At 35.0% G+C, this 576,716-nt stretch overlaps 1 protein-coding gene across 1 annotated transcript; it reads right to left on the bottom strand.

Annotated features, from left to right (window-relative positions):
* Window positions 1–244,267: 244,267 nt before the first annotated feature.
* Window positions 244,268–245,080, bottom strand: LOC115859939 (protein BEX4-like). Its single transcript, XM_030869337.3, has one exon. It carries the CDS (start codon window positions 244,851–244,853, stop codon window positions 244,491–244,493), a length of 363 nt encoding a protein of 120 aa, XP_030725197.1. The 5' UTR covers window positions 244,854–245,080; the 3' UTR covers window positions 244,268–244,490.
* Window positions 245,081–576,716: the final 331,636 nt, after the last annotated feature.

The following is a 576,716-nucleotide window of genomic DNA, read 5'->3' as shown; positions in this document are numbered from 1 at the left end:
GAGGGTTAAGATTCTTTCTTCTCCTTTCAATGAAGTCTCAGTATTGCCTTTGATATTAAACCACAATAGCCTTTTAGTAAAAATTTTATATTCAATTCTCTCTCTGCCAAGCACTTCTTAAATGACAAAAGCAAATGATAGTATAAAGCTCTCTAGATAGGTGATGTCTTTATTTGTGGAAAAAAAGTAATTTTTGTAATAATGGCTGTCTAGCCACTCTTCACCAAGCTAAAAGCAGAAAAGCTTTACAACGAACCTTATCTTACAGCCTAGTAACTGCCTAGTTTCTTTTATGGCAGCTCCTGGTCTAAATCATCTCTGAAGTCCTCAAAGCCTCTAGTACAAATCATAGCCCTTTTTGGGTACTTAAATGTATTTGTTACAAAATTGAATAAATGAAGCACCCTTTAACTTAGCCCTGAAAAATGAAAGGGAAGTGTATAAAGTAAAAAGCATTTCTGTTTCCAATTCTTCAAAGGCAAATCAGTAAAGGAGGAATGGAATCACTAAAATTTTGTCCCATTGTACCAGTTATCATAGGCATTACTTCTCATATTGATGAACTACTTTTGGAAAACTTAACATATATTTTTAATGTTTATGATCATTTTAAATTGCTTTTACAATCTATAGCTACTATCTTAAGCACAAGCAAAAGAGTCAATAATATCCTTTGAGAATTATTCACAAATGTCTAATGTTAAGTATATATGAAAACTAATTTTTTTCTGATTAAACATGATCTTATATCATTTTTAAAAATAAAAATCAGATACATTATGAAAAACTGTACTGTTATTTTCTTAGCTCTGCACTTATAAGCACACTGGAAAGATACTTAAAAGGCCATTGCATTAAAATATTTTTTTAATTATAGGACTATGAATTTGGAAAGAACATAAAATGTTAATTTGTTTTCCATTTATAGGTACAAAAATGCTTAAATTATTTACTCATCTTCCTATTTTTAATTACTCCTGGAGATTAATCTTAAAACAAGTTTAGTAACTATCTTTTTTTTGAAAGTTGGGATTATTCATCCCATGTGTATCTAATCTGCATGGCCTCCTTCATGCTATAGTTTAAACAATTTTTTTTCCTGACAACTTTTGCTTTCAGAGTCACAGCTACAAAAGCATATGTCAATTTTGTCATTTGATTAAATAAAAATATTATTTAATGATGTATATAATTTTTGACATAAGGACTTTAAAATTTTAGATATCATAATTCAGTGGTTGCTACTTGTCAGTCACAATTCTAAGCAGTTGAAATTTATTTAATTTTCACAGTGACAATATAAAGTGTGCATTATTACTTGTATTACTTTTTCTCACATGAGAAGTCTCTGGATATACAGTAAGTCCCCTACATATAAACGAGTTCTGTTTGGAGAATGCATTAGTAAATCCAATTTGTTCGTTAAGTCCAACAAAGTTAGCCTAGGTACCCAACTAACACAATTGGCTATATAGTACTGTACTGTAATAGGTTTATAATACTTTTCACATATATAATACATAAAAATAAATACAAAAAACAAAGAAAACATTTTTAATCTTACAGTACGGTACCTTGAAAAGTACAGTAGTACAGTATGACAGCTGGCATACAGGAGCTGTCATCGAGTGAACAGGCAAGAAGAGTTACTGACTGGAAGATAGGTGGCAGATGGTAGAGCTGAAGGATCGTCATTAATAGGAGATGGAGGGCAAACTGCAATTTCACTCATGCCTGATGTCAATGGAACTCATGTTCGCATCTTTGAAAGTTCTTAACTTGAAGGTTCGTATGTAGAGGACTTACTGTATAATAACTCTCTACCCATAACCACTATAATGTGAGTTGAAGGGACCCTCTGTAGGGGAGGAAAAAAACTTTCTCTCATAGATTCAGTTCCAGTATCTGAAGATTAAACTAACAAAAGACAGATTAACAGGAGAAAATGGTTTATTTTGTATGCATACGAGAGACAACAAAAGAAGTAGCTAATTCACTAAGTGGTTAAAGTTAAAAGCTTATATACCTAACTTAGTAGAGGAAGGGAGTGGGGTAGAAAAGGCTTTTATGGGGATAAGAAATATATTTCCTTAGGAAAGATGAAAGGGTTTTTAGGAGAACAGATGGTAGATAAGAAAATTTGTGATAATATTTGTCTATACCAGTATGAGTGATCTTTCTGTCAAGGTCAGGATCATAAAACTCCCCTAGAGAATGGATTTATGTAACTTCATGTTGATGAAAAAAATTAATAGTCAATCTAAGAAAGAAATAGAGAATTTTATTTGAGCCAACCTGAGGATTTTAACCTAGGAGATGGTCTTTCAGAAAGCTCTGAGGACTGGTCTGCCTATTAGAGGTCAAAGCACAGTTATGTAAACTTTTGAGACAAAGGTTAATTTAGATCAAAGAAACATATGGACAGTTTACATAGTCCAGATCTGCATGTACCAAGTGAGTAGCTGGTCATTGTGACCCCTTACACAATTAAGAAAGGAATCTTACTTCCTAAAGAGTTACCTTGCTGGATCCAAGAGAAAATAGCCTATTTTTTTTTCCAGTCTAGCAGGCATTCCTGTGTCTTCCTAGGGGATCTAGTTAATGCATAATGCAGATGCACAATGCACACTAAAGGGGAGATGGTGGTGACACAAATTACAGAGAAAATTTTCTGTTTAAATTTTTCTTGTTCTGCCTTAAAATAATTTTATTTCATCAGTTCCCACTTTTGTGTGTGTGTGTGTGGTACGCGGGCCTCTCACTGCTGTGGCCCCTCCTGCTGCGGAGCACAGGCTCCGGACGTGCAGGCCGAGCGGCCACGGCCTACGGGCCCAGCCGTTCCACAGTACATGGGATACTCCCGGACCAGGGCACGAACCCACGTCCCCTGCACCGGCAGGCGGACTCCCAACCACTGTGCCACCAGGGAAGCCCCCTTCAGTTCCCACTTTTGATCATTAATCTTTTGATAGAATGTGTAGGTGATTAAATATTTGGTCCCTTGATGCCAGGGTGGTTGCTTACCTGCCCTATATCCATCATGTCTCTCAATGCTGGGTTTCAATATCCTAGTTCTTTATTTTCTTTTAGGGGGGTTGTACTGGTAAGATATCTGTCAAGGACTAACAGTCAATTCCAAATTGTCCAGTAGGACTTATGCCAATTTTACCTTGCATGTGCATTGTGCATGTCTACTATTTTATAGAGAACTATAGATGTGATCAATAGTTTAAAGTTGTTTAGATATCTTTATCTTAATAGGAGTAGGTGACACACGGTGCAAAATACAAGAAATAATCACTTTGTAAGTTACACAAACTGTAAACAAAATTGCCAATAGGAGTAATAGTGTCATTAGTAAAGATTTAAGCCAAGATCCTCCTAAACCAAACCACTCTCCTAGTGTTTCCCCTAAACTGGGAAGAGAATCATTCACAATGGAAATTGATTTTTCATATGCATCATAAGATGGATTACATTAGAAGACTAATCAGGTTTAAAAACACAACATTCAATATGTATTATAACACAGGTTCTCCCTTGGGAATCAGTTAGAATAACAAGACCATGCGATTCTGAATGACTGATTTTATCATCATGGAGACTTCCAAATTGAGCAAGCTCATGGCTTGATTACTGTCATTCTAAGCTTGCTGAGTAAATTTTGTTAACACCTCTAAGTGAGTAATGACATCTTCTATTCCAAGGAAGGAACAGATATCATGGCCAAATGATCATACCATTAGAAATCTGATTGAATCCAGCATGCTCACATTAAAGACAGATTGGCAGAGGTTGTTTCCAAGGCTACCTGTAGGTGACCTTGAGCCCAAAGGAAACTAATCGTGTGTCTTCCTAACTAACCTGGGGAAGTCAAGGATATAAATTTGTTCCACAAATCCATTGGGTCCCTTTAGGAGCTACCCATTATGTCCCTGGTCATCTTAACCAGTCAGTTCCATATCAATCACTGGTCCTCAAAGTTATGGTATATTGACAATTTTCAGGTGCTATCCACCCTAATTTACAAGTTATTGTTAGGTTGATTATCTTTGGTATTAATATGTTTGGTTTGCTCTCAGCAAAGAAGGACCTTCATATTTAGGTGGTCCTATCCCAGTGTCAGCCAAATAAATCCATACCACAACTGGGGAATAATGCCACCACAGAGATGGTTTGTTATGTTTTTAGGTTTAGCTGCAGCACAATGTTCCGATTAGGATTGAGTAACATTGAGTAAAAAGGAATATTTATGACTAGGTTCAGAACAGGTGTCATTAATTGGCAAAGTTAAGAGGGTCCTACTTAATGATATTGATGGTGATTTACATGGTAGTAGAATTTGTTTCTTCTAAAATAAAATCTCTAAGGGCTAGCCAATCTGAATCCTGGAGAGGTGAAACCCACCAGGGTAATCCAGAAGTGCTGGACATTTGTAATTGGCCACAAACGCAGCAATTGGATTGATTTTTTGAAACTTGCATATGATTAAGCCCAAGAAAAAAATGTTTGGTTCATAAGCAAAAAGTGTGAGCAATTATCAAAGTAATTGGTATACAGGCCTGGTCCAGCATCTCAGATCAGCTCTCTATTTCAGATGTTACCTTCTTCTTGCCCTGTTCTGGTAGTGCTGGTTTTAGTTAGTAAAAGCCAGATGTCGAAACAGGAGTTGCAGTCCATTCAGAGGGGGAGGCCTTTTTGAGGTGGGAAATGTGAATCCAAGAGCTTACTCCTATAAAGTTTTGCAGCACAGAGACTTGTAAATAAGGCCTGATATGGCCCTTTCCAATGTGGCTGTAAAGAGTCCTTTATCTATGTCTTTTGCAATAGACAAAATCTCCACACCATAACCCATGGTCCTTAAGGTCTTCATCTCCTGAGAGTTTGCTGTTACTAAATTTTTAATTTTCTTTCAGTGCTTTAACAAGTCCTTGGCAATAATGTAATAAATCACCATTAAGTAATGCTGGTTCGTCCATGTTTTCATCTAAGTTCATAGGTGGCCCAGTGATTATTTCAAAAGGAGACAATTGATGTTTGCTAAAAGGAGTGAACTAAGATTGAGAAGCACTAATGGGGAAGATTTGGCTATGAAAGATGAAAAGCCTCTGAGAGTTTTGCCAATTGAGTTTTTGTTTTTTGTTGGGTTTTTTTAATACATTTATTTATTGGCTGTGTTGGGTCTTTGTTTCTGTGCAAGGGCTTTCTCTAGTTGCGGCGAGAGGGGGCCACTCTTCATCACGGTGCATGGGCCTCTCACTGTCGCAGCCTCTCTTGTTGTGGAGCACAGGCTCCAGATGTGCAGGCTCAGTAGTTGTGGCTCACGGGCCCAGTTGCTCCGCGGCATGTGGGATCTTCCCAGACCAGGGCTCGAACCCGTATCCCCTGCATTGGCAGGCAGATTCTCAACCACTGTGCCACCAGGGAAGCCTGAGTTTTTTTAATTTAATTTAATTTTTTTACTGGAGCATAGTTGCTTTACAATGTTGTGTTACTTTCTGCTGTACAGCAAAGTGAATCAGTGTGCATATACATATATCCCCTCTTTCTTGGATTCCCTTCCCATTTAGGTCACCATAGAGCACTGAATAGAGTTCCCTGTTCTATACAGTAGGTTCTCATTCGTTATCTATATTATACATAGTAGTGTATATATGTCAATCCCAATCTCCCATTTCATCCCACCCCCCCTTCCCCACCCCCAGTATCTGTACGTCCATTCTCTATATCTGTGTCTCTGTTTCTGCTTTGCAAATAAGTTCATCTGTATCATTTTTCTAGATTCCACATGTAAGTGATATTATACGAAATTTGTTGTTCTCTTTCCGACTTACTTTACTCTGTATGACAGTCTGTAGGTCCATCCATATCTCTACAAATGACCCAATTTCTTTCCTTTTTATGGCTGAGTAATATTCCATTGTATATATGTACCACATCTTCTTTATCCATTCTTCTGTTCATGGATATTTAGGTTGTTTCCATGTCCTGACTATTGTAAATAGTGCTGCAGTGAACACTGGGGTGCATGTATCTTTTTGAATTATGGTTTTCTCTGGGTATATGCCCAGTAGTGGGATTGCTATGGTAGTTCTACTTTTAGTTTTTTAAGGAACCTCCATAGTGTTCTCCACAGTGGCTGTATCAATTTACATTCGCACCAACATGTGTGAGAGAACCCTTTTCTCCACACCCTCTCCAACATTTATTGTTTGTAGATTTTTTTTTTTTTTTTTTTTTTGTGGTACGCAGGCCTCTCACTGTTTTGGCCTCTCCCTTTGTGGAGCACAGGCTCCAGACCTGCAGGCTCAGCAGCCATGGCTCACGAGCCTAGCCGCTCTGTGGCATGTGGGATCTTCCCAGACCGGGGCACGAACCTGTGTCCCCTGCATCGGCAGGCGGACTCTCAACCACTGTACCACCAGGGAAGCCCTTTGTAGATTTTTTGATTATGGCCATTCTGAACAGTGTGAGGTGATACCTCATTCTAGTTTTGATTTGCATTTTTCTAATAATTAGTGATGTTGAACATCTTTTCATGGGTTTGTTGGCCATCAGTATGTCTTCAGTGGAGAAATGTCTATTTAGGTCTGCTGCCCATTTTCTGATTGGGTTATTTGTATTTTTGATATTGAGCTGCATGAGCTGTTTGTATATTTTGGAGATTAATCCCTTGTCAGTTGCTTCATTTGCAAATATTTTCTCCCATTCTGAGGGTTGTCTTTTCATATTGTTTATGGTTTCCTTTGCTGTGCAAAAGCTTTTAAGTTTCATTAGGTCCCATTTGTTTATTTTTATTTTTATTTTCATTACTCTAGGATGTGGGTCAAAAAAGAACGTGCTGCAATATATGTCATAGAGTGTTCTGCCTATGTTTTCCTCTAAGAGTTTTATAGTGTCCAGTCTTACATTTAGGTCTTTAATCCATTTTGAGTTTAATTTTGTGTATGGTGTTAGGGAATGTTCTAATTTCATTCTTTTACATGTAGCTGTCCAGTTTTCCCAGCACCACTTATTGAAGAGACTGTCTTTTCTCCATTGTATATTCTTGCCTCCTTGGTCATAGATTAGGTGACCATAGGTGTGTGGGTTTATCTCTGGGCTTTCTGTCCTGTTCCATTGATCTATAGTTCTGTTTTTGTGCCAGTACCATACTGTCTTAATTACTGTAGCTTTGTAGTATAGTCTAAAGTCAGGGAGTCTGATTCCTCCAGCTCTGTTTTTCTTTCTCAAGATTGCTTTGGCTATTCGTGTTCTTTTGTGTTTCCATACAAATTGTGAAATTTGTTGTTCTAATTCTGTGAAAAATGCCCTTAGTAATTTGATAGGGACTGCATTGGGTCTGTAGATTGCTTTGGGTAGTATATTTATTTTCACAATATTGATTATTCCAATCCAAGAACATGGTATATCTCTCCATCTGTTTGTGTCGTCTTTGATTTCTTTCATCAGTATCTTAGCGTTTTCTAAGTTCAGTCCTTTGCCTCCTTAGGTAGGTTTATTCCTAAGTATTTTATTTTTGTTGCAATGGTGAATGTGATTGTTTCTTTAACTTCACTTTCTGAAGTTTCATTGTTAGTGTATAGGAATGCAAGAGATTTTTATGTATTAATTTTGTATCCTGCAACTTAACCAAATTCACTGGTTAGCTCTAGTAGTTTTCTTGTGTCATCTTTAGGATTTTCTATGTATAGTATTATGTCATCTGCAAACAGTGACAGTTTTACTTCTTCTTTTCCAATTTGGATTCCTTTTATTTCTTTTTCTTCTCGGATTGCCATGGCTAGGACTTCCAAAACTATGTTGAATAAAAGTTGTGAGAGTGGACATCCTTGTCTTCTTCCTGATCTTAGAGGAAGTGCTTTCAGTTTTTCACCTTTGAGAATGATGTTTTCTGTGTGTTTGTCATCTATGGCCTTTATTCTGTTGAGGTAGGTTCCCTCTATGCCCACATTCTGGAGAGTTTTTATCATAAATATTAAATTTTGTCAAAAGCTTTTTCTGTATCTATTGAGATTATCATATGGTTTTTATTCTTCAGTTTGTTAATATGGTGTGTCACATTGATTGATTTGCATATATTGAAGAATTCTTGCATCTCTGGCATAAATCCTGCTTGATCATGGTGTATGATCCTTTTAATGTGTTGTTGAATTTGGTTTTCTAGTATTTTGTTGAGGATTTTTGTGTCTATATTCATCAGTGATACTGGCCTGTAATTTTCTTTTCTTGTGATATCTTTGTTTGGATTTGGTATCAGGGTGATGGTGGCCTCATATAATGAGCTTGGGAGTGTTCCTCCCTCTGTAATTTTTTTGGAAGGGTTTGAGAAGGATGGGTGTTAGCTCTTCTCTAAATGTTTGATAGAATTCTCCTGTGAGGCCATCTAGTCCTGTACTTTTGGTTTTTGGAAGATTCCTAATTGCAGTTTCAATTTCATTACTTGTGATTGGTCTATTTATATTTTCTATTTCTTCCTGGTTCAGTCTTGGAAGGTTGAACCTTTCTAAGGATTTGTTCATTTCTTCCAGGTTGTCCATTTTTTTGTGGCATATAGTTGCTTGTAGTAATCTCTTATGATCCTCTGTATTTCTGCTGTGTCAGTTGTAACCTCTTCTTTTTCATTTCTAATTTTATTGATTTTAGTCCTCTAGCTTTTTTTCTTGATAAGCCTTGCTAAAGGTTTATCAATTTTGTTTATCTTCTCAAAGAACCAGCTTTTAGTTTCATTCATCTTTGCTATTGTTTTCTTTATTTCTATGTCATTTGTTTCTGCTCTGATCTTTATGATTTCTTTCCTTCTACTAACTTTGGGTTTTGTTTGTTCTTCTTTCCTTAGTTGTTTTAGGTGTAAGGTTAGGTTGTTTATTTGAGATTTTTCTTGTTTCTTGAGGTGGGATTGTATTGGTATAAACTACCCTCTTAGAACTGCTTTTGCTGCATCCATAGGTTTTGGGTCGTCGTGTTTTCATTGTCATTTGTCTCTAGGTGTTTTTTGATTTCCTCTTTGATTTCTCAGTGATGCATTGGTTATTTAGTAGCATATTGTTTAGCCTCCATATGTTTGTGTTTTTTACAGGTTTTTTTTTTCTGTAATTGATTTCACCAACTGAGTTTTGATAGTACCATTAGTCCTTTCTACCATTCCTGAAGATTGGGGATGATAAGTGGAGTGAAAATGCATTATTGGTCAAATATACAAATGGATTTAATTATTTGTCCAGGAAAGTGGGTCCCTCAGTCACTATGCAACTCGGAAAGGATCCCCCAAACAGGAATTATTCTTTCCCATAGCAATTTACCTACTGATAAAGTCATTGCTCTCTTGCAGGGAAAAGCTTCAACCTGGTGTGAAAACAATACAGATCATTACCAAAGTATATTAATATCCTTGAGATGGTGGCATTTGGACAAAATCCAATTGCCATACCTCAAAAGGTCCCTTAGGAAGGGAAAAGTGACCTTGAGATCCATGAAGTGGTTTTCTGGGATTATATATAAAGCAAGTGGTGTATTGGGCATATGCCTTGTGGGCTTCTGTAGTGGTGGGTTTCCAAATATAACTTTTTCCTCATAAATTCACTCATTTCCCAGAATTTGCTACTTTTAGTGAGATAAGGGAAATTCTTAGAAGACTTTTTCTGCATGTGTTGAATCTCAAATGTGTTTAGCTTAAAATAATATTTATGTCAACTCTGGGCTTCTGAGTGGCTCCTCACACTTCCATGCATTTACAGTAATAAAAAAGACAGTACTGTTCATTACATAACTATTGAATAACTTCATTCATTTGAAGAACATCTTGATATAATATGCTCACTGTGTGTTCCATGATGAGCAATTTACTGCCCATGTATTCTATTTAATATAATCTATAGATATCACAATTAGTAACCTGCATTTAATGGCCCCCAGAGGGGCAAAATTCTCTTTCCTGTTCTAGGGTATATATTCAAATATCCTGTCTTACAGATTTTGTATTTACAAGTAAATATAAAGCAAATTTGTGGGCTTTTGCTCAACTCTTGGGATTGAAACCAATTGGAGGTTTTTATGACATATTGATGCAAGAATCTATGTAATTACTTCATAGTTTTTTTTTTTTTAATGCCCTATAAATACAGTGAAGAAGCATCTTAGTTTTCCCTGAAAAGTCAATTTGTGCCTGCTGCACTGAGGTCCCATACGTGTCTTGGTTTAGATGATAAAATAGGTGGTTATGTTCCCTATAAACTCACCTCTGACAGTGTAGTTGTTATCCTACTGACCTTTTTACAGAGGAGAAAAATACTGGGTGACTAGTGCATGTTTCCTTAGCTGTAGCAGGTATCCTGAAAGGACAATCTGCAGTAAAATGGAAGAGTAAAAATAAAAGTACGGAAATGGTAAATAAAATAAAGAAAGAGATGTTTGATCTCTTAAATAGTCCATAAAATATCCTTGAAGTTTCACAGAACGATAAACTCTATAGGAAGATGCTGTTGTTTACAAATTGCTTGACAAATTGTGAATGACAATGGATAGTTGAGCTCTCAACTCATTTCACGATGCTAAGACTAAAAAAAGCAGTTACCTCTCTGATTTCTGTGAACAATATTGTGGGCTTTTTTTCGTTTATTGCAGATCTTTAACCCTATGATCACAGAGAAAATGGTTTTAAAACTGTGATAAAAATGAAATTTCATTGCACTGCCAATCATGTCATACCTATTTTCACCGGTTTCTCAGGAATTTGCTTATTGTATGCTTAAGTTCTATAAATATGGCCTCATTGATTCCTCTAAAAAAGAGTTAATTGAATTTCAAGTAGATTGAAGTGATGTTTTCATTCTGAAATGATGTCTGAATGATGAATGATGTCTCATTCAGAATTAATGAGAATTAATTCTCATCAGAATTAATTCATTCTGATGAGAATGAGAATTAATTTAGGCTGATTATTTTTGAGGTCCAGAAGACTCAAGAAGAATCTTTGACCTTCCCCCTAACCGCAAGAAGAATGTAGATAGAGGACCTGTTCCAGGAAGGCAGCCATCACCATAGATAACTGTAGTATGAACTAGGTGTATAGAAAGGGAGGAACCTTGCAAAATCTGTGTGTTAAAATTCTTCTCTGTGTCCCATTGTCTCTGCATGGCCCAGCAAACATTTGCTTACCAAACATTTGCTTTTCCTCCTTGTCAGTTGCCTTGCTCTCTTTTGAGGTTCCAAACCACAACCCACAACGTCGTCTTTTGTCTTTCGCTGAAGATGGTTTTTAAGGTGAGGGCTTCAGTCGTTTTGGCTAGCTACTCACTTTGCCTGGGTCTCTTCCATGTGTACATGTTACTAAACTTTTGTTTGATTTTCTCCTGTTAATATGCCTTCTGTCAATTTAATTCTTAGACCAGCCAGAAGAACCTAGAAAGATAAAGGAAAATTTCTTCTCCCTGATATAATATTTTTAGTCACTAAAAACAAATCTGGGGAACAATTTTGTTAAAAATCAACATATAAAATATTAGCTATAAATATACTTTATCTGAAATCTGAAAATTCAATATTACCACTTACAAATTAGATGATTACTACAAATAAGACTGGTTAAATCCATTGACCATTTTCTTATTGCTTGTCAACATCATTAAACATAATTTCTGGTGTTGCCGTAGCACTTAGAAAAAAGTTGAAATACCATACTTATAATAGGAATAGTATGATTAATATTAAAAATGATTTTAAAAATATCTTTGACTATTACAGTATCACTTGACTTAATTTTCATAGTATTCATGTGTCAAGGTTAATCTGTTAAGTAAAACTGTTTTACGTTCCAGAAAAATGGCAACTGTAAGTTCAGTCATTTTATTCATCATTATCAGATAATCTTTTTCAATAACACATTTATTCAATCCTTACTTTAGATGACTTCATATGACTGTTCTTACTTTCATTATAGTTAAGGCTAGAGTATACGTTAATTTTTTCTTTTAAAAATACAATAGTTTAATCAGTATAGTTCAAACAATCAAAATTGTACTAAAATTAATTGCTTTTGAAAGAGTCAAATATTTTATTAAATTTACAAGTTAATTTGCTAGATTTATTTTTAATGCTAGTTTTTCTTTCCTTTTGTAAAATATATACACAGTGAAATTTTATTTATTTATTATTATTTTATTTTTTTTACTGTTTTTCCTCAAGATTTGTATGATATATGCATACTTTATTTTTTTTTATTTTATTTTTGGCTTCGTTGAATATTCATTGCTGCACACGGGCTTTCTCTAGTAGTGGCGAGTGGGGGCTACTCTTTGTTGCAGTGCGTGGGCTTCTCATTGTGGTGGCTTCTCTTGTTGCGGAGCACGGGCTCTAGGCACATGGGCTTCAGTAGTTGCAGCACCCGGGCTCAGTAGTTGCGGCACCCAGGCCCTAGAGCATGCAGGCTTCAGTAGTTGTGGCACATGGGCTCTAGGGCACGTAGGCTTTAGTAGTTGTGGCACGTGGGCTCAGTAGTTGTGGCTCGCGGGCTCTAGAGCGCAGGCTCAGTAGTTGTGGCACACGGGCTTACTTGCTCTGCGCCATGTGGGATCTTCCCAGCCCGGGGATCGAACCCGTGTCCCCTGCATTGGCAGGCGGATTCTTAACCACTGTGCCACCAGGGAAGTCCCCACACTGAAATTTTAGAAACATGAAATTATAGAGAAATTAAAATGCCGTGTAACACCAACATTCATAAATAACAACTATTAATATTTTTATATATCATTGCTTTTCCATTGCTGTTGGTATGTTTTATAGTGAAGACCCTTATGTAACGGCTTTCTGTGATCACATCTTTCCTTTCTTCAGCAGGCTACAGTCTCTCTAATGTCACTTTATTAGGAGCTAAATTTATTTACAGTAAAGGTGATAAGTCTGCACACTTTTTTCCTTTGGTTCCATTGAGCCTCCCACTTATTAAACTTGAAACTAAGGTCATTTCCTACTTTGATTTGCTTACTTATGAACCTAAATCAAATTATCCTAAAAAAGATTTCACAGCTAGGGCCACGGGCCACACAGAGTACAGCTCTTCAAAAGAGTCTTGGAATACTTGGAGACATTCTTGGTGGTGACAGTGCAAGGGCAATTTAGTGTGTGGTTCCAAGGAAGCTAAACGTCCTGCAATGCACTGGACATTTCCTGATCAAAAGACAAACCCTTACCATTGGAAACAGCCTTTAAGAAGAGTGTTTGTACTTTTAAGAAAAAGATCTTACCTTTGCTTAGGATATGAGAATGTATGTGTTGGCTCTAAGCATCTTTCCTCTTCTGAGTTCTGTTTCAAATTATGTCTCAGTATGCTTCACACATCATGATTGGGGGTTGTGATATTTTTCATAACTGCATTGTAGATGGAACATCTCTCTTCCATTTTATTGTTTATTTTTGTGGTTGTCGGTGGATTCAAGGAACCACGAGTATGTCCAGTAGATGTCTTTTACCAACCTTAACCTCTACCTGAGGATATTTAAATGTATGTGAAAAAGGAATAAGTGAAATAAATGGCACAGTAATGGTTCTGTAAAGAAGAGTGGGGTTAGGATATCGGGTATATTAGAAATAATAGGGTATATATAGGGAAGGGCCATGTCATTCCTTACGTAAGTGAAGAAAGGATGGGTCATATGCCAATAATTGGTGGTTACAGGAAATTAAAGATACTCTTCCATATTAGTGCTGTTTTCCCCAGCCTAAATCTCTCTTGAAAATTCTAAATTCTTAGATTCAACTGCTTTCTCAACCTTGCTATTTGAATGGGTATTATATTACCTCAACCTTAGAAAACCAAAAACTGAACTTGTGACCATCTACCTTGAGAACCTTTTCTGTTCATAGCCTTCCTCATCTCATTTTACCAAAACTCTATCTTTGCATTTGCACAGATTAAGGACACTAGAGTCATCCTTGACTCATTTCTTTTGCAATCTAAGTTCAATACAACAGAAAACTATAACAGCCATATCTTAAGAGCACACATAAAATATGACCACTTCTTACTCCTTCCACTGCTCTAACACTAGAGCAAGCCACCATCATCTATTACTTTGATTACTGTAATAGACTCTAATTGGTCTTTCTGCTTTTGTTCTTATTCCAGAGAGCCAGATTCTATTGCAGCATGCAGAATGTTCCTTTATAATACCTAAACTTGATCTTGTCCTCCTTCTGCTCAAACCCTGCAATGATTCTCCGTGTCATGCAGAGTAAATATCAGAGATTTTACAGTGATCTGCTCTGTAGTATTCTCTCTTCACTCTGCTCCAAGCACCCTGTCTCCTTGCTGTTCCTCCAGTAAGTCTAGGCACACTTTCATTGTATGGTCCATGCACTAGAAAACCGCCTGGCACACCCTTATCCTTTTTGTTCAGGGCTAATTTCTTCACCTCTTTCAAGTCTACTCAAATGTTACTCTCTTATTAGAGACTATAATTAACCACACTATTTAATACCTCCCTTCCTCAGACTCCTGATTTCTCTTACCTCGTTTTACTTTTTGTTTTTTTAATTCAAATAGTTATTTCCTTTAGACGATTTATTTTAATCCATTTATTATGTTTGCTTCTTCTTATTCAAGGCACCAAGTGATCTTGTCAGTTTTATTCAGTGGTATATCCTAAGTGCCTCGAACAGGGTCCAGCACAGAGCAGGTGCTCAGAAAATAATTGTTGATTGAATGAATGAATGTAAAGCTGAGAGGGGAGATTATCTGTTGAGAGTGATTAAAGGATAAGGTAGGACATGCAAAAATTTCTCTTTCTCCTGCAGTATCAATTTTCCTCATTATTGTTTTATTGTTTGTTAATATATAAACATGTTGTGATTTCTCTGGTCCATAAAGAAAAACCTTCTTTGACTATATTTTCTCCATCCAGTAAGCCTTTTGCCTTACATTGTAGCAAAACTCTAAAAATTATTTTTCCCATCTCCACTTTGTCCTCTATCATTCAATTTTCAACCCAACTCTCAGGTACTTACTTATTTGAAACAGCTCTTTTCAAGCCTCCAAAAACTTCCATGTAAGTCAAATGTTAATGACCATGTATCAGTCTTTAACATATTTTGTATCTCAAAACATTTGGTACAGTTGGTCCTGCCTCTTTCTTGGAAATATTTCTCCATGCAATCCTAATTTCCCTCCTACCACTTGGAAAACTCCCAGTAAATCTTTCTCTTTTCTACCTTTTAAATGTTGGGGAACTCCATTTCTTATAATAATAAGACCTTTACAACTACTCTGGGTGCTTTTTACACTAATCCCATACATTTTATTATAATTTATAAGGTAAATATTCCCAAATATATTAAATATATCTCTATTGACATATTCCAAGCTACAGACATGTAAGATATTGCTTAATATCTCCACTTAAACTTTTTTTTAATATCCATACTTCTACCCAGTTCTCTCCTTCTAATCTATTCCAAACCAGTGGTCACAGTCATATATTTAAAATGTAAATTAGGTTGTTATTTTATCATATATATGAAACACTCTTTTTCATACCTTACTAAGCCCTCCATAGATTGGCCTATATCTAACTTTCTAAAAATATTTTCTCCCAATCTTTTCACTGTATCTGCTTAAGCTATACTGGCCTTCTTAATATCTCATCACAGGGATGTTTCAGTTATTGTTCCTGTACCATATGTCCCCATAATCCATCCTGGTTCCTGCTCACATGTTACATTCTTAAATGTTACCTTTCTATCTAAAATTACATCATTGCTTGCTTTTTTGTAGCACTAAATAAACCCCAAATAATATTTTTTGTTCACTTGATTGTTACCTATTTTCATTCCTCTGATAAAGCATCATGTAGGCAAGGATCATGGCCATTTTATTCCTCTTTAAAAATATTTGGTCTCTATGTAAATAAAAGTACATTTAAGAAGAGGCTTGCATGCCATGAGGTTTAAGATAAACAGGTGTGTCAGGGGTCCCAGAGACCACCCTGAAACTTGATAATTCACCAGGAGGACTCAGAAAATGGTGTTATACTAATGGTTATAAGTATTTTTTACAGTGAAAGAATACAAATTAAAATTAGCAAGAGGAAAAGGTATATAGGCAGTGTCCAGCAGAAACCAGGCATAAGCTTCCAGGTGTCTTTTTCTAGTGCAGTTATAAGGGTATGCTTAATTCTTCCCTCAACAATGTGTGACGACACATGCAAAGTGTTGTCAACCAGGGAAGCTCACCCAAGCCTTGGTGTCCAGGGTTTGTGTTGGAGGTCAATCACATAGACATGTAGCTCCTGAATGACTGACCATAGATACTCAGATTCCAGCCCCCCAGAGCAAAAACAGGCGAAACACTATAAATCACATTGCTAGCATAAACTACAGGATCAAACTGGTCCCTTATAGCCAAAGTCCTTAGGCATAGAAAAACACACTTGTAAGTTTAAATATGAGCTGGCCAACTAGTCCTTTGTTGTGAATGTGCAGAGTTCAGACAACCCAGGTCTGCTGAGTTGACCCTTTCCTGCACAAAGGGAAGTAAGTTTAAATAGAAGAAGCTACTATTAAAAAAATAAAGCTTGGATGTTCTCCAAGATGTACAGGTTTTAAGTAAGTAGTCTTCACTTTGTGTGATTCTGATATGCACACAGTTCAGTTACCATGGTTTAGTTAAAATAAGACCCATACTCCAACAACACGGTTCAATTTTTAACTACCACGAAGTATTAACTGTAATTGCATAAAGTACAAATTTTGCTGCTAATTCTTCGTCCACAAATCTGTATGTAAACAAGATGTGTACCATGATTAATGACCAGCACATCACTTCTGGTGACTCAGTTTACGCACAGATAACAAAGGGTGTAGTTGTGTTACATCCTTGTCTCCCAATGATAAATCTCCATGACATATTCCAAAAATGGAACCACATATATGAAATATATATTACATATAATATGGGTATTCTATATTAATAGTTTCTAGATATTATAGCTATATATATCTATATGTAATATTTTTATAGTAATATCTATATAGGAATATTATACTTAGGTATATAATAAAGAAGATACTGTTGGAAAAAAATAAATCAGTTGATCTAAGAAAGAAATGGAAAATTTTATTTGAGCCAAATTTGAGGATTATAACCTGGGAAGAGTGTCTCAGAAAGCTCTGAGAACTGTCCCACCCATTAGAAGTCAAGTTTTTTGACACAGAGGACTGTACATTAAATGACATATTATTGACTGTTTTCACAATACAGATCTAAGCATCATTTTGACTCCTTACAAAATCAAGGAGAAATGTTATCTTTTAAGGAAGGAGGTGTCTTGTTGATACTAGGAGAATGTTGCTCTTTATGGCTGAGCAGTTATTTCTGCTGATAGAGGAGGTTTGGTCGATGCACAATGCAGATACACAATGCACAGTGGGGGGAAGAGAGGAGGGCAAAGGGCAGAGAAAAATTTTTATGTTTAAATTCTTCTTGTCTTCCCATAAAATATAAATTTTATTTCATAATAATATAGATGAAATAACTGACCCTGGCAATGTTGACACTGCCACCATTCAAGAGACTCTAAATATGCTGCCAGAGGAACTTAGTGAAGGTGAATTTTTCAACATAAATGAGGAAAGTGATTATGGTGAAAGAGTGAAGATGAACCAAAGTAAGTGAAAATGACCAAAACACTTCACATTAAAATATCTCTCAGAGATATTTCATGATATTTTTCACAGAACTAGAACAAATAATCCTAAAAATTATATGGAACCACAGAAGACCCAGAATTGCCAAAGCAGTCATGAGGAAAAAGAACAAAGCTGGAGGCATAACCCTCTCAGACTTCAGACAATGCTACAAAGCCACAATAATCAAAACAGCATGGTATTGACACAAAACCAGATAAATGGATCAATGGAACAGAATAGAGAACCCAGAAATAAATCCACACACCTACAGTCAATTATCTTTTGACAAAGGAGGCAAGAATATGCAGTAGAGAAAAGACAGTCTCTTAGGCAAGTGGTGTTGGGAAAACTGGACAGCCAGATATAAATCAATGAAGTTAGAATACTCCCTCACATCATACACAAAAATAAACTCAAAATGGCTGAAAGACTTAAATATAATATGACACCATAAAACTCCTAGAAGAGAACATAGGCAAAACATTTTCTGACATAAATCATAGCAGTGTTTTCTTAGGTCAGTCTCCCACTACAAAGAAATAAAAGCAAAAATAAACAAATGGGACATAATCAAACTTATAAGTTTTCACACAGCAAAGGATACCATCAACAAGACGAAAAGACAATCTATGGACTGGGAGAAAATATTTGCAAATACTGAGACCAACAAGGGATCAATTTCCAAAGTATACAAACAACTCATACAGCTCAATATTAAAAACAAACAAACAACCCAATCAAAAAATGGGCAGAAGACCTAAATAGACATTTCTCCAAAGAGAACATACAGATGGCCAACAGGTACATGAAAAGATGCTCAACATCACTGATTAGAGGAATGCAACTCAAAACTACCGTAGGGTATCACCTCACACCAGTCAGAGTGGCCATGATTAAAAAGTCTACAAGTAATAAATGCTGGAGATGGTGTGGAGAAAAAGGAACCCCCTACACTGTTGGTGGGAATGTAAATTGGTACAGCCACTATGGAGAACAGTATGGAGGTCCCTTAAAAAAACTAAAAATAGAGTTACCATATGATCCAGCAGTCCCACTCCTGAGCATATATCTGGGAAAGACAAAAGCTCTAATTTGAAAAGATACATGCAGTCCAATGTTTATATCAGCACTGTTTACAATTGTCAGCAGCACTGTTTAAATTGTCAAGACATGGAAGCAACTTAAGTGTCCATCAATGTATGAATGGATAAAGAAGGTGTGGTATATATATACAATGAAGTATTACTCAGCCATAACAAAGAATGAAATAATGCCATTTGCAGCAACATGGATGGACCCAGAAATTATCATACTAAGTGAAGGAAGTCAGGCAAAGAAAGACAAATATCATGTGATATCACTTATACATGGAATCTAAAAAAATTATATAAATGAACTTATTTACAAAACAGAAACAGACTCACAGACATAGTAAACAAATTTATGGTTACCAAAAGGGAAAGGGGAGGGGGAGGGGGAGGAATAAATTAGTAGTTTGGGATTAACATATATACACTACTATATATAAAATAAACACCAAGGTCCTACTGTATATCACAGGAAACTATTCAATGTCTTCTAATAACCTATAATGGAAAAGAATCTGAAAAAGAATGTGTGTGTGTGTGTGTGTGTCTGTGTGTGTATCATTGAAACACTTTGCTGTACACCAGAAACCAACACAACATTGTAATTCAACTATACTTCAATTTAAAAAAAAATATATCCATTACCTTTACATACATGCTGTGTAAAAAAGTGTAAAGGAGAATTAGGTGACGTGATAGAGGTGCTAGCTAAAGCTATGGTGGTAATCATATAGCAATATATAAGTGTATCAAATCAACACGTTGTACACCTTAAATTCACACAATGTTATATGTCAATTACAGCTCAATAAAATTTTTTTAAAAGTGCAAAGGACAAAATGTCTGTAGCTGATCCAGACTTAGAAAGGAGTATGACAATTTGTTAAGGCATAGAAAAGATGGGCTTAATGTTGTAAGTTATACAGCAAGAAGAAAGCAATCATTGTTTGAACTATTCTTGATAAGTTTTTTAAATAATGAACCAAAACATTTTAAGCCTCTGTGTTTCCAATGTTTTAAATTGCACTGTACTAAATAAATATTAGTTTCACTGTATTTTTCATTTCCATATACATTTATAACCAATAGTGTGGGAGGTTTTAATGTTTTAACAAAAATTTATTAAAAGTCATGGAACAATCATGATTTTTCCCATTGATTATTAAAATTGCTTTGCATAGTTTCAGTGTTTACATTCTTATGATCCCACATTACCATACAAAGTGAAAGCTGCTTGTATTTAACAAAAATCATAAAATTTTAGTTATTTGCTTTTATCTATCTGTTACTTCAGGAATTTCTCTTCAGAAATCTTTTCCCTTATGGATTTCTGAAGGACAAGACTGTGACTTGCATATTTTACATAATGAGCACCAGATTGTAAAATTTGAATCAAAGTAAAATACTCCATTGAGCATAATTTATTTGAAATGGATAGGCAATTAACACTGAAATAAGGTATGAAAAAACTGAATTAAAAATGTAAATGTCTGTATATTCTGGAGTTTTAAAATGTATTCTTCCCACTAAGGCAAATATGTACCTAAAAAGATCAAACAGTTTAGCTGCATTCACTTGCCCCAGTTCCCTAATTCCTTGCCATTTATATATGCTATCCTTTAGCTTCTCACTTTCCCTGAGTTTTCCTCAGTTGTATCTCTGTGAAACTCTGCAGTGTTTCCTAACAAAATTTTTAAGCATTAGTCTTATTTGTAGCAATTTGGTAATTTATCTAATAAAAAATTTATACATATCTTAATATAACTTACTTGAATATGATAGAACAATGTCACAATTTACCAGTTCTTCTATTTCTCAATCTAAAGGGAAATTCACCAACTGTAAGTGAATATTGTGGCTTTAGGATATAAAACCTTAGTTTTTTCTCTAATAGTACAGATTTTTTTTTTTTTTATAGAATCGTAAATACTTTCAAGCTATTTTCTGCATATAGTGAAGGACAGTAGATGCTGTATGGACTTTCAGGTGCATTCAGTGCCTTGGGTCAAACTATAACTGACTGACCACTTAAGAATCAAACTTGAGGCTTTGACACTTCCCTAACTTGCTGCAATGGCTACTGTATTTAATAGATTTGTAGTAAATCTTTTAAAAAATGTATTGTTTAATATTGTGTTCCCACTTCTCCTTTAAAAATATTACAAGGGCTATACCTCCTGTGGCTATTATGGTAGTCAAATCCAGTATAAGTGCAATGCTTTGCAATAATGATGTAAATATATGCCTGTTTTGATAGGAAAAAGAAAATGACTGCTTCTTATATTCATTGAAGAATATAAATGAATATATTTGTATATTATTTGTTAGTGCTTCTTCCCTAATGTTAAGAAGTTTTCAGTTTTTTAAAATTTACTTTCAAACAGGAGTTATTAGGAATTTTTTTGGTATAGTCTATTCATTTGGTGATATAGTTTCCAAGAGTTTGTCTGTAAGAGTGATTTCTATGTACTGATTATCATTATGCTGCTGTTCTTTATACCTATGGTTGTTTTGCCAACTATAAGAAACATTTACTTATTTTAGATCATTTTGGCATATGATTAAGGGAAGAAAAATTTGAAATGGTTGAAAACATAATATAGGAATTGATTCTTAAATCTGTTGGATCTTTGAAACTTTTCCCCCCTCTACTCTAGTAGGTTGTAGTTATGCAGACTTCTACATTATATACATATTTTGCCCCCATATATATTTTTATTGTAACTCTTTTCTGCATCTTTTTCTATCCCTGTTTGAAAAGAGAATTTTTGAATGTTAGCAGCTTGAATTCCAATACTGTGGTTGCTAGGAGAGAGGAAGGTATCATGAGACACAACATTTCTCTTTTGGAATTTAAAGTTTGAGTACAAAGGTTGACTAGGAAACCCACATGTCTTACCTATAATCTCTTTAGTAGGATAAAATTCAAATCCTCAGTATGACTTCAGTATGCCACTGAGCAAACCCTGAGCCTTATTGCTACATTCTTTCAGCAGGAAAATAAAAATATAAAATAACTTTTTAAGTGGAAAGATTTCTGAACTTGTTACTCTTTTAATTTAGGTTATTCATTAGAATCTTACCTTGTTTGTGATGATAACAATTTAAAGGCAAACAATTTTGGCTGAATTCAAAGGGAAAAATATTAAGATTTCAAGGAGCTTTTTGTTTGGATTTCTAAAGAAATATAATTAGTTGAAGAAGTTGAAATTACTTATTTCTACTTAACCTCTTCATGTATTTAGCTATAGTAAATTGAGTGTGTGTGTGCATATGTGTACAAATATATAAAGTTTATGAAAATTATTACATAAATGAATATTTCTCCTGTTTATATTACAACCTGTCTTTCTCTTTTCTAAGTCAATATGTACTGGACAGTGAGGAGATGGTTTTATTCAGGCTACTGCAATAGAGAGAACATTTATTAATGATGAACATCTCAAATAAAAGGAGGTTTATAGAGTTAGCTACAAAGGAGTCATCCATGAGTCTCAGGGTAGTTATATCTGAAGGGTGACTCTTATCTGCAGGATGGAGAGGTGGTTAGTTCTTGGAATATGTGAGAGCAGTGTGGTCCTCTGGAGCACAAAATGGTGGGAGGGTTTCTTAACGGTGGTTCTTTTCTGGAAGCCCAGGGCTCAGCTGAAGTCCAACTCTGATACCCGTTGTAAACCTACTGATCTAAAAACAATGTAAGACTACATTATAAGTTCTATTTAATAATGGATCTAGCTTACAGCAGTTAGAAAAAGCAGTAAACCTTTTACCAAAGGCATTTTCTCAGAAAAGTGTTTGCATGAAGGGATTACAGTTTGGCTTGAGCATGATTTATTTACATTACAGTCAATATATATATGGATAAAACGGCATTTGGTTATGTTTGTCTGTCTTGTTCTCTTTGAAAAAATATTAATTTAAAACTTATGCATTTTTAACCAGGCTCACAGTACAAATGAGCCAAAAAAAAAGACCTTAGAATCAAATTTTCTCTTAGATTAATTGTTTTTAAAAATGAAAACCCAAAGTTACTTATCATGCACAGCTCTACCTGAATTTCCAATCTTCATGTCTATCTTTTGTAAAAACATTAATGCCATCTTTATTGTGTGAAATACTGAATATATCTAAAATCAACTAGTTCGTACACAAATAGTGCATTCTATTCTTTTAAACATATTGCTCCTAGAAATTTTTATAATTTATCTAAAAAAGTATAGAAATTTGTATCCCATAGGTAATATATTAGTATAAAATAGTGTCTTTTAAGCCTAGTCAGTATTAATCAGAAGAGTAAAAAATAAAGACATTAAAATAGTAAATGATGCATATTAATATAATAAACATATTTTTCAAACCATACAAGAAACGAAGATCAAAAATATATTTCAGGCAGTAAGATCTATGCATTAAGTTAATAAAATAAAATGTTGAGCATTATGAGAATCACGGCTTTCACAAGACAAAAAAGATTGAAAAAATAAAAATGTCTACCCACAAACCCTTATCAGTTTATATATCTAGCTCAGCTTTAAGGAAACATTTAATAATTTTACATTCTTATGTATAGTGTATGATTAATTTTTCTGTCTGCCTTTTTCTATTTCCCCACACTATCTCTGAATGTATTAGATGAATAACAGCAGAGGGTAGAAATTATTGGCTAAGATATCTTAAAGGATAAAAGACTAGAAAATATAGATTTATGGTCTCTCCTGAAAACAACAATTTAATAGAGGATTGGAAATTTATAGGAACATTCACTGAATAAAAATTCACTAACTCGCTTAACTACAGTACGTATTTAATAGGTGTAAGGCTGTGTGCACAGTTTCTGGTATAGGATTCCATTTCTTGAACTCACTGCCTATGAAGCCTGAGATGGCATGCAAAGGAATAATGATAACTGCTGAAATTAACATTAGAATTAAAAGTCATTAGATAAACTATATTTATGTATGTCTAAGCATTTTTAGTACAAAAGAAATTTTAGAGATGTTTACTTATATACATAGAACTAAAAATATGTAAAATGCCTTTAAGTGGTACAATGAAATCTGACTAATAATAGAAATTTAAATGAACAGAAATAAAATTTGAAAAATGTTCATGTGAAAGCCATTATGTTCATAAACTCAAGCAAATATTATTACTCCATTTTGAATTTCTTCAGGATTTTATAAATTGTTTTTTACCTTTCCTCATCCACTCTGAAATTAATTTCAGAATAACAAAATGTAATACATTTTTATTTCCAAGTTTTGGTAAATATTTATATCAAATATACATTTATATTTATACTTCAGTGAAATATTTTTGATTCCTCTCTATATATAGATTTTTTGTTTATTCATTTATTCCACTACCTTTCATTTAATTCCTACAGTTCTCAAGCACTGTACTTAGAATACAATTACTAACAAGACCAATACAGGTGCCTTCAGTGTGAAGCTTCCAGTCTCATAGAAAAGATATACATTATACAGGCACACCTCAGATATTGTGGGTTCAGTTCCAGACCACCATAATAAAGTGAATATTGCAGTAAAACGAGTTACATGAAATTTTTGGTTTCCCACTGCATATAAAAGTTATGTTTACACTATACTGTAGTCTGTTAAGTGTGCATTATGTCTTTAAAAAGTCTGCATGCCTTTAATTTTAAATACTTTATTGCTAAAAGTGATAACCATCATCAGAGCCTTCAGTGAGTCGCAATCTTTTTGCTAGTGGAGTCTTTGAATTATTGTAGGAATTACTGAAATGTGACACAGAGATATGAAGTGAGCAAGTGCTATTGGAAAAATTATGCTGATAGACTTGCTTAATGCAAGGTTGCCACAAACCTTCAATTTGTAAAAAACACAATGTCTGCAAAGCAAAATAAAGTGAAGTGCAATAAAACAAGGTATACTTATACAATAAATTATAAATGTGATGATTATAAAGGGGTGACTTTCAATATTCTGAGAGTATGTTTGATAGAAGAATCCAAATCAGTCTGTGTCTTTAGGTGAGCACACTTATAAAGGAACAATAGGAGTTAGTGATATGTTTTTAGGCACAGGAAGACTGGCCCAGAACTTCATCATAGCAAATAAAGGTCAGTATAGCTAACGTATTATATTCATTAGGGTTCTCCAGAGAAACAGAACTAGTAGGAGATTATATATATATATATATATATATGGAGATTTATTATAGGAATTGGCTCACACGATTTTAAGTGGCAGCAAAATCCCACAGTCCACTGTCTGCATGCTGGAGAACAAGAAAAACCAGTAACATTATTCAATCTGAGTCTGAAGGCCCAAGCTTTGATGTCTAAGGGTAGGAGAAGATGGACATCCTAGCTCAGGAAGAGAAAGAAAATCTGCCCTTTCTTCACCTTTTTGTTCCATTCAGCCTACCAAGGATGCCTGGATGAGGGTGGATCTCTTCACTCAATCTTCTGAATCAAATGCTAATCTCTTCCAGACATACCCAGAATTGTTTGACCAGCTATCTTGGTATCCCTTATGTCAGCCAGTCACATTGACACATAAAATCGTGACAATGTTGAGTCTTCCTATCCATTACATGGAGTATTGCTCCATCTATTTAGTTCTTTTTTATTTTGTTTATCAGAGTTTTATAGTTTTCCTCATATAGATCTTGCTTATATTCATTATATTTATACCTAAGTATTTCATTTTTGGGGGTGCTAATGTAAATGGTATTGTGCTTTTCATTTCTAATTCCATTTATTCATTGTTAATATATAAGAGAGAAATTTACTTTTTTTATCTTAACTTTATATTCTGCAACCTTGCTATAATTATTAGTTCCTGGAGGTTTTTGTTTTTTGTTTATTGTTTGTTTGTTTTTGTTCATTCTTTTGGATTTTCTACATAGACAGTCATGCCATCCATGAACAAAGATAGTTTTATGTCTTACTTCCCACTTTGTATATCTTTATTTCCTTTTCTTGTCTTGTTGCATTAGCAAGGACTTCCAGTATGATGTTGAAATGGAGTCGTGAGAGGGGACATCCTTGCCTTATACCTGATCTTGGTGGGAAAGCTTCATGTTTCTCACCATTAAGTATGATGCTACTGTAGGTTTTTTACAGATATCCTTTATCAAGTTGAGAAGGTCTCCCCAGCCTCCAATCCATTCCTGGTTTCCTGAGAGTTTTTATCATGAATGGTGCTGGAATTTGTCAAATGCTTTTTCTGCATCTATTGATATGATTATATGACTTTTCTTTTTTTTTGTCTGTTGATGTGATGGATTAACTGATTTTTGAATGTTGAACCAACATTGTATACCTAAGGTAAATCCCACTTGGTTGTAGTGTATAATCTTTAAATACTTTTTCCCATTTACTAATATTTTTTGAGGACTTTTGCATCCAACATTATCTTTTTCTTATTCCTACTCTTCTTCCCTACTCCTATAGAATATTTTCTACCATGACAGTTTATAAGACTGAATATCAAATAAACTGTGAAGAGGGTGAACATGCCTCTAACTAAAGCACTCTACCAGAGTCTAGAAGTCTAGAAGCAAAAAGCAGATCAAGAAGGATGGTACAAGAAACAGAATAAACAAATTACTTAAGCCTCCCTTGATGTTGTTTTTCATTTCCATTTCCCTGATACAGACTCTAGTCAGTAACCCAGTGGGAACTGATTGATAGCCATTGTTAAATTCACAATGGAATTACTAATCTATAAATTAACTATTCATTTCATTAATAAATTTTTGTACTAATTTATCTGAATTTGCAATTGCAGTTGCTTTATCCAGAAATCTTTCTTCTGAACAAGGGACTTTGATTAGAAGTATAACATTTGACCACATAATTCAAACATCTAAGAGTTATAACCATTTTTAAATTTTTCCTACCAAAACCAACTGCTACATAATTCTGTAAATTTTCCTTCTTTAACACATCTATTATAGTTTTCTTCCCTTTAGTTATTTTTATGTTCTTTCATCATCTTTCACCTCAGTTGTTGTAATCATTGCATTAAATATCGTATCCATTTCCAAATTCATATCCACCAAGACATTCTAAAATACAAATTTATTATATTACTACTTAGTTTAAACTGTTCTGATTACTCCTTATACCAAGTGCCAGAGAACAAATGTTTACTTTTCACTATTCCATAGAAGATCCTTAGTGTTGTGGTTCTGAAATTTATCCATTCTCTCATTGATAGGCATTTGTTTGGTTTCTAGGTTTTTGCTATTGTAAACATTTTAAATACGAATAGCTTTAAACATTTTGGCATGTTTATATGACTGTCTCTAATGAACATACATACAACTGGAATAAGTGGGTCATCAACTGCAAATATTCAACTTTTCAAGATAATGTCTAATTGTTTTCCAGTGCAGTCTAGAAACTTATACTTTCAAATACCAATGTTTTACAGTTTCCCACTATATTTTACTTGCCATATGTTTTAGCACTATCAAACCATAAGCTTTGCCAACATAGTGGGTATAAAATTGTGTTTATGGTAGTAATATTTTTCTTTCTCCCATCACAATTAAGGTTGAGTATTTTCATGTTATTTAAAGGTACTTTTCACCTGTATTTAACCTGTATTTTAAATCTGGTACTTGCTAGGGTTTTATAAAATGATATGGTTAATTATCATAGTTATATCTCACAACATTTGTTTAGATTCCAGGTTAAACAAAATGAATTTATGTCTACGTAGTTAATTTCTAAATCACCATAGGTGGAGAAGACAAAATTTGCATAATATTTTCATGTTATCATTTAATGACATTTCTTTATGTTTTTGTATATATATGCAGTAATACGTTTGACTATAAAAATAGGTTTTAAAGGGCTTCAAGGATATAATTATGCATTCAGTATGTTAAGCATTTTTGTTGATGCTCATGGTTTCAGTAGCAGTGTTCTTTCAAGTTAAAGAATCACTAAAAAAAAAGTCACTGGGACTTCCCTGGTGGCGCAGTGGTTAAGAATCCACTTACCAATGCAGGGGAAAACAGGTTAGTTCCCTGGTTCGGGAAGATCTCACATGCCACGGAGCAACTGATCCCATGTACCACAACTACTGAGCCTGTGCTGTAGAGCCCATGAGTCACAACTACTGAGCCTGCACACCACAACTACAGAAGCCAGAGTGCCTAGAGCCCATGCTCCACAACAAGAGAAGCAACCGCAATGAGAAGCCAGCATGCAGCGACGAAGACCCAATGCAGCCCAAAATAAATAAATTTATTAAAAAAAAGAAAAAAGTCACTGATTTGCTTATGAGAACACACAAAGCTGGAGATTTTGCAGGAAGAAATCTTAAAAAGAATCAAAATTATATTTTTACAGCTGACACTGGCATTGTCCTCTCTAAAGAAAGCAAAGAATGGACAACAGGTTAAATTCATCATCCCAGTAGCTGGAAAGATTACAACTGATATAACAGTCTAGAAAATATGGAGAGGAAGAGCTAAAGGCTGTAGCCTAGACCTACAGCATATTACTAAGAGTATAAGAAGCAAAAGGCACAGAAATGTAGAAATGTTTGAAAGAGCTATTAGTTTTATATTGTTCAAGGTTGTACTCATAACTAAGGCAGTATTTTATATGCTGGTTACATATGCTTACCCTATGAAGTCTGAAGCACTCTCTAAACTTTGACAGATTCATAGAATTATGCTACTTTAATGTGTGTGACAGTCAAATCTCATCATTTACCTTGTTATCTGCATTCACATTAAAAGACAAAATTATACTTATGTGAAATTATGTACTAATATTGCATAATAAAATGCCTCCCTCTAGATTTTATTTATTTTACTGACATATACTTGACATACAATGTTATGTTAGTTTCAGGTGTACTATATAGTGATTTAACAATTACATACGAATGATCACCACAGTAAGTCTAGTAACAAATTGTCTTCATACAAAGTTATTAAAATATTATTGACCATATTCCTTATGCTGTATATTATATTCCTTTGGCTTATTTATTTTATAACTGGACATTTGTACCTCTTAATCCACTTCAGCTAATTCACTGCCCCACCTCCCTCCCCTCTGGCAAACACCTGTTTGTTCTCTGTATCTATAAGTCTGTTTTCTTTCAGCTTTGTTTGGTGTTTTAGATTCCACATATAAATGAGATTACATGATATTTGTCTTTTCTCTCTGACTTATTTCTCTTAGCATAATAACCACCAAGTCCATCAGTGTAGACATAAATGGCAAGATTTCAATTTTTATAGCTGAGTAGTTTTACATTGTGTGTGTGTATAACATCTTCTTTATTCATTCATCTTTTGATGGACACTTAGTTTGCTTCCATGTGTTGGCTATTGTAAATAGTGCTGCAGTGAACATTGGGGTGCAGGTATCTTTTCAACTTAATGTTTTTGTTTTTTTGGTAAATATACGGAAGTGAAATTTCTGCATAGTATGGCAGTTCTATTGATCATTTTTTGAGGAACCTCCACACTGTTTTCCATAATGACTGCACCAACTTACAATTATACCAACAATGTACAAGGCTTCTTTTCTCCACATCCTCACCAGCACTTGTTATTTCCTGTCTTTTGGATGATAGCCATTCTGACAAGTGTGAGGTGATATCTCATTGTGGTTTTGATTTGCATTTCCCTGGTTCGTGTTGCTGAGCATCTTATCATGTGTCTGTTGGCTATCTATATGTCTTCTTTGGAAAAATGTATATTCAGATACTCTGCCCATTTTTTAATCAGGTTGCTTATTTTTTGATATTGGGTTTTATGAATTCTTTGTATATTTTGGATATCAACCTCTTATCAGGTATATCATTTGCAAATAACTTCTCCCATTTTTTAAGCTGCCTTTTCATTTTGTTGATAATGTCCTTCACTGCGCACTCTTTAAGAGCAGAGTCTCTGTTTCCTATAACCCTCCACCTTCCCCAAACATAAGCCCCTCTGATTTTCAAAGCCAGACGTAATGGGGGCTCATCTTCCTGGTGCAGGACTCCTGGGCTGGGGTAACCAGTGTGGCCATGATTTTGATATTTCTTCCATTTGTGGATCGCCTACCTGAGGAGTGCATCCTGACTATACTGCATCTCCGCCACTCCTACCTGTCTTCTTTGGTTCCTTCTTTATGTCTTTAGTTGTGGAAAATCATTTTGCTGGTGTTCTGGTAATTCTCATAGATAGTTGCTCTGTAATTAGTTATAAATTTGGTGTATCTGGGGGAAGAAGTGAGTTCAGGGTTTTCCTACTCCATCATTTTGGCCCTTGGCATCCCTCCCTCTAGATTTTAATCTTCATATCAGAGCCAACATATGCTTATTATCAAAAAGACATGTCTTTTATCAATGTCTTAATAACTGTCACATATTAGAAAACTTAACAAACATTTGTTTAAAGAATAAAATCTAAAATACTTATTACCTATAACAACAAATTACATTTATATATTAATTAATTAAAATGGGAACATTTTAAAATATAACATTTAATCTATAGCAACTATAATATAAATATAGTCTGATTTTCTGGCTTTAGAGTAAGCAAAATAGCTTTATTAATGGAATAAATGTGAATGAATATATTTTACTGATGGAAGACAATATCCTTTAAATATCAACCATATATGGAAATAATTGGTTTGGTTTAGTTTTAAATTATTCATTTTGTAATCCAGATGTAAGCATGCCTCTATAGGTATTATATCTCAGAGAGAAAGACCCATCTATTCTAGTTTTATCTGATCTTTACTTTTGTTCTTCAAATTAAGTCCTTCCAAGAGAAAGTAAATATAAAAATCCCTTAGGGTTAATGGAATAACCCAAAACACAATCCCAAAGGCATATAGCACCTTCAAAGCTGTTATTTGCTGAAAACCTGTACCCGTCGTCATGGAAATCATCCTTATGATATCCATATGTATAGATAAAATAGTAAGAACAGTTTAACCACAAATAATGTATAGAAGAATATAAAAATTAAATTATGACAAAAATTTAACCAAAGAACATCGTTTAATTGTAATAATATATTTTTTTCTTTTGTCAGTGTATGGTGATCAGCTTATTTTTGCATCAGAAATAATTCCAAAATGTGAATTAAGTTTAGAATGATTTGGTAAGTTCACTTATGTCCTCTGAAGTTACAGAGACTTATGGGGAAGTTGTGCAACACATGATTTATATTTATTTACAGTTTCTTCTAGAGAAGTAGACACAAGTATTTTCTATTAATAGGCAGTAAAGTTGATTTTCAGAAGGTAACATATGTATGTAGATTTCAATAGAACATAATTTATATTGTTAGGAAATATGGTATACTATACATTATTTGAGGTTACATAATTTAATTGACCCCTCATCAAGAAAAAAATGTTTTCAATCAAACCTAAGGCTTAAAGGATAAAAATAAACAGAAGTTTGCTAAGCAGAAACATAGGTATACTCAGATCAGTGGTTCTTAAATTTTGACATGCAAAGAAATGACATAGGGGATTGGTTAAAAACACTGATTTCTGGGCTACATCCTCAGAGTTTCTACTTCAGTAGCTCTGGAATGGAGTTTGGAAATTTGCATTTATAACAAGTTTTTTCTACTGCTGATTTGGGGCCTCATATAGAGAATCAATGATCTAGACTCTTTCCCGAGGAAGAGGTCTAACTTTAAAAATGAATGACCTGGATTTTGATAATGACTATATCACAGATAAAAAATAAAATGAAATAACGTGTAGATATTAATTTTAGAATATTATTCAATAGGTGCAGAAACAATGTTTGTGCCTTCAGTGCTAAAATATTACTGAGAATGACACTCTTATATTACCTGGTTATTTGTTTAGACAAGAGAAGGCTTGACCTACCTGACTGTGGCTAAGTTTAAGGCAACTAGCTGTTTCACAAGATGCCACTAGGGATAGGGTAGACCTGGTTGATATTTCTAAGTTTGGTTTTAAGAAAGAGATGTAATGAGAATTGGTCAGTAGGACTTTGTTAATATTAAAACCCCATGTTCTGTGAAAGACCCTCAAGAAAATGAAAAGAAAAAGCATAAGCTAAAAAGGCAACTTTGACATAACACGCATCTGATAAATGATTGTTTTCCAGAATACACTAAGAGCGCTCACAACTCTGTAATAAGAAAACAAACAAGTTAATTTTAAAATAAAAATAAGTTAAAAGATTTGAACTGCAGTTTCGCCAGAGAAGAGATATGGATGACAAACATGTGAAAAGATGCTTAATATCATTATTTATTAGGAAAAAGCTAATTTAAAATAGGAGATACAACACATATTAGAATGGCTTTTAAAAATGACAATACTAATTACTGATAAGGGTTTGAAGCAATTGGAATTCTCATCCATTGTTGGCATGAGTGTAAAATGGCGCACTTTGGAAAACAGTTTTCAGTTTCTTAAAAGTTGAACATATATTTATAATATGACCCACCAACCCCACTCCTAGGTACTTATTCAAGAGAGTAAAAATTTATATCCAAAACAAAGATCTGTAAGTGAATGTTGCTAACAGCATTTTCATAATTGCCTAAAAGTAGAAAAATGTAACTGTCTTTAACTATAGAATGGATAAACAAATTTTGGTTCATCCATGCAATGGAATCCTACTCAGCAGTGAAAAAAGGAACAAACTGCTGATACATCACAAAATCTCAAAAATGTATTGCTAAGTGAAAGAAGTTGGACTCAGAGGCCACCTACTATCTGATTCAGTGTCTGTGACATTCTGGAAAAGGTAAAATTACAGGGACAGAAAAGAGATTACTCGTTTCAGGGGTTGAAGGTGGAGGTAGATAATTGACTAAATGGGGCACAAAGGAACTTTGGAGGTGATGGGAATATCCTGTATCTTGAAAGTGGTGATGGTTAAATGATAGGGAAAGTTTATAAAAATTCATATAACTGTACACCTTAAAAGGGTGAATTTTACTGTGTAAATTATACTTTAATAAATCTGGCTTTTAAAATATAATAGTGATAATTTGAAATACACTGAAACAGTTTGTTTTAAAAAGACAGTACATGAGTTCTCTATTAGGTTTAATAAGGCTAAACTAATAATACCATCTTAGGTTTCTTTAATTCCTTATTGTTTGTAAAGTATACTTGCAAATGCTGTTTATCTAGTTGGCTATAGATTCTTTTTCACATTTTCCAGATGAGTGAAGGCTTAAGAAATTGCCATCGTTGTGCAAAGCAAGCTGATTGCCAAGGCAAGTAAGAGGAAGAATTGAGACTGGTCAAATTGTATCATCTACAAATATAGATACTATACTCTGACAAATATTTTCATAAGGATCTCTTCCAACCATTTATAAATGTTTAAAAATATAGCTTCCAATTGAGGGGTATAGAATTTAACTTTTGTTTAAGATTGCAACTTCAGAGGCAAAAGAGGTGCTTTTCCCTCTCAGTTTCAGAGACACAAACAATGAAAAATAAATAAAGGATTTCACCTGACATGTAACTCAGTCATCTGAATGACAGTTTACTTAGGGCTATCAGTTATCATTTCACAAAAAGTGCCATCTGCTTGTGCAGAATGCTACAAGATTTTATTTAGTATATCTTATTTCATAAATTATTTTTTCATCTAATATGTTACAATAGCTTGAAGTATTAACAAATCTAAATGTTTTAGCAAGTACGAGCACATATAGGTAACTTGCAAATTATAACTTATTTGGGCCATAAAGGATTCTATTTTGTGGAGAAATAACATAGTTTATAATAAAGTTTCAAGGCTTCCCTGGTGGCGCAGTGGTTGAGAGTCCGCTTGCCGATGAAGGGGACACGGGTTCGTGCCCCAGTCCGGGAGGATCCCACATGCCACGGAGTGGCTAGGCCCATGAGCCACAGCTGCTGGGCCTGTGTGTCCGGAGCCTTGCTCCGCAACGGGAGAGGCCACAGCGGTGAGAGGCCCACGTACCGCAAAAAAAAAAAAAAAAAATGTTTCAAATTATTTTTTCCAGCAAAGATTGAACCAACTTTTGATTAATTAGTTATTATCACATGAGGAGTGACTTAGTTAAAGGTCATATAATTTACTCTCTTTTCAGCTTATGATATGGCACTCTTAGGCACACGCTCATGTAATTGTGAATGATAACATATTGGGAAAGCATTTAAAAATATTTTCTTATTATGCTCTTAGGCATTTATTATATTTTTTAAACATGTTCTACCATACTGTATTACTTAAATAAAATATTTAGCTACTTTAAAAGGTAAAACAAAAGTAAAGTTTCATATATAAATTATGAATATTGGTTTGGAAGTATATTATAATTTCAGAAATAATACTCTACTTTCTTCCTTTCAATAAATTACTTGGCTTTATTTTTCTCCAGAATATTTTTTTCAAATTTTTATATTGTGGTAAAATGTTTATAATGGAAAATTTACATTTTAACCTTTTATAAGTATACAGTTTAGTGGTATTAAATACACTCATAATGTTGTGCAATCATAACCACCATCCATTTCCATAATACTTTTCATTTTGTAAAACTGAAACTCTATACCCATTAAACAGTAACTGTATATTTCCCCCTTTTCCCATTCCCTGAGAACCACCATTATACTTTCTGTTTCCGATATTGACTACACAATGTACATCCATATTGAAGCATATTGAAGAATTTCCTTCCTTTTTAAGGCTGAATTACATTCCATTGTATGTATGTACCACGTCTTGCTTATGCATTCCTCCACCTATGAATACTTGAGTTGCTTCTATGTTTTAGTGATTGTGAATAATGCTGCTATAAAATGGGTGTACGAATATCTCTTCAAGACCCCCTTTCAATTCTTTTGGTTATATACCCAGAAGTGGAATTGATGGATCTTACGATAATTCTATTTTTAATCTTTTGTGGAACTGCTGTACTGTTTTCCACAATGGCTGTGCAATTTTACTTTCCCTCTAGCAGTGCACAAGGATTTCAATTTTTCCACATCCTCACCAACACTTGTTGTTCTCTGTTTTCTGGCTCCTAATGGATGTGAGGAGGTATCTCATTGTAGTTTTGATTTGCATTTCCCTAATTATTAGATTGTTGAACATTGTTTCATGTTCTTATTGACCATTTGTATATCTTCTTTGGAAACATGTCTATTCAAATCTTTTGACCATTTTTTAATTGGATTTTTCTTTTTTGAGTTTCAGGAGTTCTGTATATAATCTGTATATTAATCCCATATCAGATATAAAATTTGAAATATTTTCTCCCATTCTATGGGTTGTCTTTTTAGTTGATGGAGAGTGTCTTTTGATGAACACATTTTAAGTCCATTTTGTCTTTTTTTTTTTTTTTTTGCCACCTGTGCCTTTGGTGTCATATCCAGTAAATCACTATCAAATCCAGTGTTGTGAGGCTTTTGTCCTATGTTTCTGCTAAGAGCTTCATTGCTTTAGGTCTTGCATTTAGCTCTTTGATTTTTGAATTCATTTAAAATTAATTCTTGTGTATAGCAATGCTAAAGTAATTTCCATTTTAAAAAATATAGTTGACTGAAATTCATGCCAAGTGAATTAGTTTTAAGGATATTTTCTTTAATTACTTTTTTGGACTCCAGACTATTCACATAAAGAATATAGTCCAGTCAATATTATCTCTTATCACCCTTGAGTAATACTGAAAATAGGGAAAGGAATAAAAGGTATTTCTCCCTGTAATATTGTATTAGAATTATATGTAGTCTGGGAAGGAATTATTTAAAAAGCCTCCTTCAATGTTGGGAGTCACCTATTTAAAATTTTTTTTCCACTGTCTCTGATTTCTTTCTTTTTTTTTTTTTAATTCAAACAGAAAGTCACAAAATTTATAATCATCCTCATCAGTTCACTCAGTCCCATGTAATCAATTTTTTTCATCTTGATCTTTTGTTAGCACTTTTGTGAATTCATCAGTTTTCCTTTAGAGTTCTGAAAATGCTTATTCATTCAGTTCAGCAATATAGTCAGTTGCCAGAAACCTGTACTTGTCAGAGTCTTTTCCATGAATTCCTTGAAGCTGAAACCCTTTTATAGGAACATTTTTGCAAAAGCATCAGAGTACACCCAGAACTGTCTGTAAATGACAAAAGACTTTAAAATGACCATGGTTAAAGATTTGATGAAAGTTCATAATAATGCAATTGACAAGGAAATTTAGTTATTTCTGAGATATACATTTTAAAGTAATAACTGAATTGTGACTTATAACATTATACCAGAACATATAAGATTTTTAGAAATTTCATGTAATGGCTGAAACATTTATATTAACATATTTCCATACAAATAACACAAAGAAAGTTTAGTATCAGTTGTTTTTTCTTTTTGTTTGTTTGTTTTTTTATACTGCAGGTTCTTATTAGTCATCAATTTTATACACATCAGTGTATACAAGTCAATCCCAATCGCCCAATTCAGCACACCACCATCCCCACCCCACTGCGGTTTTCCCCCCTTGGTGTCCATACATTTGTTCTCTACATCTGTGTCTCAACTTCTGCCCTGCAAACCGGTTCATCTGTACCATTTTTCTAGGTTCCACATACATGCATTAATATACGATATTTGTTTTTCTCTTTCTGACTTACTTCACTCTGTATGACAGTCTCTAGATCCATCCACATCTCAACAAATGACTCAATTTCGTTCCTTTTTAAGGCTGAGTAATATTCCATTGTACATATATACCACATCTTCTTTATCCATTCATCTGTTGATGGGCATTTAGGTTGCTTCCATCTCCGGGCTATTGTAAATAGTGCTGCAATGAACATTGGGGTGCATGTGTCTTTTTGAATTCCGGTTTTCTCTGGGTATATGCCCAGTAGTGGGATTGCTGGGTCATATGGTAATTCTATTTTTAGTTTTTTTAAGGAACCTCCATACTGTTCTCCATAGTGGCTGTATCAATTTACATTCCCACCAGCAGTGCAAGAGGGCTTCCATTTCTCCACACCCTCTCCAGCATTTGTTGTTTGTAGATTTTCTGATGATGCCCATTCTAACTGGTGTGAGGTGATACCTCAATGCAGTTTTGATTTGCATTTCTTTAATAATTAGTGATGTTGAGCAGCTTTTCATGTGCTTCTTGTCCATCTGTATGTCTTCTTTGGAGAGATGTCTATTTAGGTCTTCTGCCCATTTTTGGATTGGGTTGTTTGTTTCTTCAATATTGAGCTGCATGAGCAGTTTATATATTTTGGAGATTAATCCTTTGTCCATTGATTCATTTGCAAATATTTTCTCCCATTCTAAGGGTTGTCTTCTCATCTTGTTTATGGTTTCCTTTGCTGTGCAAAAGCTTTTAAGTTTCATTAGGTCCCATTAGTTTATTTTTGTTTTTATTTCCATTACTCTAGGAGGTGGATCAAAAAAGATCTTGCTGTGATTTATGTCAAAGAGTGCTCTTCCTATTTTTTCCTCTAAGAGTTTTATAGTGTCCAGTCTTACATTTAGGTCTCAAAGTCATTGTTAAAACATATGTTTATTGTGCCAGCAACTGCCAGAAGCAATAGGATTTGAATAAATATATACATTAACTTATGAGAGGAAAACCAATTTTTGTCTTTGGGGAATGGGTTAGACAAGTAGATTTATGTAAAAGAGTAGGAATGTTTAGGACAAGAGCACTAGATATGTGGGTTGTACTAATGAGAAGATGTTCCAATAGATTGAAGTATTTAAAAGAAGAAAGAAATGTACCAACACCAATTTAAAAATTTTCCAGTTGAAAGTAGAAGTGACAAAAAAGTAATCTGAAATAAATATATGAGTTTTTATATATATGTTAGACTAACATGATTTATACCTTCTAGATATCATTGTTTCAGAGATCAATATCTGGTTGTTAATTTTTACATATGTTCATTATTAAGAACTACGAGCATTATTGATAATTGATAAAAATGACAACTTTAATGATTTATGTTTTCAATTAATATAAAGGTAGATACTTAAAAATTTTTATTAGTATATTTAGGGATTTAATTATAGGAGAAAAAGTCAATAAGAAAGTTCAAGACCTTAGCTAAAGAGGCTCTACTATTAATTCAAACACTTCAACTTCAATAGATTTAGCAGCTACCATAATGAACTTTTCTACATTTATGTGCTGCTTTTTAAAAAATATAAATAGTGTAAAACAATTTCCAGGATTTTGATTTTTTTTTAACTCAGTGCCTTTTGACATGTGCTTCTTTTCTTTTTCTTTGTTAACATCTTTATTGGAGTGTAATTGCTTTACAATGTTGTGTTAGTTTCTGCTGTATAACAAAGTGAATCAGCTATACATATACATATATCCCCATATCCTCTCCCTCTTGCGTCTCCCTCTCACCCTCCCTATCCCACCCCTCTAAGTGGTCACAAAGCACCGAGCTGATCTCCTTGTGCTATGCGGCTGCTTCCCACTAGCTATCTATTTTACATTTGGTAGTGTATATATGTCAATGCCACTCTATGTCTTCGAAGTAACATGTTGTAAATGATAGACGCTCATCATCTTGAATAAAGGTGTCTTGGTTTACATGAGCTATAAATACACATTATACTTAAGTAATAAAAATTTTGGAGTCTAAAGTCTCCTGATTTCCTCTCATAACATCATGTCTTTTTATAAAGTAATCAGCATGTCAAATGTATGTCAAAAGTCTAGAAAGACAGCAAGTGTAATGGCTAGATATAACCCTTGCTCAGAGAAAGCTATGGAGACATAGTATTCATTCAAGATGCACATGTCACTTCGTCCCAGCTTGAAGCTTGACATACATTTGACATGCTGAAAATTACTTTATAAAAAGGCATGATGTTATGAGAGGAAATCAGGAGACTTTAGATTCCAAAATTGTTATTACTCAAGTATAATGTGTATTTATATCTCATGTAAACCAAGACATCTTTATTCAAGATGATGTGGGTCTATCATTTACAACATGTTACTTCCAAAGTCACCCTGATCATTAGCATCCAGTTGGTGAAAGGGGAGAGAACATAAATGATCATTTGTTAGCAATACTTTTGGACTGGCAGGGAAAGGAATATGTCACTTTCTGCCCACATCTCATTGACTATAACTATTATTATGGTCACTTATCTGCAAGGGGTACTTGGGTGCTTGGAAATATGACCTACATGTACAGGAAAAGGAAATAAACTGTGGTGAGCAAGTATCAATCTCTTATGCATCGCTTATTTTTTCTCACCTCACACTTTACAACATAAACAGTATAACACAAACAGTATAACACAGCGATCCCCAACATTTTGGCACCAGGGACCGGTTTCGCAGAAGACAATGTTTCCATGGAAGGTAGGGGGGAGAGGGATGGTTCAGGCTGTAAGGTGAGTGATGGGGAGCGATGGGGAGTGGCAGATGATACTTAGCCTGCTTGCCCGCCCCTCACCTCCTGCTGTGCAGCCCGGTTCCTAACAGGCCACGGACCACTGTGGGTCCAAGGCCCGGGGTTTGGGGATCCCTGCTATAATGTCTTCCATTATCACTAATAAAACTAATAGCAATAAAGATGACAATAACAGCTAATGTTAATTTAGAGCTGATTAAGTGCTATACCCTATTTTGTATTACCAATTCCTTACAGCAATCCTGTTGGTTCCGTGATATTATTATTACAATTTACAAATGTGAAAATTGAAGCACTGAAAGGAAGGTAAATTGCCAAATGTTAACAAAACTATTAATGGAGCTTATGTTTCCATGCAGGAAATTTGAGTCAAGATGATTCTTCAGTATGTGTAAACTGATATTCTTTAACACTGTGATTTGGGAAAATGGTGGGTTTAAACTCTCTGAACATAGCTTTCTTATCTGGAGAATGTGGACAATACATACATTTTAGGGTTCATGAAAATGTACTTTAGGTTGTGCCTGGACATGGCAAAACTAGTTCTTGATACAGACTATCAAGTCACAGTCATAACCACGACGCCATCCTTGCTTAAATTCAGCATGCAGGAAACAGATATGCCAATACCAGATTTACCTCCAACTCTTCTGTTAGAATTGACTGTGACACTCTTTGCCACCATAATTATTGACACTGAATTTTCAATGTTACAACCCCATGTATATGAGTGAAATACTTTTTTAAATTCAGTGTTTTAAGATGTGGGACTACAGACAGTATAGTAGATTTTGGGAGATTATCATTTAACAATGCTTGTAAATGAAATTAAAAGATTTGCTCTCCTTCTCATAGCTAGCTGTGATTCCCATTCTGAAGAAGATAAAAACTTTCATTGATATTAAGAATAAGGAATAATTTTAGCAGAAATGGACCTTGCTCATGATGAATCTATATGAAGCAAAATGTCATGAGAAATAAGAAAGAAAAGGCTTAGTAGGAGTTAGGTAAAGGATCCAGAAAGACTAGTCTTTTATTCAAACCTCTGCTTGAAACATTTAATTGGTTCCAATTGCTCTTCAGGTAAAGATCTAAATCTTTGATATGGTTCTATGTCCTACTTCAGTTAAACTCTTTTTATCTCTAGAATATTATTGCTCATTAGTTTCACTTATTTCCCATGTTCTATTCATGTAATTTTTTTAACTCTTCCAAGCTCACTTCTGCATAAGATATTCATACAAAGTATGTGAAAAGCAACTTCACATGAGTATCTCCCTTAACTAATCATTTCATTTTCAGCTCAAATTATATTTTATCAAAGAAGCCTTGCTTTTATTTATCAGATTACATTAATGTGTATTAGACTATCTAAGATTTATCTATGATTCTCCTCTTTAGTGCTTACCAGAGTAGGAAATTATGTATTTATATGACTATTGAATTAATGCCTCTCTCCTATCAGACTTCGGGTTTTGTGGGAGCAGGGACTGTGTGATTTTCTCAGTGTATTCCCAGCTCTTAATGTACTAAATGGTACATGGCACAGTTTTGTAAATAACTGCTGAATACATAAGTGAATCTCAAAAATATTTGTAATAGAGTTTTCATCTTCCTAATAGTTTTCCCCATTGTGTTATACTGTCCTTTTCCAATAATATGCACAAAAACAAGGACATTGTTTTTTCTGGTTGCACTTTACAGTGCTCTTCACATTAAATCATAGATGAGTGACATTCCTGGGAGTTGGACAACATGATGCCACTGAGTAAGCAGTGTGTAAACTACCAAGAATATTAAAGTATAATTTGTATTGACATAAAAAAGTAGATATTTAAGATGAAGGGAAAGCTATACTAATTACATATTTTCAGAAGATAGGAATTCTAATACACCAAAACAAATTTCACATAAAATAGAAATATTTAATGGCTAACTCTTCCATTTCCAATATAACGGTGAAAAAAAAATCTCACTGACTTGCTTATCATTAGGTTTGCAATTTTTAAAAAATGATATAAGTTATATAAAACATCTGAAAGGTTTACATGATCATAGAATGGGTTAACTTAAAATCAGATTTGTAGTTTTGGGAACAAAAGCCAATGAGAGCTACCGATTTTTGAGAAGACTCAAATAGGAAACAGTCATTTGGCAAATCCTCTGATACCAAGATTAACAAACATAATTATGTGCCAGGATTTCATCTCTAATCTAAAGCACAGTGAACATTTACTTTGAAGGTACCAATAATACAAAGAGAGGACAGAATCCATAGGATGAGAATAAAAGATCAACATCTGGCTCCAAGTCTTCCTATACGCATATATCCAAGCAATTACACAGACTGAGCTATTGAGAATTGAGTTTACAATCTCATTGCAAGTTTTTAAAGAGCTCCATACTTCAGTCGTTTCATTTTTGTGTGAGTTAATCTATGTTCATGTTCGAACCTGTCCTCTGAATTCTTTAGAGCTGATTTATTTTTCTAATGTCATATGTGCCTCAGGGAGCATCCAGCTATCAGGTCTCTGCACACCTAGGAGCTAATTGGTGGAACTGCTTTCCATAAAATATTCATAACAGGAACTATTTTTAAAGTTAATTTCAAAACTGTTTCTCTTTTCATTTTAATCTCAAATATTGCCACTGAAATTTTATGTGATATCTCTACCTACAGACAAACCTAAAAGGTATTGCAAGTTATGAACTTCCTTAGAGAAAAGATGGTGTGACTTCACAGTCAGAGGCTCACTGCTCTACATTGCAGCTTGACTTTCTTGAAAGTTGACAGGAACTACCAATCACAGAGGACACTATAAGAACTTATACATTGATTTTCTTGAAAGCACTTTGATGTTTCCATGTATAGTGTGTTTTATTTTCTGTAAATCCTTTGGTCTTGAAAAAAGAAAAAAATACTGCTATACAAAAAATTAACAGATATATTTTCTTTAATTTTATTTGCATTTTTAAGTAATTGCATAATTTTATACTTATAAAAATGTATTCCACAAAGGTATCATGGAATTTTGGGGACCCTGAAATTCACTGTAAATAATTTCTTTCATTGAGGAAGCAAAGGAAGCACATACCCAAATTCTAGCTCTAAAAGAATTTACTTAATATTTTAATGCCCAATTTTTTTAATCAACAGAATTCAAATAATAATAATACTACCATCTAGTATTAAAAGGATGATTAAATTGGATAACAGATTTTAAATTCTTCTAAAAGTTAAAGTTTCATTAAATATTTCCAACTTCAGTTTCTTTTGACTATGAACTTCAGGATTATATGTGGGTCTATGTCAGAATACTTTTTATATCAGAATAATTTTAATGCAATAAAATATCATATTATGAAAGACCTGTTCAATTCTTATATATTCACTGCTATCTATAAAAGTAAAATTAATTAATGAAATTTAATATGCATGTATTCTATACACTTGGTGTCATAAATATCATTTAAAGCCTTCTGGGATAGAAACTTTGCAAAGCATGCTGTTTTCATGAAAGTAAAATTCTATTTTCAAAGAAAGTAGACAAGGAGAAGAAATATAAGTATGGTTAAGTTTGATGTGCAAAACTGAATATTGTTTCTAATAGGCAGCAAAATTTAAGCCTTGAAAGTAGATATTTTATGCCACACTGATAATAATATCAACTAATATGTTTCCTAGATGCTTTTATGCTGAGTATTATTTCTTGTGTCTCATATGAAAAGAACATATGGACCCTAAACAGAATTACAGAATTATTCTGTCTTCAAAGAGATTATGGAACATAGGGCTTCTCTGGTGGTGCAGTGTTGAGAGTCCACCTGCCAATGCAGGGGACACGGGGTTGAGCCCTGGTCTGGGAGGATCCCACATGCCGTGGGACAACTAGGCCCACAGGCCACAACTACTGAACCCACAACTACTGAAGCCCGTGCACCTAGAGCCTGTGCTCTGCAGCAGGAGAGGCCACCGCAATGAGAAGCCCATGCACCACAATGAAGAGTGGCCCCCACTCGCCGCAACTAGAGAAAGCCCATGCACAGCAACGAAAAACCCAATGCAGCCAAAAATAAATGTTCTAAAGAAGAAATATTATTTTTAAAAAAGACAGAGATTATGGAACATAAATTAAACATACCAACTTTCCACAAACCTGCTTCACCTGAATTAAAAATCTTGAACTTGTGGGTTTATTGGCTGACTAATAGAATCATTCATTTGTCTTTAGATCAGTAAACTTCACAATTGGAATGGACATCTTACTGATAATGACACTGTATTTATGCTGCAGCTGTCATTGCTAGCAACAGTGCATTGTAGATGATTTCTTACAATTCATTTTATATATATGTATATATATATATATACACACACATATATGTGTGTGTATATGTGTTGTGTGTGTGTGTGTGTGTATATATATATATATATATATATATATATATATATATATATATATATAAATTTTGAGGTTGGGCCCCAGAAATTTGGTTTTTGACAGGGACCTGTTTTAACAAGGTGATTCTAATGAATGTTAAGATTTGAGATTTACTGCTTTAAACATGCAACTCTTTTATATTTATTCATCTATTTATCTTTTTGCATGTCTTAATTCTCCTCATGTCTCCTTCAGTCCATCTGAGATTATTTGTATTCAGCCTGAAGAACTTCCTATGATATTTTGGTAGTGTTGTTCTACTGGTGACCAATTCTTTTAGCTTTAGTCTGTCTGAGAGTATCTTTGCCTTTAATTTTGATGCATATTTTTAGCTGGGTATAAAATTCTAGATTTGTAGATTTGGTAAGGGGAGTTCAGTTCCTAAACTGAATCAGCAAATGCTTTAGATGAGAAAACAATCAATAATAACAAGCTTAGGATAGAAATTTAAACACTGTCTAATTTAGATCCTATTCCTACAAATATGATTTTTAGAATTTATCATTTAAAAGATTTGTTGCAACAGGGATGGTGTTCTCTTATTCATTCCAGTCAGAAAAAGGAATTCCATTTACAATGATAATTAATAATAACTGAGGTAAATGGTTTTACATTATAAGAAGATATTCTGAGAATGAAAGTAACAATTCATAAAGAAACTAAATTTTTAAGCCTCATATAGTTACTATTATGGAATGATGCATACATTGCTTCTCATTAATTCTGCTTAATTATTGAGACTATTTTAATCAAATGTGTTTTTCTAAATTAATATGAAGGAGATTTTGAGGATATCCAAAATCTATAAAATAAAGACAGTTGAAGTACTTACTAAACCAAGTAAAGGGAGTAAAAATAATAATCAAGGAATTTCATTGATGGAGGAAAAATGGAGTCTTCATATCAAAATACCTCTTTGAGAGCCAGAATAATTAATAAAAACATATCAGTTCATGTCATCATTGCAAAACAAAATAAAGCAGAAGACTATTTAAAAGTATATAATTTTGCTACAAGAAAAAAGCTGGCATCGTATCCATCTGAAATACAAAATGCTATATATATATATATATATATGAGCAAAATGCAATATATATATGCAAAATCTGAAGAAATTATAGGAGAAGAAAAAGGATTGTGATATCATATTCTATACCAAGCTACATTATTATTCACTGCAAGAGCAACAGAAAGGAGTTTCCTTTTGGAAACTCCTCTGCCAAAATAACATTACATAATCATGATTTTGTCCTTATCTTGTGATTCTATGTTTCTTCTGTCCTTATAAACCGAATTATTTCTGAAGCACAGTTTTCTTTTAGCTAGAATATCCCCCTTCATATCACATTGTAATGGACATGGAAATGTACTACCCAGATTTTCCCTCAAAGAAGTACTTGTTGCCTCAGTTGTCAGCAGACAGCCTACAGGTTTCAGCTCCATCATAACATATCTTCTCTGCAGACACATTAAAGGGCCTATGCTAACCAGAGCAGCCAACATCCAATGAGTAATTAAGGTATGGGCACAAAGGCCCTGCTACTTTAACCCAATGTGGGTCTCCTCTGATGAGCTATATATGCTCCAGCTCTCCTTGTATAGATTTGACCGAGCCTTTGTTGAGCCTACATTGCAGTTCAACTTTTTTCTCTGCCATATACTTTTTCTCTACATCTTTTCTATAGGTGTTTATTACTAGTAAACATTCTGTATGCCAAATTCCATCTCAGTGTATGCTTCTGAAAATCACAAGCTATGCCATATAGAACCCACTTTGATACTGCAGAAACCAAAATACAAAAAATGAAGGGACCTGGTAGCAATGCATACTAGGTATCATATTTTTCCAAGTATTCTACCTAAATGGAAGAAAATGAGGCTATATCTTATCTACTAATATTATCATAAAACTCAGTCATGAATTTCTTGACGAACAAACAACCTGTGTTGGTCTAGCATTACTATATAAAATGAAATATGTAACATTATTAGATACTGGTAACTGAAAGACTCAACCTATTATCCAGAAGTGTATTAGAGAAACAGATTTGAATAGTAAACAGGTGAAAAGAGCAAGAAGAGCAGAAACTAGGTATATTTGCTTTAGATACACATTGAATCTGGGTATATAAATTTTTTGTTTGAGGAAGAATTAAAAAACAAAAGCAAAAAAAAAAAAAATCCAGCACTGATAATAAGATCTTAAGTATTAACAAACCCATGCAGAATTATTGATGCTTTACCCCAGCCCACAAAATATTTTTCCCTATTCTTCGCAACTTCAGTAAGTAAACCCCATAAGCATCTTAACTTATTTTAATTATCAGCAAAATGTTTATAAATACCTGATATTGTCTTACTTATTTACTTGTTAATTCACTTGTTACAAAATATAAGCTCAGGACCCTTTATATCATATGCATCACTATATCTTCATATGGTGATAAAAAATAGAAGTTCCTAACACACAGCAGTTTCTCCAGCACCATAAATACAAAGAGATCTTAAAAACAGGCAAACAAAAGACTAAGGAAAAAACACAAATGACAATATATGTATTAAAATATGCTCGGTGTTATTAGTAATCAGGAAAATTAATATAAATGTTAAGCCATGGAAACAGCAAATATTAATGAAAGAGTGCATCAGTGAGAATTGTCACATTCTACTGATGTGAATATAAATTGACCAACCTCATTGGAAAGCAATTGACATTACCTAGTACAATTGAACTTATACTTACTCCATGATCCTGAAATCTCTCTTTTTGACCTATCTATTAAATAAATCCTTGTGTTTTTGCTCCAGAAGATGTGTAAAATCATACCATGGAAATTATATATGGAATTAAAATAATTTAAGGAACTCAAACACCCATCCACAGAAGAGTGGACAGTTTTGGGATATTCAAACAATACCTGACAGCTGTGAAAATAGATGACAGTTACATGTACATGAAAGGGTAATTATGACAAACATAGCATAGAGTGAAAAAAAGTCACAGAAGAACACACTGTACTGTTCAATTAATATCCTGTTCAAAATATGCTAAATTAAACAATGTATTGTTCAGGGGTATATCCATTTTTGATGAACTATAAATTAAATTTAGGGAAAGATAAACATCACATTAGGACAGCACTTATTTCAAGCAATAAAAAAGGATAATGCAATAGAGATGGAGCCCACAAAGGGCTCTACATTTATTAGTAATGTCTGCTTCTTAAGCTGGGTAGATTGTTCATTAGAGGACATTTTATAATTCTCATAATATACATAATTAAAGATAAAATAAAATTACTTGACATTCTATATAGATGTGGAGAGGTTTATTTCACAAAAAAGATATGTAAATGACAATAAACATGCAAAAAATGTTAAAGAGTCTGAATAAATACTCTTTCTGAGGAATTCTGACTTATTTAGTGAAAAATAAATCTTAAAATCATTTATTAAAATTGATGTCTGTATTTTTGTATCTACACTATAATTTTGCAGAAATAATTAAATATCTGTGAAGTCATGAATATGGAAAATAGAAAGAAGTCCTCATTCATGTAACATATGCTACTCCATCGGCAATGGCAAATAGAAGTTATTTTTATACTGTATTATTAAGACTAAAAATTAGACTACAGAACAAACTCTAATCATGTGTGTGTGTGTGTTTGTGTGTGTGTGTGTGTGTGTGTATATATATATACATATATACATATATATATGTATATATAGTGAAACACTGAGACAAAACTCTGAATTTATGTAGTTAAACATTCTAATGAGAGAAAAAAGGGATAATGACTTAATAGACAAGGATCAGAAGAAAACAGGAAGAGCTGAGAAGAGATTTTGCTAAGCTAATAAAAAAGAACCATGCTCTTGCCAGAAAGCCTCTTTTGTGAGTAATATATCTCTGCATATCCTCCTGGTAAGTATCATAAATCTTGACCTCTCAACTGATTTTGAGTGCAAAGTCCATTCAACCTTTTTGGGGTGACCACAACAGCGTTAGCGAACACATTATTTTCATCCCTATCAGGGAAGACTATAATGTGGTTCATACTCCCATGGAAAGGACAAACTATACACTAATGGTCTTGGTAATGCCTATGTTAACTCTCCATCCTACCACCACAATTTTGTCTGAAGGGAATTAGACTGCTTGGACATTAAAAAGATCATCACATTGGCCTACTGTTTTGGTGACATCATGTTAGTCATACCAGATAAACAAGACTGGCTAGTACATTGGAGATTTTGGTTAAGATATATGCTATCTAGAGGTTTTGTTAAGATTCAGAGTCTGACCATCTGGAGCATTCTTGGATATCTACCCCAAAGCAAAGCATATGTTATTGCATGTTACAATTTCCACCACTAGGAAGGAAGTACAATGCTAGATGGGACTCTTAGGGCTTTTAATTTTGTATTTCACACATAGTAATATGACTTTGATGCATCTGACATATGATACAGTAGGCAACTAGCTTTGAGTGGGCCAAGAGTATCACTAGACACTAGGGTATTGAAGTATTTGTCATAGGAAGAGGTGCTATGTGGAGCTTATGCTGAGCTCCAATACAAGTTTCAGAACATAGAGCCCCAGGCTTCTGGAGAGAGGAAAAGATATTTGTAACAGAATTTTATACCATTTGAAAAAAAATATGTGGCGTCTGGCCATGGGGTATCAAATGATCATGCCCTTAAAGAGTGAGGATATGTCATACGTTACACCTAAAGTAACTAGAAAAAGAACAAAGGAAAATCAAAATTAGAAGGAAAGAAATAATAAAGATTAAACTTGAAATAAATGAAACAGAGACTTAAAAAACAATTAAAAAGTCAATGAAACTAAAGCCTGCTTTTTGAAAAGGTAAGCAAAGTTGACAAAAGTTTAGCCATATTCATCAAGACAAAAAGAGAGGGCCCAAATAAAATTAGAAATGAAAGAGAAGTTACAACCAACATCACAGAAATACAAGGGATCATAAGAGATTACCACAAACAATTATATGTCAATAAAAGGGACACTAATAATGAACTATCAGAAAAATCAAGAAAACACTTTTATTTACAAAAGAATAAAGTACCTAGGAATAGCCAAAGAGGTAAAGACTTGCACTTTGAAAACCATAAGACATTGATGGAAGAAATTTAAGATGATACAAACAAATGGAAAGATTTACTGTGCTCATGGATTGGAAGAACTAATATTGTTAAAATGACCCTACTATCCTAGGCAGTCTACAGATTCAATGCAATCCCTATCTAAATACCAAATATGTTTTTCACAGAAATAGAACAGATAATTCTAAAATTTTTGTATGGAAACACAAAAGACCCAGAAAAGCCAATGCAATCTTGAGAAAGAAGAATAAAGCTGGAGGTATCATGTTCCCTGATTTCAAACTATACTATAAAACTGCAGTAATCAAGACAGTATGGTGCTGACACAAGAACAAACACATAGATCAAAGGAATGGAATAGTGAGCCCAGAAATAAATCCACATTATATGGTCAATTAATCTAGGACAAAAGAAGCAAGAATATACTATGGAGAGAAGACAGCCTCTTCAGTAAATGGTATTGAGAAAACTGGATAGGTACATGAAAAATAATTGAACTGGACTACTTACTCCATATACAAAATGAACTCAAAATGTTTTAAACTCTTAAAACATAAGACCTAAAACCATAAAACTCTTAGAAGAAAACATAGGAGCAGTATTCTCTTTGACATTGATCTTAACTATATATATATATATATATATATATATATATATATATATATATATATATATGATATGTCTCCTCAGGCAAAGGAACAAAAGAAAAATAAATGGGAGTACATCAAAATAATTTTTTTTTGGAGTACTGATCTTTTGTATCCTTAGGTAGGTTTATTCCTAGGTATTTTATGCTTTTTGATGTGATGGTAAATGGGTTTGCTTCTTTAATTTCTTTCTGATCTTTCATTGTTAGTGTAGAGAAGTGCAACATATTTCTCAGTATTAATTTTGTATCCTGCAATTTTACTAAATTCATTGATGAGCTCTAGTAGTTTTCTGGTAGCATCTCTAGAATTTTCTATGTATAGTATCATGTCATCTTCAAACAGAAACAGTTTTTACTTCTTTTCCAATTTGGATTCTCTTTATTTCTTTTTCTTCTCTGATTGCTGTGGCTAGGACTTCTGAAACTATGTGGAATAAAAGTGGCAGGGTAGACATTCTTGTTCCTGATCTTAGAGGAATGCTTTCAGCTTTTCACCATTGAGTCATAAAAACAGAAATATGGATCAATAGAACAGGATAGAAAGCCCAGAAGTAAACCCATGCACCTGTGATCAATTAATCTACAACAAAAAAGGCAAGACTATACAATGGAGGAAAGACAGTCTCTTCAATAAATGGTGCTGGGAAAACTGTACAGCTACATGGTAAAAAAAAAAAAAAATGAATTAGAACATTCTTTGACACCATACACAAAAATCAATTCAAAATGGATTAAAGACCTAAATGTAAGAACAGATACTATAAAACTCTTAGAGGAAAACATAGGCAGAACACTCTTTAACATAAATCACAGCAGTATCTTCTTCCAAGCCACCTTGTAGAGTAATGGAAATACAACAGAAATAAACACATGGGACCTAATTAAACTTAAAAGCTTTTGCACAGCAAAGGAAACCATAGACAAATAGAAAAGACAGCCCACAGAATGGGAGAAAATATCCACAAACAATGCGACCAACATAGGATTAATCTCCAAAATTTACAAACAGGTCATGTGGCTCAATAAAATCAACAACAACAACAACAATCAAGAAGTGAGCAGAATCCCTAAATAGACATTTCTCCAAAGAAGACATACAGATGGATAAAATGAAATGAAAGATGCTCAACATTCCTAATTATTAGAGAAATGCAAATCAAAACTACAATGAGATATCACCTCACACTAGTCAGAATAGCCATCATCCAAAAAATCTAAAAACAATAAATGCTGGAGAGGGTGTTGAGAAAAGGGCACCTCCTATACTGTTGCTGGGAATGTAAATTGGTACAGCCACTATAGAGAACAGTATGGAGGTTCCTTAAAAAGCTAAAAATAGAGCTACCATATGATCCAACAATCCCACTCCTGGGCACAGATCTGGAGAAAAACATGGTTTGAAAGGATATGTGCATGCCAATATTCATTGCAGTGCTGTTTGCAATAGCCAAGACATGTAAGCAACCTAAATGTCCAATGACAGATGAATGGATAAAGAAGATGTGGCACATATATACAATGAAATATTACTCAGCTGTAAAAAGAATGAAATAATGCCATTTGCAGCAACATGGATGGACCTAGAGATTATCATCCTACGTGAAGTAAGACAGACAGAGAAAGAAAATTATCATATGATATCACTTATTTGTGGAATCTAATAAAAATGATACAAATGAACTTACTTACAAAAGGGAAACCGACTCACAGACTTAGAGAATGAACTTATGGTTACCGGGGGGAAGAGTTGGGACTGGGAGTTTGGGATTGACATGTACACACCACTTTATTTAAAATAGATAACCAACAAGGACCTACTGTATAGCACAGGGAACTCTGCTCAGTATTCTGTAATAACCTAAATGGGAAAAGATCTTGAAAAAGAATAGATAAATGTATATGTATAACTGAATCACTTGGTTGTTCACCTGAAATTAACACAACACTGTTAACCAACTATATTCCAATATAAAATAACAATTAAAAAAACAATTTTTTTTGCACAAGGAAGGAAACTGCCAACAAAATGCCAAGGCAACCTACTGAACGAGAGAAGATATTTTCAAATGATATATTAGATAAGGGGTTGATAATCCAAATATACAAGGAACTCATACAACTCAACATCAGAAAAACAACCTAGTTAAAAAAAAAAGGGGATGGAAATCTTCAAGATGGCAGAGGAGTAAGATGTGGAGATCACCTTCCTCCCCACAAATACATCAGAAATACATCTATATGTGGAACAACTCCTACAGAACACCTACTGAACACTGGCAGAAGACCTCAGACTTCCCAAAGACAGGAAATTCCCCACGTAACTGGGTAGGGCAAAAAAAAAGGAAACACAGAGACGAAAGAATAGGGATGGAACCTGCTCCTCTGGGAGTGGGCTGTGAAAGAGGAAAAGTTTCCACACACTAGGAAGCCCCATCACTGGCAGAGATGGGGGGTGGCAAGGGGGAAGCTTCGGAGCCACAGATGAGAGCTCAGCAATAGAGGTGCAGAGGGCAAAGCAGAGAGATTCCCACAGAGAGAATCAGTACCTCACTCACCAGCCTGAGAGTCTTGTCTGCTCATCCACCTGGGCGGGTGGGGGTGGGAGCTGAGGCTCCAGCTTTGGAGGTCAGATCCCAGGGAGAGGACTGGGGTTGGCTTCGTGAACACAGGCTGAAGGGGGGCTAGTGCACCACAGCTAACTGGGAGGGAGTCTGGAAAAAAATCTGGACCTGCCTAAGAGGCAAGAGACCATTGTTTTGGGGTGCGTGAGGAGAGGGGATTCAGAGCACCACCTAAAAGAGCTCCAGAGATGGGCGCGAGCCATGGCTATCAGCGCAGACACCAGAGACAGGCATGCTAAGGCTGCTGCTGCAGCCACCAAGAATTCCATGTACAAGCACAGGTCACTATCCACACCTCCCCTGCCGGGAGCCTGTGCAACCCACCACTGCCAGGGTCCCATTACCCAGGGACAACTTCCCTGGGAGAACACACGGTGCACCAAAGGCTGTTGCAATGTCACAGTGGTCACTGCTGCCGCAGGCTTGCCCCACATTCCGTACACCTCCCTCCCCACAGCCTTAGTGAGCCAGAGCCCCCTAATCAGCTGCTCCTTTAACCCCATCCTTTCTGAGTGAAGAAGAGATGCCATCAGGCGACCTACATGCAGAGATGGGGCCAAATACAAAGCTGAACCCCAGGAGCCCTGCGAACAAAGAAGAGAAAGGGAAATTTCACCCAGCAGTCTTAGGAGCAGCAGATTAAATCTCCACAATCAACTTGATGTATGCTGCATCTCTGGAATACCTGAATGGACAATGAATCAGCCCAAAATTGAGGTGGTGGACTTTGGGAGCAACTGTAGACTTGGAGTTTGCTTTCTGCCTCTAATTTGTTTCTGGTCTTATGTTTATCTTAGTTTAGTATTTAGAGTTTATTATCATTGGTAGATTTGCTTATTGATTTCATTGCTCTCTTCCTTTTTTTTTTTTAATATATAGATTATTTTTTTGTGAGAGTGTGTATGTGTATGCTTCTTTGTGTGATTTTGCCTGTATAGCTTTGCTTTTACCATTTCTCATAGGGTTCTGTCAGGCCATTTTTTTGTTTTGTTTTAGTTTTTTTTTTTTTTTTTTGGTATAGTTTTTAGTGCTTGTTATCATTGGTGGATTTGTGTTTTTGATTTGGTTGCTCTCTTCTTTCTTTTTTATTTTTAATATTTTTTTATTTTAACTATTTTATTTTATAACTTTTTATTTCTTTGTTTCTATTTTCTCCTGAGCCATGCAGCTGACAGGGTCTTCGTGCTCTGGCCAGGTGTCAAGCCTATGCCTCTGAGGTGGGAGAGCTGAGTTCAGGACATTGGTCCACCAGAGAACTTCCAGCTCCACGTAATATCAAACAGTGAAAGCTCTCCAAGAGATCTCGATCTCAATGCTAAGACCCAGCTCAACTCAATGACCAGCAAGCTACAGTGCTGGACACCCTATGCCAAACAACTAGCAAGACAGGAACACGACCCCACCCATTAGCAGAGAGGCTGCCTAAAATCCTAATAAGGTCACAGACACCCCAAAACACACCACTGGACATGGTCCTGCCCAAAAGAAAGACAAGATTCAGCCTTATCCACCAGAACACAGGCACCAGTCCCCTCCACTAGGAAGCCAACATAACCCACTGAACCAAACTTAGCCACTGGGACCAGACACCAAAACAATAGGAACTACAAACCTGCAGCCTGTGAAAGGGAGACCGCAAACATAGTAAGTTAACCAAAATGAGAAGACAGAGAAACACAGAGCAGATGAAGGAGCAAGGTAAAAACCCACCAGACCAAACAAATGATGAGGAAATGAGCAGTCTACCTCAAGAAGAATTCAGAGAATTGATAGTAAACATGATCCAAACTCTTGGAAATAGAATGGAGAAAATACAAGAAATATTTAACAAGGGCCTAGAAGAACTAAAGAGCAAATAAACAATGATGGACAATGCAATAAATGATATTAAAAATTCTCTAGAAGGAGGCAATAGCAGAAGAACTGAGGCAGAAGAATGGATAAGTCACCTGGAAGATAAAATAGTGAAAATAATTACTGCAGAGCATAATAAAGAAAAAAGAATGATAAGAATTGAGGACAATCTGAGAGACCTCTGGGACAACATTAAATGCACCAACATTCGAATTATAGGGGTCCCAGAAGAGGAAGAGGAAAAAAAAAAGGGACTGAGAAAATATTTGAGCAGATTATAGTTGAAAACTTCCCTAATATGGGAAAGGAAATAGTCAATCAAGTCCAGGAGGCACAGAGAGTCCCATACAGGTTAAATCCAAGGAGAAACACAACAAGACACATATAATTCAAACTATCAAAAATTAAATACAAAGAAAAAATATTAAAAGCAGCAAGAGAAATGCAACAATTACCATACAATGGAATCCAATTAAGGTTAACATCTGATCCTTCAGCAGAAACTCTGCAAGCCAGAAGGTAGTGGCAGGACATATTTAAAGTGATGAAAGGGAAAAACCTACAACCAAGATTACTCTACCCAGCAAGGATCTCATTCAGATTCAATGGAAAAATTAAAAACTTTACACACAAGCAAAAGCTAAGAGAATTCAGCACCACCAAACAAGCTCGACAACAAATGCTAAAGGAACTTCTCTAGGCAGGAAACACAAGAGAAGGAAAAGACTTACAATAACCCAAAACAATTGACAAAATGGTAATAGGAACATAAATATCAATAACTACCTTAAATGTAAATGGACTAAATGGTCCAACCAAAACACATAGACTGGCTAAATGGATACAAAAACAAAACCCATACATATGCTGTCTACAAGAGACCCACTTAAGACCTAGGGACACATATAGACTGAAAGTGAGGGGATGGATAAAGATATTCCATGCAAATGGAAATCAAAAGAAAGCTGGAGTAGCAATTCTCATATCAGACAAAATTGACTTTAAAAGAAAGACTATTACAAGAGACAAAGAAGGACACTATATAATGATCAAGGGATCAATCCAAGAAGAAGATATAACAATTGTAAATATTCATGCACCCAATATAGGAGCACCTCAATACATAAGGTAAATACTAACAGCCATAAAAGGGGAAATTGACAGTAACACAATCATAGTAGGGAACTCTAACACCCCACTTTCACCAATGGACAGATCATCCAAAATGAAAAATAAGAAAACAGAAGCTTTAAATGATATGTTAAACAAGATGGACTTAATTGATATTTATAGGATATTCTATCAAAAAACAACAGAATACACTTTTTTCTCAAGTGCTCGTGGAACATAGATCATATCTTGGGTCACAATTCAAGCCTTGGTAAATTTAAGAAAGTTGAAATGGTATCAAGTATCTTCTCCGACCACAAAGCTATGAAACTAGATATCAATTACAGGAAAACTTCTTTAAAAAATACAAACACATGGAGGCTAAACAATACACTACTTAATGACCAAGAGATCACTGAAGCAATCAAAGAGGAAATCAAAAAATACCTAGAGACAAATGACAATGAAAACACGATGACCCAAAACCTATGGGATGCAGTAAAAGCAGTTCTAAGGGGAAGTTTATAGCAAAACAATCCTACCTCAAGAAACAAGAAACATCTCAAATAAACAAGCTAACCTTACACCTAAATCAGTTAGAGAAAGAAGAACACAAAATCTGCAAAGTTAGCAGAAGGAAAGAAATTCATAAAGATCAGATCAGAAATAAATGAAAAAGAAATGAAGGAAACTATAGCAAAGATCAATAACGCTAAAAGCTGGCTCTTTGAGAGGATAAACAAAATTGATAAAGCATTAGGCAGACTCATCAAGAAAAAAATGGAGAATACTCAATTCAATAGAATTAGAAATGAAAAAGGAGGAGTAAATACTGACACTGAGGAAATACAAAGGATCTTGAGAGATTGCGATAAGCAACTGTATGCCAATAAAATGGACAACCTGGAAGAAATGGACAAATTCTTAGAAAAGCACAACCTTCTGAGACTGAATCAGTTAGAAATAGAAAATAAAAACAGACCAATTACAAACAGTGAACTGGAGACTGTGATTAAAAATCTTTCAACAAACAAAATCCCAGGACCAGATGGCTTCACAGGCAAATTCTATCAAACATTTAGAGAAGAGCTAACACCTATACTTGTCAAAGTCATCCAAAATACATCAGAGGGAGGAACACTCCCAAACTCATTCTATGAGGCCACAAGCACCCTGATACCAAATCCAGACAAAGGTGTCACCCAGAAAGAAAACTACAGGGCAATATCAGTGATGAACATAGATGCAAAAATCCTCAACAAAGTGCTAGCAAACAGAATCCAACAGCACATTGAAAGGATCATACACCATGATAAATTGGGGTTTATCCCAGCACTTCAAGGATTCTTCAATATATGCACATCAATCAATGTGATAAACATATTAACAATTTGAACGAGAAAAACCATATGATCATCTCAATAGATGCAGAAAAAGCTTTCGACAAAATTCAACACCCATTTATGATAAAAACCCTCCAGAAAGTAGTCATATAGGGAACTTACCTCAACATAATAAAGGCCATATATGACAAATCCATAGCCAACATCATTCTCAATGGTGAAAAATTGAAACAATTTCCTCTAAGATCAGGAACAAGACAAAGTTGTCCACCCTACCGCTACTATTCAACATAGTTTTGGAAGTTTTAGGCACAGCAATCAGAGAAGAGAAAGAAATAAAAGGAATCCAGTTTGGAAAAGAAGAAGTAAAGCTGTCACTGTTTGCAGATGACATGATTCTATACATAGAGAATCCTAAAGATGCTACCAGAAAACTACTAGAGCCAATCAATGAATTTGGTAAAGTAGCAGGATACAAAATTGATGCACAGAAATCTCTTGCATTCCTATATACTAATGCTGAAAAATCTGAAAGAGAAATTAAGGAGACACTCCCATTTACCATTGCAACAAAAAGAATAAAATACCTAGGAATAAACCTACCTAAGGAGACAAAAGACCAGTATGCAGAAAACTATAAGACACTGATGAAAGAAATTGCAGATTATACAAACAGATGAAGAGGTATACCATGTTCTCGGATTGAAAGAATCAACATTGTGGTAATGACTATACTACCCAAATCATTGTACAGTTTCAATGCAATCCCTATCAAACTACCAATGTTATTTTTCACAGAATTAGAACAAAAAATTTCACAATTTGTATGGAAACACAGAAGACCCCTAATAGCCAAGGCAATCTTGAGAAAGAAAAACGGAGCTGGAGGAATCAGCCTCCAGACTATACTACCAAGCTACAGTAATCAAGACAGTATGGTACTGGCACAAAAACAGAAATATAGATCAATGGAACAGGATAGGTAGCCCAGAGATAATCCCTTACACATATGATCACCTTATTTTTGATAAAGGAGGCAAGAATATATAATGGGTAAAAGACAGCCTCTTCATTAAGTGGTGATGGGAAAACTGGACAGCTACATGTAAAAGAATGAAATTAGAATACTCCCTGGCACCATACATAAAAATAAACTCAAAATTGATTAAAGACCTAAATGTAAGGCCAGCCACTGTAAAACTCTTAGGAGAAAACATAGGCAGAACACTGTACGATATAAATCACACCAAGATCCTTTTTGACCCACCTCTTAGAGAAATGGAAATAAAAACAAAAATAAACCAATGGGACCTAATGAAACTTAAAATCTTTTGCAAAGCAAAGGAAAGCATAACCAAAACAGAAAGACAACCCTCAGAATGGGAGAAAATAATCCTGACAAAGGATTAATCTCCAAAATTTACAAGCAGCTCATGCAGCTCAATATCAACAAACAAACAACCCAATAGGCAGAGGAATCTAAATAGACATTTCTCCAAAGAAGATATACAGATTGCCAACCACATGAAAGGATTCTCAGCATCACTAATCATTAGAGAAATGCAAGACAAAACTACAATGTGGTATCATCTCACACCAGTCAGAATGGCCATCATCAAAAAAACTACAAACAGTAAATGCTGGAGAGGGTGTGGAGAAAAGGGAACCCTCTTGCACTGTTAGTGGGAATGTAAGTTGATACAGCCACTCTGGAGAACAGTATGGAGGTTCCTTATAAAACTAAAAATAGGACTACCATAGGACCCAGCAATCCCACTACTGGGCATATACTGAGAAAACCATAATTCAAAAAGAGTCATGTACCACAATGTTCATTGCAGCTCTATTTACAATAGCCAGGACATGGAAGCAACCTACGTGTCCATCAACAGATGAATGGATAAAGAAGATGTGGCATATATATACGATGGAATATTACTCAGCCATGAAAAGAAACAAAATTGAGTTATTTGTAGCGAGGTGGATGGGCTTAGAGTGTGTCACACAGAGTGAAGTCAGTTAGAGAAAAACAAATACCATATGCTAACACATATATATGGAATCTAGAAAAAATAAAAATGGTTTTGAAAACCTAGGAGCAGGAGAGGAATGAAGTCACAGACGTAGAGAAGGGACTTGAGGACACGGGGAATGGGAAGGGTAAGCTGGGGTGAAGTGAGAGAGTGGCATGGACTACCAAATGTAAAATAAATAGCTAGTGGGAAGCAGCTGCTTAGCATAGGAAGATCACTCGGTGCTTTGTGACCACCTAGAGGGGTGGGATAGGGAGGATGGGAGGGAGACGCAAGAGGGAGGAGATATGGGGATATATGTATATGTATGGCTGATTCACTTTGTTATAAAGCAGAAACTAACACACCACTGTAAAGCAATTACACTCCAATAAAGATGTTAAAAAAAAAAAAAATGGACAGAGGACCTGAATAGACATTCTTCCAAAGAAGACCTATAGACAGCCAACAGGCACATGAAAAGATGCTCAACATTCCACTTATCATCAGGCAAATGCAAAATAAACCACAGTGAAATACCAGTTCACATCTGTCAGAATGGCTTTCATCAAAAGACAACAAATAACAGGTTTTGTCAAGGATGTGAATTAAAAGGGAACTCTTGTGCACTGTTTTTGGGATTGGAAGTTAGTGCAGTCACTATGGAAAACATCATGGAGGTTCCTTAAAAATTTAAAAATAGTACTGCTGGGCTTCCCTGGTGGCACAGTGGTTGAGAGTCTGCCTACCGATGCAGGGGACACGGGTTCATGCCCTGGTCCAGGAAGATCCCACATGCCGTGGAGCGGCTAGGCCCGTGCCTGTGTTCTGCAACAGGAGGCCCAAGTAACCCAAAACAAAACAAAAAAAAAAAAATAGAACTGCTATATTATGCAGTGATTTCACTTCTATGTGTTTACCAGAAGAAAATAAAAACACTAATTGTAAAAGACGTGGGGCTTCCCTGGAGGCGCAGTGGTCGAGAGTCCGCCTGCTGATGCAGGGGACATGGGTTCATGCCCCGGCCCGGGAGGATCCCACATGCCACAGAGCGGCTGGGCCCGTGTGCCATGGCCACTGAGCCTACGCGTCTGGAGCCTGTGCTCCGCAATGGGAGAGGCCACAACAGTGAGAGGCCTGCATACCGCAAAAAAATAAAAAAAAAAGATGTGCATATCAGTGTTCATTGTGGAATCATTTTCTGTAGTCAAGATATGGAAGCAAGAGATGGAACCAAAGTGTCCAACAATATGGAAGCAAGAGATGGAACCAAAGTGTCCATCTTTCTAGCTCTCATAATGGAATATTACTTAGCCATCAAAAATGAAATATTGCCAGTTGTGATAGCATACATGAATCTAAAGATTATTATGCTAAGTAAAATAAGTCAGAGAAAGATATCTACCATAGGATCTCACTTATATGTGGAATCTAAAAAACAAAACAAACAAACATAAAGAAAACATAATGAAACCAAACTCAGAGATACAGAGAATAAATAGGTGGTTAGCAGAGGTGAGGGAGGTAAGGGTGTGAAATAGGTGAAGGGTATTAAGTGGTACATACCTCCAGTTATAAAATAAGTAAGCCTTGGGGTTGTAATATACAGCATATGGTATATGGTCAATAATATTTTAATAACTTTGTATGAGGATAGATTGTCACTAGACTTATTGTGGTGATCATTTCATAATATATGCAAATGTCAAATCACTATGTAATATACCTGAAACTAATGTAATATTGTACTTTAAGTTATCATAGTCCAAATTCAAATATTATCCTACTCTACATAGAGAGTAATAACTTGTATTATATTTCTAATTTCTCCCTCCATCCTTTATGCTATTGTTTTCATATTCTCATTTTATATATGCTATAAACATATATACAATACATTTCTACTGTATTACTTTGGACAGTATTTTAACAATTAAAATAGGAAAATTAAGTTTGTCTTTTTCTATTTTATTGCCGCACCATTCACTTCTCTTTTATAGACCCAACTTTCAGTCTGATACCATATTCTCTCTACCAGAAGAGTTTTTGTTACCATTTATTTTCTAGTAGGTCTGCTGGCATGGATTCTCTAGGTTTTTGTTTGAGACTTTCTTTATTTTACTTTCATATTTGAAAGAGTCACTAGTTATATTATTGTAAATAGAGGTTTATTTTTTTTCCTTTAAGCACTTTTAAGATGTCATCCCTTTGTTTTTGACTTGTGTGATTCCCAAGATGTCTGCAATAATTCTTCATTTTATCTCAGTGTCTTCATGCTTTTTTCCTTTTTTTTTTCAAAAGTTTCAATATAATATGTCTAGGTCTGGACATATTGTCTCTTTATTTCTTTGTATTTTTCCTTCTTTGTATTCTTTGAGCATTTTGAATCTGTGTTTTTATGTCTGTCATTTGTCTGTAGCTCTGCTGATATAGGAGAGAGCTGACATTCCAGTTGTTGGAGTAGCTGACTAAAGTAAGAATTCAAAATGTAAGTAACCAAGCCTCTAATCATTTACCTTGTGCCTTTTTCCCCAATGGAATAGTATGCCAGTTGAGGGCCAGGTGGATCAGCCCAGACACGGGGATCTTCTCCCTGTTGGGGGAGCCCTGAAAAAATGAATCCTGCAGTTTTATGTACCCAGGAATCAGGGAGAAGAAGAGAGGATGAGCTACGAGTGGAAAAGTACTGAGTACTGAGTCAGAGTGGAGACAAATGTCTTCAAGTTTTATTGATTAGACCTTCAAATGGAGGTGCCTTGGCTACAAATGCAGATGTGTGTAAGAGCATGGCCAGTCACAGGGGCCTGAGTGAGTCCTGACTGCAAATCCCTTGGAGACTACAATGCATTGGCTGTTCATCAAGTCTGATGTGGGGAGAGCAGCTTTACCCTGTGAGGCCTGTTGGATAAAGCCTTTGCAATAATCTATGGTCAGGCCTGAAAAATTACACATAAGTTTTTGGACAGGAGCTGGACTCCTCAAGAATAATTTTAGAAAATTCTCAGCCATTACTTTCCCAAATATTTCTTCTGGCCTTTTCTCTCTTTCTGCTCCTGGGATTACAATCACACATATGTTAGGACACTTGATATAGTTCCACAGCTGTTCATGTCCTGCTTTTGCTCCCCATTCTGACATTTTTCTTTGTGTTTCAGCTTGGGTAATTCCTATTGAATAATCATTAAGTTCACTGATTCTTTCCTTGGCTGTATTGATTATACTGATGAACTTATTGAAGGCTTTCTTTCTCTCTATTATGTGTTTTTAATTTCTTCAGTTTTTCTTTGATTATTTTATAATTTCCATTTCTCTGCTGAAATTACCCATCTGATCATGCATGTTATCCTCCTATTCCATTAGAGTTCTTAGAGCTTTGAATACATTAATCATAGTTATCTTAAATTCACCGTTAGGTAGTCAGATAGTTGTAACATCTCTCTCACATCTGAGTCTGGTTATCATGATGTCACGTTCTTTTGGGAGTGTTTTTGTTTGTTTCATTTTTTTTTCTTTGTCTTTTTGAGTGCCTTATAATTTTTTTTTGAAAACTGGACATTTTATGTAGAGCAGTAGACACTGAGGTCATAGTTTTATGCCTCAGAATAGTCACAGCTTTCCTTCTGCTAGGCTTTTGGTTCAGTTTTATTAATGTAGCTCAGGAGTTGGGCTGCATTTGAGATTTGTTCTTGCCATGATTTCCATCAATGCAACATAGTCTTCTAATTTACAGAGACCTTTATCTAGGGTGGCTGCTGCTTTATCAGAGCAAAATTCATTTGATTCTGAATTTTAGGTTTCCCTTTGTTCTATGACTCAGAGACAGTATTTTTGTATGCTATTCTTCTCCTGTCCTCCTAGTAGTATGGTTTGTCATTGTAATTCAAACCATCTGGGTTGGTGATGGTGTGGAGGGAAATAGTCTCTGTTCTTGAGTTTAAGATTCAGTCTCAGGAATGCACCATGTCCATGACTCCAGGGGATATAGCTTTATAATTCTTTTCCTTCCCTGCCTGAAATTTTGGGCTCAGGGCTTAATTTTACTCCTTCCTCCAGAAGGTAGCTTTATCCTTCCCTCCTCATTGCTTTCCCTCACCTGAAATGAATGTTCACCAACTAAAGCCAAGAGAATTACTCTTCCTTTGCAACATACTGCTTTGTGATGGAGTTAAAGGGAAGGATCCAGTAGGAGTTACTTGCCCCTACCTTATGGCTGCTGGTCCCCTCCTCCAGGTATGCACCACAATGGCACAGCTCTGAACTCTTTCAAATCTTTTTGGTGGGCTCCCAGAAGGTTTGTGGAGAAAGAACTGACAAGAGGGTACAAACTCTCCCCAATTTCTGCAGCCCCCCAAGGGTTTCACAGTTTCAACAACTTCTTACTGGTGTGTGATTGTCTTTACCTCAGTTGGGTGACTTTCAGCACCTCCTCCTGTAGACAGTATCTCTTCTTAAATTTTGGGTCAGTTTATTCTGTAACTACAGCTTTCTGATTAGATCAAAAAAGTCATTAATTTGAAGTTAGTTCAACTCTTTTTCATTTAAGAGTGGGAGTTCCTCCTGGTTTTCTACATTCTGGAGAGGAAACTATAAGTTCAATAGTTAATTTTAGTTCAATAAATATTTATTTTGTTCCAGTGAGTGCATAGTAATATATGTTATATATACTTCAGATGGAATTTCAATGAAGGTTCTGGAGGTACTCACTAAAATCTTTCATAAAATGGTCGTCACTTATCTTCCTTTTTGGAAAGAGCAATTCTTAAAGTGTCATTTGAATGATGACTTAATAATTGGCAAGTTATATAATTAAGAATTAAGAATTTAAAGTATCTAAAATTCAAAGCTAATCCAAATCACTTATTGATAGAAATTTAGAAAACATCAGTGATTTTCTATGAACAACTGAATTGGCTATATCTGCATTCTGGGGCTACTGTGAAGTAATTTGCAAAATGTTCATTTGATCCAGAATATGATCAATGTTAATTACTTAGAAATAGCCATATTACTTTGATCAATAATAACATTCTAATTTTGAGATTCCCCTCCCTTTAATGAATATAACTCTTATTGTCATTAGTAAATGAAACCCTGGTTATACAAATTGCAGGATAATGATATTTTACTCAAAAAAGATTCAAATGCCTTAACCCCAATATCAACTAAAATTAACCTATGTCAGGTGAAAGTATGTGTCACAGAGAATTTCTTTCAGAAAGCTATATACAAATTGGAGAGCATTATCCTGGAAGCTATCTTCCCTATTCTCAATTATTTTAATATATTTTACCTAATTTCAAAGAACTCCTTTAAAAACAGTAAACACGTATACTTCTATTCTTTTAATAATCGATATTTTGTATTACATCTCAATTTACAGCACTGCTTTTGCATTGACTATTAAAAAATTCTGCAATTTATTCTTTTGTAGAAATTAAGCCTCTGTTAACTTCAACCTGCAATTTTAGGCCATGTGACTAGAAAGGTGAATAATACATCATTTCTGAGATCAAGGAACTAATTAATAGGAGAAATATGGGGGATAAAATAGGATTCGGTGGATTAATGCTATAATAGAAGTATGGTTTATATAACTTAGATTTGTCTAAAAAGGATTATTTACCTCTGCCCTATAATGGCTAGAGAAAGACCCTGCTGGAGAGGTGAAAGAATAAGAATGTACAATGCCCAAAGGTTTTATAGTAAATTTCTGAGGATAAAGGAGGCATATGCCCCCTTGATTTGGGGGACATAAATTGATATCAGTGTTTGGGATAATACAGGCCACTGCTTTAAAGCAAATAGCAATCCAATCACATGAAATGTTCAAGAACGTTTTCCATATGCAACATGGAAACAGTGCCAAGAAGTGAGTTATGTTCTTAACATCAAAGATGCGGGTTTGGGCTTCCCTGGTGGCGCAGTGGTTAAGAGTCCGCCTGCCGATGCAGGGGACGCAGGTTCGTGCCCTGGTCTGGGAAGATCTCACATGCCGCGGAGCGGCTGGGGTCATGAGCCATGGCCGCTGAGCCTGTGCTCCGCAACGGGAGAGGCCACAACAGTGAGAGGCCCGCGTACCGCAAAAAAAAAAAAAAAAGATAGGGGTTATTCCTGAAATTGCTTTATTTTCCTTCGCAATTATATTCATCAAGCTGAAAATACATATAATTATTGAATGTTTGTTAAGTGCTTGATTAGCACTGCTATGGAGGCAGAATCATGAGTCCAACAAAGATTGCTAAATCCTAATCCTGGAAACTTTGTATATGTTAAGTTACATGGCAAAGGAGAATTAAGTTAGCAGATGAAAATAAGATTCTAATGACATGACTTTAAAATAGGGTGATTATCCTAGATTATCCAGGTAGGACTAATGTAAACACAAGGGCCCTTATTGAGAAAGTAAGACAGAGGAATCAAGTAAGACAAAGAAATGTGATTATGCAAATAAGTTCAGGGTGATACAATTGCTGGCTTTTGAAGATGGAGGATGAAGGTCATCAGCCAAGGAATGAGGTTCAGCTTGTAGATGTATAAAAGGCAAAGAAACAGATTCCCCTCAGCCACCAGAAAGGAATGCATCCCTGCTGACACCTTGATTTTAGCACGATGAGATCCATCTCAGATTTCTGAACTACAAATAATAAATTTGTGTTGTTTTAAGTTTCTGAGTTTATGGTCATTAGTTTTCTAATACAAAATCTATACAGCTAATTTTGAAAACTAATACACTGCTCAACATATTTAATAAAGTACCATAATCCTATTTAATAACAGATTCTCTTGGTGGGAGATAATGTCAGGGAAAAATTCCCTTAGTATGGGACAACCTCATGGGAATAGAAACCAATAAAAGCTACATAACTGAGAGGCAAGTTGATTGACTAATGTGTAGACAGAATTGCCTAATGTCCAGAATTGTCTAATATCCTTGGTAGTATTTAATTAATCATGGAATTCTTGGGGTGGAAATTAATAAATATCTCTTACTTCACCTCCAAAGAACAATACTTACATTATTTCTCATACTTACATTTTTTCTCACCTCAGAACCCCAAGAACAAAGTTGAGCCATAATGCTCTTAAAGAGATATTCTCTGATATTTATTATGAATCCTTCATTTAACACTCTCCAAAGAGATTTGTGACCAATTACCAGAGCAACTGTGCACTGGGAAAAGAAAGCTACCTAGATCTCGCAGGAGTTATTCAACAATGGCTGCAAGTTATAATTCCTTTGTGAAGACAGTATTTTTACAGTGCCTCACCATTCAGAGTATCGGTTTTAAGGATCAGCTGGTACCGTTTTAATCCAAATCTGCTTGACTATAGACCCTAAATTATCTATCTGCTGTTTCTCCTGTTTCCCAGTATACAGTCGGAATTGAGAGAAACTTTACATTTTCCCCTTGAGTAATTGATACTGTGATAAAAAGCATCAAATGGAAGTCCCTGGAGCTTGGTTACCAAAGTAATAAATGAAAAGAAGTGCTGTATTCCTCAGGATATTTGAGATATTAACCTCATCACAAAAGCCTTGAAAAATGTCGGAGTAATCCCACCTTAACTCTATAGCTGGATGCTGCCATAGACAGATGGATTCAGCAGGAAACCTGTCATGCACTGAACCAAATATAATCTCTTTATAGGAATAAATAAGTACATTTAGCCCTTACCACTTTTTGTGAACTTATTTTTCTGCCAGATTCTGCTCATCTCCATATACGTAAACAGAAACACAAATAATCAACTCTGTCATTTGGCCCTAAGTTTTCAGTGGATCCAATACTGCTTGAAATGTCTACAGTAGATTCACATTATTTCTGGAAGTTGTGCCAGTCCCCAGTGGGAGAGTCGCAGCAGTGGTGCTTAGGAATTCTTGAACATTCCAGTGCCCTCTTCAGGAAGTAAAATTTTACTTTGAGAAGAAGCTCCAGATATGCTGCTTGGCACTGATAGAGATGGAATACCTGACCATAAGACACTAGTTGACAGTGAAACCTATGCTGTCCTTCCTTAACTTATCCCTAGCCACATATTAAAGCAGGTCCATCAAAAATTTACCATCTAATAGAAGTGATATCTCTGAGCCCAGGTTTAGGCATATGGTGAAAGCCAATGTAAGTTAAGCTGCATAAACATGTCATCCACCTTCCTAGTATATCTCCTGCTGCTGCATTAATATCCCTCTCTCAAACTACATGGCCTCATGAGTATTTATTATAAGTTGCCTGAGAAGAATGGATGTGGATTCTAGGTGCCTCTGAGCCCTTTGCTGTTGCTGGGCAGAATCAGAATGCTTGAGCATAATAGTGCCAGTAAGAGGAGACATGGAAAGACAGCAATCATCCAGCATTCTCCCCCAAACAACCACGTTGACATCTACCTCTAGAAATACGTATTTAGAAAATTAGGGCTTGTGGATGTGGGGAGTGAAGAGAATTGGCTTTCTAAGTCCATTGCAAAGTAATTTTCTTAGATGAAGGAGTTATACTGAAGCAAGACAGGATGCTTCTGTTTGCAAGGAATGTTCAGTGGGGCTTGCTGTTTCTATGCTATGAGTTTTCTGTGTTTTTTTAATCTATCTATTTATTGCAGGTTTTGGATCCCTATTTTTCTTACTCTGTTCCCCAAATTTTATGTAAGAAACCTATAAAAAATATGAAGTCAATGATATTTTAATTCAGGGATCAACATAGAGAACTTTGGGTTTGGCTGTCAACTATGTCAGCCCTGCAACTACTAGAAATAAAAATTATTTTACCACATGTTTAGAAATCCTTGTATATCAGACCATGCTTTGAGACAAAAAATTGTGATTTGAACTTGTCACACTATTTTAAAGGACTGTCCAGGAGTCTTAGAGTCTTTGTCACATGACAAAATACATAATTGGCCATAAAAGAAGAAACAAAACATTACATACTTCACAAAACATAAAATATGAATGCCAATAAACGTGAAAATTGTTAATTTTGTTAGTAATGAGGAAAATCCAAATTAAAACTACAAAACGTGTTAAATGTCTGACAACATTAAGTGTTGTAAGAATGTGGAGTGTGGGATCCAGCTTCCAAGATGGCACCCAACAAGCTCTACTTCCTGATATTAACACCTTTTGTAAAGCCCTCCAAACTGAACCAAGGCTGCCCTGTGTGACCAATATAATTAGGCAGAAGTAATGTGTGTCTTTTGAGACTAGGTTACAAAGGGTATCGGAGTTTCTGTCTTGCTCGCTTGGACCATTCATTCTGGGGAAAACCAGCCACCATGCCATTCGCAGGACATTAAAAGCAGCCTTGGGCTTCCCTGGTGGCACAGTGGTTGAGAGTCCGCCTGCCGATGCTGGGGGCACGGGTTCGTGCCCCGGTCCGGTAAGAGCCCACATGCCGCTGGGAGGCTGGGCCTGTGAGCCATGACCGCTGGGCCTGCGCGTCTGGAGCCTGTGCTGCGCAACGGGAGAGGCCACAACAGTGAGAGGCCCGAGAACCGCAAAAAAAAAAAAAAAAAAAAACAGCCTTGTGAAGAGGCCCACGTGGAAGTGAAGCACCCGACTATCAGCCGGCACCTGAATTTGCCTCCCACCTGAATGAACCACTTGTGAAGTGAATCTTCTTACCCCCGGCAAGCTTTTATGAGACTACAGTTCCAGATGGCATTTGATTTGACCTAACGTAAGACTCTGAGCCAGAACCGCCCAACTGAACAGCTCTTTAATTCCTGAGGCACAGAAAATGTGAGAGATGATAAATCACTATTGTGATTTTAAGTCCAGTTTTAGAGAAGTGTATGTGTAGCAATCAGTAACTAATAGGTGGAACAATCACAGTGTTCATATATCTACTTTGAAAGTGTAAATTGGTACAGATACTTTTGAAAAAACGAGTATTATCTAATAAATTTGAAAATGTGCATACCACAGTGCTTAGAGAACCCATTCATTCTCATATACAGCAGTGTCATGTGACAACTAATCCATAGCAGCCTTATCCATGACAGCAAACAAAACTGGACACAACCCAAACATCTAATATTTAGATAAATTCATAAATAAATGGAATATAATCATAAAATACTTTATAGCAATGAAAATAAGCAAAGTGCAACTGAGATGAAATTTCTAGTCCTGAGATAATTTCAAAATAGTGTGATACAATCTGATTCTATTTATATAAATTTCAGAAATGGAAAATAAACCATATTGTTTAGAGATGCATGCATAAGTAGCAAAAATATAAAGGAAAGCAAGAAAATGATTATTTAAGAAGGCATAATAGATAATAACTGACTATTTTTCATGGAATTTTTTAAGGAAAAGGGAGGAGTTTGCCGTTGAGACTGTGCATGGTGGGAGTAGGGGACCATTTTTCTGGGGCTGGAGACTTGGTTTGTTTACATAGTTACATGGGTGTTTGCTTTATAATTATTTGTTAAACTAGATGTATACAATGCATGCATTTTTGTATATTTTATTTTATAATATAAATATATTTAATAAATGCTATATAGTACTTATTATGTATTAGATAATGTTCTAAAAACTTTACAAATATTCACCTTTAATTTTCACAGTAACAGTATAAAGTAAGTACTTTTATTAACTCCATTTTATAAATTAGGAAATTGAGACACAAAGGACTTTAGTAAGCTGTCCAGAGTCATACATACCACCTGTAAGTGGCAGAATGAAGACTCAGACTCAGGCACTTCAGCTCTCGAGCTGTGTGCTTAGGTACTAGATTATTTTTTGCTTGTCTTGTTTTTAGTTTTCTTGTTTCATTGGTTGTTTTTCGTTGATTGGTTTGGTCTGGTTTAAACAGAGAAGAAAGAAGAGGGATATTCCCGTCTTTGTGTGAAAACTTAACTGTGTCATTTAATCCTTCTGTGTTTCTGAGGCAAAATGAGGGGTTTGGACTAAATAAATAATTGTGAAACAAGCCTGAGGGTTGTGGGTAGGCTGGTAGGAAGACAAAGAAAGATGTAAATGGGTGGGAGAACACATTTTTAAGAGCAGTGCCACTTCTATCTCTTTTGTATGTGGTGCTCCTGTGTAAAATAATGCATATGTAAAGTTATGTTAAAGCTTTAAAATATTAGAAAATGGAGGCATTCCTGAGCTCCTCCTAAATCTGACACATAATGACAGAGATCACCATTTCATTCCTGCCTAGAGACCTTCCCTAAAACATCCATCCACATTTTTTTTTTACCACTAAGCATCTTCAGGTTCTGATGATAACTGATACAACTGGTATTTTAATCCCAATAAGGCACATCTAGATGCTGACCTTTGTCCCTAAAATTTGAGGGCATTTATCCTAAAAGGGGCAAGGTCTTCATCTTACCACAGAGTGATCTTTGTGCTAAGATGAGATGAGATACAGAATGTCAGTATATATCTCAAAGAGTTTCAGACCTTTGGAAAGCCACAAGAAATAATAGCAGATATGGGAATACAAATATAAATAGAGATTTCTTTATTTGGGGAAAACAATGCCTTTTTGTTTAGAAGTAACATTTTAATTTGTGGACAGTTCCAGGGTAAGTAAAATTATAACTTCGAACAACTCACAAGCTTAATACAAACCAAGCACACTGAGTGATTCATGTTTCACTTAGATTTAATTATAAAATACTTAAGAAACCTTCAATCCCTATCACCCAGAAACAAAGAATGCACAAATGAAACAGGATTCAAGTGAAAATCCCTGACAGCCGAGAAAAAAACATTTCCTAGTACAAATGGAAAAATGATACATGAATAAAGTCACTTTTGTGGTTCAGAAATATAGAGATATAGAATCAAGAGACATTCCAAGGATTGATAGTCAAAAAAAAATATTGCAACTTTCATAAACCCTTCTTATTGCCAAATTTAAACAGTTCTTTCTTCCGCTGAAATTGTTCTAATCTAACTAGAGACAGACTGGGAGGCTCAAGCAAAAGAAAGGAGCAAATGAAAATTTTTATATGAAATAAGGAAATAAACAATTTAGTTCTTTTGGCAACATGTCTGCTTTCTGCATAAATGAGAACTATTCCTATTTTAATAGAGGCTATTCTTATAGAAAAAAGTCCAAGAATTCCTATGTTGAAAGGTGCCTCTCAGTCTCTTTTCATTGTAAACAGATCTACTTAGTTTGTATTTGGACAGCTCCACCCCACCTGTCCCCTCAGATGCACAAATTTGTCAGGAGAACAAAAGTAGGCTTCCAGTTGGCTTCAACAAAGCTGTGAGGAAACTTCATCATAATATGCCTTTCTAATAAAATGAAGAACATACGATTTTAGAAGAAGGGAATTATTCACACTTGTCTGCCCCAGAATTTATACAGATATGGGCATATCTTGTTTTCTACTGAAATAATTTGAGATTATTTATTTCTATAAATCTGTAGGCTGTAGATAGTAATGATGGATTAGATATGGACTGGAGTATATATCATTTGAAATCAATAACAGTTTTCTCAATGATGGTAGAAATAGCCATTAAAGTTATTGACCTGCATCTTTTGAAATATTTCTCCAAGGAAAGGGTGACTGATAATATTGCTATTGTGTAAATCTGTGGGAAATTATTGTGAATTTATAAAACTGGTGAGTCTGTAAATCACTGTGTAGTGGGGTCACTCTGGATAAATTGTCTGCAAAATACTAAAAGAAAATAGACCTTAGTATCAGAATTGTTGCAAATGAAGTGCAGTGGATTTCTGAATTTCACAGATAAAAATAACTGGAAGGTTTATATCTTATAGTTAATCAGTGGTTTTAAACATTTTAATGTATCCATTAAAAATATCATTGATTTTTCTATTTTGAATCAAACAGCTTTTATTTATTTATTTATTTATTTGGTTTCCAGCTAGGTTTTATTTTAGTGTTCAATATTATCAGCCATGATACAGGAATAATTCAGGCAAATATATCACATTAAATACATCAGGGAAAAAACCCACTGTGTCAAGCACGTCTTGCACTCCAGCAAATGAACATAAAAACAGAGAACAAAGTCAGCAGCATTAAATTAAAGTGCTTTTTGCCACAGTTCTTTCAGAGTCTCGCCCTCAGTGGTGTAATTTCAATTTTACATATTGTATAAGAAGCTCAAAATCTCATTCATTGCCCAGGGGCTACATTCAAAAAAAATTCATGTTTAGTTATTCTAAATAATTACCCTCCCCAAATGCGTCTCCATCCCACCCTCCTTATCCCACCCCTCTAGGTGGACACAAAGCACCGAGCTAATATCCTTGTGCTATGCAGCTGCTTCCCACTAGCTATCTATTTTACGTTTGGTACTGTATATATGTCCATGCCACTCTCTCACTTTGTCCCAGCTTACCCTTCCCCCTCCCCATGTCCTCAAGCCCATTTGCTACATCTGCATCTTTATTCCTGTCCTGCCCCTAGGTTCTTCAGAACCAGTTTTGTTTTGTTTTAAGATTCCATATACATGTGTTAGCATACGGTATTTGTTTTTCTCTTTCTGACTTACTTCACTCTCTATGACAAACTCTAAGTCCATCCACCTCATTACAAATAACTCAATTTTGTTTCTTTTTCTGGCTGAGTAATATTCCATCATATATATGTGCCACATCTTCTTTATCCATTCATGTGTCGATGGACACTTAGGTTGCTTCCATGTCCTGGCTGTTGTAAATAGAGCTGCAATGAACATTGTGGTACATGACTCTTTTTGAATTATGGTTTTCTCAGGGTATATGCCCAGTAGTGGGATTGCTGGGTCGTATGGTAGTTCTATTTTAGTTTTTTAAGGAACCTCCATACTGTTCTCCATAGTGGCTGTACCAATTCACATTCCCACCAGCAGTGCAAGAGGGCTCCCTTTTCTCCTCACCCTCTCCAGCATTTATTGTTTGTAGATTTTTTGATGATGGCCATTCAGCTTTTACTTTAACAACAACAGCAACAACAAAGTCTCTTTGTCTTAGGTAAGAGAAGTATGTGCATGCATAATAACATTTTCATCTAGAATACTAAATTCAAAGAACTGATTATAGAATTCATTAATTGATTTAACATGTTCCTTTGCTTTACAGATGTTTATTTTGCATCTGCATGGTTTGAGCACTTGACATAAGATGGTAAACAGAGTATTTGAAAATATTAATCATTGCTCATGCCATTACCTGCTATATGCATTCTTCTGAGTTTTAAAAGTCTTAGATTTTTCCCTATGAGTCATAGACTGGGGAAATGAAACAGGATAGATTATTGTGTACAACTTTCTTATCATAAACACTGGTAGAGGAATATAATAGCTATGTTTTTAAGATATAGAAATCATCAGCTGATTAATGACAGTTTTAGGAAAATAAAACAAGTCTTTAATAATAATAATAATGATAACTTATTATTATTTGTATAATTAAAGCCTGTGGTCTTCAGAGTACCAGTGTGATCCTTCCTTTCCATGGAGTTGCAGAGGTGGTGTGAAAGAAATCAAAGTTTATTCTGAGCATCAAGACTTAAGAATTAATTTACCAGAAACCTCTTGACAGCACTATATAAGAACACATGTGGCATTTGTTTTTTTTTGTTTGTTAGTTTTTTACTTAACACATCATTCATTCATTCTTCCATTTATTTACCCAACCAAAAGTATAATCAAGCATCCACTATATACCTGTATCATGCTAGGTACTGGGGTAATATCCTTTGTCAGATACTATTCTTGTTTCTACAAAGTTTATGAACTAGTGAGAGAAATCAACATTTGACACATAATTAAACAGAGAGCTACTGTGTAGTACAGGGGGGTCATAAACTGAGTAATTAGGGAAGGCGTCTCCAAAGTAATAATACTTAAGATGACATCTGAACAATACATAGGAAGCAGCCAGTGAAAGAAGGAAGTTGTGAAAGAAGAGGAAGCGTTTTAGACTGAGAACATATCTCAGGCAACTTTCCTGCGGTGGGGTGAAAAACAACAGTTATGAGACAGAAGAGTGTCTGAGAGGAGAGAATTGAAAGCAAGGGTGGCAGTAGAGAAGGCCTTGGAGGTAAATTGGGGATAATCTATGCAGAGTCTTATAGGAATATTAAGGATTTTTCTCTTTTCTTTAAGTAATGAGAAGCCAACAAAACTTTTGAAATAAGATCTTGACATGTTCCAATTTGCATTTTAATAAGATCGTTGGGATTGCTTTGTAATAAATGGAGAGGGAATAGAAGTGAACCCAAAAGACATAAATGATCTGGCCCCTATATCAACTCTGAACTCATCCCAACTCTCCTCCTAGATCACCCCATACTAGCCACTCAGGCCTCCAGACATTCCTCAAGCTTTCCTAGCCCTTTCCCACCTGAAGGCTTTGCGGTGGCCTTTCTCTCTTCCTAAAATACTTCTCCTTAGATTAACTACTTGTCTTGATTCTTCAACTCTTTTTGGCTTGTTACCTTATTAGAGAGGCTCTTTCTTACCTCATCTCTAAAATAACAACCCAGCTTTCATCATCCCAGTATTACTTATCTTCATTAACCTGCTTTATCTTTCTCTGTAGTACTTGTCACCATCATGCATGCTACCTGTTCATGCATCTTTTATTGTACAAAATACTGAGCTTTACCAGGCAGGATCTTCATCTGCACTATCCCACTGTTGTACTCCTGGCACTGAAGGATTATGCGTGGTACACAGTAGGTGTTCAATAAATAATTTCTCAGTGAATGAATGAATGAATACTAAGGAATCTCTTTTAGGCACTTGGAACTCAATGATAAAGAATACAGTCACTGCCATCAAGACCTTTATATTTCATTAAATGGAGACAGAGAAGTAAACATGCACTAGATGTAATGCTCAATTACTACATATACATATATTAGAATGTCTCGCATAGCCAAAATTTCCCCACTATAGGCCCTTAATTCTACACTGCTTAATGACTCATTTCAATGTCTAATTCAGTCATTTATTAATTCAGACAGTATGTATTTACTGAATTCTTATATGCTTAAAATTCAGCAGACATAAATATGTTTCCAGCTCTTGAGGTAAATGATATTAGGTGGTAAAAATATTCATAATATTCACGTAAAAAATTTTAATAGCTTATGATAAGAGTTAAAGATACATATACATATATATATATAGGTATATGTATATGACGTTCTGTGATAGAACAGGGGAGTAAAATAATTGTCTGAAAAATTTAGGGGAAATTCCCTGGAATAGTGCTCTTAAAAGTCCTAACAGAAGAGTAAGATTCTATTAGGAGAAAATGAGAAATACATTCCAGTTGGGAAAAAGAAGTAGAACCCATGCAAAAATAAAAGTAGAAAGGATTAGGCCTAAAAGAAAGATTTACAGCAATTTGTGGGTCAGTTGTAGGAATTAATAAAGTTAAGTTAGAGTTGAATAATAAAGAGCTCTGTATGTCAAGCAATAATTTGAACTTTTGCCTGTTTTTGAGTAGGCATCACAGAAATACTGCATTTGCTCTGACAGCATGAACAGATTTACATTTTAAGAAGCTAAATCTGGTGACACATTGAATTTAGGTTAATAGAGTTAAGGAACAAAGCCTGGAAGAAGAACAGTTCTTTAGATAAAAGATTATGAAGGTTTATGCCTGTTGTTGTAAGGGTGAAAAGAAAGATGTGAAATAAGATATATTGCAAATGTAACTAAATAATATGGTGATGTGATTGGAATGAAGAGAGAAAGTCAAAGAGCATCTAGTTTTCCCCCAGATGACTAGGGAGATGGTGGTTGTCTAGTAGATCTGAAAAATGAGGACTGAGGGATCAGTTCAGCTAAAAGAAGATGAGTTCTGGTTTGGACAGGTTACTTTTGTCATACCTGTAGGACTCCTAGGTGGCAAAATATTGAGAATACAAACCTTGATAAAAGGAAAAAACTATCAATATGTATGTTTTAAGATCATTGGCATGTTTATGATGTATAATATGATATAATATACGATTTCATCAAGGGAAAGTAAATAATTGAAGAGATGAAATCAGTTTGGAAACCTGAGGAACATCAGAAGCTGATGGTTAAAAAGAATGTTTATTCATAATTGCTAAAACCTTGAAGCAAGGTGTTCTTCAATAAGTGAATGGGCAAACAAACTGTGGTACATTCTCACCATGGGATATTATTCAGAGATTTAAAAAATGAACTATTAAGTCATGAAGAAGACATGGAGGAAACTTTAATACATTTTACTCAGTGAAAGAAGTCAATCTGAAAAGACTAAATATTGTATGATTCCAACAATATGACATTCTGGAAAAGGCAAAACTATGGAAACCATAAAAGATCAGTGGTTTATAGGAGTTAGTGGAGAGGGAGGGCATGAATAGGTGGAGCACAGGGGATTTTTTTTAGAGCAGCAAAACTATTCTGTATGATACTGTAATGGTGGATACATATCATTATACATTTGTTAAAACCTATAGAATGTACAATACAAAGAATGACCCTTAATGTGAACTATGGACTTTTAATTAATAATAAAGCATTGACATTGGCTCATCAATTGTAACAAATGTATCACAGTAATGCAAAATGGTAATAAGAGGGGAACCTGGGGGTGGGGAACTCTGTATTTCCCACTCAGCTTTTCTGTAAACCTATTCTAAAGAATAAAACCTTTTAATTTTAAAAAGTTAAGTACACCAAATGCTGGCAAAGAGGGAGAACAACTGGGGAGAAAAAAGAAAAAATAGAAAGAGCCAAAAAATGAGACATAAAAAGGTATGATCGAATGAATACTGGGAGAATGAAAACTCACGTGGAAAACAAATGCCATGCTTATGTCAAATAGAATAAAAACTGAAGAAGTGAACTTCATTTTTTGAGTTCATTGATAACCTTAAGAATAGATTTCATAGGGAGAGGATTAAAAACTAGAATTCTGTTGGCTAGAGACTGAATTGGAACTAGTACCTAGAGATTTAATTTCTTTGCTGCAGTTTCTTTTACTTCAACTTCCTCACTGTAGACAGTGCAGACCTTCTAAAGTACATCTTCTAGCCATTTCGATGTTCATGGGCCATCAGTGATTATTCACTATCTATATGATGAAGCCCAGCATTTTTAAATGTATGCTGTGCATGCCTTAAATATATATTTAAATCTTCCTCCCTTCCAGACTTGCATAATATGGAAACAATGCTCAGTTTTAATAAATGAGTGAGAGAAGAGATATATTTTAATTGAAGTTCTTCTTTTATATATAGACTCAGAATAGTACTATCTTTAAAATTTTGGACCAATTCCAATGCCTTGAGAAACAAGTAGATTAGAATACATATTGAAATGGTCAGCAATGGCAGTGATGTATTTTGCTTGCTCCTATCAGGAAAAGCAGGGCCTTGATGTAAGTATCATGAGAGAATAAATGAAAAGCTTTTTAAGATTCCAAATAACTATTTGTGACTTGGCATTTGAAGGAGGTTATTTCCATCGTGCCTAGGTACTGAAAACTAAACCTGTCAGGAACTGAGGAAATGCCAAAGTAAATCGGGTAGTTTCCCTGGGTGATCCAGAGCTTAAACTGTTGAAATGTTAGCAAGATCTATAGGTGTGAAGCAAACCTGAGGCTTGGCATTGTTGCACGTTTTGGCTGCAGGGGAACTTTTCTGTTTAGAGAGCAGCAGTTCCTGATAGAGCCCGACTTGCTCCTTTCACCTGGGGACTGTGGAGGTGAGTCACAGCCCTGCGTCTCCCAGGGCAATATCTCCACTGATGACGCCACTGTCTCCCTGAGCTGGACACCAGAGACTTTCAGGTGGCCTTACATACTCATGTTCTGATCCACTTTGTGATGAGCTCATAATTTAACTCCCTAGGAGAAATCAAATTGAGTTTAATTTCAAGTCTTTGAAAGCAGCTCTAATTCTGTCTACAATCCCCTAAAACCACATGAAAAGAAATGTGATGGTAAGGGGGCTTTTACCTTGCTTTCAACTTAAGTGAATAGCCTCACAATTTTAAAATAATTTAAATGACTATCATTTATTTAATTGAATGAGTATCAGTATCGCTTTTAGATTTAATTTTTTTGGAGAAAAATTTTCTCATGACTATTGTCTTAGCTGAACTTGGAACACTTAGAGTTTACACTGTCAAAGAATGTATACAACTTAATAGTCACACTTACTTTAAATAGACAGATTCCCCCAACAATACAGAGTAAGCAAGCAAAGGATGCATAGTTTTGTTAATAATAGTCCAAATTTTGTTTCAGCTGTTTAGTTCATCTACATCAAACAGCTCTCAATCTAGAATACAAAGCTGCATTCTTAACTGAATACTATATCTCAGCACATCTGGAAACATATATTTGATCTAAGGAAGTTGGTATTCTCCAGAGAAGCATCTTGTACCCAATGGTTACAGAGGTATACATCTTCTACATTCTTCAAATTTACTGAACAATATTTACCATGTTATTTACAAAATCAGAGGCAACATACACATCAGATATGGACATCTCACCTTATTTTGAAGAAATAATCTTCAAAAGTATCTTTATTATTAAAATATATTCTTTATTTGGTCATCACACTGGATTTTAAAGCAACTTAAGACTGGTTATTAAAGACATAGATTCACAGAATTTACACAAGAAGCAACTGAATTCAATATTGATTTCCTTAATTTCCTCATTTGATTTAATGTATTTATAAACAGATAATTGAATAAAACTCTTTCTGTCTGTTCCCCTGCCCTAACCGCTACTTTGGCAATAATGAGGCCAGAAAAAAGTGACTATTAGAAATTCTATGCATGGTGACCTAGGATGTAAGGTAAATTCTGCAATGCAGGAAAATCAACCCTTATCAAGTAAATAATATTTCCCACAATTTGAATCTTTGTGAAAAATATTAACAATGAAAAGTCACTGTCTAGCCAACACTATAGGGGCTTAAAATTTTATTTACTTAGCATTGCTACAGGTTTTTGCTTTAAACTTTCTTCCAGTTATTTGGTACAAATCTTTTTGGGTTTTTTTAACATTTTTATTGGAGTATAATTGCTTTACAGTGGTGTGTTACTTTCTGCTTTATAACAAAGTGAATCAGCTATACATATATCCCTATATCTCCTCCCTCTTGTGTCTCCCTCCCACTCTCCCTATCCCACCCCTCTAGGTGGTCACAAAGCACTGAGCTGATCTCCCTGTGCTATGCGGCTGCTTCCCACTAACTATCTATTTTACATTTGGTAATATATATAAGTCCATGCCAATCTCTTACTTCATCCCAGCTTACCCTTCCCCCTCCCCATGTCCTCAAGTCCATTCTCTATGTCTGTGTCTTTATTCCTGTCCTGCCCCTAGGTTCTTCAGAACCACTTTTTTTCTTTTTTAGATTCCATATATATGTGTTAGTATACAGTATTTGTTTTTCTCTTTCTGACTTACTTCACTCTCTATGACAGACTCTAGGTCCATCCACTTCACTGCAAATAACTCAATTTCGTTTCTTTTTATTGCTGAGTAATATTCCATTGTATATATGTGCCACATCTTCTTTATCCATTCATCTGTTGATGGACACTTAGGTTGCTCTCATGTCCTGGCTATTGTAAATAGAGCTGCTTTTTTTTTTTTTTTGCGGTACACGGGCCTCTCACTGCTGTGGCCTCTCCCGTTGCAGAGCACAGGCTCTGGACGCACAGGCTCAGCGGCCAGGGCTCATGGGCCCAGCCGCTCCGCGGCATGCGGGATCCTCCTGGACCGGGGCAAGAGCCCATGTCCCCTGCATCGGCAGGTGGACCCTCAACCACTGCGCTACCAGGGAAGCCCTAGAGCTGCTTTTTGACCAACCTCCTAGAGAAATGGAAATAAAAACAAAAATACACAAATGGGACCTAACGAAACTTAAAAGCTTTTGCACAGCAAAGGAAACCATAAACAAGAAAAAAAGACAACCCTCAGAATGGGAGGAAATATTTGCAAATGAAGCAATTGACAAAGGATTAATCTCCAAAATTTACAAGCAGGTCATGCAGCCCAATATCAAAAAACCAAACAACCCAACCCAAAAATGGGCAGAAGACCTAAATAGACATTTCTCCAAATAAGATATACAGATTTCCAACAAACACATGAAAGAATGCTCAACATCATTAATCATTAGAGAAATACAAATCAAAACTACAATGAGGTATCACCTCACACCAGTCAGAATAGCCATCATCAAAAAATCTACAAACAGTAAATGCTGGAGAGGGTGTGGAGAAAAGGGAACCCTCTTGCACTGTTGGTGGGAATGTAAATTGATACAGCCACTATGGAGAACAGTATGGAGGTTCCTTAAAAAACTAAAAATAGAACTACCGTACGACCCAGCAATCCCACTACTGGGCATATACCCTAAGAAAACCATAATTCAAAAAGAGTCATGTACCACAATGTTCATTGCAGCTCTATTTACAATAGCCAGGACAAAGCTTTTTCATATTTGGTTTTCAATAAATATGTATAGTTTGAAACTAAATATGCCACATTTTTATGATAAAATATTAGGATTCATAATTGGTGACAAAAGAAAGCATTTGCAAATATTTAGAGATTAAAGTGACATCATCCACTTTTTTATTCAGTGCCATCATACTGTCTCTGCTAGTAATGTCAAGGTGCTTACCATGTGCCGGGTAAGCTAACTTCTAAGTGAGCTGCAGGTATTAGCTAATCTAATTCTCGCAATTACTCTAAAACGTAAATGGCATAATTTTACCTAGTATGATGAATATAAAAACTCTAGCATGACCAGGAACCATAAAATTCCTAGAAGAAAACATAAATGGTAAGCTCCTTGAATAGGTCCTGCAGTCATACTTCTGGGTATATATATCCAAAGTGAATGAAAAGGGGATAGTAAAGAGATATCTGCTCTCCTATGTTTATTGCAGCATTATTCACAATAGCCAATATATGGAAACAGTCTAAGTGTTCATCAACAGATGAATGGATAAAGAAAATATGGTATATGTATATAGACAATGGGGCATTATTCAGCCACAAGAAAGAAGGAAATCCCGCTATTTGCAACAACATGGATGGACCTTGAGGGCATTATGCTAAGTGAAATAAGCCAGCCAGAAAAAGACAAATACTATATGGCATTACTTATATGTGGAATAGGGAGAGGATGGTAAAAGGGTACAAGCTTTCAGCTATAAGACAAATAAAGTCTGAGGATCTAATGTAAAATATGGTAACTATACTTGATAACACTATTGAAATTTGCTGAGAAAGTAGAATGTAATATTCTTGCCAAATAAATAAATATGGTGATGAATGTGTCAATTAACTAGATGGAGGGGAGAATCCTTTCACAATGTAAATGTATATCAAATCACCCTGATGTACACTTTAAATATCTCATAATCTTATACCTCAATAAAGCTGAAATTAAAAAACAAAAAGAAATTCTGGCACAGAGAGGTTAATTAATTATAATCACTGAGTAACAGAACAAGATATCAAAACAGGTAAATATGGATACACAGTTCACTGTTTAACCAATTTGCTATCCTAAAATTTAGCTTTAATATCGATTAGATCAATTTCATACACATATAAGAAATCAGTTATATGGGTATAAATATGTATTTTGATAATATGGCAAAAGACAACAGCAACAGTCTCAATAAAGTTTTATTAAATAGTATTTCTGATTTGAGTTGTTTTTTGGTGAATAAAAGGAAGGATCCCTTTAGTTAAGTAGCACCAATTGAGTAGTTGCAGACTGGAGTTGCCAAAACATCAAAAGAAGAAGCTAGAAGCAATGGTCCAGTGTGGGTCTGTGTGCTTAGGTGATACAACAACCCAGATGGATTTGTAGATTGTAATATATATTTACATATGAGGTTTTCTGGTCTTCAGGATGGAGTTCAGATATTTTTTCCAGTTCACATAAAAATATTCAGATTTTACTTTAATATTAAATAGAAAGATGATTTCCCAAAGTCTGGAAAACTCAGGAACATCTAGACAAAAGGAAAATATTTTAAAATAGTGATTACGTGTAAAATGCCTAAATATGTATGCCTAAAAGGTTTTTTTAAAAACTAACTGAGAGCAACCATTTAAACAATAAGATAGGAGAAAACATAAAAGTAAAAAAAAAAAATGGGATCATATTTTAAAAATGAAAAATAGAGATGGCAAAATTAAGGAAGATTAAAGATGAAAATCAGTGAAATAAAACATTAATAAGAAAAAGAGACTTTAAAAACAAGATTTAAAATTAGAACATTATAAGATTATAAAATATGTGAAAAAAATACAGAAGATAACATGAAATTAAGAGTCAAATGTGAGAAGAAAAAAAAAACAAGGAACTTGGATGCTAACAATAAAATTAAAGGCAGCACAAACAGTAGGTATATTCCATTATTGTTACATATAAATAGAACATAAAACTATTTTAAATGTATATATTTTACATATAGTTGTAGCAATAACAAACCATTTGCTGAAGTCTAGCTCATGGATAAGAACATAATTGATCCCAACAGAATTTCATAGTTTGGGGATGCCAGTAGAAATGGTTTTCTAAGACAGAATCATAAAGAAGGAGAGTAGGAAACACCTTCCAATTGTATCCGTATTTCAACTTTACTTGTAAATTAAGAGAGGTAGAATTCTGGTACAGACCACCATGCATGATCACAAATTCAAATATCCTGACTGTTTGGAATGCAAATTCTATGGCAGATTCTCCCACAACAGATGCTGTGATACATGTTGTTTTGACATATACAGATACATAAGGGACCTGAATGTGAAAGTTTAAGGGTTACAGGGCTCCTGATAGAAAGAGTGGAGGTAAATGCATATGGAGTCTTGTAAATCCAATGATTGATTAATTATTAGTGTATTTTTTAAAATTAGAGGTAAGACTTAAACGGAGTACAGCAAGGCCACCCCAGATATGGACCTGAGCAGCCTGTCTTATTTTGTACCATAATGGAATTAACATCTAGGATGATGGCTTAGAATACTTTCTTATTGAATTTTTTAGATGACATCAAGGCTGTAAAGAGATATTTATTACATTAAAAAAAGTGAATCTGATCTTAATTTTTTTTTTTTTGCGTTTCACGGGCCTCTCACTGCTGTGGCCTCTCCTGTTGTGGAGCACAGGCTCCGGACGTGCAGGCTCAGCGGCCATGGCTCACGGGCCTAGCCGCTCCGTGGCATGTGGGATCTTCCCAGACCGGGCCACGAACCCGCGTCCCCTGCATTGGCAGGTGGACTCTCAACCACTGTGCCACCAGGGAAGCCCCTGATCTTAATTTTAAAGACCTTGGCAATCTTGTGGTATAAAGAGGAACTTTGTTAGGCAAAGTTTAATAGAAATAAATATAAAGTCTGGTGTTTTTAAAATAGTTCTACAATGAACACATAAAATGACATATATTTAAGAGTTTCTGTAGAAACAAATATCTGCCTTTAATTGATTATCTAAATTTTAACTAAAATTTATTTTAACTTCAAAAATCTGAAAATAAAGTGACCTTAGTATTAAGGCTAAATAGACATTGTCTCAAATAATAGTTGAATGCCTTACATAAACAAGATACTGGGCATGAAAGGGTACAAAGAAACAATCCTGTTGTCAAGAGACAAGTAATCCATTTGGAGTGAACTTCAGGGGAAAAGACTAATTACAATATATGACTGAAAGTGCTATAAAGAAGATAATCATAGAGTCCTAGAAATGCCCAAAGTAGGGGAACCCATTAATGAAGATTCAGAAAAATTATTTTAAAAGAAATTTCATGTAGGCTGATGCTTGGGAAAATAGTTTACATGCAGAGAGAAAATATATATTAAAAAATTGGGAAATGAGCTTACTAGACAAACCACTAGCAGTGTGCTCAGTGAAAAATAAAGATGGATTATTAGAAGAATTAACATTGTGTGTGGTTTCCTGTGGCTCCTGCAACTTTCCCAACTCTAGAAAAGCTAATAGAAATCCTGTAGTTAGAAAAAAGATTTCCCTGATCTTTACCCTCTAGCCATTGCAAAAATTTTCTTGAACGCCCAACTCCCAATATTAAACAACTTTATGCTTGAAATACCTAGAATGATCTAGTTTCCATTTTCCTGACCAAAATTTTGACCAATGGAATGGATGCCATGAGATAACTGAATTTGAATAAGATCTTTCAAAATGTAGGATGGATAAACAATTGGAATGTGTAAAATTGGAATTAAGGGGATCAATGATTTAATTGAGACAGGACTATGACCTGAGAAGAGAATATAAGTTTTTGTTGTTGTTTTTGTCTTTAAGGGATGAAAGGGAGAAAGGAGTTAAGGATTATTGCCATTTTTCTCACACAGATAGCTGAATGACTGGTCTTTACCTTTGCTGAGTTTGGGAACCTGAAAGAAACTACTGCTTTGGACAGAAAGTAAGGTGGCAGAAGGAAGTTAATGCCATCAGTTTGGAAAAACAGTGAATTTGAGGTGTCCTTGGACCAACCAAATTTACCTTTAAAAAAGAGAGAACTATCAAGATCTGAAACTCAAGAGAAAGACCTGGGTTAGAGATATGTAAGAATCATACATGGTTAGAAATTAATGCAAATGATGAGTGTAAATGATAGCACTCAACAGAAGTATAGAGAGTGAGAATAGAAGGGAAATCAGAATTTGGGAGAACTCCAATAATAAGAAAAAGCAGAGTTTAGTAAGTAACCTGAAATGAAATAGAGAGAGACATAGGGAGAAAATCAGGCAAGTATGCTTTCCTAGAAAATAAGGGAATATAGAGTTTAAAGAAGAGGAATTCACAAAGTATAAAATGTTAGTAAGAGGTCAAGTAAATTACAAATTCTCCTTTGAATGTTTGATGGCAAGAAGTTATTGGTGTCCATGTAAAGCAAAATTTCAGAAATTTTTTGTGGGTAGAGATCAGATTGCTGTAGGATTGAGAGTGACTGGAAGGTGTAGAGGCAGTGATATGTAAAATACATTTAAGAAGTTTGGATGTGACTTGAGGAGAGATAGAGAAGAGAAGTGAAGGGGGAATATCAGGTTGATGGGGTGATTTTTATTTTTTACATTTCTGATTTTTAATTGCATGATTACTAAATTTTTTGAATAAAATGATAGAGAACACTTAAGTATAATAAGTATTGACAAATCACATTCTCTATATGAGTAGATATATAAAAGTATTTTTAATATCAATAAGTATGTACAAAACTATTTCAGTTGGTATATAATAAGCCTTTATATAAAGCTGCAATAATTTACTTACTCAAAGCTTCTTTTTAGAGACTTAGATTTTTTTGCCATTTTTGAGTTGGAAATGTGTCACTGGTTGTTCACTTCACTTGAAAGGAGAAATAGCCAGATGTGCAATTGTATACTGCTTCATGGACTGTGGCCCATGGTTTGGCTGGATGGTCAGGAACTCAAAAGGAACATGATTGCAAAATTGTTGACAAGGAAATTTGGGGAAGAGAAATGTTAGTAGACCGCTATGAATGAGTAATAAATGTGGAGATAATTGTCCCATTTGAATGTTCACCCAAGGGCGACCTCTAGAGGACAATTATAATAATTAAGTGGATAGGATGACCAATCAGCCTCTTTCCCCATCCATCCCTGTCATCACTCAATGAGCTCATGAAAAAAATGACCATGGTGGCAGAGATGGAGATTATGCATGGGCTCAACACATGGACTTCCACTCACCAAGCTCAACCTGAGTATAAGCACTGCTGAGTGCCAATCTGCCAGTAGCAGAGATCAACACTGAGTCTCCAATAATGGCATCATTCTTTAGAATTCTTAGAATGATGCCAGCCTCCTGGTGGCAGATTTATTACATTGGGTCACTTCCACTTTAGAAGGGGCAGGGTTTTCTTCTTACTGGAATTGACATTTACTCTGTTTACAGGTTTACCTTTCCTGCACACTAAGCTTCTGCCCAAAGGTCTGCGGACTTATAGAATGCCTTATCCATTATCATGGTAATCCACAGGAAATTACTTCTGATCAAAGAACTCATTTCACAGCAAACGAAGTATAGCAAGTGACCCAGGCTCATGGAATTTACTGGTCTTACCATATTCCTCACCATCCTGAAGCAGCTGGCTTGATCGAATGGTAGAATGGCCTTTTGAAAACACAGGGAGAGCACCAGCTAGGTGGAAATACCTTGCAGGGCTGGGACAAAGTTCTCTAGAAGGATATATATATATATATATTCAAAGTATATATATATACTTTGAATCAGTGTCTAATATATTGTGATGTTTCTCCCATAGCCACGATCCACAGGTCCAAGAATCAAGGGGTGGAAATGGAAGTAGCACCACTCACCATTACTCCTAGTGACCCACTAGCAAAATTTTTGCTTGCTGAACTTCACTATGACTTTAGGCTTTGCCGGCCTAGAGGTTTTGGTTCCAGAGGAGTAATGCTTCTACCAGTAGACACAATGATTCCAGTGAAATGGAAGTTAAGAGTGCTACCTGACCACTCTGGTCTCAAATGCTTCTGAATCAACACTGAAAAAAGTGAGTTATGGTGCTGGCTGGGGTGATTGATCCAGATTAAGGGGCAATTGGACTACTATTCCATAATGGAGGTAAGAAAGAGTATGTCTGGAATACAGGAGATCCCTTAGGGTGTCTTTTAGTATTATCATGCTTTGTGATTAAGGTCAATAGAAAACTACAACAGTCCAATCCATGCAAGACTTTTAATGGTCCAGACCCTTCAGGAGTGAAAGTTTGTTATCACCCGACAAGATAAAGGACAATGGCCAGCTGAGATGCCTGCTGAAGGCAAAGGAAATACAGAATAAGTAGTGCAAGAAGTTAATTATGAATACCAGCTGTGACCATGTGACAAGTTACAGAAATAAGGACTTTAATTGTCATGAATATTTCCCGCTTGTTTTGTTATATGTGAGTGTGTTTGTAATATCTTTGTTTTCTTTCCTCTCATTACTTTATCAAGTAATATAAGATGTATTGACTTTATATCATAGTATTTAAGCATTAATTTTACATCATAGTATTTAAGTTACAGGAGAACAAGGAGAAGAATAAACATCACTCAAGGGCTTTACCTCCTCTTTTGGGGAGGTGTGTTTTCAGTTTTATACAAGCTAGTTGTATCATGTTAGGTGGAATTATGGCCTTGTTATTGTCGTCATTTCGAGACTAAGTGTGACTTAAGTAGATGAATGTGGGTGCCAGTTGACAAGGGGTAGATTTGTGATGGTTAATTTTATGTGTCAGTTTGACTGGGCCATGTGTACCCACATAACTGGTCAAACAATCTGGGTGGGCTTGTGAGGGTATTTCTGGATGGGATTAATGTTTAAATTGGTAGACTGTGTGAAGCAGATTGTCACCACCAATGTGGGTGGGGAAACTGCTCTGGCCTGATTGCCTTTGAGTTGGCTGTTGTTTTTTCTTGCCTCTAGCCTTGACTTGAAACATCAGTTCTTCCTGGGTCTTCAGCCTTTGAACTGAAACTACCCCATCAGCTTTCGTGTTCTTAGGCCTTCTGACTCAGACTGGACCTACACTATCAGCTCTCCTGGTCAACTGTGAATTTTGGGATTTGTCAGCCTTCATAATCAGATAAGCCAATTCATTATAATATCTACCTATCTATCTATCTATCTACTCCACACGCATGCACACACACACACACACACACATACACACGTGCATGTGCAAATGCACCCCATTTGGTTCTGTTTCTCTGGAGAATCCTGACTCATACAAGCATCTGCTTAGAACTCCACTTCTTTAAATTTTATGTGTCATTTTCTATAATAACTGTCACCATCCCTGGTTTATGCATGAAAAAAAAGGTAGACAGTTGGATGGATTTAGGATTGGACTTTTTACAAAGTCTAGTATGATGCCAGGGCATGGGGACAAGGGAAATGATAGAAGAAAATGGTTAGAGGTAAACCAAAGCACAGATGAGATAATGAAATTTATACCACATCAGAATAATTGTATTCAGTGATAGATAATTCTCTCCTTGATTCTCTTTCACCTTGTTAACACCTAGCTTCAGCCTGAATTTTCTTTTTCTTTTTTCTATTTAAGAAACGTGCATTTGCCTTCAATATATTTTAACCATCTCTCATGCCCACAGTATACTGGAACAGGGCACTTAATCTTACACAAAAACTCAAATACAATGAACAAAGTTCAGTCCTCTTTTCATTTGTGTTCCAGACCACTCGAAAACACCTTTGTCTTCTTGGAAATTCTCTATCTTTACTTTTAATGAACCACTTTTCCTGATTCTACACCTAGCTTACAATACAGTTTTTAAAACTCTGATTATTTTTTAAATATATGTTACCTGAATGGTGTTGAATTCATCTGCTATGTGTTCAGTTGAAATCTCAATCTACCCAGGTTGGAATTAAAGTTCCTTGCATAATCTATATCTCAAACTATTGCTAAAAATAACCTCAGAATATCTCTTACATGTGCCAAAAATATTCACTTGATCCAAGAGAAATAATACTACAATCTTGAGGCTACTCACTCTGAAGATTGTATCAAAAAATAATGCCAAACTCTGATTTGACATAGCCACAACCATCACCAACACTAACTGAAGGAGAGTTAGAACCCCACTGTTGCCTAATAAATTCTTGGATAGCTTAGCTACCTTTTTTAACATTGAAAAGAGAACAATATCTATACTAACCAAGTGCTTGGATTCCTAACACTCTACTGAGTCCATTTGTAAATCCTGATATTTTTTTGCCTGGGTGCATACCTCTACCAAGGTAATATGAGGGAAGATAGGTTAATGTGGTTCACCCATACTGTAATTTAGAACCACCAGTCCCTTTGGATCCTAAATTCTTCTGCTATGTCTAAATAACAGTAATAGGCTCATTTATTTTTTAATGGCATTTATCATTAGGGTTATACTGACCTTCCCTGAAATCTGACTTCTTCAGTTGCTCTGTGCTCCCCTTCCTGACAAATATTTGGCATTTCTGTAAATATCTGAATCTATACCATAGAGGGAATTATGTTAATGCCACTGGTTATCACTGTTTACCTATAGGTACTCTGAGAGAATGGCATTTCTAACTCTTTATATTTAATCACAACTTTTGCCTTGCAAGAATCATAATCAATAAAATTAGCAGAAAACATAAGTGAACTTATTAGTTACTTATTTAATATCAATGTGACTTCCAGAGGACATTCAAAAGGTCAAGCCAAAGGGGTGAAAGATCTATACATCTCTTTACATAAAGTAGAAAAATTATGTTTAGAAAAAAATTACCTAAAACTCAAAGCCAGTGTATTGAGAGTGAATATCTGGGAACCACAGAGTAGATAATGGTGAAGATTTCTAATGCATATGTATTTCACATAATAAATTTTTCATGATAGACACGTAACAAGAAAACAGTTTATATCACTAGTATGCAAATATATACAAATTAAAGTAGTGATTTTACAGAAAGGCAGATTTCAATGATGTAGCAACATTTGTGCATGTGTGTTGTGTATGTATATTTTTGGTTAATTTTCAGTGTCTGGAAGGGAATACACAGTGCTGCTGGGAGTACAAACTGAAGTTACATTTTAAAGGACATTTTAGTATAATGTGTCAGTTTTCAATAAATTATTCTAAGAAAATTATTAAGAACCTGTCTCTAGATTTATGTATAAATATGTGTATTACAGCAAGATTTATAGAAACTGAAGACAATAAAAAATTTCTATTATAAAGAAACTGAATAAATTGTGATATAATTATGGAAAAGACTTTGAAAGAGATTTTTGAAGAATAGTTACAATATATAAAATTAGGAAATGTTTAAAAGCAAGTTGCTGAATAGAGTTAAAAAACATACACCAGGGCTTCCCTGGTGGTGCAGTGGTTGAGAGTCCGCCTGCCGATGCAGGGGACATGGGTTCGTGCCCCGGTCCGGGAAGATCCCACATGCCGCGGAGTGGCTGGGCCCGTGAGCCTATGGCCGCTGGGCCTGCGCATCCGGAGCCTGTGCTCCGCAATGGGAGAGGCCACAGCAGTGAGCGGCCCGCGTAACGCAAAAAAAAAACAAAAAACAAAAAAAAACATACACCAGTTTGAAGTATAAAAAACATTTAAAATAAAAAACTGACAGTTTAAACATCAGTATGTTAACAAAATGTACATTTGGGACTAGGATTTCAAGATTCTTATAGGCTTGTGTGTGTGTGTGTGCAAAGAAATAAAAATAAATAGGTAAGATAGATAATAGATGTGTATAATAATCTTAATAAAAAGTTTAAAAACTTGATTAACTAGAATATACGGGTGTTTTGCTAGAAAACTTAGGTCAAAATTTTAGCCTGTATTTTATAAACTCAGAATCCCTGACCTCCGTCTCTATCTTCTGAATCAGACTCTCTGAAGAGGACTCTGGAATCTGAGTTTTAAATAGATGCCTCAAGTGATCATTAAGCACTCTACATTAGAGGAAAAAAAAGAGGATGCTTATCATATAGGAGAACGAAATAGCTTCCACTTAGTTTGAAAGGAAATGATATTCTCAAACCAGTGCCAGGGGCCTTCCCTGGTGGCGCAGTGGTTGAGAGTCCGCCTGCGATGCAGGGGACATGGGTTCGTGCCCTGGTCCAGGAAGATCCCACATGCCGCGGAGTGGCTGGGCCCGTGAGCCATGGCCGCTGGGCCTGCGCGTCTGGAGCCTGTGCTCCGCAACGGGAGAAGCCACAGCAGTGAGAGGCCTGCGTACCGGAAAAAAAAAAAAAAAAAACAACAGTGCCAGGATTTTATAACCTTTGGATGAATCCTTTAAGGGTAAATGTTGAGGATTACAGGGAATTCTTAAATGAAGCAGCATTATAAAGAGTAGAATGAAGAAAGATGAGAATAAAAGAAAGTGGAAGAACAAGTCAGAGGAGAAGAAACAGTGAAGAGTATAAGCAGCTGTAGAGTATTAGGAATATTTTGTTTAAGTGGTTCTATATCATAGTGTTCTATATCCCTTTATCCCTTTAGAAGATAGAGTGAGGTCAGGGATTCTGAGTTTAACAAGGATTCTGAGTTTAACAAACATCCCAGGTGATTCTGATTCAAGGGATCCTCAGGCTACACTGAGGAAAGCTGCCACACCTGGCCTGGAGGAGAAAACCACGCGAGAGGTGGGGAGACTGCAGAAGCAGCCTGTGAAAGACTCTAGCAGGGTTAATCTCGGCTATCCTGACCTGGCCTCTCCATCCAGAACTTCTTCACATCTCAGAGGATGATAAGTAGAAAAAAACATTCTGGAAGGTAAGTTTCAGAGCTGGGCAGATTTTCTGCCTAGACCTCAGGCCTTGCCTGCGGCCATTTTCCTCTTTTTCGTTAGGAAATATGTATTAGATTTCAGTAACTGTGGTAGCTGTTGGGATATACTGGAGAAAAGATGGTATCATTTTGGCCTTCAAAGAGTATAATTCATAGAAAAAATGGACATTATAAAAGTAATAATAAAATGTAATTAAAGTTATGGGGGAGAAAAATATAGGAAACTTGGAAAACAAAACAAAAAGTTTAATAATCAAGGAAGAGTGCCTTTAGGGTATGATATTTAACTCACATTTATGGAAGAGGTGTGCTGGCTACCAGTAGGCACTTTCATACTAGCAGAGGAAAGGAAGGAATATCCCTGAATGGAAGTAAGATACATTGCATTTAAAATGTGCTGGAAGGGCTTCCCTGGTGGTGCAGTGTTTGAGGGTCCGCCTACCGCTGCAGGGGATACGGGTTCGTGCCCCAGTCCGGGAGGATCCCTCATGCCGCGGAGCGGCTGGGCCCGTGAGCCGTGGCCGCTGGGCCTGCGTGTCCGGAGCCTGTGCTCCGCAACGGGAGAGGCCGCAGCAGTGAGAGGCCCGCATACTGCAAAAAAACAAAAAACAAGTGCTGGAAGATATTTATTATTGTTAATGCATAGTGTGAGAAAGGGAAAGGACAAGAGCTCAGGCTAGAGAAGTCAACAAGATAGATCGATCGTGTGCGTCCTTGTTTATCATGTTTATGGGTTGATAACTTCATTTTAAGGGAAATAGGGAGTGAGTGAACCATATAAAGGGGAGACATGTTGATAATTTGCATTATTGGAAGTCCACTTTGATTGCCTTATGGATAATAGTTTGGAAGTGAGCTAGCTTAATGATAGAAAAGATCAATTATGATAATTTTCTGGGTGAAAACTAACTGTAGCCCACATGAAGATAGTGGTAGTAAGAATGGCAAAGATCAGATTAATTTCAGAAGTATTTATGACATTGCATTAAAACTACCTAGTGATTTTTTTTTTGCGGTACGCGGGCCTCTCACTGTTGCGGCCTCTCCTGTTGAGGAGCACAGGCTCCGGATGTGCAGGCTCACGGGCCTAGCCGGGCCTAGGCCATGGCTCACGGGCCTAGGCCGTGGCTCACGGGCCTAGCCGCTCCACGGCATGTGGGATATTCCCGGACCGGGGCACGAACCCGTTTCCCCTGCATCGGCAGGCGGACTCTCAACCACTGTGCCACCAGGGAAGCCCTACCTAGTGATTTTTGAATGAAGATGATGGACTTGTTTGTTCTGTGACAGATAGCATTTCCAGAGAAGTGGTAGGATTGGGATCATTCACTGATTGGGGAATAGTTAGAAGTGAGGGCATAAAAGCTAAAAGCTTAGACAACTATTTCAAAATGTTTGACTCTGCACAGGTAGAGAGAGGGGATTCCTGACAGAAGTGATAAGAAAGGATTATGCATTCTCACTTGTTAATGGTGAGAATTACTGAAGTATTTTAATTTTGATTCAGTAAAGCAATTAAACTTGGAGAATGAGATGAAGATGGAAAAAGAAAAGTTTCAAATTTAGGTTCCTTGAATAGGTTAAAAGTTATGGCCTTCAGAGCCTAAGTGAAGAAGAGACTAAACAAAGGAGAAATAGCTCGTCTACTGGCACAAGGAATACAGAAGGAAAACATGTCGTAGATACAGGTGTGTTGGTTGGGAAGAAGTTAAAGGTGTTCTGATGGCTTTGCTTATCTTCCTTGAAATACAGGGCCAGGACCGTCTTCTGATGGGTGGGGGGGTGTGGATTATGGGTCGTAAACTTGAAAATAGTAATAGATACTTGCAGTAGTAATTGTGGGGAATGGAAAAGATAACTGGTTAAGGATACACAAATGGATGTCTAGGCAGTTTTAAGGCAGGCTTTTGTTTAGTGACTATGAGTGTGAAGTGGCAAGAATATGTGCAGTAGCTAATGTTCTCAGGTGGCTCCTAAACTGGCAGCTATTTCCCACAGAAGCTAAAAGGGAAAAATAGGTGAGTAGGAAACATATGCTTAATATTCTTCCAGATTAATCTCAATCTGGAAGGAAGTTACTTATACACTTATCATTCTATATATAGGTGTTTATGGGAGAAAATGTTAAAAATCAGAATCATGCATAGAGTAGCTATGCGTGATAGCCAAGAGTGGAGTACAGCAATAGCAGTTAAATAAGTGTTTGCTTCCTTCCAACATTTTCTCCCCAATATGCCAGAGAAGACGGGGAGAGCAGGATAGTGAAGTAGAGAAAGTATACGTTACTCACATTTGGGTTTAGCAGGCATCAAGGAAGGAAATACAGTTTAAGCCATTATTTCCTCATTATCAAAGAAAAAAAAAAGTATCTCAAGAAACCAAGCACAGCCAGGTTAAAATCAAGTTTTACAAAAAAATTTCAGCTTTCTGTCAAAATCACCTGCCTTGTTCAGATTTGATGGGCCAAATAATTGTCAAAATCCCTTTATCTTGTGTCCTCACTCCAGGAAGGCATTTAAATTATAAAGTAGCAAAAAGAAAGACTGTATTCTATGATCAAGGGCCATACACCTCTAGTTAAACTGTGATGTGACCACTTCTTACTATCCTGGGAGCTCATCCTATGCTCATTCCCTAGTGTCAGATTTTAACTGCCAAATCTGACTTGATGTTTCTCTTTCCTCTGACATTATTTTGAACTGTTCTATAAATTCCAGTTCTAGTTAGTATATTCTGAACTTCCCCACCACTTTTCCCATCCCTATCTCAGTTTGACAAATGGTCACAAAAATCTCCAGTCTTCTTACACTAACACATACTTCCTCTGTCTTTCCAATTTGCAGATCTCAACCTTGACCTACCTACCAAAACTCTATACTTGCTCATGTGCTTTAATTTACATTGAACACCCAAAACTCCTACCTTGATGATTCAACGTGACATACTTGGCCCAAGGTTCACAACTGTCATTCTGTCAAACCAGATATCCTTTTTATTCACACCAAGAATGAAACGGATAATTTTCTTCTCTCAGTAGAGCATATACGTACTTCAGTCTCTGTGTATATTGCACTAAACTTTTATCTACGTTTATTCTGTATGCCAGTATCTTCTCAGACACATCTTGAATGCATATTCTGGTATATTCTGGCTTACACATCTCTGCGTTTGGTGCCTCTTAACCATATTTTCTAATATATACACATTTAATTAATTAATATATTTCTTCAACACTTTGACTAATCTATTCTGTATTTATTACTGACTTTTAATATAGGTTCTGCATTAGAAGACTTACAGAGATCCAACTCCCAATATTCCTTCTTAGTTACTTTAAAATCACTAACAACTTGGCAGTATCGATACTACTTTATTATAATACTGAATTTCCTCGGTACTGATTTGTTGTAGTTTATCTTATGACAGGGTCGAAAGTAAGCTCATCACACGAGATGAATTGTGCCGAAGCACAGCAGTAGAGGGCTGCCGCTCGCTCAGGCAAAACAGCGCCATCTGTCCTGCTGTGGTAGCTTTTATTAAAGCATTATCTAGGTTTACACTTTAAGACTTGTTTTCTTAACATTTCAGAAATGTCAAAGCAGCAACCTATGTTTTTATTAATTATACAAGCAATAATTGGCTTTCTTGAAAACATGCCGTGCTTCGTCCTTGAGCGCAAAAGCAGCACAAGGTTCCCACCATTATTTTGATTATACTGAAGTAGCACAAGGACATTTCCTTGCGTTCCCACCACTCTGATTATACTGAGGACATCTCATGGATCAGTGCTCTCAATGCTTCTTCGCAGGCCCCCGGTTTGCCGGGGGTGGGGCTCAAAGCAATCAGGACTGTTCACAGCTCTGGCTTATTCGCATGCCCCCGGTTTGCCGGGGGGGCTCAAAGCAATCAGGACTGTTTGCAGTTCTGTCTTATTCGCCAGCCCCCAGTTTGCTGGGGGCGGGGGGGCTCATGGGTCACGTCTCCTTTCCATGTCCTCAGTTATTCCACTACACTGATTTGACTTAATATATCTTTAAAAAGATGCAATATTCATTGACAGTAAGATGGAGAAACATGGTAAAATATATATTGTGGTAACTCATGCAATAATATTTATGGAATATTATACAACAATGAGAATTTAAAATCTACAATTATAGTCAACAATTAGGATGACTCTCACAAATGTAATGTTAAGTAAAAGAAGCAAAACATAAAACATCTTGTACAATTCAATTTCTGTGACTCACAAAAACAGACAACTAATCCATGTTTTTAAATTTTAGTATAATTGTTATTTTTGAGATTGATGGGAGGGCAAGCTTGGTATTAAAAGAGGGCATGAGCAGGGTTTCTGGATTGCAAGTAATGTGTCCTTGATCTGAATGCTGAATACATGGGCATATTTACATTAAAAATGCATTTAGCTATATATTTATAATACTTAAGTAAATAGCTTTTAAATGAGGGCAATGGATATTCCTACTGAGTGAAATAAAATTTCAGTGGTTGTCTGCTAGGAGAAAATTATGTAGATTCTGCTTGTCCCAACCCATGAACAAATCGTTTGCAATTAATGAGTTTATCCAGGAATTGCATTCATGCTGTTTTGGTCTGTGACCCAATATTTATAAAAGCCAATATAGATTAGATTCATAGATCAAGTGTTCTTTGTAAAGCTATCATCAGAGAGGTCAACCTTTGAGCCATAGTCCCTTACTTAATAAGTTTCATAAGCTCCTCAATCCTGTCCTAAAATCCTGATGTATAATACAGCAAAAATATTTAAACATTTAATTGAATGCAGTGTTTGCAGAACAAATTTGTAAAAGATAAATAACAGCATTCAAGTTTGAATAAATTGCACACATACTCAGAACACATTAAACCTAAATGTTTTGTTCCTGAAGCAGCTTCTTTATTTACTTTGAAATAATTTTTTCTGAAGAATTATTCTTAGAAATAGACAAGAACATAGAATACGTGGGATGGGTTACTTAGTTGACATTTTAGCTTTTGTCTTCCTTTTAACTGTAAACTTGAAGTATTTTAAAGTAGTATTTTTATTACATGTCTGTGAACCCTAGTTAAAGCAATATCAGTTATACCTTAATCTTTTGAAGAAATCTACTGCATATCTCTTGTAAACCTATGCTCACCAGCCAACCTTTCCAATAGTTACAAGAATTACATCAAGTTGGCTTTTCTAGCAGGGCTGTTGAGAGCCACTCAGTGTTACTGACCTTTTCTTGATAATTGCTTCTACTTTTACCATCAGTCTTGTGGAAAAGATGATTTCACCTCTATGTATCCAGGCTAGCAGGGCTGTAATTATGGAAATTTACTTATGTTTCCTACCCTCCGTTTAGAAAATATTGAGATGGTCTCTTTCAGCATCTAAATCCTCCCAATGACTTGAGCAATCACTTGTGTGAGTTGCTCATGTAAAAAAAGGTATATCTTGGAATACTTACCTTGTTCACTGTAACTTAACTATTTCAAATGACTTTGTCCTGGCTGCACATTTGAGTAACAGAAGTAGCTTTAAAAAAAAAGACCTAATCAAAGCAACCCTATTAATGTTCTTCTCACTTCACATTTGAGGAAACTGAAGGTGGCAGTGGTTAACTTTCTCCAGATTGCATACCTAACTGGTGGATTTGGGACTTAACCAAACACACATAATACCACTTTCCATTTAATAGTGTTCTTTCTCTGAACAAGTATTGGACAAATTTTACTGATCTTTTTCTGTGTTCTTCCAGAGGATTTAGAACAGATGACTCCACTTTAGCAGTTTTAGTAGCTAAGGAATCTGAATGCTCTGCACTTGTATTGGAAGCTGGTCACTTAATTTCTGTCGCCTGTGTAGCAAGTAGAAACTTGACTTGTCAAATGTATTTAGTAAATAAATGTTGTTGGGGGATTATTGTAAATTCTTAAACCTAGTCATTTCAGGATTGAGGCAGATTGTATAACTATGCCTACAGAGCAATAAAACTCTCAATAGACAGAAAAAAAAAAAAACCTAAAAAGTAAGAAAACAAGCATCAAATGCTGACAGTTTGGTCCCATTGTTTCTCATTTAATTACTCTATGATGGTGCCCAAGTATTCTTTTCAAGAGACCCCACATGATTTACTATGAAGGCAAGACTAAATATCACTACATGAAGGCTCGGGCTCTCAATCTTTGTTCTATGAAGCTACAGGTGTACCTTATAGTAACATTAGGAAGGGCTGTGAGTTGAAATAAGGATATCAAGATTCAGAAGGTGAATCTACAGAAAGTGAATCCAGACTCTTCCTCCGCTATTTAAAAATCGTTCAGCTCTGTAGTTTTCTATGTTGAGAAATTATGCTTGAAAAACTAGTTGAGCTTTTTAAAATGTTGAAATCACCCAATTAAATGACTGTTCCTGATTCTCTAGAGATGTGGTTAGATCAGTATTTGTCATATTTAATTTAAAGATTCACATATACATACATATGGACATAAATATCTAAGTCTTAATAGGAATTGAGTGGTTCAGCAAATAGCTGTTTTTCTATATTTCCTATGACTTACGTAAATATCGATAAGGAAACTTTTCTCCCTCCCAGTATTTTTTCAAAGTCTCTCCACATAGACCACTGGAATATTTTTTCTTTCATATATTAAATTCATATGTTAAGAGTTTTGAATAAAATTATGACTTGAAATCATGCAATGAAGGTCATAGGAATATAGGCACAGGAATGAAAAGATCAACAAAAGCAGCATATTTTGAATCTACTTTGTGATGGCTCACTCTGCCTATTTGAGGAAGAAAGAGACACCATGGGTAATAGATTAGATTTGCTCTGCTGGGCTTTTTGAGGGTTGAATTAGCTGTGCAAAGTTTTCCATCATACTCTAAAAAAATAGAACTATGTACAAATTTAGACGAAGATATCCTGAGAGGAAAACAGTAATAGTTAACCTAATCTAAAGTCAAATGTTAAAAAGGCCATTGACAATGTTCATACATGACACAAAGCAGTAGTTCTCAGTGCATGTTGAAAATCATCTGACATAACATTCCCTGGACTCCATTCATAGAGATTCTGATGTAGTTGACCTGTGGTGCAGCCTGGCAATCTGTGGCTTGTTTGTTTTGTTTGTTTATTTGCTTGATTGATTGTTTACAGCTCCCTAGGCAATTCTAACTTGCCCATATGGCTAAGAACTACTAGAGGATTGCTGGAGGCAATGATAGTCCTTCCAGGTAACATCTGTAATGGCCAACCACATATAGATATTTAAAGGCAAGAAATAGACTGCTCAAGCAATAGGACAGGGCAGTGAACTCAAAATGAGGGCATTATATGTCAGTGGGAAGAAGCTGACCAGAGGCATGAAGAATGTTCTCTATTATTGGGAAGAAAAAGTGCTAAAGTTGAATATTGACATTAGATCATCTCTTGGCAGCTGATGATGTGACTTTAGCACAGGGAATAAGATGCAGGTACCATTTTATTTTTCTTTATTTTTATACACTTTTAAGCTTTTGTTGGTCCTAGTCTCTAGTTGCTAATATTTAACTTTAATTTTCAAGCTTTAAATTATGTGTACATATACTTGTTGCATAAACTTACATATACTGTTCATATGGTTTAACATGTTAACATACCTTCATGATTTCTTTATGTCAAAATGTAAGTATTGGCATCTAGAATCCACTCCTCACTGTAATTGTAGATATCATTCATTGACAACTTACTATGTGCTACATTCATGAGATACATTCTCTTAGTTAATTCTAACAATCTCTGAGTTAGAAATTTATGTCTCTATTTTGCATGTGAAAACCCAAGGCTCAAAAAATTAGGTCTATTGCTTGGGGTCTTAAAATCCTGGTATTTAACACAATCTCTCTGACTCCAAAATCTGGGCTATTAAACTCAAATAATTTTGATTTGTTTTGACTTATTTTATTATTATTGCTTTAAATCCTTAATTTTAACTATTTTAGTGTTCTTTATTTTTATATACTTTTAAGCTATTAGTACACTTATTCTCTTTGTGCTAATATTTAAATTTTATTTTCAGATTTACCCTTTATACTCATATCTTTATTTTTTACACTTTTTATATATTTTTATTGAATATTAAATTCATCATATATATCAACTTTTGTTATTAAAATTCAATTATGAACTTTCTGTACATTACTTAATTTATTCTTATAATACCACTAGTTCTTAGATTTAATCAATTTTCTCATAGTTCTATATAACTGTATTTTTTCTTTTTATTGTTTTCTTTCATTTTTCTTTCCTCAAGTTTTAATTTTTTCCTGATGACAGGCAAAAAATGTTTGAAAGCATCATAAGATGGAAAGCCCATTTGACAGCTAGGCATTCTAGGAGACTCTATTCTTTATTAGTCCATTTATTGAATACCTACTATAAGAAAATATCAGTGAACAAAACAGAATAGACAGTCCTCTTCCTGGTGGAGAAATATATGTTACAGTATATTAGAAAGTTGCATGTTTACATATTCTGGAAACAATGGAGAATTATTTGGAAATTTTTAAGTAGGATAGCAGCATAGGTCTATTGAAAAGGGGAAATTTGGGCAAGGATGTATACAAGTGATATTAAGGATATATATTTTAGATGGAGGAAGTATCAGAAGCAGGTGTGCTGGGGCAGAGAAAGTGAGGAGGAGAGCTGAGAAATATGAGGTCAAAGAGATAATGGAGAACCAGATCCACAGCCTGCTTTGTAGGTCTGTCTTATAGGCCATTGTAAAAATGTTGACTTTAACACTAAATGAATTGCGTGTTGAATAGAAGAATGTAGTACCTGGCTTCATATTTTAAAATGGTAAGTCTAGCTGCTGTGCTTAGAAGAGACTAACTGAGGTAAGGGCAGAAGCAGGGAGATAATTTATGAAATGACAGATTCCAGGTGGTTGACATCTAGTTATATTTAAAGCAGGATCAAAAGAATTTCCTGATGGATTGGATCAGGTATATGATAAGAAAAAGATAAGAGTTAAGTACACCATAAAGCTTCTCATGCATTTTAAAAAAATTTTTTATTGTACTATAGTTGCTTTACAATGTTGTGTTAGTTTCTACTGTACAGCAAAGTGTATCAGCTATACATATACATATATCCACTCTTTTGGATTTCTTTCTCATTTAGGCCACCACAGAGCATTGAGTAGAGTCCCCTGTACTATACAGTAGGTTCTCATTAGTTATCTATTGTATACATAGTATCAGTAGGGTATATATATCAATCCCAATCTCCCAATTCATCCCACCCATGCCCCTTTCCTCCTTGGTATCCATACATTTGTTCTCTATGTCTGTGACTCATTTCTACTTTGTAAATAAGATCGTCTACACCAATTTTTTCAGATTCCACATATATGCACTAATATACAATATTTGTTTTTCTCTTTCTGACTCACTTCACTCTGTATGGCATTCTCTAGGTCCATCCACATCTCTACAAAAGACCAAATTTCGTTCCTTTCTATGGCTGAATAATATTCCACTGTATGTATGTACCATTTTTATTTTTCTGCCCAAGCTGATCTTCATTATTTCTCTTTTACAAACTGTTTCCCGTGAATCACTGGGATTCTTTTTGAGTGTCTTAAGTCAATTATGATTTAGTATACATATTTTAAATGGCTTTTATTATAAATAGAGAGTTTGAACTATAGCATAATCAGAGCTTGTTCATTTCTCTAATTTAGTTCACTGTATTCTTTACCAGTACATTCAATACACCTTTCCTTCTTCTAGTCAATTAAGAGATATACTGTTTATTCCATCTTATACTTCTTGCCAGGCCTGTGGAACTCTTAATTAAATGGTATGGTTTCTTAACATCCTACAATGTCTAGTCATAGGAGAAGGAGCGCATTTTAAAAATAATATAGCTGGAAATATAAATATGATGAAACTATAAACATATAGCTCAAGAAAGTCAAACAGAAGAGAAATATTATGAAAAGTACACCAAGGCACATTATAATGAAAAGGATCCAAAATCTGTGATAGAGATATTAAAAGCATCCAAAGACAAAAACACAAAGAAACAAAGAGATTACAACACATTTATCACTAGAAACTAGGCAAGCCAAAAGAGAGGGGAACAACCTCTTTAAAGTATTGAGACAAAATTTGTCAACATAAAATTTTATGCTGGGAAAAAATCTTTCAAAAAGAAGGCAAGAAAATGGATTTTTCAGACTTTCAAAAGTTGGAACAATACATCGTTAGCAGACCCATACTTTAAGATGTTAAAAAAATCAGGAACATGGAAAATGATACTAGATGCAAATATGAATGTACTCTTAGAACAGAATCAGAAATGATGATTTTATTGGTAAATTATGAGATTTTCTCACTCTTTAAATATCTTTAAAAGATAATCAACTAGTTAAATACAGATAATAACAGTATATTGTGTGAAATGTATGACATGACCACAAAGTTTGGGTGGGGAGATGTGCAAATATACCAGTATAAGTTTATTAAACTATAGATTAAGTGTTACAATATCCCTTGAAGGCAAATTATAAGATAAAGATGTATAAGTCATAAAGCAAGCACTAAAATAACAGAAAGTCACAGCTGCGAAGCCAGAGAATGGAATTATACAATTTGTTCAGTTAATTTCCCCCAAAAGGAAACCGTGAAAGGAAAAAGAGAACAAAGAAGAACTAGGATAACTAGAAAATAAACTGGAAGATGATAGATTGATACTTAATCATATCAGTAATTACATTAAATGTAAATCACCTCAATTCACCAAGTAAAGGTAGAGATTGTTCCAATAGATGTGCTTTTGCACAGTATGAAATAAACTTTGTTCTCTGCCTCCAACCATATAAATTTCTTTAGCTCAAAATGGAACATAGAATTTAATGTAAAATCTAAAATTCTAAAACTTTTGAAGAGACATAGAAGCAACCTTTGTGACCTTAGATTGGATTAGGCAAATAACAAATTGAAAAATTAGACTTCATCCAAATTAAAACCTCCTGTTCTTGAATAGGTGCTGTTAAGAGAATGAAGGATAAGCCAGATGATTAAAAAAGCACTAATCATTTGTGTAATAAAAGACATGTATCCTGCATATATAAACTCTCAAAACCCAACAATAAGAAAAAAATAATTCAGCTTAAAATGGGCAAATGATTTGAAGATATTTTATCAAAGAAGATATATATTGAGATGGCAAATAAGCATGTGAAAAAGGCTCAACAGCACTAGTCATTAGGGAAATAAAAATTAAAACCACAATGAGATGTGGTAACATACCTACTTGAATGGCTAAAATGTAAAAGACTGACCATAATAATTGTTGAAGAGGAGGGACTCAAACACTTCTGTTGAGTATGTGAAATATAATTATGCTAAATGATGGAATCCAGACAAAAAAGTACAGAATGTATGATTCTATTTACATAAAATTCTAGGAAATGCAAACTGTGGTATAGTGATAGGAAGATCAATGGTTTCCTAGGGATGTGGCAGGAGGAATGGAGACATGAGGAAGGAAATGATTACCTAGGGCATGAGAAAACATGGGGAGTGATGTTCATGTTCAGCATTTTTATTGTGTTGGTAGTTTCATGGGTATATACATATGCCATAACATCAAACATTTTGAACACATGTGATTTATTGAATGTCAGTTATACCATAGCAATGCTGGTTTTAAAAAAAAAATTAAATATAAAGTGATTCACCTGATTTTACTTATTTCTCCAAGTAAAGACATTACTCTGCCTCATCTCTCATTGAGGCAAAATGACCTATATTTTAAAAAATATATTTCGGGTACTTTTCTAATTTTTGTTAAGGAAATGTTTCCAATTTGATTCTTTGATGTAATTCCCCATTCTCTGCCATAATGTGTCATAAATGCTTATAGTTCTGCTAATTGTAGTTATGTATATCTTTTTTAATTTAAGCAGTGCTAAAGCATGCTTATTGATTCAGTTATTCTCAAGGAGGTCATATTTATATACCATCAAACATCAAATATAAATTGTTTCATGATATCTAATTGATTCTGTTAATTCTGAATAAATTGGTATGTCCTAACACACCCAAATGTGGTGATATTAGCAAAGGATTAAGACATTAAGTATTAAAAAATGGAAGAGTTTTAACACAAACTTGTAAATCAACTATACTTCAAAAAAAACAGTGAATTAAGGATCCCAAATGTCTTTATGATAAAGCTCCACAAATTATTAGGTCCTCCTGTGAATTACTGATACTCATTTTCATTTGGAAGCCTAGTTCTGTGGCTCTTTTCATTTTTTTTTTTTTTGTAAGGTTTAAAATGTAATCATGCAATCTAAAGCAGCATGTGCTACATCTACCTAAGGAACTCATTTACTGAGCCCTGCCATCTGAACAGCAGGGAGCTAAGTTCCCTGAAGTGCCTCTAAGCATTTCAGGCTCAATGAGTCAAGAATAAATCAAACCCAGCTTCTGTGAAAACAAACACCTGCCAGATAAACCTACTAATGGGTGGTTAACAATTGGCAGTCCTGCCCCATCTCCATGATACTAGCACATTGTCACACTTAAATCTCAATTGAAGCAAGCTGTAGTAGGATATTGAGCCTAAAAGAAAATGATTTCCCTTGATCATTTCATATTATTTTGTGAGAAGAGAGGATAAGGGAATACAGTCAGAATACCAATGCAGAGAATGGTGAAAAGTTGTAGAAAGAGGAAATCATCTCCTGATAAATCTACAGTTCATTTTAAATATACACAGGGGAACCAGTGCTGTCATTTTACCTCAATACTCAAATACTATTCAAAGTGATGCGTTTCACTTAATATTAATTGAACCGTGCCACTTTATTTTTTTAATATTTTTATTGGAGTATAGTTGCTTTACAATGTTGTGTTATTTTCTGTTGTACAACAAAGTGAATCAGCTATAAGTATCCCCATATCCCCTCCCTCTTGAGCCTCTCTCCCATCCTCCCTATCCCAACCCTCTAGGTTATCACAGAGCACCGAGCTGATCTCCCTGTGCTATGCGGCTGCTTCCCACTAGCTATCTATTTTACATTTGGTAGTGTATATATGTCAGTGCTACTCTCTCACTTCGTCCCAGCTTCCCCTTCCCCACTGTGTCCTCAAGTCCATTCTCTACGTCTGCATCTTTATTTCTGCCCTGCCACTAGGTTTATCAGTACCGTTTTTTTTAGATTCCATATATGTGCATTAGCATATGGTATTTGTTTTTCTCTTTCTGACTTACTTCACTCTGTATGATAGACTCTAGGTCCATCCACCTCATTATAAATAACTTAATTTCATTCCTTTTTTTGCATGCCACTTTATTATAGCTCTTTTTGTACACAGGAGAATAAAATGTAAAGTAGGAATTCATTGCACATAAAAGAAGCCTCATTCTTTAGTCTAGATAGAGTGCTGTGTGGGAAATGAGAAGGTTTCCCACTACATAATTTTGTATCCAAGGAACAGGAAAGAGCAGCTAACCTTCCCTTCATAGGTGGGATTCAGTGAGAGGTATACACAGCCTCTGTGGATGGAGGGGAAGGGCGAAGATAACAGGAGAGACTGGCAGAGGGTGTGGTTAGATGGAAAACGGCAGGTTGCAGTCTCCACTTGTCTCCCAGTTTGTTTAAGTCTTCAAATTTTGTGATATAGGTTACTATCAGTTTCTCAACCCTGAAGGCACAGAAGTTACATGAGAGTGGGTCTGTCTACTTCCCAGAGACTGTATCAGCATGGGACAAAGAAATGGGGCCATCAAAGGAATGACAACATAACCCTGACAGACAGCTCAGAAAGCACATGCAGCTGATTTCCCAGGGGTATCTTCGGCATAGAGGGATTTATGTCAAGCCATGATCTACACCAGACTATAGGTTTTTAACAAATGATTGGAGGTTCTTCCTAACACAGAAGATAACAAGAAAAGTTGACAATGTTAATCAACAGAGAAGGACCAGTGCCCAAATGCACATTGACCCTTCCCTTACATAATAATGTTGCCTAAAGCTTCCCCTGGAATCCAGGGGAAAGGAGAGAGGGTAGAACCTTCAAGAGGGGAGACAATCCTCATGTGAAGATGAAATTTTCATTGACTAAGTTGTGAACTAGGTATTGATTTTTAATGCCTGAGATATTTAGTAAACTAAAACGAAAATAGAAAAAAAAGTCACAGAATTTAACTGATGATATCAGAATGAGTTAGAGCAAATTGCCCTAAATAGAGTGAGGAGTAGAAAACAAACTTACTTTTTGTCCTTCCATTCTAAGGAAAACACAGTTCTTGGAAACTTTACACCCTAAATATCGCCCTTATTTGTTCCATTGTTTTATCCACAGAGCAACTGCTTTGGTTCAGGCTTCTTAAACTCTTCTGTCAGGCCACAAAGTCTTAACCTTTAATCTCAATTTTTTCTAATCCACTGTTCACATGGGGTTTGGAATTTATTTTATGGGACATGAAGAAATATAAGTCAAATATTTTTATTTTTTCCTTCTTTTAGAAAGTCTTATGATTAGTTTTTCATTCTGTTATATAATGAATGCCATTAAGAAATTTACTGAAAATGAAAGTATGAATGAAATATCTTTAGTATATATTTACGTGTATTTCATGTTGAATGTACTTTAAACTATCTGTGTATAGAAAATCCATTAGTTGCACCCACTATTGGTTTGGAATTCTGTGAAAATTTGATACACTAGGAATAAAGTATATATCAATATGCAGAATGTTTTTGCTAAATAAAGTCCAGTTCCTCATTTATTTAACCTAGTTACAAGAAAAAACTGCCAATAGAGGTGCACAACTGCAAGCTGTCATAAGTATTTATGCTGTGTTTTCACTTATTTCATTTTATCTTTTAAATTTTACTTATTTAACATTTAATTTTGAAATACTTTCAGATCTATTGAAAAGTTGCAAAATTAGTTCAGAGAGTTCCCATATCCCCATCACCTAGCTCCCCAAGACAGCATCTTGTTTAACAGAAGTACAATGATCAAAACCAGGAAGATAACATTGATATGAAACTATGAAGTAATCCATAGATATATGCAAATTTTTCCATTTGTCTCTCTAATGCCTTTTTTCTGCGTGTAAAGGCATTTAATTGTCATGGCTTCTTAGTTTCCCATATTCTAGAACATTTCTCAATCCAATTTTGTCTATGAATTTGACATTTTCAAATGGCACTGGCCAGTTATTTTGTACAAGTTCTCTCTGTTTTTACTTGTCTGATGTTTCCTCATGATTTATTTCATGTTATAAATCTCCATGCCATTTATTTTAAAATATTTTGCAGTACCTCTTTCCATTACTTTATAGTGAGCTCCCTTCAAGCTGTAGGGGAGGAAAAATTTGTTGCCTTTACATTCCTAGGTTCCCTGGCTAGGGCCCTATAAGCTAAACTGACCAAAGAAAGATTAACAAGAGAAAAACAAACACAAGTTTATTAACATGTGCAATGTGCATTCATGTGGGAGAAACACACTGAGAGGAGTGGTTAGAAGCTGGGGCTTTTACAGCAATTTAAGCATATTAAGAAATGCATTATAAGCATATTAAGAAAGAACAATAATTTTGTAGAGAAGTGACAAGACGAAGGAAAAGGACTTTGAACTTCTAGGGTGGCAAACGTGGAAAGGTAAATAATAAATGGGGAATAAATGGGGAAAGTAATGGTAGATCAGGGCTAGTTGGTAAGGTTTGTTTCTGTAGACTCTTCCTAGACGCTGTCTAACTTCTGGTGATAAAGATGTCATCCCCTTCTTGATACTGAAAGTGGGGAAGGGGCTAAACTTTCACAAGGAGAATTTATGTTCTGCCTTCAGGTATATGTGGGATGGACAGAGAGCTTTTACTGGAATTGTTTTCTCAAGTGCCTTCAGCTCATAATCCTATGCCAGAGTGGTTTGTTTTGGGGTGGCATACTCTGAATCCCTTCAAAGCTAACCTAAAACAGTAATAATTTATTGTATTTTACCATTTCATTTAAATGTGCTTGATTTTTAAAGAATAGTTACCACATACATTAGGTGCAGACAAATACTGTTTGATTCCATTTATACGAGGTACCTAGAATAGTCAAATTCATAGAGTCAGAAAGTACGTTGGTAGATGCCAGGGACGGGGGGATGGGGAGGGGGGAGGGGGAATGGGGAGTTAGTGTTTAAAGGGGACAGAGTTTCAGATCAGGAAGGTGAAAAGTTTGGGAGATGGATGGTGGTAAAAGTTGCACAACAATGTGAATGTACTTAGTGCCATTGAACTGTACAGCTAAGTATGGTAAAATAGTATGTCCTGTTATGTGACTTTCACCACAATAAAAAAAATTTTTTAATAGTTACCATAAAGAAAATAAAACACCCTTGTATGTGATTTTAGAAACATGCTAACTGAAAAAGGAATTGCCCAGTTGAGAGAAATTGTAGTGCACATATTTAGAGATATTAAGAGTAAGTTTCTTAATGATTGGAATTCTTTATCAAGTTTTCCACTCTATAGAAAATAAAAGCTGTATTTCTATTTTATCTACTTTATCATTGTTTCTGAATTGCATTTCATTTCTTGTTATTGTAGATTTGAGACAGAACCTCATTGTTATAAAACCAGAGGAATACTCAGCTAATCTGATTGTCCAATTGACTGATCCTTCTTAACCTTATACACTAAAAGAGAAGATTGGTAAAACCAGGCTGTTTATTGTAATTAAATTAGTGAAGAATTTTAAGTGAGTTTTAAATGAATGAAATGCATTTCCAGAAAAAGAGAAATAGTTCAATTTTTCAAAACACATTTCCTCCCCGGGAAAGAGGGATCCTCAGTGGAGGCAGGAAAGGAGGAAGCCATAAAGCACCATTTCCTTGCTATAAAGTCCTGGTTGAACAAAAGGGCCCACCACACTGTATATGTAAGAGTCAGCAAACCAGACTTTGAATTGGGAGCCAGTGACAACCAGAAACACAGACCAGTGTAATCATTTTCAAAGCAAGTAGAGCAGCAGTGGAGCAATAACCTGTCCTCAGGGAGGCAGTGACAGCAGTGCCAGCAAATGTGACAAGTGACTTCCAGAGTCAACGCCTGTGGGCAGCACTGCATTCTCTATGGGCAAAGGTGGTGTGTCCTCACTGGAATGTCCTAGGGTATCATGTTTGCTGTGAGCCCAGACATTACCCCTCCTCTTTTTTCTGCACTGTTGTTCATGGCAACTTCTGTAGCTTTCTCTCCATTTCTGCACTACTATAAGTTGTTTTTACTGCTTGAAAAAGTCAGATTTCTAATGTGCTCAATGATGAATGCTGGCTCATATACCACATAAATGATATGACTCGAGATGTGATCTTTCTCTTACTTGTTTTTTGATATGTTTCATACACTGCTTAATTTGCATGGTGTTGTGTATTGTCTTGATCTTTGACCATCTGTAGAGTTGTAAGTTTTCAATATTAATATAGATTCATTTTAATATATAATCACTATACATCATATCTACCCACATATATCTTGAAACAAAAGTTTTAAACATATGCATCAGAACTTCATATCTAATTGTTATAGCTTAAAGTACTTGCCTTGGGAGATTATATACTAACATCAAAATGCCTGTCAATTGTCAGAATATTTTGTGTATTTCTTTAGAACCATGTAGAAATTAGTCTCTTCATTTTATCATTCTGCCAGTCTCCCCTCTCCCTTTAAGGAATACAAGAGTATTTTTTTATATCGATTAATTTTTATATCCATCAAGCCAGGTTTCAGGGATTTCATATTTATAAAAATTAAATCTATTTTTAAAGGATGATGATTTGCTGTCATTGTGAATATAGAAAATTCTCTGTGCCTTTTAGTGACTGGGCTTCTCTGTGTGGGCCCTTGGGAAGTTCTCTCCCACATGGATTCCCTTACTTGTCCTGACCAATTTCACTTTTTTTGTCTTGGAATGATTCCTCCTTGAATGTATCTTGGAACCCAGCCATTATGCCCTAAGGCATTCCAAGCAACCACAGGAAGAGGTCTTTGGAAGGGAATCAAGCCTCTGGCCAACACCAGTAACTGAACCCACAGTTGAGTCTAAGGCTTCAATTGTTCTAGCGTCCCAGCCACCAATCATGTGGAACAGAAGAATAGCCCAATAAACCCACAGAATCTTACTGAGAGACAATAAGTAATCATTCTAAGCCATAATAGGAATTCCTTAATAGGAATAGGATGGTTCTTTTTTTTTTTTTTTTAACTTTTTGGGGGTATAATCAATTTACAATGTTGTGTTAGCTTCAGGTGCACAGCAAAGTGAATCTGTTATACAAATACATATATCCACTCTTTTTAAGATTCTTTTTCCATATAGGCCATTACAGAATATTAAGTAGAGTTCCCTGTGCTGTACAGTAGGTCCTTATTAGTTATCTATTTTATGTATAGTAGTGTGTATGTGTCAATCAGGAATAAGGTGGTTCTTATACAACTGAAACAAGTCCTAAATAAGCTTAGATTGCTTAAAAATTAATAGGAAAAATACTTAAGGAAATTGTACCTTTATTTGCAGCTTTCATCTTTACTTTCATAGTTATCTCTTGCATTAAAATGTCTTTTTCAATATTTTCTATATAGATATATTTTCTCTAGCAGCACTTTAATTTTTCTAAAAGTAGTGTCTACTCTACTTTTATTACTAATATCAACTATCAGTGACTTTCCTAGTCTCTTTTTTGTGCGTGATTACAACATTTTTGGAGTGACTAAAAGAGGTAATACAAACCAACAAGACAATCTCTTAATAATTTGAATTAATATATTACTTCTTCTTTTTTTTGCGGTACGCGGGCCTCTCACTGTTGTGGCGTCTCCCATTGCGGAGCACAGGCTCCGGATGCGCCGGCTCAGCGGCCATGGCTCATGGGCCTAGCCGCTCCACGGCATGTGGGATCTTCCTGGACCAGGACACAAACCCGTATCCCTTGCATCGGCAGGTGGACTCTCAACCACTGCGCCACCAGGGAAGCCCAATATATTACTTTGTTAATTAAAAAGTAAGCAAGGTATTACATCATGATAAAGTAAAATGGCTTTTCTCATCCTTGTCTTCATATTCTTTTTCTTCCTTATCTAACCACAAGGACAACTATGAATTTAACAGTTAATATAGAGAAGAGCATTAACTTATTTAAAAGTTATCACTGACAAAAGGAAAAGACATAATCTGTTGAAACATACCCTTAAAGTTTTAAATATTAGATTTACTAATGTGGACGTTGATTCTTTCTGGCTTTTTACTTTACTCCTAGCAATTACTTTTTAGGGTTCATATGGACCCCCCAGACACACACACACACACACACACACTAAACAACAATAAAAAAAAAACTGGCTCTACCACAGGTAGATAATTATCAATATCTATAGCTTTAGGTATTGCTAAGTAATTTTACTCACGGCTTTAAAATCTACTATACTTCTCATTCATTGAAAGCCCTTGACTATTTAAAACTGTATTTTATTTTACTTTAACTTTGAAGATCACACCTACAGACGACCCAAAGCAAATTTTTGGTTTTAAAAAGTTCTTCATTTGTTTCCACCAATGACCAGGTAAATTTTGATCACTTTTTCCTCTTTTTGTAGTATTTGTAGTCTTACTTCAAAGCATGTTTCCAACTGTGCTAAGGACACTTTATTGTATCTAAATCTGAATAAGACTATTCTCTGCCCTTATTTGCTATTCTTACCCGACCCTTTCCATTTGAGTTTGCAGTTGCACTATTACCACCATGCTGACAGCTTCAATTTTTTTCCTTAGCTGTCATTTTCCCAACAACATTCCATTAGTTCTTAAGATTGCCTAGTCTTTCCTCCAAATGTATCCTAATACACTTACTGGATAGGCTTCTCTACAGGGTGAGAAACAGGGTGCTTAAACATAAATATCAGAGTTATCAAAACAAAACTATAGGGGCTTCCCTTGTGGCGCAGTGGTTGAGAGTCCGCCTGTCGATGCAGGGGACACGGGAAGATCCCACATGTCGCAGAGCGCCTGCACCCGTGAGCCATGGCCGCTGAGCCTGCGCGTCTGGAGCATGTTGCTCCGCAACGGGAGAGGCCACAACAGTGAGAGGCCCACGTACCGCAAAAGAAAAACAAAACAAAACAAAACAAAAAACGGTAAAAACAAAACAATATTTCCAATCTATTTCAACAAAAAAATCTAATGTCAGATTTAAGTAATGTCATGAGATGAATTTACCATTACCTACTCAGTCAAATATTCCAGCAGATTAATTTTTAGGCGACTGAAACTTTGAGAGAAATTCTTTAAGTAATTTAAAGATATTTACTAACTAAAATTTTCAATTTTTGTTATCAAAGAATAGAGTTTATGTTTCTCATACCAATAAATTACACATATTTAAGTGTACTGAATATTTTCTAAACTTTTTGAAAGTTGTGTGTTCCATTATGCATTTTTGTCATTATTTATGCCATGTAATATCTATAACCAAAACCCCAAATTGTATGAACAAAACAAAACTCATGTAATAAATTGCCAGGTAATCTTGCAAATCAGGAAATTAAGTCTCTGAATGCTGAAATACAGGTCCCAATATTGCACATCTGTTAGTTTCTATGCATTTCTCTACACTGTGCTTAATCCCTTATAAACAATATCTTGTATAAATTATGCATCAAATGAGATAGACTAATACTTTAAAATTTCTTTGTACAATTTATCCTTTCAATCATTCTGACATTTATGTCAAATAATATATTTACAGAGAAAGACATATTTTGATGAATGTTTCTTTCATTTTTGCTATCAGTTTGCCTCAGTATTTTGACTCCAAGTACCATAATAATTAAACATTGTATCCAGAAAGAATATTTTATAGCATGCTTACTTTTTTCTAAGTCTATCTACTTACTATCTATAATTATTATTACTTGATTAGTAGAATCAAAATCACCATATTTCTTAAGTTATACTTATTGATCATATATCAGTTATAAATTTTACTATAATGTATGTCATAAAATTTACTATAATATATGCATATATATAATATATACATCTTATTTATGTTATATATGATATAGGTAACATAATTTATATGCATATATAAGTACACATACACACACATATGGATAGATCAATAGAAGTAGTGAGAGTTGATATCCTGACTTGCTATTAGGGTAATATAATTCTGTTTTTCACCATTAAATAAAGTGGCAGCTGTAGATTCCTCATATGGGTCTTTATCTTGTTTAAGAAGTTCCCTTCTACTCCTAGTTTGTGTAGATCTTTGATCAGGAATGGTTGTTTTATTTCGTGTATTTATCTTTTCAGGTCTATTGAGTTGATCACATACCAGGTTTATCCTTAAGTATTTCATATTTTGAGGCTATTTTGGTGGTATTATTTTTCTTAAATTTCAATTACCAAATGTTTGTTGGTAGTAAATAGAATGAAAAATGACTTTCATAAGCTAACTTTGTATCCTACAACATCACTAAATATAATTATTCATTCTAGTGGATTTTTTATACAATACATTCCATTGTACTGTCTACATAGACAGTCAAAGACATACATTGACACAGTTTAATGTCTTTCTTTCAAATCAGTTGCTTGTTTTCTTTTTCTTGCTTTACTGCACTGGCTAGAATTCCAGTACAATGATGAATAGAAGTGGTGAGAGCAGGCACCCTTTTTGTATTGTGATTTTAGGAGAAAAGCATTCAGTCATTTATCATTTTGTATGATCTTAACTCAGATGTTTTTTATCATATAAATGAAGATACCTTCAAATTCTAGTGTGATGAGATCTTTTATCAGGAATGAATGTTGGAATTTGAAAAATGTCTTTTCTGCATATTTTGAAAGGAGCATATGGTTTTTCTTGTTAGATTTTCAACATAGTCAATTGTATTTCTTGATTTTTGAATGTTAAGCAAACATCCCACTCCTCTGAGAAACCTCAGTTTCAAATATATTTTCTTTTTCATGCATTGTTTCATTCAAGATGTAAAAAACATGTTTAAAAATTTTGCAATAGTGTTATGAAGATATTGGTCTACAGTCTACTTTTCTTATAATATCTTTGGTTTAGGTATCTGGGTAATTCTGACATTATGGGATAACTTGGAAAGTATTCCTTCCTTTTCATCTCTGGAAAAGTTTGCATGAATTTCATATTATTTCTTCCTTAAATGCTTGACAGTATGAACTGGTGACAATATCTGTGTGTGAAGTTTCCTTTGTATGACAGATTTTGTTAAAATTTCAATTTGTATGGAAGATGTGAGGCTACCCATGTTACATATTTTTTCTCAATAAGTTCTTAGGTAGTTTGTGTCCTTCAAGGAACTTTTCCATCTTATCTAAGTGGTAGCATATATTCCTTAAAGTTGTTCATAACATTCCCTTATTATCCTTTAATGAATGTACAATCTGTACTGTTTCTCATGCCTTATATAGTAATTTATGTTTTCTCTCTATTTTCTTGGTCTTTATGACTAGAAATTTATCAACTTTGATCTTATCAAAGAACCAACTTTAGGTACTATTGATTTCCCTATTGTATTTTGTTTGTTTCATATTTATTTTTGATTATTTCTTCTACTTAATTTGTATTTGATAAGCTTATATTTACTCATTTCTTAAAATGGAAGATGTGGCTATTGATTTTGAGTCATTTGCTAACATTGAGTATTCTTTGCTAATATTCATATTTAGTGCCACAAATTTTCCTCTAGTACTGCTTTAGTCACATTCCTCAAAATTTGACATATTCTGTTTCATTTTCATTCAGTCCAAATAATTTCTAATTTCCCTTTTCATTTCTTATTTGATCCATGGATTATATAGGAACATTTTATTACTTTTTAAATGTTTCTAATTTTATGTGGCCAAGGAACACATTATGTATCCCTTGAATATTTTAAAATTTACTGAGGGTGTTTTATGCCAGAATGTGATCTGCCTTGGTAAATATGTCATGTCTTCTGGAAAACAAAAACTCCAGTTGTTGAGTAGACAATTATTCTATAAATGCCAATTAGTTCAAGTTGATTGATAGTATAAGTTCTCTATGCCATAACTAATTTTCTATGTATTTGTTTTGTCACTTACTGAAAGGGGAATTGAAATCTCTATACCATGTTTTTTGTTTACTCTGCTTGCTTATATGCTGGTTTTGGTTCATATTTTTTGAAAATCTTTTATTAGGTACATAGAATTTGAGATTATTATGTCCTTTGATGAATCAAGTATTATTAGGAAATAATCTTTATCTCTGGCAATATTCTTTGCTTTGAATTCTATTTTTTTTTATAATATTGTGGCCACACTAGCTCTATTTTGCTTTGAGTTAGAAAGACATTTTCTTTTAACAAAGCCTTTTAAAAGCTTTTAAACTTGTAGGTCTTTTTTTTTTTTTCTGTACGCGGGCCTCTCACTGTTGCGGCCTCTCCCGTTGTGGAGCACAGGCTCTGGACGCACAGGCTCAGTGGCCACGGCTCATGGGCCCAGCCGCTCCGCGGCATGTGGGATCTTCCCGGACCGGGACATGAACCCATGCCCCTGCACTGGCAGGCGGACTCTCAACCACTGTGCCACCAGGGAAGCCCTGTAGATCTTTTATTTAAAATGTATTTGTTATAGGATGCATTTAGTTGTGTGTTTCTTTTTTATTCAATCTTATAAGCTCTGCCCTGAAATTTAAACCATTTATATTTTGTGTGATATTGATATAGTTGGTTGTAAATATTTTGTTGCTGTTTGTTTCTGTTTGTATCATCTATTCTATATTATCATTTTACCTCTTTCCAACCCTTCCTTTCAATTAATTATCTATTTTTATGGTTACATTTTATCTTCTTTGTAAACTTATTAGCTTCTCTTCTTTGATCATTATTTAGAGATTGCTTTAGGGTTTATGGAATATATAATTTAATTTCCTTCAATTGATATCAAGTTATATATCTCCTCAAGCATAGTGTGAGAACATTACAATATTATACTTCCATTTCTCCCTTTCCAAACTCTGTACTATTGTTTTCTGTATTTTTCATTTACAAATATTATAAATCCTACACTATATTATTGTTTTATACAGCCAACAATTTTTAATATATTTAAATAACAAGAAATTGGTATCATACTACTTCTACTTCTTTGAAAAAAATTCTTAACATTGTTCTTGTTTTGTGGTATCTTTGTCTGGTTTTGGTATCAGGGTGATGCTGGTCTTGTAGAATTAGTGTGGAACCATCTCCTTCAATTTTTTGGAATAGTTTGAGAAGGGTAGGTGTTAACTCTTTTCTAAATGTTTGGTAGAATTCACCTGTGAAACTCTCTGGTCCTGGACTTTTCTTTGTTGGGAAGTTTTCATTACTGATTCAATTCCATACTGTTAATTGATTTGTTTATATTTTCTATTTCTCCTGATTCAATCTTAGGAAGTTGTACATTTCTAGGTATTTATCTATTTCTTCTAGGTTGTCCATTTTATTGCTGTGTAATTGCTCATAGTAATATCTTATAATCCTTTGTATTTCCGTGGTATCAGTTGTAACTTCTTTTTCATTTCTGATTTATAAATGTGAGCCCTGTCCCTTTTTTCTTGGTGACTGGCTAAAGGTTTATCAATTTTATTTATCTTTTCAAAGAAACAGCTCTTAGTTTCATTGATCTATTCTATTGTTTTTTAGTCTATTTTATTTATTTCTGCTCTGATTTAATTTTTTTCCTTGTACTAATTTTGAGTTTGTTCTTCTTTTCCTAGTTCCTTTAGTTATAAGTTTAGATTGTTTGAGATTTTTCTTGTTTCCTGATGTAGACTTGTTTTGCTATCAACATTGCTACTAACATCTCTCTTGGAACTGCTTTTGCTTTATCTCACAGATTTTTGGATCTTTGTGTTTCCTTTTTCATTTGTCTCCATGTATTTTTTTAATTTTGTCTTTGATTTCTTCAGTGATTCATTGGTTGTTTAGTAGTGTATTGTTTAGCCTCCACATGTTTTTTTTTGGCAGTTTTTTTCCCCTTGTAGTTGATTACTAGTCTCACACTGCTGATATGTTTAAATTTATTGAGACTTGTTTTGTAGTCTAGCAAGAGATCTGTCATAGAGAAGGTTCCATGTGCACATGACAAGAATGTATATCCTGCTGTGTTTGGATGGAATGTTTTATATATATCTATTAATTTTGCCTGATCTAATGTATTATTTAAAATCAGTATTTCCTTATTGATTTTCTGTTGGGATGATGCGTCCATTGATGTAGGTGGGGTGTTAAAGTCCCCAGCTATTATTGTGTTACTGTCAGTTTCTCACTTTGTGTTTGTTAATACTTGCTTTAAGTATATAGGTGTCCTTTGTTGGGTTCATATATATTTACAATTGTTATATCTTCCTGTTGATTGATTCCTTTGTCATTATGTCATGTCCTTCTTTGTCTCTTGTGAGGTATTGTCTTAAAGTCTATTTTGTCTGATATAAGTATTGCTACCCCAGTTTTCTTTTCATTTCCTTTTGTATGGAATAACATTTCCCATCCCCCAATTTCAGTATGTGTGTGTCTTTAGATCTGAAATGAATTTCTTGTAGAAACCATATATATGGGTCTTGTTTTTTAATCCAATCCACTTTTGTCTTCTGATTGGAGAATTTCATCCATTTACACATAAGTAATTATTGATAGGGATGTACTTATTGCCATTTTGTTCATTGTTTTGTGATTGGTCTTGTAGTTTTTCTTTCTTCTTTTGCTGTCTTCTATTGTGTTTTGATGGCTATTATTAGTGTTATGTTTGGATTCTTTACTCTTTTCTGTGTGTGTATCTACTGTAGATTTTTGGTTTGTTGTTACTATACTGATATCTATATCTATATTTTGCATTTTTATTTTCCCGTCCATATTTAATGTTTTGACATGTTATTTTACATTCTTTTTGTGTATCCCTTTACTACTTACTGTACATAAAGATGGTATTACTACTTTTGTCTTTATAAATATTTGTATTACTACTAGATTTATAAGTGGTTGTTCTACTATCTCTACTATATGTTTGTCTTTACCAATTAGAGTTTTTCTTTCATAAATTTTGTTTTTCTAGTTGTGGTTTTTTTTTTTTCTGCTTAGAGAAGTCATTAACATTTCTTGTAAAGCTGGTTTAGTGGAGCTGAACTCTTAGCTTTTGCTTGTTTGTAAACTCTATCTCTCCTTCCATTCTCAATGAATTCTGAATTGAATTCTGAATTCAGAATACTCTAGCCTTTCTGGGTAGTGTATTTTTGTTTGTGAGTTTTTTCCCTTTCATCACTTTCATGCAGTTTCTGCTGAAAAGTTGGCTGATAGTCTTTGGGGAGTTTCCTTATATGAAACTAGTTGCTTTTGTCCCACTGCTTTAAGAGTCTCTCTTTTCTTTAATTTTTGCCATTTAATTATAATGTGTTTGGTGGAGAGATCATTGGTTTCATCTTTTGGTTCTCTCAGTGCCTCCTGGACTTGAATGTCTGTTTCCTTCCCAAGGTGAGGAAAAATTTACCTATTATTTCTTCAAATAAGGGCTCTATCTCTTTCTCTCTTCCTTCATGACTCCTGTAATGTTAATATTAGTATGCTTGGTATTGTCCCAGAGGTCTTTAAAACTATGCTTTTTTAAAAATTCTTAAAAAAAAATTTTTTTTTCTGTTCAGTTTGGGTAATTTCCACTATTTTGTCTTCCAGATCACTGATCTGTTCCTTTTTATCATCTAATCTACTGTTGATCCCTTCTATCATATTTTAAAAATTTCAGTTAATGTATCCTTTAGCTCTGTTTGGATCTTCTTTTATATTTTCTAACACTTTATTAAACTTCTCACTGTGTTCATACATTCTTCTCCTGAGTTCATTGAGCATCTTTTTCATCATTACCTTGAACTATTTATCAGGTAAATTGCTTATCTCCATTTCAATTTGTTTTTTCTTCTGGAGAATTATCTTATCCCTTAATTTGGAACATACTCCTCTTTTGCCTCACTTTGCCTAATTCTCTGTGTTTATTTTTATGTATTAGGTAAATCAGTTACATTTCCCAATTTTGGAGAAGTGGCTTTATGTAGGAGATGTACTACGGGGCCCAGCAACACCCTCCCCTCTGTTCACCATAGCTATATGCTCTAGGGTGCCCCCATGTAGGCTAAATGGGCCCTTCTATTGTGGTTACCCCTGGCCTGTTTGGCTGCCAGACCCTACCTGAAGTAGTGGCTGCCAGTCCACTGGAACAGCTGGTTGCAGTTCTGGGTTGTCTTGGGGCTACTGCCAGCCTGCTGGTGAGTAGGTAAGCCCCTGGCTCTAATAGGCTAGAGGGAGAACTCCAAAATAGTGCTTTCTAGCACTAGTATCCTTGTGGTAGAATGAGCCTCCCAAAATGGCTACCACCAATGTTTGTGTCCCCAGGAGGAATATCAGTTGCCTCCTGCTTCTCCAGGAGGCTCTCTAAGATCAGCAGGTGGTCTGACCCAGACTCCTTTCAAATTACTGCCTCTGTGCTGGGATCAGAGGATGTGATATTCTGTGTATGCCCTTTAAGAGTGAAGTTTCTCTTTCCTGCAGCACTCTGGCTCTCCCATATGCAAACCCTGCTGGTCTTCAGAGCCAGATGTTCTGGGGGCTCAACTTCCTAGTATGGGACCCTGGGTTGGGAAGCCTAATGTGGGGCTTGGACCCCTCACTCCTTGGGGAAAATCTCTGCAATTGTGATTATCCTTTTGTTTGTGAGTCACCTACTTGAGGGTGTGGTCTTGACTATACCATGTCTCTGCTGCTTTTACCCATATTATTGTGGCTCCTTCTTTATAAGTTTAGCTGTGAAAAATCTTTTCTGCTAGTCTTTAGGTCATTCTCACAGATAGGCGCTCTGTAAATAGCTGTAATTATGGTGTGTCCATGGGAGGAGGTGAACTCAGGGTCTTCCTACTCCTCTGTATTGGACACAGTTTCAGTTTTCTTATTATTAGAATTTTTTTTAATTAATTAAAAGTTAAAGTATTTTAGAGTTAAGAAATAGTGTGCTTCAAAATCACCATAAACTGACAATGAATTAACATCCAGAATATACAAAAAATTCCTATCAATCAAAATTTAAAAATACAACAGTAAAATGAGCAATACATGAGAGCAATCATTTCACAAAGTAGAAAATACTTATGTTGATTAAATGCAGAAACATTTAGCCTCATTAGTAACCAAAAAAATATAATTTAAGACTAAAATGAGATATAATTTTAATCCCATTCAGCTGAAAAAAATCAACATATTCATGAAACCAAATGTTGGTGAAATTATAGAGCCCCATAAATTTTGTACATCATTGGCAGAACTGTACATTGGTGCACACACGTAGGAAAACAGTTTGGCCTCATAAAGTTGAACCCATGTATAATCTACATAGAATGTCACTCTTAGGTTTATGATTAGCAGAAATTATTGGTTATGTGGTATAGCAAACATGCATAACAATGTTCATAACATTGTTTATCATAGCAAAAAATATAAGCATAAAAACAAAACAATTTAGTGTTCATCTAAAATATCCTTGCCATGAATTTGCTTGATATTTTGGCAAAAACATTTGCATGATGGCACATAGACCTTAAATTATGGGTTAAGTGCTGAGTTTATGATCTAAACAAAGTACTTCAGGAGACATCACACTGAGAGGTATTCTAATTAGGTCTTCTTAACTCCTCAGTGTCTCGCAGTAAATAAGTGTGCATCAGTAACATGTTATTATTGTGTCTGTATCATATAGCATTTCAAGTAAGAAAGATAATATTTGGACAACCTAAAATATTTATTCAAGCTTCAGGAAAAAACCACAAACTGGATGTTAATTAGTGGAGACATATTTTACTTGACCTCTATGAAAAATACCCAGGGTTTATATTACTTTGCTCTTTTCACCACCCTGCCTACAAATACGCAGGTAAAGATTTGTATGACAATGAAAACTAACCACGAATATAATACCTCTTGAACACAATATTCAGTACCTAACAATTATTATGAAGAAATTAGCAATAATAATTATTTTTATATGGAATTAACAATATATTTCATGAAATTAGCTTAAATATACATCATATTTTATTTTCTTTCTTCTTAAATTTCCTCTTTAATTTTTTTCCTTTCATTGAACATTTAATTGTGGACTTACTCTATGTCAGATATTATGAAAATAGAAGATTTGTGGCTTGTAAATTAAATTTTTTATTATCTATTCACTTTATAATTTTGATAATTATTATACTTATCTAAATCAAACTAAAAAAATAACATATTCTTTATCTCTGGACAGATTCTATGAAACAATATACTCGAATTAAAATCACATTTATTAAAGCATTCATGAGAGAAAAACTGTATCTTGTAAGGTGGAAGATGAATGAGTTTGGGATTGCTCTTACTTATCTCCTTTCCACTTATCCATCTCCTTCAGCCAGTGATGAGGAAAGCTTTCAGTAGTGGATTACCAATGTCAAGTACCCTAGAAGAATTGTGTGCTGAGGGATTTGAAAGTAGTAAATGTATAGTGTGCCAAGCAAATAATTGACTCGGGAAATATAAACTAGTAGTTGTAGTAAAAAGAAAACTGTGTTATCAGAGAAAAAAAAGCATAAAAAATTGTATTTTACAACTGTATTTTACGGTTACATTGACTGCCAGGTTGGGGACAGTGACAACTTCTTTATCTAACAAATGCCTACTACAAACAAATATGTAAAATTGAAAATAACCTCTGAATTTTTGATGATTTTTTTCTTTTATGCTATTTGATGTATCATATTCAAGATGATAAATTTGGATATTTATAATAGGATATATTTGCTTTTTGTTTTAAAAATAAATAAATATTGATTTGATTTTTATTATAAACTCTACATTGAAATTTAGGTCTAGAATAAATTTAAAAATTTTAAATGTCAGTCATTGGTCACTAAAACTAAAATAAAGCTTATATTTGAATAGTAATAAAAATAAATAACAATACATTTATGTAGTGGAATTCTTATGTTTTCTTAACCATGGGTGACATGAGCATTGTTGTTTTTGTAATTAAGTTTCTCATGCAATAACTCAGCAAGGTGAGGGTGTCTATGTACTTAATATCCTTCTAAATATTGTACCCTAGGTTTTTAATAGCAGTTCCCATAAATAAGGGAGCTGATAGAATAAAATTTTATCCTGTCTTTCAGTGACAAATTAATCAATGCAGTTCATGGTATTAATAGTTTCTATAATTACAAAATACATAAATAATCCCCTTTGTTTAAAGTTTATCAAAGAAATACAATATTTGAATACATTTCCAAGACAAGAGAATTATTTTAATGAATAAAATGAAAGCTCCTCACATGCAATAGATTTTAAATATGTAATTAAATACATCATGTAGTAAAGTGTTGATTAGATATTAAAGCTGTCTTCATCATTTAATGTCTTAAAACTGTGTGAACAGCTATTTGCTATAATACTAATGCACTAGTATTTGATATAGTACAAGTTATTAAGGACTTACTATGTGCAGATCCTGAAAACTAAATAGATGGGTAGGACATATTCATTACTGTTAAATGACTTACAGTAATGTTTACCAACAAATAAGTAAATGTTAAGGGAGTGAATTCAGTTATAATAATTTTTTTCTGTGTGTGCTGATGAAAGAAAAAGTCCATTCTGCCTGTATTGTTTCATTGAGGAGGTATTATATGGTTGTGGTCTTGAAAGATAGTGAAGATACCATTACGTGGCAAAAGTAGAAAGGAACACAGGAAAAAATAGTAAATAAATTATATAAATAAAGAATTGCCTAATTACAGTGTCTCTTTTATAGCAAAGACTAAATAAGGGTCATCTCATCATAAAATGAGAGTTTAAAGAAAACCGGGGACAAGTTCATTTTCTTTTAGATGAGCTAAATGAGGATACATTGATTAAACAACTTTTAACAATATCAAAACATCTTTCCAAATATTGAAAACAAAGTAACAGCATAACTGAAATGTATATATCTCTTGTTTAAATACTAATTAAGAAAGATAATTTATTCTAGTAATATTTTAGTGCATATTATTTAGTAAACAGAACAAGAGAAGATTGCTTTATTTATTCATGCATCTTATTTTATTTAGTGCATCAATAATACAGAAAAAGTTTGCTGAGGATTACCAAACAATGGACAAAGAATGATAGGCACTGAAAAAATTTCATCAGATAAAATTATTAAAACAAAGGTAATTTCTAGATAAATACAATTAATAATAATTTATTTTGCTACATGATATATTTACACAGGGCCTAAAATTTGAGTTTGAATTCATAATTCACATCTTAAGCTACTTAAAGAATTATTTAGGCTGATTCAGTTTTCTACAGTACCAGGTACATGCTTCACTACCTCAGTTTTATTAGTTATCATATTCTTTTTATTTAAAAGCAATAGCTTCTGTTTTTAAATAACAAGATGATAATGAATTAATTGATTCTTTTTTCTTTCATTATTTTATTCATTTACAAACAATTTTGTACATATGATATGTACCAGGCAATATTCATGAATATGCTAGGGATATATGCATCATATTGAAACATACATACCCACTCAAAACAAAGAACAAAAAATTAATATACAAATAAATAATCATATATATAAATAAAAAATATTCAGATAGTGATAAATGGCAAAGAGGGAAAAATGATATAATTTGAAAGATAGTGGCTGGAGGGGATGTCAACAGTAGTTACAGTGACTAGATATGCTGCATGGAAGGTGATTACATCGAATCAGCATGAAAATATCTGGCAGAACACGTGAGACCAACATTGTCCAATGGGACATTCGGCAAGGATGAAAATGTTCAAAATATGTTCTGTGTAATATGGAAGCCATTAGTCACATGTACCATTTGGCATTAGTAATGTGGCTATTTGGCTGAGAAAATAAATTTTAATTGTCTTTACTTAATTTAAAATCAAATTGTCACATGTGGCTAGTGACTACTCTATTGGAAAAACATGGCTGTGGTTCCTCAGGTGGGAATTGGTTTGCCAAATTTGAGCAGGAGAAGAAAGGTCAATGTTGTAGTATATAGTAAGCATGTTTCTAAACACAGGTTTGGAAAAAAACAGGAAAAACATCTGGTAGAGCATTGTAAGCTGTGTTGAAGTCTGCTTTTATTCTAATTGAGAAAGCGATAGATGTTTTAAAAATTAATTTTTTTGAGGTGTAAGATATAATAGAGTTAACCTCTGTCTCTTTTAACAATCAGCATTCATTTTCAAGAAAGTAAAACCACTGACTATTTTAAGCAGAAAGAATGACTATATACAGTGGCAGATTTACCATGAGGCTAAGTAAGTTTTAGAAGCCCTCATTTGTACAGATTTTAAGGCTCTGGGAGAGGGCTTTACATTACATTCTCTTGGTCAACTGTCTTTAAATTTTTTCCAAATAAAGATATTTAATATACATGTTAACTTCCCCCTGCATTAAATATGGAGATTTACCTATGGAAAAGCTGAATTCAAGACACATTGAATTTACCTTTAGTGGGATATATTTATGTAGTTCACTTACAAGTTAAGTTACTACTAACTCTTCCATTTTAGGTATGGCTTCTAGGAATAGTCCTATCATCACCCTATGAAAGTGCAGGGTCAGTATTTATATCAAGATATGAACAAGTACTCTGGCTTCTGTCACTAGAAGAAGGTCAGTAACAGGCTTAAACAATGGTTGAAATGTAGAGAGACAGAAGTCTTTCAGTCATCGTGTGTAAAAGTATAATTAGTATTTGTTTCTCATCAATTTGTCAACAAAACAGAAGTTCTTTCTGTCAGAAATATACTTGATAATGCAGCATATAAAATTATAAATGTTATGTGTGTGTGTTTGTATAAGTAAGATTATATATATACACATATATACATATAGATCACATATATACACATAAATTCTTTTCTAATGGAAATTGTTCAAAATAGAATTTATAAGAATTTCAGAATTCCTGATTGTGAGGACACAAAACTATGGCAGTGATACAGTGGACATATCTTTATGAGAAATTATGTTGCATGCATACAGCTATCAAAAATAAAAAAATATTCAAATAGCTATGCTAGACATGAGGCAGAAGTGAATTGTCTTTCTCTATTATCACTATAGAAATATTACAAAGTTATTGTCACAAGAAGAAGTGATCAAAGTGTGTCCTTCCAAAAATAAAGACAGTGTATATGTGTATTAAGCGCTTAAATTTTCTTAAAAGTTAATTTATTTTTTCTATACTTGGTGATGACCATTGTATTTGTCAGCTATTAAAGTTTATAATTTGTGTTTTTTCTAAGTAATTTACTTTCATACCTAATTTGCACATATAATTTTGTATTTTGCTTAATAAGAATCTCCCTAATTGTATATATTTTAGTTCCCATGAAACCTATATCCACCCATGAATAAAAAGAATGTTATTTCAATATACTCAGGACTGAAAATGCAGTCTATGTAGTCTTGGCTTTCAAGGAAAGACTACCAGAAAAAGCCACAGGAATGACCAAAATAAAAGGTAGTCACTACATTTGCTACAAATCAGTGTGTACATAATCAGGAAGCGTCCCTTGTGACTGTCACCTTCAAAGACACCCCGTCAAGGCTGTAATCTAGGGATCAGGAAGCTGCTGCCCCCACCCCTGCAACTGCCTCTTTAGACTCATAATACTTGTTACCAGACCCTGGAACACTGCTGCAGAAAAACCCATGTCTCCATGGTCAGGTGGATGGTAGAAAAGAGCTGAGACAGCACGGGGATGACCTCTGCCTCAGCTCTGCTTTTCAAATAATCCATCTCTGTACCAGAACCTAATTCCCATGGAGAGTAGTCTGCAAGACAGTCTGGGAAATGTCATTTTTAGCTTTTCATCCTCCCTGGTATAGAAAAACACACTATAGAAATTCACACTCATGGTCAGTCTGAGATTCACCTATTAAATATTTTCACTTAATTTTGTTGAAAGGTCATCATTTCTGAAGGAGGCCTATTGTATTAGTTTGCTTGGGCTGCTATAGCAAAACAGCAAAGGTTGGGTGGCTTAAACAAACAAAATTTGTTTTCTCATAGTTCTTGAGCAAGAAATCCAAGATCAAGATGCCAAAATATTTGGTTTCTAGTTAAAGCCAATTTCGGATTGCTGACAGCTGCCTTCTCGCGGTGACTTCACATTGCTTTTCCTCTGGGTGGGCATGGCGAGAGAGGGAGGGAGGTAGATCTGGTTTCTCTCCCTTTTCCTTATGAACACAAGTCTGATGGGATTAGTGTCCCACCTTTATGACCTCACTTAACCCTTATTACTTCCTTTTATTTGGTCTTATCTCCAACTATAGTTACACTGTGGGTAAGGGCTTCAATATATGAATCTTGGGGGGATGCAATTCAGTCTGTAATGCCTATGTTTGTTTAATACCAAATTTGGGGGGAGAAATAATGTAGGCTTCCACATATATTGCTTTAGTTCTCAACAAAGGAAAAACATTGAATATTTGTATTTCTTTTATTTTTATTTTCTATATTGAAAATTCAATAGAAGTGAAGATTAGGGAGATGAAGAGAGGTAGTTTTATATCTACTGAAAACTATTTTTCTTTCTTTTAGTAATTGATCACACACTCACACACACACACACACACACACACCCTAATTCTCTAGCGGGAGTGCCTTCAAAGATCAGATGACACACAATGCTTTCTTTCTCTTTAAGATACTCATATTAAATTTACCATGAAGTGCACTGGCATTCTGCATTCCTAAATTCACTTGGAGGGTTGAACTATCTGCCTATCAACTGCATCAAAATTTCCCTCTACTCGTAGCCATCTTAGGAGGGTCTGTGTTTGACAGGTGATTCCAATAACCTGTGGCAAATGAGAAATGATATAATGCCAGGGAAAATAGAACAGTTTACTACCATATTAGAGATTTCCTTTTCCATATTTGTTGTGACAATCAGAAATTAGTTGGGCTATGATCTCAACCGTTTCAACTGGCATGACCGTCCTTCCACGGAGATTTCAGTGGTAATAACTTGCTTTACTGTATATTTTATACATGCTGAATGGAGACTGGGTTTAAAGGAGCTGGGTTTAGGCCCTGGTGTGTCCATGTGTTAGACACTGGAGTTCTTCCAAAAGTGTAACATAAGTGAGAGTTTGCCTTATTTCCACAAATTGTCTTAAAGGTTTCCTTAACTGTAGCCTCAGCCTCTCAGATAATTCGGTTATTTGTGATTCTGCTGAGGAGCTATCAATTCTTGAGTTGTTTTTTTCATGTACAAAAAAATTCTGAACATCTGATCTTCATCTGAATCTTGTTTTATCTTTATCTTTAAAAAAAGAAAAAAAACCAATACATAAAAAGACTCTAACCTGTGGATCTCACCATATACTCTTTAGTTTTGTTTGTTTAAAATGGATTACAATCTTCCTCTCTTTTATTCCTTCTATCATTTCAATGTGAATTTTCAAAAGGAGAAGAAATAAATATATGTGTTTGAATTGCCATTTTGAACCACAATCATAAACATCATGCATAATCACCACATAGGGCGTATTTTGAGAGCTGGCTTATGGGATTAATATGTATACCAAGTATGACAAACTTTAGCAAAAAGTGATACCCAACTAAATGACAAAGTTAAAGTAGAAACCAAAGTTGACCACAGCAAAAATGGAGGATGAAGCAATCACAGGGCTCACTTGAAGGGAGAGTGTTTGTAGAAGGGGAAGGCATTCCTGAATCATGCATAATGTTAACTATTAGTGGCTTTATTATACATTCTGGGCTTCCCTATTAGTGTACTATTTACAGATATGTTATGATATAATTTAGCAATCTTAGAATCTCCTGTATATCATGGATATCATGATAAGGGAATTTTGACAATAGGACTGGGAAAGATTTAACATGTAATCAAGAGAGAGAAATGTGATATATGCATTGACATAAATGTCCTGAGAACCTGAGCAGCTTATATTTTTTGGTGCAATTTGCTTTCTTCTCCATGTAGGCATTACAGTAAATAAGGCTGGGTTAACATACGTTATCTGACAATCCCAGGGAGGCCTCATAGAAAAAGGAGTCCGTAACTCAGAGGAGAGTTTTTCTCCCACTTCTCTGAGTTACATTCGTTAGTAATATTTTACCTCAAATTTAAAAGTTTATTGTGTTTTCTTAATAAAATAGTCTTCACTTCCTTAAGGAATGTATTTTTTAATACTGAAAAAATATAATTTTTCTTCCCTCAAATAAGGAAGATTATAATGTTTACTCTCTTGAAACCACTCAAATTATTGAAAAGAAATCAATATCCATATCAGATATAGAAGCAAGGTGGACCCCTTCAAAGGTAAGGGATATTCAGAGCTATCTTTATATTTTTGCCAGATATGGATAGAGTTTAAATTGGAAGATAATAAAGCATGTTACTAAAATTATAGGGTTTTTTTAAATTTTAAAGAGTAGTTATGTATGTCTGGATACTGATACTGTCTGATAGTATACTGAATTGAGTTATCTGTTCCATTGCTATGTTCAATAACCTTCAAAATATCTTATTTTAAAAATCATCTTATATTTATGTCTTATCCTTCCAACACCTGCAGTAAATATCTTACAGGTGCTCAGGTATTCTAAAATACCTGTTTGGCTGCAATACATTCCAAGGCATGGTGGTTAGGAAAGTATTTTACTACAGAGAATCAAATTCGTACATCCATACTACAAAGCATATAAAATGAGGCACCTACAGGATTATACACTTTATAGCAATCAGTGTTTTTCCAGTTTATGAGATATCTTCAATAGTGCTCTATCATCTTGTCAAATAATCAGGATTAAGTTTATCAGGGGCTTAAATTCAATCTCTGATTGTCAAAGGACTAGTTTTCTCTCCCTAATTTCAGGCCGGTTGTCTATCCTGATGAAGCAAAATTGTTTCTTTCCAGTAAGGAATATTGGAATATTTCTTCCAGTGAGGAAGCTGAATTTTTCATTTCCAGGTCCAGTACTCCTGCTCTAAGCAGCTTGGAATCCTATGCCAAAGTCTGCAATATTCTGTTCTTCTACCTCCCTACTTCTATAGAATGCAGGCCCACAGGTCATGGCTCAGGGGAAGATAGACAGACTGTGAATATGACTGGAACTCATTCTTAATCAGACACCTTTATTAACCACAACCATTAAGTTACCTTCCCAGTCCCTAAATAAGCAGAAGAAAAGCCCTTGCAAACTTATGCTATTATTGATTTTCTTATTATTTGAAGATTTTTGTCATAAATCCTTAGCCTTGGTGAGCTGGGCTCACGCGAAGGATATTTTATGCTTAAAACAGAAGCAGTTCTTTCCCTAGCATACACCTAAAAAGAGTAAGCTGGAATTTACCCCCTAAATCCTGGAGTTGAGTTAGTTTAAATGGTGTACCCAAAGACTTAGATTTTTCATTCTGGCTTCTCCTCCCTCACTGGTCTCCAGCCTTGTGAGACTAAGAAATAGGGACTAAGAAATCAGGGGTAGACAATTCTTAACAAAACTTGGCTTTTAGCTGCCCACCTAGACATAGTGAAAATTGTCCTCAAGCACCAGGACCCAAATAATGTCCTTAAACTACTTCTAACCTAATTTTTATCTTTTATAATGTCTAGTTACTTAGAGTTCTGAGATTGTCCCCAGACTTTTAATAAAATTAATTGGATATTATTGAATGTCCACACCTAAGATAAATTTGTGAGGACACAAAAGTAAAAACTACTGGTCTATTCCATACTCTAAAAATAGAAGGGAAAATTTATAAAACAACATCTATCATAGAATTTTTTGCATTATCTACTATTGCTGTGAATAAAATACTATGGTAATAAGAAATATGAAAGCCCAGAATGGATGAGTTGATTTTCTCGTAGTAGAAGGATATTTGCTACCATCATCATCATTATTAAATAATAACAATAACAACAACAATAATAATAAAGGTTATATCAATGAAAAATAATTCCAGGGAATAAAATTGAGGAATTCTTTTTTTAGGTAGCACTGGGAAACAAGTAGAAACTCCAGAAAGAAAAGAAACAGAAAATGGAGTAGTAAAATGTAAAAGAAATAATAGGAAAAATCATCCCAGATAGAAGAAAGATATAAATGGCTTAATGTCAAGATAACAACAAACAAACAAAAAATTTATATAATTCACATCTTGGCACATGATTGAATTTTAGAGCACCAAGAATATTAAAAATATACTTTAAAAATCTCTAGGCAAATAAAAAAATCTTTAAGTGAATGAGAATTAAATTCATTTCTATTCGATTGAAAATAGTCTCAGAATTCTGAGAAAAACAGTTTATTCCAGAATTTGACACTTGTTCAAAGCTATCATTCAGATTTGCAACTATCATGAATGGATACTGAAACCATTTGTTTTGTAATGGAGTGATGAGGCTGATAACACTACACCTACAAATTGATCTTGGTTTCACTAAACGCATGTCACCAGACATATTTTTCGTGATGTGATGTAATAGAAAGTGTATAAATCTGTTCACAGGAAATAAAAGAGAGCAGCATTTTAAATTATACATAAAAGAATGTAAAACTTTCCCAAGGACAAGCCATCCTGTTCCTTTAGCAAATAAATAGAACAAAAAAGGAAGAAAGGAGGATTATTAGATAATAGAAAGACTTAAGCAACAGAAATCCAAAGGCAATGTTTGATCATGTTTGTATTTTCTAAAAAGCACGTGTCAAGGACACTTTTAAGACAATTTGGAAAAATTGAATATAAACTACATAAAACATGATATTGAGTAGTTGTTAATTTTATCAGATGTGGTAATGCCCAGGTGATTTTATATATATAAAAAAATTCTTGTCAGAGTGGCTTAATGATAGCTGAAATGACATGATGTCCAGGATTTACATTAAAATACCCCAGGCAATTAAAAAGCAGAAATTTGTGTGGAGGATGTGGTAGGATTGGTGAGAGATTAATAAATGAAACAGGGTTACTAAAATATTGATAATTATTGAAATTGGGTGTTCAGCATATAGTCTTTCTATATATATATTTTTAATTCCATAATATATCGTTTATATATCATATACATGATACAGAGATAGATATAGATATTTTCAAATAAAAGAGCAATAAACAGTCCTTAGCAACTACAATATTTTTCAGATATTCAAGGAATTGAAGTTTTACCACCCATGGAACTTCTCTGAAGTAATATTTGAACAAAATTAAGCTTTGTAGTTAAAAAAAGTAGAACAAGGTAAGTTAGATAAAATAAAAGAAAAAATGTCATCCATGATTTTTAAATTTTTGGAGGGATGACAATTAGGGTTAGAGAAATACTGAATTAAAATGTGAATGTGATGATCAAAGAAATAAAAGTATAATGCACAAGTTTCAAATGAATAGAAGTGTTCTTCAAATAGAGTATCAAATAAAATAGAAATAAATGGAATAACAGAGAAAAAAATTTAACTGAATTGATCCTGATGGCAAACAGAGGAAACAATGTAAAACTTTAAATCATGATATGGAAACACAAAAATAAGAAAGCAGAAATGAGTATACATATTTCACAAATCACAATAAAGACCAATAGGGTGAGTTCACCAATTAAAAACAGAGAATATCCAATTGAAAAAAGAGAAAAAGCAACCAATTTACAGTTACAGCAACCAATGCAGACCAAAAAAGAAACAGCACAGGTAGTTTACAAATAATAATAGAAGAAAAACACACCAGAGCAACTCCCTAGTACCTACCAATTTTGGATAAGGGACACATAACTTGGAGCCATTTTAACTTAAAAAAAAAAAACAAGCTAATCTATTTTGTATTATGTGTGCCTTGCGAGGTAATAGCATTGTTCAGTCAGAACCCATCTGCATTTTTTTCTTTCTCTGGTTCACTAAAAATTTAATTCTATGCATTTTGCTTAGGAGGGAGAAGCCACCAAGTGTGCTTAGTCTGCCATCTTGGAGTAGAAGTTCTTGAGTCCTTTATGAAGGTCATCTTATTTAATCCAAATAGCATTTTGAAGTATATATTAATATTACTTTCCAAATTTCCAGCACCTCTATTCTCTTCTCCTCCCTTGCCTTCTATGTTTCTTCTCTTCCTTGTCCTCCTCCTCCTTCTATTTCTTCTCTCCTCACTTCTTCTCCCTCTCCCTCTCTCATATTATAATTTTTAATTAAATTTTAAATGTTTCTTTTTTTTTTTTTTTTGTGGTATGCGGGCCTCTCACCGTTGTGGCCTCTCCCGTTGCGGAGCACAGGCTCTGGACGCGCAGGCTCAGCGGCCATGGCTCATGGGCCTAGCCACTCCGCAGCATGTGCGATCTTCCCAGATTGGGGCACGAACCCGTGTCCCCTGCATCGGCAGGCGGACTCTCAACCACTGCGCCACCAGGGAAGCTCCTAAATGTTTCTCTCTTAATTTTAATTTTCAAAATTATTCAAAATCTTCTCTTTTCTCCCCTCTCCCTCTTTCTAATTTCTTATCATCACCAGATATCTACCAAATAGTTATCATTACCCCAATCTCTAGAAAAAGCCCATAAACACAGCAGCCCAATAGTTTGACCAAAATCACATGGCTCTGTTTATTTTACAATACAATCTGCCTCATGGGCTTCCTCTCCTCCCTCTCATGATGTTCTTTTGGGAAGGGGTTCTGCAATAACACTATAAAGGCAATCATTTCTCAAGTTGAACAAATCTTTTCATTTCATTTGACATGTATATCCAAGCTGGCAAACTGTGGCCCATAAAACCTGCTGCTCACCTTCTTTGAAATCGTAGAGAGCTTTTCCATATGTAAGGAAATCCAACAGCCTTCTTCTTGTTACTACTAACATTTTCTGTAAAAACACTTCTTTAAAAGTAATAATAGCCAATGCGTCCTAGAGTACAAAATTATACAGCACATTTCTTTCATATCTATTCCTTTTTCAAGGTGCTTTTTAGGAAATCATGAGATTGAGCATGAGTCTTAAGCATATTTTGGTTCAAGTTCTGTGTCTTTATAAAACATTATTCAAATGATCTTTCCCTTTTTACTCCTTGATTTCTCCTTTAATCTTTTAGTTTAAATGTCAGTTGGTCGTTATATGTTTTTAATATACACAAAGCCTGCTTCTTTCTCTTTAACCTACAAGAAATTTAAAATGTCATGTCATCCCCTAAGAAAGGCCCTCAATTTTTCAAATTCTTCTATAATTAACATTACCCAATGTTTAAAAATTAATATGCACATGTTTTATTGCTTTAATAATAATAGCTAATATTTATTAGGAACTTATTTTATGTAAGACCCTTTGCTAAACACTTTACATATATTAATCAAATTTTATCTTCATGCTAATCCTGGTGATTATATTATCCTCCTTGTAAAAATGAGGAAATTGAGCAGACGGGTAACTAAGTTGCTTGAGGTTACCTAGTTATAATGTAGAAGAGGCAGGCTTTAAATCTTGGCAGTCAGAATCAGATTATATCTTAAGAAGATTTACATTATCTTATTAAAATAAATCAGACCACTTAGTATAAATCATTGCCTTCCGATGTTATGATAATTACTCTTACAGTTAATTTATATATGATTTTTGGAGTTTTTTTGTTGTTGTTGTTGTTTTGTTTTTTTTTTTTTTTCCGGTACGCGGGCCTCTCACTGCTGTGGCCTCTCCCGTTGCGGAGCACAGGCTCCGGATGCGCAGGCTCAGCAGCCATGGCTCACGTGCCCAGCCGCTGCGCGGCATGCGGGATCCTCCCGGACCGGGGCACGAACCCGTGTCCCCTGCATCGGCACGCGGACTCCCCACCACTGCGCCACCAGGGAAGCCCTTTTGGAGATATTTTTACATATAAAGAAAAACAATCATGCACGTGTATTTAAAATTTTGAATTAAAATATATTGCCCAGATTAGTGCTCTTTGGAATAAGTTTGTTAATGCTTTAGTTAAAAATTCTAATTATAAAACTGAAGCATCTAATATTAAGGTGAACAAACTAGAAAATAAAAAAGCAATTACTTTGAAAAATTAATTATATAGAATGAGCAGCATAGAAATTTTTTGCACCAAGACAAGAGGAAGATGGATTCCTATGATATGCCACAGAATCAAAACAAATGATTTCAGTTTGTTTGTTTTTATTGCTTAAAGTGAAAAATTCTGTCTTTTTTTGAGAGTTCAAATTAGAATTTAATTATAAAGCATAAGAAAACAGGATTCAGTTGCAGTGCAATTTACTGCGTTTTTTTTTTTCCCTGAAGAATGATTTTTTTTCTTTATGTCAAACATCCAGGAAACTAGCAAAACTAAGTATTATAATATGAAGTCAAGGAGAGTAATATCCTTGATTAACCTGCAAATAAATTCTTACCTTAGAAATACATATCTGTAACTGTTAATTCAATACCTGAAAAAAATGTTCAATAAAGGAAGTAATAAAGAATTATGAAATCAAAATCTCTTTTTAATATGTGGAATTTAAACACTAATTTGGCATTTTGAAATGAGCTAAAATAAATGAGCCATTTTAATTCCACAATAAAAAGATATAACAAATAAAAAATTTGTCGACAGGTCAAAAGACTGCATTTGCCATTTGTACTAAATAGAAAAACTAATATTGATCATTTTCTAGGAAGATAATGGAAACATAATATTATTTTAGTGTTCTCCCTGCTTTTATGAATAATCAATGCATGACTAAGTTTGCATAGTTTCACAATTTAGGGGGGATATTAAGTTTCATAACACAAAATTAGAAAATTATGCGGCTATATTTTTATCATTTCAGAGTCATTTTTAATATCAGAGGTTAATTAAATTTGCTGTTCCAAACCATTAAGTATTATATCAATAATATTCTTGGAAGTCAATCTTTTTTGGTTCCCAAAAGCATAATTTTGAAAGCCTAAAGCATGGAAAAAAGACAATAATCTTTGTCAAAAGCAGAGGGCATATTTGTTACTGGCATCTATATATTTGTACTTCAAAACTTTACAAAGAGAGGGAAAACCACATCTATAGACCATGGAAATTAACCTCCAATGAATTATTGTCATCTCACCAAAGAAACAACTCTTCATTCAGGAGTAGTGCTTGATACAATTACTATAGTGAGGAATAAAATAGATAATGAATCTTCTCTGTTTTTTTATGCTAAATCTATATGAAATATCTGCATATATATACAAAATGAAATTCATCACCTAAATTGACTCCATAATATCAAATATATAGGTGTCCATAATCTTAGAAGAAGTGAGAGTAAAACATTAATTTAAAATGAGATTGAGTCAGTATGAGCACTAAATTGGGAAAGTACTAGTTTTGGTCTTTCTAAATGCATCATAATATTGCTTGTTTGCTCCTTGTTTTTGTTTATTGTTCCTTAAATATATTAAAATATTTTAAGGCATATTATTGCATTTTTACTTTACATTCCCTAAAAATAAGGTAAATGGATGTACATAATTTATTTAATTTAGTATCCACTTTTTCTGTACGGCTATATGTGACCATAATAAATTAACCATAACAAATTCATTAATAGCAATGTTTTTATCCAGGTACATAAATAAAGTCAAAGTTCTTTGATAAACAGAGATTTTAGAAAAGAGAATCAAGGTAATGACTTCTAAATAGAATAGCAACTAGGAACCTAGGATCATGGATGGCATCTTTGGCAACAACAGTATTTTCTTTACCAAACCATGAAGAATTCCTATTATTTAGCCTTACCAGTTCATTAGGAACATATTCTGAATTCAAAGGAAAATATTTTTAATAGCTTTATTGAGATAGAATTCATATACTATGGATGCACCTATTTAAAGTGTACAATTCAATGGTTTTTAGTACATTCACAGATATGTACAACCATTATCACCATCAGTTTTAGGATATTTTCATCACTTCAAAAAGAAACCCCTTACCTTTTACCAATCACCCTTCTGAACCCTTAATACCCCCTAAGCAATATCTTAAGCAGCCACAAAACTACATTCTGTCTCTATAGAATTCCCTCACTGAAACTTTGTTATGAATGAAATCGTATAGTGTGCCATCTTTTGTGACTGACTTCTTTCACTTTGCATAATGTTTTCAAGGTTTATCCATGTAGAATATATTCAGTACTTCATTCCTTTTTTTTAAACTTTTTATTTTATATTGGAGTATAGTTGATTAACAATGTTGTGATAGTTTCAAGTGTACAGCAAAGTGATTCACTTATACATATACATTTATCAATTCTTTTCCAAATTCTTTTCCCATTAAGGTTGTTACACAATATTGAACAGAGTTCCATGTGTTATACAGTAAGTCCTTGTTGGTTATCCATTTAAAATAAAGCAGTGTGTACATGTCAACCCCACACTCCCTAACTATCCCTTCCTGCCAGCCATCCCCCCAGTAACCATAGTTTGTTCTTTAAGTCTGTGAGTCTGTTTCTGTTTTGTAAATAAGTTCATTTGTATCATTTCTTTTTAGATTCCACATATAAGTGATATCATGTGATATTTCTCTTTCTCTGTCTGACTTACTTCACTCAGTATGACAATCTCTTAGACCCATCCATGTTGCTACAAATGGCATTATTTCCTTCTTTTTAATGGCCGAGTAATATTCCATTGTATATATGTACCACATCATCTTTATCCATTCCTCTGTTGATGGACATTTAGGTTGCTTTCATGTCTTGGGTATTGTAAACAGTGCTGCAATGAACATCAGGGTGCATGTATCCTTTCAGACCATGTTTTTCTCCGGTTATATGCCCAGGAGTAGGATTGCAGGATCATATGGTAGCACTATTTTTAGTTTTTTAAGGAACCTCCATACTGTTCTCCATAGTGGCTGGACCAATTTACATTCCCACCAACAGTGTAGGAGGGTTCCCTTCTCTCCACACCCTCTACAGCATTTGTTGTTTGTGGATTTTTTGATGATGGCCATTCTGACTGCTGTAAGGTAATATCTCATTGTAGTTTTGATTTTCATGTCTCTAATAATTAGCAACATTGAACATATTTTCATGTGCTTCTTGGTCATCTGTATGTCTTCCTTGGAGGAGTGTCTATTTAGGTCTTCTGCCCATTTTTTGATTGGGTTGTTTGTTTTGATGATATTAAGCTGCATGTGCTGTTTATAAATTTTGGAGACTAAACCCTTGTTGGTCACATCATTTGCAAATATTTCTCCCATTTTGTGGGTTATCTTTTTTTGTTTGTTTACAGTTTCCTTTGCTGTGCAAAAGCGTTTTAGTTTAACTAGGTCCCAGTTGTTTATTTTTGTTTTTATTTCCATTACCCCAGGAGATGGATCAAAAAAGATATTGCTGTGATTTTTGTCAGAGAGTGTTCTGCCTATGTTCTCTTCTAAGAGCTTTATAGTGTCCGGTCTCACATTTAGGTCTTTAATCCATTTTGAGTTTATTTTCATGTAAGGTGTTAAAGAGTTTCTGTTTCCCCCAGTCCTGTGGAAGTCCTGCAATCAAATCCCACTGTCCCTCAAAACCAAACTCTCTGGGGACCCCTCCTCCCATTGCCAGACCCCCAGACTGGGAAGCCTGACATGGGGTTCAGAACTTTCACTCCAGTGGGAGAACTTTTGTTGTACAATTGTTCTCCAGTCTGTGGGTTGCCCACCAGCGGGTATGGGACTTGATTCTGTTGTGATTGCTCCCCTCATACCATCTCACCCTGGCTTCCCCTTTGTCCTTGGATGTAGGGTATCTCTTTTTGTAGGTTCCAGCATTTCTTTGTCAATGGTTGTTCTGCAGTTAGTTGTGATTCTGGTGTTCTTGTCCTTCTACTCTGCCATCTTGAGCTAATCCTCCTTCATTCCTTTTATATGGTTGAGTAATATACCATTGTATGAATGGACCACATTTGTTTATCCTGTTGATGGATACTGTTGTTTTGTTTATCCTGTTGTTGTTACTCTGTTGATGGACATTGGGTTGTTTCCAAATTTGGGTTATTATGAATAATGCTGCTATAATCATTCATGTCCGAATTTTTGGGTGGACCTATGTGTCCATTTCTCTTGGGTATATTCCTAGGGATATAATTGCTAGATTGTATAACTCTGTGTTTATTCATATTAAGAACTGCCAGACTGTGTTCCAAATTGGCTGTACCATTTTACATTCCCACTGGCAGTGTACGAGGGTTCCAATATCTCCACATCCTCGCTGACATTTTTTTTGTTATCTGTTATGTTAGCCATTCTAGTGTGTGTGAAGTAGTGCCTCATGGTTTTGTTATGCATTTCCTTGATACCTAAGACATTGAGCATCTCTTCATGTGCTTATTAGTGATTTGTATATCTTCCTCAGAGAAATGTCTATTCAGAATCTTTGCCCATCTTTTCCCAGTTTTATTGAGAAATAATTGACATATATCACTGTATAAGTTTAAGGCATACAGCATGATGGTCTGATTTACATATATTGTGAAATGATTACCACAATAGGTTCAGCCAACATCTGTCTTCTCATATAGATACAATAAAAAGAGAGAAAAAAAGAAAAAAAGGAAAAAAAATTCTCCTTATGGTGTTAACTCTTAGGATTTACCCTGTTAACAACTTTTCCATATTATCATACAGCAGCAATAGCTATAGTCGTGTTGTACATTACATTCCTAGTATAAGAATTACTTATAATTGGAAGTTTGTACCTTTTTGACCACATTCATCTAATCCCCCCTCCCCCCACTTCCCCCTTTCCTCCTCTGGTAACCACAAATCTGATCTCTTTTCCATGAGTTTGCTTTGTTTGTTTGTTTGTTTTTTAGATTCCACATATAAGTAAGATCATACAGTATTTGTCTTTCTCTGACTTATTTCACTTAGCATAATGTCTTCAAAGTCCATCCATGTTGTTGCAAATGGTGATTTCTTCATTTTTTAGGGCTGAATAATATCCCATTATATACATATGTCTAAGTCTGGACTCCCATCTCTGTTTATACATCTATATGTCTATCCTTTGACAGTGCTACACTGATTTGATATGCAGTAATTTTTAGTAAGATCTATAGTAAGATGCTTGGTACTAAGTTTTGAGAAATTGAGAAGTGTGAGAACTCTTTGTTCTTTTTTCAGGATTGTTTTGGCTATTCTAGGTCTCTTGCAATTTCATACGAATTTTAGAGTCAGCTTGCTAATTTCTATAAAGAAGGAAGCTGGGATTCCTCATAGGGTTGATGTCAACTCTATAGATCAGCTTGGGGAATATTGCCTTCTTAACAATTTTAAGTTTTCCACTTCTTGAACATGGGATAGTTTTCCATTTATTTAAATATTGAAAAATCTTTTGCAATAATGTTTTATAGTTTTCAGAGCATAACTTTTGCACTTCTTTGGTTAGATTTAGTCATAAGTATTTTATATTTTGATGCTATGTGAATTGAATTGTTTTCTAAATTTCATGTTGGATTGATCTGTGTGAATGTATAGAAATACAATTGATTTTTGTGTATTGATCTTATAGCTTACAATCTTGCTGAACTAATGTATTAGTTTTAATAATTTTTAGAGGATTTCATAGGACTTTCAACTGTCAACCTCAAAAATAAAATAACCAGTTATTTTACTAGCAAAGTGGGTTTATTTGGGAATAGCAGAGAATTGCTATTTGGGACAGGCAAGCTATGGTAGTGAATCATGGGCAAGTCCAAAGAGACAAGGAGGTCAGCTTTTAATAAGTTTTTGGAGGAAACTGGGGAGGTTTGTTTTGAATACAAGTTCAGTGGAGAAGAAAGGAGCTCCAGGTTGTGGAGGTTTATTATTGGCTACAAGCAGTGGTTAGTGCATTGCTGCTGGGACAGGGATGAATCCTCCTTCCTTTTCTTAAAAGCAGGAGATGAAATTCCTATGTGGTAAATGTCCTCCCTTGTATCAGAAGAAAAGTAACATTCTTTTTTTTTCTAATTTTTAAATTTATTTTTTTATTGAAGTATAGTTGATTTATAATGTTATGTTAATATCTGCTGTATAGCAAAGTAATTCTGTTATATCATCATGGATAAGAAGTTGATACTGAGAGAATTTCATACAAACTGACCATGTCAAAATAAGTCTTGCCTTCCTACTTCCTGCTGGTTATGTAGGCTGCAACAAGCAGTCGGTGAGAGCTCTCCCTTCAGAGCTTCCTGACTCCATTTTAAATGATATTTTTCTTTCTTTATTTTCACACTATATATAAGATCATGTCATCTGTGAAGAGAGATAGTTTTACTTCTTCTTTTCCAATCTGGATGTCTTTTATTTGCTTTTTTTTGCCTAATTGCCCAGGCTAGAACCTCCAGTACAATGTTGAATAGAAGTGACAAGAGCAGACATCATTGCCTTCTCTTGATCTTAGGAGGAAAGCATCCAGTCTTCACCATTAAGTATGATGTCAGCTGTGTGGGGGTATTTTTGTAAATACTCTTTATCTGGTTGAAAAATTTCCCTTCTATTTCTAGTTTATTGAGTGTATTTATCATGAAAGGCTGTTGGATATTGTCAAATGCTTTTTCTAGATCAGTTGAAATGATGATGAGATTTTTGGGTTTCTTTATTCTGTTGATATAAAGTATTATATTACTACATAAATCCCACTTGGTGTAAAAGTTCACTTCATGTAAAATTCCTTTTACATGGGGCTGGATTAGATTTGCTAGTATTTTTTGAAGATTTTGCAAGAGTCAATAAATATTTCTAATTTTTACCTTTTATTTTTCATTCCTGGTCATCTTCTGACTAAGCAAAAGTGCCCATTATTTCCCTTATAATATTAAAATACTCTATTTATTGTCCCTGCCTACATTTTTCTGAATCAGTTTTTTTCTTGCTAAAAAGTAAATCTCATGCATGTGGTTTAAAATAGTTAAATAGCAGTCCAAGACATAGCTTCTCCCAACTCAAATAAATTGCCCATGGCATTTCAGAAATAAGATAAAATTCATGGCAAAAAAAAAAAAATGTTCTCACATCTTGGCTTGGACAGATATTTCTATTTAGCAGACATAGTGATAATTTAAATTAAATATATCTTTCAAATATGATGCAAATGCCATCATCATGAAAGATGGTGAAGTTCTGTTTCCAGCACCTCTTGATTACTAGCTCTAATAGACAATGCCTGTGTCAACCTGAAAACTTGATAGCAATCTTTCTATTCTACCAATAATCCTTTTATGGTAGCCAAAATATATTTTTTTATCCTAGTTGGTAACACCTCTTCCAAAAGCATCTGAAAATTATAATTCATGAAAAATAATGTCAGTCAGTAAGAAAAACAATCAGTGTCATACTAAGGTTGCAAAGAGTTGGGCCAAGTAGTAAATTGCTGATGGCATGGATGACAAACAGAAGGGTTCTAGTTGTAATGTATGGTTCTAGTTTCTTAATTTGGTTCAGTTTGTCATATAAAGAAAAAGTAGGTTGTATAATATTAAAATAAACCAGGAAAAATGCACTAGATGAATGTCTGATAGATGATGGAAATCCATGTGTGTGTGCAAACAGACTATTCCCTGACTACAGTTATTCAGTTGTTGAGCTGAAATGGCTTATGGTCATATTTTCAAAAATTGCAGAAAAATTAATAATGTTCCTAATGGATAAAGTATTTTCCCCAAAATAAAAAATAAAAGGAATATATATAGTATCAATTACGAATCACAGAATCAGTAATATAAATGCATAGCATATTTAATTTTTAGAAATTAAAACCAAACTTGATTATTTTTTAATATTATAAAAAAGGTTCAACTTCACCAATACAAGTACAAGCAAACATAACTATTAAAATACATCAAACTGGAAAATACGTAAAAATTAAATTCTCATTTTCATTGACTGTACTGTGATACATGCACTTATATTGCTAAAGAATTTAAATTAAATGATCCATTTTGGAGTATAAATGAAAAAATTAAAGAGATATTAAAATATTTAGTATTTAATTTGTGGATTTGAAAGAGAAAGAGCAAAATGAATAAAATACTAGAAAAAAGTTATAATAAATGATAAAAATAATTATACCTAGGTGGTTGAATTATGTGTAATTTGATGCTGTTCTTTAAACTTGGTTGTCTCATACTAAATATGTTTTCATTTCTTTTAAGTGAGGATTATGTTGTACTGCTGGCAAAAATAATAAAAGGAAAACCTTATTTAGATAAATCCTTGTGAACTTATTTTTTAACATCTTTATTGGAGTATAATTGCTTTACAATGGTGTGTTAGTTTCTGCTTTATGACAAAGTGAATCAGCTATACATATACATATATCCCCATATCTTCTCCCTCTTGTGTCTCCCTCCCACCCCCCCATCCCACCCCTCTAGGTGGTCACAAATAACCGAGCTGATCTCCCTGTGCTATGTGGCTGCTTCCCACTAGCTATCTATTTTATATTTGGTAGTGTATATATGTCCAGTGAAAATATAAATAAAATTTCCTTCACTGATCCTCCAAGAAAGGGTAAATATTAGTCTGATGTTACACTTCTCTGTAGCCCTAAATGCAAAAGAAATGTCAACAGAACTCTGGAAATGCAAAGTTAATGACAAAAAAAATAGTTTAACCTAGTGAAGTTACTGTTTGTGTATATGAGAGATGATATTACCTAGAAGTTAAGTTTGTGGGTAAAAGGAATCAGAATATGCCACTCCAAGATATGTCATTTGGCTTAAGGATTATTTTGAGCTGAAGGCAATTGAGAAACAGCAGATACCTTTTCCCCTTTCTGCCTACAGGCAGGGTATAAATTTCCCTTTATGAAGATGTTCCCCCTCTCCTCTCCCATACCTGGAGCAGAAAAACAAAAAAACAAAAAAACTTAGCACTGGAGATAAAAAGCACTAAGTTGGGTCTGCACAAACAAACCTTAATAACGTAACCCATATCTTCCATTAGTTTCCCCCATATATTTACCTCCCCACAATTTACCACCCCTGGAAGCCCAAACCCTTTTTCCTTTGTCTTGTCACTTCACAAATTCATTGTCCTTTATTAAGATGGTATATAAGCCCTATATTCTAGCCAACCCTTTCAGTTACTCATCACTTAGTTCCTGCAGTGGTATGCATGTTGAATGTGTAAATAAAAATAAACTCTGCTTTTCCTCCTTTTTTTCTTGTCTTTTGATTCATGAACCCCAGTCACCGAACCTAAGAGTCAAGGAAGAAATTTTTTTCTTTCTCTCCTACATAAGTTTTTTTGTTTTGTTTTGTTTTGTTTTGTTTTGTTTGTGGTACACAGGCCTCTCACTCTTGTGGCCTCTCCCATTACGGAGCACAGGCTCCGGACGCGCAGGCTCAGCGGCCATGGCTCACGGGCCCAGCCGCTCTGTGGCATGTGGGATCTTCCCAGACTGGGGCACAAACCCGTGTCCCCTGAATCGGCAGGAGGACTCTCAACCACTGCGCCACCAGGGAAGCCCTCTCCACCATAGGTTTTGACTCAGACCAGACCTGTGTTCAAATTCCAAACCTACCCCTTATTGGCAGTGTGACCTTGGGAAAGTTACATAATCTGTTTACATTCAGTTCCTATCTGAAAATCAATATTATAATAATACCTCAAAGCATTGTTGATAGGATTAATAGAGATAATGTTTTCAGCACAGTACTTATTACATAAGTAGGTATTTAATTTTAACATTCATTATTTTGTTTAAAAGCAATAGAAAACCATTCTTCTGTATTAATGACTTGTCCTTTAACAAAAATTGAAGTTGTCCTCAAGCAGGTTGAGAAGTTAATGTTAGATCTTAAGAGTGAGAAAATTGCATTATGTAACAGCAGTATTACTACTTGAAACCAATTTTTTGGTCATTGAAATTAATAATGAATTACCTTTTGAAAAAATGGTTATAATATCTGAAGTAGAAAATGTTCTTGTAAGATGTTTCAAATATTCAAAAATAATATTGCAGAAATCATTAGGTTGCTTAGAAAACATCAGTTTCGCCTTTTCACTTCTTAAATAACTTTGTATACATAGTCACATCTAAAGAAGAATCTTGATTAGTTCAAGTCAATCCATAGATGTTTCATTTTCTCATCAACTGTTATTGAATCAGGAGCAGGCAGGTGACATAATCTGGCTCAATTAGAGGAAAAGGAAGGTTTTTCATTTCAAGTTTGGGAAAGTGGTTTCCCCCATCTCCCTATAAGGTGAATAAGGAAGCATCCAACCCTGGGAGTTAACTGCTCCCAGTTGCCAATACTGAGGATTCAGAGCAGAGATGAAACAAACATTTTTCCTTGATATCATCAAGCTGCTATTGTACATGGAGTTTAATATACCTCTTGACTTCCTGGTATGTGAGATGCTCCTTGTTTAAGCCAGTTTGAGGAGACGTTTTCTCTTAAACGTATATGTAATGATAAATATTTTATAACAGAAAATGGTTCTTAAAACTCAGATAAGTTATTAAACATTTTGTGGAAAAAAGTACATTCAGGGAAGACTTCCCTGGTGGTCCAGTGGTTAAGACTTCGCCTTCCAATGCAGGGGCTGCTGCAGGTTCAATCCCTGGTCAGGGAGATAGGATCCCACATGCCTCGCAGCCAAAACACCAAAACATAAAACAGAAGAAATATTGTAACAAATTAAATAAAGACTTTAAAAATGGTCCACATCAAAAAAAATCTTAAAAAAATACATTCAGTAGAAAGCATTGCTCATATTTGATTAATAAAACTCAGAATATTTTTAAAATTGTTATCTTTATAGAAAAATTAACACCAGATTTATAGATTATTTCAATTTTAAAGGAACAAATATTATCCATATTACATAGACTCACCTAAAATATAGTCAAAGAAGGATAATTTCCCAAATGATTTGTGAAAATATCAGTACCCTAAAGCACACACCTGTCTAATATAGTTACCCCAAATCTAGTCTAGCCTCATTTATGAATAAAAGGCTAAGATGATCCAAATAAGGTGATAATATACTGAATACTGAATCATATTAAAAGTGAGCAAGTAGAGCATATTCTAGATATGAAAATATGGTTGAGTAATATCTTCAGCCTCTAAGGGGAGCTCAGGCACCTTTCCAACCTCATCCCAGCAGTAAGCATAAGAAATAGGAGGACAATAATGAGACTAATCAAACACAGGCTTATGGTTTTAGACGATGGTGCTAGGACAAAAACAAAACAAAACAAAACACATTTTGGGTCACTTTTGAAAAATATAGCTTCTCAAGCCCTGCCTGTGAAAATACCAATTCAGTAAGTCTGGCAAAAGGACAAGTTATGTGCATCTTTAATAAGCAACCTAGGAAATTCTGATGAAGATTCCTGTGTTAGATAAATTGTTGGTTAGATGACAAAAGAGACAAAAATCTCTAAAAAGTGGCCTTTTCTCTTTTTTTTTCTCTTTCCCTGGCAGTGGGGTAGAATTTATTAATAAACAGATGGAAAAAATGGTGAGAGTATTATATAGGAAATAAATGGTACTATCTAGATTTACACTGAGCAACATCTGAATGAAGCTTTCACAGACCCAATTTCATAAAGAAAGAGAGAGGCAGAGCCAGAGAGACCCAGAGAGATACTAAAGATGATTCAAATTCTCAACTTGAAATGTCAGTAGTTCTTAATGACAGAGGGAACATTATGGTCATTTGGCTAAAAACCCTCAGAGTTTGGTGCAGGAAAAAATATTACTTGAGGTTAGAAGAGATGAATTCAGAAATTCTGGGAACAATGGATTTAGATCTTTCAGTTAAAAGCTGCAAGAGACTGTGTTAGGTCTACATAAGGTAGGGGAGAAAAAATATATCAAAGTTTTGAAAATTCAACTTGACCTGCTGGAAAGGAAAGAAGAATAGAGAGAAATAAAAATAAAATATACAGGGAAATAGGGTCAGAGCCACCTAGAGCAGAGAAAGAGTTGCTTGAAAGAAATGTTTCTGCTGACATTGGTATGCCAAAGGTTATTCAGTGCCAGAATTAAATTAAGATAAAAGGCAAAGTTTTATGGTGGATAACATGGAAAATGATTATTTAATTTTCATTACCTCTCAGGCCCCCAGACTTAGTAATTAAGGAAAATAGTACTTTTGCTTCAGGAATCTATTGAGTTTCTCTAACAGGGATATGTGGGAACAATTCCCCTGCCAGGATCCTAAACAATTTCATAACAAAGACAGTGTCATACAGGATATTTGGGGTAGAAAAATGCAGAGAGAAAAGTAGGAGATTGACAAAGTGGGAAATGAACAAGCCATGAATCTTAGAGAGCTGTGTGTTACAAATGTTAAGTTAACCTGCTCATGAAAGAGTATGGATACAGACTCATTCAATTAGGCATTGATGGTGTTTAAGCATAGTTGATTGACAGTCCATCATAAAACCCGGATGAAGAGAAAAAAAACCTGGTGATTGGCAGGTACAGCACTGTAAATTTCCTGATTTTACAGAAGAGTTTGACACAATGAGGGATGCCCCATTCACATTCCCCTTCAATGAATGATTCACTGTCCAGCTGTGAGGAATATGGTTACCTCACAGCCTCCAGCTGTTAGCTTCTTCTAATTCACATCAGCATTCAAGCCCAGGTCATATTCTTTTTGGAGTGAGCCTTAGCCAATGACTGAGCAAGATGGTAAAGCCCAGGCTTAGCCATTTCTGCCAAAGTTGAGACTCCTCTATCTAATAGTATTTGTTTCAGGGTTCTGACATTATTATCCAATGGCTTTTTTTTTTTTTTTTTTTGCCTAATCTTGCTTTCTCCCTTTTATTTCACAGGTATTACTCCCCAGTAAACATGTTGAACTCTTAATGCCATCTTAGCATCTGTTTCCTGGAGAACCCAAGGAGGACAAGGGACATCAGATGAAATTAGAATAAAGGTTTGTTGTTATTTTATGTTTTGTTTTAGTGGGAAGTGACAGTTTTTGCGCTCTTATTCTACTCTACTGCTCCAGAATATAAGAAATACTGTACTAATTAAATGCATTAGAGGAAATTTATCGAACATGAGTCTTAGTTTTGGGGTAGTAGACTCTAGGCAACTGTTCCATCTTCCTTTGCAGCCCTTATCTGTATCTGATATTATTTATTTTTATTACCAGTCTATCCCACTAGAAGGTAAAAATCTATGTAGCCTTTTTTTAAAAATCACCTCAGTATCCCCAGTGCTTCAACATTACCTATTATATAGTAGGCATACAAGATATGTTTTATAATGAATGAGTGAATGAATGAGTGATTTGGCTGATGAACAGCCTAACCAGATTTCTGTCTCTTACCACAATATAGCAACAAATCTCAAAAATTTACTATAATATAAAGAATTAATAAAGCAAGTAGTACTTTAAAATGCAGTATTATGTAAATCAATAATATAAATGGACAAGCACAATTACATTAGAAGGCCTAATGTAGTAATCAAATGTTTACATTTCAATTTAGAATCACTATAGTTTTGAAAATTGTTTACTGTGTTGTATTGACAAATATGTTAGCATTGTTGACATGATATTTAGGAAGAGTAAAATAATTTTGGAAAAATTCCAAACAAAGCAACTCTCAGTCAAGGCAGCATTACTCTTGCAAAGTTCTGCATGTAATAAAACTATGCAAAAATAGTTTGTGTTTATATATGTTGACCAGAGTTAAGTTCTATGCTCACATAATGTTAAACAGATTTTATATATGTAAAATGTTTTTGTAAATTGTATAACCTACACAAATGTTAATTGTTTAAAATCAATGTCATGGAGGTATAGTTTACATAGAATAAAATGCATCAATTTTTTTAACTGCCCATTTCATTAGATGTGGACAAATGTGTACACCTGTGTAACTACCACCACAATCAAGATACAGCACATTTCCATCACTCTAAAGAATTCTCTTGTGCCCCTTCCCTGCCAACAATCCCTCAACCCTAGGGTCCCAGGCAATAATTGATTTGCTTTCTGTCAGTATATATTAGATTTCTATTTTCTAGGGATTCAAATAAATCAAATATAAACATATTAAAAAGTAAAATGAATGTCTTGGAGGCTATCCAAAAATCTCATGGAATACAGGAGAATCTTTCATTCTATAAATCATGATGAACATTGTAGGATATAATATGAAGGAATTAAGATTCAGTACTGGAAATATAACTACCCTAAGTATTATAGATAGCAAGTAATTTAATATAGGGAATTAAGAGTTTACACCATTATTGGAAAGGTTGAAGAAACAAGTTCTAGCCTGGGCCTATTGAAATATTTCCTAGAAAAATCTATAATTTCCTGCTATAGCATTCCTATTTCTAAGGCTGCCACTGGAGCTATGCTGGCCTAGGTCTGGGAACAACAGCATGGCCACAGCAGACCCCAGGCAAAGAAGACTGGAGTGTGGATACCCAAAGCTGTTATTCAGGAATCAGACCATATGAAGAAACCAGAGTTACTGTCCTTGTTCCTTAACAAACAGAAAGCTGCTTAACAGAAAATAATATCTGATGCAGAAAAATGACAACTTCCTTAAACAGCAGCAAATGGCAGTAGCCACAGGAAGATGTCATTCATCTTATGTCTACCTTGTCTACTTTCCAAATCTGTAGCAAGACTGTTTCATTGGATTAACCTAAATAAAAATATCCAAACCTATCTGCAAGGAAATCTTTGGATTTAATCCTTCCAACTCCTGCTATACTGGGAGAGGGCCAACAGTGGGAGAGAGAGGTACAGTGAGTGGGAACGGGAATGGATGTTAATTGACAATGGACAATATGCAGCAAATCTAACATACCTGGTCCCTCCTATTAAATGTGTTACAGTGGCCAAGTCTTATTGTGAAGCCAAGAATGCCCCTGCAAATGTCCAAAATTCCCTCTAGTTAAAGGTTGACTGCCACTGATTTAGAGTGTAATCTGCTATGGTACTTAAATTTGAGTATAAGATTTGCTTGAATTTTCTTAGTAGTATATACATTAGGCTGGTGATATAGTTTGCCTTCTTGGTACGCTGAAACAGGAAAAGTGGGGCACATGAAAGACTTGGTTTTGGGAGAAATGAAATTTCCAATGTGCTAAAGAAAGTAAATTATATTGTGATTCATGTTTCAGCTGATGAAAAGGAAATCAGGACCACAACTAGGAATCTCAATGGTTCCTGGCTCAAAATCAGCAAAATAAGGATAACCTTGGGGAGGAAAAAATTTTGTACTTATTTTAGGGACTTTATATTCTCCTAAGAAAAATGAATGGAAGAAAGAGTCTTCAATCTGCTCAGATTTCTTTGGTGGGATAAAGGGAAAGCCAGAAAATTCATACTGCTAGGTCAAAAAGAGCTGCCTTATTTAGTCCTCGAATATTAACTAAAACTTAAAATTTTAGCTGATGTACATTAAAGATATGAGTTTTTCTTTCCTTTCTTTTTCCCTGTGATAATATTCACAAAAACTGATGTTGGTTGAGTTGCCAGAATCCCAGGGAGAGGAACTGTCACATGAGAAACTAGTGCAGATGGGAAAAGTGAAATTGAGTAAAGAGACAACTTACCCCACTAATATTGCCAAGAGCAGTTGCCAGAATTTTTTTTCTGTTCTTAAAGATGAATTAAAAGTTTTCTAGCAATAAATATGCAAAGGGAAGAGTTTTCAAATTGGCTTTGAATTTTGGAAGTTTAATAAAGCCCCACATGTTCCGCCAATACTAAGGTAAGGTCTATTTCTTTCATATCTGAGGGCCACTCCCCAAATAGCTCTTTGGAGAGCTCTATAATTTCAGACTTACATAATGTACATATTGTACATTTTAATAATTTGCTTTTAAAATTCCCTATACGTTTAATGTTTAATATTTATGTAATTTATTTTAGGAATTAGTATTAACATGTCTTAAAATTTAAAGGAAGGGCTATTATAAGGATGTCATCTAACCCAGTTTATTTACATGGAATATATAGGACCAAAAATTTATTAAATGGCTTTTCAAAGACATAGAACATAGTAGTGATAGAATTAAAAGCAGAATCTATCATTTTTCCCTTTACATTGTAAAGTACATTTCACCTACACTACCAGTTGTCCAAATATAAAGACTCAGAACCTTCCAGCTTGTGATACTAGCTTATTAGTTCTATAAGATTTTTCTAATGGGGGTATATTTATAACTTTTTGGTGAGCACATATAAAGAACAACTTCATATATATATACATATATATACACACTATATTAATTTTTTGGTTTTATAAACATGAAAACATATACATTTAAAATAAAAGTCTTCTGAAGTCCTATCCCTTTATAGCAAAGGTGATAATATAATAATTATTTTTAATTTTTTTAAATCAAAAGTTACATATTTTATAAAAAGAGAGAACTTAATTAAAGCAACATAAATCAACTCTGGCTAATTTAAACAGAAAATGGCTTCAATAAAGGATATTGGATGGCACATAGAATTTTGCTAAGAGAGCTGAAGAACCAGAACTGAAGGCTACACAGCTATAAAAGTTGTCAGAAGTTACATGACAGAACTGATCCATAAAGATATTGTTGCTCCTCTATTGAAGATTAGATATAGTGCAACAGATAGAGTCAGCATGACATACCTGAAACCTTGTTGTAAAGGAACCTGAGAGAGTAAATATCCTCCACACTGAAAGATGGACATATGTAGCAGGGAATTCCTGAAATATTGAAAGTAGGTCTGGCTTCCCCATGGAAATGGTAGTTTGAAATGGAGATAATAATTTATCCCCTTACTAGAGAGTGGATGGAGAAACCATGAGGGTATTAGTGGACTCACAAAAGCTGACTTGTATAGAATGTTCTAGAGAGGGAACAAAATGTACTATGGACTCTTGTGAGGGACAGGTGAAAACATGGCACTCAAACCTCATGGTAGATTCAGAAAAGCCTTCTGAAAAACAGAGTATCTTGAAGGTTAAAAAATACCTACATATTTTCTTAGTATACCTAAGTTACAATGTTAGTAAATAAAAGAAGTCAGACCAACATAAAAAGCAAGTTACAGACTTAACAATCTGTTGATCTGTATGATAATAATAGGAACAACAGAGACAAATGGGACATTATATAAAGACATAATTTTTGTACTCCTTACATTTTTAGAGAGATAGCCAAAAGAGACTGCAGGGGGAAAGCCAAAGAGGCAGCCAAAGTGGGTAAGACCCTGTTATTCCCTTCCAGTCGTATGAAAAGAAACCATCCAAAACAACAACAACAACAACAACAAAAGATCATTTTGTCCCAATAGATAACCATGTTTACCCCTCATGCTAATACTGGGTCTTCAGAAAATAGAGCCCTCATTAGAAATTAACCTTGAAATTGAACTTTGAAGAGGACAGGAGTGAAAAAGAATGGAGAGATAGATGTGTTTATCCCAGTATTTCTTTTTTCTTTTCTTTTTTTTTTTTTTGCGGTACGCGGGCCTCTCACTGTTGTGGCCTCTCCCGCTGCGGAGCACAGGCTCCGGATGCGCAGGCTCAGCGGCCATGGCTCACGGGCCCAGCTGCTCCGTGGTATGTGGTATCTTCCCGGACCGGGGCACAAACCCGTGTTCCCTACATCAAAAGGCGGACTCTCAACTACTGCGCCACCAGGGAAGCCCCTATCCCAGTATTTCTTAAGTGAAATATGTATAAGATGTACATAAACTAAGGTAATTTAATGAGGACCTTTCAGGAGGAGTGCAAACTCCACTGCCTTTTCTTATATAGTTACTGCTCAATGCACATTTTAAATAATTATGGGCTTAGAAGCGTGTTACTAGTTTCTATATTTTAAGATGCCTGAAAATACATATTAACTAATGTATATCTTTTATGCACAATAAAATTGCAATACTGACCAAAACAAAGCAAATATCTAGTAAAATATAGCATTTGCTCAATACTTAGTAATCATAAAAATATCATATGGGATTCCAGAATGGATATTTTTAATGCAATTAAAACTGGTTAGCTAAAGAATAATTTTGGAAACAGATGTGAATTTGAAATTAGGTAGAGATTTGAATCGATAAAGGCACACTTCTGGAGTTAAATTAACTTTGAGAAAATCTGAATATTGAATATAATGAATGTAAAAACTTTTCTTAGGAAATAAAAGTATAATTTACAGAGTGGAAAGATAAAATTAGGTAAGAAAATATGTTTGAAAACAATTTTAGATTTTATACTTAAACTAGAAATTTTTAAAAGTAATTAAATACGATGAAGTTGTAGAAGTATTTTTTTTTCCTAGTATTTTTACATGTAGTCTTGTATAGTTGATTACCAAGCAGAAGTGAACACAGGTATGTCCTTATTCCAAAGACTGAAAGTAACTTCAATAATTTAATCAAAGTGTCCACTCAGAATTTATATAAAGGTGTTCAGTGAGCTTTAGATTCTGTTATAGCAAAAATTATGTAAGATGAGAAAACAAGGAGGTCACATCATTGTAGAAGAGACAGTGACATCATTCACAAAGGAAACACAGGAGGTTAAAAGTATACCAAGAAAATGGGTTACAATTGATTTAGAAATTTCAGGTAAGAAAAGAGTAAGAAAATGTGTGTTTATATTTAGTCAAAACACTACTGGAGAAAAAAATAAACAATACAGATGAGGCCTTCTTTTTTTTCATTTGTGAAACTTGATAAAAACAAAACAACCCTGAGGAAAACAAAAGAAGATACTGAATAGGAAATGATCTGAAGCAAATCTTTAAAATTGAAAACAGAAGATAGTTCCCCAATTGATATTAACTAGAAAAAGGACAAACAAATCTATTGGAAAAAATGAATAAGGAATATACAATTAACAGAAAATAATATGAACTTCCAATAAAACGTATGAAAATATTGAATATTTACCAATTCAAAATTTATCAAAGTCATGCAAATTACACCAACATTAAAATGTAACTACTTGCCCATCAGAGAGGCAAAGATATCTAGTGGAAGAAGTTCTAACACATTAGGGCCTTGTGGGAGGGCAATTTGTCAGCATCAATCAGAATATAAAGAGCACGTACTACTCTTAAATACAGAAATTCCAATAATTATCCCTTTTTCTTTATTAGTTACTTAATAATTACTGATCTCTTACCCAGAAAATATTTCTTTAAGATTTATATAGTAAAGGATGAAAATTGGGAGATCTTTATATGTGATCAATTCCATAGGATTAAAAAAACACAATTCCACTATTACTAAAAAAAGCTTTTATAAAGGGCAATATTTCCAGTTCTTATCAATTTTAGTATGGTTTTATTTTTCATAGTGTCATATTTATATACTTTTACACAAAAGTGTTTTTAAATAACGAAATCCAAAATAGGTTAAGTGGCACATAGATGTTTGATGGGCTTGAATTTTAAAAATAAAACAAAAATAAATTTGAATATTGAAATTTAAAATAATGGATGATTAACAAATAAAATTAAAAATGAAATGTTACATACAATGTTTAATTAGAATATAACCCTTAATTAAGATTTGGCATCATAATAAAATTTTTAAAAATATTATATAATGTTATAAAATAAAGAACTGTAAACTGACATTCTGAATTTAGACTTGTGTACATAATTTCTCAGCATTATCCTATATGTGGGAAGCTGAGGAAAACTGAAATCAGAGATTCAGATTACTTAGCAGAAACATTTTTGATGTGTTCTTTTTTGTTGCTTTCCATAGATATAAGACAATAGTTGCATTCAGTTAACTAAGTTAAGCGGAGGTGAGTTTATTGACTGTGTGTCAAAAACATAAAATAAAAAAAATTGTTTTTTGAATGTCAAATGGTCTTTCATTTCTCCTCCTTGAGATTCATGTCTCTATTCTTTCTCTATCTTTCATGTCTACTGTTCTTTCAACCCCTTTGGAGTAGAGCCAGACACGGTATCTACAGTGTGAATATGCCTGCTATATTGCTGTTTGATCTTCTTCCCTTGATGTGTCAGTTTCTTTGTGGGCTGCCTACTTGTCAAACCATTTTTATTCTTCAAAACTTTATACATAATTTTAAAATAAGCTGTGCAGATCTCAGGGCACTTGATGAATTTTTCACAAGTTAATCACACTTACATAGCATAAACACTGCTGCTTATGTGTTTAACACTGTAAGGACAAGCATGTATTTACTCAACTGCAACCAATTAGATACAAATACTCAAATTGTAGGTTAAAGAAAGGTGTTTGTGCTTCTCTTTGAATTAGTAAAATAAGTAGATTTAGGAATCTAGCTCAACAAAATGCATCCAGTATTTGTAAGCATCAAAATGGAGGATGTATTTTTTGCTAAAAAAGCAAATCAATGCACATTATTTAATGATTATTACACTAGGATATAAAAATCTTAATTCTCATGTTATCCAATGGTTGGGTAGCGTGATTCTTTTTTACCTAGGAGAAAATGCATTCCTCATCCTTATTTAAGTCTCTTCCTATTAAAAGGAAAATACTCTCTAGTCAGGTACATTTTATAAAACTTGGCACTCATCACATGGGAAAAAAATGTCCTTTATCTCTGTGCCTCATACAACCTTAGACATGAAATAATTGTCAAGGAAAGCAATACCTGTTGTGTTATGGAGCTTAAGTCATTCACCTCAAAGTTTCTGTAGGTTACAATGGAAATATACTAATTTATGGGAAGAAATCCATTTTAAAAAGTGTACTCGGGCTTTCCTGGTGGCGCAGTGGTTGAGAGTCCGCCTGCCGATGCAGGGGACACAGGTTCGTGCCGCAGTCCGGGAAGATCCCACATGCCACAGAGCGGCTGCGCCCATGAGCCATGGCCGCTGAGCCTGCGCGTCCGGAGCCTGTGCTCCGCAATGGGAGACGCCACAACAGTGAGAGGCCCGTGTACTGCAAAAAAAGAAAAAAAGTATACTCAGTAGATTATTAATAATGTTACTCTTGAGAAACTACATAGGGAATGACAAGGCCATCCTAGTATTAAAAAATATTCTACAAGGTGGACCAAAATCTATCTTTACCAAGCCCAGAAAAGGTCAGACAAAAGAGAATTTAAGTAAACTGTACACTTTTATAAGATGTTGTTAAGGTCAACTCAAGTTAATATTTTTTAGTCCTAGAGAGGTAATAGAGAGAAAGGGCAGACATGATCAGGAAAGATGAAGAAAAAAATAAATATATTTATCATAAACCAGGGAACAGTTATTTTTTCTCAGATATATTCACCATCAAGATTTCAAGCGCATTTTGCCAGAAATCTTAGGTTGTTAAAATTATACCAAAACAACAAGAATAATGAGTAGCAGATTTGCAAATTAACTTCTCTAAAACTATGAGAGATTTGTAATCCCAAAATACTACTCATGAGAAAGGGCTGTCAAAGTTACTGAAGGAGTATGAAGACACAAAGAGAAGATGCATGCAACTCTAATTCTCAGAAATAATTACAGTAGAAGACAGTTGTCTAAACTGATAGTTCATGAGGGACAAAACCAAAAATCAGCAATGTCTTATTTGCAGCAATGGGAGTGGCATCTGAGGCTGGTGGCAGAAGTTACTCTGAATTCCACAGAAGAAAACAAGAGCTGGATTTGAACAGGGAAGTGTGCAAAATATCTTTCCAGAAAGCTGTCATTCAGAAAGGAGGCATGAAAAGGGTATTAATTTATGGGCAAACTGCTGCTTTCTATTATATAGAAACAAGTACATAAAAAACAACTATCTATCCCCACAGAGTCCACATTCCCTCAACTACACACAGACACACACACACCAGAAATATATGAAACTTCATGGACAATTGGTAGATATTCTTTTTGGCTCCAGAGATAGGTATGGCCCCTCTGGGAAATAAGTAAAGGGATACTTCTTTTTTATCTATACTCCTTACCTTTTTTTCTCTTTTTTTTAAATGAGATATAGTTGATTTACAATATTATATAAATTTCAGGTGTACAACATAGTGATTCACAATTTTTAAAGGTTTTACTCCATTTATAATTATAAAATATTGGTTATATTCCCTGTGCTGTACAGTTTATCCTTGTGGCTTATTTACTTTATACACAGTAGTTTGTAAACACTTAGTCCCTTATCCCAGCCTGTCATTCCCCCATTTCCTCTCACAACTAGTAACCACTAGTTTGTTCTCTACAACTGTGAGTCTGTTTCTTTTGTGTTATATTCACTGTTGTTGCAAATGGCAAAATTTCATTCTTTTTTGTGGCTGAGTAGTATTCCATTGCATATATACCACTTTTTTTTAGTCCATTCATCTGTTAATGGACACTGAGATTGCTTCCATATCTTGCCTATTGTAGATAATACTGCTATGAACACTGGGTGTATGTATCTTTTCAAATTAGTATTTTCATTTTCTTCAGATATATACTCAGGTGCAGAATTGCTGGATCAGTTGGTAGTCCCATTTTTAGTTTTTGAGAAAGCTCCATACTGTTTTCCACAGTGGCTGTACCAATTTACATTGCCACTAGCAGTGTACAAGGTTCCCTTTTTTCCACATCCTCACCAATATTTATTTTTGGCTTTTTTGATGATAACAATTCTGACAGGTGTGAGGTGATATCTCATTGTGGTTTGCATTTCACTGATAATTGTTGAGCAGCTTTTCATGTGCTGTTAGCTAACTGCATGTCTTCTTTGGAAAAATGTCTATTCAGGTCTGCTGATTTTTTAATTGGGTTGTTTGCTTTTTTGGAATTGAGTTGTATGAGCTGTTTATATATTTTAGATATTAATCCCTTTTCAGTTATATCATTTTCAAATATTTTCTCCCATTCAATATGTTGTCCTTTCATTTTGTCAATGGTTTGCTGTGCAAAAGCTTTTAAGTTTCATTAGGTCCAATTTATTTATTTTTGCTTTAATTTCCTTTATTTATGAGACTGATCCCCCCCAAAAAATTGCTACAATTTATGTCAGTGTTCTGCCTTTGTTTTCTTCTAGGAGTTCTATGGTTTCCAATCTTACATTTAGGTCATCAATCAGTTTTGAGTTTCTTTTTGTATATGGTGTGATAAATTATTCTAATTTCATTCTTTTACATGTAACTGTCCAGTTTTTCCAACAGCACTCATTGAAGAGACTGTATTTTCTCAATTGTATATTCTTCCTCCTTTTGTCATAGATTAATTAACTCTACGTGTGTGGGTTTATTTCTGGGCTCTCTATTCTGTTTAATGAACAATATATCTGTTTGTGTACTATTTGCCATACTGATTTGATTATTGTAGCTTTGTAGTATAATCTGAAGTCAAAGAGTGTGATACCTCCAGCTCTGTTCTTTCTTCTCAAGATTGTTTTAGATATTTGAGTTCTTTCATGTTCCTATACAAATTGTAAAATTATTTGTTCTAGCTCTGTGAAAAGTGTCATTGTTATTTTGATAGGGATTGCACTGAATCTGTAGATTGCCTTGGGTAGTATGGTCATTTGAACAATATTAATTTTCCAATCCATGAACATGGTATATCTGTCCTATTGGTATCCTCTTCAATTTTTTTCATCAGTGTCATAGTTTTCTGAGTATAGATTTTTTTATCACCTTAGGTAGATTTCTTACCTAGGTATTTTATTCTTTTTGATGTGATTGTAAATGGAATTGTTTCCTTAATTTCTGTTTCTGATAGTTTTTTGTTAGTGTATAGAAATGCAAAAGATTTCTGTATATTAATATGTTAATTTTGTATCCTGCAACTTTACTGAACACATTTATGATATCTAGTAATTTTCCATGGCTTCTTTAGGATTTTCTACATATAATATTATGTCATCTGCAAACAGTGAGTTTTACTTCTTCCTTTCCAATTTGGATTCCTTGCATTTCTTTTTCTTGTCTGATTGCTGTGGCTAGGACTTCCAATACTATGTTGAATAAAAGTGGCAAGAGAGGGCATCCTTGGAAAGTTCCTGATCTTAGAGGAAATGCTTTTAGCTTTTAACCATTGAGTATAATGTTAGCTGTGGGTTTATCATATATGGCCTTCATTATGTTGAGGTATATTCCCTCTATACTCACTTTCTGGAGAGTTATTTTATCATAAATGGATGTTGAATTTTGTCAAAAGCTTTTTCTGCATCTACTGAGATGATCATGTGGTTTTTATTCTTCTATTTGTTAATGTGGTGTATCACATTGATTGATTTTCTGATATTGAAACATCCTTGTGTCCCTGGGAAAAATCCCACTTGCTCATAGTGTGTTATTCTTTTAATGCATTTTTGGACTCAGTTTGTTAATATTTTGTTGAGGATTTTTGCATCTATGTTCATGAGTGACATTGGCCTGTAATTTTTTGTGTGTGATATATTTGTCTGTTTTTGGTATCAGGGTGATGCTATTCTCATAGAATGACTTCAGAGCATTCCTTCCTTTGAAATTTTCTGGAATAGTTTGAGAAGGATAGGTGTTAATTAGGCTCTAAATATTTGGTATAATTCACCTGTGAAGCCATCTGTTCCAGGACTTTGTTTGTTGGGTGTTTTTGTTTGTTTTGTTCTGATTCAATTTCATTACTGGTAATTGGACTATTCACATTTTCTATTTCTTCCTGGTTTAGTCTTGCGAATTTGTACATTTCTAGGAATTTGTCCATTTCTTCTAGGTTCTCCATTTTATTGGCATATAGTTGTTTGTAGGAATCTCTTAGGATCCTTTGTACTTCCATTGTATTGGTTGTAATTTCTCCATTTTCATTTATGATTTTATTGATTTTGGCCCTCTTTTTTTCTTGATGAGTCTGGCTAAAGGTTTATCAATTTTATTTATCTTTTCAAAGAACCAGCTCTTAATTTCATTGATCTTTTCTATTGTTCTTTTGTTTGTTTGTTTGTTTCTATTTCATTTGTTTCTGCTCTGATCTTTATGGTTTCTTTCCTTCTACTAACTTTGGGTTTTGTTTGTCCTTCTCCTTTTAGTTCCTTTAGGTATAAGGCTAGACTGTTTATTTCAGATTTTTCTTGTTTCCTAACATAAGCTTGTATCATTATAATTTCCTTCTTAGACTTTCTTTTGCTGCATCCCATAGATTTTTGTTTCGGATTATTTTGTTTTCATTTTCATTTGTCTCAAGGTATTTTTAAATTTCTTTTTTGACTTGTTCAGTAACAAATTGGTTGTTTTGTAGCATATTATTTATCCTCCACATGTTTGGTTTTTTTTGCAGTTTTGTTTTTTTTTTTTTTCTTGTAGTTGATTTCTAGTCTCATAGCATTGTGGTCAGAAAAGATGCTTGATGTGATTTCAATCTTTTTAAATTTACCATGGCTTTTTGTGTGTGTGTGTGTCTGTGGCCTAGCACATGATCAATCCTAGAGAATGTTCCATGTGCACTTGAAAAGAATGTGCTGCTTCTGGATGAAATATTCAATATACATCTATTAAGTTCTTCTAGTCTAATGTGTCATTTAAGGTCAGTGTTTCCTTATTGATTTTATGTCTTGATGATCCGCTTATTGATGTAAGTGGGGTGTTAGAGTCCCCTACTATTATTTAGTGTCAGTTTCTCCCTTTATGTGTGTTCATATTTTCTTTATGTATTTAGGTGGTCCTATGTTGGGCACATATATATTTATGACGGTTATATCTTCTTGGATTGATCCCTTCATTATTATGTAATATCCTTCTTTGGCCCTTGTAACAGTCTTTATTTTAAAGTCTATTTTGTTTGATATAAGTATTTCTACCCTGGATTTCTTTTGATTTCTAGTTGAATGGAATACCTTTTTCCATTCCCTCACTTTCAGTCTGTGCGTGTCTTTAGATCTGAAGTGAGTCTCTTGTAGGCAGCATATATATGAATCTTGCTTGTATATCCATTCAGCCACTCTGTGTCTTTTGATTGGAGCACTTAGTCCATTTACATCCAAAGTAATTACTGATATGTACTTATTGCCATTTTGTTAATTGTTTTTAGGTTGTTTTTGTAGGTCTTTTTTTCCCTTTCTTCATCTTTTACTCTCTTCCCTTTTGATTTGACAACTATCTTTAGTGTTATGTTTGAATTCCTTTCTTTCTTTTGTGTGTGTTATCTATTATAGAGTTTTTGTTTGTGGTTACCTTGAGATTTATATATAGAAATATAGAAATATATGTATATATATATATATATGTGGATATAGATATGATTATATTTTACATCTAATTGTTTTGTGTATCCCTTAACTGCTTATTGTGGATAGAGATGATTTTACTACTTTTTTCTTTTTACCTTCCTTCTAGCTTTGTACATGCTTGATTTACTACCTTTACTGTATATTTGCCTTTACTGATGAGTTTCTTCCCTTCATAATTTTCATGTTTCTAGTTGTGGTCTTTTCTTTTTCACCTAGAGAAGTCCCTTTAACATTTCTCATAAAGCTGGCTTGGTGGTGCTGAACTCTTAGTTTACTTGTCTGTAAAACTTTTGATCTCTCCATCAAATCTGAATGAGAGCCTTGCCAGATAGAGTATTCTTGGTTGTAGGTTTTCCCCTTTTATCGCTCTAAATGTATTGTGCCATTCCCTTCTGGCCTGCAGAGTTTCTGCTGAAAAGTCAGTTGATGGTCTTATGGGGGTTCTCTTGTGTATAACTTATTTCTTTTCTCTTAATGCTTTTAATAGTCTCTCTTTATCTTTAAATTTTTTCATTTTACTTACAGCATGTCTTGGTGTGTTCCTCTTTGGGTTAATCCTGTTTGGGATTCTCTGTGCTTTCTGGACTTGGATGTTTCTTTTTCCAGGTTAGGGAAGTTTTCAGCTATTATGTCTTCAAATATGGTCTCTGCTCCTTTCTCTCTTCCTTCTCCTTCTGGAACCCTATAATGAAAATGTTAATATGCTTTATGTTATCTCAGAGCTCTCTTAAACTGTTCTCATTTCTTTTTATTCTTTTTTTTCTTCAGTGGCAGTGATTTCCACTACTCTGTCTTCCATCTCACTGATCTGTTCTTCTGTATCATTTAGTCTACTGTTGATTCCTTCTAGTGTTTTTTTTCATTTCAGTTATTGTATTCTTCGTCTCTGTTTGGTTTTTCTTTATATTTCCTAACTCTTTGTAGAAACAAAAATTTCTAACTTTTCTTGCTCTGTTCATCCATTCTTCTCCCAAGGTTTTGATCATGATCATTACCTTGAAATCTCCCTTGGGTAGACTGGCTATCTCTACTTCACTTAGTTCTTTTGTGGGGGCAGGGGGGGTTATTTATCTTGTTCCTTCATTTGGAACATGTTCCTCTGTCACTTCATTTTGCCTAATTTGCTGTTTTTATTTCTTCGTGTCTGGTTTCCTGACCTTGGAGAAGTGACCCTTTGTAGGAGACATCTTATGTGTCCCCACAGTCTAGTGTTCCCTCGGTCACTAGAGCTATATGTTCTAGACATGCCCCCAGTGTAGACTGCTTGGGTCCTTCTATTGTGGTGAGCTGACTACTGTGGGTGGTTTGGTAGGCTAGATGGGCCTCTGCTCAAGTTGGTTGGTTGCAAGGCCTTGCACTATGCAGAGTCTGCTAGCTGCTGCTTGGCAGGGCTAGGTCATGAAGCAGTTCACTGCAGAGCCCCAGTGGGCCTCAGGGATAGTGCCGGCTCACTGGTGGGTGGAGTTGGGGTCCAAGAGATCCTGGTGATGGTGTCCACCCACCAGTGGGTGAAGCCAGGTCCTGACTCTAGTAGTGGCCCACTGGCAGGCAAAACCAGGACCTGGTGTCTGGCTGCAGGGCCCATGGGTCCCAGAGCTGGTGTTGGACCACTGGTGATTGTGGCCAGTTCCTGACAGAGCTGGCTGAAAGTTCAAGGTATTCCAAAGCCTGGTGGTAGGGAGGGTGAGGGCCCAGCCAGTCCCAGGGCTGTTGCTGGCCTGCTGATGGATGGGCTGGGTTTGCAGACTGTGGGCCTGTGGTTTTCCTGGGGCTGATATCCACCTACTGGTGGGTGAGGATGGTCCTGGTGTTATGACAGGTTCACTGGTGGGAGGACTGGCAGTTCTGAAGCTGGTGCCTGCCACTTTTGGATGGATCTTGGTCCAGGGGTCTCTGGCTGCAGGGCCCTGTGGTCCCAGATCTAGTGCCTGAGCACTGGTGGGTAGGGCCTGGTCCTGGACTCTCTGATGGGCAATGTTACTTCTGGTTGGCTGTGGGCTCAGGGGGTCTTAAGGCAGCCTGTCTAGTGGTGGGTGGATCTGTGTCCTTGCCCAGTTAGTTGCTTGGCCTGAGGCATTCCAATACTGGTGTCTAAGGGCTGGTGACTGTGGGTGGGGCTGCATCCTGAGGTTAGTATACTAGAGGGAAGATTCCAAACTGGTGCTTCCCAGCACCAGAGCTCCCCACAATGGCTTCCACTGGTGTCTTTTTCCCCACAATGAGCTCCAATTGCCTCCTGCCCCTCTGGGAGAATCTAAAAGCTCAGTAGGTATGCTGGGCCCTTTCAAATTACTGCTTCTGTCCTGGGTCCCAGAGCATGTGAGATTTTGTGTGTGCCCTTTAAGAGTAGAATCTCTATTTCTCACAGCCCTCTGGCCTTCAAAAATTAAGCCATGCTGGCCTTCAAAGCCAAATGTTCTGGTTCTTGTCTTCCCAGTGCAGGACCCCCAGGCTGGGGAGTTCAGTGTGGACCCCAACCCCTTGCTCCTTGGGGAGAACCTCTGTAATTGTAATTATTCTCCTGTTTTGGGGTTGCCCACCTGGGGGTATGGGTCTGACTGTACTGCAGTTCTGCCCCTCTTACCTGTCTTATTGTGGTTTTTAATTTATATCTTTAGTTGTACATGATCTCTTCTGGTAGGGTCTTGTCGTTCATTGATAAGTATTCTGTAAATTGTAATTTTTGTGTGCCCATGAGATGAGGTGAGCTCAGCATCTTTCTACTCCACCATTTTGACTAATGCAATGGATGTGCCTATACTCTCTCCTTATATGATCTCATCTAGTCATATAGTTTTTAATACTGTCTGTATTCTGATGATACCCAATTTGTATTTCTAGACCTTATCTTTCTCTGGAACTATATTTTATATCCAAATGTTTGGTTCACCCTTGGCAGTCTGAAAGGTATCTCACGTGTAACATGTCTAAAACCAAGCTCTTAATTACAGTTTTACAAAATTGTAAAATTTTGTTCTCTCTAGCCTTTTTCTTATCAATAAATAGCTATTCACCTTTTCCATTTACTTAGAACAAAAATTTTGGAAACATCCTGAACTTCTCCCTTTACCTCATCTTCATTTCATCATTAAAGCCTGCAATCTCTACCTTAATATAGTATCCAGAATTCAATTTCTTCTCACTACTTACAGTATAAAAACCTCATCCCAGATAACCTTTATAACTCACATGAAATCTTGCAATTTTAATGTTTCTGTATTTCCCTTCTTGCTTCTCAAAGTATTTTCCACAATTGATACTGAAAAACTTTTGAAAATATAAGTTAAATCATGTCATCCCTATTCTTTAAACCCTCCCATGGCTTTCCTTCTAATTAATAATAAAACATAAAGTTCCTACTTTGACTTATCAGTCCCTACATATTTTTTCTCATTGTTAACTATATGCCTTCATCTTCTAATATCCTCCATTTTGCTAACACTTCTCCAGTTAAAGTTCTTTTCTTACTATTCAAACTATTATGCATGTGCCATTTAAGTATTTTTTCATGTAATTGCTTTCTTTCCTGTAATACCTTTCTCACAGATATGCACAGGACTTAATTCTTCAGAAAATGCCATCAATACTCTCCAAACATACAATAGAGTTCTTCTCTAAAAATCTCTTCAGAAATATCAACAGCACTCTTCACTTTCTAGTTCCTTACTGTGATGTATTTTCCTTAATAGAACTAAAACTATCTCATATATATTATATATAATTGCTCATGTTTTATTGCCTTTCTTCTCTCACTAAAGTATAAGGTCCAAGAAAATATTTTTTCTTTTCTGTTTCTTGGTTTTATGTATCACCAGTTTCTACAACAATACATAACTGAGTCAGTCTCTCTTTTTCTCTTTTTTTCTCTCTCCCATCCCACTCCCTCTCTCCCTCCTTCTTCCTTTGTTCCTCCTTCTCTCTCTCTCTCTTTCTCCACATATCATGAGCTTCAGAGTTAGGTCTCTTGGAGTTTAATACTCATTTTCTGACATAGTTATTTTGGGATTTTTAATATTCTATGCTATTATTTTCATACAACCTGAATATACTGAAACATATATTTCATAAACTTTATACATATTATATGATCAATCTTAGCAATTTTAGTATTAAAATTAATTATTTTGCTTAATCTTGATAAAAATAAGTGATCATTTGCAAATTTAACATTTCTAGTAGTTTATATATTTTTAGTGATATGATTTTTATGTATTAAATCCATGATGGTTATATATTCACTGATGATTGTAACTTTTATTACCACAAAATGACAATATTCCATTTAATGATTTTCCACTTAATTCTATTTTATCTGGTATTAATAATAGCATTCATTATTTTTGCCTTCACTAGTATATTTAATATATTCAACACATAATGCCATAACCATGAATTAAAGTTGATGCTAACTCATAAAATAATGGTTATTGGAGAAAAAAATTGGTGTCATTATGAAGCTTAAACTCAATGGGAAATTCCCACTATCCATTTACTTTTCTTTAGGTACCTAATAAAAAATTTAAAGCTTATTTTTGAAAAAGTCAATACATGAACATATTAGAAGAGTTCAAAAATTTCAAGTTCGACTTATGTTTCTTAGAGGAACCAATTTTACCTGTTTTGTATGTATGTATTCTTATAAGCATAATCTATAATTATACAAGTACTTACATATACGTATTCCGTTGTTCATTTTACCCAAACAGTAGCATCTTGCTTTCTTTTCCCTACTTAATACCTTGGTAGTCATTCTACATATAAGCTGCCATCTTTTTATAACAGTTTATGTTAAGTTAATTATTTCAGTTTGGATGCATTACAAAGCTCTACATTTTCCTCCCCCCCCCAACATTTTATATTTTTGATGTCACAATTTTTATCTCTATATTTTGTGTATTCATTAACAAATTGTTATAGAGTTATTTTTATTACTTTTATCTTTTAACCTTCATACAATCTTTGTAAGTGATTTACCTACCACCTTTACAACATTAAATCATTCTTATTTTTACCAAATATTTACCTTTACAAGTGAGATTTACACTTTCATATGTTTTTCTGCTACTAATTAATGCCCTTTTATTTCAGCTTAAAGAAGTCCTTTTAACATTTCTTGTAAGGTCAGTCTAGTGCTAATGAACTCCACTAGCTTTTGCTTGTCTGGAAAACTCTTTCTCCTTCAACTCTGAAGGACAACTTTTCCAGTAGAGTATTCTTGTTTGGCAGTTCTTTCCTTCAGTAATTTGATGCTTTCTTTTTAAGAGCTGACTAGTATTTTATTGCATAGATGTACCAAATCAACCAGTCCTCAATTCATAGACAGTCATGTGTCCAGTCTTTTGCAATTATAAACTACTACTGTGGATGGCCTGGTAGGCTTGGTGGGCCTCTGGTCAAGTTGGTTGGTTGCCAGGCCCTGCCTTGTGCAGAGAAAACCAGCTGCTGTTTGGAAGGGCTGGGTTGTGAAGCAGTTCACTGCAGAACCCCAGGGGGCCTTGGGGATAGTGCCAGCTCACTGGTGGGTGGAGTTGGGGTCCAGGAGATCCTGGGGATGATGTCCACCCACCAGCGGATGAAGCCAGGTCCTGGGACTGAACATCTTTTTTTTTTTTTTTACCAGATATTCATTTTTATTTATTGATTTATTGATTTATTTATTGATTTATTTATTTATTTTTGGCTGTGTTGGGTCTTCGTTTCTGTGTGAGGGCTTTCTCCAGTTGCGGCAAGTGGGGGCCACTCTTCATCGCGGTGCGCGGGCCTCTCACTATCGTAGCCTCTCTTATTGTGGAGCACAGGCTCCAGACACGTAGTCTCAGTAGTTGTGGCTCACGGGCCTAGTTGCTCCGCGGCATGTGGCATCTTCCCAGACCAGGGCTCAAACCTGTGTCCCCTGCATCGGCAGGCAGATTCTCAACCACTGCGCCACCAGGGAAGCCCTGAACATCTTTTAATATGCTTATTTTCCATTTGCATATCTTCTTTGTGATGTGCCTGTTCATATCCTTTGCCCATTTTAAAATTGGGTTCTTTCTTATATTACTGTTGAGTTTTAAGAGTTCTCTGCATATTTGAGATACAAGTCCTTTATCAGATATGCATTTTGCATTTTGCAAAGACTTTTCCCCTGTATTTTCACTCACTTAACAGCGTCTTTCACAGAGCCGAGGTCTTTGATCTTAATAAATTTCAACTTAATGTTTTCTTAATGGATCATGTTTTGGTGTATCTAAAAGCTCACTGCCAAACACAAATCAACTAGATTTTCCCTTGTGTTATCTTTTAGAAGTTTTGTACTTTTGCATTTTACATATGATCCATTTAGAGGTAATTTTTGTGAAATGTGTGAGGTCTGCGTCTAGATTCCTTTTTTTTTTTTTTCTTTCATATGGATGTCTAGTTGTTCCAACACTATTTGTTGAAAAGACTATCCTTTTCAATTGAATTGACTTTGATCTTTTGTCAAAGATCAGTTGACAAAATTGTATGAATCTATTTCTGGGCTTTCTATTCTGTTCCACTGATCTATGTGTCTATTCTTTTCCTAATATATGCTGTCTTTGTTACTGCAGCTTTGAGGTTGGGTTGCATCATTCCAACTTCTTTGGTACTGTGTTGGCTATTTTGGGTCTTTTGCCTTTCCATATAAACTTTAGAATCAATTTGTTGATATATACATATAAACTTGCTGAAAGTTTAATTGGGATTACATTGAATCTATAGATCAAGTTGGGTTGGGTAGAATTGACATCTAATGATATTGTCCTCCAATCCATGAATTCATAATATCCTTCCATTTATATCTTGCTAGATTTCCTTAATCAGAGTTTAGTAGTTTTCTACATATAGATCCTATACATATTTTAGATTCATATCTAAGTATTATTTTTTGTAAATGGTATTGTTTTTAATTTCAAATTTCAATTATACATTGATGGTATTTATTAAAGCAATTGACTCATATATTAACCTTGTATATTTTAGTCTTGCTGTAATCACTTATTATAGTTCTTTTTTTTTAACTCTGAGATTTTCTACATGAACAATTATGTTATCTGTGAACAAAGTCAGTTTTATTTCTTCCTTCCCAATCTGTTTAACATTTATTTCCTTTTCTTATTGTATTAGCTATTACCTCCCGCACAATGTTGAAAAGAGTAGTGAGGGGATATCTGTGCCTTAGCAGGAAAGATTCTACTTTCTAAACATTAAGTATGATGCTAGCTGTAGGGTTTTTATAAATGTTCTTTATCAAGTTGAGGAAGTTCCCCCTTTATTCCTAGTTTTAGAGGGTTTTTCTCTTTTTTGAAGCACAGTTGATTTATAATATTGTGCTAGTTTCAGGTGTAAGCAAAGTGATTCAGTTATATATGTATATATATATTTCATATTATTTTCCATTGTAAGTTATTACAAGATACTGAATATAATTCCCTGTGTTATACAGTAAATCCTTGTTGCTTATCTATTTTATGTATGGTATTTTTTATCTGTTTATTTCATACACCTAATTTATCATACCTCACCTCCCCTTTGTTAACCATAAGTTTGTTTTCTATGTCTTTATGTTTCTATTTTGTATATAGATTCTTTTGTGTTATTTTATAAATTCCATATATAACTGATATTATATTTGTCTTTCTGTCTTACTTCACTTAGTGTAATATACTCTAAGTCCATCCGTGTTGTTGTATGTGGCAATATTTCATTCTTTATTATGGCTGAGTAATATTCCACTATATATACACACACACACACACACACACACCCCACATCTTGTTAAGCCAGTCTTCTGTTGATGGGCACTTGGGTTGCTGCCATGTCTTGGCTATTGTAAATACTGCTGCTATGAACATTACAGTGTATATATCTTTTTGAATTAGAGTTTTTGTTTTTTCTGGATATATACTCAGGACTGGGATTGCTGGATCATATGGTGGCTCTATTTTTAGTTTTATAAGGAACTTCCATACTGTTCTCCATAGTGGCGGCACCAATTTACATTCCCACCAAGTGTATAGAAGGGTCCCCTTTTCTCCACACCCTCTCTAGCATTTATTATTTGTAGGCTTTTTTTTTTTTTTTTTTTTTTTTTGCGGTACGCGGGCCTCTCACTGCTGTGGCCTCTCCCATTGCAGAGCACAGGCTCCGGACGCGCAGGCTCAGCAGCCATGGCTCATGGGCCCAGCCGCTCCGCGGCATGTGGGATCTTCCCAGACCGGGGCACGAACCCATGTCCCCTGCATCGGCAGGCGGACTCTCAACCACTGTGCCACCAGCGAAGCCCTATAGGCTTTTTACTTTTTATTTATTTATTTTTTTTGCGGTACGCGGGCCTCTCTGCTGTGGCCTCTCCTGTTGTGGAGCACAGGCTCCAGACATGCAGACTCAGCGGCCATGGCTCACGGGCCCAGCCGCTCCGCGGCATGTGGGATCCTCCCGGACCGGGGCATGAACCCATGTCCCGTGCATCGGCAGGCAGGCTCTCAACCACTGCACCACCAGGGAAGTCCTGTTTGTAGGCTTTTTGATGATAACCATACTGACTAGTGTGAGGTGCTACCTCATTGTGGTTTTTATTTGCAATTCTCTAATAATTAGCTATGTTGAACATCTGTTCATGTGCCTGTTGACCATCTGTATGTCTTCTTTTAGAAAATATCTATTTAGGTCTTCTGCCTGTTGTTTGATTGGGTTTTTGTTTTTTTAGTATTGTTGTATGAGCTGTTTGTATATTTTGGATATTAACCCCTTTTCAGTTGCATCATTTGCAAATATTTTCTCCCATTCCGTAGGTTGTCTTTTCATTTTGTTGATGGTTTCTTTAGCTGTGAAAAAGCATTTAAGTTGAAAGGTCCCATTTGTTTATTTTTGCTCTTATTTATTTTGCTTTGGGAGACTAATCTAAGAAGATATTGCTAAGATTTATGTCCAAGAAAGTTATGCCTATGTTCTCTTCTAGGAGTTTTATAGTCTCATGTCTTATATTTAGGTCTTTAAACCATTTTGAGTTTATTTTTATATATGGTGTGTGGGAGTTCTAATTTCATTGATTTACATGTAGCTGCCCAGCTTTCCCAACATCACTTTTGAAGAGATTTTCTCCATTGACTAGTCTTGCCTTGTTTGTCATAGATTAATTGACCATAGTTGTATGGGAATATTTCTGGGCTGTCTGTTCCATTAATTTATATGTCTGTTTTTGTGCCAGTACCATGCTGTTTTGATTACTGTAGCTTTGTAGTATGGTCTGAAGTCTGGGAAGGTTATGCGTCCAGCTTTGTTCTTTTTCCTCAGGATTGTTTTGAAATTCTAGGCCTTCTGCAGTTGTATACAAATTTGAGGATTATTCTAATTCTGTGAAAAATGTGACATATATTTTGATAGGAATTGCAATAAATCTATACATTGCTTTGGGTAGTATGGCCATTTTAACAATATAAATTCTTCCAGGCCAAGAGCATGGAATATCTTTTATTTCTTTGAATCATCTTCAATTTCCTTTTTCTATGTTTTATAGTTTTCAGTGTATGGACCTTTGACTTCCTTGGTTAAGTTTACTCCCAGGGGTTTCTTTTCTTTTCTTTTCTTTTCTTTACTTTCTGTTTCTGGTATTTCGTTATTAGTGTAAGGAAATGCAACAGATTTCTGAATATTAATCCTGTATCCTTCTACCTTGCTGAATTCATTCATTAGTTCTAATAGTTTTTGTGTGGAGACTTTAGGATTTTCTATGTAAATTATCATGTCATCTGCAAATAGTGATAGTTTCATCTCTTCCCTTCCAAACTGGATACGTTTTATTTGTTTTTCTTGTCTGATTTCTGTGGCTAGGACTACCAATACTAGGTTGAATAGAAGTGGTGAGAATTCACACCCTTGTCTTGCTCCTGAATGTAGTGGGAAGGCTTCCAGCTTTCCACTGTTAGGTATTATGTGGCTGTTGGTTTGTTGTAACTGGCTTTTATTGTGTTGAGATGTCTTCCCTCTATACTCACTTTGTTGAAAGTTTTTAATCACAAAGGATGTTGAATTTTGTTAAATGCTTCTTCTTCGTCAATTGAGATAATCATGTGTTTTTTGTCTTTCCTCTTGTTAATATGGTTTATCACATTGATTTTTGTATGTTAAACCATCCTTGTGACACTGGAATGAATCAAACTTTATCATGGTGTATGATTTTTATGTATTGTTGGATTCAGTTTGATAATATTTTTTTGAAGATTTTTTGCATCTATATGCATCAAAGATACTGGCCTGGATTTTTCTTTTTTGTAGTGTATTAGGGTGATGGTGGTTTCATAGAATGCATTTTGACATGTTCTCTCCTTTTCTATTCTTTTTTGTTTGTTTGTTTGTTTGGTAGAATTCCCCAGTGAAGCCATCTGGTCCTGGACTTTTGTTTGGAGGGATTTATTTTGTTTTGGTTTGGTTTTTGTTGTTGTTGTTGCTTTAATTACACATTCTATTTCACTTCTGTTGATTGGACTGTTCAAACTACCTGATTTTTCTTCACTCAGTTTTGGCAGGCTATATGTTTCTGGAAACATGACCATTTCATCTAGGTTTTCCAATTTGTTGACAGAACTGTTAATAGTATTCTCATGTGATTTTTTGTATTTCTGTGGTATAGATTATTATTTCTTTTTTATGTTTTTGTGTGTGTGTGTGTGTTTGGTACGTGGGCCTCTCACTGTTGTGGCCTCTCCCATTGTGGAGCACTGGCTCCGGACACGCAGGCTCAGCAGCCATGGCTCCCGGGCCTAGCCACTCCGTGGCATGCGGGATCTTCTCGGACTGGGGCACGAACCCATGTCCCCTGCATCAGCAGGTGGACTCTCAACCACTATGCCACCAGGGAAGCCCTGTTGTTATTTCTTCTCTTTCATTTCTTATTTTGTTTATTAGGGTCCTCTCTTTTCTTCTTGGTGAGTCTGCCTAGAGGTTTGTTGATTTTGCTTATTTTTTCAAAATCCAGATCTTGGTTTTATTGATCTTTTCTACTGTAATTTTAAGCTGTATTTTATTCACTTCCTCCCTTTATTATTTCATTCTTTATTATTTCATTCTTTCTGCCAACTTTAGATTTTGTTTGTTTTTTTCTAATTCTTTTAGGTTGTAGGTTAGGTTGTTTGAGATTTTTCTTCTTTCTTAAGGAAGGCCTGTATCACTATGAACTTCCCTCATTGAACTGCTTTTGCTGCATCTCAAAGATTTTGTAATATTGCCTTTTTCTTTTTCATTTGTCTCAAAGTATAATATTTTCTGATTTCTTTTATTTTTTCATTGACCATTGGTTTTTGGGTAGCATTGTTGTCTACTCTCCATGTGTTTATTTTTTCCACATTTTTTTTAATCTGTGGTTGATTTCTAGTTTCATACCATTGTGGTCTGGATAGTTGCTTGAAAAAATTTCTATCTTCTTAAATTTGTTGAGGCTTGTTTTGTGTCATTGTATATGGTCTATCCTAGAGTACATTCCATACACTTTTTTTTTTTTTTTTTTGTGGTACGTGGGCCTCTCACTGCTGTGGCCTCTCCCATTGCGGAGCACAGGCTCCGGACGCGCAGGCTCAGCGGCCATGGCTCACGGGCCTAGCTGCTCCATGGCATGTGGGATCTTCCCGGACCGGAGCACAAACCCATGTCCCCTGCATCGGCAGGTGGACTCTCAACCACTGCACCACCAGGGAAGCCCAATTCCATACACTCTTGAAGAGAATGTGTATACTTTTTTTTTTAAACATAGTGTCGTGTAGATTTCAATTAAGTCCAGCTGGTCAGTTGAGTCACTTAGGACTTCTGCTGTCTTATTGATTTTTTGCCTGGATGATCTGTTCATTGATGTTTGTGGGGTCTTAAAGTCTCCTACTATTATTGTATTATTGTCAATTTCTCCCTTTATGCCTGTTAGTACTTGTTTTATATATCTAAGTGGTCCTATATTGAATAGATATACATAAATAAGCATAATATCCTCTTCTTGTATTGATCTCTTTATTTTTATATAATGTTTTTCTTTTTTTTAATGGATTTTGTTTTAAAGTCTATTTTGACTGATATGAATATTCCTACCCCACTTTCTTGTCATTTCCATTTGCATGAAGTATCTTTTCTCATCCCCTCAGTTTCAGTCTGTGTCTTTCACTCTGAAATGAGTCTCTTGTAGGCAGCATGTTGTAGATTTTTTAAAAAAATTATTTCCTTGCTTTTTACTTTTTTTAATTTTTATTATTATTTATTTATTTCTTGGCTGCTTGGCATGTGAGATCTTACTTCCCCGACCACAGATTGAAGCCGTGTCCCCTGCATTGGAAGCGAGAAGTCTTAACCACTGGACTGCCAGGGAAGGCCCAGTTATTTTTTTTTAATCCAATCTGTAACTCTATGTCTTTTGATGGGAAAGTTTTAGTCCATCGACGTTTAAAGTAATTATTGATAGGTATGTACTTATTGCCATTTTATTTCTTGTCTTCCAGTTGTTTTTATAGTTCTTTGTTTATTTTTTTATTGTTGTTTTTCCTTTTGTCATTTGATGATTTTCTTTTGTAGTATGCTTGAGTTACTTTCTGTTTGGTTTTTGGAATCTTTTACATGTTTTTGATTTGTGATTACCATGGAGTTCAAGTATGTTGACCTATAACTATACCTACTTACTTTAAACTAACAGTCATTCAAGTTCAGACACATTCTATAAGATTTACTTTTGGGAGTTCCCTGGCAGTCCAGTGGTTAAAACTCTGTGCTTCCACTGCAGGGGGTGTGGGTTCAATCCCTGGTTGGGGAAATAGGATCCTGCATACCATGCTGCATGGCCAAAGAATAAAAGAAAAGAAAAATCTACTTTTTTATACATCCCTCCCTCACATTTTATGATTTTGATGTCCTATTTTACTTCTTCATGCTTATCCTTTTACTGTTTATTATAGTTATAATAGCTTTTATGATTGTTTTTATTATTTTTAAATCTCAGTACTGGTTTATTTAAATGATCTTCAACCCCTTTACATATTTGCCTTTCCTATTGTGATTTTCCCTTCCTTTAGATTCTTGCTTCTTTTCTATTTACAGAAGACCCTTCAATATTTCTTTTAGGGTAGGTTTACTATTGTTGAATTCTTTTAGTTTTTGCTCCTCTGAGAAATTTCTTTATCTCTTCCTATCCTAAATGACATTTTTGCTGGGTAGAGTATCCTAAACTGCAGTTTTTTTCCCTTTCAGGACTTTTAATATATCATGCCACTCCCTTCTGGCCTGCAAAGTTTCTGCAGAGAAATCAGCTGATAGCCTTATGGAGGTTTCCTGGTGACTAACTCTTTGCTTTTCTCTTGCTTCCTCTAGAATCCTATCTTTGTCTTTAAATTTGCCACTTTAATTATGACATATCTTGGTGTGGGTCTGTTTGGGTTCACCTTGTTTTGGACCCTCTGTGTTTCCTGTACCTGGATATCTGTTTCCTTTAAATTTGGGAAGTTTTCCACCATAATTTCTTCAAATACATTTTGATCCCCTTGTTTCTCTCTTCTCCTTCTGGAACACATATTATGTGTAAGTTGGCATGCTTAATATTATCCTGTAGATATCATATGTTGCTTTCATTTCTTTTTTATTTGTCTTTCTGTCTGCTCTGCTGATTGGGTATTTTCCATTAGTCTATCTTCCAGATCACTTTTTCATTTTTCTGTCATTTAGTCTGCTATTCATTTCTTCTACATTGGTTTTTATCTTGTCAATTGAATTGTCTATTTTTTATTTGTTCATCTTCATAGTTTCTAGTTCTTGTTACAGTGATCTGCATTTCTATCAATAATCTTTCTTAATTCCTTTAGCATTTTTATTTTCTTCTTTTTGAACTTGGGGTCTGTTAGACTGGTGAGGTCTCTTGTTCTTTTAATTGGGAGTAGTTCCTCTGCTTTTTCATTTTGCTTAACTTACTCTGTCTCTCTGAATTTAGGAGAAACAGTTATCTACTGTGGTTGCAGAGGTGTTTTTAGGTTGGAGCCTCCCTTTGTAGACTCTGTGTGTTCAATATTTTTGGTGTGAAGGCTGGTTTTGTTCTGGGTGTCAGCCATGTCTTTCCTTGGAGTGTGCTGGCTTTTATCCCCTTGATATGGGGTGTGATTGATGTTATTGTATCTAGATCCTGTGCTAAATGTGAGGTGGAGATTACTCTTTGCTCCATGGGTGTCACTGCCTTGTCGGAGGTGGGGTCTGATCCCCATTTGCTGGAGTAGAAGCCCAGAGGGTCAGGTTTGATCAGGTTCCATTGCCCTTGAGTATGTGCCCTGACCAAAGGAGATTACTGAAGCAAGTGAGGCCAATGTGGTTACAGTGAAACTAAGCACCACCTGTGTATGCATCCCACGTTCCATTCAGAAGCAGCCCAAGGTAACATACCTTTCTCTTTTGTGTTCATCCCAGATCTAGTGAAAGGCTATGATGTGGAGTAGGCTGGGGTTGGGGGTCTAGGAATTGTTGATATAGGAGTTTCAGTGGCTGTGCTATTGCCTGAGATCTGTGCAGCCTCTGTGGCAGACTTCTCCCATACCTGCCTGCCCCAGATCTAGCACTAAGCTGTGGTGTGGAGTGGGCGGAGCCAGGGCATTCTCCCTGGGAAGTGAATCACAGCATACTCTCACCCAGGACCTGTCTTCTGGAGATTCAGTGCTTAGCCACTGTGCATTTTTAGTGCTGGCTGCATCCAGATCACAGCCCAGGCCCTCTAGTCTATCTCTGTATAGCTAGACTGAGTTCTCTCCCAGGGTCTGTCTAGCCAAGATTCAGTGCTTAACCACTGCACTTTCCTGTGGTGCCCCCTGGTGTGTGCACTGATAATGTCCACCTAGCTAGACCCACCACCCATGTGTGTGCACTGACAATGGTCTTCATGGCTCTGTCCCGATCACAACTCAGGTGCCCTGGTCTGTCTCTGCACAGTTAGAACAAATCTTTGCCCTGATTTCATGACAGGCTATGGTGTGGAGTGAGTTTGCACCTTCAGATTAGGAAGGATGTTGAGGTGGCAGCCGCCAGTGCAAGACTTTCTTTGCCCGAATTGTCAGCAAGCCAGCACACGTGCACTCCTTGCAAGTAGAGTCTAGGCTTCTCCAGCCCTTCTTTCTCAGTTGATTTTCCAGCAGGCAAGGGTGTTTGTCTCGTCCATGGTGTCCTGGTGGAGGACACCAGGACTGGGATGCTCAGATTGTGAGTCAACCAGCTCTCTCCAGAGGGAGGGTCTGCCTGTGTAGACCTTCTCTTCCTCACAGATCCATTCCTGGGGTGCAGGTTCCTGCTCAATGCCTTTTTCCCCTCATCCTATCTAGTTATGTGGAGATCTTTCTTGCAGCTTCAGTTGTATAGGAGATGTTCTGCCAGTTTTCAGTTAGTTTTCTGTGAGAATTCTTCCAGGTGTAGATATATTTTTGATGTGTTTGTGGGGGATGTGAACTCCACATCCTCCTATTACACCATCTTTTTTTTTTTTAATTTATTTTTGGCTGTGTCAGGTCTTAGTTGTGGCATGTGGGCTCTTCATTGTGGTGCACAGGCTCCTCGTTGCAGTGCGCAGGCTTCTATCTGGTTGTGGCATGCAGGTTTTCTCTTCTCTAGTTGTGGCGTGCAGGCTCCAGTGCACGTGGCCTCTGTAGTTGTGGTGCACAGATTCCAGAGCATGTGGGCTCTGTAGTTTGCAGCACACAGGCTCTAGTTGAGGCGCATGAGTTCAGTAGTTGCGGCACGTGGGCTTCGTTGCCACATGGCATGTGGGATCTTAGTTCCTGACCAGGGATCGAACCTGCATCCTCTGCATTGTAAGGTGGATTCTTTGCCACTGTACCACCAGGGAAGTCCCCAACACCACCATTTTGATCCTCCTCTCCTCCATTTTCTTCGTTTTTAAACATATTATTTTATATTGCAGTAGAGTTGATTAATAATGTTGTTAGTTTCAGGTGTACAGCAAAGTAATTATACATATGCATGTGTCTATTTTTTTTCAAATTCTTTCCCATTTAGGTTGTTACATAATGTTGAGCAGAGTTCCCTTTGCTATACAGTAGCTCCTTGTTGCTTATCCATTTTAAATATAACAGTGTGTATATGTCAATCCCAAACTTCCTAACTAACCCTCCCCCACCCCCACCCTTTTCCTCTGGTAACCATAAGTTCGTTCTCTAAGTCTGTGAGCCTGTTTCTGTTTTGTAAATAACTTTATTTGTATCATTTTTTTTAGATTCCACATATAAATGGTATCATATTATATTTCTCTTTCTCTGTCTGACATACTTCACTCAGTGTGACAATCTGTACGTCCACCCATGTTGCTGCAAATGGCATTATTTCATTCATTTTAATGGCCGAGTAATATTCCATTGTACATATGTACCACATCACCACATCATCTTAATCCATTCCTCTGTCAATGGACATTTAGTTGATACATTGCTACATTGTCTTGGCTATTGTAAACAGTGCTGCAATGGATGTTGGGGTGCATGTATCTTTTCGAATTATGGTTTTCTCCAGATACATGCCCAGGAGTGGGATTGCTGGATCATATGGTAGCTCTATTTTTAGTTTTTAAGGAACTTCCATACTGTTCTCCACAGTGGCTGGACCAATTGACATTCCCACCAACAGTGTAGGAGGGTTCCCTTTTCTCCACACCCTCTCCAGCATTTATTGTTTGTAGATTTTCTGATGATGCCCATTCTAACTGGTGTGAGGTGATACCTCATTGTAGTTTTGATTTGCATTTCTCTAATAATTACTAATGTTGAGCATCTTTTCATGTGCCTCTTGTCCATCTGTATGTCTTCTTTGGAGAAATGTTTATTTAGGTCTTCTGCCCATTTTTGGATTGGGTTTTTTTTTAAATATTGAGCTGCATGAGCTGATTATATATTTTAGAGTTTAATCCTTTGTCCATTGATTCGTTTGCAAATATTTTCTCCCATTCTTCATCTTGTTTATGGTTTCCTTTGCTGTGAAAAAGCTTTTAAGTTTCATAAGGTCCAATTTGTTTATTTTGTTTTTATTTCCATTACTCTAGGAGATGGGGCAAAAATGATCTTGCTGTGATTTATGTCAAAGAGTGTTCTTCCCATGTTTTCCTCTAAGAGTTTTATATTGTCTGGTCTTACATTTAGGTCTTTAATCCATTTTGAGTTTATTTTTGTGTACGGTGTTAGAGAGTGTTCTAATTTCATTCTTTTACATGTAGCTGTCCAGTTTTCCAGCACCACTCATTGAACAGGCTGTCTTTCCTCCATTGTATATTTTTGCCTCCTTTATCAAAGATAAGGTGACCACATGTGAGTGGGTTTACCTCTGGGCTTTCTATGCTGTTCCATTGATCTTTATTTCTGTTTTTGTGCCAGTACCATACTCTCTTGATTACTGTGGCTTTGTAGGATAGTCTGAAGTCAGGGAGCTTGATTACTCCAGCTCCGTTTTTTTCCCTCAAGATTCCTTTGACTATTTGAGGTCTTTTGTGTCTCCATACAGACTTTAAGATTTTCTGTTCTAGTTCTGTAAAAAATGCCTTTGGTAATTTTTAGGGATTGCATTGAATCTGCAGATTGCTTTGGGTAGTATAGTCATTTTCACGGTATTGATTCTTCCAATCCAAGAACATGGTATATCTCTCCATCTGTTTCTGTCATCTGTGATTTCTTTCATCAGTATCTTCTAGCTTTCTGAGTACAGGTTTTTTACCTCCTTAAGTAAGTTTATCCCTAGGTATTTTATTTTTTTTGCAATGATGAATGGACTTGTTTCCTTAATTTCTCTTTCTGATCATTCATTGTTATTGTATAGGAATACAAGAGATTTCTGTGTATTAATTTTGTATCCTGCAACTTTACCAGATTCATTGATTTTCTCTAGTAGTTTTCTGGTGGCATCTTTAGGATTATCTATGTATATTATCATGTCATCTGCAAACAGTGACAGTTTTACTCCTTATCCAATTTGTATTCCTTTTATTTCTTCTTCTTTTCTGACTGCAGTTCTTCAGTTTGTTAATATGGTGTATCACATTGATTGATTTGTGTATGTTGAAGAATCCTTGCATTCCTGGGATAAATCCCACTTGATCATGAGGTATGATCCTTTTAATGTGTTGTTGGATTCCGTTTGCTAGTATTTTGTTGAGTATTTTTGCATCTATATTCATCAGTGATATTGGTCTGTAATTTTCTTTTTTGGTAGTACCTTTGGTTTTGGTATCAGGGTGATGGTGGCCTTGTAGAATGAATTTGGGGGTGTTCCTTCCTCTGCAATTTTTTGGAAGAGTTGGGAAGATTTGGTATTAGCTTTTCTCTAAATGATAGAATTCACCTGTGAAGCCATCTGGTTCTGGACTTCGGTTTGTTGGGAGATTTTTAATCACAGTTTCAATTTCATTACTTGTGATTGGTCTGTTCATATTTTCTATTTCTTCCTGGTTCATTCTTGGAAGGTTATACCTTTCAAAGAATTTGTCCATTTCTTCCAGGTTGTCCATTTTATTAGCATAGAGTTGCTTGTAGTAGTCTCTTAGGATGCTTTGTATTTCTGCAGTGTCTGTTGCAATTTCTCCTTTTTCATTTCTAATTTTAGTGATTTGAGTTCTCTCCCTCTTTTTCTTGATGAGTCTGGCTAAAGAGTTATCAATTTTGTTTATCTTCTCAAAGAACCAGCTTTTAGTTTTATTGATCATTGCTACTGTTTTCTTTGTTTCTATTTCATTTTTTCTGCTCTAATCTTTATGATTTCTTTCCTTCTACTAACTTTGGGTTTTGTTTGGTCTTCTTTCTCTAGTTCCTTTAGGTGTAAGGTTAGATTTTTTATTTGAGATTTATCTTGTTTCTTGAGTTAGGGTTGTATTGCTATAAACTTCCCTCTTAGAACTGCTTTTGCTGCATCCCATAAGTTTTGGATCGTCGTGTTTTTGTTGTCATTTGTCTCTAAGTATTTTTTGATTTCCTCTTTGATTTCTTCAGTGATCCCTTGGTCATTTAGTAACGTATTGTTTAGCCTCCATGTGTTTGTGTGTTTTACGTTTTTTCCCCTGTAACTGACTTCTAATGTCATAGCGTCGTGGTCAGAAAATATGCCTGATATGATTTCAATGTTCTTAAATTTACTGAGGCTCGATTTGTGACCCAAGGTATGATCTATCCTGGAGAATGTTCCGTGTGCACTTGAGAAGAAAGTGTAATCTGCTGTTTTCGGAAGGAATGTCCTGTAAATATCAATTAAATCTGTCTGGTCTGTTGTGTCATTTAAAGCTTGTGTTTCTTTATTAATTTTCTGTCTGGATGATCTGTCCACTGGTGTAAGTGAGGTGCTAAAAGTTCCCCACTAGTATTGTTTACTGTCAGTTTCCTCCTTTATAGCTGTTAGCATTTGCCTTATGTATTGAGGTACTCCTATGTTGGGTACATATATATTTATTATTGTTATTTTTTCTTCTTGGACTGATCCCTTGATCATTATGTAGTGTCCTTCCTTGTCTTTTGTAACATTCTTTATTTTAAAGTCTCTTTTATCTGATATGAATATTGCTACTCCAGCTTTCTTTTGATTTCCACGTTCATGGAATATCTTTTTCCATCCCCTCACTTTCAGTCTGTATGTGTCCCTACGTCTGAAGTGGGTGTCTTGTAGACAGCATATATATGGGTCTTGTATTTGTATCCATTCAGCGAGCCTGTGTATTTCGGTTGGAGCATTTCATCCATTTACATTTAAGGTGATTATCAATATGTATGTTCCTGTTACCATTTTCTTAATTGTTTTAGGTTTGTTTTTATAGGTCCTTTTTTCTCCTGTGTTTCCCACTTAGAGAAGTTCCTTTAGCATTTTTCATAGAGCTGGTTTGGTGGTGCTGAATTCTCTTAGCTTTTGCTTGTCTGTAAAACTTTTGATTTCTCCATTGAATGTGAATGAGATCCTTGCCAGGTAGAGAAATCTTGGTTGATAGGTTCTTCTCTTTCATCACTTAAAATATATCATGCCACTCCCTTCTAGCTTGTAGAGTTTCTGCTGAGAAATCAGCTGTTAACCTTATGGAAGTTCCCTTGTATGTTATTTGTCGTTTTTCCCTTGTTGCTTTTAATAATTTTTCTTTGTCTTTAATTTTTGTCAATTTGATTACTGTGTGTCTCAGTGTGTTTCTCCTTGTGTTTATCCTGCCTGGAACTCTCTGAACTTCCTGGACTTGGGTGGCTATTTCCTTTCCCACGTTATGGACGTTTTTGACTATAATCTCTTCAAATATTTTTTCGCATCCTTTCTCTCTCTCTTCTCCTTCTAGGACACCTATAATGCAAATGTTGGTGCGTTTAATGTTGTCCCAGAGGTCTCTTAGGCTGTATTCATTTCTTTTCATTCTTTTTTCTTTATTCTGTTTCATGGCAGTGAATTATAGTATTCTGTCTTCCAGGTCACTTATCTGTTCTTCTGCCTCTGTTATTCTCCCATTGATTCCTTCTAGTGTATTTTTCGTTTCAGTTATTGTATTGTTCACCTTTGTTTGTTTGTTCTTTAATTCTTCTAGGTCTTTGTTAAACTTTTTTTGCAGCTTCTTGATCTTTGCCTCCATTCTTTTTCCTAGGTCCTGGATAATCTTCACTATCATTATTCTGAATTCTTTTTCTGGAAGTTTGCCTATCTCCACTTCATTTAGTTATTCTTCTGGGGTTTCATCTTGTTCCTTCATGTTGTACATTGTCCTCTGCCTTTTCGTTTTGTCTGTCTTTCTGTGAATGTGGTTTTCATTCCACAGGCTGCAGAATTGTAGTTATTGCTTCTGCTGTCTGCCCTTATAGCGTTGTAGTATAGTGTGAAGTTGGGGAGCCTGATTCCTCCAGCTCCATTTTTATTTCTCAAATTGCTTTGGATATTTGGGGTTTTTTGTGTCTCCATACAAATTTTAAGATGTTTTGTTCTAATTCTATTAAAAATGCTGTTGGCAATTTGATAGGGATTGCATTGAATCTGTAAATTGCCTTGGGTAGTATAGTCATTTTTACAATATTGATTCTTCCAATCTTTAAAGATATACTTTTAGTATATCTATTGTTCAATTTTTGTGCTGTAAATTGTATACCAATGGAGCAAGTGGTATGGAGTAATACAATATGGAAGAATTTAACTTAAATAAAGAAATCTACCCCAATTAATGTTTTTAAAGTATTTTATTGCTAATTCTTATTTAGGTTTTCTAAGTATTTTTTCTGGTTCACCATTTCCTCCTGAATCATTGCCCTCCTTTAAAGAATGTTGTCTTCACTCCAAATGCATTGGTTACTAATTTAAGTTGCAAACAATACAAATGGATCCTGGCTAACTTCTGAACAAAATAAGTTCATTGGAAAGATACCTGTACCAGAGAGAACTGAAGGAAAATACGAGTCAGGATTGGAAAACATGTAGGCATGTATCAAGAAAATTAAGCCATAGTGATTTTATAGGAACATTCTGGTTAGAATGACCCAGTTGGCTCTAATATCAACAGGAATGTGATGCCACTTTTGAGTGATAAATAATTTCTCAACTCCCCTCACACCTTTCACTCACTCCCTCAAAGCTTAAGAGTGCATCATTGTGTGTCATTTTGGCATAGCCTAAATTGTGCATTAAGGATTGGGCTATTAGGAACAATGGAGAACTATCTAGCACTTTGGATTTGTAGTTGAGGGAGGTTCTTGATTTTTTTATTTTTTTAATTTATTTTTTTTGCGGTATGCGGGCCTCTCACTGTTGTGGCCTCTCCCATTGTGGAGCACAGGCTCCAGATGCGCAGGCTCAGTGGCCATGGCTCACGGGCCCAGCCGCTCTGCAGCATGCGGGATCCTCCCAGACTGGGGCACGAACCCACCTCCCCTTCATCGACAGGCAGACTCTCAACCACTGCCCCACCAGGGAAACCCAGATTCTTGATTTTTATGAGACTTACAAAGTTAGGAATTTCCACAAAATTTGGAAGAATATTTGGATTGCGATTACCCAAAGATTGATAAATGGCCATTATATTGAAAAAATTTAACATGAGTTTTAAAGAAAATTTATGTGGCATAGGGGAATACTTAAAATATATCATTTGTCAAAATTTTAGTATGGGAAACATTTTTTCTAGTATAATCAAAATTTTATTTAGAATGATACATGTAATAGAAAGGGACATGAAAGTGCAACATTAACGATGATATACCATTTTAGAGCTTGGTTATGTGATTAGAAGTAATTTGTACTCTTCTGAATCTTTGAGTTATTGTTAACAGATACTACTATAGATAAGTATCTATGTAATACAAGGAATTCAATTATTATAAAAATAGGTAAGTGTTTAGAGGCATAGAGTCTATGATAATTGTCTGGAATGGCCCACTCAGAAAAATACTGTCTACAGTTAGGAAGCTAGTGAGTCAGAAAGTTACCATCCAAAATATTATCTCTAGTGTTTTATACCTCCTTTGCCATAATCTGTAGATTAGGAGGCTGTGGCAATTGTTGGCTCTAGGAATATGTTGCCTATCATAGCTGCGATAGTATTAGCGAGTTTGCTAGATTCATACTGCAGAAAAATTATTACTGCCACCTTTATTTCAACTTCTCCTTATATAATAGTGCCTTAACCAGGGTTTTCTATATCAGTTTGCTAGATATTATACATGTATTTTATGATCAATAAATGGTTGCTAATTATTTGTGATAATGATTATATTAAGCTTGAATATGGAAATAAATGCTAACTTTTCTAGATGTTTCATATTAAAGAGATTATCTCAATAAGTGGATGACATCCTGGACAAAGGAATAGCTGAGATTACTGTTTGCTTTATATATATGTTGAGAGTATTAAATACGTGGTTGTTTTCTGTCAGTCATCACTGAGAGATGGATCCAATGGCTCAATTAAGCAATATTCAGGATTTACATTATTTTGTGTTATAACTCGTGTACTTGTAGGTATCATGTTTAATTTTGAGAAACTTAAAAGATTAAATCTATAAATAAATAAACATGTATTCTAGAGGAAAAAATGCATGTTCGGTTTTAAAAATTTTGCACTACAACCATAACTATAAACTCCTAGCAGCATTGGTTCTTCATTATGGTCAAAATTCTATCCCAAAATATAGAATATTATATAATTGTTGGAGTAATTCCAGCAGTGAGATACCAATTAAGTAGTTTGTTAAGGAGTGCACTGCAAGTTTGCAGTGTTTTTGTCATAATTTCACAATCAGCCATAATCTAGTAAGCTGCCTACTGGCCCAGGACAAATATGACAACAAAACTCTCAGGGGATTACAGAAATAGAAAAATATTCAAAGCAAGCTTTCAGCTGGTGTAACTTCTCATCAGGAATCATCTGATAATCATCTGGAGGCTGAGAAAAAGTACAGATCCTGTCATCTTTTTGTGAACTTCCATTATGAAGCTGACAGTGGAGGGGGGAAGGGTAAGAAGCAGGAATATGAATTACATCATGCCTTAAGGAAAGAAAGAGATGTAGCATTGGATTTACATGGCCTGGAGTGGTTCTCAAGTCTAAAAAGGAAGCCTTTCTTTGCAAAACCACTGTCTACTTATATTTTATTTTATTCTGCCATGATTTCCTTTGAGATGTTATATGGGTTATATGACTTAAAATGGAGCATATAGCTGAACGATTGCAAGTACTGAATCTATATGACTTTGGCATCATTGGTTATTGTTCATTTTTCTAAACATATAAACTATTGGCAAGGTCCATGAACCAGTCACTAGAGGAAAGCTCACAGTGGCAATTTTAGAGTGAGGCCAATCCCTGTAGAGGAAATACCAAAGGAAATTTTCTTTACTAGAAGATACCAAACTTTACACTACTGGATCATGATAGGATGACATAGAAAACAATGCCAGGGAAATTTTTAGAAACTCTTCATGACTATAAGGAACATAAAAAGAATGAATATGTAAAAGTCAAATTCTATAGGTCAAACATCTCTTGTTTATTTCCATTAACCTGAACTTAATGATCGAAAGACAAAACTGTTTTAAGTGCTCTAATGCTAATACAAATGATGGAGGAAAAGGTAATACCAAGTTGTAACAACACAATGAATACTATTCTTTTTACTAAAATCAAATTTTCTGGCCTGAGGTTCTTACAAAATAAACACTGTGAGTTACTATTCCTGAAACTGTGTCTATTGTACCATACTGATACCCAATATTATGAAGCTGAATCTAAAGATATATGGAGGAAGCAGAAATGGGGATAAGATACTTTCTACCTACAATGTCTACTCAGCATAGGGATCAGTGTTGTGGATTACAGAGGCCTATGGATAAGAGCTGAATATGGAGCCACTGCGGAGCATTATAAAAATAACATGGGAATTTCTCCTAGAAAAATTTTGTTCAAAAAAAAGAAATCCCATTTAATGATTCTACTGTGCTTCAGTTTAGGGAACTAATGGAAAAATATGGACTCTGTGGTCATAAAGTCAATTCATGATTACTTAATATTGATTTTACATCTTTGAATCTCAATTTCTACCCATATTATTTTTCATTGAAGATTCTATGAGCTAACACAAATTTCTTCAGTTAATGTTCAGTAAATCTGATCTCCTTTCTTATTCAAAGAAACAAACCTACTCATTACTGTTATTTAGTTCATATCGTAAAATTTATACAAAAGAATGTAAGAGTGCTGAGTAAATGCTGAGTATTGTATTTCTGGATTGTATTAAAGAAAGTCCCCAAAGAATTGATCTTCTGACTGACTTATATTTTGGAAAAAGCAAACAAAAAACACTCCCCCAAACCCTGCTTCTTTTACTCCTGAGGTAGAATAAAAACAAACAAACAAACAAAAGATATTTGGTCTTTGCTCCTGGCACAGAGTTTCAAAAATTCTAAGTTTCCTGAGTGGTAAGACTGTCTTTGTTATTCTTAGGGGGTGACTCTCTAGGGAGTGCCAGCCAGCTTTAGGATGGGGGATGGTCTCCAGAAAATCTAACCACATGATTAGAGGGTTGAACCTTTCAGTACCACCCCTTCAGAACTCCAGGGAGGGGAGACTGAGTTCAGTCACTTGGCCAATGACTTAATCAATCATGCCTAGGTAATGAACCCTGAAGAAAAACTCAGAACCACAAGAATTGGTGAGCTTCCTGGATGCTGAACATATCTATGTACTGGGAGAGTGACTCACCCTGACTCCAGAGGGAAAGTAAATAGCCTGTCCCCCTCCCACCCAATACCTTGACCTATTTCTCTCTTCCATTTGTTCTGTGTTGTATGCTTTGTAGTAAAACTGTAAATACAGTGCTTTCAGTGAGTTCTGTGGATCATTCTAACATTTCAAACTTGAACAGGGGTCATGGGAACCCTGGAATTTGTAGCTAAGTCAGGCAGAGATATGGGTAGGCTTGAGGACCCCACTTGTGGCTGGAAGTCTTGTTGGGAGGCACTGGGACTCTCAACTTGTGGGATCTGACACTAAATCTGTATAGTGTCAGAATTTAAGAACTTTGCCTTCAGCTTGTGTGATCTGACACTAACTTGGGTAGTTCATGTCAGAATTGAATTAAGTTGTAGGACATAAAGTTTTTGTCAGAAAATTGGTATTGGAACATAATTCCTGTGCTATGTAAGTTGTCTGTATTTTTGCGATCATATACTAACTTCACTTACTAACTTCTATGAGTTTTGCATTATTCATTGAAAGCTTTAACTCCTCTTTTTGCTCATATTCTTTGTCATAACATCAGTATCCTGTTATCACCTTTGGATGACTTCTATGTATAAGTGTATGATTTGTCCTGAGACCTTGATTCTCAGTTTTTTAATGTTCTCATTTCTATATCTATCTCAGCTACCCATTCCTATTAATTACCCATACCTCTTAATACTTTCATAATTGAAAATCGAATCAAATATTTAAATGTCCAATAATCTCACCAAAACCGTATAAATCCTTTATTGTACTTAGCTATGTAACCATCCTTCAATCTCATGCAAAGCTCCAAGCCATTGAATAGTATCAACTTCTCTGCACTCATCAGCCTTTTTACTTCTGCTAGTTATGTAGCTGAGGGTTATGCATCAACATTAAAATATTTTCTTATAAATATATTCACCCATCCAGCTCCAGTGTTATTCCAACATATTCTTGTTACAAACTGCAGCCTTGGATAAATAAATTTATGGAAATTTTATCCATTCTGTAGCTCAGCATTGATGGAGAAAAATCATACAACTGGGTATGTCAGCTCATGACATAAATTCATGCTTATAAATTACAAATTCATGATTGCCATTCCTTTTCTGGGGCACTAATACTGCCCAGTAATATAATTACAACTCACTACCTAAGATCCTTCCCTCCCCCTACCCTGCATCACCCTCTGGTCTATTTCCTGTCTGCTACACTACATTATCTTCTAATGGTCCTTTTCTTTCCTTCCCAAACATAATCAAGATAGAATTGCCTCATGCTGTATTGAGTTAACCAAAGCCTTACTATTCACAGATGTGCAAACCTATTTTCTATTTGCATCCATCTTTTCCTTCTTTCTGTTACAAAAAGAATGTTTTCCTTTCTAGCAAAGGGCAAACTTTATACCTGTATTATGAATTGCATCCCCTCTTACCTTAAAGACATTTCCCCTTTATTCTCACAGTCTTCTGAGTATTGTCATTGAATTTTTTAAGCATCATTGGGGTTAATAGCCAAACTTTGCCCAGTAACTCCTATTTTAATAGCAAACAAACTTAAGACAACAAGAACAATAAAAACATGTGTCTGAATTCCATTGAGATCTTTGATATGTTTTCAAAATACTCATTGCATCAATGTTTCAATTTTCTTCTAATCGTCAAGCTTATCAAAAGTTTTCTACAACCCACTGACTCCACAATTCACTTCCAGCCAACTTTCCAAACTGTACCCTTGGCTACCATTCTTCTCAATCTACGTATTCAGACCTCTAACTCTGTTAGGCAAGTATGTCTTTTTAACTTTAATCTTATTTAAATATTAATAGTGTTTAAATTAATTTAAAAATGTGTTGTTTTGAAATATTCTATCTCTTGGCTTTCCTGGTATTGTATTTGCCTAATCTCACTAACAATTTTTATATCACTAACTAATTTTTCAATATCTTTTTCAGTATAATTCTGTTCTACTCTAATATAGATTTTTTTTTTCAGGATACATCCTAGGCTTTTCTCTTGTGGGCTCAATCTCCCAATCAATTCAACAGCATATATTTACATGCTAATAACTCTTAAGTATATATCACATAGACCTTGCTTCTGAGCTCTAGACAAACATTCCTGTGAGAGTTATCTATCTGTTCTGTGTCTACTTAGATTCTGTATTTGTCTATTTGGCACCCATTCATCACAGCACCAGTTATATTAACTATATTTTCTTTTCTGTATTCTTGATGCTATAGCACTTGGGTGCCTTACAGACCAGGGGAGAGGCTGCCTCTCCCAGGGCTAGCTAATTCTTAATGATAATAACAGCTTGCCTCTGAGCACGCCTTTTATATACAAAGCAACCAATCTCGGTCACCCCAATCTCCTCCTTATCTAACTCTCCCACACCCAGCCAATATTAACCCTGCCCTAAATCATCCCAGGGACAGGTACCAGGCAACTGGAGAGCATTCCTGTACCTCAAAGTCTGCTGTAACTATTCAAAGCAGCCAATCTTAAACTGTTTACTCTGTCCTAACTTGCCAAGAAAACCCCAACAAAACCTCTAGCCTAGGCTTTCTCTTTAACTTCTGCTTCTGCCCTGACCAAAATCTGGTGCTTTCTCATGTGGCTCTTCATGGCACAGTGAGCCCTTATGTCTCGGGAAATGTAAGTAATGAAAATCTTCCTTCTATGGCGTGAGCCTCTCCTTGTCATCACTTGGTCGTCTCCATAGATTAAAATTCTGTGGGTACATTTAGGTTTCTTCCATGTCTTGGCTATTGTAAACAGCGCTGCAGTGACATTGGGATACACTTGTAACTGAAGAGTAAATGCTATTCATATAAGATTAAAGTGATATTTCATGCTCGTAAACATTGGTCTTTTTAATGAAAAGGGTTTGGAATTTTTTCATCTTTTTTTTTTTTAATATTCCCTATGTTGTACAGTAAGGTTTGGAAATTTTAGTTCAATGTCTAGATTTCTTTGGGCATATTGATAAACAATGTGGGGCTCCGTTTTGCTATCTCTCAAATAGTCATTGTAGTCTCTGTTGTGCATTGACAGGTTAAATGAATAAAGAAGATGTGGTACATACATACAATGGAATATTACTCAGCCCTTCAAAAGAATGAAATAATGACATTTGCAGCAACATGGATGGACCTGGAGATTATCATACTAAGTGAAGTAAGTCAGACAGAGAAAGACAAATATCATATGATTTTGCTTATATGCAGAATCTTTAAAAATGATACAAGTGAACCTATTTACAGAACAGAAACAGACTCACAGAGTTAGAGAATGAATTTATGGTTACCGGGGGGATGGTAGGGGGGAGGAATAGTTAGGGAGTTTGGGATTGACATGTACACACTGCTATATTTAAAATGGATAAGCAACAAGGACCTACTGTATAGCACAGGGAATGCTGCTCAATATTCTGTAATAACCTAAATGGGAAAAGATTTTGAAAAAGAATAGATACATGTGTATGTATAGCTGAATCACTTTGCTCTACACCTGAAACTAAACAACATTGTTATCACTTTGCTCTACACCTGAAACTAAACAGCATTGTTACACAACTATGCTCCAATATAAAATAAAAAAAAAATTAATGTAAAAAGAAAAAATTCTGTGGATACAAATGAGACACAGCTACCAAATTATCCAATATAGAAATTTGAGCATTTGTTATATTCTTTTTAAGTCTTCTCTGCTTAAACTTTCTCCATGCCCACTACAACTATCTCATAATAGGAACCAAATTCTTGACGTTTTTGTCATTGTCCCTTTCTAATCCATTCTTCAAACTGAAAGCAGAATAATATCTTTAAAACCAAAAAGATCACAATGTGTTAAAATCTTTCAATAATTCTCTATATCATCAAAGATAATGTCCATACTCCTAAACGAAGCAGACAAGAACTTCTATTACCTGGATTTTTCACTTCTCTGCCTCACCACTGGCCAGGCCCCTATTTTTACCCTCACAGCCATACTGGATATCATGCAATGTTCTGGAAACACTGTGTTCTTTTCACGTTCAATCCTTTTACACAAGCTTATCCTCACTTTGGAATAATCTGCCTCCACTCACTCACCGTGGAATATTCTGCCCCGAGACCTCAGAAGGCTTTCCTGACCCCTTACAGTGTTGGCTGGTCTTACAATTCCTTATAATGACCTCTGTGTTCACACTTAGGTTTCTTTATTGAATAACCTCTTTACTTTTCTGTATCTTCTATTAGGCAATAGGTGTCTTGTGGTCAGGCATTGTGTCTTAACCTTGAACGCTAGTGGCTCCCTAACACAGTGCTTGGCATGTACTTGGCATTCCAAAATATTCCAGAAAATTAATGAATTTGAGATTCACTCCTTGAAACTGAATGTTTATGTAAACAACACTTTTCTACAGAAATACATTTTGTTCCTTTTTATTAAAATGTTGTCATGTCTCTAAGGAGAAATCAGCCCAGTTTTGTTTACTAAGTATGGGTGGAATAGGGGTAGTTGTGGCAAATAATGATAAGATTTTTTCCGTCATTATTTGCTAAAAGCTAATAGAATCCCAGTACAATCTGCATTTTCTAAGGATACTTTCTGTGTGAGGGACCCATTAATAATCAACAGCATTGTTAAGGATTAAAAGAAATTATCTGTGAAAGGATTTAGTTAGCAACTCAGTTCTGATTAAGCATAACAAACGTTACATTTGTTTACCTATGAATAGTTGCCTCTTAACTGATCTGCCATACTTTCTATCCTTGACTTCTACTTACTCCTCCTGTTGTCAAATTTTTGAGGGAGAAGGCTCAGGTTGTATTTAATTAGTCCAAGAGGCTCATTTATTGTACTTTGAATGTGCCAACAGTTGATTCTTTTAAGCTTAGGTTAACTTTCTGCAAATAATTCATTTTAAAACAAAGAATGAGTGTTTTAAAAGCCATTGTCAAAAGTTTAAATTTCAAACAAAATGGAGATTTGTTTTCACCTGTAATGTCTAGATTGTTTAACATGAGAATCTATATCAAAATTAGGAATTATCCATGCTGGTAATACTTGAAGTACATGAAAGCCTGCATTCTTTTCAAAAGTATTTTGTGAATTCTAAACTCGGAGGTAGGCAGTGAGGATGCTATTTTTCACATCCCCAAAGTTCACAGTCTTCTGTAAAAGAAAATTTAAAACACAGCATAGTGATACCATTGTAGTAATAAGTACAGGGGCTTTCCTATCACAAGGGAAGGACTAAAACAATGGAGGTTTTATTGATGTATTAAATATTGGTCGTTACCCCTTATTTATGGAATATTTTCTCAGCTGTTTGCAGAGTCTGAGACAGGGAAGTTTCCTAAACATTGTAATCAATGCCAGCTTCTCTTCTCCCCTCCACAGTCCCCTCAGTTCTTTGTTCTTACTAGGTACCGGCTTGAGAAATCATTTTAGTTTCTGCAGAAGTCAGTTGGCTTTACTGGCATGAGTAAAACAAAGTTGTCAACCCCAATACCATCTTTTTAAATATTTTTATTGGAGTATAGTTGATTTCCAATGTTGTGTTAGTTTCAGGTGTACAGAAAAGTGATTCAGTTATACATGTACATATATTCATTCTTTTTCAGATTCTTTCCTCATACAGGTTATCACAGAATACGGAGTAGAATTCCCTGTACTATACAGTAGATCCTTGTTGGTTATCTATCTTATATATACTGGTGTGTCTATGCTAATCCCAAGCTCCTGATTTATCCCTCTAACCCATGTTTCCCCTTTGGTCATCATAAATTTGTTTTTGATATCTGTAAGTCCGTATCTATTTTGTAAATAAGTTCATTTGTATAATTTTAAATTATATTCCATGTATGAGTGACATAATATGATATTTGTCTTTCTCTGACTTACTTCACTTAGTATAATAATCTTAAGGTCCACCAATGTTGCTACAAATGGCATTATTTCATTCTTAATTAAAAAAATATTTTTTTAGTCATATTTTTTTTGTTTGCTTAATGTTTAACATCTTTATTGGAGTATAATAATTGCTTTACAATGGTGCGTTAGTTTCTGCTGTATAACAAAGTGAATCAGCTATACATATACATGCATCACCATATATCCTCCCTCTTGTGTCTCCCTCACATCCTCCCTATCCCACTCCTCTAGGTGGACAAAAAGTACTGAGCTGATCTTCCTGTGTTATGCAGCTGCTTCCCACTAGCTATCTATTTTAGATTCGGTAGTGTATATATGTCCATGCCACTATCTCACTTCGTCCCAGCTTCCCCTTGCCATCCCCATGCCCTCAAGTCCATTCTCTATGTCTGCATCTTTATTCCTGTCCTGACCCTAGGTTCTTCAGGACCTTTTTTTTACATTCCATATATATGTGTTAGCATATGGTATTTGTTTTTCTATTTCTGACTTACTTCAACCTGTATGACAGTCTCTAGGTCCATCCACCTCACTACAAATAACTCAATTTTGTTTCTTTTTATGGCTAATATTCCATTGTATATATGTGCCAAATCTTCTTTACCCATTCATCTGTCAGTGGACACTTAGGTTGCTTCCATGTCCTGGCTAATGAAAATAGAGCTGCAATGAACATTGTGGTACATGACTCTTTTTGAATTATAGTTTTCTCAGGGTATATGCCCAGTAGTGGGACTGCTGTGTGGTATGGTAGTTCTATTTTTAGTTCCTTGATGAACCTCCATAATGTTCTCCATAGTGGCTGTATCAATTTACATTCACATCAACAGTGCAAGAGGGTTCTTTTTTCTCCACACCCTCTCCGGCATTCATTGTTTCTAGATTTTTTGATGATGGCCATTCTGACCGGTGTGAGGTGGTACCTCATTGTAGTTTTGATTTGCATTTCTCTAATGATTAGTGATGTGGAGCATCCTCTCATGTGTTTGTTGGCACTCTGTATATCTTCTTTAGAGAAATGTCTACTAAGGCCTTCTGCCCATTTTTGGATTGGGTTATTTGTTTTTTTGATATTGAGTGGCATGAGCTGCTTCTATATTTTGGAGATTAATCCTTTGTCAGTTGCTATGTTTGCAAATATTTTCTACTGTGAGGGTTTTCTTTTCATCTTGTTTATGGTTTCCTTTGCTGTGCAAAAGCTTTTGAGTTTCATTAGGTCCCATTTGTTTATTTTTGTTTTTATTTCCATTTTTCTAGGAGGTGGCTGAAAAAGGATCTTGCTGTGATTTATATCATGGGGTGTTCTGCCAATGTTTTCCTCTAAGAGTTTTCTAGTGTCTTGCCTTACATTTAGGTCTTTAATCCATTTTGAGTTTATTTTTATGTATGTTGTTAGGGAGTGTTCTAATTTCATTCTTTCTTTTACATGTAGCTGTCCAGTTTTCCCAGCACCACTTACTGAAGAGGCTGTCTTTTCTCCATTGTATATCCTTGCCTTCTTTATCAAAGATAAGGTGACCATATGTGTGTGGGTTTATCTCTGGGCTTTCTATCCTGTTCCATTGATCTATATTTCTGTTTTTGTGCCGGTACCATACTGCATTGATTAGCTCTAGTAGTTTTCTGGTAGAATCTTTAGGATACTCTATGTATAGTACCATGTCATCCACAAACAGTGACAGCTTTACTTCTTCTTTTCTGATTTGGAGACCTAGGGACACATACAGAGTGAAAATGGGGGACAGAAAAAGATATTTCATGCAAACGGAAATCAAAAGCAAGCTGGAGTAGCAATTCTCATATCAAACGAAACTGACTTTAAAATAAAGACTAGCACAAGAGACAAAGAAGGACATTACATAATGATCAAGGGATCAATCCAAGAAGAAGATATAATAATTGTAAATATTTATGCATCCAACATAGGAGCACCTCAATACATAAGCCAAACACAAACAGCCATAAAAGGGGAAATCGACAGTAACATAATCATAGTAGGGGACTTTAACACCCCACTTTCACCAATGGACAGATCATCCAAAATGAAAATAAATAAGGAAACAGAAGCTTTAAATGATACATTAAACAAGATGCACTTAATTGATATTTATATTTATATGTAAATATATTTATATTATATTTATAGGACATTCCATCCAAAAACAACAGAATACACCTTCTTCTCAAGTGCTCATGGTACATTCTCCAGGATAGATCATATCTTGGGTCACAAATCAAGCCTTGGTAAATTTAAGAAAATTGAAATCATATCAAATATCTTTTCTGACCACAATGCTATAAGACTAGATATCAATTACAGGAAAAAATCTGTAAAAAATACAAACACATGGAGGCTAAACAATACACTACTAAATAACCAAGAGGTCACTGAAGAAATCAAAGAGGAAATAAAAAAATACCTAGAAACAAATGACAATGAAAACACGAAGACCCAAAACCTATGGGATGCAGCAAAAACCTATGGATTACTTCCCAAGAGGGAAGCAATACAATTGTATAGCAATAAAATCCTACCTCAGGAAACAAGAAACATCTCAAATAAACAGCCTAAACTTACATCTAAAGCAATTAGAGAAAGAACAAAAAATCCCCAAAGTTAGAAGGAAAGAAATCATAAAGATCAGATCGGAAATAAATGAAAAAGAAATGAAGGAAACAATAGCAAAGATCAATAAAACTAAAAGCTGATTCTTTGAGAAGATAAACAAAATTGATAAACCATTAGCCACACACATCAAGAAAAAAAGGGAGAAGACTCAGTAGAATTAGAAATGAAAAAAGGAGAAGTAACAAGTGACACTGCAGAAATACAAAGGATCATGAGAAATACAAGCAACTATATGCCAAGAAAATGGACAGCCTGGAAGAAATGGACAAATTCTTAGAAAAGCACAACCTTCGGAGACTGAACCAGGAAGAAATAGAAAATATAAAGAGACAAATCACAAGCATTGAAATGGAGACTGTGATTAAAAATCTTCCAACAAACATAAGCCCAGGACCAGCTGGCTTCACAGGTGAATTCTATCAAACATTTAGAGAAGAGCTAACACGTATCCTTTTCAAACACTGCCAAAATATAGCAAAGGGAGAAACATTCCCAAACTCATTCTATGAGGCCACCATCACCCTGATACTAAAACCAGACAAAGATGTCACAAAGAAAGAAAACTACAGGCCAAAATCACTGATGAATATAGATGCAAAAATCCTCAACAAAATACTAGCAGACAGAATCCAACAGCACATTTAAAGGATCATACACCATGTTCAAGCGGGGTTTATTCCATGAATGAAAGGATTCTTCAATATACACAAATCAATGTGATACACAACAAATTGAAGGAGAAAAACCATATGATCATCTTAATAGATGCAGAAAAAGCTTTCGACATATTTCAACATTTACGATAAAAAACCTCCAGAAGTAGACATAGAGGGAACTCACCTCAACATAATGGCCATATATGACAAACCCACAGCCAACATCGTTCTCAATGGTGAAAAACTGAAACCATTTCCTCTAAGATCAGGAAGAAGACAAGGTTGTCCACTCTCACCACTATTATTCAACATAGTTTTGGAAGTTTTAGCCACAGCAATCAGAGTAGAAAAAGAAACAATATTTTTAAAAGGGATTTATTAATAGTCCCATTTTTTAGAATATCACAGCCTAAATAGCAAAATTGAAGCATTTATTCATATTAAAGTATAATGTGAAATGTTTTACTTTAAATAATGCATTTCTAAAACTGGATTTTACTCTACTGGTGGTATTTACTAAAGTCCTTGTATGTCAGCCTTTTCTTAAACAGTAGGCTTTAGAAGCAATGTTCTGTAAAGATTTCATTATTTACAATTTTCCAAATGAAGAATGGTGCTGAATACTTTAATTCACATATAAACATCATAATGTGCCTATTTGTTTAAAAGACCAGTTAACTTGTTTATACGTTTTTTCTCTACTAACATAGACTGTCAAGACACAGATGAGTTGATGAACAAAGATTGGAGGACATAGAGCTTCACTTAAAGTGCTTTAATTACCCTTGCAATGCTCTCTAGGGTCAATTAATTTAGAAAGGTGCCTAAATTGAGGAAGGTGCATTAGCAGTCCTAGCTATAAATTCAACAATACAGTATGTCCTTGCCCATTTTTAAAATGTGCATAATAGACTATTTCTAGAACGTTGCTTTTACTCTGCTCAACTAAGATGCTATCTTTTTTGGTCACACACACAAGTGTGTGTGTCACACACCCTTATAGGGATTTTTTACCCTATAAATATCATGTACCTATAGAATTTGATGGGTGATAATTGCATAACAGTAAGGGAATTTAAAGTCTTCAGGCATGTTTTTTTTCAAATAAAACAATGGATAAGTTTTGCTGTTATAGAATTGAGTATATTGTTTCATATTATATCTGAAATATTATGGCATTATAAGATTTTTTAATCACACTACCCTTGGTTTTTAGAATTATGATTCATTAACAAATCATTTTTATCTGCAAATATGAAGCCTTAGTATCAGCAATAACAACACTTTTATTAAATTTTATTTTATTTTGATTTCTAAATTCTTAGTCAAAATGTTTTAATTTTTCCCTTAGACACATATATTGAGTTTTAATGCTTGTTTTTAGTTTTCTGAATTTAATAATCTTTTCTTTCATTTTTATATTAAACAAAAAATAATGCAGCAAATACTTTCTCACAATAACTAAACTGACAAATTAGTTGAGCCTCTGTGTGTGAACATTCACATTTTTCTCTTTTATTTGATGGCCTAGGGGAGAATGGAATGAATTATCTCTAAAGATGCAGACAAGATCTATTTGATACATTTTTACTTAGTAGACTGCCTCATAGGATGATACCAGTAATATTCAATGAAATCAGAATTCTTTGTGGTTAGAAGATAACACTGTATTTTTTTGAGTTAAGAGAAGAATGCCTGTAGAATATTTTCCAGAATAATTTAAATAATTATTTTATTCCTGTTATGTGTGGAATTGTGTACCCCTCCCTGAAATTCATATTTTTAAAACCTACCTCCCGGGCTTCCCTGGTGGCGCAGTGGTTGAGACTCCGCCTGCCGATGCAGGGGACACGGGTTCATGCCCCAGTCTGGGAAGATCCCACATGCCACGGAGCGGCTGGCCCTGTGAGCCATGGCTGCTGAGCCTGCACGTCCAGAGCCTGTGCTCCGCAACGGGAGAGGCCACAACGGTGAGAGGCCCGCATACCGCAAAAAACAAACAAACAAACAAAACCTAACTCCCAGTACCTCAAAATATGACCTTATTTGGAAGTATGATCTTTAGGTTAAAATGATGTCATTAGGGTGAGCCCTAATCCAATGAGAGGTGCATTTATAGAAAGGGGAAATTTAGAGACATGCACACACATGAGGAGTTTGCCGTCTGAAGAGACACAAAGAGAAGATGACCATCTACAAGCCAAAGAGAGAGGCCTGGAGCAGATCCTTCCCCCACAGCCCTCAGAAAGAACCAATCTTGCTGACTTCTTGCCTCCAGAACAGTGTGAGACAATTAATTTCTGCTATTTAAGCAATCCAGTCTGTGGTAGTTTGTTATGGCAGCTCTAGAAAACAAATACCACCTCTGCAATACATATATGTTTTAAAAAATGAAAGTGATTGCTTTGAGGGAGTGGTAATGAACAAAATCATCCTTCCATATCCTATCTGGACTTTGGGTCCAAAAGGCTAGCAAAAGTAAAACTCATTTGAGAAGTTTTATGTAACAATATTTTCTTTTAAAATTGCATGAAATAGATCACTTTGAAAATGTAAATCAGGAGCATAATTTCCAAAATTAATTTTTAAATCAATTATTATGTTTCTTTTAGAAACCAAACACTTGAAGAGTGGAAATACATGCCTGCTTTCTCTAAATTCTCAAAAGGATCATTTCAGAAGGCATATGGTGAGTTAGCCTGACCCATGTATGTCAGCTATTTATTTTCACAACTTGTAGAGCAAGCAGGGCTATTTTAGTAGCAGAAGTTACCAGAAAGTTATTTTCATAACCTTTTCCCCAGCATTATGCATGCTAGAATGAATTAAGAAATCCTACTTTAATCAGATATTTGACACCAGTAAAATGAAACCCATTATATAACATATTTAATGTTAAGAATAGAATAAAAAAAATTTTAAAAAGAATAAAATATGCATTGATAATTTTGTATTGTACAGTGTAAAATTAGACTATTTTTATCAGCGCTTTTCTTAAGTTAATGCAAAACTCCATCCATTATATACAGTCAATATATTTCACATTTGGTATTACTTGGGAAATGCCAGTAGAGATGAAGAGGAAAAATTTAGTTGAGCATTTAATAGTCTATGGTGACTTATAGATAAATATTACATCTGTCCTGGTATTTTTTCCAGTTAACCTTTTAGGGCTGACTGTGGGAATGGAGAGACAGCAGTATTTGAGAATGATAGGCTCTCATGCACCTGTTTCTTATCTATGGCAAGTAACAAATCTGTCAGTTACTTTCCAAATTAAAGAGACAAACTGTGACCCAGACTAAATTGGTAGCATGTTCAAAGTATCAGATTCAGTGAATCTAGTACTTTTGTGTTCCTTTATGAAACATTTTAAGACTCATGCTTAAATCATCTATATTTAAAACACCAATTTAAAGTTATTAAAGTTATTTATTGTGAAGCTTATACTCTACTAAACTTTTAAAACTATACATTTATGGCAGAGATCAAGATGGCAAAGTAAGAGGATGTAGAGCTCACCTTTCCCAATGAATATATCAAAAATACATCTACATATGGAAAAATTCTCACTGAAAACTAACTGGAAATTGGCAAAAGACTCCTGTACAACCAAGGCTGTAAGAAAGATGCACATGTAATCAGGTAGGAAGGGAAGAAAAGCAATCAGGTCAGGACCTGTGCCCCAGGGAGGAGACTCAGAGGAAAATGAAGATTGCACACTTGCCCTGGGGAGTGAGCAGATCGAGCCACAGACCAGGTGTCCTAAATCCTGGGGTCCTCCACAGGGGAGACAAGCCCCTTGGCTGGTTGGAGAACCACTGGGACAGATAGAAAGGCTAGACAGGCCTAGACTCCATTCGTGAGGAGCATGTGCAGGCTGGCAAACCCCCAGGACAGGGCAGAGAGACATCTGCCCTAGTGGCTGCTGAGTTTCCCATGATGGCCTTGCCAAATACCCCAGTCCAAGCCAAGTGAACACGCTGGCCCTGCTCACTCCATGCCACAGCACAGCACTGGATTGGGGGCAGCCAAGGCCAAGGAAAAGACCTGACCTTGGGATTCAAGAGGCAGCCTGGTCCCAGGGCAAAGCCTGAGTAGGGTGGTAGTGGCCACTGTTGGTGCTTACTCAAGTGGCACCCCAAAGCAGCCCAATTTCTGATGGTAGCCATTCTGCCACAGCTCACAACTCCCATACACACAGAAACAACACACAGGCCCTGACTTCCCAGGGGAGTGGTGCCACAAGAAGGTGGGGGACAGTGAGCAGCTGTGAGAGACAAAGTGTCTTGCCCCCGAGGCAGTGGGGAGAGGTCTGACCTGGCAGCTGCCACCCCAGCTTGCTGTGACTGCCTTGCTGTGCACCCCAGCCCAGTGTGACCTAGCCCAAGCCCTGCTCAAACCACACCACAGAGTGGCAGTGGATCCGGGGCAGTTGCAACTGGAGCGAAGACTTAACTATGGATTGCATCTGAGCAGAGCTGCAGATGACTGCACAGGCAACACATCAGACCTCTGTATATGCACAGACCCCACTTACTTCAGCACTCCCCTCCTTTGGGACAAAGGTCCTGGTGTGGGGAAAGGGCAAAACACCCACTTAAAGGAAAAAGAGCCGGCCCAAGCCCAACTATCAGGGCGTCTACTCCAGCAGCTTAGAATCAGACCCTGCCCCTGACAGGTCTAGGAGGGCTACTGAGCAGAGAGAAACTCTCACCTAAAATCTGGTCCAGCTTTATCTCCTCTATCTCCAGCCACATCCACTACAAAGGTGATAGCTGCCAGCATACCCTGAGGAAAGACGTGACTTGTGTCCACATCAAATCCAGCCCTCTTACCAAAGGCATTGGGCATGTACAACCTGCACATGGATGCTCCCACATAAGAACCTCTCTTCAAGACCACAGTAGGTAACTGTTCCACCTAAATGCATAGAGGCAGAGGAAGTTAAGTAAAAGGAAAAGGAACTACTCTCAATTGAAAGAACAAAAGAAAACTCCTGAAAAGATAAATAATGAGATAGTGATAAAAACTTTACCCAGATAAAGAATTCAAAACATTGGTAATAAAACTGTTAACAGAATTAGGAAAAAGAATTGACTAGACAATGAACATGTTAACAAGGAACTAGATAATATAAAAAAGACCTAATCAAAAATAAATAATTCAATAGCTGAAATAAAAAAAAAACACTAGAAGGAATGAATAGCAGACTAAGTGATACAGAAGAATGCATGAGTGATCTGGAAGACAGAATAATGGAAACCACCCCATCAGCAGAACTAACAGAAAAAAAAAAAAATAAATGAAAACAACCCAAGAGGTCTCTGAAATAACATTGTGTTCCAACATTTGCATTATAGGAGTTCCAGAAGGAGAAGAGAAAGAGAAGGGCATCCAATGTGTATTTGAAGAAATTACAGCTGAAAACTTCCCTAACCTGAAGAAGGAAACAGATATCCAAATACAGGAAGCACAGAGTGTTCCAAACAAGATGAACCCCAAACAGACCCACACCAAGGTATATCATCATTAAAATGGAAAAAGTTAAAGAGAGAATTCTAAAGAGATCAAGAGAAAAACAAAGAGTCATATACATGGAAATCCCCTTAAGGCTATCAGCTGATTGCTCTGCAGAAACTTTTCAGGCCAAAAAGGAATTGCATGATATATTCAAAGTGCTGAAACGAAAAACCTGGCAACCTAGGATACTCTACCCAGCAAGATTATAATTTAGAATGGAAGGGGAGATAAAGAACTTCCCAGAGAAGCAAAAACTAAAAGAATTAAGCAATACTAAACCTATCTTAAAAGAAATGTTGAAGGATCTTCTCTAAATGAAAAAAGTAAGAATATAGGAAAGGGAAAATCCCACTAAGAAAAGCAAAATATACATTAGGGATGGAATATCACTTAAATAAGCCAGTACATAGGTAAATGACAAAAAAGTGTAAAAGCAACTATAAATACAATAAATAGTTAGGGGATAAGCATGAAGATGTAAAATATGACATCAAAAACACAAAATGTGGGAGATGGGAGTAAAAAATATAGATCTTTTAGAATGTGTTTGAACTTAAATGACTATCAGTTTAAAACAAGTAGATATAATTATGGGTCAACATACATGAACCCCATGATAATCAAAAACGTAGAATAGGTACACAAAAACTAAAAGAAAGGAACATGAGCATACTATTAAAGAAAATCATCAAACCATAAGGAAAGAAACAAAGAGAAAATGAACAGAGAAGAACTACAAAACAACCAGAAAATAAGTAATAAAATGGCAATAAATATATACCTACAAATAATTACTTTCAATGTCAATGGACTAAATGCTCCAATGAAAAGACATAGGGAGGCTGATTGGATACAAAACACAAGACCCTGTAATATGCTATCTACAAGAGACTCAATTCAAGCTGAAGACACACATAGTCTAAAAGTAAGTGGATAGAAAAAAAATATTTCATGCAAATGGAAATGACAAGAAAGCAAGGCTAGCAATACTCATATCAGACAAAACAGACTTTAAAACAAAGACTATAATGAAAGACAAAGAGGGCCATTACATAATGATAAAGAGATCAATATGAGGAGAGGATATTATACTCATTAACATAGGAGCACCTAAATATATAAAGCAAATACTAAGAGACATAAAGGGAGAAATTGACAATAATAGAAGGAGACTTTAACACCCCACTGACATCAATGGCCAGATCATCCAGACAGAAAATCAATAAGGCATCAATGGTCTTAAATGACATAATAGATACCTACAGGACATTACATCCCAAAACAGAAGAATACACATTCTCCTTAAGTGCACATGAAGCATTATTCAGGATACATCACACGCTATGGCACAAAAGAAGCCTCAACAAATTTAAATTTAAGAGGATCAAAATTATATCAAGCATTTTTTGAATCACAACAGTATGAAAATAGTAATCAACTACAGAAAGACAAATGGGAAAAGAACAAACACATAGGTACTAAACAACTGGCTACTAAAAAATCAATGGGTCAATGGAGAAATCAAAGAGGAAATTGGAAAATACCTTCTGATAATAAAAATGGAAACAACTCTTGAAAATCTATGGGATGTAGCAAAAGCAGTTCCGAGAGGGAAGTAATGGTACAGGCCTTCCTCAAAAAACAAGAAAAATATCAAATACACAACCTAACCTATAACCTAAAATAGAGAAATAACAACACATAAAGACCAAAGTCAGCAGAAGGAAGAAAATAATAAAGATCAGAGAGGAAATAAATAAAATAGAAATCAAAAAACACTAGAAAAGATAAATGAAACCAAGAGCTGCTTTTTAAAAGAGATGAACAAAATTGATAAACTTTTATTTAGTCAGGCTTACCAAGAAGAAAAGAGTGGACCTATAATACTCCTAGAAGTGAACACAGGTGGAATACTCTGACATAAATCATAACAATATTTTTTGGATCAGTCTTGTAAAGCAAGAGAACTAAAAGTAAAATTAAAAATGGGACTTAATTAAACTTAAAAGCTTCTGCACAGCAAAAGAAACTACCAATGACATTAAAACATGACCTATGGAATGGGAGAAGATATTTGCAAATGATATGACCAACAAGAAGTTAATATCCAAAATATATAAACAATTCATACTACTCAATATCAAAAAAAACAACCCAATCAAGAAATGGGCAGAAGATCTCAACAGACATTTTTCCAAGAAGACATAAAATGGCTAACAGGCCCATGAAAAGTTGCTCTTCACTAATTATTAGAGAAATGAAAATCAAAACAGCAATGAGATATGAGCTTACACTGATCAAAATGGCTATCATTAAAAAGTCTACAAATAACAAATGTGGAAGAGGATGCAGAGAAAAGTACACTGTTGTTGTACACTGTTGTTGGGAATATAAATTGGCGCAGCCACTGTGGAAAACAGTATAGAGTTTCCACAGAAAACAGAAAATAGAATCACAATATGATCCAGCAATTCCACTCATTGGTTTATACCTGGAAAAAATGAAAACAGTAATCTGAAAAGACAGATGCAGCACAATGTTCATAACAGCAGTATTTACAATAGCCAGAATATGGAAGCAACCCATATGCCCATCAACAGATGAATGGGTAAAGAAGTAGTGGTATAAATATATACAATGGAATATTGCTCAGCCATAAAAAAGAATGAAATTCTGCCATTTGCAGCAACATGGATGGACCTAGAGAATATTATGCTTAGTAAAATAAGTCAGACAGAGATAGATAAATACTGTATGATATCACTTTTTAGGGATCTAAAAGAATAATACAAATGAATGTATATGCAAAACAGATATAGACTCACAGACATGAAAACAAACTAGTGGTTACCAAAGGGGAGAGGGAAGGTAGAAGGGGAATTTTAGGAGTATGGGATTAAGAGATGCAAACTACTATGTATAAAATAGATAAGCAACAAGGATATATTATATAGCACAGGGGATTACAGCATTATTTTTTAATAACTTTTAATGGAGTATAATCTGTAAACATACTGAATCATGATGCTGTATACCTGAAACTAATATAATATTGTAAATCAACTATACTTCAATTTTTTAAAAAATTCATACATTCATTTTTAAATTTAAATGATTTAGGAACATAGGAGAAGTCAGGTCACAGACAAAACATGACAAAAAATACAGGTAAAAACAAAAATGTACTTATGTTTAATACTGAAAATTTTCATGTAAAGTCTGATATTAATTCCTTGCTTTCCTCTGTAAAAGCTAGTGTGATTCAAATGATTTAAGTATGACTGGTCTTGATTATTCTAAATTTTAAATTCATAGAATTCTGCCTTATATTTTATGTAATCAACTCTTCAAAAATATTTATATGCCTGAGATTTAATTTTGATAAATCAAAATAAATGTTTTTCATTGTATTTGATGCTTTATTTACCTGCCCTAAACTTCATTCTTCTAACTCTTGACAATACGTTTTATCTATATTTTATCAAACAGTGCTTCTAATAATGTGCTTTCTAGAAAGAAAGATTTTGTTTCTTTATTTTCAGAATGTGTTTGAGTCTATATGACTATCAGTCTAAAGCAAATAGATATAGGAAGGGGTTAACATACTGAAAAAACAGGGTAACCACAAGTCAAAACATACAGTAGACTCACAAAAACCAAAAAGTAGAAAACACAAGCATGAAATAATAGGAAATTATCAAACCACAAAAACAGAAAGGAACAAAGAAGAAACATAGAATCAACTGGAAAACAAGGTTTAAAATGGCAGTAAATACATATCTGTCAATAATTACCGTAGAGCTTCCCTGGTGGCACAGTGGTTGAGAGTCCGCCTGCCGATGCTGGGGACACGGGTTCGTCCCCTGGTCCAGGAAGATCCCACATGCCACGGAGCAGCTGGGCCCGTGAGCCATGGCTGCTGAGCCTGCGCATCCGGAGCCTGTGCTCTGCAACGGGAGACGCCACAACAGTGAGAGGCCTGCATACAGCAAAAAAAAAAAAAAAAAAAAAAAAATTACCGTAAATGTCAATGGACTAAATGCTTCAATCAAAAGACATAGAGTGGCAGATTGAAAAAGAAAACAAGAATCTACAATATGCTGCCTATAAGATACCACTTTAGGCCAAAGGACACACACAGATTGACAGTGAAAAAGATATTTCATACAAATGGGAATGACAAGAAAGCAGGGGTTGCAATACTCATACCAGACAAAACCGACTTTAAAAGAAAGGCCATAAATAAAGATAAAGAAGGACACTATATATTGATAAAAGGATCTATACAAGAAGATTTTACCCTTGTGAACATATATGCACCTAATATAGGAATACCCCAAAACATAAAACAAATACTAACAGACATAAAGGGAGAAATTGACAGGAATACAATATTAGTAGGAGACTTTAACACCCCACTCACATCAATGGACAAATCTTTTAGACAGAAAATCAATAAGGCAACAGAGATCCTAAATGATAAAAAAGAACAGTTAAACTTAGTTAATATTTTCAGGACATTATATCAAACAAAACAAAACTCCAGAATACACATTCTTTTCAAGTGCACATGGAACATGCTCTAGGATTGTCCACATACTAGGGCACAAAACAAGCCTCAACAAATTTAAGAGGATAGAAATTATCTCAAGCATCTCTTCTGAGCGCAATGGTGTGAAAATATAAATCAACCACAGAAAAAGAAATGAGAAAAAAAAATGCTTACATGGAGACTAAACAACATTCTACTAAAAAAAACAATGGGTCAATGATGAAATCACAGAGGAAATTAAAAACTACCTTGAGACAACTGATAATGAAAACACAACCATACAAAATCTATGAGATGCAACAAAAGTCATTCTTAGAGGGAAGTTCATAGTGATACGGGCCTTCCTCAAAAAACAAGAAAAGGGTTTCCCTGGTGGCACAGTGGTTGAGAGTCCGCCTGCCGATGCAGGGGACACGGGTTCGTGCCCTGGTCCAGGAAGATCCCACATGCCGCAGAGCGGCTGGGCCCATGGGCCATGGACGCTGAGCCTGCGCATCCAGAGCCTGTGCTCCGCAATGTGAGAGGCCCACATACCGCAAAAAAAAAAAAAAAAAAAAAAACAAGCAAAATCTCAAACAACCTAACCTACCACTTAAAATAATTCGAAACATAAGAACAAAAAACCCTCTAAATCAGTAGAAGGAATGAAATAATAAAGATCAGAGGGGAAATAGAGATTTAAAAAACAATAGAAAAAAATCAATAATACCGAGAGCTGGTTCTTTGAAAGGGTAAACAAAATTGACAAACCTCTGGCCAGGCTCACCAAGAAGAAAAGAAAGAACCCAAAAAAGCAACATAAGAAATGGAAAAAAAAAAAAAAAAAAAGGACACAACAACCAATACTGCAGAAACACATAGACACACACACAAAACATAAGGGAAAATTATGAACAATTATATGCCAACAAATTCCACAACCTAGAAGAAATGGACAAGTTTCTAGACACATAGAGCCCACCAAAATAGACTCAAGAAGAAACAGATAATGTGAACAGACCAATCACTAGAAGTGAAATAGAATCTGTAAAACAAACAAAAAAACAAAACCCCTCTACAAACAAAAGTCCAGGACATACAGCTTCACAGGCAAATCCACCAAACATAAAAAGAAGAACTTATGGTGATCCTTCTCAAACAATTCCAAAAGATTGAAGAGGACGAAACACTCCCAAAGACATTCTATGAAGCCACCATCACCCTGATACCAAAACCAGACAAGGCACCACCAAAAAAGAAAATTACAGTTCAATATCTTTGATGAATATAGATGCGAAAATTCTCAACAAAATATTAGCAAATTGAATCCAACAACACATAAAAAAGATCATGCTCCATGACCATGTGGGATTCATCCCAAGTTCACAAGGATGTTTCAACATTCACAAATCAATCAATATGATACACCACATAAACAAAAGACAAAAACTACATGATCTCAGTAAATGAAGAAAAAGCATTTGACAAAATTCAACATCCATTTATGATAAAAACCCCAAAGTGGGTGTAGAGGGAACCTATCTCAACATAATAAAAGATAGTTATGACAAAACTACAGCCAATATAATACTCAGTGGTGAAAAGCCGAAAGACTTTCTGCTAAAATCTTGAGCAAGACAAGGGTGCCCACTCTCATGGAAATCATACAAGAAAAAGAAATAAAATTTATCCAAATAGAAAGGGAAGAGGTAAAATTGTCATTATATGCAGATGATATCATACTATATAGAGAGAACCCTAAAGACTCTACACGAGAACTACTAGAACTGATAAATAAATTCAGTAAGGTAGCAGGATACAAGATTAACATACAGAAATCAGTTGCACTTCTTTACAGTAACAGTGAAATATTAGAAAAATAGGAATATAAAAAACAATACCATTTAAAATTGCACCCCACCAAAAAATAAAATACTTAGGAATAAACCTAACCAAGGAGGTAAAAGACTTATACACTAAGAAGTATAAAATGTTAATAAAGGAAATTGAAGATATATCATGCTCTTAGATTGGAAGAGTTAATATTGTTAAAATGGCCATATTACCCAAAGCAATCTACAAATTTAATAAGATCCCTATCAAATTACCCATGACATTTTTCACAGAACTAGAACAAATAATCCTAAAATTTATATGGAACCATGAAAGACCCAGAATTGCCAAAGCAATTCTTAAGAAAAAGAACAAAGCAGGAGGCATAACCATCCCAGACTTCAGACAATACTACAAAGCTACAGTAATCAAAACAGCATGGCATTAGCACAAAAACAAACATATGCATCAATGGAACAGAACAGAGAGCCCAGAAATAAACCACTTTGCTTTCTTAAGAAAAAGTAGAGTATAGCATTTAGTTTTACAAGATGGAAAGAGTTCTGGAGATGGATAGTAATGATATTTGCACACTTATGTAAATGCACTAATATCACTGAATTGTACACTTACACTGATAAAAATGGTAAATTTTATATGTATTTTAACACAGTAAATATTGAAAAAAATTTTTGAATCATATAAAAATTTACATATAATGAGAACCTTTTTTTTCCACCTCATTTGAAAGATTAATACTATAAGAATAACATCCCTTTTTTAACATAGGGCCAAAACATAAAGATTTTTCATTTTCTTATTTTTCAAAACTTGAGCAATAGATTATAAAAGAGTTATGGTTTAAATGACAGGCACAATAACCTGAAATAAATATTAAGACATGCATTAGATTGCTTTGAGACTCAGTGTCTCATCGGTGCATATATTTGGAGTAAAACACACTTTGCCTAGCAAAATGCGCTCATTGGAGTTATATCCCAATGTTCTAACCCAAATGAAGCATATTAGTAAGACTTAACCTGGCAAAATCTACATATTCAACAATATTTAGACAGTTATTGAAAAACTCCAGATTTTTACTAAACAAAGAATTTTTAATCCAAAAGTAAACTGAGGAAATCAAACTTACACATCAACTAAGAATGTTTTAGGGTTAAAATTCATACCTCCAAATTCCCAGTATTGTAATTTCTTCCCCAAATTACACTGCCTTCCAACATGCAATGATTTTTTCTTTGGTTGACAGTGAAGGTACATGGGAGATGTAACTGCTACAATTCAACTATGGCAGCAAATGCCAATCTCAACACTCTTTAGGCAGTACATGACATTCATTGCAATGATTTATTAAAAACAACCTTTATCTGCATATAGAAGGGTTCTACTTGTTTGTTGATGGGCATTGGTGGGAACTAATGCCACATATTCAATAGATTTTTTAAAAATATAAATTATATGGCTATTTCAAATCTTTTCATCCAATACAATTAAAACTTAGTGGCAATTAGTTCAAATTTGGAAATATACATAATATTTGACCTAAACAGTGCTTTGAAAACCAGGCTTCATGTCTCCACATATAGTTTCAAACCCTAACTCTTCCACTACATCCTATCCTTCCATGAACAACTTGCTTCATTTATCTAAGCATCAGTTTCCCTTAAGTAAAATGGGGATAAATATCTACTTCATATAGTGGTTGTGAAGTTAATGTATATAAAATCCTTAGTGCTGTGCTTGGATTGAGGACAGTCCACAACTCTTATCTCTTATTGTTACTACTAATTATTGATAGAGATAAAAGCAGGTTGTTGAGTGGGAAAAACTCTCATAACAGCATGTTTTGAATTTAGTAACAATGAAACAATAGCAGTAACACTATATTTTTCTTTCTGCCTTGTTTTCCCTTTGTGTAAGACTCACAGCATATTTTTCTAGTACTTTTTATTCCAGTTTAATTTTTTTCTGATATCAGCTTCATCAGCACTAAGGGAGAATATGAGTTCCTTAAAAACCAGGGCTTCTATAGGTTTTGTTAGTGTATCTTAAGTCTGTAGAACAGTGCCTAAACCATTTTAGGCATTCAGTAAAGTTTTGTTAAGTGTTGAGTTCCATTTGTATAATATTTTTCACTTACTAAGAATTGTTTTATCTACTTTTTGTCTTCCTTGATTTCCAATAGAAACAAACTCCACATATTATTAAAAACAGCTCTCTGGTCCCCATATCACTCCACTTTTGATACCTCAGAGCCAAACACTTTCCACTCTTTTATCTTGTCATATATTTTGTTTGTTTGTTTTTAAACCTCCATATACCTAAATAATATTATCACATAAATAATCCCTAAAATCATCAGTTTTAGAAATGTTTTAACTTCCTGCAATTGAAGATAAACATTTGTCTGATATATTACACTGCATCACCAAATTCAGCACACGTATTCACACAGGAATTTGTACTCACACGTGCTAATATATCAATAGTATCTATAGTCTATAGGTTGAAAATAGTTACTTTGTCTGTATTATTCATTGTTTATATTATTAAGACTACATAAATGTCATCTGCAGCTTAACCTCATAGAATTCGATTATCTTATCCTTTCTTGAGTAATTTCTTGTCCCTGAAATTAATAGTTGTCTTATTTTTCATTTGCTTAATCTTTTATGTACTTATCATATATTCAGCTACAAATACTCCATCAAATTATATAAATCTTCTTTAGCAAACTCATTTGAAAAAATGAAAAACTGAGCGATAGTAAGGATTAAAAATTATTTGAAAATCATAGCCATATCCATGTCCTGCAGCTGCTGTAAGAAGTCACCACAAACTAGGTGGCTTATAACAAGAGAAATTTGTTTTCTCGTTGTTCTGGAGGCCAGAATTCCAAACTCAAGGTGTTGGTAGGGTTGTGTTTCCTCCAGAGGCTCAGGGGGAGAATCAGTTCCACAAGTGTCTCCTAGCTGCTGGAGCTGGTGGCAGTTCTTGGCATTCCTTAGCTTGCAGATACATCACTCCAGTCTCTGCCTCCATCTTCACACTGGCTTCTCCTCTGTGTCACTGTGTTTTCTCCTTTTCTGTCTGTCCTCAATCCCTTTTCCCAAGTAAGGTGACACTCACAGATTCCAGGGATTAGTGTGGGAAATTATCTCTGGGAGAGGCCACCATTCAACACACAACAGTAACATTCTGTTGAAAATTATGTGTTTTCCCTTCAACTTTTTTCCTAAAGAACACAAAATCGTATATATTTTAAAAAATATGCTTACTGTATAGGATGTATCATATAAAATTTTGTCTAAGACATAAATTTCAATTGTAAAAGAGGTAAAAAAAAAGAGTGGATGCACAAAACAAGCCACAAAACTATATTTGCTAATGCATAACAAAATAATAGTGTTACTAGACCAAGCATCTTAGGACAGATGATATTCATTGTGTGTGCAATGTAGCAAAACAATGCAAGATATGGAACTGACACAGTGCTGTGCTTATCAAAAATGGTTCACAGAGCACATACTACTAAGACGTGACATCATATCTAAAAAAACAGAAAATTATTCCTCTGCAAATGTGAAAAATAAGCTCAAGTACTGTGATGTGTTGATTAAAGTATCTCAATTCCTCTAATACCATTAGAAAATAATTTGGTTTAACTAGCAACTGTGTAACTTTGATTCTTTTTAAAATATGAAACAATCCAAAGTAAAACAGTAAATGAAAAACTTTAGATGGTTGTAATCTAGAGGATTATGAATAAAGAACAATATACAGAGATTTGATACCTTGATTAACCTAAAAGAAATATTGTTAGCTTTTATTATAAACTTAGCTCTCAAAGATATTTTACTTCTTTTAGTGTTATCAGCATTTAATATTATGCAATTTCCTGGGTATTTTACATGAGAATAGAATGGTTTTGAAATGCAGTCATAAAACAGTGTATATGTGACAAATTTAAAATGCTAATATTTCTTTATGGCATGAAAGATTTGCTGATTCAAAAAGCAATTACAATTCTAATTTATTACCATACTATTCCAGTGGCAAAATCCATTTTCTAATATACTGACATTTATATTGACGTCTGACTGTTGGTTTAATTACAGTTAAGCTGTTAATAGAACATCAACTCTGCATTGTCTTTCTAGATAACTTTTCTAGGTTTGTGTAGTTTGTCAATTCAACTGGTTAAAGACTGTATGCCACCAGTGAATAAGATTGCTGAATGGATAATCTAATTCAGTCATTAAAAGAAAGCCCTTCTGCAATCAACATAGTTCTTTCCCTTTTATAATGATCAAGTCAGCTTTACTTTGATGAAGCATATTGGTTAGGAACTTGTCCTAAAGCTATTTCGAGAAATCTAATAAAGTGATAGCAAATAAATTAAGAGTTATTTCTCTTTTACATAAAAGAAGTTCAGATGTAGGCAGCTTAGAGACTGCATAGTGATTCTTTCCAGCTTTCTCTTTTGCAGCACTTGTCTACCTGCTTTCAGGGCACCTGCCAGAGCTTTGGCTTATGTTGGTCATGTTTCAGGAAGCAGGATGGCAGAATCAAGCAAACAACCCATGAAACCTCAGAGTCTGTTTTCCTGTTAGGGAACTTTTCCAGAAGTGTTACACAGTAACTCCCTTTATGTTTTATTGACTAAAAACATATCACATGGCTAACTCATCTTGCAGGGCTGCCAGTGGTAGGCAGAATAATGGCTCCCCAAGTATATTCATGTCTTAATACCAAGAACCTTAGAATTTGCTACCCTATTTGGCAAAAGATTCTTTGCAGCTGTGATTAAGATGAAAGACCTTGAGGAGATTAAACTTGACGCTTAGGGTGGGCCCAGTCTAATCACAAGTCTTTAAAAACTGAGAACCCTACCCAGCAGGCTCAGAGAGATAGAGAGATGGAACATGAGAAAAGCTCAACCTGCAGTTGCTGGCTTTAAAGATGCAAGAAGGTGTTCACATGCCAAGGACGGTGGGAAACATCTATTGGATTGGCCAGAAAGTTCATTAAGGATTTTCCCTAACATCTTCTGGAATAGAAGCTGGAAAAGTCAAGGAAATGGATTTTCCACTAGTGCCTCTAGAAAGGAATACAGGGTACCAACACTTTGAGTTTAGCCTGTTGGAACCTATACCAGACTTTTGACCTACATGACTGTAAGATAAAAAATGTGTGCTGTTTTAAGCCATTAAGTTGGTGCTAATTTGTTTTGACAGAAATAGAAAACTAAGAAATAAATTTTTTACCTGTGGAGGATTAGTGCCCCCCCCAAAAAAGGATTTCCTTGGATAAAGAAGTAGTGAATGGGTATTAGATATTATCTTTAATATTATCAACCTTTCTGCCTTCACCCCACCTCCAGTGAAAAGCAAGATAATTAGAATAAACTAGAATCCCAACCAATTTAGGATGTTACTGATCTGGTAGGTAAATAGTCCAAACTCTAGATAACACTAGTCAATAATATTTAATATACCAAGATTTTTAATATTTACCTTTTAGTATTATAAAGTAAACATCTGCACTAAAATTACTAAGGGACAGTTGTGGTTTCAGATTTTTATGATTAGTACTCTCTTTTCCTGGAATCTTTTATGTCTTATCTTTCACAACTTTAAGGTCCCATCTTAAATATTTTCATTGCCAGGAAGGCTCCCTTGACCACCCCTGCCTGAATGGTGTAATTTACCACATCCCTTCCCATTTCTCTCTCTACAGCATTACTCTATATTATCCCTGTCACAGAGCTAGTATTTATTACTGTCTAAAGTTACTTGTTCATTGAAGGTTTTACTTGCTTTTTTCCTATTGCTCCTATAAGAATATGAGTTTTATCAAGTTGGAACTCATTATGTCTTGTACACTCCTGTATCTCAAATACCTAGAATACTTGGCACTTATTATGCACTCAATAAGATTTCTTTGAATTAATGAGAGCCCAGAGGGCTTTAAACTCATATATATAATGAGTGAATTTTAATTGTTTAATATATGTGAAAATCATATAATTGATGTTATATTAGTCAATAAAAATATATTAGGTGCTGTAACAGAAGTATGAGCTAAAAATATGAGTGAGGCAGCATTTGATAATGATGTATTTTGCACTGCATCCAAAAACTGACAGGAGCAGAATGGACTAAGTTTATTCTAAGCAGAAAAAAAGTATACAAAAAAGCAAAAAATCCTGCAATTGTCTAAAAAAGCAGTCGTCGAGTTTCAGTGCTCATGTGGATCACATGAAGTTTTCTTAAAATGAATATTCCTGATGCCTAATCACAGAGGTTTTAAGAAATCAGACCCCACTGAGAATTTTTTAACAAGTTAAAAAAAATGGTGAGCAAGTAACTAAAAAGTCATTAGAGTTTTATGAATATTATGGAGTTTTTACCTCAATGGAAAGAGAAATGGATATAGAATTGTTTCAGGAAGAATAACTGGACTCAAATAATATAAAATCATTGGACAATTGAGAGACATTTATGAGGTACAATCAATAGTTGTGATGGATAATTGGATGGGGGAGAAATGTATAATTTGGAGGCTATCGCCATGTTTTCCTCTGAGAAAAAACACTACAGGTAGTTGAAAAGGAAAGGGAAAATTTACTTTTAAAAAATGAACTTGGTTATTTGGTGGTGCCTAAAAGTTGGTTATTTGGCAGTGCCTAAAAGTTATTTTCCACATGGTTACTAAAAACAAAACAAAAACACACTACATCTTGTACTTTTATGACCTTGTGTAACAGTCTCCAATATCAAATTTGGGTTGGTTCATGTGCATTGACTTGGGCAACAGGATGCTAATAAGCTTGATGTAAGTGAAGGGTTGAGAAGCACTTTCATATACAGGGTTGTTCTCTTAAAATGTAGCCTGGATGCTCCTTGGAACTTAGCTATCATGATTTGAGAAACCAAACTCAGTAATATGGAAAGGCCACATGGAAGAGAACCCAGACTCTGACCAAAGACTGATACTCTAGTCAATAGTGCACACCTACTTACCTACCAGACAACAGCTGAGCCATCTTGGCCTTGTACTCCCCAGCAGACATAAAGTATCCTTGTTTTAAGCCTCTAAGGTTTGGAATGGTTTGTTCTGTAGCAATAGCTGAGTAAAGCAGAATTTGGTATCTAGAAGTTGGGTGATGCTGTAAACAACAACAACAAAAAGTATGATACTGGCTTTGGGATATGAAAGTTCGATAGGTAGTATGGATATAAGCTATAGTGACATTGGCAAGAGCTGGAAGTTCAGTGAGGAAATTTTTAATGTGAACTGGAGAAAGTGTAACGTGATACATAGAGGAGGAAAGTGTGACAACAACTGTCATCTGCAGTAATGTGGAAGACAGTAGATGTATGCAGTGAACGTGTTTATCTGGCTAAGGTTAACAGGCAGAATTTTTAATGACTTCCTTTACTGAGCATAATAAAGTAAGTTTAGAGGTGGATGAATTAAAGAAGAAACTGCTCAGTTTTAAAGCAGAATCTGGAGGGAAAATATTTAAACCAGAACCATTTGGGCTAGGGAATAATACTGTTTTTCATTCTCTCCTTCTACAGCTAACAAAAGAATCTCAAAGGTCCTTAGGATCTCAAAGATCAAACCCAGGGTGCTACCAGTAAAAATGGAATCAGATTCAAGATCAAGTCCAATACATAGCTGTAAGGTCCTTTGTTACAACCTCAGAAAGATTTAAGGGCATTGTCCTACAGAACCCTGACTCCAGAAGTGGAGGGGGGCTTATCCCTAGGGGATTTGTGGGTGGTCTTGTGTCTGAGTAAACCCCAAAATGATATACAGGAGATGAATCTCACATGTTTTCAAATGCAATATCTTCATGGAATCATCATAGCTCAGACTAAAAATGTAGAGATGGTTGAAAATGAAAAGATACCTTTGAGTCTCCAGTCATCTCCCAACTTGTACAAAGAGGAAGCCAACTGAGAAAGTTACTTACCCACAAAAATGGGCTATTTCTTATGGAAAAGGAAGTATAATGCAGAAGGTAGTTTCAGAAATCCAGAGGACAGAACCAAGTACCAAGGAAATCCACTTCCAGGGGACAAACCTCATCATTAATTAATATGCATTTCCTGCCCCCAGAAGAAAAGGAACTTTGGTAACATGCAAATGCTTTGGAGCAGTGATTTCTAGGTGCCACTGATCCACTCCCTCCTTTATTTATTTATTTACTTGCCCATGCTGCATGGCATGTGGGATCTTAGTTTCCCTACCAGGGATGGAACCCACGCCCCCTGCATTGGAAGCACAGAGTCTTAGCCACTGGACTGCCAGGGAAGTCTCTCCACTCCCTCCCTTAGAACTCAATTGTTACTGAGATTATTCTGTCTCAGCTTCACCATTATTATGTTGCCTGTGTCTCATGAGTTTAAAAGTAGGTAAAGACTGAAAAAATAGATAAGAACTTCAGGTAGAAAAGAACTGTACTTGAAAAGCTACACCTGAACAATTGCCCCCAAATTACTTCATTGGTATTTAGACCTGATTCAGATGAAGAGATTCTGTATCTTAAATCTGAGCCCAGTTTTGTAATCAAAAAGATAAGTGTATTTTGTATGCGGGAGGACTATGACCAGAGGTACCAAAGGCAGACTGTGGAAGTCTTTGACATTGTTAACTCCCAATAAACCACACCTCTTAGTATTCACACCCTGTGTATACCCTTACTCTTGAGTCAGGTCACATCCTGTGATTGTTTTAATCAAGAGAATACAATAGAAAAGTGATGTCATGTGCAATTTGCAAGCCTTTAGAAGCTGGCATCTTCAGCTTTTGTGCTCTTAGGAACTCTAAATTATGATGTGATAAATCCAGGTACCCTGCTGAAGATACCACATGAAGAAGTCATGTGGAGAAGGAGAGTCGCTGAGACTACATAGGAGGACAAAGGTCTAGTCATCCCAGAGTCCAAGCTGACTCCAGCCTTGAGCTAACCAACTGGTTAAATGAAGAGGAATGGAGCCTGGCAAGACCAGAACTGCCCAACAGAACGCAGCCCTGATTTCAGGATTGTGAGCAAATAAAATGTTTCTTGACTCAAGCCACTCAGTTTTGTAGTGGTTAGTTATTCAGCAATATATCACTAAACCAAAATCCGAGCGGAAAATACTTTGAAAATAAGGGTATGCTGCTAAGATATAGTTGAGGCTAGACAAACAGATGTGGGACCAGTCATGATATCAACATTTATAGAAGAGCTGACACCATTTTAGGGGATAATATGACCTAGAAAAATATGCAGAAGATTAATTCTTATGGCAGAAAGATAGATATCCCCTATATTTAAGATGCACACATGGAAGAGCCACCAAAAGAGATTAAGAACTGTCAATAATTAGGAAAGAGTCATGAAAGCCAAGAGAGAAATTGTATCTAGTAAATATTGAGTAGAGGTCAAATATAATTTCAGTTTGCAGGTCTACTGATTTGGCAATGAAGAAGTCATCAGTGCCTTCCATGTTAGCAATTTCAATCAAGTGTTGTAAGTAGCATATGCATTTTGCTAGACTGAGAAGGAAATGGAAAAGTAAAGTGAAGGTATATTGGGGTTGGGTGTGTGTGTGTGTGTGTGTGTGTGTGTGTGTGTGTGTGTGTGTGTGTGTGTGTGTGTGTGTGTGTGTGTGTGTGTGTGTGTGTGTGTGGTGTGGGGTGTGTGTGTGTGTGTGTGTATGTGTTTTGGATACAAAGTTGATCATATGTTTTAGACTGGCATTAAAAAGGTAGAAGAAAAATAGAAACTCAATGAAAGAGAAGGGGAGGAGTCAAAATGAATAATTGATTGTTCATGATCATAGAGTTGTTGGGATCCTATTTATTCTTGAAGAAGAGGAAAGTAGCATATTTGTCTTTCTGAGAAAGAGGGAAAGTCTCTGAGAAGTGATGACTACATATGCGTACTATCTTAAAAGAAATGTGAGAAAATTAACTTGCTAGTAGATCTACAGTGATGTACTCTATTTCTTCAGTAAAATTCGGCCTTGAATTCATTACACAATTGAATCGTCAACAGACCAAAGTAATCTCATTTATTTAAAAAAATGGCAGGAAAAAGAAATATGTATTTACTTTTTGACTCAAAACCAGCAGGTTAATTTTTCTATACTATTTTATCATTAGACATCACTATTTTTAATGTAGAATAAGATGTTTTTGAATGGTAATCTTTTTTGTGGCTAAGCTGATATTATGAGCTATGTTACTTGTCACTTATTACTCAAACTTTGTTCCCTTTTAAATAAAAGCAAAACTTTTAGCTTTTGTTAGAAAATTTTGTTTTTTAAGTACTCAGATTTGATTAGAACATTTTAATATCCTCATATAAAAATAGTAATATATTTTAGATCTGCATGTTCTTTGCATTAAAAAATAAACCAAATAAAATGAAAGATAACAGAATATTTCAGTAAGTTACATTAGTCTATCCAGAAGCATTTGAAGAAAAATTCAGAAAATAAAATATTATATAATGTCTACTTATTCTTTCTGAATTTCGTATTAGAAAAACAAACCTCTAATATTGTTGCCACTGGATATTCTAAATAGCAGCAAAAATATCCAACTATGGATTGAGAAAGCCAAGTGTATGTGTGTGTTTATATGTATTATATATATTTTACTGGTATTCTTACTAATTTACATTTATCAAGCAGAAGAATTACAAAATTATAAGTCATGTCCTAAATTTTAATTCAATAAAATAGCAGAATTATACTACAGGAAGAAAAAGGTATTGATTACTTTCCTGAAAACCACATGAATATTTCATTTGCTTGAAAGACTAGGTAGCAAGAAGTTATTCAATGTAAACTGAAATCTAAATCAGCAGGGAACAATACCAAGTGTAGGAACAATGGATAAGACCTTGCAGGACGACTTCAATGCAGCTGAAGATGTACATACCCTATAACACAGCAATTTCACTCTCAAATCTGTAACGTTGAGAAAAGTTTACATATATGCATGGAGAGATGCTCACAAATGTTTACTACAGAGTTGTAAAAACAAAAAAAAGCAAACTTTTAAATGTTAATAAACAGAAAAATAAAATTGTGGTAGATTCAGCTAAAATGAATAATATATCATTATATGGAACAACATGAATACACCTCCAAATCAGCCTGGCTGGAAAAAAAATTGTATAAATGGTATCATACTTTATATATCCTGCAAAGTTGAAAATGTAGGCAATGATACAATACACAGGTCTATATATAGATAATAATAATAAAAAATCTTCCCAGGAATAAGACACACTAATTTCATGAAATTAAAAACATTTGGCAGGTGTGGAGGGGGTCGGAAGAAGAATAAGAGAGAACATGATAAATAAGGAGAAAACAGGACAAAGTAAATATATTGGCATATTTGCTTCAAATCCATATCAATTAGATAGATAGATAGATAATCTCCAACACAAATACAGCAAATTATTAAGGCTTGAGAAACTTGATTGGTATAGATGAGTATCTGTTATTTTTTCTCCATATAATTTTATGTGCTTCAACTATTTCAAAATAAAAAGAAATAACCATTAAGATGACAATGATGATGATGATGATAATAAGAAAAGTCACTGAAGACCTGCTGACTTCTTGCATATGCAAGAACTTCCAGTGTGAGACTCAAAAACTAAGCACGTCTCTTGAATAATTTCTTTCTTAAATAGCTCTACATATGAAAGCAGTTTGGCAACTTTTATACTGAATATATACTTGCTAGTATGTAATAAATTGATCTAGTACAGAATTTTATAGGTACTCAGTTCAGAGTCTAATATCAATATGAAGAAAGATGTCCTGATATGTAACAATCTAAAAAATGTTCACTTTATTGTTATGACATTCTCAGAGGATTGTGGTGCTTCAAAGAGAAAAGCGATCCCCTTTAATGTAAAGACCAATGGTAAAACCCAAGCCAAACCTGAAGGATCAATTTTTCGGAAAGCAGTGAATTAACCCTCCTAGCACTATGAAAAAATGAAAACTACAAATAAATATACTGGCATGTCACAAACAATGCCATGTGCCCAAAGTAGCCAATCTCAAATATTATCAGTGCCTATTTTGTACCAACCACTCTTCTAAGAACTCCCACTAGGAAGAAGACGTACAGCCCTTATTGTTAGAGTTGACAGTAAATGAAAGTAATGAGAGGCAAACCTGAAAACAAATTACAAAAGTGTGATAGACAGTATATCAATAATAAAATAGAAAGTTTTATAAAATGAGGTAAAACATAGATGTAAACGTAGATACAGATAGAGATTATAGGTACAGTTATCTTGGAAGAAGCCTGGGTTTACTGATACACAACGTTGTTGATTGGAGCTTTGTAACTACAGGAAACCTAACCATACCAAAAAAAAAGAAAAATTGTTTTAGTTGTCAAATTGGTCAATCAAAATATTAGTTGATGGGAAACATTATTTTTTTCATGCTGAAGCATTATAGCACCTCTATGTGAACAGTTCAGGAGATTTCAAACACATTTTAGTATAATCCCAAGTTAGCAATAATAGAGTAAAGCATATTACTCTTGAGAAAATTACAAATCATGGAAAGTGATGAGTAATTTCAAAAGGTCAAGTATTCTTTGTTCATTTATTCTCTACTGAAAATGATATCTATGTTTTAAACTTATGATTAGCTTAACTAATCATAAAACAATAACTTAATACATAATTTATGCCATCTTTGAAGTAAATTAATAAAACAATACTAATCTGAATATATGTCTCTGGACTTTTATTCAACTGTTCTTGGTGAAGTTTTCCTGCTTGAATAGCTCTAAAAGACTATCCTAAATTGAAAGTCAGACATATTAAAGATACTAGTATGATCTTTACGCTCCTAAGATCAGCCCTTCCCCAACCTCAACCTCTTTTCTAGATCTTGAGTTCCTGTAAAAAGATAATTTTTACAAAGGGAAAAATCATGACTTTTGTATAAGTACAAAATGAATATGTGTCAAAATTTTTACTTAACTAATTCCTGAATGAGGGAACTAGCAAGGTGTCATAAGGTGGTTAAAAAAATAATTCAAGGAGCATATGCATATATGTTCAATGAGGTATGCTAAAATGAAATTAACACATGCAAAACTGACATTTTTCACAGGAGAGGGGGAGTTATGCACCCCCACTGGACAAAACTACTTTTCATTTCTCTGAAAGAGGATTATTTGCATCACTATTAATTTTCCACAATGTATCAAACTATGAAATACCCTAAACACTTTGAAAGATGCAGACCTCCATCCATAAAATCAGATAACCTGATAATTTTTTGCCATTTCAAACTCCTTCACAACTTTTTTTCCTGACCAAAGCTAGAAAAGACATAGAAAAATATGTGTAGAAGTAACTTAGAATGTTCTATTAATTTCTTGAAATAAAGAGCAATCAATAGAAAAGTCTCAAAATTGCCTCAGTAGGGTACAGTTGGGTTTAGGATTGTAGTAATCTTAGAAACTCTTTCTCGCATGAAGCATACCAGAACAGAGGGCAGAAGAGATGTTTTTGATGTCTCTCTCTTCTTGGATCTTATATTCTCCTCAACCTCCTGCTAACTACTCACAGTATCCACGATGTGTAGTGCTGTCAAGTTGAATCAAGGCCATTCTTATTTTGGATTTTCAATCAAGATTTTATTGTATCATCAGTTCTGATGGGCTTTGAGAAGCCTATGAACAGGAAAAATCGTGAAGACTGGTATTACTGCTCTTATACCAAAAATGCCTGCAACAAGACAAGAAACAAACAAGAACAAAAACTTATTCAGGCAATTTTCAAGCAATTCTGTCTTAAGGTTTGAAAAACATTCTGCCTTAAATTAATGTGAAATCCTTGACAAAGAATGGGAGAGAAGGAATTCTAAATTCTTCCAATTTTGTCTGAAAAAATGCTCAGTGTTCTGGCAAAACTCTAAAAATATAATGCCTGTTAATATCTGTTATTTTAACAAAGTATTAGAGCTATGAATTAAAGTTTTATATACATGTAGACTTTTATATAAATATATAATAGTAAATATATTTTATATACAAATTTATATTAATATAAAAAAGTTTATATATATACAAAACTTTAATTATATTTATAATAAAACTTTAATAAATATATACCCATCTTGCCAGCCTTGTCCAGCTTCTTCATGCCTTGGTCTTTACATTCTCAAAACTTTTTTTTTGTAAACAAAATCCCTGGCACTCAAATTATTATCTTAGAAATGACTGAAATAAATTGTTTCAGAAAGTAACAATGGCATTCCTTTCTCTTTGCATTTCTGCATTAATAATGTAAATGCTTCCAGGAGCAAAAACTTGTTTTAATTAATAAAGGGAAAGTTACACAGAATTTGAAAAATAAAACATTAGTATTTTGATTTATTTCCCATTATATTTCTCTTCACTTATGCTGTATATTGGCACTGTTGAGAAAGCCAAATATATGTTCTCTCTTCTCTTTGTGTGAAAATTCCTCCTCCTTTTTCTCCTCCTCCTCTTCTTTCTACTTCTACTCCTCTCTTCTCTCCCCTTCTTCTTTTGATTTCTATCTACATTTACCTTTCCATAACCACCAGTTTTGCATTTGCCATCACCTGGTCAACCAAAACTCTTAGCTGAGAACTAGGTCAAGATGAGTCAATGAGTCAGAGCTTCTATTATATGACATTGACTGATGTATTGCAATTCTAATCATTGATCTAATGGTGACATGGCTCAGAGACTTGTACTAGTACATCCATGTTAAGTAGTATCTTTATACGACTATAACATCAATCAGCACATTTTTTAACAACTCCTAACAAAAATGGGGGAGTCCTAGACCTTCCAAACCTCTACTGTGTGTAATGCATACATGTGTAAACATACATCATTTAAAATTGGCTCAAATACAGTATATTCAGAATTTGGGGGGGAAGTCTACGTTAATAACATTGTTCTTTAGACCTAGTCATTGAATATACAAATATATATAATCATATAAATATATATGTATGTATATATGTGTGTAATTATACAACAGTATTTTCTCTATAAATACAAAAATACATACCATAATATATGCATATCTGTAAAATATAAAATAGATCTATAGAGTCCAAGTAATAAGATACACTTTCTATATGAATCTATTTTGTTCCTAAGTTTTGGATAACAAATAGCAGAAGCTGGTACTGCAATGAATAAATACATGCCTATCTCAAAAATTTTACACCAGTCTACTACATATCTGAAGTTAAGGAACAAGAGTTCAGATAGCCAGAGAGAAACCTATGTATTGAATGGGTCTTAATTGTGGACTTAATTTGGCTCTTTGATGGGATTAGGCAACTCTGCCCCCTTGTGGTGCTCAGTGGACTCGTAGCACCAATCTCCTGCAGATCATGTAAAAAAGTTTGGAAGCAATTCTTAACTGTCATTGACTGTGTCTAAGCATTAAAATCAAATGCCCAGAAAGTATTTTGATATTTATGGGGCTCAGGAGTATTGGGAGGAAAAACAAATCATTTCTGATTAGGGTAGAGAACTGCTGAAACAAACAAACAAATTCTCAGTGGCTTTACGCATGATTTGTTTCTCACTCAGTATGGATATTTGTGTTAGGCAACCTCCCATAGTGATGCAGCAACTCAGGCTCTGTCTTACGGTTGTGCTGTCTTCTAGGTCCTTCAGATTCTCTGCTGGATGCCCAATCTGGTCAGCAGATGAGGACTAAAGAAAAGAGAGAATTGTGTGGGATGCTTTTGAAGGCCCAAGCCTCTAAATAGTATATGTGATTTTTATCGATATTCCACTGTCAAAAAAACCTAGTCACATAGTCATACCTATCTGCAATGGTGGCTGAAAATTGAGTCTAATTTGGTCAAGAGAAAGAGAAATGAGTTTGGCCAAGAACTAGCTAGCCTCTGCCTCTTTTTCTACAATTAGGTCTCAGATGAGTATAGATCCCACTCATTGATTCATAACCCTAAAAAGAAACTAAACTGGAGGTAAAAAACAATGCACCCCCTTAGAGAAAGTCATCATCAGTGATGTAAAAGGCCAGCAGAATAGGCCATACTAAAGATCATTATCCAGCTATCAGGAATAGCAGTGATAGGCTTTCACCCAACACAGTCTCCTTCCTCAGGTTAGGCATTCCTCTCCCTTACCCAAGAGCTCATCATTCTGGGAAGTGAGGCAAATCACTAAAACCCCATGAGCTCTCAATTAGAAATTTCTCAGAAGAGTTGGTCAAATAAGTAGAGGGTGCTGGGGAGTAAAATATTGAGGTGTTTATTTTCCATAAGATATATCAATATATTAGAATACAATTAATACTGTGTGGTGGGAAAAGATGTACCCTCTGAGGGAAAACAAACTTGCTCTAAAAACAAAAGCAAAAGTAAAAAGGTGGATAGGTTAGTTTGACACCAAATCTGCTATCTACAAAAACAGTCTATCACTGAGTAAAACCTTGTCTCATTGATTTTGAAACAGGAAACTCAAAACCAAAACCTAAGTGCCCCTAATATTAGGCCTATGGGTAAACTTTTCAGTATCCTGAAGGAAGATACTGGGTACCATGTAGTCCCTCAGACCATTAAAATCTTTCCTAGTATTGAGGCAGAGAGGAGGGAGAGGGAAAATACTCCTTTTTCCCCTACTACTACCCATTGTGATTAGCTATCTGCTCTTTGCTTGGCTATAGTAAGTTATCTTCTGTGAAGAGCATCATATACTTGGTCTTGCTGTCTTTTTTCCCATTGGCGTTTGCTGCTTTTCTGTCTAACCCATACTGCCTCTAGTGGCAAGCACCTGAACCCTGACTCACTTGGGATGGTGTATTTGTAAGCTCTTTGGAGTGCCATGTCCTAACGAATCCTCTAATTTGGAGAATTTGTATCAGACTTAACTTCTATTTTCCCACTTCTCCTATGTCTTCCATCACACAGTCTCTTGCTTCCAGAAAACTATCTCCAGAAAACTGCTTTCTTGAGCTGAAATTGTGAGAAGCTAAAGGCAGACAGCTGACATCCCAATTGTCTCAGCAATGACTATCTGATTTTCAGGAGACTCATACAAATTTGTCACATCAACCACAGAAACGTAAATATGCCCTCACCCCTACTCCCATCCATATGACCTCTCTCAGGTCCATTATGTTTCTTTCAGGCCATTTTCCTAATGCCACAGCTCTGTGATTTCAGAGGATGAGCACATTTCAGACAAAGGATTATCACCAGTCCTTGACTTGCTTGGAAAGGAGAGATTTGTTTACTTCCTGAATACCATAGAAAATGAAGTAAAGGAGTGATACCAAATGTTACCCTCACCAAAAGGAAGGGAAGGGCAAAGGGATGGGCAGCCCTCCATTCTTCCACTCTGTTCCCAGGGAAGATCTCTGATTGGTCCATTGTATATAATTTGCACATTCATAGGCCAAATTCCTTGCTACAGATTTGTACTATGATTTAACAGGTTTGTGTAATATGCTCAGCCTTGTGTCCATAATAGCGGGGTACACAAATTGTTGCTCCAAAATAATCATGGAAGATAGGAGGTGAAGTTTCACACAGGAAATGCTCTTACCAGAGGAAAGAGAAATATTGTGAAGATAAAATTAAATATCTTTCAACACATAAATAGAAAGAGAATATATGTGTAGACTTGCACACAGATTTCTACATATCTTATATAGTAATATAATGGTAGAGAGGAATAAAAATGTAATAGAAATAGGGCTCAACTTGAAGTTAGTAGACTTATTTAATGTCTTTTCCTGGTTCGACTGTTAATCATTCTGGCCTTAGGAAAATCTTATTTTCTACTGTGATCATTTCTGTCTTCCTAAGATCAAGGTTTGGGCTACATTAGAAGTCAAACTCAATTTCATATGGGTACTAAAATTATAACACAGATGTATGACATTGGCAAGGTAGGGCTATCCATCTAGCTTCTCTTTATTTGCATATTGAACAAAAGAGAATAAAAGAAAAATGTTCTCGTTTTCTTGAACTATGCAGGCTTCTAGGTACATCTGCCATTTTATAAACTTTGAGAGTTAGGCAAAGACAAGCTATCTATCCAGTGAATACTCTTATTCTCTCTTTCACACTGTAGAATTGAAGGAGCTGCAGGCAGGGACTTCATTTCTCAGCCCAACCCTTGCATCTATGTGGCATATGGGGCTTGTTACACCAAAGGACTGTCAGGAGAAATGGTATGCATCATTTCCAGGTCGTGGAATTACATAGATGCAGAATTATGAAATGTATATACTACGTACACCCTTTCTTTCCCTTCCACTAAGTGATCACAGATGATCTCGAAATCTCAGGGGATCTAAAAGTCACAAGATGAAAGGAAAATGAGTTCTTAAATCACCACTTGGAAGAACACACACACTGAACTATAACATAAAAAAGAAATAAAATTATTTTGGGTTAGGTCACTGAACATTTTCTTGTTTCTCACAGAAACTAACCCTGCTCTAATGAATATAAAAATAAAAAGGGAAGAGAGAAATTGTCTTTATTCAAAAATATATATATATGTACATGGTGATAAATGGTAAGAAGACCCTGTTGTAGTGTCTTGGAGACCACAGTGAATGATTGGGACAATCTTGAACCAAAGAGCACATACGAATTTTCTGTTTTTCCCGTAAGAGTTTGAATTCCAGTAATTGTGGGATTTTTATCTATTTTGTTTATTTTAATTTTCTGAGCAACTAGAGGAATATTATGCAGAATAGGCTATAAATAGATATTAGTTTGAATAAACAAACGAAGGAATAAATATCATATATAAAGGAGTCAGTTGCTAACAACCATAGTACATTGCTGTTATTCAATAACGCAGGTTTTCTTTTGTCAGTTTTTTTCCTTTTTCAAGAGAAGTTGTAAATGTGGCTATTTTATGTTGATTCAAAACATCTGAAAACACTTTATAGACCAAAGAAATAATTTCTGTGAGTTGGATTCAGCCCACTGGCAGCCAGTTTGTGACCCTGAATCGTAGTATTGATTCTCAAACCTGGATGAGCTGAGTGCTCTTGAGAATCCCTTTGGGAGCTCTATGCTAAAATTAAAAAAAAAAGTTGGCTCTCCTTTCAACCTATTAATAGAATCTCTAGGAGTGGGGCACACACACACACACACACACACACACACACACACACACACACACACACACATATATATATATATATATATATATATATCTCTTAAAAGTTCTTCAGGTGATTTTCAAATAACCTGCCTAGAATTAATCCATGGAATAGTACTAGGAATCACTATATTATATGACTCCAACTTGTATGCTAAAATTTATATTTTCTGGCATAAAACCTAATAAGAAATTAGACTAAATTATGCTAGAATTTTAGAACCCCAATAATTTATACAAAGAAAGTTCTTCTTTATATTATTTCATTAACATCTTACCTTTTTGCATTCATGAGAATTTCTAGAATTTCTTTCATATTACTAACAAACATATCTAGCCTTCATAATGTTACTGTGTAGTATCAGAGATAAGTTATAAAGATACTGAATAAATCTATAACATATTCAAAACCTACAAAATGAATGAAGCCTTAGGTAAATTGAAAACACCAGTGTTTTCCAATACCTAAAAGTAATAGTTACCAGATTTCATCAACCCACTTTCTTTGACTATGGAACAACTTTCATCTTAACAGAGTTGGGGCAAATATTAAAAGAAATATTTGAATATTAATGTGAAAATAACACCCACTACCAAATATTGATTTGAAATATCAGTAATTTTTACAAAATTTAATTAGACTAAGTTAAAGAATAATCAATTTACATTTTGTCTCACATCAGGGATCTTTCAGTAATAAATTACATAGTATCAAATTATTACCCATGTATTTATTTAAATTGATCATTTCCACTAAATATATTGAATGAGCTGTTATAAATTTGTGTGTATTTAATCACTGCACTGAATCTGATCCAGTTGTAGCTGACTCCAAATGTGAAACATTCATTCATTTAATAATTGTTTATTGAGTTCCTTGGGGTAGCTGATCAGTATTCCAAGCATGGGAGGTACAAATAATGATAAACAATTACATTCCCTCCCCTATTTGAGTTCATATCAGAGAAGATGGACACTAAGCCAATAATTACATAAACAGTGATTGAATCACAAATGTGATGATTGCAAGAAGATAAAGTCCAGTGGCTTGAGCACCTATATTTTGGTCAGGGATAGCATATAGCTTGTGAGGTCAGGGAAGATATATGTAAGGAAATATCAGACTTAAAGGCTGAGTTATCCAGGTGAAGAGGGAGCAGAGTGGAGCAGAAATGTGTCAAGAGAGAATAGATGATGAGTGAAAGAATGTAACATGTTCTTAGTAGTTGGAGTAACATGTTCTAAAATGAAGGTATGAAGAACCTTGATTTTCAAAATGAGATTAAAGAAAACCCTTGACCAGGTTTCAAGTTATCAGGAAATAAATATTTCTGGGGATTTTCATTGTTTTTATAAGATTATTTCCTGAGTATAAATTGGAATGTACGGAGCGAAGAGGGGATGTAGAAATAACATTAAAGTGCAACAGAAAAGTCCAAGAGAAGATGGTGACTTGCCCAATAAGTATGGAAAGATGTGTGCTGATTAAAAAAAAAAAAAAAGAAATAAAGAATATAGCACTTCCTTAAAGAAGTCTAGGCTGAATCTTTCTAATCTAAATTAGGTCACCTTACAATATTTTAAAATGTACAGCCTATCCCCTTTATAAAATTTGTAAGTGCCCTCTTATTTATGTGATGTTTTTTAACAACTGTCCTTCACCAGTTGGTAAGGTCCACAAGTGCAGGTTCCACGTCCTTTCTATTTGTCACTGAAGTCACCATTTATGACAGAGTTTGGCAAAGAACACTTTTTGCCTAAGTTATTTTGATGGGATTGGAAGGATGATCTGGAAAACAGAAATAAAAGATAACTTCTAGGTTTCTGACATAAACAGCTAGAAGTGTGATGATTTTTTCTAGGTGAAGGGAAGATTATTAAGTCTGTTCTGAATGTACGATGTTTAGAGCTCTGAGGTATCAGAATAGGGCTTTTGAGGAGACAGTTGGACGTAAGGGTCTGTGATTTAAAACAGACATCTGAGGGATATACATCTGGGATCTGTCAGTATGCAAACCGTGTAAGAGGGATGGAGACTACATCATTTAAGCAAACAGTATAAGAAGATAAAAAAAATCTTGGGACAGAATCTTGTGAAACTCCAAAATGTAGAGCTCTTAGAAACAGAGAGAATTGTCAAAGAAAACCAATAATCCAAAGCCTGACAGGTAGGAAGAAAAAACAAACAAACAAAAAGAACTGTGTACTTTTCTAAGAATCTAAAAGAGGAATGTGTTTGAAAGGAGTCATTAACCGGGTCAAATAACTGTGCGGTCAAGTGAAAAGGGAAACTCTACAAATATTCATTAGCTGTATTTGTTTGAGACTGTTTGTCAAAATGCTTGACTTCTTTCCTCTGCAGCCCCATAATCACATGTCACTTGAATTGTCACCATCCATCTACCATCATACACTCAATAACTAAAGCCAGAAATCTGGGTGTACTCATTGATCCTACTTTTCTCTACTTCCTAAGGCCTTGTTCTTTAAGCAATCCTGGCCCTTCAACCTCCAAAATGTATCTGCATCTCTCCCTGTCTCTGACTTAGCCAACCACTGTCCTACTTCAAATTATCATTATCACTTACCTAGGCCACTCTAACTGTACCTGTTCCTGCCCTTGCTCCCTGCGTCCCTTCATTCCATTCAACATCTTAAAAGACAAAGCCACATGCTATCTCTTCCCTACTTAAAAAATTTTCAGTGACTTTTCTTTACAACTCTAATAAAACCCTAGCTTCCTACCAATGATTCTAAAGCATTCCTGATCTAAAGCCTGATTAGTTGCAACCTCTTCCCTTTCACTGGCCTCCCTACTCTCTAAACTCTGTTCCTATTAGCCTTTGTAAAAAAATTTCCAAGAACACAACAAACTCTTTTTCACCTTATGGTTTTGGTCATGCTTGTGCCTTTTCCAGGAATGTTTTTTTCATCAGATATGATTGGATTTAGATCTCAGCTTGTCCTCTATTAACAACAACTATCAAAAACTTCTCTTACTACTTAGGTAAGTAACCCCATTCTACACCAGATCACTTTTCTTTAAGATTTATCTCTATTTGTAAACATCAGTATTTGTCTACTTATGCTCTGTCCTTTACTAGAGGAGCAGTGTGGCCTTTGCCATCCTGTTCACGGTTGCATTTCCCAACCCTATCACAGTGTCTGCCAGAGAGTAAGCATTTGATATATAGTTGCTGAAGTGAACTGAATTAGTTAGAGCTGCGTTACTGAGGTGATGGGAACAGACTCTGTGTTGGGGAGGCTGGGGTGGTGATTGAGTGGTAAAGAGAAGACCTAGGAAAATGTGACGGGAAGGAGGGAAGGAGACAGTAGCTTTAAAGAGCTGTGTTTCCCAGAGAAAAATTTAAATGCTCTTTTAATGGGTATTATAGAGAGAAGGAGTAAGACTATATAGCAGAAATAGGTTGATATTTGATAGTGAAAGATTACTGACAAGGCAAGGGGGGCTGTGATTCAGACACTGGTGAAGGGATTAACCATTCATACAAGGACAAATTCTTTTGTTAAGACAGAAGCATAAAACTTGGGAAGGGAATGGTTGGTATGCAGTGTTTCTGAACAGTTCCATAAATTTTCAGTTAGGTAGTGATTTCACTTTTGCTTCTGATGATCCTTTTTTTCCTTATTTTTTACTAAAAGCCTATGGTTACTTCATCATTAGAAAAATTCAAATTGATAATTTCAGTTCAGTAGGTTAATGGAAAATCTTCCTTATATCGTATTGTAGCTAGTTGCATACACTCCTGATATTAAATTAAAGCAAAACTGTCCCACTAATTCAAATAAAATATATCTTCTTTATTCTGTACATAGGTCTCAAAATGCTGGCGTATATTACTAAGATATTAAAGAGAGGCATTGTGTTCTGGCTAAATTTGGAAATGCTATTAATTCTCTACATATAATTTCTACTGCCTGTCAAAACAGTTTAGTCAGTAAGTTTTATAAACTGGTTTCTGAATAAATGCATTTCTCATTATTTTTCATATATTGTATATAATTCCCGATTGCCTCCATTCACACTTTCTCACACATATAATTTCATGCCTTAAAAACCTCATGAAATCTTTATGTGAGAGGTTGTCAACTCTGATAATTAGCAATAATGCCTTAAATTTCTACTACTGAATGGGTTATTCAAAAATAGGGGAAAAATTAAATTTTAAAAATTTCCTTTGCTAATTTAGATAATTTAGCATTACATAACTTCATTTTCTATAGGGAGGTCAGTAGATTCACTAACAAGAAGGAACTAAACTCATTATTTAGGCTTATTCATATTTGCCTTGTTGATGAGCTGAAAACAGTAGATACACCCAGAGAGCTTTTTAATTGATAAGTCCTGGACGTTGTTCTAGATCAGAACTGAAGAAAGTGTGTAAATATGCAAGTAAAAAGATGGATATAATAGGTATACTGCAGATGGTTTCCTGGGAAGTTTGTGTCTATTGTATCCCTATGTCTCTTCTTAGCGAGAGCTCACAAAAGAGCAAGAATATATCAGAAAAAATATTCACCAAAGAATAGTACTGACCTTAATGGATTGAAGAATAACTAAGCCAGATGTATGAACAGACTTCCTTCCTGCGTCAAAAAGCCATGACGTTTGACTTCCAGAAACAAATAGGAAGTTTGGTTGGTCTGTAGGTCTCAAGCCTTTCCTCCACAGAGGACTCCTCTTCCTGCTTCTTCAAGTCTGCTCTGGAACTCACTCTTCAGTGTGGTGTTGACCTGTTGTTTTTAAAAATGAGTAATATATATGGACTGAATATCTGTGTCCTAGTAAAAAAGAAAATAAAAATTGAGTAATATAGAGGTTAGTGAAACAAGCTGCAGTGACCATTCTTCTGGCTTGTCCAAAGATGATAATTATTTATTTCCTTCACCACCCTTTCTCACCCTTGGTAAATACTTCAGCTGGGCCAAATGACTTACCTGGTGGTATAACATAGACCTCAATTACAGAGTGGTCTGGGACCTTGCTCTTCTCCTGGTCAGGCTGTAATTGCTATAATGTCCTGTTCACTGTTACCAACAGGAATGGAAGAATGGAAAAACTTCCATGTGAATTTTAGACCTGTTGCTCTCTGATGATATTATGTAGCAATAACCCTAACTTCTCAACATGGTCAGAGTCAATTACATCTTCTAGCATGTTACCTCATTTCTATGTCTACAGTCTACTAGCATGAGAAGCCCAAAATACCCTGATCACAGTGGTTTTAGGTTCAGTAATCCTTACTAACCACTGGTGGAAGGATCCTGCTCCTGGGATCTAAAACCAGTAATCCAGCATCCCTAAAGTAATGATATAGGAAGAATGAATTCTACTGGATAGTTAGTGGGAATAGTGGTGGGAGAGGTCAATTCTAACTTTTTGTTTTCTAGACCCATCTATTCTAGCTTTTGGGGACACAGCAATATATGGTTTTTGGTTCAATAAATATACCATATACCATCCTGGAGGAAAGTATGAGCAACCCAGGCTGGTATCAACCCTTCTATAGGCAATTCCAAATTTCTATCAGGTTGTCTGCTTCTATATGATGCAGTGTATTGTCGTGAATCTTGTGGACATGTATTCTTTGTCACACCTCTTTCACTGTGAAATGTGTTTCTTTGTCTGAGACAATATTATGCATTATTTCATGTCAGTAAATAAAACATCATAAATCCCTAGGATTGTGGTGCTGCTAAGGTATTACGTGTAAGAAAAGCATACCACCATCTGGAATAGGTGCAACTCCAGGAAGGATGAATTGCTGACGCCTAGAGTGGAAACGTTGTGATGAACTGGCTTGCTATCCAGTGCTGGTGGTTCTCTTAGAGGAGAGTACCATATTGAGGGCTCAGTTTTGATCTCTGCTGCTGACCAGTTGGTCTTCAGCAACAGCACTCTTAATGAAGATTCCCTGATGTTGAACCAGTTCATAGCTTCCAATCTGCCACTTTGTCCACTCCATTCAGGGTGCATTTCATAAGCTATCTCTATGTTATGGAGGTATTTGGCAGGTTGAAGATGGTGGGGTTTGAAAATTCTTCTCCTTAAAGGACAAAATAAATTGGATAGTGAAAATAGTTCAGTTGATAACAGTGAAATGACAACAGTGGAAACAGGGAATGTGGTAGTCAATTTTATGTGTCAGTTTGGCCAGAGGGTGCCCAGATTAAACATTATTTGGGGCTGTGTCTCTGAATGAGATTAGCATTCTGAATGACATTAGCATTTGAATTGGTGGATTCAGTAAAGTAGATTGCCTTCCCCATTGTAAGTGGGCATATTCCAATCCCTTGAGGGCATGAATAAAACAAAGGCACAGGAAGGAAGAATTTGCCCCCTTTTTCCCCTGCCTCACTGATTGAGCTGGGTCCTCTTATCTTTTTTGGCCATTGCTCTGGGATTTACATCATCAGCTCCCCTCGTTCTCAGGTCTTCAGACTCAGACTGAATTATACCACTGGCTTTCCTGGGTCTTCAGCTTCCCGTGGAACTTCTCAGCCTCTATAATCACATTAGCTAAGTCCTCATAATAAGAAACCTCCTTTAACGTCTATTTCTATAGATCTTATCTATGCCTATATCTACATCTATATTCATATTATATAATATGCAGATATGTCCATCCTACTGATTCAGTTCTCTGGAGAACCCTGATTAGTACAGTAAAGAAGTTCAGCTGTCTATAGATTCTATCTAGAAAGTCTTTCAGGAAATTACACCTTCAACTGAGAATAGTCCTTGGGCCAAAATAATGGGAGCAACTTGGAGTTTTCAGAAGCCAAATCTACGTTTAGAAAAGATATTGGATGAACATATAAAACTGGAAATAAATATAAACAAGAGAAATAACATCTATTAAGCAAACCATATTATTCAATATGCAATATCACCAACGATATATGACATTTTTCTTACGATGTCATTCCAGTTGACTTTCAAAATTAGTATTAATATCACCACTTTATAGGTAAGGTAATTTAGACACAAAAACACTTACCAAAACACCTTAGGTTACACATTAATGATAGAGACCTGGCTGTTATTCAACTTAGGACCATTTTATTCCAATGCTTATGCTCTTGCTGAGTGAAAGAAACCAGACAGAAAAGAGTATAAACTGTATGATTCCATTTATATTAATTTTTTTATAAAATTCAAACTAATGTATAATGAAAGAAAACAGATCTGGGAAACACAGGTAGGAAGGGGGATTGAGTGCAAGGGGCACAAGGAAACTTCTGGGGGAGATGAAAATGCTTTTATCCTGATTGTGGTGAACGGTTTCATGGGCACATATATTTGTCAAAACTCTAAATTGTACGCTTTAATTGCACATAATTGTTTACCTAGTGGTGTAAATTATGCTTAATAAATGACAGTTTTTATTAGTTATAAAAATAAGACACTCGTGCATGTATCTCGTGCATATACACAAGATAGTATAAAGAGAATAATACAAATTATCCAGAAGTAATTTCTATTTTAGTTTTCCTTTATACCTTTTTTCTAAACATGAATATGTGTGATTGTTTGTATAAATTAAAACTTTTACTAAATATACACTCAATCTAAAAATAGATTTTATATTTCAGCAAATTTTCCTTATATACACACTTTAAGCAGAAAAGCTGTAAGTACTATAAACTTCGCAGAAGTGAAAATATTTAAAGGAAAGCAAATTCAAACATATGCTGCAAACACAAAGATATTCTCTCAAATGAAATGGATAATTTAAGCAATAGGGTAATATTTTCCAAAATATGAAGTGATTTTATTGAAGTTATAGTGATATAGACAATGAATATGCGGATATACTGTGAAAAACAAAAACATATAAACAAAAAAAAGCTTTTTAATTGTCACTTGTCTATACTTACCAAAAGCCATAACAAAATTCACATTACCCATTTAGTTACTTTACTACAAGTCATTCATGAGAAAATCAATCAGCAATTCAGCCAAAATCTAGGTAAAAGGATGTTTATGCAGTACTTTTTAAAACAGCAAAAAAATTACATAACTTGTCAACAATAAAAGAGTGATTATGATAAAGCCAGTCTCCATAATAAATACAACTTCAATTCACATTAAACTAATGCAAAAATTTTTATATTTGTCTTCCTGTTTAGACATTATATACCAGTTATAGATCTGAAGTATTTACTGCACAAATCACGTGACATGTTATGAGTCCCACATTTAGCTTTTAATTACTTTATAAGTACAAATCTATCTCTCCTTTTCCTAATTGGGGATATGCTCTCTTACATCTCATACCTATGGTCACAAGGCTCTTGCCCTCCTCCTGACCTCAAGACTAATGTCAAGGGGATCATTGATGGTATTTTTTTTTTTTTTTTTGCGGTACGCGGGCCTCTCACTGCTGTGGCCTCTCCCGTTGCGGAGCACAGGCTCCGGACGCGCAGGCTCAGGCCATGGCTCACGCGCCCAGCCACTCCGCGGCATGTGGGTTCTTCCCAGACCGGGGCACGAACCCGCGTCCCCTGCATCGGCAGGCGGACTCTCAACCACTGAGCCATGAGGGAAGCCCCAAGGTCCTATTTTTAATTTCTTAGTCTGTGATATTATTTTTCCCAACATTTGTATAAATTGTTTTACAAAATTATGATATTATGAAGGCATTTTAATCACAGTTTCCAATAACTATTTAAAGGATTATGAAATCTTTGACATATAATACTAAGTTAAAATGACAGTGCACAATTCTGTATCCAGCCTAAAGCAGGGAAATAAAGACTAGTTCAAGGTTGAGTAAAGCAAATACCATAATGACGGGGTTTGAGAGAAGTATATAGTTGTAATTTCACCTCTGAATTGATTATAGCTGTAACTGTATTTCTGTATTGCTTATGTTTTGTTTTTTTTTTTTATTATTATTTGGTTTTGGGTGTTTGGGGTTATTTTTGTTTTTTTGCTTTAAAGCATACAGCAATGTTCGATAATGTTTAATTTCTTCTTCAAATACTATCTTTCAACTCCTACTCCAGGACCTAGATTCTGTTAGTCCTTACTGCTAATTTGTACCTTCCAGAATAAGTTGCTTTTACCCAGAGGTTTATCTCATACTGCAAAGGTTTTACCAAGGTGTAAGAAAGCACAGTTTAAATAACTGCCTCACTCCTAACAAACATTTATGAAGGACCTACTATGTTCAGAGCACTGCAGTGTAAATTCTGGAAATTCTAAGATAAAATACAGAATACCTATGACATAACTTGAAAACAATGCTGAGAAATAAACACATAATTTCAATGCAACATAAAAATGCTTTGAACAAGTAAAAATTTACTGAAATTGGGGGTCACAAAACACATAAAATATAGGTTGGATGGGGAAAGTTAGTCACCTTTTTTGGATAACTGAGTTTTGAAAGATGAATTTAATTTTACTATTAAAGAATCAGTATAACAGGAAGATTAAGTGTAATGTGCAAAGACACACTCACAGAGAGATTGAGGATGTGTTTAAGGAGATAGAAATTGTTCCATGTGGCTAAAACATAAAGTTCAAGATGCCAAGTGGAAATAGATGAGGTTGATGAGACAGGAAGATGTCAACTCACAAAGGGACATAAATGTTGTAAAAATAATTTTGACCTCCTCTTGAAAAAGATAGAGAAAATTGAAGACTTTTCATCAGAGGAGTGATATAAACAGTCTGCATTTGATATGGTCATGCTGGCAACAGCGTACATGAACTTGAGGTAGGTGAAGATTACAGGAAAATACTGAGTAGAAGGCTGTTGTAGTAATTTACCTGGAAGATAATGGAGATCTGACAGTGCCAATGAAATAAAAGAGAATAAACTAAAAAGACTGCAGTAATGATAGTTAATATGTATAAAGTGCTCACTATATGCCAGGATTTATTCTAAGTGCTTATAACCTATAACTTAGTGTACTATATGCATTAAGTACTATTGTTCTTCTCAATTTATAAATAAGAAAATTAAAGCACTGAAGACATGAATTAATTTGATCGGGATTACATAGCTAAAAAAGTTCTAGAATCCAGATTTAAAGACAGATATTTAGATTCCAGAGTCCTTGCTCAGAACCGTCGTAGCAGATCAACTTGCTTAATTGAAGAAATAAAAGTCAAAGAACAAAAGACACAGTTTATTTACTAATAAGAATGGGTGGTAAAGATAATGGACTATTTATCCCAAGCATTTAGGCTGTAAATGGAGTTATGCCATTATTTTAAGTTAACTACATATGTGAAGGAAAAGTCTATTTAAGGGTCTAAAGAATATAATGAGCACCTGAACATTTCCAGTGGTGACTTATTCCACCTCCTCTAAGAGTATGTATGGATAAAAAAGAAAAAAGATTCAAAGAAATACTTTAAAATTCAAGTCCATAAACTACAGTACATACCATCACTGCCTGACGAATGCACTTGCTAAAATTTCATGCTTTTTCATCAAGACTGAAAATAACTTGCTTCTTTAAACTCTGCATTTTCCATTGACTCCTAGAGGAATAATGCAAAAACAACATCATTTTTGTCACCTTGCTCATTGACTGGTAACAAGCTAATGGCTAACAAATAGCATGTAGTTAATCTTTTCTCCAGATTAATTCATGTGTACAAACAGGGCAGAGATACATTTCCAAATTAGTGTTCTGACAGCCAGTGTTCTCATGCATATTTTATTACAGCCTGATGTACTAACATTAGACATCCTCAGCACCTACCATCAGCAGGGAGGCCAGCAAATACTGTGAACTTCACAGAAGTACAAAATTTCTTGTAGTAAAAAAAACTCTGTAGAGAGATTTAAAAAGAATGTCCAAATCCTTAAAATAATTTGAGCACAAACGAGGCTATATTTGTACAGTTGTCATCTATGCTATAAACAATGATATCATAACATGTTTCCAGAGGCCCTGTGAATCTAAATTCTACCTCTGGGCTGACCTAGATTCACTGAGAATATATTCTTTGTGCTGGTTTACCTCGCTGCTCCTTCCCAGAGTTTTAGAGCTATTTGTTCATAGCATTTGCCGACTTGCTCACACTGAATTTTCTCTCCCAGTTCAGTGCTTTTCAGAACACCAGATTGGAGGTACATGTGTTACCAACACTCTGTGCAGAGCTGCAGTGAACACTACTTTCATACTGGTAGTAACTGTTTGCTATTTAATTTTAAATCTACCTTCTGGCATCTAGGAAGGACCCATCTAAATCTGTCTGCCATGAAGAACATGGAGCATATCACCTCTTCACAGCCTTCATCACAGTGAGGAGCTTCAGGCTATTGGATGTCATACTCTCTCAACCTGCCTCCTAAAAACCCAGTCTGCCTTTCTTGTTTTCATTTTTTTCTACTTATTTGTCTACCAGAGCAGTGTTGTACACAATGTGGTATGTGAGAGATCCAAGCCTGGGGCTCCAATTAGAAAGGGTTGAATAGCCAGGATAACTGCAATCTGCCTACCATAAACATCTTAGGCTCCAAGTGTGTTCACTGTTGAATAGGCGAGAGGCCTAAAGGAAAAAAGGATATTTGCTTAATCATTGCTGGTATGTAAGTTAGGTTTTAACTTTTTAATCTCTTGAAAGAATGAAAATAATGGCACTTATTGGATGGTGCAATACCTTTAAAACACTGGGACACCTACTTGGGTAATTTTCAATTGTAATTCTCATACTACATATTAAGACACATGGACTAGGGTAAAATATTTACTTTTATTTTTAATTATCCCTTGCTTGTCTGACTTTCATTTCACATGTTTAGATAATGGTTTAATATAAAATTGGTATAGCCACAACTTCCTATTTGTTAAAAACAAAAAAAATCAATGAAAAAACATAAGCACTGTGTATTAGCATTCTCTAGAGAAACAGAACATCAGGAGATATGCAGCTATAGATATAGATATATAGGTATAGGTAAAGGTAAAGGATATAGATATAGATAAAAGGATAGTGATAGAGAGGTTAGCGATAGAGATTGAGAGAGGGACATTTCTTTAAAGGAACTGGCTCATGTGATTGAGGAGGATGGTAAATCCAAAATCTGCAGTGAGGGCCGGCATGCTGGAGACCCAGGGAAGAGTTGCAGTTGGAGTCCAAAGGCAGTCAGCCAGCGAAATTCCTTCTTGCTGAGGGGAGTTTTCTTTGTTCTCCTAAGGTCTTCAACTGATTGGACAAAGCCCATCACATTATGGAGGGTAATCTACTTCACCTACTAAGGTCTTCACATTACATTATGGAGGGTAATCTACTTTAACATTCAAGAAATGTTAATCTCACTGGAAAAAAAAAAAAAAAAAACCTTCACACAAACATCTAGAATAATGTTGGACCAAATATCTGGGCACTGTGGCCCAGCCAAGCTGACACAAAGTTAACCATCACAAGTATCATATATATTTCAAAAGAAAATTGAGAATAGAACACATTCATTTGTCAGGATTTTTGATTATTATATTTATTAAAAGATATGGTATACCTAGTTTCCCCTTAACATCTAGCATTCTTTCCTTACAGGAACATTCTTGGTTACTTTATATTCTACAGTGGTTCCAGTTCAATTCGACTAAATTAAACACATGCCCACAAGCAATATAGGGTAAAGTCAGAGCTAATATTTTTCATTATTAAGAAGGGACATGATGTCTCTCTCTTTTCTCATAATTTTTAACAATTTGCCAAATTGCAAAATGCATTAAAAATGTTCTTAGATGTTGCCAAAAATCCTTAACTCACCTAGACTACTAACTTTAGCTGGCTCTTGATAACTTAAACAAGCTGAGGAGTATATCAGCTTCCTTTGTGAGATGTTTTTAAAACACCCTATCCCTTTTTCATTTTCTTGAAAAATAATGTACATTGTCTATAGATTTTTACCCATAACTTAGTGAATTTATGGAGAAATGAACACTAAATATCTAAGTATAGCATATGTTCTTTAAAGTGAACTTTTTTATCCTAAATCTCAGTTTATTTTCTGCTAAAATAGAGAATTTGCAATTCTTTATCTAAGTTTCGTTATGTTCCCAGTGTTCTGTGCTTCACTATCCTAATCATCAATCCACATGTCATGCCAAAGGGTAAACCTACAGTTAAGCCTGAGGTATATGGGAATAACAGCTCTGCTGATTAAAGTCCTTAGTAAGTGTTTTACATTTATGTCCCTGATAATCTATTCAGCAAATCTATGAAGTAGATATTATTCCCACTGCACAGCTGACAACACTAGGGTAACATAAGTTACCACTGTCACACTGCTAACATTTTTTATGATAAAGCCATAATAGGTATAACCAGGCTAAGTAAATTCTGTCTCTGGGGTTTAAAAACTTAAAGGACTTAGTTACTCTGACATTTTGTGGTTATTTATTTATATAAGCACTATTACTAGGGTCACCAGCTAAAATTTAGGATGTCTGGTTAAATTTGAACTTCAGATAACAATGAATAATAATAATAATAATGTATGGGACATACTTTTACTTGAAAATTAGTGTTTATCTAATGTTCAAATTTAACTGGTCACTTTTTATTTGTTAAATCTGACAACCAATAATATGAATTAAATATTATGTATGATTAAAAAATTAGTCAATAAACACTCTGGAAACAAATCTCTTATCTCAGTAGATAAAGATTTTATTTTTCTTGTTTTTTAGGTACTGTAAGACCACACAATCACGATTTTTTGAATCTTTGACAGCCCTCTTGTGCCCACAACTTCTACATTCCATTGTTTCTTTCCATATTCTTTGTTCTCATTTTCTATCAACTTGTTTCAGTTTATTTCTCTCATATTTTTCTTGGAGTGGCTTGAATATTTTAAATATTGCAAACCAAAGTGATTATTCCTTTCTTTCTAGTTGCTAAGGTGATCAATCATATTGAGTGAAAAAATATTCTCATCATTTCTCAGATTAATTACTGCTGAATATTCAGAGTTTGTTTATAATATTTCAATTTGGCACTTTTCCATATGCCCAATGTGGTCAGAAGGCTGATCTCCAAAGAACTGAGGAATATTAGGATCACTATTTGTAAATTAATTGATGGCTATAAAATACATACCATTAACTTTTTTTTTTTTAAATGGGATTTTTTTTTTTTTTTTTTTTTTTTTTTGCGGTACATGGGCCTTTCACTGTTGTGGCCTCTCCTGTTGCAGAGCACAGGCTCCGGATGCGCAGGCTCAGCGGCCATGGCTTACAGGCCCAACCGCTCCGCGGCATGTGGGATCTTCCTGGACCGGGGCACGAACCCGTGTCCCCTGCATCGGCAGGTGGACTCTCAACCACTGCGCCACCGGGGAAGCCCCATACCATTAACTTTTACTTGAAAGTTCAGATCACTCAGAAGTCTAAGGAGGAAATTAAGTTATAAAATAAATGATTATTTTTAGCTTAATTATTCCTTAGCAAGAGCAAAGAGCTCTGCAAAAAGTGGAACATTCCCAACTAAACAGGTCAAGAAATTTTGGTTTTGCTCAAAGCACTTTGGAAAATGATGGTATCTGCTTGTATGGGACCCTTGATTGGTAGAATATCTTCTATAAGGAAATGTTCATTAAAATATTTTACATTTTATCTAAAACTGTATATAACAAGATATCTATATTAGTTTCCTTCTATAATCAATCCATCAATCATAACCATATCCCTAAAGGGATTTTAGATTTAGATTTCGTTCTAAATAAAAGGGAACATAAATTTCCTAGGATCTAGAAATTGACATTAAATATGACTTTAAATATTATTTATGGAAAATATGTATCATTTCAAATTTAAAAATTCTAATCTATTCTAAATCATCCTTCTAGTACCAAAGAACATCTATTGGCTGAATTTTACTATGGTTTTCCTGAATCAGGGACCCACATAATTCACATGTGCCTGGAAACCCTATCCTCACCTCTTAGACAATAATCACAGACCCCCTCTGGACACTCTTGGGCAAACATTCAATTTGTCTAAGAGATCATCAAAACTATTTAAATAACCCCAAGATTTACATAAAACCCAGTATTCCCAAGTTGTCATTCATTTTCATGCCTCATCACCTAGACACTAATCTCCTTTGGGCTTTACATAGACTTAATCTCACACACCTTTCCCAACCTTTAATCGTTCTAATCTGAAGCTCAGAATCCCCAATCCCCAAAATTTCGACTCTCAATAATATCCTTGCTGATGTTCCATTCATCTTCTTTCTTTAATTGATATTAACCTATCTCTTCTAGAGTTGGTTGATTCCTCTTCAACCCTCCTGATTAATTTTTTTTTTTTCTCCTACTCCCCAGGCTAACATTGTTCCTAGACACAGATTATATATTCACCTTGCTCCTCATTGCCACTTCCCAATCATTATTTTCCAACTTCTTTAAAACTCTTTCCTTCATTCTAAATTCATGATAATAATATCACCCATTGCTTTTTGCATTTGTTTACAGATTTCCACCTCATTTCTCATTTCTTCACTACTTTAGCAACTTAGTGTTATTAAACAGTAAAAAAACAAACAAACAAAAACCTTACTGTTGCTTTTTTTTCTTTACATTATTACTGTTTTATTTCTTGGTAATTCTGATACACTGGTAGAAGTTACTTCTAATACCTTCTACATTTCTAACTCATTTACCCTAATACTACAACTCCAAAAAATTTGAATCCACCAACTTATTTATTAATCATTAATCTTACAAAATTCTCATTGACTCTTATTTCACCTATGATCTCAATTCACTCTTTATCTGGTTTATACTAGACCAATCATCTCTTTAATAACTCCTTATATACACTTTTATCTCTCTGGAAACTCACACATTCTATTGTACATGAAGAGTGAACCCTAAGTCCAACACTATTTCATATCTTCATCTAAATAGCTAATGTATGTGTATAAATATAAAACTAGTCTAGTGTCAATTTAACTTGATGAACAATAACGTTGGCCCTTGGTGTTGGTTAGCAAAACTGTTGCTTTTACTCAGCTAGTTCACTCTCATAATCTCTTCAATGATTATTTTATACCTCTGTCTCCTCATATCTCATGTTCTTTTCCTTATTCCTCATTTTCAAGTAATGAAAATAAAAGCTATTAAAAGAGAATGACTACCACTCCCACTAATAAAACCATCTACTGTCCCAGACTTCACTTCTTGTATTTTTCAAAGGATAAAGAGCTGGTAGTCATATCTAACAGTACATCCTGAATTTGTTCACTGGCTTCCCTTATTTATCAGCTATTCATATGCTTCTCTTGTAATTTTCTGCACTTTCTCCCTAATCATTCATCATTCCCTCCCTACTCCCATCAGCATATACCAGAGGTTCTCAAAATTTCTCATTTCCTGCTGCCCTCAGTGTGCCTCACTAATTTTTTTAGGGATCACAAGCCACAACAAATATTTACCATTTCTGTTACCAAGCAGTTCAGTCTAAATAAGTTAATCAGTATTTATCTCCTAAAAATTTAATACCCCATGAAGTGACAATCATTTTGCCTGTTGCTCAGGCCCCAAATCCTGACTTCCCTCTGTCACACTCCACATCCAAACTTACTGGCTCTAAATTGACAAAAAATATTGTCTCTAATTTCACAAATCAAAAATCTAATAACTTCTAACCAGTTCTACCACTACCACCTGACTTTGAGCCATCAGTATTTCTCATCTAGGTTATTACAATAACCTCCTGCTTCTACTATTGCCCTCTACAAACCACACAGCAACAAAAAAAAAAAGACCCTTTAAAACCTACATTCTTCTCTTTGAAACAATCCAGTGGCTTCTCATCTCACTCAGACTAAAATTCAAAACTCTCTGTGATCTCCCAAACACTTCTTTATCCCTTTGACTTCATCTCCTACCAGTCTCCTCTTCCAGCCACACTGGCCTCATTTCTGTTCTTTGAACATGTAAGCATGGTTCATCTCAGAGTTCTTGTATTGTTCTCCTGCCTGAATTGCTCTTCCCTTATATAAGGATTTTGGCTAATTTCCTCACTTTTTTCTAGTCTTTACTAAAAGCACCTTTTAGAAAAAAACAGCCTCAGTTTCTATCCCACCTAAAATAGTACCCTACGTATTCACTCAATATCTCCTTGCCTTGATTTTTCTTCATTTATCTTCATTAATCACCACACAAAAGAGTCTATGTTCATTTATTTATATCTTGTCTGTTACTCTCTGGCACCCCATTCAGAATGTAAATCTTCTGAAAATAGAGACTTGCTTTTTTTGTTGTTACTACTGTATCCTGGTTCATATTAAATTTTAATAGATATTTTGATGCATGAACAGACAGACAATTGAATTAATTTTTTGACAACATTCTGAGGCCACATTCAGTTTGTGATGATTGTTTAGAAATTTTAGCAGCACAATGTCAGTGCACTTTATAAATATTTTCGAGGAATAGGAAAGGACTTCGTTTTGACTATATTACATATTCTGAAAATGAGTAGTTCTTCAAAGTGTCGATAAACCAAGAGATCAGTTATTTCCTGTAGTATATGCAAGGAATTGCACTCAGATTTATATTTCTAGAGCTAGGGTGAAAGGTGAGTACTGATGGGGTTGAGGGAGAAAAAGTAAGGCCAATTTATGAATGGCTTCATAGCCACTTTGTTCCTCAATGTCAGTGCCTTTAGGAAGTCAAATTACAGATCATGACACGTTGTGCAGGAACCAGTTTTATAACGTCAACTCTTTTTACTAATCAGGCTGAATTGAGTCATTCACCTTCTTGTGAAAATAAATAATGCATTTTAATGCTTTTTGGTGTTCATATAGGCATTTTCCATTCAAATGCCAATGCACTTCAGGAAATCTTGTTTCCTATTATTTTATATGGCAGAACTACATACAACAAGCTTATCAATTATTTTAATGTGAGCAATTAAGCTTTCCATTCCCATAATTAACAATGCATAGCGTTCCTTGTAATGTGTTTTCATGATCGTGGCTAATTGTATGCCCCTGATAATTTTTAATGAATTTGAGGGTATGTATATGGAAATTAATGGACAATAAACATGTAAATTTATTAGCTGAATTCAATTCAATGCCATTAGTTAAATGAATTTTACTATGCAAATATATTTTAAACACTTTAGTGATTACTAGTTTACCTACAGGTAGGTTCATTCACCTTCATATTTCAAAGCACTATTACTAAAGAAATGTTGAATTAATTGTCAATAACTGTAGGTAGAAAGCTTGTAATGACAAAAGGGTAATGAATATATAAAAGGATGGTCAATCTTACTAGTGGTAAGGAAATGCAAATTTAAATAATGGTAAGATATACTCAGCATTATAAGGAGAGTATATCCCACAATTTAAGGAGTACATTATGTAGGGCCACCATATACAAATGTGCAAGTTGTTTATTTTATCAAGGGTGACAGGCCAAGGAGAGAAAGGGAGGAAGCCTGTGCTCCATTAGACAAGCCTCCTGTCCTGGAACAGAGCTGTGTCTACCTAGAAGAATTAGTGCATTTCTTAATTCACATTAAGTTGCTTTGTAGGCTGGTAGAAGTACCTATCAATATTCTAAAAATGTTATACTGTTAGACCTAGCACTTCCATTTATAGAAATCTATGCAATAACATTCCTGTTAACATGTTGTTTGTTAAAGAAATATTTTTAATAGAGAATATGAGGGGCAATTGAATTACCTATCAAGAGGGGAATAATTAAATAAGCCACAATATACATCTGTAGTATGGACTATTAGTTTGCTTTTAAAAATAATAAAGTAAATCTGAAAGTAGTACTATCAGAAGATATTAATGGTATTACCATTAAATGTTAAAGTTATGTAAAAATATTAAAAACCACAGTGTCACATACATTTAACTATAGTTACCTCTACACAAAGATACACATGACATGTATATTTCTTCAGTTCTAAAGAATCCTCTATTCTAAGTTATGCAGTCTAAGATATTTTTAGAAGAAAAAGAGCACAGGGCACTACATTAAACTTTTTTTAGGTAAATTAAAGTAAATTAAACATTTACTTGTAGACTTTTTCATATAATTTAAAATATGAAAAATAGCTCTTAGTGAAAGAATGTGTAACTTCTGTATTATGAGAAACATACATAGGAGAATACAAACTTGAATACTAAGAGTAACTACACTTGAATCATGGAACAAGCAGGTAAGTGGTTCATACTTATACAGTAAGTCCCTTATATAGGAACCTTCAAGTTGCGAACTTTCAAAGATGCAAACATGCATCTGGTTCCAGCAAAGAACCAGAACCTGTGCTATCAATGTCAGGAGTCAGTGAAATTGCAGTTGCCCTCCATCTTCTATTGATGACGATTCTTCAGCTCTACCATCTCCCACCTCCTGTCCCTGCTCCAGTCAGTAACTCTCCTTGATGCCAGCCCCTGTGTGCCAGCTGTTATACTGTACTTTTCAAGGTATTATACTGTAAGATTAAAAATATTTTCTTAATTTTTGTGTTCATTTGTTTTATATGTATTATTTGTGTGAAAAGTATTATACACCTATTACAGTACAGTACTATATAGCCAATTGTGTTAGCTGGGTACCTAGGCTAACTTTATTGGACTTACGAACAAATTGGACTTACAAATGCGCTCTCAGAATGGAACTTGTTCATATGTAGGGGGCTTACTACATTTTGATACACATATATTGGCTAATTATCTGCACTGGTCATGTATAGCTTTTTAAATAATTTTAGGTCAATATACAAAGATAGTACAGATTGTTTAATTGGTTAGGGAGATTTTAATATAATCACCTTTTAATAGGTCATGGAAATTAAAAAAAGTCAGAGTGTCCTAAAATATATGATACTTAAGTTTATTTTTTTATTTTTTTTTGCTTTGTAAACTGCTTTATTAATTTCGTATTATGAAAAGAATAATTTTCCTATAACTGGATGAAATTGCCCTGCTGACAGAAAGTTTCACAGAGACAAAGCAATATTCAATTAGAAACTGGTAAGTGGAAACACCAAAAGGTTTACAGAAAAAGTAAATCAGAAAAACTACAAGCATGTAGAGCAGAGGCCACATTACTGACCTCAGGGATAATCTTAGGATTCAAGGTATAAGGCAAAACTCATAATGATTGTCAGGTTCAGGAGTTTGGTAGCGCAAATGATGCCTCATTTGCTGCTTCTTAGTCTTTCTCCTGATTTCCATCATCTGCCCTACGTGCTTTTCTACATCATCCCCCACTTCACTGTGATCAATATGCCTGCTGGGTATGGCCCATCGAAAATTAGGGACAAGTTGTCTAATCCGTCCCAGCCTGACATGTCCTCCAGGCTTCTGGCCTCTACCCCCTCCTAAATCGCGTGATTCCTCTCCATTCTGCAAAGGGGCCTGGTCCCCGCCTTCCTTTTCCTGTTGGGTATTTTCCACGTTGAGATTTTTTACTGCTTGTTCCTCTTTGGACGCCATTGCTCCTGGGCCTATCCTCGCGGTCTCCTGCCCCTCCCGATTCTTGCTGCAAGTGCGCCGCCGCGACACTTCGACTCGCAGACCTGCTCCTCCCGCGCCTCTTACTTTTGGGGGCCGCCCCCGGCCCGCACTCCCGCAGGGACCGAGAAGGCAGCGAGCAACAGCTTGGTCTACCGTTAGAGCGCGGCGAGCGCCAGTCGGCGCTGGCCGTTCACGTCGGGCCTCCGTCACCGCGGGACGCTGATACTTAAGTTTAAATGAATGGTTATGGGTTAAAATTAGTACTGTAAAACTTATTCACAATTTAATAAATAACATTTATTTATAGTATTATGTGCTTAGCACTCTTTAAGGAATGTAATCCAATAATGGAGAAGATTTACACTCTTCTTTCACTCATGAAAGTTATGCTAGAAGTATTTCTTATATAATTATAAAGGTACTAGAATTTTATTTTAAGAATATTTGACTAACTACAAAAATAGGTGCTATATTAGGCAATCCTGAAATCATCAGTGAATTCTCAAGAGCAGATGTTGAAATAAACTGAACAATAAATTCATAACCAATGTAAAATGTAAAATTTCTATCTTTATGTTGCTGAAATTTTCTGTAAAATAAGTTTATAAATATGTGTTGCATAATCAAAACTACAATGAGGTATCACCTCACACCAGTCAGGATGACCTTCATTAAGAAGTGTACAAATAACAAATGCTGGAGAGGATGTGGAGAAAAGAGAGGCTTCCTACACTGTTGGTGGGAATGTAAACTGTACAGCTGCTATGGAAAACAGTATGGAGGTTCCTCAGAAAATTAAAAATAGAGTTTCCATATGATCCAGCAATCCCACTCCTGAACATATATTTGGACAAAACTACCTCAAAAAGATACATGAACCCCTATGTTCACAGCAGCACTATACACAATAGCCAAGATATGGAAGCAACCTAAATGTCTACTGACAGATGAATGGATACAGAAGCTGTAGTACATATACACAATGGAATACTACTCAGCCATTAAACAGAATGAAATAATGCCACTTGTAGCAACATGGATGGACCTAGAGATTATCATACTAAGTGAAATAAGTCAGACAAAGACAAATACCATATGATATTACTTATATGTGGAATCTAAAATATGACATAAATGAACTTACTAATGAAACAGAAACAGAGTCACAGACATAGAGAACGGACTTGTGGTTGCCAAGGTTTGGGGGTAAAGGATGGATTGGTTGTTTGGGATTAGAAGATGCAAACTATTATATATAGAATGGATAAACAACAAGGTCCTACTGTATAGCACAGGGAATTATATTCAATATCCTGTAATGAACCATAGTGGAAAAGAATATGAAAAAGAATATATATATATACATATATATATGTATATATATATATATCTGAATCACTTTGCTATACAGCAGAAACTAACACAACACTGTAAATCAACTACACTTCAGTAAAATAAATTTGAAAAATATGTGTTGCATCAAAGAGGAAATAAACACTACATGTAGAAGTAGTTTGCATAGTAGTTTGAAAAATAATAAAATAAGAATCTTAACCATTAAGGGGAACAAAGCTACAATCACAAACTTACATTACCACTTACCATTAAATGATTCATTAAATAAGAAAGAATGAAGAAAAGTTATTACATCAGAAAATACAAGTTAGAAGAGTAAAGCAAAGCAAATCCCCACCTTCATAAAATCAGGGGGAAAAGGTAGTGAAGAAAGAAAGAGAGAGAAGGGAGAAAGGGAGGGAGGGAGGGAGGGAGAGAGAAAAGGAAGGAAGGAAGGAAAGTAGGTCAAACCTGGATACAGAAAGAAGCAATAGCATTTTAAAATAAATTGGAGAACTGATTCCTTAACGAAAGATTTCTAACACTTTGTGAAAATTATATTCTAACAGTGTATAAATAAAGTAGATATATAACAAGAGATAAGAGAGATTTTTCTAAGTATGAGAAAAACTTGCAAGAAATAAAAAGACATGAAAAACTTTTACCAAATATAAATACCATCCATATTTTTAGGTGTAATTTGAGTTAAATATTAGATTTAACATATAAACAATACAAATGAACTTATTTACAAAACAGAAATAGACTCACAGACATAGAAAACAAACTTATTGTTACCAAAGGGGATGCCAAATGGGGGGAGGGGGAGAGGTAAACTAGGAGTTTGGGATTAACAGATACACACTACTATATATAAAATAGATAAACAACAAAGATCTACTGTATAGCACAAGGAAATATACTCAATGTCTTGTAACAACTTATAATGGAAAACAATCTGAAAAAGAATATGTGTATATAGATATAGATAACTGAATCACTTTGCTGTACACTTGAAACTAACACAACATTGTAAATTAACTATACTTCTATTTTAAAAATGATAAAAAAAAAAACAGCAGCAAAAAAACATAGGCCAACCAAACTTGGAAAGAAATGAAACAAAAATGAAACTGGAAAATAATGCAATTAATCGTATAAATAGGCCAAGGTGAATATCATATGACTATCTTTATAAACACTAATAGGTCATTTAAAAAAATTTGGTATCTGTTTGTGACTAAAATTTTTAGAAATTAACATGTTCCCATAAATGATACAAAACTCTTTCAAACCAATAGAGAACATTTTTAAAATAGTGAATCATTAATGAAACCACATTGAAAGCTGAGTCAAGTAATAAATAACCGTATTTGAATGGGGGGATCAAGATGGCGAAGTAGGAGAAGCTGGAGCTAACCTTCTCCCACAAATACATCAAAAAGAGATCTATATGTGGAACAGTTCTCACAGAAAACTAACTGGAAAGTGGCAGAAAAACTCCTATTCAACTAAAGCTGCAAGAAAAATCTCCATGTAACCAGGAAAGACAGAAAAAACAAAAAAGGCCTTGGGTTAGGGCATTTGCCTCAGGGAAGGATCTGTTTGGAAGAGATAGTCCACATGCGTGGACTTTCGCCCTGGAGAGTGAGCAGGTCAAGGCAAGATCTGGGCATTTCAGTCCTGGTGTCTTGCACAGAGGAGAGAAGTTCCCTTGCCTGCTGGGAAATCCCCTGAGACAGAAGGGCTGGAGAAGCCTAGACTGTACTGCAAGCATGCAGGCATGCAGGCATGCTAACAATCAGGCAGAGAGCCTTGCACTGGTGGCTGTTGCGTTTCCGCCCTTCCCAATACAAAGGGGCAAACACCCTGGCCCCGCCCCCTCCAAACCACAGCCTGCCATCAGATCTGGGGAAAGATTTGGTCTAGCTATGCAGAGGCAGAGAGGGGCACCTGGAGTATATCCTGAAGGAGGCTTGGAGGCCATTGTCAGCATGCACACGGGATGCAGCCACAAGAGCACGCAGCGCCTAAGTGCTGAATCTCTAGCAGGCAGGCGCTGGGTAGGAGTACACAATGGTTCATTTCCCAGAGAGAACACCCTGGCTCTGTCCACTCTAAAAGGCAGCTTAGTGCTAGATCTGGGGCAGATAGATCCTGGGAGAAGTCTGCCACAGAGGCAGCCAGATCTCAAGCTGCAGTGCAACTACCTCAATTCTTGCAGCCACAATGCCCTGATGCCTGACACCAGCCTACTCCACACCATAGCCTTGCACTAGATCTGGGATGAACACAACAGAGAAAGGGACGTGACCTTGGGCTACTACTGAGTGGACCCTAGGATACCTGCTCAGGTGGTGCATAGGTTCTCTGTGACCACATGTGTCTCACTTGCTTCAGCAATCACCTCCTTTGGGGCAGGGCACACACTCAAGGGCTACAGAGTCTGATCGAACCTGACCCTTAGGGCTCCTACTCCAACTGTGGAGCAGACCCTTCCCCCAATGGCAGCAACAGCCACAGAGTAGGGAGGAAGCCCCTTCTCACATCATGCACAGGCTTTAAATATCCCAAGACCAACCACACCCCTATCAAGGGTATAGTGACCAGCACACTCAGGAAAGATGTGGCTGGTATCCATACAAAAACCAGCCTTTGAACCAAAAATACTGGACACGGACAGTTAACAAAGGGACACTTCCACATAAAAAACACCCCTTCAAGACAACAGCAGCTAACTCTTTCTCCTAAATTCAGAGGTAGAGAAAGATAGGTAAAATGAAAAGACAGAGAAACTAATCCCAATTAAAAGAATAAAAGAAATCAGCTGAAAGAACAAATAATGAAACAGACCTCACCAGTCTACAAGATTCTGAGATCAAAAAGGACGCAATAAAAATGCTAAAGGAATTAAGAAAAAATATTAATAGAAAATGCAGATCACTGTAACAAGAAGCTAGAAACTATAAAACAAGCCATTCAAAAATAGTCAATTTGGGCTTCCCTGGTGGCGCAGTGGTTGAGAGTCCGCCTGCCGATGCAGGGGACACAGGTTCATGTCCTGGTCCAGGAAGATCCCACATGCCGCAGAGCGGCTGGGCCCGTGAGCCATGGCCTCTGAGCCTGCGCGTCCAGAGCCTGTGCTCCGCAATGGGAGAGGCCACAACAGTGAGAGGCCCGCATACCGTAAAAAAAAAAAAAAAAAAGACAATTCAATTGCTGAGATAAAAACCAATCTAGGAGCAATGAATAGCAGACTAAATGACACAGAAGATCAGATAAGTGATCTGACAGACAGAATAATGGAAATTACACAATCAGAACAAAAGACAGAAAGACAAATGAAAAAAAATAAGAGCAATGTGCAAGATCTGTGGGATGATATAATGTATGCCAACTTACACATAATAGGGGTTCCAGAAGGAGAAGAGAAAGACAAGGGGATCAAAAGTGTATTTGAAGAAATTATGGCTGAAAATTTCCCAAACATAAAGGAAGAAACAAATATTCAGGTACAGAAAGCACAGAGGGTCCCAAATAAGATGGACCCAAACAGACCCACACCAAGACATATCATAATTAAAATGGCAAAAATTGAAGATAAAGAGAGGATTCTAAAAGCAGAGAGAGAAAAACAGTCATATACATGGGAATTTCCTTAAGGCTCTCAGCTTATTTCTCTGCAGAAACTTTGCAGGCCACTAGGAAGTGGCAGGGTATATTCAAAGTTCTGAAAAGGAAAAACCTGCATCCTAGGATACTCTACCCAGAAAGATTATCATTTAGAATAGAAGGAATGACATATCATTTCTCAGACAAGCAAAAATTAACAGAATTCAGCAATAGTAAACCAACCCTAAAGAAATATTAAAGGATCTTAACTAAACAGAAAAGAAGCAAGACTCTATAGGAGAGGGAAAATCACAATAGGAAAGGAAAACATATAAAGGGATCAAAGATCACTTACATATCAGGACATAGATTAAAAAAAGTTGTAGAAGTGGTTATAATTAAAATTAATAGTAAAAGGATAAGCATGTAAAACAGGACATCAAAATCACAAAATGTGAGGGAGGAATGTATAAAAGTTTAGGTCTTTTAGAACGTGTTTGAACTTGAATGATTATCAGTTTAAAACAAGTAGATATAGTTATGGGTCAACATACTTGAACTCAATGGTAACCACAAATCAAAAACATACAACAGATTCCAAAAACCAAACAGAAAGGAACTCAAGCATACTACAAATGAAAAACATCAAACCACAAAGGAAAAACAAAAAGAAGAAGAAATTAAGAACTATAAATACGATTGGAAAACAGGTGATAAGATGGCAAATAAGTACATACCTATCAATAATTACTTTAAATGTCAATGGACTAAATACTCCCGTCAAAAGACACAGAGTTACAGATTGGATTAAAAAACAAGAACCTACATCATGCTGCCTACAAGAGACCCACTTAAGGGTGAAATACATGCACAGACTGAACATGAATGGATGGAAAAAGATATTTCATGCAAATGGAAACAAGAAAGTGGGGGTAGGAATATTCACATCAGATAAAATAGACTGTAAAACAAAGGCCGTAAAGACAAAAGACAAAAATACAAAAATTTTTTTTGCCCTTTGTAAAGACAAAAAAGGGCATTGTGTAATGATAAAGGGATAGAGACAAGAAAAGGATATTATTTTATTTGACAATAATACAATAATAGTAGAAGACTTTAACACTCCACTTACATCAATGGGCAGATCATCCAGAAAGAAGATTAATAAGGCAACAGAGGTCCTAAAATGATACAACAGACTGGTTGGACTTAATCTACAGCATACTACATCCAAAAAAAGTAACAACCCCAAAAAACAAAAAAACAGAATAAACATTCTTTTCAAGCACACAGAGAATCTTCTCTAGGATAGACATACTAGGTCACAAAACAAGCCTCAATAAATTTAAGAGAATAGAAGTTATTTCAATTATCTTTTCTGACCACAATGATATGAAACTAGAAATCAACCACAGGAGAAGTATGAACACATGGAGACAAACCAAAATGCTATTAAAAAGCGAATGGGTCAAAGATGAAATCAAGGAAGAAATCAGAAAATACTTTGAGACAAATGAAAATGAAAAGACAATCTTACAAAATCTATGGGATGCAGCAAAAACTGTTCTAAGAGTGAAGTTCATAGTAATACAGGCCTTCCTCAATAAACGAGAAAAATCTCAAAAAATACCCGAACTCACCACCTAAAAGAATTAGAGAAAGAAGAACAAATTAAATCCAAAGTCAGCAGAATGAAAATAAAGATAGGAGAGGAAATAAATAGAGATCCAAAAAGGAATAGAAAAAATCTTCCATAAAACCAAGAGCTGTTTTTATAAAAATGTAAATGAAATTGACAAACCTCTAACCAGGCTCACCTAGAAGAAAAGAAACAGGACTCAAATAAACAAAATAAGAAATGAAAGAGGAAAAATAACAAATGATACCACAGAAATGCAAAAAATCATAAGAGAATACCATGGACAATTGCATGAAAACACCGGACAACCTAGAAGAAATGGAAAAGTTTCTAGAAACATACAGCCTGCCAAAACTGAGACAAGAAGAAACAGATAGTTTGAAAGGACCAATCACTAGACATGAAATAGAATCTGTAATAATAATTTTAAAAAATCCCTGAAAAATAAAGTACAGGACTAGAAGGTTTCATTGGTTTATTCTACCAAACATACAAATAACTTATACCTATCCTTCTCCAACTATTCCAAATGATTGAAGAGGAAGGAACACTCTCAGATTTATTTTGTGAAGCCACCATCACCCTTACACCAAACCCAGAAAAAGACACCACAAAAAAAGAAAATTAAAGGCCAGTATCTTTGATTAACATACAGTATTTGCAAAAATCCTTAACAAAATATTAGCAAACCAAATCCAGCAATACATAAAAACGATCATACTCCATGATCAATATAGGTTCATTCTAGGATCTCAAGAATGGTCCAACATATGCAAATCAATAAAGGTGATACATCACATAACAAAAAGGTCATCTCAATAGATGTGGAAAAAGCATTTGATAAAATTCAACATCCATTCATGATAAAAAAAACTCTCACCAAAGTAGTTATAAATGGAAGATATCTCAGTATAATAAAAACCATTGACGATGAATCCACAGCCAACATACCCTTCAATGGTGAAAAGCTGAAAGCCTTCACACTAAACTCAGGAGCAAGACAAGGATGCCCACTCTCACCTGTCTATTCAACATAATAATGGAAGTCCTAGCCATACAAGAAAAGAAAAATTTTAAAAAGGTATCCAAACTGGAAGAGATAAAACTGTCACTATCTGCAGATGACATGATACTATATAGAGAAAACCCTAAAGTCTCCACACAAAAATTACTAGAACTAATAAATTAATTCAGCAAGGTAGCATAATACAAGATTAACATACAGAAATCTGTTGTATTTCCTTACACTAATAATGAAATATCAGAAAGAGAAAGTAAAAAATGAATCCTGTTTAAAATCATGTCAAAAAAAAAAAAACCTAGGGATAAACTTAACCATGGATGTGAAAGGACCTATATGCTAAAAACTATAAAATATTGATAAAGGAAATTGAAGATGATTCAAATTGAAATGGAAAGAAGTCCCACGCTCTTGGACTGGAAGAATTAATATTGTTAAAATGGCCATACTACCTAAAGCAATCTACAGATTTAATGCCATCCCTATCAAAACACCAATGACATTTTTCACAGAAAAAGAATAAATAATCCTAATATTTATTTGGAACTACCAAAGGCCTAGAATTGCAAAAGCAATCCTGAGAAAAAACAACAAAACTGGAGGCATTATCCTTCCAGATTTCAGATTATACTACAAATCTACAGTGATCAAAATAGTGTGGTATTGGCACAAAAGCAGACATATAGATCAATGGGACAGAATACAGAGCCCAGAAATAAACCCATGCACTTACAGTTAATTAATCTATGACAAAGGAGGCAAGAATATACAATGGAGAAAACAGTGTCTTCAACAAGTGTTGTTGGGAAAGACTGAACAGATACATGTAAATCAATGAAATTAAAACAATCCCTCACACCATGTACAAAAATAAACTGAAAATAATTTAAATTCTTAAATATAAGATATGATACCATAAAACTGCTAGAAGAGAACATAGGCAAAACATTTTCTGACATAAATCTTAGAAATATTTTCTGAGATTATCTCCCAAGGCAAAAGAAATAAAAGTAAAAATAAACAAATGGGACTTAATCAAACTTAAAAGCTTTTGCACAGCAAAGGAAACCATCAACAAAATGAAAGGACAAACTACAGAATGGGAGAAAATATTTTAAAATGATATGACCAACAAGGAGTTAATATCCAAAATATACAAACAGCTCATAACAACTCAATAGCGAAAAAACAACCCAATCAAAAAAATGGGCAGAAGACCTAAATAGATATTTCTCCAAAGAAGACATATATATGGCCAACAAGCACATGAAAAGATGCTCAACATTGCTAAATTTTTAGAGAAATGTAAACCAAAACCTCAATGAGGTATCACCTCACATCAGTCAGAATGACTATCAAAAAGTCTTCAAATAATAAATGCTGGAGAGGGTATGGAGAAAGTGGAACCCTCCTACATTTACTGGTGGGAATTTAAACTGGTTCAGCCACTATGGAAAACAATATGGGAGCTCCTTAGAGATACTAAAAATAGAGCTACCATATGATCCAGTAATCCCACTCCTGGGTATATATCTGGAAAAGAAGAAAACTCTAATATGAAAAGATACATTCACCTCGATATTTATAGCAGCACTATTTACAATAGCTAAAACATGGAAACAACCCAAGTGCCTGCCAACAGATGACTGGCTTCAGAAGATGTGGTGTACACACCACACACACACACATGCACACACATACATACACACACACACACACACACACACACACACATACAAGGGAATATTTCTCAGCCATAAAAAAGAATGAAATATTGGTGGTTGCAGCAACATGGACAAATCTAGAGACTATTATACTTAGTGAAGTCAGAGAAAGACAAATACTATATGATATCACTTATATATGGAATCTAAAAAATAATATAAATCAATGTGTATACAAAAGAGAAACAGACTCAGAGACATGTAAAACATACTTATCGTTACCAAGGGAAGGAGGAAGGGAGGGACAAATTAAGAGTATGGGATTAACAGACACAAACTACTATACGTAAAATAGATAAGCAACAAGGATTTACTGTATAGCACAGGGAATTATATTCAATATCTTGTAATAACCTATAATGAAATACAATCTGATAAAAATATGTAACTGAATCACTTAGATATACACTTGAGAAACTAATACAATATTGTAAATCAACTATACTTCAATTTTTAAAAAGTTAAAAAAATAACTACCCTCACAATTATTACATGGTTTTTTTCTGGAAGTTATACCTAAATGCCATACATAAGAAAATGTTTATAACATGTGTGTGTTTCATTTCACCCCCAGCCACACACATGGAGGGATATGTGTGTGTTTGTGTGCACACACATGTGTGCATATGCATAGAGGAAACAAAATCATAATTTTCAATTAATTTCACACTTATCCTAAGAAAACGTCTAATAGGAAAAAATATTTTAAAGCAATGAAAGAGCTCAAGATGGTCTCTACTTCCTTTACCTCTGTAGAACATTTTAAGATCCAAAGTAGGAGCTAAAGAAACATATCTAATTTATTTCCTACATCAAAGACTCTTCAAGAACCATCATGATGTTCCCCTATGGGGTATTTTTTCCAATAGTAATGATTAAAGAAGTGAGAACTTACTTCTATAGCTCTTTACAATTTATAACACATAAAGAAGCTTTAGGAACTGAGGCTTAGAGAAGAACTTGCTGAAGGGTGTATGATTAGTAGCACTGAAGTCAGTGACCTATCCATTAGAGCAGGTTTACAAACCAACTGAGGTATATTTCGGCTCTTTAGAATTTAATATGCAGTAATATTAAGGCTTGGGTCAATGCTATAGCAATGCTTGTGTGTTATAAATTTATTACCTCTCATATCCAGAAGCACCCTTTTTTTGACTGTTCTGTGCTAAGGGAGGTAGTTACATAAATGTCTCCTTGCCATCTAGCACTATGTCAAGCCATGTTAGCAGAGGGTGCTGGAGAGACATAGAGGGGGAAGGGGTGTTCTCTTCCTGGTAGCTCTTTGTCTCACTTGCCAGATTTCTACAGTATAATTTTACAAGAACTAGTCTCCTGAGTTTGCACACTTCTGTCCATGTCTAGGGTACTGCAAAGCACACTTTCTCCAGCACTTAGCTCAAGAAAAGTGCATGATGTTCTCACATGTGAGTTTCTTGAAGAGCATAGTTTTCTCTAGCACCTGACTTCAGCATGGTATTGGGTTGGCAAAAAAGTGCCTTCGGTTTTTAAGTAAAAATAAAAGACACATTTTTTGTTTTCACCAAAAACTTTATTGAACAACGTATTCACCCTTTTGTTCCATTACCTTCTGCCATTTTTCAGGCAACTTCATAATTCTATCTTCCCAAAACTTATCTTTTTGAGCAAAGAACTGTTCCAGGTGCCTTTTACAATCTTCCAGGGAATTGAAATTTTCTCCATTAAGAGAATTTTGTAAAGACCTAAATAAATGGAAATCTAAAGGTGCAATGTCTGGTGAATATGGTGGATTAACCAGAACCTCCCAGCCAAGCTGTAACAGTTTTTGCCTATTCATCAAAGAAATATGTGGTCTTGAGTTATCCTGATGGAAGATTATGTGTTTTCTGTTGACTAATACTGGACGCTTTTTGTTGAGTGCTGCTTTCAGTTGGTCTAACTGGGAGCAGTACTTGTTGGAATTAACCATTTGGTTTTCCAGAAATAGCTCATAATAGAGGACTCCCTTCCAACCCACCAAATACACAACATCACCTTCTTTGGATGAAGACCAGCCTTTGGTGTGGTTGGTGGTGGTTCACTTTGCTTGCCCCATGATCTCTTCTGTTCCACATTATTGTACAGTATCCACTTTTCATTGCCTGTCCAATTTGTTTTAAAAAACAGCAGCTTTTCATTACGTTTAAGTAGAGAACTGCATGTGGAAATATGGTCAAGAAGGTTTTTTCGCTTAACTTATGTGGAACCCAAACATCAAAGCAATGAACATAACCAAGCTGGGGCAAATGATTTTCAAGGCTTGATTTGGGTATTTTGAGTATGTTGGCTATCTCCCACGTGGTATAACGTTGACTGTTCTCAATTCATGTCTCGATTTGATCGCTATAAACTTCAACTGGTCTACCCGACAGTGGAGCATCGTCTATAGAGAAATCTCCAGCACGAAACTTCGCTAATCACTTTTGACGTGTTCAGTCACAGCACCTTTTCCATACACTGCACAAATCTCTTTTTTGTGTTTCAGTTATGTTTCTACTTTCTTGAAATAATAAAACATAATATGCCGAAAATGTTGCTTTTTTCTTCCATCTTCAATTTTAAAATGGCTACACAAAAATTCAACAATTTGGATTTTTTTTTTTTTTTTTTGGCTGCATTGGGTCTTCATTGCTGCATGGGAGCTTCCTCTAGTTGCAGAGAGCAGGGGCTACTCTTCGTTGTGGTTCATGGGCTTCTCATTGCGGTGGTTTCTCTTGATGTGGAGCATGGGCTTCAGTTGTTGTGGCATGTGGACTCAGTAGTTGTGGCTCTCAGGCTCTAGAGCACAGGCTCAGAAGTTGTGGCACATGGGCTTAGCTGCTCTGCAGCATGTGGGATCTTCCTGGACCAGGGATTGAACACGTGTCCCCTGCATTGGCAGGCAGACTCTTAACCACTGTGCCATGAGGGAAGTCCCCATAATTCACCAATTTTGATAAGCCCTTTTTTAAATGCATGCTGATATGACAGCTGCCACATACAATCTAACCAAATTGTTTCAAATGAAGTTAAAGACAACTAAGTGCTACTAGAGCCATCTTACAGAAAAAAAACTGTATGAACCTTTTGGCCAATCCATGTCTTATTGTTGAGTTTTGTGTGTTCTTGGTGTATTTTGGAAAACAGTCCATTATTAGATGTGTATTTTGCAAATATTTTCTTCCAGTCTATGGCTTTTCTTTCAGTCTCTTTACATTGTTTATTGCATAGCAGACGTTTTAAATTTGAATAAATTGAAGCACATCAATTATTTCTTTCACAGATTGTACCCTTGGTGTTATATCCAAAAAGTCATCACTGTACCTAAGGTCATCTAGGTTTCCTCTTATTTTATCTTCTAGAAGTTTTACATTTTTGCATTTTATCCTTGGGTCTATAATTAATTTTGAGTTAATTTTTGTTAAAAGTAAGGTCTGTGTCTAGACTCATTTTTTTTTGCATGTGGATGTCCAGTTGTTCCAGCACCAATTTATAGAAAAGACTATCTTTTCTCCATTGTATTGCTTTAGTTTCTTTATCAAAAAATAATTTGACTGTATTCATGCAGGTTTATTTCTGGGCTCTACAGTCTATTCTATTCATTCATTTTTTCTACTCTTTTACCAACACCACACTGAATTGGCTATTGTAGTTTTATAATAGGTGTTGAAGTTGTATAGTGTCACACCTCCAACTTTGTTCTTCTATTCAATATTATTTTGGCTACTTTGGGTCTTTTTCTTCTCTATATAAACTTTAGAATCAGTTTTTCAAAATACACAAAATGATTTATTGGGATTTTGATTGGCTCAGCTTTTGGTTGTGTTAATATATAGTGAGTTTAAGGCACATGTCCTCCCTGTGGAAGACTTTTTCTGGTAAACTAAATGGAATTGCCAGCAGGTCTCTTAATAACTTATGTGTCATCTAGTGAGCCAAAGATGTGTCCCCTACAATAAGATCTGGATCCTACCCTTGATGAAGAATCTATTCCTTGGGGCTTTATATCTCAACCACATGGATAGTGGCTACTCTCTATATCTGTTATTGCTATATTCTTAAAAGTTCTCTTTAACTCTCATTCATCAATTCACTATCACTCCAATCCTGTCAATTATTATTTAAACTTTTCTCTGTTTAAATTACTTTATGGTACTTCTCTCCTAATTGAATGCTAACTGATACAGAATTGGTACCAGGAGTAATGCCAGGATACAGATTCACAAAAATAGAAATTTGGGATAGTTTGAATTCTTAGACTTAGTGCAATGCTGAGCTTCATGGCAATGGAAAATAGGATGCTAGTAACCATGACAGATAATAGCATCACAATTTATCACATATGATTAATTGTAATGAAATACCAATTGAAATGCATGCTTTGGAAGCTTTCACTTGACTTTTATGGTGGTTAATGACTGAAAGCAGTGTAGTATGGCATGGAGTCTTTCAAGTGTACTTGAGTAATTATGTGACAAGAGCCTGTCCATTAACTATCATATCAACTCACAGTCCGAGAAACTGAGAGCCTTTGTGACAACCCCCAAACCAACTCTTGCTTCTTGTAGCCATAGGTCTAATATTGCTGAAAGAAGCAAAAAATTTAAACCTGCATGACACTGTTTTAAAACAACATTTGAACTTAGTCTTTCCAAGTTTTCACATGAAAGTAAAGGCATTACTGCTTAGGAATGTGATCCTGAAGCTTGGAATGGAGACATCTAATTTGAAATTTATGAACTTGATAATCTTGAACTTTCAAGTTACTCTAAGTCTCCCTTACCACTGAAAGGATGTAGCCTGCCCTCCAGTGTCTGAGGAGACTAGCTTTTTTCTGCTTGAAAGCCTGTGATAACCTCGCCTAGGTCAGATGCCTGGAAAGAAGATGAAAATTCCTCTTAAGACCCACCAAAACTACACCTTTGTCACTAGACCCCTAACAGAGTAAAATCTCAGTATGCCATAAGGGAACACATTTGGATCCAGTAGGAAATAGCTTATTCGGTAAAATAATTGCAAGAAAGTAGCAGAGGTAGCTGATAGACCATCTCCAGCTACAGGAGTTAACACTTGAATCTCTAATGATTGCATCCATATCAATACACTTGCCCAATATAGTGTTATAGTCTAATTTTCTTGTTCTAATTCCCTCAGCATCCTCTTCCACCTGTCTTCCCTAGGTGTCTGATAGAAACTCAAAATGCCACTGTGGCCCACCAAAGTTGAGACTTTTGGTTATCAGGTGATATATGGAGTCTTAAGTCCATTCCACAGTATGTCCAGTTTGTCCACAAAAATTCTGTGGTTACTTCATAGGTTCCTGAATGCATATTTGGAAGAGTTATGCTTTATACATTAGTTAACAGAATATTCACACTGGCTCGGTGACCCATGGTGATAGGACCATCATGGTGAGAAGGACTAAGTGAAAGCCCCTAGAGCCTCTACTTCCTACTAAGATAGTAAACCAGAAGTAATACTGCATTCTTGGAGCAACTGAAGAAATTAATGTAACCATCAAATACTTGAAAGAAGCAGAGTAGTGCAACATCCCCATTTAAGTCACCAGTTTGGCTTGGCAGAAGTCAGCTGGATCTTGGAGAATGACTGTGGACTATTTTAAGCTTGATTGGGTAGTGACTCCAATTGCAGCTGCTGTCCCAGGTGTATCTTTACTGGGGCAAATTAATACTTCCCCATACCTTGATATGTAGATATTGACCTAGCTAATGCTTTTTTCTCCTTACAAATTTGTAAGGATACCTAGAAGCAGTTTTAACTGCTTTTGTTTTTAACGTTGCAAGACTACCAGTATATCTTGCATGTCTTGTCTCAGGACTATCTTGATTCTACTGCTCTTTTCTGTGATAAAATATAGGGAGATCCTGATTATCTTGACATTCAATGAAATATAAAGCTGGTCCACTACATTGATGGCATTTGTTGATTGGATCACTAAGTAGAAAAGAACTTTATATGCCTTAATATGACATGTACAAACTACAAGGTTAAACCACACAGGAAGTCATGAGTCCTCCATCTCAGTGAAATCTGTAGATATTCAATCACCTGGGGCATGTTAACATGTGCCTTACAAGTGAAAGACAAGTTCTCACACATTTCACAGCTTAAAGAAAGAGGCACAATACTTGGTAAGCCATTTTGGATTTCTGAGGCAACATATAGCTAATTTGAATCCCTTGAAAGGCTGCCAGTTTAATGGAGGGACAGGAAAAAGAGAAGGCTGCAGAAATTGAGGCTTCAGTGAAAGCTATTTTACTACTTGGTATTTATAATAATCTAGCAAATATAATGATATGCAAATCATCCATGGCATATAGAAGTCCTGTATGGAGTCTTTGTCAACTATAAAATGGAGAATCATAACACAGGTCTTAATAAAATTTTGTAGTAAATACCTCCTTCTGTAAACAACTATTATCCTCTTGAGTTTTTCGATGCTACTTGCTTTGGTAGAAAACATAAACATGAGATATCAGGTCATAAAGCAGCTCAAGCTCCCCTGCAATCTACTATTAAATGTAAATGTTATACAAGAAGCCAAGCTGAGGCAGATCTGGAAGGAACAAATATGTTGCATGAACCTATGACTCAGACTTAGGCCCCCTGGAGCATTCCTTGTGACTAGTTGATTGAGGAAGAAAACAAAACTTAAGTTTGGTTTACAGATGTATCCATGTAATATGCTGGTATTAACCAAACATGGACAGTGGCAGCACCACAACCCCGAGTGCCCTTGAGGGACACTAGTAAGGAAAATCCTCCCAGTGGGCAGACCTTTGAGCAGTTTTCTACTACATCTAGACTGAGAGCTGGCTAGAAGATCTATGCTGCTTCAACCACAGAAGCTTATGGTTTTGCTATTTTATCAGGGGTTGCAAGGAAGAGCATTGGAAGATTTGGGGACAAAAATGTCTGAGGAAAGGCCTATGGATGGAACTGTCAGAAAAAATAAAGACTGTGAATATATTTCTGTTTATGTCAATGCCCACCAAGGGGCACACACTATAAAGTAGGCTATTCAAGTGAGAAAAAAATTAACAGAGTGTCATATTAGTAGAGATGGAGGCTAGGTATGGGCTATACAAGTTGGAATTCCACTTGCCAATGCTGTCCTGGCTAATACTACTGCTAGGTATGAATCTGTCAAAGCAGAAACTAACACTGAGCCATCGTGGCATTATTATCCAGGAAGAACAGACAGCCACCTTGTGGCAGGTTACTTATGTTGGAACCTCTTCAATTATTTAAGGAACAGAGATTTGTCCTCACTGGCATAGACACATTCTGGGTATGGATTTTCTTTCCTTGCCTAGCACCACCATCTTTGCAATGCCAGCACCACTCTGTTTTGGTATATAGAATGCTTATCCACAGTCATGTTATCTTGAACAGTATTGTGTCTGATCAACAAATTAATTTCATAGAAGAGGAAATGCACCTATAGGCTCAAGTCCATGATGTTAATTTTTCTTGCTACAGTGCACGTCACCCATAAGTGTCTGAGCTAATTGAAAGGTAGAATGGCTTACTGAAGTCTCAGGTCTTCATGTGGAAGACAATATGCTAAAAGGAGGTAGTTCTGTCTTACAGGATGCAGAATATGTTTTGACTAGATCATCATATGATTCTACCACTTTAAAGCCAGAATACATGGGTCTGAGAATCAAGGAGTAGCAATGGGAATCTCTTCTCTCACTATCATACCCAATAACCCACTTGGAGAACTTTAGTTTCCTATTCAGGCAACATTGAGCTCTTCTGGCTTAAAAGCCTTAGTTGCTAAGGTGGTAGTATTTCAGGCAGGGGCACAACAATGGTTTAATTGAATCTGAAAATTAGACGGTCATTTGGATATTTCAGCTCCTAATGCCACTGAACTAATAGGCAGGACAAAGTTGCTGAGCAGCCTGGAGTCATTGATTCCAGTTACCAAGGAAAGATGGTGTTGCTGCTGCCCATGGGGTCTAGATCTCAGACAATGCTTTGGGGCAACTCTTAGTACTTGCATGCACAATAGTAAAACATAATGGAAAACGTACACAACCAAAAAATAGCAAGAGGACTCAGACCTTCAAGAACAAAGAATTGGGTCACCCTACTGGGTGAAAAATCCTGACCAGCTGAAGTTCTGGCTGAAGACAGGGGAAATATGAAATGCACAGTGGAAGTTGGACTCACAGGTATCTAATAGCTTTGAGACCAAATGCAGAAATGAGGGCTATAGTTAACTCTGCATATTTTCTCCCTCTTTCTTCTCATATACATTCAAGGTGTCGTGTGTGTGTGTGTGTGTGTGTGTGTGTTTAATTTGCTTTGTATGTTTTTATTAAATAACTGAATTTTAAAACACTGTTAGAACAAAATATTTTAAGTGATACATATATTATTATAAGAGCTAAATATAGAATTATCTAACAAAACAGGTTAAAAATAACGTTAAGATGTGTCTAAAAAGGGAAAGAACAAATAATAGCATAAGACACATAGAATATGCTCACGTGTTTCTGGTGCCACTAAAGAAAAGTGCAGTGTATTTTTGAAAGGCAGTTACATAGGGCTTCCCTTCCTTAACCACTGCGCCTTCCACAGTGGAGCAGTGGCTAAGAATCCACCTGCCATTGCAGGAGACATGGGTTCGAGCCATGGTCTGGGAAGATCCCACATGTCACAGAGCAACTAAACCTGTGTGCCACAACTACTGAGCCCACGTGTCACAACTACTGAAGGCTGTGTGCCTAGAACCCGTGCTCCACAAGAGAAGCCACTGCAATGAGAAGCCCATACAACACAATGAAGAGTAGCCCCCACTCGCCGCAACTAGAGAAGCCTGTGCACAGCAATGAAGATCCAATGCAGCCAAAAATAAATAATTTAAAAAGAAAAAGGCAGTTGCATAGGTGTATAAATTCTTAATTTCAGTCTTTTCCTTAATCTAATTAGGTATTGTGGTTATTACTTTTTGTATCAATCCATATCACCACCTTTGATTACCTACGTAGCAGAAAGTGGAAGCTGTCTCCCAGTGTCACTTCTCCCATATTCCATAGCAATAGAATTCTTTGCATTTTAGTATGGGAGTTTTCTATTGAGCTATCCTCAACCTCACTGATTCTTTCCTTGGTTTTGTCCAGTCTACTGATGAGCCCATTAAAGGAATTTTTCATTTCTATTACAGTTTTTGTTTCTAGCATTTTCTTGTGATTTGTTCTTAGAGTTTCCATCTCTCTACTTACATTACCCATTAGTTCTATTATCTACTTTTTGCATTACAGTTCTTAATATATTAATCATAGTTATTTTAAAGTTCTGTCTGAAAATTTCAAAACCTGTGCCATATAAGTATATGGCATTGATGCTTGCTTTGTCTCATTCTTAAATTTTGGTTTTTTATTTGCCTTCTAGCATGCTTTTAATTTTTTGTTAAAAGCCAACTATGACATATCAGGTAATAGGAACTGAGATAACAGGCTGTAGTATGAAGTTTTATATCAATCTGGCTAAGAGTTAGTCTGTGTTTAATATTTGTTATAGCAAAAATACTCTGTGCCTGCCAGAGGCTTTCAATTCCTCTGATGTCCTTGTTTTTATGTCTACTTCTGACTTCAGGCTTCCATGAGAACGCCTCCTCAGAATCTGCATCTTGTAGCTCCTTCAGCTGTAATCCACCTTTACTATACTAGAGCTCTGTTGGTAAGGTGTGGGAGAGGGATAGCATTCTATCATCTCATTCCTTTAATGAGCCTGTGTTTCTGCCTTGTGACTTTTAAAAACATTTCTTAGTCCTCCTTCCCTTAGATGAGACAGGAAAGCTAGGGGACCTGGAATGAGAGAAATGCTCCTCTCCTCCAAGTGGCATAAGGCTCTGGTAGAGTAGGTCTTTGTGATGGATAATTCTGTGAGCATATTTCACAATGATTCCTCTTCTTCTACTCCTGCCTAAGTCACCAGAGGACCTTTCTTGCCTCTTCCCCATAAGAACCTGGTGGGGTTTCTGGAAGTAAAAGCCACAAAATGTGGAGCCTCCTAAGACTATGGCCCTTGGAGATTTTCACTCATAAGCTAGTCCACACTCAGACTCCAGCCATTTGTTAAATTACCATTTAATTTTTCTTACCAGTTTATGGCTCCAATAGCCTGTGCTCCAGGTAATCAGATCTTGACTAAACTCTCTGGATTTGCCTGTCTTTCCAGATTTCAGGGATGCAGTTTGCCCTGAAACCTCACTTTTCTGATAGTTTTAAGAAAAATTATCTTCAGCTTGTTCAGATTTTTCTGGGGTGAAGACATGAATGATGACTTACAAGCCCTTTGCATATTGGCACTGGAACCAGGAGTCAAAAACCTGTGTTGAAATCCTAGTGGTATAGTCAGTTCTTCAGGGAAAGTCACATGGTGAGTTTTACTGGAAGAACACTGGTTTAGGAAACAAAACCACCTAAACTCTAGTCTTTTTTCCTCACTTAAAATTGTATGGCTTTCTCTAAATTATAAGCTTTACAATTGCATTTTCCTCAATTGCATAGGAAAATGAATATAAAAATTCTGATAAAAATATCTGGCAGTTTGAATCCTGGTGCAATGAAAGAGTAGACAGTGGAATCTCGATAGGTATCTAACTAGCTCTTTCTCTGCTTTGCTGATTGGAGCTTCAGCATAATTTGAAATGATTGGTGGCAAGGCTGAGAAGAACTCAGGGAAGGCCAAGACAAATGTGGTTTCCTACTCACAGAGAGTCAGCCTGCAGTTCTCAGCTGGCCATAATCATGGTGCCTAAAACCTAGGATGACCAACCACTGATGTGTGGGCATGACTGCCACTGTGTACAGCACAACCATCCTGGAGTACTTCATTGCAGAGGGACTTCAACCAGCTGGAAATATATCAAATCACTTAAAATAAAATGTATTAATCCTAGTCAATTCTAACTTACTATTTGTAAAGATGAAGAATTAGACTTTCTAATCAAAGCATAATTACTATCATTCCACACACCTACACATCTCTGACTGAGAGAAAAGGACAAAAGACTGTCTAAAGAATGCCTGGATTCGTTATTATCTCAGGATTCTAAATATTGTAACAGCTGCCCAGCACTGGTGATTCTAGTGAACTGAATCTGTGAAAAACACAATTTTTCCCTTTTGTAATTTTACTTGAGCAGGTTGGAACTCCAAATTATATTTGGAGCAAGTTTAATTAGCTTTCCAACCAACCTAATTTTTACATTCTAGTCTTAACAATTTTTAAGTGTTACTGTGACTTCAAAGAAGCTATTGATTCTGAAGTAGTGGGTTTTGATTGAGTTGACTATTTTTAAAATCCTGTTTGTATTTTAATTACAATGCAGAAATTACAGTAACAAACGTTTGGTTTTGTACAGACATTATTTATATCCTGATACCTAAGCTCAATAAAATTTAACCCCCTGAGCCCTGATAATAAAAAAAATATATATATATACATACATATATTATATATATATGTATGTATGTATGTTAGGGTTCTTATAGGGTGATAGAAGAAAAGCAAAATGGAAGTACTTTTAAACTATAGTTTAAGTCTTAGCAATGCATGTGAAATATATTCTTAGAAAAAGCTAATAGTCTCAGGGAAAGATGTACAACATTTTTAATAAATGTTTAAAATTGTATTGAAGGGACTAAAATATTCCCAAAGTAAATAGAACATTGGAGGCTCTGTTAAACAATGCATTTGTCATAATGTCTAAGTAACAGGTCATGGATCATAGGCAATATATCAAATTTAAACATGGCTCATTGCAAATATTATAACAGTGTCCTAGGACATAATGAATGCTAAAATAGAAGGTAGAAGCTATACTGTTGCAAAAGTGGTTCTGTAAATCTTGATCTCGAAAGTTACTCACTGAATCACCCTCCAATACTTGCTTCTGTGGAGTGAATTATTAAAGCTGATTACAATTATTTACCTAGTAAAGGAAAGAAAAATAACAATCTTCTGGTTTTGTTATCCTAGTTTGCTTTTATTTTTCCCCCAATGCATACAGTGATATAATTGTAGTTAAATTGCAAATGCTTGGGGAATATTTTATATCTTTGAATAGTTTTATTAGCTATGTGAGATCTCATTTAATTCAACCTATTTAACTGTAATCATGGAATGTGATCATAATGAGCAAAATTAGCAGTGCTCCTAAAAATGATAATTACCTCCTACTGGCTATATAATATATGAACTGGAATCCAAATTTATGCTTTGAACAATATGGCAAATAAGATGAATATCCAAAATGAAGATGTAATATAAAGATTGAGTTTAATTAGGCTAGGTATGGATAATCTGAATATCTTCTAGACCAGGAGTCAGCTAACTTTTTCTCTAATGTGCCAAAGAGTAAATGTTTTAGGCTTTGTGAGCCATCTGGTTTTCGTTGTAGCTCCTTAACTCCAATATTTAGGGTGAAAATCGACAAACACAATGTATAATCAGACATGGCTGTTTTTCAGTAAAACTTTACTTATGGATACTAAAATTAAGATTTCATAAAATTTTCACTCGCCAAACATTATTTTTCTTTTAAATTGTTTTAACCATTACATTCTTAGCCCCCAGGCGGTACTAATACAATACAAGGGCCATAGTTTGCCAACCCCTGTTCTAGATTTTAAATAATTCCTCCAGGGTTTTGTCAGTAACTTATTTTTTCCTTGTCTTTCAATGTATAAATTGTATGAGAAAACTAGAGATATGACGTATCTGAACATGTGATCCTCAATGTATTTCTTCGCTCACAGTGTAAGGGCATATTCATATTTTCAGAAATTATTTGAGAAGCATTACTGTATGTTAGGCACCATTCTCGTATTGCAGCTGTGAAGAAAGCAAGTAAGTTGTTGCTCATGGAGGAGGTTAAACTGTAGAGGTGGGAGATAGACCATAAGCAAACAGATATATAATAGGACACCAGATAATAACTGTGAAGGGTTATAAACCAAAATAAACAACATGATGGAGATAGAGTTAGTGAGCAGTTTGTTAATCAAATGGGATTGTTAAGGAAGACCCTAAGAAGGTGAACTTCTGAGTTTAAAAAAAGAAAAAAGGATAGAGTATGTCATGGGATATTTGGAGAAAAGCATTTAAGAAGAAGCCTGCTGGTTGTTTCAGAAGAACACCCAAGAGGGGCAATGTAGTTGAAAAATAGCAAAGAAGGATAACCTGGTAAGAGACAAGGTAAGTGAATTATCAGAGGCTAGACTATGTAAAATATTTTGGGCCATATTAAGGACTTCAGATTTTACTTCAGTGTGTTATGAAACTATGGGGCATTTTTGAGCAGAAGAGTAATATTTGTTTAAAAGGATGACTCTGGTTGTTCTCTGAAGAGGGGTGAGAGGAAATCCAATAGGAGGCTAATCCAGGTGAGAGATGAGAGTGGTTTGTACCATGGGATTAATAGTGGAAATGGTGAGCAGTGATAGGAATCAAAGATTTTTTTCTTATTTTCCCAAATTATTATTTATAAAAATTCCAAACAAGCATACAAACTGTTAACTATGAATCTCCTGCACATTGCTTTTAGTGTCTCAGAAGAAACAAATAGCAAGAAAGATGGAAAGAAAGAGATAGACTTGTATAAATATACTGATTTATAATTTATAATTTCCCTAGTATTAATACTTCCATCAGACCTGATTTCAAGCCACTAATGGGAAGCCACTTAAATCAGTGTTATGAAGAATTGTTCACAATCAGCTCTCTCATGCTGGTGTGAACATCTCCTGCACACCACTGATTCCTTCTAACAACACATATCAAGATGCTCTCAGAGTTTATCTGAACAGTACAGTTATTGGATATTTTGTATAAGTGTGTGCTAAGCTCCAAGATAAATTAAACAGCCACATGAAATTTGGGGAAATATGAAGAAATTAAGAGGAATACTCAATATAAAGAAAGAAAAAACTAAAATAAATGTATATGGGCCTTGGATAAAACATCAAGACTGTAAGTGAACCTGTTGTTTGATTTGTGACCAGAGTCCCCAGATGTTTTGGCCTGATTAAGTTACATTCTGACCAGGAAGCTTGATCTCATTTCAAGCCATATGTCAGGCAGACATATAAATGGAAACTGGCATATATAAAGACTGTCTGTCTTGATGTGAAATGGAGGATAATATAATATGAACGAAGATGCAGGCAGCTGGAACCACTTAAAACACCTAAAATTATAAGTGCTGGAACTTTTCTTAGTTCATGCTCTGTGTGAGGTGATTTGGACAGTGCTATCTTTATTTTAATTACCATCACTTTTGATAACATATAATTCAATCTCAGTTCAATCTACAAAGGGCTGTTATAGTTTTTGCCCTAAACATATAGCTCTTATCTTTGAATATTAAAAAAAAATTATATGCCAAACCAAGTCTATCTAAATTCCCTTTACGAGTCGAGGAAAGTATGCATTATTTAGAAATAAAGAGAAACTAAAAGGTTCACTATAAATAAACATGTAAATATATCAAAGAGTAAAAAGCAGTGTTTTTTATAAGGCAATGTAGAAGATGTACAAAAGTTAATAATGGCAATGTCACATCTTTGTGCAACTCGTGCTTTTGAATAGAAATTATCCAGCAGTCATAAAATCAAACCTTTACAAAGGTACTCAATTTTAATCAAATTTAAATCACACTTTACAAGAATACTTGTATATTTCCATGAAAGATTTTCCAGAGACATGCAAACTAATATCTACAAATTAATGTTGCATGGGTTCTTGATCTCTCTGTCACAAGATTGTAAAAGCTTGGTTTCATAACCAATAAGGGATTATGCAGTGGATGAATTTAATCTGAGAACTACAAGAGAGAACACAGTCTTTTTTGAGTATATCTTTACCTCTAATAATTTCAAATTTCCTGAAAGAGCTATATTTTCTTGGTATATTTTCAAATACTAGGAGACCTCCAAAGTGAGTATACTGGGGACTTTTAGGAAAAAGAAAAAGAGAAGGGGAAATCTGAAACACATGCAACAAAGGGAATTGTGAATGAAAGCAGAGTGTGACCTTGTGCCTTGGCTCTAATGCCCACAAAGGCTGCATTTTGAGTAGCATTCTTCAGGGTATGGCAAGTGCTCCATTTAAAATAGAACAGGTCTAAATCACTGGCACATAAAGTTTCTTCTATAAGTGAATTTTCTGGTCACTAAGCAGGCGACCTCTAAGACGAGTCTAAGCAGGTTGCTTTCTTCAATATGCAGCACACATTGGAAATGTGAGATGTGAGGAAGGCAAAGTTAGGGTTTGTTTACTCATGTGAAAAAAAGTAGAATTCACAACAGAATTGATTCTTATTTATTATCTGTTCTCTCCATTGATCATGTTTCAAATGCAGAAGCCTACAATTTTGTTCCTAAAATCTCCTTCTCTAATATTTCTCTTCCTCTGTTGTAGAGTTCCCTGTGTTTCTTTTCTTCTCTCAAATAGCCTTTTTTTTTAACATCTCAAATAGTCTTCATGCAAGTGTACACTAGTTCTGTCTGCTGGTTGTCTAACCCCTAAGGTTTTACAGAATTTTATATTTTCAGAGATCTTTAAGAAAAACAATTAATCAATTAATTGGTTTAATAACTATAAGCCAAATTCATGCCTGGGACTTTCTGAAACAATTCAAAAAGAGAAGCATAACCTATAAGAGGCATCCTAGACTTTAGAGTCTGGAAAGGAAGGCTGGTATTAATCAAATAGCTATTCAAGTAAATGTAACATTGCAAAGGTAGCTAGCTAGTGCCATGGAAGAGATACTTGGCACCACGTGAGCATCTATTAAGGTACTGAAGTATTCAAGGACAAGAAATTTTTCTCTTTGGGAATGCTGACTGGAGTTGGGTATGGATATGAAGACATTAATTTGAAGAAGAAGGGGGGTAAGACATACAGAAGTAATCATAAGCCCAGAGTTTCTATAGTTGGAGGGACCTGGAGTGAAAAGAAAGATGAGACTTGAGAACTGAGTAAATGTAAACTCTTGCAAAGATATTTGAGTAATGTTTAAAGAAAGATTTTTGTTCTAAAATTAAATGGGAAGTCACTGAAGTCTTTTAAGCAGTAGATACTATATAATCATACTTGTGTTTCGGAAAGATTTCTCTAGCTGCAGTGCAGATAAAAAAAAAAAAAGACAGGCAGTAACTGATACCACTGACCACTTAGAAAACTGTGGAGTAGTCTCAGAAAAAGATGATGGGAGGTTAACTAACACTGGGTTACGGAGATGGAGAGGCATATATGGATTTGAAAAATTTCTTCCTTGTGTAACCATGGTATTGGCATTTTATTGATGTGTAGCTTAAATTCACCTTTTTATATGATTTTAATATATGGGTAATATTCGTGTATTTTTTGTATGCATAATCTATATTCCAAACTAGATTATACATAACAAAGTCAAGGACAAAACATTTGATTTCATGATTTATAAGTAAAGAGGGAGTCACAGAGCTCCATGTGTCACTAGATAAGTCCATTCTTGCAATATCCACGTCAATACCAACCCAATTTGCCTAAATAGATCCTCATTGCTAGACCTGTTCATATGCTAATCTTTTACCAACAGTCACCTCTTTCCAGCTCCCCCAATTTTTCCACTGTGCTCTCTGGATCTCACAGTCTGTGATGTCCTCTTTCTTCCTTCAGATAATTGTTCTTTCCTTCTGTCTAAAATCTATAATGTTTGAAGATCATAGTCTCAAATTTTACTCAATATTAATTTTATTATAATCCTTGAATATTCAATACTGTATAAAATGACTTTTCAATAATCTGTCCTCTTAGAAACTTAACTTCCTCTCTCTAGTTTTATGCTTTATCTTCCCAGTCCCTGGTGGTAACTTAGGCTTCTCCCTTGCAACTAAAAGCAAGTCCCTCCAAAATATAATCTCTAAGGACACCGTTAGAAACTCTCTGGCACACTCCCTTTCTTATTCCTCTCCATACCCACACCACTTGCAATTTTCATCGATTGATTTTGTCAGCTTTCCAGGGTTCCACAGTCCCATAATATCCTCATATCTCTCCTTATCTAGCCTACATGAATTGTTATATCATCAGTTCTTTGCAAACACCCTTATTCCTTTTTATCTCAGTTATTCTGGCCTGGCAAAACACCAGTCTGGTTAAATTCGAATTTCTGTCTATTTTACAACTTCTTCAGGATAGCCTAACACAGCTGGGGAAAAATGCACAACCTTGATAATTGCTCTTACTTTATTTTTATCACCACCAACATCAAATAGACACCTAGTACTATCCATCAATTCTGTAATATTTACTGAACAATTTTCTCCACTTAAAATTTGGTACTCCCACTTCTTCATTCACAAGTAATAAAGGTGCATCTAATTTTCAATGAGAGGATAGAAATAATTAGAAGAGGGTTTCCACCAAATCTCTCCACAAGTTACATCAATGCCTTTGTATCTTTAAACATACACTCTGATATTCTTTTTCTTAGAAAGGATGACTCTCTGTGTTCCACTTTTGCACAAATCCCATCCCCCCTTTCCTACTCAAGGGCATCCCAAGGGCGATTTTCTCACTAGTGTTGATCTTTTACTGGATTATTTCCATCAGCATATGAGCAGTATTTAATATCTCACTTCTTTAGGAAAAACCTTACTTTTCCCATTATCTTTCTCCAGCTAGTGCTTCAGCTCTGTACTACTCTTTATAATAAATTTCTTTATAATTATTTTCCAAGCCAATTACAACCAATTTCACTTCTCTCATTCTCTCTTAATGTTGAATGATTCAAGATTTTGTCTTACCACACTACAAAATGTTCTTATCAAGCTCAACATCATCTGTCACAATAGCAAATCCACTGAACAAAAATTAATGGTTGCCTCATTGATCATCCCTTTCCAAACTCTCAACTGCCTTCATGAAAAATCAACTTAGATATTTCATGTGCATCTACCAAGAGAATCTGCCAACCTTCCAATTTTCAACACCTTATTAAAAGTCTGCTTAATTTCTCCCATTGTACATAAAACACTTCAGAGTCATTTACTCTTTCCCTCAATTCCTTGTATTCATTTTTACAAAAATAAATTTACTTAGGTCTTCCTGTATGTATTGTGAGGTATACAGGGAGTATCATAGAATATTTATTCATCATGTGGCTTATAATATTATAAACTCTACCTATAAATTTCTAGGCTTTACAAGGAGATTTGCCACCTACATTAACCATACCTAAATATCTGATTTTTTAATTTTAAAGGTACATTTAATTCTTTAATATCTCTCTATATATCCTAATATTATAAAAAGCTTTATATAGCTTAAAACTGCTATATATGTCATAGCAGTTAAGAGCACAGAATTTTTAAAAGATATATTGGCATGTCACAAACTTACAGGAAAGTGCACAGATTATAATGTGAAGCCAAATGTATTATCAAAAGTAAAAATACCCATATAACCATTACCCTGGTCAAGAAATAGAAAAATTACCTGCACCCTAGGAGCTCTCTCATGTCTCTCCCAATAATAGTAACCTCTCTTTTCTCAACTCTTTTTACTTCTAGCATTATAGTTCAATTTCTTTTGTTTTAAAACTTTATATAACACAATCATGCAGTAAATATTTATGCCATCACTTCCAGCTATTGGCATAATAATACAGCATAACAAATTGCTCCAAGCCCATGGCTTAAAACAGCAATCATTTAATCTCACATACACATCTATGGATTGGCTGAGGGTTAGCTGATAGACTATGGGTTTGACTATGTGGCTTTTCTTAAATATATGTATCTGGCTGATTTTGGTTTCTCACTGCATGTTGGACTCATATATGCCAATGTGAGTTCGTTCTTGTCTAAGCTGAAGGAGCAGCAACTACATATGAGACATTTATTACATAGCAATGGCAGAATTTCAAGAGGGCAAGCCCTAGTAGATAAGCACATTTCGAGCTTTGCCTTGTGTCATGTTTCTAATAGTCCTTTGGTCAAATCATGTCACACGGCCAAGAGCAAACCTTGAGGGGTAGTAAAGTACACTTTGTAGTGAGAGGAACCACAAAGTTATGTGACAACAGGCACGGATACAGGGATGGGTAAAGAATTGAAGTCAGTAATTCAATACATAAAATTTGTCCTTTTCATCACAATTACTCTTGCCTCTCCCCACCATTAAAATATACTTGCTCTATCATGGCCAACAAAAATCTAATTGAACCATGTCTTCAAGCTTTAAGTTCTAGATTTCATAAGAATATAAGATACAGATACCTATGAACTAAAAGAAAGTTATCCACCTCCAAGCACAAACATGTGACACGATGGAAAGAGACGGAATTGCTACAATAAACTTTCCCATTCAAAAGGGAGAAGGATGGAAGCCACATAGTAATTGGTGCTCCAAAACAATTTAGAAAACAAACTTGAAAACTTGAAAATTTGCCAAGTACTCTAAATTAAACTCCAGTTCTGCTCTCTGGGAAAAGCTGCACAGTCAAGTTTTCTCCAATAACTATTAGATTCTGTAATCAAGGTTGTCTTTTCTTTTCTATCATTTTCCTTGGTCCTTCCTAAAAGGGACACTAGATAATGTGATGGGTTTTCTGGATATGAAGCTTTCTTAGCCTGCTTCTTTTCTGTACAAAGTTGTTGGCCAGAAGTCGTTTTATATCCAGAATAGTCTTGGTCTCCTTTATTACAGAGAGTGTTTTTTGGCTTTTGTTTTGTTTTTCAACACAGTTTTAAACTTCATGGGTTTTCAAAGTATTTAATCTCATGTAACACCATGTTCCAATAATCACAGCCAGTTTCTTTTACAGAAACACTTGTCCCTCTGGACTCGAAAACAGTTACTTTGGGTGCATTAGGTAACTGAACATCTGATTCTGTTGTCTGTTGCTTCTCTCGATATTTTTAATCACATCAATTTGATTCCATGTGCACTCTAAGATTTCTCATTAAATGCCAAACAAAGTAAAAAATTGGGGGATTAATTTAAATCCATTCTGATATTTTTTTCTTTCAGTGGGGGCACTAGCAATACCAGATCTATTTCTCCATTTTCCATTAAGATAATTTGAAGCTGAGTCTCAGGGCCTGTGATAGCCAATTTATTTCCAGTGGTCATTACTTTTAAAATATTATTTCTCCTTGGTCCCAATCAAGCATGGTAACCAGGGATCCTCCCCTGTTCTTTAGACTCTGATGTCCAAGTATTATTTCCTATCTGCCATATCAGTCAGCAAGAGTTCTGCTCAGCTGCTCAGCTTATTAATTACCTCTTGCTCAATCAGAATAGTTTAAAACAGAAATCTGTTGAGTAAAAGGGGCCTCAAAATCTAGACTCACAATTTTAAGTTTATTTCTTTTGTAAGACTTTGGTCCAATAAATCTTTATCTTATTATTAGCTCTCCAATGCCTTCCAACAAATCTTTTTTTTTTTTCTTTCTATCTAATCCAAGTTTTCTAGTCATTGCCTGTGGGAGATTTTGCCCATTACTAGAAGGAAATCAACTATATTAATCTTAATAGTTGTATAACCATAAGTAAATAGTTAACTTTTAGAGTACTGAGCTAGCTCATATTTAAAATATCAATACACATATTCCATGGTCTTTATCAGAATCATAATAGGTAATGCTTTAAGTACTAAGCCACAGATTTTATGCTTGCCACAATATAACGGTCAAATAAAAGTTAGTAATGATTATTCTTTTTTTTTTTTTTTTTTTTTGGGTGCTGTGCAGCATTCTCTGACCAGGGATCAAACCCGTGCCCCCTGCATTGGGAGCGTGGAGTCTTAACTACTGGACCACCAAGGAAGTCCCAGTAATCATTACTATTAGTATTAATTTTACTTAATATGCCAGATTCTTTTCCAAACTCTGCATTATATATCTTTTCGAACTTTCAATTTATTTTTTTAAAGTGTATGGTGCACATGGGAAAATGCATTCCCAAAACTGAAATTCTCATATCATCTTATTAATATCATATCATCTTATTTGATCTAGGAATATAAGATAAAGTAGTAAAATATAAATCCACGTTGGTGGGTTTGAACAACAGGATGGATGGAGTAGCCATTGAGATTGGGAAAATTGTAGTTAAAAGAGGTGTGGTGCCGAAGTCCAAGATATTCCCCAGTGATCTCTGACTCTTGATATTCATGTGGTATGTAAACTTCTCCCACATCAGAAGGGCTGGCTTGTGTAACTAATAGGATATTGTGGAAATGACACTGTGTTACTTCCAAGGCTACTTCATAAAAGACATATGGGCATCTGCTTGTTCTCTCTGGAAACACACCACAGGAAACTAAATGTCATGCCATAAGGGCACACATGAAGCCCTATGGAGAAGCATAAACTGGCAGGAACTAAGCCGTACAGTAAGACATAACCTGCAAGCCATGTCAGTAAGCCTTCTTAGAAATGAGTCTTCAGCTCTAGTCAGATGAATGTAGCCCCAGGTGAGATCTTGACTGCAAACTCATGAGAAAACCTGTACTGGAAACAGTAGGCTGAGCCATTCCTATGTGAGACAATAAATGTTTATTGCTTTAAGCTACTAAGTTTTGGGGTAATTTCTTTTGCATCAATAAATGACTAAAATATCAGGTTTTAGGGGGAAAAAAAAAGAGTTTGGCTTTGGACAATGCAGCAGGTGTGTGTGGCCCAGCTCTGCTTGGCCCAATTTATTTCAATGAAGCTGTAGTGAACAGTTTCATTGACTGCCAATGTCCCATCCAAGAATGTACCAGAGCATCTCTCTGATTTTCTTCCTCAGTGTTTTTCCTGATGCTTGACAAGTCTACTTCACCAGATGTAGGCGCAACTCTGCTTCACACCATGTTTTCAAAGGTATAGAAATTAAACATATTATATTTGAAGTGCACACACACATATATATATACACACACATATATGTTGAAATGTTGATAGGCAGTTGGATAATGTCTGGAATTCAAGAGGGTGGTCTGAGCTAAAGACATACATCTGACAGTTGTCAGAAAACATATCAAGCCATAAATCTGAATGATCTCCCAAAGGAATAAATACAGGTAGTAAAGACCAAAGTACAAGAACTGAGCTATGAGGCACTCCAACAATATAGAATATTCCATTTTTGCTTCTAAATAAAATAGAAACTCTGATACACTTGCTTATTCTGTATTGTCAATTTTTTTTTCATTTTACTACTGTATAAAATATATATGCATGTGTATTGGTCAGGATTCTCCAGAAAAACAGAACTCACAGGATATGTATGTGTGTGTATGTGTATGTGTATGTGTATGTGTGTGTGTGTGTGTGTGTGTGTGTGTGTGTGTTAAAATAAATAAATTAAATATGGATAATTCCCTTCCAGCACAGGGCAAATTCAAAATCTCCCATAGGGAATGACTAGAAAATTTGGAATGAATAGAAAAAAAAATCTGTTTGAAGGCATTGGAAAGTTAATGATAAAACATTATTGGGTCAAGGTCTGGAGAAGAGAGAAACACAGAAATGTGAACCTGTATTTTGGGATCACTTTTATTCTACAGATGGCTGAATGGGACTCTTTTTTCTTCCACTGTGAGAACTGAGAATTCCAGTTATCACCACCATCAGCACATTTATTCATTTGATTATTTCTGTATTTCATTGAAATTGGTTTCAGAATTGCTTCTCCACTTACTACTACCATAAGCATATCACTAAAAAAATGTCAGGATTTCTTGGCATTTTGTTCCTTAATCCCCACAGCTCAGCAATCCCAGACTCAGGATATTCAATCAAATAGTATATACGTGTTCCTAAGTTATCTAAGTGTTTTCTTTTCTGCATATTTTCCTTCCTCCCTTTCTCCCTCCCTGTCCTTTCTTCCCTCCTTCCCTCCCTTTCTTCTTTTCCTTCAGTGTGGTTAGTGTATTAATTTGAAATATATTTAGATTCATTTCTTTCAGTTTGCTTTTAGTCTGACTTTTTTTTCTCTTCCCTCAGTCTTACTGATTTATTTTATAGGCACAATATCAACATGTTTTTAAAAGTAAAAGTTGCATAAAAAGGTATACTTTGAGAAATACCTGATGGCTCCCCTTTGTGTCCCTTTACCCCATACCTACCCCATTCCTTGTATGTATAAATTTCATTGCTTTATGATTTGTCCTTCTCATGTATCTTCTTGTAATGATAACCAGATATATGTCCATTTTTCTTATTTTCACTTCTTTCTTACAGAAAACATACCATGTATGTTATTTTCCACTTTGGGTTTTTATTTTGTTTTGTTCACTAAATAACATCACCTGAAAATCACTCCAACTCAGTTTCATATAGCTTTTTCTCATGATTTTTATAAAGCTGTATTAAAATATACTTCAATCACTAAAATGCATCTCTTTTATATCATTTCCATTGGATATACAATAGTCACTTCAAATGTTCAAACTTAATGTCTGCATTTGAAAAGATCTTTTTGTTCCACAAAACTCCCAAGGACAAATTCAATTTTTACATGTTATCTTTGTAAATCTTTAGACTATCAGATAATTACTCTTTTTCTCCACTGTTCTACTTACTCACCACCAACATTATTCTTTGAAATATTTTTATTTTTGGAATACTTTCTTCATCTTATTGCTACTATCCCAGTCCTCAACATTTCCATCTTCAATTATCTTCCTTAATATCTCATTGTTTTGGGGATTCCCCCTCCATTTTAGTCTAATTTACATTTGCTTGCCAAACTAAGATTTTTAGAATATGCTTTCCTAAATTCATTGTGGTCACAACCTACAATAACTCTCCACTATTTATTTCAATATGCTAAAATACCATTCCCTGGATGCGAACATCTTTCTATTTGGGCTTTTCCTTAATTATGCTTATTATTGTCCATAATTTCTCATACCTTATGATCACATATTATGTGTTTGCTTGGCCTAATTTTGATTAAACTATTCCTATAAACTGGAATGCTCTCATCTGATGATCTAAATGGATCATATTTCATGATTCTCCTGTAACTGCTTTTGATCACGTTCCTTTGAAGCTCAGTTACATTCCTCATAATCCCTAAGGTATCACGTAATTGCATAAAAATATTATGTTCATCTTTATAAGTTTATGAGATGGATTATGTGAAATATTGCTTTTCATATAATTCACAAAAACAGCAGTTATTAACATTTATTAAATATTTCCTGAATATTTAAAAATATATTTTGAAAGTACTATCAGTCATATTTCATTATAAAATTTTAAATGTATATTATTTATACATTTTCTTTATATTATTTTTGTTAATATGATATGATTGATATTAAAGTCATTTTGCCTATTTCCAAGCAACTTTGGAATTTAAGATTCTATTTTACAAATTGCACTGAATTAATAATTACTATTATTAATATGAAAATAATTATTTTGCAAGACATGGAGTTTTTCATCTTTATTCAGTGAAGAGTATGTTATACAACTAAGAAATAAAGATCAACATAGCCATAAAATGGACCATTCTATTTTAGTTCTTAAAATAGCTGATAGCCCTGCTATGCCTATTTTAAAGTATTTACCTATTTCAGCTTGGTGTCTTCATTATGCTCAGAAACACCCTTCTCTGGACTGCTTTTAAAGTGTTTATGTTAACTATTGAACCAGCAGGGACTCAAATCTTCATCATTAATTTTTTTGGTTGTTCAGCACTCTATATGCTCTTCTTCAGTAAACACAAACAATGTTTCTGTTTGAATTAAGTTTCTTTAGCTTCACTAATGGTTATCATTATGTAATAATGTTATTATTATGAAAAACCATCAGTTTCGAGTTAAGCAAGAGACAAAAAATAAATGCCATTTATTCTATTGTATAGTGCATTTTTAATATCTTGGGTTTTATTCCCCCACTAGTATCATCAATAATAGACTTGGGATTACTGACAAGTGTATGCAACCTTTGCTGCAACCTAAGCATCTAAGGATGCATAAAATAAAAGCCAAATAAGATTGATCAAGATGAGAAATTATACTGGAGTTCAGTGTGCTTTGAGGTCACCAGTAAGGAATTACAGAGGATAGGACAAACTTAAGCTGAATTTTGAAGGAAGGGTAATATTTAAGTAACTAAGGAGGAATAAGTATGACATTTCCAGCGAGCTAAATGACAGAGTAGGTCACTTTATGAAGACCACAGGAGAAAAGTTTAGAGAGTCCGAGGAACAGACTTTTATCCATGAATGCCAAGTGCAGGAGTCTGGACCCCTGATGCAAGCTTTCAAAATCTTCCAGATGCTTAGTAGGCATACTAATTATTTGAAATTACTATGTGATTTATGATGAATTTTAGTGGCAATAAACCAGTTTAGAATTAGTTGAAATAGCTGTGAAATGCAGAATGCCTGAATTAGGGTATATGCTAAATTCTCATTACAATTGCACATTCAGACTCCATCTTTAGCTTTTGCATTTACCGTAAAAGTACAATCTTGCTGCATTTGTAAAAGAGTATTAATCAAAACAGCTTTTCCTTTCAGTGCAGTTATTTGTATCAGATGAACACTAAGACCTTAGTTCTATTACTTTAAAAAGGTCTTGACCACCTGATAAAATCCATTACAGAAAATTCCACTTGTACTAGATACCATGTTGCCTCTTCAAAATAGGTAAAGTGCAATAAATCTAAAATTCTCACTATAGTAATTACAACTTCAGAGAAATTCTCAGATTGGATACAGTGACAAAGTAATTTCTTACCATTTCTGGACTTTGAACAAAGGACAAAAAGTTAATTGACTAAAATGATAGTTTACTGTTGAAATAAAAGCACATTAACCAGTAAAGTCAGTCTATCTCACTGAAAATAAATGATTTTACCTCTGTATTTGCACTGTAGAAATCTCTTATGGGAAAGAAACAACATTAAACCATAAATTGTGAGGTTTAACAAAATCTGTTAATAATGGTTAAATAAATTCACTTTCATGGCATCCACCCAAATATTGCAGGCACACGAACATGTGTTACTAGCTTAGAACTGTGGGGACATCATTAGAAGAATATGCTTGTGTCTTTTTTTTTACTAAAATGCTCTAATCAGGGGAGCACAATGTATCATAAGCAGTAAGGGGAAAGTGTTGAGAAAACAAGTCAATTATTGTTACTAGAGTCGCCACCAGACTTCTGCTCAAAATCCACCAACTGCTCCCTTGAACAGGAACTAACATATGTCTCTAAGTCACAGTGTCTAGACACAAAGAAAGGAAGCTATGAGAAAAACTGAAACTGAATAGAACCAGCTGAAACCAAGATGGCAATAAATCTGACCTCCAACAGTTCCCCGTCTCATTCTACACTGATTCTACTACATTAAGCACTCCATGGCACACCTCGTGTGGCCATGACCAGAAGTCACAGACCAAAGAAGAATAGAAAAGGGGTGGCACACCATATTTCCATGAAAGCCATGTCTCTTTCCCAGAAAACTAAAGCATGTGCCTCCCCATCATTAGTCCCATTCCACTCCTCATCGTCCTTGCTCCTTAAAAGCAAATCTCTCTCACCATTAAGGCAAAAAGTTGATTTGTGAACTAAGTTCCTGCTGCTCTGTTCTTTGGCCACTGAATAAAGCTTGTGCTCCTTCAATGTCAGCTTCTGTTTCATTTTTGGGTATGTGAACTCAAATAGAAAAAGAACCTTCCCCACCAAGGCAGGGGCCCTCGGCTGAGCTACGGCCCAAGTGGGGGTCCACATAATTTAATTTGGTAACATAATGTTTGCAACATATGAAGGACTATGGAAATATATAGGAGGTGTTTCAGACTATATATTTTAGCATATTTCTTTCAATAAGGAGTGGTTTTACTTAAAAGTGTATTTCAATCTACTTACTGCATATTGGCAGGTGAAAGGATCACTCCATTATAAACTCCGTGTAGCTTTAATTTTTTTTTTTTTTTTTTTTTTTTTGCGGTTCGCGGGCCTCTCACTGTTGTGGCCTCTCCCGTTGCGGAGCACAGGCTCCGGACGCGCAGGCTCAGCGGCCATGGCTCACGGGCCCAGCGGCTCCGTGGCATGTGGGATCTTCCCGGACCGGGGCACGAACCCGTGTCCCCGGCGTCGGCAGGCGGACTCTCAACCACTTCGCCACCAGGGAAGCCCTGTGTAGTTTTAATTTAAAAAAACAATTATCTACACTACTGCCCTTTTCCTAATCAATATTTAGCCCACATTACAAGACTGTTGTTGGCATATGTTTTAATGTAAATATTGCATTTAAATTGTCTGAAAGTTATGGTTAACTCAAAGAAGTATATGGTTAAAAAATAATTGTTTACCAAAAACGTTGGGTCAGTCCATTATTACTGTCACTTCTAGCCCTTATCAAGCACCCAGTACCTTGTAAAGTGCTAAACCTATGTAAGTTATGGTTATATCTAGCTCCCCAGAGCTACAAAACAAGTTGAATAAATGTAAATAATAGAATCACAAACTTCTCTGGTTTAAGAGACAAGCAAAAGTTGGCTGCCTATAAATATAGAATATTTACTGTAGAAACAAATTAAGAAATACTGTGTTGAAAGCAAAACTAGAACTTTTCAGCAACTGTTGAGTAAGGTTTGAGTAATTCTTGGGTTAGAAAAGAAAAAAACGTAAGCAAAATAGGAATGCTGTAACTTTTTAAGAATAGCTTTCCATCTCCATTGAACTAAATCAGGGTATGAAAAACTAGTTCATTCTCTATTTAACTGGTGAGGCAATTGAGACCACCAGAGGATATTTGAACTTCCAGTCTTTAGTACCACACACAAGAACCTTGGAAATCACCACTATGTTCTAACAAGTAAACACCAAACAAACAAACAAGTCAACAACTCTCTTAGATCCTTTAGAGAAGTAAAGTCACAGGGCAAACCCCTGCCCCCCCGAGATGGAGTGAATACAGAAAAATCACAACTTACCAGACCAGAGACTCTGGAGCTGAACCCTTGGCAGGAACCGCTGTTGAAGCAGGGAAACCTGAACCGCAACTGAATTGAAGGAGGTTCCAGGCAGACAAGTCTGAGGGTTAAAGACTCCTGGGGACCCAGTTATAGTGGGTCCCCTCCACGTATTTGTAACTTCTTTACCTCCAGGAGCTCGACGAGGTCCTCACAATGAGTATCAGAGAAAAATCTCCCGTTTCTGGGAGGCAGAGGAGAAAAAGAGCCATTTTGAAATGTGGCGTAGCACTCCGCTCTTAACAAGGGCTGCCCTCAGGAGAAACCAGTTTTAACTAGAGCCTAATCTAATAGAGTTTTATCAGAGCCAGCTGACCTGGAGGAAGGGAAATAGCCAACTTCAGCTGGATCTAGCCATCCAATCCCTCCTAAGGGCCTTGAGGATATCTCAGTAGAAACCTCCCAAACTGAAAGCAATCAGAAAATAAGACTGAAAAAACAGAGTAGAATGTCTAGGAACTGTGGGACAACTATAAAAGGTGTAACATAAGTGTTATAGAAACACCAGAAGGAGACTATTTGAGCTTAGTTAAGGGTACAACCGCTAGAATTTAGGTCTCTTAACACCAGCTCTGTTTTTCTTAATTCTACCACATGCACATGCTTCCCAATTAACTAGTTGCCTCAAATTGCTGGCTATTCATAAACTCCTCCTGGAATATTTCTTTGCAAATGCCTTTGTCCTTCAATTTACTAATATATACCCATCCACAACCAAAAGAACATCACACTGATTAAACTTTGCAGAGTACCAAATAAATGAGAGTTAACAGGTTAACAACAAAATATTTTATTTATTTTCTAAAGCATGAAAGTGGAAATTAATCTATGTGTTCAATTAGTTGCATAAGAGGAGAAAGCAACCAAAATGAACAAAAAGAAGAATCTGCCTAACATATTCAGGATTTCCTTGCTAACATCCCACTGGAAATTGAAATAGCTTATTTCCTCTTCTTAGAGATTAAAAGAAAAAAAAAAGTCTGTTACTTGTACTTCCTGGAAAGTAATATTTACTTCATTGCAAAGTAGTTCAGTCATTCCCAGATGTGAATTTTGATTGTGTCACCATTATAATGGCAATGAAAAGAAAACAAAACCTGCCAAAGTTAAGTTATAGAATAGCTGCTGATTACCATTGTATCCAGAAAGACAGCATAAAATGTTCACATCACTTTTGGAATGGATTAATTACTCAAAAAATATTTTATCTGAACTTTGGGAAACATGTTATATGTTAGAGAAACATATTATGTGGTTCGAGAAAGGGAATAGTAGTGAGTAATGTTTCTTATTTCCAAAGTATTGCTTATTCTTGTGTTCCTGAAGGTAGTTTTATTTTCCATAAGATTACACGACCTTGCAAAAAGCACAGTTTTCTGAAAGGGCCATGAACTTTGGAAGTCACCTTCTAAGACATGTTGTTTCTTAACATATTTCTTTTAAGGTCATGCCTGCCTAAATATTTGTAAAAATACCTCTCATATCACTGCCTTCTCAAGTCTCCTCTAAGCAGAGCTGTCTTAGGAGAGAACAAAATGTCTTCCTAGTCATAAGACTTCATGGTTCTTGGGTAAATGGCAATCTTGGAGTCAATGAGTATCTCGACTACTGTCCATGATTTTCCTACCCAATGCATGTTATTTTAGTTCATGAGGAAATGTTTTACCTCCAATGGGAAGGATATTTAATGAACCCATTCTTGTTACCATCCCACAATAATAATTACTACTTTTTCCTGAGAGCCTTGTACTAGGCCTCTTCTACGTACTGTGTGCTGGCTTTATGACAGTCCCACTAGATAGACAGATATCATTAAATCCACTTGTAGTTAAGGAAATTCAGACTTGAAGATATTAACTAACTTGATCAATCACAGGCCTGAGAATTTTACTAATGTCCTTAGGACAGGATTAAAGAAAAGCACTTCTAAATAGGATCAGAATTAGCTCCTTATGAAAAGACATACAATGAAAAGATATATAATGACTTTTTTCCCCCATGGCACTTGATTTACTCTTTCTGGTTAAGGCATTGGAAACATAAAAAAAAAATAATGCATAGGTAGGGAGAAACCATTAACCATTGAGCTTAAATATATATTTTTAGATCTCCCAAGAGAAAGTCAGAGTCTGAGAGAAATAGGAGATAGATGGATCTTTTGTGGAACAAATAAAGAGAATCTTGACAGTTCTGGAGCAGCGTGTTTCTGTCCAAGGTGCCCTGGTGATGTCCCAGAGGTACCTGGGGACAGGGGAGCAGATAAATAAACAAGTGGGATTATGGGCTAGCTTTTCCACATTTACTTTATTTGGAAAGTCTTACTGAATATTTTGAGGAAAGATTTAGTCAGGTAAAAATAATTTGAAAACCATAAATTTAGGGACTGAGATGTGGAGAGAATGTGAATCATCAGGCAATCAGTGGACTTAGGAAGAAACCACAATGATGGGGAAGGGGAATAATTTGCTTGCATCAAAATTTTCCTGGACTTAGGCTGATAGGAAACCCATTACCCTGTCAGAGGAGGGAAGCAATACCAAAACTAAGAGTGTAGAGTGACAGTTCTGCCATTGCTGCTCACACCCCTCTTTGCAATGCTTTCTTCACTGCCTGTATTCATAGTTTGAACTTTCCATCCACTAATTTGCTGGTTAGCATAGAGGCAAAATCTTTAATGCTTTCATCAAAACAAAACTGGGTTACAATCTCTGATCTAGGGCCACAAAGCTCTGTTGTACTTTGTATGTATTGTACAAAGATCTTGACCAAGGAGACAATTAGGAGGTAAAATCCAGTTGGCACTCAGATCACCAAGCCTTACTCCCTGGCTCAGGAATGAGTCTGCATGGAGGAAGAGGTACCCTTTTCTCACTTACACAAGGGCATATCATATGGGCTAGTGACAACCCTGCCCGGTGCAACAGTCCCCCTCACACATAGTAATGTAACATCCTGTAAATTTAGATTATTATTCCTTGTCATGTAATAGCATAAGCATAATTATTTGTTATTATATCTTTTACATCTTAGTACTGTCCCTGACACATAATATACACTCCCTAATTAATTTTGGCTTGTTGTTGAATGAATCTTCCATGTGGTGAATTTAATTCACATCATTCTCAATACAGAACTTTAAAAACTGTGTGTGTGCTTATGGACTTTAGGATTTTTTTATGTTAAACACAACAAGATATTTGATGCACTATATGAATTAGATTAATCATATAAAGTATATTTAATTCACGCTGAATTCCAGCATCAAATTCGGTTGTTTTCTATTATGTATTGCTTCTCTGAATTCCTTTTTTTAAAAAAATTTATTTATTTTTATTTTTGGCTGTGTTGGGTATTCGTCGCTGTGTGCGGTCTTTCTCTAGTCGCGGGCTTCTCATCACAGTGGCTTCTCTTGTTGTGGAGCATGGGCACTAGGGTGCACAGGCTTCAGTAGTTGTGGCATGTGGGCTCAGAAGTTGTGGCTCATGGGCTCTAAAGCACAGGCTCAGTAGTTGTTGCACACGGACCTAGGTGCTCCGTGGCATGTGGGATCTTCCCGGACCAGGGCTCGAACCCACGTCCCCTGCATTGGCAGGCAGATTCTGAACCAATGCACCACCAGGGAAGTCCACTTCTCTGAATTCTTTAAACACTGTGATGCTCTCCAATGGCATAGATAGTAAAGACATAAAAGCCATAGGAATGTGTTTTAGTCAAATCATGTGTTTGACTAAGAGGCACTGGACTGGAGAGGGAAGAGGAAGTTTCTGCTATGTGGTAGATTCCATGTCCACTTGAAATCAATTTATTTCACTTTAAACTTATAACCACTCTTTTTTTTTTTTTTTTTTTTTTTTTGCAATACGCAGGCCTCTCACTGTTGTGGCCTCTCCCGTTGCAGAGCACAGGCTTACTCTCAAGCACTGCGCCACCAGGGAAGCCCTACAACCACTCTTTGATTTAGGTATTTCATTCTAAAAATGAGGTAACTGAGTATGAGAGAATTTAAATGACTTAGTAAAAGTCACTTATAAGTGCCAGAATTGGAAAGTCCAATGTTCATATGAGAGAGTAATTTTTCCAGTTGATATTTTACTTACACTGATGATGCCTTCACAATGATGAAGTATTTTGTTTACTTGGGAATTTCATATAATTATCTCAATACTTTCCCACACAATAAAAAATGACCAATTTGAGTGATGGTATTTTTCCTCAATTATATGATTTTTTTTTTCATTTTACTGAATGCATTGACATCGTTGTGCATGGTCCAGAGCCAATCTCTAATTTCCCATTGAATCTGGGTACATGAAGTAAAATACCAGGACACATTTGAATATAGACCACAAAGAATTTTATACATCTTTGTGTATTTTTATTATTGGTCCCCACAAAGAATTTTATACATCTTTTAATAAAAATGATCATCTTTTCCTAGCTTTGGTCATGCAGAATACCTGAGTTTTCATTGTTTAAAAATGCTTACATCTATTGCTATTTTTCAAACTCTTTACATCTATTGCTTCAAACTCTTTACATCTATTGCTATTTTTCTTGGCTAAGTTTTTTTTGTTGTTCTACTGTTGTGATTCTCAGAATTCTTACATAGTATACAATTTTCCAAAAAATCTATTAATATTAAATCATGCCCAGAATATATATTTTAAAAAATCAAAGATATTTAAGAATGCCAAATGATAAAATAAAACAATCAGTTACATATAGATATTCTGTATGTGTTTTATAACATACACAAAGAAAGATAATAGAGAATTTAGATGTCTCTACAAAAATGTGTGTGGAAGATTGTGTGTGTGTGTGTGTATGTGTGTGTATGTTTTCTTTTTGTTTCAATAAAGTCAGAGTTAAATTGCAACTTTGCTTAGAGGTGAGAACTTTTCTTTGAAAACAATAAATAGAATGTTGACTATCTGGGCAATATTCAAATATCAAATGAGATCCTAAGCAGGTAGCTTAAGTATGAATACATCCTGACTTCATGCAGAACTGGTAAAATAAATTTAATAATTCAACTAAATATCACACTACTCCAATCGTGTCATGTTTTTCAAACTTAATTAAGCTAGTTCTGCAATTATACACACTATATGAAATAATCTTAGTCATTCATTTCAATGGTATTTAGCATGTTTGTGGAAAAAAAAGGGTACCATGTTTTACTATTATTCTTCAAAAGATGACTATTTGTAGGCATAGATATAGATATATAGACATAGATATCATATATTGTAAATAATGCTGCAATGGACATAGGGGAGCATATATGATTTCTAATTAAGTTTTTTTGTTTTCTTAGGGTAAATACCCAGAAGAGGAATTGCTGGATCGTATGGTAGTTCTATTTTTAACTTTTTGAGGAACCTCCATACTATTTTCCATAGTGGCTGTACCATTTACATTCCCACCAACAGTGCATGATGGTGCCCTTTTCTCCACATCCTTGCTGACACTTGTTATTTGTTGTCTTTTTGATGATAGCCATTTTGAGAGGTGTGAGGTGACATCTCACTGTGGTTTTGATTTGCATTTCCATGATGTTTAGTGATATCAAGCATCTTTTCATGTGTCTGTTGGCCATATGTGTGTTTTCATTGAAAAATGTCTGTTCAAGTCTTGTTCACTTTTTTAAAAAGATTGGGTTATTTGTTTATTTTAATATTGTGTTGTATGAGTCCTTTCCATATTTTGAATATTAACTCATCAGATATATCATTTGAAAATATCCTCTCCCATTCAGCAGGTTGCCTTTTCATTTTGTTGATGGTTTCCTTCACTATCTAAAATATGTTTTAGCCTGATGTAGTCCTATTTGTTTATTTTTGCTTTTGTTTCCCTTGCCTGAGGAGAGAGATCCAAAAAATATTACTAAGATTACAAGGAGTCTAGTGCCTATATTTTCTTCTAGGAGTTTTATGGTTTTGGACTAATGTTTAAGTCTTTAATCCATTTTGAGTGTACTTTTTTACATGGTGTAAGAAAGTGGTCTGTTTTCATTCTTTTACATGTAGTTGTCCAGTTTTTTCAACACCATTTATAGAAGAGGTTGTCTTTTCCCCACTGCATAGTCTTGCCTTGTTTACTGTAGATTAATTGACCATATAAGTGTGGGTTTACTTCTGGGTTCTCTATTCTGTTCCATTGGTCTATGCATCTGTTCTTGTGCTGGTATCACAAGCACAAGATTACCATAGCTTTGTAGTATATTTGAATTGATTACCATAGCTTTGTAGTGTACTTGAAACAAGGCAGCATGATAGCCCAAGTTTGTTTTTGTTTTGTTTTGTTTTCAAGATTGTTTTGGCTATTTGGGACCTTTAGTGTTTCTATATAAATTTTAAAATTATTTTTTCTAGTTCTGTGAAAAATGCCATTTATATTTCACAGGGATTTCACTGAATCTGTAGACTTCTTTGGTTAGTATGACATTTTAGCGATATTAATTCTTCCGATCGTGATCACAATATACCTTTCCATCTGTTCGTGTAATCTTTCATTTCTTTCATCAATTTCTTATAGTTTTCAGAGTACAAATCTTTCGCCTCCTTGGTTAAATTTATTCCTAGGTATTTTTTGATGCAATTGTAAATGGGATTATATTCTTAATTTCTCTTTCTGACAGATTGTTATTGGTGAATAGAAATGCAACAGATTTCTATTTATTAATTTTGTATCCTACAACTTTACTGAAGTCATTTATTGGTTCTAATAGTTTTTTTGGTGGCATCTTTATGGTTTTCTATATATAGTATTATACCATCTGCAAATAGTGACTTCTTACTTTCCATTGTGGACACCTCTTATTTACTTTATTTTTTCTTTTAACATCTTCATTGGAGTATAATTGCTTTACAATGGTGTGTTAGTTTCTGCTTTATAACAAAGTGAATCAGCTATACATATACATATATCCCCATATCTCCTCCCTCTTGCATCTCCCTCCCACCTTCCCTATCTCACCCCTCTAGGTGGTCACAAAGCACCAAGCTGATCTCCCTGTGCTATGTGTCTTATTTACTTTTCTTGTCTGATTGCAATACTATGTTGATAAAAGTGGTGAGAGTGGGCATGTTTGTCTTGTTCCTGATCTTAGAGGAAAAGCTTTCAGCAATTCACCATTGACTATGATGTTAGGTTTGTCATATATGGCCTTTATTATGTTGATGTGTGTTCCTTCTACGTACAATTTGTTGAGTTCTTATCATTAATGAATGTAGAATTTTGTCAAAAGCTTTTTCTGAATCTATTGAGAAGACCATATGATTTTTATCCTTTGTTTTGTTAATGTGGAGTATCCAGGTTGATCAATTTGGGAATATTAAATCATCCTTGCATTCCTGAAAAAAATCCCACTTGATCATATTGTACAATCTTTTTATATTTTGTTGAATTTGGTTTGCTAACATTTTGTTGAAGATTTTTGCATTTATGTTCATCAGTGATATTGGCCTTTACTTTTCTTTTTTGTAGTGTCTTGTTTGGCTTTGGTATTAGGGTAATGTTTGCCTTGTAGAATGAATATGGAAGTGTGCCTTCCTCTTCAATTTTTTGGGATAGTTTGAGAAGGATAGGTATTAACTGTATCTTGACTGTTTGGTAGAATTCACCTATGAAGCCATCTGGTCCTCAACTTTTGTTGGGAGTATTTTGATTACTGATTCAATTTCATTACTAGTAATTTTTCTTTCATATTTTCTATTTCTTCCTGGTTCAGTTTTGGAAGATTGTATGTTTCTAGAAAGTGTCCATGTCTTTTAGGTTGTCTAATTTGTTGATGTATAATTCTTATAGTAAACTTTTATAATCCTTTGTATTTCTATGGCGTTGGTTGTAACTTCTCTTTCATTTCTGCTTTTATTTATTTGGTCCTCCTTTTTTTTTCTTTTGATGAATCTGGCTAAAGGTTTATCAATTTTGATTATCTTTTCAAAAAAAAAACAGCTCTGGGTTTCATTGATCTTTTCTATTTTTTGTCTCTATTTTATTTATTTCCCCTCTGATCTTTATTATTTCCTTCTTTCTGCTGACTTTGGGTTTTGTTTGTTCTTCCTTTTCTAATTCCTTTTGGCGTAATGTTAGTTTTTTTTTTTTTTTTTGAGATTTTTCTTGTTTCCTGAGGTAGGTCTCTATCATTACAAACTTCTTAAAAACTGTTCTAAGCTGTGGTTTCCACTATCCTGTTTTCTAGATCACTGATCTGTTCTTCTGCATCATCTAATCTGCTGTTGATTTCCTCTATTGTAGTCTACATTTCAGTTATTGTATTCTTCAGCTGATTGGTTCTTTTTTCATACTTTCTATCTTATTGTTGAAATTCTCACTGTGTTCTTCCATTCTTCTCCTGAGTTCAGCAAGCTCTTTATGACCATTTCTTTGAACTCTTTATCTGATACATTGCTTATCTCCATTTTGTTTAGTTCTTTTTCTGATGTTTTACCTTGTTCTTTCATTTGGAACATATTCCTTTGTCTCTGCATTTGCCTAACTCTCTGGGTTTCTTTTTATGTATTAAGTAGATTGGTCATGTCTCCTGGTCTTAAAGGAGTGGTTTTATTTAGAAGTTGTCCTGTGGGGTCCAGTAGCACAGTCTACTCTGTTCGTCAGAGCCAGGTGCTCTGAGATTGTACCCTATGTGGGTTGTGTGTGTCCTTCTGTTGTAGCCGGACTGCAACTGCTGCAGGTGTGCTAGTGTGTGGGGTTGGTCTTGACATGGCTGGCTGTAAGGCATAGCTGCAACCACTGTAGGTCCTCTACTGTGCAGGGCCAGCCCCCCAGGGTGAGAGCCAATTTAGATAGGCCCTGGTGCTGGCCAAGGCTACCTACTGGTTGTGGCGGGGTGGTTGGAGGCTGCTTTGGAGGACCGCTGGCTGGGGTGTGTCTGCAGGTGAACACCAGGGCAGGGTAAGCAGTGCCAGTAAGGTAGATGCATAGATTCAGAAGTGATCACCCCTCAGAGTGCTGGACCATCTATGTAGAAGTTAAGCAAAAGAAAAAAAATGGTGCCCACCAGCACCTCTGACCCTGGCAAAAGTTCCAACAGTTCCCTGTCCCTCTGACACATGCCCTAAAATTAGCCAATGAATCTCCTTTACACATGACCCAGGCACTTTTCAAACTACTGCCTCTGCTCTGGGACTTGGAGTGAGTGAGTTTTTGTGAGTGCCCTTTACGAGCAGAATCTTGGTTTCCTATAGCACTCTGGCTCTCCCAGACATAAGCCCTGCTGGTTTTCAAAGCAAAATGTAATGGGGGCTTGTCTTCCTGGGTGCAGGTTCCCCAGGCTGGGGAGCCCAAAGTAGGGTTCAGATCCCAGAGTCCTCAGGGAGGACCTCCGTGGCTGTGATCTCCCTCCCACCTGTAGGTCACCCTGTGTGGGGTGTGGGTGCCAGCCAGACTGTGTCTCAGTCCCTCCCACCTGTCTCATGGGCTTTTTCTTTACTTCCTTAGTTGTGGAAAATCTTTTTTGCTAGTCTTCGGGTCATTCTCAGAGAGAGTTGCTCTATGTACAGTTATAGTTTTGGTGCGTCATGGGAAGAGGCAAGCCCAGGATCTTCCTACTCTGTCATCTTGTTCCCCTCTCTTGATACTCAGTTTTCTTGTATGAAAAGATTACTGAGTTGGTTTAAGTTTCTCTCTGCTCCTACTCTGGATTACAAAATCATCATGGCAACTAGGTAGTACTTGCATAAAGAGCATCCCCTTTCATGAGACAAGGAAGAATTCCATGGAATGGAATATCTAGAGGTAAAGTAAAAAAAAGGAAATAAAACTAAGCAAACAAATAATAGAACCCCACAAAAAGTTATTTTAAAGATAAATACATTGTTCAGTTCACTTGGACCAGAGTTTTATGTGGTTTTGTGATAAGCAAAACTAGGGTTGGACATCTTGAATGTTAGATGTTATTACATTTACAGTTAACTTGGTATGCACAGGGGTCAGCAATTCATTTGACTATGACTGGAGCTGTTCTGACAGGCTTATGAGAAGGATGACTTGAAGAGGAAGAGCCTAGAAAGGAGTATAATTTCGAAGACATGCCGGGAATTCAGGATCAAGTTAATGAAGGTCTAAACTGAATGACAAAAATGAGAAGAGAATAGGGAAGAGAACAGACATGAAAAAGAATAAGATACATATGAATTTTGTGTGTGTGTGTGTGTGTGTGTGTGTGTGTGTGTATGAAGTAGTAAGGATAAAAAAAGGGTACACTTTGAATTTAAGTGTTAATACCTGGATAAATGGTGGTGTCATTTCAAGAAGACATAAGGAGGAGCTTGTCTTGGGGGAGTCCAGACTGAAAATAAAACAAAACCTCATATAATTTAAGGGCTAGGAGAAAGATGAGAACTCAACTAGGATAATTATTGATTTCACATGTAAGAAACTGAGGCTCAGAGAAATGGTTTGACTAAATCCCATGACTATTAGAGAATGAAATTTTGAAACATGCTGAGCTTGAGTGGTCAGTAAAGGAGCAGTGAGATACCCCATAAGGCAGTAGACTACATCTGATGACAGCAATAAAAATACAGTTTACTGTTAGAGTAAAATGATCACCTCACTACAATTATAACTTTGAAAGAAACCTACAGAAGAACAACTTGCTACTAAAGTGCCAGGAGTAGCAAGAATATTGCATTATAATTTTAGGAAAACTAATTTTCTTATGACACTTCCATATTACACACTGTAAGGAAAATTGGGAAAAGAAAACAATTTTAAACCTCAGAAATATTTCCTGCTATTCTGTTACACTGAGATTAATTGCAAGTCACACAAGTTAAACAGTACAAAATGTTTTATAGAATACATGGAAGGTTTCACATGCCTAAAATAAAAGGCTATAAATATGACATAATATACTCTACTGGAAGAATTTCTGTATATTTCTATTATGAAGTAATTTTTTCCTACTGCAGCTTCCCTAGGAAAGTGACAAGATAAAATTGATTTCTTAAGCCATCATTTCAGAGGATGATATAATTATCTCATTCTAAAATTGAAAGAAATGTAAAGGAGTGATGCTGTTAGTAGCTTTCATGTTTCAGAAAAGTTTCAATAAATTTGCACACTATGATTAATTAAGAAATTGCTAAAAGGGGTAAATGGAATGAATTTATAAGTAGTAAAATTTGTCTCCACGCTAATCAAATAGTTTTAATCATTACAGTTATATTTTTGAGAACACTTGTGTCATTTCTCATAAATATATAAATAATGCTTTTAATAAATATAACCATTATATAAATAGAGGTTACTTAATTTCCATCTATTGGTAAAATATTTCATATAATTCTCAAATACATATTTAAAAATATTTCTTTGACCAAAATTTTGATATACTGAGAATCTACAATATAACACTCAATTTTAAAATTTCTGCCACTTATATTGACGGAAACAAAAATTTGAATATTTTATTTTGAAAATATACAGAAAAATATACACATCACAGTTAATGATGCTACCTTCCATAAATTTTCAGCATCTCAAGTAGATGAACCTACACAGAGGTATCCAGATACATATCTGTTAAGTAGAAACAATCACTTGCCCATCCAGACATTTTTGAGTATTGATGAATCATCTAAAAATAATAATATTAAAATGGGAGAGAGAGAGAAGATGAATAAAAAGAAGAAGAAGAAAGAGGAGGAGAAGTAAGAGGAAGGAATGAAGTGAGGAGGGAAGGGAGAAAAGGAGGGAAAGGGGAAAGAAAGAAGTCACAAAATCTGATTACTTTGCCTGTTGGTAGACAAAGTGGGGATAAAGGTCAGTCAATATTCAACCTAAATTTTCAATATAATAAGAGCATCACCTCTGCCCGTTTTCTGTGCCTAGAATTAGAAACATTGCTCTGAAATGTAATGGACACTGGAGGAGGAAAACAGGTTTAGGGAATAAATACATGCATTGACTCTGTCGTAGAAGCCTCTTGATTATCCAGATTAATACCTTCTTTACACCCTTTGGGTACTGCCTCTCTCTTCCATGTAACTAATCATAGCTACCTTCCTTCCTTGGGCTTTGATCATGGCTAGCTATCAAGAAATTCTGCTGTTATTATCTGCTAAATAGATCATCTCCAGAATATTTACTTTTTATTAAATAAGAAAAACATTTCTCATTTAAATAATAATGTATATGGAATGACAAATGATAGGATCCAGTGAACTCCTCCACATACTATTAAATTGACACCCACCTACTATGCCCTCTGACAAGGTCAGTTAAGGTATCAAAAACTATATTAGATAATTGTTCCAGTGTACCATGGAAAGAATAAAATATGTACTTGCCTAGAATCATAATGTAAAGTAATTACTCATATTGCATAGTGTTCAACAGCTTTTATTTAGAAAAAACATCATGTATGAGCACTTCAGTTTCTTTTATTAATTCTTTAGAATTGTTTACAGTTTTGTAAGCTTTAGCTTTATGTTAAAATATTTGCTTAAACTTGAACTCATTTTTCCTAAAATTACTTTTCATCATTGACTGCTCTTTTCCATTCTTTATAACTTATATTTAGCTAGATAAAATCATAAACTGGTACAATTTTAGTACAAATGTCAGATCCATCAAAGACTGTTATTAAAATAGATAGATTCTGAAGGCAATACCCCTTAGAGAATATTTTAAATCAACATTCTCTTGAAAAATTTAAAGTAAATTATAACTATAAAATATGATGACCAGTGAAACTGCTGTGTATTAGATACAAGTAACACTACTTAGTTCTTCTTGAGATGGTTTACATATTTTAAATTTTCACATTGCAAATATATGTCATACCATATAGAATAAGATATAATACTTACTAAATATTTGTACTCTCATAGACAAATAGAAATTCCAAGTAAAATTATTAAAGATAAAAAATATGTTCCTTTGTGCTATGTCTGTTTGTCTTACTCTAAGTTTAAAAACAAAAATAATAGTAGTAGACTATGTCCCATTTCCCAAGGCTAAGGAGAAACTTTAAATTATATATTTTTTGTATCTGGAACATAATAGTAACAAAAGAATACTCAACAATAAAAAGTACTTGCTCATGGTCTAGAGAAAATAAGAATACTTTCCCTAACCTTTGCATGAGACGTAAGTGTGACTGGATATTGAGACTTCATTCTGTGAACATTTGTTCATCATATTTCTAGTTTTTATATTAAATCGAATCAGACCATTTGTTTTCTGTACAAAAAATTATAAATATTATGTATATGGGATAATTCACCTGCATCTAATGTCAACACCTCATGAAATTTTAAGAAATTTTCTAATATTACATTCATAAATACTACGTGCTATTGAAAATATGAGCTCTTGGTTTAAAATTTTTGTTACTTGCTAATGCTATATACCTTCTAAAGCCTTGTAAACTGTCATATAGTCATCTGCATAATTAAATTATTCCCTTTAAAAAATATTTACTTAGCACTATGTGCCATACCATGCTAAGGAAAACACAGTCAAACCAAAAAAAGCTGTAGGTAATTGAGTCAATAATAGCATTTTCATTTTCTATTTTTCATTCGTATAATATACTTGGTGTTCTCTGAATAAATACAGATGACCTTTTGAAAAGAAGCTTTCATAGTCCATAGTTAAAGTCATTTTTTCAGGACTTCCCTGGTGGTCCAGTGGTTAAAAATCCATCTTCCAATGCAGGGGACGCGAGTACGATCCCTGGTCAGGGAACTAAGGTCCCACATGCTGCAGGGCAACAAAGCCTACACGCTTTAGAGCCCATGCACCACAACTAGAGAGAAGCCCGCAGGCCACAATGAAAGATCCCTCATGCCACAATGAAGATCCTGCATGCCGCAACTAAGATCTGACACAGACAAATAAATAAATATTAAAAAAATTATTTTTTCATGTTATTTCCATTTACCTATCATTTACTCAAACATATGTTGAAATAATTGCATTATACCAAACGTCTTCTATTCTTGTAGGATAAAAAACTGATAAAAGTGGCAATGTCTTAGTCCTCAAGTTGCTCACTACCTAGAAAAGGAAACAGTATAATATGTACATAAAAATGGCAATGTCATCACAATTATATATTATGTAAATATATAATTGCTATATAGTCAGTTAAATGACTGCATAAAATGCATATAATTATATATGTGTATATCATAGATGAAATAAAGATTGATTAACTCTATTTGGGAAAGATCACAAAAGGTTTCAGGATAATAAATCTCAGCAGGATGTTGTAGTTCAAATATGAGCTATCTAGTCTAAAAGGTAACAGAATAATTTAAAAAGAGAAAGAAGGATTTCAGTATCTCCAAGGTGTCTCATCAATTGCAGATAGTAGTTAGAGATGACTCTGATTATGTAGACTGAAGCAAAATCATGAAGCACCATTTAGGTCATGCTAACAACTTGAAAGCTGAGGAAGGGCTCTGAGCAAATGACTGATGTAGCCACATTTCATTTCCGAAAGGTCTCTTAATACCTGAATACAGAAGATGAATTGTAGGGAAGTGATATAATTATTATTCTGCTTGGAACAATCCACTTCTAAATTTCCTTTTTCTGACAATTTTCACTTTCTCACGTAGGCTATAATTTATTCATTATTTCTATTGATTCCAAGCCCTAAAGTGTGAGTTGCAAGGAGGCTGGGATCTTTATATATTTTGTTCACTGATGTTTTGCAGGTACCTAAAAAAGTACCTAGCATAGTATGGGCCATTGCTTAATATTTCCTCTATAAATAAAATGTATGAATTGTGCTAGTTTAGAAGATAAGTTATTGAGTTCTTTATTTTGTATGACAAATTCTTTTAATAATCATAGAATTTTTTTATCTGTTGCAGGCTTTCTAGGTATATAAGCATATGATCATGAAAGGAGATAATTTTCTTTGATATGCTAATATTTGTATAAATTATTCTTGTTTTTGGCTGACTGCATTCATTAGTATATCCTAAACAGAGATAAACAATAATAACAATAGTCAATATCCTTGTAATTTTCTTGACATTAAAGAAGAAAGTAAACATTCAAAAGTTTTAAATTATGGTGAGGAATCTCGTAATTTTCAAGAAAAGCAAGGACATTCATGGGGTAGGAGGAGAATAAATCATGAGTATGAGATAGATATTTTTGAAAGTTTCATACTTGGCTGTCATATACTCTTCTGTATTTTCTTTTTTTTCTCTCTATTTGGTTTGGATATCTTCTATTAACCTTCGATTTATATTTGATCACCTTATGTCTCTAATTTTATCTCTTTATTTTCACAACATTCAAAATATCCACTTGTCTGCTTCTTTTTTTATATTCACTAGTTTGTTGTATTTTTTAGATTCCAAATATATGTGATATATGACTCGCAGATGTAAAGAACAAACTAGTGGTTACCAGTGGGGGGGAGGGGCAGTACAGGGGTGGGGGTGGGAGGTACAAACTATTGGGTATAAGATGGGCTCAAGGATGTATTGTACAACACAGGGAATATAGTCAGTAATTCTGTAATAACTGTAAAGGGGAAGTAACTTTAATAAAGAAGAAAAACATATCTACTTGTTTCTTTGTCTCCCAAAAGTGACTCTCTGCTAGAGCTTTATTCTCATACCAAGAATTGGTAACAGCTTCTCTAGAAAAGTGTCTGCAATCTACTAACATGAAAATTTTACTTTTCTGGAATATTAGATTATCTAGTCTTCCTTACCTCAAGGTATTTTTGATGGCTTCAAATTATTTTTTTGGTATTTTGCCTGTTTTTTTCTAGTTGATAACATAGGTGCATTAGTCTACTCCTAAATAATCCATCTTTAAGGAAGTAAAGATTCTGATTTATCTGATCAGTTTGCTTTATTATGAGTTAGTAAGAACAAAAGCCAGAAGACCAGTTGGAAGACCATTGCAGTATTTGAGGAAGAGGTTATGATGATATCAACAAATTCCAAGTTTGCAGAAGAGGGGATGTTGGTGAGTTATCAGGTTTTGAAGGCAGAACCAACAAGATATGCTGATAGTTGATGAGGTGAAAGAAAGGAATGAAGGATGATTCTAAAATTTTGGTTCAGTCAAAACCTGAGTAAACAGACAACAATATCATTCATTGGCCTTGGGAACGTGGGTGAAGAAGAAAGTTTGAAAAAAAATGTAAAGTTTAGTTTTGGGATTATATGCCTATTAGAAATCCAAGGGGAGTTATTGGATAGGCAGTTGCATATATAAGTCTGGAAGCCAATAAGATTTAGAGTTGAGTAATCCTATATAGATAGTATTTAAAGCTATGAGGCTGGATGATATAATCCAGAGAGACCATATAGACAGAAAAGATAGCAGGACATAGAACTACAAAGAAAAGTATTTCAAAGTGGGTAAAGGAAGGATCTGGCAAAGAGAATTAAGTTGGAATATCTAGTGGCTATAAGGAAAATCAGGAGAAAATGGAAATTCAAAAGGGAAATGAAGAAAGTATTTTAAAATGGAAGGAGTGATCTACTGTATCAAATGCTGCTGAGAATTTATTAAAATAAAGAATTTATTAAATTAAAATAAAGAATTTATTAAAATAAAATAAATATTGATGACCAGGGTAAGTGATGCTGAGATCACAGGTTGACTCACTAGTGTACTAGTGACAGAAGGTTGACTCTAGACTTGACAGGGTTAGCTCTAGAGAAAGAGGAGTTTTGCTATAAAGGAGAAGAGAGAAATGTAATTAAAAGCAATTGGATTAAAAGGAGGACTTATTTTGTTAGTTGGAAAATGATAATAGCATGTTCTCTTGCTGTTGGAATGGGTCCTACAGAGAAGTAAAATGTGATGATGTTGAATAATAAGATAATAATTAAAAGGGCATAGTCCTCAAGGCTAGCAGAATTGCTGCCCTTGAGGAACATGGTCAGTTCATACACTGTAATGGGAAAAGAGTGCAGCACATGTGGTACAGTTAGTTGCATGTAGTTGAGGGATTGCTCACAAAGAATGAGAGTTTCCTTCTCATATATTTTCTCAATGAAACAAAGAGCAAGGTTATCAATATTTGCAATGAAAGAAAGTGTTGGAGGATTTGGAAGAGAGTACAAACTATAAAATAGCCACCTATGGGAGTAGAGAGTGAATGGTTTGGTAAAATATAGTAAGATTGCTTTTCGCACCAAAGGCCCATATAAGATGCTTAGTCATGAAGTCAACATGGCTTGTGTTTTCCGTACTCACAATTTGAGGATGTGATAAATTATTTTAATAGATTTTAAACCTCCTTTGCTTTTCTGTAATAAAATCTACTCAGTTTTTGCAACAGAAAATAATTTTCACAGTATCTAGTATCTACTTTTTTTTTTTTGTAATAGAATCCACTGTTTATGTTGTGAAACTGGCTGTGAGACCAAACACTACAGTTTATAATTCCTCCCTCAGCTAACTGTGGTTTTATGGCTGAATTCAGGGTAATAAACTATGACGTGTTTAACTTTTAGTTGATCTCATTAAAAACCAAGAATCCTGTCCTTGATTTTCTCTTTCTTTGTTCCACTAGCTGCAAATAGCAATAGCTGGTAAACCCCGAAAGCCATGTGTTATGGAGGCCATAACTGTCCTGCTCTGCTGTGTCACTAGAGGAGCCATTTGCAACTGCACCATTTAAAACAAGAGTAATAAACATTTATTGTTTTTGAGCCACTGTATTTTGGGGTCTTACTAGAAGCTTATCCTAATAAAATAATAGGATATTGTTTCATAAATTATTTGCTAATGTTTGATTAAAATACATTTATAGCCATAAGCAAAATATAAGCATTTTTCTTATTTAGTGTTATCAGTTGTGCTATTAAATTTATATATTAATTTTCTAATATTGACTGGATATTGCATATATTTATGTTATGGATCACTGAAATAACATTATATTAACTGTACTTTACCAGATAGTTGGAACCCAGTTTTGGAAAAATCTGTTCCAAATCCTTATTTAAAAGATTAATTTTAAATCCTTCTATTTTCAAATATAATAGCCAATTTAAGTACTAGTATGTCTTGGGTCAAATTTGGTTATTTTTTGCTAGGATATCAACAATTTCCTTTAGGATTTCTAATTTGTTTAACATAATATAATCTTTTTCTTATTATAGCTGACATTCTTTACCTTCTAAAATATATTTTTTGCCATCTCTTTTTAAGCTTATTGATCCAGTCATTCAAACAATCAGACTTTGAGTTTAGAATTTTTTGTTTCCCATTTCATTAACATCAGATATTTACCTCTTGTTTCCTTTAAAAAATGTATTCAAGGAAACAATCCCATTTACCATCACATCAAAAAGAAAAAAATACCTAGGAATAAATCTACCTAAGGAGGCAAAAGACCTGTAATCAGAAAACTGTAAGATACTAATAAAAGATGACACAAACAGATGGAGGGATATACTATGTTCTTGCATTGGAAGAATCAATATTGTGAAAATGACTATACTACCCAAAGCACTCTACAGATTCAATGCAGTCCCTATCAAATGACCAATGGCATTTTTCACAGAATTAGAACAAAAATTTTTACAATGTGTATGGAAACAGAAAAGACCTTGAATAGCCAAAGCAATCTTGAGAATGAAAAACAGAGCTGGAGGAATCAGGCTTCCTGACTTCGGACTATACTACAAATCTACAGTAATCAGAACAGTATGGTACTGCCACAAAAACAGAAATATAGATCAATGGAACAGGATAGAAAGTCTAGAGATAAACCCATATACCTATGGCCACCTAATCTATGACAAAGGAGGTGAGAATATATAATGGAGAAAAGACAGTCTCTTCAATAAGTGGTGCTGGGAAAACTGGACAGCTACATGTAAACAAATGTAACTAGAACACTCCCTAACACCATACACAAAAATAAGCCCAAAATGGATTAAAGACCTAAATGTAAGACCATATACTATAAAAACCTTAGAGGAAAACATAGGCAGAACACTCTGACATAAATCGCAGCAAGATCTTTTTTGATCCACCTCCTACAGTAATGAAAATAAAAATAAAAGTAAACAAATAGGACCTAATTAAACTTAAAAGCTTTTGCACAGCAAAGGAAATGATAAACAAAACAACAACCCTCAGAATGGGAGAAAATATTTGCAAACAAAGCAACCAACAAGAGATTAATCTCCAAAATATACAAACAGCTCCTGCAACTCAATATCAAAAAACAAACAACCTGGGCTTCCCTGGTGGCGCAGTGGTTGAGAGTCTGCCTGCCGATGCAGGGGACACGGGTTCGTGCCCTGGTGCGGGAGGATCCCACATGCTGCGGAGCGGCTGGGCCCGTGAGCCATGGCCGCTGAGCCTGTGCATATGGAGCCTGTGCTCCGCAATGGGAGAGGCCGCAACAGTGGGAGGCCCACGTACAGCAAAAAAAAAAAAAAAAAAAAAAAAACTAATTAAAAACTGGGCAAAAGATTTAAATAGACATTTCTCCAAAGAAGACATACAGATGGCTAAAAAGCATATGAAAAGATGCTCAACATCACCAATTATTAGAGAAAAGCAATTCAAAACAATAATGAGGTATCACCTCACACTGGTCAGAATGGCCATCATCAAAAATCTACAAACAATAAATGCTGGAGAGAGTATGGAGAAAAGGGAACCCTCTTGCACTGCTGGTGGGAATGTAAATTGGTACAGCCACTATGGAGAACAGTATGGTGGTACAGCCACTATGAAAAACAGTATGGAAACAGAGCTACCATATGATTCAGTAATCCCACTCTTGGGCATATATCTGGAGAAAACCTAATTCCAAAAGATACATGCACCCCAATGTTCACTGCGGTACTATTTACAATAGCCAGGACATGGAAGCAACCTAAATGTCCATCTACAAAGGAATAGATAAGGATGTGGTACATATAAACAATGGAATATTACTCAGCCATAAAAAAGAATAAAATAATGCCATTTGCAGCAACATGGATAGACCTAGAGATTGTCATACTGAATGAAGTAACTCAGAGAAAGACAAATATCATATGATACTGCTTGTATGTGGAATATAAAAAAAGGGGGTACAAATGAACTTATCTACAAAACAGAAATAGAGTTACAGATGTAGAAAACAAACTTATGGTAACCAGGGGGTAAGGGTCAGGGAGGGATAAATTGGAAGATTGGGATTGACATATACACACTACTATATATAAAACAGATAACTAATAAGGACCTACTGTATAGCACAGGGAACTCTACCTAATACTCTCTAATAGCCTGTATGGGAAAAGAATCTAAAAAGGAGTGCATATATGTATACATATAACTGATTCACTGATTCGCTGTACACCTGAAACTAACACAACATTGTAAATCAACTACACTCCAATAAAAAATTTTAAAATGCAGGAAATAAAAAATTATATCCCATGCCTTTTTTAATTTCTAAGCAAATAATTTTAATCTATTCTCATATTTTTCTAAATTTTAAACAAAATTAATTTGTTCATGAACTTATGATGTGACTCCTTGAATACCATGTCTTCTGTGCCTTATGTTTATGCTTCATGTCTCCTGTATCTGGACACCTTTATATATTCTGTTATTAATATTACATGTTAGAAATAACAGTTGCCATTTAGCTATCTAGCTCCTCCACAGCATTTCATTGCCAAGTAGAGTAATCAATGATTGACAGAACTCACCTCTGCATGTTCATCACATTTTTCCACATGTCCAGGGTTTCTAGAAGCCTAGTTTTCTACAGATTACAAAACAGTTGCTCTGATCCTCAACTGATTAGCTTCTCATCATTTGCAAATGAGAAAACATTCCTGGGCCAAATTTCACTGTTGAGATGGAGCAGCACAACTGAGATTGTAGTAGCTCTTAACTTGCAGAGGTAGAACAGTTGGATTGGCTTTATGGGCAAAAAAGCAAGAATGAACGTATAAATGGCCACTTGGATTGGAGAACACCCCCCTATGCCTAACCTACCACCATTGGTCACTAGGTCTATGACTATCTAAACTCACCTAAGTGGTTATAAGATATTTTGCTACAGAAGACATTCAGATCTCCTCTGTGAATCATTAATTTTTAAAAATATAATTTAAAACATTTTAGAAGCCAGATTTAATCTAGTTCTAAGGCCATAACAGCTAATGTTTTTGAAATAGGCAATCTAGATGTATTTTTGTAAATGGATTTAGGCAAAACTAGACAGATCATAATGGAATATTTCTGCTATTCAATCAGATAGTGCTTCCATTAAGACACAAGAAAATTAAAATTCAGTAAAATTACACAGCTATATTGATGATAGTTGTAAAGTTATGGATAAGAAGCATCTAAATATTCCATTCAAGAAAGCAAAAGGTTTTTAGTAATATAAAATTCATTTAAATAATTGTAAAAAATGTATGAAGAAACAGATTTAAAAATTTTTATGAGAACTTTATTTTATTAAGTCAAAATACAAACTACTAAGATTTCAATATAAGTAAAGGATAACAACTTTAAAAGCTTATTCCCTCCCTAAAATGAATTACTAGAGTGATTTTTTTCTGATTTCAAAATATATATTTAAATGTATAAAACATTGTCTTAAAAACCTTTAGTAAGCATATAACATTGATAATTATATACTCTAGGGCTCCTAGCAAAATCTTGAAGCCTTTCGTCTAATGTGCTATTTGAATCTTTCCATATTTTGGGGAGGCAGGGAAGCACATATACAGGCATGCTTTTTAAAAATCATTTTCTATTGATCTATTATATTTTTCATAGGGCTATAGAGAGATGTCCTGATTATCATGTATATATCTGTAGCCTAGATAAGTGCTTTTTTCTTGGAAGGTTAGTAAAGAATTTTTAAGCAAATTAAAAAGGATCTTTTATGTTCACTGGTTTGTCAAGAGTTAAATTAATATTACTAGTCTACCTTTACTAATAAATTTTTTTTTTCTTATTTTGTTCACTGAAGAATAAAACACAAGTGTTTCCTTTGGAATTCTCTTCAGTGGCCTGTTTCCAAGATTACTTGGTAAAATCATTCATCCGGGAGCACAATGTTTCTACAAATGTTTAATAAAATTTTATAATAACTTTCTCCTAGAGTATGAAAAATGAAAATTATAATACCCCTTGGATGTAGATAGGAAACCAAGAATTTCTTTTTGGATTGATATTTCGGGAATAACACAGCCATATTATGCTTTTAGGAGACGATGTGTTAAATATTTGTTTATTGGTATCGTTGTTTAAGAAATAAAGTTTAAATTTATATACTGAGTCTTGAAATTATTACTTTAAACTGCTAAAGTCAAGTTTAAAGTAACAAAATAGTCTATACTAACTTAACACTTTACCCATTTTGAATGTTTAAATACCAAACTCTTTTTAAAAGTACATAATAGTATAAAAGAGTAGGGTGGCTACTGCAGCATTATTTTCCTGATCAAGCATGCTCATTTGTAAACACAAGTGCTATAACATAAAAATGCATTAATAAGGCATTGAAAAAATTTATAGATCTCAAGAAACCATACCGCAAGTCTTCTATATAAATTAAGTCAAATAGAAGAAATAACTTGGGAAAGGTAATGATGGAAATATAATATTTGACACAATTTCAAAAAAATCAATGATAAAAATTTAAACTATTAATTAGATTTACATATGCATGTGATGAAAATCAATATTCTAATAAATATGAAAATTGATTTCTATAAATTATGCCAGAATACTCGTCACTTGATTTATGTGTAGGCCTATATCACTTCAATAGATTTTTGTTTAACAGTTGATTTTGTTTTTTTTAATTTGTATTTTATATTGGAGTATAGTTGATTAACAATGATGTATTAGTTACAGGTATACAGCAAAGTGATTGACATGCACACACTACTGCATTTAAAACAGATAACCAACAAGGATCTACTGTATAGCACAGGGAACAGTTGATTTCTTTAATTATTTCCTATGGATCCAGTGTCCCAAGAATGTCTAGAAACTAGGTAGTAAATTTAATTATCATAGGTGATTTTGGTAATCAGCTTCAAAGGGACTCCCAATGAATCTTGCTTCCTGATATTCATGTCCTTGTGTGATCCCCTCTCCTTGTGTGACCTGTGTTTAAAATTAAAATGTGGCAAACGTGTCACTTCTGAGATATACCTATAAAACACTGTTACTTCTGTCTTGCTCACGTTCTCTCTCTGGCTTTTCTGGTATGCTTTCTCTGATGAAGCCAATTTTCATGTTGTGAGTTGTTCTATGTAGAGACCCATACAGCAAGGAACTGAGGGTGGCCACCAGCCAGTGAGGAACTATGCCCCTTAGTACAACAACCTCCAAGGTACAATAACCACATAGTGAAATTGTTGTGCCTTCCAATGAGATCATAGGAAGCTGATACAGAGCACCCAGCTAAGCCATATCTGGATTTCTGACCCCTAGAAACTGGAAGATAATTAATGTGTTCTCTTAAACCTCTAAGTTTTGAATACATTTGTTATTTAACAATAGGTGACTAATACAATGCTTTTTTAATTTTAGTTTCTTAAACTCAGTGAAAAATCTGTGAAAAAACTTAGGTATGAAGCTGAGGCTAAGAAATTTCAGTAGATCCCATTCCTCTCTTCTGCTGTAATTTGGTATATTTCATTCTCAGCCTAAAGCTGAAAGCAAGATGTATGTTTCTACCAGGGTCCAGTGTTCTTGGATACAGAACAAACAATTGCCTGAGAGACTCATTCTCAACATGCTTCTCCTAGGTTTTTTAGCCTAAGAGGCTATCAGCTCTTGTCATACCATGATGATCCATTTGCTCCCTGTGTTGAAAGAAACAGGGTATTTCTAAAGAGCCTGTTAACTATATACTATATATGGAATGCAGACCCCATTAATTATTCTCCTATTTTAAAAATAATAATTTTATGTAATGAACTATGTACTTGAATTTCTAACATTGAACAATTAATCTTTCCATTCTAGAAACTCCCAGTTTTATCATAAATGTTAATCTACTAAACTCAATTAGCTCACAAATCTGCATTTGTATATCAGCATTTCTGTGCTCACTAGAAGACATCTGATACACAAAAGTAGTATAGACAATTTCAGCCTAGTAAAGTATTTTAAAATTATATATTCTTATCTCTTATTTTCCTATAACATTAAGTTGAAAGAAGTTTTAAATGGACTTAAGATTTAAAATTTTACTGAGATTTTTCTGTACTTTTTAGTACCTGAAGATTTGGCTATTCATGTTGTTGATAATAATCCAATAGCTATGGGATCTGCTGAAGATTTCACTGAAGCGTGGGCAAAGTATGTTTGAAGGTAGCCAAAGGAGAAAAATATAGCACTCTTGAAATTACTCTGTTGAATTTAATAGAGTGATGGGTGGACAGTTGGACAGAAGGATTGATACAGATAAAGATGTGGAAACAATAAAACAGGGAGAAAGAGAGAGAGAGGAAGTATTCATCATTTCCTGTATCATTTGTCTTCCTCTTTCGTGAGGTTTTTTTCTGACTAAACTTTCATTTGATGAGAGTCATCTTTGAAAATTTTTCTATCAGAGTATATGCATGGTTATATCCTGAATCCTTTCATGTCTGAATGTTCTTTCCTTTTGTTTGTGTGTTTTTACTTTTTTCACATATCTTGAGGTATAATGGACATATCATAAAATTAACTAAAAAGTGTAAAAATCAGTGATTTTTAGTAAAGTTATACAAATGTGAAACCATCTTCACCATTTAATTCTAGAAGATTTCCATCACCCCAAACAGTTCACTCCTGCCCTGTAATCAGTTTCTGGTTCTATCCTCAACCCAAGGCAACCACTAATCTGTTTTCTGTCTATATAGAACTTCCTTTTCTGGACATTTCATACGTTGAATTATACAATAAACAGTCTTTTGCACCTGGCTTCTTTCGCTTTCATAATATGCCTGAGATTCCTTTATACATTATGATGAATGCATACTCTGTTCCTTTTTATTGCTGAATAACAGTTAATCATTTCCATATAACACAGTTTGTCTATCCACTTACCAGTTGATGGACATTAGGATATTCCAAATTATAGTTTGGAGCTAAAACAAATTATGCCACTATGAACATTCATGTACAAGAATCTGTGTAGAGGGCTTCCCTGGTGGCGCAGTAGTTGAGAGTCCGCCTGCCAATGCAGGCGACATGGGTTCGTGCCCCGATCTGGGAAGATCCCACATGCCGTGGAGCGGCTGGGCCCGTGAGCCATGGCTGCTGAGCCTGCGCGTCCAGAGCCTGTGCTCCGCAACGGGAGAGGTCACAACAGTGAGAGACCCGTGTACCACAAAAAAAAAAAAAAAAAAGAATCTGTGTAGATATACATTATTTCTTTTATGTAAATTCCCGAGAATGGAATAACTAGGTTATATGGTAAATTTACGTTTAACATTTTTAACAAATGCCAAACTGTTCTTTAAGATGGATGTACCATCTAATATTCCCAACAGCAAAGCATGAGGGTTGTAGTTTCTCCACATCATTCCAACACTTGTTATGTTTGTCTTTATTTATTATAGTCATTCCTGTGGGTATATAATGATAGCTCATTATAGTTTTAATTTTTATTTTCTTAATGACTAATGGTGTTGAGCACTTTTTCATGTGCTTAATAAAATTGAGACATCTCCTCCAGTAAATTGTCTATCCTCCAGTGAATTCATATCTTTTACCCAATTTTAAAATTAGGCTCTTTGTCTCATAGATTTCCAAAACATTTTATCTTTCTTTCTTTTTTTCTTGCTGTTCTTTACACTTGACATTTTCTATTTCTCTATCTTGAAATGCACTGGTTCTTTCTTCTGCGATTTTAAATCTGATTTTGAGATCCTCTATTTTGTATTTTACTTTTTATTTTTTTTAACTCCAGAATTTTCTTGTTTATTTTAGTAATTTATTTTCTTTATAGAGATTCTTTACATGTAGAGTCATTATCATCATACTTTTCTTTAATTCTTTGAAGATGGTTTCCATTAGTTTTTTCAACATCTTTATAATACTTAAAAAATTGTCTGCTAATTTCAATATAAAACAATTCTATAAAACAATTTTTATTGACTGGCCTTACTTGAATGTGTGTCCAACATTCTGGTTTCTTTTCAAGTGTCTTAATTTTTTGTTGAATAATTGAAATTTTAGGTATTATATTTTAGCAACTTTGGATTTTGAGTTTTCTCCTAATACTGTTTTTGTTACTGTGCTTTGTGTTGTTGTTGTTGTTTAATAACGTTATTGAACTAACTCTGTGGAATCTCATGGTATTTGGCCACAGATGTCTCTAATCAGTTTTTTTTTTTTTTTTAATTTAAGTTTAAATTCAAGTAGTCACTGGCCAGAGGCTGTGCTTAAACACTTACAGTGTGAAAGGCTTATACCCTCTGCTGATGGATATGATATGTATGTATGCATGTGGGTGGGCGGGTGGTAGTATTCAAGGCACTTTTCAAATGTGTCTTACTTTTACTTTTGGTTGACCATCTTATATGTTCTCTGAGATTCTCACAGTTAGTTAGGAATATATGATTAGGTGGGACCCCCTCCATTTTCTCCTGAAAATGCAGTCTTTCAATCAACTACTGGATATATGGTAATCTTATCATGACCCTTAGGGCTATTTCTTTTTCTGGATCTTTCATTTAAGTTTCTAGCTAGTCTGCTAGTCCATTGCTTGCCTAAATCAGGATCACAATCTCTGCCTCATGGATCTGCAGATTTTTATATTTATTTGTCCTGAGATTACTAATGTTACTAATATCTTAATGCCCACTCCCTTCCAAATGAATTGGGCTCCCTCTGGTGGTGAAGCTGTTGTCTTATATGGCTGGTCTGGCTTTGGTAGAGCTACTTCAATGGCTGAAACAGAGTTGGAAGGATGAAAACAGTCCCTAGTAAGAATACTGCATTCTCACACTGTTTTCACCAGAGATTTAATAGTATTCCTGCATAAACAATTCGCAATTTTTGTATGCCTTTGTCAACTACCAGAACTCAAATATATATTTGTATTTCATCATTTTATCCAGTTTTAGCACTGTTTTTTGAGAGATTTGCTGAGCAACTCATTCCATCGTGTCAAATGTCCCACAGACATGACTTTGCTCCTCCCAACAGATGTATGTTATTTCTAATGACTGTAATATTCTTGCATCACAGTCTTTTTTTGTCAATAGTCTATACATGGTATTTCATAATTTCTTACATTGCAGTATTGATAGATTCAGTGTTAGTACAAATCTCTTTCCTTTTTAAAACCCTATTTTCCCCCTCTTGAATCTTGTAGTGTATCTTCTTTACTCCTGGAGTTTGGAAGCTTCATCAGAGTTTAACTCATGGAGTCCCCTTTCATATATATTTCAAACTCAAGAGAATTTACCTCCTCCTCTAAGGACCAATTTCAACAAATGTTCTCTTTGAGCTTCTTGTGAAGGGATCAAATGATATTTACCTGTTCCCAACTTCAAGGAGAGAAATCCAAACCATATACTTTGAGTGGCCATTTATTCTATCTGTTGCCAAGGGGTACAAACACATCCACTCTCACATAAGTGTCAAAACAATCATTGTTTCAGACAGTGGTTTCATAAATATGCTGAAATTTACTCTCTTCAAGAAGGAAGTTAGAAAGAAGAGTTAAAACTATATACTAAAGTCACAATTTTTTTGCTCACCCATGTAATTTACAGTAACTCTTTGACCACTTTAACTATTTGATATAGTGTTATCAAAAGCCCAAATAATTTGAGATACCAGAGTTGAAAGGCAGTGATAACATATTATACTGCACAGAATATTCCATTTAAGAAAGTACATTTGAAATGTTAACTTTTGAGCTGAGAAATTTATTCCAGCTTCTCTCTTTTGTTCTTCATAACATTTTAAAGTTATTCTATACATATATATGTATACATTTTTCAAGAGGCTTTCATCAGAAGACATTACATTCTGACATAGATGACTCATTTGCTGTTTCTTACAATGCTCTCTACCCCCAAATAATTGATTCTCTACTAACTATTTTTATTCACATATTTATAAGATTATATAATATTCATACATATAACCTACCAAGAACCCTGCCAGATAACTTTTTTTTTTTTTTTGCCACTTCAGAGCTGATGCTTTAAGAAGTAGTGATTGGATTGCCATGTATCTTTTCCACAAGACCTACAGTATTACAGATACAGGGTCCTCTGCTCATCACAGGTATGGAATGAAGATGATATGGAATAGAGCAAAACCTGACCCCCAAATTTTGAAAGACAAACATTAGTTTTTGTAAGCTGATGAGAATTAGAAGTAGTTTATTATTATAGCAAAATGCAGCTTATTTTATCAATGCATTTTTAAAAAAATACATTTCTCAGACTTCCTCATTTTTTATAGGTCAAATAAAAATTAACAAGGAAGTGTTTTAATGTTCATTATATTCTCTGTAAAACTAATGAGAAGAGACAATAGATATGGTAAAGAAAACAATATGCCTTTCTTATGTATATTGCCAACACTGTGTTACTGAGTTTTTTTCAGTTCTCATGAACTGCATTCTCAGGAAAACTACAAATCACCCACCAAGAATTTCATTTGTGTCTTTCTACTTAGTAGGTTTATCATTTCTTGGCTTTAATGGGACCTAGTCAGGGCCACAACCCGGCTGATTTTCATAGCTATAGTGAAATACAAAGCCATCAACAGTGGGTTAATCAATTACAAATTATGAAACCCAGACAATAAAGGCACAGTGTGAATTGGTTAAGCAAATGAAAGAAAATGAAATAAATATTAATCAACTTGGGAGCTGCCAAGTAAATTATCTGGGCAAGGATTGCTCTAGGTGAGAGATCAACAAACATTTTCTGTAAAGAGCCAGATAGAAAATATTTTAGGTTTTGAGGACCATATGATAATCTGCTGTTTGTAGTATGAAATAAGCTATAGACAACACAATTGGAGGCAAATGAATAAGAGAGGCTTGTTCCAATAAAACTTTATGTACAAAAATAGGCAGCTGGTGAGGTTGGGTCCCATGGTCTTTACTTTGCCAATTTCTGTTCTAGATAGGCATCCTCTGTATATTGGCTTCGAAAACATTGCATACTTAAGGATCTTTATTTCTAAATGAATTTGTATATCACAAATTAGCAATTCTCATTCTAGGTAGTCACTATAACGTTTTCATGAAGTTAATAGTATTATTCTATTTTTTGAGCTGCAACCTAAGCTATTGCTACCATTTCGACATCTATATAATTGTTGATGTGAAGGAAACTTAGATATTGATTTGAGATCCATTTGGTTTAAAGAATTTTCTTAATGATTATTCACAAAAATATGAGTATATATCAATTGTTTATTTATTCAAAGTTAAATTAGCAAGTTCCTGATAGGCAATTTGAGTTGAAAAATAAAATTTAAATTAAACGTGAAAAATAGCTATCACTGCTAAAGAAAGACTATCCTTCTGTGAAGTTGTTCTTGTTTTAACATTATAAATATGTGTAGAGCTTATAGAAATCTGAATAATACCTAAAAATGTCTCTGATTATGGAATCAGCCATTAGTACTAATATCATCTGTTGCATGTAATGGCATTACCTTCATTGCAACCATATCTAATTAAAGTTGTATCACAATAAAAGATATAGCAGCATAAAATAAATACAATGTTAAACAAGCATTAATTTTATTTAAATGGTTTATCTCTTCAGTTGCATATTTTATGCTTATTACTAACTACAAAGTCAATTAGATGTAATTCATTTTATTAAAGGTACAAATAAATAATCACTTTCTTTTCTACAACACATTTTTATTTCAGGCCCTTATTTGTTTTGTCTCCAAATGTTTTATCAGCAATTTTATAAAGGCAATAATAATGCACATAGTAATGATTGTAAGAAACTTTGTATGAAAGTTGGAATTAATATTAAGTTTTCAGGCTAATTTTGTTTTAAATGCTTAAGTTACGTTCACCTATCATAGGTTCAAAGTGATTAGAATATGATCATCTTAAAGCAGCATTATCCTCTTTTGATAAATGTTATAGCATTTTCCTTAAAGTCTCTGTCGATATATAGCATAGCCAAATATTACCAAAAGAATCTGAGAATTTATAGTCAATTATTCAGGTAGAATTCCTGATTAAAAGCTAAGATTTTTAAAATGAGATAGAGCAAGGTGACCTAACTATGTATTTCCATACTATTCAGTTCAGCTAAATTTATATACTGTTTGTTCCTCTGCAAATATTTAAGAGAAAAGCATGTCTTAAAAAAATTTACAGCAAACCAATAACAACTGGGTTTTGACCATGCAAATCTAATTTGATCATATTTATTCATTTGAGCTTTTTAGAAAACTGATTTGGATCTGCTTGGCACACCTAACTTACTCAGGAAAAGTAGTTTGTGTTTTTTTAATTTTCCTTATCATACAAATATTCACAATAATTCAAGTCACTGAATGGCTAGAAAGGCCAATAATAATTATATAATAAATTGAAAAGCTAGGGCAAAAAGTTGAAATTATGTGTGTTATCCTTTAAAAGATTTAGGTCTCTGAGTCCAAAATGTTGAACTCATATAATAAATATTGCTCACACATTTGTTTTTATATTTTAGTGGTATTTATGGTAATATTTTAAAATTAATTTTATAAATATTTGTATAAAATCTATTATGTGTTAATTGCTAAAACTATAATGGAATGCTATCACTCTTAACATCACTGAACTCACTCAAATGTAGTAAATAACCTTTAGAGAACTAAGTTTTATCATAGAACTCTGCAGAAGTCTAGGGGATCACAAAGACAGGAACAACTAACTCACAATGGTTAAATGGGAAATGACTTCCTGCTTCAGTTTACAGTTGAATAATCAGTGATTCTAGTATCATTAATAATGTTGCTAAATATATTTCACATTTGAACTAGAGTAATTTTCGTTTGCACATTTGTTTTCAGGGAAACAGAAACTTTATTTTGGAAATGAGTTGTCCTTTTACCAATCAAGATGGAGTAACAGGGACTAGATTTACCCTTCTGCCTTAAACAACTAAGAAAAAAGACAAAACATATGAAACAATGGTATGTAGGAGACTGGTCTTGAGACAACAAAGAATGGATTTCTGAATGATGGGAAATAAATGAGTTGAGTTCTATGATCACCCCAGTTTACTGCACTGAAAGAATTTCCAGGCCATGGGAACAGTACCCATTGCTCATACAGGACTAAGAATAGTGCATTTCTTGCTAGACAGACTGGAAATATCATCATTCACAGGGAATTGGGTAGAATGCCATGAAGAATCTTGCCTCAATAATGAGGAATAATTACCCAAGTCTAAATGCTGCTCTAGTCTTTCCTGTCAAGTCTTGAAAGACCTAAAAGGATCAAATCATTTCAAAGCAATCTGTGTCTCATAAGGAAGCTCAAGAACATTTTTAGGAACACAAAAATATCTAGCACCCAATAAGGTAAAATTCACAATGTCTGGCAACCAACTGAATATTATAAGACAGGCAAAGAACCAGAAAAATATAACCCATAATCAGAGAGGAAAAGGCAATGAAATTTAACCACAATTGGCAGAGATGTTTTCATTACTATAAAAGAATATTAAAACTTTTTATCAACTTATTCTCTGGGGAATGGGGGTGAAAGCTAGGTGACAGATGGAATTTGTTGAGACATGGAATGTACAAAATAGATAAATTAAGCTTTTAAAGAAAAGAACTATAATATCTGAAATAGTATGCATTGCATGAAATTAATGGCAGATTAGACCACTGCACTGCCAAAACATGATTTGTGAAACTTAAGACATAGCCATAGAAACTATCTAAAGTAAAATACAAAGAAAACAATCATTTAGAAATGATCAGTGATCAGTAAACTTTAGAACATCAAGAGACCTAATATACATGTAATTTGAGTCCCCAGAGGAAAAAGGGGTGGACAAATATTTGAAGATATAATGTCTAACATTTTCAAATGAATAAAACTATACCAAGACACACCAAATAGAATTGTTCAAACAAATAATAAAGAGAAACATTCTAAAGCAGATACAGTGAAAAGACATCAGGTACAGAGGAACAAAATAAGGATGACAGATTTCTTCTTGTTGGAGAAATGAAAAGACAGTAGAACTACATTTTACTTAAGTCCTAAAAGGAAAAAAAGACCGATCGACCTAGAATTTGTATTCAGTAAAAATATCTTTCAAATATCTTAAGGTGAAATAAAGTATTTTCCAGACAGAAAAGATGAAAAACTTCATCATGAGTAGACCTGCAGTACAACAACAAATGTTAAAGGAAATTCTTCAAATAGTAAGAAAAGGATACCAGATAGAAATGTGAATCTACATAATAGAATGGAGTGCTCCCCAAATAGTAGCTATGTTGGTACATGTAAAACATTTTTATAGCAAATTAATTTAAGATTATTGAAGGTTTCCACAAAAATAATACCAATGCTGTGTGATGTTTTTAATGTATAAGTAAAAGTAGGAAAATATAGTACAAAGGCCAACAGGTGAGAACTGGAATTATACTCTTGTAAGGGTTTTATACCAAGCATGCAGTGATATACCATCACTTTCAGGTAGACTATGATAAGTTAGAGATGTATAGCATAAACTCTGAAGCAAACACTAAAATTAAAAATAAATTGCTGATAAAAATATTGAATTATGAAAAACAGTCCACATAAAGGCAAAAAATTGAAAGAAGTAACGTATGTCAGGGATCTCCAGAGAAACAGAAGACAGAAGCCATATATACCAAATCTAAAAGGTAAAATCAATGTATTTCTTTTAGATTATGGAATGACAGAGATTTAAGTTAGGGATTTGGCGCATATGATTCTGGAGCCTGGCAAGTGTGGAGCCTGTAGAGCAGACCACAGCAGGCTGGAAACTGGCAGCAGTTGGTATTGTGGTCTTAAGTCTGAAGGCAATCTGAAGGAAGAATTCCTTATTCTTCTGAGGACTACAGTCTTTTCTCTTAAGGACTTCACCTATTGGGTGAGGCCCACCCACATTATGGAAGGTAATCTTCTTTATTTAAAGTACATTAATTTAAATGCTAATTGCATCTAATAAAAGCCTCCACCACAACATCTAGCCTGCAGTTTTACCAAACAACGGGGCACCAGAGCCTAGCCAAGTTTACACAGAAAATTTAACCATCACAGGGAAACAAAAACAGTTGTGACAGATAGAAAATAAATAGCAAGGTAATAGATCTAAACTTAACCACATTAATAATCACATTAAATTTAAAATAGTATAGACACCCTGATTAAAAGGCAGAGACTGTCAGAGTAGATAAACCAGAAAGTCCAGCTATATGCTGTCTTCAAAAAACCCACTTTCATTATAAAGGTACACATAAGTTGAAAGTAAAAGGATGGAATAGATATACCACCGTGACACAAGTCAAAAGAAAGCTGGAGGAGGTATATTAATATCAGACAAAGTATATTTCAGAGTAAATAATATTATCAGGAATTAAGAAGTTAATGTCATAATGATAGATGAAGATAGAGGTATGCACTACTTAATAATGAAGTGATCACTGAAGAAATCAAGGAGGAAATCAAAAAATACCTAGAAACAAGTGACAATGGAGACACGATGACCCAAAACCTATGGGATGCAGCAAAAGCAGTTCTAAGAGGGAAGTTTACAGCAATACAAACCTACCTTAAGAAACAGGAAACATCTCGAATAAACAACCTAACCTTGCACCTAAAGCAAGTAGAGAAAGAAGAACAAAAAACCCACAGGTGGCGCAGTGGTTGAGAATCCACCTGCCAATGCAGGGGACACAGGTTCGTGCCCCGGTCCAGGAAGATGCCACATGCCGTGGAGCAACTAGGCCTGTGAGCCACAACTACTGAGCCTGCGCGTCTGGAGCCAGTGCTCTGCAACAAAAGAGGCCGCAATAGTGAGAGGCCTGTGCACCACGATAAAAAGTGACCCAACAGAAACGAAGACCCAACACAGCCATAAGTAAATAAATAAATATTTAAAAAACAAAAACAAAATAACCCCAAAGTTAGCAGAAGGAAAGAAATCATAAAGATCAGATCAGAAATAAATGAAAAACAAATGAAGGAAAAAATAGCAAAGATAAATAAAACTAAAAGCTGGTTCTTTGAGAAGATAAACAAAATCAATAAACCATTAGCCACACTCATCAAGAAAAAAAGGGAGAAGACGCAAATCAATAGAATTAGAAATGAAAAAGGAGAAGTAACAACTGACACTGCAGAAATACAAAAGATCATGAGAGATTACTACAAGCAACTCTATGCCAATAAAATGGACAACCTGGAAGAAATGGACAAATTCTTAGAAATGCACAACCTGCCAAGACTGAATCAGGAAGAAATAGAAAATATGAACAGACCAATCATAAGCACTGAAATTGAAACTGTGATTAAAAATCTTCCAACGAACAAAAGCCCAGGACCAGATGGCTTCACAGGCGAATTCTATCAAACATTTAGAGAATAGCTAACACCTATCCTTCTCAAACTCTTCCAAAATATAGCAGAGGGAGGAACACACCCAAACTCATTCTACGAGGCCACCATCACCCTGATACCAAAACCAGAAAAAGATGACGCCAAGAAAGAAAACTACAGGTCAATATCACTGATTAATATAGATGCAAAAATCCTCAACAAAATACTAGCAAACAGAATCCAACAGCACATTAAAAGGATCATACACCATGATCAAGTGGGGTTTATTCCAGGAATGCAAGGATTCTTCAATATCAATCAACGTGATACACCATATTAACAAACTGAAGGAGAAAAACCATACAGTAATCTCACAGATGCAGAGAAAGCGTTTGACAAAATTCAACACCCATTTATGATAAAAACCCTGCAGAAAGTAGGCATAGAGGGAACTTTCCTCAACATAATAAAGGCCATATATGACAAACCCACAGCCAACATCATCCTCAGTGGTGAAACACTGAAAGCATTTCCACGAAGATCAGGAACAAGACAAGGTTGCCAACACTCACCACTCTTATTCAACATAGTTTTGGAAGTTTTAGCCACAGCAATCTGAGAAGAAAAGGAAATAAAAGAAATCCAAATCGGAAAAGAAGAAGTAAAGCTGTCACTGTTTGCAGATGACATGATACTATGCATAGAGAATCCTAAAGATGCTACCAGAAAACTACTAGAGCTAATCAATGAATTTGGTAAAGTAGTAGGATACAAAATTAATGAAGAGAAATCTCTGGCATTCCTATACACTAATGATGAAAAATCTGAAAGTGAAATCAAGAAAACACTCCCATTTACCATTGCAACAAAAAGAATAAAATATCTAGGAATAAACCTACCTAAGGAGACAAAAACCTGTATGCAGAAAATTATATGACACTGATGAAAGAAATTAAAGATGATACAAATAGAAGGAGAGATATACCATGTTCTTGGATTGGAAGCATCAACATTGTGAAAATGACTCTACTACCCAAAGCAATCTACAGATTCAATGCAATCCCTATCAAACTACCACTGGCAATTTTCACAGAACTAGAACAAAAAAATTCACAATTTGTATGGAAACACAAAAGACCCTGAAGAGCCAAAGCAATCTTGAGAACGGAAAACGGAGCTGGAGGAATCAGGCTCCCTGACTTCAGACTACACTACAAAGCTACAGTAATCAAGACAGTATGATACTGGCACAAAAACAGAAAGATAGATCAATGGAACAGGATAGAAAGCCCAGAGATAAACCCACGCACATATGGTTACCTTATCTTTGATAAAGGAGGCAGCAATGTACAGTGCAGAAAGGACAATAAGTGGTGCTGGGAAAACTGGACAGGTACATGTAAAAGTATGAGATTAGAACACTCCCTAACACCATACACAAAAATAAGCTCAAAATAGATTAAAGACCTAAATGTAAGGCCAGAAACTATCAAACTCTTAGAGGAAAACATAGGCAGAACACTCTATGACATAAATCACAGCAAGATCCTTTTTGACCCACCTCCTAGAGAAATGGAAATAAAAACAAAAATAAACAAATTGGACCTAATGAAACTTCAAAGCTTTTGCACAGCAAAGGAAACCATAAACAAGACCAAAAGACAACCCTCAGAATGGGAGAAAATATTTGCAAATGAAGCAACTGACAAAGGATTAATCTCCAAAATTTACAAGCACCTCATGCAGCTCAATAACAACAAAACAAACAACCCAATCCAAAAATGGGCAGAAGACCTAAATAGACATTTCTCCAAAGAAGATATACAGACTGCCAACAAACACATGAAAGCATGCTCAATATCATTAATCATTAGAGAAATGCAAATCAAAACTACAATGAGATATCATCTCACACCAGTCAGAATGTCCATCATCGAAAAATCTACAAACAATAAATGCTGGAGAGGGTGTGGAGAAAAGGGAACACTTTTGCACTGCTGGTGGGAATGTGAATTGGTACAGCCATTATGGAGAACAGTATGGAGGTTCCTTAAAATAGCTACAAATAGAACTACCATATGACCCAGCAATCCCACTACTGGGCATGTACCCTGAGAAAACCATAATTCAAAAAGAGTCATGTCCCAAAATGTTCATTGCAGTTCTATTTACAATAGCCCGGAGATGGAAACAACCTACTGCCCATCATCGGATGAATGGATAAACAAGATGTGGCACATATATAGAATGGAATATTACTCAGCCATAAAAAGAAACGAAATTGAGCTCTTTGTAATGAGGTGGATGGACCTAGAGTCTGTCATACAGAGTGAAGTAAGTCAGAAAGGAAAGACAAATACCGTACGCTAACACATATATATGGAATTTAAGAAAAAAAAATGTCATGAAGAACCTAGGGGTAAGACAGGAATAAAGACACAGACCCACTAGAGAATGGACTTGAGGATATGGGGAGGGGGAAGGGTAAGCTGTGACAAAGTAAGAGAGTGTCATGGACATATATACACTACCAAACGTAAAATAAATAGCTAGTGGGAAGCAGCCTCATAGCACAGGGAGATCAGCTCGGTCCTTTGTGACCACCTAGAGGGGTGGGATAGGGAGGGTGGGAGGAAGGGAGACGCAAGAGGGAAGAGATATGGGAACATACGTATATGTATAACTGATTCACTTTGTTATAAAGCAGAAACTAACACACCATTGTAAAGCAATTATATTCCAATAAAGATGTAAAAAAATAAAATTAAAAAAACCCCAAAAAACAATTTTTTATGACATTTAGGAGACAACTGCAAAAAAAAAAAAAAATCATTAAGAAATCTTAGCCATAGCAGACATTTATGTATATAATATAACAGAGCTTCAAAATACATGAAACAGTATTTGATAACACTGCAAAAAAGAAACGGGAAAATTCACAGTTGTAGTCTCTCTCACTATTTAATAGAACAACTAAAGAGAAAATAGTTAATGATATGAGACACAAATAACTTGAGTTAAAACCAAGTCACAACACTCCATCCAACAAAACAGAATACATACCTTCTTCAAGTGTATATGTAATATTTATGAAGATTATCATATTCTGGGCAATAGACATTTCAATTGATTTAGAAGATTCAAATCATACAAATATTTCCCATGAATACAACAATATAATACAATATGTTAACTTAGAAATCAACAAAAAGATCTCTAGAAAATCCCCAAATGTTTGGAAATTAGATAGCAAACAACACACGTGTTGCTTCATAGCCTCTTTGGGAGCTTCCTGAGTGTAATCTGAAACCATTCCCTATACTCAGAGGGCAACGAGAGACCGAAGAAAGAGGCATGTCACCCCACATTGGTAGGTGGCAATTTTAATAAGCAAAAGAACTTACAAGGCTTGTCTTGTGTGGCTGCAAGATCAGTAGATCTCTGCATCCATCTGCCGGAATCTTAAAAGTTTATATAGAGTCCTTCACTATGTTCAGTCATATACACATAAGACCTTAACTGGGTTCAGTCACATACCTGTCCAGAAAGCCTCAACACCACATTTCTATTTCAAAGTTGTATCCTTGGAGCAGCTTTTGGGAGCAGAGAAGACAAGTGAACACATATGTCAAGGATAGGGGAGGAATGGGGAGCCTCCTATTGCCCAGGCTCAGCTTGAGGGTCGACTGGAAGTTATGTCTTTTTGATGGCCTCCTCCAACACTATGGAGCAATAAAGAAAGCAAATGGGAAATCAGAAGGTACTTTTTCCTTAAATGAAAATAAAAACACAGCAAATCAAATTCTGTGGAATGCTGCTAAAGTAGTGTTTAGAGAGAAATGTATAACACTAAATCCCTATCTTAAAAAGATCTTAGGTGTGCTCTAAACTAGTGATCTCAGCTTACATCTAATAAAAGCAGAAAAAGAAAAGCAAGCTAAACCAAAAATAAATATAAAAAATAAATGCTAAAGATCAGCTCAGAAAACAATGAGATTGGGGGAAAAAAAAAAGAAAATCAGTAGTTCTTTGTGGAAAAAAAAAATTCTGGTTCTTTGTGAAAAACAACAAAGTTCAAAGTTTATAACACTTTAGAGAGACTGGAAGAAAATAAAGAGAGAAAACACAAATTGACCAATATCAGGAATGAGATAGGTGACATCATTACAGTTTATATATATATATATATATATATATATATATATATATATATATATAAAGAATAATAGGGAAATAGTGAACAATTTTTGCCAATAAATAAGACAATTTAGATGAAATGGAAAAAAAAAATCTTGACAGATACAAACTACCAAAGCTATTCAAGAAGAAGTAGATCTGAATAGCACTGTATCTATGAAAGGCATTGAATTTATAGTTAAAAATTACATGACACAGAAACCCCCAAACCCAAATGATTTCATTGGTGAATTTTGTCAAACATTTAAAGAAAAATAATACCAATTCTATGCAAATAGAATTTTCCTCAGAAAATTGAAGTAAATTATACTACCTAATTTATTCTATGAGGCTAATATTACCCTGATACCAATACCAAAGCTATTATAAGTAATTAAAACCTCACACTAATATTTCACATGAACATGGATACAAAAATTTGCAACAAAAATTTAGCAAATTGAATCCAACGATACTTAAAAGAATAATGTATCATGAGCAAGTGGGGTTAATACCTGGAATGCAAGGTTAATTTAACATTACAAAATCAATCAATGTAATTTATCATATGTATAAATCAGTGACCAATCCAGAGAGACACCACACAGTAATTTGAATAGAACTGTATAAAGAATGACAAACTACAACAGGAGTTGGTATAATGATAAATTGGCTGGTAAGAAGAAAACATAACTCTAAGAATTTTCTAACAGATATATATAGAAGCAGTCACTTCCCATAGGGTCAAGATAGGGAAGAGCCCCTACCCACAGTTCAAAGACCCAGAATGTGACGGAGATGGCAAAACCGTGGCTCACTGAATGGCAGAGCAGTCACTGTTAGACTGCACTGCTGGAATTCCCTGTAAATCCACCTTCTGGAACTTGCCAGAAACCTGTCCTGTAGGGTACTAGGGAAAGCTCTTCATGGGGAATTTTCTACTGGAGACACTTAGCTGCTATATATAAAATAAAAATGGGAAGAAGAGAGAACAAAATGGCTAATATATACAAATAAATACATATACAAGAAAATAGAAAATATACAAAGCTACTATAGTCTTCATTTCTATAACTGTTCACGGGGTCCTAATTGACATCTGTGTCTTTCTTCTTCAGCTACTCTTTCAGTATTTCCTTTGTCCTCAGACAGAACACCTGCTGGTCAGTGTTCTTTATCTAGTATAGACACATAAACCTTCATTCTATAAAGGTCTGAGCTCTCATCGCTCTGCTTTTTTGATTGCTGTAGTTTTCCACTGACATTTACTATTGGGCATAGACGTCCTAGGAAGTACTCTAGAGAATCCCCTGAGATCCAGATATAGTCTATCTTGACTTAATTGTGTAGAAGCAACACATTTTCACTTAGCAGTCAGGGTCGATCATGCCAGCAAGCAGTTTAATCCCCTTTTATTCCTGTCAGTTTAGTTGCATAAGGAGCCCCAAATATCCAAGAGGGACTCTAATCTTTCAATTTAGCAGAACCATTGTTGTATGCCCTGGCTGGAATAATCCCACCTTGAGAATTAATATCTCCAAAGAAACAGCTCAAAGTTATCAGATAGCAAACAAGTATGCTCTAAGTGGGTTGGTTTTTAGGTATAATAAGACAGGAGCCACTCCCACTTCAACAACTTGCTTCCCAGACCTAGGGACTCTGGCTACAGGGGAGAGAGCATTATATAGGGAATTCTAATTAAAAGCTTATACTGTATCCTATAAACAGAATCTCATCCTTTTAGGTGGTTCTCTCCCAACTCTTGCCAAAATGAGCCTTCAGTATGCCACTGTACCTTTCAATTAGGCCAGCTTCTTCAGTTGATGGAGTATATGGTAAAATCAATTAATAACTAGAATATGAGCCCATTGCTATACTTCTTCTGCTCTGAAATGAGTTCCTTGATCATACCCAGTGCTGTGTGAAATGATATGAAGCACAGGTGTCTTGGTCACCTGGAATTCAATGGTTAGGCTGTTAGTCTCTATCAACATCTAGTAGCAAGTCAGATCTGATTTGCAAAAGACTAGTTATCTACTGAATATGGCACAGATTTTGTTCAAAATCCTAGAGGCCTTCTCTGGTATTTTCCTATTTTTGCTTGTCAGGGGCCCATATAGCGTGCCTATATGCCATGTATATTGCAAGCATTATTAGATCTGCTAAAAAATAAGGTCCAAGTGTAGAATGGCTTATACTAAAGCCTAAATATGCTATGGTGTCTTCTCTTTTTCTGGTACCCATTCATAAACGGAAACCTTATGGGTAACTCTGTAGATAAGTCAATGTAACACACTGAAGTGTGGTATATATTACCTCGAAAATCCAAAGTGGCCTATCAAGTATTGTGCCTCTTTTCTCACAGTAGATGGTGAGAGGTGCAGCAACTTGTTGTTCTCTTTAAAGGGGGTATCTTGATATGTTCCAGACGATTGAAGTACCAGAAACTACACTGAGGAGGCAGGCTCATGAAATTTTGGAGTATACCTTCTATTCTCTCCTATGCAAACTGAACTTGCTATTCCTGCTCATCAGATCCAATCAGCATAATGTCATTAGGGTAGTGAATCACTTAGATGTTTTGTGGAGATGATCAAGATCTATAGAATACATTATATCAAGGAGAAGAAAAATTAGCATAGCTCTGAAACAACATTCTGGAACGATATTGCTGGTCCTCCCAGGTAAAAGCAAACTACTTCTGGTAATCCTTGCAAATTGGTACAGAGAAAAAAGGATTAGTCAGGTCAATATGTGCATGCCAGGTGTCAGATATTGTGGTAAGCTGAATAATGGTCCCTCAAAAATGCCCAAGTCTCAACCCTGGAACCTATGAATAGTTTACTTTACACGGCAAAAGGAACACCGTTAAGTGTGATTAAGTTAAGGATCTTGAGATGGAAAAATTATCCTGGATTATACATGTGGGCCCAATGTAATCACAAGCATCCTTTAAGAGGTGGAAAGAAGGATCAGAGAGAGAGAAAAGATGTGATGCCAGAAGCAGAAGTTTAATTGGGGAAAAAGATGCAATACAGTGGCTTTAAAGATGAAAAGAGGGGCCACAAACTAAGCAATATAGTTGACCTCTAGAAGATGGAAAAGAAAAGGAACAGATTCTCCCCTAGAGCTTTCAGAAAGAACATAGCCTGCAGACACCCTGAATTTAGCCCACTGAGAGTGATTTTGAACTTCTGATCACAAGAATTATAAGATGATAAATTTATGTTGTTTTTAGTTGCTAAGATTTTGGAAATTTGTTAAAGCAGAACAAGGAAACTAAAACAATGGCTCTGTTGATTTGTTCCAGTGAAGATGTCACATCCACATTTGAATGTTAAGTGATAAATCCCATCCAACTAACCTACCCCCATAGCCTCTGCAATTCCTTCTCCAAATTATGCCAAGTTGCTCTGGCAATTCAGTCTCATCAACTGTAAACCACTTCTGAGTCCACGTTTCAGTCCACCAACCAAGTTAACTGATAGAGTCACATGCAACTGCACAAGCTAACATTTACTCCAGACTCTTCAGTAAATACACTGACTATAGGCATAACAGATAAAAGAACAGGTATTACTCCTACGGCTGAGCCAGAGCACCTAAGAAATAGCACCCCCTCATAAAACACACATATGGGCTTTGGATCAAGATCTTTTGGAGAAGGCAAAGTAGTGGCTCATTGAAGGGGAGAGAAGTTGCTTTGGTGATCTTGCCAGAAATCTGCTCTTCAGGGTGCTGGTGAAATTTATTCATGGGCAGGTGTCTCACCAGGGTGTCAGGGGAAAGCTGTTGGTTGCTAGATGCTGCTGGCTTTCATGCAATGCAGGAGCCGGGCTGTGGAGAAGCTGTAAGCACTGTAGTGCTAGAGAAAGCCCAGCACACTTTCAGGAACATGCCAAATGAACACAACAATAACAGGAAATGAAATCTTTATTCTGCAATGTCTCTCTACTTCCCTCTACTGACAGATCTTCAGTGTCAGGTGTTAACGCAAAAATATTTAGAGGTGTCAGATTCATTTTCACAGAGCAGGCAAAAAGGGTGAATTTATAGCTGAGAGATAAGTCAATAAATGGCATGCCATATTGAAAAAATTTAAAAAAAATGATAGGATCACGTTAATATATGCAGCTTACCCAACCTCAGTTTGCAATGTTTTTTTAACAGCGGTCCCCAAACTTTTTGGCACCAGGGACCGCTTTCGTGGAAGACAATTTTTCCACAGTCCCAGAGGAGGGGGGTTGGTTTCAGGATGATTCAAGCACATTACATTTATTGTTCCCTTTATTTCTATTATTATTATATTGTAATATACAATGAAATAATTATACAACTCACCATAATGCAGAATCAGTGGGAACCCTGAGCTTGTTTTCACTTGCCACCCACTGACAGGGTTTGATATGAGTCTGCAAGCAATTGATTTATTATGGTCTCTGGGCAGTCACACCTCTCTGCTGATGATAATCTGTATTTGCAGCCACTCCCCAGCACTAGCATCACTGCCTCAGCTCCACCTCTGATCATCAGGCATTAGATTCTCATAAGGAGCACAAAACCTAGATCCCCCGCATGCGCAGTTCACGGTAGAGTTCGCGCTCCTGTGAGAATCCAATGCAGACGCTGATCTGACAGGAGGCGGAGCTCAGGAGGTAATGCAAGCGATGGGGAGTGGCTGTAAATACAGATGAAGCTTTGCTCACTCACCTGCCGCTCACCTCCTGCTGTGTGGCCCGGTTCCTAACAGGACACGAACTGGTACCAGTCCATGGCTCGGGGGTTGGGGACCCCTGTTTTATAATATAAACTCTTGTGTGCTCAGTGAAAAACCTTTAGAATGATACATTCCATATATATATATATATATATATATATACACACAAATATATATGTTTAATAAACACATTCTGTCCACTCAGTATGATATTCAAATAAAATATTGTCAAAGTATTCTCATTCATTTTCTTAGCCATGTTACTGAATTCACAGCATTTATAAATTCATAATGATATTTCTTCCATTGTTCTGCTATTTCTAGCTGTAAGCTCAATTTTAAATTAGAAAAAAATATATGCTTATATAAATGTTACAAAATTGCACTTGCAGATCTTCTGGCACATTTTTCATAAATAAAAATAAGCATATTTCAGGCAGAATTCCAAAACAGAAACATGATTGAATTTGATCATGGGGGAAATCTCCTTTGGCTAGAAAGGGACTAATTACACATTCAGAGAAGAAATATCCATATTTTAGATGCTTATTTATAAAAAAAAAAAAAGCATTGTACCTCCTAAAATAATACAGAAGACAACAGCTATAGGAGATATGATTTATACAGCATATATACTGGCCCACAAGATATACATAATTTCTGGCAATAATTTTTTATTTCAGAGACCACTAAAGGTTGACAAACACTGAGATGCATTTTTCCTAGTGACAGATTTTTTTTAAATAAATAATCTAATCAATGAAGTTTGATTACTTTTAATTCAAAGTAAAAAAAACTTGCTGATACATATATTTATGCCCCAGAATATCATTTAAATATTATTCTATTATTTGATACAAAATTTTTAGGTATGAATAACTAATGAACTGGCTAAAATAAAGGACTTTAAGAAGACTAGGTGGGAGGATGGTTTGCTGTTTAAACAGACACTATTTTATTATATTATAATGTAAAAACACTGGATTAATAAATTAGAAAACTTTGTTTTCTTTAAAACCACTAAACAAAATGTGTGACTCAGATTATTAACATTACTGACTCAAAATTGTAATCTGTTAATAATTTGGGAAAACTTTTTTTTGACAAATGCAACGAGTTTAAATAAGTTAAAAGTCTAAAACCTGGAGAGTATTATGTCATAGACTAGATTCGTTATATATTGTTATACATGTTCTAATCATCAGAAATTATAGTTTGCAAGTTTTCTCTTAAATGTCTTTCAGATTTCAAAAGAAAAAAATACTATATATATATTATTCTGAGAAAGATATGTTTCATTTGCACAATAAAATAATAGGAAGTGAGGTAATAAATGGATAAAATGCTTACACTAAAGGTTGTTTACATAGTTAACAGATCTTTTGACTACACTATTTGTTTGCAAATTACTAAAAGAACATGGATTAGAACATTCTTTTCTATTTTAATTAGCTGTCATTACGTATTTTCCGTAAATCAGCCTCTTTATGAATACAACTGTGTACATTTTATTATTTTCTTTGTAGATAGTATAGAGGCCAGAGATTTCATATTAATAAGGAAACAAGCAAATACTGTGAATGCTGATGCAATTAGAAATGATGGGAACTGTGAGTACAATCGCCTTTATTTTACCCTTACAAAAAGAAATTGAGTCAGAGCACTAGATAGCCCACAATGTAATGAAAAAAATCATCTGAGCTGAATGCCTATTTCACATTAACTAGTCAAGGCTGAGTCACCACCACCACAAAGCCAAAAATTCAGTTTTATTTGATACTTACTGTTCCAAAATTAGAACAATAGAAAGAAGACATAGGCATCTATGAAACCACAGAGCTTCCAGTTAACTTTTTATTTTAATCTGTTAGTTTCCAATTGCTGCCTCAAAGGTAACTGTGATTCAACATCTACACCACCTTCATTTAAATGGCAGGAATATTATTATAATTCCACCTATTTTCTAAATTTGGATATAAATGTAACCCTATGAGAAAAAAATGCCATTATCTTCCCCAATAGTCACTACATAAGAGAGACGTTTGCAACTATGATGAAACCAATTTCAGTTTCTGCTAAAAAAAAACTTGATTAAATATGAGTATATATCCCCCTCTCACTTTTCTTGAGGGACTCAAGCCCTCTATAGAAGGGCTTCTAAGAGTTTTCATTTCTGAAGCAGTTTTGAAATGATATATTCCTAAATCTTAGACAAATCTTAAGTCTTAGACAAGACACTCTTGTCTAAGAGTGATGGAATTTTGTGATAAAATTGTGATAGAACTTATAGGCAGAATTAAAGTTCACAGTAATTGGGAGTATAAATATTTAAGTAAAGTCTAGAAAGTCAAAATATATACTTCTTTAAATAAAGTGGTGCATAATTATTGTTATATTTTGTCCTGTATATCTTCTCTTGTTTATTTTCTTCTACATAAAGTCAAAACAAATAAATTGTAAACTCTAGAACGGGAAAGTTGAGTGAATAAAGCAAATTTGTCCTTGTAATAGCCTCATACCACTTTACAAAGTTATATGAAACATCTGGCTAAAGAAAAAGAACGGACATAATTTAATGCCAACAGTTCTACCCCCACCTCAGTTTCAATGTAAATTTTAGCTACTGAAAAAAACCTAGTGCTTTTAAAAACCAAAAATATCTGAGCTTTCAATTCAAAAACCGGAATAAATTATTAGAGGAAAAGTAATTAGAATATGATTAAGATATATTTATCAAATTCTTCCAAAGGTATCAATATAATACCTTTCAAAGGTATCAATACAAGTGAAGCAGTCAGACTTCACTTATATTAATTATTTTAAAAATTTGCTGTAAGAAAAAATGTGCTTTACATTTACATGTTTAATGAAAATATTTTTATAAAACTGTCTTTTATAACTTAAATCAATAAAAGTTTAAGAGTTACTATTCAGATCACGTGGTCACGTCACACTATCTTAATAACTATTATTAAGAATATATATACAGGCTCTGGCAAGACCTGAAACCAAGGAAAAAAAAATAGCAAAGTGGCAGTTTTAAAATTCAAACCGCTGGGAATGCTCCCTCAGGCAAACTTTACAAATAGTAAAGCCTTAGTCATCTGAGCAAGCAACTTTAACGTATTCCAACAGTTCTTTGTAAACTGATTCAGCTCCTGGAGTTACTGGAAAGAAGAAGGAAAAAGTTCCCATGAAAGACTCCAGGTGCAAGATCTCAGGCCTAGGAGCTCCTGTCCGGGAGGAGGACCTACCAGTTGGCGCTGTCTTATGCAGAGACTCAGATCAAGGAAGCTGTTGGCTGAATACACCAGAAATACACATGGAACAACTCCTACAGAACACCTACTGAAGGCTGGCAGAAGACCTGAGACCTCCCAAAAGGCAACAAACTCCCCACGTACCTGGGTAGGGCAAAAGAAAAAAGAAAAAACAGAGACAAAAGAATAGGAATGGGACCTGAACCAGTGGGAGGGAGTTGTGAAGGAGGAAAGTTTTCCACACACTAGGAAGCCCCTTCGCGGGCAGAGACTGCGGGTGGTGGAGGGGGAAAGCTTCGGAGCCGGTTGCGGAGGGCAAAGCGGAGAGATTCCCGCATAGAGCATCAGTGCCGCCGACCCGCACTCACCAGCCCAAGAGGCTGGTCTGCTCACCCGCCGGGGTGGGCGGGGCTGGGAGCTGAGGCTCGGGCTTCGGTGGGAGCGCAGGGAGAGGACTGGCGGCATGAACACAGCCTGAAGGGGTTAGTGCACCACGGCTAGCCAGGAGGGAGTCCAGAAAAAAGTCTGGACCTGCCGAAGAGGCAAGAGACTTTTTCTTCCCTCTTTGTTTCCTGGTGCGCGAGGAGAGGGGATTAAGAGCGCCCTTTAAAGGAGCTCCAGAGACGGGCGTGAGCCCCGGCTATCAGCACGGACCCCAGAGACGGGCATGAGACGCTAAGGCTGCTGCTGCCGCCACCAAGAAGCCTGTGTGTGAGCACAGGTCACTATCCCCACCGCCCCTCCCAGGAGCCTGTGCAGCCCGCCACTGCCAGGGTCCCGGGATCCAGGGACAACTTCCCTGGGAGAACGCACAGCGCGCCTCGGGCTGGTGCAAAGTCACGCCGGCCTCTGCCACCGCAGGCTCGCCCCGCACTCCGTGCCCCTCCCTCCCCCAGGCCTGAGTGAGCCAGAGCCTCCGAAGCAGCTGCTCCTTTAACCCCCGTCCTGTCTGAGCGAAGAACAGACGCCCTCCGGTGACCTACATGCAGAGGCAGGGCCAAATCCAAAGCTGAGCCCCGGGAGCTGTGCGAACAAAGAAGAGAAAGGGAAATGTCTCCCAGCAGCCTCAGGGGCACCGGATTAAATCTCCACAATCATCTTGATGTACCCTGCATCTGTGGAATAACTGAATAGAAAACGAATCATCCCAATTTGAGGAGGTAGACTTTGAGAGCAAGATTTATTTTTTTCCCATTTTCCTCTTTTTGTGAGTGTGGTTTGTGTATGCTTCTGTGTGAGATTTTGTCTGTATAGCTTTGCTTTCACCATTTGTCCTAGGGTTCTATCCATCCGTTTTTTTTTTTTTTCTTTTAAAAAAATTCTTTTTCTTAATAATTATTTTTTATTTTAATACCTTTTTATATTTTATCTTACTTTATTTTATCCTCTTTCCTTCCTCCTCCTTTCCTTCCTTCCTTCCTTTCTTTCTCTTTCTTTCTCTCTTTCATTTTTCTTTTTCTCCCTTTTATTCTGAGCCGTGTGGATAAAAGGCTCTTGGTGCAGTAGCCAGGAGTCAGTGCTGTGCCTCTGAGGTGGAGCCAAGTTCAGGACACTGGTCCACAAGAGACCTCCCAGCTCCACATAATATCAAACAGCGAAAATCTCCCAGAGATCTCCATCTCAACACCAGCACCCAGCTTCACTCAATGACCAGCAAGCTACAGTGCTGGACACCCTAGGTCAAACAACTAGCAAGACAGGAACACAACCCCACCCATTAGAAGAGAGGCTGCCTAAAATCATAATAATTCCACAGACACCCCAAAACACACCACCAGACATGGACCTGCCCACCAGAAAGAAAAGATCCAGTCTCATCCACCAGAACACAGGCACTAGTCCCCTCCACCAGGAAACCTACACAACCCACTGAACCAACTTTAGCTACTGGGGACAGACACCAAAAACAACGGGAATTACGAACATGCAGGCTGCAAAAAGGAGACCCCAAACACAGTAAGATAAGCAAAATGAGAAGACAGAAAAACACACAGCTGATGAAGGAACTAGATAAAAACCCACCAGACCTAAGAAATGAAGAGGAAATAGGCAGTCTACCTGAAAAAGAATTCAGAATAATGATTGCAAAGATGATCCAAAATCTTGGAAATAGAATAGAGAAAATGCAAGAAACATTTAACAAGGACCTAGAAGAACTAAAGATGAAACTAGCAATGATGAACAACATAATAAATGAAATTAAAAATACTCTAGATGGGATAAATAGCAGAATAACTGAGGCAGAAGAATGGATAAGTGACCTGGAGATAAAATAGTGGAAATAACTACTGCAGAGCAGAATAAAGAAAAAAGAATGAAAAGAACTGAGGACCATCTCAGAGACCGCTGGGACAACATTAAACGCACCAACATTCGAATTATAGGGGGTCCAGAAGAAGAAGAGAAAAAGAAAGGGACTGAGAAAATATTTGAAGAGATTATAGTTGAAAACTTCCCTAATATGGGAAAGGAAATAGTTAATCAAGTCCAGGAAGCACAGAGAGTCCCATACAGGATAAATACAAGGAGAAACATTCCAAAACACATATTAATCAAACTGTCAAGAATTAAATACAAAGAAAACATATTAAAAGCAGAAAGGGAAAAACAACAAATAACACAAAAGGGAATCCCCATAAGGTTAACAGCTGAAACTCTGCAAGTAAGAAGGACTGGCAGGACATATTTAAAATGATGAAGGAGAAAAACCTACAACCAAGATTACTCTACCTATCAAGGATCTCATTCAGATTTGATGGAGAAATTAAAACCTTTAAAAACAAGCAAAAGCTGAGAGAGTTCAGCATCACCAAACCAGCTTTACAACAAATGCTAAAGGAACTTCTCTAGGCAAGAAACACAAGATAAGGAAAGACCTACAATAAAAAACCCAAAACAATTAAGAAAATGGGAATAGAAACATACATATCGATAATTACCTTAAATGTAAATGGACCAAATGCTCCCACCAAAAGACAGACTGCCTGAATGGATAAAAAAACAAGACCCATATATATGCTGTCTACAAGAGACCCACTTCAGACCTAGAGACACATACAGACTGAAAGTAAGGGGATGGAAAAAGATATTCCATGCAAATGGAAACCAAAAGAAAGCTGGAGTAGTAATTCTCATATCAGACAAAATAGACTTTAAAATACAGACTATTAGAAGAGACAAAGAAGGAAGCTACATAATGATCAAGGGATCGATCCAAACAGAAGATATAACAATTGTAAATATTTATGCACCCAACATAGGAGCACCTCAATACATAAGGCAAATACTAACAGCCATAAAAGGGGAAATCGACAGTAACACATTCATAGTAGGGGACTTTAACACCCCACTTTCACCAATGGACAGATCATCCTAAATGAAAATAAATAAGGAAACACAAGCTTTAAATTATACATTAAACAAGATGGACTTAATTGATATTTATAGGACATTCCATCCAAAATCAACATAACACACATTTTTCTCAAGTGCTCATGGAACATTCTCCAGAATAGATCATATCTTGGGTGACAAATCAAGCCTTGGTAAATTTAAGAAAATTGAAATTGTATCAAGTATCTTTTCCAACCACAACACTATGAGACTAGATATCAATTACAGGAAAAGACCTGTAAAAAATACAAACACATGGAGGCTAAACAATACACTACTTAATAACGAAGTGATCACTGAAGAAATCAAAGAGGAAATCAAAAAATACCTAAAAACAAATGAAAATGGAGACACGATGACCTAAAACCTATGGGATGTAGCAAAAGCAGTTCTAAGAGGGAAGTTTACAGCAATACAAACCTACCTTAAGAAACAGGAAACATCTCGAATAAACAACCTAACCTTGCACCTAAAGCAATTTGAGAAAGAAGAACCAAAAAACCCCAAAGTCAGCAGAAGGAAAGAAATCATAAAGATCAGATCAGAAATAAATAAAAAAGAAATGAAGGAAATGATAGCAAAGATCAATAAAACTAAAAGCTGGTTCTTTGAGAAGGTAAACAAAATCAATAAAACATTAGCCAGACTCATCAAGAAAAAAAGGGAGAAGACTCACATCAATAGAATTAGAAATGAAAAGGAGAAGTAACAACCGACACTGCAGAAATACAAAAGATCATGAGAGCTTACTACAAGCAACTCTATGCCAATAAAATGGACAACCTGGAAGAAATGGACAAATTCTTAGAAATGCACAACCTGCAAAGACTGAATCAGGAAGAAACAGAAAATATGAACAGACCAATCACAAGCACTGAAATTGAAACTGTGATTAAAAATCTTCCAACAGGGGCTTCCCTGGTGGCGCAGTGGTTGAGAGTCCGCCTGCCGATGCAGGGGACATGGGTTTGTGCTCCGGTCTGGGAGGATCCCACATGCCGCAGAGCGGCTGGGCCCGTGAGCCATGGCCGCTGGGCCTGCGTGTCCGGAGCCTGTGCTCCGCAGCGGGAGAGGCCACAACAGTGAGAGGCCCGCATACCGCGCCAAAAAAAAAAAAAAAAAAAAAAAAATCTTCCAACAAACAAAAGCCCAGGACCAGATGGCTTCACAGGCGAATTCTATCAAACATTTAGAGAAGAGCTAGCACCCATCCTTCTCAAACTCTTCCAAAATATAGCAGAGGGAGGAACACACCCAAACTCATTCTACGAGGCCACCATCACCCTGATACCAAAACCAGACAAGGATGTCACAAAGAAAGAAAACTACAGGTCAATATCACTGATTAACATAGATGCAAAAATCCTCAACAAAATACTAGAAAACAGAATCCAACAGCACATTAAAAGGATCATACACCATGATCAAGTGGGGTTTATTCCAGGAATGCAAGGATTCTTCAATATATGCAAATCAATCAACATGATACACCATATTAACAAACTGAAGGAGAAAAACCATATGGTCATCTCAATAGATGTAGAGAAAGCTTTTGACAAAATTCAACACCCATTTATGATAAAAATCCTCCAGAAAGTAGGCAGAGAGGGAACTTTCCTCAACATAATAAAGGCCATATATGACAAACCCACAGCCAACATCGTCCTCAATGGTGAAAAGCTGAAAGCATTTCCACGAAGATCAGGAACAAGACAAGGGTGCCCACTCTCACCACTCTTATTCTACATAGTTTTGGAAGTTTTAGCCACAGCAATCAGAGAAGAAAAGGAAATAAAAGGGATCCAAAACGGAAAAGAAGAAGTAAAGCTGTCACTGTTTGCAGATGACATGATACTATGCATAGAGAATCCTAAAGATGCTACCAGAAAACTACTAGAGCTAATCAATGAATTTGGTAAAGTAGCAAGATACAAAATTAATGTATCTGGCATTCCTATAAACTAATGATGAAAAATCTGAAAATGAAATCAAGAAAACACTCCCATTTACTATTGCAACAAAAAGAATAAAATATCTAGGAATAAACCTACCTAAGGAGACAAAATCCTGTATGCAGAAAATTATATGACACTGATGAAAGAAATTAAAGACGATACAAATAGATAGAGAAATATACCATGTTCTTGGATTGGAAGAATCAACATTGTGAAAATGACTCTACTACCCAAAGCAATCTACAGATTCAATGCAATCCCTATCAAACTACCTCTGGCAATTGTCACAGAACTAGAACAAAAAATTTCACAATTTGTATGGAAACACAAAAGACCCCGAATAGCCAAAGCAATCTTGAGAATGAAAAACGGAGCTAGAGGAATCAGGCTCCCTGACTTCAGACTATACTACAGAGCTACAGTAATCAAGACAGTATGGTACTGGCACAAAAACAGAAACACAGATCAATGGAACATGATAGAAAGCCCAGAGATAAACCTGTGCACACACGGTCACCTTGTCTTTGATAAAGGAGGCAGCAATGTACAGTGCAGAAAGGACAGCCTCTTCAATAAGTGGTGCTGGGAAAACTAGACAGGTACATGTAAAAGTATGAGATTAGAACACTCCCTAACACCATACACAAAAATAAACTCAAAATAGATGAAAGACCTAAATTTAAGGCCAGACACCATCAAACTCTTAGAGGAAAACATAGGCAGAACACTCTATGACATAAATCACAGCAAGATCCTTTTTGACCCACCTCCTAAAGAAATGGAAATAAAAACAAAAATAAACAAATTGGACCTAATGAAACTTCGAAGTTTTTGCACAGCAAAGGAAACCATAAACAAGACCAAAAGACAACCCTCAGAATGGGAGAAAATATTTGCAAATGAAGCAACTGACAAAGGATTAATCTCCAAAATTTACAAGCAGCTCATGCAGCTCAATAACAACAAAACAAACAACCCAATCCAAAAATGGGCAGAAGACCTAAATAGACATTTCTCCAAAGAAGATATACAGACTGACAACAAACACGTGAAAGAATGCTCAACATCATTAATCATTAGAGATATGCAAATCAAAACTACAATGAGATATCATCTCACACCAGTCAGAATGGCCATCATCAAAAAATCTAGAAACAATAAATGCTGGAGAGGGTGTGGAGAAAAGGAAACACTCTTGCACTGCTGGTGGGAATGTGAATTGGTACAGCCACTATGAAGAACAGTATGGAGGTTCCTTAAAAAACTACAAGTAGAACTACCATATGACCCAGCAATCCCACTACTGGGCATATACCCTGAGAAAACCATAATTCAAAAAGAGTCATGTCCCAAAATGTTCATTGCAGCTGTATTTACAATAGCCAGGAGATGGAAACAACCTAAGTGTCCATCATTGGATGAATGGATAAAGAAGATGTGGCACATATATACAATGGAATAATACTCAGCCATAAAAAGAAACGAAATTGAGCTCTTTGTAATGAGGTGGATGGACCTAGAGTCTGTCATACAGAGTGAAGTAAGTCAGAAGGAGAAAGACATATACCGTATATATGGAATATATATATATAACACATATATATGGAATTTAAGAAAAAATAATGTCATGAAGAACCTAGGGGTAAGACAGGAATAAAGACACAGACCTACTAGAGAATGGACTTGAGGATATGGGGAGGGGAAGGTGTGACAAAGTGAGAGAGTGGCATGGACATATATACACTACCAAACGTAAAATAGATAGCTAATGGGAAGCATCCGCATAGCAAAGGGAGATCAGCTCGGTCCTTTGTGACCACCTAGAGGGGTGGAATAGAGAGGGTGGTAGGGAGGGAGATGCAACAGGGAAGAGATATGGGAACATATGTATATGTATAACTGATTCACTTTGTTATAAAGCAGAAACTAACACACCATTGTAAAGCAATTATACTCCAATAAAGATGTAAAAAAAAAAAAAGAATATATATACATACATCCTCCTATATTCCTTCCCCATATAAAATTATATGTTTAAAATTATACATGATATTATATGTATAAATAAACTATACATATTTATATATGTGTATCAAGTTAAGTATGTTAAATTATTTAATATTATATATTATAATCATATATATTAAATAAATTGAATTATACATGTTTATGTACTTAGTTTGTTTAAAACATAGCTAATATTTATAGCTATATATAGCTAAGTTTATATATAGCTAATAAAGTTTATAAGAGTCACCTAGCTTCTTAGGAAGGTGATAACATGTGTACCTAAGGAAAAGGGAAATTAAAAGTCATGGATATAAAATTAGGAACCTCCATGGAAATTTAAAAGTTTTTCATCTCCTATAATAGCCGGGAATGTCAGACTGAATCTGTAAGAGAGAGAGTTGACTGCCAGTTAAATATTCCCCACTCCATACTACAAATTTCCTGTGCTAAAATAAGGACACCGGTAGGAAAGGAACAGGACCCTAAAATATGGGTCCTAAAACATGGGCTGAGGAAATTTAGGCAGATGTAGAAAAGGCCAATAATATCAAACTTACAAATTCCCCCAAGCCTCCCTTGCCACTGGAGGTGGACATCCTTCCTCTTTTTGAAGGAACCAGTTTCTCTTCTACATAAAATCCTTTCTGTAACTTCATCTGCAGAAGTTGCTCCAAAAGTTGAAGCTTGTTTTCCTCAGAATCTACCATCACCATTTTCATTGCCCCCAAGCCTTTAATGATATTCCTCCCAGCATAGCCTAGAATGAGAGATAAAGGCCTATATGTGGAGATGGCCTATATGGGAAAGACAGAATTTCACAAATCTATTTTGTCAGTAGTCTGAGGTGTATAAGTTAGGATATTGTAAGGGTGATAGAGCAAGTTGGACAAAATATAAGGCTCAATTGGCTGCATTCCTTTCTATGAGGGTAACTTATCCAGGATTTTGGATTTAATGAATTGGCTTGAACACCTGGGAGAGATGTAATTAGTTTACTATGTTAGTTAATTAAGGCCTAGACTCAATATGACCTACAGTTAATGGTATAAAAATTTGGAACTTTCCATATTTGCAAATGAAGCAACTGACAAAGGATTAATCTCCAAAATTTATAAGTAGCTCATGCAGCTCAATAACAAAAAAACAAACAACCCAATCCAAAAATGGGCAGAAGACCTAAATAGACATTTCTCCAAAGAAGATATACAGACTGTCAACAAACACATGAAAGCATGCTCAATATCATTAATCATTAGAGAAATGCAAATCAAAACTACAATGAGATATCTCACACCAGTCAGAATGGCCATCATCAAAAAATATAGAAATAATAAATGCTGAAGAGGGTGTGGAGAAAAGGGAACACTCTTGCACTGCTGGTGGGAATGTGAATTGGTACAGCCACTATGGAGAACAGTATGGAGGTTCCTTAAAAAACTACAAATAGAACTACCATATGACCCAGCAATCCCACTACTGGGCATACACCCTGAGAAAACCATAATTCAAAAAGAGTCATGTACCAAAATGTTCATTGCAGCTCTATTTACAATAACCCAGAGATGGAAACAACCTAAGTGTCCATCATTGGATGAATGGATAAAGAAGATGTGGCACATATGTACAATGGAATATTACTCAGCCATAAAAAGAAACGAAACTGAGCTATGTGTAATGAGGTGGGTAGACCCAGAGTCTGTCATACAGAGTGAAGTAAGTCAGAAAGAGAAAGACAAATACCGTATGCTAACACATATATATGGAATTTAAGAAAAAAAAAATGTCATGAAGAACCTAGGGGTAAGACAGGAATAAAGACACAGACCTACTAGAGAACGGACTTGAGGATATGGGGAGCGGGAAGAGTAAGCTGTGCCAAAGAGAGAGAGAGGCATGGACGTATATATGCTACCAAATGTAAGGCAGATAGCTAGTGGGAAGCAGCCACATAGCACAGGGAGATCAGCTCGGTGCTTTGTGACCGCCTGGAGGGCTGGGATAGGGAGGGTGGGAGGGAGGGAGACGCAAGAGGGAAGAGATATGGGAACATATGTATATGTATAACTGATTCACTTTGTTATACAGCAGAAACTAACACACCATTGTAAAGCAATTATACTCCAATAAAGATGTAAAAAAAAAAATTGTAACTTTCCTGGCACACTATAGAAGAGAGTTCTAAGGCTCAGGAAATGGGCTCTGCCACCTGCTAATCATTATCCTGCCCCCCATCCAGGTTGTGGAGGGACTATTTACAAAATTATTTTTAGGGTGGATAAAACTATAGGGAATTTTGCAATATTCTGCTGGTGGTAATAGAAGAGCTATTAACGCCTCCAGGGCTACAGGGAAATGTGTTTATATGAAGCAAGAATTAATGAGATGAAAAACACCAAATGGAGACTTTTTTTAAAAAAAGTGAGCTGGCTTATAGCAAGCTAGACAAGCTAATAACGAGATATTTTGAAGTGAATTATGTGATTGTGGAAATTATAACTGCATTAGAATATATCACTTCTGCATTTAGGACTTGCCTTCTAAAACCATGGTTTCTCTCTCATTCCAGACCTCTCTCCAACTCTGACTTACACGAGATACTTGGTTTACGAACTTTTAATGTTTTATTTTCCATTTTGATTTGAGTTTTATTTTTAAATCTATATCTAGAATCATATATAAAATGGGGTAATAACAGTCCCTACTGTATGAGGTTCTTGTAAGAATTAAAAGACATAACACCTGAAAAGCACTTAGAACAGTTCACTCAATAAACTTAACTCTTCTTAGCACTAATAGAATTATGTCCATTACAAAAGCTGCAGTATCAGCTAGATCACTCTTTTAAGTTTCACTTGAATGTATCATTTTACTTTTATCTCCACTTTTATATTTACGTTGCAATCTATGTCTTAAATAAAATCACATTTAGCTTTCTAGATCTAAATAAATTAGCTCAAATTCAACTAATTAGTACATCTTTTTATATTACTCGTTTGGCATTTTAATTATCTTTTTTTTATCGCTAAAATGATTTATGTATATATGGCTGATAACTGTTAAAGAAAACCAGAACTCAACAGTAGTTAAAGTGGTAAAAAAAAAAAACAGATTTTATTCGGGAACTATCACAATAAGAGAAAGAGACCTCAGTATAGAACTCAGTTCCACATATGGCATGGACAAACAGAGATATAGCCAAGCAGGGTGGGGATTAGTGGATGAAAAATTAAGAGAAAATATCAAGAGTAGGGGAGATTTCGGTTAAATAGACCTAACAGGATTCTTGTTAAAGGCAGGCCAGGGTGATCAGATATCACTTGGGGGATAGTGGGAGATAAGGAATTTGGTCAGGTAGGGGATTCTGGCTAAACTGAAATCTGCTAAATTTGAGCCATGCAGCCCCATAGGACGGATGTCAGAGTTGAGGCTTAGAGGATTTAAATGAGCCTGCCTAAAGTTAGGTCAAGGAGGGCATCTTATCCTTCTCTCTTCTTGTTCTAGTAGAAGAGGCAGTCTTTTTTGCTTGAGTGATATAAGTCTATTTCTCATTCAGTTGTCTTTTATTCATGAAGTATCAGCTTAACTATCTACTGTAACTTGGTAGTAAAGATTTTTGCTGAAAGGTACAAAAAGTCAGGCATTTAATGAGGGGAGTTTCTATGAAAATTAAAAAAAGACAAAGATTAATAATTAGACACCCAGACACCAAGTTTCTGAGTCCAGAGGGCACTCAGATGGGAAGATTTCTAGATGTTGGGCTTGAAGCATCTTTAGGTGGTGGAGTTAGTGAGGATGGCAGTGGCAATTCAGTGGATATCCTGGTGTGCAGTGAATGTATCTGATGATGGCACTGGGTGTTCCAGTGAACTTTATGAGTGTCCCACAGCAGGAGGCATGAAGGTTGCCCATAAATGGTCCATGTCAGGGGGGTGAGAGAAAAGCTAGAAATGCTAATTACTAACAGAATGCATAAGACAGGATCCAGATCAGTTCACAGGTAGATAAAAAAGTAGAAAGTAAAATAGCTTACCTAGCGGAGAAAATTACTTTAGAGAAAATGAACAAGATTATAATCTAATAATCTACACAGGTGTCCTATAGTTTCCCAATTAATTATAAAAAATATGTCTCCATAGTCACCCCTCTTTTGATTCTTGTTTACAAAATAAGTGTGGTCTCTTTAGATTGGGCCTGATTTTTTACATAAGTGGAACAACAAGAATGGTAATTGACCAGATAGGCCTTTTTAAGTTTGCTTTGTTGGAACTTTTCATAAAGAATCTCAGATTAGACTTTTAAAAGCCTCTTGAGCCTAGGGCACCACACCAAGAACTCACCATCAGACTTCTGCATTACCTACAGATTTGGGTGAATTCCTCTCTTCCTGAGGTCCCCAAATAGCCTAACCTTCCTGGGCCTGCCAGGAAGTGACTTTCCTTATTCACCTCTAAGGCTAGGAATCCTATAAGCCAGTACCAGGCCAGTTTTTCCAAAAGGGATTTGTAGGCATTGGTTCCATAAAGTCAACCTTTGATCTTTAAAGCTATCTGGTCATATCAGATTTTCTGCATTATTCTCAAATATGACATTTCAGGAGGACCTTGGTAATATAACTGACATTTCCAATTATGGCCTGTTACAAGGAGGATAGATTCTTATTGAACTTCCACAGATAATTATATTTCAATGAAAATAAGAATACTTCATTATAGTTTTCAAATTCTGGAGGGAGCAGGTAGGTGAAAGGTAAATGTTTCAGTTTTGTTTATAAAAGTATAATCTACTAATTTGTTATGAGTTATAGATAGCTTAAGGGAAAAGGGTGCCTTATATATAGAAAATAGAACATTAAAGAACTATCAACATCTCAAAGAAAAATTGTAATCATCCTTTATCAGTTCATTCAGTATCATGAAATTTATTCTTGTTCTGCCTGATCTTGGGTTAGCAGTTTTATGAATCCATCAGCCTCTTCACTAGAGTTCTGGAAATCCATACTCAGTCCAACGGTATGCCTTTAAGATTATTTAAACAATGCTGTCAGAAGCCTGTATATCAGATACCTCTTACAGTCCTTTCGATGGTCTCTGAGACAGTCACTTATTGTTGAAGATAAAGCATTCTGGCCTTAGCTGATTGCAAATTCATTCACAGAAGAATCAGACTAAGATGGAAACTATCTATGGGTGATGAATAAAAATGACCATGGCCATGTCAAAAGATATAAGAGTTCATTTGACAAGGAAATCTGGTTATTTCTATGGCATAGAACATTTAAAAATAATAATTGGAATTATGACTGATAACATCACAGCCAATCTACCATGGACAGTGAGGGTAGTGACAAATTTCTGTGAAATTCATACAACTTTTGAAATACTTATATTAATAATATTTACCCATGCCAATATAACCTGGGAGAGGTTAAGGCATCTCCTCTTATGTGATAATGCCTTTTTATGTAATTCAACACATCAAATAAACTGAATTAGCTTAACATCTCTTTTTTAAAATGTGAGAGAACAAATCATTTGAGACTTTCCAGGAGCCCTGTGGGAGATCTCAAAGTCAGTTTGAGAACAAAAAGGGTTAATTTAGAATTTGATTTTGGAAAGTTGTCGAAAATGTCAAAATGTTTGAACACAATGATCACTATGAAAAAATATTTAGTTTCTCTTAAACAATTGAGAACATGATAAAGTATAACATAAATCATAGGAAATTATTCTAATAAAATATAAAATCTTGGATTCTTAGGTAGATTACTTAAAAGGTAAAGAAAAATCTTTTATCATCTTTTATTAATAGCAGGCAAATAATCCAAGAAAGCTTTGCTGTTTTAACACTGAGAAAACCAAACTCTAGTTTTGCATCAGTACACCACTGAGCTCATAAAAACAACAACAACAAAACTTATATATAAACCCATCCAATTAGCCAGCTCTGATCGTGTGAGATGATTCCTTTTCTAGGATTCCTTTCCCACAAAACTTCTGCAACCTGTTTTTATACTCATTTAGGTGTTTTTTTTTTTCTCCCTATATTTTCCTCTTTCTCATTCTGGAACAAAACATGAGTACCTTTTTTTTTTTTTTTTTTTTTTTTACAGAAAACTATAGGGACTAGATAATTGTGAAATGTCTGTCACATATTAGGATTTTGTAGCAGACTAGCAAATTTTACAAATATAGTATCTCACAATTTTTACAGGTTTATGCTTCCTCATGGTACATCTTTTCAAAGTGGCAAAAGGAATATATTTATGAACTGAACCAAATATATTTAGTTTCTCTATATTACATAAAAATAAAACCCCAAAAGTATCTAAAGTTAAACAGATGCTAATAGGTGTTTCAGCAGTTTTCTTACTTAGAAATTATCTAAATGTTTAGTGAATATTTCAGCTTAATTTAATTTAGCATAGATTTAATGTTTCAAGTTACCAAAAAAGACAGGGAAACTGTTTTCACACACATACACTATATAATTAAACAAAGCTAGCCATCATCTCAAGTTATTTCCTTGTTAATAATTTTTATAGAACATGCATGTTAGACAAGTATAACAAAGCAAGAAACCTAAAAACTTCATTACAAAACACATGTTTATATTATATTTAAGTGCTGATAGTTTAGAAGACATAGCTGTTTTTATTAGACTAACAATATCAAACTAATATTATTTGTCAAGGATTTACCCAAATCATGTGAACTTGAAAAGTATTTGGGTTAGTTTCTATATTTTGGGGAGTTTTGCAATATTTAATTAATATCAGTGCTCATTTATCTCTAAGTCAATTTAAATAGTACTCCTTTAAAGGATTTTATAAATTAATTTGGTAATACCATCCAGAGGTAGAAAAATATCAGATATAGTATAACATACATATACATGATAAACACACATACAGATGGGCACATGGATCCTACTGCTTTTATTATAAAATTTTAACAATGTGTCAAATGAGTAATATACTCTCATCTTTGCTCTATTTACGTTTGTATCTAAATTGTGTTTCTAGCAGATGGAACAATTTAAAATTACCTGTTCAATGTGAATGCTATAGCTTTTTACCAATATTTATGAAGGTGACTTTTAAGATTTTCTTTTGCCCTAATTTGTAATCTTTTGGAGGCTGTTAACTATGTTTTAGGTAAGAGACTAAGGGAATATCAGGCTGCTGTCTGGATGTTTCCAAAGCTCATATGAATAGATAAAACATCCAGGGTGTTTCTAAGTAGTCTTTTTTTCCTTTTGTTTCATTCAGCCTCAAACAGTTGCTTTAGGGGGTTCCTGAGTTTCTTCAGAGACATGAAGGGGCAGGTAACTGAGGGGCTGGAGTGGGAAGGGAAAAGTCTGACAAAGAGATGGAGGAGCTAGGGGTTTGAAGGGGGATATAACGGAGAACTCAGGGAACTGAAGGGAAGACTGACGGTGATAAAAGGAAGGAGGAACAGAAGGTGGGAAGGGAAAGTTCTTAGGGGAGACAGTCTGGGGAGATCTTAAGACCCGAAGAGACCACTGAATTTCCATATTATTATTCATAAAGTTATGCCAACAAGAAAGGAAAAAGACTGAGTTCATGGAGCATAAAGTCAGCATGGTTTCAGGAATGGAGTTTTCAGTTACTTGAGAAGTTTTCTTCGGAAAAGCAGGATCAAATATAGAGAACAGAGAGGTCTCACAAAGAGCTAAGAAAAATCTTCCGGAACAGGAGCTGGAGAGTGAATTCCCACATGAGACAAACAGACAAAAACAATTTTCCAGCCCAGGGAGTCAGGAAGTGAATTCCAACTTGAAGCAATGAGCCAAGAAAAAATTTCCAGCCCAGGAGTCAAGGAGTGAATCCTCACACCAAACAAAGAGCTAGGAAGAAAGACTTCTCTCTAGCCCAGTAGGTACCTTTCAAACAAAGAAGCCTGGGCCTCTAATCCATCTTCAGAGAGTACTCAGAATCTTAAGAATCGAAATCTGTCTTTACTGTGCTTCAGTGGACTGTCATTCAGACCATTGGTTTAGGAGACAGACTGACCAATGGATTCCTGATGAATCAGCCAGGAGTGAAGACAAAAGCTTCAAAGGTACGCATTTGAGGTCCTTGGTGAGAGGTCTTGGGGTCCAATGGTGAATCTGATTTTATCCAAGTCATGACACCACAACTGTTCAAGAAAACCAGAGCTGGACTGTGGTAAAAACAGATATTATTCAGGAACTATTGTAATAGGGCAAAAGAAACCTCAATATAGAACTTAGCTCAATTCCAAATACAACATGGACAAGAAAGGATTTATAGACAAGGAACAGGGTGGGAATCAGTGGGTGAGAAATTACTAAGAAGAATCATCAGGGTAGGGGTGAGGATTCTGTTTAAACAGGATTCTAGGCCATGGTCATCAGATATCACCTAAGGGATGGGATGCATGAAGAATTTGATCAGGCAAGATATCAAGGGTGGGGGTTTCTGGCTAATCTGTCTTAGCCGGATTCTTGCTAAAACTGGGCATTGCAGATCAAACAAGGATGCACAGCCAAGGTCCAGGCCTAGAGGGCTTAGAGAAGCCCGACTAAAGTTAAGTTATGGAGGGATCTTGTTATATCTCTAACACCATTTTGAAAAATGTCTTATTTTCAGTAAACACTTTAATCAAATAATAGTATACACATGCATAGGAGGGATTAGCAAAGATCAACTAACAACCCTCAGCATTCTTCATGTTCTTATTCCTACTGCCATCAAAACAAATTTTTATAACACCGACTCAGTGACGAAAGACACATACAGAGAAGAGAAAAATATGGTTAATGTTACAACACAGAATCTTTATGAGGTAGAAACGTTACAACCTAGAATCATCAAGCTTGAAAAACAACTAACTTGGAGGACTTACAGTGCCAGATGTGAAGACTCATTATGAAACTGTAGTATTTTATACCTTGTTGTATTATTACATGTACTAATTACATGTATTAGTACATGTTTTAAATGAATAAAGAAACAGGAAAACAAAAAACAAAAGGCACACAGCCCAGAAACAGAACTACTTATATCTGGTAAACTGATTAATGACAAAACTATCACTGCAACGCAGTGAGTGAGAAAAAGGATGGTCTTTTCAATATGTGGTGATCTGATCATTTGAATACTCATATGGGAAAAAGTCTTGTTCAATTCCCAATGGATCACAGATCTAAATGTAAAAGAAAAAAGTTTCTAGGAGAATATCATGAATTTAGAATGAGTAAAAATTTTTGAGATAGGGTGCTGACAGTGTTCTGTATTTTAACCTGGTTATATAGCGTACTAAAATTAAAATAAGGTGCAAAGTGTATAGTGTCCTGTAGATATTTTACACTTTGAAATTAGTTTACAAAAAAATTTTAACAGGAGTGGAACTTTTCATTGAAGGACTTCTGGTATTGAAATCTCACTTAGGCTAACTTGCTTATAATTAGAACCCTAGGGCAATAATTATTGCTATAATAATTACATATTTTCAAGAATATCATACTTAAGAGAGCTAATTATTTTGGTTTTCAATATATTGTTACAATAGCCATATCACTGTAACTTAAACATCTAAATAATTTGGCTCTAACTCTCCTATTTCTTCTCCAAAGCCAATTTAGCTGCATTTGTCTCCTGTGTCTACTTCTGAGTTTCCACTGATATTTCTCAGAGTAATAGTCCAAATGATTCAAGTGCATGTGGACACTGTAAGGGCAAATTTAAATAAAAAATAGGAGGCTTAATTCTCCCTGTTGAAAATAAGGATAGACACTTCCCTTTCTCCCTTTTCTTACAGGACTTATTTTAGAAAACTTATGATTTAGGATTTTTTTTTAATCTCTTTGGAATGTATGTAAATCCCTGTAAATGCTGGACAAGTCTTTGCCAGCATTATAACCAGGAATGTCTTTGTCAAGAATCTGAGAAATATATCTTTGAAAGGTAACCAAGGAAGATACTCCCCAAATCTCTTTATTTTTGTCAGAGGGTTGGAAACTAAACTTGTGGGTACCTTACTCCAAAACTATTTCGTGTCATACAGATATGTTTATTTTTCCTTTGGATAAAGCCAATTAGCTAACACAGCTTGTCACCCAATTAGTAGGTGAATTTAGGATGAACTATGTGTGATGGGTGATGCTGGCAAATCCTCTTACTTGAGGACTAGTTATTGTTTATCTTGAAAACATGTAGGTGATGGGTATATACTTGACTAAAGGGTGAGATGTCTTCCTGTCTTTGCAATCTCCTTAGCAGATTGCCTATGATGGGCATCACCTTCTGGTTTAATGCTTCTCAGTAATAAAACTGTCTCTTTCTCTTCTACTTTTGTGGAAGTTATCAAGGATGGGAGGAGATTTAGTTTTTAACTATATTTTCCCAACAACACATTTCAATCAAATCATTCCTTTGATAACTATTTGTCATTTATTTTATACCATCAATCAATGTGAAAACATTTTGAGGTTTTCTTGTGTGTGGGGGACGGGCAGCAAATATCAGTCTATTATCCCTGGTCAATTACTGTATATATGTTGAGAGTTACAGCACATTACTTTTTCAAGTACATCACTTTGAAGGATACAGGAAATGTTATATTCACAATTTTTGTTTTCATTATATTCTAAGAGATTTCTAATTTTGTTTTAACTTATGGCTTTTGAATTACAAAATATAAAATATTACTATCAAAAACATCATGATACTCAGGTAGAAAAAGACAAATTTTGCCTTCAGATAGAAATAATTATGCTATTTTGAAAAAATTATTATGTTCAGAATTACTTTATGACTTGCTTTTTCAAATAAACTTTAATTTTAAAATAGTTTGCCTTACAGAAAAAAATTTTTATGGTAATAGAGAGAGTGCCCATACAATACACAGCCAGTTTCCTCTATTATTGTATTACTCTATGGTACATTTGTCATAATTAATGTACCAACACTGATATATTATTATTTTTTATTTTATTTTGTTTTATTATATTTAATTTTTTTTTGGTACGCGGGCCTCTCACTGCTGTGGCCTCTCCCGTTGCGGAGCACAGGCTCTGGACGCACAGGCTCAGCGGCCATGGCTCAAGGGCCCAGCCGCTCCGCGGCATGTGGGATCTTCCCGGACCGGGGCACGAACCCGTGTCCCCTGCAACGGCAGGCGGACTCTCAAGCACTGCGCCACCAGGGAAGCCCCCCGATATATTATTTTTAAGTAAAGTCCATAATTTATTCAGAAATTCTTAGATTTTACCTACTTTTCCTGATCTAGAATACCATATAAACTTTAATTACCATGTTGCCTTTGGCAACTCTTGGCTATGACAATAAATTAATTTTTGTTGCTTTTTGTGTGTTTTTAAAAGGAATAAAATTATAAAATCACTTTAATTTTCTTCTTATAGAGAGAAAGCAAATTAAAATCCCATATTGTTGTATCACTGCTGGGGACTGAATGCTTGTGTCCCCTGTGAAATTCATCGGTTGGAGCCTAATCCCTAATGTGATGTGGAGCCTATTTGGAAGTGAGGGGGGCCTTTGTGAGGTAATTAAGTTTGGATGAGATTATGGGGGTAGAGCCCCCATGGTGGGACTGGTGGCCTTTTAAGGGGATTAAGAGCCCAGAGCTCTCTCCCTCCATGTGAGGACACAGTGAGAAGACAACCATCTACGGGCCAGGAAGAGAGCTCTCACTAGATACTAAATCTGCTGGCACCTTGATCTTGGACATCTCAGCCTTCAGAACTGTGAGAAATAAATGTTGTTTAAGCCACCTAGCCTATGGTATTTTTGTAATAGCAGCCCTAACTGATGAAGACAACAATCCATTCTCATTTTATGTGACATCCTAAATTGTCTTTACTCCACTGAACAAATTGTTAATTTTTAAAAATGGCATCTGCTGATACTATCAAATAAATTTATAATATTATATTTTTAAAACCTGTTTATTGTAGCTACTCAATATATATTAAATAACCACAAAAATACCAAACTTGAGATAAAGTTTTATACGGGTATAAAAATCATTTTAGTAAGGCACAATAATTTTGTACTCTTTCATGTAGTAATAATTAAATTCATAGAATTATTATTTTAGACATGCAAATTCCAAGCCAAGTTGACGTATAATGACTTGCATAACTATGAGCACTGTTTCATTGCAACCTTCCAATTACTTCTAACTAGAAATGTGGTTACTGAAGTGTATTGATTTCATTCACTATCCAGATCTTCACATTATTATCCCCAATAGATAAAATGCTTGTTGAGCAAAGGGTAATCTTTAGCCAGAAAAGCATTGAGATGGATTTTTACCTGAAATATTCTTCTAGTAAATGATTTAAAAATATTTTAGAATTTTACTCGAAGGCTTTATGCCTAGTGAAATACAATTAGAGTCAATTTTGTTTCATAGTATTTCCTCAGAATACAGCACTATGGCTGTTAGAACTGTAAGAGACAGAGCTCACCATCACATACTTGATGTGTTTGCACTTGCAGGTAGTTTGGAGCCATGTCACTAATTTTGGTCAAGAGGCTGTGAGTGAAAGGTATGGCTATATATATAGTACTATTCACTAATATGTCTGCTACTGTGTGGCTCTACTGGACAGGCATTTCATAGATTTTAGAAAATAATTACATATTTTCAAAAACTACAATTTGTCTGTGCTGTTATATATCTCTATTAGTTAGACATAACAGGTTTTAGAAGATAATTGCATATTTTCTAAACTATAATTTACCAGTGTTATTAGAATAAAACAGACTATGCTGTGGTTTTGTGGTAACAAATTAACCAAGAGATCATAGTCACATAACAAAATGCAGGTTTATTTCTTGCTAGGGTAAAGTCAGATGTGGGTTTGCAGCTTTCTTCCTTCTTGAAGCTATTCCATCTGGAACACATGGCCTTGAAGGCCCCCTCTAGGAAATAAGGGTGTTATACAAGAGAGATCCCAGCTGGTAACTGCCACAGCAAGTGATATGCATCACGTCCATTCACAGAGACGTTTGATATTTGAGAGCCTTTTCTTAGGATACTAATGCCAACCATAAAAGCAAGTTATTGTTACTAAGTCTAAACTCATACTGCTTGCCACACAACAGGCCAATAAATCGAGAGATGAGCTGTTGGGGCAAGGAACAGAGACTTTATTTGGAAAGCCAGCAGACCAAGGAGATGGTGGACTAGTCTCCCAAAGAACCAACTTCCCTGAGTTAGAATTCAGGCTTCTTTTACACTAAAAGGGGAGGGAGTAAGTCCTGGTTCAGGTCAAACTCTGCATGGGATTTGTTAATTGATTCCTTCTTGCAGCCATTCACAGGTGAGCCTGGTCAGGATGTTTCTTATGAGCTAAACAAAGGTATTTTAGTTTAACGCTCCTTACCTGAGAGGCAGGGTTCTCAGAGATGAGCCATTATGTATAATTTAAGCTTAAAGGCAAGATCCCTTCAGTGATTAACTTAGAATACAAAGATCCTTCCCTATTACATTATTATGGGAAACCTTGATAGTGAATATTTACACTGAAGTGAAAGTCTAGTGGGGTCATTTAGACCATTAGCTCAACAGTAAGATGGAGTGTGTTAAAATATTGCAATACCATCAACTCTGCTTATTTGCTTGTGGTCTCTTGAACAACAGTTTACTTCTCTCAGACAGAGTTTCTTCTTCTATGTTCAATTAATATTATTGTTCTACGAAATAAATGGTTGAGATTGACCATAGCACTGCGCATGGAAGTGACAACCATTCAATAACTATTAAATACACATTTATTATCTCTATACTTTTAAACAGTGAACACATTAACTCATAACAATGGCTCAAAATCAAGTAAACACTTAAAAATTCTGTTTCTGGACTGCGAAAAGTTGCTGAGAAACCTTAAGTTTTAAAAATAGATTTGAAGTTACTTTATATAATATTCACTCAGTTATTCAACCATTACTTACCAAGAGCCTACTCTTTGCCAGGTGCTCTCAAAGCCACAAGGGACCTTGTGGAATAAAATAAAGTCTCTGCCCTCAGTAAGCTTACAACGCTAGAGTGGGGGAGAGAGACTCGATTAAATACCCCAAACGAGTGGCCTTACCGCAGGTCAACGGGGACTTGATCTGACTCACATTCCATCGCAACCAATCTCTACCAACCAACCAATCAGGCGGTCGGGCGTGTGGATACGGAGCGGTCTCTGAAACCTAAGGTAAGCTGGGAAAAGAGACTCTTAGGCTGGACTTAACCCCCTTCAGTGCTGGCTAATGGTCAACTCTTGCCAGGCCCAGCGCCAGCTCCTGTCCCCAGAGAGGCAGCTCACCTGGGCTTCCTTTGAGGGAAGGAAAGGGATTTGCGGGCTTTACTGGTTTCCGCCCGGTCCTAGCGGCCTCCCGGCAGGACTGACTCGCCCACGGCTCCCTGAAGGTGGCGCACGCGCGGCGGCCCCGTGTGACCGCGGGGGAGGGCGAGCTGCCCTGGGTCCACGCGGCTCTGCGGAGTCCAGCAGAGAGCGGCGGGGTGAGCGGAAGGCCGCCTCCACCTCTTGGCCTAGGACAGACCTGCTGGGGCCGTCACACCTTCCACCAAGGCCTCGGGGAAGCCAGACGGGGTTTAGACGGAGCAGCCGGCTGACTTTGCCAACGCGACGTGGACTGCACGGTGTGGACGGTAGGTTGAGGCTCACTTGCTGCTTCCCCCGAGCCATGCATCGTTCAGGCAGGGTCGGGGGCGGAGTCCCCCTCGCGGCAGTGGGCCAGGGTCCACTACTCCACACACCGAAAGTCCTCCGGGACCGGTGGAGACCCGTTCTCAACACCACCTACCGGCTGAAGCTGGGGAAGCCTCTGAGGCCAGCGGTCCTTGGCTTCTGTTACCAAAAGTTAACTTTGGGTCCGTAGTCCTGCTTCCTCTGTCCAGTCTGTGAGAGCTTTCAGGGCTCGTTGTCCATCAGCTGTGCCATCTTGGCCCCTTTATCCCAGGTCACGAAGTCCTCCCTCAGAGTTGCACCGGGAAGGGGAAGGCCCGACCTTAAAAGTCAGACTCCTCGGCCCCCCAGGGCCCAGCCAGTGTCAGAGCAGTAGATGAAACGTTGTGTTTTCTGCTGGCAGTAGTGCCAGGGAAGGGTCACCTCCGCAGACAGGTCCGGATGCCCTTGGACTGCATTACCGAAGGACCTCCAGTTCAGGGCAGCAGCCAGGACAACACTGTGAGGACAACATTGCAGGCAGAGGAAAGAGTACAAAAACCCTAAGGGGAAAATGAGATTGGTGTGTGCAGGTAGGGAAAGGCAGCCAATGAGGCCAGACCACAGGGATTACAGAGAATAGTAGAAGAACAGAGAAATAGGCAGGGACCATATTTTGTAATATTTTATAGACCACAGTAAGGAATTTGGATATTCTTTTAGTTGGTTTGGTAAGCTTTTGGAGTGTTTAAAGCTGGGGAGGCATATGCTCCCAGTTGCCCACAGCTGTGTGGAGAATGTGCTGTGTGTGTTTGGGGGGGGCGGGGGGCAAGTGTAGAATAAACTCACGTATAAAATGGGATCAAGATAGTACCTACCGAACTCAGAAAATTGTTCCAAGTATTTAATGAGTGGATATACGTGAAACTCGTAGACAAGTACCTAGTGTATAATAAACACTACAAAGGTGTGTATTAAATAAATAAAAATAATGCTTTATTCAAAGTTGTCAGAATTACAAATACAAGGTGCTTTTGACTTTCAAAAAATATAAAAACTATTTGAAACAGAACATGGAAGGGATAGGCTGTCCTTAAGGTGGGGAATGATGGGCACATCCTATCTGTGATTATTGAACTCTTACTCTTTCTTCAGGTCCAGTTCAGTTATTATCTGTTCTAGAAAAAATTCTAAACCCATACCTTGAATATAACAGTTACTATACCCAGATATGCATTAAAATAACTAATTACAAATTCCATCAGGGCAGGTATTTTCTGTCATTTTTTAAGTCTCCTGTAGTATCTAGTAAGGTGCCTTATATATAGATGGCCATCCAAAATGGGCAGGCATTAGAAGAGAGACATTGAAATTGAACAGTATTAAAGAGAATAAATATATTTGAGGACTGTGAACACTAAGTGGATGATTAGAAAAAAAAATCACAAGAACAGATGTAAATCATATATGTAAAAGCCAGACATTTAGCAGTTAGCCTTACAGATACTATATCTGAAGATACTCTGTTTTACATTGAAATATTAAGAATTTTGTGTTCAGGTCAATTTTCAGCACTCTTATAAACCAATTAAGCAGTAAAGTCAATAGACATATAGAAAAAATGAGCTATACACATATTCTGATAAATCTACCTCTTGAAAATTATCTCTTCACAGAGCCCATGCCTGAATTTCATTAATTCAAATGGAAATTTTGCATATATTATACATCAAGTGGAGATGGTGAATAGTTATCAATAGTCTAACCATACTATTTAACTATTTATAATTACAACTGGCCATTCCCTACTATCCTGTCATTCTCTGCTTCTTCCCTGCTTTCTGTTCCTACTTAGTCTTATCACTAGATTACATATTTTATCGATTTGTCTGTGAATGTATATGCACACATGTATATCCTGTGTATGTGTCTATATTCTCCTAGTATAATTTAGGATTCATGAAAGCAAGATTTTTCTTTTGTTCTCTGAGTCATACAACCCCTATAATAGTTCCTGGCACATTTTAAGTGTGCAGGTATATGTGTTGAATGACTAGTTGATGAATAAATAAAGGAATCATCCTAGAAAGAAATCAATTTTAGTCATTAGGTAGTAAAGTTTTACTTTAAACAAATCTCATCCGTACAATTCATATTTTTAGTTTTTTCAATTTTTGTAATTTCTATTTCCTTTTCTGTTTTTTGTTATAGTAAAATATCTATAATAGTCATATACTGCAAAAGATATCTGAAAGTGGTATGACCTGATGAGTTTATAATCGTCATGATTGTCTTTCTGTCTTTATAAAACATGGCCATGTAAAAATGCAAGAATAGGAGAAACTTCTCTTTTTTTGTGTGTGTGAGCTGATGTGTGATTTCTATTTCCTGTAATTAAAAAAACTAGTATGTTTTACAAATTGTACAAATATGTAGAATATAACATAAGAATAAAATAGAACAATGTATTCAGCTTGAATGATTGGCAGAGCTGTGTTGCTTTCAGAGTAGTTTTGAAGGGGGCAGATAATAGCTGATTAAAAAACTGACATCTTCTATGGTGGGAAAATTAATTAATTAATAGTGTTTTTGCTAAACATAATTTTAGTTATTACAACTTCCTGTGAATCCATAATTGTCTTAAGGTAAAATGATTTCAAAATTAATTTTACTTAATTTCCTTTTTACTCATCCATTTAGTAAATATTTTATTAGCGTCTGTTGTGTTTCCCACATATGCCACAAGTGTCTGGAGCAAGTATGGTGTTTGAAGCCCGGTGTTAAAATTGTGAAAAAAACAAAGTCTCTGTTCCCGTGTATCTTAGATATTAGGAAAGACAGAAAACAAATACATGAAAAGCTTATAATAAGAGTTCTAGAAGAAAATAAAATGGAATAAAGGGTCAGATATTGGTAGGTGATACCACTTTTGATAAGATGATGATGGAAATTATCTCTGAGGTGAAAATATTTTAAAAGAGAGGGAACACGCATCTCAAATATCTGAGGGAGAATATTTCAGGAATAGAAACTGTCAACTGCAGGTATAGAAAGCTCCAGACAATGGTCTGGAGGTTGGGGCTGGAGACACAGCTTCTGTCAACAAAATGTGTATATATTCTTCCCACTCTTCCACTGCATATGTGGCCTTGGGACTTTTGACTAATAGAGCAATCTAAAAAACTACAAGGGTGCGCAGAAGGTGAAGATTTACTATTTTATAATATGGAGCTTATTGTTTATAATCCTATGGTGATGGGGGTTAGAGGAGCTCTACAGAACAGCAGTGGGGAGATTCAGCATTTCTACCTTATCACACATTCCTCACAGTTATCTTTCCCCTTTCTGTAATGTGGAAACAGGTTTTTTTTCTGCATAATAGTTAGAGATATATTTTTAACAGTTGATTTATGGCATAATTTATTTCAGAGCAAATTGAACAAACCTGGCTTCTTCAACTTCACTCTCCATCCAGTAACGGTCCTCTCCTTCAGTTGCCTCGTCCACTTTTTGCCTCTGCTTTACTTCCATATTCTGTTATTTCATTCCTCTATCGCCTTGGCATATGTATGTTCTCACACACACAGGCATACACACACACACTTACATGAATGCTATAAATTGCATTTCATACTGCATTTCAGCTTGGTTTGATCATGTCAAAAGCAAGAATCACATTTTCATCCCTTTAAGATTGGTAATATGCAATACATTTGACACCTAAGAGCATAATAAGTATTTGTTACATGAAGTATTGCTGTTAGGTTAAGCACAGTAAAGGCATTGAGGCAGGCATGTACAAAGTAACTCTCAGAAACTCAGTTGTTCCATTTGCACTAAAGGTTAAAACATGTGAATGGTTAAAACATGTGAATGTCATGTTCTGCCTTTGTGCCGGCTATTGATAAAGGGGTACATTATCCCCTTTAGTCCCTACCAATCTTAAGATGTTGAATACTATTATTATCCCCATTTTACAGATGAGAAAACTTAGGCATAGAGAGGTTAAACAACTTACTTAATTGCATTCATTTAAAAATAAGAGAAGTTAGATCCTACACCATCTGATTCCATAACCTGTATTTATAAACTTGTGCTACAAAATAGGGTAGAAGATTTTGCTTACAGCAATAAAACCCCTATTCTAACCCACTTAGAAACACTAAAAAGCAAAACTGGTTTCAGGTAGAGCTAGATTCAGTCAAAAAGTATTATGGAAACACAGTACTCTCTCTATGTCTTGTTAATGTCCACTGTGCTCCATTTTCAGGCAGATTCTTTTCTTTATACTGTATATTTAGCTTCTAGCAGCTTCGGCCTACATTCTAATCCCTTAGCAGCATCAGTTATAAAAGGGACATGATCTTTTCTAAGGATTGCCTTTTGTTTCACAAACTGGACCCCATACACACAGGGGAAGGGGAGACTGAAGAAAGAGGCAAGCCATTCCAGATTGGTAGGTGGCAGATTTAATAAGCAAGGGAACTTAACATGAGGCTTGTGTTGGGCAGCTGCAAGACAAGGGGATCTCCACACCTGCCCACCAGAATCTTAAAGTTTATATAGAGGCTTAACTGAGTTTAGTCATGTACACTGTCCATATGGTCTCAATACGACCTTACTCTCTCAAGGCTGCATTCTTGAAAATGGCTCTAGCTGTGGGAATGGTGGACAGCATGTAAGTTCCAAGGACAGGGAAGGGGGTGAGGAGCCCCCAAATGCCCAGGTCCATTTCATGGGTCAATCTGTGGTAATATCGTCTCCAGTATTACCGAGTCCAAGCTTGAACTGCTCGCTGCATAACAGGCCAATAAATAGAGAGATGCATTGTTGGGGCAAAGAATAGTGACTTTATTCGGAAAGCCAGCAGATCAAGTAGATGGTGGACTAGTATCCCGAAGAACCATCTTCCTGGAGTCAGAATTCAAGCTTCTCTTATACTAAAAGGGGTGTGTGTGTATGGTTGTTGCTACAAACTTCTTGGTGCCAGAATCCATTGATCTTGCAGCTAAATAGGTCTGGTCACAGTGTTCCTATAAACTTCCAATAAGACAAATGGCATTCTCTGTTCTGCAACATTTTATCTCTATATAAATGGAAAAGTGTTACATCTTTAAAGGTCAGAGCCTTGAGAATGGGCTATCCTGTATATTTCAGACTATAAGCAACATTCTTAACTTGTAGCAAAAGCAATAGAATACAAAGGTTAAAGTAAAAGAAACAGATCCATTATGGAATCAGATTTGTCCTTCCCCATTACACCATGACCTCCTCCAACATTACCGTCCTTCTCCAGAAGTCTCTTCAGGTCTGGATGGTGTGATTAGGGCCAATTGTCCCCTTCTGAACTGTGGTCTTTGATATAAAAGGCTCAGATGGGCTGGCTTTCTGTCACATGCCCACTCTGAACTACAGGTGGGGTCAAATACTCCGCCCTCTCTCCAAGTAAACACATAGATTGAGGGTTGGGGAGAGAATCATTTTAAGTAAAACGTGCAGTTTCCAGAAGAAGAGTCAAACTACACTGAGTAAACAAAAAGTATATGTGCCTATTAGCTGTAAATAATGGTTAATTCAAGTCATTTAGATAATTAAATGCCAAAAGTAGGAGTTGACATTATACATTCTAGATAATAGGAAACTATTAATCATGGATATAAAGATCTGTTCTCAAAGAATTCTATAGGCTCTTAGAGGAAAGGCAGTGAGTCTATATTTTTTACCATTGTATCCTCAAAACTTAGAATGGTACCTGGCACAGAATGACTACATAATATATTTGCTGATTGGAGTTAATGTAACTGACTTGAACAATTAATTATCGGTTCCTGTGAGATACCACACAAAACTTTTCAATCTAATCTTATATCTTATCTTTCTTATCCATTCTCAGAATTTTAAACTAATTTCTGTATTATAATTCTGTGTATGGTGATAAATAATATGCCTAAATCTCCTGCCTTAACTGCTTCTCTGAACTTCTTAACCATAATGAAACTTTCCTTTTAGACTAGTTTTCTCACTAGTTCAGAATGTTTAAAACTGAACACATTACCAGTTCTCCAAAGTTTGTTTCTTTTTCTAAATATCAGTTTAATGTATTGTACCACCTTGTGTGTTTGGACTTAATTACAAAAGCTTGAAATCTAAAATGATTTCAGATCTCTCTTTTCTATCTCTCTGTGCTTGAACAAGTGTGAACTTTTGAAAAAGTTCTCCCAGTTCTACTGCCTCACTATTTTTCATATGTGTCCTCCAGCCTAATCAATTGCGGGAACTTAGTAGGTTCCTTATATAATGTCTGGATTATCAAAATAATTACCCTTATTTTTCAGCTTTATTGAGGTTTAATTGACAAATAAAATTGTAAGATATTAAAGTGTACAATGTGATGATTTGATATATTTATACATTGTGGAAGGATTACCCACCTTAAGTTAATTAACACATTGATCACTTTTTTTTTGGTGAGAGTATCAACCTTTAAGTTGTACTCTTGGTAACTTTCAATTATACAATACAGTATAATCAATTTTAGTCACCATGCTATACATTAGATTCTCAGACCTTATTAATCTTATAACTGAAAATTTGTACCTTTTTACCAACATTTTCCTGTTTCCCCCATCCCCAAGCCCCTGGCAACCACTTTTCTGCTCTCTGTTTCTGTGAGTTCAATTTTTTTTTTTGTATGTCCACCTATAAATGGTATCATACAGTATTTGTCTTTTTCTGTCTGGCTTATTTAATTTCGTATAGTGTCTGTGAGGTGGTTCATCCATCTGTTGCAAAGAACAGAATTTCCTTCTTTTTTAAGACTGAATACGATTCCTTTTGAGATATATATTAGAAAGATAGATGGATGGATAGATAGATAGATAGATGGATAGATATCACATTACCTTGATCCATTCATCTGTTGACAGATACTTAGGTTGTTTCCATACCTTGGCTACTGTAAATAATGCTGAAGTGAACATGGGAATACAGATATCTCTTTGAGATAATGGTATAATTTCCTTTGGATGTATATCTAGAAGTGGGATTGCTGGATATCATATGGTAGTTATATTTTAAATTTCTTGGATAATCTCTATACCGTTTCTATAGAGGCTACACCAGTTTACATTCCTACCAACAGTATACAAGGATTCCCTTTGGTCACATTCTCATCAGCATTTGTTACCTCTATTTTTTTAAAATAATGCCAACCTAACAGGTATTAGGTGATATCTCATTGTGGTTCTGATTTGTATTTCCCTGATAATTAGTGATGCTGAGTAACTTTTTATGTACTTGTTGGCCATTTGTATGTCATCTCTGGAAAATTATCCATTCAGATAGTTTGCCTATTTTTTAATTGGGTTATTTCTGTTTTTTTCCTATTGAATTGTATCAGTTCCCTATATATTTTGGATATTAACCCCTTATCAGATATGTTGTTTGCAATATTTTCTCTCATTTCATACGTTGCCTTTTCATTTGGTTGATGGTTCCCTTTGCTGTGCAGAAACTTTTTCATTTCATGTAGTGCCACTTGTTTATCCTTGCTTTTATTGCCTTTACTTTTGGTATCAAATCCAAAAACTCCTCGCCAGAAACAATGTTGAGGAGCTTACTTCCTAAGTTTTCTTCTACAGGGTTTATGGTTTCAAGCCTTTAATCTATTTTGAATTCAATTTTGTATATAAGATTAGGCATCCAGTTTCATTTTTTTTGTATATGGCAATCTAGTTTTCTCAACACCATTTATTGAAGAGACTATTTTTTCTCCATTGTGTGTGCTTTTTTCACAAAAATTAATAGACCATATATACATGGATTTATTTCTGGGCTGTCTATTCTGTTCCATTAATCCATGTGTCTATTTTTATGCTTATACTATACTGTTTTGATTACTATAGCTTTGTAATACAGTTTGAAATCAGGAAGTGTGATGCCTCCAGCTGTGTTCTGTCTCAAATTGCTTTGGCTGTTTGGGGTCTTTTGTGGTTCCATATAAAACTTACAATTTTTTTCAAATGTCACTGGAATTTTTGTAGAGATTGCATTGAATCTGCAGATCACTTTGGGTAGTATAGACATTTTAACAATATTCATTCTTCTAATACAATAACAGCATGAGATATGTTTCCATTGTGTTTTCTTCAGTTTCTTTCATCAATGTCTTAATAGTTTTCAGTGTGTAGATCTTTCACTTCCTTGGTTAAATTTATTACTGAATATTTTATTATTTTTGATTCTGTTGTAAATGTGATTGTTTTCTTAATTTCTCTTTCTGAGAGTTTATTGTTAGTGTGTAGAAATGCAACTGATTTTTGTATAATCAGTTTGTATCCTGAAATTTTATTGAATTTGTTTATTAATTCAGTTTTTTTAAATTGAATCATGATTTTCTATATATAATATTATGTCATCTTCAAATAGAGACAATTTTACTTTTTCCTTTCTAATTTGAATGCCTTTTATTTATTTTTCTTTCCTGATTGCTCTGGCTAGAGTTTCCAGTACCATGCTGAATAAAAATGGCAGGAGTGGACGTCATTGTCTTATTCCTGATCTTAGAGAAAAAGGGTTTAGCATTTCACTGTTGAGTATGATGTTAGCTGTGGTTTCTTATATACAGACTTTATTATGTTGAGGTATTTTCTCCATAGCCAGATTGTTGAGAGTTTTATCATGGAAGGATGTTGAGTGTTTTGAAATGCTTTTTCTGCACCTATTGAGATGATCATCTGATTTTTATCCTTCACTTTGTTAACATATTATTGACCGGGAGATTTTTGCAGAAACTAATGCCTGAGGCTGGCAATTGTTATGTAAGTGAATATTGAAACACCCAAGTTTGAGTAAATATCAACAACTTTTTTTGCACTTAATGTATTTATTTGGAACTTTGTACATGTCTTACTAAAGCATTCTAATATTTCATTAGAGTGTGATAGGCAGTATAGCAGGCACCTCTGTGCAGGGGAACAGACATCTATTACAAATATACCGTGTTTCACTGTGCTTTCCCCTGGAAGAGCATACTCTACACTTTCTGGAGGCATTTTTTTAGTCCTCTGGGTATTATTTTCGCTAGAATATGTTCTTTTATTTTACCTGATAGTCGACAAGGTGGATCTTTGTGGGGGGCTCTTTTAGAAATGCCACAAGAAGGACCAAGTGTGGGACTACGTTCACCAGAATGGTGAACCCATTGGTAGTACCCATTCTCTAGCTACTACTAACAAAAAGTGCTTGTAAGTCATTTTATTCTGTGCATTAAGGCTACAATAAATTTTAAACACATTGAATAAATTACTCAAATAGATAGTTCTATTTGCAATTATTCAAATTACTCAAATAGAAACCCACTTTCTTATACTATTTTAGACTTTTCCAGAGGATATTGAAGTTTTCCACAATTGATCGGATTGATCAACTCCTTTCATATATTTATTATACTCTAATATACAAGTGGGCTTAGTTATCTGATGGCCAGTCCTCCTGTCTTCCTTTCTTGTAGCTGCTGTGGAGGCATCATGAATAGTTGTCACCATATGGACTAACCTCTTGTCTTTCCATATAAGAAGAATCACTTCTCCCTTCTGTAAGAATGTCCTTTCTCCTCTCTGTAGATTTTTAGATTTCTCCCTAATTGGTTTGGTAGACCATGATTCTCTCTTATAGTCCCACATACCCTGCTTTTATTTTTCAACAATATTTCAGATGTGTACATGCTGTTGTAACAATTGTCTTGGTAAATATGATGCCATGAACCAAGATGAGGTTGTAGGACCGATCATATTGTTTCTTGCAGTTTCTTTCCTTCACCTGTGTAAATCTCAAGGATGCATATATATCCAGTTTCACTTTTGCTAACCATCCTGACCAAAATTCTGCATTTTGTAAGTTTTCCAGTATTATAGGTTTTGAATCTGAGTCATCCTCTCCACTTTATCATTGCCTCATCAAGTGATAGCTCTTGTTTGGGTATGTAGATTGATTTATTGGTAGAAAATAATCCAAAAGAGGTTTAGCTTTTGACATTCTGTCAACAGGAAGTGGAGCTTCCTAGTTATCGTTAAAGTGTAGAAATGTCATTATTTGTTTGAACCTTCTTCTCATCATAATTTTTGGAAAAATAGGTGTTTCAAGTAAGGGATCAGTTGACCAATATTCTTTCCAGTGTGACTTTCTTACTTGTCACATCAAAATTATTAACCCGGGCTTCCCTGGTGGCACAGTGGTTGAGAGTTCTCCTGCCAATGCAGGGGACGTGGGTTCGTGCCCCGATCTGGGAAGATCCCACATGCCATGGAGCGTCTGGGCCCGTGAGCCATGGCCGCTGAGCCTGTGCTTCCGGAGCCTGTGCTCCACAACGGGAGAGGCCACACAGTGAGAGGCCCGCGTACCACAAAAAAAAAAAAAAAAAAATTATTAACCCACGAAACTTTTTCATGTCACTATTGGTTACATCAGTCCATTTTAAAGCCTTATACTTTTTATTTGATTTTTCATTCCGTTGTTGATACAAATTTGTTTGAGAAGCAACCAACTTGAAAAAGTCATTACCAAAAATTAATTCTGTTATTTCATTAACATTTTGAGGGTTATTACATTCAGTAGTTACACCTGACACACCTGTAAAGTCTTCTAATTTTCATGAAATGTTGTCTTCAATCCACTTTTCTGTAGAAGCAAAGAGCATTCTCCAGCACCGTGAGTTTCATTTTCACTCTCCATATCAGAATCAATCACCAAGGTTTTTGGTCTTTTCATTGGTCTAATATTCATAATGTCTGAATCAGAACTATATTCTGAAGAACTATCATCTTCTGAGACGCTAGTATATATGTCACTCAGACAATCAGAGAAAGTATCTGCATAAAATTCACTGAAAAATTCTTCTTCACTCAAATTCCACAATGTATCATTTTTGAAAATTTCACGGTAATAAACTTGCATTTATAATATACACAAGGTTGGAACAAAAACCTAACAGAGCAAAGTGTGAATGATAATGACAATCATAAGTTGTATAATGAACCCTTGATCAATTTTAAGTTCTAACTACTTTGCATGGTGATGTTAATTGTATCACTCTCTAAAAACATATTAATACGTCTCTTGTCAATAATGTGTTAATGTGGCATATCACATTGATTGATTTGTGGCCATTGAAGCATCCTTGCATCCCTGTAATAAATCCCACTTTAATATGTTGTACAATTCCTTTAATATCCTGTTGAATTTGTTTTGCTAATATTTTGAGGAGATATTTGCATCTATGTTCTATATTGTCCTGTGATTTTCTTTTATTTACAGTGCCTTTGTCTGGTTTTGGTAAAGGGTAATGATGGCCTGTAAAATGAGCATGGATGTATTCCTTACTCTCCTATCTGTTGCAGGAATTTGAGAAGGTTGACATTAGTTCTTCTTTGAATATTTAGTGTAATTCACCAGTGAAGCCATCTGGTCCTGTAATTTTTGTTGTTGTTGTTGGGAGTTTTCCTCTTTTTTTCTGATTTAATTTCCTTATTAGTAATTTGTCTGTTCAGATTTTCTGTTTCTTCCTGATTCAGTCTTTGGAGGTTTTATGTTTCTAGGAATTTATCCATTTCTTTTAGGTTGTCCACTATGTTTCCTTATAATTGTTCATAGTAGCTGCCTATTATCCTTTCTTTGTATTTGTGTGGTATCAGTTGTAATGTCTCCTCTTTCATTTATAATATATTTATTTGAGTCCTCTCTCTTTTTTCTTGGTAAGTCTAGCTAAAGTTTTGTCCATTTTGTTTATCTGTTAGACAGCTCTTACTTCCATTGATCTAATTTGTTAAGATTCTAAGCATATTAAATTCTAGTTTATTAACACTCATTTTGTGTTCTAACTTATGATCTATCCTGAAGAATGTTCCATGTGCTCTTGAGAAGAATGTGTATTCTGCTGCTGTTGGACACAGTGTTCTTAACTGTTAAGACTATCTTGTCTAATGTGTCATTTAAGTCCATTGTTTGCTTATTGAGTTTTTTGGCTGGATGATCTATCCATTGTTGAGGCTTTTTACTATTATTGGATTATTGTCTATTTTTTCCCTTCAGATATGTTAATATTTGCTTTGTATATTTAGATGCTTCTATATTGGGGGAATAAATAGTTATTAATGTTATATTCTCTTGATGAATTGATCCCTTTATCATTATATAATGACCTTCTTTGTCTCTTGTTATAATCTGCTTTAAAGTCTGTTTTGTCTGATATAAGTATTGCTACCCCTGCTTTCTTTTGGTTTCCATTTGCATGGAATATATTTTCCATCCCTTCACTTTTAGTTTATATGTGTCCCTAAAGTTGAAGTGTGTCACTTGTAGGCAGCATATAGTTGGATATTGTTTGTTTTTATCCACTCGGCTACTATATTTTTTGATTAGGAAATTTACATTTAAAATAATTATAGATAGGTATGGACTTGCTCTTGACTTTCTTCTGATTTATTTAGTATGATGTTGAGCCAACTATTGATTTTTTCAGTTCAATTATTGTTTTGTTCACCTCTGTGATTTCTGTTTGGTATTTTAAAAATATTTTCTATCTTTTCATTGAAATTCTTAGTTTATTCATGATTTGCTCTCCTTAACTCAGGGAGCACATTTATGACTGATATTTTGAACCCTCTATCAGATAAGTGACTTATCCCTGTTTTATTAAGATCTGTTTCTGGAGATTTATCTTGTTCTTTTTTTTTTTTTTTTGGAGAACATTCCTTTGTGTCTTCATTTTTCTTGGCTCTCTGTTGGTTACTGGGCATTAGATAAAACAATGTTAGTCTTCACGGGGTGGGAGTGATGGTGTCTCATGTAGGGGAGGAAACTTGTCAGTCAGCTCAGCCCAAGTACTCCTGGTTGATTTTCAGCCCTTTGTAATGGTCTCAGATACATTCTTTGTTCTTAGTGGCCCCCAGTGTCGAGTATATGCCAGGACCTGTCATTGTCCCGAAGGGGAGAATCACATTCAGTGCCTAGATGCAGACTGATTGGAAGCCAGACCCACAGGCAGCAGCTGGGAAAGTATGTTTAAATGCCTTCCAGGAGGAACTGGGAGATGGGCCTTTTTGCTTGCTCCTATTCTGAGCCTGAGTGTATAGCCACGGGGGTGAGGGATGTTCTTGCACCCATTAAGTACTACTTCTTCGTTTGCTATAGTCCTGTGGGTTTCATGAATGGAAGCCCCGTTGGCTATAAGAGCCAACTGATCTGGATTCTCATCTGCAAAAGCTGCAGCACAGATATGTTATAAACTCCTTCCAGGGAGTTACAGGTGACAGCCTACGCTACAGGGTGATGGCTGGGGAGGTGTCCATTGGCTTCCCTGGTCCCAATGAGGATCAAAGCCAGCTTCTAGATGCATGCTAAATTAGAAGCCTGACCCTCAGTCGGCAACTTTTAAAGTATGCAGATAGACCCCTTTCAGGTAAAGCCTGGGAAATGGGTGTTTTTATTTACTCCCTCTGTGCTGAGCCCTGGGGAGATAGCTGGTTAAAAAATCTTTCTTAGTTTGTTATAGTCCTTGAGACTCATGAATGAAAGCCCTGTTAGATATCAGAGCCCAGAAATCCAGGTATCTGTCCCCTGAGTGGCTGAAAACCTGGGGTTTATAACAACAGGGTTGTTTCAGCCTTTCCTATGCATTTTAATGTGGGTATTTTCTTATTCACCCAATGTGTAGGAGTTGTTCGCTGAGTTTCTGGATTTCTCTCAGAGATAATTGTTTGGTGTGTATCTCTACATTTGATGTGTCCATAGGAGGAAAGTTCAGGAGCCTCCTATGTCACCATCCTGGTTGGCCTTCCTCCAAGAAATTCTCAAAGTAATTTTCTTTTTTTTTTAACATCTTTATTTGAGTATAATTGCTTTACAATGGTGTGTTAGTTTCTGCTTTATAACAAAGTGAATCAGCTATACATATATATATTTCCCCATATCTCCTCCCTCTTGCATCTCCCTCCCACCCTCCCTGTCCCACCCCTCTAGGTGGTCACAAAGCACCGATCTGATCTCCCTGTGCTATGTGGCTGCTTCCCGCTAGCTATCGATTTCACATTTGGTAGTGTATATATGTCCATGCCACTGTCTCACTTCGTCCCAGCTTACCCTTCCCACTCCCCGTGTCCTCAAGTCCATTCTCTACGTCTGCGTCTTTATTCCTGTCCTGCCCCTAGGTTCTTCATAACCACTTTTTTTTTTACATTCCATATATATGTGTTAGCATATGGTATCTGTGTTTCTCTTTCTAACTTACTTCACTCTGTATGACAGACTCTAGGTCCATCCACCTCACTACAAATAACTCAATTTCGTTTCTTTTTATGGCTGAGTAATATTTGATTGTATATTTGTGCCACATTTTCTTTTTCCATTCATCTGTTGATGGACATTTAGGTTGCTTCCATGTCCTGGCTGTTGTAAATAGAGCTGCAGTGAACATTGTGGTACATGACCTTTTGAATAATGGTTTTCTCAGGGTATATGCACAGTAGTGGGATTGCTGGGTCGTATGGTAGCTCTATTTTTAGTTTTTAAGGAATCTCCATATTGTTCTCCATAGTGGCTGTATCTATTTACATTCCCACCGACAGTGCAAGAGTGTTCCCTTTTCTCAACACCCTCTCCAGCATTTATTGTTTGCAGATTTTTTGATGAAGGCCATTCTGACTGGTGTGAGGTGTGATACCTCATTGTAGTTTTAATTTGCATTTCTCTAGTGATTAGTGATGTTGAGCATCCTTTCGTGTGTTTGTTGGCAATCTATCTTCTTTGTAGAAATGTCTATTTAGGTCTTCTGACCATTTTTGGATTGGGTTGCTTGATTTTTTGATATTGAGCTGCATGAGCTGCTTGTAATATTTGGAGATTAATCCTTTGGCAGTTGCTTTGTTTGCAAATATTTTCTCCCATTCTGAGGTTGTCTTTTCATCTTGTTTATTTTTCCTTTGCTGTGCAAGAGCTTTGAAGTTTCATTAGGTCCCATTTGTTTATTTTTGCTTTTATTTCCATTTCTCTAGGCGGTGGGTCAGAAAGGATCTTGCTGTGATTTATGTCATAGAATGTTCTGCCTATGTTTTCCTCCAAGAGTTTGATAGTTTCTGGCCTTACATTTAGGTCTTTAATCCATTTTGAGCTTATTTTTGTGTATGGTGTTAGGGAGTGATCTAATCTCATACTTTTACATGTACCTGTCCAGTTTTCCCAGCAACATGTATTGAAGAGGCTGTTCTTTCTCCACTGTACATTCCTGCCTCCTTTATCAAAGATAAGGTGACCAGGGCTTCCCTGGTGGTGCAGTGGTTGAAAGTCCGCCTGTCGATGCAGGGGAGATGGGTTCGTGCCCCAGTCTGGGAAGATCCCACATGCCGTGGTGCGGCTGGGCCCATGAGCCATGGCCACTGAGCCTGCACGCCTGGAGCCTGTGCTCCACAACGGGAGAGGCCACAACAGTGAGAGGCCCGCGTACTGCAATAAAAAAAAAAAAGATAAGGTGACCATATGTGCGTGGGTTTATCTCTGGGCTTTCTCTCCTGTTCCATTGATGTATATTTCTGTTTTTGTGCCAATGCCATACAGTCTTGATTACTGTAACTTTGTAGTACAGTCTGAAGTCAGGGAGCCTGATTCCTCCACCTCCGTTTTTCTTTCTCAAGATTGCTTTGGCTATTCGGGGCCTTTTGTGATTCCATACAAATTGTGAAATTTTTTGTTCTAGTTCTGTGATAAATGCCATTGGTAGTTCGACAGGGGTTGCATTGAATCTGTAGATTGCTTTCGGTACTATAGTCATTTTCACAATGTTAATTCTTCCAATCCAAGAACGTGGTATATCTCTCCGTCTATTTGTATCATCTTTAATTTCTTTCATCAGTGTCTTATAGTTTTCTGCATATAGGTCTTTTATCTCCTTAGGTAAGTTTATTCCTCGGTATTTTATTATTTTTGTTGCAGTGGTAAATAGGAGTGTTTCCTTAATTTCTCTTTCAGATTTTTCATCATTAGTGTATAGGAATGCAAAAGATTTCCATGCTTTAATTTTGAATCCTGCTACTTTACCAAATTCATTGATTAGCTCTAGTATTCTGGTAGCATCTTTGGGATTCTCTATGTATAGTATCATGACATCTGCAAACAGTGACAGCTTTACTTCTTCTTTACCGATTTGGATTCCTTTTATTTTTTTTTTTCTTCTCTGATTGCTGTGGTAAAACTTCCAAAACTATGTTGAATAATAGTGGTGAGAGTGGGCAACCTTGTCTTTTTCCTGATCTTAGAGGAAATGGTTTCAGTTTTTCACCATTGAGAAGATGTTGGCTTTGGGTTTGTCATATATGGCCTTTATTATGTTGAGGTAAGTTCCCTCTATGCCTACTTTCTGGAGGGTTTTTATCATAAATGGGTGTTGAATTTTGTTGAAAGCTTTTTCTGCATCTATTGAGATGACCATATGGATTTTCTCCTTCAATTTGTTAATATGTTTATCACATTGATTGATTTGCATATATTGAAGAATCCTTGCATTCCTTGGATAAACCCCAGTTGGTCATGATGTATAATCCTTTTAATGTGCTGTTGGATTCTGTTTGCTAGTATTTTGTTGAGGATTTTTGAATCTATGTTCATCAGTGATACTGGCCTGTAGTTTTCTTTCTTTGCATCATCTTTGTCTGGTTTTGGTATCAGGGTGATGGTAGCCTCGTAGAATGCATTTGGGAGTGTTCCTCCCTCTTATGTCCTGGAGAATTGAGGATGGTGCCCTGGGCACCTGCATCAGCAGGATCTGTCCTGAAGCCAGTCCTAGAGTGACAAGGGCCACACCTGCAGGTCTGTTCCACTGACCAGCCAGACAGGACTGAGTTGGGCCCACGGACCTTGGTCTGGATTGTGTTGGCTGGTCATTCTTGCCTAGGTTCACAGGCCAACAGCCACTGTCCTTCCTTTCCTGCTCATCACTGCACCAGTGGCTCACTCCTACCTGCTGCCGTCACACGCCTGGCAACCTCGCGTTCCAGGGCCAGCCAAGAACTGAGACCCCAGCAGGCCCCTAGTTCCCAGCAGGCAAACTCCCCATTAAACTACTTCTGCCTAGCCGTGTTCTCGTTGCTTCAGAGCCCAGAAAGTGCGGAGAGCATAGCAAGCTTCAGCGCCCCCTTTCCTGGACCCTCGATGCTCCATGGAGGTGACAGAACTTCACTGCACTCCTCTCCCCAGCGCAAGCGATCTCTGCGCCTGCCTGTCCCATGGACCCGGGTGCACCTCCGGCCACCAGCACCCAGGATGGAGGTGCGGGGCTTGGCCAGTGGTGGGTGCTGGGGCTGGCGGTGACCCGGCCTCTGGCCCCGAGGCCCCAGGGACCTGCCAGGCCCACCTCTGTCCCTGCCATCTGGAAAAGCTCCTTTTTCCTTTCTAATTCTATTGATTTGAGTCTTCTCCCTTTTTTTCTTGGTGAGTCTGGCTAATGGTTTATCAATTTTGTTTATCTTCTCAAAGAACCAGCTTTTAGTTTTATTGTTCTTTGCTATTGTTTCCTTCATTTGTTTTTCATTTATTTCTGATCTGAACTTTATGATTTCTTTCCATCAACTAACTTGGGGCTTTTTTTCCTTCTTTCTCTAATTGCTTTAGGTGTAAGTTTAGGTTGTTTATTTGAGATTTTTCTTGTTTCTTGAGGTAGGATTGTATTGCTATAAACCTCCCTCTTAGAACTGCTTTTTCTGCATCCCATAGGTTTTGGGTTGTTGTATTTTCATTGTCATTTGTTTCTAGGTATTTTTTTATTTCCTCTTTGATTTCTTCAGTGATCTCTTGGCTATTCAGAAGTGTATTGTTTTGCCTCCATGTATTTGTATTTTTTAGAGACAAAATAATTTTCTTAATGTTCCTTCTTTAACTGGAATTTCATACTCTCAAATCCTCCCATTTTGTTTTTATTCTTGTTTTTGTTTTTGCATCCAGTTTTCCTTGTTACTCATTATAGAGTTGGCAGTCGTTCACTTCAGTGGTGCTTTAACTTATATCCTATTACCCAAATCCTGGTCTAGAGTAGTTTCTCCCACCTGCTTTCTCTTCCCTGGACTTCTTGCTATATATGGTAGGAAATTTGATGTTTCTGTTGTTCTTTTTGAATATTTTATATTTAGCCATGAAGAGCACAAGAAGTGGAAGTCTTAAGGAAAAATCATCTGGTAATGTTGAGCAGTGGGTGAAATGGTTACACTCAGGGTGACTGATTCCCTGTTTTGTGGTTCTTCGTGTTGTGACAGTAATATCCAAGCCTGTGGAGAAAGAAAATGTGAAGGGAAGTACATTTTAGAGAAGAAAATGAGATAGAAGTTTGTATGTAGAAATTATAGTTGAAAAAATAATGAGTCAAAGATGGCTATAAATCTTTTAGGTTGAAGTCAGGGTGTCAAGTGTCTAATAAATCCAGACTTTGTAAGGACAGATGTTGCTTGAAATAATTGTTGCCATGAGGAGGATGGGACTGTTGAAATAGAGGGAAAAGAACTACTGCATTAGGGAAACACTGGACATAAGCTCTGTAAGTGTCTGAAGAGTTAGGTAAAAAGGGGCTTTATTGTATAGAGGAGAATGAACAAGGCTAGAGGGAACTGAGAGTGGGGTGAAAGGTTGACATGATTGGATAGTAGATCAAGGAATGTTTTAGTCTGAAGTGAATCTGTTTTTGGAAGAGGCCCTTACGAAGGGTCTGTATGCTGGCTCAGAATGAGGGTGGGTCAAAATTCAGGGACCTGGGGAGGAGAGAATCTTAACCGAAGTTTGGTTAATAAGCATTTTATTCTGATGGATCAATGGGGACCAAGCAGTTCAGATAATTATTTATGAGGCAGTAAATGGAGATTTGGAGGGTCTGTGTCTGGCCTTGTCATAGACAAACAAGGGGAGGCATCCATGAGTCTCATCTACATCATATGGGGAAGGGTGGTTCTGTGCAGTAAGCCATATGCTGGAACACAAGATCGTGGGAGAATGTCTTGCTAAAGACATAAACAGCGTATGCTGTTTTTTAGCATCACAGGGCTTGGATAAAGTTCAGTATGGCCATTGGAAAAACAGGAGAGAGGATCTAAATTAGGACAAAGAGTTCTCACTTAGTACATTATTAGTAAATTATTTTAATGAATATGTACTATAGATGGTTGATGAAATGAAGCTTCATTGAGAGGAGAGGGCTAAAAATATCTGAAGTCATTACCCAGGGCCTAAAACAATTTGTACATTTTTTCTTGAATGAGTGAATGAATAAGTAAAAATGGGTAATATTATCTATAGTGAGAAATCAGGTCTAGTAATCATCTTATTGACTCTAGAAAGAAAATGTTTTGTTTGGGTTTTTTGTCCATTTGACATTTTTGCTTAGATACGTAATAGACATCTCAAAAGGAATTCTCATTTGTGGTCATTCTATGCACTACCTCTTCCCACTTAAAAAAAAAAAGTAAGAATGATTCTCCTCAGTATCAGTAGAAGGGACTGCCATTCACCAGTTTTTGGGTTTTTTTTTTTATGCCCAAAGCTAAGAATTATCCTTGCTTCATTTCTTTTCTACCCCATGTTCAATCTATCGACAAGTACTTGTGAGGCTATCTTCAAATATGTGCTGAATTTGATTACACCCCCTCACTTTTTCTGTTACCACCTGAGTTTACACCATAATCTGTTGCCAGCACTACCATAAGAACTAACTGGTTTTTTACTTCCAATTTGGTTCCCTTAGACTCTGTTTTGTACCCAGGAGCCAGAACGATCTTTAAAAAGTTTAATCACATTATCCCGTTTTAAACCAATTTATGACTTCCCACTGCTCTCAGAATAAGATTAAACCTGTTCTTATGGCCTAGGAAGCTTTATGTAATCTCACTGAATAACTATGAGATCTATTGTCTTACATTCTTATTTTTGCTCACTGGACTTTATCTAGTTTGTTTCCTAACTAATCTTCAAAATGTCATACTTATTGCAGGTGTATAGCCTTTAGTCCTGCTCTTCTCTCTGTCTAATAAGCCTTTCTCCAGGTTATCTCATATCCTTTTGTCCATTTTTTTCTCTTATACACAGTTATACACTGATGGTTATTTCACCATTCACTGAAATTTCCCTTAACCTTTTTTAGTTTTTTTAAAGATTTCATCTGTGCCTCATTTTCTCATCTGTAAAATGGAACACAGGGTGTCTACATTAAAATGGTAATTAAATGCAATAATAAAAATTGCTTAGGATCTTTCTCAAAACATGATAACATTCATCATTATTGTCATCTTCAACATCACACCTATAGAAACGTACTTTACTAATTTATACATATTCTTGAAGTTGTCTCTCTTAGAATAGAATGCAGTCCTGTGAGGGCAAAGACTTTGTCTTGTTTACCCTTTATCAAAAGAGCCAAATATAATATCAGGCACACAATGAGGGGTCAGTCAGTAAATTCACTGACTGAATGATTTGTGTATAGGAATTTTAGTCTAAATCATCCCCTCTATATGAGTACTTTTAGTTTTCAAGAGGCACAGGTATTCTCATGTCACTCAGGTGGTGGTATTTATTTTAAGAGAATACAGGTGTAGTCAGGGAGAGAGAAAACCAACACTGTATCAAAAGGGCAAGATGTCAAAGAGCACTGGAAAATCATTTATCACCATTCGGAACATAAAAGTAGCTCTAGTGACCCATAAGCAACTCTAATGACCCAGACAGTAGATATAGTAAGCCAGTAATTTTGTTGATGCCTTTGAATCAGACATCTCTTGCTCTTTGGTCTAGTAACTTGCCACACTCATGACTCTTTCTTCCTTGTACGCTATTATTTCTACTTTTAAGACTTCTTAACTACTTTTCTCCTTCTTCTGTATTATCTATTTAGCTTTGCATTTAAACTCTCCAATATAGATTTGATTGTATAATGATCATCTGTGAGAGATGATGACATCTTTGATTGTCTACTTGATAGCCATCACCCACATTTCTTGCTGACAGTAGCTTTATTTTGTTTAGAAACCTCTTGTTATTACTCATGATTGCTTTAGTTCAGTCCTACATGTCTGATTCCCAGTGAAATCAATTGTGAGTGAGAAATCAGGGATTGCCTATAAGAGACCTTCTGAGAAAGGTTTCATTTCCTGATTAAAAAATGAGAATGTCATGAGGAAACAAACACTTTTGCTCCTATTCCCTTCCATTTTGCCCTGCATACTGTCTTGGAACCACATAATGCCTGAAACTATTGACAGCCATCTTAAACTATGAGGTTTCAAGCCTGAGATTTAAAGACAATATGCCGAGGAAGGTGTGGGAGTAATGCTAGTTATAGTTGTGTGCTCAGTGCTATTCTTGAGTGGATTACTTGACTCATTATTCTTGACTAGTCCCAGCATCACCCATATCCAGACATCTGATTAAGTGAACAGTCCATTTCCTTGGGGTTCAATCCTCTTTAAGCCTTTTTTTTTTTTTTTTTTTTTTACTTTGAGTGTAACAAATCCTGATACACCACCCAATATATAATAACCCTAAGGGACTGATTTCTCTAGGCAGGACACCAAAGCATCATGAAATGCCTTAAATTTTCTAGGAGAATGCTTGGTCTAGTGATCTGTGACCATGACAGCAGAGTCACAAGATTCAAAACATGGCCAATAATGTATAAAGGACTGTCTATAACCTCTGTTCTCAGAAGATGGGAAGAACAGGGAACTTACAGATACTCCTTGTATTCGGTTCTAAGGCATTCTGACATATTTTGAAAAGCTGAAGAACCAACCTTTTATGTAACACCCATAATGAATCACAAAACAGCACAAATGTCTAAAGTACCCGTGACTAAATCTTTGTCCTGTGTTTCCGTACCTTATGTTCCCTTATTATACATAAAGTTTTATGTAGATCTCCAGTGTGAGAAGATGACTTAGAACTTTTGCCTTGTAGAAGAAAGGCAGAATGTTTAATAGACAGGAATTAAGGGGATACAGATTATTGGGTGCAAAATAAATCTGTGTTGTTATGCCAAATACTACAATGCAAATATTAGAACCTAATGTAGGGTGATTAGTGGACAGTGTGCGTATACATTTATAAATGTATGTTTTTCAAACCCAAATCATCAATATATGGCCAGTCATCTATTCTATATTTAAATACACAAATAGTTCATTAAAGGACTTCAGAATTAGTGGCATGTAGAAAAGACCAGTTACTAGTCTATTCTACTTTTGCAGGATTAAAATTGACTTATTATTCATATTCTCTGAGATACTCAAATTTAATTAAATGTTTTACCTCTCTTCTTCATAAGTAATAACAAAGAAACCACTTAAAGCAAATCTGATTATTCTACTAGATAACCCTTCATAATGTAGTTTTTTGTATGTCTGAATCAACTGTAGTACTTCTTTGAAAAGAAGAAAATACTCTCAACTGAATTGAATCATTAGCATTTCCAACAATTGTATATTTAAAGTATGTCAGAAAGTGACATACTGTGACTAGTCACATACTGTGACTAGTCACAGTCAGTCATGAAGCCACATTATAAAGTGGCCTATCACATTTCAAACCCTTCATTTTGTCATTCTTAGAAGTAGTCTTCTTCCCACAAATAAAGGAGGTGGGGGAAATATCACTGAAATGACATGAGTATCAGTTAGTGCTGACAGACTGAACCTGTCATCACATTCCCTGTAGTGCTGCAGGCTGCACAGGGTTTGATGAAAGACCCATGGTGACAGTGGAAGACTTTATATACCCAGATTTTCTGTATATTTTAAATAAATAATTCAATGTGTTCTGTTGTAAACAGCAATTATTAATCTATGTTAAATATTTAAAGAAAGTATCATATAAATATGTACTACATATGATAACTTATTAACACATATCCATAAAGCTTTAGGAAATGGCTAACTCCGGGTCATTTCTAGTCAAGAATAATTTTCAAAACTGAAAACTGAAACCATGCAGGTAAAGAAAGCTCATCGTCCTCTGATCAATAATTTTCTGTTTGCCTCTACATGCTTGCACCAATAACAGTCTAACAAATTATTATATCATTGTATTTGATTCTGTCACACATCTTTCCCCCATTGGATTCTCAACCTATTAGTGAGTTGACCCCAGCACAACAACAAGAGATACTTAAGAAATCTGTTGATTGAATCAATCCTGTTTACTATACCCGTATTAGAAATAAATTTTCCTTAAAATATGTTTTAGCATTTTATGGAATTGTAATATACATATAGACAAGTGAACATGTAAGTGTACAACTTGATGAATTGCCACAAACTAAACATATACATAACATACATAAAATGCAGAAATATTAAATGTACAACTCAATTTTTATATATGGTTATATCTTTTCAATAACCACCAAGATGTAGATATAGAACAGTTCCAACGCCACACAAGATTCTTCTTGTTGTTTCCCAGTTAGTACGTCTTCAGAGCTAACCAATTATTCTGACTTGTATATTCATGGATTAGGGGGCTTTTTTTGCTCCATTCTTTTTTTTATTCCATTTTTTTCTTCTCAGTGCTTCTGTTTATATTTTTTTGTATTGAGTTACCTTATGTTTACTAATTCTGTATTCTGCTGTTAAATTCAAGTATTTAATTGTATTTTATAGTTCTAAAATATCCATTTGTTTTTTTAAATCTATTTTAATTCTGTGTTGAAATTCTCAGTGTTTATCAGGTTTTTTTTTTCCGGGTTTTTCCTGTATATTTTTTAAAGTATTAATCACAAGTTAAAAAAAATATTGTCCAGGTTTTCCCTGCATTTGCTTTTCTTTTTACCTCTCTTTTGATTTTTGGTCAGATTCTTTAACTCTTCACATATATTGTGAATTTTTATTATTATTATATGACTAGACAAAGAACTGTAGAAACTGCAAGTGATATCCTCTACTAGAGAGAGTTTTCCTTTGAGACTGAGGGTCTGCTCACTTTGATTCAGTCAGAGCTGGGTTACTAATTTAGTAAGACCCAGCTCATCTTGTTCTTCGGGGTATCGCTCCTGGTATTTTTAAGACCCCTAGTGGGTCTCTGTCACCTTAGACCTAAGAGACTATAGTAGTTTCAGTTCTGCCCTTGAGGATTTTGTGCTTAGCTTTTTATCCTTCAGGCCCATGTGTCTTCAAGAGTCATAAAGGGAAATTTTATTTTATTTTTCTTGGTAGGTTCCTTCCTTCTACTGGAACTTTGTCTGCTAAGTACTGTTAGATGGTGGGAGATTTCACTCCACTTTGGCAGCTCAGCCCACCAGTCTCCCTAGTTGCCCCCAGAAGTCATGGTTAGAACCAGCTCTGAATTTGGGTCTCTGCTTGCTTGCAATCCATCATACCAGCCCTACCCAACTGCCAAAACCGCATTTTTTTTTTTTTCCCAACGGTAAAGTCTCTCTCCATGGCCCAAACTAGATCCTCAGCCTATGCTCAGAAAAGGCAAATGACTCCCTATTTTAAGTTCATCTGGTCCTCATCTACTCCACAGTTCTTCAATTTTTTAAAATAAGTTTTAAAGCTTATTTATTTGTCTTTTGAAGCAGTTGCATTGAGAGTATTGGCCAGCATGAACTTTGACATCTTTCACAATGATAACTTTCCATGTAAAGTTTTGTAGTATAATAGGTATCTTTTTCCTTCTGACCTACCACTTAAGACCTTATCTGCTCAGAGTGCAGTTTAAGAAATATCACCTTTAGGGCTTCCCTGGTGGCGCAGTGGTTGAGAGTCCACCTGACGATGCAGGGGACGCGGGTTCGTGCCCCGGTCCGGGAGGATCCTACATGCCGTGGAGCAGCTGGGCCCGTGAGCCGTGGCTGCTGAGCCTGCGCGTCCGGAGCCTGTGCTCCGCAGCGGGAAAGGCCACAACAGTGAGAGGCCCGCGTACGGCAAAAAAAAAAAAAAAAAAAAGAAATATAACCTTTAGAAAGATTACAGAAGTAGTGAATTGTTAACGCACATGTGTGTGTATGTGTGCATGTATGTGTATGAAAATGATTGGAAAATGAAGATCCAACAATTTACCAGCTATCACCATTTGAAGGTGTTCCAAAAGCACACCAAATTCCATGCATCAAAATTAAAGTCTTCTCCATCCTCACCATCCACTTCCCCTATAACTTTTGCTTCTCTTCCATCTGTATTGAACAGTGCCCATTGTGGCTATGTAAAGCTAGAAACTTGGGAGGTTATCTCTTTTACCTCTCACATGAAATTTATAAATCAGTCCTGAGATGCTCTTGGCTAAAATTGTCTCTCTGTTCCTCCATTAGGGCTTAATCCAAGCTCATTTTCCTTCTTGTCTTCATTACAACAACATCCCAATGAGTACCCTATTCTACTTTGATCTCCTTCTAGTCATTCTTTCCCAGTATTGCCAGTTATATTTCTAAGATTAAAAAATTGTCACTTTTTGATTTAAACTTTTCTTTTTAAATTTTATGTTTGTAGGTACAAATACATTAACTTAGTACGTGAGGCGTTTCATAATCTGATTCCCGCCTACTCTCCAGTGTCTTCCTTTTGCCTTACATACCTTATGTACTCCTCACTCCAGAATATAATGATGCCTGCAGTTTCCCAAATGCATAATGACACTACCACCTCTTCCCTCTACCTGGAATACATTTAAAATTTTCGTATCTGAATAATACCTACTATCCCTTCAAAAGCACCCCCACATACTTGTTGATCCCTCCTGAGTGATAACAGACTCTCCTTTGCTGAACTTCCCAAATACCCCCATGCATACCACTGTCAAGGCTTTTATCATTTTAAATCTTTCCATTAAGTGTTTCTCCTACTACCTTGTAAATATTTTGAGAGCAAGAACATTATTTATTTGACTTTATATTCTTGAATCCTATCACAATAACTATTACAGAGTATTTAAGTTTGTTAAGAGGAATAAGATTGTATTGATGAATAATCTGCAAATTGGTATGTTGTGCCTTTATCTTTCCTTCATATTACTGTTTTAAATCAATAATCTAGGCATATTACTGACAAGAGGAGAACTTATTATGTGAACAACCTGTCTATTCTTTTTGTTTACCTTTGAGTTATTCATTTTGCTTTTAACTATTTTCCTTTCCTCAAGATAGTTTTAAGATGTTTTGGTGTACTTTTTTTTTCAAAAACTTTTAAAGAACTTTTAAGTAAGACAATTGTTAAATAAACTTTTTTTTTTGCGGTACGAGGGCCTCTCACTGTTGTGGCCTTTCCCGTTGTGGAGCACAGGCTCTGGATGCACAGGCTCAGCAGCCATGGCTCACAGGCCCAGCCGCTCCGCGGCATGTGGGATCTTTCCGGACCCAGGCACAAACCCGTGTCCCCTGCATCGGCAGGCAGACTCTCAACCACTGCACCACCAGGGAAACGCTAAATAAACTCTTTGATTAAGAACCACATAGTTCTTATTATTTCTTGTTATATCAGTATCATTTATTGATAAAAACTGGTCAGTTTTAGGGAGAACATTAGCAGTTCTTTAGCAAGAACATCTTATTACTGCAACATTTTATAACAGATTAGCACGTGTTTTCCAAGTGATAATCTGTAATTGGAATTAACAAACAGGTTTTGATTTTAGCCATAAAATTTACGACATAGTCAATGTGAAATATTCATAATTTAAAAAAAAATTTAGGTTTTCTCCTGACCACAATTTTAATCCTTTATAAAAGTTGAAATGAATTATGCTTAGCTTTTTTTGCAAAAGATAAAATTCATCTTATTGCATCCTTACTCCTTGACTTTTCACTGAATTAAATATTAGAAGCTGGTGACAAACTAAACTGATTGCCATCTGCTCTGATGCCAGAATTTCAAAATTGTGACAACAATGTCATATCAAATTATAAAGACTGATAGATTTGGGGAAAATTAAATAGTGTAAAAAGAAATATTGAAACAATTAGTAAATGTGCTAGCGAACATTTTTAAAATGTGAAAGGTAAATGGATCTTGGCTTTAAGTATGACACAGTTTTAATTTCTTGATTTTCTCTTCAATGAAAACACAAATGTGTTCATGTTTTATTGCAGTAGCATTTTAATCAAAATAAAATGTTTCTCTATGGCAATAGATTTGTTCTTTCTATATAGCCTTCTATGTGATATGATGTCAGGCCCTACATCTCAATAATAATTGGTCCACACAAGGGAACAGACCTGGATTTAAGCTTGATGGCCGTAAAGGAAAAACAAACAAAGAAACAACAACAAAAAAAACTTGTACCAGTTAAAGTAAAGATTATTACTGATAAATATTACTATTATTATTTTTTTAATGTTTTGGCCACGTTATGTGGCATGTGGGATCTTAGTTCCCCGACCAGGTATCGAATCTGCACCCCCTGCGTTGGAAGTGCAGGGTCTTAACCACTGTACTGCCAGGGAAGTCCCCTGATAAATATTATAATGTTGTATAAATGAAGGACTGTAGCATGTACTAAGAGATACTATGCAAGTATAGTCACTCATGGTTCATTGGTTTTAACTTCAGAGGCACTGTCGTACCCAACACGTAACATGAATAAGACACAGAGTGTTTAATGCCAAATCACATATAAAATCACAGAGTGAAAAAGTCAACTTTGAAATAGACATTGATTAGTATATCAAAAAATGAAATACAGGAAGTAGATTCTTCAGGTCTGTAGTTGCCAATGATACAGGATATCTGTATAGGATTTGATGAACCTGCAAAGTCATTGTTCATTTTAAAATGCATGTAGATTAATGTAGATCACTTTTTATGAAATTATTTTAATTATTTAATGTTAATATTTTAATAAACTATATTGTAAACTGAAATTACAATAATTTGTATTTAATATTTTACTATGCAAAATGTAAAGTATTATATTTCCCATAGGGTTATACTGATGACATAGTACTACACTGTATATTAGCTAACCCAGAAAAAAGAACCCGCAGCTGATCAACAAATTTTTGAGAGAAATAAATGGTGCTGGTTTTGTCACTAAGTTTTTTGGGGGAATATGTATACAATAAAAGTTAACTGATATAATTCAGATTAAAAACAGATTAATCACAATAAAATGTAATCAAATTATGAAATAATTTCTATAAACAACATGCACCAATAAATTTGAAGACATAGATAAAATGGAAACATTCCTAGAAAATATAAAGTGCCAAACTATCATAAAGGAAATAGAAATATTAAAAAGCCTATAATGAGTAAATAAATACAAATCAACCCAGGCCAAGATGATTGTAAAACTGAACTCTATGAAATGTCAAGTAAATTTGTTCCAGAAAGTACAAAAATCACAAAACTCAACTCTTCGTTTTATACAGTAAGTATAACCTTGACACTATAACCAGACAAATATAGTACGAGGGGAAAAAAACTGATTTCCTTTATTAATATAAATGAAAAAATCCAAATATAAATTTAAAAATTTTACATCATGATCAAGCAGGATTTATCCCAGGAACTGAAAAAATGGTTGTATAAATTATTCATATAAATGTGGCTATATATAATTATGTTTATGTAGTCTCACTAATGTAAGCATATCAATTCTCTGAAGGAGGAAAAAAATCACATCATAATCTCAATATTTGTAGAGAAATATCATCTGAAAATTTTCAAAATGTAATTAAGATTAAAAATTCTAAAACTATAAGGTGGAGAACAGAGTTTCCTACTGTACAACAAAACTCAATTATTGGGGGTAACATAGACGCATTTTAGTTAAGACCAGGAATAAAACATAGATTCCCACTGCCTGTTTGCTATTCTTTACAATATTGGATGTCCTGTTTAACACTTTAATTAAAGAGAAATGTAAATTATTACATTAGTTTCCCAGGGCTGCCATATCAAAGTGGCACCACAAACTAGGTGGCATAAACAATAAAAGGTTATTGTTTCACCATTCTGGAGGCTAGAAGTCTTAGATCAAGGTGTTGGCAAGGTTAATTCCTCCTGAGGGCAGTGAGGAAAAATCTATTCCATTTCTCTGCCCAAGATTTTGGTGGAAATCTTTGGCATTTCTTGGCTTGTAGAAGTATCACCCTTCCGCCTTTATCTGCATGTAGTGTTCAACTGTGTGTCTGTCTCCAAATTTCCTCTTTTTACAAGGACACCAGCCATTTTGGATTAGGGCCTAATGACCTCATCTTAACTAATTATATCTGCAAAGACCCTGTTTCCAAGTAAGGTCACATTCTGAGGTAGTGGGGTTTAACATTTAAATTTGAGGCGGGGGGACACAGTTCAACCCATAACAATGCTATAAATTTTATATATAAAAGAAATAACAGATCTATATATAGAATAAGAGAGTTCTCTAAGTTTGCCAGATTTCAGGTGTTATCATCTAAGTACCATAGTTTGACACAAGGATATAAGTTGATACTTGTTCTGGGAGGTACGGCCCAGGGAAGGAAAGATGAAGAGAAATGGAAGTGAGGCAAGAAAAATTGTGAATCATTGCTTTTTCATTTTTCTTTCACAAGAAGTGACAAAAAGAGAGGCCAGTTTGGACATTGGGTGTCTGCTCAGCATGGTGGGATTTTGTAGAAACTTTGCAGCTGGAAGTTTATCTTGATGCATTCCACACAAGAGATAAAAGAGGTGGGATTTTCTTACTAGTTACCTCTCATCTGAGGTATCCCACTGATCAATGTTCAGCCTTTGGAAGCAAAGGTTTTCGCAGTTCTGGTTTGCATATCTGGCAAAACAGCTATTTTATATAACAATAATCTGATATGATAGTCCTTTAGGCAGCAAGATTATAATTAGATTCATTTATTAAAATGGGTAAATACTCCAGTTGCAAGGTTTAAATTATTGTATTCACTGTATAAATGTTATTTAAATTTGTATTCTCCATGCATTTTATGCTATTTCATATACTAGTATTCTAATATTGCTAGAACATTATAAAACCATAATAAAGATTTATTTTAAACTTCTATTTGTGAAAAACATACTGAGTAGTTATTAAACCTGAAAAAATGTAATCTCCTCTTATAATCTCCCTTTGTGGTGTGAATTAGCTTTTTAACCATTGCTGAAAAACTTTCTGATACTATATTTTTAATTCTTTAATTATTAGAGAATCTTCTCTGAGTGGGATGCCAATGAGAGATATTCTTTGGACTGTGATGGTAATAGGCAAAGAAAGAATATCACGGGTGTTTAGGCCAAGGCTGCTTTTCTGTTGTATTATAAATTACTTTTTTAGTTGTCATTGGATACTTCCTTTACCTATTAACATTAAAAAATTTCTAGAAATACTAAATTGTACAACCACTAATCCTTTTTGTAAACAATATTACCAGTATGAATAGAGAAAAAACAATAGTAATATTGTTTTAATATTGAAAACAATATTACTAGTGAGCATCTAGTTCAAAGAGGGATTTATAAATATACTACTGTATTCCTCAGACTACATCCTATTGTTTTAAGTATGTTATACATAATCCTCATGCTTCTTTAAATATTCATATCTAGGGATAGAGAGATTTTAAAAGGAATAATTGATATATCCTGCATCATTCATCAGATATTTTTGATAGGGGTATTATTTTGAAAATGTCTAAGCATTCCTTTAACCTTTAATCTGCTGTAGTCTTTTTTATGACACCTGTTGTCATCTTGCAGTTATTACCTAAAATAAAACAAACACTTAAATGAAATAGTGTGCATACTTTGAGTCTGATCTGTCTATTGCCAAAAGCAGTGGTCCAAAGTGATCAGTTTCTTTAGTTCTTTGTTTCCAGAAAACATAAAAATACAAGATGAAGCTGTGTTTCAATTAAATATCAAAGAAAATCAAAGTCATTAGATTAGTGTAGGCCACACAGGGTTCTTATGAAGAAACTTTTGAAAAGAGTGTCATGATAAATCCCCTAAAATATATTGACTTTGCCAGCCTTAGTTCACATGGCAGATCTTCCAGTCTGCAACCAGACTGTTTCATGTAGAGATTAACCCAGTGATCCTGCACTTGAAAGAGAATGCTCTAGGACTTAATTTATATTCAAGCCTCACTGTTCTTTGGGGAGAGGCTAGGTAATCCATACAAATTGCCAAGTGATCAAACCAAGAGCAGAAATGTAAATGACAAAACTGTCACTGATTTAACTACTTCTGGAAACAAAACTAAAGGGAAATTGGTTAAAATAAATACGCTACTGTGAGCTCTTTAAAAAAATTATGACTGAGAAGAATACAACATTCTCATGAAAACATGGAAATCTTTGGCTGTTAACTATTTCCTGGCCATAGCCACTGACTAGAAGGCTGCCCAATATTTAACGTTTGTAATTAGGGTTAAATGTTTATATATTTATTAAAAAACTGCAGTCTATTATTTTTAAAACATTGTATGGGAAAAAACTTTCCTTAATAAAACAATGAAAAAACGATAGCATATTATATCAGTGCAATATGAAATGTATGACTTCATTAAATGAAACTCCTTTATAACAGGTCTATAAAATAATTATACTGTATCTATTTAATATACAAAATACATAGATACAGGGAAATAATTATCCAATTTTATAAAATGATATCTTGAAGCATGTAAAGTTGAAATTATATGAATTATATAAAATGAAAAAAGTAGTTGATGTTGAAAATCTTAGTATGTGAGTAGATCGCCATATCTCCAAATACATATGTAAACAAAACACTTCTCTTTTTTCTAAATATCACTTTTATGTGACACATACTTCAATACTAAAATTTCTCATTAAAAAACTTAAAAAACATGGGCTTCCCTGGTGGCGCAGTGGTTGAGAGTCCGCCTGCCGATGCAGGGGACACGGGTTCGTGCCCCGGTCCGGGAAGATCCCACATGCCACGGAGCGGCTGGGCCCGTGAGCCATGGCCGCTGAGCCTGCGTGTCCGGAGCCTGTGCTCCGCAATGGGAGAGGCTGCAACAGTGAGAGGCCCGCGTACCGCAAAACAAACAAACAAACAAACAAACAAACAAAACCCTTAAAAAACACATTCTGTCATTCATAAACTTTGAGAACACATGTGCCAGGTATATCTGAATGTTTCAAAATTATAGAAAATGAATGGGATACTCCATTAATGAGCCTAAAATATAGTGGGACAGATTTTCACATGATGATCCACAATCAAAGGAATGATCAGATAATTGGTATCAAAAGGATATAAACAATGTGGTAATAGTAATGGTGAGTAGAATTCCAGGCTGAGGGAATGCTGCACAGAGAAAGGAAAGCTATTCTTACATTCCGGATTTAAGGGTAGCTGGAGACTAGAGTGTAAGTTTGTATCTGTGTATACATAAATGTGTCATATGTGTCTATGGAAGTGGAATTGTAATGGCCTGTGGAGTTAAAACATATAATTGAAGTTATGGTTACTTTCTGTAAACCAGCTCCTACAAAAAGCATGCCAAGTTGCCATCCTCATCACATTACAGCTATACCACGTTGAACAATAGATTCTCACATCTGCTGAACAACATGGATCGTGCTTTGCTATGTTAGCCACATCTCCATTTTCTCAGAAGCTGTATCTGAGCAGTTCATCCAAAGGTGCCATGACTAATTTGTGTATGGATAGGAGATAAACACAGTAGAATAATAGGTCACTCTTTCTTGTTCTGTGAATCTGTAAGTCATGTCTGTATGTAACAGGCCAAGGCCAGAGCTTCTCATGTTCACCAACTGATAGACATCCAGACAATTGTTAAAACAAATTAGATGGAAATAAGGCTGTGGTATTTGAAATGGAAAACTAGATAATTTTCTTGATATCTCTATTATATAAAGTTCTAAAAAAATCTTAAATATCACGTATTTACCTGGTTACTAATAGAATGAATTTAGAGTATTACAGATTCATGGGATCTAAGTATGTTTGTTTTATTGTGGAAATGTAGAGGAAGAACATTTAAGTTCAGCAGAAATTAGTAAATTATAGTTCTCCAAGGTATAACTTCATTCCCTACCACTGAAGAAGTTCTGATAAAAGTAAGAAGCTTGGGCTTCCCTGGTGGCGTGGTGGTTGAGAGTCTGCCTGCCGATGCAGGGGACACGGGTTCGTGACCTGGTCCGGGAAGATCCCACATGCCGCAGAGCGGCTCGGCCCGTGAGCCATGGCCACTGAGCCTGCGCGTCCGGAGCCTGTGCTCCGCAACAGGAGAGGCCGCAACAGTGAGAGGCCCGCGTACCGCAAAAAAAACAAAAACAAAACAAAACGTAAGAAGCTTGATCCTTTTTCTGTCATTACCATCTCTTTCAGTCCTGCCTTAATGAATTTTTGCATAGGCTTTTCTTCTCTCAAACATTTACTGATTATATTTTGTAATCTCCTAATTACATGATTTGGCTTGAGAAAAATATTTTAAAATTTGAAGTTAAACTATTATGAATTAACAGATTTGATATTATTTCAAGCTTCGTATAGATTGTATCTGTATGTTACATTTTACAATCTGCTATATAGGGTATATATGAAAAAAATCCTTGCTGCTACTAGAGTTGCCCACACGATAAGCAATTTAGTCACAAATCAATGTTTCCATGTTTCTAACTCTGAGCATCTACCTTTGAGCCTCACAGTCAAAACTACAAATACACATTAGGTTCTCCAGTCTTTTGAAACAAGAGTGGTTTGATCATTCATTAAAAAACAGTTTAGTAGCTTATTGTGAGATAGGCACTGTTCAGGGGAACTATAAATGGGGAACTATAAATAAGGCACTGTTCAGGGGAACTATAAATGGGGAACTATAAATAACTATAATGGGGAACTATAAATAAGTGGGGTATGCAATAGTTCTGTCCTTACCAAACTTACCTTCTAAAGGGGAAGAAATCGATTTCCCTTTTGTTCTTCCTACACTATTGTGGTGTCTGTGGGGGTATACTCTGTGTAGACTTAGAGAGATGGATAGATAGACAGATAGACTGATTGAAATAATGTCCAGTTTCTGTAGGCTGTTTCATCCAATATTTCAATAGGATATTTTGGATTGTGTAACATAAATTGTGGAGCCTATTTTAAACTACCGTTTGCTTGCTTTATTTGTAGCGTCTTCCTGTCTCAATCTGTGCTGCGTGGTTATTTTGTCATACCTCAGCTGCTCTGCTCTGCTGCTGTCTATATTCTTGGGTCCCTAAGTTTCTCCCACATTGACATCAACTCAGTTGCCCTTGAAAAGCCACAGCCTTCCTATCACCTCTCAACATTATTCACATTCATTTGCCATCAAAAAAGTATTTTCAACTGGTCTATATAGGTTGTCATTCCTCTCAGACTAATGTTTAGACACTATCAAAATTCTCTGTCTTTTTAGCTCTCAGTAGTGTGGAACTAAGACTTATTGATCTTCAGATTGCAATCTTGTCCAGTTTAATTTGTGTTTATTCACTAAAAAAGTGAAATTAAGATAAATTACTTTGGAAAATTAATATGAGCCCCCAAATATATAATTATAGAAACATTTGAAACATGTCAATTTTTGAAATCATCTACTGAAAATAATGTGCAACTCTACTATGCTTACAAGAAAAAGACATACATAAACCCTTTAAATCCCTCAAAATGTGAAGCAAACCCCTCAAAACTGTATCAGTAAAATTTGTAACTTCTCATGATGTGTTTAAAAACAGATAGAAATTCAGATAGTTTTGTTAGTTTTTGTAGTATTGTATATGTGTTGAATTAATTAAAACAAAAGTATAATATGTATAAAATATAATACAGTGGTAAATATTGATTTATAAGGAACCTAATGTTAAGGCTAAGATCTATTGTTTATAAATATTTCAAACAACCAATGTTGCCATCACTGTTGTTGTCTCTAAATGTAATTGAAGGTCAGATGGTAATACAGATTAATTGAGTTACTTATATATTTCTGTCCTTTCCTTCACATTTAAGATTTTACCAAGATAGAAACCATGACAGATTTAGTCACACTTCTATACACTGTACTTAGCATGGTGTCTGAGTCCATGAAAGGAGCTCAGTAGATATTCAGTAAATGAATGACAAAATAAATAAATTTGGTTATGTTTGTAAAATAAAATATAATCAATATAAATTTGGAGCATTTATATAAAAATATGAAAAGAAGTATAGGTATGTGGTATTATGTCAATAGTTTTATTGAGAATTCCACGTGCATTTGCTTTCTAGAGAAACTCAGGATACAAAATGTTTAGGTACATAATTTGGTTAGAAGCAGACGCTCATTCCAGAGTCTCATAGAGACCTTTTATCTAAAGTCATAACATATAAACAAATGGGAAATAAACCCCTGGTGCTATTGGTGTATAAAGTGAAGTAACTCACCTGACACTGAAACAGATGCAGGGCATGAGCAGAGAGGAGGTAGCTTATGTGCCTATGTGTCTGTCAGTCTGTGGGAGGCACTAGGAAGGTAAATAAAAGATAATAAAGTTGTTTGCTTACTCACATCCTTGGTGTCACTTGTAGTTAAACAAGTTTAATTTTCATTTCTTTAACAAAGGGGTTCATGTTTGGTCAAAGAGGATAAAAAGGTAAATTGCTAATAAAACTCTACATTCTAGAATCTTTTGTACATATTCATAATCATTGAGCAAAATTATCTAAGGACAAGGATTTTACTAATTGTGTACCTGAAAAAGAAGTCATCGGTAAACAGACAATGACTGAAAAGAGGCATTTTTCCTTCTTTATTAGCTATGGATTAAGCTGTAGATTGATATGGAGGCAGAGATTATTATCAATTAAATACTGAACAATGACTGAAGAAGACTATTATGTTTTCCAGATGGTGATCCTTACCACACAATTTTTAAAAATATGTAGGCAATTTTTATTTAACATCAATTCATTAAATATCATTTGTGCATGAAGATGTTGATGTCACAAAAGGGCCTAGAAAAGACAAGTATTTAATAAAAGTTTATTCCAATCTTGAAATTTTTGAATAGAGCAATAAGAATAAGTATGCACTCAGGAACTTTAATGCACAATGATGTGTTATTTGACATTCAAGAATCCATTGAACCCATGAATCAAGAAGTCATTTTCATGACTAGCTTAATAATTTTCTTTGAACTGCATGGCTATTTTTAAGCAATTATAAAACCCAGGGAGCAGAATAGCAGAAAATTATCAAAAAATTACAAAAGACTTTATATTAAGGTAGGTTATAATCTAAATAATACCATTTTTTTAAAAAAAACTTCGGTCCTCCAAAGTAAGACTTCTACAATTTGTGGCAGATGTCTAAAAAGTCTATTAAGCTGGAGTGATAGTTTTCTTCTCAAAGTATTCACTCTACATCAGGAGATAAATCATTGATATATGATATATGCACTTGAAGAAACTAAAGGAAGACTTGATCGAAAATAAAGAATTGGGGTCCTCACAGGTGAATGGGATTTCCCAGGTAGAATGTATAGAGCTGGAAGAGAGGAAGCAGAGAGCTGAGGAACCTCAACACGAGATGACCACAATGAACTGATTTGGCCACATTAAATTACTGACAAAATTCATATATATATTTGTTCAAATCACAATTCTGCCTCCCCAAAATAATAATACTCACTTTATATTAAGATGAATGCTGATATTAAATGCACATCTATGCTGTGTAAATACAAGATTAGGTGTTAATGTTAGTTAATCTTCTTCATTTACAGAAACAACAAACACTTCAAAATATTCTTCTTACAAAAGTTGATCAGACCTTAATATGATTTATGTATGGCATGAATACTAATATAATCTTTTTGCTATATTTAAGAGTTTACCTTTTTTTAATATCTATTGAACTAATCACCAAATTAGAATTTTACTTAAAATTTTTATTAGAAATAATAAAGAATTTAAAATATAACTCAGAAGCATTTAATAATCTCTATTATATGTTTAAGAACTATATTAAAAGTCATGAATAAAATGGCATATGTGATACATATGCAATGTGTATTTACTTTTTTCTAAATATAGAAACTAACTTATTACTCTATAATCATTACTTTTTGGAAGAAAGGTTTTTACAATTGAATACAACTTCATTAAAAGCAAGAAGTATGTAATTTGTCATCATTCAATTGAGAAATTCCAATTAAAGCCAAAAGTCAGTAATTAAAAATCTATTTTAGTTTCAGTAAGAGTTAGTAGCATAATGTGGCTGATTCATTATGTGTTTGGTTTTAATTTAAAATTATTCCCTTAAATTATATATTTTGCACTTACACTATAGTTTTTCACCAGATCCATTTTAGATCATTTTGAGGAGTACGTTCTGCCGATCTTTGGGGTCATTGGCTACATATTTCCAGTTCTTCTCCCTCTAATCACATGTTAGATATGCATTTTTTTGACTTTCTTTTTTTTAACATCTTTATTGGAGTATAATTGCTTTACAGTGGTGTGTTAGTTTCTGCTTTAAAAAAAAGTGAATCAGCTATACGTATACATACATCCCCATATCGCTTCCCACTTGCGTCTCCCACCCTCACACCCTCCCTATCCCACCCAGCTATGTGGTCACAAAGCAGCAAGCTGATCTCCCTGTGCTATGCGGCTGCTTTCCACTAGCATCTATTTTACATTTGGTAGTTTATATATGTCCATGCCACTCTCTCACTTGGTCCCAGCTTACTCTTCCCCCTCCCCATGTCCTCAAGTCCATTTTCTAGTACGTCTGTGTCTTTATTCCCATCTTGCCCCTAGGTTTTTCATGACCTGTTTTTTTTTTGTTGTTGCAGCATACATATGTGTTAGCATACGGTATTTGTTTTTCTGTTTCTTACTTCACTCTGTATGACAGATTCTGGGTCCATCCACCTCACTACAAATAATTCAATTTCATTTCTTTTTATGGCTGAGTAATATTCCATTGTATATATGTGCCACATCTTCTTTATCCATTCATCTGTCGATGGACACTTAGGTTGCTTCCATGTCCTGGCTATTGTAAATAGAGCTGCAGTGAACATTGTGGTACATGACTCTTTTTGAATTATGGTTTTCTCAGGGTATACGCCCAGTAGTGGGATTGCTGGGTCATATGGTAGTTCTATTTTTAGTTTTTTGAGGAACCTCCATACTGTTCTCCATAGTGGCTGTATCAATTTACATTCCCACCAACAGTGAAAGAGGGTCCCCTTTTCTCCACATACTCTCCAGCATTTATTGTTTATACATTTTTTGATGATGGCCATTCTGACTGGTGTGAGATGATATCTCATTATAGTTTTGATTTGCATTTCTCTAATGATTAATGATGTTGAACATTCTTTCATGTGTTTGTTGGCAATCTGTATATCTTCTTTGGAGAAATGTCTGTTTAGGTCTTTTGCCCATTTTTGGATTGGGTCTGTTTTTTTGATATTGAGCTGCATGAGCATTTGTAAATTTTGGAGACTAATCCTTTGTCGCTTCATTTGCAAATATTTTCTCCCATTCTGAGGGTTGTCTTTTGGTCTTGTTTATGGTTTCCTTTGATGTGCAAAAGCCTTTAAATTTCATTAGGTTCCATTTGTTTATTTTTATTTCCATTTCTCTAGGAGGTGGGTCAAAAAGGTTCTTGCTGTGATTTATATCATAGAGTGTTCTGCCTGTTTTCCTCTAAGAGTTTGATAGTGTTTGGCCTTACATTTAGGTCTTTAATCAATTTTGAGTTTATTTTTGTGTATGGTGTTAGGGAGTGTTCTAATTTCATTCTTTTACATGTAGCTGTCCAGTTTTCCTAGCACCACTTATTGAAGAGGCAGTCTTTTCTCCATTGTATATTCTTGCCTCCTTTATCAAAGATAAGTTGAGCATATGTGCGTGGGTTTATCTCTGGGCTTTCTCTCCTATTCCATTGATCTATATTTCTGTTTTTGTGCCAGTACCATACTGTCTTGATTACTGTAGCTTTGTAGTACAGTCTGAAGTCAGGGAACCTGATTCCTCCAGCTCCGTTTTTCTATCTCAAGATTGCTTTGGCTATCCGGGGTCTTTTGTGTTTCCATACAAATTGTGAAATTTTTTGTTCTTTTTCTGTGAAAACTTCCATTGGTAGTTTGATAGGGATTGCATTGAATCTGTAGATTGTGTTGGGTAGTAGAGTCATTTTCACAATGTTGATTCTTCCAATCCAAGAACATGGTGTATCTCTCTATTTGTATCATCTTTAATTTCTTTCATCAGTGTCTTATAGTTTTCTGCATACAGGTCTTTTGTCTCCTTATATAGGTTTATTCCTAGGTATTTTATTCTTTTTGTTGCAGTAGTAAATGGGAACGTTTTCTTAATTTCACTTTCAGATTTTTCATCATTAGTATATAGGAATGCAAGAGATTTCTGTGAATTAATTTTGTATCCTGCTACATTACCAAATTCATTGATTAGCTACTGTAGTTTTCTGGTAGCCTGTTTAGGATTCTCTATGTAGAGTATCATGTTATCTGCAAACAGTGACAGCTTTACTCTTTCTTTTCCGATTTGGATTCTTTTTATTTCTTTTTCTTCTCTGATGGCTGTGGCTAAAACTTCCAAAACAATGTTGAATAATAGTGGTGAGAGTGGGCAACTTGTTCCTGATCTTAGTGGAAAGGGTTTCAGTTTTTCACCATTGAGGAAGATGTTGACTGTGGGTTTGTCTTATATAGCCTTTATTATGTTGAGGGTTTTTAATCATAAATCGGTGTTGAATTTTGTCGAAAGCTTTTTCTGTATCTATTGAGATGATCATATGGTTTTTATTCTTCAGTTTGTTAATATGTGTCACATTGATTGATTTGCGTATATTGAAGAATCCTTGGATTCCTTGGATAAACCCCATTTGATCATGGTGTATGATCCTTTTAATGGGCTGTTGGATTCTGTTTGCTAGTATTTTGTTGAGGATTTTTGCATCTATGTTCATCAGTGATACTAGCCTGTAGTTTTGTTTTTTGTGTGACATCTTCATCTGGTTTTGGTATCAGAGTGATGATGGCCTCATAGAATGAGTTTGGGAGTGTTCCTCCCTCTGCTATATTTTGGAAGAGTTTGAGAAGGATAGGTGTTAGCTCTTCTCTAAATGTTTGATACAATTTGCCCGTGAAGCCATGTGGTCCTGGGCTTGTGTTTGTTGGACGATTTTAAACCACAGTTTCAATTTCAGTGCTTGAGATTGGCCTGTTTATATTTTCTATTTCTTCCTGGTTCAGTCTTGGCCAGTTGTGCATTTCTAAGAATTTTTCCATTTCTTCCAGGTTGTCCATTTTATTGGCATATAGTTGCTTGTAGTAATCTCTCATGATCCTTTGTATTTCTGCAGTGTCAGTTGTTACTTCCCCTTACTTATTTCTAACTCTTTTGATTTGAGTCTTCTTCCTTTTTTTCCTGGTGAGTCTGGCTAATGGTTTATCAATTTTGTTTATGTTCTTGAACAACCAGCTTTTAGTTTTATTGTTCTTTGCTATTTTTTCCTTCATTTCTTTTTCATTTATTTCTGATCTGATCTTTATGATTTCTTTCCTTCTGCTAACTTTGGGGTTTTTTTGTTCTTCTTTCTCTAGTTGCTTTAGGTATAAGGTTAGGTTGTTTATTTGAGATGTTTCTGGTTTCTTAAGGTAGGATTGTATTGCTATAAACTTCCCTCTTAGAACTGCTTTGCTGCATCCCATAGGTTTTGTGTCATCGTGTTTTCATTGTCATTTATTCCTGGATATTTTTTGATTTCCTCTTTGATTTCTTCAGTGATCCCTTGGTTATTAAGTTGTGTATTATTTAGCCTCCATGTGTTTGTATGTTTTACAGATTTTTTCCTGTTATTGATATCTAGTCTCATAGCATTGTGGTCGAAAAAGATACTTGATACAATTTCAATTTTCTTAAATTTTCCAAGGCTTGATTTGTCACCCAAGATATGATCTATCCTAGAGAATGTTCCATGAGCACTTGAGAAGAAAGTGTATTCTGTGGTTTTTGGATGGAATGTCCTATAAATATCAATTAAGTCCCTCTCATTTAATGTATCATTTAAAGCTTGTGTTTCCTTATTTATTTTCATTTTGGATCTGTCCATTGGTGAAAGTGGGGTGTTAAAGTCCCCTACTATGATTGTGTTACTGTCGATTTCCCCTTTTATGGCTGCTGGTATTTGTCTTATGTATTGAGGTGCCCCTATTTTGGGTGCATAAATATTTACAATTGTTATATTTTCTTCTTGGATTGATACTGTGATCATTATGTAGTGTCTTTCTTTGTCTCTTGTAATAGTCTTTGTTTTAAAGTCTATTTTGTCTGATAGGAGAATTGCTACTCCAGCTTTCTTTTGATTTCCATTTGCATGGAATATCTTTTTGATCCCCTCACTTTCAGTCTGTATGTGTCCCTAGGTCTGAAGTGGGTCTTTTGTAGAGAGCATATATAGGGCTCTTGTTTTTGTATCCACTCAGCCAGTCTGTGTCTTTCCACTGGAGCATTTAGTCCATTTACATTTAAGGTAATTATCGACATGTATGTTCCTATTACCATTTTCTTAATTGTTTTGGGTTTGTTATTGTAGTTCTTTACCTTCTTTTGTGTTTCCTGCCTAGAGAAGTTCCTTTAGCATTTGTTGTAGAGCTGGTTTGGTGGTGCTGAATTCTCTTAGCTTTTGATTGTCTGTAAAGGTTTTAATTTCTCCGTCAAATCTGAATGAGATTCTTGCTGGGTAAAGTAATCTTGGTTTTAGGTTTTGCCCTTTCATCTCTTTAAATATGTCCTGCCACTGCCTTCTCTCTTGCAGAGTTTCTGCTGAAAGATCAGCTGTTAACCGTATGCGGATTCCCTTGTATGTTCTTTGTCGTTTTTCCCTTGCTGCTTTTAATATTTTTTCTTTGTATTTGATTTTTGATACTTTGATTAATGTATGTCTTGGTGAGTTTTTCCTTGGATTTTTCCTGTATGGGACTCTCTGTTCTTCCTGGACTTGATTAACTATTTTCTTTCCCATATTAAGGAAGTTTTCAACTATAATCTCTTCAAATATTTTCTCAGTCCCTTTCTTTTTCCCTTCTTCTTCTGGGACCCCTATAATTCGAATGTTGGTGCGTGTAATGTTGTCACAGAGGTCTCCGAGACTGTCCTCAATCCTTTTCATTCTTTTTTCTTTATTCTTCTCTGCAGTGGTTATTTCCACTAGTTTGTCTTCCAGGTCCCTTATCCGTTCTTCTGTCTCAGTTATTCTGCTATTGATTCCTTCTTGAGAATTTTTAACTTCATTTATTGTGTTGTTCATCATTGCTTGTTTGCTCTTTAGTTCTTCTAGGTCCTTGTTAAACGTTTCTTGTATTTTCTCCATTCTATTTCCAAGATTTTGGGTCATCTTTACTATCATTATTCTGAATTCTTTTTCAGGTAGACTGCCTATTTCCTCGTCATTTTTTAGGTCTGGCGGGTTTCTACTTTGCTCCTTCATCTGCTGTATGTTTTTCTGTCTTTTCATTTTGCTTAACTTACTGTGTTTGGGGTCCTTTTCGCAGGCTGCAGTTTCGTAGTTCCCATTGTTTTTGGTGTCTGCCCACAGTGGGTAAGGTTGGTTCAGTGGGTTGTGTAGGCTTCTTGGTGGAGGGGACTAGTTTCTGTGTTTTGGTAGATGAGGCTGGATCTTGTCTTTCTGGTGGGCAAGTCCACGTCTGGTGGTGTGTTTTTGGGTGTCTGTGACCTTATTATGATTATAAGTAGCCTCTCTGCTAATTGGTAGGGTTGTGTTCCTGTCTTTCTAGTTGTTTGGTATAGGGTGTTCAGCATTGTAGCTTGCTGGTCCTTGAGTGGAGCTGGATCTTGGTGTTGAGATGGAGATTTCTGGGAGATTTTCGCCATTTGATATTATGTGGCACTGGGGGGTCTCTGGTGGACCAATGTCCTGAACTTGGCTGTCCTACATCAGAGGCATAGCCCTGACACCTGGCCGGAGCACCAAGACCCTGTCATCCACACGGCTCAAAATAAAAGGGAGAAAAAATAAATAAATAAATAAAATGAAATAAAATAGTTATTAAAATAAAAAATAATTATTAAAAAAATTTACAAAGTAATTATAATAAAAAGAAAGAAGAGAGCAACGAAACTGAAAAAGAAATCCACCAGTGATAACAAGTGCTTTAAACTATACGAAAAACAACAACAACAACAAAAAGTGGACAGACAGAACCTTAGGACAGATGGTAAAAGCAAAACTATACAGACACAATCACACACAGAAGCATACACATACACACTCACGAAAAGAGAAAAAGGGCAAAAAATATATATATCCTTGCTCCCTAAGTCTACCTCCTCAATTTGGGATGATTCATTGTCTATTCAAGTATTCCACAGATGCAGGGTACATCACGTTGATTGTGGAGATTTAATCCGCTGCTCCTGAGGCTGCTGGGAGAGATTTCCCTTTCTCTTCTTTGCACAGCTACTGGTGTTCGGCTTTGGATTTGACCCTGCCTTTGCATGTAGGTTGCCTGAGGGTATCTGTTCCCGCTAAGACAGGACGGGGTTAAAGGAGCAGCTGATTCGGGGGCTCTGGCTCACTCAGGCCAGGGGGGAGGTAGGATACAGAATGTAGGGTGAGCCTATGGCCGGCGGCAGAGGCTGGCGTGATGTTTAGACAGCCTGAGGCGCGCTGTATGTTCTCCCGGGGAAGTTGTCCCTGGATCCCGGGACCCTGGCAGTGGCGGGCTGCACAGGCTCCCGGGTGGGAAGGTGTGGATAGTGACCTGTGCTTGCCCACAGGCTTCTTGGTGGCTGCAGCAGCAGCCTTAGCGTCTCATGCCCGTCTCTGGGGTCCACGCTGTTAGCCGCGGCTCGCGCCCATCTCTGGAGCTCCTTTAAGCGGTGCTCTTAATACCCTCTCCTCGCGCACCAGGAAACAAAGAGGGAAGAAAAAGTCTCTTGCCTCTTCGGCAGCTCCAGACCTTTTACTGGACTCTCTCCTGGCTAGCTGTGGCGCACTAACCCCCTCAGGCTGTGTTCACGCTGCCAACCCCAGTCCTCTCCCTGGGATCTGACCTCTGAAGCTGGAGCCTCAGCTCCCAGCCCCCACCTGTCCCAGAGGGTGAGCAGACAAGCCTCTCGGGCTGGTGAGTGCTGGTCGGCACTGATCCTCTGTGCGGGAATCTCTCCGCTTTGACCTCTGCACCCCTGCTGCTGTGCTCTCCTCCGCGGCTCCGAAGCTTCCCCCCTCCGCCACCCGCAGTCTCCGCCCACGAAGGGGCTTCCTAGTGTGTGGAAAGCTTTCCTCCTTCACAGCTCCCTCCCATTGGTGCAGGTCCCGTCCCTATTCTTTTGTCTCTGTTATTTCTTTTTTTTTTTTGCCCTACCCAGATATGTGGGGAGTTTCTTGCCTTTTGGGAGGTCTGAGATCTTCTGCCAGCCTTCAGTAGGTGTTCTGTATGGGTTGTTCCACATGTAGATGTATTTCTGATGTATTTGTGGGGAGGAAGGTGATCTCTGTCTTACTCTTCCACCATCTTGAAGCTCCTCTCTACCTGACTTTCTTATATAGTAACTATGTGATTGATTATGGCTAATGGGAATGTTACTTCCAGACTGAGCATTTAATAATTATTTCTTGATTCTTTCCAAAACATCCTTCTTTCCTCTGCTATGGCAACTAGCAGTGTTTAAGACTGTGCCTACTCCATCATCCTGAGAGAATTCTCTCTCCATCTTTGATGAGTAAAATGTGACCAAGAAATAAGTTTTTATTATGTAAGTGATAAAGATTTTGAATTTTTTTGTTACTATAGCATGATTTAGCCGATCCTTATGATATAGAATTTGGTACCTAGATAGGGGAATACTACTGTAATAAAATCAATTTTAAACCATGTGGTTAGCAGGGCAAAAGCTATAATTAGAGGATTGGAGAGAGGAATTTCTAATGCAGTGGCAAAACATTTGGTAAATTTGTTGCCTGCAGTGGTGTTAAAAAGAAATAATATGCTTAAAGAGTTATATTCCAAAAGAAGAGGTTAGAAAATAGAATTCTAACAGCCTTTGGTCGTTACTATGTCTACATTTACAAAGTACTAAAGGAAGAGACAAACATGAAATAATTGGCTGTTGTAACAAAAATGAAAAGAAATAGTGGGTTCAGAGATTTGGCGACTTAAGTGTGTTAAAAGAGGCAACTGCTCTCATCTCCAATGCGTAAAATATAAAACTGAGAAGGTTTTGATCAACAAAGTCTGCTTAAAACCTATCCTTTTGCATAATTGAAATCACTAGTCACGTTCACACTCATATACCCACTACTAAAACCTCTCAATTTTTTGAGGTGATGCCCAGGAAATTCTTTCAGAGGAAGGAATTATGGCTTTCCTTTTAAAAACTGATAGACCCAATGTGCCATATTTTTTTTCAAGTTATAGAGAGGCATGTCTCCAAAAAAATTAAAATACTCTGTGAAATTGTTACCATGTGAAACTGACTAGAATCTAGTAGGAAGTTGCCTAAGCTTGTGGAAAGCACCATAAAAAATCCGTAAGTGGGGATTAGGACAGTTTGTGACTTAAAATCTAAACAATCATCGACTCAACTTCTGGATATGATACTCAGCATTCATTTAGGGGCTAGCATCTATCTCCCCAACTTCCTTGACCCTGGCTTGATGCAGGAACAGGATTGTATTTTTGTTTCCCTCTAAAGGTGAGGGACGAGTAACAAATTTTGAGTGTGGGAAGGAGGGTGAGTGGATCTTTTGACAGCCAGAAAGGAGAACTATAATACTTATTTATACTGTTTACCAAATGTTTCTTTTCCCTTTCCCTTTTGGAATTTCATTTTGGGGTCTGCTTGTGGTTGAATGGGAACGTTTGAGTAGTTCTGGCCTATGGTTTATATTTAAGCATAAGTGATGCATGACATTCTCATGGCAGGAATTTATTTAAACTAAAGACCTCTGGAATAACATTTCCTCTGGAATGGCATCCAGCAACATTGGATGGAGGCTTCTCTATCAATTTTGTTTTTGGGTGGATGATTAGGAGACTGCCCATCCTCCACCCATTACTGACTTTCAGTGGACACAAAGTAAAAAGAAGAAATACACTTTGGTTGTTTTATACTATTGAGACTGGGGAGTATTTATAAGTGAACATGATCAAGCCTTTGGTGAGTGACACAGGGAAGTATGTTAGTTTGATGAATTCTGCATTCCAAATGGAATCAACCTTTCAAAGGCCCAAGTAGAGCATGAAAATTAAGGCCTTATATAGTAAGAAATGATTGCAGTACTTACCATATTGTTGAAGAGAAAATGGACTAGGGTAATAGGTTTCCTTATGTTGTGTTCTCAAATATGGTCTAATGGCTTATTATGGGTGAGATGTCAAATGTTGGTTTAGTTGCCTCCAGAACTTGTAGACTGGGAGAACCAGGATCCCTACATTATTCGTGACAGAATAGTTAGATTCTGAGCAATAACCTCCTTGTACAGTTACTGTGCCTGGCATCTGTGCTCTAGGCTTCCCATATCATGATTGGAGAGGCTTTTTTTTTTTTAATCCAAAGTATTTAGTAAATTACAGAGTATAAACTTAGAGTTGTCATAGACGTAGGATAAGATTAACTATAGATCTAGAAGTACACTGATGAGATAAATAGTTTAATCTTTAGTAAAAGTTTTTAAGTCAGAAAGTAAACTTAAATGCCAAGAAAATTGTTCTAAAGTCACAGGCATATTACTATAAAAATTTCCTACTTCTCAGGGATAACTTTGAGGTTCTAATAGGAAATTACAGGAGTTTGACCAAATTAAAATAGCATTCTTACTCATGGTGGTATGGCCTTTGTTGCAACCCATTTAAAAATAAAGTAAAATAAAAAAAGAAAAGAAGCCTGAGTTTGATTAGAAAGGTAGTCTATTTCACTTTCATCCTTTACTCTGCTTGAGGAATAAAATAGCAAGGAAGTTGAAATTGCAAAGTGAGAAGAAGGATAGGATGCTGGATCATTTTGGAACATTTTGAAAGAACAAAAAGTCAGATTGCCTTTTCTGCCATTTTTGCTTGAGGAAACATCATTTCTTGTTAGGCCACTGTGCATAGTGCTGGACAAGTTTGGGCTAATGATGTTCATTCCCATCTGGGCCATCATTACTACAGCAGTGCCGATAGAGGAAATGGACAACAAGTTCTCTTAAGCTGAAGATATTTTAACCTCAAAAATACTTTGTATAAACTCCTACCTGGTTTTAAATAGCAGCAGTATGAATCATGAGTTTATTTGATATGAATTCAAGAAATTACAAAAACACTATTTTAAATAAATTTTTAGGGTCCTAGAGTAAAACTCTTAGCTAACCTGATGGTGTTCCACCTTTACATGAACAGATCATATTTTGCCAAATAAATGAAGAAATGTGAAAGGGTCAAGAGATTTTTCTGTATAGAATGTTTGGTGAAGGGCTCTAATGATAGCAGTTACTGAAGAGAAATTTCCTGCAAGGAAGGAGATTACTTGTCTTCAGTACCAACATTTCTGTTAGGTTTTATAAGTAAGTAAGTAAATAAGCACACAAAATCATCCTTTCAGGCTGTAAAAAGGATAAAATTCAAAGCAGAAATGATAAAGGCACACTACCTGTGGGTATTTAGAATTGGTAATCATTCAGGTGGGGAAAAAAGAGCTTTGGTACCTGAAAATAATTTAAAACTCTGAAGACCAAATACTGCACATGTGAAACTTGCTTAAATTTTAACAACAACAAAAACAAAGTAAAAACTTTGGCCTGAGAAACAGCAGGACTGTCTCAGGAGTCAAGGTTCCTCTTTAGAGAAACAGAAGTGGTCGGGTTAGCCTTGAAATGATTTGGCTTTTAACACAAAGATGAAATATAACCTTTGATTTCTAAATCTCCTAGCTACCTGGATAGAAAATTAATGTGTTGTGCTATTTGAGCAATTTTTTTCTGAAATGTATTTCACTGAATATAATGACATTGTTAGGATGTATTTTGATTCTTTGATTAAAAATAGGCATGCATAATCCTTATGGATTATTGTTATGCAGCTGAACACATCAGTGACACATATAAAATGCCAATTAATATATTTTGGATAACCTTAATTTTTTATACTTAATTTCTCCAGGAAATAATTCTTTACAAATATGTGAAAAACTTAATTTCCAGAATAAAATATGCCTTGCTTTGTGGGCAAAGACTATATTTATCTTGGTTTTTATTGGTCTGATCAAGGTCATGTGCGTTCAGGACAGTAGCCTGTCAAATATAGATGTTAGGCTCTCTCTGATTGAAGCTACACTTGCTAGAATGTTTATCCAGTAAATACTTTTAGCTTCATAAAATCATTCATTTAAATTTTATTTGGAGGCCCTGTGCTAATTTTCAATTTAAAGTACACTAATATATTTTGGCTAGTTCAGAAACAGAATTAAGATGTGTTGATTAATTCATCCATTCAAAAATTGCTTATTGAGAATTAGGCATTATGCTAGATTCTAGGAAAATCATTCTTAATACAATAGACATGGAACCTGGATTCTAGGAGCATCATTCTCAAATAAAAAGACACAAATTACAATCCAGTTGTGGAAACAGGCAAATAATAACAATCACGCAAATATATACTTACTTGTGATAAGGTGCTAAGAGCCATGTTACAGAAAACTTGCATGTTAAAGATTTATTGAGACATTTCATTTATGCTGGAAATCTGAGTATGGACTTTTTTGACGACAAAATGTGGAGTATACCAAAAAAAGAGAGCAGCGTATATCAAGCGCTCATGTAGAAAGAACATTGAAGGATATAATTGAAGCATAGTTAGCGAAGGAAGAATGGTACAAGCTGAATTTGGAATTAGGCAGGTGCTTAGTTATACAGAACCTTGACCAAAAAACAAAACAAGAATATATACATAAAAACACACACAAATGTCAGGATAGTATGAAGCTGAGGATATTTGTGTGATGTGTGTATTTGTTTAAATTATAGGTAGAGCCTAGATTTCTGCTAACGTTGACCTTAGTCAAAAAAATCTGGGTTTTTGGAAATGAAATAAATCATGACAATATTATAGAAAAGTATGTTTGCTTTGTTAGTAAAATGGAGAGAGAAAGAAGTGGAATTTGTATGCAGCTACTTCAGAGAAGTTCAGAATGTTTTCTATTTTCTTCATGCTGGGAATGAGAGGAAAAATACACGAGAAAATATTTTCTTACGAAGTGTTAGCTTCCTTTCTACCCCAACTCATTTCATGAAATAGGGAGAGCTGAAGGACTCACTTCTCTTCACAACATGGCTATGACCATGTAAATATCTTCAACTGGTAGGGAAAACAAAGATTTAATTCTAGGTTTCTACTTAGATGTATATATACCTCTAAGTTAAGTAGAACTCTGCGTGTGTGTGTGTGTGTGTGTGTGTGTGTGTGTGTATTTGGGGAAAAAGAGACCTCTGCCTCTATAAGCGTACCTCATTTTATTGCCCTTCATTTTATTGTGCTTTGCAGATATTGCATTTTTAAATTGAAATTTTGTGGCAACTTTACATTGAGCAAGTCTATTTGTATCATTTTTCCAACATCATTTATTCACCTCATCTCTCTGTGTCACATTTTGGTAATTCTTGCACTATTTCAAACTTTACTATATTTGTTATGGTGATCTGTGATCAATGATCTTTGACGTTACTATTGTAATTGGATGGCTCTCATAAAAGACTGCAAACTTAATACATGTTTTGTGTGTTTTGACTGCTCCACTGACTGGCTGTTCCCCGATCTCTCTCCCTCTCTTTGCCTTTCGTATTCCCTGACACAAAACAGTATTGAAATTAGGCCAATTAATAAGCCTACAATGGCCTCTAGGTGTTCAAGTGAAAGGAAGAGTAGCGTGTCTCTCACTTTAAATCAGAAGCTAGAAATGATTAAGCTTAGTGAGGAAGGCGTGTCAAAACCTGAGACAGACAGACTGAAAGCTAGGCCTCTTTTGCCAAAGAGGTAGCCAAATTGGGAATGCAGAGGAAAGGTTCATAAAGTTGAAAGTGCTACTCCAGTGGACGCAAATGATAAGAAAGCGAAACAGCCTTCTTGCTGATATGGAGGAAGTTTTAGTTATTTGGATAGAAGATCAGACCATCCACAGCATTCCCTTAAGTTATAGCCTAATCCATAGCAAGGCCCTAACTCTCTTCAATTTGATGAAGCCTGAGAGAGGTGAGGAAACTGTAGGAGAAAAGTTTGAAGCTAGCAGAGTTTGGTTCATGAAGTTTAAGGAAAGACGCCATCTCCAAAACACAAAAGTGCAAGGTGAAGCAACAAGTGCTGATGTAGAAGCTGCAGCAAATTATCCAGAAGATCTAGCTGAGATAATTAATTCAGGTGGCTACACTAAACAACAGATTTTCAATGTAGATGAAACAACCTTCTATTAGAAGAAGATGCCATCTAGGACTTCCACAGCTAGAGAGGAGAAGTCAACGTCTGCCTTCAAAGCTTCAAAGGACAGGCTGACTTTCTTGTTAGGGGCTAATGCAGCTGGTGACTTTAAGTTGAAGCTAGTGCTCGTTTACCATTTTGAACATCTGAAGCATTACACTAAATTGACTCTGCACATGCTCTATAATTAGAACAGCAAAGCCTGAATGGCAACACATGTGTGTACAGCATGGTTTACTGACTATTTTTAGCCCATTGTTGAGACCTACTGCTCAGAAATAGAGATTCTTTTCAAAATATTACTGCTTATTGACAGTGCACTTGGTCACTCAAGAGCTCTGATGGAGATGTACAATGAGATTAATGTTGTTTTTATGCCTGCTAACACAACATCCATCCTGCAGCCCAGGGATCAAACAGTAATTTGGACTTTTAAGTCTTACTATTAAAGAAGTACATTTCATAAGGCTATAGCTGCCACAGATAGTGATTCCTCTGATGGATCTGGGCAAAGTAGATTGAAAACCTTCTGGAAAGGATTCGCCATTCCAGATGACATTAAGGACATTTATGACTCATGAGAAGAGGTCAGAATATCAACATAAACAGGAGTTTGGAAGACGTCGATTCCAACCTTAATGGATGACTTTGAGGGGTTCAAGATTTCAGTGGAGTAAGTAGCTGCAGATGTGGTAGAAATAGCAAGAAAACCAGAATTAGAAGTGGAGCCTGAGGATGTGACTGAATTGCCACAATCTCATGATAAAACTTGAATGGATGAGGAGTTGCTTCTTATGGATGAGCAAAGAAAGTGGTTTCTTGAGATCGAATCTAACTCCTGGTAAAGGTGCTGTGAAGATTGTTGAAATGACAACAAAGGATTTAGAATAATTGATAAAGTGTGGACAGGCTTTGAAGGAGTTGACTCCAATTTTGAAAGATGTCCTACTATGGGTAAAATGCTATCAAACAACACTGTATGCTACAGAGAATTTGTTCACGAAAAGAAGAGTCAATCGATGCAGCAAACTTCATTACTGTCTTATTTTAAGAAATTGCCACGGCCACCCCAACCTTTAGTTACCACCACCCTGATTAGTCAGAGCTATCAACATCAAGGCAAGACTCTCCACCAACAAAAAGATTATGATTAGCTGAAGGCTCAGATGATGGTTATCATTTTATAGCAATAAAGTGTTTTCAATTTTTTAACACATAATGCTACTGCATACTTAATAGAGTCTTGCATAGTGTAAACAAAACTTTAATATGCATTGGGAGACCAAAATATTTGTGAGTCTCTTTGGTGCAATATTCACTTTTGGGGTGGTCTGGAACTGAACTCAACCATATCTCCCTCTGAGGTATGCCTGTATTTCCTTTTTTATTTGTTTCTTATTTATTTAAGTAAAGATTTGTTTTAATACAGTAAATATAACATACACATGTTTAATAACCCTATAAAATGTTTGACATTAAAAAAAAGCTAAATACTAAAACATATACAAGTAGATAAAATGGAAAAAAAATACATGGGGTAACTTAAAGGAAATACACCAAAATGTTAATTATGGGTGAAATTATCAGTGATTAAATTATTTTCCTTTATATATAATTTCCCTAGTTTTAGAATTTTCTTTTTTTTTTTTGAAACGTTTTATATTATATTTGGGTATAGCCAATTAACAATGCTGTGATAGTTTTCTTCCAGTTTTATTGAGATATAGTTGATATGCAGGACTGTATAAGTTTAAGGTATACTGCATAATGACTTGACTTACATACATCATGAAATGATTAATCACAATAAGTTTAGTGAACCTCTGTCATCTCATATAATACAAAATTAAAGAAATTAATAGAATATTTTTCCTGTGATGAAAACTCTTAGGATTTACTTTCTTAACAACTTTTCATATATGACAACTGTTAATTATATTTATGATATTGTATACTACATCCTAGTACTTATTTATCTTATAACTGGAAGCTTGTACCTTTTGACCATCTTCATCCTGTATTTCTTATATGCTGATTCCTTGTTTTCTGACTTCACATAGAAGCACAGGCAGAAGAAAACTGAAAGTAGAGATTCCCTCTATTGAGAGTTAATTTTGTCATCTTGACATTAAAAAATAGAAATACCTAACAAATACAAATTCAAAGCATCTTATATTACAATGTCTACTTTATTTCTTTCTTTTACTAAAACATGAAGCAATTTCCTATGCTAGGGTGGAATTCAATAATAGCCTTACGTCAGATTTTCTTGTTCATAATCTGCTCAGCTTGAGTTTACAATAACCACAAATCTGACATGAGGTTTAAAACAAGTGCCTCTCACTAGACTTTTCTTATACCCTGAGACCCAGTGGAGACATCTGAATCTCATTTCTCTGAAATGGGACTTTAAACATATATTTTTAATTAAGTCCCTGTTAACTTGAAGTCACCATTTCCCCACTCAATATGTATTGCTTATTTTCTGTATATTATTTGAATCTCCACACTAGATTATAAACTAATTTGTGACTGTTTGCTTTATTCTTTGCATATACTAGATGCCCAGTAAATAATTTCTAAATATTCCCAAATGTAACTCAATTGTAGAATTATTTCCTATATAAGACCATTCATATTCCTGGTTAGGTTTCATTAATGGGATATTCTTTATGTATGTTCAAGGGAATATGGTGCGCTCCATAGACCTCTCAGCATTATAGTAGATCTACATAAAAGAATGTATCAATGCAAATAGTGCCCTACGGTTTACCCAGTGTCCCTTCTTCCCTGAATTAAAAAAAAAACTTGAAAAAGTAGAGGAGTGAGGTTAAGTGTATCAATAAGGAGGTTCCATGAATAGTTGACTTGACAAAGTTTTAAAGACTAAATATTAGGTATACCAAAAAGGCAGAGAATTCTGTGGTGCATGGGTTCGTCAAGTTCTTTACATGACATAATGAGTGTTACATTTCTATGACCAAAATATTTCTGAGACTACATCTTGTACTGAAGAAAAGGTCAATTGACACTTCATTAGTTGCTCTATAATCCAGTTGCTCTATAAGTGAATTATGATTATAAGATTTATAAAGTTGGACAAAGAATTGTATTTCCAGTGAATTCTTAAAGAGCTTTCCAAACTGTTATTTGAGCTGGGTGTTGAAAAAGAAAAGTATCTATTAAGATACCAGCAAAGGAAATGGCATGTCTAGAATAATAGCCAATCTTTTCTGAGCACTTGCTATGTGCCATACATTATCCTAAGAGCTTCATTTACACAGTCATTTATTTCTCAAAACCCTATGAGGTAGGTATTTTATTATCTGCCTACTTTCTGGAGAGCAGAAAGGTGAATTAACTTGTCTCAACTAGCTAGTGGTCAAGTACAGAATTCAAAAGTACATCTGTCATTGAGCCATGGTAAGCAGCTCAGCATGGCTAAGTCACAGAGAAATACAATTGTAATATTTTAAAAATATTTAAACTACATATTTATACCTTACATATTTATACATACACACACACACCAGTGGGCCACTTGGATGTCATAATGTATATAAATCCAGCTTTATGACTTATTACATGTGTGACTTTGGAGAAGGCCTTTTATTCTCACTCTGTTTCAGCTTCTTCATCTCTAAAATGGATATGATGTTTATACTTACCCTGCAGGGGTTTGGTAAGGATTAATGAATTAATATGTGAAAAGTTCTTGGAGCAGTGCCTGGAATATTCCAAATGCTCAACAAATGTTAGTTATGAAGACGATGATTGTTATGATAATGATGAAGATACATGGACACACTAAAACACAGAGTAAGCGTTCTTTTGTTCGTCTAAACCCTATAGCCAAATAAGTTTCTGTAGTACATTTTACTCTACAATCAGAACTTCTGGTCTCAATTGCATTCTCCTTATATTCGCCAGTCCTAATATTCCATTTCAAAGATCTCTCTGGATCTACCACTGTTTTTGTAGCAAACGCTATGTGTCTTATCTCCACTTAAAATTCAAGCTCATAGAAATTGGGATCTATATTCTGCTTATAAATGTGAATCATATTACACATCTAATAGGTGCTTAGTAATGAACAATCAAGAAATAGGGAATAACCCCAATATTTGTCTGTGACTGCTTAGTCATTCTTGGTCATCTCAGGTGATGAAATAAGATGCAAACAAATGAGTTTTATATAGTTTAAATACCATGACTTTACAAAAGCATGCATAGCATAACCTGCCAGAATTTCATATATCTTGAAAAATCAGGTCAACTGATACTTATTTTAAAATACCACAAGATATAAGCTCTCAGTGAACAGAATTTCAGAAATGTTCGTTTTGATTGGGCACAGGGAAGAAAGGGCATAATTTAGAAACAAAACCTGCAGTTGAGGTTAAATGTGACTATTCCATAAGTAAATGCCTATTTTGTACTATTTTATCTGTTCTGGATGTGGAAGTTGTGAGTTTTAAGTCAGGTCAAAAAAAAAAAAAAAACAAACAAGCAAAAAAAAAAAAAAACAAAGAAAAGAGAAAGAAAGCTATTTGTTAAAAAGAAAAAAATCTAGGCCACATTTGGCTTTAAAAGCTTCTATGCTCATTTTTTGACTGTTGGCCTAAATTTAAAAGTCAAATTTCAAATAAAATAGTTTTTTTGGTATCAGTTTTTGGACTACAGATGAGGACAGAAAATAATAAATATTTTGGCATTTATGTCTTCAAGTGTCCATTTTATCTCTATTGTTTATTGCTCACACTCAAATCTTAAAATCATGTGTCTAACAGTACTTCAACATTTTTGGTCTAGAATTTGTAATTCATTTATTTAATAACCATTTATTGATTCTATATTAAAGCCTTACTCTACATGAGGCTTGAGAGTAGGGTTAAAATCTATTTCATCTTAATTAAATCTTCAGTACCTTAGCTTAGTAGAGAGGGATCCTCAACATATATATACTGAATGAATCTATTAATAAAAGATGCTGTGTAATATCTTCATTGTCATTAGGAGAGAACTGAAGACCTTACACGTTAAGTACTTTGCCAAAGGTAACTTAAAGGAAATTAACTGATTAATGTGATTAAAAAGTGAAGAGTTTATCAGGATTTATGCATAGGTGAACGTAAAGGCTCAAATTTGGTCGTCAGGCTCAGTCTCTGGATTGATTAGACAGCGTCTTGCTACAAGGTAGGAAGATGGCTGTCACACACACACACACACACACACACACACACACACACACACACAAGCACAGACACGCACCTTTCTTTCGAAGCATACATAATCAAAGCATTCATGCCTAATTTATATATTGTATGATACCTAAGAATTGAGGTACTTGGCTTTATATTCAAGCACCTAATTTTTCTAGCTGTCAGACTTTGAGCTAGTTTTAAAAAATTGATCTGAGGCTTTGTTTAAGCATCTGCAAGAATGGGAATAATAATGATATCTACCTCATAGAATTGCCTGAAGGACAAAATGAAATAATCTAACTTGAAAGGCAGGTATCATGCCTGGCAAATAGTAGTTATTCAGTAAATGAGAATTGTTATTAATATCATTATTGTTATGATACTTCCACACATAGTAAAACATGCCCTCACCAATGCCCAAGGTAGACAACCTTATATCTCATCATCTGCTAAATCCCAAACTGATGTCGTGGGGTAAATGTTCTCTGAATCTAGAATGCTCAATCAATATGCCTTCCTCAAATCAGGTATGGATGTTGTTTATCATGGTCCAGAAACCTTTGGCTAAATAATAAACTTAACTACTCATAATACCTCCAATATATGATCATGGGGAAACAGCAACAGAACAGACAGGTGGGGTAATTAGAGTATCAAATACCATTTGAAGGTGAATAGAAGACATACAGCATGCAAAATTCAGTGTTCAACAGCATATGTCATGTATATCTGGAATGGGATATCTGCTATTCCCTGTCTTGCCCATGGCATGAATTCTTGGTTCTATATATGTTTATCTCTATTTCTGTTCTCTGAAAGGATTTATTTTACTCAATTTATCTATGGCCATATCTAAGAGACGGGAAGTGGGGCCTATAACCCTTTAGCAGAACTCTTCTTATTCTTGTGTGTTTAAGAACTGGGGATTTCGTTAGGGGTGACCTATACTAGGCCCATGTTTCCAGGTTAAAGTATCTCTGGAACTATAACTCCCTTAAAACTCTGTATAATGGCACTCATTTTAATTACTGGAAACTCCAGGAACTACAGACACAAATCTCAAATCTTGACAATAGTCTTTGTTCTAAAATCTGCTTTGCCCAATAGTGATATAGATACTTTATCCTTTTTTTAAAATAAAAGTTTTCATGTTATACCTTTTTTCATCTTTTAATTTTTAGCCTAACTGCAAGCTTATATTTAATATGGATTTATTGTAGGTAGCATATAGTTGGATCTTCATTTTTAAATAAAAAATTTCAATCTCTGCTTTTGAATTGAAGTGTTTATACAATTTAATCTGATTGATTTGGTTGGGTTTAATTCTATATCTCACTAAATATTATTTTCCTATCCACTTTTTAGTGCTTTTCTGCTTTTTTCCTACCTTCATTTGGACTAATTATTTTTATGATTCTGTTTATCTCAGATATTGCTTATTAGCTACAACTTCTTTTGTACTTTGTTTTTGGTGGTTGCATCAGGGTCTGTAATGTATGTCATGGACTTACCACAATTTACTTTCAAGTAATACTTATACCACTTCAATTATAGTGTAAGGACTTTACAACACTGTATTTCCATTTTCCCCTCCCATCTTTTGTGCTATTTTTATTATATATTTTATTTCTACATATGTCATATACCTCCAAAAGACACTCTACTTTATCCAGTTAATTACATTTTGAAAGAGATTTAAAAAATGACAAAAATATATTTATCACATATTTATTATTTCCAGTATTATTCACTGAATTTAAAGCCAAATTTCTGTTATTATTTTTCTTCTGCAAAAATCCTTTATTTAAAATTTGTCTTGTAGTGCATATTTGCTGGTAAGTTCTATTAGTGTTTGATTATCTGAAAAAAAGTATTTCTTATTTATTGAAAATATTGATTTATAAATGCATAAAATAAATGTTTAAGTATATAGTCTGATAGGTATTGACATATGTTTACAATCTAGATAATGGACTTTTCCATCAACCCCAGATTTTCTCAAATTCCTTCCTACTGCTATTTACCACCCATTCTGATCACCAGCAACCATTAATTTACTTTCAGTTGCTATGGATTAGATTGCATTTTCTACAGTTTTATATAAATGGGTTCTTACAGTATGTATTCTATCTGGCATCTTCAACTCAGCATAATTACTTTGAAATTCATCCCTTTTATTGTACACAGCAAATTGCTGAGCATTTCATTCCATCAAGGAGTGGAAGGACTAAATGGTAGAGTTGGTGTGTATTTAACTGTTAAGAAACTGTCAAATTATTTACCACTGCAACAGAAGGATGTGAGACTTCAAGTTGCTCCACATTCTTGGTAACACTTGGTATGTTCAGTCTTTTTAGTCTTAGAACTAATAGGTTTGTAGGGATGTCTCATTGCAGTTTTACAGCTAATAACGTGAAACATCTTTTAGTGTTCTTATTTGCCATCCATATGTTGACTTGATTAAATGTTTATTTAAGTTTTTTTGTCCACTTGTAACTGGTTTGTATGCTTCCTTTTTATTGAATTTTGAGTTCTGCATGTATTTTGAATATATGACCTTTATAAGATATGTGATTTGAGTATATTTTCTCCCAGTTTGTGCCTTGTTTTCTCATTCTCAACATTATCGTTTAAAGAGTAGAAGTTCTTAATTCAGATAAACTTCAGTGTATTGATTTTGTCTCATAAATTATGCTTTTGGTGTTGTATCTAAGAAATCTTTGCCTAACCAAAGTTCACAAACTCTTTTTTTCTATGTTTTCTTCTAGAAGTTTTATAATTTTGGGTTTTACATTTAAGTGTATGAGCCATTTGATTTAATTTTTATAAATGTGAAGTGTAGATACACGTTCATTTCTTTTTTTCATGTGAATTTCCAAAAATTCAGGCACTATTTATTGAAAAGACATTTATTCTTTTACTGATCTTCCTTTGTGTCTTTGTTAAAAATTAAATAAGTACATATGTGTAGATATATTTCTGTACATCCTATTATTCTATTTATCTATTTGATATCTAATCCACATTTTCATAATTTATATAACTATAGTGCAGGTAGTGTAAGTTCTCCAACTTTATTCTTCTTTCTAAAAAAAATTTGCTATTCTAGGTCCTTTCAGTTTCTGTATAAATTTTAGAAGTAACTTGTTAATCTCTACAAAGAAGCCTACTGAGACTTTGATCTGAATTGCATTGGGTTTGGGGATAATTGATCCTTTAACAATATTGAGTTTTCTTATCCATAAACATGGTATATTTATTTATGTAGATCTGTAAAAAATATTTTCCATATATTTTGTAGCTTTCAGTATATAGAGCTGCACATTTTTGTTAGATTTTCCCTTAAATATCCCATATATTTGATGCTAATGTTGAGTATTTCTTTAAAATTTTCAATTTCTTATTGATTATTGATAGGATATAGGTAGGTTATGAAAATATCATATAACTTATATAATGATCTTATGTTCTACTGCTGTGCTAGTCTGACTTATTAATTCTAATAGCTTTTTGTAGATACCAAAAGATTTTTGACATAGATGATACTGTCATGATCTTGTCATCTGTGAGTAAAGGTAGCTTACTTTTTATGGATTTGTGTACTTTTGTCTTTTCTAATATGTGTGTTTGATGCTATGTATTTTGCTTTAAACACTGCTTTAGCTGCACCCCTCAAATTTGATAAGTTGTTTTTTATTTTCATTCAATTAAAATTATTTTTTTTATTCTAAGTTTTTCTTTGACCCATGGTTATTTAGAAGTATACTATTTCATTTGCAAGTACGTGGGAGATATTTCAGAAATCTTTCAATTATTTATTTCAAATTTAATTACAGTTTGGTTGGAGAATGCACCTTTTATGATTTTTCATTTTTAAAAAATTTATTGACTTTTGATGTATTTTATATGTTGGTATCTATTAATTTTTACATATATTTTTCACATAACATAAAATTTACCATCTTATCCATTGAAAAAGATTTTATTATTATTATTTTTTGGCTATGTTGGGTCTTCATTGCTGCACTCAGGCTTTCTCTAGTTGCAGCAAGCGGGGCCTACTCTTTGTTGTGGTGCACAGGCTTCTCATTGCAGTGGCTTTTCTCGTTGTGAAGCACAGGCTCTAGGCACGCGGGCTTCAGTAGTTGCGGCTCATGGGCTCTAGAGCACAGGCTCAGTAGTTGTGGCACACAGGTTTAGTTGCTCCACGGCACATGGCATCTTCCCGGACCAGGGCTTGAACCCATGTCTCCTGCATTGACAGGCAGATTCTTAACCACTGTGCCACCAGAGAAGTCCCCCAACTTATCCAGTTTTACTTTTACTGTTCAATAGTATTAAGTATATTCATGCGGTTGTGCAGTCAATCTCCAGAACTTTTTCATCTTGCAGAACTGAAACTGTATATTCATTAAGCAACAATGCCCCATCCCCTACCAAAACTTGGTAACCAACGTTCTACTTTTGTCTCTGAATTTGATTACTCTATGTACCTCATATAAGTGGAACCATACAGTATTTGTCCTTTTGTGACTGACTTATTTTCCTTAGTATAATGTCCATAATCTGCTTCCTTTTTGAGACTGAATAACGTTCCATTTTATGTATATATCACATTTTGTTTATCCATTTATCCATAAATGGACATGTGGGTCCCTTCTACCTTTAGGCTATTATGAATGCTGCTTTGAAGGTGGGTGTACAAATATCTCTTGAAGACACTGATCTTGGTTTCTTTCTTTTGTTATATACACCCAAAAGTGGAATTGCTGGATCATACAGAAATCCTCTCATTATTTGAGGAACTGCCATACTCTTTTCCATAGTGACTGTACCAGTTTACATTCACACCAATAGTATGAGCGTTCCACTTTCTCCACATTTTCACCAATATTTGTTACTTTCTGTTTTTTTTTTTTTGATAGAAGGTGATCTCATTTTGGTTTTGATTTGTATTTCTTATGATTAGGAATTCTTTACATATTCTGGATATTAATCCTTTATCGGATGTAAATGTTAAAAATCTTTTTTTTTCCCCCATTCGTTTACAGCCTCTTCCCTTTATTGGTTCTGTCCTTTGATACACAAAAACTTTTAATTTTGGTGTGGTCAAATTTAACTATTTTTACTTTCATTGCCTATACTTTGGTATCATATTTATCTAATGACTACCACATTCAGTGTCATGAAAACTTTTCCCTATGTTTTCTTCTAAGTTTTATAAGTTTAGCTCTAACATTTAGGTCTTTGATCCATTTTGGATTAATTTTTGTAAGGTGTAAGAGAAGGGTCCAACTTCATTTTTTTGCATGTAGATACCCAGTTCTTCCAACACCATTTGTTGAAAAGCCTGTCCTTTCCCCATTGTATGTTTTTGGCACCTTTATCAAAAACATTTGACCATATATGTGAAAATTTATTTCTATTCCATTGGTCTGTATGTCTGCCTTTATTGATAGTACTACACAATTTTAATTATTATAGCTTTGTAATTTTGAAATCAGGAAGTATGAGTCCTCCAACTTTATGTTTTCTTTTTCAAGATTGTTTTGGCAATTCAGGATCTCTTGAGACTTCATGTGAATTTTAGGTTGGATTTTTTCTGTTCCTTCAAAAAATACTGTTGGGATTTTGATAAGGATTGCATTAAATCTGTAGATCACTTTGTGTAGTATTGACATCTTAACAATATTAAGTCTTCCAATCCATGAACATGAGATGTCTTTCCATTTATTTGTGTCTTCTTTAATACTTTCATTAATTTTTTTGTAGTTCTTATTTGTACAAATGTTTTGAATCTGTGCAAAAGTTTAATCTTTAGTATATAATTCTTTGTAATGCTATTGTAAATGGAACTGTTTATAAATTTCCCTTTTGGATTGTTCATTGCATTTTTTTTTCTTTTTTTGTATAGTTGATTTATAATATTATATTAGTTTCAGGTGTTTCTGTTGTTCTATAAGTGTTATTCACGTCATGTTGACTAACAGTTTTTCTTGTTTTTTGCTTTTTCTTGTCTTTTATACCTACTGATTTTCTGCCTAGTATACTATCAATTATTGAGGGGAATATTGAAATCTCCAATTTTATTTGATGAGTTACAGTGCCATTACATTTTGTTTTATGTACTTTGAAGTTATTTTTCAGGCATACAACTGTTTAGCATTATAATGTCCTCTGAATTAAATGACCCTCTCTTGTCATTATGAAATGACTCCCTAAAAAGAGTGATCTAAATTAAAATGACAGTTGAATTAAAGGAGTTGGTAACATTTCTGAATATGGAAAGAGAAATAAAGAGGGTAAAACAAAGATAAATTCAACCCTAAATACAATGCCAAGCCCAGAGAACAGAATAACTATTACACCATGACTATTTTAGTCAAGTAAGAACTTCTATGGCCCCCAATAAATATCCTCCTTTTTTTTCTCTCTGAATCATGAAGGAGTACAAACCAGAGTTAGCAATATGAATGAGAGAGTATAGAAGAGCAAGTTTGAGAAAGAAAAAAGCCTATCATAACTCCTTTTTCTTCTAAAAGAGGGTACCCTGCCAAAGACTGATTTGAGCTCCATAATTAAATAAAGTTTATAAAATTTAATTATTCATTTGTACTGGCATTATTAACTACTGACCTGACACTATTTTTATGACTACAAATGATTGTAGGAATTTATGTTATCTAAAAGTGTACATAGAAGCTATAGAACTTTCTCTGATTTGCCTAAAAAATCAGAAGTGAATTTGATCACACTAGGAAAGACAGAAATCAAATCATTCCTGGCTTTCTTTCATAATCTTGCTTTTAATCTAACATTTACATTTATTTTGATGTCTTTCCAATTTTGCCTTTGGCTTTTTCCTGGACTTCCTTGATCTGACCTGCCTCTTATTAGATGCCAGTTTTTGTAAATTCTACAAAACTACTTCCTTCTCATCTTTGAAGCATCTTTAATTGTCAATGAGATGACAGAGTTTAAGTCAAGACAGGAAATGAAACTCAGAGTCCAGCTTTTACTGGCTTTTCATGTAAGGCAGTTAGCAAGGATTTTGATTGAGGAGCTTTATTTTGAAAAGAAGGATATTACCAGGTTACTTTTCAAAGAGTGTTGAAGAGGCCTCAAAAAAGCATCCTTCTGGGGCTTCCCTGGTGGCGCAGTGGTTGAGAGTCCGCCTGCCGATGCAGGGGACACGGGTTCGTGCCCCGGTCCGGGAAGATCCCACATGCCATGGAGTGGCTGGGCCCGTGAACCATGGCCGTTGAGCCTACACGTCTGGAGCCTGTGCTCTGCAGTGGGAGAGGCCACAACAGTGAGAGGCCCGTGTACCACACACACAAAAAAGCATCCTTCTTTCCACATTTTTTGCCTCCCTATTCTTCAGTTGACAATAAAAAAATTGAGTTTAGCTATATAAACATCATATTAATCACATTCATTTATGCAAGCTGCTTAACATTGTGCCTAATTACCATGAAGCACAATAAGGATTAGTTGCATTATTAAATATACTAGAGAATTTTGCTGTAAATTGTATTGATTAAAACCCTAAATCCTGCTCATATGTGTTCAGACATCATATTATGTTGCTCAGAAACACAGTTATCTACTCACAACTTGGAAAAGAAAGCCCATACTTTCCTTCTTTTTGCCATTTTCTATCCTGCCACTCGAAGTTCTCTTAATGGCCCACATGGCCTTTTATTCACAAGTAGATGGCTCTAGCATGCTGAGGATATGTGTAGGCAGTAGCTTCTTTTTTTTTTTTTTTAATTTTTATTGGAGTATAGTTGATTTACAGTGTTGTGTTACTTCAGGTGTCCTTTGGACTTTTCTTATCTACCGTCTTTCTAGGCCATGGGATTTCTCAGGCCATGTCATAAGCCCTCTTTCTTTTTCATTCAAGGAGAGTGTAGAGCCTTCTCTTCTTTACTCATGGCTTTATATTTCATCTGTATGTAAAAGGTTATAAATCTTTATCTTCTATCCAGATTGCTTCATTCCACTTCTATTTCTCAACCCTGATGAATCCACATCTCCATTTTGAAGATTCAGAAGCATTTCCAAATTAATGTATCCAAATATTCCACATGAAACCCTCAACCTGTAGTTGTTATTATCTCAGTAAATAGTACCACTTATTTCACTCATTGAATAAATCTTAATTCAGTGCCTGCTATATAAAAGACATTGATTCAGGCACTAGGTAATAGCTTTAAACAAAAGAATGACCCTGCCTTTATGGTGCTTATGCCCCAATATCTCCAATTTCTCAAGTCAAACAGTTAGGAGTCTCTTAAGAATTCACTTTCACTTTAACCTTATAGATTTAACCTCCAACCTACATATCAAATGAGTCTACTTCTCTTATTTTCCACTGCTACCACAGTTGTTCAAGACCCTACTTTGAATTTTTCAGTGGTTTCCTATTTCACTTACACCAAATTTTTACCAAGACCTTTATGGTCCTGTAAAATTTAGCCCCTACTCAAGGGGGAGAAAGAGAGAAGAAGGGAGTAAGGAAGAATGAGATGGGAGCTCTTTCCTTTTTTTTTTTCTTTTCTGTTCTATGGAAACCTAGATAAATTTCTAACTTTGTATTTTTCTGATTCTTTCTTGCTGTCATGATATATTCTTTTGTGAATTTTCCTTACTTGTTAATGAATAAATATTAACACACATTGTGTTCTAGTTAGGATATAGACTAGACTTCTATGACAAGAACACTCCTCTGTTTTAATAAAATCACTCTGTAACAAGAATACTTTGTGTTTAAGAAGACGGAAGTTTCTTTCACATGGAAGTGTCCAGAGATGAACTTTCCATAGCTGTTGAGGCAGCTCTATCATCCTCGATATGCTGCTTTCATGTCCAGGTTCATGGTAGTGCTTTTGTTGCTGCCTTTCCAGTGAGAAGGGAGAAATAGGTGGGGGGAAAGAAACTTTCATTTTTAAATAGTACCATCTGGAAGTTGCACACGCATCCCATTGACCTAAACTTAGTCACATAGCTATGTCTATCAATAGCTACAATAAGATGCTGGAAAATATAGCTTTAGTTGAATAACTATCTAGGAGCTCAAACACGTTGGAGAAATGGATTGACGTTCCATCACTAAAAGAACAGAGAGACAGTGACTCCTGGGAATGAATCAGTAGGCTGTATCCTGATTAGATCTTTTACAAATTTTGCTTTGTAGAAATTGTGCATTATTTTTGTCTCTTCTTCCTGCTTTTCCTTGTCTGTTTTAAGCATGAAGCATAGTGTATTAATCAGTCAATGTGCATGACCAAATTAATATTTCAAGAAGGACCTCTCTGAGCTGAATTTTTAATTTAGTAAATCATAATTTTTAAAGTATAGCACATCTTAAATTCTAAAAATAGTAGTTTATTTATAGAACACAAGAACTGTAGAAAATATTGCTATGAAATTGGCACAAATTTTGTCTTTCAAGAAGAAAATGATGACCAAGCTTCATGCAAATTTAATCTCATTTCTCATCTGTCTTCATATTCATTAAAAATTAGCCACACAGATTTCTAAGTAAAGATGATAGTGGGAAGTCAAACTGTAGATTTTCCGTACATCACATATACTTAAATAATTCAGATATCAAAAATAAATAAATAAAAGTAAAGTCTCTAGTGATTGTTAAACAAGAAAAATACCTCAGCTGTATGCCATAAACTTTTAAGAAGCAAAAGTCCAAGGAAAAGAGAAGAAAGATTCTAACACAGAGTAGTGATACTTTTTATAAAGCTCCCATTTACCAAAAGTGGAATTGACACATCAAGAGGATCTTGAAAATTGTTACTACATTTCTCCACATTCTAATAGAAATTTATAGATTGGTTGAATAAGTATGATGGCACAGCAAAAACTGCTTCTGTAATTTTACAAGCAAAATGATGAAAGTGAATGAATAGAAATGGTTTCATCCTGAATTGGAAGAGTAATCCTCATCTTGAGAGTATTTCTCTATGGGAATAAAACAGTCTCCTTCTAGGTAGAATAAACCCAGGAAAGGATATTTAACAGATTCCCAGAAGAGACGACATAGATTAGGTTGTCCACAGCCAGCTCTACCTGAGTTCTTTCCCTCTCTATAGATAGTTTTGGTTTAGGGTACTGAGTAGATTCTCAACTTGTGAATGAGAAGTGAAGATAAACATCTCAAATGATGTGGAAAGTACAAGAAGAAAAAGACATCCCTAGATCAAAGCCAGTAGATTAGCTGAATTGAACTTACCAGGAATAAAAGAAAACCATATGGCCTGAAAGAAGCAAAAGTATAAGGCAACGACAAGTATATTAAAAGGAAAGGGGAGGCTAAGAGTTAGATGAAGGTATCTAGCATTAAATAATATATAATCCAAGAAATAGAAGAAAATTCCCCAATGCTGACTTCATACTATAGAATAACTTAGTGAGATAGTGAATTTTATAAGGAAGGGATAGTTGAGACATCATACATTCAAACAACAGAATGAGATTAACATGGAAACTGCAAAACTGAGGAAACAAAAATAACATCAATATAGAACAAAAAATAAAAAAGAAACTGAAAGGAAGGCAGTAGAGACCAGTGACTTTTTATTTACTGATAGAGGAAAAGCCTTGAGTTAATAACTAGAAATCAAAGACAAGAAAGGATAAAGAGGTCACATCAACTCACAAGAAGTTTAATAGAAAAGACAGGCAAAATTGTACTGTGAAAGAATAATTGAAATTCCCAATGGGTGGAACAAAAAGCTGAACACAAACACACATGCCATTTCTCCCTAGAGAAATCATATCTTCAAGGCCAATATTACAATGATTGGAGTATTGCCATTACAAAAAGTGTCTTATTGAGAGGTTTCCATGCTCATCTATTTTCTAAAATATTATTCTTGTTTGAGTATTTTAGTAAGATACATTTAACCAGAATCTCTAGAAGTATTAGCGTATCATTTTTCAAATAGTAAAGCCATCTTGTTTCAGTCAAAACTAGTGATCCCAATGCTTTTGCTAATCATGACAAGTTTTTACTAATTTCAAAAGGATATGATCTTACGTTAATCAATAAATCCATTGATAGAGCTGTTTTGTTTCAGAATTTTTTCATTATTTTCTAAGTACAGAGTCTGATAGAAACTACAAAAAGCTCCTAGAATTAATAAGGATATAAGATAAATATACAAAAATGTATTGTATGTCTCTATATACTAGCAGTGAATGTTTAGACACTAAAATAAAAATAATTTAGAATAGTATAAAAATACACTTATTGAGTCTTCTGAACCAGGACATGTAAAAATGTCACCATTTACTTATGTCTTTTTAAAATTTTCTCAGCAATGTTTTGCAGTTTTCAGTGTAGAGGTCTTGCATATTTTTCATTAGACTTACCACAAAGTGTTTCATATTTGTATATCCAAAATAAGTTGTGCACGACCTATACACTGAAAACTATAAAATATCACTTAGTGAAATTTTTTAAAAGATCTAAATAAATGGGACTGTAATGAGTTCATATTTCTAAAGACTCAATATTGTCAAGATGTCGGTTCTTTCCAAATTAATCAATAGATACAGTTCAGTCTCAATACAAGTCCCTTCAGGGACTTCAAGACTTACTATAAAGCTACAGTAATCAAGACAGTATAGTATTGGTGAGTGAATAAATAGTTCAATGGAACATAATAAGGCAGCTCAGAAATAGACCCATTTACATATTGTCAACTGATCTTTGACAGAGGAACAAAGGCATTACAGTGTAGCAAAGGTAGTCTTTTCAATAAATGGTCCTCAAACAACTGGACATTCAAATGCAAAAAAATTATTAATCTAGACACAGACCTTATATACTTAAAAATGTACTCAAGATAGATCTTAGACTTAAATATAAAAATGAAAAACTATAAAACTCCTAGAATATATCATAGGAGAAAACCTAGATGACCTTGGGTTTGGTGATGACTTTTTTAGAGATATCACCAAAGGCATGAAAGAAAAAAAATGAGAAGCTGGACTTCATTAAAATTAAAATTTTCTGCTATATGAAAGACACTTAACAGTGATTTAGAAGGCAAACCACAGACTAGAAGAAAATATTTGCAAAAGATATGTCTGATAAAGGACTGTTAACCAAAATATACAAAGAACTCTTAAAACTCAACAATGAGAAAACAACCTGATAAATAATTGGGTTAAAGACCTTACTGACACCTTGCCAAAGAAGGTATACAAATGGCAAATAAGCGTATAAAAAGTTGATACAGGGTTTCCCTGGTGGCACAGTGGTTGAGAGTCTGCCTTCCGATGCAGGGGACACGGGTTCGTGCCCTGGTCCGGGAGGATCCCACATGCCGCAGAGCAGCTGGGCCCGTGAGCCATGGCTGCTGAGTCTGCACGTCCGGAGCCTGTGCTCCGCAACGGGAGAGGCCACAGCAGTGAGAGGTCCGCCTACCACAAAAAAAAAAATTGATCTACATCATCTATCATCATGGAAATGCAAGTTACAAGATACTACTTCACACCTATTAGAAAGGCCAGAATGCAGAACACTGACAATACCAATTGCTAGCGAGATTGTGCAGCAACAGGAACTCTCATTTGTTGCTGGTGGGAATGCAAACTTAATAGCCACTTGGGAAGACATTTTGGTGTTTTCTTATAAAACTAAATATACTCTTACCCCAATGAGTTTACTAAAATGAGTTGAAAAGTTACGTGCACACAAAAACCTACAACAGATGTTTATAGCAACTTTATTTATAATTGCCCAAACTTGGAAGCAACCATGGTGTCTCTCCATAGGTGAATGGTTAAATAAATTGTGGTACATCAAGAAAATGGAATATTATCCAGCACTAAAAAAAATGAACTAACGAACCATAAAAATAAATAGAGGAAACTTAAAAGCATATTAGTTAATGAAAGAAGCTAATCTAAAAGACTATATGTTGTGTAATTCCAACTATATAATATTCTAGAACAGGCAAAAATATGGAGACCATAAAATGGTCAGTGGTTGCCAGGGGTTAAGGTTATGGGGAAGGAAGGGTAAATAGGTGAAGCGCTGAGGATTTTAGGGCAGCAAACCCATTCTGTGTGATACTGCAATGGTGTATACCTGTCATTATGTATTTGTCAAAAGCCATAGAATGTATAACACCAAGAATGAATCCTGATGTAAACTATGCATGGACTTTGGGTGATAATAATATATCAACTAAAGTTCATCAGTTTTAACTGTTTATTTCCCTGGCGGGACATGTTGGAATGGAAGAGTCTATGCATGTGCAGAGGCAGAGAATATATAGGGAATTGTACTGTGAACCTAAAACTGCTCTAAAAAAAGAGTATAGTTTTGGAAATTTTTGGAAATTGACAAACTGATTCTCAAATATATATGTAAATGACAATAACGGAGAATAACCAAAACTACTGAGATAAAGAATGAACACTACCTTATTTCAAGATTTGTTTTAAATTACCTTAATCAAGACAGTGTTACTGGCATAAGATAGACAAATTGAATAATGGGACATAATAGAGCGTACATAAATAGCCCTAATCACATATGGATGACTAATTTTCAGCAAAGGCAATCAAGTGGTAAAAAGTCTTTTCAACACATGGATAGAGTAATTGGATATTCATATGTTTAAAAATAAACTTCAATAAAAACTTTGCACTATGTAAAATAACTGAGAATGGATAATAGATCTAAATGTAATAGCTAATATTTCACAACTTGTAGAAAAAAATTGGAGAAAACATTTGTGATTTTGGCTTAGGCAAAGAATATTTAACATATAACATCAAAAGCATGCTCCATGAAAAGTAAACTGATAAATTAGATTTAAGCAACAATTTAAACCTCCTGTTTTCAATAGACACTGTTAAGAGAATGGATAGTCAAATTACAGACTGCAAGAACGTTCAGTAAATTATTTATTTTCAGTTCCTACACATATAACATCATCATCATCATCATCATCATCAATCTGTTATTTATTTTTTTATTGCCCTTTCCTGGTACTGTGCTAAATGTTTAACATGCATTATTTCATTAAATTATTTGAACAGTCCTATAAGGAAGATATAATTTTCCTTATTTTACACATGAGTAAAGAGATTTGAAGGATTAGGTAAATTGCTTTGGGTCAAAGAGCTAAAACATCTGAATATGAATATGCATTTAATCTTCTCTTCCCCTACTACCTGATAAAATAAAGCCCCACAATTATTGACTGATGTTATAATTCTTGAATAAATGAATTGAACACAATGAGAAATGAAGACTCACTGGCCACTCAACAAGTCAGCAAAAACAGAGCTTAGTGATTGAACTGCAATGCACTGACTAGTCCAGAGCACACGTATTGTATTATACATGTGTCAGTCTTAAATATCCAGATTATTTCTTATTTGCCCCTTCCTCTCTCACTCCCAGACTACCAGTACAATGCTCTCTTCTTCTTTTCCTTGCTTTTCCTTCTACAAAGTGATGCCAGATTGCCATTTAGGAGGAATTTTAATACCCTAAACATCACTTACTTATCAGTACATTAGTGTATCACACTGCTTACCAGATTCTCACTAGATTTTAAACATACATATGCAAAATACTGAAAAATGGAAGTTACTAACTTTTGTGGGTTTTGTCCTTCCTCTCCTATTTGGAAATATTCATTCAAATGTATACTATTTTCCAAGAAAAAAAATAGAGGGATTCATAAAATTGGATCCATTTAGACTAAATTCTTCCCAGAGAATTTTTGAAGATGCAGTTAAGATAAATACAATTAGAATTTCTTAGTGACTACTACGATGGATAAAATTATTTAGAAAATATGACTGTGCCCAGATGGTGTGTATTTACTTTTCTCTGCTCAGCAGTTCCTGCTTTTTCGAATGTGTTAACACAATGTGAATTTCACTTTACTAATGGTATCAAATCTGAATGAATATGAAATAATGGCTCCTAATTGTGCCAAAAGACCTTCCTGAATTAGCCCATCTTCCAAACAGCTTCTACTTTGGTTTCATATTTAGGCTCTCAGCAGTTTTAACTCATATCTATGGCAGTGTGAATTGCATTACTTTTCTATATTTTGTAAAATATTGGCTGACTTTCCCAAGTGAAACTCTCTTTTTCTCTTTATTTAGCAGAATCCAAGTAATTAAAATGCATTTCCCCTTCACTTTTATTTAATCTTTCTCAAGGTGCTTTTATCTGACTGAAAAATAATGCTTTCAATTTTCTTACAGATCAAAATATCCTAGTAGAAACTTTCACATTTGCAGAATAGGTTTTACGTTACAGCTTTATATATTTTCATGGGACCTTAGACTAATTCACAAAATATAAAAGAGTAAATTATTTGTCCACTTTTTGGAATGCATGGGAGAAAAGAGGCTTGGATATCTACCTAACCTTCATGTATTCCTCTTCATAAACTCAGACTTGTTAGACATCTGTCCCAGGTAAAAAGTAAACTTTGTGATTACTAAAAACACTTCCAGTGAGAGAGATACTGTACTTTCTAAACAGACTGCATACTGCTCAAAACATCAAGTGGCTAATTTGTTTGATACAGACAGGAATCAATCTAATTAAAAAAATAAAAATAAAATAAAGCCTTAATAGATACAAAGTCAAAACATATTAGCAATTTGACATGAAGAATATATTTACATAGAAATATAAGGAAACATGTTCAACCTCATCAGTAGTCCAATTAAAACTGATTAGGTTGATCTCCCATCTGCTAAATTACCTGGCATTACTAATAATACTGGTAAGAAAATGGTGAGACTACTATACTTGGTTACTATTGGAGCATATAACCCTCCATTTATTTAAGACATTTATTAAACACATGTGCTAAGCATTGATGACACATCAGTAAACAAGAAGAATAATAAGGCTCCTGCTGTCATGGAAAATGTGGTCTATAATGGGAAAAAGTTAAATAATTAAATAAAAATAGTTACAAATTTCCTTCCATCTTAAAAGGTACCTTTTTCCTCTTTTAATTCAAATAAAGTTTAGAATTTGGTAATATATTTCTGTGAATGGATTTTGTCTTACAATCACATATTGAATATGCATTCAACTTGTAAGTCAAGTTTCTTCCTTTCTGCAGATATTAATATAAATTAATTAGTTAATATAACTGAGGAGTTAGCATGATTTCTCTAAAATAATTCAAAGAATAATACAAATTATGTTCAGTAAAACCTTTATTGTCTAAATATTTAAAATACTCTAATGTTCTTGTTCACCATCCATTTAAACCCTAAGGTAATTCAGGTAAACAATGAGGCATAGAAAGTAATGAGGAAAACTCTGTACAGTTTTTGAGAATAGTGCCTTAATTCATGATATCCCCCAATATCCTTCACTTTTTATAATGTTCTCTGATAAATATATTATTAAAACTAAAAAGCTCCGTAGGCCATTAATTTTGGACTGGGACCTAACAAATTCTGGGCCTACTGTGAGAAGTGGTGTGCTGCAGTGGGTAAAACACTGACTCTAGGGTCAAGCATCTTGCATTGAAATCTCAGCTCTCACATCTGCTTTGTGAATTTAGGCAAAATACTTTCTAAGTTCAGTTGTTTTGTTTGTTTTTAATTTGTATTATAGCAATGATAGTAATGATAAAAGCTACATTAATCCCCTACATTAGCAGGGATTTTCATTTTGTTTATTGCTATATAGTCAGTGCCTAGAATGGTGCATTGCAGATAGAAAATGTTCAGTTAAATACTGTTAAATAAAGTAATCAACTTATAAATGAATAATAAAGTCCAATTCATAACATTCATGTGAAAAGTAAGTTGTAATGTTAATTAAGATTAAGCACTTAGCAGTTCATGTAATACAACGTTTCATTTCTTATATGTCCTCTGGGTTTTGAAGTTACATTTTGTACTTTATTATGCTTTGGTCAAGGGTGTATAGAGGAATTATATTGTTTATGTGATTGTGTAGATACACCCATTTTGAATTCCTATAGAAAATACGCAGTGACCAGACATAATAATAATCACAGCAATTCACTGACATGTTACACTCTGTTGGTACAGTGATACATATTAGACACATTTAGGACCATTGGGGGATCTCAGGGATAAAGATATTATCCTGATAGATGTCATTCCTACTCTAAAGTCTACAAAAAAAATATTTTATAAATTATACAAGGTTTTTAAAATATACATTATAGAAGTAATCATTGAAGCACGATTTAAAAATAGAAAATAAAATCTATACGTTTCAGTCTTCTTAAGATTCACTATCTAGGGACTTGCCTGGTGGTCCAGTGATTAGGACTCACGAGCTCCCAATGCAAGGGGTGTGGGTTTGATCCCTGGTCAGGGAACTAAGATCCCACATGCCTCGCAGCCAGGAAAAAAAAAAAAAAAAAAAATCACTGTCTAAGCTTATATTTAAACATAAGCCATTTCATTTTCATATTTCTTTTGTGTCAGTGTAAACTTATAAAGTCTTTTTGGAAGTCAATTTAGTGGTATTCAGCCAAATATTAAACTATGAGTACATTTTGAGCCCCCCAAACACTTTATGCATGAGTCTGTTCTATAGGGATATGTAAATGCACAAGGATATAATGCATTTCTGTATCTGTACATATGTGTGTGTTTACAAAAGCTATGAGAACTTGGAAAATGTAAATGTGCATCAATCTTTAGGGGACTAATAAAACATATTTTAGGATGCCCAATATTTAGAATAATATGTAGTCAATTAAACAAATAAGATGTGCCTAAATATTACAAAATAGAAAGAACTCCAAGACAAAGGAATATATATATGTTGTATATGTGTGTATTATATATGTGTATAAATTATATATGTTATATATATAAACACACACATTCTATTTCTTTATAAAATTATTTTCTTCATACATGATATGTATATTACATTTATAGAGATAATAAACCTTCAAATATGAGTGTGTTCATTTAGGTGGGAGGGTTAGTGGGAGAGTGTTATGAGTGAGCTTTGATGTAAATTCATGATCCTAAGCATACACTTACAACTGTAAAACTGTTAAGATGGTTACAGTTAGAGTGGGGATTCTGGGAAAGTGATGAGTAGGAAGAGTTATTTTTAGTTTTTTCTGTTTATTTCCATATGGTTGAATGTTTTCCAGAGAATATTTTCACATATACCTATGTAATTTAAAAAGAACCAAAAATAGAATTAACAGTTCTTATTATTCTTTAGAATATTAATTTATTAATTTGTCACATTAAATACATATAGTATTAATGAAAAAAATTGTCTGCTCTCAACTACCTCCCAGTCTGATTTTGGTAGATCAGGAAGCATTTAGGCTTTCTCCCACCAACTCCTCTAGATATAACTTCTTTCTTTGCCTCATTTCCTCTTCTGAATGGGAAAGTGCATGGTGGGGAGGGGAATTTTTATGTTTCCTATTTCTTCATTTAGAAGTCTTTGGAACACTTAAATTGTATTAATCTATTAATCATATTGTAGAGTGACAGTCAAGGTATTGATTGTTAGATGTAAAATTCAATAATTCTGTTTATCAAAATAAAATATATTTATCTCCCTACCCTGTGTTCTTCCCTCTGCTAGGTAAAGGAAATACTTTATATAAGTCAGGGTTTCACAAACTTAGCATTCATCACTTATCAGGCTTCTCAACTCAGCAGATTTCTGAGCCCCTCTCAAAGTATCTATGTAGGTTTTCCTGGGTTCGAATGGGTTAATTATCATTTTAGTAAGTCCCCAGATGTTCTGAGACTGTGAATTCAGGCACCATACTTTGACAATCAGTGGAATAAGTAAAAGAGAGGAAATAATTCCAGACTTCATGGAATTTATAATCTAGGTAGGGTTGTATTCATTTTCTATTATTGCTGTAACAAATTACAGCAAATTTAGTGGTTTAAAACAGCACAAATTTATTATCTTAAAGTTCTTGAGGTCAGAAATCTAAAGTGGTTTGGTAGGACCATGTTCCTTCTGGAGGCTTGAGGTGAGAATTTTCTTTTTCCAGTTTCTAGAGACTTCATGCATTCCTTGGCTCATGACCCTATCTTCAAGGCACAGTGTTTTCATCTCTCTCTCTCTCTCTCTCTCTCTCTCTTTCTCTCTGTCGCTCACTCCTACCTTTGTCATCACTTCTTCTCTGGTTCTGATCCTCCTGCCTTTCTGTAATAATCGCATTGGAACTACTCCAAGATAATCCTTCCATCTTCCTTATCTTTTGCTCTGTAAGGTAACATATTCAGAGATTTTTGGGATTAGGATGTGGATATGATACATTCTGAACCATAGAAAAGCATACTTGTAGGTATGGTGGTAAGTTGAAATTAGCATTGAAACAGAAGATAAAAAGCTATATAAATGTGTGTGTGTGTATGTGTGTGTGTGTGTGTGTGTATTGCTTTCAGAGAACCAGCCAACTAATCAAATGTACAACCTTGGCTAACTCAGTAGATCTCTTTGAACATTTATTTCATTGAAAATGGAGTGATTGATTTAGTGATTTCTGAAATAACTAATAGTTATTAATGGGATTCTACAGCTAGGGACTAGCTCTGATGTTTTTGTGACAGTCAAAGGTAAAATAGGTGCTGATTTAAAAAACGCAAATAGTCAAGATTTCAGGGTTTCTGTCTTTATATTTCAGTATATGTTTCTTTTCTTTTATAATGTAATTTCTGTTTGTACAATTTTGCTATGTTTGCCTGAAAGAATGTTGCCTTTCTCGTAGCAGAAGCCCATTTTAGATGGCATCTAACATACAATCAAGCATATAGAGATTGCAAGGATAAAAAAAAATATATTAAATTAAGTTGATAAGTTGCATTCTATTTTTTTTACATTTATTTATTTATTTTTGGCTGTGTTGGGTCCTCGTTGCTGTGCACGGGCTTTCTCTAGTTGTGGAGAGTGGGGGCTACTCTTCGTTGCAGTGCGCGGGCTTCTCATTGCAGTGGCTTCTCTTGTTGCGGAGCACAGGCTCTAGGCGCGCAGGCTTCAGTAGTTGTGGCTCAAGGGCTCTAGAGCGCAGGCTCAGTAGTTGTGGCACACAGGCATGTGGGATCTTCCCAGACCAGGGATCGAACCCATGTCCCCTACATTGGCAAATTCTTAACCACCGCACTACCAGGGAAGTCCCAATAAGTTGCATTCTTTACACAGATCTTCAGAGTACTGTGCCAGTAAAGAGAGACATGGTTTTACCAGTCTTCAAGCAGAGACGTACAAGGCGAAGAAGGCTTCTTGGGGCAGTGCAGAGAACTGGATGGTAAGGTAGTTGGGATTTATTTCAAGGGGTTGAATGAGGAAACTCTGAGACTTTGTAATATTTTTCTTAGATAGTGGATTTTTAATCAAAATTCAAATGGGAAGAGGATTCCATAAAAGAATTTAATACAGTCTTGGTAATCCCATTCACAAGCAGAGACATGGTGACACTTTTCATGTAGTGAAATTTGTTTCACTAAATTCCAAAGGGACTGAAATGTCTCAACAACAACCAAAACCATTAAACATGTGAATTCGTTAATGTAAACTATAAGGTTTAAATATTTCTACTCTAATTTGTGTAAATGTGAGATTTGCTGTAGCAACACAGTGGTGTTTTCAGTATATTTTTAACCTTTATTAAGTACCACTAGAGGGCAGGGTTATTTCTCAATTTTACTTAAATTGATTTCCTAAATTATGAGATTAGCAAAATAGCATCATACTTACATTTTCGTTAACTTTTATTGAAAGGCAATTTTTATATGATGGCATTTTCAGATTAACTTCATTCTAATCAGTTAAGATCTTTTTTAAAAATCTCAAATTCCATTCTACTTCACAAATTATTTTACACATTTAAAAAAAGACATTAATAGTTCAAGGACAGATGCTGTTTTAAGTTTGAACAATCCCTGGTTTATTCAAGTATAGGAGAAGATGGTTTTTGTTTTGGGGGGATTTCTTTCAGTCAAGAAGGACATCAAGGGAAATAACAGTGAAATTATAATATATTATATTGTCAAAATATCATTTTAGATTCAACAAGTCATTAAATATTTCTTAATTATTGACCATTTTTTAGGCCCTGAGGATGGACATAGTAAGACATGTTATTGTAGATATTATTTTCTTTTGAAAACTGACCTTTATTCCCCTTTCCAGAAATGAATTTGGGTACTTCCTATGTGCTTATGTACTTACTTCCATCTCAGAATGTAAAACATTGTGCTAGAACTGCCCTCACAAGACTTGTGAGCTCTTTGGGCACAGATTCAAAATTTTGTCCACACTGTAGGTCAGCAAGCAAAATAGGACTTGCCAGAGAATAGATACTCAATAGAAATTTGCGTCTTTATTTTAATATGGTAGAAAAAAAATCAATGAAAAATTAATTATTTACTATAGTAATATCTGTACTGTGTATTATTTTATTTTATTCAGTTTCACATCAATGTAGTATTGATTTTAAAATGATGTATGGAGAAAAGTTAACCAACAACAACTTGGTTCTCAATTCAATTCAGCAAGCATTTCTTGGGGACCTAATATGTTTCTTGTATTATGCCCAGTGGTGGGCATAAAAAGATTAAAAAAATAGTCTCAGCCCTTAAAGGACCAGTGTAAATAAAAGCACATAAAATAGATAACTTTAATGTTCGTAAGTGAGATAAAGCATTTTGTTCAACTTATAACTGATTTTCAGGCCAGCTAAGAAAAAAATGTCATGTTCAACTTTTGGATTATGCAGCTACACAAGAAATTGGAGAACAAATGTTTTGCCAAATGACTCTGTAACATAATAAATTCAAGCTATATCATTAAATGATATGTAATATAAAGCATGATGTCATACTAATGGGTGGATAACAAGAGTGCTCTTGGGCAGTGATAGCCTTTAAGAAGTGCTACTTATTTGGCCTGCCAGCCCTGGCCTCAAAACCTTGTGTAACAGTAGCCACAGTCCGTCAGATTCGAAAACTCTTCTTGTTGATACTAGAAAATAATTTAGGAAATTTCAAGGATATCTGTATCATGTGTATTTATTCATTCAAGTGTTTGCTTATACCGCATATTTATATACTGTGTTAAATATATTCAGAAATATATACACACAGACACATTCATACACATGCACATAATAGCAACTACAAACACTATTTAGTTTTAATGTTAGGAGATTATGTGTTTAAAATACTCAGACCCTTCTTTATAAACATCTGATGAAACTGTAAGCCAGATGTGACTAAGATACATATCATTATAGTCTAATTCAAATCTTCCCCTTTTCTCTTAACTTGTTTTCTGTCATTTGCTGAAATACATGTGTCCGTGACATTTGGTTTACACAGTCTTCCTTATTATTTGGTTATATTTTTGTATCAGAGCTGTGTCCTTTTATTTGTTGTACGTTTTATATTTTAAATTACAGGGTCTTCAGATACTATGTTTTTTTTTTCCCTTCAGATATTTCTGTTTATGTTTGATCTTGTACTGATTTATGATAATTCAGGAAGATTGAGGTGAACACATACATGAAGTGGTAGTCCATAAATATTACTCTGGGAAATGAAGGAAAAATTAATTGGACTAAGCAGACTGGGGTGAAAAAAACAAAAGAGTGGCTTAAGATTGGAGAACCTTCTTATTAAAGGAACAGGTCAAGTATACTGGGAATAACAACAACAATAAAGAAGCTGTAATTATAAAGTATTATAATCAGAGACAGGTTTTTAAATTTCAGTGTTAATCAGCTGTCTGATTAAAAGAAGAAGGAAAAAAGCTTTCTCTCTGTTGCCAGGACATTTCATGGAGTGAGAGATACTTTCGGAGGGTGGCTTGAGTTTCTCTACTCTGAATTTTAAGGACTGTACTTTATCCTGACTTCCCATTTCACCATGTCCTTTACAAGTAGCAGGAGTTAGAACTGTACTTGAGGTCCTCAAGCACTTGTGATATATTGTATATAATATATGAAATATATTATATTATTAAATATATTATTAACATATAAGTATATATAATTAATTATATATACTTATATATATGTATGGGAAAAAACTTGATGGGACACTGTTTCTTTTTTTCCTGCATTTTCCTGTTGTATGTAGGAAATAATTATTTTTCTAAATTAAGCAGCTCGTACTATTGTGAACACTGGAATGATTGCTTTTGTCCTTTAGTGCATTTACTAGCACATGAGGGTAAATATTTAGAGCAATGCATAGGGATTTAGCCTTGTGATTCCCATTATTGTGAAGAAAGGTAAATATTTACAGTATATTTATCCGATGATGTTTGTACTAGGACTCAGTATAATGAAATGAAACAACTATATAAAAAAAAGTTATCTGAAGCCTTGAATAAATTTACGACAACATGATGTAGGAGACATTATGGCTTCCTACTATCTTTGGAGGCACTAACATAATCAGTCTAAATATAGCCAACACTCGAAAGACAGACAAAATTGAAGTAATGAGTAATCCATAAGTGGTTTAAGAAATGTGATATTTTAAAAAAATGTGGAAAAAGGGGAACTGTTAATTACAGTGCTCCACATTGTTCCATAAACATAGAGAGCCAGTATGATAATTTTGCTGATTCTTTTTTTAAAAAACACAATATGTTACACACTCTGCCAGTGTAGAAATATAAGTAAATTTTCCTTAAATGATATGTTCTGAGGATGTATGATGTTAGCAGAAGATAAGAATATATTATTATAGCATAGCCTCTGTTTTTAGGATAAGTAAATCATGCCATTTTTGCTTTCTCTCTTTTTAAATTCACAGTCATAATTTGAAGGGATTAAAAGCTCTGGTTTTTATTTTATTTTTTTAAGATCCATCCTTTTTATTTATTTTTAACATCTTTATTAGAGTATAATTATGTTAAAATGGTGTGTTAGTTTCTGCTTTATAACAAAGTGAATCAGCTATACATATACATATATCCCTATATCTTCTGCCTCTTTCCTCTCCCTCTCACCCTACTAACCCACCCCTCTAAGTGGTCACAAAGCACTGAGCTGATCTCCCTGTGCTATGAGGCTGCTTCCCACTAGTTATCTATTTTACATTTGGTAGTGTATATATGTCCATGCCACCCTGTCACTTTGTCCCAGCTTACTCTTCCGACTCCCCATTTCCTCAAGTCCATTCTCTACGTCTGCGTCTTTATTCCTGTCCTGCCCATAGGTTCTTCAGAACCATTTTTTTGTAGATTCCATATATATATGTGTTAGCATATGCTATTTGTTTTTCTCTTTCTGACATACTTCACTCTGTATGACACACTCTAGGTCGATCCATCTCACTACAAATAACTCAGTTTCATTTTTTTTTATGGCTGAGTCATATTCCATTTTGTATATGTGCCACATCTTCTTTATCCATTTATCTGTCGATGGACACTTAGGTTGCTTCCATGTCCTGGCTATTGTAAATAGAGGTGCAATGAACATTGTGGTACATGACTCTTTTTGAATTATAGTTTTCTCAGGGTATATGCCCAGTAGTGAGATTGCCGGGTTGTATGCTAGTTCTATTTTTAGTTTTTTAAGTAACATCCATACTGTTCTCCATAGTGGCTGTATCAATTTACATTCCCACCAACAGTACAAGAGGGTTCCCTTTTCTCCACACCCTCTCCAGCATTTATTGTTTGTAGATTTTTTGATGATGGCCATTCTGACTGGTATGAGGTGTTACCTCATTGTAGTTTTGATTCACATTTCTCTAAAAATTAGTGATTTTGAGCATCCTTTCACGTGTTTGTTGGCAATCTGTATATCTTTTTTGGAGAAATGTCTATTTAGATCTTGTGCCCATCTTTGAATTGGGTTGTTTGTTTTTTTGATATTGAGCTGAATGAGCTGCTTGTAAAATTTAGAGATTAATCCTTTGTCAGTTGCTTCATTTGCAAATATTTTCTCCCATTCAGGGGGTTGTCTATTGGTCTTGTTCATGGCTTCCTTTGCTGTGCAAAAGCTTTAAAGTTTCATTAGATACCATTTTTTTGTTTTTATTTCCATTTCTCTAGGAGGTGGGTCAAAAAGGATCTTGCTGTGATTTATGTCATAGAGTGTTCTGCCTATGTTTCCTCTAAGAGTTTTGTACTGCCTGGCCTTACATTTAACTCTTCAATCCATTTTGAGTTTATTTTCTTGTATGGTGTTGGGGAGTGTTCTAAGTTCATTCTTTTACATGTAGCTGTCCAGTTTTCCAGCACCACTTATTGAAGAGGCTGTCTTTTCTCCACTGTATATTCTTGCCTCCTTTGTCAAAGATAAGGTGATCATATGTGCATGGGTTTATCTCTGGCTTTCTATCCTGTTCCATTGATCTATATTTCTGTTTTTGTACCAGTACCATACTGTCTTGATTACTGTAGCTTTGTAGTATAGTCTGAAGTCCAGGAGCCTGATTCCTCCAGGTCCGTTTTTCTTTCTCAAGATTGCTTTGGCTAATCGAGGTCTTTTGTGTTTCCATACAAATTGTGAAATTTTTTGTTCTTGTTCTGTGAAAACTGCCATTGGTAGTTTGACAGGGATTGCACTGAATCTGTAGATTGCTTTGGGTAATATAGTCATTTTCACAATCTTGTTTCTTCCAATCCAAGAATGTGGTATATGTCTCCATCTGTTTGTATCATCTTTAATTTCTTTCATCAGTATCTTATAGTTTTCTGCATACAGGTCTTTTGTCTCCTTAAGTAAGTTTATTCCTAGGTTTTTATTCTTTTTGTTGCAGTGGATAATGGGAGTATTTCCTTAATTTCTCTTTCAGATTTTTCATCATTAGTGTATAGAAATGCAAGAGATTTCTGTGCATTAATTTTGAATCCTGCTACTTTGCCAAATTCATTGATTAGCTCTAGTAGTTTTCTGGTAGCATCTTTAGGATTCTCTATGTAGAGTATCATGTTATCTGCAAACAGTGACAGCTTTACTTCTTCTTTTCTGATTTGGATTCCTTTTATATCTTTTCTCTGATTGCTGTGGTGAATACTTCCAAAACTATGTTGAATAATAGTGGTGAGAGTGGACAACCTTGTCTTGTTCCTGATTTTAGAGGAAATGGTTTCAGTTATTCACCATTGGGAATGATGTTGGCTGTGTGTTTGTCATATATGGCCTTTATTATGTTGAGGTAAGTTCCTTCTCTGCCTATTTTCTGAGGGTTTTTAACATAAATGGGTGTTGAATTTTGTTGAAAGCTTTTTCTGCATCTATTGAGATGGTCATATGGTTTTTCTCCTTCAATTTGTTAATATGGTGTATCACATTGATTTATTTGCATATATTGAAGAATCCTTTCAATCCTGGAATAATCCCCATTTGATCATGGTGTATGATCCTTTTAATGTGCTGTTGGATTCTGTTTGCTAGTATTTTGTTGAGGAATTTTGCAAATATGTTCATCAGTGATATTGGCCTGTAGTTTTTTTTTTTGTTTGTGACATCTTCATCTGGTTTTGTTATCAGGATGATGGTGCCCTTGTAGAATGAGTATGGGAGTGTTCCTCCCTCTGCTATACTTTGGAAGAGTTTGAGAAGGATAGGTGTCAGCTCTTCTCTAAATGTTTGATAGAATTCGCCTGTGAAGCCATTTGGTCCTGGGCTTTTGTTTGTTGGAAGATTTTAAATCACAGTCTGAATTTAAGTTCTTGTGATTGGTCTGTTTATATTTTCTTTTTCTTCCTGGTTCAGTCTCGGAAGGTTATGCTTTTCTAAGAATTTGTCCATTTCTTCCAGGTTGTCCATTTCATTGACATATAGTTGCTTGTTGCAATCTCTCATGATCCTTTGTATTTCTGCAGTGTCAGTTGTTACTTCTCCTTTTTCATTTCTAATTGTATTGATTTGAGTCTTCTCCCTTTTTTTCTTGATGAGTCTCGCTAATGGTTTAGCAATTTTGTTTATCTTCTCAAAGAACCAGCTTTCTGTTTTATTGTTCTTTGCTGTTGTTTCCTTCATTTCTTTTTCATATATTTCTGCTCTGATCTTTATGATTTCTTTCCTTCTTCTAACTTTGGGGGTCTTTTGTTACTCTCTCTCTAATTGCTTTAGGTGTAAGGTTAGGTTGTTTATTTGAGATGTTTCTTGTTTCTTGAGGTAGGATTGTATTGCTATAAAATTCCCTCTTAGAACTGCTTTTGCTGCATCTCATAGGTTTTGGGTCATCATGTTTTCATTGTCATTTGTTTCTAGGTATATTTTGATTTTGTCTTTTATTTCTTCAGTAATCTCCTGATTATTTAATAGTGTATTTTTTAGCCTCCATGTGTTTGTATTGTTTCCAGATTTTTTCCTGTATTTGATATCTAGTCTCATAGCCTTGTGCTTGGAAAAGATACCTGATACGATATCAGTTTTCTTAAATTTACCAAAGTTTGATGTGTGCCCCAAGATATGATCTGTCCTGGAGAATGCTCCATGAGCACTTGAGAAGAAAGTGTAATCTTCTGTTTTGGATTGGAATGTCCTATAAATATCAATTAAGTCCAGCTTGTTTAATGTATCATCTGAAGCTTGCTTTTCGTATTTATTTTCATTTTGGATGATCTGTCCATTGGTGACGTGGGGTCTTAAAGTCCCCTACTATGATTGTGTTACTGTCGATTTCCCCCTTTATGGCTGTTAGCATTTGCCTTATGTATTGAGGTGCTCCTATTTTGGGTGCATGAATATTTACAATTGTTATATCTTCTTGTTTGTTTGAACCCTTGATCATTATGTAGTGTCCTTCTTTGTCTCTTGTAATAGTCTGTATTTTAAAGTCAATTTTGTCTGATATGAGAATTGCTACTCCAGCTTTCTTTTGATTTCCATTTGCATGGAATATCTTTTCCATCCCCTCACTTTCATTCTGTATGTTTCCCTAGGTCTGAAGTGGGTCTCTTGTAGACAGCATATATAGGGGTCTTCTTTTTGTATCCACTCAGCCAGTCTGTGTCTTTCCATTGGAGCATTTAATCCATTTACATTTAAGGTAGTTATCGCTATGTATGTTCCTATTACCATTTTCTTAATTGTTTGGGTTTGGTTTCATAGGTCTTTTCCTTCTCTTGTGTTTCCTGCCTAGAGAAGTTCCTTTAGCATTTGTTGTAAAGCTGGTTTGGTGGTGCTGAATTCTCTTAGCTTTTGCTTGTTTGTAAAGGTTTTAATTTCTCTGTCAAATCTGAATGAGATCCTTGCTAGATAGAGTAATCTTGGTTGTAGGTTTTTCCATTTCATCACTTTAAATATGTTCTGCCCCTCCCTTCTGGCTTGCAGGGTTTCTGCTTAAATATCAGCTGTTAACCTTATAGGGATTCCCTTGCATGTTAATTGTTGCTTTTCCTTTGCTGCTTTTAATATTTTTTCTTTGTATTTAATTTTTGATACTGTGATTAATATGTGTCTTGTCATGTTTCTCCTTGGATTTATCCTGTATGAAACTCTTTGTGCTTCCTGAACTTGATTGACTATTTCCTTTCCCATATTAGGGAAGTTTTCAACTATAATCTCTTCAAATATTTTCTCAGTCCCTTCCTTTTTCTCTTCTTTTTCTGGGACCCCTATAATTCGCATGTTGGTGCGTTTAATGTTTTCGTAGATGTCTCTGAGACTGTCCTCAATTCTTTTCATTCTTTTTCCTTTATTCTGCTCTGCGGTAGTTATTTACACTATTTTATCTTCCAGGTCACTAATCTGTTCTTCTGCCTCAGTTATTCTGCTATTGATTCCTTCTAGAGAATTTTTAGTTTCATTTATTGGTTGTTCATCATTGTTTGTTTGCTCTTTAGTCCTTCTAGGTCCTCGTTAAACATTTCTTGTATTTTCTCCATTCTATTTCCAAGGTTTTGGATCATCTTTGTTATCATTACTCTGAATTCTTTTTCAGGTAGACTGCCTATTTCCTCTTCATTTGTTTGGTCTGATGGTTTTTTATGTTGCTCCTTCATCTGCTGTGTGTTTCTCTGTCTTTTCATTTTGCTTAACTTACTGTGTTTGGGGTCTCCTTTTCACAGGCTGCAGGTTCGTAGTTCCTGTTGTTTTTGGTGTCTGCCCCCAGTGGCTAAGGTTGGTTCTGTGGGTTGTGTAGGTTTCCTGGTATAGGGGACTGGTGTCTGTGTTCTGGTGAGTGAGGCTGGATCTTATATTTCTGGTGGGCAGGACCACTTCTGGTGGTGTGTTTTCGGGTGCCTGTGACCTTATTATGATTTTAATCAGCCTCTCTGCTAATGGGTGGCGTTGTGTTCCTGTCTTGCTAGTTGTTTGTCATAGGGTGTCTAGCACTGTAGATTCCTAGTTGTTGAGTGGAGGTGGGTCTTACTGTTGAGATGGAGATCTCTGGGAGACCTTTCACCATTTGATATTATGTGGAGCCAGGAGGTCTCTGATGGACCAGTGTCCTGAACTCGGCTCTCCCACATCAGAGACACAGGCCTGACACCCGGCCAGAGCACCAAGACCCTGTCAGCCACACAGTTCAGAAGAAAAGGGAGAAAAGAAAAACAGAAAGAAAAAAATAAAATAAAATAATAAAATAAAATAGTTATGAAAGTAAAATATAAAAAAATTATTAGAAATTTAAAAAATTATAAAGTAATAAATAGAATAAAAAGAATGGACAGACAGAACCCTAGGATAAATGGTAAAAGCAAAGCTATACAGGCAAAATCACACAAAGAATCATATACATATCCACTCACAAAAAGAGAAAAAGGAAAAAAATATATATTTTTAAATATAATATATAATAATATATATTATAATATATAATAATATATATTATGTATTTTTATCATATCATATCAATTATATCATAGCATAAAGTAAAAATCCATGAATCCATATGTATGTAAAAACTAAATGAATAAGTGTTTGATGACGATAACATTTTATAGTATCGAAGTATCTCCCAACAAAATACTCACTAATTACAAAAGAAAAAAAAAAGTGCAGAAGCCTGACAGACACAACCTTAACTGAGTATCAAAGTGAATATTACCAGGAATAAAGCAAGTTGAATTTGTGTGCTAGCTGATAGGAATGATGGAGAAAAACACATTATTCCTATAGTATTCCTGCCACAGATGCATAATCTGAATATAATCAAAAGGACATCTCAGACAAACCTAAGTCTAAGGGCATTCCATAAAATAATGGGCTGTAATCTTCAAAAATATTGAGATCATGAAAAACAAGACTGAAGAACAGTTTCATAGTGAGGAGGTTAATAAGTGAATATAACACTATTTCTGAACTGAATCCTTTATTAGAAAGGATTATTTCAGGAGAATATTTGGCAAAACTTGAGGGGGGTTTGAGGATTAGATGATTGTAATGTATTATTCTAGTTATCTGTTTTTGCATATGAAATCATTCTTAACTTAGTGGCATGAAACGATGATGTTTTTATCACACTCGTGAATTCTGAGGGTTAGGAATTTGGGAAGAGTTCATTGGAGATGGTTTCGTTTTGCTCTGTGATATCAGGGGTTTCAGGTAAAAATACTTGCTGACTACAGTGAAGTAAGTCAGAAAGAGAAAAACAAATACAGTATGCTAACACATATGTATGGAATCCAAAAAAAAAAAAAAGGGTTCTGATGAACCTAGGGGCAGGACAGGAATAAAGACACAGACGTAGAGAATGGACTTGAGAACACGGTGGGGGGGTGGGGAAGGGTAAGCTGGGACGAAGTGAGAGAGTAGCACTGACATATATACACTACCAAATATAAAATAGATAGCTAGTGGGAAGCAGCTGCATCACACGGGGAGATCAGCTTGGTGCTTTGTGACCACCTATAGGGGTGGGATAGGGAGCGTGGGAGGGAGACGCAAGAGGGAGGGGATATGTGGGTATATGTATACATATAGCTGATTGACTGTTATACAGCAGAAACTAATGCAACATTGTAAAGCAATTATACTTCAATAAAGATGTTAAAAAAATAAAAGTACTTGCTGGTTCGTAGCAGGGATCATCTGAAGGCTTATTTATTCACATGTCCAGTGGTTGATTCTGACTGTTGGCTCAGAACCTGGAACTCACTGTGGACTCTTCATGCCCATGCTTACACTTCCTGACAGCACGGAGGCTCGGTCCCAATAGCGGTTGTGCTAGGAGAATCAGACAGATTTATCACCACTTATGAATTAGCCTCAGAAGTCACAGAGCCTACCCAAATTCAAGGAGAGGAAATAAAGACTTTCCCACTTCTTCCTTCCCAGGCCAAAACCATACATTCCCTGAGGAATGTGAAACTCACTTTGTAAGAAGAGCATGTGAGATGGAAGAGATAGTGGTTGTAGTCATCTTTAGAAAATAATCTGTCTTATGTGTAATGATAATTAACAGATTTTGATAGTTGTGCTGTGGTTTTGTAAGACAGTCATCTTAAATGTGGCAAATTGCCCACAAATGGTTCAGGAAAAGTATTTAATAGAAACGTTCTGTTCTTACAAAGCTTCTGTAAGTTTTTAATAATTTCAAAACCAAAAGTAAGGCAAACAAACATCTAAAAGTGCAAGTGGAGATTTCCAGGAGAATCTAATTGAGACTACTTTTAAAATGGAAATGGAGAAAGCTACCTGAGGTTATATCTGTGGGAGAGAGGTAGGTTGGGAGAGAGGTGTAGAGTGCTATTCATAGGGGAATGTTAAGCTATAACAGCAAGGATGTGAATACAAGCGTTTAGTTAAATGTGAATATTTGAATCAGATGTTCAATGGTAATCAACCATAGACACACTCTGCCCTCTACCTCACCTTCTACCAGGGTATGTGGAAATGCATGGGAGAGTTTTTAGTCATTACAATGAATGGAGAGGCACTGTTAGAATTTAGTGAGGAGGGACTGTAACAGCAAGCATCCTTCTCTGGGAAATGAATCGTGTATCCGAAATGCTATAGTGCTGCCTTCAAAATATACTGGCTGGGTGAATAAGTGAATTAAGTAGAAGAGTTACATAAATATATTCTAAACAATTAGAATGATTTTTCATAGAGCAATAGAAATATAATAGAACATTGTTTTTTATGATGTGCAACCAGGCATTCATAACAGAAACATAAGTACAATTGATAATTTGATTATTCCGTCTCAAAAGTTAGAGTGGTATCTCGGATAGCACTTTCATTGCTACAGTAATATTGGATAGTAAATCATAGTTGTTAAAGGCACAGGCTTTATGGCAGATCTTGCCTCTATTACTTACTAGTTTTGTGACCTTGAGCAAATTATTTGTTTTTATTTTCCTGTGAAATAGACTTAATACCTTATAATATTATTGTAAGATAACAAACAGATCTCAGGTACTTAGCACAGTAAGTTCTTATGTATCTAATACATGACAAATGTTATTGTGAATAATTGTACTACCAGTGGTGGTGGTAACAATGATGGCAGGAAGAGTGAATAGAAGACTTCCTAAGTTTCATCTGCTAAGGAGAAGAACTTAACTGTTGTTTCACAGAAATGTCATAGTACTCCTGAATGGGAGAATTGAGTTTTCAGCCCCTACTTCAAGTAGAAAATAGCTTATCCTGTCAGTAAAGGTTAAAATTGTTTAAAAAATTTTTTCCTTACCAATTTTTCAGGAAAAACAAAACTGGACTTTAAATATAATGTAAATGTAGGAGAGATTGAAGGAAAGATTTTTCAGGTTAGAAAGACAGAATTGGAGGAATCATACATCTTTGTTGTATGATTCAACTATCTTTCTTAGCTATAATCAACTATCTTCCTTAACTATAAATCTTAAGTGTTGTTTTAAATCCCTAAGTGAATGAGAAATTATAATTGCTATCAGAATCCACATTTTATTCTCTAGAACAGCACTGTTCAATGGAAATATAATGATAACCACATATGTAATATAAATTTAATAGTAGCCATATCATAGAAAAAGTAAAAGTTAATTTTAACAACATATTTTAATTCAAAATAATAAAAATATTATTTTAGCGTGTAATAAATGGTAGAAATTATTGGGATTTTTTTACATTTTTTTTTTTTTAGAGTGAGTCTTCAAATTCTGAAGTGTATTTTATACTTAGAGCACATCTCAATTGGATGAGCCACATTTCAAAAGTACTCAATAGCCTTATTGGACTAGTGGCTGCCATACTGGACAGTACAGCTCTGTAGACTATATGTATACATAGTACCCAACATATTGTTTTATTACTGAATATGGACTCAGTGTTTGCCAGTAAAACCTTCTGCTATGTTAAAGTCCCAGGTTGAATAATGCTATTCAGATACTATTATGTATCTATATCTGAAATGTTTGAAGCCTAGATATTTAATCCAGTAAATAGTCAGATGCCCAGGGAGTCTCAGCAATATTTCTTACACAGGTACTTTCTCTGAAACTTATTCACTGTGGGCAAGGCAAGAATTTATTCCAAAAATTAATTAAAAAATTTTTTTACACTCCAGTGCAGATGCTTTGAAACAATCACTTCTCATAAAGGAAAGACCAAAATTGAAGAGATTTTGTTGAAGTGTCAGAAATTGCCTGACTGAAAGACATTGAGTGTCCTCTGGAGAGAGGATATTGAAGATTTCTGAGATAATGGTAGAGGGAACTTCAATACCAGTAAGGGGTGATGACTTCTTGAAAAGCTTGATTTTGCAGACTTGCTGCTTATTGGATGACTGTGCCTCTGGTAATTATTAATTCCTGAATGTTACTAGGATGCAGTATGACATCAATCTATAATTTACTAAAATACTTAACCAAGAAATCATCTCATTTAGTAGCAAATGGAAGGCAGGAGGATCAACCATATATCTAAATACTGAGGTTTGGGTCCACACAGAGGCGAGGGTAGGAGTGTATTTAATGTGAACAGAGTTAGTTCTTTATATGCATTTGCTTATTTAACCTTTACAATAACTCTTAATGGACAGTATAACCATTAACCACCAGTATTTCCAACGGGAAGTAGGGGACTTAAGGTAATTGCCCAGGTCATGTAGGTAGTAGGAGGTATATAGCTAGGATTCAAACTCAAATTAGTCTGACCCTAGAGTCAGTGACCTTAACATCTAGACTGTCTGTCTACCTGTCAAAAAAAAATGAAATTGTTTCTCTCATGAGCCCACTGTTTATTCAGTTATTTCTGATGTATACATTCTTTGGGCTGTATCATATTAAAGAATTTTTTCCAGTTTAATTTGACTACATATGAATAAAAGTTAAATTTATTTTCAAGCTTAGAAGTTTTGAAATTATGTACCTCTACTAAGTTGAACAAAATATCCACTTAAGGGTGCCTAGTGACCGTCATCTTTATCGGCCTCAGTAATCTCCCAAGTCTTTTTTGGTGTAACCACTCTGAATTCTATATGCTCTTCCTCTCAGTGTGACTAACACTTTAATTTTTTTCCCAACTTTGAAACCAAATAAAATTTAGTACTTCAGTTTCCCTCTGTGACTTCTAACTGATTTCCTCTGTTCTGAACCAGTGGAGAATAACCACAGGCAGTAGAATTTCTCTGTGTCCCAAACTATCCTCACTTATTCTGCTGGCTGCATCAAAGATTGCCTAGCTGGCATTTCACTATGCTGCTAGAAATTTAACAGTAAACAGAGCAATATCCAGTGTAATCTACCCATCAGTTTATGCACACGTACCTAAGTCACTCATCCAGGACTCAGGGGGGTAATGAAGTATTTCTCTGCCATCTCAGCAGTAGACCCCCATTTATTTCAGAATAATAAAACTGACAATGCTGCCAAAAGATCATTCTGTTTTGAAGACTTTCCTGACTGGTGTCAATCTTGTTACTGTTTTTTTTTTTCCTTTTCCTTTTAAATTATGACCATTCCCAAGTTTTAAAATCTGTGGTCTCTCTAAATGCTATATTTGAAAAAAAAGCAAGTGTTTACTGACTGTATGACTCAAGGCAATAGGAACCCACAGTTTTACTTAACAGCAGGTGCCCTATAACATTCCTAATCAGGCTCTTTCTGGTTAGGTTTAACTGGGACCAAATAGCAGCTTTATTTCTTAATTGGTAAAGATGCAAGATCTACTTTTCTTAAGGCATTTAGACTAGGCTGACACAAAAATTAGTTTGAAAGAAATTTTATTTTGGCATAAAAATAAGTGCTGAGAGTTTGATCTCTGTAGCTGATGAAACGAGTTCAATTAATCAGTAGTCTATCTGAATGTTCTATTTTTATGAAAAGTAAATCAGTTTTCCACTGGATAAATAATCTCAAATAAGGAATTCTATTCTCCTCTTCAGAAGGGTCCCTACCTCTGTTGTCCACTTAACAGTAGGAATAAAAACAGTAAAACATGATTTTCCAAATTACTTCAGTTTCCATCTTCCATTGTTTCCATTTTTAAGGTAGGCTCTAGTAGTCTTGGCATGAAGTGGTGACATGGTTCCCTAGACTTACCACCTGTAGACGTCTACCTTGTATTCAAGCACCTAGAAAGAGAACGGAGAAAGACTGCATGACAAGTAGTTGCTGCCATGAAACATTTTAGTGAAAATAAGCAGTAAGTTTGTTGGTTGCTTATAAATACAGTGGAGAACTTGTAGAAATAAAATCATGAGCTTAGGGCTATAAATACACAACTCAAGTTCAAGGAATTAGAAAACCTCTGTGACTGCCCCATAAGAAACCCTTATTTCTTGTAGCTGTATGGTTGTGATTTCTGAAAACTAAACTAAAGTCTATTCCTGCATATAGCTGGCTTGCAATGCAAATTGAATTCTCCTGCTCATAGGATCCCTTATATTAGATGTAGGGCGTTGATTGGGAAGGACTTAGTTTCTGAAAATTGGAATGGGAATGTACAGGCAGATTTTCATGAAGCTGGGGACCTTAATCTCTTAAATTCTACAGAGCCTCATTTCATAGTAAGAATAGCCCTTCCTTCTATCTCAGAAGTTAGTCTTCTTTTGCCTGAAGATCTTGTAATGTATGTTTTTAAGGGATTGTTGATCCCCCTCAGGAAGATCATAGCTTCTAGATATATAACTAGACTTAAGTCCCAGTTGGTCCCAGAGAATTAATTACAAAATATGAAAAATTGGTACTATAATCCACACCAATATAATTGCATTATTTTCCCAATTTATGACAAAAAAAAATTTATGGGGAAAAACATGTGGAAATGTGTCCTAAGGGTGTTGGGTTCAGTTGGGAAGAATATAATGTTTGGTCAGGCTGAATATTTTATAGATGTGAGATTCTCAACTGAACCAATTAGCTCAAATAGAAAGGAGTGGCTCTAACAGTTTCATGTTGACTGATAATGTGGACCCAAATGTGGCCTACACCAGAGAAAATTGAAATGCCAGAACTTTTTGGGTATGTTGTAGAGGAAGTTATCCAAAGGCTTTAAGGAGATTAGTATTGATTACATTGTACTACTTCTATCTTGGAAGGAGTGACACTGTTTTTTCATGGGAGCAAATACTTACTCAGGATCTGAATTTGCCTTCTTTGCCTGTAATGCTTTTGCCAAAATCCATGGACTTACAGGATGCCTAACTCATTATCAAATAGCATTTTACAGCAAGTGAAGGGCAGTAATATGATCATGTTCATGGAACCTACTTCTCCTACCATTTTACCCATCATCTTGAAACAGTTTTCCTGACATACAGTGAACTGGCCTAGTGAAGTCTAAGTTATGATGCTACACTGTGGTTATGTTGCCCAGGATAGAACATATGGCTTAAATCAGTGATAAATTTATGGTGATATTTTTGAACCACAGCCAAGATTCACAAGTCCAGGAAATAAGTGTCCTTTCTTACTCTTACCTCCTGTGAAACTGTTTGCTTCCCATACCTAGTTTTGAACTCTGCTGGTCTAGATGTTCTAGTACCCAAGGGAAAATAGTTCCACTAGGGGATAAACCAATAGTTTCATTAAACTTAGAGCTGAAACTTTAAATAGCTGCTTTGTGTCTTAATGTTAGTGAATCATCAGGCAAAGGTTAGGGCTGGGTAATTTGTCCTAACTGTCAAAGGGTATTCAGTTGTTACTATACAGGAAGAGTGAGAAAGGACATGTCTATAATTCAGGAAATCCCCTGGGATACCTCTTAGAATTCCCATGTTTTCTGATTAAAATAAATAGAAAACTACCATAATCTAATGTTACAGAACTTCTAATGGCTCAGATTCTTCAGGAATGAAGGTGTTGGACAACCCACCATGCAAGAAACCATGACTAGCCAAGGGACTATGGAATGGCTTGTGGAAGAACTTTGGCCATGACCAGTCGCAGAATCAGGCACTACAATAATTATGAGTATTTCTTCCTTATTGTGATATTATATCTGTGCATAAATGAATCAGTTATTTCTCCCCCTCTGTCATTCCCCTACCATCTAACATAAACTGAATTAATAGTAGTTTATCTTATAATCTCAGTGTTTAAGTTATAAGATACCTAAGGGTATTGTTCATCTGGAAGAACTTTCTTTTGGAAAGAAACTGCCTCTTTTGGGGCTGTGCTTAGCATATTTTCTGTTGCACAAGGAGTACTTTCAGCATGTTAGGCAAAATCATGGTTTGTTCTCTTTATTGAGAAGTTTGAGGATGCATATTTGCCAGGAAGTGGACTTTAGTGCTTTTATCGATTTAGCTAAGCTAGTACTGCATTTCCCCAGATTTCCTCACTGTGTGGCTGTGTTAGCATTGTCATAAGAAGCATTCAGATGTTTTGGAGAAAGCAAAGAGAAATAGCAGCTGTGTTCTTTTACACTCTGAAGGCCTTTGTAGGGTGCCACAATAACTCTGGCACGTTGACACTGATTCGATAGCTTATCTTGTTGGTGTAAGGCAGCACCTAGACCTTCAGCTCCTGCCAAATCTCTTCTTTCAGCTTCTCTTGAGTCCTAGGCCAAGTACATGTAGCTTTCTGGTGGAGGGGAGCAGCATTTATTTATTTATTTTCCTTCCAGTTTTATTGAGATATAATTGACATACAGTACTGTATAAGTTTAAGGTGTACAGCATGACAAATTTTTGTGATGAGAACTCTCAGGATTTACTCTCTTAACAGATTTCATATATAACATACAGCAGTGGTAATTATATTCATCATGTTGTACATTATATCCTTAGTACTTATTTATCTTATAACTGGAAGTTTGTAACTTCTAACTGCCTTCATCCAATTCCGCCTCTCCCTCTTGGAACCACAAGTTTAGTCTCTTCTTCTGTATGTTTGTTTGTTTTTGAAGTATAATTGACCTACAACACTATGCTAGTTCCCGTTATACAACATAGTGATTTGGTATATCTTTACATTTCAAAATGATTGCCGTGATAAGTCTAGTTACAGTATTTCACCATACAAAGGTAGTACATAATTATTGACTTATATTCACCACACTGTACATTTCATACCTGTGACTCATTTATTTTGCATTTAAAAGTTTGTGCCTCTTAGTCACCTTCACCTCTTTCTTTCCTGTCCCAATCCTCCTCCCCTCTAGCAACCACCTTTTTGTTCTCTGTATTTATAACTGTTTCTGTTTTTGTTGTTTGTTCATTTGTTTTGTTTTTTAGATTCCACATATAAGTGAAATCATGTATTATATGTCTTTCTCTGTCTGCCTTATTTCACTTAGCATAATACCCTCTAGGTTCATCCATGTTTTTGCAAGTAGCAAAATATCATTCTTTTTTATGAGTAAGTAATATTCCATTTTATATATATACACCACATTTTCTTTATCTATTCATCTGTGGATGGACACTTAGGTTGCTTCCATATCTTGGCTATTGTAAATAATGCTGCAATGAAAACACGGATGCCTATATCTTTTGAATTAGTGTTTTTGTTTTCTTTGGATAAATACCCAGGAGTGGAATTGCTGGATCATCTGGTAGTTCTACTTTCAATTTTTCAAAGAATATCCATACTGTTTTTCATAGTGACTGCACCAATTTACATTCCCAGCAACAGTACATGAGGGTTTCCTTTTCTCAACATCTTCACCAGCACTTATTTGTTGTCTTTTTGATAATAATCATTCTGGCAAGTGTGAGGTGATATCTCATTGTGGTTTTGATTTGCATTTGCCTGATGATCTCAGTGTATCAAAGTTGGAGGTAGTGCAAGACAGGTGTGAGTTGTATTTCATCCTTTTGGGTTCCATTTTGCCCTTATTCTTTTCCATATCTAGCTTGTCTTTTTTATTATTTTCTGGCTAAGTTATAGTGGCTCATGTTCAACACTATATGTAGAGACCTTAACCCACAGAAACTGATCCACCAAGTCCCATAGTTGCTTAAACTCTAACCCTTGTAATAAATCACTTACTCTATATTACTCATCTTGATTTTGCTTTTCTTTGTACCCTGACTGATACACATATTAGTGTAAATGCAGTGTATCTTGTAGCCCTGCACCTTAGGAATTTGAGTTGTGTGAAGTGCTCATTCAACATGCTGAAAGCTGAAAGTAATCAGGATAACCACAGAGCTAACTTAAAAAGCGTTGCTGCCTCTGATGAAATAATAAGAGGAAAAACAAAATCAGAATTGGTTTTTCATAATCTATTTAGAAACTATTAATGAAACAAAGAAGAAAAGTTAGAGATAAAAATCTAAGGCTAGACAGCAGAGCTCACTAAATTTTGACTGTATCCTCTGAATGATAGTAAAGTTTCATCCTCATTCTTTTTTCCCTTCAGCCAGCTACTATGCATTACTGTTGTTTTTGAGAGCAGAGGATAAAAAGCATGTTGGCACTTCCAAGTGCCTCTTTTATTCTTCAAAGAAACACTCATGTAACAGAGACTGTGAATAGCTGGCAGGCCTTGTTTAAACCAACTTACTTTTTTTAAACTCTCACAATGCATACAAAGTGTTGCAACTACACTATTGATATAGATCTCCTGGTTTTGTTCAAGGGATACGTCTGTATATTTAGAGACACTGAAATTACCTTCACCTTTTCTAGCTGATATTGATGTGTCAGCTCTCGTTTCAGAAGTAAACGTGACACTACGTGGCTTCATCCGTGGATTTTTTTGTTTAATCCTTTCTTTATCTCTCTACTTTTCTTCTTCCTTTGTTGGGTCTTTTACTGTAAGCCTCTAACAATGCTAAGTAGGATCTCATTCTTTTCTTTCCATTTCATTTTAAATTACTTGAAATTTTGTACCCTGATGCACAAAGTTTGTATCATCATTTGAACTCAAATTCTTTCTCAGCATGAGCTGAGAAAATTTAAACAAATAGAAGACAAAATAATTTGAGAAAATTGTTATTTTATAAATAATCTTTACACAATTTGTTTCTGCCAGGAATATTAGATTTAAAGATCAGGGATCAGACTATATCAGTGCAACCTCAGACCCATTAAGTTTAAAAGTAAGATGGTTTTTGTTTGTGTTATTTTTACAGACAGTCAGTTTTACCTTCTTTTAAAATTAGACATTTTCTTCTCTTTGCAAACATTTTTTTCTTAAAATGTAACCTTTGTAATATGTTCTAAATGTTTTGTCATTAAGTTTTAACAACATTTTATCTTTATTTTTAACTGAAAGCACAGTAATACTCCTGTTTTTGCTGACATCTGGTCAACATCTACAGTGGAAAACAACAATCCTACTGTCCAACCCCCTCCCCCCAATGACATTGGCACCAGCAAATCAGGAAATGCTCCTACTGCTTGATCATACCAAACAACAATTAGAGAGGTGTGACTTATTTAAATTCTGGACTTTGAAGCCCTACTCTACATTCTTGAGAATAACAGATGTGTTACGGTATTTTATGTTCCAAGAAGCATCACTGCAAAGACTCATCTATAGGTGAGTAATTAATTATCAGTGAAAGGCTGACACATAGCACAAGGTATAATAACTATTATGGTTAAGAATCTGATATGCTGTCAGCAGAGTTTCTTCAATTCACACTTCCATTTCCTTATTACCTTGATGCTTGGATATAGCACAGGTAAAATCAGGGTGAGACCACAAATGAAAGGCTTTTAGAAGAGAAGCAGGAAATCTTATTGATGAGCTCTTTCAATCACATCTTTTGAATTCACACTGAAATTCTTTCCATTCCTCAAAGGTGCTGTACTAAAACTAGCCTCATAGCCTATGCACATGCTGTTTCCTTTGCCAGGAAAATACTTTCCCTTAGATTGTCTTCCTTTTAATTCCTTTCTCTGACTTAGACTTCAAATTATAGTAACTGCATTTTCTCATAGAAACCTTACTTGGCACATATCTCCCTGTACATTTTTCTTAAAAAATTTATTGTTGTTTGTCATTACTTTGTGTGTTTTTAAAATACTTTACTCAACATTTTCTAAGCCCCTTAAGGCCAGAAATAATGTATTTTGTTCAACATTACCTTCCTAGCATCTAGCACAGTGCCTGGCAAATAGGTGTTTGTTGTAGATACCAAAGGTGGCACCCATTTCCCACACTTCCTTACTAGCAGAGTCCAGTTTGGTTCAGGTGTGCACTGCACCCACACATTACTGAAGTAATTGCATTCCTCACTTCAGCTCCTAGGATAATTCTTAGTTGATCTAAGTCAATCATTATGATCCAACTCCCCTTTCAGGTGACTGGCTAGGGTTTGACATGTGACACATTCTCCCCACTGAGACTTGAAAATCTATTTGAGGACTTAAAGGAAAAAAACTCTTGCTCTTAAAATTTGATACATGAAAAGAAACAGTACCTCTTCTGCTTCCTTCTTGAGTTCATGAGGCGGGTAAAGCAGAGATGGCAGGACAGAAAGATGGAATGAATCCTGTACTGGTTAGCATTGTTAAATTAACCAAGTTAGTCCATTTTAAAGCTATATTACTTTAAAAAATCTTATTTGATATAAACAATCTTGAAATCCATGAAGAGAAATTTTTTGTTCTTTGCAGCTAAAAGTTTCCTATTTATATGTACTCAACACCTATTTCTTGAATGAATGAAAAGTATATATACTTAGTGCCTAATAAACAATACACATAGTACATGGACCTGTTTCCAAGACTGGGAAACAGGCTTCCTCAGCTTGAATACCTTTCTTATCCTCACTTCACCAACTCCCAGTCTTTCAAGACTCAGAACAGGTCTCCAGGATGTCCTTTCTTTTACATAACTAGGTCAACAGCCCCTGTTTATGCTATCACACCAACCTGGACTGCTACCGTAGCCTACTGTATTATATTCTTATTATATCTTCCCTTGTGCCTTTTCCCTCACTCAGCCAAAAATTTCCATGAAAGAAGGGGCCACAATGACTAAGACTGAGCCTGGCATTGAATATATAAGAGCTTTTCAGAGGGAAAGAATTGCATACACTGAATAACTAGGGAAAGCTTTGTTGAATAAGTGGGAATTCACTTGAGATATGGCAGACAGCTAGATCTTTATAATGTTTGGAGGGTGAATGAAATGAGAATTGCTGTAGGAGATCATAAAATGGCAGAAAACTCATTTTTTTCTTCAGGAAGTTGGTGATTGGAGCATTAGAGTATATATTGGTAGGGATACTATGAGGAAAGATTGGGACAACAAATTACATTGGAGCAGCTTCTGAATGTCACTCAAGAGTTTGGATTTCACTTTGCAGATGTAGGAATGACATGTTGAGAATATTCATATAACAGTACATAAGAAGAGTTGGCAGTGATGGTGAAAGATGGGTAAAGTGACAATTGCAAGAGTCAATGATACAAGAAAAATAAGGCTTTGAAAATAGGTGGTGGTATTGGATATGAAAGAATATACCTTGGAAATAAATAATAAAAAGAATCTGTTGCCAGGTCAGTGAGTTTTTTGAAACTGAGTTTATCCACAGTTTAAATTATAATAAGGTGAAAAGAGCACAATTCTCTCTTTTAAACGTCTGTTTTCATATATTTCACTGAAGCAGTAAAAGGCATTGACAAGTTCACTGGTGACCGTTTTGAGCATCCATAGGCTGCAAATCATTTATTTTGTCATCAAATATATTTACTGAATTTCCAAAACTGTATAACTTAACTGTGACATGTGTGGTGGCAGCAATTAGGGCGTTTTCACTTAACAGTTATACTGATATAATATATAAAGCAGTGGAAAATTGTTGCTCTATATTTTATGTGTATTTATGTTTCAATTTAGAAATGATGTGAACAAGATGAGATGGATTATTCTAAATCTAAACTTGAAATTCAGGGTTGTAAAGTCTGGAGGAAGAGACTACTTACTTAAATGTGCAGATACCAACACAGGGGTACAAGGATCACCAAAAATCAAGTAAACGTGAAACCACCAAAGAAACTAATAACGCTCCAATAACTGACCCTAAAGAAATGGACATTTATGAACTGTCTGACAAAGATTTCAGAATAATACTTTTAAAATTTAGTGAACTATAAGAACACACATAGAGACAACTAAACAAAATTGGGAAGATAACACAAGAAGAAAATAAGTTCAACAAAAAAGTAGAACTCATCCAAAAATCCAAACAGAATTCCTAGAGCTGAAGAATACAATGACTAAATTGAAGAATTTAATAAAGAACTTTAACAATAGGCTCAGCCAAGCAGAAGAATAAATTAATTCAAAGGCAGATTATTTGAAATAGAAAACAATGAGCAAAATGGCAATAGTAAGTCCTTGTCTATCATTATCACTTTAAAAGTAGAGATTAAATTATCTAATAAACAACATTGAAAACCTGAACGGATTTTAAAAAATCAAGATTCAGTGGTATGCTGCCTACAAGAGACTCACTTTAGCTTTAAGGATGTATATAGGCTGAGAGTAAAAGGATGGAAAAAGATACTTCAAACAAATGGTAACCAAAAGTAAGCAGAGAAAACTATACTTATGTTATAGAAATAGATTTTTTAAAATGGTCACAAGAGACAGAGAATATTATTATGTAATGATAAAAGGAGTCAATTCATCAAGAAGATATAACAATTGTAAATATGAACCCAACATCAAAACACCTAAATATATAAAACAAATATAATAGAACTAAAAGGAGACATACATAACAATACAATAATAGTTGAGGCTTCCACTTTCAACAATGGATAGTTCATACAGACAGAAAATCACTAAAGAGTCAGTAGATTTGAACAACAGTATAGACCAAATGAACTTAATAGACATATATAAGACATTCCATCCAACAGCAGTAGAATACACATGTTTCTTAAGCACATATGGAACATTTTCTAGGATGATTTGTAAGGCCACAAAATAAATTTCAACAAATTCAGTAGAATGGAAATAATATTAAGTATCTTTTCTGACCACAATGATATGGAACTAGAGCTATAACAGAAGAAAATCTGGTCAATTCACACACAGAAAAAGTGGAAATTAAGCAGCATGCTCTTTAAAAACCACTGGAACAAAGAGGAAATCAAAGGTAAATTAAAAAAAAAACCTTGAGATAAAAATAGAAATGCAGCATACTAAAACTTATGGTATGCAGGGAAAAGACGTGACAAGAAAAGAAAACTAAAGGCCAGTATCCCTGATGAATAAGGATGAATTCAAAATTCTTAGTGAAATGTTAGCAAACGGAATTCAAGGGCACATTATATACTATGATCCAGTGGGATTCATCTCTGGGATGCAAGCATGCTTTAACATATACAAATCAATAAATGTGATACATCCCATTATAGAATGAAAGATACAAAACATGATCATCTCAATGCACAAAAAGAATTTTTTTTTGCCACACAGTGCAGCATGTGGGATCTTAGTTCCCTGACCAGGGATCAAGCCCGCACCCCCTGGAGTGGAAGCATGAAGTCTTAACCTCTGGACCGCCAGGAAAGTCCCCAGGAAAAGAATTTGATAAAATTCAATATCCTCTCATGATGAAAGCTCTCAACAAATTGGGTATAGAAAGAACACACCTCAACATAATAAAGTCGTATGTGACAATTCAACATCACAGTCAATGATGTGTAACATCACATGGCTAACATCATACTCCGTAGTGAAAGACTGAAAGCTTTTCCTCTAAGATCAGTAACAAAACAAGGGTACTCACTCTCATCAATCCTATTCAACATAGTACTGAAATCTTATCCAGAACAATAAGGCAAGAAAAAGGAATAAAAGTCATCCAGATTAGAAAATAAGGAGTAAAATTGTCTCTGTTTGCTAATAACATGATCTTATATGTAGAAAACCCTGAATACCAAAAAAACTCCTAGAACTAATAAATTCAATAAAGTTTCAGGATGCAAAGTCAACAAAATCACAACAAAAATCAGTTGTGTGTCTATACGCTAACAACAAACTGTAAGAAAAAGAAATAAAGGAAACAATGTCATTTAAATCTCATTTAAAATAGTATCAAAACAGTAAAATACTTAGGAATAAATTTAAGCTATTTGAGGTGATGAAAGATCTATATCCTGAAAACTGCGAAATATTGATGAAAGAAATTGAAGACCCATATAAGTGGAACACTATCTAATGTTCTTGATCAGAAGAATTAATCTTGTTAAAATGTCAATATTGCTCAAAAGCATCTATGGATTCAATGCAATCTCTATCAAAATTTCAGTGGCATTTTTTATAGAAATGGAAAAAACATCCTACAGTTTTTATGGAACCACAAAAGACTCAAGAGCCAAAGCAATCTTGAGAAAGAACAGAGCTGGTGTATCACACTTCCTGATTTTAAACTATACTACAAATCTTTTGTAATCAAAACACTATGTAACTGGCATTTAAAAAGACACATAGACTAATGGAACAGAATTGAGATCCCAGCAGTAAACTCATGCATATACAGTCAACAAATATTTGACATGGGAGCCAAGAACACTCAGTAGAGACAAGACAGTCTCTTCAAAATATCATGTTGAGACAACTGGATATTCACATGCAAGGGAATGAAATTGGACCCCTATCCTATACCACTCACGAAAATTAACTTGAAATTGTTTAAAGACTTAAATGTAAGACCTGAAACCATAAAACTCCTAAAAGAAAATGTAGAGGGTAAATTCCTTGATATTGGTCATGGAAATTATTTTTTATAGATGGCACCAAAAGCATAAGCAGCAAAAGCAAAAATAAACAAATGGGATTGCATCAAACCAAAAAGTTTCTGCACAGCAAAAGAATGTTCAACAAAATGAAAAGACAATCTATGTAATTGGAGAAGATATCTGCAAACCACACATCTGAGAAGAGTTTAATATACAAATGGTATAAGGAACTCACATAAAAATGGTATAAGGAACTTATATAACTCAATAGCAAAAAAAAAAAAAAAGAAACAATTAAAAATGGATAAATGACCTTAACAGACATTTTTCCAAAGGAACCCTTGTGCACTGTTGTTGGGAATGTAAATTGGTACAGCTACTATGGATAAGAGAATGGAAGTTCCTCAAAAATTAAAGATAGAACTACCATATAACCCAGGATTCCCACTTCTGGGTATACATCCATAAGAAATAAAAATAGGATATCAAAGAGATACCTGCATTTCAATGTGTATTGCAGCATTATTTATAATAGCCAAAATATGGAAACAACCTAATTGTTCATGGCTGAATGAATGGCTGAAGAAATACACACACACACACACACACACACACACACACACAATGAAGTATTATTCAGTCATAAAAAAAAGTAATCTTGCCATTTTTCATGACATGGATGAAACTTGAGGCATCATACTAAGTGAAGTAAGTCAGACAAAGAATGACAAATGGTGTAAGATCTCATATGTGGAATCTAAAACAAATTCATAGAATCATAGTGTAGAATTGTGGTTGCCAAGCACAAATGAGAGAAGGTGGTCAAAGCATATAAACTTTCAGTTATAAGATACATAAATTCTGGGGATTTAGTGTATTGCATGGTGACTGTAGTTAACTGTGTTACATTTTATACTTGAAAGTTACTAAGAGAGTAGATCTTAAGTGTTCTCACCACACACAGAAAGAAGGCAACTATGTGAATTGATAAATGTGTTATTTAACATATTGTGGTAATCACTTAACAATATATATGTGCATCACATCATCACATTGTACACCTTAAACTTATACAATATTACATATCAATCATATCTCAGTAAAGTTGGAAAAAATAAAAAAGAAATTCGATATCAACTCTTGTCAATTTAACGCAGTGTTCTTATCTTGATAGCTTGCTTGCAACACCCACCTAATCAGTGAAACAGATAAGAAATTTTGTGTGTGTGTGTGTTTTTTTCAGGGGAATATATAATACAAATTTTATTTAAAGCACAGTACAGATTACAATATAAAACTAAAAATTTGTATTATTATAAATAGTAATTTAAAAGACAGTTCATATTAATGATAATATTATTCCAATCATACCCCTATACTCCTTGGATGCATGCCCTCCAACCTTTTTACCATTAGGAAACATTTGAAAGTCCTAGGATAAGGACAAAGTCCTTCGTTCTGTAGTAACACTGTTATGAACTCATCATAGAATCAGTTTTGTGTGTGTCTCTTAATTTCTCTGACCAAACTCTCATAATTTGTCAATATAGAAGAGTTAATTAGATTATTACTAAAATGTTTCAAATTATATCTGCAAAATAGAGAATCCTTAAAAGCTGATAATGCAATGAGAACAATAATAGTGAAAAATTAATAAAGCGTTACACGCTTTTTCTGGAATTGTGTTTTTGGAGAACATTTATAATTGATAAGTAAATAACTTAAAATTTCACATTCAACCTAAATGAATGTTTTTACCACCCTTTTCCATTAAAATTGGGTTCTAGCTAAATGATGTTAAGCTACCTGTGTACTTGTTTGCATTTAGAAGGATTGACATCCTTTTCATGCCTAAGGTTTTGTTGTGCCTTATACTGATAGCAGGGTCAAGTTTGATACTTTACTTTTATCATACAGTGATAGGTCTACAGGCATTTTAATGATCTCTTACTCCTTATATACCAACTTTAACTTTGAATCAGTTGTTTGACTTCTTAAAATTCCCACCGTTCATTTTAACTATTGGGAAGGTGATCCCCTTTGTCAGTTATTCCCTACTATGTCCAATGTAAAACCAGGAAGATCTGAGAAATTCAGTCATTCTCATTGCTTACATCTGGACAAAGTGGATCAAAAAGTATCTCAGGATCTTTCACAATATCATTTCAGTAATAAGGTTTGGCCTAAATATTTTTCAGTTATTCCATTATTGTTTCTATCTCTCATGCACAGCCATGTGTGATAAGCAATTACAGAGGATCATGTATGAAATTGCATTATATTGTGCTATGTTCTGTGTTATATGTAACCCAAGGCATTTATCTTTACAACATTGAATTAATTAAAAGCATGTGGAATAGTTGGAAGATAATAAGAGCAAGTGACTCAACAATTTGACATTTAACTGTTAGGATTGATTCTCAAGGTTATATCAAATACAAAGTGTTTTCTGTCCTTTTTGTCTTTGTATTTAGAAATGTGAAAGAACAAACAGTAGCGCATGCAGCATATATTTCATTTTATCTGTGAGCAACTTCCATTGTGAATCAAGAATTGATTCAAAGCACATCTGACTTATGGTTTTGCTTTTAACAGTAAAAATGGCAACATCTAACCTCATCGCAGGTGAAGACAAAGTGATTTTATTTTTTAGAGAGCTACATATTTTTAGATTTCAGATAATTCCAACAGGTTGCAAAATGTAGGGAAAAGATGAGCCTTGTAGTTCCTTCAAATAAAGAAAACTTCCACCTAAATCTGAATACTAGGTGTGCTACATACACAGGAAATGAAGCTCAGCTCTGTGATTATTATTTTTTCAATTGTTAATAAACAAATACAGGTGAAAAAAAATTTGTGCTCATTTTTTTCCTTTGGTAGGGAATAGCAGGGCAAAAATGAAGTATATCCTGATGTAGAATTCATAGTGTAGCATATAAAATATGAAATACCTTATTATTTACTTTGCTAATTGTGTCTAAATTTCACATAGAAAATATGGTAAGACTCCATCCATTTTATAACTATACCATGTGAATTTGGAAAGGGATTAGTTTTCCTAAATTTCATCTGTTTCCAGAATCCATGAAGCATAGTGCCATTAAGGATAGTTGATTTGTCAATGTTGTCAGATAAGACAAAGATGAAAGTGAATCTTCAAAGGAATAAAGCTTCCTGAGATCCACTGATTCCATGGCAGGTAGGGTACATTTCAAAACAGAACACTAAAGAACCTATAGCTCAAACTATCTTCAAAACCATACATTCCGGGACTTCCCTGGTGGCGCAGTGGTTAAGAATCCGCCTACCAAAGCAGGGGACACAGGTTCGAGCCCTGGGCCAGGAAGATCCCACACACCATGGAGCAACTAAACCCCTGCCCACAACTACTGAGCCTGTGCTGTAGAGCTCACGAGCCACAACTATTGAGCCTGTGCTCTAGAGCCCACGAGTGACAACTACTGAGCCCACGTGCCACAACTACTGAAGTCCACACACCTAGAGCCCATGCTCCTCAACAAGAGAAGCCGCCACAATGAGAAGCCCGCAAAGAAGAGTAGCCCCAGCTCGCCACAACTAGACCTGTGCTCAGCAACAAAGACCCAAGGCAGCCAAAAATAAATTAATTAATTTTAAAAGCCCATTCATTTCCCAAGAATCCTTAATATTGGCATTTAGAGTTTTAGAACTAAACCTCAACTATATATATATGTGTGTGTGTATATATATATTATATATGTATATACATATGTATATATATTTTATTACATATTGACATATATGTAATGAAACTACTAAGCAGTTGCTGGATTTCTAATTGATGTGTAAATAATCAGGATGTCAGGATGTCAGGAATCTTACAGCAACATTACATTCCTTGAAGTGTATTGAAGAAGTTCTTTGTTTTGCTACTGGATGAAAATTCAGGCCGTTCCATACCTTTTCAAATAATACCTAGTATCAGCAGCAGCAGCAGCCCATGATCACTATGAGCTGCCAAACATAGCAGCAGGTTATTTTGTTCACTCTTATATAATACTCAAAATTCTAACCATTTGATTTTTTTAAAGCTAAATTTTTTCCCCTCCATCAGACAGGCTTGCAGTTGGTGGAGGGGGATGTCTCCTTCTCTCTCTACCTCTCACTCAGTTCACCTTTAGTGTTTCTGACCTCTCTGCAATTGAAAGTGAAGAGAGTCAAGAGAGATAAGGAGGCACAGCAAAATTCTTGCCTGACTGCTACTGCCATTAGATATAACACTAAGCTTTTTAGACCTGGCTAATATTTAAAGCTTCCTTTACTTCAGAGGGGACTTTTTTGGTATATCAGTTAACTTTTTCTGTGAGCAAATTATCCCAACACTTGGTGACTTAAAACACAGCTCTTTATTATTTTTCATTAGTCCACGGGTCAGCTGTGTACTTCTGCTGACTGGGCCAGGCCTTTCTTCTCTTGCTTGCGTTGGCTCATATGTCAAATCATGGCTAAACTGGGACTGGATGGTTTCAGAAGGCCTTACTTATATGTTTGGAGGTAGGTTTACTGTCGCTTGGGACAGCAGACTTAGCTGTGTTTAACGTCGCCTCTTTAAAGAGGATAATATGCCCTCTTCACACGACAAGGTGCAAAGAACAGGAAAAAGGAAGACTATCCCTGATGCACAAGCACTTTTCAAATTTCCACCATTTTTGCTTTTATTCTATTGGCAAAATAAAAAATCATGTGACCAAGCACAGAGTCGGCATGAGAAGGGACAACCCAAGGGTATGGTTACAGGAACTTGTGACAAATTGTCAGCCATTATTGCAGCAACTTATCACATATGATCTTTTCAGAGACCAAGTCCCTGGTCATCTGTCACATTTCTTTCCCTCGATGCAGATCTTGCACTCTCCTCTGTCTTGCTGCTTACTTATTTAGCAGCCCCAAAGAATCTACTGATATCCGTGGTTTCTCTTTGTTGAGGTTTCCAGTCCATGATCCAAGAAAACCTAAAACCACCTCTCTTACTCATGTGGCCTATACCTGGTTTCTGGGAAATATGTCTTTTGTCCAAACCAGGAAATATAAGCTGATCCCAATTCAATTATCTCTTATTTGCTCCCACATTTGGAAGAGCTAACCATCCGACGTCTCCCCTTTTAACTGCAGGAGTCAAAGTGTCCACTTTATCACCCCAACTTCAGGAAACACATATCAAGCTCTCCACACAATTCTGTTGAAGCCAATCTCACTAATCTTGAGATAAGGGTCAGGCATCCATTATCCTTTACACTTGGGAATTACTTGACTCACAGTTCACCAATAGCTATCTCCAAAATATATCTTTCAAATCTCTCTTAATCACCAATGACATGATTCTTTAAGAGCCTGGATCTAGGTAATGGATTAAGAATTATGTAACCAGATTTTTTTTCTTCAAAATATTAATCTTAGTCTGACACTCCAGTTTAGAGTTTCATAAATATTATACCTGTGGTCTCTTGGTGCCTCAGTTAAAACTGCTAAATTAACATCTTTTTGTGTGTGGAAAGTGATAAAATTCATGAAATACGCATTTACCCTCCAAGTAAGAAGAATGATGAAACAAATTATAATAAAAATGTATTTGATTTTGTACCTATTGATTTAAACTCATCGTTATGAGCTAGGTAGATCATCTTAGAGACCAATCTTTCATTACTGCGTTACCTCTTCCACCAAGATCTATACCAATTAAAAATCTGATGGTTGTGCTAATTTTGCTTTTATTTAAGTAAATGGTAGACCTGTTGAAGAATAGAGAGCCAATAACAAAGTCTGAGTCTTGCCATGAGTGAATTTCCTACTGGTTGAAATAGAGTCATTCACAATTTATTTATTAAACATTCTAGGTTATTTTTCAGCAAAGGTTGAAAAGCCAAATGTCACATGAAAACTCCAAAGGAATGAATTAGTTGAGGTCATTTATGTAGAACATAGTATCTGACACACAGTAAAAATGCAACAAATGTTAGCTATTCCTGCTATTATGACAACAGCATGTTTGCACGGATCCTTAGGTTAGCAATTACTAGAGTTAAGGTTAAATTTCTCATGTGTTCTTTGTTTAACCACCTACCCTCTGAACTCTCCATTCCACTGAACATCCAAACAGCATCTACTACATTGTCTCTAACAATTCTTTATTTTGAAATAATTATGAAATGAACCTCTCTTTGAACACATCCTGAATATAGGAGGAGGGTCCAGGATAATAGTAGGCCTAGCTTTTCAGATTGCACAAAGTTGCTGCTAGTCTCTGAGAGATCTTCTAAAATCCTATCAACATGTGCTACTGTCTGAAAATCTGTTTCTCTACTATCTCTTCTACTATTCTTAAATGATGAGAATTTAGGCCTTTAACTTGCCTTGCAGTAAAGCAACTGTTCTTCCATAAACAGGGATTGAACAGATTGATTGCCTTACCTAGACCATTACATTGATCCTAGGGCAGACTTCCCAGGTTTCTTCCTTCCCTTTACCCTTTGGGGAAGCTCTTCCTAGGGAGCTCAGGACTGCAAGGCAGGCCACTCATGTGGCTTAATCACAGGCCTCTTATGGGTCCCTTTGTGTTTGTCTCTGACTTAACACTCAACCAAAAATTGATTTAGTTCTGTCTCCCAATTTCATTTTCTCACAGCAGGCAATGGTACCTAGACTTCTTCAATCATTACAGTTGTCTTTTCTTTCATACCCCTTTCAAGAAGTGCTCTGATATTTTTCTCTTCTTTCTACCCTTTCCTTGTAGAAGGTAGTTAACTACTTTTACTTATATTTCTGTTCTAAGAAGTCTATAAACTTTTAATATTTCTTCCAGTTGACTCACTCTTTTATTTGCTTTTAATAAGGACTTAAGTTGAGGATTTAGCACTCATGCATAGTTTATTTTAATAACATTCACACTAGTTTCTCCCACTAGAATGTGGATAGGACTTTGTTTTGCTTACCACTTGTATTAGTTTGCTCAGGCTGCTGTAATAAAATACCAGAGACTGTGTGGCTTAAACAACAGTAGTTTATTTTCTCAAAGTTCTGGAGGCTGGAAAATCCAAGCTCAGGGTGACAGTTGATTCAGTTCCTGGTGAGAGCTCTCTTCCTGGCTTGCAGATAGCTGCCTTCTCCCTGTGTCCCCACAAGGTAAAGAGACAGAGTCTCTGGTGTCTCCTCTTATAAGGATGTTAATCTTATTGGATTAGGGTCCTACCCTTATGATTCCATTTAACCTTAATTATTTCCTTACTCCAAATATAGTCATGTTGGGGGTTAAGTTTTCAACATATAAGTTGTGAGAGGACACAATGCAATCCTTAGTATCACTTTAGCCCAGGACCTAAAAGTGGCGGATATATAGTAGTCTCTTTATGAATATTTATTGAATGAAAATATATATAAATGAATGGAATATTTCTCTGCTTATGTGTCTGTATATCACAGTATTACAAATGAGTTTTCTATCAAAATGATTAACCTATTAATCATCCTAAGGAGCCATACTGTATATAATACTTCTATTATGAAAAGATGAATTTTATTCCTTACTTCATACCAGAGTCCAGATAGCTCATGTTCAACCAAATTGTAACATTTATTGAGTTCCTGTGCTATAAAAGTATGTGGAGTCCAGATCAAGTGGGAGAGTCTGTGAAAGCACAGAATAGTATATAAATCATGGTAGAAAGGAAACAATGACAAAAGGGAAATATAAAAATAAATTCTGATAGTGTCTAGGAGGGACATTATGTAACTTTTAGCATGGGAAGAATTCAGGGAAAGTGTCATAAGGAGATTTGATTGTTTTGGTAGAAGTTGCTCTAAAAGAGAAGGCGGGGCTTCCCTGGTGGCGCAGTGGTTGAGAGTCCGCCTGCCGATGCAGGGGACACGGGTTCGTGCCCCGGTCCGGGGAGATCCCACATGCCGCGGAGCAGCTGGGCCTGTGAGCCATGGCTGCTGAGCCTGCGCGTCCGGAGCCTGTGCTCCGCAACGGGAGAGGCCAGAACAGTGAGAGGCCCACGTACCGCAAAAAAAAAAAAAAAAAAAAAAAAAAAGAGAGAAGGGAATTTGGATAGAGCTAAAAATCAGAGCCAGAGCATGGATACAGGAGTGTCAAATGGTCCAGTTTCAGAGTGGGAAAAATCTAGGCATGCTCCAAATCCTATTCAATATTTTCCTTAAACATACTGTACACATTCTTGTATCTGCATTATAGATGATACCCTTCACTGAGTTGCTATAATCTTAATCCTCCCTAAATTTTATTTCCTAACCCTTATGCCTCACACAAAAGAGACACTCAATAAATTCTTTTTGGTAATTACATATTATAAAGTTAAAAATGTAGTAAAGTTTTCTGAATTCTGAACTCAAATATTAAAGGTAAATCAGTGATGACTAGGAGTTTTTTGGGGACCGAGGAGTACATGGGGGGAATTAAGTGATCATAGATAGTAGGCTGGGGTTACCACTAGGCCACGGTTCTCTCACTGAGCATCTTGGAGACAGCCATGTGAATATCCCTTTGGCAATCAGCTCCTAGCATTCACAGGCGTGATATCCCACAGACTAGAAATGAGAAGAGTAAAGAGATGTTTGAGATAAAACTGGTTCAGTACCACTGAGATGATACTGCTGTTAAGGAGCTGGACCTGGATTAAAAGAAGGAAATTGCTAGTTGAGATTTATGTTATACTAAATTACTCCAATGTGGTTGAGAAAGATGGACTGAAGGAGCAAGAAACAAGGTAGCAGGACCACTTAGAAGGCCACAGCAAGGGCATGGCTCAGAAGTGAGGAAGATCTTAATTTAAACAAGGGGGGGGGGGAAAGGAGCTGAGATGTGAATCCTTTTAATGCTGCAAAATATTTATAATACTGGAAGTTTGCATTCCCATACTGACCTGGAGTCTCAGAATCACTTGCATGTTTTCAGGGAGGTAAAATCAATTCAGTTTCTGGATGGCTAAAATGTAACAACATAATTTCATCTGAAAATTTCAATGGTACCTGAAGAAAAGGGGAGGAATAAATTGGGACTTAGTACTAAAAAGAAAAAAGCAACTCAATAAGAAAGAGGGGGGAAGTTTCAACAAAACAAATATAAAAACGACCATTAGCACATTAAAAAAAGAAGTATTCAATATCTTTTGTCATCTGGAGAAAGCAAATTAAAACCATGATGAAATATCACTATACACTGGACAAAATAGCTAAAATTTAAAAGGTTGGAAACAATAAATATCACTGAATGCTAGCTTGGCAGTGAGAATTCTCATAGTGATTTTGGAGGTACAAAGTATTAGTATGGCCTCTCCTGGCTTTAGTTGTAATTATAATCACCTGTGTTTATGCAAAGTTTATTATTTTCAAATTACTCACCAGGGACCTGATTAAAAATGGTGTGCATGATCGTCATTCCTTAGTTCACTAAACTCCTCTGATAACGCATGTTTCCCTTTTCAGTCATGTTACAGGGAGGTAAGAAATCTAAGGAAAAGATAGAAGGAAGAAAAATAAAATTAAAAGAAATTAACACTGCCCAAAGGTACATATGTATCACTATGGTAGAAATTAGGCACATACATCAGAGAGAAGAGAAAAATTCCCATGTTAGGAAACTGACTATTGCCTACTACAAGTTTGTTCCCAGCCTTCAATATCTTTAATATGTGCTCCATTTGCTGGATCTCTAAGGATCCTTTAATTCTTTATGACATTGTCAACAGCTCACCAGAACCTCCAATATTACTGCTGGTTTTGTATGCAAGTCGGATAAAAAATAACTACAAAAAGAAAATTTACTAAAAATTAATACAAGAAAAACAAAATTCATTGCCTATTGCAAATCTTCAGGCCAGCCTGAGGGTAAAAGATTATGTTTTTCTTATATATGCCAATTGTTACTACCACATTACTTCTGAGGGTGAAGTAAAAATGTAGCCAAACCATTAAGGCCATTTCAGTCTCAAAAGTTATAGGCATAGGTATAGATATGGAAATAGTAAAAGTAATAGAAATAGGAAGAGATATAGGGATAGATATATAGATGATATATATATATAGATATAGGAGAGTATGCAGATGAGAAAATAGAAGGGAGTGTAGGTATGGGTTTAGGTGTCAAGACAGGTATAGGTATTATTATTCTTTTTTAACATCTTTATTGGAGTATAATTGCTTTACATTGTTGTATTAGTTGCTGCTGTATAACAAAGTAAATCAGCTATACGTATATATATCCCCATATCCCCTCCCCCTTGCATCTCCCTCCCACCCTCTCTATCCCACCCTCTAGGTGGTCATAAAACACCTAGCTGATCTCCCTGTGCTACGCGGCTGCTTCCCACTAGCTGTAGATTTTACATTTGGTAGTGTATATATGTCCATGCCACTGTCTCACTTCATCCCAGCTTACCCTTCCCTCTCCCCATGTCCTCAGGTCCATTCTCTACATCTGCGTCTTTATTCCTGTCCTGCCCCTAGGTTCTTAGAAACATTATTATTATTATTATTTTTAGATTCCATATATATGTGTTAACATACAGTATTTATTTTTCTCTTTCTGACCTACTTCACTCTGTATGACAGACTCTAGGTCCATCCACCTCACTACAAATAACTCAATTTCGTTTCTATTTATGGCTGAGTCATATTCCATTGTGTATATGTGCCACATCTTCTTTATCCATTCATCTGTCGATGGACACTTAGGTGGCTTCCATGTCCTGGTTATTGTAAATAGTGCTGCAGTGAACATTGTGGTACATGACTCTTTTTGAATTCTGGTTTTTTCAGGGTATTTTCCCAGGAGTGGGATTGCTGGATCATATGGTAGTTCTATTTTTAGATTTTTAAGGAACATGCATACTGTTCTCCATAGTGGCTGTATCAATTTACATTCCCACCAACAGTACAAGAGGGTTCCCTTTTCTTCACACCCTCTCCAGCATTTATTGTTTGTAGATTTTTTGAGATGGCCATTATGACCAGTGTGAGATGATACCTCATTGTAGTTTTGATTTGCATTTCTCTAATGATTAGTGATATTGAGCATCCTTTCATGTGTTTGTTGGCAATCTGTATATCTTCTTTGGAGAAATGTCTATTTAGATCTTCTGCCCATTTTTGGATTGGGTTGTTTGGGTTTTTTTAATATTGAGCTGCATGAGCTGCTTGTATATTTTGGAGATTAATCCTTTGTTGGTTGCTTCATTTGCAAATATTTTCTCCCATTCTGAGGGCTGTCTTTTTGTCTTGTTTATGGTTTCCGTTGCTGTGCAAAAGCTTTTAAGTTTCATTAGGTCCCATTTGTTCATTTTTGTTTTTATTTCCATTTCTCTAGGAGGTGGGTCAAAAAGGATCTTGCTGTGATTTGTGTCATAGAGTGTTCTGCCTATGTTTCCCTCTGAGTTTTATAGTATCTGGCCTTACATTTAGATCTTTAATCCCTTTTGAGTTTATTTTTGTGTATGGTGTTAGGGAGTGTTCTAATTTCAGTCTTTTATATGTAGCTGTCCAGTTTTTTCAGCACCATTAATTAAAGAGGCTGTCTTTTCTCCATTGTATATTTTTGCCTCCTTTATCAAAGATAAGGTGACCATATGTCCATGGGTTTATATCTGAGCTTTCTATCCTGTTCCACTGATCTATATTTCTGTTTTTGTGCCAGTGCCATACTGTATTGATTACTGTAGCTTTCTAGCATAGTCTGAAGTCAGGAAGCCTGATTCCTCCAGCTCCATTTCTCTTTCTCAAGATTGATTTGGCGATTCGGAGTCTTTTGTTTCCATATAAATTGTGAAATTCTTTGTTCTAGTTCTGTGAAAAATGCCATTGGTAGTTTGATAGTGACTGCATTGAATCTGTAGATTGCTTTAGGTAGGATAGTCATTTTCACAATGTTGATTCTTCCAATCCAAGAATGTGGTACATCTCTCCATCTGTTTGTATCATCTTTAATTTCTTTCATCAGCGTATTATAGTTTTCTGCATACAGGTCTTTTGTCACCTTTGGTAGGTTTATTCCTAGGTATTTTATTCTTTTTGTTGCAATGGTAAATGGGAGTGTTTTCTTAATTTCACTTTCAGATTTTTCATCATTAGTGTATAGGAATGCAAGAGATTTCTGTGCATTAATTTTGTATCCTGCTACTTTACCGAATTCATTGATTATCTCTAGTAGTTTTCTGGTAGCATCTTTAGGATTCTCTATGTAGAGTATCATGTCATCTGCAAACAGTGACAGCTTTACTTCTTTTGATTTAGGTTTCTTTTACTTCTTTTCTGTTTCTGAGAGCTGTGGCTAAAACTTCCAAAGCTATATTGAGTAATAGCGGTGAGAGTAGACAACCTTGTCTGTTCCTGATATTAGAGGAAATGGTTTCAATTTTTCACCATTGAGAATGATATTGGCTGTGTGCTTGTCATATATGGCCTTTATTATGTTGAGGTAAGTTACCTCTGTGCCTACTTTCTGGAGAGTTTTTATCATAAATGGGTGTTGAATTTTGTTGAAAGCTTTTTCTGCATCTATTTGGATAATTATATGGTTTTTCTCTTTCAATTTGTTAATATGGTGTATCACATTGATTGATTTGTATATATTGAAGAATCCTTGCATTCCTGGTATAACCCCACTTGAACATGGTGTATGATCCTTTTAATGTGCTGTTGGATTCTGTTTGTTAGTATATTGTTGAGGATTTTTGCATCAATGTCCGTCAGTGATATTGGCCTGTAGTTTTCTTTCTTTGTGACATCTTTGTCTAGTTTTGGTATCAGGGTGATGGTAGCCTTGTAGAATGAGTATGGGAGTGTTCTTTCCTCTACTGTATTTTGGAAGAATTTGAGAAGGATAGATGTTAGCTCTTCTCTAAATGTTTGATAGAATTCTCCTGGGCAGCCATCTGGTCCTAGGCTTTTGTTTCTTGGAAGATTTTTAATCACAGTTTCAATTTCAGTGCTTGTGATTGGTCTGTTTACATACTCCATTTCTTCCTGGTTCAGTCTCGGATGTTTGTGCTTTTTCAAGAATTTGTCCATTTCATCCAGGTTGTCCATTTTATTGGCATATAGTTGCTTGTAGTAATCTCTCATGATCCTTTGTATTTCTGCAGTGTCAGTTGTTACTTCTCCATTTCATTTCTAATTCTGTTGATTTTAATCTTCTCCCTTTTTTCTTGATGAGTCTGGCTAATGGTTTATCAATTTTGTTTATCTTCTTAAAGAACCAGCTTTCTGTTTTATTGTTCTTTGCTGTTGTTTCCTTCACTTCTTTTTCATTTATTTTTGATCAGATTTTTATGATTTCTTTCCTTCTGCTATCTTTGGGTGTTTTTGGTTTTCTTTCTCTAATTGCTTTAGGTGTATGTTTAGATTCTTTATTTGAGATTTTTCTTGTTTCTTGAGGTAGGATTGTATTGCTGTAAACTTCCCTCTTTGAACTGCTTTTGCTGCATCCCATAGGTGTTGGATTATTGTGTTTTCATTGTCATTTGTTTCTAGGTATTTTTTGATTTCCTCTTTGATTTCTTCAGTAATCTCTTGGTTTTTTAGTAACATATTGCTTACGCTCCATGTGTTTGTATTTTTTACAATTATTTTCCTGTAATTGATACCTAGTCTCCTAGAGTTGTGGTTGGAAAAGATACTTGATATGATTTCAGTTTTCTTAAATTTACCAAGGATTGATTTGGGACCCAAGGTATGATGTATCCTGTAGAATGTTCCATGAACCCTTGAGAAGAAAGAGTATTCTGTTGTTTTTGGATGGAATGTCCTATATATATCAGTTAAGTCCATCTTGTTTAATGAATCATTTAAAGCTTGTGTTTCCTTATTTATTTTCATTTTGGTTGATCTGTCTATTGGTGAAAGTGGGGTGTTAAAGTCCCCTACTATTATTGTATTACTGTCAATTTCCCTTTTTATGGCTGTTAGCATTTGCCTTATGTATTGAGGTACCCCTATGTTGGGTGCATAAATAGTTAAAATTGTTATATCTTCTTCTTGGATTGGTCCATTGATCTTTATGTAGTGTCCTTCTTTGTTCTGTGTAATAGTCTTTATTTTAAAATCTATTTTGTCTGATATGGGAATTGCTCAGCTTTCTTTTGATTTTCATTTCATGGAATATCTTTTTCCATCACCTCACTTTCAGTCTGTGTGTGTCCCTAGGCATGAAGTGGGTCTCTTGTAGACAGCATATGTATGAATCTTGTTTTTGTATCCATTCAGCCAGCCTCTGTCCTTTGGCTGGAGCATTTAATCAATTTACATTTAAGATAGTTATCGATATGTATGTTCCTATTACCATTTTCTTAATTGTTTTGGGTTTGTTATTGTAAATCTTTTCCTTCTCTTGTGTTTCCCGCCTAGGAAAATTCCTTTAGCATTTGTTGTAGAGCTGGTTTGGTGGTGCTGAATTCTCTTATCTTTTGTTTGTCTGTAAAGGTTTTAATTTCTCTGTCAAATCTGAATGAGGTTCTTGCTAGGTAGAGTAATCTTGGCTGTAGGTTTTTCCCTTTTATCACTTTAAATATGTCCTGCGACTCCCTTGTGACTGCAGAATTTCTGCTGAAAGATCAGCTGTTAACCTTATGGGGATTCCCTTGTATATTATTTGTTGCTTTTTCCTTGCTGCTTTCAATATTTTTTCTTTGTATTTAATTTTTGATAGATTGATTAATATGTGCCTTGGAGTGTTTCTCCTTGGATTTATCCTGTATGGGACTCTCTGTGCTTCCTGGACTTGATTGACTATTTCCTTTCCCATATTAAGGAAGTTTTCCACTATAATCTTTTCAAATGTTTTCTCAGTCCCTTTTTATTTCTCTTCTTCTGGGACCTCTGTAATTTGAACATTGGTGTGTTTAATGTTGTCCCAGAGGTCTCTGAGACTGTCCTCAATTCTTTTCATTGTTTTTTCTTTATTCTGCCCTGTGGTAGTTATTTCCACTATTTTATCTTCCAGGTCACTTATCTGTTCTTCTGTCTCAGTTATTCTGCTATTGCTTCCTTCTAGAGAATTTTTAATTTCATTTGTCATTGTTTGTTTGCTCTTTATTTCTTTTAGGTGCTTGTTAAACATTTCTTATATTTTCTCCATTCTATTTCTACGATTTTGGATCATCTTTACTATCAATACTCTGAATTGTTTTTCAGGTAGACTGCCTATTTCCTCTTCATCTTTTTGGTCTGGTGGGTTTTTACCTTGCTCCTTCATCTGCCGTGTATTTCTCTGTCTTATTTTTCTTAACTTACAGTGTTTGGGGTCTCCTTTTCTCAGGCTGCAAGTTCATAGTTCCCATTGTTTTGGTGTCTGCTCTCAGAGGGTAAGGTTGGTTCAGTGGGTTATGTAGGCTTTCTGGTGTAGGGGACTAGTGCCTGTGTTCTGGTGGATGAGACTGGATCTGTTCTTTCTGGTGGGCAGTGCTGTGTCTGGTGGTGTGTTTTTGGGTGCCTTTGACCTTATTATGATTTTAGGCAACCTCTCTGCTAATGGGTGGGATTGTGTTCCTGTCTTGCTAGTTGTTTGGCATGGGATGTCCAGCACTGGAGCTTGCTGGTCGTTAAGTGGAACTGGGTCTTAGCGTTGAGATGGAGATCTCTGGGAGAGCTCTCACCTATTGATATTATGTGGGGCCGGGAGGTCTCTGGTGGACCAGTGTCCTCAACTCGGTTCTCCCACCCCAGAGGCTCTGGTCTGATGCCCAGCTGGAGCACCAAGACCCTGTCAGGCCCACAGCTTTTAGAACGAACAGTGCTCATGATTCTTCCCCGTCCACAATACACAGGGATTCATCTAGCCAAGTGTGCTGCTCTGCATCTTTCAGCTCACTGATTCCAATCCAGTGGTCATGTACATTGCATGCATTTAAGACACTCCAGGGAGAGCCTCTGCACATCTGAAGCAAGGTCCCAGAGCAACACCACACCATGTGTGGCAGTTGGCAGGCAGGATATGGCAGCAGTCTTTGCTTCTGGGGGCAGGGGGAGGTTAGCACTTATCGGTATAGGTATTGTTATATACAAAATGGGTAAGAAATGTAAAATAATAAGAATTATAAAGAGTAAGGCAGTAGTTTTGTAGAAATCTGTGGTAAGGTTAAATCTACTGCCAGTCATCTTAGATACCCAATGATAAAAAGCTTAATAAATCTTTTTATTTTTATTTAGTTATATTTTTATTGAAACATAGTTGATTTACAATGTTATATTAGTTTCAGGTGTACAACATAGTGATTCATTATTTTTATAGATTATACTCCATTTAAAGTTATTATAAAATAGTGGCTATATTTCCTTGTGCTGTACAATATATCCTTGTTGTTTATAACAAAAAATTGTCTACTATTTAAGGGAGATTTGTTCTTCTTTTATTGTTTAAACAAATTCCTAGAAGAGTTTTGTCATGTGGTGCTTTAAGTAAGGAACAGAATTACATAATGAACAATGTTTTAAGCAGCAGTTTTTCAGCATCAGTCCTTAAAGGCCTAGCGCAGTTAGTGAACCACTCGATGGTTAAGTCAACAAGCAGATGTCTGCAGACAGTGAAGTAATTGTGATGTTATATATAGCCCCGAAGGGCTAAGGGTGGAAAGAAGGAGCTGATAAGCAGGACTTTCTAGATCTGGTCAACTAAAGTTCCAAGGACTCAGTAATCAGCCATAAATCATGTATTTTAAATGCTTAAGCTTAACTTTTATATATATTTCTATATGCTGTGACTCTATATAGTGTGAAATTACAAAAATAAAGCTGAAATTCAGAAATGCAAAGAAGATAATGCTGTTATATTTTTGATAACTTTGCTAGTCTGCTTCTCAAGCTGTGAACCATTTTATCTGGGTCCTTCAATGCTTGGAGAACCTCCCCTGTCAATTCCAACCCACGTAACTTCTTCTGATGCTGGGGATCTCACTGAAGCCTGCCTATGACCTCCCATTGATCTCTAGCTGTCTGCCTTGAAGCCATAGGCCACAGAATTGCTTTGTGCCATCATTCCCCAGCCTCCCTGATCCTATACACATACACATACACATACACATACACATACACATACACATACACACCCAGTCAGAGATAACACTCAAGGATAAGTTACCATTTGGCATCAGAAGCTACATTTTGGGTTCCCCACAGGACAGATGGAGAACTCTGGATCCCTATTACAGTATTCAAACTCAAACTAAAGGAAACTGAAAAGTAGAAACTCATATCCTCTGTCCCTGCCTCCTCACCACACCACCATTTTTACTCTGTTGGAGACTTTCCTTTACACATGGTCATAGTTTGTCCGTGAGAAGCACTGTTCATTTACCTCCATGGAGATCCCTATGGAACGTGGGACACCAAACCCTCCACTTTGAATTTCCATCACCCAGTCTAACACTTCTTTCCCATTAGGATGTTGTCTCTGGAAGAGTGCCAGTGTTACAGAACACTTTCCAATATTCTCTTTCCTTCAGTTTCTCAACCAGTAGCTCTTCCTTTCACCCTTGCCATTGGACAAGGAGTTGTCCCTTGTCAGATTCTTGTTCAAGTGGCATTTGTCTTTTCTCTTTCCTGGGGCCATCCCGTCAGTGTGTTCCAAACCTGCTTCAAAAGGAAGAGGAATAAAAAGTATACTTGTTCATTCAATACATTCAAAATATCTTAATTATACTGAATTCATTTTTCAACTTATCCCCTATCTGTATTGCTGCCTCTGCCATAACAATTTGGGTACTTTAAAATTTTAGATGATACCTATAGAGCAATTAAAAATTTTTCTGGCTTTGGAGAGAAAACACACAAGTATATTTCCTAGATAACTGAGTCATACCCATTGAGTCCAATGCTTTTGAATTAATGAACAATTTTAATGCAAACATTTGTGGAATAAACATTATATCATCTTTTCTTCATAAACAGATTATTAAACGTAATATTTATGGAAACAGATATTTCCAGAAGATTTTTATTAAAATAAGCAATTGCATAATGATATAATATGGTAATATCCCCAGAAGTCTTTGAAAGATTGTATAAGGCTTTTGCTCCTACAGTTATTGGCTGTGTATTCCTACATGTTTGGTACAATTGTTTTTAAACCTCTTCTTACTGTTGATAATGTCCCTGTATTAAATCCATTCCACTTGATAGAAAGCAGCAAAGGCAAGATTCAAAACCTTATCTACTTGACTCAAAATCTCCTGTTTTTCTAACTGTAACATACTGAGCATGAAAACTGTAAGTCTAAGACCATAAAAGCTCTAAAATCACGTTATTCTAAAATCAGTATGAAGCAGTTTTAGTGCTAGTAAATTGTAAAATGGGTTCCAGTACCTGTTGAATGATCTTTAGTTGGATCATATTCCAGATAAAGAAGACTATTATATAAATATCCTCCAGATCAGTAAGATGACAGTCCATGTATACTATTTATGAAGATAAATGAAAGTTCATTAAATATTAAGAATTCTTAGGAAAGAAAAGTGTTATATCAATTGATATAATAGAAACCTTTCTGGAGAGTCATGAACTCAGGTGTGTAACTCCTCTTCTTAATGGAGTCTCATTCAATTAAGTAGATTTCTCTATAGTTGAGAGAGTAAGAAATTGATAGGAAAAAGTCAGGAAAGTCATATGAACATAGAAGTGCTATACTAGGATTTCATATAGACCCATTATACATGTCTGGAATTCAGACTTCTGTTCTTTTGGAGGAAAAGATTCAAAACTTCCTTCCTGACTAAGGTAAATGCCCCTTCCCTGGGTCCATTCCATTTAGAGCACCTTTAAAAGATATTTACCACAATATTTAGCAAATAGAGTCTTAATTATTGATTTAACTATTTTCTTCCTCTTCCTTATCTGTGTGCTGTTGAAGGCAAAACTGTTTTTCACCTTCATTTATCAAGTTTCTAGTAAAATGCCCAGATCCAGACCATTATTTACTGAATTATTTCAATTTAGTTTATTTAATGAATATTTAAACCTTCAAAAAATCTGGCATGATTTTCCTGCTTAAAGAGAATTTTGAACTGATAACATATTGAATATTTTCTTTCTTTCTGTGAAATATATTTGCATATATATTCCCATCACTGCCAATGAATCTGAGGTAGACCAATAGCATAAATCAATACACTGGTGAATCCAGGTTCAATTCTTATTGCATACATTTGTGCTCACTTCCCCTCACTAATTTCACATGGCTAAAATAAGTTCTCCCTAACATTCTACGCAGACATAACAAGGAGTCAATCCATGTATTTTTCAGAGTTTACTCTTTAAACATTTGCTGCAATACTTAATAGGTGAAATTATTTAGGTTTTTTTTTTTTTAACATCTTTATTGGGGTATAATTGCTTTACAATGGTGTGTTAGTTTCTGCTTTATAACAAAGTGAATCAGTCATACATAAACATATGTTCCCATATGTCTTCCCTCTTGCATCTCCCTCCCTCCCGCCCTCCCTATCCCACCCCTCCAGGCTGTCACAAAGCACCGAGCCAATATCCCTGTGCCATGCGGCTGCTTCCCACTAGCTATCTACCTTACTACGTTTGTTAGTGTGTATATGCCCATGACTCTCTCTCGCCCTGTCACAGCTCACCCTTCCCCCTCCCCATAACCTCAAGTCTTAGGTTTTTTTTTAAATCTTACATGTCATAGTGTAGGTCCGAAAAGAAATAGTCAAATTAACATCCTAAGCATAATGGTCAACATACAGTCCTGTCCCTACAATTCTTGTTTAGCTTTAATTAACACTTTTGAATTATTCCCTTCCTCTAACTGTGGAAGTATTTGTCTGATTGTTATTCAAGCCCTCAAAATGTGATGCCAGTCACACTCTCCAATCTTAAATCTCCGAGCTTCCTTTCACAAATTTTTGAACTAGGTAAATTCTTTAAGTGTTTTTCCCCACACATGTCCTGAGGTACAGTCTAGATCCAAGCTAGAAAACAGAAGAAGACAGTGAAGTTTGGATTTGCCCCAGGTTCAAATCCTAGTCTAGAAAATTATTAGCTATGAACTTCTGTGTTTTAGTTTTCTCATCTATAAAATGGAGGAGATGTTATTTACCTCATGTAGTTCTATTGATATTGAGGAGAAAATATCATGTTTAAAGCATCAACATGATATCTAGCTATAGAGTACTCAGAAAATGCTAGTAATTGGTACTAATGGTGCTATCAGCATCCCTAGCATTATCCCCACACTCATGGTGTTCCCTCTGTTTGGAATTATGTGCTCTGCATCTTTAACATATCAAATTCTTTTTAGTCTTTAGAATCTAACAGCCATCTCATTTTTAAAAAATGTAAAAAAAAAAAAAATTAAAGCACTAAACTGATTAGATCTCTCACTCTTTTGAGCCCCTACAGGAAGAGACTGTGTTGCTTTTATAAACTTCACTATATCTGCCTGATATTATAGTAATTCATATACATGCTTTACAACGTTTATCATTTATTTTTGTTTTCTATGAAGCAAGTAGAACAGAGATGTATAAATTTAAGTTCTTGCAAGTCTACTTTCTATCCACAATAACTGTAATGAAGAGAGTTTGAACTGAATTCTACCCAACTCCTTCCCCACTTTGGATCTTTGAGACAAGAAAATCAAAAGGGAAAACTCCCTACCAAGAAAAGGAAGATGTTTAGGGACAGATTAAGAAATTTTATGTATATACATCACATTCCATAGAATTTACCCTTTTGAAGTATACAGTTCTGTGGATTTGGTTATATTCACAGAGTTGCTCAGCCAGCACCACTATCTGATTTTAGAATATTTCTTTGTGTCCAAAAGAAATCCCATAACCGTTAATAGTCACTTTCCACGCCCTCTTCTCCCCAGCCTCTGGTAACCACTAAATCTATTTTCTGTCTCCATATATTTGCCTGTTCTGCACACTTAATATAAATGGAATTATACAATATGTGGCCTGTTGTCACAGGCTTATTTCATTACTATAACGTTTTCAAGGTTTATTCATGTTGTAGCATGTATCATTTCTTTATTCTTTTTATAGCTGTGTAATATTCCATTTTATTGATACACCACATTTTGTTTATCCATTCATCAATTGACATTTTTGTTGTTTCCACTTTTGGCTATTAGGAATAATGCTACTATGAGCATTTTTAATTTCTAAAAAACCCTCACCAATATTTGTTAGTTGTCTTTTTGTTTTTAGTTATCCTAGTGAGTGTGAAGTGTTATGTCATTCTGGTTTTACTTTACATTTCCCTAATGACTAATGATGTTGATCAAATTTACATATGCTTATTGACCATTTGCATGTCATCATTCAAGAAAAGTCTATTCAAATCATTTGTTCATTTTTACACTACACTATTTTTCTTTTAATTTTGTATTTATACATTTTGAATACAAGTCTCTTATCAGATATATGATTTGCAGATATTTTCTCCCATGATATGGGTTACCTTTTTTTTTTTTTTTTTTTTGCCGTACGCTGGCCTCTTACTGTTGTGGCCTCTCCCGTTGCAGAGCACAGATGCGCAGGCTCAGCGGCCATGGCTCACAGGCCCAGCCACTCCGTGGCATGTGGGATCTTCCCAGACTGGGGCACGAACCCATGTCCCCTGCATCAGCAGGCGGACTCTCAACCACTGCACCATCAGGGAAGCCCTGAGTTATCTTTACTTTCTTGATGGTGTTCCTTGAAGCACAATTCCTTTTTTTTTTTTTTAATTTTTATGCTTTTAATTGATGTCCAATTTGTCTACCTTTCCTTTTGTCAGTTTTGCTTTTAGTATCATTGCTTTTAGAACTCATTGCTGAACCCAAAGTCACAAGATTTACTCTTATTTTTTATCTAAGATTTTTATAGTTTTTAGATTTAGGTCTGATCCAATTTGGGTTAATTTTTATATGCAGTGTGTGAGGTAGAAGTCCAAATTTCATTCTTTTGCAGTGGATATTGAGTCCCACCATCGTTTGATGAAAAAAACTATTCTTTCTCAATTGAATTTTCCTGGCACCCTTGCCAAAAATCAATTCATCATAAAAGTGAGGGTTTATTTCTGGACTCTCAATTCTATTCTGATCTATATGTCTATTCTTATGCCAGTACTATGTTGTCTTGATTACTGTTGCTTTCTAATAAACTTTGAAAGTGAGTCTTTCAGATTTGTTCTTTTTCATGACTTTTTTGTTATTCCTGGTCCCATACACTCCCATATGAACTTTAAGATCAAATTGTGAATTTCTGGAAAAAACAAAGCCAGCTTGGACATTGATAGGAATTATGTTGAATATGGAACTTTGTTATTATATATATATATATATATATATATATATGTGTGTGTGTTTATAACTGTTATGTATTTCTGAAGGGTTATCATTATGAAATGATTTTCCTTGTATCTAGTAACAGTTTGTCTGAAAGTCTTTTTTTTTTTTTTTGTATAGTTATATCCACTCCAACTCTGTTTTGCATACTGTTTGCATGGTATTGGTATATATTTTCCCATTCTTTTACTTTCAACCTATTTGTATATTTGAATCTAAAGTGTGGCTTTTGTTAAACATCATAAAATTTGATAATTTTTTAATGAATTCTGCCAAATTTTATTTTGATTGGAGTGTTTGCTCTATTTAACTTATATTAAGTACTGTTAGTATAGGATTATAGTCTGCCATTTTCTATTCTTTTTCTATATGTCTTATATCTTTCTTATTCCATTCTTCTATTACTGCTTTATTTTGCATTAAAGAATTAAATCCTAGTATTCAACATTTTCTAGCATTCTATTTTAAATTCCTTCTTGTTTCTTTTACTATTTAAATTATTTTTTATTTTACTAGTTGCCCTGGGGATTGAATTAATTTTTGTTGTGGACTGAATGTCTGTATTCTCCCCACCCCAAACAGTTTCACATGTTCAAGTCCCATTCCTCAACATGATGGTATTTGGAGGTTGTGTTGTTTGGGAGGTAATTAGATTTAGATGAAGTCATGGGGCCCTACCTTATAAGAAGAAGAGAGAACAGAACTTATTCTTTCTGTGCATGCATGAATATGAGGTCATGTAAGCACACAGTGAGGTGGTGGCCATCTACCAGCCAAGAGAAGAGACTTTAGAATGAAACCTATCTTGCCAGCCTCTTAATCTTGGACTTCTCAGCCTTCAGAACTGCAAAAAATAAATTTCTACTGTTTAAGCAACTCAATCTATGGTATTTTGTTATGGCAGCCTGATAAGAATAAGACAACATCTTAATCTAAAACAATCTCATTTGAATTAATACCAATGTAATTTCAGTAGTGTATAAAAACTTGTGTGCAATATAGCTCTGGTCCCTCCACTCTTCTTGTGCTATTATGGTCATATAAATTACATCTTTGTACATTACAAACCCATCAAAATGGTTTAATCATTATATCTCTCTGCAGTTTTTTTTTGTTGTTGTTGTTGTTGTGGTGGTGGTGGTACGCAGGCCTCTCACTGTTGTGGCCTCTCCCGTTGCGGAGCACAGGCTCTGGACGCGCAGGCTCAGCGGCCATGGCTCACGGGCCCAGCCACTCTGCGGCATGTGGGATCCTCCCAGACCGGGGCACGAACCCGTGTCCCCTGCATCGGCAGGCGGACTCTCAACCACTGCGCCACCAGGGAAGCCCTGCAGTTGCTTTTTAAATCAGAGAAGCAAAGAAGTGACAAATAAAAATGAATTAACTGTCTTTATACGTAATGCCATAGTTACCTTTTCTGATACTTTTAATTGTGTGAGTGAGTGTGTGTGTGTGTGTGTGTGTGTGTGTGTGTGAGAGAGAGAGAGAGTGAGCAGATTTGAGTTACTGTGCAGTGTAATTTCATTTCAACCTGAAAACTCCTTTTAGTATTTCTTGTAGGGCATGTCTACTAGTGACAGTTTATCTCAGCCTTTGTCTGGAAATGTCTTAATTTCCCCTTCATTTTTGAAGATAGTTTTGTGACATATAGAATTCTTATTTGGCATTCTTTTTCTTTCAACACTTGGAATATGTTATCCCACTGAATTCTTTGTCGTGTGTGGCCAGTGAAATGTATGCTCAGTTTGATTAGTAGTCAGCTAATGATTGAGCAGAGATTTCCTTAAATGCCTTTTAACTAGTAAGGCTCCATCCTTTGCTAAGGGTTTTCTGTGTATGTTGGGACACAACTTCAGTACTTTAGCAATTTGCAACTTTGCCTTACCTATAACTTCCTGATTGCACAGGACCTCAAGGTTAGCCATTGGTCAGAGATGGGGCCTTCTCAGTCCTTTCCTGTGTATGCACACACTCCTGGACATGAGAATGTCCTTCTAGATCCTTAGCAATATGTCATAGCTTTTCAAAGCCATTGTGGATAACTCATTTCACAGATTTTTCTTGTAAGTTTTGCCAAGTTTCTTGTTTGTCCAACTGGTATTGCCTCCTTAGGCAGCTGCAATGTTAAACCATTGTTGCTGGGGGTTTTTTTTGTTTTTTTTTTTAACAAAACCCTGGGGATAGGGCTTTACTCATTGAGTGGGCTCTGAATCATATGAAATAAAGACAAGCCCTGGGAGTGGGTCTTCTCCAGAGAGCTAATATACAAGTCAAATAACAATTCTCTGAGGAACCTTCTAAGGATCTTCAAACCCATTTGGCATCCTTCAGTTACTCCTAGACTGATTTTCAAAGCTGACTTGGTTGCATGATTAATGATTTTCAAGTCTACCCTGGAGCTGCAGAGAAAAGGATGGGAAAAGGACAAATTAAAATACCACAAAACTCTCTGTTCTTCCCAAGATCATTATTTTCCTTAAGAAAATAATCCTCAGAATGTATCAATCCTTTGTGAATTACTAGGATTCAAAAAAAGTTGATACTGACCATTTTTGGCAGTGTTCTCATTCCTTTTATGGGAGAGTAGATCTTTGTATGTCCTTACTGTGCCATTCCAAAAAGTAAAATGGATTTTACTAGAAAGGAAGAAAAATATACCTGAAGGGTAAAATAGGTATTAAAAATTTCAGAATAAAAAAAAATTAAACTTATACTGATAGATGATAAATATGAACACAAAAGTTATCCATAAAGTGGGTTTTTAGAGATCAATTAGTGGTTTTGCAGTGGCAGGAAAAAATTACTTTAAAACTGCATTGGACGGGAAGTTATTGACAATTGGTGCATTCTAGTAATGTTGCACACTATTTTTCTATTTTAATTATTTTTCTCAAAACTCTAAAATATACACCCCCATGTGTATATTTTCACCTATGTGACTATATATATACTGGGTCAAATACATAAATGAAAATAAAGTGATGTTTCTTCATAGAAAAAGAACACATGCCTTTTAGCTTTAATAAAACTGATCACAGAAGGTGAATTAGTACACCACAGAGGGCCATAATGGTTTTGAGATAGTAATATTGAATAATCAAGTATATCATTTTTCAGAGTGTTGTCCAATCTATAAGACTGATCCACTCTTTAAAATTTTCTTTTGAAATTTTTACCTAATAAATTTCTGGATGCCTCAGAAGAGATGAATGAATACTTTTCTAAAAGGAATGTTTGAAATTGTACTTGTGCATAAAAGCTTTTTAGTAAGTACTATCTTTAGCCACCATATACACTGGTCATCTTGTGTGACCCTGATCTCCTGCCCTGCCACTATTCAATTAACCTGTCATCCTATGTTCCAACAAAGGACACAGAGGATTACACATCATAAATGGCTCGCAAGTGAACTCAGTCAGCTGTGGTAAATACATTATGTGTGCCTTGTACAGAAGGGGAACTCATAAAGATACAATTCTACTATCCCTTTGTGTTTAGGTAAATTTCTCTCAGTAATCCAATTCAACATGCTCTCTCAACTCCCAACCGTCTCTCTTGTCAAAATAAGTGACCATAACAAAAGAATATTAGACTTTGTTATGCTATATTCCAATCACATTTATTCTTGTACTCCAGGGGAGCCTTTAAATGGCTATTAACAAGCTATACCGATTTTTTATTACAGAATGCTTGTTCTCAAATCTTTTTTTTTCGTTTTTCTTTTTTTGGTACTACTAGCAGGGATTTTACACATAACTTTCTAAATATAAACCATGTCAGTGTCCTTACTTTGCATGCATACGTTTGTCTTTTAATGCTCAGGTAATGTCCTCAGCATTTTGTTTCTTTTTAATTTGCGATTTCTTCTTCATCTTTACATATGTGAAAGGAATGGGTACAAAGGTTAAGTGTGATAGGCACATGAAAGCAGATTCTTTAACTTGCTAATTTAGGGGTACTCAAGATTATCTTCTCATTGAGGAGTCTGCTTGTGTAATATATTTTAAAAGCTGTCTTTTTGTTTTTAAGTCTAAAGAGCTACTTTCTGCTTCATTGTTTTGCTTATGTAAATATAATTAATTCATTAACTCTTGCCAGAAAGCAATGTGACTGATATTAAGTGATTTTTCTACATGGAATTTCAGAGATCATTTTTTTACTTTCCAATTAAGAGGCAATTTACTGCTAATCATAGAGCCATCTGTGTGAAGCTCAGTGTCCTTCAGTCTGAAAAATGAGGAGTTTGTATCTCATACTAGAAGGAGTAATGCAACCCATCCTTCCCACAGGGAGGAAGTTTTGGAATCTCACAAATCTGGAATTTCAATCCTGAATTAATATTTATTATCTATAAGACCTTTACTGAATTATTTTACCTTTCTGGACCTCAATTTCCTCATCTGAAATACAGGGTTGATGGTATTATTTATTTTATGGGTTCCTTGTGAGGATAAGATGAGATAACGTTTTAAATTCCAAGAGCCTGGGAAAGTATATAGTGGGTAACAGATACATGGCTAAATTTTTTTTTACTATATATATATTTCCACTTCTTAAGACTCTCCTCTCTTTCTTGCTCTCCTTCTCTTGTACATTTTCTGTCTTACTATCTCACTCTGACTCACCCATTCACACACACACATGCAATGTAATACAAATAAATAGACTACATTATATTGGGACAAATACGTATATCTTCTTTACCTGAAAATAAGGTATTACTTATTCCATTATCATTAGCATTTATAGAAAGCCTATTTTCAAATGAGTGTGCAAAACAAAATAAAGTGACTAATTAGTCACTTTCAGATGCTTTTTGAGAAGGTATTGAATTCTTAGTGATTTTTATTTTGTTTCTTAACCCATTACATTTATTATTTTTTCACGTACTGTCAATTGGAAGATTACTAGGGAATATTAATCTATGAACTAAAAGCATCTACATTTAGTTAACTCTTAAGTAAACCATGAGGAAAACCCACTAAATCAGGACTGGGAGGGACCGATAGTGAAATAAGGGTTTTGTTTCTTTTGTTCTTGCTATCGTTATTGTTTTAACAGTATATATTTCCTGCTGACTATATAACTTTATGTTAGTTTTCATACTGTCACTTAAGAATTCTGAGCTGTCTTTGACAATAGCGCAGAAGAAAATTTATTTGAATCACTATTTTTATACCTTCATTAGACTGAAACTATCAAGGACACAGAGTAACACACAGTAGATTCTCAGTAAATATTTATTGAAATACTGGTTAAATGAATTAATGAGTTAATGAATGAATTATGGAAAAATACACCTATGACATCAAGTTCCCAATAAAGTGTTCAAAGCAGCTGTGCACCTAGAACAGAAACCTCGTATACTCTTTACTTCCATTCTTTGATTTCCAAAGATCGTTTGAGTCTCTCTTCTTAGCAAGACCTCTGTTACTCATAAGTTGCTTCATATATTAAAGATATATTGCAGTTTAATTAAAAGTTTAAAAATAATACAGGATAACACAGGATGATTTTGTTCACCTAACAGAAAAATTAATAGAATTTTATTTTTTTAAACCTACAAACTCACAGTTAAGTGCTTCTGAAACTTTAATATCCAGATAAATTACATGGAGATTCTTTAGCATGTAGATTCTGATTTAATAGGCCTTGGATGGGACCTAAAATTCTTCATTTCTAACCAGCTTCCGGATAATGTTAGTTCTGCTAATCTGGGACCACACTTTGAGTAGCAAGTAGCAACTTAGTCTCAGAAATTTTAGTTTAAATGGGGAGGAGGGTCAAGCAAGCCCAAGATTAAGCAGGGAGGAGACACAGTTTTATTTAGATAAAGGCGTACTGAACAGGGTGAGGTGAAAAATATCATTGGAATCGGGAGGACTAATGCTCTAAGTGAAGTGGACTATAATGCAGGTGTAACTGTAGCTCTAGAAAACTGGTTATGAGCTGGGGACTCAGAAAAACCAGGAAGCAAGGAAATTTATTGTACTAGGCAGAGAGAGGATGAGCAATTGGTCCTGGAAAATATAGTTCCCATGAGAATCGACCAAATGAAACAATATTGTTATGAATTATTACTCTTTATTATTTGTTTTAATCTGGAGACATCCAAGTCTACATGGATTCATCTCCAACATCAATGTGTGTGTGTGTGTGTTTTAATTTTCAGTTTTAAAAAAACATGTTCGGGCTTCCCTGGTGGCGCAGTGGTTGAGAGTCTGCCTGCCGATGCAGGGGACGTGGGTTCGTGCCCCGGTCCGGGAAGATCCCACATACCGCAGAGCGGCTGGGCCCGTGAGCCATGGCCACTGAGCCTGCATGTCTGGAGCCTGTGCTCTGCAACAGGAGAGGCCATGACAGTGAGAGGCCCGCGTACCACAAAAAAAAAAAAAAAAAAAACATGTTCAATAATGAACAGTTTTATCTCCCCAATGTCAGAATCTATCTTCAAATATTCCTAAATAGTGGCTGTGTTCATTTATTCATCCCTTGAATATTTAATGAAAACCACCACTCATTCCTAAATGTTTTTGTAAACAAAGAATGTTGCCTGCCATTCAAATTCTGTAAGGATTTAGTCATTAATCACTACAGTGACTGACCTATAAGTACTCTCAAAAGGAATTTGGGATGAAGCATTCTATGTTTTGGTTATATGGGCCCCTAGAAAGTGGAAATGCATATCTAAGGAAGAATTTCAATGACCCCAGATTCTTGCATCTTCCCTTACATAGATAAGCACTAAAAATCATTAACTGAGATTTCTGATCCATGTAACTAGCAGCAAACTTTTACCAAGATATATGCTTGACTACATGTATTTTCCAACCAAAAGAATCACATATATATTGGCTCCTGCCCCTTCAATATAGTTCCTGAGAGCAATCTGAGAGGTTGTCTCCCTGGCTATAGTCCTCAGTAAGACACTGAATAAATTCAACTCACAGCTCTTACATTGTGCTTTTTTTTTTTTTTCCAGTCAACAATCTGATATTTTTAAACTAGACTGTAAGCATCCCTTTGCCAATAATTAGAATTTTTGCTTATTTTTTGTTTCATTTATGTATAGTTTAACACTTGGAATAGAGTTTAAAAATCCATTCTTTATAAAATGTTCTGCAATTCAAATCAACAATGATTCAAGTATAACTCTTTCATCCTTTATTCAAAATTAATGATTTTATGTTTTTGATCTTTATATGTGCTTCAGAACATATTAAAGTATCAGGAAAATTGCCCTTTTTTTTGCTCTTATCCCTTAGGAAATCCTAGAGTTAAAAAAGTAATCATCTGCAGTCATCAAAACCACTTCACTTATTGAAGGCCTTGTTAATTTTATACCTGGTTGTTAGGATGATGTGTCTTGATTACCTGGAGTAAATAAAGTTATTATTATTTTTTTACCACTGTGCAGATTGTCTTAAAATACAAAGCTGTGACCATTCTTTTCATATTTTTTTGTATGAAAATGTCTTTCTAATAATATTAAATACAACAATAACTTGTACTGAATATGAAAAGCTTTGGCTCAAAATTATTGGTTAATATATGTTTCTTTACAGAATTTTACATTTGTAATTATCTTTACCTGTCATTTTTGGCAATTCAAAAATCTCTAAAAAGACTAAGGTAAAACAACTACAACAAATCAAAGATGTAAGAAATTGTTGAGACTGAAAAACACAATCTGTGTGCTAATAATCTCAAGGGAAGAATAGTTAGACACCTCAGGTTTAAACAATAAATTTGTTATGGAAGATTTTTGGTGGAAGTACATGTTACCAAAATGTACTGTTTAGGGAGTTCCCAGCACAGCTTACCAACTATTTTCCCAGTAGGAGATTTTACTGCTTTTAAAATGAGAAGATAAAATAGCACTTTGCAGTATATATATTTTTAAATGAAATAAATAAGCAGAATCTAGTTTGTGTACAATAAGGAAGTAATGCAATGATGCCAGAAAATTCACATTTAGGTTTTAAATTCTTCCCTTTTTTTTCTTTGCATTTGCTGATTCCTGCTGGATATAGTAGGTGTGTTTATTACAGGTGGAGTAAAATTAAGATACACTGAATATAGTAAAATAGGTATATCATGCCAGAATACTTAACTCCTAAGCCAAGTAAATATGTACTCCAAGGTAAAATTGAATATCTGCATCAGAAAGTTTCTTTTATTCTTCTTGGGCAAATATCCTTTCCAAATATTTTTAGTTTAATAGTCTTTAACACATAACTTTAAAAGATGGATTTTAGTTTTCATCAAACTAACCTTGACACATTTGATGTGTACTAGGTAATCAAAGACTTGCAAAAACAAAGTCAATATGTATATTTTAAAATCAGTAAATTGCAAGCAACTTCCGTTATCACTTATATTTTTCATGCTTGTTTCTTCTAGCATTTTATTTTGTTACTTCTTTTCACTTGGAGAATAAGAGAAAGCCAAGCAATATATCAAGAATTAATACTCATAGAATAAGAGGCAGTAGAGAACCAAAAGATGCAGTTTCAAGAAAGTGGAGGTGCCAGTCAATAAGGTCATAAGCCATAGACTGGGGTATGGAGATTGCTGCAAATACTGTCAGTAGAGTTGTAGGGACTGAAGTTAAACTGCATAGGTTGGGAAGAAATGTGTGGCTTGGAAGCAGAAAAAGCAAGTCTAAAAATCTGTACTTAGAATATCAGAAATATGATAGATACTCAAGAACAGTTTGCCAGAGTTTGACATGTAATGTATATAAATGTATATAAAATGAGATATATGTATATATGTATATAAAATATAAAATGAGAGCTTGAGGAGGAAGAAAAGTTGCTTCTAGATTGTTTTAGGAGAGGAGAGACTTAAAGTTTTCTGATGAGCTGCCAACAGAGAGGGCAACAAGAAAAATAGAAGGGAGAGAATAATTAATGGTTTAAAATACCATTGAGAACAATTTGAACAAAGAGAAAAGATAGAGAAAGTTGGAGACAAAAGCTGGAGAGAATATGAAGCATTTGCACTATGTGTTCATTTGTTTGTGTCTCTTAATGTGGGAGATTGATTGCAAAAATGGCTCCAATTCTCCACCCCTCCCTGTACCCACAGGCTTTAAGTATGATTTTACAGCACTTTCCATCAAGAAGGGAGTCTACTTCCCCATCCTTTGAATACTGTTCTTATAACTTCTTTAATTAATAGAATGAAGCTGTTGTGAAAGTGAGTCAGTTCTAACCTTTGTTCTCAAAAGGCCCTGCATATTTCCTCCTTCTCTCTCCTTTGCCTTCACCATGAGGACATGCCCAGAATAGCCTTCTCTTGAATGTCTGCTTAGACTGTTAAAACCAGCCCAGGCTAGTCTACTGGAAGATGAGAGATGACATGATGCAGAGACAAGTTGTCCTACCTAAGGTCATTTTAGAGCAGCTGTTCCCTAGGTCACTTGCCAGGTAACCACAAACACATGGGAGGTACCAGCTAAGATGTGCTAACCCTGGCTCAGATCAGCATTCACCCTGTTGATCTATAGAGTAATGAACTAAAATAAATGTTTATTGTAGTATACCACCAAGGGCTTTGAGGTTGGTTGTTACACAGCATTACTGTTGCTGTAGATAACTGATACATCCGCTCAAAACTATTATATCTTTGAAACAGAAACAGTATATTGTTTACAGTTATAGCTCCCGGATCTATCATAGGCTCTGAGATAATCAATGGATCTTAAAAAGTATGTTTTTTATGAATGGATAGATGGTGGCTGGATGAATGACTTGATGAATGAAGGAGATATTTAAAAAAAAAAGAAATTTTCTGCTGTATATTAAGCAAAGACAAAGTCTGATTTTTACAATGCTTTATATGTTAGGATTAGGAGTTAAGATACTACCTGTATGATCAAAGGGGAATGTTTTCATTTCCATTTTTTTTATACAGTATAAGTTGATGAAAACATTGATGCTATTTTAAGATACTTATAGCAGTTTACAAAGAGCTTTCACATTTTATTCAACTTTGATTTCACAGTACATTGGTGTATCAAATAAGTATTTGAATGAATATTTTATAGATGTGGAAAAAAATAGTTTAGGGAGATTAATCACCTAGAGCCAAGTATTCTAATATCATTTAGTCTAATATTCCCACTATATGACAAACAGTGATTATTTTAGGAAAAGTAACTTGGTGAAATGAGAGACATATGAGGATTTTAATGTGAGACATTGATTAATATTAAAAAAGTAATATGCTAAAGCAACATTCTCCCATAGGAGTAATGTACAGGAAAAAGAGTGAGTACATGGTAGATAATAATCTGTAAATTGTCTTCTTTATTAACTTAAATACATTTGATGCAAATATCATTCTATTCCTGGCCTTGCATACTATAAATGACTAAGAACAAAGAAACACCTTGCAGTCAAATCTAGTATTTCCAACATGAGGAATAGATAATTAATGAATGTTTGTTATTTAAAAATAAAACTCCTAGAAACATTTTTAGGCATTGATATTTTATATTCCTTTTCCTAAAATTTCGTAATGTTATTAAGATCTTACTGATTTGATTTTTTTTTCTATTTTTTTGTTTTCTTTCTTTAAAAATAAATACAGTAAACAAAAGAGAAAAAGTTGATATATGTTAAGTGATATAATAAAAAGACTGGAAGGCATGAACATGACTATGCCTAAAAAATGGTAAAATATTTTAAAAACTGTCTCACAGCAGTGGTTTATTGTAACTTGTTACATGTATTTGATTTCATGTAAAGACCTACAAAGAAACTGACAAGTCACTTTTGCTCACTATGTCACCTCCATTTTCTATGCCTACCTTATTTTTTGCCACTTATATTCCAAAGGAGCAATGAAAGCTTACTCTTATCTTACATACATTTTCATGAACCCAAACCGCAAAACCCTCCAGAGGCTCCTGATAGAGAGCAATCAAAAGAATAGTCTCAGATGGGAGAACAATGGTTGGTAAATATTCAGGATACATACCTCCAACTTGCACTTCTAAAATTTTCTTCAGATACCATATCACCCAGATCCCAAGGGGCTTTATCTCTCAGCAACTGCCTCAAAGCTGTGGTCCAAGTGGTTAATGGAACTTTTATATATATATATATTTTATATATATATTTATAAAATCCATAATATATATGGAGCTTTACTACATTTGGGGGGAGAAAGAACTTAACTACATTTGGGGTGAGACCACGGATAGGAAACACGAAGAGAAACTTCTAAATTAAAGTTTATTTTATTATCTTCATTAAATATCCTCAACCCCAAGATTACTGATCCAACTTCATAGGTAATTACCTGTAATAAGTGCTATTACATTTGCCCACATTAAAGGCTAGATTACAGAAAATAAATCACATATTTTGTTTAATTTTTAAAGGGCATATTTAAACTTAAAATTATTGTTTTGCCATTTTCCTAAAATTACTATTCCTAAGTAATCATTTAATTCAATCAAACTCCCTGGGTAGAAATAATGGACATGACAAGTCAGGCAAACACTGAGGTTGAGGGCACAGTCCCCCAGACTGCCAAGTCTGCCCAGGACCCCACTGTAAGGAGTTAGGGCCCAAATACAAAGTTAGAGGGAAGGGCCCACACAAGGCCATCCTCAGGTTTGATAATTCACTAGAAAGACAGAACTAACTGAAAGCTATTATAGCTGCTGATTATAGGAAAAGGCTACAGCAAATCAGCCAAGGAAAAGATGCATAGGGCAGAGTCGGAGAACATTCCAAATGTGAACCTTCTATTGTCCTCAGGATGCTTTATTCTCTCACAGTTGATGTTTGACCATCTGCACAGAATACTGCCAATTTGAAAAGCTCATGAGAGCTTTGAGTCCAGAGGTTTTATTAAGGTTGTTAGTTGCACATGCGGTTGCTTGTTCTTTTTATATGCTCAGCATCCACCTTAAGACCATTGGGTATGGTTGGCCTCAACCGGAGTCATCTTGTTAGCATAAAATATCAGGTATGGTCATAGAGGCCCACATGAATAACAAAGACACTCCTATTATTATGTAAATTTCAAGGGTCTAGAGATTATCTTCCAGGAGCCAAGGATGAAGGTCATGCCTCTCTTTGGGTGAGGCCAAATTTCTCAGTACACAGAATGTAAGATGAGAGGGCTTAAGGAAACATCCATCTAAAAAAAAATAGAAGTGTTCCACACCCTAACACTAGCACAAGCCTACCAGTGATACTAGTTATTCATTACATATACACACGAAACAATTACATTGCTAGTTCTTGGCATTATAACCTTGTATCATAGTAATACTTTAACAATAAAATAATCATAGGAATTATATACAGAGTAATAGAAAAGCTATTTAAAGTTATAAAAGTGACCCCTAATAAGATAAAAAAGAGACATATCCCTTTCATATCATAAGAGGGAAAGAGATACAAACCATACAGCAAAAACAAAAATCTAAATAAATACATATGTACTTAAAGACACTTATCTAGGAGGATGCTTAAACAAATGTTAGTGGGAGTTCTTTTTCTGAGTGGTAGACTTTTAGTGGATTTTTGCTTTTTCATAATTGTTTCTTGTCCTTCCTGAATTTTCTACAAGCATGAATATTTTTGTAAACAAATTAAATGCATAGATTGTAGTTAGTAGATGATATATATACAGGCCTTCTATGCATATGACTTGTGTATTTGTTTGCAAGAAACTGCAGCTGTCATCCTTTTCTTCCAAGAATTTTCTGTTTCTGCATCATGTGGGAGATTCAAATCTTCTCAGTTAATTTAGTAATAGTAAGTGTTCGACTGCAATCTTAGTCTCTATGATTAATCAAGGATGTCTTGTCTTCTTCCTCATTTACTATGTCATCCCATAGTCCTTTACAGACAGCCTAAAATACCTTGTACTTGATACGTTCAAGGGACACAACAGTAAATAAGATATGCTCCCAATCCTCAAGAACTTCAAAGACTAACAGGACAGTTTTCAGAGGGTATCATATCTCCTTCACAGAAGGTAGTACTAAGTGAGTTCGTGGCCAGGGTCCTGAGCTTCTGAACTCTGAGTCTGAATGTACAGAGCCTCTGATTCCTAAGTGTAGTAGGTAAGTTGAACCTTAAATCTCTCTTTGCCCTGCTTATGGTAGGTAATTTGTAGATTTGACATCAGCCTGGTTTAGGGTTCTGATGCCTGGGTGATTTCGTTCCACAAACATCTGCATCAGATGATTGGGGAAAGTGAGAACAGAAATACGTAGACGGCTAGAAATAAATTTAGTTTGTGTTTGTCTGAAAGCATCTTTATTACAACTATTTTTGAAGGCTATATTTGCTGTGTATTATAAGTTAGCAGTAAGTATCTTTTGGCCCATAATTTATTCAGTTGTCTTCAGACTTCCATATTCTCTTGTAAAGTCAGCTGTAAGTCTATTTCTATGCCTTTGCAGATAGTGTATCTTTTTTTTTTTCCTTTTGGTTACTTTAAAATTTTATTTTCATCTTTGATATTTTGTAGTTTCACAATGATATGCTTAGATAGTTGTCCAGATATGTCCCTTGGGGTTCACTGACCTTACCTTTGAATCTGTGAGTTGATTTGTTTCTTCAATTTTAGGAAATACTTAGCCTTATCTTTTTAATATTGTTTATGCTCATCTTATCTCCCCACTTTGTCTGGGCCTCTTATTTTGTGTTAGCTTTTTAAATTTTGTCCTAAAGTTTTTCTTATATTCTTTTCCTTTCATATTTCCTCCATGTTTCAATTTCTGCATTTCTATTAAACTATATTTTAGTTCACTAATCCTATATTCTTTTATGTCTAATCTGTATTAAAACTTACCCAAACTGTTCTGAAATTCATAGTTTTTTCAGTTCTAGATTGTTTATTTCTGTGAATTTTAATTCTTTGTTACTTTCATCCATTTTATCTATATATTTTTCTATTTTGTGAACATACTAAACTTTTTAGAGTCCTTCTATCCTAACTTAAATAGGTGGCTCACCTGTGGGTGTGCTTTTAGTCTATTTTTTCCTCATGTGACATGCCTGGAACTTTTTATTAAATGATAACTTTATTAACAAAGAACTGTATTGGCTTCGGATAATATTCTTTTACCCAAATGACAGATCTTCTGTTCTATCTCTGTCTATCTGTGTCTTTCACATACACTCTGCTAGATTTATCTTTCTGAAATGTCATCTTTGTTAGATTGTTTCTCCACTTACAAAACTTGATTGCTCCCTCTTGCCTGCAGAATAAAGTTCAAATGCCCTAGGTTTCAAATCAGTTAAGACATTTTCAGAATAAAACATTAAATAAATCTGATTTTTCTGTCTTAAAATGTGAGGTGTGTATTATTTCGCATAACCAAAAGTCATGTGCTGTTTGTCCCAGGGGTAGCTGACTCCAGGAATTGAACAGTATTATCAAACATACATGTTCATGGACTTCACTAGTGGCGCAGTGGTTGAGAGTCCGTCTGCCGATGCAGGGGACGCAGGTTCATGCCCCAGTCCGGGAAGATCCCACGTGCCGCGGAGCGGCTGGGCCCGTGAGCCATGGCCGCTGAGACAGCGCGTCCAGAGCCTGTGTTCCGCAACGGAAGAGGCCACAACAGTGAGAGGCCCACGTACCAAAAAAAACCCCAAAAAACCCATACATGTTCAATCCATCTACCAAAAGGGTCATTCAAAGTCTGTTGACTTTTTTCATGGCTAGTCCCTCATTGTTATGCATATACATTCCACAATCCAGGAGCAGGTACTAACATGTCTAGTGGGGGAAGTTGATTATTTCTTCTTCTTATCTTTCTTTCATGAGCAAGGAAACATTTCCCAGCAAGCCCACAGAGGCAAAGTGCTAGAGCCCATGGAAGTCAAAATGGGAGTCTGAATGAGATTACCATAATTAAATTAGACTAATTAGAATATAATCATAAATCACATGGGAGTGGGATAGACTCAATCCCTTAAAATGCAGATTTTGCTAATATGGAAAAAGTGGGTAACGGCTTTAGCACATGAACACAACACTCTTTTTCAAAGCCAGTTAATAACATCATCTGCAGTGTAGTCTCAAGCAACCATCAACTATCACTTTATCATCATGTCCTCTTCTTCTTCCTCCTCCTATTCACCCTCCTCCTTCTCCTCTTTCTTCTTCTTCTTCTCTTCTGAGAGTGCCTTGCATCTGTTAGAGGAATTGGGGAGGCGGGGGGGTCCATGTCTCTAAGGAGGTTTTGGTTTCTCAGAGAGAGGATATGGAGGAGGGGACAGTATGTACATTAGAAAGCATTTAATGCAACCTATAATATAAATGATCTTATAATATGAGTTATAGAAAATAAAGCCTGATGCTCTATCTATTCTGGTAAACATATATAGTGAATGTGTCTATTTAAAGGGAGTTAATAGGAAGATAGGTTTTGGTATATTAAATTGTGCTATATGAATAAGTGGTTGGAATTCAAACATTTCTAATATTAAGGCATATTTGCACTATAAATACATAGAAATGTAGATATTTCCTAGGAAAATTATTCTTATATTTTACTGAAAAATTAACCATATTTCTGATTCTTCATATATACCAAATTATTTTGTTCAAAAATTATAATATATAATGGCCTTAATGTAAAGAAACACATTGTATACATATGGTAGTCCCAGATGCATATATATTAAATATTAAAACAATGCATAGATAATACACATTTAAGGGAAAAGTCACATTTAAAAAAAGAAAACACCATAGAGAATGTTTAACATAGACTGAATCTGAAAACCTTCTTTCTAATCTAGGCACTCCTTATAACAAATAGGTTTGGGGGATTATCTTATAGACTCTTCAGTTTCCTGTAAAATGAGAAGTGTTTTAAAATTTCTATCCATTTCTGATAGTCTAAAATCAATAAAAAAGGAAACCAAATATACAGATGAAGAAATTGAGATACAAAGTGGTTCCCCTTTAAAAAAAATACTTTTGGCTGTTTTCCTTCCACCAGTTTCATGGTAAAATATTCACATTTATTTAACTTAATGTCAGATACTTTTACTGTAGTCAAAGTCAGTTGCTTAATAAGGTTGCCTTTAATCTCTCTAAAGCTGATTTAGCTTTTTTTTCTTTTTAAAATATATCCTATCTGACAACTTTTATCTCTTATTTTAATGCACATACAGTCAGTAGGCCAGAGATCAGTGCCTTCTTCCTGGCCATTTTTCAGTCCTTATCACCTGTGAGTATCTTTCTGTCTCTTTCTTATCATGCAGTTGCATAGTCTTTAGTGGTTTCAATTCTCTCTTCTTCTCAGAGCAATACTGACTCTAGCATATCAGTGTGACAAGTTACACATTTCTAATGGAGCCATATTCTTTTGGTGTTGACCAATAGCATGAGAAAGTTAATTCATTTAAGATTGATTCAATGAATCAAATACTTTTCAAATTATGATGTTTATTTCAACAATAAAGAATGTTAAGTCACCAAAACACATACAATTTTACCAATGTAAAATTGTTTAAAAAAAGACTTTGGTTTTTATTAAGAACGATGATGGTGTATGATTTGAGGATCTCCTTTTCACTCACTGGGTATAAGCTAGCCTGGCACAGTACTTGAATAATTCATGAGAGAAGAATAAAAGATTTATCAACAAAAACAGGGTCAAGTTCCCAATGCAGAGCTTTAAAATATAAGTATATACTAGAACAGAACAGCATCAGAGAAGAAATTATATATTTGAATGCATCCAGTGCAGATCTTTGTTAATAACTTAATACAGGAAATTCCCATGCCATCACAAAGCCTAGAATATTTCAGAATCACTGATTTTTAAATATTAATCTTGGGGAAAATCCTCTCATGCCTCTGAAATTATTTTCCACTATATCAGTTTTTAAGAACCACTCAAGTATCCTTAACATAGTAAGAGAAGGGTTTTCTCCCAACACAGACACTCTTACAGCCTCGTGTAGCGTGGCATTTCTAAAGGGAATATCACATAAACTTCTTGTCATCTAATACATGTGATGTTATGTTTGATTCATGTATATGTGTGGCTGTAATATATTTATGCTACATATTCTTATATTTGATGAAGCTATAGGTGAATGATGAGGCAAGACCTTGTGGGTGTGATTACATGGCAGGCGTACATTTATCAGGAGTGGAGGAAGAACTGTCAGCTAATGCCCCTGCAAACAGCAATCATAACGACCCTGACAGGTTGCTGCCAAGCAGGCAGGGGCATTCCAGAGGTAGCACAACTGCCAAAAGCAAGACAAATGCGTTTAGAATTGGTAATAAATCATATCAGCTGTCACAAACTTCTCCTTAGTGTATTGACTATAATTAAAATAAACTAGTTAGAATTATAATGATGATACACGTAAATGTTGAGCTCACAGATGAGAGGGAAATGGCACTGTGAATTCTAGGGTGATGTTTAACAGTGATAAGGATGAACTGAATTTGGAAACCTCACCTGTTAAGCATGCAGAGAAATGATTATAGATTTTTTTTTTAACACAAATATTCTGACCATATCAATTTCCTACTTAAAGGCTTTTTTTTTTTTTCTTTAAAATTCCCTCTCTTAGGAACTCTCCCTTCCAGGAGGCTATGATAAAATGTTAATTAGTTGGTCACTTTTAATTACATTACCCTATAGTGTCACAATACAGATTATTTTAAAATTATTATTAATTTTATTAATGATACTCAACACACATTTACAAGGCATATACCTGATAATACATTTTAAAAAGGATTATATTTGTTCTTAAAAATCACATGATTTTTATCACCATAATTTTCCTCACACATTTGACAGTTTATTGTTTACAAATGGTAATGATGAAAGGCAACCCCTGCGCCTGAGATTTGCTAAAGTCCCTGAAACAATTTGCTCTTAGTCTTAGCTATAGTATTAGTGTCCTAACAAAAGTGCACGATTCTCTTGGTAGATACTGTGGAGTTTACTAAATGTGAATCTATATTACTGAGAACAGGATATCATCATTAATATTTATTTAGACTCAGATTTCAATGGATACCAAAATAAATAGCAATACAATATCACTATATATGACTAATTATTTAAAAAATGGATATTTCCTCCTTGGGAATTTCTTTCATTAACTTGCAACTTATTCGGAATGCCATATACAGAAATATTAAATTTAAAAGAATTTCCACAACCTACCTTACAGAGAACTTTTTTTAAAAAGGGATACTGGATTGAGAGACAGTGAATCAAGTTCTTATTGTAAATAATATCTCATGGGCTATACATAAAAATGTTGAGAATTTTATTCTTAGAATTTTAATATATTGCTGGTACACTGTCAGCAATGGAAGAATAGCAATTTTAAAGTTGCTTAACTTGTAGTCAGAAGTGATTTCTTAATTTAGTAGGATTGGTATCAGTTATGAAAAATTCATAACTTCAACTGAGCAGTGAACTTTTTTTATTATACCCAAGTGTATATATCAGCATTGAATTAAACTGTGATGTTGCACGGGCACCTATAAATTGCTGAGCTTTTACTCTCTATTTTTTAAAAATAAATCTGATAATAATAATAGCTAATACTCATTGGACAAATATTAAGTGCTAAGGACTGTGTATGAGTTTTATTTATATATATTCTTTTTATCCCTTATAGTAACCCTGTTTATAACATAGATATTACCCCGATACACTTTGAGTGGTGTGTCTTGCCCAAAATAACAGAGTAGCAGTGGCTGAGGCAGCATGTAGCTCTATGACAGAACAGGCTCTGAAAACAGTCTTTGGTCATAAAAATAAAAGCAAGAATTATAATAGATTAAGGTTTATAGGATGGTATAGTCTATTATACAATTAATCCCCAAATGTAATCAAGAACAAAGCTACAGTCCTTGAATGATGAAAGCTAGGATTCACAGATGGTTTGAGGTGAAAATAGTCTTTATTAAATACATCAGCAATTGACCTAAGGGCTTCCTTCTAATTAAACACCTGCTCACCTTACTACTGTTACATACAAGAGTCTGTGAGGATAAAAACTGTAACAACAGTAGACTTCCTTGAAGTACTTTACTTAAAAAAATAAATTCTTGGAAATGTTTAAGTGAATATAAATTTGTAAAGGGCCTCATTCAATTAAGCATGCATATATTAATATTTTTAATGCATAATGCACAGAACTGGTCTATTACAGTAAAACGATAGGTAAATAAAATCTTTGTCTCACATTACCCTCAATGAAGTGGGAGAGACAAATAAGGAAGTGCAAGATGATTTGATAAACATTGAGATAAGAAGATTTGGCTAGGGAACCGCTGAAGAAAAAATGTGGCCCAAATTTGGATCTGCCTGTTTCAGTCAGGTTTGAGCAGAGAAGCATAACCACTAGGAGATGATATAAAGCCACAAAGTAAGATGGTCTGGAAGGAAAAATGAATAGGAAATGGGGAAAGCAAGGAAAAACTAGAATCTGCAAGGGTGAGCTGAAATCGACTACAGTGGACAATACGTCAGTATGTCAGTGTCTGGTCACCTCCACACTCAAAACACTGATGATAGAGGTGATTTGTATGAAAGACTGATGCCATTTGAGCCTGAATTGCATATGCACCTGACCAAGGTGTCAGTGAGGCTGAAGAAAGAAGACTGGCAAAGCTGGAAAACCTTCAGTCCTGGCTGCTGCCCTGCACCAACAAAGTGAGCCAGCAAAAAAGCAACATGTGTGTGATGTATGGTGTAGGACCCTGGGCCCTGCACCAACTATCTTCTGTGTAAAAAGGAATGTCCACCTTTTTCTTTTCTGCTTTCTTTTTCTCATACAAAAAAAAAAGTCTCTGTGGCTCACCAAAATTGGAAATAAAGTAGAAGGGAATTCTAGGAAAGGTGGTTCCAGCTTAGCTAATTGGATACCATAAAAATTCATCCCACTGCCTGAATATTCAAGAGATGTTAGATATCAGAGATGGGAAACCTGAATGAGTAAAGAAGGCATTCACAAGTTGAAAAGAGCTCAATAGTATTTGAGAAATGTTTACTATTGTAGTAGAAATGTGTCAGATACTTATATAGCTTTACAAAATACTTCTAATTTTTCTGACTTCTAAAAATTTTACTTTTATTTTATGCAGTATAGTTTCATAAAATGTGAAACAGTACAAAATTTCCTATCCTAGAAACGTTTAGTTTACAAATATCGAATGGGATGTATGCTTCGATTTTCATGTGTAAATGGATGGTTGAATACTTAAGATGAGGATGGTAAGATGTCAGACATATAGTAGTGGGCACTCAATATTTTTGAATTAAAACACAAATACCATTAAAATGAATGCTTACATTTATGATGTAATTGAAAATAAACTCTTTAAAAACAAACTTTGAAAGCTAACCATGTCAAAATGAGTTTTATAATGAAAAATATAAGAAAAAGGCATTGCTTTTGTGGATATGTATTATTTTTACATATGCAAGTCAGAAAATTGCACATTTACAAATACTATCCTAGTAATAAAAATACAAATAAGAGTAAATTATTCACTACTAAAATGAGATAAAAAGAAGTATAACTAATATGCTAAGAAAGAAGAGAAAATGAAATAATAAAAATGCTCAATTAAAACCACAAAAGGCAGAAGAAGAGTGGAAGACAAAAATAAGAGCAAAGAATAAGGGTAACAAATAGAAAATAGTAAACAATATGACAGGTACTAATCCAGCTACAACAATAAACACTTTGAATGTTAATGGTCTAAATGCACCAATTAAAAGACAGAGATTGAGAGAGTGGATCAAGAAACAAGAACTAACTATATGTTGTCCTCAAGAAACCCACTTTAAATATAAAGATACACATAAATTAAAAGTTAGAGAAAGATACCATGCTGAAACTAACCAAAGAAAGCAGGAGTAGCTATATTAATTTCAGACAGAGCACACTACAGACCAAAGAATGTTATCAGAGATAAAGAGGGATGAGAATTTGACAAAATTTACATAAGAAGAAATAGACAATTTTATTAGACCTATATCTATTAAAGAAATTGAATCAATAATTAATAATCTACCAAAACAGAAAACACCAGGCCTAGATTGGTTCACTGGTGAAGTCTACCAAACATTTAAGGAAGATTGTCCCAATTTTCTACAATCTCTTGCTGAAGACAGAAGCATAGGGAATACTTCCTAACTCATTCTGTGAGACCAGTAACTAATACCAAAACCAGATAAAAACATTACAAGAAAAGAAAAATACAGACCAATATCTTTCATGAACATAGATGAAAAAATTCTCAACAAAATAGAAATCAAATCCAACAATGTGTAAAAAGAATTATATATACCATGGCAAAGTGGGATTTATTCCAAGTATGGCTAGTTCAACATTTGAAAATCAATTAATATAATTCATCACATCAACAGATCAAAAAATTTAAAAAAGAAAAATTACATGATGCAGAAAATCATTGGACAAAATTCAAGACCAATTCATGATAAAAACTCCCACTACATTATGAATTGAGGGGAACTTCTTCAACTTGATAAAGAATGTCAACAAAAAATTTATAGCTAACCTCATAATTAGTAGTGATAAACTAAAAGTTTTCTCACTAAGATAAGAATGTCCCCTCTTACCCCTCCTTTTCAACATTGTACTGGAAGCCCTAGCTAATGCATTAAGACAAGAAAAGACGATTAAAAGTATACAGATTAGGAAGGAAAGAATAAAACACACTTTGTTCACAGATGACATGCTGGACTAAGCAGAAAATTCAAAAGAATCGACCAAAAAAACACCTGGAACAAATACGTGATTATAGCAAGTTTGCAGGTTTCAAGTTTAATACACGAAGGTCCTTTGATTTCCTATCTACCAGTGAACTAAAAGAATTTGAAATTGAAACCACAATACCATTTACATTAGCAACCCCAAAATGAAATACTTAGATATAAATCTAAAAAAATGTATGTACAAGATCTGTATGAGAAAAACTACAAAACACAGATGAAAGAAATCAAAGATCCAAATACATATAGAGATATTCCATAATAGTTTGTGGATGAGAAGACTCAGTACTGTCAATGTCATTACTTTCTAACCTTGATCTACGGATTCTTGGAATCCCAACCAAAATTCAGCAACTTATTTATTTATTTATTTATTTTTGCGGTACGCGGGCCTCTCACTGTTGTGGACTCTCCCGTTGCGGAGCACAGGCTCCGGACGCGCAGGCTCAGCGGCCATGGCTCACGGGCTCAGCCGCTCTGCGGCATGTGGGATCTTCCCGGACCGGGGCACGAACCCGTGTCCCCTGCATCGGCAGGCGGACTCTCAACCACTGCACCACCAGGGAAGCCCCAGCAACTTATTTTCTATATATACACAAGCTGATCCTTAACTTATATGGAGAGGCAAAAGAGCGAAAATAACCAGCATAATATTGAAGGAGTACAAAGTTGGAGGACTGACACTACATGATTTCAAGACATACTATAAAACAGGAATAAAGACACAGACTTACTAGAGAATGGACTTGAGGCTATGGGGAGGGGGAAGGGTAAACGGTGACAAAGCAATAAAGAGGCATGGACATGTATACACTACCAAACGTAAGGTAGATAGCTAGTGGGAAGCAGCCGCATAGCACAGGGAGATCAGCTCGGTGCTGTGTGACCGCCTGGAGGGGTGGGATAGGGAGGGTGGGAGGGAGGGTGACGCCAGCGGGAAGAGATATGGGAACATATGTATATATATAACTGATTCATTTTGTTGTGAAGCTGAAACTAACATACCATTGTAAAGCAATTATGCTCCAATAAAGATGTTTAAAAAAAAAAAAAAAGCTCTAGTAATTAAGACAGTTTCATATTGGTGAAATAGACAAATCACTGAACCAGAATAGAGAGTTCAGAAATAGAATCACCTAAATATAGACAACTGATCTTGACAAAGGAGCAAAGACAATACAATGAAACAAAGATAATCTTTTTAACAAATGGTGCTGAAACAACTGGACATATATACGCAAAAAAATTAATCTAAACACAGACCTTATATCCTTCACAAAAATTAATTCAAAGTGAGTAACAGACCTAACCTAAATGTAAAACCAAAACTATAAAACTCCCAGAAGTTAACACAGGAGAAAATCTAGACAACCTTGAGTTTGTTGATGACTTTAGATAAAAGGCACAATCCATGAAAGAAAGAATTGATAAGCTGGACTTCATTAAAATTATAAACTTCTGCTCCACGAAAGACAGTGTCAAAAGAATGAAAAGAAAAACCCCAAATTTGGAGAAAATATTTGCAAAAGACCTATAAAGGATATTTATCCAAAATAACTATCCTATAATAAAGAGCTCTTAAAACTCAGCAATAAGAAAACAATCAACTTGGTTTAAAAATGGGCCACAGACCTTAACACTTTGCCAAAGACAATATACAGCTGATGAATACATATATGAAAAAAGATGTTCCACATTATATGTCATCAGGGAAATACAAATTAAAACAACGAGATACCACCACACACCTATTAGAGAATGGCCAAAATCCAAGAAACCGATGACACCAAATGCTGGTGAGGATGTGCAGCAACAGGAACTCTCATACAGTGCTAGTGGGGCTACAATATGGTACAGCAGCTTTGGCAGACCATTTGGCAGTTTCTTACAAAACAAAATGTACTCTTACTATTCAGTCCAGCAATTACACTCCTTGGTATTTACCCCCCAAAAGTTCCAAATTTATATCTACACAAAAGCACACAAATGTTTATAGCAGCTTTATTCATAATTGCCCAAACCTGGAAGCAACCAAGATGTTCTTCAGGAGGTGAATAGATACATAAGCTGTGGTGCATCCAAGGAATGGAATGTTTTTCAGAGCTATCAAGCCATGAAAAGACACAGAGGGACCCTAGGTGGATATTACTAAGTGAAATAAGCCAATCTGGAAAGTCTATACAGTATATGATTCCACCTATACGACAGTCTGGAAAAGGCAAAACTGTGGACACAGTAAAGAAATCAGTGATTACTAGGAGTTAAGGGAGAGGGAGGGATGAATAGGCAGAGCACAGAGAATTTTTAGGACAGTGAAACTGTTCTATATGATGCTATAATGGTGGATACAGGCCATTATACATTTGTCCAAACCCATAGAAGGTGTAACACCAAGAGTGAAACCTAATGTAAACTATGAACTTTGGATGATATTGATATGTTAATGTTGGTTCATCAGTTGTAACAATTGTACCAGTCTGGTGGGAGAAATTAATAACTGGGGAAACTATGTATGTTTAGGGACAGGGTGTATATAGGAAATCTCCATACTTTTCCCTCAATTTTGCTGTGAACCTAAAACAAGTCTAAAAAATATAGTCTATTTAAATAAGTAAACAAATCATTCTTTAGAGAGGGAGTTTTACACATCAGCATCCCAACTTAAATGGTTAGGCATTAAAACAGAGTAAGAGCTCATGCTTAGAATTTGAACTTGCCTGCATTCACACCCTGAGTCTCTACTGTGTATCCTGATACAGTTTACTTAATGTCATTGTCTCAGTTTTTTTTCCTGTAATAGGAATGTTGATTATATACAGATCACATGTTTATTTTTTTTTCATTGGAGTCTAAATAATATATTTTATTTAAATGAAATCTGTTGAGTACTTCCAAGTACCAAGCACTGTGAAATTCTTTTTAAAAGTTTAAGTATGTAGGCTGCAGAAACTTGAGGAAGGGTAGTTTTGATGCTTCTGTCATCCCTCCACCCACCTCCCTATCATAAGTTTGCCATATAATGTTTTCCATATAATGTTTTCCATATAATGTTCCCTCAGCTTTATTTTTCTGATGCACACTGATTGCCTTAAATATAACATACCTTGTTTCAGCCTGTTACCTCCATTGACATGAAAATCACATCAGTAATGACATCCAGTCCGAATGGTCACATCATTATATTCTACCTTACTTTCTTCACAGCATTATGACATGTCTTCTATTTTGTTAATTTTCTTCTACAAACTCCCTAGAAGTGGACATTCCTCTAGTTACTGCTGCTAATACACATTTCTTACACAGTTTGCCTTGGAGATTCTCATCTGTACCTTTGTGCTCAATAACCCCTATTTGTAGCTAACTACCAAGTCTATATACTGTGATTTGTATGGAAAACATACATAGATACTATATAGTATAAATATATGCTAACTATATATATACTTAATATTGATAATATATATTAATGTATATATGTATACTAGTAGCTATAATTCTCTATAGCTATATCTATAATCACCTAAAATCTATACCCCTTTCTCTTGAACCAGAGATCTGCTTTTCCAAATAACTGCTCTTTCTTAAAGTTTACATGTATAATACTAGATTATCTATAGAGAAGCCTATCCAACACATAAAATCTCACATGTCTTCTCATGTCTGCTATTATCCTAGATTTTATAAGCTTTGCTTAACTGTAGTACCTTCTAAAATGAGCGATTATATCATATGAATGAGAATAATTTAAACTTTACTGTATATTTGCATAAAGAATAAACTCAGCTCCTTCTTAATTTTCCAAGTATATCTGGTAAGTATCAGTAACTTTGGCAATTCATGCTCAAGACCCATCCTGTCATATTCTCCCACTCTGGCAGTTTCCTGTCTAAGAATCTACTTTAGGGGATTAGAAGGTCTTTTTTCTACCCACATTACTTTAAGAATTCTGATTTTTATGTCATGGGTTCTCTCTCTCAACTCTGCTTTGAGATTTCAAAGTGGAACCGTGGCTCCTCAGTCCTCACTATAAACAAGTCATTTTAGAATGCGGACAATCTGCCCACCACATTCGATCCCACTTTCTTTTCCATTAGGAACCCGGAGCAGTGATTTTGTGGCTTAAAAAAGTAATTCAGCTTTTATTTGCAAGACTTCTTTCTATACATTTTAGAAGTATGTCAGGGGAGTATCTGGAAACAAAATCTTAAAATGTACAGTTGATTAAAAATGAAAAACAATGGTAATAACTAGATCAAGGAAAGGACACTATTATAGTGTGAGAGCTGGAACAAGAAGGCAGAGCACCATCTCCTTCAACCTGAACTGGGAATAAACGAGTTGAATGAGACAAATTTTTCTCCATTCTGAGCATGTCTGCTAATGACCACAAAGTATTGCTTTTGGGGTTGCAAATACATTTTAGTGAGTAAGCTCATTTACAAATACAGAATCTGTGAATAATGAGGATCAACTCTATTATGTTGTTCTCTCTGTATTCTAATTCTGAGGTGTTTTATGAGATTGAATATATTTTATGAGTCTCAGGAGAAAGAGAAAAATCAATTTGAAATATATCAAATACTAATCTATCCATTAAATATGTATATCATTGACACTCTCACTGAGTATAAATTCTTTTTTTTTTTTTGATTTTGTGATTTTGTCTGTAAACATTTTTGTTCAAAGTGGTATTTAGAAAATCTCAGATGAATAAATATGATCAAGTGTCTAATTTGGAACAATCGTGATTTTTGTTTTATCATAGCTTGCTTATTTGATGAATATAATTGAAATACTTTGACATTCACAGGATAATGCTATAAATTATGGGTTATTTTTATTCCTTTTATAATGTATTATGGAAAATATTTTTCAAACAATCACTATGTTCGAACTTCAGAACTACTAAGAGGTGGTAAAAAATGTTCTCCACAATGTCCTAAGCAAAACTGCTGGGAAAGAATGTGCTTAGTATAAAAGTATCAACATCTTTCCAGAACACTACCATCCTGAAGCCAGTTTTCCCTTGGTAAACACATCGTTCTATAGATAGATAGATAGATTAGATAGATAGATAGATAGATAGATAGAGAACGTTCTATATATAGAAATAAATATATATATATGTTTATTTATTTTTGGCTGTGTTGGGTCTTTGTCGCTGCGCTCGGTCTTTCTTTAGTTGCAGCGAGTGGAGGCTACTCTTCCTTGTGGTGCGTGGGCTTCTCATTGCGGTGGCTTCTCTTGTTGTGGAGCACGGGCTCTAGGCGTGTGGGCTTCAGTAGTTGTTGTGCACAGACTTCAGTAGTTGTTGTGCACAGGCTTCAGTAGTTGTGACTTGCGGGCTCTAGAGCATAGGCTCAGTAGTTGTGGTGCATGGGTTTAGTTGCTCCGCGGCTTGTGGGATCTTCCCAGACCAGGGCTTGAACCCATGACCCCCTGCATTGGCAGGCGGATTCTTAACCACTGCGTCACCAGGGGAGCTCTGGTAAACACAGCTGTAATGCACTGGTAAAATTTCTTACATTAAAATGTACTAAACAGGAAAAAAACATGGAAAATGGGATTTAGTCTTATGGGAAAGTAAATCCCATAGATTTTTCATCTTCTCCAAATTATTTAAGGAATTGTTTTTTATAAAGATCTTCCTGAGTGAAAGTACCATTGGATGTCTGTGAAGACTTGGCATTTCCCAAAAGAATTTTGCAGAACATTAGTGCCTTTGATATGTTCAGTATTCCTTTCATAGGACTGCCCCCCCCCAAAAAAAGTGGGCAGCTTTGTACGTGATTCCCTCTTGGATATTCAAAACAAATCTTAAATATTCTAAAATGTCCTGTGTTCAACTGATTTTGCTGTGGTGAAGCCAGTGTTTCCCAAGTTTATTTGAGCAAAAATACATACTGATGAAAGTGTAGGTGATACTTAAAGTTAGATTACAGAGTCAGACTGCCTGCCTTTGAATCCTAGTCTGACTGCTCACTAACACTGTGAAGCAGGGCAAATTGTTTAGCCTCTCTTAGATCAGTTTCTTCACTTATAAAATGAAATAAGGGCAATACTCACCTTGTAAAGTTTTGTGAGCATTCAATAAGAATAATACTTATTCCAAATTAAACTCTCACAAAACAATAGTTGTTACAAAAAGGAAAACGGCCTTCATAAAGACAGTTTAGGAAACATCATCAAAGGATATTCAAGGTATTTTTAATACTTTCCTTTTTATTTAAATTTATTTCAAAATTGAATTTAATGAATTTAGTTCTGGGCCTTGGATACCATTTTCTTTTTTGGATGAAGAAAGTAAACCTTGGAAAGACCAAATGACTTGCCCAAGGTCACACAACTCATTTGTGGCACAACTAGGTTAAGAAATCAGGTCTCCTAACTGCTAATTGAATAGTGTTTTCTTTGCGCTTGGCTGCCTTTCATATACTCAGATATTCACATATTGATTCTCTTTCAATCTAAGGGAAAAGCCACTATGCAAGGGAAAGATGTTAGGAAATCAATTTCCTATTACGTAAGTCATTAATGCTATCAAATGTCATGCTTTCTCATCACCAGTACCTCCTTATCCTTGAAACACTTCAAGGTTATGGTCCACTATGACACAAAGACTATTTTCTACCCAAAATACTAGGCCAACAAGCTTTATATTCTGCCAGTTTTTACTTCTAATAGTATACTGTTTATTAATTATTCTTTTAAATTTATTTCATTAGCATGTTATTATTTTTCTTTTTAAACATGGTCAGTGTTAAACTTATTTCACAAGAGCACAAGCAACTCCTACTTTCAGCATCTGCATTTTATAATTTATTCAGCTTTATTATTTGTCTAAGTATGCTATATGTTACAGAAAGTCACTATATTATTTCAGGTTAATATTAACCCACACATAGCAGTGGTTTTCGTGTAACATTTAAGTTGGTCAGGTATATGATTGATTCTTTAAAAATGCAAATTTTATTAATTCAATATTGAGTATCTCATATAGCTCAGAATGAGAAATTTTGCAAAAGTCAGTACCTATAAAAATACCTAAAGGACATCTACAAATTCATTAGAAAACGATGAATATTCCAATAGAAACACAGACAAATAACTTGAATGAGAAATTTATTTTTTAGAAATCCAATAAGGATATTTAAATTATCCACTTTTTAAAATCAGAAAAACCAATTAAAACAAAATCATGTTCAGTAGGGTAATTAATGCATGCAAGAAACTAGCACTTACCTGAACTGCTTAAAAAATTCACTTGCACGAACTGCTTGGCACAGATTTTCTGAAGGCCATTTTTTCATTCTCCCAAAGGCTTTTTAGAGGGTTATAAGAAAGATGTAGCTACAACAGTGCATCTCACAATGTTGTTTATAAAAATCCAGATTTTGTATTTACTATAATTTCCAACATGAAGAATGTTGATTAAATACATGATGACACATAGAACATATCAAAAATACTGTAAAAATGCAGGAGGAGAAAACATATTACAGAAATTTGCTGAATGATTCGATTTTCACCTTAAGTATATAAAAATGTCTAGATTAGGTTACATAGAGTAAGATGTTAACAATACCAGTCTCTGGGTAGTGAGACTTTCAGTGCATTTTACTTATTTATTTTGCCCTTGAGTGTGTATTACTTTGATGATAAAAGTGTGTCTATTTAAAATTATAACACCATAATAATTTGTGTTGTGCTGCTCTCCATATGGAGAAATCAGAGGCATAAAAACCAAGTCATTGTTAATCTTTACTCCAAAAGTATGGTGAGAAATTAGAGTTTGAAAATATGATTTTCTATAAAACTATAAGAGGAAGACATAGGGATGTGAACAGAATTTGCCCTTGACAATTTTTAAAATATATAACCAAGAAATTTGAATTCAGAATAATTCTTCTTTAAGGTAATATATCCATTATCAATTTCACTATTATCTTAAATGATTAATAAATAGTACAATTAAGCTTTTGTTTGTTTTCAAGGGATTGCTTCCAACAAACTGGTTGCTATTAGGAAATGTAATATTCTTAATGGATAAATTAGCACTTGATACTTTAAAATTCTTTGAAAAGACTGCTTGGAATAAATTAAGTATGATCTTTGCTATTTCTCATTTCATTTTATGCATTTTATGCACAACATCATCATTTATCATGTGTGTTTGGTAAAAGAGATCTTCCTACTCATGTTCTTTCAAATATCAATCTGTATCCCTACAATAAATGTTCTGTCCACTCTAAGTCTGCATACACAAGTGAAATGAGATTGTCCCGGGTTTTTTTTGTCTACTAACTAAATTTTTCATGACGATTTTATTTAATGCAAGCCTTTGCATGAAGAGAAGATAGTTATCGCTTTAGTTCTCATTCAGTGAGCAGGCTACTTTTGCAAGTGGTGCATTGTTCTGTACTCCATAAGCAAAGCACCTTAAAAACTCAGGAAAGATAATAGCATGGTCAGTAGTCTGTGGCGGGGCTCACCTAGTAGGTGAGCACCTAGGGAAACCAGACATTACTGGTAAAGTATTTTGTTTGTAAAGGGACTGATTACTTTGTAGTAATTTAAAATATAGTAAAAGGTTAGTATAGGTATTGTAGTAGTGCTTTTCCAAATAAAATGTAATGGAGCTCGGCTACAAATTGAGAAACGCCCTTTATACTCCAGTGCTTTCTTCATTTCCAAAACGGCTTTGTTCTAACTAATATTTCCTGTAAAATATCTTAACTTATTATCAAATAATAGGAAAGGGGAATACTCTTTGCATATAAACTATACCAAATACTTTTCTAAAAATGAGATCTCCAAAACTATTCGGAAATGGAGGAAAAGGGCAGAGAATCTTATTAGTGTTAGCAGGAATTTAACATAACAGATGCCAGATTGTTCTACCTATATATAATCCATCTTCCTGGGAGTTGCTGACCTTTGTAAAGGGCACCAAGAGTTGCCTAACTACACAGAGAAAAAAACGTCCTCTATAAATACCCATGTGTTGCAAATAATTCGGGTTGACAGCATATTTTGTATTCCTATAATCATCTAATCTATGCATCTTAATTTGTTAAAAGTCTTTTGTTTACCCTTCAAATTTCCTAATTTCATTCATATTAGGACACTATACTTGAGCTTCATTCTTTAGTGTATACACACACACACACAATATATCCATTAAAATATCATTTTGCTATCTGAATCTATAAAACTTTCTATGTAAATTCTTAAGAACTAGGTAAGCTCTTTCCAGTTAGTGTCTCTCATGCCTGACCACAGTTCAAATAGAAAGCTTTCTCAATGCAACAGTAACAGTTTAAAGATGGAATAGGTATGTGTTATACAAAATCTTTAACCTCTGATTATTTTCAAGAGTGCTTTTAGTTCCATTATATGATAATATCTCATAAAATATTATTTTCCTTCAAAATAATATAGTTTAGGTTTTTACTGTTTAAATTCAATTTCAATGGCACAGCATCAACACATTTCTAATACTTTTCACATTCACAATACTTTTCACATTTCACAATACTTACAATTTTTACCTCAAAATAAGTTACTAACAGGTTCCAACAGAAGTAGAAAGGGAACAGGCCTGGAATTGAATTCTCACAACCTGCACCTCAACCTTTGTATTCTCAATGGTGCCTCCATTCTACAGAATGTGTGCTTGTAAAGTCTACTCATTTGTTTTAGCTATCTACAGTGCCCCTTTTAAAGTATTGATCTAACATCTCTGTAGTTTTTGACGTTGATGAGCACTTCCTCATTATTAAATTTACTGGAAGTTTTCCAGTTTTCACACTATGGTACTCTCATCTTAATTCTCAGTTTCTACTTCTAGCCTCTATATAATTTTTACCGGCAGAGAAGGGATAGTAAATATGCTTTAACTTTTACTCAAACTGATTGACAAGTAACAACTGCCTATTAGGCAAGATTTGAGGCTGCATTTATAAATCCTTTAACTATCACCCCCCAAAATCCTCTAAGAAAAATAATGCTTCTTCCCATATGCATTCCACTGCAACTTGAAGGAACCTTTATTAGAACCATAGCACATGGTTCTCTAATTTGCATGAGAAACTATTGGGTTGCCCAAAAGGTTTGTTCAATTTTTCCATAAGATGGCTCTAGTAGCACTTAGTTGTCTTTAACTTCATTCAAAACAATTTTGTTAGATTTTATGTGACACCTGTCATATCAGCATGCATTTAAAAAAAGACATCAAAATTGGTGAATTTTTGTGTAACCATTTTAATATTGAAGATGGAAGAAAAAAGCAACATTTTTGGCATATTGTGCTTTATTATTTCAAGAAAGGTAAAAACGTAACTGAAACGCAAAAAAAGATTTGTGCGGTGTATGGAGAAGATACTGTGACTGATCGAATGTGTCAAAATTGTGAAGTTTTGTGCTGGTAATTTCTCTCTGGATGATGCTCCACGGTTGGGAAGGCCAGTTGAAGTTGATAGTGATCAAATCAAGACATTAATTGAGAACAATCAATGTTATACAACACAGGAGATAGCCAACATACTCAAAATATCCAAGTCAAGCATTGAAAATCATTTGTACCAGCTTAGTTATGTGAATCACTCTGATGTTTGGGTTCCACATAAGTCAAGCAAAAATAACCGTCTTGACCGTATTTCTGTATGCGATTCTCTGTTTTTAAAACAAATTGTGAGAGGCAATGAAAAGTGAATACTGTACAATAATATGGAATGGAAGAGATCATGGGGCAAGTGAAATGAACCACCACTAACTACACCAAAGGCCAGTCTTCATCCAAAGAAGGTGGTGTTGTGTATATGGTGAGATTGGAAGGGAGTCCTCTATTATGAGCTGTTTCTGGAAAACCAATTGATTAATTCCAACAAGTGCTGCCCCCAGTTAGACAAACTGAAAGCAGCACTCGAAGAAAAGGATCCAGAATTAGTTAACAGAAAATGCATAATTTTCCATCAGGATAACACAAGACCACATGTTTCTTTGTTGACCAGGAAAAAACTGTTACAGCATGGCTGGGAAGTTCTGATTCATTCATCATATTCAGACATTTCACCTTCAGATTTCCATTTATTTAGGTTTTTACAAAATTCTCTTAATGGAAAAAATTTCAGTTCCCTGAAAGAGTGTAAAAGGAACCTGGAACAGTTTTTTGCTCAAAAAGATAAAAAGTTTTGGGAAGATGGAATTACAAATTTGCCTGAAAAATGGCAGAAGGTAGTGGAACAAAAGGGTGAATACATTGTTCAATAAAGTTCTTGGTGAAAATGAAAAATGTGTCTTTTATTTTTACTTAGAAACCGAAGGCACTTTTTGGCCAACCCAATAGTCCATTTAGGTAAGCTTGGGAATGTTCACTTCTCAGTTCCCTGTTCCTAGCCCAGTGTCTATCACAGAGAAGCCACTCAGCAAATGCTTTTGAATAATTAATTAATTTTGAAAAATTAAATATTTTTGAAAAGTAAATGAATATATGCCAGATCTTCTGGACCTTTGACTTTCATGCTCAAAGTTTGGACAATGTGATGAAGCAACTTGATCAGGGAAAAGAAATACTTTTTTTTTTTTCTGCAGTAAGACCTGTGTTAATTTGACTTAAAGATGAAATCAACTGAAAGGATCACTGACATTTGTGATACTTCTGCTGAGAAGAATGTTTTATTTATTTATTTATTAATATCTTTGTTGGAGTATAATTGCTTTACAATGGTGTGTTAGTTTTTGCTTTATAAGAAAGGGAATCAGCTATACATATACATAGATCCCCATATCTCCTCCGTCTTGCGTCTCCCTCCCACCCTCCCTATCCCACCCCTCTAGGTGGTCACAAAGCACCGAGATGATCTCCTTGTGCTATGTGGCTGCTTCCCACTAGCTGTCTATTTTACATTTGGTAGTGTATATATGTCCATGCCACTCTCACCTCGTCGCAGCTTACCCTTCCCCCTCCCCATATCCTCAAGTCTGTTCTCTACGTCTGCATCTTTATTCCTATCCTGCCCCTAGGTTCTTCAGAACCATTTTTTTTCTTTAGATTCCATATATATGTGTTAGCATACAGTATTTTTTTTTCTTTCTGACTTATTTCACTCTGTATGACAGACTCTAGGTCCATCCACCTCACTACAAATAACTCAATTTCATTTCTTTATATGGCTGAGTAATATTCCATTGTATATATGTGCCACATCTTTATCCATTCATCTGTCAATGGACACTTAGGTTGCTTCCATGTCCTGGCTACTTGTAAATAGAGCTGCAATGAACATTGTGGTACATGACTCTTTTTGAATTATGGTTTTCTCAGGGTATATGCCCAGTAGTGGGATTGCTGGGTCGTATGGTAGATGAAAAGACAACCCTCAGAATGGGAGAAAATATTTGCAAATGAAGCAACCAACAAAGGATTAATCTCCAAAATTTACCAGCAGCTCATGCAGCTCAATATCAAAAACACAAACAACCCAATCCAAAAATGGGCAGAAGACCTAAATAGACATTTCTTCAAAGAAGATATACAGATTGCCAACAAACACGTGAAAGAATGCTCAACATCACTAATCATTAGAGAAATGCAAATCAAAACTACAATGAGGTATCACCTCATACCAGTCATAATGGCCATCTCAAAAAATCTACAAACAATAAATGCTGGAGAGGGTATGGAGAAAAGAGAACCCTCTTGCACTGTTGGTGGGAATGTAAATTGATACAGCCACTATGGAGAATAGTATGGAGGTTCCTTAAAAAACTAAAAATATAATTTTTTTTTTAATTGTTAAAAATATTAGTAGCCCCCAGCACAACCTTCTGAGAAGAGTAGGCAGAATGACCCAAACTGGCACAATGAATGTTATTGTAACAATTATTACGTTTTATATATTTCTAAGGCACAATATTTGTATATCTTATATAAACTAAGGTTTCAGACAGTATGACAATTCAGAAGATACACTAGTCACCCTCCTAGATACATTGCCCCATTTCTCTCTTTTTTTAAAAAAATCTGCTAAGGATGGTAAAAACAAATGAATAGAGGGTATCTTCTCTGATCTGCTTTGTATCTTACTAAAAGGAAAAAAATAAAGTGGAATAAAACATGATACTAATCTATTATATTGTCTATATAAGCCACTCTAATTCATCTTGCAAATGTTTTTCAAAAACATGAGGTTTTCCATAAAAAAGAGAAGCATCTCTAATTATGAAATATCAATATGTAATCTTTTGTAGTATGAACAAAGCTACTGGTAGAGCAAAGCCACTGCCCCTCTTCTCCAAATGTGTACCCAGGGACACAAAATGGAGGTAGCAGTTATTTGAAAACAGATTCATTTGCATGTTGTTACTTTGGATTTTTATGCAAGTAGGTTTATAAGAAGTATTTTGGAACATTACCTGTAATTAAGAAGCTAGGATCTTTTTGTCTCATTGCTTTAGAATTGTGACTCTTTAAATCAGAAACAGGCAATAGCCTTGTTTACCTCAAATAATTATCATGAAAACTCAAAGAAAAAAAGAGAGCCATTTTTTAACCTCATGGGATAATTCACTGTAAAATTGTTAGATTTTGGTTGATGTATCGTTTTTGAAGTTTGTGTGAATGTGCCTATGTTCACGAGCAATTTTAGACTTGCTGAGTTAAATTGCATGCTGCATTCTAGTTTCTGTTCTAATAATGTCATAACAAGAAAAGATATTATAAATATTATAACCACCAAAAACCTTTAACTTTATGCATTGGCATGTAAGACTGTGTATGTGTGTGTGTTTGTGTGTGTGTGTGCATGTATTTCTTTATCAGGAATGTAATAGGATTGTTCTTTCATAAGAAAATATTTTTCTAAGTAGTTCAAAGTAATTCTAAACATTCGAATATTGTATTTGGTACTTGTGATTATAAATCTGAGGGCCAGTAAATGTAGTTCCTATTATATATCATTCAGGTAGGATTAAAATAGAGCAACTTTGAAGTAAATTTCCAGTGGTGGCTCAGGTGAATAAAGTATTAACAAATTCAACAAAGTAAATATTATTTGACTTTAAAACAACGAGCCAGTTTCATATGTGTTATTTTATTTAATTTAAATCTCTAGAGATCGTAATCAGACATATTTCCTTTTCTTTTAACTGTGAGAAAGAAAAAAAAATGTGGCATTGTTTCCCTCAGTCCTTCCCTTGATCATATGAATGCAACCTTTCAAAATGGCCTGAGGTGACAGTGGGCATTTTATCAGTGATCTCAGAAGACATATTTTAGAAGTTATATTTCTTTGCCTTTTTTTTGAATCTCTTATTTTCAACAGATTCTTTATGGCAAAACATACCTACTCTTTTCCTGAATTTTTCAAAAATCAAATAACGTTTGCACTTTTCTAAAATAAAATAGAAATTTACATCTTTATGTGAGGTGATGAATTTTTAAGCTCAAAAAGTCTATTAATATTACCAACAAGTTACTTCACTCTTTTTTTCCTACAGCTTACTTTATATTGTTTTTTTCTCTTGCATATTATATGCTACACTGTAAACATTTTGAGAAGCTTAACTGATTTAATGATTTAATTTTGTTATTGTGTTTGATTTATTGAAAATAATGAGATAAGTTTTAATGGGAGTTATACATTTAACAAATTTCAAATCTTAACTTGTGGCTCTTTTGGTCCCATTTTCTTTCCTTTTTAATTTTCTTTTATTATCATTGACAGTTTATCATAATCATTTGTTCTTTGATATATTCCCAATAACCTCCAATGTACAGTTGCAGGGGAGAGATGTTAATTTGCCCCCTGTCCTTTCAGGAAATACCAGCATCTTCAGTGATTACTGCAAGTCATTTTTTTAGCAATTCCATTTGTCACCAAACTCTTGCCTTCCAAAAATTCTTTTTTTTCCATCCTAAAGGTAGGATTTACTGATCCTGGCTTTGTTAACTCCCCAAAAGCCTTGATAAACCTACTCTTTGAACATCCTACTTATTATATTGTACCTCACAATTAGCTTGAAGAATGGGTATCACAATTATAACTCCTCACTAAAAGTAAACATTCCTTGCTGTCTGGCTTAATTATCCTCATTATATATATATATATATATATATATATATATATATATATATATATATGTTTGTATTTATTATTTTTAATAACAACAATGTAAATTTTTCACATTACATTAATTATATACATGCTCACAAGGATTATGAGCATTTTGTTGTATTTTATCTATACAGTAGATCTATGTACAGACTGTTACTTGAGTTTACAGATACAGAAACTCTGAAACATTGTTTATCCTTCTGGTAATTGGATGAGACAGAACACAAACCCAAACAAAAGTAAAGACCAGTGAGCTTCCAAGGGTGCCATAGCTGTCATCTGAGTAAGAGAAGGTGTGTAGACTGGGTAGAATCTATATATTCTACTCACCTTGGAATGGGCTCATAAAAGTGCTAATCGTTGATGAGGATCTCATAAATAGTGAAAATTATAGCTGACACTGACTTCATTAGGTGATTAGTACACTGATTAATTGATAGGGAAATAATAGAATGCTCTCAAAGAATGCATAGTGTATCATTTTAGAAATGGTGCTTGGCATTGCCTTCTTAATATGCATTTCATTGATCCCACACTGAAAGGCACATTGTATACCTGAGAGCCTGGCTAATACTTTTGACTTTCCATTTATATTTCTCTTAATTTATCTCCTTATCTTATTACCTCCTCAACCTCAGATAATAATTTATAGAAATCTATAATGTAAAATGAACCCAAATATCAATGTTAATAGTATTTGTTATAGATAATGTATGACATTTTAATATTATTGATGTTAAATAATTAACTTTCTATTAGCCTCAGGGGAAAAAAAATGTTCATCTTTTCGTCAGGTTAGAGACATTTTTATTCATTGGAGCCATTGTATCCACATAGTATTCTCTTATTTTCCAATATTTTCCACATTCAATGAAGAGAACAGATTCCTTTTTCTATTCTATGAATAATTACATAGAGTAAATTCTAATTTGAATCAACAATCAGGAATTTAGAAAGCATTTAAAAGTTATTATCAGTAATACTTATTTTCTCAATTTAGTTTTAGTTTACACAATTACTTTCAATTTTATTTGTGAAGTCCTAGAGATTAATAAGAAAATGGTCCAAATTACATTTTTCTATTTAGGGAGCTGAGTAATGATTATTGATCTTTGCAAAAAGCACAAAAGGTAACACAGTATTTTCAGCCTTATTCTCCCTTATTTTCATGGTACCATTCAATGTGAAGTAGGTAAAAATGCCTTTTCAGTTTCTTCTGTAAAATAAGTAATTCCCTGAGGGTCACTCATTCAATTTGTCCACACATATCTTTTACACCAGAAATTAATTTAGAAAGGTTGACGAAGTGATCACCTATGTCAGAGACAGAAGAAGCCATCCAATCAGTGTTAATCCTTATGAGCAAGGATTTTGGAAGTAAGATGAATATATGTTATAGTATGATATTATATATTATCTGATATAAGTATAAATATAGACTTAATATATACATAGTGCTTACAGATCAATAATGTAAATATTACTTTAATTAAATATACAAATACATGAGCAGATATTTTAAAAAGAAGTAATACGAATGGTGAATATGCATGTTTTTTAAAAAAAATCAACCTTCTGAAAATCAATAAAGCAATTATAATAAAATTCTTTTTTTTTTATTACACACTTATACAATCATCCCCCACACACACATTCTTGGACAAGGTGTTGAGAAACACTTTAACAAAGTTAAAGATGAATATGACAATATGTATAATAAGTTTTAGAAATCTTCATATTCTTAGATCTACTAACTCTTCTAAGAATTCATCCCATGAAAATAATCTTAGCATAAATGCCCTCAAATAACTGTAAACAAGAATTTTCAGCACTACCCTTATTTATGATTGCATAAATGACAAATAAACCTAATGTCCAAGTTGCAAATATATTAAAGTATTATCTGTCTATATATAGAATTTTAGAAAGCACATTTTCAAAACTATCTAAGAAGTAAGATATAGTATATAGTGATAATGTAATTGTAAGCAAAAAATCAAGAAATAAAGCTTTATATAGTATAAGATACAATGTATTTAATACAATGTAAAATAAAATGTATACTTTATAAATATACATATGCATTTATACATGAAATAGCCATACAATAAATTACCACATTTTTAGAGTAGATATTACTGTGTGATATCCATATCTTATTCTATACATTAAATTATATTTCTCTGTTTTCAAATTTCATCAATAAATATGTATTATATTATAATTAGAAACATATTCCAAACGTTTGAAAAACTACACATTTTATATTGAAAAATTAAAATAGTGACATGTAAAGTATAAATGAGTTCAATACAACAGCAAGTATTTTTGGTAAGCTGCATCTAAATCAATTTTTAAAAGTTAACCTCTGTATAAATTAGTGTATGTAAGATAAAAAAGAAAAAGCAGAGAAAGAACAGGCAATCCATCAAATAGCTATAAATAATTAATAAACTTGGGAATATTGTTCGTAATCTTAAGCAATTAAAGCTATATAAGTGTAACCATTATAAAATTTTCAACTCTAAATTTGACAAAAATTAAGTAAAACACACGCATACTATTCAATGTTGAAGAGGTAAAAAGAGATGGGCTAATACACTACACATAGAAAATTAAAGTTGTACAATATCTGTGTAGAAAGTAATTTGGAAATTTGCTTTTCTCTTACCTCCAGGAAGTAAGGTCTTCCTTTCCCTCAAGTATGATTGTATTTTTTTGAAGTAGAGATTAAAAAGAGTCGTTCCGCAAAAATGTGTTCTCCCTCCAGTCTAAAAACACATTGGGGCTTCCCTGGTGGCGCAGTGGTTGAGAGTCCGCCTGCCGATTCAGGGGACACGGGTTCGTGCCCGGGTCTGGGAAGATCCCACATGCTGCGGAGCCTGCGCCTCCGGAGCCTGCGTGTCCGGAGCCTGTGCTCCGCAATGGGAGAGGCCACAGCAGTGAGAGGCCCACGTACCGCAAAAAAAAAAAAAAAAAAAAAAAAAAAAAAACCACCACCAACAACAAAAAAACAGATTGACTTTCTTCCTATATGCAGTTTCTGTATTAGAGATCCCACTTATGCAGGAGAGGCCCACACCTACCTAAAAAGGACTGTAAGCTTACTCTATGATACCTGCAAGATAACTTATCAAAATATTGCAGAATAAGACTAATATCTTAACAGCTAAAAACAAACTAACAAACAAAACTAGAAACAGTGGCCGATGTATTTTTTACAGATATGATCAAATATGTTTACAACAGTGTTATTTACTAAAGTAAATAATTGGAAACCAGCTATTCAACAATAAAAAATAAACTATCATGCAGCCGTAGGATGTAATATGTAGTTATTAAAAATAAGTTTTGAAGAATTATAATACCAGAAGGTTAAAAAAGCATAATATAAGGATGTCTCTGCATTATGATCTATTGTATCTTGTACATGTGTGGGTGTGGGTGTGGGAATGTGTGGACAAAAAGTGTCAGGGTGTGTGTGGGGAAGAAATGTCTTATGCAAAATATACCACATTTTAATGGGGGCTATATTTGGTTTCTGGAATTATTTTCTCTCACACTTTTTGCATTTGCTAAATTATTTTGAATCAGAAAATATTCAAAAAGCTTAAATTATCTATTCTCATACTTCCACTATAAAGTTCAAAAATTTAAAATAAGCTTACCAAGACTTAGGCATGAATGAATTTAAAAATACATTGACTGGGCTTCCCTGGTGGCGCAGTGGTTGAGAGTCCGCCTGCCGATGCAGGGGACACGGGTTCGTGCCCTGGTCCGGGAAGATCCCACATGCCGCGGAGAGGCTGGGCCCGTGAGCCACAGCCGCTGAGCCTGCGCGTCCGGAGCCTGTGCTCCGCAACGGGAGAGGCCACAGCAGTAAGAGGCCCGCGTACCACAAAAAGATAAAAAAAAAAAATACATTGACAAATAAAAATGGTCAATATCATTAATAATTTATCAATTTAAAAAATCATAAATGATATTACCATTTGTATCTGTCAGATTGGAATATTAAGAATCTTTCTATTACCCAATGGATGGGGGAAAAATCATACTCATACTATTACTGAGAGTATTAATGGATGACACAGTTTAGGAGGGTAGGCAGCAATGAACACCTGAACACATATATTCCTTTATTTAGGAATTTACACTTTTTCTGATCAAAAGTTAGGAATTTATGCTTTTTCTAATCAAAAACAAATGCATAGAGATAAATATGAATAATCTCTGTGACTTTTTTTTCTAATAGCAAAAAATATATATGTTATATAGTAACGATGCAGTGTTTGGAGGGTGTAAAATTAAATGTAAAGTGTGCTATAAGTAAAGATGTAGAAAAATCTTTCAAGATATTTTGTTAATTAAAAACATCTGATTTCAGAATGATATGTAAAATATTTTTACATTTTTACATAATATCCAGATTAAGCAGGAGGATATCAATCATTTCAATCATTTATAAAATACAATTATCCATACTTTGTGTCTGCATAGAAAATTTAGGAAAGAATACACTACAAATCTTTGACAATGGTTGTACTGATTGAGGTTCATGAATTTTTACTTTCTACTCTTTGTCCCATGGTGTACAAATAGTACAAATAGTACTATTTGTACAAATAGTACAAATAGTTTCATAATAGTATTATTATAGTTAATAATGATAAGAAAAGCATGCCACTTGCTGCCATTTAATTCACTGCCATTAAGGTCGGAGCTGATTTAATTTTCCTTAATTAGTATGCTGAATCTGATATTATCGTTTGAAACTGAAAAATTATAAATGCCATCTTTTTATATCAAGGGAGTAAACATTTTCACTTTCAGAATAATGACTTGCTTTTGCTTTGTTCAGTCATACTTTACTGCTGTTAGGTTGGATTTCACTAAATCCTCCTGTGTTATCTGGGTATTATATAGAATAATAAACATTTTATTGCATGTAATTATTTTAGCAATTGAAAGCTCACTAATAATTTCCATTTTTACTCTTTTTTTTCAAAATCATAATTTTTATCCATCAGAAGTAATTCTTAATGAGATTTTTTAAAAACCTAAAAAGTAAAAACTAAAGCACTCACTCTGAAGGCAATCAGGATGTCCAGAACTAATTGATATTCCAACTACCAAAAACAAAGAGAGGTGGAAGTATTGGGTGATAGTTAATTCTATAGAAAATAAGTCCTGATATCAGTACCCAAAGCCTAAATATGTAAATCCTTAAATTTCAGTTAAGGATGATGAAGTAATTATTACAATAATAATAAATTTTGTTGTATCAGTTAAAACACTGAACTCATAATAGAGGATATACCAAGTACACAGTAACTTTAAAATTAGAACCATGCCTATTATTTTTCAACACAATTAATTTCAAAAGAGAAGATGTATATCCTAAAATAACTCATTGTATGTAAATATATTTTACAATTACTTTTAGTTCCGAAGAGTCATTTTATAGACAATATAATGCATTCCTAAAAATAAGCAAATGGATAAAAATACATATATATACACTAGAAAATACTACACACACACACATACACACCCTAAATTAGTTTAATTCTTAAGTCTCCAAAGGAAAAAAAAAGCTACCAATAAACCAGGGATTGTTTCCCCAAATTGAGATTTTCCTGTTCAATATCTTTGATTTTTTTATCAAAGATTTTTTATCAGTAAACCTTTGCCAAACCTTTGTTTTACACATTTGAATTTACATCGTAGACCAAAGATACAATAGGGTGACTGCATTCAATTGTTAAATTTAAGCTTTCCCATTCATCTAATTTTTTTTTATTACCATCATTTCTGTAGTTCCTTTCACTATGTTCTCTTACTGTGAAATGCAATTTGCTCTCCACAATTTGAAACCCTCCCACCCAAGTACACAAACTAGCGCTCTTTTTATGTTAGACATGATCATTTGAATGGTCTTGTTAGGAATTAGTGGTAAAACTAGCAATGAATGTTTATTATTTTTGAGGCAATTATTAAGACAAAAGAGGCACATTTTATTTCCACTGTACAAGAGACCACATCTAACAAGGGCCCTGATCTAGGATCCATGATAGGTCTGGATTGCATCACAGAATGAAAAAGTCTGAAAATTGTGTGTGTGTGTGTGTGTGTGTGTGTGTGTGTGTGTGTGTGTGTGTTTCTGTGGGAGTCCTAAACTTTCATTGACTTAAGAACAGTGGGGAAACACCTTCCGCAAAGACTTCAGTAACTGGTTAAACAATAACAAATCACTCCTAGTTAGTTTTCTTTTCTCCTGAAAGCTAAAAGAATTGTTGCTAAGCTCCACCCCAAAAGAAAACTACTTGTTTTACAGTATTCAGCTACATCAGGTATTGATTTTAGAATAATATTCAATTCAATATTATGTTGCTTAGATTATTTTTAAATTATTGATCTAAAGATCATAATACATGGTATTGTTTAAGCCTTTATAAGAGAGTTAGATGGAAAAAAGAGTATATTATTTTGATGTCCAATTAACAGGGCAAGAGAGACTCTCAGATGAGAAATAGTTGCGACCTAAGAGTTATTTTTTTATTCCTCAATTCTGCTTTACTAACTGAAAATATTGATTAGAAAATAATAAAGTTAGACCTCAGTGCCGCATCCATCTTCTTGTGTTAAGAGGGCAGCACTAGCAGAGAGGTTCCTATTAAATATAGGTGTCATTTTTATTCCTTATGCACTTCTTTCTATTCTGCGCAGTTTCCTGAGGGATGTGAAAATAAACACACTTAAGAGATTTCACAAGAACTGTATTACTTCAAGATGATATGCTGCAATTTTTTTCCTCCAAAGAAAATCAGATCTTTTATTATTGTCGTTTATTCATATATTGGGCTTTTAATCTGTAATGATGACTGTGTCCAGAACATAAATACCGTAATTAGTATGAAAAGCATTTAAATGGAACAACAACCAATGTTGGTTAAAAGCAATTCCACTGTACAAGAAGCTACATACCACATGTGGCAGAAATAAAAGTAGAAATTTGATTAAACAGCAGTGCAGGACACCTACCACAAAAATAGTGAGGCACAGATTTGTGAATTACAGGGCATACGAAATATGTGTTCTTAACTTCTAAGTGTATTGAGACAGAGATTGGGATATTATTTTATTGTTAGTTAATAACTTTATTAAATTATACTCTGAGAATGAAATTTGTATAAAAAGACCCATTTTAGGATGTTTTTGTTTGAAAATCCTTTGTGACCTATTACACATGCATGAAGAGAATATGCATCATCTATTTTTCAGGAATAGGATCAATCTATTTGTCTATGTGTCAATGAATTCATACACAGACATAAAATCAAAATTTTAAGTTTTTCTGTTCAACTCATATTGCCTCACTAAAATTGCAAGGCTTTATCTAACAAATCATTTTATGTGATTTTTTTTATACTACTGTTCTATTACTTTACTCACTTTCAACTTCTTTATCAGTCTCTGAGACAGATGCGTGAAAATCTCCTGCTGTGATTGTGGATTTGCCAATTTCTCCTTTTAATTATTAGCATTATTTAAAAATATCTCTGGTAGTACCTTTACTAGCATCATAGTGTGTATTGTTCTTTTTGCTGTTATAAACACTTTTTATTTCTATATTTGTGCAAATATTATTTTGAAAAAGGATGTTTACATTAACTTACCTTTTACTGGGGTGAACAATGAACATTAAAACTGATTACTCTGTAATATTGGGTAGTGACATCTGATATAAGGAAAAATAAAGCTAGGTAAAGAGATAGCGTGTGATGGCAAGCTGCTTTGAGGCGATGCTTTGGAATAGAGTCCTGAGAGTGCGTGATAGATTGTCATGTTGGCTACTGGCAAATAGTGTTCCAGGAAGTAACCACAGGTTCTTCCAGGTCTGGGGGAGGTAGGCTTAAAGGAAAATTTCAGTAATGGAAAGGCTACCTGGTTAGAGTGAGCAATGGGAAATGTGGAATAAAATGGTGTTAGAGGAAGAGTTTAAGCCATGCAGAGGATTAAATTTGAGTTTTGATCCATTTGGTACTGAAAGCTACTAGAGTCTGTTAAATCTGCTGAAGCAGATTTCTGTTAGTATTTACTAGGCATATTTTCTTCCATCTCTTATTTTGATATAGTATAGGTAATTTTGTTTTATGTGTATCTTTTAAAGAGCACCTTGCTGCTTGCTTGTCTGTTTTAACTGAGTTATATTTGACATACAACACTGTAAGTTTAAGATGTAGAACATTGATTTGATTTATATTGTGGTATGATTACCATAGTGGCATTAGCTAACACTTGTATTGCTTCATATAATTGTCAGTTTTTCTTGTCTTGAGAACAGTTAAAACCTAATCTCTTAGAAAGTTTAATGTTGATAATATAGGTTGGTTGTCTATAATCACTATACTGTTTATTAAGTGTCTAGGACTTATTTATCTACTGGTTGCAAGTATGTACCCTTAAACAACATCTCTCCCGTAACCCCCATGCCCCAACTCCTGGTAACCATCATTTTACTCTCTGCTTTTACAATTTCAGGTTTTTTTAGATGTCACATATAAGAGATATCATATAGTATTTGTCTTTCTCTGTCTGATTTATCTCACATATCATAATGTCCTCGAGATCCATCTATGTTGTTGCAAATGGAAGAATTTCCTTTTTTCTCATGGCCAAATAGTATTCCATTATATAAATATACCACACTCCCATGTTTATTGCAGCATTATTCACAATAGCCAAGATATAGAAATAACCTAAGTGACCATCAATGGATATTGCTTTTATCTAACCTATGATTGTCTATATTTTTATGAGACAGAATAGAATGGTAATCAACAAAATGTTCTCTGGATTCAGTTTTGTGACCTTGGACAAATTTAATTAAATTATCTAGACTGTGGCTTCCTTTTTGTGAAATAAGAATAATTACAGTACTTATATGATGAGTTTGCTTGGAGAAGTAAAAAATTTAATATATGTAAAGCCTTTAGAATAGTGACTAGTTTATGTAAAGTACTTAGCATAAAATTAGCTTTTATAATATTATTAACGATTTATTACATTCACATTTATTGTAGTGATTTTATACACACATTTGCGTGCACATATATACATAGATATGTAATTATTAGTAATATCATACTGTGAGTTATTTTCTTTCTTTGCTTATTTTTTCTTCCAGCTTTAGGTTGGATTAACAGATTTCTTTTAACTACTTTGTTTAATCCATACAGTACAGAAGCTAATTGTATTGTATTTCTGTTTTGTTAGTGTCTATCCAATTAAGAATTTCTCAAAACTCTGCTTTTGGACATGAGGAAAGAAAGTGATGTCTGTTTATGAACTAAAAGCATATTGAAAATAAGTGAAACATCAATGTCACAGCACTCTGACTGCTGGCACTAATATTGAGTATTTAGTATACTCAATTATTGTCTCATTGAACAAATTAAACAACATAGATTTTTAGCTTTAGAATAAATAAGTGCATGAATAAACTATATAAACTACTGTTGCTTCTGGTATAACTTTTGTGACATGGACTACTGAAAATTGTCAGGAAAAAGGATTGGGGAGAAATCACAATAGTAAATGGTCTTTCAGTAACTGGTTTGGCAGGTTGTAGTGCATATCTTACTTATTTGAATGATATTTTGAGAATAAATCAACTCTTTTTGCTTTCTCTGTAAAACAGAAACTAAAATTATGGACCATATCTATCCAAACCTTTGTCCAAAAGGAGGCAGCCCTACAATACCCATTGAGGAAGGATACCTAGGCCGAAAGAATGTTCTTCTTTGGGGACCGTAAGTGGAACTGATTATTGCTTTTGTTCTCCATAGGATTAACCAATTAGACCACTTTTAAGACCTGCCTTAGTTGATTGGCCTATGGGATAAAGGAGGTTGGACTACACAGTTTCCTTTGGTGCTTGGATCCTCCAAGTAACTCTATTCCAATGACATAAAGTTCTAAATCACCATTATTAATTTTAGTTAGAAACTCCATTTATTAAGGGAAATTGTTCACAAGTTAGAGAAACCAATTGAAACTAGCTTAAGCAAAAGGTATTCAAGTTTATTATGGGAATGTAGGGAGAGTGCATGAAACCAGAGGAGGGACAACTCTTGCCATCTTTCATTTCTGCTCCTCTTTCAGCATCTGCTTCATTCTTCTCTGACTCTGTGCACTGGCTTTTCTGTTTCTAAATGCACATGATGACAGTACAGTCTTACATCTCTCTTTAAAAGTCAAACACATATTGAAAATTAAATTCCTTAGTCACAATTCTAAATTCCCAGAGAAATGACCATAGATCAGAAAATATCATTGGACTGATTAACTGGTATAAAACATTATTGTTTTGTGTGTATTGAAAGTGAGTCTTTGGGGAAAAATTCTGGTTGGAGTATATTTAACAAGCAAAGAGATACTTATCTCAGAAACCAAAAATGTACTGAATAGGATCAGCACTGTGAAAGAATAACCCTCATTTCTCTATGTACATATAATTCTGGCTATCCTAGTTATGGACTTATTTTCAGGGTCTGATATTTATTAGGTCCTTAAATATTAGTTATTAAGATATGTTTATAAGGTTCAACCACATTCATGTGACTGACCTGGGAAAGATAAATATCTTTAGATGGAAAAAACAACTAAATTTGGGACCGAAGTACACTTCTTAATAGGTCATTGCCTCTAAACATGTGTCAGTATATCTTCAATTACATATGAAATCTTTGTACGGTCAATTCTTTATAAAATAATATACTGTAGTATTATCTAAGCTAATTTTTATTCCTTAGAATAGTTATAGATGTTATGGGAAAGAATCAAGACAATTAGATTACAACTGAAAATATTTTTATCTATCATGGCTCTTCTGTTAACTAGAATGAGACTCAAAAATAAATTGCCAATGACCTCTTAGGACTATAAAAGTTAAAACTTATTTTCCCATGAGTTATTTCTTGCTTATCAACCTATAATATCTCAGTTGCCCTTTTTGGATCATATGCTTTATTGAAAACACTACAGCTACAGTTCAGTAGCTGGACTTCTCCTAGATCTTTGCTGGTGGGTAAACCATAGGTAAGAGTGGCCAACTATTAAACATTAAAACATTAAAGTTTTTTCAGTAAAATCTGTTTGAAAATACCTCCTTTTAACATTTGTCATGTCTACAACTGAAAATTTAGAAGGTGAAGAAGAGAGATTACCCAAGAAGCCATAAATTGTCATACATGTTTAAAGCAGTTAAAAGTGAAATTAAGGTACAATACAGAAGAGTAGTTTCTTTATTCTTTCCTTGGCCTAAAGTCTATCATTAGGGCCAATATTTTGATTTATGTATTAACATTTTCTAGTCTAGAGTTATGAAATTAAGTATAGACAACATATATGTATATAATGTATGTTCTAGTCAATGAATTCCACATTTTGATTTCTATACAATATAAAAGTCAAAAAAAGGTCAGATATCCACAGATATAAAAGATGAGAAAACTGAAACCCAAAGAAGAAAAGTGTGATTTTTCTAAGGCCACATTAGTAGGAGTGGCAAAACATGATCCCTCACAAGCCTACTGGTTTCCACTTGTACTTTCACTACCTCGCCAGGTAGCCTTCCTGTTACTTGCTTATGGGTGAATTGCAGACTTCTCATCTGTTCTCATCTCACAGTATAAGATCCACTATTTCTACCACGATTGAGTGAGATAGCAGTGTTATTTATAAGACTCTAGTCATAGTGGTCTGAATATTTTTAGGCTGGAGCAAGTTTTGGTTGAAAACAAATTGATCAGCTCAAACATTTGGTTAAAATGGCAATTGGTACATCCCAAGGAATAGCTTACTCTTAGATATTTAGTTTCATTCAAAATTTTCCCTTAATATCAAACATCTAACTTCTAAATTTTCTCCATAGCAATAAATGCAGGTAGAAATAATTCATTACGTACTTATATTTCTTTAAAATTGATACAAATGTGGAAACATCCATAAATATTTGCAGTGCCACGTCATGGTTATTATCAATTATGATTTAGGCCTAAGCTTGCTGTGAATTAACAAAATTGCATATAGCTCTATCATTCAAGTCATTTCACTAGGTACTGTGAATGTTGTGCTATATTATTATGTGAGCATCAAAACGTCTCTTTTTCCTACTCATGAAGTAAATTTATATCCATAAAGAAGCTCACCCCTCAGTAATAAACAAGGCATGCATTCAATGAGTTTATTTCTGAGGAAAAAAAAAACAGTTATTTCCATCACAGTAATACCTTCTAGTAGTTCCTGTGGATGAGGTTGAAAAGCAGGGACACTCAATGTCTTTTAAAAGGAATGGCAGAGGGCATATTTTATAACTAAAAGCAGACAAGCCTCTTTTCTCCCAAGTAAAAAGGAGTGTTTTCTAAAGAAGAAATTTTTTTTTACAAATCACAGGAGCATTCTCATTTTTTCACCTGAAATACCTCTCCAGTTTTTTTTTTGTTTTTTTTTGTTTTTTCGGTACGCGGACCTCTCACTGCTGTGGCCTCTCCCGTTGCGGAGCACAGGCTCCGGACGCGCAGGCTCAGCGGCCATGGCTCACGGGCCCAGCCGCTCCGCGGCATGTGGGATCTTCCCGGACCAGGGCACGAACCCGTGTTCCCTGCATCGGCAGGCTGACTCTCAACCACTGCGCCACCAGGGAAGCCCCCTCTCCAGTTTTTTCATTGAATTTCCATAGTTCTTGGAACGCAAAGAAATGACTTTAAATTATCACTTATTTTACTTTTTATATGAACCCTCTCCATTTTATTGGAAAATGAGTTTATCCTTCAGACATTTCAATAATTTATCTATGTTTTATGACCAGCTGCTTCCAGACATTCTTAAGATTTATCCCAAGTGCTTGTGGTCAGTCAGCAAGGCAGGACATGTTTATGGAGTATCAGGTGCATGGATAATCTAGTGTTGGCATAAGTTTCATACAGAACTTAGATTTTAGGAATTATGTTTAAAAATATTTCCTATGACTTTATATTCTCTTGCCCTTAATTTCTTCGGAAAATAAGAATGTCATTAGAAATGCATATTACCATATATTTAGTGAAATTGATGATAATTATGATGTGAGTAAAAACATCTTTCTTGAAACACTGTTATCTTGGCTGTTTAATATTAACAGCATTCCTGGTGGATTTTACAATTAAGTTGTTATTTGGTGAACATGCATAAGAGACTCAGATGTATAGGAATTATCACTAATTATAAACTAGCTGGTCATGAATGCATATTGACAGATTTCAATTCTTTTTTCAAATTACTATTAACTTTCCAATAAAAAAAAACAGAAGTTTTAAATTCAGTAAAAATTTGTGTAAAAATATGTAAAAATGTCTCCTTTTAACCTTTATATGTTGGAAAACCAGGTTTTTGTTTTGAAGAAAGAAACCTCATCAAGGCCATGACCCTATTCATACAGTAAGGGCAGTAAAAGGCATTAGAAACACATGCTCATGGATTCCTCTGGCCTCGTTAGTGAGTAAAGGATATGCATGTATAAATCCAATTGGGCCACATCAGCAACACTACATTGAGCAGCATATACAATTTGCACATTTATGGAATGATATGCTTAGCATTTATGAAGACTCATTTCTATTGCCTGAAAAGAAACAGTACTAATAGTGTGTGCAATTAAGGGCTCCCAAGAATAATGGAAAAATTGGTGACTTGTAACCACATTTAGTACTATGTGCTGCCTTGAAAGCATAATGAATTCCTCCCTATTGTCTTCACAGAACATCAATGCAGATAAATAATTTATAAAACTGCTAGAATAACGCAGGAGATGATGAAGGGATGGTGACCAACGTAGTCTCTAAAAATGCAGCCTTGCTTCCTTGAACATCTCCCATGCCCCAACTTACTGAAGAATCCTCTTGATAAGTCAATTCAATTCTAAAAGCATTTATTAATAATCTTCTCTGATAGGTGCTACACAGTAAGTAGGAGTCCTTTATCTTCAGGAATAATAAAGCACACTGAGAAAAAGAAACAATATCTCTATAGAAAACACAGAGTTAAGAAGCAAAATGAGTGGTGGAAAAAAATACAAAAAAATCAAAGAAAAATGCAATAAGAAGAAGGAGAAATTGGGAAATCTTTAGAAATGAGTAGGACCTTGGATAGATGGTAATGTATGGATATAAAAGTGGTGTGGGAGAGAGAGACAGAGAGCAAGACAGAGAGAGAGAGAGAGAGAGAGTAAACAAGCAAGCGAGCAGATGGAAAATGACTTAATGTGATGATGAAAGTCAGGTTGTCCTGGCCTTGTCCTCAGGGTGGTTTTAGTTCTTAATTTAGATGTGTGGCCCCTTTGCAGTAAAAAATAATTGCCCAATTAGACATCATCACTTCAACCACAGAAGACTCCAGCCAAACCAGAAAACATAGGAACTCTTGGGTTGGACGGTACCTGAGCCAACCCTCATATCATAGGGAACAATACAAAAACAGGTGTTTTCTTTTATAGCTTAAGGAAAAGAATTCTACAAGAAAGTGTCAGCCAGGAAACAGTGTAAGTTTTCCCAGGTCTACAAACAACATTTTTCACATAACTTCATCACTCAAATACTGCTTTATCCCCTGCAGAGAATACAATTCTAAAATAATATCAGAATTATAAGGATTATTAATGGCTAAACATTTCAACTGCCAATTATTAGAACAAGTGCAAAGGCCGCAACTGGACATTGTCTTATATAGGGATTGCTTGATGTCACAGCCTTCATTCCTCTTCTGTGACAATTTCCTGTCTTGCCTTTTCTACCACCTCCCTTGTTTCAACTTCAACCACTCTCTGCTCTCATCCTAACCACATCTTATTATGCTTTCATTTTCCTCTGGTTTATAAGTACTCTCCCTCCTGTTTTCACAGTCTTTCTTATCTAACCATGAATTGATGGTATAATTTGTTAATTACTCTCTTGTGAGCTTTCTCAAGGTCTTCCATCCTCTGTCCTTTCGTGTCTACAATCCTGAATCAATCTAAACATTTAGCTTCCCCATACCTACACAGTGGGTACGTATGACTGCAAGAAATCACAAAATTGTGCACATTGTTGCAACTACAAATATACATAGTATTAAATTTTAAATGGATCCTCATTATCCTTATTTTTATTTGTCTTAACTCCATTTCCTGTTACCCAAGTTTGCTATAAAAAACTTAATTGCTTTTAAGTATCTTACTGTACCTTTAGATTAATTACTTTAAAAAACTGATATCTCCTACAGCATTTAGAACAGTGAAATCGTCATGTAGGAGAATCTTCAACTTAATGACTTGTGACCCCATGATTATCTATTAAGTACCTATTTTTACTTCTTTCTTCCCATCTCAGAAATTTTATCGTTTTCCATTTTTTTTTCCTGAATTCTATTTGTTGATTTTGGCCCATCAATTATTTTCTGTATCTTCAGCATATTTTTCTCTAGAAGCATCTTTCCTTTGGCACATTTATTTATTGATTTCTTTCCAATTTCTTTTAGCTACTATATCCTCCATACTAAAAATTAAAATTATTTCCTGAAGTACACATACCAGCTTTTGGGAAATCCAAAATTACTGTATGATTTAGCATTCAAAAGGGACCACAGTTGAGATTAAAAGAAAGATGATAGGGGCTTCCCTGGTGGCGCAGTGGTTGAGAGTCCGCCTGCCGATACAGGGGACACGGGTTCATGCCCCGGTCCGGGAAGATCCCACGTGCCGTGGAGCGGCTGGGCCCGTGAGCCATGGCCGCTGAGCCTGAGTGTCCGGAGCCTGTGCTCCGCAATGGGAGAGGCCACAACAGTGAGAGGCCCGCATACTGCCAAAAAAAAAAAAAAAAAGATGATATTAACAAGCAAAATCGGAACTGTGCAGGGCAGAATGAGGTGTATGGCCATCAAAATAATGAACTACCTAATTCCACCTTTGTATACAAATGATTGGAGTATGAATGGATGCTTGGTCTGCCTTGGGGGGCAGGGGTAGTTGGTTCAATTATTGCAATTAGTACTAAAATAAATCCACAGTGTTACCACATTTTCAGGTAATTGTCGGTTAAATTGAAGAATACATGTAGAGAGACTCATATCAACTGGCACCTAAAGATTCTGTGTACAGTAGGAAAGCTCTTTGATTCATAAGAAATTAAAGTCCCATTCATTTTTGAAGAGTTTTAAAATATTTTGTTTTACAAAATTTGAGGAAACACTCTAGGATATTCTATCTGTATACTGGCATATAAAACAATGATTAGAACTGAAGAGTTAACAGCAAATTTTGTTCTTTTTTCTTTCTGGATGGGTAGAAAGCAGGCAGAATATAATACAATTCCTTAATTAGTGTGCATTCCATTTCTGCTTGTTATCAAGTTTGTTTTATCATTAAATTGTCTTACAAATGTATAAGAAGTATTGTTTTACACTTTATTTTTGGATTCCTGGACCTGATTTCAACATGTATGGGTGGAGTCCCCACATATACAATAAGCAATGCTCTGACACCAGCTGGGTGTCTTATAATTTAACTCAGTTGTGACAGTATTTACTTGGAGATAGCATCAGATTCCACAGGTTAAGCATTCAGTCTTACAAGACTGCCCCCCGACCCCCACCATTTCAGCTGTTACCTGTGCTTCTGCCCAACTAGCTATAAATCAGAGGTTCCCATAAATCCTCTCCTTGGGTTCTATTAATTTGTTAGAATGGCTCACAGAACTCAGAGAAACATTTTACTAACTAGATCACTAGTTTATTATAAGAGGACATAACTCAAGGATAGCCAGATGGAAGAGATGCACAGGGCAAGGTATGGGGAAAGGACATGGAGCTTCCATGCTCTCTCTGAGTGCCACTCTCCCTAAATCTCCCCTTGTTCACCAACCTGGGAGCTCTCAGACCAGGTCTTTGTGGAGTTTTTGTGGAGGTTTCATTATATAATGATTGATTAAATCATTGGCTGTGGGTAATTGATCCAACCTCCAGCTCTACCCCTGTCCCCAGAGGTCAGAAGGGTGGGACTGAAGACTAAAAGTTCCAATCCTCTAATCACGTGGTTGACTCTTCAGCCAACCAGCCAACAGCCTTAGGTGCTTTCCAAAAGTAACCTCATTAGATAACAAAAGACACGTTTTGCTGTCATCACTTAGGAAACTATAAGGGTTTTAGAATCTCTGTGCCAGAAACAGAGATGAAGACCAAATATATATTTATTATTATAAATCACAAGGTTGCATCTTTTATACAAAATTTAATTTAGTACTGTTTATATAGGAAATGTAGTTTCTAAGGAAAAACTGCCTCTTATATTAGATTTTTTTAAAAACTGTGTACCTCACAACACTTATTCACAAAATAATTACATTCAAAAAAAAATGGCAGAAGAAATTATCTATTTTAAAAATTTAGTTTATTTTTTTGTCTCCAATTAATCAGTATGGTGTTTTAAAGCAAGAATTTTTATTTTGACATCACACATTAACTTTAAAATAAAAATACATATTTTCACATTAACATATATTTATGTCTTGTAGTTAGCACTGTCAATGGAAATAATGAATCAATCTATAATAGGAATAGAAGAGAGATTTTCTGAGCCAAACTGAGAATATAGCCTGGGAGACACAGATTCAAGAAGCATTTTAATTGTGTTACACTGGAATACAAAATGAAGGAGGCTTATAAAGGCAAAACCCACAAAATTACATAAACTGTTTTCCAATTGTTAGGTTTGGAGCTGGCAAGAAGTAAGGATCCTGCAGCTATTAGTAGATATTGTTTTTAAGAACAGCTGGTGATGTCCTTGAGTCTGATACAGTTCAGAAAATTCAAATTCTCAGTAATACAGGAACGTATCTGAAGCCATATCCACAATGGCCACCCAGCGCCATTTTGAATGCCTGAACCACAGTACTACATTCTGATCTATAAATGCTTTGTTTTCTTTAATGGTTAAAGCCAATGTATAATGAATGTTTAATAGGCCATGAAGAAGCTGTTTTGGTTAGCCTAAAATTTAAGTTAAATCATGTATAAGTCAGAACGACTTCCCCATACCTCAATATGTGAAAATGTCTTCCATCTGTACCAACTTAGATCCACAATATTACCACTTTTCAGGTCGGTGTTAATTAAGTGATTAACTTGAAGAATATATATAGGGTGAAATACATATATATATATGACTATTTGAATTAATATATGTATACATGTGTTAATATTAGAATAATAACATAACAAAATGGGAACATATTATAAGAATATGTATATATGTATTAATATAAGAATATATGTAGGGTTACATATATTTATATGTAAATATATATAATTTAAATTTGTCCTAAAAGTAAGGATTAAAGTTGGTTTTTTTGTTGTTGTTTTTTTGTTTTTTTTGCGGTACGCGGGCCTCTCACTGCTGTGGCCTTTCCCATTGCGGAGCACAGGCTCCGGACACTCAGGCTCAGCGGCCATGGCTCATGGGCCCAGCCGCTCCACGGCACGTGGGATCTTCCCGGACCGGGGCATGAACCCGTGTCCCCGGTATCGGCAGGCGGACTCTCAACCACTGCGCCACCAGGGAAGACCCCCGATATATTATTTTTAAGTAAAGTCCATAATTTATTTATTTATGAGAGGCTTTGACTCAAGATGAAGGTTAAAATGTATGTACATTCTCAAGTGTTAACAATTGAGTGTGAACCTTATATTGTAACTTATATGGTATACAAAGGGATATGGTTTGCTATAATATTTACATAGATATTTCTAATCAAGTATCAGCAGGTAATAAATTTTGAGTAATTTTTAGTAATGGTATTAGTAATTGAGTAGACCTAAATGGAGATAGATCAGATAAATTGTGGTTATGGAACAATTATTAACTTGATCTGTTTGTATTTGGCTCTGATGTTTTTATAACTTTAGAATTTTTTTAAAAGTCATACAACACACTCCCATTGCAATAGTTGAGATGCAATTATGTAGCATAATATATTCCAGATTGCATTCCTCAGAAAATATGTAGATAGGTGTTATGGGTTAGATTATGCACCCCACCCCCCAAATATATGCTGAAGTCCTAATCCCCGGTACCTCAGAATGTGACCATGTTTCCAAACTTTATTACTTTATCAAAGTAATCTAGCTGAAATGAGGGCATTATGCTAGGCCATAATCCAGTATGACCAAAAGGGGTATTTTGAACATGTGAAGATGGAGACAGAGATTAGAATTATGCTGCCACAAACTAAGGAATATCTGGGGCTAATAAAAGCTGGAAGAGGCTAGAAAATATCTTTTTTCTATAGGTTTCAGAGGAAGCATGTCCCTGCCAATACCTTGATTTCAGATTTGTAGTCTACAGAACTGTAAGATAATAAATTTCTATTGCTCTAAGACATCCAGTTATGGTACTTCGCTATGGCAGCCCTAGGAAACTAGTATAATAGATACTGAGGTGAGAAAATAATTTCATGGTCAAAACAAAGTGAGAAACATGCTTTTACAAACAACTAGACAGAATTTAAGAATATCTCAGTGACTTCACTGTATCAACCCTTATTTTGATGTTCCTAGAGTGAAACTATTGAATAAAATATTTCTAAAAATATTTGTTAATGGTATAGAACTTTTTCCACATTGGTCATGTCACATAACTACTGCTCTATGGAACAGAATTTGTGGAAAGCAAACATATAGTGTTTACATTTAAATAATCACTATAATACTTAGAAAACTCAAAGAACATCATTTTCCCTCAGGTTGAATCAGTGAACCTTCTGTGCTTCATTCTTTAGCCTTAATATATGTTTCCATTGGAAGTTCTCTGAACGCCAGTTGTGCACTTGAGAGTAAATCTCAGCCTGAGAAATTTTTGTTGGAAGCGGAGTTTACAAAACCAGATGCTCAGATTGGCAAGAACATCTGTAAGAACATAATACCACATTAGTTTCAAGAATCCACCTGCCAGGTAAACATAAAGCAACACCAAATGTAACAATTCAAATATTCGGTTGGGCAAGATTCCTACTGAACATGTTCTCCTTGAATTTTTCATGGAATAAGCAAAATGGCCAAAATTATATATTTTAAACACTGATAATTAGAAGAAAAATCCCCTAAGACAGTTATATAATTATGACCTCATAATTTGTTGAAATATAATGGGTATTATTAGACATTCATATTTATGCAGATACCCTATGTTTATTTTGTCCTTCTTCTTTTTTTTTTTTTTTTTTTTGCGGTACGCGGGCCTCTCACCGCTGTGGCCTCTCCCGCCGCGGAGCACAGGCTCCGGACACGCAGGCCCAGCAGCCACGGCTCACGGGCCCAGCCACTCCACAGCACGCGGGATCCTCCCGGACCAGGGCACAAACCCGTGTCCCCTGCATCGGCAGGCGGACTCTCAACCACTGCGCCACCAGGGAAGCCCATATTTTGTCCTTTTAATTACTTGCTGTGTCAGAGAATATTACTTCTTTATCAAACCCATTTCCTCTTCTAACTGGCCATTTCCTCTTCTAATGTGGCCATCAGACTGAATGCTAGCCCATGGAATGTGAATGAAAGCGTTGTAAACCAATTCAAGGTTTAGTCCCTTAAAATGTACCCAGAATGTTCCCAGAATGAGTGCAGTTCCCCAGATAATCTTGGAAACTGCATGTGAAAATGGTTGATTCACACTATAGAAGGAGTCAGAATCCTTAAATCGTCGTTTGGAGAAGAATTACTGACTTTGAACATATTTATCAAACTTAAGCAAAGTTTAGCTACTGACAGTTCAGGTATATCTGTTATAGTAGCTGGTATTACCTTAATGAAAACCCCTGTCATTTTTTGTGTGTGACATACTGAGATCTATTTACAATTTTGATATTTGTTTCTAAATTCAAAGTTTTTTTCAATTAATTCAGTAATTTTTTTTAACTTTTTTTTTTTTTTTTTTTAACTTTTGGCCACACTGCATGGCATTGAGATATTAGTTCCCTGCAGGGAACCCACACCTCCTGCAGTGAAGCGTGGAGTCTTAACCACTGACTGCCAGGGAAGTCCCAATTCAGTGATATTTATTGAGCACTTACAATGTACCAGATAAATCCTTGCAGATAAAGGAATTTTAAAAAAATGAAAAACAGACAAACAAAGTATTCCTGAAGTTTCCATTCACTGGAGGTAAGCAAGGCTGCTGTGGAGATAGAGCATGTAAATAAATATATAACTACATAGTAAATCAGTACTATATAAAATATAGTAAAATAATAAAATAGGGTACCATGGTAGCAACAAGGTTGGAAGGAACTATAACTGTTTTAAACAGATTGGTCATGGAAATCTAATTAAAAATATGGGAGAGGGAGGAAACTGTTTGGATATCTGGAGAAAACATTTTATAAGATATTAATTACCAGGGGCAAAATTCCTAAGGAGAAGGCAAACCTGATGTTCAGGATAAGCAAAGATAGACATAGATATGAAACAGAGTAAGTGACAGGGAGAGTAATTAAGAAGCGACAGGAAAGCAATAAGGACAAGACATCCCAGGAACCTATAGGCCATTGTAAGTTAAGGACAATGGCTTTTACTCTAAGGAAAATGGGAAACCATTAGAATGTTTTGAGAAATAAACTTTATGTATATCTAATATTTTACAATATTACTCTGGCAGCTTTGTAGAAACTAGGCCAAAAAGTATAAGAAAGGAGGCAAGTTATATGAATCTAATGAAATATTCAAGCAGAAGATGATCATGGTCATCATGGTCTTAACAGTAATTTAATGGTCCAATTCTGGATGTATTTGAAGGTAGAGATAATGGGATTTTCTAATAGTCTAGATATGGTGTATAATAGAAAAAGAAAGAGCCAAATATGACTCCAGAAAGTGACCTGGGTAACTGGCAGAATACAGTTGTCATTTACTATGTGGATCAAACTGAGGGAAAATCAAGTCTGATAGGGGAGGATTGGGAGTATCATTTTGGACCTGTTAGTTTTGTGTCATCTATAAGACATTCAAGTGATATAGCAGAAGGCATTTGGAATTATGAAATTAGTGTTCAGGGGAGAAGTTGGGGATAGAGATTTACATTTGCAAGACAGTTCATAGAGGTATTTAAAAACATGAGATCGAGGTGTAAGCAGTAAGTTAAGTGCAAAATCAGATTACTGTGTAACAGCATACCTGGCATATTTGACACCCAGAGTGTATAATTTTATTTTAAGACTTTAATTTTTCAAAGAGATTTTGGTTTACAACAAAAATGAGAAGATGGTACAGAGATTTTCCTTAACCCCCACACATGCATAGCCTCCCCCAGTATCAGTATCACTTACCAGAATGGTACAGTTGTTACAATTGATGAACCTACATTGACATATCACCCATAGTCCATAGTTCACCTGACTATGGGGTTGGTTAGGGTTGATTCTGTACGTTATATGGGTTTGGAAAAATGTATAATGTCATATATCCATCATTAATATCATACAGAGTATTTTCACTGACCTAAAATCTGTGCTGTGCCTCTTCATCTCTCCCCCAGGCCCCCCTGCCGGCAACCAATGACCTTTTTATTGCCTCCATAGTTTGCCTTTTCCAGAATGTTATATAGCTGGAATCAAAATATGTAGCCTTCACAGATTAGCTTCTTTCACTTAATAGTATTTATTTAAGGTTCCTCCGTGTCTTTTTGTGACTTGATAACCCATTTCTTGTTAGCACTGAATAATATCCCATTGTCTGGATATGCCACAGTTTATTTAACCGTTCACTTACTAAAGGACATCTTGATTGCTTCCAGGGTTTGGCAATTATGAATAAAGCTGCTATACATATCTGTGTTCAGGTTTTTGTATAGACCTAAGTTTGCAAATCCATTGGCTAAATACCAAGGGGTGTGATTTGCTGAATCATTTGGTAAAAATATGTTTAGTTTTGTAACAAATCGTCAAACTGTCTTCTCAAGTAGCTGTAACACTTTGCATTCCCACCAGCAATGAATGAGAGTTCCCTTTGCCCTACATCCATACCAACATTTGATGTTGTCAGTGTTCTGGGTTCTGGCCGTTCCAGTAGGTGTGTAGTGGTACTTCACTGTTGTTGTAGTTTACATTTCCATGGTGACGTATGATTTGGACCATCTCTTTATGCTTAATAGCCATCTGTACATCTTTTTTGATGAGGTGTCTATTAAAGGTCTTTGGCCCATTTTTAAATGGAGTTGTTTGTTTCAATATTATGAGTTTTTTAGTTCTTTGTATATTTTCTATAGTAGTCCTTGATCAGAAGTGTATTTTGCAAATATTTTCTCTCAGTCTGTGGCTCATCTTCGACTTCTCTTGACATGGTCTTTGACATAGCAGAAGTTTTTAACTTTAATGAAGTCCAGCTTATCAATTTCTTTCATGGACTGTGCCTTTGGTTTTATATCTAAGAAGCTGTCACCATACCCATGGTCATGTTGATTTTTCTCATATGTTGTTTTCTAGAAGTTTCATGGTTTTGCATTTTATATTTATGTCTAAGATCCATTTTGAGTTAATTTTTGTGAAGGGTGTTAGGTCTGTTTCTAGAGTCATGTTTTTGCAAGTAGATGTACCATTGTTCCAGCATCATTTGTTGAAGAGACTGTCTTTGCTCCATTGCATTGCTTTTGGTCCTTTGCCAAATATCAAGTTGACTATATTTATGGGAGTCTATTTCTGAGTTCTCTATATTGTTCCATTGATCTGTTTGTCTTTTCTCAGTGTTAACACACTGTCTTGATTATTGTAGCTTTATAGTAATTTTTTAAGACAGGTAATATCAGTCCACCAACTTTATTCTTTTCCTCAATATCATGTTGGCTATTCTTGGGTCTTTTGTCTCTCCATGTAAACTATAGCATAGGTTTGTCCATATCCATAAAAAAACTTGTTGGAATTTTGATTGGGATTGCATAGAAACTGTAGATCAAGTTAAGAATTGACATCTTGACAATATTGAGTCTTCCTATTAATGAACATGGAATAGCTCTTTATTATTTTTTATTTGATTTTGTACATCAGAATTTTGTAGTTTTCCTTATATAGCTCTTGCACATAGTTTGTTAGATATATACCTAATTATTTCATTTTGGAGGATACTAATATAAATGGTATTGTGTTTTAAATTTCAAATTCCACTTGTTCAATGTTGGTATATAGGAAAAAAATTGACTTTCGTACACTAACCTTGTATTCTGTAACCTTGGTGTAATCACTTACTAGTCCCAAGAGTCATAGAGGAACCCATACAGTATTTTTAAATTTATCTCTAGGAGTTTGACCAGGTTCCCATGGTAAATATCAAAGGAAAATCTCCTTGGGCTTCCAGCAGAGAGAGGGAAAGGAACCATTTTGAAATAATCCAGAGCATCTTGTCCTTCTTAGCAAGGTCTGCCCTCAGAGGGAACTACTTAACCAGAGCCTAATCTGCTGTGGCAAAGCCTAACTGACTTGGGCTAGAAAAGAAGATTTCAAATCAAGAATCTAAGTCTCCACCATAGGAAATTAGAAAAAGAGGAGCAAATTAAACCCAATGTAAGCAATAAAGAAATACATAAGAATTAGAGCAGAAATCAATGAAGTTTGAAACAGAAAATTAATAGAGAAAATCAACAAAATCAAAAGCTAATTCTTTGGAAAGTTCAATAAAATCAACATAATAGGCAGGCTAACTAAGAAAAAAAGACAGGTAACACAGATTACTAATATGAGAAATTAAAGAGAGGACATCATTACAGATCCCATGGAAATTAAAAAGATAATCAGGAATACTATGAACAACTACATGCTCCAAAATTTGCTAACCTAAATGTAATGGACCAGTTCCTTGAAAGACACATGCTACCAAAACTCACCCCAGAATTAGAGAATCTGAATAGGCCTATATGTATTTTAATAAATTAATAATTAATACTTCCAAAAGAAAAAAAACCAAAGCCAAATAAGTTCACTGTTGAATTCTAACCAAACATTTAAAAAAGAAGTTATATCAATTCTCTACAATCTCTGTCAGAGGACAAAAGCAGAGAGAATACTTTCTAACTCATTCTATAAGGCTACCAGTACACTAAAACCAAACCAGACAAAGATACTACAAGAAAACTGCAGACTAGTATCCTTCATGAACACAAATGTAAAACTCCTCAGCAAGAAATTAATAAATGGAATCCAAAAACGTATGACAAGAATTATGCACCATGAACCAGTGGGACTTATCTCAGGTATGTAAGGTTGGTTCAACATTCAAAAGTCAATTAATGGGAGGTGCCCAGTGCAGCCATCTTGAATTGAGGTGCCCCAAGCAGCTCTTCAACACAGGATCCATGGAGTTGGGGTGTCAGTGTGGTAGTTCTGCACTGTGAACTCTAGTCTGACGTGTTAGGTATAAGGCCTCTGCACATGGCTCCCTAGAGGTACCCAGTGTTCTGCCTATGCCTCTGAATGGTCTCAAGCTCAGCATTGCATCTCCTCATTCAGTTGTCTCACTATCCCCTTTGGTGTTCAAGTACACTTGTGGATTCTTTGGAGACACCTTATAGCTTCCGTATGGATGACAGGCTCTTGGTGCTCCAGCCAGGCATCAGGCTTGTGCCTCTGGGGTGGGAGAGCCAAGATCAGGACATTGGTCCACAAGAGAACTCCCGCTCCACATAATATGAAATGGTGAAAGCTCTGCCAGAGATTTCCATCTCAACGCTGAGACCCAGCTCCCCTCAATTACCAGCAAGCTACAATGCTGGACACCCTATGCCAAACAACTAGCAAGACAGGAACACAACCCGACCCATTAACAGAGAGGCTGCCTAAGATCATAATAAGGTTACAGACACCCCAAAACACACCAAGAGACGTGGACCTGCCCACCAGAAAGACAAGTTCCAGCCTCATGCACCAGAGCACAGGCACTAGTCCCCTCCACCAGGAAGCCTACACAACCTACTGAACCAACCTTAGCCAATGGGAGCAGACACCACAAACAACAGAAACAATGAATCTGCAGCCTGCGAAAAGGAGACCCCAAACACAGTAAGTTAAGCAAAATGAGAAGACAGAGAAACACATAGCAGATGAAGCAGCAAGGCAAAAACCCACCACACCTAACAAATGAAGAGGAAAAAGGCAGTCTACCTGAAAAAGAATTCAGAATAATGACAGTAAAGATGATCCAAAATCTTGGAAATAGAATGGAGAAAATACAAGAAACGTTTAACAAGGACCTAGAAGAACTAAAGAGCAAACAAAGAGTGATGAACAACACCATAAATGAAATTAAACATTCTCTAGAAGGAATCAAGTAGAATAACTGAGGCAGAAGAACGGATAAGTGACCTGGAAGATAAAATAGTGGAAATAACTACTGCAGAGCAGAATAAAGAAAAAAGAATAAAAAGAATTGAGGACAGTCTCAGAAACCTCTGGGACAACATTAAACACACCAACATTCGAATTATAAGGGTCCCAGAAGAAGAAGAGAAAAAGAAAGGGACTGAGAAAATATTCAAAGAGATTATAGTTGAAAACTTGCCTAATATGGGAAAGGAAATAGTCAATCAAGTCCAGGAAGCACAGAGAGTCCCATATAGGATAAATCCAAGGAGAAACACACCAAGACAAATATTAATCAAACTGTCAAAAAATAGATATAGGGCTTCCCTGGTGATGCAGTGCTTGAGGGTCCGCCTGCCAATGCAGGGGATACGGGTTCATGCCCCGGTCCAGGAAGATAACACATGCCACAGAGCGGCTGGGCCCACGAACCATGGCTGCTGAGCCTGCGTGTCCAGAGCCTGTGCTCCACAATGGGAGAGGCCACAACAGTGAGAGGCCTGCATACCATAAAAACAAAAAAATAGATACAAAGGAAAAATATTAAAAGCAGCAAGGGAAAAACAGAAAGTAACATACAAGGGAATCCCCATAAGGTTAACAGCTGATTTTTCAGCAGAAACTCTGCAACCCAGAAGGGAGTGGCAGGACATATGTAAAGTGATTAAAGGGAAAAACCTACAACCAAAATTACTCTACCCAGCAAGGATCTCATTCAGATTTGATGGGGAAATTAAAAGCTTTACAAACAAGCAAAAGCTAAGAGAATTTAGCACCACCAAACCAGCTTTACAACAAATGCTAAAGGAACTTCTCTAGGCAGGAAACACAAGAGAAGGAAAAGACCTATGAAAGCAAACCCAAAACAATTAAGAATATGGTATGAGGAACATACATATTGATAACTACCTTAAATGTAAATGGATTAAGTGCTCAAACCAAAAGACATAGACTGGCTGAATGGATACAAAAACAAGACCCATATATATGCTGTCTACAAGAGACCCACTTCAGACCTAGGGACACATACAGACAGAAAGTGAGGGGATGGAAAAAGATATTCCATGCAAATGGAAATCAAAAGGAAGCTGGAGTAGCAATTCTCATATCAGACAAAATAGACTTTAAAACAAAGACTATTACAAGAGACAAAGAAGGACACTACGTAATGATCAAGGGATCAATCCAAGAAGAAGATATAACAGTTGTAAATATTTCTGAACCCAACATAGGGGCACCTCAATACATAAGGCAAATACTAACAGCCATAAAAGGGGAAATTGACAGTAATACAACCATAGTAAAGGACTTTAACACCCAACTTTCATGACTGGACAGATGATCCAAAATGAAAATAAATAAGGAAACAGAAGCTTTAAATGATATATTAAACAAGATGCACTTAATTGATATTTATAGGACATTCCATCCAAAAACAACAGAATATACTTTGTTCTCAAGTGCTCATGAAACATTCTCCAGGATAGATCATATCTTGGGTCACAAATCAAACCTTGGTAAATTTAAGAAAATTGAAACCATATCAAGTATCTTTTCTGACCACAATGCTATGAGCTAGATATCAATTACAGGAAAAAATCTGTAAAAAATACAAACACATGGAGGCTAAACAGTACACTACTTAATAACCAAAAGATCACTGAAGAAATCAAAGAGGAAATCAAAAAATACCTAGAAACAAATGACAATGGAAACACAACGACCCAAAACCTATGGGATGCAGCAAAAGCAGTTCAAAGAGGGAAGTTTATAACAATACAATCCTACATTAAGAAACATCTCAAATAAACAACCTAATGTTACACCTAAAGCAATTAGAGAAAGAGGAACAAAAAACCCCCAAAGTTAGCAGAAGGAAAGAAATTATAAAGATCAGATCAGAAATAAATAAAAAAGAAATGAAGGAAATGATAGCAAAGATCAATAAAACTAAAAGCTGGTTCTTTGAGAAGATAAACAAATTTGATAAACCATTAGCCAGACTCATCAAGAAAAAACAGGAGAAGACTCACATCAATAGAATTATAAATGAAAAAGGATAAGTAACAACTAACACTGCAGAAATACAAAGGTTCATGAGAGATTACTACAAGCAACTCTATGTCAATAAAATGGACAACGTGGAAGAAATGGACAAATTCTTAGAAATGCACAACCTGCCAAGACTGAACCAGGAAGAAAAATAAAATATGAACAGACCAATCACAAGCACTGAAATTGAAACTCTGATTGAAAATCTTCAAACAAACAAAAACCCAGGAGCAGATGGTTTCACAGGTGAATTCTATCAAACATTTAGAGAAGAGCTAACACCTATCCTTCTCAAACTCTTCCAAAATATAGAAGAGCGAGGAACACTCCCAAACTCATTCTACGAGGTCACCATCACCCTGATACCAAACCCAGACAAAGATGTCACAAAAAAACAAAACTACAGACCAATATCACTGATGAACATAGATTCAAAAATCCTCAACAAAATACTAGCAAACAGACTCCAATAGCACATTAAATGGATCATACCATGATCAAGTGGGTTTATCGCAGGAATGCAAGAATTTTTCAATACATGCAAATCAATCAGTGTGATACACCATATTAACAAATTGAAGAATAAAAACCATATGATCATTTCAATAGATGCAGAAAAGGCTTTCGACAAAATTCAACACCCATTTATGAAAAAAACTCTCCAGAAAGTAGGCATAGAAGTAACTTACCTCAACATAATAAAGGCCATATATGACCAACCCACAGCCAACATAGTCCTCAATGGTGAAAATTTGAAACCATTTCCTCTAAGATCAGGAACAAGACAAGGTTGCCCACTCACACCACTGTTATTCACATACTTTTGGAAGTTTTAGCCACAGCAATCAGAGAAGAGAAAGAAATAAAAGCAATACAAATCAGAAAAGAAGAAGTAAAGCTGTCACTGTTTGCAGATGACATGATACTATACCTAGAGAACCCTAAAGATGCTACCAGAAAACTACTAGAGCTAATCAATGAATTTGGGAAAGTAGCATGATTCAAAATTAATGCACAGAAATCTTTTGCATTCCTATACTCTAATGATGAAAAATCTGAAAGTGAAATTAAGAAAACACTCCCATTTACCACTGCAACACAAAGAATAAAATATCTAGGAATAAATCTACCTTAGGAGACAAAATCCTATATGCAGAAAATTATGAAACACTGATGAAAGAAATTAAAGATGATACAAATAGATGGAAAGATATACCATGTTCTTGGATTGGAAGAATCAAGATTGTGAAAATGACTATACTACCCAAAGCAATCTACAGATTCAATGCAATCCCTATCAAACTACCAATGGCATTTTTCACAGAACTAGAACAAAAAATTTCACAGTTTGTATGGAAACCTAAAGGACCCCGAATAGCCAAAGCAATCTTGAGAAAGAAAAATGGAGCTGGAGGAATCAGGCTCCCTGACTTCAGACTATACTACAAAGCTACAGTAATCAAGACAGTATGGTCCTGGCACAAAAACAGAAATACAGATGAATGGAACAGGATAGAAAGCCCAGAGATAAACCCATGCACATATCGTCACCTTATCTTTGATAAAGGAGGCAAGAGTATAAAATGGAGAAAAGACAGCCTCTTTAATAAGTGTTGCTGGGAAAACTGGACAGCTACATGTAAAAGAATGAAATTAGAACACTCCCTGACACCATACACATAAGTAAACTCAAAATGGATTAAAGGGCTTCCCTGGTGGCACAGTGGTTGAGAGTCTGCCTGCCGATGCAGGAGACACGGGTTCGTGCCCCAGTCCGGGAGGATCCCACATGCCGCGGAGCGGCTGGGCCCATGAGCCATGGCCGCTGAGCCTGCGCGTCCGGAGTCTGTGCTCTGCAACGGGAGAGGCCACAATGGTGAGAGGCCCGTGTATCGCAAAAAAAAAAAAAAAATAGATTAAAGACCTAAATGTAAGGCCAGACACTATCAAACTCTTAGAGGAAAACATAGAACACTCTATGACATAAATCACAGCAAGTTCCTTTTTGACCCAGCTTCTAAAGAAATTGTAATAAAAACAAACATAAAAAAATGGGACCTAATGAAACTTAAAAGCTTTTGCACAGCAAAGGAAATCATAAACAAGATGAAAAGACAACCCTCAGCATGGGAGAAAATATTTGCAAATTAAGGCAACTGACAAAGGATTAATCTCCAAAATTTACAAGCAGCTCATGCAGCTCAATATCAAAAAAACAAACAACCCAATCCAAAAATGTGCAGAAGACCTAAATAGACATTTCTCTAAGAACATATACAGATTGCCAACAAACACATGAAATAATGCTCAACATCATTAATAGTTACAGAAATGCAAATCAGTACTACAATGCAATATCATCTCACACTGGTCAGAATGGCCATCATCAAAATATCTACAAACAATAAATGCTGGAGAGGGTATGGAGAAAAGGGAAACCTCATACACTGTTGGTGGGAATGTAAATTGATACAGCCACTATGGAGAACAGTATGGAGGTTCCTTAAAAAACTAAAAATAGAACTACCATACGACCCAGCAATCCCACTACTGGGCATATACCCTGAGAAAACCATAATTCAAAAAGAGTCATGTACCACATTATTCATTGCAGCTCTATTTACAGTAGCCAGGACATGGAAGCAACCTAAGTGTCCATCGACAGATGAATGGATAAAGAAGATTTGGCACATATATACAATGGAATATTACTCAGCCATAAAAAGAAACGAAATTGAGTTATTTGTTGTGAGGTGGATGGACCTAGATTGTGTCATACAGAGTGAAGTATGTCAGAAAGAGAAAAACAATACTGTGTGCTAACACACACATATGGAATCTAAAGAAAAAAAAAAGTCATGAAGAACCTAGGGTCAAGACGGGAATAAAGACACAGACCTACTAGAGAATGGACTTGAGGACACGGGGACGGGGATGGGTGAGCTGGGACAAAGTGAGAGTGGTAGTGTATATATGGACATATATACATTATCCAATGTAAAATCGATAGCTAGTGGGAAGCAGTCACATAGCACCGGGTGATCAGCTCGGTACTTTGTGACCACAAGGGTGCGATAGGGAGGGTGGGAGGAGGGAGACACAAGAGAGAGGACATTTGGGGGTATATGTATATGTATAACTGATTTACTTTGTTATAAAGCAGGAACTAACACACCATTGTAAAGCAATTATACTCCAATAAAAATGTTTTTAAAAAAGTCAATTAATGTAATCCATTATATCAATAGGCTGAAAGGGAAAAAATCTTATGGTCATATCATAAGTGAATAAGAAGCATTTGATAAAATCCAACACCCATTCATGATAAAAACCCAGGAAACTAGGAATAGAGGACAACTTTCTTAACTTGGTAAAGACCATCTACAAGATACCTACATTATACCTACAGGTTAACATGAAACTTGATGAAAAACCTGAAACTTTCCCACTAAGATCAGATACAAGGCAAGGATGTCCCCTCTCACCATTCCTTTTCAACATCATACTGAGGGTTTTGGTAATGCAGTAAGGCAAGAAAATGACATAAAGGGCATATGCAAATCAGGAAGGAAAACATAAAACTCGTCTTTGTATGCAGATGACATGACATGTCCTCCAGGGAGAGAACAGCCATCTATAAGCCAACGAGAGAGGCCTGGAACAGATCTTTCCCTCAAAGCCCTCTGAAAGAGCCAACCCTGCTGACATTTGATTTTGAACTTCTAGAGATAATAAATTTTTGTTGTTTGAGTAGTCAGTTTCAATAAAAAGTAGAACATAAAAATAATTTTATACTACAACTAATGAAATGAATTCATAATTTTAATAACATTTTTTGAAAAAAGGGAAGACATATTGGTCTAATCACAGTAATTCATAATAATACTGCAGTTTTCTTAATTCATTTTTATTTTAAAAACAAATAATTAAAGACTAAATTCCAGTTAATTCCAATTTTAAAGATATTATTCAAATTCAGTAGACTATTTCCCTTATTACCTAAAGATCACATAGAGCAAACAAAAACATTACACACTGAAGTTTCCTAGCTATCTCATTGTTTTAAATTCTATGTACAAATTAAAAATCCCAGTGTAATATAGAATAATAGAATTGAAGTAATTCATGGCCTTTTTCCTCACCTTTGCAGTCACTGGTGCATCACTCCTATTTGAATCTATTGTTTAAAGGCAGGATCCACATGGGTTGGAGATACACACCACACTGGAAAAGAGCTCAAACAATTCTGAATCATCACAAGCTCATTCTGAGAAGGAAGGCTTGTAACTTAGTCTGTGTGAGTCAAAGACAGAAAAGGTGCTAACTTGAAGATTAAATATAAATTATTAAAATTCTACAGGAACTATAGCAATTCTTAAATATAGGCGTAACAAAATGCCTTTTTTTTCAGTAAGGAGTGTTGCTCGTGAATTGTGACAGTAAAAACAGAACACTTTAGTAAGTTGTGTTATTATTTTTAACTTCTCTATGGACTATGCATAATCTTTCTCACTGCACCTAGACAAATACATCCCTCTTGGAAACTAGAGATGTGGTGTTATAAAAGTCAAATGAAAAGATTTTTTTAATGAGGAGGTAATAATCAACTGAGTTAAATTCCGCTGATGGTTAATTATAATAAACACTGAGCTGAGCACTGAGAATTAGCCTCTGTAATTGCCAAAATGGAGGTCACGGGTGACCTTGACTAGAGCAGTTCAGTGGTGTGGGGAAAACATTGACCAGAGAAGGTTCTAGGGAGTATGAAGAAAAGGAATTGAATTTGTGAGCACAGACAACTACTGAGGGGTTCTTGCTCTAAGGGAGAGAAAAGAAATGAATTAACAGCAGGACAGGATATACAATGGAAGAATACTTATAGAGATAGAAGGGATAGCATATTTCCATGCTCAGGGGAAATCATTCAGCAAGAGGGGTAAAAAAGAGAGGAGTAAAGATTATAGGAGATGATAGAGAAACAGAGAAAAAGAGGGTAAAATTATTGATCAGATAGATCAAGTGATGGATTTATAGGCCAATTGGGTGGGTTAGCAGAGTTGGATTTAACTCATGGGCTTTTACCAATAGAGGTAATTGGATAAAGGATGCAAGGTGTTTCAGGTTGTGGTCTTGAAAAGACAGAACAGAGGACATAAGGCAGTGAGAGACAGTGAAAAAGTGGTAAAATCCATGAATAAATAAATAGTATATAACATTACGCTTGTTTAAATATTTTTATATAATTGAAGAGTTAAGGAGTGGAGGTAAATCTCTCTAAAACTTAGAGGGCATATTATTTACATGGAAATAAAAATATGTTGGTCTTTTCTCTAATAAACTTTTAGCGTAGAAAAAACAAGCTTTAAAATTATGAAACGAGGCCCACTTTAAGGAGAAAAAGTTATAAAAATTATTCTCTTCTTTAGGAAACATTAAATAACAAATCACTATTAATACATTTATTTAAATAATAAGTGCCTACTGCATTTTGCTATGCATTGCAAACAAAAAGACAATTCAGTTAATTATAGCATTTAAAGAAGGATTCCTGGAGGAGTTGAAGTGTGGTCTAGCAGAGGGGCAAAGATGGATGAGAATGTTGCAGGCAGAGGAGCAGCATGGGTGAAGTCACGGAAGGTGTGAAAAGCATGGAATGGATGCGAACAACTTCACTGTGTGAATGGAGGGAAGGACATTCGCAGGTGAACAATAGGACAAGAAGCTGGCTGGAGAGTGATAAGCCTCAGTAGCCAGTTGCACAAATAAGAAAATCCAGTTTGCATCTTGAGATTATAGATGATATGTATATATTTCTTACCTATTTCTTACCTCCATTTTACCTGTAAAATGGACCAGTGAACACCAGAAATATAGGAAAACCTTACTTCTGAAGTAAGAGTAATCATCTCCATTTAATAGACAAAAGGGAAAAAAAAACTAACAAATATTGTAACATATACTATTTGTTCTAAAGTTATAACAGATTACCACATTCCCTAAATGAGGAGGCCACAGACTTAATTCTTAGAAATTGTAAGACTTATGAATTTGTTGCTAGGTAGTCCCAAAATAACCTTCAGATTCCCTGCTTCCACTGATGAAAGGTCAGAGTCTGTCAGCATGTTCTCCATCGGGCTGAGGAAGGCAGAAATGAAACATCCCTAATATGCTGGAAATAAAGGCAGTGTCCTGATTTTACCTGCTGGCAGCCAAAGTCCTTCAGTAGATTGGTGTTTGTCTTCTCTTGGGAAATCACCAGAATGCAGCTGCCTTCATTAATGTTCCTTTCCTGCTCCTCTTTCCTACTGCCATGGCTTAGTGACAGGCCTCCTAAAAGATGGTAATGTAACAGGACTGTTACAGAATTAAAGTCCGGGCTGTTTCAGTGAAGCAATGTATTCAGTTAGATGTCCTGCCTACTGCAGTAAAATAACTTGGAAACAAAACACTAACGGTATAGGAAACAATCTCAAAATTGATAGGCCAAGAAACCAAGGTCTTAAACTTTGCTAATGTAATATTTTTTCATAAAAATAGAAGAATATGGAAATATTGTAATATTTCTTAATAACCCAAGAGATGATGAATCTAATATTTTTTCTTAATAAAAGATTACAGTGTTATTTTAAAAAGATACTGTTTTTCAAAATATAATAGTCACTTATTAAATGTACTAGGTATAATGGAAAAGAAAAATGTGTAAAAACAACCGTGGCTTTTGAGAACTAGCTCTTATTAGAAGGTTATAAATTCAATGAATGATAATCTGGAATGGTTGAATTCCTCCTGAAGACTAATTTTCATTAGACTTATGCCTCTACCATAAATGATGCTCATTAGGTATTTAAAAAGAAAGAAAAAAGAAAAATCAAGACACTTTAGAACCAATTCTATTGTACTTAGATTTGTTTTGTTTCAATTTTTTATGGAAGTTCTGAGAGACAGTTTCTGATCATTTGTCCTCATTCATGTATCAGAAACCAAAATCCTGAGAATGACTATTAAAAGGTCTCATCCTGAGAATGACTATTAAAAGGTCTCTCAGTCTGAAACTATTTCATAGGTAAAGGAGGAATATGTGAAAGTCAAAACAATGAGTCGGGTCAACTGATACTTTGAAATACTTCTCAGATCTCACACATTTATTCTGTGGACTCAGCACTTGCAGAGAAATGTTAAATTTCCTGTGTGTATCGTTCTTTTAGGCCTTTTGTCAGTACTTGGATAATTACACTGAGACTTCTCTCAAAAAATTGGAAATGTGGATATAAGAACATCCTGTGAATTTAAACTGTAAAAATAATACATTAATATCCAAAGTCATCCCAAGGAAACTAACTCGCAGGTTTATGAGAATTGACTATCCTTGTTGAATTTTCATAACTAGTGAAAAGGTAGTAAGAAGAGGAAAGGCTGGAGGGTAAGGATGAGTTGATCAAGCTTGGATTCATAGAAGGATAGTAAATGAAGTAAAAATCAAAAGTTCTCAATCAAGCCCTAGTGGGGAAGAGAGCTAACACTGACAGAGAGGAGAGAGTGTAGAGGCTTCGATGCTATTGGTATGGCTCTTTGTGTTGTGAAGATATATAAGGAGATGTGGGCATTTTGAGTTTTTTCTATTTGATTAGATCATTCCACTGAGAAATTATATATAAGGTTGCCTTATCTAATTTACCTTGTCTGATAATATCCTCACTCTGTTTATTATATTTCCACACTGACTAACATCAGTATTTTCACCCATGTGACAAATTTATCTAAGACTAAAACATAAATTCATAAAATTTATGGTTTAATATATCAGTCTTTTGGGGACACTTAATATGAGTCTGTTTCAGAAAGACACTAATTATTGTTTCCTAAGCTGAAGGGCAGATCATGGGCTAAATTAAATAATCTTAGGTAATAGACATTTAAAATATGGTAAAGCATAGGCTAAGAGAAATAATCCAAATTATAAGACTTCCTTGTAACAGTTACACCAGATACCTCTAGCAACAACTTTGCTGTGTGCAGATCCAGTAATTTAATTTTCATTTAAATTGTCGACCTTCAAAACTCATTCAAAATAATAAAGTATTATGATTATATGAGTAGATGACAAAAATAAATTATTATTTCAATTATGGAAATTTTGTTTAAAAATTATGAGTGAAAGAAAAAGATATAGCTATTTTACAAAAAGTGAGACTTTCAATTAAGTTGACAATTGCTCAATACAAGATCTTTCTAAAAATATCAGTGATGAATTGATTCAAAATTTTAAAGTTTGCATATTTTAGGTTTAGATTACAATATAAAAGACATTGACCAATTAATATTTGAGTATGTTGTTTTCTCATATTCACATTTACATCTGTCAAAGAAAAACTACTGCTAGATTAAAGATTGTGTTCCAGATTTATTGGAATTTTAAAAGAAGAGACTAATGTTTACCTTGCTTTATTGCATTGTATGATCCATATTAAAAATATTTGTACTCAGTTTTCTGAAATAAAAAATATAAAATGTGTCAGGATATAGTTGTTAAAATTTTTCAGTATATATATGCAATACCATGAAAAATCACGTTTTCGGAGCCACTGAAATAAATGATAGGCAATCTATTTACTGATATCCTGTCTGTTGTCAGTGTTCATTGGTTGAGTTGTGAAGAGTCTTACAAAGATTTAGTATATTGTTAATTCAAATTCAAGAGTTTTCATAAAACAAAAATGCTTGCTAGTTATTCAATAATCAGAGACAAAAAATAACAATGTGATTCATATTTTTTCACTGACATTTTGAAGCACCAGTCAATGGTGCGTATTGTGATCTAGGTGGACAGTTTGAGTTGTGTAGTAGAAGACACACTGTTGAAATTGAAACCGTACATAATACAGTCAATAATAATGATTCCATGTATTTCTTCTAACATGAATCAATATGCAAAAGATTTTTCTCTTGTAAAACAGCAAAAAGAAAAATTCTAAGGTTTTTTTTTTGCTATTGATAAAGTTAAGATGGCTTTCAGTTTAGGCAACACCATTTTGAATTTGATGAAAATAATACGAGGCTAACAAAAGAATTAGATAAGTTGTTCAACTTGGACATAGGTAGTTTTAAAATATGTATGCTTTTAATTTAAATCCAAATCAGTTCTACTAAACTAAGAAATATTTTTTTATATAGGATGCAGATATTAAGTAAAACTATTTTTTTGGCACTTGATTCGGTTTTTAGAAAACATTGAAGTAAAACATTTGGAAAAACTTGGCTATCTACTTTTTTTTATCAATAATCACTTTCTTCTTTAAAATTTTATAAAGTTGATTAACAATGTTGTGTTAGTTTCAAGTGTACAGCAAAGTGATTCTGTTATACATATACATGTATCTATTCTTTTTCATATTATTTTCCCATTTAGGTTATTACAGAATATTGAACAGAGTTCCCTATGCTATACAGTAGGTCCTTGTTGGTTATCTACTTTAAATACCATAGTGTGTACATGTCAATCTCAAACTCCCAGTCTATCTCTCCCCCCAGTCCTTCCCCACTGGTAACCATAAGTTCGTTCTCTAAGTCTGTGAGTCTGTTTCTGTTTTGTATCTTTGTTTAAGATTCTGCATATAAGCAATATCGTATAATATTTCTCTGTCTCTGTCTGACTTACTTCACTTAGTATGATAATCTTCAGGTCCATCCATGTTGCTGCAAATGGCATTATTTCATTCTTTTTAATGGCTGAGTAATATTCCATTGTATATATGTACCATATCTTCTTTATCCATTCACCTATCAGTGGACATTTAGATTGTTTCCATGTCTTGGCTATTGTAAACAGCACTGAAATGAACATTGGTGTGCATGTATCCTTTTGAACCATATTTTTCTCAGGATATATGCCCAGGATTAGGATTTCTGGATCATAGAGTAGCTCTATATTTAGTTTTTTAAGGAACCTCCATACTGTTCTCCATAGTGGCTCTACCAGTTTACATTCCCACCCTCCTACACTGTTGGTGGGAATGAATCTACTTCTCTAACGGCAAATTTTATGAAACTTGCATACATGTCATGTATTTTCAATAAAAATTCAGAATCTTAATTGAGATATGCTGATTTACCACAATAAGTTTAGTGAACATCTATCATTTCATATAGATACAAAATAAAAGATAAAGAAAAAAATTTTTTTCCTCATGATGAGAAGTCTTAGGTTTTACTCTCTTAACAACTTTCCATATCTAACATAGAGCAGTGTTAATTGTATTTATCATCGGTACATTACATCCCTAATACTTCTTTATCTTATAACTGGAAGTTTGTATCTGTTGACTACCTTCATCCAGTTCACCCTACCCCAACCCTCTCACAATAAAAATGTTTATACTGTCAAAGTGATATTTTAGATATATTGTGTAAAATAAAATATATTAATAAAATTAATTTTACCCATTTTTTAACTTTTTAAGTATAGCTATTAGAAAAATATAAATTATATATATGGTTTATATTACATTTCTGTTAGAAAGCACTTTCTTCCACTGTTTGAACTAATTGTGTAAATTTCACTGTTATATTTTTATTAAGATATAAGCATCTTAACTCACGAAGGGCACGAAGGGAAGGAGTCGGCAAAAATGGAAATCATGAATAAACAGAAGCAAAAGAAGAAAATTTATGGGATAATTTGCCTGAAGAATTTAGACATTTTCATACATAGACATTTAACTCAGAAGGGAAAATGGAGTGGAAGATATAAATGAGTTAAAGGTAGATTATATTTGACTTTATGACTTTCATAATTAATTTTAAAAGAGTAAGAGAGAGGCTAAGATTAAGAATAAAGAAAATCCAACACCTAAAGATTTGGTAAAGGAGAATAAACCATCGAAGGAGAATGGAGAGAATCATCTAGTAAAGTAGGAGAATAATCAGGATATGATGATGTTCTGGAAGTCAGTGCATAATTTTAACAGGGGATTAGACACAGCTGAAAAGATAATTGTTGCATCAGAATATATATTAGAAGACCAAAAGAAAATCCTGAGAATGAAGCTGAGAGAGACCAAACAAAGGAAAAAACAAAAGAGAGCTAAAGATTTATAAGGGGTACCTTGAGAAAGCCTAACATACATGTAATTAGAATCCTAGAAGGAAGGGAAAAATAGTGGGCCAAAAGCAATAAATGAGTCAATAAGGACTGATTGCTTTTCAAAACCCTTGGAAGATATTAAGCCTATGAACCTAGAGCAGGATAAATACAAAAGAAACCAAACAGGCATATCATTGTAAAACTGCAAAAGTCAAAGTCCAGGTGAAAACTGAAAAACCTGCCAGAGAAAAATTATAGACTACTCAAAAGGAGCAGAAGTAGAGTGATATCTGGCTTCTAATAAAAAAAGAAAAGAAAAAAGGCAAATGACAATGGAATTATATCTTAAAATGCTGAAAAAATTGAAAATATTCAACCTAGAATTCAGTAAGATTCTACAAAAGTGGAGGTCAAATAAGATTAATTTTCAGATTAAAAACTGGATGTTCTTCAGGAACAATGATAATTTCAAAAGGAAGTAAAGATATTCAGAAAAAGAGTAAATATAGAACTAAGTCTAAACTAAAGATATTCAGAAACAGAAAGAGAGTAAATATAGAACTAAATCTAAACTAGTTATAAGCAGTAGTAAACATCTAAAAATTAAATGCATATAGAGAATTCAAATGCAAGCCTTAAAACAGGTAAATCGGAAGGTATGTAAATGGAGTTAAACTGTTCTAAACTGTTAAACTAGTCCTTGTGTTACCAAGGAAGAGGGGAAAGTATTAATTTACATTATATTTGATAAGTAAGGTTGCAAGTTGTTATTTTTAAAAGAACTACAAAAAAAGAATATTAAAAGAGTGTATTATTAACAATATAAATGGAAGGGTGAGAAGAAATGGTTAAGTATGGTCAGTCAATCTAGAAATATGAAGGAAATGAGAGAAAAAAATAGAATAGAACAAAGACATAGAAAACAAATGCTTAGGGAATTCCCTGGCGGTCCAGTGGTTAGGACTCCACACTCTCACTGCCAAGGGCCCAGGTTCCATCCATCCCTGGTCGGGGAACTAAAATCCCACAATCTGAGCAGTGCGGCCAAAAAAAAAAGCAAATGCTTAGAGGGTATATTGAAACCAAAATGTCTGTGATTACATTAAATATAAATACATGAAAAATCAACTATATGACACTTAGAAACACTTAAAATATAAGAATATAGAAAAATCAGAAGTTAAAAAAGTTAAAAAAACATATCACCACTAAATAACTGATCAAAATAAAACTACTGTAGTTATGTTAGAAAAGTAGATTTTAAAGCAAAAAGTATTCTAATAAGAAGAACATTTCATAGTAATACAAGGATCCAGTCATTAGTCATTTTATAAATTTATATTCAATCAATAACAGCCTCAAAATAGATTAAACAAAACAGATCCAAATAAAAGAGAAAACAGACAAATCTATATTCACAGTGTGAGATTTAGCACACTTATGAATGATTATGAAAAATAATTACAAAAATCACTAAGGATTTATAAGTTTAGAGAAGCTTGATTAACAAAAAAGGTCTAATTGAGAAATATAGGAAAACTGCTTCCCAGAAGTCAGAATGCATATTCTTTACAAGTATACTTGGAACATTTTCAAAAAATAAGTATATCTTAGTCCATTAATCAAGCCTCAAATAATTTCAAAGGATTAAGATTATACAAAGTATACTTTCTAACCACAGCAGAAATAAATTGGAAACAGTAACAAAGAGATAACTATAAAATTTCTTATGTAATTTACAATTAAGAAATACATAGGTAAAAAAGAAATCACAGTGGGTATTAGGCATTGTTATTTTGAACTGAATAACAATGAAATGTTTGAATTATAAAATACAAGTTTATAGGAAAATATATAAACTTAAATGCAAATATTAGAACAGAAGAGATTTTTTAAATAACCAATAAGTAGCTGTTTCACTGAATTGGAAAAATAACATCAGGGAACCAAAGCTATTGGATCAGCATTGTTTCCATTCAGAAGTCAGAGATTTTCATGCACCTAACTTGGGCAGAACCTACTTGATCTTAGCCAGCGTTTCTAAAGTTCCAAAAGATAACAGTGTTTGAGATTTAGAAAGAAGAAATCAGAATTACTTAGAGTTCTTAAGAACTCACTTATCTTTGAGGTGGAGTTGATAGATAATTTGTTAACTATAGAAAGTATCTTATTTTTTTCTAAATACTGTCCTTTGATATACCACAAATTGTGTGTTATTTCTAAGCAGCAGTAGGCATTGGCTCAAAAGATTATCAGAGTTTTGTCCTTTGTATGTTATCAGTATGTTCAGGATGCCTATGAAGTGCATTAGTCAGTGATACTTTCTATTGCAGTGATTTAAAACATATCTGGCAATAAACTGAGGGATTTCCTTTATATTTTTTTTAAATTAATTATTTTTTGTGGCTGCATTGGGTCTTCGTTGTTGCATGCAGGCTTTCTGTAGTTGCGGCGAGTGGGGGCTACTCTTCGTTGCGGTGCATGGGCTTCTCATTGCGGTGGCTTCTCTTTTTTGTGGAGCATGGGCTCTAGGTGTGCAGGCTTCAGTAGCTGTGGCACGTGGGCTGAGTAGTTGTGACTCGTGGGCTCTAGAGAGTAGGTTCAGTAGTTGTGGTACACGGGCTTATTTGTGCCGCATCATGTGGGATCTTCCCAGACCAGGGCTCGAACCTGTGTCCCCTGTATTGGCAGGTGGATTCTTAACCACTGTGCCACCAGAGAAGTCCCTATCTTTCTTAAAAATATTCCCATCATTCTTCGTGCTTCTTTGTAATTGAAGTACAGTTGATTTATAATGTTTCAGGTGTACAGCAAAGTGATTCAGTTATTATATATATATATATATATATGACATGTGTATTCATTTTCAGATTATTTTCCATTATAGGTTATTATAAGATATTGAATATAGTTCCCTGTGATATACAGTAGTTCCTTGTTGTCTATCTATTTTATATATAGTAAGGTATATCTGTTAATCCCAAACTACAATTTATCTCTCTCTCTCTTTCCCCTTTGGTAACCATAAGTTTGTTTTCTATGTCTATGAGTCTATTTCTGTTTTGTAAATAAGTTCATTTGTATCTTTTTTTTTTTTGTGGTACGCAGGCTTCTCACTGTTGTGGCCTCTCCCGTTGTGGAGCACAGGCTCTGGACGTGCAGGCTTAGCGGCCATGGCTCACGGACCTAGCCGCTCAGCGGCATGTGGGATCTTCCCGGACCGGGGCACGAACCCGTGTCCGCTGCATCGGCAGGTGGACTCTCAACCACTGCGCCACCAGGGAAGCCCTTGTATCATTTTTTTTAGGTTCCACATATAAGTGATATCATATGATATTTGTCTTTGTCTGACTTACTGTACTTAGTATGATAATCTCTAGGTCCATCCATGTTGCTGCAAATGGCATTATTTCATTCCTTTTTACAGCTGGCATTATTTCATTCCTTTATATGTATATATATATATATATATATATATATATACACATATATATACACATACACACATCACATCTTCTTTATCAATATCAATTCATCTGTCAATGGACATTTAGGTTGCTTCCATGTCTTGGCTATTGTGAACAGTGCTGCAATGTACATTGGGGTGCATGTATCTTTTCAAATTAGAGTTTTCATCTTTTCCGGATATACACCCAGAAGTGGGATTGCTGGATCATACAGTAACTCTATATTTAGTTTTTTAAGAAACCTCCATAGTATTCTCCATAGTGGCAGAGCCAATTTACATTCCCACTGACAGTGTAGGAGGGTTCCCTTTTCTCCACACCCTCTCTAGTGTTTATTATTTGTACTTTTTAATGATGGCCATTCTGACTGGTGTAAGGTGATACCTCATTGTAGTTTTGATTTGCATTTCTCTAACTATTAGTGATGTTGAGCATTTTTTCATGTGACTGTTGGTCATCTGTATGTCTTCTTTGGAGAAATATCTATTTAGGTTTTCTACCCATTTTTTGATTTATTTACTTTTTAAAAATATATTGAAGCTGTATAAGCTGTTTGTGTACTTTGGAAATTAATCCCTTGTTGGTCGTATCAGTTGCAAATATTTTCTCCCATTCTGTAGGTTGTCTTTTCATTCTGTTTATGGTTGTCACTGTTTGTAGATGACATGACACTATACATAGAAAATCCTAAAGATACCGTCAGAAAACTACTAGAACTCATCAATGAACTCAGTAAAGTATAGGATACAATATTAATATACAGAAATCTGTTGCATTTCTATACACTAACAATAAAATATCAGAAAGAGAAATTAAGGAAACAATCCCATTTACCATCACATCAAAAAGAAAAGAATACCAAAGGGTAAACCTACGTAACAAGGCAAAAACCTGTACTCTGAAAACGGTAAGACGCTGATGAAAGAAATTGAAGACAGCATAAACAGATGGAAAGATATATTGTGTTCTTGAATTGGAAGAATCCATGTTGTAACAATGACCATACTGCCCAAGGCAATCTACAGATTCAGTGCAATACCTATCAAATTACCAATGACATTTTTTACAGAACTGAAAGAAAAAAAAATTTTAATTTGTATGGAAACACAAAAGACGCCGAATAGCCAAAACAATCTTGGAGAAGAAGAACAGAGCTGGAGGAATCAGCCTCCCTGACTTCAGACTATACTACAAAGTTACAGTAATCAAAACAGTATGGTACTGGCACAAAAACAGGCACATAGATTGGTGGAACAGGATAGAAAGCCCAGAAATAAACCCATGCACTTGTGGCCAATTAATCTACAACAAAGGAGGCAAGAATATACAATGGAGAAAAGACAGTCTCTTCAATAAGTCGTGCTGGGAAAACTGGATGGCTATATGTAAAAGAATGAAATTAGAACATTCTCTAACATCATATACAAAACTAAACTCAAAATGGATTAGAGACCTAAATGTAAGACCAGATACTATAAAACTCTTAGAGGAAAACATGGGGCAGAATACTCTTTGACATAAATTGCAGCAATATTGTTTTTGGATCTGTCTCCTAGAGTAATGGAAAAAAAAATCAAAAATAAACAAATAGGACTTAATTAAACTTAAAATCTTTTGCACAGCAAAGTGTAAACAAAACCAACGTTCATCATACTTTTTATTAATTATTAGATATATTTGAAAATTGTTTAATATAGAACAATTATCAATTCTTCTATGGTTTTTACAAAGAAATATAACCCATAATGAATAATTCAAACACTGGAAAATACCAATGAATGTTATTGGGTATTCGAATAGCAATTAAATCTCCTAGCAAGGATTATAGCATGACACAGAATCAAATGTCAAAACTGTGAATTTAATGAGTAACTTTTCTTTCAAAATTTTTCTATATCTTAGAACAACATTCATAGGATTTATGTAAAGTATACATGCCTATTAATCTTCCCTATTAATATTAATTTTATTTACAAGAATGACTTATCATTACCAGAAAATGCAGTCACAAACACATACATATTGCATAGCATCAGCTACAAGAAAGAGTAACAGATTGATCCTGATAGCTTCTTTTCAACTAGCTCCTGTTCCTGTTCCCAAAAATGACAACCTTGACCTTTGACTCCACCTATCAGTGTTTTCTTATTTTCAGCCCAAAAACTTTTTTGCATTTCCCCAATTGTTGCAACTGATTTTTCTCATGATTTGGAATTTGGAAAGGCATATGCATTAGTGACAAATGCTCTCTCTCCACTCACATGATTTTAGGTAGCTTTGGGAAGGAAGCTTTAGTCTTGTGACTGTAGCATTGTTCTGTAAAGCCAACTTACAAGATTGTAAAATTTGATGGGTCCACAGTCTTGAGGTAATGTTAGCCTGGTGTCAGACACTGAGGTTAGTCACCCCTAAAAAAAGTAGAAGAAATAGGGGTTTCACCCAAGACACAAATCAGAGCTAGTCTCATCTGTCCATGGCCATCCTTCTTAAATGAGAGGCTCTCTGTTTCACTACTGCAGCTCAAAGGATCAAGGATCACAAATTCCAAGTGACTAATGCAAAGAATGATGCCATCCCCCTCAGAAATCAGAGCTTCTAAATCCTCATTTGCCACACTAAAAGCTCCTGTCTCTATCCATATGGCCTAATAAATGTTCTTGCCTATATTTTTCAGGCCATTTTTCCACTCCTTGACATTACCTTGGATGCATGAACTTCATAAATTATTTTGGATCCATGAGCTTTAAATTATCCCTTATACATTGACCCCAGCAGCAATTATTAAGAGTATTTTTTCAATTGAGTTTACCTGTGACCATATTATACAGTAATCTAAATGGCATTCTATTTGGTCGTCTTTTGATATTGTGTTTGATGATGTTATCTGTCCAAGATCACTAGCAGGGAAGCAAAATTGACAACTCTTGTCCTATTTCCATTATAAATAGACATGCAGATAAGATCCCACAAATGAGGGGAGAAAAGAAGCATTTGCACTGTGAATTAAAAAGAAACAATAAAAAAAAGACCCTTTATTCACCTTGTCTGGTTCTCATCCTCAAATTAAAGTAAAACATTTTTTTTTCCTGTAAACTATAGATTTCCTGAAAAGATAATTTCATCCTTGACTTTGGAATGGTGACATCTGAAGATATGTAACATTTGCAGATATAATAATTCTATGAGAAACATGCTGTTTTTCTTCTCAGAAGAGCTGTTAGCTACATTGCAAAATATTTTGGAGTTTTTGTTTTTCTCTACAAATACCTTTCACATTTTTTTTTCTGTGAGTCAATATTTCAAAAGGCTGAAACTCTTGCAATTTTTTCCACATAAACTACTCTTCTCAGAATGCTTGTATTTCTTTTTCTTGATTAGAAAAAGTGACATAACCTCCAAAATATGACAGCATATCTCCAAAATACAAAATTAAGAACAGGAAATGTCCTCCTTTCATAAAAAATGAACTTTATACAAATACCCATTATCATTACAGATATAGTGAAGTCCATGGACTTAGACTGGCTGGGTTTAAATCCTAACTCCTACTTCCTAGTTCTGTCTCGAGGTGTATTACTTGAATCAACGACATTATCTTCATCAGTAACATGAGTACCTTGTTACTCATGAATACCTTGTTACAATGTACCAGTAATTTTACCTTGTTTATGAGATTTTTGAAATGTTAAAGAAAATAGTGTATGTAAATCACTTAGCCTAGAGCCTGATGTATTAGGCAGCCAATAAATTTTAGGTACCATGATGATTAACCACAAATTCAGATTTTCATTGGAAATAAAACTAATTCTGTCATAAATACTTTCTTACAGTTTCCCCCCTCCAGAACATTATGAGAAAACTGAAAGTTACCAGTGGGAAAACCCATATAGAAAATAATTTAGGGATTAAAGACAATATTTATTGAAAAAAAATTTATTAGCTGGAAGAACAATAGCTACTTAAATGATGTAGTCACTAGATTAACAGCTTAGCAATCAATTTATCCCATAATACAATGTTACCAGAACCATTTTTTAAATGAATATATGACATAAAAATTATTATCATGAAATGTATTTCTAAGATTATACCACAAATGTTATATCAGTGTTAAATAAGAATAAATTTTTAAATAGACCATGTTTCCACAAGAACAGTGATCTAAATTTCTGATAAATCACATTGTATTAGATACACATAGAAAAATAAATTTAATATTTTAATACAGCCAACAAGATACTAATTGAATTTTAATTTTACTGAAGATAATTAAATGTCAGAAAAGAGAAATAATATTTTAAAGCAAAATGCAACCCTGTGCAATCAGAACTTTAAAATGAAATAGATTCCCCCCCAAAAATGAAAAAAAAGTATATAAATCATATAATATAAAAAATAAATAAAATGCATCGTGTTGGAATGAAAAAAGAAAAGATTTCCACCAAGCAGATACTTGTTTTTTGCTTTAACACTTTCTAATTTTAAATATTGAAATTATAATGAATAAAACTATTAACAGGAAGCAAAAAATGGGAATTCTATTCTTTGCAATATTCCTATAGAGGATTTAGATTTCACAAAATGAAGAAATGTCATTCTAAAACAAGTTTGTGTTTTCTAATTCTCAGTAAAGAAAATTATGCTAATGTTGAAATTATTGGGCATTTTGAGTTGGAGTCATATGAATGCCTGTGGTTGACCATTATTGTTTCAACTATATATCCAGAATTAATTCTATCATGCATTCTTCATAAAAAAGTTGTGAACTATGAAAATGTTAGTAATAAGATGTGCTACCTTGCTCACAGGTAGAATTCATTTGTAGCTGGGTTGATAGTAAGAAATTATAATTTCTGTTTGAGTTCTTGTCAAATAATTCTACCACCATTACAATTGTAGTTTTGCCAGGATACATCCTTTCTTTTTTTCTTTTCCTTTTTGCTCTAAGGAAATTTGGGATATATTTAGAAGCTAACAACCAACAATATGAGGAAGAAAAGAATTAGAACAATGTTTCCCAAAAGATAGTGTCTGAGCCATCTACCTCAATACTGCCTAAATTGTTTTTAACAATTCAGATCCCAGGGCTTCACTCCATAGTATAGATTTCCCCCACCGTTGGAAAATAAGAGTGTAAATACGACATCAATGATAAGTGAAAATATTGTAAAAAGAAGAACCAATTACCTCAGGACGCACCAAGATAAAGCACAGGTGCTCAGTTAGTTCATTAAGCTATGGAGGCTTAATGCAGAGATGCTGAGTGTAGTTCCCAGAGAAGGAGCTTAGTGGTGCCACTCTTGCTGCTTGGGGTTCGCACCAGCTGCAAAATAATCTCTGAATGCCATTTTCATTTTTCACCTTTTTTTGTAAGAGGGAAAATCCTTTTCAGATTTCTTTGAGTTAGTGAAAACAAGTACTAAAAAGAAGACTAAAAGAAGTCTTTTGTAAAAGTGAAATGGCATAGAGCAGACTTTCAAAAAGCTGGATATCTGTAATTGAATCAGAAATGGGGGGTGAATATTCCCAGGAATATTCATTTAAAAAAATAATTTCATAGGCCTATGAAAGATCATAGGCCAAGAATGATCAAGCAAAAGGAATATTTGTCCTTTATTCACATCCCTCAGGCAATGGAAGTACCGCTGCAAAGAACAATTGTAGCTATTAGATGTCTTAAGGAAGCACCTGAGCAGCAAACACTCTCTAAGTACTTGGGTATGTGAACTTGATAACCTCTCTCAGCCTCACATGCTGTGATAGTACTTTGCTCTCTAGATGCGATTATAGTATGAGATTTCTTTTAGTCATTCATGGCTGTGCTCAAGCATATTAATTGAGCACCTACAATTGAAAGAAACTGGATGGTGGGGTTTACAAGGAAGAATAAAATATAGATGGGTTCTAAAAACTTAAAATCCAATAGGGAAGAAAAGAAAAATCACAGATAACAATGATGTAAGTTAAAATGAGATAGATTCCAGAAAAAAAAGGCAAACCAATATGCAATAGACAGAAAAGAAAAATCAAATTCATTGCTATTAAGAGATATCAAGAACATCTTTTATGATGAACATGAAAGTAAATTTACACCTTGAGTTAGGCAACATTATGAAGGGGCAATAATAGCAATTTTAAGGACAGTAAAAGAATTAAATCTCTCTCAATGTGAATTCATAAAATACCTAATCTTTAGGTCATTTCTTTCTTTCATTGCATTATATCCTTAACTATATTTTTTCAGACATCTCATATTTTTTCACTGTAATGTTAGTATCCCAAAAATGCCTGGGGTGAGTTGTTGGTCTAGATATTGCAGGAATTTTCTTGCTTAAGTAAAACTATCACACATCAGACTCAGAAAAAGAAAAATCTTTACAGATCTTAAGTTTAAAACTTTAAAGTATTAACAAATTCTTTATCTAAGGATCAAAAATCTTTTGAAGAGCTGTGGGTAAAGCACAATTGAGACTCTATATGCTTCAGGGAGCACAACTCTGTTAGGGGCTGATCATTATTGTTTCACCCAAATATGTAGATTTAAGTCCATCACACTTTTCTTTGTAAATAGCAACTATAACTTAGATTTGATATATGAATCCTAAATACATGGATTTTTTTTTAAGTGCTGTATCAACCCACAAGTATGTTTAAAGCATCTGTATGCTCCTAAAACTATATTACTAAAAACATCAATTAACTAGTGTTGCTTGAATCCATTTTGATAAATAATTTACATTCCCCAATCCATTTACATGAGCTATATTCTAAGAAAAATATGCAAATCTGAATAAAACTGAAGCACAATAATTAATTATGTTGATGTTAATGTGGAGAGATGATTTGAATATTCAAAAAAGGAAGAAATAAGTTAAAAAAAAAAAACCCAGAATCTCAGATATACAAAGAGAACAAATTTATAGCCTGGGGATTTCATTTCAAACAAAGCTGTAAATTGGTAAAGCTTTCAGTTTATAATAAGAGTTTATAATCTCATGTGAAAGGGTTCCAGAGGTAGCTAGTCCAGGACTGGTTTGATGGTTCTGAAAACACCTTAAGGGCTTGAAGTTTTTGTTTGGTTTGGTTTTTTTTTCTCTCTCTCTGATTACCATAGTTTCCAACTTCAGGGACACAGTATGGCTACTGGAACGCTCACCATTAGGTACACATTGCAGGAATCACATGTGGGTGCCATTTCCAGATGAGAAAATCCCTTATAAAGACTTTCCCAGAAATTTCAGTTCTATCTCATTGTCCAACCTCTGTGAAAGTATGACTTGGAGAATTTTTCCTCATTTGTTTGTTTTTTGTTAAGCTTATCTTCATCCAAATGAAAACAAAAACAGAGATAGGAAGAATATATGTACTAGACTCACAAGTAGTAAACTCCATTATAAGAAGGTAAAGGAGTATAAAAATTTATTTAATCTACAAGATAGTTATTCTACTCTGTTGTTGAACTATTTGGAAAGGATGGCAGACTTGTCTTTCTGATAAAAAAAGAATAAAAAATGTAACTACTCAGAAGTTCATCAGCACCAAGTCAGGACTAGTTCTAGCTGTGATATGTCTAAAAATGTGTTTTCTGGTTATGCTTTAAATTCAATTTTAAAAAAATTTGTTCTAGGTTTTATCAACATATTTTATTTTTGTTGCTTTACTTGTTCTCAGTATAAGTGGATTGTATCTAAAAACTAATACTTCATTTAAAATGTCCACAGTATGTATCTTTCTATTTCTACCCAGGAAATGACTATATAAGGTTATATATTTCACAAAAAATTACAAGAAATAAGATACAACAAAGAAAGGAAAACCCACAGGACTGCTTTGAGCCAAAATATTTCATGATGAAAAGAAGACTGCTAGTTTCCATATGCAGGTTAGAATACCACAACTGCAATGAATTAATACAAAAATTAGCTGGTATAGAAACTGGTATAAAGCAAAGGGGTAAGGATGACAGTTAATTTTTTCACAGTCACTCTGCAATAACATTTTTCTTTTGGCCATGATTACAGACTCTGTCCACATAAAAATATCATAAACTATGCAGTCTACAAATGACTAGCCTCAAATCACATATAAACTCAAAAGGTATTAGGACGGCCCATTTACTAACAATACTTGCTTCTATAAATGTCCTATGAAATATCACATTTAAGCAATGACTATGTGTAAGGAATTTTTCCGACACAGGCAGATCATTCCACGTAGTATCACTGAGAATGTATTGAACCATGAGATGGTAGTACTAGCATAGAGTTAGCCCCATAAATATACATTGTGGTTTTAAAAAGACCATGGGTTTTATAATATGATAAATATGGTTTAACATTCCTTCTAAACTACTTAGTAGAAATATTGTATCTGCCTGTCAACCAAGGTTTTAGGGAACTAGCTGTCCTCCATATTAGTTCATAAGATTAGTGGTACTTTGTATGACTTCCAGTTTAGGGATTGGACAGGAGACTCAAACCTGGTCAATTGGAATGTGTTACTCAGAGCTGGATCTCAGGGATGGGCATGTGACCAAAGTGAGCCAATGGGGACTGCTATGGCTTCTAAAGAGAGACTTTTTCTCCTTCTAACATAATGGTGATAAAGAATAATGCTATTAATTATACATAAAAGATTTTAAAGTTCCTGGCTTGACAAGTAACAGACACATCATAAAATTTTGAAAATGTTATTTTATACTTGAGAAAGATCAATTTTATAACAAAAGATCAAAGTAAAATAGAGTAGTAGAAAGAATACTGGATCTGGAATAAGAAATCTTATTCTACCACTTGCTATACAGTATATGGAAATTCACAAATTACGTAACATCTATGAATCTGTTTTATCATTGGAAGAATAAGATTGACATTTTGTTTTTTAACCTCTCTGGTTAATGTGTGTGGTCAGAAATGGCTACATAATTTGTGGTGCCCTGTGCAAAATGAAAATATGGGGCCCATTGTCCAAAAATTATTAGAAATGTAAATAGTGATTCATTAAACCAAGTGCAGTCCCCTTCTGCGGAGCCCTCTGCAACCAAACAGCTTATATGCCTGTAAAGCAGGTCCTGTGTGTGGTGAAGGTTGACAATTTTGAGACCACTGTACTATGAGAAATCAAAGTTGGCCAAATACATACATATATATACACACACACAGACACACACACACACACATAGAGAGAGAGAGAGGTGAGAAAAATATGAGTAAGGTCTTCTTGGCTCTTCCGGCCCAGGCAAGCCACCAGTTGAATGAAGCCAATGGAATGATCCCAGCCAAGCACTGCCCAAATTCCTCACCCACAGAATGATAAGGAAGTAAAATAATTATTGTTTTAAGCCAAGCCATGGAGAAGTTTGTTACAAAGCAATAAATAATGAAATAGATAGTATTTGAATATTATTACAAATATAATTTATCATTGATGTTGATAAAGTAAGGTGGTATTACTTTACTGTTTTTCTTTGTGGGTTGAAGCAACCAATCTGGATTTGTTAGCAGTCACTTGGGATATATACTGACCCTCGAAAAGTAAAAGAATGTTGCATGATAACATTATTTTGTATAGTTACAGATACTTAATATAGTTATGTGACATGGGAGGCAAATAATGGCTCTCAAAAATGCCACATCCTAATTCCTAGAATCTGTGACTATGCTACTTTGTATAATGCATTAGTTTCCTAGGGTTGTCACAAAACAAATTACTAAAAACTTGGTACTTAAAGCAATAGAAATTTACTATCCCATAGTTCTGAATGCCAGAAGTTTAAAATCAAGGTGTTGGTAGGGCAATACTCCCTCCGAAGTTTCTAAGGGAGAATGCTTCGTTGCCTGTTTGTTTCCGATGGCTCCATATTCTCCTTGGCTTGAACCTACATAGCTCCAGTCTCTGTCTCTCTCTTCACATGGGCTTTTCCTCTGTGTCTTCTCCTCCTTTCTTCTCTATAAGGATACTTGTCATGGATTTAGGCCCTATTCTAATCCAGAATGATCTCATCTCAAGATCCTTAATTATTTCTGCAAAGACCCTTTTTCCAAACAAAGTGACATTCACAGGTTCCAACTGGACATAGTTTGGGGACCACCATTCACCCCACTACACACGGCAAAAAAGAATTAAGGTTGCAGATAAAGTTAAGATTGTTAACCAACTGACCTTAAAATGAGAATATCCTGTTCAAAAAAAAAACAAAGAAAAGACAATATCCTGGATTATCTGGGTGGCCCCATGTAATCACAAGGGTCCTTAAAAATGGAAGGAGAAGAGGCAGAAGAGTAAGTCAGAGAGATGCCATGTGTAAACAACTAGACCTGCCATTTCTGGCTTTGAAGGTGGAGGAAGGAGTTTACAAGGCAAGGAATGCAGACAACCTGTAGACACTGGAAAATACCATGGAGATTTTCCCCTAGTGCCTCCAAAGAGGAGGTAGTCCTTCTAACACCTTGGCTTAGGTGTGTCAGACTTCTGACCTACAGAACTCCAAGATAATACATTTTGGTTGTTTTAAGTTACTAAGTTTGCAGGGATGTGTTATAACAGCACTAGTAAACTAATACACACAATTACCTAATTTTTTCAGAAGTTAAGAAAGTAAAAATAACAATGCAATAATATAATCGTTCTCATAGTCTTTCCTTTAAAAGGATTTTTATTGTGCACACGTCAATTTATTTGTATCACCAATACTTAGATAAGTATTTACCAAACATATACTACTTTACTGCTGTGATAGTGGTGTGTAAGAAACAACCTCTAAATCTCAGAACCTTATGACAACGAGTCATTTAATTCTTTCTAGTATTTGTGGCTTGGCTGGTGTGGCTCTGCTCCAGGCTGTACATTGGGTTCACAGCTCGAGTCATGCTCTTTTCATTTCTGAGGGCAGAGTGAAATAGATATGAGTAGAAACACATGATACCTCTTGAGGTTTCAACCCTATTCCATTAGCCAAGGCAAGCCACATGGCTAAACCTAACATCAAAAAGATACACCACTCACAGAAAACCATGACAATGGGGAAAAGGGATATAGCAATTTCTGTGAAAGCTATAGGTATAAAAAAATCTGCCAATAAATTTATATGTACTGTAAATGTAAAGTGAATAAAAATGCAAAAATTCATTATACACTGTATGCACTGACTAGAACAGGGTATCAATGCTAACATGCAACAGCTAGACACAGCCTAAAATTGTGCACACTTGAAGATTACAAAATACCTCATAATTCCACAATGTATATTTCTCAGATTCATTTGTTCTGAAGCATTTTTTACTACCAACTATTCACTTCTTGCAACATTTTTCTCTCATCCCTTCTATAATAATGGATCGTCTTTTCTCTTAGCATGTTGTTTTCTTTTTTTCATTTGCTGAATCTTTGTCCTCTATGCAATAATTTAGTATTTTTCAAGTTCTGTTGCTACTAAGGTGGAGGGCATTTCTTAAGGTGAATACAAAGGAACAAACTCATAAAGGAAAAATATGTTTAACTGCACGTAATATTAAAACCGTGTCTAGATTTGAAAAAATTAACAGTGGATTAAGCATATTAGAAGCTTATTCTGGAAGTATATAGTCTATGGCTTGTATAGTAGGTCTGCTCCATGAAATCCATCACTCCTCCATTCCTTAAAATCTTAATGTCTCAGGAGTCATCTGTATTTCAACAATAGGATGCAAATATTAATGAAGAAGAATGGGCAATGGGCATGCAACATGTCTTAGGGAAGTCCCTGTAAACTGCACATAATATCCAAGTTACATTCTCCTGGCCAAAGTTTAGACACGTGTCTAAACTTAGGTACAAAAGGGGCTTGGAATGTAGTCTTCTTTGTTGTTTATGCCTAGCTGAAAATTTTGTCAGTATAGGAGAAATGGAGAATTGCAATTGGGGCCATGCAATCTCTAAAAAACTAAAAAAAAAAATTTTGAAAAAACGTGTAAAATGTCATAAAAATATTACAATTAAATACTGAAACATAAACAAATTCTAAAAACAAGAATACAAATTAATACAAATAAATAAGTATAAATTAGTTAAGAATGATGGAAAATTCTGATAACAAACACAAATAAAGGATCCAAAAAAAAAAAAAACCTCCCAAAACAAATACATATGAGGGACAGGAATTTACTTCCAAACTGTTGGAATAAAGGGCAGGAAATCTCTAAGGAAAAGGTAAGTTCAGGGAAACAGATACTTATGAGCACTAGGATATTGTTCTCTTTTATTAATAGAATAAATACTCAGCTTTAGGGTAGTCACTGAGGTGTCTGAATTAGAATTCAAAAGGTCCCATGAATGGTATAGGCTCTGGACTGGAACTCCTCCCAGTCAAATCAGAATAAAAGGAAATTATCCCAAAATAACAATCTGCATTTGTCTGTGATATTTCATTCATGTAGTAAACAGCTTCAGATTATCTGAGAATGACTATAATAAATTATAGAAAAAACATTCTTCCAGGCAAAGCTATCTCTATGCAGGAATTTCTGGTTCCAGGCTTTGTCTTGCCAGTGAGAAAATTAAGTAATCTCATCACTGTTTACCATCTGTATGGGAAAGTAGGAATAGCAGGGAAATAAAATTGGAGTTTACGTAAAAACACTGAATTATTCCTGGGAGCAGGTAACAGAACGATATCATCCTTCTTCATGGATATGAAGACAAAAAGACAATTATAACAATGATTTTTATATTCAGAAAGTTAAAAAAATGCCAATAGTGAAACTCTCATAAGGAATAATAGAGACACAGTTTCAAGGGCAACTACCTATCAGGAGAGATAAGAGATACAACACTGCCTTTTCTCCCTAGGGGAAAAATGCAATGGTATGTACATGAAAGTTACAGGAAATTCACTTTCTATTGAACAAGTTAACATTTTTCATGCACACAAAATTATGAATTTTTCCCAAAATATTTCAAATATATTTTCTGTAGTGTACATAGTGTGTGTTGTGGTTTACTGGGTATTTTATGGTAGGGTTTCTGCTTATCTCGCAACAAACAAAAAGCTGTTTTCCACCATGTTTTTTTTCAAGCTACTAACTCCATGTTACTGATCCCAGAGTTGAAAGGCAATGTACACAATAGGATCTCACTAGCTGGTATCAGCACCATAATCTCAGTCCCTCCTTGTAACTGTTTTACCCCTCCTAGTCTTTCCCATCTTAGCTCTTTTATTATTTCCTTCAAGAAGTCTTTCCAGCTTCCCCTCCAAAATTTTATTAACTGGCCCTCCCATATACTGTCATTGCACCAGTTAACACTTGTAGCCTGTGTTGTTATTGCCTATATGCATCACTAGATCATAAACTGCTGGAGGGCAAAGCCTTCTAAAAGTATATACAGTACCTGACCCATAGTAGATGCTCAATAAATATTTGTTAAATACAGTAACAAATGCATACAAGAGCATAATTATAAAATAATTTTGTGAAATAAGAAAAATTTGTTGTAGACTATAAGCAGTAAGTCAGCTCTGGGTTCAGAATATTTGCAGGACAAAAACATGAATCAGGGCTTCCCTGGTGGCGCAGTGGTTGAGAGTCCGCCTGCTGATGCAGGGGACGCGGGTTCATGCCCTGGTCCGGGAAGATCCCACATGCCGCGGAGCGTCTGGGCCCGTGAGCCATGGCCGCTGAGACTGTGCATCGGGAGCCTGTGCTCCGCAACGGGAGAGGCCACAACAGTGAGAGGCCTGCATACCGGAAAAAAAAAAAAAAACATGAATCATGTGTAAATTGATCATATGAAGCAGGGAAGAAGTACATATTAAATGTTAGAATTCATACAGTTTTTCACAAATGTTCATGGAGCACCTACTTTGCTCAAGGCATTCTTCTAGGTGCTTGGGACATTTGGCAAGATAATGCTTAATGTTCTCTTCTATCCAAACAGCATAGTAGAATCTTTTTCATAAAATGTAAGTCACAGCACCAGACACTATTTTAAGTGAGTTTTTAAAATGGCACATGCATCGTTATATTTATCTTTCTGTATTTGTTTCTATTACTCAGAGACATCCAAAGAATATAGTTTAAATTGAGCCTAAATTTCTTTCAAGAAATGTACTATTTTAACACATGGCTGTTGTTGATCTGTTGATGAATAGGTAGAGACATTTAAATCTTGTGTCTTGCTGCTAAAATCTAGAAATGACTCAGCTGGCAAATAACTAAGACCTTTAAGATTGTGAAGAGGCTCTTAACATTGCCAGTCTGCCATTTGGCACAGCCATCAATGTCAATTGCCAAACTACTACGGTACTGTGTTAGGCATAATATTATTTCTTTTACCAATCTGTGTTTGTGATACTTCCATATTCTAATTGGACCAGAAGAGTTATTATGTATTGCTACCCATAGGGCCCAAATTGTGACAACATTTTGATGGTTATTATGTTGTTGCCTGTGACCCACAATGGATAAATCACACTTTTCTAAGTCTGAAGAGTCAATAGAGAGTAAGTAGAAGGAGATTGTATGCATCAACATAGAAATATCAAGATACATATCATGTCTTTATATAGCTGTGTAGTTACATCCCTAAAGAATACAGACCTTGAAAACACAGGAGGTTGTTGAAACTATTGCGCAGATGTTTGTGAAGAAATTAGGTAATTGTAGAGCAAAGAGCTAAAATGAAGAAATGCTGCTGCTAGAAATCCGCAGAAAATTCACCATTTAGTATTTAAAAACAATGAGCAATAAAATATCTACTTGAGAAGATCTGATGATTAATTCCAAGGGCAAGAACCCTGACAGAGCAAGATGTTTATAAGGAAGAAAAATTACAATGTATCCAAGAAACCAAACACTTAAGTTTGAAACTACAGTTTGGTTTCTATTTCTGATATCCAGAGCATTACTCTCAGGATCATACAATGATATTCAGAAGTGAAAATATGATTCAGCTCACAAATAGATAACAATAACCTTCAAAGAAATAAAGTGATCGAATTAATAGAAATCCAATGTATACCTAATATATTTTTCCAGAGTATAAATATAAAATAGAAATAAACATATATAAGTGATAATATAAATATTTATAAATAAATATAGAAATATTTATTTTAGTTATTACATATCTATCCTGTTGGTGCTTGTAATCTGATTAAGAAAACAGAATATACATATAGAAGATTAGATCATACATAAGACAACCTTTAATGAAGTAACAGGTTAAAATGTCATGAAGATAGGGACTATTAAGGAGTCTCTGAATCCCTTGCCATACATATTGGGGGAGTATTATGGTCATCTATATCATCGATGTCATTATATCAGTAATGAAATACACTATTTTAAGCACTTCCCAAGTATTTACTCATTTTATTTTCACAAAAACCTATGAGATACATACTGTAATTATCCACATTTTGCTGATTAGGAAACAGAGGCACAGAGTAGTTGAGTAATCGAGCAAAATTACATCACCAATAAATCATAAAATCAATATTTAAAACCAAGCAGACCTACTTGGGAAACTGAAGCTCTTAACCATTATATCACACAGCTTCAGTGAATGTATTTAGTTGAATTCAATTAAATTAAATGTACAAACTACTTAAGTATAAGAAAACGGAAGAGATGAGATCAGTCTCACTTTAAATTAGGACATTGCAAGAGTTAGCACTCCAGTGTAATTTCAACTTTGAAGCAACAGAAAAAAAGATTTCTTATTGTCACTGGAACCCTTTCACTTCAGAAATCATAAATTCCAATACCTCACTTTAACCCCATTCTTATCCTTCTAACACTTTAATTCATTTATTACATTTTTCTTTTATTCAGACTTATTGATTACCCTAAGTCTCCCTGTTTCTCAGTCTTTCAATCCATGACGCATGTGTATGGAAGATGAGTGAGTATGTGAATGAATGAGCAGCATAATAAATAGCACGGAACAGAAATGAGCTCTGTTAAAAACCCTGAACTACCTCTTTATTTTATTCAAAGTAAGAGCTGAAGCCCTTAAAACTTTCTTCAAGGCTCAACACAAGAGTCTACTTTGTGTCTCAGATATAATCTTAATTACTGTATTCCCTGGCTGCAACCACAATGACATCCTTCTTTTTTCACAAACACTATGCAAACTCCTGCCTCAAGTTTTGCTCAACCCTCCCCTCTGCCTGAAACATTATCTTCTTCCTTCAAGCCTCTTCTCATGTCTCAACCTCTCAATGAGGCTGGTTCCCACCATGCAGTTTAATGCTGTGATCTGTCCCCCTCACTTGCCCAGAACACCCAGTCAACCTTACTTTACTATGCTTTTTGTTTTTCTTCTTTTAGCATGTATTAGCTTCCAACATAGTGTATTAAATACTTTATTATGTTTATTGTTTATTGTCTGTATTATAATGTAAGCTCCACAAGGCTGGGAATCTTCTATCCACTAATATACCCACTCAATAAATATGATTGAATACAAGTAATATATACTAGAATGTATCTTTGCAGGGCAACACAAGGATCGTCATGGGCAGTGGTGGCACTAAAGTTTGGCTTGGAGGACATTACCTTCTAAATTCCATTAAAGTCTTTAAACCAACCTGAAATATGTAAAGGTAGGTTGCTTTACAAATGCAGCTTTGAAGTCAGTAATCTAACCTTTCCAAGCAAGTTTCCAACCCTAAGTGTCTTCTCTTTTGAAATTGGGAAAAGTCACTAATGCTGGATTATAATGGAAGACTGTTGCAATTTTCGGATTCCCAGAATATTTCACAATCATTCAGTCACTCATCCAACCGTACATCCATTTATCCATCCAATCAATATTTTTTGTACACATCACAGGAGTCAGGTATACTACTACTAGGCATTGGGTAAATCAAGATGAAAATATATGGTTCTTGGCTGAATCAATCTGGGCACTGAATTAATATGTAATGAATGCTGAATACATGGGAATATAGAGGGCACAAAATCTTTATGTCAAAGTGGATAGAAAAATCACTCTCTGAGGCTTATTCCTTCATGTGCAAAATGAGAGTACAGGCTAAATAATTTTAATATATACCTTTTATAAGTCCATGCCTTGATCCAATGGAAAAGAGCAAACTACTAAAAAGTATTAAGCATGGAGATGTCAGAAAGCAATATTTGATCAAGATTATTTTTGACAAGGACTTGCAATGTGAATCAGAAAGAGAGAGGTATAGTAAGAGACAAGATGAGCAGAGAAAAACAGAAACAGATACGTACATATACACAGAAATTGAAAGCTGGGAAAAGTGGAGCTTAAAGAGTCATTTAGGTCAAGCCTGTGGTATTGAAGCATAAAGAGAAAACTACAGACGTAACAGTGTTTTAAAAGAGAGATCAACAGCACTTGGTGTCTGAATATTAGTAAGGGAGAATTTCTAAGACATATCTGTACACATATTTATTGTCTGCAGCTCTGCTATGGAACTGAATTTAAGCAATTTTATATTATTGTTTATGGCTGCATTTACTTGTCCTGACTGCCATATTAGTTTACAACATTTTAAAGATCGAGAATAAGATCTTAAAACAAAAATGAGGCAAAAGAGTTACAGATCAGAGTGTGTGGTGGAGAAAGTAAAGTGTAGGAAAAACTGTAATTTTTACATGCAGTTTTATATTTTATATTACAGTATTATGACATTTAAAACTTTCCATTAAATTCCAACTTTGTGGTAAGAGGGTGAACTATTATACACATCTATATGTCTGAAAGCACTGTGATGTACTAGTTGAATAAATGTTTGTTTTCTGCATTTGCCCTGTATTGTTCACTTGTTATTTGGCATGGATTTAGAGAGAAAAAAAAGAGGTGGGAATTATCAAGAGAATAGGACCTTGATAAATGAAAATGTTTCCAGCGCATAAACTGTGACTCCAATAGAAATGGTATGAACCAAGTGAATTGAATATGAGATAATTTGAAATATCACCATTATGTAACCTGAGAAAGGACTCAAGTGACTTGCAGATTTTCCTAAGGATAATGACACTGTTAGCTGACTGCTAGTTTCTAGCCCCCAACAAACAAAGACAGTTTCTAAACCCTATGTCTTTCAAAATTGTAAGAAGACCCAGTTAATTAATTAGAAGCAGGCTGATTTTCTGACATATATGATGGGCTTCAAAATTCCAGCTCAGAACAGCTTAATTTACACAGACAGTGATAAAAGGATTAAAATATTCTGAATGGACTGTACAGTTCTAAAAGAGCAAGAAAAAAGATGAGTTTGTAGTGGATATGTTGAGTTACGATAATCTCCTTTGTGCCCTCCTATATGTCAGAGCATGTAAACTACATTCCTCAGACTCCCTAGCAGTTGTGTTCTCTGTAAATTAGATTCCTCCAACTTGATGCACTCACATGAGGTTTGCAGGCAGAAACGAGGAATACAAGGCTTTAGCTTTAGTTGATGATGTGCACAAACACTGAAATACTGAATTTTCTTGAACTGTGACCCAGTCATTAGCTTTGTGAAAGATTGAGGAAGGTGTGGCAGATGTGGGATGGCTTCCATTTGAAGAGAGTAGAAAGCTCTTTGAGTCAAAGCTTTAAAGGGCTTCCCCCTGAAGCTTCCCCCTGAAGCCCCACTTCCTGCAGTGGCAGCAGTATCAGTTCTCCAACTGGGTCTTGTGGAGCTGTGGAGTAATTTCTGGAAAGTCAGCCTACAATGCCTCTTGCTGTCCTTCAATTGATTTTTTAAGAAACTAATTTCCTGTGTTTTAACCTCTTCATTAAGATGGATAGAATGGCTTCAGTTTCTTGCAGCTGAATTTCACCAGATCTATCAATAACTTGCTGGTCTACTGTGTCCCAATATTTTCTATCTTGTTTTTTAGTTTTCTTGACTTGCCTTACTTCTGCTCTTTTGATAAGTTTTTCTAGAGTAGGATAGAGACAGAAGAATTGGAAAAATCGATGCCTTGTCAAGAATTGGCTTCATGGAAGCAGTGATATCTTTGAAATACAATGTGCTCACACACATCAAATAACTTTTTGCAGAAATTCATGTATAATTTTTAAACGTACTAGTCATCATTTCATTTATTTAGCCACCTTTATTAAGAAGATATTCATTAACCGATTGGGTGAAGTCCTTTATTTAAAACTAAAACAAACAAAATTTATTTTACAATCTATCAATTTACAATCTAACAGTTTAGGACTTGTTCAAATGAATAAGAGTAGGCGTACTTCTAGAAAATTTCCTGTCTGAAAAATTAATAGCTAAACTGACAGTACTAGGCTAAAAAACAATGTAGCTTGTAAAAACAAAACAAAACAAAATAAAATACATGTCTTCAGAAAGAGCTAAAACTGAACATCATTCAATTTATAATTAAGTAAATCAACATTGACTATGATCACAGGAAGAAAGTTCAGAAATAGTGATTAACAATACAATTCTATATTTACAACTGAAAGTATATTTTAATACATCTGACATTTTAAAGAAGAACCCTCCATCAGAATTACAAAGACTGAGAGTGATAGTATTCACATACTCATTAAGGGCACGCCTTGAAAACTATTTAACTATGTCCCTAAACCCCTTGTAAAGGTATCATGAGCTCATTATCCTGCATCAGGAAGCATTTGTTGGGCATTAAGTGAGAACCTGAACAACTGCAAGCAACAAGCAGGCTTCTTAACAAGATTTACTAAAGCATCTTAAGGATTTCTGAAGCGCGCGCGCGCGTGTGTGTGTGTGTGTGTGTGTGTGTGTGTGTGTGTCAAGAATTCCATTATTCAATTTCAATGTCTAAAGTTAACAGGAGGACATATGAAATTATAAACCAATATGGAGGTAATGTATTAATTCAAAGGATTTAAGAATTCTTTCACATGAATTCCCAAACATGTCTGTGAACACTAACATACATTTTATGTATATCTATTTTAGCACCTTCATTAATTTGCAAAACTCTTTGAAACAGAGTCCAAGTCTTATTCACCTTCAGTATCTCCCCTGGTATTGAGTTCATAATAGATCCACTAATAAATTATTGATTACCTGATTAAAAATAACTCATTCAAGGTATATAAAAGAAAAGCAATTTCAGAAAGTTTAATCTATACTTTTGTCTTTCATTCTCAAGTGGTTACTAAGATAATAAAAGCAGCATTCCTTCTGATCTCAGTTTAAAAGTCATTCTTCAGGGAAAAAAAAACACAACACTGATATTCAATCACTACCCTCTACCCCCTACTGCTCCCCACTCCTGGGCCCAACAATGTCAGATCCTCATGTCTACCTTTATAAATATCAATCCAGCTCACCAGTTACGTTTCATATTCTGTGGTTATTTCATTAATGTTTCCTTTACTGGAATATAATCTCCCACACGAAGTGAAATTTCTTTTGAATCCCACTGTAATAGATTTTGGCAAATAGTGTAATTTTTTATAGATATTGTAGACATATGAGGGAGTGGAGGGAAAGAGAAGGGAAAGGAGGCCTTCAACGTTTATTATTTACTTAATAATGAGTTTTATTGATTGCATTACCTAGAGCCTATTCCTCCTCTCCCCATGTCACCCCCGCCCCTACTGTGACCAAAGAATAAATTTATAAGATGGGTGGCCAGGTTGGGAATGTTGTTTGGGGAGAGGTTTCACTATTTATCTGTGTGTTAGAAGGTCAGGAACATAAAGTAAATGATGCTGAAGACATGGTTACGGTCCTGGCAATGCCTAATATTGATCCTATCCAAAAGTCTCTAGACAGATGTTTTCGTTCCTAGTTTGTATTGTTCTGTCGTAGCATTAACCAAATTGTGCTATATAGAATCCCAGTTTCTTAAGCTTTTAACAAGTACTCCTTTCACAAGGTTGTTGTGGTTATGCTGATTTGGGTGGCTCTTATACTTCTTTGCATGAGGACCTCTCAAAGCCTTTAAAATATTAATAATATCATTGTGATTTTCCAGGAAAGGAAATCAATATGCAGCATTTGCTAAACTTATTTGAACATTGAAGATGTTTTATTTTATTTTATTTTTGAAGCAGCTAATCATATCCCTAGGAACTAGTATTTCACTGAGTGCTAGACTATTGGCTTGAGTCCCAAGGTTTTATAAACACAGTAAAAACTTACAGCCTTCAGTTTATTCTACCCTTCAATTATACTAGTAAGGGATAAAGAGGCAGTAGTCATAGTCTCGGATTCCACATTCTAGTTATTTTTCTCATCATTTTATTACAAGAAACACAAGGATAGATATGCTGCATACTTTACAGACCTTTTCCCCCTCCTCAAGGGATAATGTTTAGCATGAAGGATAGAAAAAATGGATCTGAACAACCTGGTAAAAATTTAAGTGAGAGTAGCAATTTTTATTCCTTCTCCAGAAAGAACTAAATTAGAAGTAACTCTGTATTTGAATCCTCGATTATACCAAAGTTTAGAAGAGGAAGCTTAAAAATCAATGTACTAAAGTTAAAGCTTCAGTATATATTGAGCTCCTGAACCATATGTTCTATTCAGTTACTCGGCTGTGGGCTTTACTTTGCAATGCTTTACTGTGTCTGTGCAAGGAAGGCAGTACATTCTGATCAACCACCCCAGAGACTGTCATTAACAACTGACTTTGATTTTATCTTTTGGCTTCTATGCAGATAAGAAGCACAATGTTGTAAGTTTTTATGTTGTTAGTTTTTAGTACTTCACTGATTTATTTTCTCTAAAATAAGTGTGCATACTTAAAAAAAAACCCTTCCTGAGGCCTGGGGGTTTCATTTCTGTAATCTCAGAACCTATTTGTATAGGTTAGTTAGAGGTAAACTGGCAGTTTCTTTAAGTTTTAATAACTGAAGTGTAAATAGGGTAAGTATATCAGGTAACACAAGGAGAAAACATTCCTATTGATTTTTATATGCTTACAATCTGTATAAAAATGCAACAACT

This window comes from Globicephala melas, chromosome 1 (assembly GCF_963455315.2).
Source record: "Globicephala melas chromosome 1, mGloMel1.2, whole genome shotgun sequence".
Taxonomy (NCBI): Eukaryota; Metazoa; Chordata; class Mammalia; order Artiodactyla; family Delphinidae; genus Globicephala; species Globicephala melas.
This window is presented reverse-complemented; position numbering and strand designations above follow the sequence as displayed.

Bases quoted from the DNA above. Each gene is read 5' to 3' on its own strand.
- LOC115859939 (XM_030869337.3), bottom strand. From the start codon at position 244,853: ATGGCGTCCAAAGAGGAACAAGCAGTAAAAAATCTCAACGTGGAAAAT.